This window comes from Phasianus colchicus, chromosome 16 (genome assembly GCF_987193195.1).
Source record: "Phasianus colchicus chromosome 16, bPhaCol1.hap1.1, whole genome shotgun sequence".
Lineage (NCBI taxonomy): Eukaryota > Metazoa > Chordata > Aves > Galliformes > Phasianidae > Phasianus > Phasianus colchicus.
Genome location: NC_143451.1, coordinates 10,910,979 through 11,473,947, shown reverse-complemented (window position 1 = coordinate 11,473,947; position 562,969 = coordinate 10,910,979). Strand labels below are relative to the sequence as shown.

At 48.0% G+C, this 562,969-nt stretch overlaps 17 protein-coding genes, 6 long non-coding RNA genes and 1 pseudogene across 51 annotated transcripts; 12 read left to right on the top strand and 12 right to left on the bottom strand.

Moving 5' to 3' along the window:
* The first annotated feature begins 1,233 nt into the window (after positions 1-1,233).
* On the top strand, positions 1,234-22,657 carry MYO15A (myosin XVA). The gene is made up of 63 exons (XM_090151884.1): positions 1,234-4,855; positions 5,781-5,863; positions 5,961-6,024; positions 6,100-6,209; positions 6,316-6,390; positions 6,541-6,631; positions 7,039-7,142; positions 7,615-7,678; positions 7,754-7,867; positions 7,976-8,137; positions 8,213-8,326; positions 8,423-8,481; positions 8,684-8,807; positions 8,898-8,993; positions 9,117-9,248; positions 9,449-9,574; positions 9,832-9,909; positions 10,118-10,272; positions 10,390-10,435; positions 10,544-10,668; positions 10,874-10,991; positions 11,072-11,247; positions 11,316-11,400; positions 11,574-11,627; positions 11,739-11,820; positions 11,910-12,040; positions 12,607-12,702; positions 12,788-13,023; positions 13,506-13,675; positions 13,763-13,835; positions 13,980-14,171; positions 14,267-14,364; positions 14,449-14,537; positions 14,647-14,773; positions 14,910-14,968; positions 15,091-15,154; positions 15,239-15,377; positions 15,550-15,640; positions 15,726-15,822; positions 16,047-16,168; positions 16,395-16,454; positions 16,578-16,653; positions 16,964-17,079; positions 17,156-17,274; positions 17,353-17,494; positions 17,742-17,853; positions 17,983-18,057; positions 18,422-18,627; positions 18,725-18,858; positions 18,934-19,000; positions 19,157-19,229; positions 19,386-19,459; positions 19,544-19,626; positions 19,777-19,907; positions 20,050-20,144; positions 20,378-20,455; positions 20,654-20,750; positions 20,836-20,996; positions 21,091-21,224; positions 21,309-21,442; positions 21,539-21,672; positions 21,931-22,071; positions 22,162-22,657. Exons 1-63 carry the CDS (start codon positions 1,319-1,321, stop codon positions 22,261-22,263), a joined length of 10,302 nt encoding a protein of 3,433 aa, XP_090008010.1. The 5' UTR covers positions 1,234-1,318; the 3' UTR covers positions 22,264-22,657.
* Positions 22,658-22,746: 89 nt separating this feature from the next.
* On the top strand, positions 22,747-37,364 carry ALKBH5 (alkB homolog 5, RNA demethylase). Of its 2 annotated transcripts, none has more exons than XM_031606824.2 (5): positions 22,747-23,132; positions 23,341-24,124; positions 29,771-29,851; positions 33,865-34,020; positions 35,761-37,364. In XM_031606824.2, exons 2-5 carry the CDS (start codon positions 23,421-23,423, stop codon positions 35,942-35,944), a joined length of 1,125 nt encoding a protein of 374 aa, XP_031462684.1. In that variant the 5' UTR covers positions 22,747-23,132; positions 23,341-23,420; the 3' UTR covers positions 35,945-37,364. The 2 variants fall into 2 exon arrangements, with proteins under 2 accessions (XP_031462684.1, XP_031462683.1); XM_031606823.2 differs by having other exon boundaries at positions 23,338-24,124.
* A 3,813-nt stretch (positions 37,365-41,177) lies between these two features.
* LLGL1 (LLGL scribble cell polarity complex component 1) lies at positions 41,178-52,872 on the top strand. Of its 2 annotated transcripts, none has more exons than XM_031606814.2 (23): positions 41,178-41,414; positions 43,341-43,438; positions 45,614-45,695; positions 45,778-45,893; positions 46,672-46,830; positions 46,921-47,083; positions 47,175-47,310; positions 47,421-47,475; positions 47,569-47,726; positions 47,817-48,034; positions 48,114-48,181; positions 48,531-48,684; positions 49,002-49,106; positions 49,248-49,540; positions 49,610-49,763; positions 49,850-49,997; positions 50,085-50,368; positions 50,555-50,819; positions 50,909-51,023; positions 51,126-51,217; positions 51,408-51,531; positions 51,622-51,701; positions 51,812-52,872. In XM_031606814.2, the coding sequence occupies exons 1-22, from the start codon at positions 41,334-41,336 to the stop codon at positions 51,698-51,700; spliced, it is 3,147 nt and encodes a 1,048-aa protein (XP_031462674.1). In that variant the 5' UTR covers positions 41,178-41,333; the 3' UTR covers position 51,701; positions 51,812-52,872. The 2 variants fall into 2 exon arrangements, with proteins under 2 accessions (XP_031462674.1, XP_031462675.1); XM_031606815.2 differs by having other exon boundaries at positions 49,844-49,997.
* A 237-nt stretch (positions 52,873-53,109) lies between these two features.
* On the bottom strand, positions 53,110-61,617 carry FLII (FLII actin remodeling protein). The gene is made up of 30 exons (XM_090151466.1): positions 61,474-61,617; positions 60,885-60,995; positions 60,291-60,362; positions 60,059-60,139; positions 59,757-59,842; positions 59,451-59,612; positions 59,267-59,370; positions 59,014-59,189; positions 58,769-58,926; positions 58,550-58,634; positions 58,224-58,375; positions 58,016-58,145; positions 57,735-57,947; positions 57,481-57,660; positions 57,322-57,404; positions 57,161-57,235; positions 56,844-56,927; positions 56,604-56,775; positions 56,422-56,526; positions 56,018-56,209; positions 55,741-55,929; positions 55,515-55,654; positions 55,196-55,421; positions 54,748-54,902; positions 54,591-54,651; positions 54,377-54,505; positions 54,184-54,290; positions 53,860-53,965; positions 53,722-53,787; positions 53,110-53,628 (listed from the first exon to the last, which is right to left on the bottom strand). The coding sequence occupies exons 1-30, from the start codon at positions 61,534-61,536 to the stop codon at positions 53,494-53,496; spliced, it is 3,798 nt and encodes a 1,265-aa protein (XP_090007592.1). The 5' UTR covers positions 61,537-61,617; the 3' UTR covers positions 53,110-53,493.
* Positions 61,618-61,636: 19 nt separating this feature from the next.
* Positions 61,637-66,123, top strand: MIEF2 (mitochondrial elongation factor 2). Of its 3 annotated transcripts, XM_090151473.1 has the most exons (5): positions 61,683-61,707; positions 61,849-62,055; positions 62,201-62,353; positions 62,868-63,057; positions 63,782-66,123. In XM_090151473.1, exons 3-5 carry the CDS (start codon positions 62,207-62,209, stop codon positions 64,834-64,836), a joined length of 1,392 nt encoding a protein of 463 aa, XP_090007599.1. In that variant the 5' UTR covers positions 61,683-61,707; positions 61,849-62,055; positions 62,201-62,206; the 3' UTR covers positions 64,837-66,123. The 3 variants fall into 3 exon arrangements, with proteins under 3 accessions (XP_031462680.2, XP_090007599.1, XP_031462681.2); XM_031606820.2 differs by lacking the exon at positions 61,849-62,055 and having other exon boundaries at positions 61,637-61,707; XM_031606821.2 differs by lacking the exon at positions 61,683-61,707 and having other exon boundaries at positions 61,720-62,353; positions 62,868-63,045.
* A 1,169-nt stretch (positions 66,124-67,292) lies between these two features.
* Positions 67,293-79,260, bottom strand: TOP3A (DNA topoisomerase III alpha). 5 transcript variants are annotated; one of them, XM_090151468.1, is made up of 20 exons: positions 79,073-79,260; positions 78,169-78,422; positions 76,991-77,050; positions 76,531-76,604; positions 75,746-75,821; positions 75,098-75,206; positions 74,652-74,795; positions 73,928-74,098; positions 73,605-73,705; positions 73,394-73,468; positions 73,205-73,287; positions 72,881-73,088; positions 72,548-72,733; positions 71,953-72,082; positions 71,424-71,537; positions 71,181-71,346; positions 70,634-70,777; positions 70,244-70,366; positions 69,280-70,013; positions 67,293-68,226 (listed from the first exon to the last, which is right to left on the bottom strand). In XM_090151468.1, the coding sequence occupies exons 2-20, from the start codon at positions 78,352-78,354 to the stop codon at positions 68,048-68,050; spliced, it is 3,063 nt and encodes a 1,020-aa protein (XP_090007594.1). In that variant the 5' UTR covers positions 78,355-78,422; positions 79,073-79,260; the 3' UTR covers positions 67,293-68,047. The 5 variants fall into 5 exon arrangements, with proteins under 5 accessions (XP_090007594.1, XP_031462673.2, XP_031462671.2 ...); XM_031606813.2 differs by lacking the exon at positions 79,073-79,260 and adding an exon at positions 78,947-79,065; XM_031606811.2 differs by lacking the exon at positions 79,073-79,260 and adding an exon at positions 78,931-79,029.
* Positions 79,261-79,294: 34 nt separating this feature from the next.
* Positions 79,295-88,926, top strand: SMCR8 (SMCR8-C9orf72 complex subunit). Its single transcript, XM_031606816.2, has 2 exons — positions 79,295-81,817; positions 84,020-88,926. Exons 1-2 carry the CDS (start codon positions 79,464-79,466, stop codon positions 84,471-84,473), a joined length of 2,808 nt encoding a protein of 935 aa, XP_031462676.1. The 5' UTR covers positions 79,295-79,463; the 3' UTR covers positions 84,474-88,926.
* Positions 88,847-94,257, bottom strand: SHMT1 (serine hydroxymethyltransferase 1). Of its 2 annotated transcripts, none has more exons than XM_090151471.1 (12): positions 94,147-94,257; positions 93,262-93,386; positions 92,652-92,797; positions 92,186-92,301; positions 91,935-92,095; positions 91,735-91,816; positions 91,234-91,446; positions 90,926-91,042; positions 90,559-90,681; positions 90,224-90,340; positions 89,936-90,046; positions 88,847-89,745 (listed from the first exon to the last, which is right to left on the bottom strand). In XM_090151471.1, the coding sequence occupies exons 2-12, from the start codon at positions 93,361-93,363 to the stop codon at positions 89,576-89,578; spliced, it is 1,458 nt and encodes a 485-aa protein (XP_090007597.1). In that variant the 5' UTR covers positions 93,364-93,386; positions 94,147-94,257; the 3' UTR covers positions 88,847-89,575. The 2 variants fall into 2 exon arrangements, with proteins under 2 accessions (XP_090007597.1, XP_090007596.1); XM_090151470.1 differs by lacking the exon at positions 94,147-94,257 and adding an exon at positions 94,007-94,100.
* A 102-nt stretch (positions 94,258-94,359) lies between these two features.
* On the top strand, positions 94,360-104,061 carry LOC116237561 (chemerin-like receptor 1). The gene is made up of 2 exons (XM_090151474.1): positions 94,360-94,968; positions 96,196-104,061. The coding sequence occupies exons 1-2, from the start codon at positions 94,858-94,860 to the stop codon at positions 97,297-97,299; spliced, it is 1,215 nt and encodes a 404-aa protein (XP_090007600.1). The 5' UTR covers positions 94,360-94,857; the 3' UTR covers positions 97,300-104,061.
* Positions 104,062-104,878: 817 nt separating this feature from the next.
* Positions 104,879-118,998, top strand: PRPSAP2 (phosphoribosyl pyrophosphate synthetase associated protein 2). Of its 5 annotated transcripts, none has more exons than XM_090151475.1 (12): positions 104,891-105,031; positions 107,285-107,404; positions 107,965-108,115; positions 108,800-108,852; positions 108,976-109,042; positions 110,041-110,213; positions 111,103-111,218; positions 114,684-114,739; positions 117,008-117,156; positions 117,815-117,885; positions 118,111-118,257; positions 118,788-118,998. In XM_090151475.1, the coding sequence occupies exons 3-12, from the start codon at positions 107,997-107,999 to the stop codon at positions 118,944-118,946; spliced, it is 1,110 nt and encodes a 369-aa protein (XP_090007601.1). In that variant the 5' UTR covers positions 104,891-105,031; positions 107,285-107,404; positions 107,965-107,996; the 3' UTR covers positions 118,947-118,998. The 5 variants fall into 5 exon arrangements, with proteins under 5 accessions (XP_031462687.1, XP_031462685.1, XP_090007601.1 ...); XM_090151476.1 differs by having other exon boundaries at positions 104,893-105,027; XM_031606827.2 differs by lacking the exon at positions 107,285-107,404 and having other exon boundaries at positions 104,879-105,027.
* A 2,044-nt stretch (positions 118,999-121,042) lies between these two features.
* SLC5A10 (solute carrier family 5 member 10) lies at positions 121,043-150,268 on the top strand. Of its 2 annotated transcripts, XM_090151892.1 has the most exons (16): positions 121,043-121,283; positions 121,905-121,976; positions 122,570-122,674; positions 123,188-123,247; positions 123,373-123,477; positions 126,030-126,135; positions 127,154-127,234; positions 130,021-130,226; positions 131,160-131,295; positions 145,536-145,643; positions 145,988-146,138; positions 148,705-148,873; positions 149,393-149,608; positions 149,771-149,852; positions 149,982-150,002; positions 150,033-150,268. In XM_090151892.1, exons 1-16 carry the CDS (start codon positions 121,173-121,175, stop codon positions 150,134-150,136), a joined length of 1,833 nt encoding a protein of 610 aa, XP_090008018.1. In that variant the 5' UTR covers positions 121,043-121,172; the 3' UTR covers positions 150,137-150,268. The 2 variants fall into 2 exon arrangements, with proteins under 2 accessions (XP_090008018.1, XP_090008017.1); XM_090151891.1 differs by having other exon boundaries at positions 149,982-150,268.
* Positions 129,693-143,432, bottom strand: SACK1G (scaffolding CK1 anchoring protein G). Its single transcript, XM_031606556.2, has 5 exons — positions 142,147-143,432; positions 138,235-138,402; positions 134,772-134,896; positions 132,622-134,056; positions 129,693-130,682 (listed from the first exon to the last, which is right to left on the bottom strand). The coding sequence occupies exons 1-5, from the start codon at positions 142,639-142,641 to the stop codon at positions 130,299-130,301; spliced, it is 2,607 nt and encodes an 868-aa protein (XP_031462416.1). The 5' UTR covers positions 142,642-143,432; the 3' UTR covers positions 129,693-130,298.
* A 95-nt stretch (positions 150,269-150,363) lies between the features above and the next one.
* On the bottom strand, positions 150,364-154,594 carry GRAP (GRB2 related adaptor protein). The gene is made up of 5 exons (XM_031606555.2): positions 154,175-154,594; positions 153,097-153,194; positions 152,017-152,139; positions 151,229-151,397; positions 150,364-151,007 (listed from the first exon to the last, which is right to left on the bottom strand). Exons 1-5 carry the CDS (start codon positions 154,250-154,252, stop codon positions 150,822-150,824), a joined length of 654 nt encoding a protein of 217 aa, XP_031462415.1. The 5' UTR covers positions 154,253-154,594; the 3' UTR covers positions 150,364-150,821.
* Positions 154,595-165,930: 11,336 nt separating this feature from the next.
* On the top strand, positions 165,931-206,202 carry EPN2 (epsin 2). Of its 4 annotated transcripts, none has more exons than XM_031606589.2 (10): positions 165,940-166,083; positions 169,452-169,535; positions 183,715-184,485; positions 192,875-192,999; positions 194,398-194,490; positions 194,755-194,914; positions 197,433-197,606; positions 199,201-199,293; positions 200,251-200,466; positions 201,938-206,202. In XM_031606589.2, the coding sequence occupies exons 3-10, from the start codon at positions 183,891-183,893 to the stop codon at positions 202,273-202,275; spliced, it is 1,794 nt and encodes a 597-aa protein (XP_031462449.1). In that variant the 5' UTR covers positions 165,940-166,083; positions 169,452-169,535; positions 183,715-183,890; the 3' UTR covers positions 202,276-206,202. The 4 variants fall into 4 exon arrangements, with proteins under 4 accessions (XP_031462451.1, XP_031462448.1, XP_031462449.1 ...); XM_031606590.2 differs by lacking the exon at positions 165,940-166,083 and adding an exon at positions 166,538-167,568; XM_031606591.2 differs by lacking the exon at positions 169,452-169,535 and having other exon boundaries at positions 165,931-166,083; positions 192,875-192,987.
* Positions 206,203-210,439: 4,237 nt separating this feature from the next.
* On the bottom strand, positions 210,440-215,310 carry B9D1 (B9 domain containing 1). Of its 3 annotated transcripts, XR_016471820.1 has the most exons (8): positions 215,199-215,310; positions 214,808-215,060; positions 214,644-214,740; positions 214,185-214,247; positions 213,799-213,866; positions 213,469-213,637; positions 211,738-211,937; positions 210,440-211,614 (listed from the first exon to the last, which is right to left on the bottom strand). XR_016471820.1 is itself a non-coding variant. In XM_090151894.1 (7 exons), exons 1-7 carry the CDS (start codon positions 215,283-215,285, stop codon positions 213,492-213,494), a joined length of 642 nt encoding a protein of 213 aa, XP_090008020.1. In that variant the 5' UTR covers positions 215,286-215,310; the 3' UTR covers positions 213,442-213,491. The 3 variants fall into 3 exon arrangements, 2 of the variants coding, with proteins under 2 accessions (XP_090008020.1, XP_090008019.1); XM_090151894.1 differs by lacking the exons at positions 210,440-211,614; positions 211,738-211,937 and having other exon boundaries at positions 213,442-213,637; positions 214,808-214,919; positions 214,992-215,060; XM_090151893.1 differs by lacking the exons at positions 210,440-211,614; positions 211,738-211,937 and having other exon boundaries at positions 213,442-213,637.
* On the top strand, positions 215,059-218,913 carry LOC149915767 (uncharacterized). Its single transcript, XR_016471821.1, has 2 exons — positions 215,059-216,685; positions 218,814-218,913. It is a non-coding gene; the product is annotated as an uncharacterized LOC149915767 (long non-coding RNA).
* A 102-nt stretch (positions 218,914-219,015) lies between these two features.
* LOC116237424 (voltage-dependent T-type calcium channel subunit alpha-1H) lies at positions 219,016-386,662 on the bottom strand. 6 transcript variants are annotated; one of them, XM_090151886.1, is made up of 35 exons: positions 384,923-386,662; positions 328,790-328,944; positions 327,815-327,948; positions 323,908-324,005; positions 320,743-320,902; positions 312,790-313,105; positions 301,201-301,293; positions 298,549-299,338; positions 294,200-294,612; positions 269,850-270,001; positions 268,649-268,834; positions 267,839-267,956; positions 266,245-266,400; positions 262,289-262,379; positions 259,952-260,160; positions 257,816-258,250; positions 257,011-257,111; positions 256,500-256,623; positions 256,299-256,367; positions 256,004-256,188; positions 253,814-253,940; positions 253,105-253,230; positions 252,315-252,404; positions 251,165-251,378; positions 244,083-244,234; positions 242,276-242,385; positions 240,990-241,123; positions 240,329-240,399; positions 231,658-231,736; positions 230,114-230,235; positions 229,165-229,503; positions 227,871-228,017; positions 224,105-224,288; positions 221,556-221,734; positions 219,016-220,971 (listed from the first exon to the last, which is right to left on the bottom strand). In XM_090151886.1, exons 2-35 carry the CDS (start codon positions 328,880-328,882, stop codon positions 219,862-219,864), a joined length of 7,107 nt encoding a protein of 2,368 aa, XP_090008012.1. In that variant the 5' UTR covers positions 328,883-328,944; positions 384,923-386,662; the 3' UTR covers positions 219,016-219,861. The 6 variants fall into 6 exon arrangements, with proteins under 6 accessions (XP_090008012.1, XP_090008016.1, XP_090008011.1 ...); XM_090151890.1 differs by having other exon boundaries at positions 251,186-251,378; positions 384,923-384,990; XM_090151885.1 differs by lacking the exon at positions 384,923-386,662 and adding an exon at positions 341,289-341,905.
* Positions 386,663-412,993: 26,331 nt separating this feature from the next.
* On the bottom strand, positions 412,994-420,703 carry LOC149915766 (uncharacterized; annotated as a pseudogene). The gene is made up of 4 exons (XR_016471759.1): positions 420,361-420,703; positions 419,543-420,096; positions 419,415-419,419; positions 412,994-419,319 (listed from the first exon to the last, which is right to left on the bottom strand). The product of XR_016471759.1 is annotated as an uncharacterized LOC149915766 (transcript).
* A 12,206-nt stretch (positions 420,704-432,909) lies between these two features.
* Positions 432,910-446,977, bottom strand: LOC116237442 (uncharacterized). 2 transcript variants are annotated; one of them, XR_004168728.2, is made up of 4 exons: positions 446,872-446,977; positions 443,058-443,127; positions 434,797-434,950; positions 432,910-434,318 (listed from the first exon to the last, which is right to left on the bottom strand). It is a non-coding gene; the product is annotated as an uncharacterized LOC116237442 (long non-coding RNA). The 2 variants fall into 2 exon arrangements; XR_004168729.2 differs by lacking the exons at positions 432,910-434,318; positions 434,797-434,950 and adding an exon at positions 436,331-436,849.
* Positions 446,978-469,329: 22,352 nt separating this feature from the next.
* Positions 469,330-477,136, top strand: LOC149915764 (uncharacterized). Its single transcript, XR_016471689.1, has 3 exons — positions 469,330-473,571; positions 474,019-474,430; positions 476,855-477,136. It is a non-coding gene; the product is annotated as an uncharacterized LOC149915764 (long non-coding RNA).
* On the bottom strand, positions 472,476-474,425 carry LOC149915765 (uncharacterized). Its single transcript, XR_016471688.1, has 3 exons — positions 474,254-474,425; positions 472,632-472,825; positions 472,476-472,548 (listed from the first exon to the last, which is right to left on the bottom strand). It is a non-coding gene; the product is annotated as an uncharacterized LOC149915765 (long non-coding RNA).
* A 12,474-nt stretch (positions 477,137-489,610) lies between the features above and the next one.
* LOC116237536 (uncharacterized) lies at positions 489,611-501,010 on the bottom strand. Its single transcript, XR_004168757.2, has 2 exons — positions 500,922-501,010; positions 489,611-491,520 (listed from the first exon to the last, which is right to left on the bottom strand). It is a non-coding gene; the product is annotated as an uncharacterized LOC116237536 (long non-coding RNA).
* A 14,109-nt stretch (positions 501,011-515,119) lies between these two features.
* Positions 515,120-517,887, bottom strand: LOC149915763 (uncharacterized). Of its 2 annotated transcripts, none has more exons than XR_016471694.1 (3): positions 517,813-517,887; positions 515,994-516,094; positions 515,120-515,909 (listed from the first exon to the last, which is right to left on the bottom strand). It is a non-coding gene; the product is annotated as an uncharacterized LOC149915763 (long non-coding RNA). The 2 variants fall into 2 exon arrangements; XR_016471692.1 differs by lacking the exon at positions 517,813-517,887 and adding an exon at positions 517,029-517,114.
* A 10,388-nt stretch (positions 517,888-528,275) lies between these two features.
* TEKT4 (tektin 4) lies at positions 528,276-540,638 on the top strand. 2 transcript variants are annotated; one of them, XM_031606632.2, is made up of 6 exons: positions 528,276-528,947; positions 534,729-534,799; positions 536,137-536,280; positions 537,524-537,746; positions 538,549-538,703; positions 540,278-540,638. In XM_031606632.2, exons 1-6 carry the CDS (start codon positions 528,384-528,386, stop codon positions 540,492-540,494), a joined length of 1,374 nt encoding a protein of 457 aa, XP_031462492.1. In that variant the 5' UTR covers positions 528,276-528,383; the 3' UTR covers positions 540,495-540,638. The 2 variants fall into 2 exon arrangements, with proteins under 2 accessions (XP_031462492.1, XP_031462493.1); XM_031606633.2 differs by lacking the exon at positions 528,276-528,947 and adding an exon at positions 528,955-529,023.
* Positions 540,639-562,969: the final 22,331 nt, after the last annotated feature.

The window sequence follows — 562,969 nt, the reverse complement described above, 5'->3', positions numbered from 1 at the left end:
AGCTGTGCCAGTGCCATATGGTGCTGAGAGCATGGCTGATGCCCACTGCCATGCCATGCCTGCCTGCACAGCTCCTGGAGGATGGAGGGTGGGGGTAGGGATCACATAGGGTGGTTGGATGGAGGATAGGAGATGATGGGGACCATGGAGGGTGGCGGGGTGAAGGTAGGACCTGCAGCTCTCAGAATGAAGCACAGCACAGAGGGTTGGGGCTGTGGGGATGGCACGGGGGGGTTGGCAGCCACTGTGCTGCACTCCATCAGGCTGTGCCAGCAGGTGAATTGTGCGGGGTGCAGGATGGGTGCTCGTGCCGCCAGCAGGGCTGTTACGTGTGGCACGGTGATGGCAGAGCTGTGCGTGGGCCAGGGTGGGGAGGAGGAGCTGGAGCAGTGCCACCTCGCCTGCACGGCTTGCTCTGGGCAGCAAATTCACACCGCTGCTGCTGAAAGTTTCATGAACCCACAGCGGCACGAATCCAGGGCTGGCATTAAGATTTGATGCGGTCACCCTGCAGATGGGCACGTGCGTGTGTGGGCACTGCTGCGGGACACGCAATGTGCACATGACATCGGGGTGACCCCACGCTGCACACCGTGGGCTCCCTTCTCTCCCTTGCTTCGAGTGGGTCTGCAGGGTATGATTTGGGCTTGTGGTCCTCCTCTGTGACTCCCCATTGCAATGCAAAGGTGGCAGAGGCTGATTTTAGGTTGGCGACGGTGCTTTGTGCTGATATGAGTGCAGGTGGTGGTGTTTGTGTTCACCTATTGAAGGATGAGTGGCTCTGGACTGGGGCGGCTTTGGGGGCTCAGGGCATTGTTCCTGGGGCACAGAGCTGGTAGTGCCGTGTTTCAGCTCTTGTAGCATCCCACTGCACGCCAGGAGCAGCAGGAACAGTGCTTGCTGTGGGGCTTACCCTTCCTACACCATCTATAGAGGTGTTTCTTGCCTCTCCTTGGCTCCTTCGGAAAAGTCTCCGTGCAGGAGCAGCTCGTCCCTTGCATTATTCATTCTGCCGTGAGCCCCGAGGTTGGGTTACAGCTGGCAGCCCCGCGGCCAGCATCTCGGGCCGGACTCGTGGGGCTGGGTGGGAGGCAGGCGGCAGCTCCTGCTAGCCCTGCACTGCCGGCCCCACACCATGCCCAGCTGGGAGCCCCTGCGGGCAGCCCAGGGAGCCACACACGGGCACGTGGCCCACCGAAACCAGGCGCAGGTAAATAACCATCCCTGGGATAAGGGTCGACTTGTGGCATCTGTGCAGGGCATCGCTAGGGCTGGAGCGGGCGTGAGAGCCGGAGCATGAGCGGCTGTCACCGGCGGGATGGTCGGCAAGAAGGGGGAGGCCAAAAAGGAGGCGGATGGCAAAGGGAAGGGGGGCAAAGGGAAAGGGAAGGATGGCAAGAAGGGCAAGGAGGTGGTCAGCGAGGTGGAGGAGACATCAGACAGCGAGCTGCTGAAGGAGGAGAGCAAGGAGTCCGAAGCGGTGGAAGAGGAGAAGGAGAAGGAAAAGGAGAAGGAGAAGGAGAAGGAGAAGGAGAAGGAGAAGGTGGAGGAAGAGGAGGAGGAGGCTGCATCGGAGGAGCCCAAGAAGGGGAAAGGGAAGGAGAAGAAAGGGGTGCTGAAGGCGGTGGTGGCCAAAAAGCCGGGCAAGGGGAAGAAGGTGCAGCTGGAACCGGAGGAAGAGGAGGGTGAGAGTGATGCTGCATCAGCCAAGAAGAACCTCAAAGGCGCCTCCAAAGCGGCGGCCGACAATGCCAAGAAGAAGAAAGGAGCCAAGGGCACGGAGGCCAAGGCCCAGCCTGCCGAGGAAGAGGAGGTGGTGGCGGCAGCCACACCGAAGGCGCGGGCGAAGCGTAGCCTGCGTAGCACCTCCAGGCTCTTCCTGGGCTTCAAGAAGCTGGGGCTGCAGCGGCCCAAGAAGGGGCAGTTCAAGAACACCTCCCGCTTCTTCTGGGGGCTGCAGAAGCAGAGCACAAAGAAGAAGAAGAAGAAGAAGAACAAAGCGGTCCTCAAGTCCACTTCCAACCTCATGGTGCGCTTCAAGCACGTGGGGAAGAAGAGGAAGAAGGAGGAGGCCGCGGCTGCCCCACCGCCCAAGCCGGCCTTCCTGCTGCTGCACCGGGCCGGGCAAGCAGCCGAGGACGGCACGTCGCTCTTCCGCCGGCAACCGGAAAGGAAATTTAAGCCGCGGGCACAGGTGCTGAGCAAGGCGGCGGCCGCCACGGGCTGGCTGGCCAGGAAGCTGCTGTCGCGGCGCGGGCGGCTGACGGGGGGTGGCCGGGCGGCCGACACGGCCTGGCTGTCCCGCATCGGCGCCAAGAAGCTGCCGTTCCCTGCGGAAGACGAGATCCTCAGGCACCGAGCCAACATGAGGCGGCTGCCGGCCGGCAGTGGGCCCGCGGCTCCCGGCGCTGAGCGGCGCAGCAGCATGGCGAGGCGCCCGTCCTCCCGGCGGCGGTCGCAGCATGGCAGGCCCATGGGGACGCCGGCCCCGCGCCACGGGTGGGCCCAGGAGGAACGGGGTGCAGCCTATGGACGCCGGCCTGGCTACGGCAAGGAGGAGCAGGAGGGGCCCTATGGGATCCGTCATGGATACGCCAAGGAGGTGCCAGGTGGGGCCTATGGCCGCCATCTTGGCTACACCAAGGAGGATGATGGACCCTATGGCCGTCGGCGTGGCTATGCTGAGGAGGAGGAGGAGGGACCCTATGGCCTGCAGCATGGATATGAGGATGAGGAGGAAGACTACATCCACTCACCCACCGCAGCTTACCCTCCAGGGTACGGCTTTGAGGACGCGGTGCCGACCCGTTATGTTGATTACCCTGGCTATGAGACAGAGGATGAGTATGGATTCGATGGAGGGTTTTGGGATGAGAATGAGCCACTGGAGCACCCCTATGGCTACTTGGAGCCCGAGGATGAGGACTATGGGTCTCCACTCCACCTCTACGACCCTTACAGCAGTGACCCAGAGTACGGCGAGGAGGTGGCAGGACCTTTTGGTTACAGGGAGGACCCGTATGAGGACTTTGGGGAGCCCCTTGGCCTCACGACTGGGGGGTACATGGGGGATGAGTACCCTGAGCACCGCATCCAGTACAGTGAGGGCGGGTGGGCACCGCGTACCCAATCTTCCTGCAATCCCTACGCTCTGGGGCTGGATGAGATATCCGAGGCTGAGGAACCAGAAGATTGGCAGGAGGAAGACAAGGATTATCCCTTCTCTATCCTCAGCACCTCCTCGTTGAAGGGCATGCGAGACACGCTGTCCTCCAAGCTCTCCCTCAACAGGAAATTCAGGCTCTTCCCAAGGCCCCAGGTCAAGCTGTTTGGCAGGGACCGCCTGGACATCTCCCTGCCTCCATCCCCACACCGCGATGAGGATGACTACGATGAATATGAGCCGCCATCCACCAGCCCCAAAGCAAACCGGGGAGGCCGGGTGTCAGCAGCGCGGGTGTGTGGTAGCCCTTTGGGGCAGTTCCTGCAGCGTTCCCTCTCACAGCTCCAGCCCCTCGGCCGTGCGCTGCGGGGCATGGGGAATCCCTGGGATCTCCAGCCTTCCTACAGGCGCTTTGGCCATGGGACAGAGCGTGCTGGGTCTGTGCGGGTGGGTAGCAGCCGGGATCCCCCGCCCCGTGAACCGGGAGCTTCACGGCCATCCTCTCTCCGCAATCCCTTTGTAAACCCCATGCGCTCCCTATCGCCACCACCAGCCCAGCAGCACCTCAGCAGCGTGCGAGGTGGGCGGCCGCGGCGCTCCGTGTCTTTCGGGGCCAGCTTCCGCCGTGAGCCCCCTGCTGTGCCGCGGGCACCCCCAAATGCCGCGCCGCCAGCTCCGGCATCACGGCATTCGGGGGTGTCGGGGAGGCCCCTGACCCCGCGGCCGTCACGGCGGAGCAGCTCTCCTGGGGCGAGTCCCCCGGGACGGCTTCCCCTGGCCTGGCCGCGGCAGCCCGAGCCCCCCACCAAAGCTGTGAAGCCTCTGATGAGGAGCTCCTTCCTCGCACCGCCCTCACGCCCCGGCAGCCGCCGACTCAACCCCTCCTGGGATGAAGCCCCCGCCATGCAGCTGCCTCCCTGGCAGGGCGCACCCCCACCGCCCAGCCCTGCGTCTGGGCCCCCCAAATCCTTCATCCAGCGCATCGGGCAGCCCCTCGCTGGCATGGCCCCGCGCTCGCCACCGCCAAGGCCGCCCCCTGCCGAATCTGGGGGACGCAGCCCATCCCCGGGACGAATCCGTCATGTGGGGCAGTCCCTGGCGTCGCTGATCGTGGGGAGCATGGCCTCCTCCAAAACTCCCTCGTCCCCACCGCCTGCCCGCCGCCCCCTATCTCGCTCGCCCTCCCCACCGAGACGCGCGTCCCGGAGAGATGTGGGCACCCCCAGCTCTCCGAGCCCCAATGTGGGGAGCCCCCATCTCTCTTCCTCCCCTAGCGCCCGCCGCCGCAGTCCCCCACCCCGCGGCCGCACCCCCGGCTCGCCCCCCATCCTCCGCCGCAGCTTCCGTGCCCCCGAGCCTGCCGAGAGCGAGGCCGTGGCTGGGGAGGACGGCGCTGGGCGCTACGCGGTGGTGACGCCGCAGATCCAGAGGTTGGACTCCTTCCGGAGGGCGTCCCGCATGTACAAGCAGCACTGGTCCAAGCAGCACGTCGTGCGGGTGCGGGAGATGCCCGACGCCTGGACGGCCGAGCAGGGCTACACCCGGCACCCCGCCGAACGCGGGCGGCAGCGGGCGAGCCAGAGGGGAGTCGACATCGGCCGGTACCTGGGCCAGCGCTCAGCGAGCGCCTGGAGGGACAGGCACCCCTGGGCGGACGGGTACCTGGGCAGCAAGCAGCCCTGGCGCAGCAAGGTAATGCCGGCCGTGCAGCGAGCGAGGGGTGGTTTGTCACAGAGATCGTTATGGGATGGAGATGGTGGGCGAGTGGGCATCACGTCCGGCCCCGACCACCAGCACTGATCTGCCTGCTGGGAGGGGAGAGTGCGGTGCTGAGGGGTGTGAGGCATCCAGAACCATGGGCTGCGTTGGCAGGGTGGGGGGTGAGTGACTGGGAGTGGTGGGGGGGGTCCTGCACGGGGACTGGGCTGGATAGGGGACAGTTGTTGCATGGCCCCCCCGTGCTGCAGACACCTGACTCTGGCTGGCTGCAGCCCACGTATGGAAATGCTGAGACCTGATCTGCAGGATGGGGCGGGAGAGGTTTCGTTAGCAGGAGGCACCACGACCCCGGCCGGTGTCTGCTTTCCTGCCCACTGCTGGGCGGGAGCCAGCGGGGGCTGCGTACAGGCTGTGGTGCAGGGATAGATGTGGTGCTGGGTACAGCCGTGATGCTAGGTGCTGCTGTGGTTCCCGGTACAGCTGTGGTGAGTCATTAGGTTTGGAAAGGAATTCAAGTCCAGCTCCAGCCCATTGCACCAACCCACGTCCCTCGGTGCCACATCTCCACACCTCCAGGGACGGTGACCCCACCACCTCCCTGGGCAGCCTGCGTGCAGCCATCTCTGCCTGTTCCTGCTCAGGATCTCCAGCAACAGCAATGGGCCAGTCCCAAGTGTTGCCTCACCAGGGCTGCTCCCAATTTTCAGCCCTGTTCTCTGCAGACGTGATACTTTTGTTACAGGGACCCATTTTAGGGCCATGGGTGATTGTTCATGGTCCCTGCACTTACTGGTATTGGGGTCATAGATGGCAATTTGGGGCGGTGGCACTGACCCAGGTGGGATGTAGCAAGGGAATGGCGATGCTGTGATGGTGCCCATGCTGTTTCCCTGTGTAGATGCAGTCGCTGTGCAGCCTGCCCATCGTGCGCTACCAGGAGCCGCAAGAGGAGGATGGGCTGGAGGACATGACCCAGTTGGAGTGAGTGCCGTGGTCCCATCCAGGGACAGCTCCATCCCCATGGGGTTGTGGGTCCTGTGCCCCTCGTGCTCCCTAACACAGCCTCCCCCTGCACCAGGGACCTGCAGGAAGCCGCAGTGCTGAGCAACATCCGCACACGCTTCGAGCGCCAGCTCATCTATGTAAGGCAGGGCTGCAGGGGTCCCCTGGGGGCACTGCTCCCCCAGCACCCACAGCCTCTCATTACTCTCCTGCAGACCTACATTGGCAGCATCCTGGTGTCGGTGAATCCCTACCGCCTGTACAACATCTACGGGATGGAGCAGGTGCTGCAGTATGAAGGCAGGGCGCTGGGCGAGAACCCACCGTGAGTACTGCATTGCTGTGCCACCACCCACCCCCAAATCTGCAGAGGCTGAGCTGCCCACGTTGGCGTGACACAAGGATGCCTATGTGCCTCCCACTGCTTCCAGGCACCTCTTTGCAATTGCAAACGTCGCCTACTCCAAAATGATGGATGCCAAACACAACCAGTGTATCGTCATCAGGTGAGGGGTGGCCGTCCCCACGCACTGCCCATAATTAGCACTGCCCTGATTGCACAGGGTGCACCAGCCCGGCCCCATGGATATGTCTGGGAATGGGGTGCATTAGGGGTGCACTGGGTGGGTGTGCTAGAGGTGGGCTTTGCCTTTCAGTGGGGAGAGCGGCTCAGGGAAGACGGAGGCCACCAAGCTGATCCTGCGCTACCTGGCAGCTGTCAGCCAGAAGCGCAGCACTGCACAGCAGGTAGGGGCTGCCACTCGCCCTGTCCTCACCCCTGTCCCCACCCTTGTCCCTATCCCTGCCTCCCTCCACTGCTCTCTCCTTTGTCCCCATGCTTCCACCTGGACCACGGCAGATAGAGGTACTTGTGGGGCATACAGACTGAGATGGCTCAGTGAGGCTGAGCAACACGGTGGCATTTCTGCCACATCACCCCATCTACATGGGGACAGTGAGGGTGGGAGCTGGAATCTGTGTACATGCATGTGCATGGGGTTGTTGCACTGTGCTGCATCCCAGTGCAGGCTGGTGATGTTGCACGCCTCCAATTTAGGTGTGCAATAGTGATGGCACAGCCTGGGGGGTTGGCACAGCATGTCTCGTGGCTGTTGGGGTACCTCACCTGTGCTCTCCCCATTGGCTGTGGGCAGATCTTGGAGGCAACCCCCTTGCTGGAATCCTTCGGCAATGCCAAAACTGTGAGAAACGACAATTCCAGCAGGTTTGGGAAATTTGTGGAAATCTTTCTGGAGGAGTAAGTAACACCCATCATTCTCACGTGTCCATTCCCACCCCATGTCCTCCCCATCCCGGTGCCCTGCCCTGCTTCTGGACCACCCCCATCATTCACAGCTGGGGTGGGACATGCATACAGTGCTGCTTTTGAGAATGAAATATGGAAAGGGGAAAGGCAAAGACAGAAAGACACATGGCATTTGTTGTCTCCTGCCCATGGTGCAGCAATGCTATGCCAGAGGTGGGCACCCTGGCTGCCTGTGGGTCCCCATGGTCCTTCCTGAACAGCACCACCAATTCCATAGGGATATCCATAGGGATAACCAATGTCATCTTGGGGTGCACAGCTCCTGTCATGCTTGGGAGCCCACTGGGAGGAACCTTGGATTGGGGGTGACCCCTGCATATAGCAGGAGAAGGGGGGGGGGGGGCACGGAGCCATCCTGCAGGTGCCCAGGTTGTCAGCCAGGTGCCCACTCTCACCCCTGCAGTGGTCTGATTTGCGGTGCCATCACCTCACAGTATCTGCTGGAGAAGTCCCGTGTGGTCTTCCAGGTGGGTGCCAGGGGGGTTCCTTCAACTTTATCCACACACCCCCATTGCCCTGCAGCTCATCCCTCTGCCTCACAGGCCAAAAGCGAGCGCAATTATCACATCTTCTACGAGATGCTGGTGGGGCTGCCTGCCCAGCAGCGGCAGCGCTACTGCCTGCAGGGAGCTGAGACTTACTACTACCTGAACCAGGTGGCGAGCCCCTGCCTCCTCCTAAGCCTTTCCAGGGGGCTCATGGAGTCCCTCTGTGCCATACCCCTTAAAGTCTGGGGGTGCTGATGGCACTGGGGTCTGTGGCAGGGTGGGAACTGTGAAATCCCCGGCAAGGATGATGCAGAGGATTTCCGCCGGCTGCTCAACACCATGGAGGTCCTGGGCTTCAGTGTGGATGAGCAGAACAGCATCTTCCGCATCCTGTCCTCAGTCCTCCACCTGGGAAATGTCTACTTTGAGAAATATGAGGTACGTAAGCTCTTTTGACCCAATTTGGGGTGCATACAAAGGGAAAGCCCTGTTCCATCACTCTGTGTCCTGCAGACGGACTGCCAGGAGATTGCCACGGTGGTGAGTGCCACAGAGATCAGGACAGTGGCTGAGCTGCTGCAGATCTCCCCCGAGGGCCTGCAGAAGGCCATCACCTTCAAGGTGACGGTGAGTGTGGGGGGGACACCGCTCCAGTCTGAGAGATGCGTTGGTGACCGTGGCTAAAACCTCAGTCACATCAATGCTTTGTGTGTCCCCAACTAGGAAACACTGCGGGAGAAGATTTTTACCCCCCTGACTGTCGAAAGTGCTGTGGATGCTAGGTAAAGGGAGGTGGCCTGGGACTGAGAGGATGGGGACATCACAGTAGGGAACAGGGAAAAAGTGATGATCTCTATGCAGATTTGGTGCTAGAGGCCATGCATGCAGACCTATGTGTGATGTGCATTGTCCAGGCAGTACAGGGTGCTGCAGGTGCATGGGCAGGGTGCCTTGGTCAGTGCTCTGCTCACCCACCCCTTGTAGGGATGCCATTGCCAAGACCCTCTATGCCCTGCTCTTTGGCTGGCTCACCGACCGCATCAACAAGCTGGTGTACCCACGGCAGGATGCCCTTTCCATTGCTATCCTGGACATCTATGGCTTCGAGGTGGGCACAGACCTCAGTGTATACTCGATTTCCCCAATTTTGCTGTGAATAGCTCTGGATAGTTTCATACCCCACTGCTCTTTTTTGCAGGACCTCAACTTCAACAGCTTTGAGCAGCTGTGCATCAACTATGCCAACGAGTACCTGCAGTTCTTCTTCAACAAGATTATCTTCCAAGAGGAGCAGGTGGGCAGGAGAGCGGAGCCATGCTCTGCTCATCTCTGGCCATGTCACCATGGATTTGGGGACTTTGGGGTGTCAATGTGCCCAGCCTGGGGTGCAGGGCTCAGTGAGCTGCTGCCATGGCAGGAGGAGTACCTGCGGGAGCAGATCGAGTGGAAGGAAATCCCCTTCAGTGACAACCAGCCCTGCATCGACCTCATCTCCCAGAAACCCTATGGCATCCTCCGCATCCTGGATGACCAGAGCTGCTTCCCCCAGGTGAGGCTGCCCCGAGCTGAAGCACCGAGAATGGCACCACCAGGTTGTCACCATGCCCAGGTGTCACCAGGGCTGCTCAGCTCCTGGACTATCCTGGACCATCTGGGAGGCCCACTGTTACCTGGCTGGTTGTCCCCATCCTGGTGCCACCAAACTGCCTGAGCTGTGCCATGGAGCCTCACCTCGCTGTCTGCCCCCAGGCCACAGATCACACATTCCTGCAGAAGTGTCACTACCACCATGGGACCAACCCATTGTACAGCAAGCCAAAGATGCCACTGCCTGAGTTCACCATCAAGCACTATGCAGGGAAGGTGACCTACCAGGTGTGTGATGGGTTATAGAGCTGACATAGAGGGTTGTGGGGCTGATCGTAGAATCATAAAGGTTGGTAAAGATCTCTAAGATCACCAAGTCCAATCATTGATCCATCACCACCATGCCCACCAAACCACGTTCCTAAAATCCAGCAGCAGGGGGCAAGGGGCAGCCCCAGGGAGTGGTCCCCTTCCTGGAGAGTCCCAGCCTAGAGCTCCTCACCTCCTTGCTGGGCTTCTCACTGTGAGATTTTGCCCTTTGCCAGGTTCACAAGTTTTTGGATAAAAACTATGACCAGGTCCGTCAGGATGTGCTGGACCTGTTCATCAGCAGCAGGACCAAGGTATGGCCCTGCCTGGGGCACTGGACGCAGACACATGCTGCTTGTAATGTCTCCAAGCACTTGTCCCCCACTCAAGGGGACCAGCAGCAGATGGTGTGACCCCACGCCCTTTTACCATTGGGCTCCCCAGCCTTCGTGTCACACAGACTGCTCTTGAGTGGCCACCAGGGCCACCTTCCTGCTCCATAACCCTTCCTGTCCCTCCAAGGTGGTGGCCAACCTGTTCTTCGGCCATGCCCAGGTGCTGGCCCGGCAGAGGAGCCTGGTCAGGAGGAGCAGCACCAGGACGCGGCGTTACAAGGCTCCCACTGTGGCTGCACGGTTCCAGCAGTCTCTCCTGGACTTGGTGGAGAAGATGGAAAGGTTGGCACAAGCAGAGCACTCACGACACTGCTGGAGGGAGGGGGATGGCTGGACCCACGTCCCAGGTGGCCAGGCTGGCTTTGTCCCCTGTCCGTTGATGGCATCTCTCCAATACAGGTGCAACCCCTTCTTTGTGCGCTGCCTCAAACCCAACAACAAGAAGGTGAGCACGGTGGGTGCATGGTGCCATGTGGGTCCTCATGTCTCCTTGGCCCTCGCTGGTGAGGATCTGCCCACATGGCCACCAAGGCTTCACTCCTTGTCCCCCCAGGAGCCAGGACTCTTTGAGGCCGATGTGGTCAGCAGCCAGCTGCGCTACTCGGGCATCTTAGAGACCATCCGCATCCGCAAGGAGGGCTTCCCCATCCGCATCCCTTTCCTCGTCTTCATTGACAGGTGCCTGGGGTGTGCAGCGTGGTGGCTGTGGGTCAATCACTGCCAGCTCTGGGGAACCCACAGCAGGGAGCTGAGAGCCCCCCAGTTTGAGTTCAAAGCGCCAGGAGAAGTTGCTATCCCAGGCAATGGGGAGGGCCCATGCCAATGTGGTGGGAGAAGTCCCATGTGGTAGCAGTGCTGGTGACAGTGCTGTGGGCTCTCCCAGGTACCGCTGCCTGGTCGACATGTGGTCCAATGTTGTTCCCAATGGGGCCAACTGTGTGGAAATGCTGAGAAACCTCTGCCCCGTCAACCCCAGCATGTACTACGTCGGTGTCAGCAAGGTACCAAAGGGCTGCTGGAGAATTTGAGGTGCTCAGGTACAAGTGATGTACCATGGGGGCTCACGGCATGCTCCCCCCAGCTCTTCCTGAAGGAGCAGCTCTACCAGGCACTGGAGAGCAAGCGGGCCCGTGCCCACCACCTGGCTGCACTCACACTGCAGCGCTACGCCCGCACCTTCTTTATCAAGAAGCGCTTCCGCTCCCTGCGCCGAAAAATCGTCCTGCTGCAGAGCCGGGCGCGTGGCTACCTGGCCAGGTAGGGCTGGAGGTCACTGGGGTGGGGGGGCAGCAGGGGGCACAGGATGATGGAGTGCCCTCCTGCAGGCAGCGGTACCGCCGCATGAGGCACACGCTCATCAAGTTCAGGTCACTGGTACACATCTATGTGAACCGCCGGCGGTACCTCAAGGTGAGGTGGGCAACGGGGGCACCACCAGATCCTGGAGCCCTTCAGACTCCCATCCTCACCATCTCCTTGGTGCTGTGGATAGGGAACACCAGGGCAAGAGCACCTTGGTGTGGTCCCATGCCTCTGGGTCTCCATGGTGCTGGGGCTTATGTGTAGCATCCCTGTGCTTGCAGAGGAAGGAGGATGCACGCCGGCGGGCAGAGGAGGAGAAGGAGAGAAGGAAGCAGGTAATGGAGCGATGCTCTCATGCCCTCACCCATTGCCATGCCACAGCACTCTATGGTATTGGGGATGAGGAGAAGCTCAGTGACGAGGCCCCATCCCTGTGCTCACTGCAGGAGCTGACGAGGAGGGAGGTGGTGGACGTGACACACCTGGAGATCCCTGCTGAGCTGATGGGGCTGCTGGAGGCCGCGGCGGGTGAGTGGGTCAGGCACAGTTCCCAGCCTGCACCACCCTCATCCCCATCCCTGGCTGCGGGTGCCAGAGCTGCTGGCTGTGTGCTGCAGCTGCCCGTGAGGTGAATGCTGGCTGTGTGGTCCTGGTGCCGCCGCCGGCATTGCAGCCCGACTCCCAGCTCACCCTGCCCCTCGACATCAATGATTACTCCATGGCCAAGTACGTGCGGGGCCACTTCCAGGTAAGGGTGGCACCGGCCGCCTGCCCCAGCAGACAGGGGGCTCACGGGGGTCCTCATTGCCCTGGATGTGGTGCAGCTGTTAGGTTTGGGGTCCCCAAGGTGGTGCGCGAGTGGGGCTGGCTGCGGGGCGGCTGCGGTGCTGCGTGGAGCTGGAGGTGGCCCCCGTCCGCCCGCCCTCCCTGTGGGTTCTGTTGTCTCCAGGGGCCGCAGGGACCCCGCTGAGGTTATTGGAGAGAGACCCGCCGAACCCTCCTGGACACCCAACGCGGGGCCGGGAGACCCAGGTCGCTTTGTTCCTTGGCCCTGGCCACTTCGTGTCTTTCCTCTTCCTCCTTTTCCTCCTCTCCCTCTATTTATACTGCGTGTTTCCAAGTCCCCAGGATCTCCAACAGCATCACATCCTTCTCAGCCTCCACAAGGTGCTGGCCCCATCCCACATCCCAACCCTTTCTCAGTCCCAAAGTCTCCATCCTCAACACTCGGAGCATTCCACTGTGTTTCCCTGGGTGGCAGCAGCAGGGTCCCCCAGGGGGGGCAGGTAGCCACGGGTGTGGGTGTCACCACAGGAGCCGGCCTTTGGGATGCTGACAGCCCCACTGGTGGCCCCGCTCACCCGGCTGGATGAGGAGCTGTGCCATGAAGCACTCAGCCTCTTCAAGTTGGTAGGTGGGAGAGAGCAGAGTGAAGAAGAGGAGCTGAGCTGGAAGGAAGGAGACAGACAGCCTGCACCCCGCTCTGTCCTTACAGATCCTGCGCTTCATGGGTGACCCGGGGCTGGGTGGCAAGCAGGAGACTCTTTTTGGCAACTACATCGTGCAGAAGGGGCTGTCGGCACCAGGGCTGCGGGATGAGCTGCTGGCACAAGCAGCCAACCAGGTCTGGCGCAACACCAATGTCAACAACGAGGAGCGGGGCTGGCTGCTGCTGGCTGCCTGCCTCAGTGCCTTCCCCCCATCCACCGCCTTCGACAAGTACTTGCTGAAGTGAGCTGGGGATGGGGGCTTGCTGGGACTCCAGGGGTTGGTGTGGGATGGGGTCTGGGTCCATTGTGGGGATAATCTGGAATGCACCACTGGGGACAGTGCCCAGATTCTGTGGGTCGCATGTTTATAGACAGCCTGGTAACAGTGCTGGGTGCTTCCAGAATTCCCTAGGACCATCCTGGCACATGCGCCCATGGATGCTGCTCCTATCTGAGAGTGTTCTGAGGTCCCCATGGATGCTGCTTCTATATGGGAGTGTTCTGAGGTCCCCATGTGGTCACTTAGGCTCAGCCTGGTGCAAGTGTCTGAGGATGTTGTTCCCATCTGAGGTCCCCACCATGTTTCCTCAGGGTCAATCTGACACATGTCCCCAGAGAAACTTCTCTCATCTGGGAACGCTCTGAAGTCCCTCCATGGTCCCTTACAGCCTGTGTCTGGGACCACCACAGGGTCACCCCTTGGTAGCTGTCCTTTCCCCACAGGTTTGTCTCTGACTACGCCTTTGCTGGCTACAAGCCGGTGTGCCAGCGCAAGCTGATGCACGCCATGGCACGGTCCCAGCTGGGTGCCCGTGCTTACCCACCCTCACTGCTGGAGTGGACAGCGAACCGGCGGCAAGCCAGCATGGCACTGCAGCTCTTCTGCTTCAATGGTGTGGGGTGGCACCGAGCTGGGTTTTTTGGGGGGGTCCCAGTCAAGAGGGGACCTTGGAACCCACTCACCATCCATCCTTCCCCAGGCGACCAATTCTCCTGCCCCGTGCACTCTTGGAGCACTGGTGAGGACCTGGCAGGAGATGTTCTGAAGCACAGGTACCACCAGCTTGGCTTCTCGCAGCTCCCCCTAAGCCATCTGGGATGAGCCCGAATCTGGGGTGGGAGCCACACTGCCCAGCTCTTGGGCATGGTGTCCCCCAGAGCGGGGTCAGCCTGTCCCCAGTGTCCTGCTGTCAGCAGGGGGCTGGTGGAGGGCTGGCGCGGGTGGTCCGTGGCCATGAAGGTGGGCACCCAGTGGGCTGAGCTGGCTGGCCATGATTACGTCCTGGACCTCATCTCTGACCTGGAGCTGCTGCAGGGTTTCCCCAAGCAGAAGTCCTGCTTCCTCATTGCCTGGGACGGGGCGGGGAGCCGGGACCATGCCAGCCGGGCGTAGGTACCCGGGATGGGACACAGCCCTGCAGTCAGCACAGGGCTGGATGGGTGCTGTAGGGACACGGGTTGGTGCAAACCCTTACTCTCTGTAGGATGCATCCCATGGATTTGGATGAAGTGCCGCCTCCTCCAGCTGTCAGAGCACCCACACTGCCATCACTGGTGGAGACAGAGGGGTACCCACCACATGGTAGGGCAGCCTCTGGCCCTGAGCTGCCCATGGGGCTGTGCTCACTGCAGGGTTTCTGGGCTCATCCTGCCCTCTGCCCACCAGACACCGACTTTGGGGAGCACAGAACCCAGAAGGGTTTGGATCGGTACCTGGACAGCTTATTTGACCCAGTGCTCTCCTATGGCAATGGGGTGAGTGGTGTCCCCCTGCCCGAGGGTCAGCAGAGCCAGGGGCATGGGGCATTGCACAGGCTCCATAGTGGGGCTGTGCCTCAGTTTCCCCTGGACACCTGGTCACCAGGAGCTGGAGAAGCCTGCTGCCATCGTGCAGAGGATGAAGGGAGGCGGCAGCGTGGGAGGGGGGGACAGCAGTAGTGGTGCCAAGCAGCAGCAACCCACCATGCCCACTGACACACGGCAGCCAAGGGGTGAGCTCCTGGGTCCCTCCCTGTCTCCATGCCATCATTTCCCCACCTGATCCTTAGTCCCTTGACTTGGGGAACACCCTGGCTCCCTGCAGTCCTCAGTGCTGGGCTGGCTGAACTCTCCATATTGCCTTCACAGGTGAAGAGCCAGCCTCACCCCCACAGCACCGCACAGACCCCAGCCCACCAAGGGCCCCGGTCAGTGGGGCAGGGCTGGGAGGGGCTGAACCCATTCCTGTCAAGGCTGCTCCCCAGCCACTGGGGCACTGGGAAGCAATGGGGTAGGGGATAGGTCCTCATGGTGCAATTCCACCTTGTAGGGCAGAGCAGCAGAGGGGGCACCCACACGGGCCCCCCAGCCCCGGCCCTACTCACAGAAAGCAGGTAAGGGGTGCCTGGGCCGGGAGCTTGATGTCAAGCAGGCTGGTTGCCCATACAGTCCCCATGAGCCACAATTTGTCCTCACAGCACCCACGGGCTGGCAATGGAATGGTGAGCCTGTGCAGCACTCCCGGCTGAACTCGGAGCACATCCCACGGCCCACACACAACATCCGTAACATCATCCGGCAGTGCCAGCCCACCTCACGTGGCCCCCAGCCCCACAGGTACCCCCAGGTCCTGCTCTGAGCTGTGGGGCTGCCAACTGCGTCCTCTGGCCCCATTAGCCTCTTACTGGAGGCTGTGTGATGCTGGGATGTGGGTGATACTGGGATGTGGGCAATGCCTGGATGCAGGCGATGCTGTGGTGTGTGTGACATCAGGCTGCTGTCTCCATAGCAAGCTCTTTGGGAAGAAGCTGGATCCCCACGAGGAAGCCTTGCAGATCCTGAAGGAGCAGCTTTCAGCAGCCCGGGTGCCTGCAGCTGTGGTAGGGATGCGGCCACCCTTGTGCCTCCTGTGCCGGGGGGGGGGGAGCTGCCAGCCCTGACATTAGTCTGCTCCCTGCCTCGCAGGGGCCCACAGAGGCTGTGGCTGCAGTGAAACCGGTCCCCAGTGGCAGGTACCAGCTGAGAGCACCAAAGGGGCGACTGGGAGCCTCCCGGCCTCCAGGTATTGCAGGGCAGAGCCACACTGGGGTCCCAGGGCAGTGGGGCAACTTGTCCTTCCCCCATGGCACCAGGTCTGGATACAGGTCCCAATCTGCAGCATCCTCATGAGATAATGGCTGTGCCCTCCCTGAGCCACAGTGGTTCTTACACCTCAGTTACCCCTGGCAGAAAGGAGCTGTCAGCTGTCCCCCCCAGAGTCATGCAGGGCTTTCCATCCCTTTGCAGTCTTCGTGTCGAGGGAGCTCCCGTCTGAGGCGCAGCAGGTGCAGACCCAGCTTCATCGCAGCTGCAGTGAGGACTTCTACACCTACTGCAATGTGCCCTGGAAAATATACATCCGCAAGGAGGTGCAGGGCTGGGGACAGGGCTGGGACTGAGGACAGGGCTGGAGACAGCCTGCTCCATGTGGCATGGGGGGAAGTCAGGAGGACATGGTGTGAGCAGCATCACCTGTTCCATGCTCCAGCGGGACACTACCTGTCCCCTCTGTACTGGAATAAGATTGGTGTCAAATCTCTCCATGGATAAAGGGGATTTTCCCCAGCTGAGCTGTGCTAATGTCCCTCCTGGCAGGTTTTCTACCCCAAGGACAGCTTCAACAACCCGCTGCTGCTGGACCTCATCTTCCGGCAGGTGAGGAGCAGAGCTGGCCCCGCATTTCCACCTCCAGCTCCACAGAGCTTCCCACAGCTCAGCTGAAGGCAGGGAGAGCTGGGGACATCAGGGATACATAACTCCCTGTGCTCCTCACCCCAGATCTTCACCGACACACTCTCTGACACCTGCATCCGCATCAGCCCCGAGGAGCGGCTCCGCATGAAATCCCTCTTTGGTAATGCTCATCTGCACCCCAAATACTGCTATTCCTGGGAGGGAGAGAGAAACTCATAGTGGGGTGCTCCCATTCTCCCACTCTGGCAACTCCCCATCTCTTGCCACAAGTGATTCTGCTTAAATGTGAACCAGTTTTGCCTGTAAATGAGCTGGCTGTGACCGGGTGTTTCACAGTCACAAGTTGTGCTGGGGCTCAGCCAGGCTTGCTGCTTTAGAGCGACATGTTTCACTGTTCTGGTCAGGCTGGGAGATGGGATGAGCATCTCGCACCAGAAGCCCCATCCAGAACCCCTTTGCTTTCCCCACAGCGGAAAACAAGCTGGACTCCTTCAGCCCCGTGGCCACTGAGAGTGTCAAGAAGGAGATTGTGACGGCCGCCCGGGACAGCTGTGAGGTTTATTTCTCACGCCTCTTCCCTGCCACGGTGAGGGCACATCATGGGGTGGGTGGGACACGGCGGTGACAGTCCCTGTGCCTGGCTGATGTGCAGTGATGTGCAGGGCAGCGTGGGGACGGGCGTGCAGATCCTGGCTGTGTCCCACACTGGCATCAAACTGCTGCGGATGGTGAAGGGCACCAACATGCCTGGGGAGCAGCTGCGTGTGCTGCGGGTGTACAGGTAGGGGCTGCCCCATGCGTCCATCGGGATGGGTGCTGTGGGTGCCCGGTGCTTCATCCTGCCCTCTACCTGCCCCAGCTATGCAGACGTGCTCTTCGTGGCCACCCCATCCAAGAACATGTTGGAGTTCAATCTGAGCAGTGAGAAGTTCATCCTCTTCTCCCCAAAAGCTCCTCAGGTGAAGGCCATGGTGGATCACTTCATCACGGAGCTCAGGAAGGTGTGGGACACATCTTGGAGATGGGGCGGGCAGTAGGGGACAGTCTGCTCATGAGATACTGCCTGGGACCTGTAGGGTGGGGTTGGTTCTTGGTGGAACCTTGGGTGGTTCTACAGGTGCTTGAGGCCCCTGTGCATGGGTATGCATGCATTTCCATGGTTGTGCAACCGTTTCCATGGGTGTACATGCATTTCCATGAGTGCATGTGCATGCGTGCGTGGGCTGTGCCAGCCCCCCCTGCCCCCAGGACTCCCAGTACGTGGTGGCCGTGAGGAACTACAGTCCTGAGGATGGGGCTCAGCTCAGCTTCCACAAAGGAGATATCATTCACCTGCAGCCACTGGAGCACCCCAAGAGAGGTGAGCCACCTCCTGTCCTTGCCCCTTGCCCTTCATGAGCTCGAGGATCCCACCCCACCCTCAGCCAGGGCACAGCTCTGGGGACATGATGGTGGCCTGGAGGTGGCCACCCCTGTGATGTCCCCACAGATCACTACTATGGCTGCGTGGTTCGCAAGAAGGTGATATACCTGGAGGAGCTGAAGACTGGCACCCAGGATTTTGGTGGGTGGCTCTGTGGTGTCCCTGTGTGCGTCCCCAGTGTGTATCCATGTGACCTGAGCCTTGTTCCCTCCTGGGGTTGGATCCCACTTCTGCTACCCCCAAGCTAGCAAGCTGGCTTTGGCTCTTTTTAACACCAACTCAAAGCAAAGGGATGCTCCCTGTGGTTCCCATCCTGGACGATTGCAGCACTGGGTGCTGCTCCACGTCCCTGCATCCAGTGTGTCTCCTCTGCTGTGCCCTTGCCTCACACAATGCCAAGCTGCAGCTGCTTCCAGCTGAAAGTCACAGCCAGACCCCATGGCGAGGGCTTGTGGGTGCCACAGGGTGACACCCGGGGCCATCCCCACCCCTCTGCCTGATGCAGGGTGGAAGTTTGGGGCCATCCACGGCAGGTCAGGGCTCTTCCCAACTGAGTACGTCCAGCCCATTGCAGCCCCTGACTTCGTCCACTTGCCAGCGGGGAGGAAGGAAGAGCCTGGGGACAAGCAGGGCAGAGTGGCAGCCTCAGGGGCTGTGGCCATGGCTGTGGCTTCCACTGCTGTGGCACAGGAACTGGATCGCAAAACTGAGGTAAGTGCTGCTCTGGGGCTACTGCTCTGTGCACGGTGCCAGCTACGCCCTGTGCCCAGTACTGGCCATGCCCTGTGCCTACCGCTCCTTTCTGCAGGGGTCTCCGACCAGCACTGCCTTCCCAGAGGGTCCAGAAGGTGACAGCAGCGAGCAGCTTGGGGATGGCGCAGGGACCCGCCCCATGCTGGCCTTTGCCAGGCGGTATTTCCGTGCAGCGCAGCGTGGGACCACGTGAGTGCCCGATGGAGGGACGGGGACACGATGGGGATGGCTGTGCCCGCCTGCTTCCTCATCCCTCTCTCTTAGGGAGTCCTGTGGGAGCAAGGGCAAGATGGATGGGCCCAGCGGGATGGAGATGCTGAGGTTCACCAAGGTGGGGAACATCAGAGATGACAGTGTCATGCAAAGCTGGTGTTTGTTGTGGTGTGCCACCCTGTGCCTGGAGATGCCCCTTGCTGTGGCATCATCTGTGATCCTTGAGGTCTGATGTGCTCAAGAGCTCCTCCAGCACTCACCCTCTCCCCCCCAGATTCCCATCCAGGAGTCGCTCATTGAGTTCACGGATAACAGTGTCAACAAACTGGCGACTGAGGCTTTCCAAGGTGGGCACAGCCCCCCAGCCCATCCCCTGCCCCATGGGTGGCCAGATGAAGTGTCTCCTCCAGCCTGCTTGCCCCACGTGCTGCAGTTTGGGAGGCTCTCTTGCCCTGGGGAAGGGATGAGTGAGCTCTGTCACCTTGTGGCTTTGTCACCCCCAGCTGTGATGAAGTTCATGGGTGACCACCCTCTGCGAGGGCAAACAGAGCTGGACATCGTCTGCACCATCCTCAAGGTAAACCCCACAGCAGAGTGGTGATTGGTGGCAGCGGCCATGGGGATGTCTCCAGCCATGCACCGAGCAGTGCCTTTCCCCCAGCTGTGCGCCGAGCACGAGGTGCTACGGGATGAGGTGTACTGCCAGATCATCAATCAGGTCACTGACAACACCAGCTCCAAACCGTGAGTCCCTGTCTCCATGCTAGAGGTTGGGCTGGGGACAGCTGTGTCCTCTTGCAGCCCACACTGCACTATGCTGACCTCCGGGGCTGTGGGTGCCACCATGGACACCCTTCGCTCTCCCTGAGGCTCAGCCCAGCCCCTTCCCTGCAGGGACAGCTGCCAGAAAGGCTGGAGGCTGCTCTACATCCTCACTGCCTATTACAAGTGCTCCGAGGTGCTCAGGCCCTTCCTCCTGGCCTTCCTGCGGAATGCCAGCGTGCGCCCAGAGCTGCCTTTCCAGGGTAAGGGCTGCATATGCTCCAGGGACCTTTAGGAGAGCCAGAAAAGGGCAATGTCCCAGCTCAGCCCCATCCCACCTGCTTCTGTCCTGTGCTGCAGAGCCCCCGGGGCTGTCATCCCCACACCAATCCATGTCTCTCTCAGGCATCTCCAAAGCCTGTGAGCAAAACCTGCGGAAAACCCTGCAGTTTGGTGGCCGCAGCCTTTTCCCCAGCAACATGGAGCTTAAAGCCATGGTGGTGAGGTCATGGGGTGCAGGGTAGGGCTGATGCCAGCTTGAGATCCCCTCCTAAAGTTTGGGATGTCTCCCATGTGCTTGGGAGCCTCCCATGGGGGAAGCTCTTTTGGGGATGCCCTGGGCTTTCAGGGGGGCAAAATGTGGCTCACCATGGCAGGGGCACCCAGGGGAGCCTGGGGTGTCCTTGTGGGGTGTGAGAAATGCACCCCATGCCTGATGTGTTCCCCTACACAGGCTGGGCGCAGCGCCAAGCGCCAGCTCTTCCTCCTGCCTGGCGGCATCGAGCGGCACCTCAAGATCAAGACGTGCTCAGTGAGTCAGGGAACACGGTGGCTGAGCGCAGCCCAGGCGCACGGTCACTGAGCTGAGGGACACTGAGATAAAAGTGATCTCTCTGGAGATCATTTCCCTGGGGAGCTGTGCAACGTGAACCCCAGCGAAAGAGCTGGTGGTGGCCATGAACGTGGGAGGGGATGTGGCACCACCCCAACCCCACATCTCTGTGCTCAGGTGGCTCTGGATGTGATAGAGGAGCTGTGCTGCGAAATGGGGCTGCAGCGCCGAGAGGCTTTGGATGAATATATCCTCTTCGTGGTCACCAACAGAGGTGAGGGGCCAATAGGCTCAGTCGTGCCACCAGGCGAGCACCAAGTGGGGACCACCACTGTGCTGAGGCTGCCGGGGCTGCACAGGGCAGAGCGTGCGGCCTCTGACACGCCGGGAGTACATCTTGGATGTGGCCACCGAGACCGAGCGCCTGGACGCTGGCTACACCTTCTGGTGCCGCCGGGTGGTCTGGGGACAGCCCCTCAAGTTTGATAACGAGCTCTACGTCACCGTGCACTACAACCAGGTCGGGGTGTCCTCTCCCAACCACTGTTCCCTCCCAACAATTCACCACCCCCAGTGCTGGCTCCAAGCCGTATCACCGCGCTGTCTCCCTCCAGGTCCTCCCTGACTACCTCAAGGGGCTGTTCACCGTCCTGCCACCCACCAGGCCAGGAGAGCAGCACTTCCAGCAAGTGGCCAAGATGGCTGCTCTCCAGTACCGAGCCAAGGATGGCCACCACCTCCCCACCATGTATGGGACAGGCTGGGAGCCCATATCCTGCAGAGACTGGGGGCCCATTGGGCACTGAAATCCCTGATCTCTGTGTCCCTGCAGGCGGGAGGTACAGGACTACATCCCCCCACAGCTCTTCCGCCTGCTGTCAGCCCCATCCTGGCTGCACATGGTGACCCAGCACATGCAGCAAGCACAGGCACTCAGTGCCCACCAGGCCCGGGCGCAGTTCCTGGGTGAGGGCTATGGGACAGGGACAGGGACGAGATAGGCAGGTTTCTTCATGGGCAATCCAAGAGACGCCATCCTCCATCAACCCCCTCCTCCTTCAGGGCTGCTGAGTGCCTGCCCCATGTTCGGCTCGTCTTTCTTCTACATCCAGAGCTGCAGCAACCACGCCATCGTCTCACCCTGCATCCTGGCCGTCAACCAGAATGGCCTCAACTTCCTCAGCAAGGAGACCCACGTAGGTGTGGGCTGGGGGCTGAGCTATGGGAAGACCCCATAGTCCATGGTGCAGGCTGGCACAGGGCTGTGCAAGCCATGAGGAGAGGTGGGGGCTGATATCTCCCTCCCAGCACAGTGGGGATCCCTAAAGAGCATAGAGCAGGGGCAGGAGGGCCTTCCCTACACACTTTGGGGATGTGCTGAGGCGTGCACCTTTTGGATGTGGACCCCAGGACCGCCCTCCCAGCCCCCATCTCCCCCCCCCCCACACCCCCAGGAGCCCGTGGCCAAGTTCTCGCTGAAGGAGCTGCAGGCGACGCGGACGCAGCGCCCGGCGGCCGGCTCCAGCTCTCCCTACGTGGAGATCACCACCGGGGAGCTGCAAGCCCAGGGCGTCACCCAGCTGCAGTTGGAGCAGGTTGGTGGCTATGGGAGGACGGAAGGGCCCCGGGCGTGCCCCGACGTCGTGTCCCCCTCGCCACGGCCCGGCCCTGTTCCCTTCCGCCAGGGCCTGGAGCTGTGCCGCGTGGTGGCCGCGCACGTGGAGAGGCTGCTGGGGGCGAGGGAGAAGAGGCTGACGCTGCCGCCCAGCGAGATCACGCTGCTCTGAGCCCGCGGCCCCGTCCCCGACGTGACCCCCCCACCCCCTCCTCACTGTAACCCCGCACAGGATTTTATACAAGCCCGCGACGCGGGGCCTGGCTGTATTCGTGCTGTGTGCTGCGCTCCTGCCATCCAACTCCCCCCGCACAGAACCGCGTAGCTCTGCCCCGCACCGGGCACGGAGCCCCCGGGTCCTCCCATCCGCCAGGGGGCGGTAGTGTCCCTGCGCCACGCGGCTCGCAGGCATCTCGCCGGCCACCCCAGCGCCCGCCGGCGTTATCGCGAGGACCCCGCCAATCAACCGTCGGCTCGCACTTCCGGCAGCCAATCAGCACCGAGTCCCGAGGCGGCGGGGCGGGGCCGCGCGTCGCCGCCGCCGTCCGTTGCGACGCGAGGCGAGAGCGGCGGAAAGGGGGAAGGGGCGGGGCTTCGCCGCGAGGGGGCGGGGCGGCGGCGTGCGCGTGCGCAGTGCGAGGGCGGGGCGGGGCGGGCGGCAGTGCCGGCGCGGTGGGCGGCCCCGCGGCGGCGGCTCGGGATGTCGGGCTGCCTGCTGGTGACGTAGCGCCGCTCGCGCCGCGGGAAGGGCTGCGCCAGAGCTCCGGGGCCCTCCGCCGTTTCCTTCCCCGGTCCGGAGCCGAGGCCCGGCCCCGCGTCTCCCTCCGCCATGGGCGCCGGCGCGCTGGCGGCAGCGAGCAGGGCACGGCGCGGAGCCGGGGCCGCCGCCGCTGGGCATGTGCCAGGCTGGGCCGCCGCGTGAGCAGCCCGGGAGCCGTACCTTTGTCCGCCCGCCCGCCCCGCGGCGGCACGAAGCGTTTTTAAATTTCCCCTCTCTCGCCGTTTCGTCCGTTGCTTCGCCGCCGCTCCCCTGGGCGAGCCGTGAGTTGGGCCCCGGGAGGGGAACGGCCGGGGGAGGGGCGGGACGGGGTGGGTCGCGCACCGGGAGCGGGGCTGTGGGGCGGGGGGCTCGGGGCCGCGGGCAGGGCCCGGCCTGGCGTGGACCTGGGGAGCGGGCGGAGGGCTGGTGGGGGGGCACACCTCTGCCGGTGTTTGCCCTCACGTTGTTCCCCCGGTGCTCCCCCAGCAGGGCCATGAGCAGCAGCCCCGCGGCCCGGAGCGGCGGGCGGCCCGGAGAGCGCTGAAGGAGCCGGGGGCAGCGGGCGCACTATGGCCGGCAGCGGCTACACGGACCTGCGGGAGAAGCTGAAGTCCATGATGCCTTACCGGGACGGCTCCAAAGGGCCCCGGGAGCCCCCCGAGCCACCCTACGAGCGTAAGCGGCGGTACCACGAGGACTCCGGTTCGGAGCCCAGCGATTATGAGGAGCAGAAGGAGGAGGAAGAAGCCCGGAAAGTGAAAAGCGGCATTCGTCAGCTTCGCCTCTTCAGCGCCGAGGAGTGTGCCAAGATCGAAGCTCGCATTGACGACGTGGTGTCCAGGGCTGAGAAAGGGCTCTACAAAGAGCACACGGTGGATCGAGCCCCGCTGCGGAACAAGTATTTTTTTGGGGAGGGTTACACCTATGGGTCTCAGCTGCAGAGGAGAGGCCCCGGGCAGGAGCGCCTGTATCCGCGTGGGGAGGTGGATGCCATCCCCGAGTGGGTGCACGACCTGGTGATCAGGAAGCTGGTGGAGCACCGGGTGATCCCCGAGGGCTTTGTGAACAGTGCTGTGATCAACGACTATCAGCCCGGGGGCTGCATTGTCTCCCACGTGGACCCCATCCATATCTTCGAGCGGCCCATCGTCTCCGTGTCGTTCTTCAGCGATTCGGCGCTCTGCTTTGGGTGTAAGTTCCAGTTCAAACCCATCCGGGTGTCGGAGCCCGTGCTGTTCCTGCCGGTGAAGAGAGGAAGCGTCACGGTGCTCAGGTAACTCGCTGTGCTGGCCTCTGTGTGGCTGTGTGCTGAGACGTGGTTGTGTAATGATCATTACGAGACAGGCGGGCACGCACCCCGATGGCAGTTTGGGCTCATCTGCCTTTAGACATGCAGCAGGAGGGCTCAGGGCGCCCTGGTGTTGCAGTGGATGGTGTTGGGAGAGATGGGGGCTGTTCCCTTTTTGTAGAGGTCCAGATCTGAGTGTGGTCACTTGTGGGGTTGGGCTTTCCCACAGTTCCCGTGAACAGTGAAAATCCGTATCAAGATACAAAATGGATCCCATGCCCGCGAGCTGGCTGAGACAGAGCTCCTGGTTCTATTCTTAGCTTGGCCTTCCTGACATGACCTTAAGTGTGGAGAGGTGGTGTGAGTAGCCTCATCCCAGTCTGTGAATTGAGACAGACCTCACCTGTGAGACACTGATGGGGGAGACCTGAGCGCAGACCTTTGTGGGACCATCCCTTGCAGGCACAGTGTAAACGCAGCACGACAGCAATGCGTGCAGCTTGCAGGCATGAGAAATGCCTTTACTGGTGTTCCTGCAAGCAGGGGAAGCGCAGTGGAGGTGAAATGACCTGCCCAAGGTCATGGAGCAAGGCAGCAGTACAGCTGGGATTGGCACTGGGGAACGCCTGCTTCCTAATCACTGCTGTCCACCCGTGGGTGCACAGAGCCCCAGGCAGAAGGGGGACATCAGCATGGGCTGCTACACGTGGCCCTATGGTACCCAGAAGCCCCTTGGTACCACCGAAGGCAGCTGGAAGCTGGTGCTGGGGCTTCCTGCCTTGCTGTGCTCAAGTCCCTCTTGTCCTGAAGGTCAGAGTGCTCTCTGCCAGCAGTGGGATGGCCCAAACTGTGCCAACAGTGCTCTGAGCGACCAGCGATATCTTTTTGGGGGAGGGAGGGGGGGGGCTGGTGAACATCCAGGCCAGTTTTTCAGGGCTCCCCAGTGGTAACCCAATCCTGCACTTCGGCTTGTAAAGCGATCGCCGCAGGGTTCGGGAAGGAATCTTCCCCCCCACGTCCGTACGGAGTCGTGCTGTTGACTGGTGCATCAATAATAAATGCCGGGAGCTCACATCACTTTTATCTGGGAAAAGCAGCGCAAACATTAACTAATCCTCGTCGTACCCCCTGCGTTAGGTAACTTCTGCAGATTATCGAGGGATGAGAGAGCCAGCGGGAGGACACGGCTCTCCCGAGGCTAAGGACGTTCGCTATGGTGCGTGAGGCTGGGGCAGGGAGTGTGCAGAAGGGCAGAGGTCACCGCTGGGAGGGAGCCGTGGGGTTGTCCTTTTACTGCAAGAGCTCTGCGTGCTCAGCAGCCCCTGATCTAGCATGTGTGCGAGACATGGGGACAACTTTCTACCTTCGTTTTCCTGCCAGTGATGTGAACCGCTGCGATGCCTTCCCCTGGAGAAGGTAACGTTTCCACCAGGAAACCTCTGGTGGCCCTCAGTGTGAAGTAGGATTGGGATTCCTGCCGCACTCTCTGGGATGAGGGAGCAGTGTTTGCTCCAGGACAGGAGAATCGTGTTTTCTCATTCTTTACACCACTCCTCCTCCAGAACTGCTGGGAAGAGAGGGCAGCTATGGATTCCCAGAATGGGAGTGAGTTCCCTGCCAGGCCCTGTGTGTGTCACATGCAGGGTTCGTGGTCTGGGTGCTGCAATCTGTTCATTGGAATGGCTGAAGCAGTTGTACTGAGCAAGTCAAAGTATTTTTAATGCCAGAATAGGAAAGTTGGTGTCTGGGCAGCCCAGTGCTGGCTTTGCTAGCTTCATCCAGGAGTTAGATGTTCTCGCTTTCCAGCAAATAATAGACTGTAAAATGGAGATTGTTTCGATTTCAGTGCAGCAGTTAGCAGCTACTTAGCACTCACTTAAGAGTGATTCTGCCAGTGATTCTTCTGTGTTGATACTGTCCCGGCCAGATAGGAGTTGGTGGACCGGCAAACTTCCTCTCCTCCATCCTGAGGTCTGAGAGCAGAGAGGAGATGTGCAGCGCGGCAGGAGGACCTCAGGGGTGCAGGGATGTACCTCTGGATCCAGCTCTCAGTCACGTTTAAGCCAACTCTCCAAACTTGGCTTTTTCTCCTCCCAGTAAACAGTTGCTGAAGGCAGTTGCCCTGGAGATAGGGAAACGGCGCAGATAGAAACAGCGTGCTTGTAATGTCTGCTTCCAGCACTGCCGGGTCAGGGACTGCTCCGTTTGCTTGCTGCCGTGTGGATATCCTGGAGATGTAAAGAGAGCTCCCCCGTTTCTCTTTGCCCCCACATCTCCAGCTATCTCTCCCCAGGTCGTGCATGTCCTACTCTCAGCAGTATGTGCAAAATCCTCTGCAAAACCGGCATGAGGGGTTTCCCCATTTCCTGCCCCTGACCCGGTGCTCTCTGTCTCTCCCTGGGGGCAGGTTCAGGTTTGTTTCAGTAAGAGGCTGGTAACGTGCCTCGTGGCATTACGCATGCAGCACATTGCTAGTTAAACTTTACAGTAAACTGAAGCATTTGTCTAACAACGCTGTGGTGTTTGCAAATACTGAATCTCCTTCGGGCTGTGAAGTATTCTCTGACAGCGTGTTAGGCTTTAAAAGTGTCCTCTTCGAAGAGTTTTGGAGGTGGAACAGGGATTCTGGTGGCTGTGCTGCACTTTGAGGACAAAGGCTGAGCCACTCCAGCCACCGCTGCTCAGCCCTTTGCTCTACCATTGAGGTATTTTTTCCTCTGTTTGCATTCATAGCGCTGATTTGCCCTCGTATGTTCCAGGAGAGGACCCTCCCAGGCCCTCTCTGCAGTGGCTGCAGGGTTTGTCCCTTTGCTGTGCATCCTCTGGGCCAGGAGCAAATGGCAGCGGCGTGTTGCAGTGCTGCGGGGCTCAAGCAGCCCGAGTCAGGCTGCAGTGCGCCTCAGCCGTCGGCTTGCTGAGGGTGGTTGTTCACTGGACCATGTTTATGAGGAGTCTTTTTTCCTGTTTAAAGAAAAAAAACCCGACGAAATAATTCAATAAGCATCAATCGATAGAAGCAGTGTGGAGGAGATGGAGGAATTTGCACATCCGCCTGGGGAACATGTGCTTCTGGAGGAGAGAAAGGGAGCTGGGTGGGGTTGTGGAGGCTCTGGGATGGCCAGGCTGTGCTCTGCAGCACACAGGAGATCTCGACACCTGGAGAGCTTTTGTTGGATTTCCACGTAGTGCATCTGAGCACTGTGGTTGGAAGCGCAAGGCTGCGGTTAGCCAGAGGAGTAAATTGCTAATGGTGATGTTTCCACAGCTCTGAGCTTGTGCACAGGCAGGCTTTCCTTCTGAAGGTGGCAATGCTCTGCACAGAGTGGGTCTGCTCCCTGCCGCACAAAGCAGCGCTGGGAGCATCGTGATGTTTTCTCTCTTGTTGTCTAGAGGCATGCCTGATGGCAGTGCTGCTCGGAGCCTCTGGGGGATGAACCTGCTTTCTTCCCAGCTGGAGGAACCTCTGCACAACTGCCTGGATTAGACATCTTTCCAGAAAGGTCTGAGCCCTCAGCAAAGGCTCTTGGTGCCTCAGCTTTGCTCGGTGCAAGCCCTTCGTGTGCTGGTGGTGATGAGGCAGAGATCTGTTCCAGCCCTGCTCCAGCTGGTTGATGCCACATCGGTGCTTTGTGGCAGCAGCTTTTTCAAACCACAGGCAAAGCCTGAGCTCAGTAACTGCTAAGGCCTGGCCATAACCAGCCCCTGGAAGTATTTCTCTAGGGATTGTGCAGAGCTTCAGGGCTTGCTTTCTGCTGATGTTTATGCAAAAAATCTCTGCTTCCATCTCCATATGAATCAGTAATGTTGTGGCTTCGTGTTAACTCTTCTGGACTGAAAAAGAGATGTGGGGAGGAGCTGTGAATGTGTAAGATCCAAGAGATTAGTTGGGGTCACGGTGTTAGTTGGGCCTGTGGGCGGCCTCTGCACTTCCCTTGGGCTGCAGGCGTCATGCTCAGGTGTTCTCATGTTCTTGTGGGCAGCAATTTAGGACTTTCTTTTTTGGATTGTTCCTTCCCCTATGCTTTGGTTTTGTCCTCCAGGCAAGAGCAGAAGTCACCGGGCACATCCTTGATATCTTTATTGGGGTTTTGTTGCAGTGTGTGTCCCTTCGTGGCTGTCATCGGGATGTGGTGAAGCCAGGAACGGCTGAGAGGATTCTGCTGGCACCAGCAGGGCAACTGTGACCCAACCAAATAACCTCTTTCTGTTTTTCTGCTCAGTGCTTGTTTAAACTCCTCTGCAGAGGGCTGTGCAGAGACTCTCCCTGTGCTTGGCAAGGTGCAGACTGAGTTGCCGCCGCCAGTATGGCATTGGGGCTGACTTGACAGTCCCCCTTAGGGTCTGGAGCAATAGGACTGCTGCTTTGGGACAATAAGCTCTTCTTAACACTGCTTTGGAAGCAAGCTGAGAGCCAGTTCCTGTATGGGGATAACTATGGGAGGCTGAGCTGACATCTTGCACAGGTCTTGAAGCAGCCTCCTCCTGATGTTTGCTGAGGATATGCTGAGCTGAATATTAACGTGGATGATATTAATGGATTCGCTGGAGCTTGACGCAGAGATTCCTGGAATGTGATAGAGCACTATTAGAAGCCCCTCTGCATTGCACTGTGTTGCTCTGCAGGCCCCTTGTAGGAGGCAGAAGATGGCCAGCAGCCCCTCTTCTGGTGGATCTGTCTTAGGTCTGAGCTGTCTTCTCAAAGCAACAAATCTCTCTTTGAGCAAGAGGTGAGCGTTTCTAGATGAGTGGGTGAATTACCTAACCAGATAAAGGGAACCTGCTCTTATCCCAGAGAGGACGTGTGTGTGTGTCTCTAACTGCAAACCCACATGAAACGGCTTCCAACCTTCACGCGAGGCTGGGAGCACAGCACTGCCCCTGGGAAGCACAGTGAGATTTCTTGGAGACGCAGCGGTTCCTGCGTTGGGTTCACCCAGGGCATGTTGTGCTGGTGTTCAGCACTCCTTCACCCCGAGGCCTTCCTGTCCTCGTCGGCCATTTCAGGAGGCGTTTCACTTCTCCTTCCCCATGCCGGACTGGAGGAGGCTGCTGTGCTCAGCAGCAGGCAGAGGGCAGCCCACCCCTCATTAGCACCTGTAATGATGGTGAGGAGGGTGAGTGTCAAAGACCCCCTCAAAGATGCTCTGGCAGCAGCTGCTTTTCAGTGCTTCGGGTTACACACTGTGTCCGGGTGCACCGTGCCTCTTGGTGATGATGGATGGCTTTTTCTCAGTGAGATGCTTGAGAGCAATGCAGTGATTTTTTTTTTTATTCTCTTGCGCGCTAATCTCTTGATGAAGCTTTCGTAAATGAATTGGCTGAATTTACACTCCGTAAACTCATTTTCAACGTGACTTATTTCATGATGTTGTGGCAGGTGGCAGTTTCCTCTGGTGTATGCTGAAAAAAAAAAAATTAAATCAACAATTAAAAAAAAAAAAAGCCTGACTGTTACCGTGCTCGTTCTGTAAACCCAGCTCCTGTGTGCCTGGGGAATGGTGTGGTGTTTGGAAGAGGAATTTGTGGGGGAAGTTGGGAAATGGCTGGCCAAAGCGCGCTGCTGAGCCTGGCAACCGCTTTACCCTCCTGCCTGTCATCTTTCTCACCACGGCTCTTTGTTTTTGTTGTCAGTGGATACGCAGCCGATGAAATTACACACTGTATTCGACCACAGGACATCAAGGAGAGAAGAGCTGTCATCATTCTTCGAAAGTAAGTGTTGAAGCCTTCTGGACAGTAAGGCACCCTTGAATGCAGTGGTGTGATTTTTACGGTGCTTTGCAAAGGACACTTTAAAAAGATGCCTTGTTTGTTGATGTGCTGAGGTGACCTTAAATCTTGCTAGATCTCACTCTGATGCTCATTTGTGTCTTGCTATACCCGTTGCTTGGTCAGTGGAAATAGATGGAACTTGTTACTGCAGAGTTAATCACTTCTTGGCTCTCTGCAGCAGTACTTCATTGTTGTACCTGGGTTTGCCAGCACTGTTGGTGTCCAAGCACCTGGCTTTCATTGCCTGCCTAACCCCAAGCAGCTGGGGTTTCAGACTCTTGCTTTGGGCTGCATGTTCAGGTGTCTGATCGTATGATACCAATGTAGCTGAGTCACCTGGACAGTCCTTTGAAGCTGATGCTTGTGATAAAGAATCTTCTATAAAGCAGACTGCTTTCTTGGTAGCATGCCTTTCATTTCCTGGGAGGGAGAGGAAGGTGCTGGCTTTGAAGGGAAATGAATGCAGCAAATTCAGCAGTCAGTTTACAGAGCTCTTTGAGGGTGGTGCTAGGAAGCCAAGCTCTGTGAGTTGCATCTCATACTCCCTGTTTCAGAAGATGTGTTGTCCTGGTCAGCTGATGGCATTTCATCAGTTGATTTGATGTAAACCCAAAGAAAACCATGGGCATGATGGCAGGGCTGCAGCTGTGGCTTAAGCTGGCATGAGGCTAGCAGGAAAGCGTTCTAGATTCAGAGTTGTGGAACTTCTGGGCAGTCTAGCTGGTTCCAAAATGAGTCTGGCGACATTGTGAAGATAATGCACAAAGCAGCAGAGTGGAGTTGGACATCTGGATAGAGAGACCTATGAAATGAAGGCAGGGAAAACAGCAGCCCTGAGGCATTAGCATAGCAAAATCAGAACAGACCTAGGGAGGCAGGATGAGATGTGGCAGATGACAGAATAGGAAAGATGGATTGGAACCAAGCCCTCTGATTAGTGGTTATTGTCACAATGGGGGTAAGGTGAGATGACTAACAACAGAAGGGTTCTATATTCAAGTTGTTGGTTTCTACAGACACTGAGAAGCAGTGAGTGCTAATGAGCCCCAGTGAAAGGCATCTCTAGATCCCGTAGCAAGAAAAGCCTGAATTTAGAGAAGCTGCCTGTCCCAAACTGTGGAGCAGTTCCTTGAAAAAGACAGCTCTGGCTAGGTAAACTAAAGCTGCTGAAGTAGTGCAGGTGTATAATGTACCTGTTTAAAGCAGCTCTATTTCTTGCCTTCATCAGCCTCTATAAGCTAAGGGTGTTGTTTCATTCTAGCTCGGCTGCCCTCAAAGTGCAACTGGGCAAGCATGTAGCTAGCCAAGGCGTCCTGCTGCCTGGCTGACCCGGGCAGCACTGCTGAACAGATGAGGCCTGTTAGCACCCAGCAGAGCCGTGCTGGCTGTGTTGGCTCAGCCCTCCTTCTGCAGCAGTGCGCCCTTCTGGCTTCCCCAGAGGAGCCTAAATTGCTTAGTGTCAGAGCAAGAGTGTCTCTGCCCAGTCATGCACAGACAGCCATGGGCTGGCTGGACTGGCAGGCTGAATGCAACCACAACAGGATTTCTCTCTGAGAAAAGTAGGAACTCTCCGGTCATTATTTCTGTCTAATCTCCATATTGCTTAGCAATCCCAGTGGATGCATGGCGATTGCCTGTTTGCCAAAGGGTGCACTCTGACTGTTGTCAAATAGAGCTCATTAATTGTCTCTTATCCCTTGTGACGGGGACTGTCTCCTTGGCTGGCCCTGGGCGCAGGCATGCACGCACAGCAGGGCTGCAGTGACCTTTGTCTGCGCCTGCATCCCTGGAGCATCTCTACTGCCATTCCCCAGTCCCAGATCATGCGACTGGTGCAGTCTGAATTAGCAAGTTATGCAACCAGGAAAACAGCCGCTTCCGCGAGCAGCCTGCGTGCACGCGAGGCTGGAGAGCAGCCTGTGACCTCGTAAAACTCATCTTTCATGGTGAGAATGAGCCCGGAGCTTTCCAGAAGAATCAGGCACCCTGCGATTGTGTCACAGCAGCATAAACTTTGCTGCTTGCAGGAGCTGTGAATAAGCTGGCAGAGGCTGCTGGGCCCCAGACTCTGGAGTCTGGATCTGTTGCCTCCGCTCTGGGCACGTGGTTCTGGAGACTGCTCTCCTGATGCTGCCAGCAAAAACTGAGCTGGAGAAGTGGCTGGGTTTTTCAGGATGCTTGAGTGCAGCGTGGTTACCAAGTAGGTCAGCAGCACTTCAGAGCTGCTGCGTGATGGTATTTACAGTGCTCCCTGCATGTCGGAGCACAGGGCTGCAGGGAGCCAGCAAAGTTCAGAAGCTTTGAGCAAGGGGGAAGGGATGATGAGCTGGATTTCAAGAGATGCTCAGAGAGGTCGTGTGGGAGGTGGGGGGTAAAAATGAGACCTGTTCAGGTGGGTCTTGAAAGTCATTTTAGAGGTCTTACACAGCCACATTTGAGCAATTCTTCGTAGGCCATTACACAGGGGACTTATTTTATTTAACTTGAACTTTGGTAGGTAATTTACTTTCATTTTTAGCATGGCTCTTGCTTCTCTCCACTCCTGCAGCACAAATCTGTATTGTTCTGCGGAGACAGAGCATGGCTGATATCCTCTTGCCTTTGCAGTATATTTGCTGTGATTTTTTTTTTAATTGCAATCATGTAGTTGTCATATTTAAGAGGTAATTGAATGACCTAACTTTCTAGGGCAGGATCAGCAATGCCTTTACTGTTCTAGCTGCACTGGGTCCAGTCCTGGAGCTGAGAACAGCTCAGGCCGATGGCTTTGCAGCCTGACCAGCTGCCTGTGGAAGTTTTCCTCATTTCTGGCATACCCACCTTCATTTTTGCCATCCTGGCATCGCCCTGTTTAACTGGAGAGTCTCTTCCTGAGGCACTGAGGAAGCTTGGCAGTTGAACTTGCTTCATAACAGGAGTTTAGGTTAGAATTATCTTGCTTCAAAAGCTAAAGTTAAGCATTGAGGGACAAGTAGTGATTCTTCCCTTTCTTTTACATGGACCCCTCTGGTATTCAGCCCTGATCCTGTGGATGCAGACAAGCTGCAGGAACAACATCGGGATGCCCTTTTTTTCCAGGAAGTGACTTGGAACCTCTTGAAATTGGCACTGTGGGACACCAGCACCACCTTTTACTGTGTTTTGCTCATTCTTAGGCTTCAGTTTGTGCTCTGAAATAGACTTCAGAAGTTTTTGCAAATTGAACCTGGTAACTACGTTGTGCTGGGAGGTGGTGATAGCACCGTGCAAGGGCACTGCTCTGTCAAGCTTTCATTTGTGCTGCATGGCCATTGCTCAGCATCTTGCCTCTCTCCATACATGCATAGAAGCTGCTGGCTGCAGCCATGCCTGGGCCAGGAGTAGTGGCAGCTTTATTCCTGCATGAACTGCTATGCTGCTGGAGGGGCTGTGGTGTGGCTGCTGGTTACTAAATCTTCTTCTGATTTGCACTTTGACTCCTGCCTTAAACCTCTTAGTCGAGCTGAGAAATGCCTGACCCCATGAGATCTCAGAGACAGTAAGGAGTTTCCAGATAGAAGCAGTTGTTATCAGTGTTGGTGATGATGGATTTCACAGTGCATCTCCCAGGTGGCTTAACTGGAGTTGCAAGTTATTGAAGAGTCACTGTGATTTTATAGGATGTCGCAGGTACTTGAACACCCTTGCTCAATATCCTGTCACTGTGATTGCAGTGAGCCCAGCACCTTTCTTGTCCATGGTGGCCATGCTGACCCCTAAGCCTTCCTCTGTCTTTAGAAGGCAGTAAAGGTTAAAAGCTGAAGCTTGTTCTTCTGTTGGATGTAACAGTCCTGACCCTCTTTCAGAGCTGTGTGCCTGGGATTGAGGGTTCTACTTCAGTGCATCTAGGACAAATACCTATTGCAGCCTGCTAGCAATTCAGTTGAAATGCTTTGCAAACTCTTCTTTTTTTTTTTTTTTTTAAATATTTGCAGAACAAGACTAGATGCCCCTCGATTGGAAACAAAATCGCTGAGTAGCTCTGTGTTGCCACCAGGTTACACCTCTGACCGCCTGTCAGGAAGCAACAGGGACCAGATCTTGAAACCAAAGCGGTCCCATCGCAAAGCAGATCCTGATGCTGCTCACAGGTATGTTGATCTTGGCTAAGGGTGAGGTTTTGGGTGTTATCTCTGGGTCACCAAACATCTGAGGTTCCTGGTCTCTGGCAGGAGAGTTTGCGCAGCGCGCTTACAGCATCCTGGTTTGCACCACTTTGCCAGGAGCTGGGAAGCACCTCCCAGGTGCATTCTGTGGTGTATGGATCTGTGTTATCAGTGAGGTTCTTTATACGTTCCTCCTAGGCTTGTGGAGACTAAGCTCTGGCTGTAAGCAGCTTACATTGTTTATCCTGTGAATGGCATAATGAAGAAGCAATAGATTTGGCTGTCTCTTGATAACGCAGTCATTCAGAACAATGGTTTCCCTGCAGCTAATTATTTTTGACCTCTATTGCCAAGCAACCTGTGCAGGTGTGTTGAAGTATATTATGAAAGCAGTCTTTGAGGTTTTGTGAACTGGGAAGGGTGAAGGTCTCCTTGGGAAGCTCCATAGAGCTACTTTGCTTCCAGAGCTGTGTATATGTTTTTGTGTGTGTGTGTGTGTGTGTAAGCAAACTGTGGATGCGTAAGCCTGACCTACAAGAGAGCTCCTTGCTGAAGCTCCAGACAGCTTGAGCTCTGTGGCAAGGCTTCCCTTAAACAGCACCTTGCTTTGTGTGAATATACTGATAGCCAGTCTGCCAGCTGTCAAGCAATATTCCTGGTATTCTCTAATTCCAAAGCTCCCCAAGGAGTGAGGTGGCATTCTCTGCACATCATGTGAAACCAAAAGGCTGGCGTGGTCGTGGGGCTCGGCTGTTGTGAAGTTCCAGCCCGTGTTTCAACCTGTCCTGGTGAAGGAGAAGGGTGGGGATGGTTTGTTTATGAGCAGTGTTCATTCATCAGAACTCAGGATGACTGGGCACATAGATCATGAAGAGAAGTGAGGCTGCAAATAAAATCTTACCTCTGAGCATACAGTGCTCCTGTGTGTGATTAAGGGAGTGGTCATGCAGGGCAAAGTCTGCAGATCCGTGAGAGCTGATGTGAAGGCGGAGATGCACCTTACTGGGATGCGAGCTCAGCATAGTCCCCTGCAGTGGATGGCATCTAAAGACTCTGAAAGGTCCAAAAGACTCAGTGTAGTGCAAGTAAATAGTGCAGATAGCACATCTGTCAGAGGAACTCAGTAGTTGCCACCTGGGTTAAATTTGAGTGGTCTGTGCAGCTGTGAATCCTGCCAGCATGGTCATACTGTGAACTGAACTGATTGCAGGTGAGAACGGAGGCAGCTTTACATAAATACTAATTGCACTGTGATAATGTTTGAGAGAACTAGAACGAGGACAAAAGAGCTCAGAGTTGTGGTTTAATCCTGCACTGTATGTATTCTAGCAGCTTAGCACAGAGCTGAGCTCATTTTTGAGTTCCTCCATAGGAGGCAGACCCTTCTGCCAAAGGAATGTTTGTTGGTACCACAAGCTGCACTTCAGGAGGGCTGATCAGGCTGTTTGGAGGTCTCCCTGGTGGAGATAAGGACCAGAGCTCACTATATGAAGGCTAAGGACTCACGCTTGTACAAGAAAATTTCTCTGCTTTTTCATGGGACGTGCAACTTGGCGATGTGCTGCTGCTCTGTTGAGAGCCGTGGGCTTAGTACTGGGAGAGCAGTGTGGAAAAAGTCACTCATAGTGCTCAACATATGCAAAAATCCAGATGGTATCCGCACAAGGAGTGCTTAAATCCTGTTGTGGATGTGTTCTCACTCCCTCTTTCTCTCTTTCTCCATAGGCCACGGATTCTAGAAATGGATAAAGAGGAGAACAGGCGCTCAGTCCTCTTACCAAAACATAGGAGACGGAGCAACTTCAGCTCTGAGAACTATTGGCGAAGGTCTTACGAGTACACAGAGGACTGTGACGAGGAGGAGGAGGATGGCAGCCCAGCTAGGAAAGTTAAAATGAGGCGACACTGAGGAATGCACTTTCCAGGCTTGTGGAGCTGATGAGATTGGCCTCTAGTCTGTGAAAACTTTCTCCTCCCTCTGGCTATTTTCCATTTAGCTTCAGTTTTGGTTTTTCCTTTCAGGCTGAAGAGTAAACAGGAAGGATCTAGCGATTTGTTTTTATGAATGGAGGAATGCTGAGACGTGTGTAAGGATGGAACATATCCAGTTACATGTGGTGTCCTGAGTTATGGGTCTAATGGGCATCTCTACCATAGGAAGCAGATAACGTTATGCCAGGCTGTCTGTTGGGATTTCTTTGAAAACACCAAAAAGTTTAACTGTTTCATTGCGCAAGATTCAAGAATTGTATTTTGTTTTGTTGGTTTCTTTTTTTTGCTTTAACTTTCTTCTTTTCCAAATGTTCTAAATATGATGTTGTTAGACCCCTGGAGCTGAAATTCTCTGTGGTGGCCTCGTATTCCTTGCTTCACCAAAGGGCTCCTTGGTCTGCTTATACCTAGTTTTTGTTGGGTTGTGTTTTAAGGGTGTGCCCTGCAGTAACTGGAAGTTTGAAGCTTTGCAGACTCCTTTTGCTGCATTGATTACAAAGGATTTAGGACATTTGTGTTGCACTTTAGTACCAGTTTTAAATGCCATAGATTTCCTTTCCAGTCCGTTTTCCCTAACCAGCTTGGGCTCACAGCTTTGTGTCCCTGTGCTGCCCTCTCCAAGAAGAATGTACTTAAGCTCTGGTTTCTCAGTGCTCTTCTGACCAGTGATCTGTTTTGGCTGAGGATGGAGCTGTGCCTGGCTTCACTGGTGTTGGTCTAGTGCTGACCTGAGGTCTGTATTGGAGCCTGGGAGCTGCAGAGCAAGGGACTGCATTGAGTATGTGCTGCTTTCCAGAGCTAGAGACAGCAAAGAGGAGTGGGAGGGAGGCTCTGCTAGGGGGAATGCTTGCCTTGGGACTCCCTAAGAAGATTTGGGATGCTGCTGGGTATGGAGGAGCTCTGTTTTGGCCCACAGGATGCTCGTCAGCTATCACTGCAGCAGTTTTCTGATGCCTTCTTGTTTCTGTGCATACTCTGGGGTAGGGACTCTGCTTGCCCCAGGAAGTGATAAGAGGCGTGAGACGTCTCACCCTGTGGAGGTAACGTTAGAAGTCTGCTTTCTTCCTCGTCTTTTCTCACCAGTTTGTGTTTTCCCTGCCTGAAATCTGTGTTTTGCAGGTTTGGGGCCCAACACCATATTTAGAACCCTACTTTTAAGAAACTTTCTCCAATTGATTCTTTGAACCCAAGTGTTGGCAGTTGTAAGGAGTAGTCTTATTTTTAAATTTTTACTGCTTTGTCCTTCCTCAAATTGTAGTTTTTCTTAGTGTTGTGTCCTCCACTCTTCATTATCTGCACGCTTGGCAATAAAAAGATGTAATATATTTTGAAACCCATTTGCTGCTGTCTTGAGGAGCTACTGGTCAAAAAACGGGCACTGTTCCTTAGTGATCAAGCATGTTTGCTGACATCTGGGTCTCATTGTCTTTTTCCTTCCCTGCTGACTTCTGCAGCTCCTACCACTCGTCTGTCCTTTGGCTCACTGCTGAAGCTGGATCTAGCAGTTACACTAGTGCAAAGAAAATTAGTGTCACCTTCAGCACTGCAGTGAGCTGCAGGAGATTTTGTAGGTGAGGCTCCTACTGCCTGTCTTTGATTCTCTTGATCTGATTGCTTTCCTGGTGAGAGCTCTCATTGGCTCGCTGTGGAGCTTTGAGAGCAGCCTCATGGCCAGCGTTCGACGGCACTTACCTGTCTTGTCTGCCCAGAGATCTGGAAGTTCATGCATCTGGAACTTCTGAAAGGCCATTATCAGTCCACACTCAGCATCTGAAGCAGCATTCCTCCCATTCCTAGCTTGCAGCAGAGAATCCAGACCATCTCTTGGCTACGAACCCCGTTTTAGAAAGCTTGGCATCCCCCAACAGCAAAACAGCATGCAGGGAGCAGCGATCTCTTCTCCTCCTTATGGCTGGTGTCTGCAAACATCTCTGGCAAGCTAGAAACCTGCTAGTGGGATGCCTAGGGTGGCTGTTCCTAATTCTGGTTTTGCTCTGGACATGCCCCATTCCCTCCAAGGGCATTAGGCTGTGCTGCTTTGTGCTGCTGACAATAGCAGGGCAGAGCCACCTGTGCTCCCTTGCTGGAGGTCTCTGCTCTGCACAGCCTGCTCTCCCCTTCTCCCAATTTTATGCCTACCTCTGCAATATGGATACTGTACTCTGGTGTCTCAACTCACAGTGAAGGCAACCTGCCTTCCCAGGGCTGCTCCCTGAAGCAGCAGGAGCACTGTGGCTCCCATGGGACAAGATAATTTCCACTAAAGGCTGAACAAAGCACCCTGAGGTCTTACCTCCTAGCCTGGTACCGTCACCTCATCCCAGTCCTTGTGCAGTCTGTACGTGTGCAGGCATCCTGCTTGTCCCATTGGGTTTTGTGTTCCTGCATGCCACCTCTGGGAGCTCTGCCCTTCTTTTCCCCATCCCAGGTCTGTGCTGTGGGTCTGAGCTGGCAGCCGTTGCTGGAGCTGCTCTCCTGCCGCCCTCTGCTTCGTTTTGCTTTTAGTTTTCAAGCTGACTGCTTGGGGCTTGACACTTTGGCAAGAGTGGGACACAACTGATTTGACCCATAGGATCTCTTGGGCAAGAGTCCCCAGCATGCAGGCAGGCCATCTCCCCCACTTGTACAGACATTTTATATACACACGGATGTATATGTGTAGATACATGGTTTTTTAACTCTTTTGCACTGAACAACATTGGGGTGAAACCTTGATTCGAAACAAGACGACATTTTTCACGTGGATCCAGATGTCTAGATCCCTTACTGTGACCTGTTTGGTAAAACTGTGGCTCAAAACACTGCTGATGCCCGTACCTGTTCTCTGTCGTGGCTGTGAGAAGGCTTCGATCAGACCAGCAATGTGAGTCTGGTGTGGAGATGGGCTCATGTGCAGGTCTGACCAGGTCGGCTTCTTTGTCTTCATATAGTTCAGCAATTCAGTCCTAACTCCTCTCCATCCACCTGCAGTGTGCTGTGTAACCTGCTCACCCATCCTGGGGCATAAGGCTGTGTATGATGTGATGTGGCACTCAGACCCACAGCCCAGACCATGAGAACTGTCTTTCCTAAGGAAGGGGGAGGTAGATGGAAGTTGTCCCTGCGTTTCTGCAAAGGGAGGAATTTGGGTTTGCTGCCCTTACCTGCGTGTGGAGAAGACTCGGCGATCCAACCAAGGCTCTTGTGTTGGTTGTGTAGGCTCCACTCATCCTCTGGAAGAAAACCCAGGGTTGTTTGCCAGCAGTGAGAGGTGAGCTGGCCCAGGGAGGGGCTGTCAGCCCTGTGAGCAGCTCCCAGTCAGGTGGAGGCTGCCAGATGTGATTTCCACCTCCCTGCAGCACGCAGGGAAGCCCCAGTTTCCACATCTAGTCCTGAACTCAGGGCTGGGACACCATCAGCCACTCATGCTGGCTTCAGAGATGTCCTAGCCCAAACCCGTGGCTGGGAATGGACTGGAGGGGGGTTCAGAACATGGCCATGGGGTCTGGCTCCCCATCCAGTGGCAAATTGTCTTTTGTCTGCCAATTGCCTTCCTTTTTGTGAGGAGGAGAAATGCTGAGCCGAGAACCACATCTCTGCTCCTTCCTGCCCCCCCTGCCCACACTTACAAGTTCTGGCTGACTTTAATTTTGTTTTATAAGATTCTAATTTTTTTGGTTACAAATAATAATAATAAAAAAAAAAGAATAAAAAATAAAAAAGAAAGTGGCAATATTTTTTTCTGTAAGCTTTTCCTAGGAAAAAGCGTGGTTTGTAACAAAGTTGTACAGTTCTGAAGTTTGAGATACGAGAAGTACTGTGTGAAACGCTGTAAATGGGGCAGAGATTATTTTATGTACAGTCTGACGCAGGGGTATACTTTTAATTCTGGTCGATTCTTAGGAAGAATTTCGTTCTTCACTGTCAGGGTTTGGAATTTCATGGTTTCATTATTATTATTTTTTTTTCTTGTATAGATTGCTGCATTAATTGAATAAAAGCAAAAAGCATCGCTGTGCCTGCCTGTTTGGTGGGGCTGGGATTGTTGTGGGAGAGGGGAGCTCTGGGAGGATGCGTGTGCTGCCCTAGAAATCAGGACGGGGCTGCAGTGGGTGCTCCCTGCCTGGTTCTCTGCTTTGGTTCCCCATGGGGCGGGTGGTGACGATGTCCCTGTTGACCCACCACGCTCTGGTCCTGAGGAAATGGGTCAACCCGAGGGGTCTGCACCCTGTGCTTCGGCCTCACCGGGGCCCCTTGTGGGCTGTGCCCTGCACCTTCCTCCTGCGAGAGGGCTGGGTGCTGCCCAGCGTGGTGCCCTTCCTCCTCTTCTTCTTCCTCCTCCACAGCCACGGATTTCTCCCAAAGAAGAGCAGTCGGGCGCTGCTGCCCAGGCTGTGATGGCTCACCGTGGCTGGAGGTGTTGAGGACCGTTGAGGCGCAGCACTGAGGGACGCGGTTTGGCGGCACGGTGTGGACGGGTCGGGGTCAGACTTGGTGACCTCAGAGGGTTTTTCCAACGGGAATGATTCAGATTCCCGGCCAAGTCCCCGTGCTGTCCCCACACGGCACCATCGCGCTCCTCCGGTCAGCCCACAAGAACCTTTCACACTGGGGGTGCCAGGCCCGCTGCTGGCTGCCCTCTGTCCCCACCGCAAAGGCCCAAACTGAAGAGGGAACCTGAAGAGGGAAACCGAGGCGCGAGGCCTGGCAGAGCGCAGCGCAGCCCCGCACCGCGCGGGCGGCCCGCTGTTACTCAGCGCGGAGCGCCGGCCCAGCCCTGAGCGCGGCGCCCAACTGACTCAGCCGGGACCGGGCCCTGCGGGCGAGGCCTGCCCCGAGCCGCTCCGCGCGGTGAGCCCCGGCATCCAGCGCTCCCCGCGGCCAGGACGATCGGCCCCTCGCTGCCCCTCAGCCCGGCCCTGAGGAGAAAAAGAAATACGACAGAACGAGGGAGAGAAAAAAAGGGAGAAGCGTATTGGCTGCCGTAGAGGGCTGCGGGGGAGCGAACTACAACTCCCGGCAGCCCCCGCGCCGGCGCATGCGCAGCGCGGATAGGAGGGCGCCGCCGCGCCGTGCGTGCGGACGCGCGCTGATTGGCGGGACGCGCTGTCCGTCAGGGCCACACCCCGCCCCGCCGCGGCGGTGCCTGCCCGGGGCTCGGCGCGCGGCGCTCGGCGCTCGGAGCGGGGGGGGCGCCCGCACCGGGACCGGCACCGGAGCGGCACCGCGACCGGGAGCGGCACTGCCGGCAGCGGGAGCGTCTGCCCCGGGATCACCGGCCCCGCCCGCCGCCTCCCGGTACCGAGCCGAGCCCCGCCGGCCCCACCATGATGAAGTTTCGGTTCCGGCGGCAGGGCGCCGAGCCGCACCGCGAGCGGCTCCGCCACGACCTCTTCGCCTTCAGCAAGGTGCGGGCCGGGCGGGGGGCGGGACCCCTGGGCGGCGGCGGCGGGAGGAGGCGGTACCGGAGCCCCCCCGAGCTGTGCGGGATGCGGGACCCCCCGGGGGGCGGCCCCGAGGGCACCGGGCAGCGGGAGCCGCCCCCTGCGGGGCTGCGGGCGGGGCGACCCCGGGGCGGTTGGGCACCGGGGTGGGGGGCGTGTGTGTGGTGTGTGTGGGTGGGTGTGGGTCTGCGGGGGGAGGGGTCACACATCGCTGCCCCCCCCTCACACCGAGACCCCCCCACCCCGGGCGGCAGCACCGGTCTGGGGACCGCCGCACTCACAGCGTCCCCGAGTGAGACCCCCGTGGTGCTGCGGGGCTCCACGGCCGCCTCATAGCACTGCAGCGCGGTGACACCCCCGGGGCTGGGGGCTGCTTTGCTCCCCCGTATCGCGCCCCGTGGCTCTGGAGGCCCCCGGTCGGTGCGGCGCTGTGCCGCCGTCCTGGTGTCACCCCCCGGTCCCGCTCTGTGCCCTCTCCCCGCTGGGGGAGCCCCTCCATCCTTCCTGCCCGCAGCGCTGGGACATCCCCAACTCCTGGTGACGCCGAGGGCAGGAAAACATTGTCACCGCACCCTCCTCCCTTGGATGTAGCACCCCCTATTGCTCCCCGCAGGTTTGGGGTGCTCTCAACCCCCCGCCTCAGCCCACTCCAGTTTTGGGCTCCCACCACCAGACCCAATTCTGGGGGGTTATCCTGGGGGGTGGCTGCGTGGCGGAAGCTGTGAGCACCCCGGGACGCTGCCTGCCCACCTGCCTCCCATTAAGGTCTTGGATTTTGTTTTTTTTTCCTTCCTTGCGAGCTCCAAATCTGCCTCAGATTTGCTGTAATTTGGCCCAGAGAGCTCCTTGGCCGTCCGGAGCAGCCTGCTGCCGGATGTGGCCCCGCTGCTGGCGGGAGGAGGGGGGCTGTGAGGGGAGCGGGTGCTCAGCCACCATCCCCAGTGCCACCACCCCCAGCTCCCTGGGCATCCCCCCAGTGCCACCATTGATCCTTAAGCTGTCCCCATTGCCATCGTCCCCAGCGGCACTGCTGCCACTGGGTCTCCAGGTGGCGATGGGTGGGGTGGCTGTCCTGCAGTGAGGGTGTTTTTGGGGTTCTGTTAGGGTGGTCCCATCTGAACGCTGTGCTCATAGTGTCTCTGTGGTGCCACCCCTCACCCCCCCATGGCTTTCAGCATCCTGGATCCAAGTGTGCATCGTGCAGAACCTTTGAGGCGCCGTGTGGGCAATGGGGACTGGCACCCAAATTTGTCCTCAGACTGAGGATGTTGCAGAACCCTTCTGCAAGGGGGCATCATGCTGTCTGCTGCCAGGTGACACCGCAGAGCAGCTCTTGGCACATTGGGGAAGCGTCACCCTGGAGTGTTTTGGTGTTGCAGCCCCTGAGAGTGCTCCCTGGTGCAAAGGTGGCGGGTTGTTGTGTGCCCCCATCCCCAAATGCTGCTCAGCCCCTCCCGGAGCAGCGAGCCTGGGCACGCCGCCGTCGTGGACTTCCTTGGGAAGGTGCCTGCAGGGGCTCAGCACGGCCGGCGCTGCTCCCTGGCTGGTCCCGCTCGCCTGGTTCTGTGCAGCATCTCTGGGAACCCCCTTGTGCTCCTCGGGGTGCTGCTGTGGATGGGGTCATCCCCGTGCCTTTGGGTAGTGGGGTTCACCTCTCTAAGGTTAGGGCAGCCCTGGTTCTTTGGTATCGTTTGGGGTGGTTTGGTCGGTTTTGGGATGTGGACCCCTAAGGCAGCTCCTGGGTAGTGCTGTGGCATCGTTGGTGCGTTGCAGGGCCGGAGCTGCGGCAGCTCAGTGCCATTCTGCTGGGTGCTGGGAGTGCTGCTGCTGCTCCTGCTGGGAGGACTCGGGGTTTGGGGGGGCTCTGCTCTGACCCCTTTGTCCCCGCAGACGGTGGAGCACGGCTTCCCCAGCCAGCCCAGTGCCCTGGCCTACGACCCCTGGTTGCGCGTGATGGCCATCGGCACCAAGGCGGGAGCTGTCAAGCTGTATCCTTTCCTAACCCCCCTCCAAAAAACAAAACACTGAGGAGGGGGGAACGCGGCCCCCAGCCACGTCCTGGCGGTGTCCGTCCATCCGTCCAGCTGGGCTGCAGCTGTGCTGAGCCGAGGGGGGGGGGGAGTGCTGGGGGCTGGAGCAGAACGGCCGCCTTGTCCCGAACTGTGTGCCTGGAGCGGTGTTTTGGGGGAGGAAAACGGTGGAAAACAAACCCAACCAAAACCCAGGAGCGGGGCGGGATGGATGCTCCCGTCCCAGGATGCTGCGGCTGTGCTTTGTTGCGAGCGGGGAGACTCGCCGTGCTGCTGGCGGGCAGCCAGGGCTGGATGTGGCCACATCGGGGGCCCCGTGCTGCAGGAATGTGGGGGGGGGGGGGGAGGGAGGACTGGGGGGACCGCGTCCTGTGCGGGACTCTTTTCTTTTCTTCTTTTTTTCTTTTTTTTCCTTTTTTTTTTTTTTCTTTATTTTTTGGAGGGGACGGTTGTTCCTGCTTCCCTGCCTCCATCAGCTTACTGCGTTCCTGGCTCAAAGATGGCATTTTAGTGCCAGGGCTGCTCCGGTCCCATCCTGATGCTGTCCTGGCCGTGCTTGTGCTGTGCTGGGTCCGGCTGTGGGTAGGATGCTTGGGGTCCTTCTCCACCCCCAGCGATCTGTGTCCCCTCAGCCATGCTTGGGTCCCAGCACTTGGTCCCCCTATAGCGCTGCACTGCTGTTGGGTGCCCCAGTGCTTTTTGGCCATCGGCACGTTTTGGTGATGGGGTGTTGGGTTCCATTTGGAGCCCTTTGGTGTTGTGCCATGGTGCGGTGAGCAGCCTGGGTGCCATCACCATGCCCCATCCCTGTGGGTCGGCGGCTGCCCTGGGGCTGTGCTTTTGCCCCATTCCTTGATCCCCGTGGCCCCAACCCGGCTGTCTGGCTCCTCCGGGACGTCCCCAGCGCCACGGCGGCTCCAGCCTGGCCACACCGGCGCTGCCAGACAGCTCCCACCTGCCAGAGCCGCCGGGCCGGTTCCCCGTGCCCAGGGCAGCGTGCGGGGCACGGGGCGGTGTGCGGAAACCGCGCTGTAGGGATGCGTCCGTTCCAGCCCCACATGCAGCTCTGGGGTGTGAGAGGCAATGCCCGACCATGGAGGCAGCTGGCTGGGGCAGCTGTGGGGTCGGTGAGTTGGGGTCCAGGAGGCTCCTTGCACTTGGGGTGCTGCGCGGTTATGGGCGCTGAGCATCAGTGCCGGTCCTGCCGCGCTTCCTGCCGAGCGGCGTTGCCGATGGAAGAGCCGGGACCAGTTGGGTGAGTGCGGCCGTGCGGGCGCATACCAAACCCCACCCTGCTGAGAAAGAAGGGGGTGGCGGAGGCCAGGATCCGGCCCGGCCCTCGTGTGCCCATCTGGCGGCGTGCCAACCGCATCCTGACCCGCGGCGGCGGTCGGAAGCGCCGTGGTTGTGCCACACCGATGTTGGCTGCATCCCCGTGCCCGCTGCGCCGGGGGAGCCCATGGGAAAGCTGAGGGCCCCAAGAGCTCCCAGAGCTGCGGACATTGTCCGTGCCCGAGCGAGCGTGGCTAATTGGGGCTGTCCCTGCATGTGGGCTCCCTGGCCCGCTACTGAGAGTGCAGTGGGGTGGCCAAATGGCACCGGGAATCTCTGGGATCCATCCTGTTGTGGTCACACGCTCTGGGCTGGGGGGGAGTGCAGGACGCGTCCCACCCCAGAGCCGAGCGCTGGGGCCTCCAGCTCAGCACCATCCAACCTCATTTCCTCAGCCCCAGCTGCAAACCCTCCAGCTCGCTCCTGTGCAGGGCCGCTCGGGGCCCTCTGTGCAGGGCTGGGGTGGGCTGGGGGCAGGAAGCAGGCGGGGGGAGCAGCGGGATGAGCACAGCGGCTGGCGGCAGAGCGGGTTGCTCCCAGCAACGCGAGCCGGAGGGCCGTTGCTTGGTGACCCTCGGTGAGGGATTGGGGGACGTGTGTGGGGCGTCAGGGACGTGGGGTGGGAGCGGGAGGGGTTTGGCTGCAATGGGGGGGGTTAACCCGGGCTCAGGTTAAGCAGGGGTGCTGGTTGAGTGGCATCCAAGCAGAGCTCAGGTGGGGCTGTGCTGTTTTTTGCTGCTTTTTGTTTCTTTTTTTTTCTTTCTTTTTTTGTTTTTTTCTTTTCCTTAACGGCCCCCCCAGGTACGGTGCACCTGGTGTGGAGCTGACGGGTTTGCACAAGGAGACGGCCACCGTCACCCAGCTGCACTTCCTGACTGGGCAGGTAGGTGGGGAGGTATGGGGGGGTCCTGCTGAACCCTGGCGGTGGCCCCTGGAGCTCACCCACTGTTTCTCCCTTTGCCCAGGGCTGGCTGCTGTCCCTGCTGGATGACAACTCGCTGCACCTCTGGGAGATCTACCAGAAGGAAGGCTGCTCCCACCTGGAGGAGACGCGCAGCTTCGGGCTGCCCGCACGCCCCGGGTCAGGCGCTGCGCCGCTGCTCCTCCTGCCCTGTGCTGTGCTGGGGCTTGGGGGCTCCCATCCGGCTTTGGTCCCCGTGGGGTGACCCCGCTGTGGGCGGTGATGCTCATTTCCTCACCGGGCGCGTTGGGGCGGTGGTGGGTGAGGTCTGCCAGAGTTTACACCCGGCTCCGCGCCGGGGTGAGGCTTGGCTTGGCTGCAGGGTTTGCACCGATTGTTTTGCTTAAAGAGGGGAGGGGGAAACGGGGAGCGGGGATGGAGCGGAGCAGCTCTGCGGCGTGGGAGCGCTGGGATGCGGAGCTCCCAGACTCTGTGCACACCTGGGCAGTGATAAGGGCACTGGTCCTGTGCTGGGAACGGTGTGGGGGAGCGGGTGGCTGCAGCTGAGGTGACCTTGACTGCGGATCTGGAGGGGGTGGGAGAACCCGGGCCAAATCATTTCCCCCTCTTCCCCCCCCTCGCCCTGGTTCTGGCCGTGGTGAAAGCCATGTGGCCCTGCAGTGGCTCAGGATCTCAGGGGGACTCTTGATTTGTGTGTCTGCTCTGGTGAAGGTCTCCGTTCTCCATGCTGCCTCCACGCAGCCCTGATCTCAGGGTGTAAATAATGGCTCAATAATTGCCTGTCACCACCAAGGCTGATAGTGGTGACCAAGCAGCCTGGCTGCTGTCCCTGCGCCCCATCCCCATTGGAGTGATGCTGGGGCAGAATGGGGGACTCTTGGGGTATCCGTCCTGGTATTGGGGTCACGCAGCTGACACAGCCCTGCTCTCCCCACAGCTGCTCCCCCAGCATCACGCGGGTGACGGTGATCCTTCCCATGGCCCCAGGCACTGTGGCCTGCCTGGGCACTGAGGGTGGAGCAGTGTACTTCCTTGCACTGCCTTCCCTTGTGCTGCTGGAAGACAAAACCCTCCTCCAGGATGAGATCCTACAAAGGTGAGCACCAGTCCTGCACCCCCAAAGCCCTAGTTCCTGACCGTTCCCTCCCAATCCCCCCCCCTTACCCCACTGTTCTCTCCTCTGCAGTGTGCCCGATGATTACCGCTGTGGGAAGGCACTGGGGCCAGTGGAATGCATTCAGGAGCACCCACAGGATGCTGGGAGGCTGCTGATCGGGTACAGCCGGGGGCTGGTGGTCCTGTGGGACCAGAGCACGCGCACTGTGCAGCATCTCTTCCTCGGGAACCAGGTACCTGGGCCAGGCTGGCTCCTTTACGGTGGGGAGGGGTTCACCCTGCTACCTCCCTGGGTCCCAAACCCCTGCTGTCCCCTTTTTGCAGCAGCTGGAGAGCCTGGCCTGGGAGCACAGCGGGAAGAACATCGCCAGCTCACACAGTGACGGCGGCTACATGGTGTGGGCAGTGGGCGGCAGTGGGCAGCGCACCCAGCAGCCCATCACAGCCACCGTCCCCTATGGTGCGTGGGCACTTGCCCCCAAACCCCTCCCGAGGGGCACGTGTGGGCTCTGGGCTTTGGGATCACATTATGGTTTGAATGTTGTAAACGTGGCACAACCTTCGTTTCAGGTCCATTCCCGTGCAAAGCCATCAGCAAAATCCTGTGGCGGACGTGTGAGTCGGGGTAGGTGATGGTGATGGGGACGTGTGGTGCCGTGGGTTTGATATGCAGGGGCGGTGCCCCCACAGAGCCATGACCATCTGCTTTCCCCCACAGCAACCCCTTCATCATCTTCAGTGGCGGCATGCCACGGGCCAGCTACGGCGACCGGCACTGCGTCAGTGTGCTGCAGGGCCAGAGACTCGCCACGCTGGACTTCACCTCCCGCATCATCGACTTCTTCACAGTGCAGGACCCCGAGGTGCCGGAGGGAGGTACGTCCTGTGGCACCAACCCCGCAGTCCCTGGGTTGGGGTTTCCATTACCTTCATCCCTTTTTTATTTTTTATTTTTCATCCAACAAGGCTTTGAGAACCCCCGTGCCCTGGTGGTGCTGGTGGAGGAGGAGCTGGTGGTGATCGACCTGCAGACGCCGGGCTGGCCCACCATCCCTGCTCCATACCTGGCCCCGCTCCACTCCTCCGCCATCACCTGTTCCTACCACATCTCCAACGTGCCCCTCAAGCTCTGGGAGAGGATTGTCAGTGCTGGGGAGCAGCAGAGCCCACGCCTCTCCTCTGCAGTGAGTGCTGGGGTCTGTGGGTAGCAGATGTGGAATGTGGGGGCATGCAGAGGTGTGATGCTTGGTAATGCTTCTCCAGGCCTGGCCCATCAATGGAGGGAAGAACCTGGCCCAGGAGCCCACGCAGAGGGGTCTGCTTCTCACTGGGTGAGTGCCTCGGGGTGGCTGTGATGTAGGGGGGACCATCAGTGCGACGAGGGAAGGGGACATCCTCAGCCCTTCCCATGGTGGGATGGGGCAGTGGTGGGAGTAGGATGGTGTGGTGGGGTGGGCCTTTTCCTGCACTGGGAGCTGAAGCCCTGGGGATGTGTGGGGTGCTGCTGGGCAGACAGTCTCCACTGTGCAGCTCGGTGGCCAGGCAGCAGCATGTCACCACCGCGCTGTCCCCATGCTCAGCCCCTCCTGGCACGGCAGCCACCAGCACACAGGCAGCTCTTGTTAGCTCCGCAGATGCTAATGGCATCACCCCCGCCCTGTTCCTCCACCCCCTCCCCAGGCACGAGGATGGCACGGTGCGCTTCTGGGATGCCTCGGGGGTGTCCCTGAAGCCGCTGTACAAGCTGGGCACCGCCAACATCTTCCAGACCGACTGTGAGCACAACGACAGCCTCAACCAGGCGGGCGAGGAGGAGTGGCCGCCGTTCCGCAAGGTGACGTCCCCAGGGCTTGGAGGAGGCGCACACGCTGTGCTGCAGCCCCCAGCACCCTCTGCCTCTTGGGGGGGATGTGCCTGTGGGAGCCGTCCCAGCTGCACTGTGGGGACATGTCCCCTCGCTCAGGGCACAGCTGCTGCCTCAGTGACACAAGGGACACTTGTTCTGCATGCCCTGACCCGTGGGTCTGCTCTGGTCTGGGAGGGGGATCTTGGGACACTGGGGATGCGTGAGGATGGAGCTGCCCTGAGCATGGTGCTCAGTGCTGCTGGCTGTCCCGTGGGTGTGTGACACATCTGTCCCTTCTTTCCCAGGTGGGCTGCTTTGATCCCTACAGCGATGACCCCCGTCTGGGCATTCAGAAGATCGCTCTGTGCAAATACACAGCCAAGATGGTGGTGGCCGGCACAGCTGGGCAGGTAGCACCTGGGGGAGGTGGCACAGGGCACCCCAATCCCTGCAGCCTTCTCCTAAGAGAGCTCCCACCCATGGGTTCACCCTGTAGCCAGCGCGCAGGGACCCGCCATGTCCCCCATCGGCCCCTTGTCCCCTCCCTGCAGGTGCTGGTGATGGAGCTAAACGATGACAAGTCTGAGCATACCGTCAGTGTGGCCACGGTGGATCTGCTGCAGGACCGCGAGGGTTTCACCTGGAAGGGCCATGACCGCCTGGCACCCCGGAACGGCCCCATCACCTTCACCCCTGGCTTCCAGCCCAGCGTCCTGGTGCAGTGTGTGCCCCCTGCCGCCGTCACCGCCATCACCCTACACTCCGAGTGGAACCTGGTGGCTTTCGGTACCAGCCATGGCTTTGGGCTCTTTGATTACCACCGGCGCAACCCGGTGCTGGCCAGGTAAGGCGGTGATGCTCAGGAACAGGGGACCTCATCCTGGGGTCCTGGTGCTGAGTGGTGGTGCTGCAGGTGTACGCTGCACCCCAATGACTCGCTGGCCATGGAGGGGCCCCTGTCCCGTGTCAAGTCCCTCAAGAAATCCCTGCGGCAGTCCTTCCGACGCATCCGCAAGAGCAGGGTGTCAGGCAAGAAGAGGCTGAACGCCGGCAGCCCCTCCAGCAAGGTGGGCGCAGCGCAGGGCTCCGATCCCCTCCTAGCGTGATGCGTGCGGCTCCTGACCCCCCACTTTCCCTCCTCTGCAAGGTGCAGGAGGCCAACGCACAGCTGGCTGAGCAGGCGGGCCCCCCCGAGGTGGAGATGACGCCGGTGCAGAGGCGCATTGAGCCCCGCTCGGCTGATGATTCGCTCTCTGGGGTGGTGCGGTGCCTTTACTTCGCTGACACCTTCCTCAGAGATGGTGAGAGCCTGCAGGCAGCCCCGAGTCCGGTGTTGCGCCATGGGGAGGAGCTGTCTCATGCTTTTTCCAATCTCTCTCACCCTGCAGCCACCCACCATGGCCCCACGATGTGGGCAGGGACCAACTCAGGCTCAGTGTTTGCCTACGCCCTGGAGGTGCCGTCACAGGAGAAGTTTTCAGAGCGGGCAGTGGAGGCGGTGCTGGGGAAGGAGATCCAGCTGATGCACCGTGCGCCTGTGGTGGCCATCGCCGTGCTGGACGGGCGGGGGAACCCACTGCCAGAGCCCTACGAGGTGTCACGGGACCTGGCCAAGGCTCCCGACATGCAGGGCAGCCACTCCATGCTCATCTCCTCAGAGGAGCAGTTCAAGGTGAGCATAAGCACTGAGGATGGGACCGGACATCCCCAACGTGTCTGCTCTGGGTGTCCCCATCTGCACCAGTACCTGGAGGAGCGTCCTGGCTGGGGTGACCAGAGGGATGGGGTGGCTCTTGCGGTGCCTTTGAGTGCTGTCAGGGGCTGTTCTGATCCCTCTTGCCCTTCTCACCCTCCACAGGTCTTCACGCTGCCCAAGGTCAGCGCCAAGACCAAGTTCAAGCTGACTGCACACGAGGGCTGCCGGGTGCGGAAGGTGGCCCTGGTCAGCCTGGCCAGCACCGGCACTGAGGAGCGTGTGGAGAACTGCCTGGCCTGCCTCACCAACCTGGGCGACATCCACATCTTCACCGTGCCCGCCCTGCGGCCACAGGTGCACTACAGCTGCATCCGCAAAGAGGACATCAGCGGCATCGCCTCCTGCGTCTTCACCAAGCACGGGCAGGGTGAGGGCTCAGCTCTGCACAGCCTCGGCATCCCCCACCTCTGCAGCCCCCAGGTGGTCCCTGATGCTCTCTGCCCCCCCACGCTGCAGGTTTCTACTTGATTTCGCCGTCCGAGTTTGAGCGCTTCTCCTTGAGCGCCAGGAATGTGACAGAGCCGCTGTGCTGCCTGGAGGTGTCCCGGCTGCAGGACACCTCGTGCCTCAGGTGGGTCAGGCCGAGGGCTCCTCACCCCCCATGGAAGCACCCCGTGGTGTCTATCCTTGCGTCGTGCCACCAGCACTGACCTCTCCCTGTGTTTCCTTCCAGCAACTCAACGGCGACGCCGAAGGTGCAGCAAGCCAATGGCACACACGTCCCACACAGCCCTGAGGCCAACCATTCCCCTGCTGACAGTGACCGTGAGTGGGAAAGGGACACAGCGGGGGGAGGATGCGCTGGGCATCGTTTTCTGTACTGAGGGAGAGCTGATCTGGTGGGAGGCAACCAGCCCGTGGCAGGGGTTGGTGCTGTGGGGTCCTTTCTACCCCAACCACGGGGTTTGTGGGGATGAAGGCTCTGGGATCTCCATCCCTCCCTGTGGCTCCCCAGGGTCCCCCGAGGAGCGCCAGGCCACCTTCTCGCCTGGCTCCGTCGACTCTCCCAACAGCAGCATGGAGAACCCGCTGGACACCACTGGGGACATCACGGTGGAGGAAGTGAAGGATTTCCTGGCGTACGTTGTGGGAGGAGCACCTCTGGGTGCTGCTGGCAGCTCTAAGGGGGCTCAGGAGAGCCCCGGCTGCATCTGGTTCATCTCCCCCAGATCCTCAGAGGAAGTGGAAAGGAACATGAGGAACGCCAGTGAGGACGAGATGCGACCCGCAGGCATCCTCATCAAGTGAGGTGTGTGGGGGATGGTGTCCTTGGGGGGGGTGGGGGTTCCTTTTCATCCCATTTTTGGTCCCCCCCCCTGGGGGCCGCATTCCCAAGCTCAGGGACTGTGTCTCCCGTAGGCATCGCCGATGCCCGCAGCCCCCCCAGCCCATCTCAGTGTTCGGATTCCCGGGATGCGTGACTTGACTGGACCCCCCCGGCCCCCTCAGTGTAACGTAGACTCGTCTCCTCTCTAACATCTGCGCCCCGGCTCCGGCACACTCCCCCCACACCTCCTTGCCTGGCTGCCGGCCCCAGACCCCCAGGCTGGTCCCGAGTTGGGGGGGGGGGGGGGGGCCGTGTTGCACAAACTCTTCCCGGGGAAGATTTTTTTTTTTTTCCACATGGTCCGGTGTAGCTGTTCTCTGCTCCAGAGCCCCCAGCCCAGGGGATGCTGCTGGTGGGGAGGGGAAGAAGGCTGTGATGGCTTTTGCCCCCCCAATATGCCTCCTGGTTTTGGTCCCTGAGGGAGGCACAGAACAAAGGGGGAGGGCTGGGAACCCCCAGCATGGCCCCCCCAGACCCCTGTCTCTGTTTACATGCCCGGCTCCCTGCAGTTTACAGCCCCTCCTCTGAGTGCCACGAGGGTCCGGGCTGCCACATGGGGACTGTCCCCTTCCTGGGACCCTCCTGTCCTTCTGCTGCTCCCCAGCTGGGTGCTGCAGGGCTTGGGGAGGGAGGGGTCACAGGTGGCCTTTTTCTCATAGTGGTTTCTCCAAGGGCTATTCTCCAGGCTGGGCTCCCTGCCTGCTGCTCCTTTCTGACACGAATTCCTGCCATGGGTGGGTTTGGGATGGGATCATGCTGGGGGACGGGGAGGGCAGGGGCATGATGCTGGCTCCCAGCCCTGTGCAACCCCCTGCCATTCCCTGGGGGTGTCACTGTGCCAAATTCCTGCTGGGCTCCCCATCTCTGCAGGGGCTGTGGTGATGTGGCTCTGTCCCTGTGGGGCTCAGCCTGGTGCCCGCCCCTCTCATTCTGGGGATCCCTAGGGCCCTTTTGGCCCCCTCCCCTCAACTCTCTTTTGCGGTACGTCTGGTCTGGGCCAGGGGGGGCCGGGAGAGGCAGCGCTGCACCAGGCCTGTCCTGGCTGGGGCTGTAGTGTCCCTGGTAGAAATCCCACCCCCCTCCCCTCCTCTCCCCTCCTTTTTTTTTTTTTTTTTTTTTTTTTTGGTAAGATGAATTTAGCATTGTTTAGTTATTAAAAATACTGGTTTTTAATATTGAAAATAAAGCATTTAATATCAACTGCCAGCATGTGGGTGTTGGGGGAATTTGGCTGCCTGGGGCCAGTGACACAGGATGGGCTCAAGGTGGGGGGCTGCTGTGCCCCCATGTGGGATCCAGAGGGGCACAGTCAGAGCCTGGCACGATTGCATGGTGATAATGCAGCCTTTATTGATATGATACTGATAGGCCAGCCTTGTTTGGGGTCGGTCCTATCTCTCCAGGACCACAAAAAAAGGTGAGAGCCCCTCGCTAATCCCCCAGTGCTCTTTAGCAAAGCATCCTCCCCCTGCTCCCCAGCTGCAGGCAGCTTGTTGCTGCTTTGGAGCAGTATTTCCCTGAGCAGGACGGAGGCAGGGCCCTGCACTGCCCCATTGTAAAGAGGGGAAGAAGCTGGGAGAAGGGAGGATAGGGACACTCCAGTGCCCTCCACTGGCCCCAGCTTAGAGAGAAGTGGATCCAGCGGTTGAGCGCAGGCGTGAGTGGTGCAGAATGCTGGGTGGGTTCAATGTGGGGTGTTCCACTCCCCAGGCCCTTACGCTGGGGGCTTGCGGAAGACACTCCAGGCGTGGAAGCAGCGGGTGAAGGGCCAGGGCTCGTTGCCTTTCCGCACCAACCGCAGCTTGCGGGGCCGCGTGGGGTCCTTGGAGCGCATGTGTTGGATGTAGACCTGGGGCATGGGACACAATCAGAGCCCACCAGGAATTGGGAGAGAGACCCGAGGGGTGATGAAGTTGCCCAAATTCAGCACGCAAGGCCTTACCTGGCACGCTTTGAGGCTCAGCTTGATCTCCACCTGGCTGGTCTGGGTGCCCACCCACATGTAAACCTGCGGAAGGATGTGCAGATGGGCTCAGCCGTGGATCCGGGTGGGCGCCGTGCAGCCCCACACCCCACTCACCTCCTGCCCATTGTCCAGCAGCATGATGTCGTCATCAGCCAGGTCATCCTGGCAGAAATCGGAACACTTCTCTGACACGGCAAAATAGCCCTTCTCGTTGGAGCACCTAAAGGAGAGCCAGAGGAGAGAGCATCAGTGGCATGAAGTTGTCAGCACTCACTGATAGAGAAGTTGTTTGGGCCATGGTGTGCCCAGGGATGGACAGACACTGGGGAGAGAGGTTTTGCCTGTCTTGGGAGGCCCAGAGGCTCAAGCCCCTAGTGAAGGCTGGTGTGTCACTGCGGGACAAGGAATAGGACAAGCATGTCCTGAGCCAGAACCCACCTGAAGAGCCGGGAGTGCTTCATGTATTCAGCATCTTCATCATAAGGCTTCTGGCTCCCAATGCCCACCCAGAAGAAGTTTTCAGGCTCTTCTCCCTCGTTGATCACCTGTGAGAACAAGGGTAGTGTCAAGGCTGAGTTCCTCCATCCCTCACTGCTCTCAGGTAAGTTGGTGCTGAGCCCAATCCTGTCACCTGCTTGCTGTAGGAGTCATCAAACATGTTGTTCATGATGTCCTCAGCCAGCTTGGCCTCATCAGGGTCAGCAGCTCGGCCCACCCAGGTGTAGACAATGCCCTGGTTGTCTGTGCTTTCAAATGGGACCTGGGGAGAGCAGAATGTTGGGGCTGGGGATGTGTGGCTGAGCCCCTCTTGCTGCTGGGGGAGGATGCTCAGCCTCAGGCAGTACCTTGAGGATGAAGCAGAACTCAGAGTTGAGCAGCCCAGCGTCTGTGTTGATCTGGATGCACCTAGAAGAGAAGCCCATGAGGCACAGTCAGCAGGAGCTGTGCTTCCCCAGCATTCCTGGGCAGCACCAACAGGTTGGAGGGGGGGGTAGTATGGACCTGGTGCAGAGGGCTCCACCATTGGTGCGGATGTGGTACAGGCTGGGCTGGGGTGGGCTGGTCTTCTCCTTCCGCTTGCCCCGGTGGATGACAAACCTCCTCTTGAAGTGTGACAGGAACTTGGGGTTCTCCTGCTGCTGGGTCATGCGCACCACCTGGGGGGAGGTGGGTGTCAGCAGGGGCATGGGGCCCCCAACAGAACTCCAAGCTCCAGGTGTGTGAGTGTCTGCTGGCACCTCTGTGCCACCATCTTCATCTCAGCTGCCACCCCCTGCCCTCTGTCCAGGGGGAGATGGGGGAAAGGGGAGCAGCAAGGCCAAGCAGAATGATCCCATATTCCTCCTCCAGGTGTGGGCAGGGGGGCGATCCTTGGGGCTGGGGCTTCGTGGGCCAAGTTAAGGAGCAGTTCCCCATAGGCAGTACAGGGGATCCCAGCACAGGGTCTCACCTCTAGCTTGCCAGGGAAGAGACTCTCAAACTTCTTCTGCAGGCTGAAGGTAAAGGTGAGCCAGCCCATGTTGGAGGCCTCGCGGCCCTGCCAGAAGTATACGATGCACTGAAAGTCTTCTTCAGGTTGTTTCTCCTCCTCTTCTTCCTCACCCTCCTCTTCCTCTTTGCCCTCACTCTTCTTTTTCTTCTCCTCTTCCTCCTCATATTCTACTGGCACCCAGTATCTGCGTGCAGGGACAGGGGTGAGGGGGAGAATCTGGGCAGGGTGATGGGGGATGCAGGGGCTCAGTAGCCCCAGAAAGGACAAACTGGCTCACCTGCAGAGGAAGACGTAGCAGTCATGTGTGTGGAAGTGGCCAAACTCCTCCTCAGGCAGCCGTGCAAATTTCTTGCCCTCCAGCACAAAGCCCTCCATCCCGTCCAGGTCCTCATTCCACTCCTCCATCAGCTGCTCTGCCTGCAGATCCCCAAGTGCTCGGTCAGCACATGGAGCTCCAGGCCTGCTGCTGCCATGGGGGACACGTGGGGCATCCCCAACACTACCTCATTCAGGGGCATGGGGGGCTGCCGGGGCAGGAAGAGAGCAGTGAGGTCAGCCTTCATCTGGTCCTTCTTCTCGGTGTCCTTGCGCACCTTGCCAGCCAGGCCGCCCTCCTGCAGCACGTTCTCAGCGTTGCGGGTGTAGTCCACTTGCAGGACATCATCCCAGTTCTTGAACTTGGATTTGAACACCTGAACATGGAGGATGTGAGGTGAGGAGAGGGAGCAGAAGGCCCCAGGTGCAACCCCATCTCTGCCCTTCAGATCTGTGTCCCCCCACCTGGCACTCAGTGCCCTCCAGGTTCCGTGTGACCATGGCATGCTTGGGGCGGTGCAGCATCCCACACAACTCCTGGCTCAGCTTCAGTGCTGCTGCTCGCACCAGCCGTGACGACTTCCTCCCAATCCAGATAAAGACATCAGACCAGCAGTCCAGGATGTACACATTTTTGGTGTCCAGCAGGCTCTGCAGCTGGGGGCACAGAGTGGAGAGACAGTCAGGTAACTCCTGATGAATTTTCCAGCCTGGGAAAAGCTCAAGGCCAGCTGAGACAAGCAGAACATCCTGCACCCAGGATACCACTGGTTGAGCCTGCCCCAGAGCATGGCTGGAGGCAAGGAGAGATCAGAACCCATCTCATAGGTCAGAACAGGAGACCCTCCCTGCCCCATCCTATGTCCTACCAGGCGCATCTCAGGCATCAGGTCGGCCTTCAGCCTCTTCTTGTGCTCTACCGACAGCTTGTAGTTGATCTGGGGCAGCTCCAGGTAACCCAGCCCTAAGCCAACCTGCAGAGAAAACAGGGACACAGGGTGAGGATGGCCATGGCATAGTGATGATCTCACAGAGGGTGGCAGCTCCTCACCTTGTACAGCTTGGGCTTGTGAGGCTGGAAATCATCAGGGACACAGGGCTGGATCTCCTCAGGTTGCCCCCCCAGCACCTCCCAGAACTCAGGGCTCTCCTGACCCTGGCAGAGCAGTGTGATCTCTGCTTTGCCCTTGCGCTCGTTCTTGTTGATCTTCTCAGCGAAGAGCCTGTGGGAGTGTGGGGTGAGGTGGTCTCCCCACTAACCTGGGTCCCCAACCCAGGTTCCAGCCCCTACCTGGCCTTGGTGGTGCTGCTCAGTGTGGCCTGGCTGCCCCGCCACACAAAAAGCTCCAGGCCGTGGTCCAGGAGAAAGACAAAGCTGGAGAATACAGACATAGAGCAGGTGAGGAAAGTAGCAGGATGCACCACCATCCTCCCCACACTGGGGTCTTTGTAGAGCAGGTGGGGCCTTTACACAAGGTTTGAATCCCTGGTCTTACAGAAAGGCAGCTCATTTCTACCCTAAAGCTGCAGCCACTCTGTCTTGGCTTGGACCTGGCACTCTGTCCCTTTTTAGGGTCCCATATGTCCCCTCACTCTTTTCTGGCTCACCGGGGGTCTAGGGATGTCCCTTTCAGTGCCACTGGCTCCAGCTTGATGTTCTTCTTCCCGTAGACACGGTACAGCCTGGAAGAGAGAGATGGCCATGGTTGAACACGAGGCACCACCTGCCCTGTGTGTACTCCCTCCCAGCTGCCTGCCCCCAGCCCTACCTGGTGATGTACTGCGTGTCCTCAACAGTGAAGAACCCGCTGGCCGTGCCACCCTCGATGTAGGAGATGTCATTATCAAAAACCTGGGGGCAAAGAAAAGGGGATGAGAGTGGGGAATGGAAGGCTGGAGGTTGTGGGGAGGCACTGAGATAGCCTCACCTGGAGGAACTCATCACTCTCATCCCCCATCTCCTCACGGATGCAGCGGCACTCGGCCCCCAGGTAGTTGCGCAGGTTGACAGCGTGGATGGCAGAGCATGCCTTCTTGTCCAGAGTGGCCTCCTGCCCAATCCAGTAGTAGATCTCCCAGCTGAGGGAGCCGTTCTCATCCAGGAAGGTCTATGGAGGGACAGGGTGTGAGAAGGGCTGCCAAAAGTCCTGGGAACACAGTGATCCCTGCTCCCTTTATGTACCTTAAGCACGATGTAGCAATCGGCCTCATAGAACTTCCCATAGAAGGCATCATCCACCAGCGTGGGCACAAAGTTCTCGATCTGCCAGATGCTGAGGCCAGGCAGCTGCCCCACATCCTCACTGAAGAACTCTGAGTAGTCCAACTGTGGCTTCTCCAGGCCCTGGTCCCAGCGGCGTGCCTTCAGGTCCGGCGCCTTTGCTTCACCACTCTCCTGCGGGGACAGGGATGGGTCACCCAGGTGGGACACCCGTGGTGGGACAGGGCTGGATGCAGACCTACCTCTATCTTCTTGTTCTTCTCCTGGGCCACATCTGACATCCCCTTCAGCACCTGCTTGGCTTGGTCATCCTGGGCTGAGTCCTTGCGCCGCCGCAGACGCATCTTGCGGGCCAGTGGGTCCTTGGTGCTGCTCCCTGGGGACAATGGGATGGGGTGAGAGGCAGTGTGACCCCCCAGACATGGCACAGGGCCATGCCTCCTTGTCTACTTGCCTGCTGCAGCGGCTGCCACGGTGGCTGGTGAGGCTCCGGCCAGGCGGAGCTGGTTCTGCAGAGAGAAGTCGATGTTGTACCACTCCGACGTCCGCTCTGCTGGCTTCGGGGGCATCACCAGGTTGGGGTTCTCGCGCACATCCAGGACCTGCCAAGGGGGTGGGAGACCTCAGTGCTCTGAGGCATGGAGACACCAAGGAGGTGAGAGCTCAGAGCAAACTGCAAGCTCTGGAGAAGTGATGGGGGGGACATGTGCCAGGCAGTGCCCTGCCCTCAACCCATCCCTCGGGCCCCATGGGCACACAGGGTGCTGGACTCTCACCTCCACATCTGTCAGGAAGTGGATGGCCTCTGGCAGTGTCACCAAGCGGTTCTTGTTCAGCACTAGCTTCCGCAGCTTAGAACACCTGTGAGACAGGGGGATGCTGAGATAGGGCTGGGCCAGGGCTGCATTCTTTAGGACCCTCCACCTCTGTCACCTCCCAGCTCCTCATTTCCCCTCTTGGGGACAGTGCAAATCTGGCTGGGGGCTGCCCCTTACCTGCACAAGCTCTCAGGGATGAGCTCCAGGTTGTTGTTGGCTGCCATGAACTCCTCCAGGTTGGAGAGCTTGCCAATGCCTGAGGGGATCCCGTCAAAGTCGAGCTTGTTGGAGTTGAGGTACATCTTCTTCAGCTTGGTCAGCTTGCAGATGGCCGACTAGGGAAGGAAGGGGGTGGTGGTAGGGTGAGATCTGGCACCACAGCCACAGCAGGGACACGATGGAGGGATGGGGATGACACTCACAGGCAGGGAGGTGAGCTCATTGCGGGACAGGTTGAGGGTCTCCAGCTGTGTCCACTGGTCGATGCAGAGGGACAGCTCGGTGATCTGGTTGCTGCTGAGGTTGAGGCGTCGCAGGCTGCCCAGTGTGTAGAGGCACTCAGGAACACGGCTGAGGTTGTTGCAAGACAGGTCCACATCTAGGGGACAAACAGGGCTGAGGCTACCAGGACACGCACCAGGACAGCCCCGATGCAATGCCCCAATGCAGCCCTACCTGCCAGGTTGACCAGGCTCTCCAGGCTGGTGGGCAGGTTGCTCTGCGTGCGCTGTGTGTTCCGGAGGTGCAGGGTCTGCAGAGCTGTCATTGCCGGGAGCTGCCTGTATCACAGAGATAGCATCAGGGTACGGTCCAGCGTGGCTCCAATATCTTGGGAACTAGCCACAAAATGGAGCCGTACCGGAGCTGTGCGTGCAGCAGGGGGTTGTCATTGAGGATGAGGGTCTGGAGGTGCACCAGCCGTCTCATCTGTGGTGGGAGACTCTCCAGCTTGTTGTTGCTCAGGTCAAGGTACAGCAGGTCCGTGAGGTTGATGAAAAGCTGGTTGGGGATGGTCTCGATGCTGCAGGGACAGGGGAACCTTCAGGGTGGCCCTGGATGTGCATGGGATCCAACCCAGAGAGGGGGACCCAGAGTGAAGTGGGGAGTGGAGGTGACAGGTGGAGGTGGTCGTGGTCAGGGGAAGTTGTGCTGCCAGGAGCCCCACCTGTTGTGACCCAGGTTGAGCACCAGCATGTTCTTGGCATTCTCCAGCTCCCGGGGACACTCAGTCAGATCATTGCGGCTCAGGTCCTGGGGGATGAAAGTGGGCATCATCCTCAGTCCTGGGATGGATCCCCCATCCCACAGTTACCACCCACCCCCAAAGACCATGGAGCATCTTTGGGACCACGCTCCAGATGCTCTTCAGTCCCACATGTGTCTTCGAAGGGCACAAATGAGCAGGACCAGGAGCCCAGGCTGAAGCTCTTACTGTGGGAAGGAGCAGCATGGAGACTCAGCACTTACCAGCACCGAGAGGTCCTCCAGCTGGAAGATGTCATCGGGGACTCCCGAGTTCTTCAGGCTGTTTGCACGTGCCACGATTGCCTTCAAAGTGAACAGAGAGAAATGACTGCAGCCATCACCTGGCTCCAGCACCTGCTGAGCCCCTCAGGAGGACCAGGGGCCACCCTTGTGTGGCCAAGAGATGCTTGGGGACAGCATCCCCATTGCATGGGATGCACAATGGGACACTCACCCGGAGGCAGGGCAGGCTGGACAGCTCGCCGTGAAGCGTAGTAAGGCTGTTGTGGCTGACAGACAGGTGCTCCTGCAGGGAAGCAGGACAAAGCCCCAGTGAGTAGTGAGGGGAGCAGAGTTCAGCCCTCACTTGCGTAGGGCTGCTGCGGTCCCAAATTGGCTGGGGGTCCCCAGAATGTCCATAACATGCTGTAGGCACCACCAGAGCAAAGCTCAACCATGGGCTCCACCAAGGGCTAGGCACAGAACTGGAGCTGCCAGGGAACAATGCCAAGCAGCTGCTGGCTACTGCTTTTTTATTTTTTTTCCTTTGCTAAAAGAGCCCAAACCCTTAATTCTCCCCATAAATTTTCACCCTTCCCTTCTATTACCAGGCAGAGGAAGAAAGTGTGGTTTCTGGTCTGGTTTGCTAAGAAAACAAGGTGAAACCCAGCACACCCCTGCCTCAGCCCCTTTTCTAACAACTCCTGCATCCAATTTCAACCACACTTCCTCGCTCAGCCCTATTATTAGACGCTGGCACATGAGGCAGGCAGACAGCAGGTTCTTGGCTCTGCAGCCCTCCCAAGAGCCCCATCCCCTGCCTGCTCACCAGCTTCTGCAGGGCAGCGAGCTCCTCGGGCAGGTAGCAGAGCCCTGTGTGGTTCAGCTTCAGCCAGCGCAGGCTGGTCATCGCCTTCACATGCTCTGGGAAGTAGCCACCCTGGGAGGGCATGAGGGTGAGAGAACAGCATGATCCATGGGGTGACAATGAAGAGACAGGGCTGGTGCTGTAGGGCTGCTGAGGGACAGATCACCCTCATGGGAATGGGATTTAAGGATGGGATCATCCAGCCTTATGGGATTGGGATCTGGGGACTGAGATCACCCAACCGTACAGGACCGGGATTTAGGGATGACATCACCTGGCCCTACTGGACAAGGACTGGGGGCTGACACCTCCCGGCTTTCCAGAGTCCCAGGGGTGGGTGTCCAGAAGTCCCCCTCATACAGTAGGGCCTGCTAGGCGCCCCTGGACCACGACCAGGGCTGGGACTGATCGGCCCTACGCGAGAATCTCCGGGCCTGGCGGGGAGCGGACAGGCCTGACTGCCCCTCCCAGCACTATGGCACTGCCCCCGACTCTCCCCGCACCCCGCCCGCCCCTAAGCCGGGTACCGCTCCCGGCGCTCCCCCCGCACCTTGAAGTCGTTACCGCTGAGGTCGACGCCGCGGACGAAGGGCAGCACCCCGGTAGCCGCCATGGCTGCGGGGAACCGGCGGGACGCGGCACCGCCCCACCGCCCCGCCCCGCCCCGCGCTGACGCTGTTTGGAGGCGGGGCCGAGGAGCGCTGCATTGATTGGCTGCGCCGCGAGTTGCGGGCGCGCCGGCGCGCCAGCACGCGCTGCTGGTCCGCCCCGCTGGGAGCAGCGGGTAAGTGGGGGGGGGCTGTGGGAACATCCCGGTGCGGGGGGCGGGGGTTCGGCACAGTCGGGGTGAGGAGAGGGAGGTAACCCTCGATTGTACCCGTCCCTCAGCGGTGTTCGCTGTCTTACCTTTGTTTGCCCTTGGCAGCTCGGTGAAGGGGGCTGTATACATGCCGGCCCCTTCCGGGGTACCGGTGCGGCGCCTCGTCCCGTCCCCGTCTGCCGGCGCTGCCCCGAGTGTTGGCGGGCGCTGTTTAACGGCGGCGCGAGGCGGCCGGAGCCTTATCGGGGTGACCCTTGGTCCGGCCCGGCGCCACCACCGCAGCGGGTAACAACGGGAGCCCTGGGCCTGAAGGTCAGCTGGGGGTCCGGCTGCCCTAGGATCTCGCGTCCTGCCGGCCCCTCCGCCTTCACCCCGTCGCCGTTACACGCCGGGTGGCTTTGGGGAGCCGGCTACCCGCTGTCGGATTACGGCGCACCGTTCCTCTTCGCTCCCTCAGGTGACCATGGCTGAGTTCGCGCAGCAGCGGGGCAAGCGGCGGGACGACAGCGGGCTGGGCGGCGTCCTCGACCTGCTGCTGGCCAACGCCAGGCTGGTGCTGGGCGTCAGCGGCGCGGCCGTGCTCGCCATCGCCACGCTGGCCGTCAAACGGGTGAGGCTGGGGGGGTCCCCAAGCGCTGCACGGGGCGATGTGCCACATCACGTTTCAGAGAAGTGCCTCGTTGTTTTCATTTTAAAATCTGTAGGAAGCTTGTGTGCATCTTTTGAGTCTCTCAAACCGTTGCTTTTCACCAGTAGGAGAGCTGTGTGTGACTGTTAACCCCCGTGTGCGCTGTCCCCTGCTGCGGGGTGGGAAGTGCTACCAAGAGAACAACTTGTCTGTGCTGGTTTTCTCTGTGGCCCCTCGGTCTCTTTGCTCTTCCAGCAACAGCAGCCTTCCGTAAAGGGTGCTGCTGATCTTGGGGCTTTCCCTCCACATCCATAACGTTCCTTGTGTTTGCATGAACAGCAGCAGCTAGAACAGCTCTCTATGTGAGTGAGGCCATTTGGGGTCTGCAGCCCCCCCCTCTCAGCACAAACGGGATGGGGAGCCCCCACTGCCCTCTGGGTGAGATGTGGGTGTTGTGGACCACGTGCACATCCCATCCATCTGTCTCTCCTGCCAGCTGATTGATCGAGCCACGAGCCCTCGAGAGGAAGATGATCCCAAAGCTGAGCAGAAGAGCCTGGAGGAGAGCTGGCAGGACTTGGCCCTGATCAAAGCAACACAAAAACCTCCCAAGAAGCAGAGAAGGGAAGACCTCAGCGAACCCCTGCTGTCCCCGGCTCCACCGCCAGCACCAGGTGATGCTTGTGGCGAGTGTGTGTGGGTGAAGATCACCTTGGCTGGCTGTGCCTGGGAGCTGGGCTTTATTTTTAGCTCCATGACCAGAAAGCTGACCCGATTGTGTCTTCCCTCTTGGGAGGCTCCCAAGCTGCAGCCCCTTTTTTGGCAGTGCCTCAGTAACAGTGTCTCTGATAACTCCTGGGTGTCTCAGCCAGCTGGTTGCAGTAGAGGCTGCCTTGCTTTTGTTTCCTGTTGAACAGTGCTTGGTTTTTGGGTCAGCTCTGTCTAGGGAGGAAGATGTGCCTGTGAACTGCTGCAGACAAAGGCTGGCTTGTCCAGCTGACTGCAAAGCTGGTGTTTTCTGAGTAGGAAAGCAGCCCAGCCTGGTGCTGGGCAGGTTCTGAGGCACCACACCCAAAGTGGGATTGATTCAGGACTCAGCAATCAGGCAGATGTAGGGGTGAGCAGTGGGACTGAGACTTGTGAGGGACACTGGTAGTTTGTGCTTTGTCTGGCGGCTGCTGCTGCTTAGCTGGGCTTAGCCACCTCTAGCTGGGTGTAATACCAGATGCTGTTGGGTTTGGGGTTTGGATCGAGCCTTGTGTTGGCTGAAAAGTCAGCCTCGTGGCCAAAGGCTGAGAGCTGGGACTTCAGCACATGCTTTCTTTATGGCTGTGGCATGAGAAGACGTGTTGTCTGATCTGCCCAAAGCCATGACTTCTTCCTTGCCTTTGCCCCATCCTCTTCTTGCAGAACCCAGGACCTGCCCAGTGCCCCCAAAGCCTCTTCAGGCTGAGTCCAGCCCTCCCCGCTGCCTCACGCTGCAGGAGAAGCTGCTCTCACACTATAGCATCCACCTCCCTATGTCTGAGGAGCAAGTGGCAGTTGCCCAGCAGCTGGCCCGGAGCATCTGTGCTGAGCTTCAGAGCTTCCTGCGGAGCAAGTGCCTGGAGTTGCCCTTTGGCAGCCTCTTCCTCAGTGGTCCCCTGCTTGATGGCCTCGGGGCTCTTGCTGCTGACCACATCCACTTCATGCTGCCAGTAGTCCTCGATGCCACCCTTTGGAGCCTCATCCCAGGAGAGGACACCGTTGTGAGAAACCCCCAGTACTGGGTGATCAAAAGGACTGACTTGGAGTATTTCCCTCGTGGGCGCAGCCCCTGGGACAGGTTTCTCGTGGGCCAGTACCTCTCCTCCAATGTGCTCAATGAGACCCTCCACAAGATGTTGGTGGCCTCCATCAACTGGCCAGCCATAGGCAGCCTGCTGGGGACAGTCATCCACCCACTCGTGGCCTCCCGGGAGCTGAGGCTGGATGTCAAACATGATCAGGTTGAGTTGAGCATCGCCCTCTTCCCGGTGGTGGAAATGGAGGACAAAGTTCTTTTGGCTGCTCCTCCTGAAGGACTGGTGGAAAACCTCTGGCTTGAGAGCTTTGGTAGGGCGGAGGTCTTGAAGGTGAAGGAGCTGGATGCTGGCGACGCCGGCTCTCGGCAGCACTGCCTCTGCATCCTGAATGGTGTCTGCAGGAGCCATCCTGCCCTGCACAAGCTGAGCGGCAGCCCCTTGGCACATGTCATCCTTCACCTGAGTATCACTGAGTCAGACTGGACAGAGGAAAGCCTTGCCACCAGGTTCCAGCAAGTGCTCGAGGAGCTGGTGGGCTACCTGGAGAATGGGGTCCTGCCTTGCTACTTTAACCCCAAAGTCAACCTTTTCTGTGAGCTGCTGGAAGAGGAAATAGAGGAGATGGGCTTCCTGCTCTACAGGGCTGTGTCTGAGCCAGGACTCCTGCTGACAGAGAAGTGACTGGTACAGCAAGAGCTCCTGAGCATGGGGAGTTCCTCAATTGTCTGGGTTGTGATGCTTCTAGTTGACTAGTCGGTAAGAGGCCAAGTTCTTGCACTTTATGAACAAAAGTATTTCCTTTCTGAATAAAACGTGCCTGAGAGAAATGGATGATGGTGTAAGAAGCTGTTTGCCATGGGGCTCTGCCTTACCCACATTGAATGCAGCCCTTAAAGTGAAGTCCCATCTGCTGGGAACCAACATGGAACAAGTTTGACTGCTGGATCCCAGTGAACTGCTCCATCCCAGCCTGCCATCCCAAGCTCTAGGCTCCTCTGTGCTCCAAGCAGAGCGGTTTGGAGCTTCTCCTGCCCCTTGGGACACACACGGCTCTTGATGCTGCTACAAACTTCATGGCTTCTGGCATCCTGGGTGCTGTGTGGGTCCTTCTGTGAGCACCGAGCTCAGTCATGCAGTGCCAGAGTGAGGTGGGAACCTTGTTCCTTGTCAGGGCTGCATTCGGGGATGTTGCCAACCTGAAATAAAGCCTGAGCAATGGCTGTGCGGCACTCTGGGTACTGCAAGGTAATGCCATGGCAAGGTTACTCTTTGGAAAACCTTTCAGGTACCACATGGCAACCCAAGACCTGCCTGGCTGTTCTGCCAGCATCAGCTCTGCCCCCAAGGAGGGGGTCTCTGAGGCCCATTCTCCAAGCTGCTGTGCTGCAGCATGGGCTGGCACCTAGCTGCAGGAGCTGCAACCTCCTGGTGGACACCAGTGCCCATCTAGCGGGCCATGATGTCCCCTCCCAGCCTGTCAAGTGACCTTTTTATGTATGTATTGCTGCTGTCTTAATGTCTTGTTGCCCTGAAGCTTTGTGGTGTGGGGCAGGAAAGGACAGGACTGATGCACAGAGCAGAGTGCTTGCAAGAAGCAAGTGTGGTTTGTACTTCTTTTCATTAAGATCTATTTTGTTCGAGTATTCTTTGGTTTTGTTGGGTTTGTTTTTTTTTTCCCCTTTGAGTGGCTGCTGTTAGGTTTTGTTTCTGCCTGTAATCCAAGTGTGAAGGAATACATTCTTGTATTTAATGGGAAGAGCTATGCTATTTTTGCACACTGGTAGAGATGGTGAAATCCTGTGGTCTTCAGCATGAGCATCTGTTGTGGTTTAGTTTTCTTTACCTCTATCTTGTTTACGGGAGGAAAAAAAAATCACTATGCCTTTCCTCCTAGTCTGAAGACTGCTTGGTTTGTTCCTTTGAGCGACTTCTCAAGTGTTAGTGATGAGAATAAATCCTTGCTGTGTACACCGGTTCTCTCGTCTCAGATGTTTTGTCTCCTGTCCTGTAGCAAGGGCTGAAGCTGTGCTCCTGGTGTGGCAGCATTCCTGGGAACAGTGCAGCTGGGGTGTACCCTGCACAGAGCTTGGCAGCACTTTGGACCTCATGGTGCATGGCTTTTCTCTTCCTCTTTCAGTCCACCACATAAAGCACCCAGTGCTTCTGCTGCCTGCAGAAGCATCCAGTGCTGTCTGGATGCTGAGATCTTGCTGTTTAGCTAGCAGCCCTAACTGCTCAGCTGCCTGAATGCTAACCAGGGTTAAACCAGTAAAGCTGGTAATGGCAAATGCCATCAGCAATGCTAAACCTGTGTGCTATGCAGATGCTTTCTGTTGCTGTTGCCATTTGGAGGCTGCCCAGCTCTAGCCATGCTTTAGCCAGCTCACTGATTGCATTACGAAGCCTGCTAATCCTGTTATTTTAGACATCAGGTTTGTATTTTTAGGTTACAGCTGTTAATAGTGGGAGTGAGGCGTACAGAGAAATACAACGTAGGTTCTCTTGACCATACTCCATAGGTGTAGGCCTGATAGCAATGAACTTCTGTAAACTTGAAAGTTCTTTCTTGTGCCGAGCTGAAAATGAACCTATGCTGCTGTGGTCTCCCCTGCTTTGAGCTACCTTCTAGGCAGTGCTTCAGCCTCCTGCCCACTCCGCTTGCTTCATATATCACCTTAGTACTGACCCATGAGAACTGCTCTCTGTTTAGGAACAGCGTCCTGAGCAACACTGGAGGCCCGGAGGGAGCAGCTGAGTACTGTCCTCTGCCAGAAGAGGACAAGGGAGTTCTGTGGAGCTACTTGCTTTGATGTAGAGAAAGCCCAAACAGAGAGGGAGGAGGTAGGTTGGCTTTTTCTCAAGGAGTTCAGTCTAAACTATGTGCAGGAAACAAGAAACTCCCTTCAGGTTCAGCCAATTGTCTTTCCCTGGACAACAACACTATAACAAATGCAGCTGGTGAGATAAAACTGTTTTACCCACAGCTCAAAGAAAAGCTGCAGGGAGTTTCTGCCAAGAAAGCTTCTGTATTGTTCCAACAACTGAATGGAAAGATTTGTGTAGATGCTTTTAATAATAGCTCAACTATTTTAAATAGGAAGAAATCATCAGACAGTCAAGATGCCACTGCATCAAACTTAAAAATTAAATAATTTTTTAATATGAAGCTTATTACTTGGACAAAAATAACTTCCATTAACTAGCAGCATCACACAGGCATGTCTTGAGGTCTGGGCAAGAATGCAGTTTCAAATTCAGGAACAGTCTAAAATGAAGGCATTTCCCAAGCACTGCAGCTGAGCTTTCCTTTCAGGATAAGCTCCAGCTCCATCTTCTCTGCACCAGGTTCCATCACAGACAAGGTAAGTGACAAAAAAGAAAAAGGAATGTTGCTGTGGTAACTTCCACTTAGAAGGGCAACTTAAAATTCCACACTGTGGAAAACCAGGGAGAAGAGCAGAGCAGCCCTAGAGTCTGTCCCAGTGGCTATGATCCAGCTCTTCCTCATGCAGAAATGCTGCATACAACTGCTGCCACAGCAGGAGCTGCAGGTGGACTAAATCCACTGCTGTTTTCACTGCAGATCCACAGTTTCCAACTACTTCCTTGAAATGTTTAGAGTATTTTGATTAGCTCAGCAGAAGAGCAGTTGTAAAGCAAAGGCTGACACCAGCAGTAGAGCCAGTTTTCAAAGCCATTTGAACCCTTGCTGCCCATGCTCATAATGCATGAATGAGGAAGGTACCCCTTAGTAGGAGCAGCCTGCAACCAGCCCTTCCCAAACGCACCCACACAGACTTGTTTCTGTGTTCCAGATCCTTTCAGCAGTAGCTGCTCCTAAAGCAGCTCACAGCCTGGACCTTTCAGAATCTCAAAAGATGTCCATCGAGGCTCAGTGATCTAGAGGACAAGTTTTCTTAGTGTGGCCAGGCTGGTGGCAAATGCTACAGGTCCGTGGTTTCTTGGCTGTTGCTCCTTGGGAGAGATTGCTTGGTCTCTTAGCTTTACTTCCCAACTCCCTTGAGTATCCACTGCTCCCAAAGTGGTTAAAAGAGAAATCTCCAGAAGCTCCTAGAAAGAAATAACTTGGATTTAAGTGCCTTCGAAAATACACAGAGGTGAAGGCGATGATGGGTTCAAAATGGCAGAAGATCACGGACTTTGCTATTGCAGCCAATCAAGTTATTTCTGAAACTACACTTGTTTCAGATTTGTTTGAACATTTAAATGTTATCCATCTCTCTTGCAGCATTAGAGAAATGTGTGAACAGAACAGGGAAAACTGATCTTTCTGGCTGTGTGCTTCAGGCTACAGCCAAAGCAGAAGCAACAAAACATGTCAGAGAACTTGTTCTTAAAGTAGGTTTGAAAATTTGGTTCTGCCCCTTTAGGGCCAAATGTTTACAAAGGAAGTTGGTGCTACAGAGCTCTCTCAGACTACATCTTTGCCTCTCTATTTTGCTTACGGTCCTTTTTTTTTGTCAGTGCTCTTTCTTTTGCATCCTTCTTTTTGTTGTTGTTTTCTTTTTTAAAGGGTGTTTGCTTTCAGCACCTTTTCACTGCAACCACACTCAGCTTCTCAGCTGTGATCAAAGCTTCAGCAAGACCTGGCCCTTCAGTGAGTTTCTAACTAGGATGGAGAGAGCACCACAGCTTCCTTGGCCTGACAGAATGGGGTTTAAGATCTCCAAAGAGGTGTTGCTGCTTCAACTCCGTTCAAATCAGTAACAGATCTCTCAAAATGGAACACTAGAATTTGGGAGCACAAATTTTGTCTCAGACTGTTGGAAAGCATGCTGGGTTTTGTTCAGCAACTCATGGATGCACAGATGCACAAGTTTACTGCATGTAGAAGCAAAGCATTCTGTTACTACTTAGGAACTCAGTGGATCTGTTATGAGAACGTATCCTGCTAGCATTGTGAGAAAGGTAAGCCAAATTCAGTTGTTGCAAGAAATATTTAAAATACTATAATGCTTCTGACACTTTCTGAAGACAAACCTGAAGTCTGTCAAATGTAGGAGTTGTACTATGACAGCATTATGCATGTATGAGGAGTGTCTATTTAGTTTAGTTTGAAGAACAGCCTCCAACCCTCGAATTTTACCCCAAGCCCAGCCTTACCTGGAGCCACGTTTTCATCAGCCCACTGGAAGAAGCCGCACTGCTGCTCTCTGGGTTTTGAGCACGTGTGGAACTGCCGCCCTTTGTTAGGGCCATCTTTTTGGACTGTGCGTGTGATGGCTGGCTGGTCACACCTGCAGACTGTGCTGCCTCCTGAATTGGAGTTGTTGCTGCTTCCAAAATGTTCTGGGCCTCTCTTTCCTACTGGTCTCTGAGAATTTGCAGGACCCCTTGCCCCAAAGGCCTGGGGTGGTGCAGAGCCCCGCAGGGCTGCACTGCTTCTGTCCTCTGACTGTTGATCAGACCAGAGGAAAAAGTTGCAGGTACTGGCACTGCATTTGTAAAACTGTCTGCCTTGATTGGGCCCTTCTTTGCGCACAGTTAACAGCATGGCTTCATTCCCACAGTTGCACACCACTGCATTATTCCCATCATCTGAAGCAGCTGAAGGAGCAGGCCTAGGTGCTCTTGTTGAACTCAAGTAAAGTAGATGTCCTGTTGCCATGTTTGTGGTACCTCCTACATGCCTGTTTTCACTGTTTGCTCTGTTAAAGGAATTATTCGCCTGCAACTGGTTGGCTTGCTGGCTGGCTGACTGTCCAGATTGGGATGATCTGTTTGAGTACCTCAGGTCCAAAAGCTCTTTTAGCATCTGATCGCATCCTCCAATGCAGCCAACAAACTCCAGGGGCATGGTGGGTGGAACACTGCCTCTCTTAAATTTAAACTTCAATCTAAAAAGAAAGGAAGAATATAAATCTGCCAGTTCTGCTGTACTTACTGTTAGCCTTACTTCCCTCCACTTTCTTTCCATCCTCAAGCCATGAGAATGCTGCTCCAGCTTTTCAAGACTGAAACAGAAAACTGTTGCCCAACCTAGTCCCTGGAAGTCACTGGCCCTGATGGCTAATAGTATAATGTCTGAGAGGTTGGACTTCCCTAAGGGATGACGGGTAAGACCCACCTGTGAACTGGATGTGGTTTACACACAGCACAGATGCTCTCGTCCTTGGCCACATCCAGCACAAAATCAGGAAACCAGACTGCAGTCTTACAAGCTGGATATCCCATGCAGCTGAGATAGAACCTGCCGTGGGATGAAGATAAGGAAGAGGCAAAATCAAGACTGTCAGTGACTGTTCTCTTCTTTTCTCAGCTGTCAGAAGTTACCAAAGCAAAGCTTTTTTTTTAAGAGTACTTGAAAAAGAGGTTCAAAGTCCACATAGCTTTAACAGCTCGTGCAGTTTTGTTAGCTGCAGCCCAAGTTTTCATGCAGTGCTGCAGAGAGCAGGTAAATGAACAACACTTAGCAAGGTACAGAAAGTTGTGTTCTAAGACAAGGAAGATCACCAACCCGCCATTCTTCTTGGTCTTCAGCACCATGTCATTGTTGCAATGGGGACACTTCCGAATGGAAACGGGCATTGCTGGATAGACTTCCTCTTGCTCTGCAATTTCTGTGCCTTCTCCGAAATACTGAGCCAGGGCCTGGTCCAGCCTATAGAGAAACAAGCAATGCATCCATTGTGTCTCATCTGCAAAAAGCAATTGAGCGGTGAATTGATGCCTGCTGCCCTCTGGCACAGCTCCTTTGAGCTTCTCCCTAGGCATGTCAATTTAGCACTGTGCCTCTGGAACAGGCTAGACATGGGTGCAACATGGATGTGGCCAAAGCATTTGCTTATGTCCTTCAGATATCTCTGAACTGAATTCAAAGAGTGTAAACCACAATTTGCAGTTAATTGGCACCAGCTTGTGATGGCATGCCATACTTTGAGTCAACCCTTCCTATGTGAATGCCTGCACATACTGAGCAGAGCCCCAAGAAGGAAATGCATCAGGATCCTATTCCAGGCCAGAATGGCCAAGCAAGTAAAAGAGGGCAAAGACAAAAGACTCACTTGTTGGCTCTGGCCACAGCCTCAATGAAGACTTGTTTATACTTTTGGACTTGCTGTTGCAACACTATAGATTTGTCTTTCTTTCCCTCACAGATCAGCTTCAGATCAGCCTCTAGCTCAGCTCGAAGGTCAGGCTTGGACATCTCATAGCCCATGGAATCATAGCCTGGAGGAGCATACCACGTGGTAAGTGAAAGGATCAAGCAAGTAAGGAACCTGCCCTCTAACAAGCACTGCCCTTACCTTCAACCAGCCCCATGCCCAGGTGGCCTGGGAGGAACCTCTGATCTGCTGTAAGCCCCACATACATCCGTGTCTTAATTGTCTCAATATGCTCAGCATGAGTGGCATCAGTCCCTGCAAGCAGACAGGTTGTGAGTCAAATTAGGTGCCAAGAAGAGATTTCTCTTGTGCCTACTGTAGTGTAAGATGCTAAAGGGACAAGGAGACAGAACTTATAGCCAGGAGTAATGCTGGCATTGCATCCCATTGGTGCTGAGGCCGAGAAAGTGCATGTAGATGTGCCTTGGACCCTAAACTTCACATCCCCTTGGGTACTGGAGAGACACTACAGTCTTGTTAATTTCTCTGGATGCTGTCCATAGGTTTCTACTATCTCTCTGTTCTGCATATTTAAGTAACTTCTTATCTGAAGTGATGTTTAGAGAATCCCCTACTCTGAGGGCTGAAAAGAACCAGTACTAGGGAAGTAGAGGAGATGCTCATGAACAAAGCTCTCTCAAGACTGAAAGGCCACACTGCCAATACTGACCAATGCCATGTTTCTCCATGAGTGCAATGAGATCCGCTTCTGTGAGGAGCAATGGAGGGCTGGTTTCCCCATCCACCATCTCCACTGTAGTGGGCTGAAAGCGAGACCCTTTCTGATACAGTGGGATAACCTGAAGGGAAGGAGAATCTCTTTGAAACTGCCTTCTGGACCATCCACTGAAGACAAATGTCATGCTAACAGCAAATTGGTGCAGTAATATAGCAGCACTCTGTTCTGAAGGAGATCCAGTCTTTGGATGCTCAGGATTAGCTAGTGAAGACCTGTCAGAGACACCACGGAACAGCAATTATAGCTCCTCTTGGTGAGTATCCCTCCCCATATGGAAGCAGCCCTGAATGGTCTCTGCTGTGGTGTCAGAAAAGGAAGAATCTATCCAAAGCTGGCATAACAAAGTGGCACAGGTCTTCAGCAGAGATAGTTCTAAGTGAAACAGCCAGTGGGCTAAGAATTGTCAAAGAACATTCTGTAGATGGGCCTGAAAGTGGCAGGGAAGCTTTCCCATTAGTACAACCCATCTACAGTTTTAAACTGAGGTATTTTAGCCTGTCCAATCTATGTTGTTCAAGGATGTTACCTTGTCACTCCACTTCTCATAAGGATAAACTTCCAGATAATTTTGGGCTAGGATCATAAGTCCTTGAGCAATGAATCGCTCGTTAGCAATGTCAATCTCCACAGTTGTTTCTTGTCCCTTGGCATCTTGAGAGCAGCAAGCCAAAAAATGGCGCACAATGAATTCATATAGTCTCTGTTCATTGCCCTGTTATCAAACAATAAAAGAGAGTTACTCTCTTCTAGTATTAGCAAGATATTAAGAAATATTAGTGAATCTCAGATGAGGATGCTGTGCTAACAACTATATTACTAAGATTTCTATCTTTATTTTATCAAGCAATACTAAACTTACCTGCAGGTTAGCAGTGTATTTTGTGGGATGAATGGGAGGGTGAGCCTGATCTGATTTGGTTCCATTCCGAGGGGTTGGCCCACCCTGATCCAAGATCCTCTGTGCAAATGCTCCCCAGTTGGGGTCCTGTGTTTGTTGCTGTACTAAGGCAGAGAGGTTCAGCTCCTTGGGGAAAATGTTGGTCTCTGTTCGGGGATAGCTAATAAACCTTAAGAAAGACAGAAGAGCACTTCAAGAGATGCTCAAGGATGATTTCTGTTTTGGACTAGTGGTCATATATTTTTGAAATAATTAAGTTTACCAAGACAAATCTTGCTTTCTTACCCTTGAGTATAGAGTTTTTCTGCTATTCTCATGGTTTCCTTTGCATTTATTTTCAGTTTGCGGGAAGCCAACTTCTCAAGTTCCTGTGTTGGGAAGAGCCAGAAAAAAATGCATTTGTGTAGTATTCTGAGTAAAATATCTGTTTAAAGCTTCTTTCAGATTAGTCTTTTCAGCATAGTTCAAACATACCACTGTGTCCAGGGGCAGGGGCCTCCATTTGCTCTTTGGCTTGCTTCCAACCTCAACAACAGTGGCAACAGGATCCTAAATGCAGAGTAAGCAAAATGCAAAATCTCCTTGAAGAGTTCACACAGACGGTTCTTTAAACATCTTGAACAAGAAGGATGCAGGAAATGTTCGGCCAATATTAGATCATACATCTATTTACAAGTTTTCCTACCTCCATACACATGTGGTAAAGGACCAGGCATGCTGTGTGATTAAAGAGCCGGTTCCTCTTCCAGTTGAAGACCACATTGCCATCTTCATGATCATGTGTCACTGTGTTGAAAACCAGATCAGAGTTATACAGTTGTAATATAGTTGAAAGCCAGCAGAGGCAATGGGACCACACTACCGGGAAACATTTCCAGTTCTGCTTAATGATAATGGCAAAGGAAATCACTTCTGCAGCACTGTTTGTTAGTTGCCCTGAAGTTTTTCCTCTCTAAATACATGAAACCCTTTAAAATGGATTACTGCATTTGTTTTCCTCCAGCATACCTTTGATTTTATAGAAGGCTTCAGGGACAAAGGCTTGGATGGCTTTAAAGCGCTCAACTACGAACCCAAGAGTTGGGAACTGGCAACTGCCATAGCTGATCAGCTGATCTGCTAAAATATCAGGGAAGATCTTCCGGAGCCTCAGGGTCTGGAATCTGGTGAAAGCAGCACCTAAGAAAACAAAATGGATGCTAGAATTGAATACTTAGCAATGAAAGATAATCACAGCACTGCAGAGGGCTTTTTTTATACCCTAATTGAGTATTAATTTTACTCTTAATATTAAAATTCAGAGAAGCCTTTCAGAGCTATTAACCTACAGTTTGTTTCAAAGAATGTGTTGTTTACTATGAAACAGGAAATGTGCTTTAGTTGATTCTGATCTCAAAATCAGATTTAGAGCACTACAGGGAGCAATGTCTTTTGTTAGAGATATGGTACCAGATGATTTTTGAACAGCTCTTCATGAGTTTTAGCAGTGTAAATTTGGCTGAGAAATGAGGAACTCTGATAGTTTTTAACTCAATCTAAGTTTTTAACTCTATCTAGTTTTTAACTCAATCTAAGAGTTCAGGTATTTATAAAAAATAAGCTATATTTTGATGACAGAATGTAAGCTGTCTGTCCCCTGCCTGCTTACTACGCTCTTGCTTGCTTGCTTTCAGGAGCATACACAGCAGCTCAGCCCAGCAGCCAGCTCTCATCTCCAAAGTAGTTTACTTACCTATCCTGAGGTCCAGTTCCTGCCTGACTTCAACAGCATCACTAGTTTTTTGATCTGGCTGGGTGAGATTCTCACAGGCCCTTCTGACAGCATGAAGTGTGATCTCTGAAAAACGTGCTCGGAATACCTGGATGTTTGGCTTTACTATCAGACAAAAAAAAAAAATCAGAGTAACTCATACAGCAATAGAAAGCATGAGCTAATACACTGCTGCTATCTTTGAAAGTGTATGCTGTCAACCTATTCTATATCTTTCCAATGTATTAGTGTATTTCTGGTGTATCAGAGCCATGTATCTACCATAATTACAGCCAAGAGGTTTGACCTGAACACGCTAAGAATGATAACAGAGTAAGGATGATATCTGTTACTAGATCTGAGCAGTGATACCTGATAAATCATCATTTTAATGGAAAGCAGATTGATGCAACAGATGCTCTACACACCAGCTTTGCAAACATGAATGATCTCAAAACCAATGTTCTCTCCTTCTCGATCACAGTCAGTCCAGATGACCAGAGCTTGACATTGCTGGACTTCTCGTTCCAGGGTTCTCTGAGATGAGAAAAAAAACACTGAATGAGACCTACTCAGGCCACTCAGTTTGACATTTAGTTTTAGAATGACTCACAAAAAGAACATGAAATGCAACATGTATCCATAGAGATGGATTGTTGCAATAACATTTTGCAATGGTAACTCTCAGGAGATTAGGCAGCTTTCAAAAGAAATGAATCATTTATTTACTCTCTGTTAAAAAGCACTGCTTAGATTGGATTGTACCACAGCCTGCTTTTTGAAAATGTCATTTTTTTGTAAAATTGAGGTGCAATTAGCTGTTCCAGCTTGTTGGAAACAGCATTTCTACTTTTAACAAAGTAACTGCTCCTCTATTGTTCTGATTTTGTACTAGCAGGAGACTTCAACATTACAGAACACCACAGTACTCCTAGAAAATCCAGGAGGAATTTGCCAAACTCTAGAAACTTTTTAAAGTTAAGGACAAAAGTAAAATCCTCCCTTTGTCTGAAGTAATATTTTTGGAATTAAACTCTGAACTCTAACTTTCAAGAAAACTTTTAAAAACAACATACCTTAATATCCACATAATTCTCAGGACAATATTTCTCGATTTCAGCATCAAAGAGAGCTAGAGGGTTACAGCTATTCCTGGTAAACAGAGGATAAACAGTGTGCATAACAAAAAAAACCACTGTCAGGCATTAACTCCCACTGTCTAGTGAGAAAATGCTGTTCAGTACTGGAATTAGTAATACTATACAGTGTGCTTTAACTTAAGAATTTGTGTGAAATGCTGAGCTGTGTTTACTCAAAAACAATAGAACCAAAATACAGAGAAAAAGAAAATCTGGAAGACAGCCCTAAATGAGCAGCTTCTCATGTTTCACACACAAAGAACAAAACACCTCGCTTCCCAGGAAAATTCTTATTTAAACAAAGAACACAAAAACTCCAGTTTTCAAATCAATTTATTTCCTTGAATTGGCCCTCCTGTATTTTAACCAGTATTGAAACTTGCTGGGTTTTCTTGTTTGTTTTTAGGATTATGAAAACAATAATCTGAGATAATATTTTAGCTATCCTGTAAATAATTTGCTACTTATCAAGCTGCTCGGTGTGGCTGCTTGAAGCATGCTGTGCCACTGCCCTTCCCTGTGGATGTCTGCTACTGGAGCTGGCTCTCCTAGCTGATAAGGTACGGCCTCAGGGGCACCACCACATTTACTCCAAGGAAATGTTCCCTCCAACAGTGTGGCACATACGACTATGGCAGCCCTGCTACAGGGGTGCCCTGCTCAGCTCAGGATCAGAAGCAGAAGACAAGCTTCAGACTTGTGAGGATGCAGTAAGTACACACCATTTGCGAAATGGCAGCTTGAAATCATGAGCCAGTAAGTGTCCTGACACGGATGTCATCACCATAGTAACATTCTGCAAAAGATAAAGAAAGGTAATTAGTGCTCATCTTTTGCTATAGGCTACCCAGAGCCCCAAAATCCTGACATAGTTCTCAACTGACACAAGCAATGATACCTCTCTCCTGCTCATTTTAACACTCCTTTCCCTATAAGCAACTAAACCTACATCTTTATCCTGATTTTTTGTAAGAAGCTTCCAATTCTAAGAAACAAAGTTTTTGACAAGTGGGAACACAGAACGAAGTTGAAAGAAAAGCTAAGAAGAGAAAATCTGACTCTTCCTTGTCTTTGGACAAAACTGGTTATGCATTTCATAACTTCAGACAAATTTTGTTTGCTTTTTAATAACTACCATTTTGCATTTCTCCAATCCAGCAGTGAAATGAAAGAAAACTCTACCTGGCCAAACATCTGGTAGTCATATTCGTAGATCTTGTTGAACTTGGAAAACCCTTCTCTCTAGAAGGAAAAAGAAAGCTGCTGAGTTTCTGACTCCTACCAGAAGTCAAACACATTCCATCTCACTTTATATAGACTGTTATGGCAGGGCACAGAAATATAGGGCAAGTGAAAATTGGTTACGACCTAAAACAGAAAGACCAAGGAGGTTGAACGAATATTGTTTCATTTTTTAAAAACAATAAACAATGAGATGGTGCTTTCCAATGTAATAGTATTTTAAAAAAGCCTGAAGGGGATGCTGGGACTACCACCCTATGGATGGTGAGGACAGACAGATTTGCTTATCAGGGCTGGCCAGTTACATCCCCACTCCTGATAAACAGCTGTCTTGCTCTAAACAACAATCAGTGCAGCAGTTCTGGGCCCCTCCCACCTGAGATTTATGGAACTTTCTACATGGGACGTTTGCATCGTTTCCTACAGAAGTATGACAACACCTTACTTGATTGAGTGTGTCAGTGCTCAATTTCTTGGTAATACAAATGCATTCAAATGTAATTCTGGTGTAGAAGCACTGTCTAGTTCCTTAGCTTGGAAATACCAAGTAGTTATTCAAAAGGCAAAAGGTCACAAAGCAAAGCAGCAGCAGAGATCTTTGAACTCTTCTCCAAACCACAGACCATCTTTGCTTTATTATGTGAACTTCAGTATACCCCTGATACTTGCTGACGCTGCAGAAGCGGCATTTTTTGACTGGGTAACACATGCCGACAGATGGTTTCAGTTCCTAAAGGCTTTTACATGTACTGCAGCGCTAGGAACAACAAAGGGAACCCCCACTGCTGAGCTCAGTGGTTGGTGAAGGAAGTCTGGGGAGAGCGCACAGCTGGGGAACTGAATCCCAGCAGGACTTGAGGCAAAAAGAAAATGAGTCCAGGACTCCCAGCTATATCTGGGCAAGCAGTGTTTGACCATTTCACATATGAAAGCTGTTCTTGTACCCTCATGTGGTCAGGAAGAGCCAGAGGCTGTGTATCAAGCTCTGCACAAGACACATAGCAGACCAGGACTGAACTACATGGCCGCTGAACATAGGCTCTGGTGAGCTGACCACCTTCAGCCAGCTAAGGTAGATCTGCAGGCACATGAGGAAGTGAGAAGTAGTGCATTCCTACCCGCCGCATTCTGCTGTTGGAGAGCAGATCTGCAATTCCTCGGGCAGCATCATTCTTCTCAGCAACACACAGGACCTTCCGGATCCTCTGCAGTGCTGAACCCTCTGCAGCCCATGAGAAGCTGCGCCAAGGCTGAGGCAGCATCCTGACCCCACAGCTAGCAAGAAGCCTGGCTTGAAAGTTCATCACAGGTAACTGTGACAGCTCCCACGGCACCAAGGCATTGTGCTGTTTCCTCCCTCCTGGGCTGGTCCCTGTTTGGGAGACAGCCTGCTTTAGGACCACGAGCAATGCCCGAATGCCACAGAATCTAAGAAGCCGCAGAATGGTTGGGTTGGAAGAGACTTTAGAGACTGTCCAGTTCCAACCACGGGCTGGGTGCTCCCTCCGGCTCAGGCTGCCCAGGGCCCACCCATGGCCTCGGCACCTCCAGGGACGGGGAACCCACCGCCCTATGAGTGAAGCCTCTTTTAGTTTAAAGCCCTCTCCTTCTGCCCTAACTCCACACTCTCTGACAAAGAGACAATGAGTTCCCCGCAGCCTTCTCTTCCCCAGGCTCAACACGCGCAGCTTTCAGCCCGTCCCCGCCCGCTCCCTCCGGACCCTCTCCTTCAGACCCACCCCCACTGAGGGCTGCGGGCCCAGAACTGAGCGCAGCGCTCCAGATACGTTCTCCCCTCCCCACCTCACGCTTCCCTGCATCCTCCTAGGCAGTTTTTAACCCGCACGCAGAGGACGGCCCAGCGCATCCCGCCAGCCCACCCCAGCGCGGTTCGACCTCCTCAGAGCAGCGCAGCGCGGGGCGATCCGCCCTCCGGCGCCGCGATCCCCTCAGTCGCCGCCACAGCCGCTCCCGCGCTATTTCTGTCGCAAAAAGTGGCGCGTTTTCCCTCCCAGCTACGACCTGCCGTAAAGCGCGGCAGCACGAAGAACTACAACTCCCATGGTGCCCCGCGGAGCCCCCAGAGCGCTGCTGTTCCCGCGTCAGTGCGTTCTCTGGTTTTCTCCCGCTTCTAGGCCCAGGACGGCTTGAAGCAAAGCGCATTTGCGATTAAATCTGTCTGAAGACCAACGACAGCGCCCGAACGGCGGGAGCGAGGCGAGGCTGCGGAGGCGGCGGCGGCTCCGCTTCCGGGCGGCGGGGTGAGAGGTCGCGGCGTCATGTGAGCCCAAGATGGCGGCGGTGCCGCGGCGCCCGTGAGGGGAGCGGGGCCGGGGCTGCCCGGCCGTGACGGTGGTCGGGGGGGGCCGGGGCGGCCTCGGCGCTCCATGTCGGGGCCCCCCCTGCGGGAATAATGATCAGCGCCCCCGACGTGGTGGCCTTTACCCGGGAGGAGGAGCTGGGGGACGAGCTGTACCGGGAGCCGCCGCTGCCCGAGGAGTACTCCGTGCCGCTCTTCCCCTTCGCCGGCCACGGCGCCAACCCCTGGGCCAAGGTCGCCAGCTCCAAGTTCAGCCGGGACTTCATCCTCATCTCCGAGTTCTCGGAGCAGGTGGGGCCGCAGCCCCTGCTGACCATCCCCGACGATGCCAAGGTGCCGGGCAATTTCGATCTCAATTATTTCTCCCTTCGAATCATGTCGGTGGATTACCAGGCTTCTTTTGTGGGACATCCTCCCGGCTGCGCCTACCCCAAGCTGAACTTCGTGGAGGACTCCAAAGTGGTGCTGGGGGACTCCAAGGAAGGGGCCTTCGCCTACGTGCACCACCTGACGCTGTACGACCTGGAAGCCAGGGGCTTCGTGAGGCCCTTCTGCATGGCCTACATTTCTGCTGACGAGCACAAAATCATGCAGCAGTTTCAGGAACTCTCTGCTGAGTTCTCCAAAGCCTCTGAATGCCTGAAAACGGGGAATAGGAAGGCATTTGCTAGTGAGCTTGAGAAGAAGCTGAAGGATCTTGACTACACCAGGACTGTGCTGCACAACGAAACTGAGATACAGAAGAAAGCCAATGACAAGGGGTATTACACGACCCAAGCCATCGAAAAGGCCAACGAGTTGGCGAGCGTGGAAAAGTCTATTATTGAACATCAAGATCTGCTAAAGCAGATTAGATCATACCCCTATAGGAAGCTGAAGGAGTCTGACTTCCACCCCTATGAGCCTGAATGTGCACTGGATCAGGGTGGTGCAGGCAGTGCACAGGACCTGGCTGCCTCAGACCCTGCTGAGCCAGGGGAAATGCACCTCTACTCCCGCCTGCCCTCCTACACTCCCAAACTCATCAAAGCAAAGCCTGCCAAATGCTTTGACAAGAAGCTGAAAACGCTGGAGGAACTCTGCGATATTTATTTTTTCACCCAAACCCTAGATCAGCTGCATCACATTGAGAGGACTTTCAGAGGTGATGTGTGCTACCTCCTGACAAACCAGATCAGTAGGGCACTTCTGAAGCAACAGAATGTAACTAACTTTCTATTTGAAGATGTATCTTTTCTAGATGGAAAAGCACCTGAAAATCAATACAGAGGCTGCCAGGGACTCAGTCAAGATGCTGCTGACAGAAAGTGTTCAGAAGAGTCCTCTACTCCTAAAGTGGTTATCAGCCTGGGTTCCTACAAGTCTAGTGTGGAGTGCGTCCCAATCAAGATGGAGCAGGACATGGACAACACTCAAGAACCTGCAATGACAGAATCCATAACTTTTGAACACCAGGAGAACCTGGACTATCTCGATGCAGATCTTAAAGGGAGTATCAGTAGTGGTGAGAGCATTGAAGTTCTTGGAACAGAGAAATCTGCATCTGGGCTGATGAAATCGGAGAGCCAGGCCAGCTTGCCCATCAGCCCAAGCCCCCAGGTGGGCAGGAGCAAGGTAGGCAGCCGGAGGACTGTCAGTGAGGACAGCATTGAAGTCCTCAGTACCTGTCCCTCCGAGTCTCTTATCCCAGAAGATTTCAAAGCGAGCTACCCAAGTGCAATTAACGAGGAACCTTATGTGGATGATGAAGAGGGAGGCCTTCGTTTCAACCCCAGATTAAACCCAAACAACACTGATGAGCAGGAGGATATCTCAAACCAGGAAAACTTGGCACAAATTGATTCTGCCTGCTGTATTGGGAAGGAGAGCCCCAACTTCCTCGAGCCTCTACCTGAACTGGGCCAGAAGCAGTGCGATGAGGATGGTGTGGTTAGGATTCCCCCTCAGCCATACCGGCAGGCTGAGCAGGGGCTGCGTGGCAGCTTTGTGGGCTCCCCACCCTGTGACAGCACTTCAGGGGGGCTCCTTCCCCACGAGCTCGACTCACGCTACCCCACAGCAGGCAGGGAGGTGAGCAGGACCAGCCTGGACGAGTGCTCAGACTCCACGAGCTACATCAGCAGCGCTGCCTCCACCTGCTCTGACCGAACACCGTCTCCTGCTCACCCCGTGTGTCTCGCAAATGAGAGGCACAAAAAGAAAGCTGGGCAGAATGCGCTGCGGTTCATCAGGCAGTACCCCTTTGCCCACCCTGCAATATACTCTCTGCTCAGTGGAAGGACCCTGGTAGTGCTGGGGGAAGATGAAGCAATAGTCAAGAAGCTTGTGACCGCACTCTCCATCTTTGTGCCGAACTGTGGTGCTTATGCCAAACCTGTGAAACACTGGGTCACTTCCCCTCTGCATGTGGTGGATTTCCAGAGATGGAAGCTGATCGGGCTCCAAAGGTAAACTGGGGGGCTTTCTGCTTCTTGGTGTTGAGGTATATGATAAAAACTGAGTCCACTAAGTGGGGAATTTCAGAGGGGATTTGATGTGCAGAGGCGTTCTCTTTATGTAATCACCTACACAGCTGCCACAGATTTCTTCTTCTGGAATGTATCTGTAGGAGGGTAGTGTGTTTGTCTGCTTCTTTACATTCAGCCTCACTTAAGAATTAATTTAAAACATCTGCTGGGCACTTACTGCTTGGCTCAAAATGTTTAGCTAGGAGGTTTCCTGATGTTTTAGATCTTTAGTCTAGCAAAACAAGGGAACAGACACAAGTCCCAGTGATTTCCTGGCTGGTCTGATAATGAAGCCCTCTTGAAGGTCCCCCTGTGCTTTGCTAGCTCTCCTATCACCTCTTTCCAAAATTCTCAACGTTTCTGGCTATTATTTCTGATATGTTTCTGAAGTGAGTGCTCAGGTATGCAGGCACCTCAGCTTGTGTTGACAGGAGCATTCCTGCTGGTGTCGGTGAATGTCCTGTGACACCTGCGTTTCTGGTGAAGGACAGAGGTGCAAAGTCAGTGGATGTGCTGGATTTTCTTGGAAAGGTACACGTAAAGAGAGTGTTTATAATGTGCTTTAGTGCAGGAAAAACAAAAACAATGCCTGAAGAGCTCATCAGGCTGTAGAGTTGGAACTTCAGCTCAGGTGCAAAGGGGGCCTGTTCAGGGCAAAGGGCATCACTAAGGCAGACGTCCCTCCCCCAGCACCCACTCCTAAAATGTGGCTTTGTAGTTCCTGTTAGCAAGTAGCAATTGCTTAAGATTTTGTCCTTTATTGTTGTTATGAAAAGGATTTTCAGTGTGTTACCAGGATGTGTTCCAGTGCTTTGGGTGCAGATATAGCAGGTGGCAGGGAATGCCCACTTCTGTCACTGAGGTGGAAAGAATGAATCAGAGTGGCGAGAAGAATACCCATTGCTCAGAACCAAGCTGGAATGGCTTCTGAACGAGTGTTTCTGAGCATCTTGAAAGCTGAAATGCAGAAATCTTTTTTTCCAAGCTGCTGAGTATTGCATCTCTGGTGGTTGTGGATGACTGAATAATCCCAAGCTGTGAGCTCACCCTCATTTTTGAGTTTGTGGGATAGGCTGCCAGGTCTGTCAGCAGTTCTTTCAAAACTTCTCTGCTGTTGGTGAGATGTTTACAAGCCCTGAATGTTTGCTGGCTGATTAATGTTTGTGGCTAGATGCAGTTTGTGTGATGAAAAGTCACTTTTGTTTAAAAAAAAAAAACAAAAAAACCTGCTTGTAAGTGTGTCAGTCATTCAGACTCTTCTCTGTGGAATGTTAATTGGTTGTTGAGTTTAACATGGATGCTCTCAGCAAACCATTTATATGAAGGTCATAGGAAGGAACTTGGAGGCTAAATTAATTATTTAAGCACAGCTGTAAGGGTGCTGTTCTCACAAAGCCACACTGCCTGGGCACAGGGGCAGCTCTTGCACCAGCAGTTGGTGCTTCTGGTTTGGGGCTGGGAGCTGCTTCTCACCAGAGCAATTTGAACCAGGCAGAACTGCAAAGCAGAAGGTAGGGTTTGCGTAGGCTTGTAATTTGCATTTAAATAGCATTAATTTAGGCTTGGTGAATAATTGCACATTGTGAGCGTGCTGCAGATTTGCATCTGGGTGAAGAACGCCTAGACTCAGCCAGGGAATATTCTGGTCTGAGGATGGTTCCCTTTTTAAAGGAGGGTTTTGTTCCTCTTTAAGCTCCTCAGGGCAGCTCCTTCCCAAAACAACCAGACAAGAGGAAGGTGGGCCTTGTGGCAAGGGGATTTCTGTTCTCTTATTGTCATATCCAGAAGGAAGCCAACAGCTGCTGCAAGATCTGCTTCTGTTACCAGAAATGTCGCTTCCCTCCCTCTCTGTCCTCATTTCTGCATCTGTGAGGGGGAGGAAGCTGCCCACAGGGCTGTGTTTGTGAAGCAGCACACAGTCAGCGTAGATCAGTGCATGTGGGGATCCAGGAGATGGAGGTTCCCTTGGGGTCTGTCAGACTGGAGAGGCTGTTTGGCCATCCTCTTCCATGCCAGCCTTAATTTGCCCTCAGCAAAATGTATCAAAAGCTGGTGGGAACTTGGGTGTGATACAGGAGCATGGGCATTCTGCTTCGTAGCTCCCTGGTTTCCTCCAGCTTAACCTCTCTCTTGCTCTTTCAGGACTGTGTCACCAGCTGGAGTGAACGTGCTGCACGCCCTGAGCCGCTACAGCCGCTACGTCAGCATCCTGGATGCAGACAGTAAGACGCTCCGCTGCCCGCTGTACAAAGGCTCCTTGGTTGCCAGGCTGGCAGACCACCGCACGCAGATCAAACGGGGCAGCACCTACTACATGCACGTCCAAAGCATCCTCACCCAGCTGTGTTCAAAAGCCTTCCTCTATACCTTCTGCCACCATTTGCACCTTCCCATCAATGAAAGGGAACCGGAGGAATCTGTTGTGAACCGCAGGATGAACTTTCTGAAGCTTCATCTGGGCCTTGCCAATGAAGATATTAAAATTGTACAGTATTTAGCTGAGCTGCTGAAGCTGCAGTACATTCAGGAACCTGACCAGGGGGTGAATCCTCTGCTCAGATTTGACTATGTTCCCAGCTTTTTGTACAAAATCTAGCAGCATGTAGGCTGTCTGCCTGCATACTCGGATTCTGATAAAGATCATCCGTGCTTGGCATTGATGCTGTCTGCAGTAGCTGTCATACATCAGGAAAGGGCAAAGAAGCCATTGTATTTGCAAGCATTTCTGCGTCATAGAAATCAGTGTCTGAGGGACTGAATTTCAGTGTGGTTCCCTGTTGCTGAGAATGTAGGTGTTCCATCACGTAAAACACTGGGCACTCTGTTTTTAAATGTTAAAAGGAACACTATTAACTTTTAAAATATATCATGGTAGCACCCCAGGGGGATTGTGGAATGGAGGGAGAGATGAGCAGTGCTTAGTGGTGTGCAGCTCCCAAAACATGCAGGACTCTGCACTTCTGCTGGAGCCATGAATGTTGTTGCTCCTTTCCATGGAGCCAGGGCAGAGACCAGCAGGGAAATATGAAGGCCACATGAAGTTTTTAACTCAGTAGTGTCTCATGTTAGCATGGGATGTAAGCAGTGTACACGTGGAAGCTCCCTGCCAGGATAGCAGTGTGCATTTACCTGCGTGAAGCAGCAGCTGGTGGTGTCTTTTCCATATTTTCTGAGTTTCTTGGAGTTGCTTGTCCCTGGGCCTGAGGGACAGCAGCAGAGGCATGTGAACTTCCCTCCAGATAGTGTTTGCCAGTTTCTCAGCTTTGTTAAAACTGGAATGGAGTTGAACTCCTTAAGTATGCTAGCACCAAGGCTCTGCTGCTGTGAATGTAGAGCACTGTGCCTTGTTAATTTGTCACATCCTGTTTGCTGGGCAAGCTCTGAGAAGGGTGGGAGGGAGACCAGGAATCCTAAAAACTAGTGAAGCTGGGAGTGACCTGCTAATGAGAGATGAGGTCTGAACTGAATGGGCTCTAAGGTGTTTTTTGTGATGGAGAGACAAACAGTGCAATTCAGCTGAAGCTATGCTGTGAGACAGCAAGCCTCTGCAGCAGGCTGCCCAGCCAGTGAGGTACTAGTGCTCAGGAGAGGGCTGGCAGGAATTGAGTGAATTCCACGTTGTATCTGTATAGTTTCTATTTTTGTTGTTTCTGGGGAATTGACTTTTGTTCTTGGTGGCAAAACCAGGTCAGTGTCACCGCATGCTGCTTCTGGCTGTGCCAATTTACTTTATTTTATTGCCAAGCCTTTGCCATGTCTCGACTACCTCTCACACTCTGCTCTGGGTGGTTCAGGACAGGGCGGAGCTGCAGATCTCTGAGCCCAGACACAAGCACTTTCCTTCCGAAGCTTCCACGCTGCTGTCAGTGCCAGAAGGGCAGTGCCACCATCAAAGTGATGCAGCTGGAAGATTGTTCCCTTTGGTGTGGGAGCTTTGTGCCGGACACAGCGCTTCCCTCTGGAGTCTGGCAGAATGTACAACTTGTTGGCTGCAACCTGCTCTGTCCCGTGCTGTGTGGCAGCAGCTGCTCCTGCCGTACTTCTGAGCAAGAGAAAGAAGTTTCACTAGGAAAGGTAGCCTGGTTTTATTTCTTTTTAGCACTTTTCTGATTAGGAGGAGAACAGCTAAGATTGTACAAGATTAGTTGAAGTGGTTTTTTGTTTTTTTTTTTTTAATTTTTATTTGTTTTTTAAAACCTATGTTTACCATGATCATGCTGGAATGGAATGTGATCCTTCCATGCCTGGGGAAGTTTCTGTGTGGATGGAGGGTGTGGTTTGTCAGCATGAGCCTAGACCCTCTTGAAACATGCTGTGATAACTGTGCTGCTCGGAATCCTGTGCCCCAAAGACAGGGAGCCTCTGTGGGGAGGCTGTCATCCAGCCACCAGCATCACGACTTTAGTACCAACCTCCTGCTGCCCTGCCTGCAGAGGGCCCTTGGAGCAGTCCAAGAGGTACTAACCAACAAGGCAAAGAGTCTGTTTCAAGTAGGTGCATCACTTGTGGTGGCTTACAGTGAGGCAGCTGGGATGCTTGAGCTCATGCCACTCTCCTGAGGGGTTTCAAGGCCAGGGATTGCTTGTGCTGGTCTCTTCGGCATGCAGTGGGGAAGCGGTATGGCTTCACGTTTGCTGAAGGGAAGCAGTGTGCCTGTGCATGGGGCTGCACACCCTCATAGCATGTTCAAAGACCTTTTCCTTCTCAGATGCTATCTGTGTCTTCCTGTACACTGTTGTCGCATGTAACTGGGTCTGCTGGTGAAGGACTTTCATGTCCATAGAAAAGGTACTTTCTGAAGTGGCTCGAGGTGTCTCCTTCATCTATGTGCACCTGGACGACTTCCAGTGGGATTCCCTGGGATGAGGAAGGCACCAGGCAGTCTCAAGCTCCCTGCACCCTGCCTGACTCACAGCTCTGGAAAAGCTTTCGTCACAGCAGCTCATGTTTTGTGCTGGGAAACTACCTGCAGTGTTTGGGTCTGAGGAGGGACAGGAACTCATTGCCTCCTGACTCACGTGTCTCTTCCTGCAGGCTGACAGCTCAGAGCAGCAGAGCAGGTTCGATGATCTGCGCTGGCTCATTTAATAGTCATAGTGGTCTTTATCTGGAATGTTCAGCTGCCCTCATAAACTGTCAGATAAGTCACTTCTCCTCTACCAAACCTAAAGTACTGATATTCAAGGCTGTGTTGAGCAATACTTGCACTTCCACCTGTCTGACCTGCTTTATCGCTCCACCACAAAGCACTTCTGAATTTTGGAGGATGCCCTGGGGGCTTCGTTGGGGCTGTCACCTGTGTTATCTGCACCCGGGCCACTGGGAGGGAGCTGTGTGGAAACATGCCTGGGAGCATTTGTCCTAAGGACGCCTTGTGACAGAACAGCTGGATGGCCCCGAGCTCACCTTCCTGCACAGGGCAGTGAGGAGTTGTGCCAGGCTCTGGGCAGTACCTAACTGAGGTTGCAGTTGAGGGCAGTCAGATGCAGCTAGTGGGTCAGGAGCTGAATTCCTCTTTGCTCAGTCATTTATCTGTCTTTCTGATCTGACTGCACAGTAAAGATCCCTATATCAGCACTTTAAGACGTTTTCCTCATCTTCACTGTGTTACCTCACTAGTTTCCAATACTGGCAGACTTGCAACAAGTTAAGATCTTACTAACAGCTCCTGTGAAGAATCCTAGCATGTGTGTTAGCTGGCTCGTGCCACACCACAGTCCTCCAGCACGAGCAGGGCTGATTTCCCACAGCCTCTGCATGATGCTGCCCAGCCTTCCTGCATCCACCCTCCATACCAATGCCAGCAGTGTTGTGCACAGCCCTGATCTGCTCCTGTAAGTGCTGCTTCCTGCCCTGCGCTCCTGCATGCTGACTGCAGCTCCATCCTCTCTGCTGGCTGCTGTGGGATGAAGGCTTTTAAGGCCAGTTGAAGAATTCATCAGGGGAAAGGCCTCCCGTGGCTGCCTGGCTGGGAGGGCAGGGCTCAGTGTTTGCGTTCCTCTTGTTCCCTGCATTGGGAGACATCTGTTCACTTGTGCTCTGAGCTGCACTGCTGGCCCCTCTGGGATCCCACCACGAGGATGGTCAGCCATAGGAGTAGGCGATACCAACCCTATGCAGGTTGCATTTCTCAGAGGATAGTGCTTGGATTTTCTTTCATCCAGTAGCAATCACTTCTAAGCAGCTCCAAAGCTGTCTTGCCTTGACTAGGGAAGCACTGCCTATACTCTAGCAATATTAACCATTTTGTAAGGGCTGGGAGAAGAACTTGAGGAGTGAGAGCTGATGTCTCCCTGCCCAAGACTCGTTCTGTGGTTTTCATTCAACACTGGAATGAATGCAGGCAGCCCTGAGCCCACAGTCTTGGGGCAGGTGACTGCCCACACTGCTGGTTTGGCATCCTGGAGAGCTGGGCAGAACCCACTGCAGGACACGGGGCTTATAGCAGCGCTTTGGAAAGGCACCTGTAAGTGTGCTGGGCAATTCAGTGAGCTGTATTGGCTGAAGGAGAGTGCCAGCTCTGTGCTGTGCCCCAAAAGCACAATGTTAGACTGAGCAGGACTGTACCCTGCTATTTGAGGGAGCCTTGCACTTGCTGCCAGAGCTGGGGAGGTTGCAGAGCTGTGGCTCACTGCTCATGAGATGTGTTTTAACTGAAAGGCAGAAACACAGGGTACCCAGCCCTGCTGCTCACCCCGGTGCAGGGCGAGCACAGATGGGGATGGGGCTGGGGTAGGAGCTGCCTCTGAGGGCTGCGAGGAGGCTGTGATGAATTCTCATCTTATTTTAAAGCACTGTATCCTATTACTGCATGTTGAGTTACGTGTGTGTGCCTGTGTGTACCGAATGCTTGTGTCAGTAGTTAGAGCGAGTGTGACAGGAGAAGTCCAAGAAGCATGTCTCAGTGTCGTGCTGTGTTACTGCACAAGAATTTAACAGATGTTAACACCAAATGACTAGTCTGAAAAATGTACTTTAAAAAAAATTATTTATTTGGGTTCAGATATTTTTGAAATACAAAAATTGGTTGTATTTTTTAAAGCTTATAATTCTTGTCATACATTGTGGTTAAATTCTTAATTTTACTGTGCCTATTAAAAAATGGTTCTATCTAAGGTATGTCCTCAGAGGTCTGAGAAACCGCTGGAGGTCCTGGCTCGTGCTGTGGTGGAGCTGGACTGGTGGCCCCAGCAGGGCTGTTCTCTGGGTATGGGATGAGGCTCAGCCCTGGCAAAATGTGTGGAAACCCAAAAGGAGAGCTGGTGTGTGTGTAGGAAGGTGAGTCTTGGAGGCTGAAGCCAGGAAGACTTTGTAAGGCTGTGCAGCTCCTGGGCATTGGACCCTGAGTGCTGGTTTCTGGTTGTCCCTCCTGGCTACGAAGGCAGACAGGAGGCCTGTAATCTCATCTACTGCTCCTACAGCAGATCAATCCCAAACCTTGCCTCAAGGTCAGGGATTTCCTTCTTCTGAGGCCCATTTGTAAAATCTAGCAGTGGAAGGGTTGGTCTGTGCTCAGAAGGGCTCCAGTGTCAGAAACAGGAGGGGAGAGGTGAGGAAGAGCCAGATGAGGAGCTGCTGCATGGGGCCAGTGCCAGCAGGAAGGTGCAGGGAGAAGGCACCAGGGCTCTTTCCAGGGGTGTGAGTGTGCCACAGTCCCTGATGCTTCCTTGGCTCTGAGAGTGGGGACAGTGCCTCCCATTACAGGACTGGCAGTCCTGGGAGGGGAAAGGTTGCTGCAAATGCCTCCACCTCTTCCTTCAGTGCCTTTAGCTCTCCCCGGTATTTTTCCTCCTCCAGTTTCTCCTTGAATTCCTTCAGCGTGGCCTTGGGGCTCATGTCCCTCTGCACGCGCAGCGTCAGCTCGATGCCTGGCGGGGGGGAGATGAGTGGTTCAGCCCCATCAGCAGGCAGGTTTCACTTCTAGCAGCTCTCTCAGCCCTGCCACGGCTGGCAGGGTTGGGGCTGCTCCCCAGGATGCTTGGGAGAGGAGGAGCTGGGCTGCCAGGGGACTTGCTGCACTGTGCCACTACCACCTGCTTGAGGAAATGGGACCCTCACCTCTGTGGATGTACTGAGCCACCACGCGGAAATCATCCTGCCGAAAGCCACGGGAGGTGAGAGCTGGTGTCCCGAAACGCAGACCGCTGGGACGAAGGGCACTGACATCACCTGCACCAGAACAAGCAGTGTGTGACCTAATTCCAGAACTGCTGTGCATGGGGATTTGGCCTGGCCCCTAGTGGCTGGGAGTTCTGAGAGAAGTTCCGTGTGGCCCTGGGGAGCACAGGGCACGAGAGACACCCAAGCACATGGGGCAGAATATGGTGGAGCTCGTGGGATGCCTACCAGGGCATGTGTTCTTGTTGCAGGCAATGGAGCAGAGTTCCAGCACTCGCTCAGCCCGGCCACCGTCTGTACCTCTGCTGCGCAGGTCCAGGAGAATGAGGTGGTTGTCAGAGCCCCCTGCAGAGAGAGGAGAGTTGAGGTGAACACTTGAGATTTCAGCAAAAGAAAAAAAAAAGGCTTGAGAGTGCAGTGTTAAGAAATAGTTTTTCAGAATTCTGAGGAACCATTCCAGCAAAGCCCTGCCCACCATGCCCATGCACATGTTGCCCCAGTGGTTGGCTCAGACCTGGGGCATGAAGCTGGCCCCAACCCAGGCAGCTGAGGCTGTTCCTTACCTGTGACAATGTCGTAGCCCAGCTCCATCAGTGCTGCTGCCAGTGTCTTGCAGTTGGCCACCACCTGCTGCTGGTAAGCCTTGAACTCGGGAGTCATAGCCTGCTGCAGTGCCACAGCAATCCCTGGGGATGAGGCACTGCAGTGAGCTTTTGAGGACCAACAAAAGTCATCTTGGGAGCCAGGAAAGCTCACGGACAATCCCTTTCCCTAACCATGTAGGATAGGAACAGCTGGGTTTCTCTCCCAGCCGCATCAAGCTGGCTGCTCTTTGCTGCTATACCTCTCAGCTGGAGCCCTCTGCACTCAGAGCTGAGCCAGGACATCTTTGTCCCCTCCTCACCATCCCAGCCCAATGCAGATGCATACCTGCAATGGCATGGTTGTGTGGCCCTCCCTGCAGCCCAGGGAAGACCGCTTGGTTGATGAGGCTCTCCAGGTTGTAGAGTGTTTCCTTTCCTGTCTTGGGGTCCGTGCTGCGGATGCCTGTGGGAGGAGAGAGTAGGGTAAAATACAAAGCAGCTCAGGAAAGAAATTATGCTTTTTCTTCAAATCTGAGCCTTTGGGATGCCCCAGATCTTTCTGCCATTCCTCTTTCCCAGCTGGAGCAGGAAGGAGCTTTAACCTGCAGCTCTCCTGGCCTGGGTGGAGTGTTTCTCCTGGCTCAGGTCAGGCACCTTTGCGATAGAAGATCATGCCGGCCCTGCAGCCTCTCAAGGTCTTGTGGGTGGTGGTGGAGACAACGTCGCAGTGTTCAAATGGTGAGGGCACAACACCTGCAGCCACCAGCCCGCTGATATGGGCCATGTCAGCCATCAGGTAGGCGCTGTTGGCATCGGCAATCTGTCGCATGCGAGCATAGTCCAAGTTGCGTGAGTAACAACTGACACCTGCAACAGGACGAGAGGGAATGGCCTCAAGTTGTGCCAGAGGAGGTTCAGTTTGGATATTAAGGACATTTTATTCACTGAAAGAGTGGTCAGGCGCTGGCACTGCTGCCCACGGAGGTGGTGGATTTGACGATAGAGATCTTTTCCAACCTTAATGGTATTGTGTGATCCTGTGGGTCCCTTCCACCCTGGGTTGTACAGTGATTCTATTCTATAATTCTGCAGCATCCCACTGCAATTGCCCATTGGCATCAGGATGCCACCCCGTGTGAAAGGGTTGCTCCTTACCTGCTATAATCAGCTTGGGGTGGAACAGGCGGGCATTCTCCTCAAGTCGGTCATAGTCAATGTAACCAGTTTTGGGATTCACCTGGGAGAGGAAGAGGAGGGTTCAGCCACCTTGGCAGGGGTAAAGATCAGTTGCTGTCAAGAGGTTCTTCCACTTATGAAGGCCACAACCTGGCTCCCACTGGAGCAGATTTCCATACCTTGTAGGGCATGGACTCGAAGAAGACAGAGGTGGCAGAGATCTTCTTCTTGTCCGTCATGAACCCATGGGTTAGATGACCCCCATCAGGCAGGTCCAGCCCCATGATTCTGCCATGGGGCTCCACCAGGGCCGTGTACACCGCAAAGTTAGCAGGTGACCCTGTGGCAAGAGCACACAAGGCAGTTCATAGGTGCTGGGGCATGCAGAGGCCTCCACAGCCTGTGCTGCCTGCCTTGGGGACACCATTACCTGAGTAGGGCTGGACGTTGACACCCCACTTCTGGGGATCAAGCCGGAATGCCTGCAGGGCTCGCCTCTGGCACAGCCTTTCCAGCTCATCTACAAACTCGGTCCCACCATAGTATCTGCCAGTAAAGGAGAGGGAAGGAGTTACACTGAGGTTGGTGTCTGCTGAGAACAAAACCTCAAGGTTAACACTAATCTCTTCATTCAGGAATGCATGCCCAAGGCAGTGCCAAGCTGTGACACCAGGTGCTGCTGTTTGCAAGCAGCAGACATGACCCTGTTACAATTACCTGGTGCATGGCCAAGGACAGAAACTGAAAGGGTCCTGCCCTGCAGGAGCTTGGTTGCCAGCACCAGGACATGGCTTTCTTCCCAGATATGAGGTCTTGAGGTGAACATGGCAGTGCAGATCGCCCTTGTCCCCTCCCTATGAGAGTTTGGGTGTCTCAGGCTCTCCCCAGCCCCATACCTCTGTCCAGGGTAGCCTTCAGAGTATTTATTGTTCAAGCAGGATCCCAGTGCCTCCAGAACTGCGCAGCTCGCAAAGTTCTCTGATGCAATCAGCTCCAGCCCCAGCCTCTGCCGCTGCTTCTCCTTCTTGATGATGTTGTAAACCTTGCAGAGAGAGAGAAAGCTTCACTTGTGCCAGCTCTTCACAGAGGTGTGGGTGCTGCATGGTGTGGGATGCACCCTCAGAGGAGTTAGGACAATGGCGAGCAGCCTGAAAGCCACTGGAGAAGGGAGTACAGCTTGGTATAGCTGATCACGGTCCTGCCACGTTCTGGGTTTCTGTGGTAGATGCCACAAAGCCATCAGATAATTCAGCTCTTGCTTGGGCTGGAGCCAAGGTTAATGGCTACGCTGCCAGGTGGTTGTCAAATACTGGGCCTGGTGCAGGCATCTGAGCTCCAGATAGAGAGTTATGAGCAATGGCTGAGAAATGACAGCCACAGAACCTGCGTGTACCTGGAGGATGCCCTCTCTGGCTGTAGCAAGGCACAGGGGCTGGCCGAGTCCCAGCAGCTTAGCCTTGCACTGTGCCCCTGGTTCAAGGAGGTCGGTGTCCCTATAGCTCTCACCTCGGGGTCGTTGCTGTCAAGTGGCTCCAGCAGCATCTTACTGTGGGAGGCCCAGAGCTCTGCGCTGGGGAAGCTCCCAGCACCCTGTGCCACGTTTGCCATCTGTCCACTGCCTCTGATGCCACCTGTAAAAGGCAAGGGGAAGGTGTTTATTACAGCAATGTGGGCACTTCCAATACCCTCCTGTTCTCCCCCCACCTTGATATCGCACAACCAAGGTGTGGCTTCACCCTACTCCCCCCTTGTCCTGGCACTTGGGGATGTGGGGAGCCCATAAGCAAACATGATAAAATCAAGCAGTACTATTTCATTTTACTCAGGCTTTAGACCTAAACTTGCTCTAAACCCAAGGCAGCAGCAGCCCCCCAGCACTGAGCATTACAAAGCAGTGCACAAACTCCAGGGCAGGCATGGCAGCCCAGCTCCAGTACTGGCTGTACACAAAGTGTCTTTTTATCCATTAACCCCGCAAGGTCACAGGGGGGCCGTGAGCTGGTTGTTAAGCAATCCACTCCGTTCAGCAGCGCGGCCCCCGCTGGGCTCAGAGGCCCGGCTGCCCCAGGGCTTTGCTGGCAGCGGGGAAGCGCTGTCAGAAATGCGGGCTGAAATGAAGGAGCGTTGTGTGGGGCGCTGTGCGAATGCACGCTGCTGGCAAAGGGCTGCAGAGAGGACAAAGCTGCCAGGGAGAGCCCCTTTGCCACCCTCCTGGTGGGACATGAGCGTGGGCACGGCCCTGAAGTTTCACCTGCTGCATCCCACGTGGCTTCGTCGCATCCCATATCCAGGATCCGTACCCGTGCTGCAGCACCACCGCCCGCCCCGCTCCCACCTCGCACGGTCCCTGCCCGCCCGCCAGCCCCATCCCTGCCCGCCCCGGCACCGCACCGATACGGATCCCGATCCCGGCCCGCTCAGCCGCCCCGCGGCAGCCCGCGCGCCTAGCATAGGCTGCCGGGTCACACCCCTGCAGCTCTCGACCAATCAGCGCCCGAACGACGAACTCTACGACATCTCTTCGTCCAATCCGCGGCGCGCTCCGCCTCCTCCCCGCTCCCCATCACCCGCGCTCAGGCGGGGCCGGCGGCGCTGCCGGCACGCGGGTTGACCTTGGCCGGGCGGGGGGCTGCGCCGGGCCCTGCGCACACGGGAGCCTCCCACTTCCCCAGCACTGGGGCTCCCTGCCAGCCCTGAGGTGCTCCCCGCTGCCCCGCATCCGACCGCCCTGGTGGCGTGGCTGCTGGCCGGAGCAATGCGCTGAGCCCGGCGGGTCCGCTGTGCGTGGTGCTCGGCCACGGTGCGGGCCGGGGGCACTGCCTGCGGGAGCAGAGCCTGCGCTGCTCCCTGTGCAGAGGGCAGCCCTGCTGCACTGCGGGGTGTCCCGGTGCCTTGGAGGAATGTTTCAGCCCCGGAAGGATGAGGCTTGCAGGCAGGAGTAGTGCTGCACTGTGTGCTTCAAACACAAGCAGGCTCTTGGGTTTGGCCAACCTGACCCAAGAGACCACGGACAGAGCTTCGGGGGTTAAATCAGCATGCTGTAAAATGAGGAACAGAGTTAGGAAATAAGCAGTCCCAGTAAATTCCTTGTGATCCCAAGTGATGGAAAAGCAGAGTGCACACTGTGAGTCACAGCATGAGGAGCGGTGTCTCAAAGCAGCGGGGCTGCAGTGCGTGGGGCTGCGGGCAGAGCGGGAGCAGTGCGGTGCTGCGGTGAGTGCCGCCGGGTGCTGGCGGCGAGGGGCGCTGGGTGCGGAGGTGGGTGTGTGGGTACAGGGGTGGCTGTTGCACCGAAACTCACCTTGGATACTGCTCTGCCTGGACTGTACGTGTCTTTAGGTGCTTTTCTCCCAGGTAACAGTGATAGGACAGAAGGTAATGGCCTTAAGTTGCAGTAGGGGATGTTCAGGAGGGATGCTAGGAACAATTTCTTCTCCCACAGAGCAGTCAGGCACTGGCACTGCTGCCCAGGGAGTGGTGGGGTCACCGTCCCCGGAGGTACTCCAGGCTGTGGAGATGTGGCACTGAGGGATGTGGTCAGTGGGCACAGTGGGGGTGGGCTGGGGTTGGACTTGAACTTGTGAGATCTTTTCCAACCTTAATAATTCTATGATACTATGATAGCTGTTGAAGGAACAATCTATTAACTTAATAATTCTAACAGTTTTTAGCTCTGTTAATTTGTCTTCCATCACCAAAGAGCTTGGCCACAGCTGTGCAATTTGGGTTTTTGTAGTTCTGCTCTCAGCCCATGGCCGGTTGCTGTCACAGACTCTTTGTGGATGAGTTGTTCTGACACTGCCAATGCCAGCGGCGGAGCCTGGGCTGGTGTCTTGGGTCACAGGGGGACAGGGAGACAGGGCAGATGCCAACCCTCTGCCCGCAGCCCCCTGGAACCGCTGGTGTGGAAAGAGCTGCAAGCAAAAAGATCTTTGATATCCTTTATTTTCCGCTTCCAAGTGTTAGTGGGCTGGCTGTCAGTGTGGGTGACAATCTCTGTGGGCATCCAGGGACTTCCCAAGAGATAAGTAATTGTTTTAGTCTTGGTTGGTCCTGTCTGTAAAAGCTTGCAGCACTGGGACTCTGAGTCTCTGAGTTGTCCCCGTGGTGGCTGAGCCTCTGCTCAAATGTCTCCCCTTCCTGCTGGCATCACCCTTTCATGACAAGATCAGACCAACTCAAAACTTTTGGACTGTCTTCCTCCCTCTGTATCGGTTCACTCGGATCTTGCTCAAGTGGCTTAAATTCCTTGTGCCTCACAAGTATTTATCTGCCATTCTGAAACTCGAGGTGTTCTATAGAGAAGTATGTTCATTATTAAGCCATTCTAAGTGCACATTTCATCTTTGCATATCCATTTTGTGTATGGTTGCAATCAAAGATTCTCCCCAAAGCTATGGGAGCTGCAGATAATAGCAGTGTGTGCTGTTATGGTTTCAGGACCCCAGCTTTCTGGCAATGGAGACCGTCTCTTCTTCTCCATCACCCTTCCCTGACAGCTCCCCCTCCATGCCCTCTGGGAATGCCACAGCCCATGACCACTACTCTGGCCTCCAGAAGAGCCTGCATGTCCTCTCCATGGTGGTGTACAGCATTGCCTGTGTGCTGGGGGTGACAGGGAACGGCCTCGTCATCTGGATTGCAGGCTTCAAGATGAAGAAGACAGTGAACTCAGTGTGGTTCCTCAACCTGGCCATCGCTGACTTCATATTCACCTTTTTCCTGCCCCTCAGCATCGCCTACACCGCTCTGGACTTCCACTGGCCCTTTGGGAAGCTGCTGTGCAAGCTGAACAGCACCATCGCCTTCCTCAACATGTTCGCCAGTGTCTTCCTCCTGATGGTCATCAGCGTGGACCGCTGCGTGGCTGTGGCCTTCCCCGTGTGGTCCCACAACCGCAGGAGCCCAGAGCTGGCAGCCAGGGTCGCGCTGGGGACGTGGGGCATGGCTGTCCTGCTCAGCTCCCCGTACCTCATTTTTCGTGACACTGCGGTCAGTTCTCGCAACATTACCAGCTGCTATAACAACTTCGCGCTGTCTGATGACTACACGGCCGAGGAGACACGGAGGTTGTGGAGGATGCGGCACAAAGCGATGATCATAACACGGTTCTTATGTGGGTTCCTCATCCCCTTCACAGTGATTCTCATCTGCTACAGCGTTGTTGCTGTCAAGCTAAAAAGAAGGCAACTAGCCAGCTCTGCAAAGCCATACAGAATTATCATTGCCGTCACAGTCTCATTCTTCCTCTGTTATTTCCCCTATCATGTCTTCTCCTTGCTAGAAATATCTCAAAACTCTTCCAGTCACGAGATGAAAATGGCCCTCTACATAGGAATCCCCTTGGTTTCCAGCCTCGCTTTCTTCAACAGCTGTATAAACCCCATCCTTTATGTCTTTGTGGGGCCAGATTTCAAGGAGAAATTTTGCCAGTCCATCCTGTCGACCTTTGAAGGGGCCTTCAGTGAGGAGTCAATGCTGGGCAGCCTGAGCAGCAGGAGGAAGTCCAGGTCTGCCTCGGAAGCAGAAGTCCCAAGGCTCTGACTAGGCATGGTTCAGCATGGGCACCACTGCAGGGCAGTTTTCTCTCTCTCTTTTTCTCTCTTCTCTTTTTTTTCCTGCTGATTTGTCACAACATCCCATTTTTAGCAGGCGACCCTTTGTAAAAGTCACTGAGTCTGTGACTTTGCTGACAGTACTCCCTTTATTTTCCCTTCTCTCCAGTGTCCTTCAGCCATGAGAAGCAGCCCCTAAGCTCAGTGGGGTCACTTTGTAGGCACCCGAGTCTGCATTGCCACTGGGTTCATCCCCAAGGCGTTCCTAAATGGCAAGTTAGCTGCTGAGAGGCTGTGTTCTCTGCACTTGCCAGGCTTTCCTGGCAGCCAGTCTTTGCTGGGATGCAAAAATTCTGGGGTTCCACCAGGGGGCAAAATTGGATGCAGGTGTGCTGGCAGCAGGTGCAGCCGGCGCTTCAGCTGGCCAAGAGGATGGAGGGAAGAGCTGCTTCGTAAATTCCTTATAATTAAATCAGTAAAGAAAATACATCTTTTCCTGTGCATCATACCAATCTGGCACATGGGCTGCTAAATTTTAAGTAGAAGATATTAAATAAAAAAAAAAAAAAAAAAAGCAGCATGAACATGCAGTGGGATCTGTCTGGAGGCACTTCAGCAAATGCAGCTTTTAAAGAAGTAGGATTATATGAGATGGTTATGTGTATTTTTGTAGAGTCTGGGCTAACTTTGTCCTTTCCCTCCCACAACAAGTTATTGGTTGTGTCCCACTTACTCAGGTTTGGTGTTCAGCATAACTGTTCCTGAACAATGCTACTCCATGTTTGTGTTTGACCTGCTTCTGGCCCTTGTATAGCTGAAATGTCTCATTTTGTACTGTTGGTGAATGAATATTAAACTCCATTAAACTTATTTAAAACATACGCAGCCTGTGTGATCCATTCAAAATGTACATGCCCATGTTTGCTAATAAAGCAACTAGATAAGAAGATTCAATACCATGATTTGGAAATTGCTCCCAGTAACTCTCCCTGACTGACAGAGGCAGCCCTCAGCCTGTGTGAGGAGGTTTTGTCTAAAACCCAGTAAGGCAGAGAAGGAAGAGCAAATTTAGAATTGAGTTTGCCCAGATTTCACTTTTGCAAAGTGCTTGGGATGAAGATGGTGGTGTTATTCCCCTGGGTTTGATCAGGCAATGAACAGCTTCGATGATTATGGCATAAAATGTCAGTCAGGTAGAAGGGAAGGTTTCCATCTCAACGTGGGGCAGCTGTGTGAGCAGGTGCTGGTATTACACCTCCTTCCCCTGCCTGTAGCGTGACACAAACTGCCACTGTCCCATTTATGCTGCTAGGAAGCAGCCTCTGAGCTGCTCATGGAACCTCATTGATTCAATGGCTGGAAAATCTGTCTGAATCCCAGCCTGAATGTATGAATGTGCACGTCTCTCATTTCTGTGTGGATGATAGCACTGAGTGAGATCTGTCACTTGAACACGCGAGGGATTAATTACGGGTCTGTTGGGTCACACAACATTAAATGAAGGTTGTGATCCTACAGGCATGCATGTACTTAACCTTAAATTCATGTGTAATCTCACTGAGATCAGGGAATGCAGCAAGACCATCCATATGTCAAGCATGAGTGAACAGAAAGATTTACCCTTTACCACAAATTGCTGCCTGTCATCCAGATAAAGCTGCAATGTTTGCTATGCAGTGCAATGCTGGGGCTGTTTACTTGCTCCTGGTGGCAAATGACAGCATTGATTGCAGTGTCAAGGTTGTGCAGACCAGTGTTTGCTCTTTCTGGTTTTCTTCATTTGTTTGCTGAGCCCACATAATTCCTTGTGACAAGCACCTCTGAGATTGCTGGACCAAAGCCTTGGCCTCCCATTGCACCTCTCTCATCATCCCAGAACCCTTGAACTTGGAGCATCACAGGGATAAGAAAGGATGCAATTTTCTGGGCCATTTGGGCATACCAGATGTGTACAGGGTTCTGATGTCAGTGAAGCAAAGAGTCATATAGTATAAGGAATTGCTGCTGAAATACCAGGAGAGCAACCTACAGAGCACCACCTTCTCCCTGGCATCCCAGCCAAGTGCAGTGTTCCATTAGCACAGCAGCTTTAGCAAATCCCATTTCAGCCCACAATTAAATTGTCTTAATACCCCTCCCAGAAGTTGCCTCCTCTTTAAGTGGCACATTATTATGGTTAAGCAAAATAGTGTGCCTTCACAAAGCTTTCTCTTTGCATGATGGGGAAGGGACTTAGAGAGTTTCAAACAGCTGTTCCTGAGAACACCTGTCAAAATAATATTGGGGAAAAAATGGGAAAGGGAATGTTTTATCGACAGTAACCAACAGCTCATGGCCATTGCTGTGTTGCAGGATGGTCACAGAAATCGTTCCGTCATCCTGGGTCTGATCCCAAGCCTTTGTGCAAAGCTGACACCAGGTGTGGTTAGGCTGCCCAGGGACTGGTTCCAAGATAAATCTCTCATATCGAATTCACTTGTGTTCAGACTATTCCATTATTACAAAAATAATTATGGTAGTCCCTCATTGCTAACTAGAAGGCAGGCTATTCATTCTCTCTGATATTCATATTTGCCATGTGTGTAAATAAAAAAGCTTGAATAAAGAAAAAAATCCAAAGACAAGCAAACAATTCTAAGGGGTCAAACAGCATTTTTGGCAGCTGTGCCCCACTCTGACGCAGCTTTGCTCTCAAGGCTCTTTCAGATGTGATCAGTTGGGTGGTGCTGGGCTTCAGGAACAGCCTGAACCCCTGGTATTTGCAGTCGTTGAGAAAGGCACAGGTCGGCTGTCCTGCTGGCCCCTGCCTGATTGGCCCTGCAGAGGGGCGGCTCTGTGGGCAGGCTGACAGCTCCATTCCTACAAATAAGATTGGGATGGACAGAGCCATTTGGGGTGTGCTGGGTTCAGTTGTACATGGAGAAAGCTGAGAATAAGCAGGTTTTGGTAGCTGGGGTGTTTGGTATTAAGTAGCACGGCAGTGTGAGAATTCAGATGAGGTCATTAATGCTTTGGAGGTGGGTGAAGTGAATGTGGTATCACCAAAACATCTTGGTGACAGAGCTCAGAAAAGCTTGGCAGGTGATTCGGGCTAGGCTTTGTCATAGCAGAAAACCCAGAACCCATGCCTTCTGAGTGCACCCTGCACTGTTCAGAGCTGTCCTCAAAAGAAGTGAGCAAGGGAAGGACATACCTTGCTACTGGTGCAGGTGGGGGGAATTATGTCATGGGCTAGTTCAGGTGAGTGAAAATAGAATGGTCAAAATCCCAAAACAACATGACTGTGACCCATCCTGATTCAATCCCAGGCTAAGTGGTACCACGTCAGTGGTCTGTTTCTAGTTGGATGAGGGTCTACCAGGATGGTATGGCGTTCTTTAGCACAAGAAAAAGTAAGCGTGGTATTTTCATTATGCTGGGGCACCACCATAGTGAAGCTGGATTTTGTGACACAGCAGCTTCTGTAAGGAAGGCAGGATCTAAGACAAGGATTTAACAAAGATCTCAAGCAGTTAAAGCCTGGGGGACTTGCAGCATGTAGTCCTTGATAGCAGTGGATTATTGCTATGCCTGGCAGTTCTATGTTTTTCTAGCAAGCATTTTAAGTCAGGATTTCAACTAGAGCTGTAGCTGCTTTGCTTTGGAGGAGAGAGTATAGCAGGTGACTTCGGAGGTAGGAGAAGCTGCAGAGCTATCAGGGACAAACCAACCAAGCAGCATCTCAAGAAGAGATTGTACTCTATCCTTGGAACCTGGAGGAGAGCATGGAAATAAAAAACTGAGCTCAGAACAGTTAAGAGGAAAGAGGGAGGGAAGAACAGGAGATGAGACAGCCTTGAAAGTACCAGCAGCGGATGATGGGTGCAGATGGATGGAGAGTGATTCAGCAGGGAAGGAAATTCTCAGTAGATGCTCCTAAATGAAACAATAAAAGCCTGTGAGAAGCCTACTAGTTCTTTTGCATTTCTTCTGGTGAAATCTCCCTGGTGAGTAAAACTTTTAAAGTGTCTCAATCCTGAACCTGGGGAATGGGCTTGTTACATAAGGTCAAGCTAAAGGCAATGTATGGAGGTCCATCATTTCTTGGTATTGCAGCTGGGTAAAGGATCCCAACCTGTACAGGTGTTTGTGTTATTGCTGCTCTGGGCTCAGCCCTGTTCTGCACCAAGCTGGGAGGGGATCAGGGTGTCCCTGCAGGTTGCTCTTTGGTCCTCCCTGCACCTCTCCTAGTTTCTGCCTAGCTGCTCTGGGCAGAGATGGAAGTCAGCAGTCTCTTTACCTTCCCCTTCCCTCCTCCCCCCTCCACCCCCTTCCCCCATATTTGTGTATGTGAAGCACAGGATCTTCTCTCTACTGAGCTCTGCTTTCATTAGCAAGCCCGCTGTACAGTGACCCATGCCTAATTCAAACCTTTCCTGAATATTCACTAAGAGCCTGTCCAGGACATAATGCATGCTCACTTCCTCTGTGTAGAGGAGCTGTAGCTTTGTGCAGTAATGCAGTAAATGCCAAGTCAAACTAGGACCTAGTGGGTAGGACAGTGAAATAGAGTGTTTGGCACTGTGTAGCTGTTCAACTTCCCTAAAATGACACCACTTCATTGTTCAGTGGCTTTTGTTTAAGGGAGAATTGAAGGGCAAACCACATCTGTAAACAAAGAGTTAAGACTGTTACACAAACTTTACAGGACACTGCTGCATGCAATCATAGCAAGCAAAGACAATACGCAAACAAAGCAGAAGATGCTACTGCTGGTTCTTGTTCCAGGGCAGTGTTTGCTCAAATCCTCTCCCTTTCATCCAGCTTGAGACATTTTTCTGTGCAGTGACCTGTTAAACACTGGCTATACCAACAAGTCTGTTGTTTCTTTGTTTGAAGGCTGATAGCAGATAACTCCATGCCTGTGCTGAAGGCTGATGTGGCAGATCTGTTAATCATTTCAGACTGACCTGGAACTTGCAATACTGTTAGAAATAGGAAACAAACTAACCTGTGTTTTTTTTATATATCTATTTTCCCCAAATAGATATATTCATGACTTAGGAGGAACTTTACTATTGTAGAATGAGTTGGAGCCAGTTTCCTGCAGACAGCCAAGCCACAGTTAGGCATTAATATTTGATTAAACAAGAAGAGAGTGCTGTCTGTTTAGCCCTTCACATAGATAAGATGCCTACCCTGCTCTGGGGCCTTTCTTAAGGCACTTTAGTTCCCAGAAGTGGGGAATGCTATTTTCCAGATCACTTCCAAGCACAGCGGAGACTCAGAAATCTATTTATAGTTACTTTGAGCTCTGCCTTGCTAGCTGGGCAGTATCCAAGCTGGTGTCTTCTAGAAACGAGACATGGTCACTCCCGAGGCAGGGATTGGAGGTGGCAGCCTTGAGGCTGTGCTGAGCATGGAGGTGCTCAGTGTAAAGGTTCCTACATGCTGCAGGGCACCCCAGCAGGCTCCGGAAGGATATGTGGGGAAGAAGATTTCTTCAAGGTGCCTTGTAAGACTACTGGGAGAGACAGAACACTTTCACAGGGCTGCGTCAGGATGAAAGCAAAATATTTCTTTGGTGTGCCAAGCTCAATAACTCTTGCCAACAAGTAGATTGGCAAGAGATTTTTAACGTCCATCTTGATTTAAAAAATAAATAAATAAATACAAAGCAGCAACGAAAACAATACAAAACAGCAACCTGGCAGAGCAGTGATGGATGGAGCTTAGGAGATAGGATGACACAAACATTTGTTGTCTCTCAGGTGATGGATGCAGGCTGTTGTCCTGCCAAGTGCTGGATGAGCAGTGCCCTTCACCTTGGCTGGACTAACTGTGGGCTTTTTTAATTTATACTTTATGGCACGCTTCTTCCTGACAGAATTGCATCTGGATTAAGAACAAAAGATTTCCCTGAGCTGCTTCAGTCATACATAACAATTTTTCAGAATTCCTTGGATGACTGCTAATTGGATCATTGTGAATGAAATAAAATCCAGGTTCTCGTTTTGGGAAAGCAATCTGTTAAACTCTCAGCACTTGAATAACATATTGTAATATTAACAAATCCCTCTCCCTTGGGACTGGAGGCTTCCATTTGTATTCCTCTGACTAGGAAAACAGAGGCAGGAAAGAAACTGATTTTCTTTGAGAAAACGCAGGCAGTTGCCCAAGAAAAAGGATCAGAAGACATAATTTTTTTAGTTCCTGGCCTGTGGTTTGCCTGTGTAAACGTCAGGAATTTGGGGCAGCACAAATCGAGCAGTCAGCAAATTCTGTGTGCCCCGAGGGTATTGAAAAATGCCTCTGAGGAAGGCTGCTGATTGCGCTGTGGGTCAGCACTTCAATGTGTGTTATTTCTGGCTGCTCTGCCATCAGCCTGCAGTGAAACCCTGTGATGAGGTCTGAAGCTAAGAAGTCTCTGCCGCTCTGTAAAGAGGCTGACAAAAGGCTCAAAGCCGCCTTCCCTGCAAAACAAAAAGGAACCTACAAAGGTCAAGAAACCCGAATCAACAGTGGGGAGCAGCAGCCTGTAAACAGAGGAGCACAGACTGGAAATAGTGGGGGTGGTGAGGAGGCATGGGGCCCATTTTATCACACTTTCCAACCTGAGATCCTGCAGACACGCACAGAATCGCTGCAGCATCGCGTCTGTGGGGACACAAACAGGTCTCACGCATCTCAGACAGATGTCTCTGCTCTGTGAGAAGTGCTGCATGCGGAGTGCTCAGCATCTGGCAGCTGATTCAGGTTCAACTGCTCTCCTTCCCTGCTCCGACTGCTGGCAGCAAACTGTTGAAGTGTGTATTGTGAGCTATGGGCAAGCATGTGAATGCTTAAAGCAAAAAATACAGCTCACAGTGGCAGTTTCACTGTAAGAAGTTTCAAAGTACAAAATCCAAAGTTGTCTTTGTGCATTGGGTGAGCAGTACGGGCAGCTCTTCTGTGTCTTTCATGGTGCACAGGTCTCTGCTCGGGTGCTCCAGGCCTTGTTCCAATGCACTCTGTATGCTGCAGCCCAGAAATAATTATTTTGTGAGAGGGTGCAGTTAAAAGTACCTGATCTGTACCTGTACTCCAAAGGATAGAACTCTGATGCATATACCACAAAATGCTGATCTGGGTGCCCTGAAAAGCATGACTTAAAACAGCTTTTGGCCACTGTTAGCAGAAAAAGGATTGGGAACAGTGAAGTGATCAGTGCCTGTGCGTGTGTTTTGGTGGGTGCTGGTAGGAGCTTTATCCTCCTGAATCAGTGCAGGATAACAAAACCCAGCACTGCGCAGTGTACTTCACAATACACTCGGATACAGTGATACAGCTCGGATTTTGTGAGGGCGCTTCCACAACCCTGATGGATACCACTGCCCGCCCCTGTGACATCCGAGCGGGGAAAACGTGAAACGACGCGTTAACAACACGCTCCCCAAATCGGCCCTCCTCGGCGGTGCCTCAGCATCCTCCCCTCTTCCCCCACCTCAGGGGGGGGAAAATGGCGCCGGCGGAGACGCCCCTCAGAGCGGCGCGAGGCCTCGGCGGGAAGGGCTGTGGGGGGGCAGGGCGTGGCCTCACTCCCGCCCCTCACGCGCCCTCCGCCCGCCCCCCCCCCCTCGCGGCGCCGCCATCTTGCGAGCGGATAACCGCTGGAGGGGCTGAGCTCCGCGCTGCCTCTGCCTCTCTACCATCCCTCCGGGCCGGGCCGCCTTCTCCCGGGACCGGAGGGCCGGAGCCGGTAGGTAAGGCCTTCAGCTCCCCTTCCACACCCTGCCCCGCACGGCGCTCCGCCGCCCGAGAAATGGGCTTCTCCTCACCGGCCGTGTGGGAGGGAGCCGCTTTCTGGGGGTTCATCGGCGGCCCCGCAGGTGAAGGAAGGAGCGGGGTGTTGTTGGTGGCACGACGGGGGCTGAGGGACGCTCAGGCCGCCGCCCCGACGGAGTGCGGAGCGGTAGGGAGGTGTGGGTGCGGGGCTCGGCCCTCTGAGCGAGCCGTTGGGGATCGGTTGCTGCCCAGGTCGTTGTGGGGCGGTGAGAACCGCATCCCCTCGTGGGAAGGGGCCGGGCTGCCCCCGGCCCGTGGGGATCGCGCTTAGAAGCGGCGGTTCCAGACGGCTGTTAATGCCTCTGTTGCTTTCCGTATTGCATGCGCTGAATTGGTGGAGGTGTAAAAGGGAAAGCCGATGGGATCGCGTGCAGCCCGTCCAGGAATCGTATTCATCATCTAATGCTGGTGTAGCTGCGTTCTGCCCAGGAGGAAGGGTAGGAGCTGATGGAGCAGCCCGCACCACGGTGTGTGTGTTTTCTTACAGCCTGGGAGATGCATCCACCTGCAGCCAGGGAGGGCTGTGGTCCCATGGGCACCTGTGGAGTCACATCTATGCACATCTAATAAAGTTGTTGTCAGTTTGCTGCCATCCCAGCATCCTTTTCCTGTTTGATGCATCAGTGTTGCTCCGCAAAACTGACTTCTCCCTACACCACACGCTGTAGCTCAGTTGTTGCTGTTGCAGTACATCCACGTGTCCTTGACCTGTGGTTATGTGAAAAACTGCACATCTTTCTTCTTGGTTGTGAGTGGCAGTACCTCATTGTGGAGTAAGGTGCATCCTGAGCAGTAAACGTGAAACAGCTCTCATCTTTCACCAGATTTCTTAATTCCTCTTTATTTTCCTAATCTGTGCAGGAAGGAAGGTAACATAACTGGAGATAAAAGTTATCTTCAAATTGCCTTGTAAAGGTTTGCAGTAACAATTGAAGGTTGTCTCAACGTTGTTCCCATTATGCCAGAGAAGGATGCTTTCAGCTGATGTTCTGAGGCCTGAAAGCATTTTGAGTATACTCTCACTTTGTTGGATTGAAGATGCATTATGAGTATTGGGCAGGTGATTGCCACTGGGAGTTGTGGAAAGTAAGTGTGTGCCAGAAGGAAGGAAGAAACATGAGCTGAGAAATGGAATTCAGTTTGTATTTTTCCTTAGTTTTCCTAATATTTTTCCTTACTGGGAACCAAGTTTGAGAGGGAGATTACCTTTAAACTGTGTGTTTAAGGCAGCTGCCTTCTAGCATTTGGGAAGGCTTTTTAAATTACTATTTTTCTATTACTATCTGAAAGAAAAGACAGAAAGGGGTAGAGTGTTGCTTTAGTGGTACAGGTGTCCCAGCAGATTCTAACTGAGTCAACTACTAGGCATTAAAATTCTGCTGAAGTTGTTCCCCAGTTGTGCTTTCTTTCTGCACGTTTGGGAAGTTTTGATGACAGGTTTTTGTTTAGAGCAGTTGAACATAGCACAGCTTCTTCCTGGGGAGGTTTGTTGTTAGGAAGTTCCCAACCTCCCCTTGTCTCTTGACTGAGGATCAGTGAGGTAGTGTTTCTGTGCCTAAGCCAAACTAAGGAGGAGTATGCGTGGTTGCAAAGGTAGGCAGAATTAGTTCGTTTTGTATTTTTTTAATGGAGCTAGACAACTGTTCCTGTAGGTATGAAAATTGTTCCTTTTCTTCTAGCTGGCTGTTTGGAAGTACTTAATGGTTGATAAGCAATGAATTTTTAGAATAGATACACATGACTTGGAGAATTAGGTTCCCAAGTAGAGGTACAAATTTCCTTGGTAGGAAAGTTGTTGATTTATGTGAACTTCTGTTTAGTTTTTTTTTTCAGTGATGTAGCTTATTTTTGATGTTTTCAGTCCCTTCCATAATGCTAAAATGGATGGTGAGGGATTTGGGCTATTTGAACACAAGAAGTGAAGTGCTGTAGCTTAGGACTTCAGTAAAATGCTTCTGAGGTGAGAAGAATGCTTCTGTTGGTGTCTGCTGGTAGATTGGTCATTTCTTTTATTTGAACAAAATAGTACATTAGAAGAAGGCTGAAAATATGATGCTTCAAAGAAGAATGAATAAGCGTGAAGATGGAATCCCATCAATTAGTGTTTGTGCCTATATTTGAAAAAAAAAAAAAATAGATTTCCTCTTGATGTTTTTCTCCTGTTTTCACAGGAGAAATATTAGTATCAAAGAATGACAACAACTGCTTCATCAAGCGGATGCTTTGTGCAGGAGGTCATAATTTACAGCTACCAACTTTATTGAACTCTTCCTTACATTTCATCCATATTTGTAAGTTTATCATTTATTGCAAAGAGATGGAAAGACACGCAGCTATGGAAATAGGTGCTTCTAGTTGATTTAGCAGGTACCAGAACCCAAGGGGCTCTCCTGAACTCAGACTGATGCCTGACTGGCTTTGTGATATTGAGAGTCAGTGTTGCTTAGCTCTAGAAAGGCAGCTATGGAAAAGAGAATCTGTGCTGCTAAATGATAGCCTAAGGAGAGCATTTGAAACCCCAACAAATAAAAAACCCACCTGCTAGGAAGCTGTATAGGGGAGATCTTTTGGAGACTTCCAGTGAAACATTTTGCTGGCAGGTTATGTGAAGCTTGGGGTAGGAGAAAAAAGGCAGGACAGGTGGAAGACCCGTGCTTTCTGCTCCATCTCAAGATGTGCTGAGCTAGGTCTGTAACCGGCATAGCTTGTGGATCACAAACAACTGTAGTGATAGCAAATACTAAGAATGTTGGAGAATACAGACTTATAAAACTCGTTGTCTAAACAGAGGAAATTTGTTCTTTTTGTATTTTTAACGTTGTGGATTTACCAGGCCTTTGATCTCTTCCAGTCTTTTAGGAGTGGGAAGACAACTTAGGTTTGATGTTTTGTGTGCCATCAACTGAAACTGGGGCCATAATGAATATAACGAAAGGTGGACTGGTGCTGTTTTCAGCTAATTCCAATTCTTCATGCATGGAACTATCAAAGAGAATTGCTGAGTAAGTAATATTTGCCTGCAGGGCAGTCTAGGACCTCTGTGTCTTTATGATGGGACTTGTTTTAGTAAAGGCTGATTTTCTCTTTTGTTATGTGAGATTTTATTCCTGAGATTTATGTGCCAAAGCTAGTAGAAAGGAGTTTTGCATGGGAAGGATTTGGGCATGTGTACCTATCATATCCTGCTTTCTGCTCTTAGAGGTCTTTGCTAATATTGAAATGGAATAAACTCAGCAGGCTTTTATCTTCCTTTATTCATTGAATAGAGCTCACCAGTATTTTCCATTTACTTTAGATTGATGTTTTTCTTTGGAAAAGAGTGCTTTAAAAGTGGCCTTTTGAGTATTGTGAATGTTTATGTTGTCAACTTTGCAGATTTAGAGACAGTGCAGTGTATGTATAATGCGTGTAAATATATAAGAATGAGAAATTGCTACATAATTTAATAAGCAGTATTTTTATTCCATTGGTTGTTCTGAGCTTGACTTGAAAATGAGTTTAGCTTAACCTGCAGTGTGGCTGCATCAAGAGATTTCCACTGCAGTTGTTGGTTTCAGGACTCGTGGTTTTCTTTTCCTGTTTTTCTCCTCAAATACAGCCTTTTCAGTAGCTATTGCACTGTGAGCTCTTCACTTGTTTTACCTTTCACTTTTTCATATTCTGGTTTATTTTTTCTCTTCCTGCAGGCGATTAGGAGTTGAGATGGGGAAGGTTCAGGTTTATCAAGAGCCAAACAGAGGTGAGCGTTTAATTGGCAAAACTGGAATCTTACCTGTCTACAACGTGCATATATTGGCTACCCTTTTCTTGTTTCTTGTTGCATTTTGCTCCTGCAAATCTTACATAGTTCTCTTCTTGACAGAAACGAGAGTACAAATTCAGGAGTCTGTGAGAGGAAAAGATGTGTTTATCATCCAGACGGTTTCTAAGTGAGTAACTGTTTAAAGGCACTTCACTGTATTTTGATGTAGGCTGTCCATAAGAATGCTTCTGTTTTAACTTTTCATTACATCATATATATGTGATACAGTATAAGGTTAGATTTATATATATCTTTAATACATGGACAGAGAAGACTTAATTATAAGCTAACATCAATTAATTTTACTTTCAGTGAAAATATCATTGAAACTTTCTCCATGGCCTCTCTGAGTTCTTCCGCATTTTTCTGCAAACCATGTCCTTTGAATTCCTTCCTTTTCAGTACCGTGGCTCCAGCACCATTACAGGCTTCTAAAAGTAGGAGAAGCATTTCCTAGGCAATGTGTTTGGTGATACAGAAAACCATTTTGTTGTTTTGAAAAGAACTTTACACATGTGAAGACTTTTTTTAAAATTTCTAGTAGCTAGAGAACTAGTAGGTCTCTGAGTTGATGACTAGTTCCCATCTGCAGAGATGCCCTCCCTATCTTTTCATTTAGAGCACAAAACAGATGGTAGTTACAGAATATTTAGCCTGTTGTTGGCTTAAACAAAAGGGAAATATATTGCAAAACAGCTTTTAAAATTAAAGCTATGTGTGTTGAAAAATATATCTATTTTGTACACAGTAGGAATAAATGTTGGGGATAGATTCATTGAATCATTAAGGTTGGAGAAGACCTCTAAGATCATTTAGTTCAACCATTGAAAAAAACAGTTGTGTAGTTGTTACAACACTGTTCTGTATTACTAAAGGCCTGAAGGTAGTACAGCAAAAACTGCTGAGTTGCCCCAAAAAGTGAAAAAAAATTCCAGTGAAGAATTACAATGGTAGGTACAGGATACTTGCATCCTTAGGTGCACAACTGGATTCTTTCTGAAGATTGCTCTGACACCACTCTCTACTACAGTGGAGTGAAATCTCTGTGGCATGTACAGGTGTTACCTTGAACTCAGCTGCAGGATTTTTATTCTTGGATACAAAACCAGATACTTCTCATTGCAGGGACGTGAATACTACGATCATGGAACTCCTGATCATGGTGTATGCCTGTAAAACATCCTGTGCCAAAAGCATTATTGGAGTGATTCCTTACTTCCCCTACAGCAAACAGTGCAAGATGAGAAAAAGGGGCTCCATTGTCTCTAAATTACTGGCTTCAATGATGTGCAAAGCTGGTAAGGATGGAGATTGTTATGAAATAATCGGGGCAATGGGGAATCATATGCTCAGCATTCAGATTGAAAGAGGTCACTGTGCAAGTTGAGACTTTTATTAAAAATAATGTCAGTTTTTTGTAAGTTTAAAATGTGCATAAAAGGGTATAATCAGAGAGATCTCCAAATGAGAAGTTCAAGAAAAAAAATGCAGCATCCACTTCACGTTGCATCCTGCTGTGCAGACAGGATGAGTGTGCCACTTCAGGTCATGCTCTCTCTCCCTCACAGTGCTGTTCTTTGCCTTTCTCAATCTTAAACAGTCGTGCTTTCTCATTTCTAGTCTCTCTTTTACCTATTGGAGAGTGTACTTTGTCTCTTCCTTACATTTGAGTTGATGTGGGAGAATGTGATTATTTATTGTTAGTCCTCAACAGATTTTCTTTTCTGCTTCTTTCCTTCTACTCCTGTCCCTGGGAAGGATATGCAGTAACAGTGTACCCTGGGATCTGTTTCTTATTTTGAAAGAAGAAATGTGGCAATGGGTAGAATTCGGATCCATTTCTCAGGAGTTCAGAACTCAGATGTTTGTTGTGCTAGGCTCATACTGTGTGGCATAGATCCATTCATCTCATTTGTGGTTCCATTTTGTCACGTGTCAAATGGAAAAGGATCACACCTGCCTCAGTGTGGCACTACTGATCCAGTTATGTAGGTTGTTCTGAGGCATCTGGAAGTGTGGCAACCCCTGTTATCTAAAAGAGACATAGCTAATCTGCTATGTACTTTTTGTTACCATAGCAGCTTACAGAGCTTGTTTTGAAAAAAGAAACTTGTTAAATTGAATAGAAAAATAATGTTCTTCATGTGCTTCTCCATATGTCTATTTTATTTTATTTTGTTTCTGAAGGACTAACTCATCTCATTACCATGGATTTGCATCAGAAGGAAATACAGGGCTTCTTCAATATTCCGGTTGATAACTTGAGAGCATCTCCATTTTTACTACAGTACATCCAAGAAGAGGTGAGAAAGCCATTCTATTACAGCCTTTTGTTTCTTTAATTTTTTTTTTGTCACGTCTCAAGGCTCTTGATGCAATTCCTGTGAAAAGATTAATTCTTCAAACAGATTTTGAAAGGATGAAGTGTCATTTTGGGGCAGAAATTGTGTAGTTGGTTCTTCTGCCCTGAGAGGACTGAGATTTTCTTTCATGAAGAGCTGGTATTTTATTATCCATGTAAGGTTGCTGTTCTATCTCTTAGACATGTTCTTCTAATTCATATTTTTAAAAGAGCATTTTTCTATTCTGGTTGTCCTCTTCCTTTCCTGTTTCCAATTTCCTTGCCATTTACAGGATGGAATGCTTGTGTGGGTGTAATTGATGTAGTATTATGAAAATATTTTGTAGGTTAACATGTAAATGATGGAAGTTTGTCCATCATGATCTGAAAATAAGGACAGATTATTTTGCGGGGAAATCTCCTGCTGTTTGTTCAGGACATCTTGGCTTGAGCGTGACTTCTGATGCTGTGTGCATCCAGTTCTCTGTCTTTTGAAATGGATATTACTTTTAGAAAGTGCTTTGAGAAGTGCTGCTGGTAGATCCATATATACAAATCGTGCAGTTGATAATTGTAGGTATAAGATGTATTTTATGTCTTGACTAATTATAATTTTGGAAGAAAGTAATTGTTTCTTTTTAACCCACACCTTTTCATTTACAGAGAGATAAATGCCTCGATTTAAAAAAAAAAAAAAAAAAGCAACTAAGAACAAAAAATCCCACCATGATTGTTAAGACTCCTGCTAGAGAATCATTTCCCAGCTGTCAGACATTATTTGGTACTGTAGTCCTAGCACAAGGGAAAGCTGTAGAACAAAACTCTGGGCTCTTGGCTTTGGCACCATCCTTCATCTCACCATTTCACCATTCTTCTACAGCTGTACATTGTAATCACTGTGTAAGTTAGAGAAAATAAAGTAGAAGACCAAGTGGATGGATTGAGGACAATTTTTGCACTGCATGTCACTTGAGCCTGTTGTCTATAGATAACGAGGTCAGGGTGTGGTTTTGTCTCTAAGCACATTTTGATACCTGATTGTCAGAATGATTTACAAGGAATTGTTGCACCTAAGTCTGTTACTACTGCTGCATTCTAACCAATGAACATCCACAAAGCACTGCTGAGGTGGATGTGGAGAGGACTTAAAAGATATTTTGTTTTTTGTTTCTTCCTTCCTCTGCTTGTTGGAGATGACTTGCTAGAAGTGAGGTTGACTGAAGCAGTGTGGTCACCTGGGTTTTATACTGGCAAGTTTCTCTAGCTGAATTGTGTTTATTATCCCTTTGTAAAAGATTCTTCCAGTGTTGCTCAGAAAGAATTCAATATTCTTCTCAAGTTCACCGTGGCTGCTGCATCTCCTGCACTGTGAATGGCACAGAGTGGAAAATGTTTAGGATGGGAGTTGTGGTGGGATCTACTGAACAGCATGAAATAGAATCCAGGTTGATAAGAGCAAAGGTCACTTACAAAGCATTTAACTGAAAGCTGGGAGGATGAGGCCTTGTAGTTGTTCACTGTCAGGAATTTATGCACAGGAGTGAAGGAATTATTTGGTGCTCTGGGATGAGGTCAGTGCAATCAGTGAAATCCATGTGGAATGAAGATAATTTGGTGGTTTTCCTTTGTATGCCTAGCAAATATTTATAGTTATTGTCTTCTTTCCTATGTGCACATGTTAATCTTAGAGTGATTTGCCAATCTCAGAGTGATGTAGCTCTTTGTCACTAGCAGCTGTTGATGTTCTGTTGTCTCTTGGATGACATTTCTGGCTTTCTGACTTCGTTTTTGAAGAGATGAGAACAAATTCAATAATTTGGCAGGGGAAAAGTGAGGCAATGATGTTTGAACAAGATCAAAGCCTTTATTATGTCAAATGACAGGCCCTGCCTTGTCCGTACCTTCCAACATGTTCATCTTCCTAGTCTGTTGTTTGACTTAGCATGTTCTGTCCTTTACAAATGCTGAATTCCCACTGTTGTAGGTGGAGTTGGTTGTGCTGCGGATTATTAATGTTTCCTGTCACATCCTCTGAAAAGCCCTTGTTTTCAGTTGTTAGGTCCATGCCAAAATTCAGTACTTAAGTAAGTATGGAAAAAAAGAATTCTTTCAGATAGAATGTTTTTGGAAATACTTGGCCAGTGCGGTTTGTGTGTCTGAGGATAAGGTTGTGGAAGAACTTAGCTTGCTTGTGGTTGTGAGAAAGAAGTATTTCCATGTTTTGGAGGTATTTGACATCTGATAGTGAGGCCACAAACTCTGTTTCAGGGTACCGTTTCCTGGTTTTGCTAAATGACAGCTCTGGCAGAACAGTTTGCAGGTATTCATTAGCAGCTCTTGAGACCTGTAACACTGGGGTTCTCCAGGGATTGGATCTGTTCTGTAGGACTTGTTATTGCAGCTGAGAGTGGCCGTGGAGTCTTACTGCTGCTACAAGACCAGGCAGGTTCTTTACCTGCTGCGCTCCGTGGCAGACTGATTGTCCCAGGAAAATGCTGAGTTTGCAAGGAAGGGACTGCAGTGAGAGGAACACAAAGTGCTGTTGGAAAAGAGGTGAGAAAGGACTGGTAAACGTAGATGGTGGAATGCTTGAAACTGGGCGAGGAAAGATTGGTCTGACAAGGAGTCAGCTTTGGAAGGGAAAACAGGAGACTGAGATGAGAGATGGAGACTAAAATACTGGCTAAATGAAGTGAGAGTGTCAGAGAAGAAAAGCCAGTATGACAGTGAGGCAGCAAACCTGGGAGGGATGGTGCATGTAAAGACTGACTCATGTACCCATAGACATTGAAATGAAAACCAAACTTCTTGGTCTTGCCACTTTGCTGCTGTCAGCATCTGGAGCGGCGTCCTCACGCTGACCTACAGAGAGGACATAAACTGTGGCTCCAGGATCAGAATGTTGAATGTAAAATTTTAAGCCTTTTGATGTAAGGAGTTGGTGTGGTGTGATGGAGTGGCCTGTCTTTTTTTTTTCTTTTTTTTTTTTGCATGTAACTGGAAGAACAACTCCACAAATGAGGAAAGATGAAATATTGTGTTTTAAGTGTTGAAAGACTGCTGTGTGGATTTGCAAGACAATTTAAACAGGACAGGAAGCTTTAGTTTTCATGGTTTCCTGTTTTTTAACATTTGCCTTTGTAGTCTGCATATTATTCTAAGGCAGTTACTTTCGTGTAATGTGTGTATAACATGATATGAATGAAAGGTGGAATTTTGAGCTAAAAGTCTGAATTTGCTTAATGGCTGGGCTTACTGAGATGTGAAGTTCTCATCACATACTGTGGATTCTTGAGGTTTCTTTCTTATGTTAGGTAAAACATTCAATGTTTAAAATTCTTTTGGCAAAAAAAAAATTTTGATTCTTACTGAGTTTAAATCTGTCTGAAGATACAAAGTAGACATTGCTATCTGTTATTTACTACAGATACCAGACTACAGGAATGCTGTAATTGTGGCCAAATCACCTGCGTCTGCAAAGAGGTGGGTAAGATCTGCTCTCTTGTAAGAGCAGGAAATCTCTGTTGTGATTTTGCTTTTCAGATCAGGTGAACCTAAATGAGTTCAGCAATTAGAAGATGCAGCCCACACCCCCTGCCACTTAGACTGTCAGATGTGTAGTGTTTACCACGTGTGGTAAATCAGTGCAGTGCTTAGTATTAAGAAGCTATTTATTCATATTTTTCTGTGTTAACATCACGGATTGCCTGTTGTGAATGAAGCAAAATGGCTAGAACACCATTAATCCAGAGTAATTGCTTAACATGATCACAGCTTAGAGCATTGTTATCAGATCCTAAATAGGATGGCTTATTATCTGGCATGGTGGACTGGGATTTGATGGCTGAGGCTGTTTGATGTGAGAAGTTCTTGTTGCCCAAACAGTTGTTCTTAATTCCTGGAGCTTTTTGGTTTGCTATACCTGAGCTCTTTGCAGTTATGCTACTCAGAGAGGATGGCAAAGAGCTGGTTGGTGATTTAAGAGATACTATTTTTGCTGTAGTGACAAACTAGTAATTTGCTGAGAAGTTATGTAGGCTTAAGCCAAGACTTTTTTGATTGTCTTCATAAAAAAGGTTTTCACTGTTTTACATAGTAAATCAGAAATGTTTTACTTTGTAGAAGTGTACTGGGGACAATGACTTCTGTCATCTTTGTTTCCCAGTGGTTTTTATGTGACTTGTTTTGATTTTGATGGCTATTTTACATATGCTTATCTTTATTTCATTTATTTGGTGTCAGCATTGACTTGTGGGTCTAGATACATTTGTTGAAACATTTTCATGCTTGCCAAGTAACTGCATATGCCAGCAAATAGTTTGTCATACCGTTAGCAGATCAGTCAGTCAGCAGATGTGTAGAAAAGGATCCCAGAGCTGTATTTGTTTAGTTTCTTCACATGTATACAGATGCATTTCAGAACAGTGCTTGAGGAGACGTGTTGTATTCAGAAAAGAATGGTTGAATGGTTTATCCTAATAAAGGAAAACATTCTCTGGATGAATGTCTGCTTTGACAACTTTTGCTTGAAGGAGTTCAGGATGTTTCTGCAGTTTCTGAGTTCAGTGGAAAATGAATAAATCTCTTTAGTGCTGTTTGAACTTCATTCGGTGTAATATTGTGGTTTTTAAATGATTGATAAGTTTATATGATTATGCATTTTAAGTCACAACTCTTGAACTATTTGGATTTGGATGGATAATTTATATGCATTCAACTTTTTGAAAAACTACGATAACCACAGTGCAGAAAATTCATTGTTTTTAATTAGCAGAGCATCACAATGAGTGAATTATTCTGTGGACTTTGAGTTGTTTGGATAGTGAAACAAGGCTTGAATGTAAAGGAGGTAATTCAGGCCACAAGTCTCAGGTACTAAGGTTAGGACAACGTGTTTTGCTTTGCATGTGCTGGTCTCACTTTGACCAGAGGGAGATCAGATCAGTGTGTCAGCTGGGTACTGAGCTGGGTGTGCAAGGTAAGGCAGGTTGAATCCCACTGCTGCATTTGTCTTTGCTGCTGTCAGCAGCTGGGATGCAGGCACTGGCTGTGAATTTCCTATTTTCCTGCCTCTCTGCTTTTCCCACTCCTTCAGCTGACTTCATACTTCTTTACAGAAATTCTGAATTCAAGAAAATACTGCATGGTGAAGGAGCTTCTTGTAAGTTTGTAGATTGCTGTTTAAATTTCAAGAGCTGTTTGTTAGGCAGCGTCATTGTTTGATGTCTCTTCGGTAGGGTATCTAAGGCTGTGTGTCAGAAGGTCAGGGATACTGCCTTCCTTAGTCCACGTCTTGCTAAAAATAAGTAGGTGAACAGTTGTTTATATTTCATTAAACATAGGCAGTCCAGATATTCTTGATGATGGTTATGTGTCAGCAGCTGAAGCACAGGATCTCAAGAATGCTGAAGGCTAGAAAGTTGTTTTTTTTTTTTTTTTTTTTGACTAGGCAAAACAGAAGGGAGTAATCAGATTTGTTGCCTTTGCAGCATTTGACCTGTTGCTTGCAAAGCCTGTATGGATGCTTCCAAGGCTATTCTGACTCTCACAAGCCTAGTGAAAACAAGATGACACAGGATAAGTGATTTCTTCTATTGTCCTGCAATTTTAGGATCATTTCATTTTTCCTCTGTAACTTTAGAAATAAAATTGAAATACTTGTAGGTTAGCCATGTATGCATGTGAATTATTTTAAATCTAATGTGTATACCTTATATATACATGATTTTTTTTTTAACCCTTCCTCTCCAGGGCTCAGTCATTTGCTGAACGTTTACGGTTGGGAATTGCAGTGATTCATGGGGAAGCTCAAGATGCTGAGTCTGACATGGTAGATGGTCGTCATTCACCACCCACAGCCAAAAACGTAGCTGCTATTCATCCCAGTTTGGAGATACCCAGTAAGTAAGTTTGTATGTGAAAGTGTTCACCTCTTGCTTTTTGTGGTTTTGGAGAGCAGGGATGATAGTGATAGACCATCAGAAATCTTTTCAAGAACATGAGGGGGAAGAAAAGATTAATATTTGATGTCTTTGTAATCTGTGGTTCTAGTGTTAGGCCGCATGTGACATCTGTGCCATCACAGTGGGTCCGAGGAGGCATAGAGGCTGCACTCTTCTACCTCTTGGTTTTGATGGTTGGATTTTGTTCTGGGACATAGAGTTCATAAGCTGAGCTGGCTCTGGGTTTGTGTGTATCTGAGTCAGTGTTGTGTGCTTGACAGAGGAACTGTGCTGAATGGGGTGTGACCTGGAGCTGCACCAGCAAAACTTCACTGCATAAACCTAGCTTGGATCTCAGTGGAGTGATTGAACTGGTTGTGTCTGCAAGCCACTGTATACGTGTAGTTCATACTTTTGATTAAACTTAAAATATATATACTCTTTTTTTTTTTTGCATTTCCCAGTAACACTGTAGTAGTTGGAATACTTGTTGCATTGCTTCTCTCTAAAACACTGGTGATTGATGCAAAGCAGATGTTTTTACACTTAAAGTAAATTGTATAAACCTTCTTTTCCTTTCTGTTTTCTATCTCTCTAAAACTTTACTGTTGATCAGTGCTGATTCCCAAGGAAAAACCACCCATCACAGTTGTTGGAGATGTAGGAGGAAGAATAGCTATCATTGTGGTAAGGAAAATGCTGTGCCTTTTGATAAATCATATTTAATATGTTAAAGTTGCAGACAGCAAGTACAGTTTTTGTTGCATTGGTAACTAAACTTCTGGTGGTGAGCTTTTGATAACATTTGGATGTTATATCTGGAAAAGGTAGAAGGTCATTGAGGGTGCACCGTGTTGATCTGTGTGAGAACGTATTGAGTTCCAGTGGCTCAGTGTCCCCTTTGTTTGACAGGATGACATTATAGATGATGTTGACAGCTTTCTTGCTGCAGCAGAGACCCTCAAGGAGAGGGGGGCTTACAAGATCTTCGTAATGGCCACACATGGCCTGCTGTCTTCGGATGCTCCCAGGCTGATAGAAGAATCTGCAATTGATGAAGTAAGCGTAAATTCTGAATTTCTACTCAGATGATTTTTTTTTTTTTTTTTTAAGTAAGCAAATTTCTCCTGACTTGATTCTTAACATATACTGGCATTATGAATTGATCTGGGTAGGATCCTGTGTTTAGGCTTTATTACCGTTGTCTTGAATGCTAGAATAGTGGCATTTCTATATCCTGAAACTCTAGAAGTGGGAAACTAAGGAGAGTAAAGAGATGAGCTGTCAGTATTGGCACACTTATCTCCCACACGTTGAAGGGGAACTTAATGCCTTCCTTTTTGAACTTAGGTGCTGGCATTAAAAGAAGGGAGAGTACTGCTGCTGGTCTCTATGGATATGAGGAGTCCTACAGCAGTGCATTGATATTTGTGAGATTTTGATCCTGACAGTAATGTGAAATCTTGTTCCTTTGTCAGCCAGACTGGTTTAATAGGATCTGGAGGATAGATGTGGAGTTTCACAATTCTGATATGGAAGGTGGAAAGTATGAAGAGACTGTATCTGATCATTTTTTCCTCTTTCTTTAGGTGGTTGTTACAAACACAATTCCACATGAAATCCAGAAACTGCAGTGCCCTAAGATCAAGACTGTGGATATCAGCATGATCCTCTCAGAAGCCATTCGCAGGATCCACAACGGGGAGTCCATGTCATACCTTTTCAGAAATATTGGACTGGATGATTAAAGCTTTTTAATTTAAATAAACACCTTGGGCCAAACTGGAAGTGAAAAGATAACGAGCTGTGAAGCATCATGCTTATCTTAATATTTCTGTTGAGCCACTTTTTGTTTTCTCTTGGTTTAAGTATCAAGGTAGAACAGTTTTTAAGAGCTATTTTTTTTCTTTGCAGTTTTTTTTTGGGTGGTAACAAGTGGTGAGAGAGGGAGGGAGGTGGGCAAACATTTTACAGAAAACTGTTCTAGTTGCTTATAGGTTAGTTGCACTATATACATGGTGGAAAAAAAAAAAACCCACAGAACACTTGAAGCAAGAATTTGGCTTCTAAAATAAGCATTCCTTTTCCAAAGCTGCTTGCTACAAGTGCTTTAAAAGATAATAAAATGAAGTGACTGTATAATATTTGCATTTAAAAAGCCAAAAAGGTTGTACTGTTGTATGCAGTTAAGTGATTTTGTAGGAGTGCTTTTATAGAAAAGCATATGAAAATATGCACCTGTATTTATTTTCTGCGACAAAGAATAAAGATTTGTTTTGTGTGAGCTTTCTAAAACTGTTTATAGAACAGTCACTTGTCTTCCAAAATGTCCCCATTTCAGAATGATTTGCAGATACTATGATGTTGGAGGAAATCAAGAGGTGAATTGATTATTTTATGCTTACATGTTACTTTGGAATATAAGCAGGATTCGGGCTTTTAGGCAGTATGGAAGTTTTGCTTGTTCTGTGCTGTAACACCTGCAGGCAAGGAGAGGCTGCTTTTCCCTAAATGCTGTTACTCTTTGTTGCATTTCAGCCTGTCTTTATGCTGAGCAGCCTGGTGAAATGCAAAATACACAGCCTTTCAGCATCCAGTTTCTGGGGGCTATCTCAAATGTGTTAATTAGTTTCTTTGTAATTTGGCAGGTACTGTATACTTTCAGTGTACTGCTTTGCTTCAGGTAATGTGGTAGGAAACTAAACCTGTAGCTGGATGTCAAGGGACAATGGGGACTGGGAATACTGGGGTGAGTAGTGTATGGAATTGAGGGCAGTTATGGAGCAGGGGATGTGTGAAGTGCTGGTTTTTTTTGGCCCCAGGATTTCTGCTTGTGTTGTATTTGTTTACCTGAAATGATAGAGCTGTCTGGAGGTGGTGTGCAGGGTTTGGTTAAGCAGGGAGAGATGGTGGCAGCACCATGATGATGGGATCCAGAGCTTGCAGCTGATAAAAGCTCATCGCAGTCAAGGGGGTCTGAAGAGGTTTGTGTCCTGGCCTGAATGTATGAATGTGAACTTCCCCCAACCCGAAACAACGAACCCAAACAAAAACCAGCCATAAGGCAAGGTTGGACTTGTTCAGGTTTGTTCTGCCAGCTGTCCCAGTGGACACTCGCATGCAGTGAGCAGCTCAGTGACCAGAAGTTCCTGGCTGTGGTGGAATTAATGAGCGTTTTTTAAGGGTTGTTTGGTCTAATTGCTCTCAATCACAGTGTCCTACAAATAAGTATGAAACTCCTGACGTCCAAAATCAGAGGTGAAAACGAACCTTTGCTGACATGTCTGTGAGGAAGGCAGCCACCCTTAGGGTTTGGAAGGCTTTCCCCCCATTCCCTCACATCTGTTAGCACAGCCCCTGGTGCAGCAGAGGCCTGGGCTGTGGCTGGGAGTCGTGGGGAGCTCCTGGACTTGGTGCATTCACCAAGTGAGATGGAGATTCTTTTTGCTGTGCTGTCCCATGAGGGAAATTCTGTCTACGAAGTGCCAAATGGCGAGGCTGCACCTTTATGCTGTAGTGACAGTAGGTTATTAAACAGTTCTGTGGTGTTACTAGATACACCGAGCTGACATATTAACACGTGCACGTACTTGGAATATGTTAATGCAAGTTAAATTCCAGTCGAGCAGTGAGGGAGAACTTCACTTCTCCTCACGAGTGCCGCGAAAAAAGCATAAAAAGAAAAACCCAAACTGATCAATCAGACTGAAGTCACAGCCTGTGTGTGTGATAGCACAGTGCACAGCTGCTCCCCCGGGCCGTGCTCCCGGCCCTGCCTGCAGAGCTGTGCTCCTTGGGGTCGCTCTGCTGACAGGGCTGGCTCCTGCAGGTGGGTGGGGGCAGGGCTGGGGATGCTGAGCTGCGAGGCAGGGGGTTTGATTAATGTTCAATTCCCTCGGGCAGCAACGAGTTATTGATTCAGTGACCGTCAGTGGGAGGCTTCCCTGGGGGGTGAAGGAGAGAGCAGAGGAACGATGGAAGGCAATTCCACAGTCGGATCCTTCACCCCTTTGCAGCAGTTCAGCGTTGCTGATCTTGTGGTTGTAGTGACTTATTTTTCCTTAAACCTTGCTGTGGGAATATGGGTAAGAGTGTTCTTGTTATTCAGCTTCTGCTTTCCTCTTCCATCATTTAAAATATACTTTTTTCCCCCCCCCTCCATTGAAGTTTACCTTTGTTGTGCATTTTGCATATTGTGCTGCATTTGCTCTGTTCTGCTGTGTGCACCCTCTGCTCCTCATCCCTCATGGAAGGACTCGTGCCTCAGAATGAGGTGGGCTGAACCTGGCACAAACTTCTCCCCCATCCTGCAGCTCTGCCCTTCTCTATTACAGGCTGTTAAGACAAATGCACCGCTCACCACAAAAAGCTTTCAGCAACCTGCAATTTGAGTCAAAGGCTCTCCGAAGCCACATATTCTGCCTTGCAGAAAAATCCTGTCCAGGGCCGTGCCCTACGAGCCTGCCTGTCTGCCCAGCATGGAGGCAGCATCCTCTGCCCTCCCACTGCCCGCTCTGGGGGTGCCCCTTTACTGCTTGTGGCTCTGGGGATTTGGGGTGCAGCTGCTGTTTCATGTAATTATGCCAGAGTTGCAGAACTCCCATTAATTATCCTGTCTCTTGGCTTCTTGTCTGGCAGGCTGGGTTCTTGGTTTCTTGTCTGGGTTTGCAGGGAAAGTGTTCTGTGCTGATGCTTTCTCCTCCCAGTCTTCATGCAGGGTGAACAGGAACACGGTCAGCGGTTATTTCCTTGCTGGCAGAGACATGGCGTGGTGGCCAGTAAGTAGAGACCTCATAGTTCCTCTGATGCAGCACTGCTTGGTCCTCATCCTACCTTGTGCAGGGCCTTTGGTGTGGTCCTGCACCACATCCTTCTCTCTGATTTGGAGAGATACAGATTTGAAGGGCAGCATATTCAGTGGATAAAGAGTTGGTTGGATGGACACAGTCACAGGGTTGTGGTCAACGGCTCTGCGTCCAGGGGGAGTGGTGTTTCCTAGGGTTCCATCCTGAGACCTGGGCTCCTCAATGTCTTTTATCAATGACACAAATGATGGGATGGAGTGTGTACCCTCAGCATTTTGCTGGTGACTCCACACTGAGTGGTAGCCTGGGCAGCCTGATCTAGAGGCTGGCAACACCACCCGTGGCTGAGGGTTGGATGATCTTTAAGGTCCGTTCCAACTAAAGCCATTCTATGAAACCAAGAAAACCCACCCAAAAGCCAGTAGGGACGTTGAGATGAGCTGGACACAAGGAAGCATTGGTTGCTGGGACCCAGCGTGCACCTCTGAAGGACTCTGATAGGAGCTGTCCTTGCACAACGTGCCCAAGTCCACACGTCCCAGCAGCTCCTCCTGCTCTCTCTGCAGATCGGAGCCTCTCTGTTTGCCAGCAGTGAGGGCTCAGGCCTCTTTATTGGACTGGCTGGGACTGGTGCTGCTGGGGGAATCGCTGTCACCGGCTTTGAGTGGAACGTAAGAAATGTCTTGTGTTAGTAAGGAAATGGGTTTTTTGAGCCACATGGCTGCAGATAACAGAGGAGTTGTGCAGAGGATAACCAATGCAACCCCACAAATTCAGCTTCCCTACATCATGCCCAGTGCATGTATTATGATGCTGGAGTCAGCTCAAGCCCCTGTCAGCAGGGAGTTGGATGCTTTGAAGCAGAGCTCCCTATTCCAGCCCTAGGCATCACCCCAGCTGGGAGGTGGCTTTTTGGGTCACCAGTTTGCTGCTTTCCCATGAGCGATGTCCAAAATCCTGGGGTTCTATGAGGACATGAGGAGGTGGTGGTGGGATGCTTCTGGAGATGAAGGGCTGAAAGGGGCAGGGTCCTGTTGGCAGTGTGCTGGGTGGTCTCCACTTGATCTTACACACTTGCGTCTCCTGTTTGGGACCACTTAGAGAAACAAATGTGTGTGAAGGGGGGGAGCTGGGGTTGGGGCAGGTGCGGTGAATGGGACAGCGCTGTTTCTCCTTCCTAACAGGCTACATACGCGCTGCTGGCGCTGGCCTGGGTCTTCATCCCAGTCTACATCTCATCTGGGGTACGTGGATCTACCCTAATCTCAGGAGCATCCCCTGAACCCTGTACTGAGAATGCTGCCATGTCTCAGAGAAGGTGACATGGGGATAGGACGGGGACAGCCACCGCTCCCATCCCCTCCCGCAGATCGTCACCATGCCTGAGTACCTCCAGCGGAGGTTTGGAGGCGAGAGGATCCGGATGTACCTCTCTGGGCTGTCTCTCCTGTTGTCCATCTTCACCAAAATCTCTGTAAGTATCTCTGCTCAGCTCCGGGGCAGCTCTATGGTGTGCCTCGTAGTGGAGAGGCTGTGGGTGAGAGGCGCTCAGGCTGCGCTGTACCCTGGGGTTTTATCTGCTCTCCCGCAGCTCTGAGGAGTCCTACGGGGGATTACCGCACAATTTAGCAAGTGCTTCTGCCTGGAGGCAGCGGGTGGCTGCAGCAGCAGCTGCGTCCCCACGCAGCGGCGCTCCCTGCCCGCTGCTCCGGGATGCACAGCGCAGCCCAACCCGGGCAGCACCGCTGCTGCTCCGCATCGCAGCCTGCACGGAGCCTCGGAGCAGTGGAGGGGGCCGGGATTTCCCCGTGTCTCCGCTGCTCTCAGCCATGTAGAAGTACCCTCTCCTGCCCATCCCCAGCTCTCGTTCCCTTAGAGTCCTGATGGAACTGCTGGGACTCGCCCAGCTCTGCCTGCCGCTCCCACTGGGACAGGTGGCAGCATCTGTCCGGTTCACAAGTTGGGGCAATGATACCCATTATTCCCTGGTTGTCCTAATGCCTGGGAACTTGTCAACGCTCATTCCTCTTCCCTGTTCCCATCGTGCCCAGGGAGGGAGATGGTTCAGTATTTATCTTGGTGATCTGAATTTATAGAATGCTTGCATTGGGGTCTCTCTGGCTGATCACACAACACCTCCCCTTTCAAAGCAGTGTGCTCTGCCATGGAGACGCACAGCCCACACACCTCCGGTCCCACCAGTGATTTTGTCTGGAGGGGATGAACAGCCCACACCCACCCTCATAGCTCTGCCTGTGCTGTTGCTCAGCCCGTGCCATGCTTTCTTAGTGCTGCTGAGCTTCCTGCAACCACTAAGCCATGCAGGACCCCATAGAAGAGGGATCGACCTGACCAGGGTTACCTGGCATCTGGCACCACCCATGGTGAACCTATGCAATGGTTGGGGTGAGTGCTGGCAGATATGCCAGGTGGTGTTATGTGTGTCCTCTCCCTGGTGCTGTGTGAAGCTCAGGGCAATGGGGACTGTCACCACTGCTCCGATGACTCTGCTGTGGGCAGGGGACACCACTCTCCCTCCTCCCCATTTGCTGGTCCCCAACCCTCTGTGGTTGGAGCAGCCCAAAGCCCAGCTAAGAGATTCCATTCCCCTTAGCTAGGAATAGGTGAAGCTTCACCTGAACTTTTGGAGAGCCCTGGAGTCTCCTCTGTGTCCCATGTAACTCGTTCTGCTCAGGCTTGGCCAGCAGCTCCCCTTGGGAAGGCATTGGTGGTGTTGGGTAAGAACGGGTTTCCATGTGAGGTCACTGGCAGAGGCAGGGATCTCATCGGATTAGGAGCCTGACTTCAAAGGTTTCTGCTCTCCTTTTACAGTTGAAAGGACTTGTTTTATGAATAGGTCATGCCTGGTTTTAATTGGCTTGTTTTTGTATTTGGGATGTCTTATTAACAACTCAGTCACATGTGCTTTTATTTTTTCCCACCGTAGCAACATTATGAGGAAGGGAGGTGGGGATCCCTCTGCTTCCTCATAGTAAAGGCTTAGACTCATTTGCAGACGACTGCAAAAATGCTTTGGCATTGAGAAAGCTCAGGTTATGAAATGTCTTCTTCAGGGCTGAGCCTTCACATCTGAGCTCTGGGGCTCTGCTTCTTGTTCATCCCTGGAAGTGCCCAAGGCTGTGGGTGGTGCCCTGTGCAGCCTGATGTGGTGGGAGGCAGCCAGCCCATGGCAGGGGTTGGAGCTGGGCAGGCTGTGAGGTCTCTTCCAACTGACCACGCAGTGGTTCCATGGTTCTATGATCTTTAAGGTCCTTTCCAACCCAACCATTCCATGGTTCTGTGACTATTGCACTGGGAGGAGATGGCTGGAGGCCCTTGGTTGGGTCATTTCTGCCTTGGAGATGAAGCTTGCAGTGTGGGGATGACTTAGTTGTCCTTCTGTAGGGCTGGATTGGTTGTGTCTGTGATATCAGGCTGTAGCAGGATCCCATTTGGGGTGACAGGCATCTCTGAAAGAAGAGCTGCTGATGGAGGTTTTGGCATGGTTGCCACTGGGTTGGTTTCACTTCAGCAGGACTTATTGGGGTGAATTCCCTCTTGGTGCTCTTGAGGGCTCTCCTGGAGACGTGGCCAGGCCTGAGTGCCACCAAGGACATGTAGCATCTCCTTTGGGGGTGCTGGAAGGGGCAGTGGTGGAAAGTCTGGTGCAAATATCATGGAACAGGCCCTGAACTGGGGTCCTCAAGCTCGTGGTGCAACTGCTCTTCTGGTTGGTTGATTTGTGATTAGTTAGTGTTATGCCCAACTGTGTGGGCTCCCCTGGGACAGGCATGGCTGCACCAGGTAGGAGCACCCAAAGGTGCTGGATGCCAGGAGGGGTGTGGCCCCAAGGTGGCACCAGGTGCCCATCTGCAGGACTTTGCAGAAAGCATGATGAGATGCCAGCTGGGGAGCAGGGCATTGCCAGGTTAGGCCTAATCCTGTGAGGGACAGAGCACTGCTCACAACCCACGTTGTTCCCAAAGGCTGTGACACCCTACAGCCACACTCCTTGTCTCCATGCAGACTGACCTGTACTCAGGAGCTCTGTTCGTGCAAGTCTGCCTGGGCTGGGACCTCTACCTCTCCACTGTCCTGATGCTGCTGGTGACAGGGCTGTACACCATTGCAGGTAGGCTGCTTGCCGTCTGGCTTCTTCAGTTGAACTGTGCCACTTGCACTCCTATTTTACTCTTCTTTGTGTGCTCTTTGGGGCTGATACTGCTCCAGACACAGCTCATGGGGCTGCTGTTCCCTGTGCCACCCAGCACTTGCTGTGCATCCTTCTGAGCCTCAGCTCCAGCAGTGACTCGGGTGTGAGCTCTCCTTTGTCATTACAACTCTGCTTTTGTAATCACTCGCTCCTCCTCTGTCTCATAGCTAAATGCTTTCTTGTGTGTGCACCTAATTGTAATCAGCTCTAATCAGCGCTTCTCCTATTACAGAACCATTACTGAGGCAGCTAAAATCTGAGAGCCCTTTGCCTAACCCGTTTCCCACCTGCTCTGCCTGCAATGCAACTCGCTGCCATTCTCCTGCCCAGCTGCAGGAAACACATCCTGAGCATGTTCCCACGTTGGGACCGTTTCTGTGCAACTCCAGTTGGTGCCTTTCCTTTGTGATTTGGGGATATGATGAATTGGAGATGGAAATGGGGAGCCCCTGGCTTTTAGTCCCACTCTTGCACTGCAGAACCAATGATCCTTTCCAGGATATTATTCCAGCTTTTATTTAAGCTAGGACATTCCCTTCCCTGGTAGCTCCAGTGGAGATGCTCAGCGGTAAATCCTCTCCTGGTATCTTTTCCCAGCCATCAAAATGGGGAAATGATGTAATTATATCCAAAACGTGGTGGATTTTGCAAGACTCCGGTTTTGAGCAAATCCCACATTGGCTTTTCCCTGCCCACGAGGCTCACTGTGCAGCAAGGCATTCCGGTGTGTGCCAGGCAGAGGTGTGCTCCCTGCGTCACCCCGGTCCTGAGCAGATTGCAGGCATGGCTGGGCAGGTGCTGGATGGGGATGAATCAGGGACTTGGGTAGAAACGGGTTGAAACTCATTTTCTCTAGGTCCGCTACTTCTTTGTGTGTGTGGGCAGCCCTTTGGGGCTGTACAACACGTGGGTGCTCACAGTGCTCTGCTCTTTGCAGGGGGGCTGGCGGCCGTCATCTACACTGATGCCCTGCAGACACTCATCATGGTCCTCGGAGCCATCATGCTGGCAGTGAGAGGTAGGAGCTGGGAGGACCGCTGTGCCCCGTCTGCCCTGCTTGGACAGTCACAGATAAATAAAAAGACTCAGCTTGAGCAGTTCGGTAGCCAAACTGCAGTCACCTAAGGGAAGAAGTCTGTGGTCTACCTGTGTCCCTTGCTGATGCATTCCCCATAATTCCTTGTGGCTATGGCATCCTGTTCGTTCTTTCTGTGGGCTTTTTCCAGCTGGTGACCTCTTGGCTGTCCTCGGGTCCCCCCTGTCTGAGAGCTCATTCCAGTGTTGGGCTGAAGCTTAGGCATTACTTTTCAGCTGGGTACAGCTTAGGTCCCAGTGCCAAAGGTTGGTGTTTGGGGAGTGGGATGCCCAGATCCTGAGATGAAAGAGCCCATTCAGGTGTCCTGCAGTGGGACAGCAGCAGGGCAGCTCTGCAGCAAGATGCATGTGCAAACAAGTGAAAGGACAGGCAGTTGAGGCTTCACTTTACAGAAGGGAGGAAAGAGAGGAAGCCCTCCCCTACTGAGAGAGGTATCAGTAACAATAGATACCCCAGCAGAAGCGAGGACCTGTGCCAGGCAGAGGAGCTGCTCCAACTGCTCCACACCACAGCCCACACGTCAGACCAGGTGCTTGGGTATTGCTGATCTCTGTCTGAAGTGTTAATTGCCCACAGGTCCTCTGAGGCTTTCCCTTGTGCTCTTGGCTGGAAATAGGAGGGCAGCAAGGCATGGCTGGAAAATGCCTGGCGGCAGCAATGTGGCTAAGCTGTCTCCAGACGTGCTAACCCGCTCAGCAAGGTGTGTGCAGGGAGGTGGTGGTGTTGGGAGAGTGGCTGATCCAGGGGATCAAAAGGAGCCTGCTGGCCATGCAGCTGCTCTCGGTCTTGGGAGAGACTGCAGGCTCACATCCTCCAAGGGCTGCCACCTCCAGCAGATCCATTGGGCTCAGCTCATAAGGGATGCTCTCCATGGTTTTGCCCTTTTTCTATCTTTAGACTGTGGCAGACACAGCAACGCAGGCATTGCTCATCTGCCAGCCTGTGATCACTCTCCCCATGGAGGGCAGAAGGGGTGTGTGGATGCTATTGGTTGCACCTGGCAGAAGATGATTACGCTTGGAGAGATTACATACACTAAAGTCCAAAGGACTGCTGGGGCTGTTTGGCAGTGGTTCAGCACCAGCACTGTCATACAGCCCCCACTGTGTCCCCCTGGTACTGAGCACAAGGACACTGCACCATCGGTGGGACTTTGCTCCCAGGGGTGGGACATCTTGCCCATTGGAGGAGCACTGCTCCCACTGCAACCCTACATCTGCAGGCTGATTCCTTGCTGCTCTGCCTTCCTTGCCTCACTCTTCCATGTGAGCAGGCGTAGGTGTTGCGACTTGTCGGCTGACACCTTTGGAAAGGGAGCAGGTCCGCACCCCCGGGCGCGAATCTCTGCTTTCAGCACTCAGCCTCTGCCTCTGGAGAGCTTTTGTTGGTGCCCAACGCCCATGCAAAGCTTGGGAGTAGCTGGTGCTTGGATAAACCACGCGCTGGAGAGGAGCCAGCACTGCTTTCATAAGAGCAGGAGGGGGTTGTGAACGCGCACTTCCTGTGCAATACTGGGGAGTGCTTTGAAAAAGGGGGCAATGGGGTGGCAGTGCCCCAAAAGCCTCAGGGCAGGAGGACAGGACCAGGGCTTATGGGTTGGTGATGAAAGTGGCCACTTTGCAGGAAAGGTACCATCCTGGAAGGGTGTATGGGTATTTGCAGGAGGCAAACAGGTACTGCCCACGACTAGGAAGGATGTGTGGAGTGGAGGGTACCACCCAGGGATGCTGTGGGTCTCACTTTGAGCCTGATCTGTTTTGCTGTTTTGCAAAGTGTTCCTTTTCCCTGCATCCAAAACTGCATCTGAGCAGGAGGGAAAACTTTGTTCTGTAGGAGCAGCTCCTGCTTGGTGCCAAGACCTTCCCCAGCCCTTGGTGAAACCCCTTCCTCACCATGGGTAGCTGAATGATCCTCCTCCGTAAGCCCAATTGGGATCCCAAAAGCTCTCCTGAAAACGGTGCCTCTGATTCCCCGGAACTCCCAGATTCTGCCATTGGCATGGAGCAGCTGCAAGCAGGGTTCATCCCGAGCCCCCCTGGAACAGGGAGGTGTTGGGCTGAGGCAGAGCCCGGGGCTGTCTGGGCAGGATGGGATCCAAGGTAGCTGTGCAGGGCTTGGAGCTGCACGTGCTGGGGCTTGCTCATGGCACGTCACCCTCAGCAGGGCTCGAGAGGAGGATCCCAATTCCTGGGAAAAGCATGGTGAAGAGGGGTGATTTGTTGGGAATTTTGGCTGGAGGCTCGTTAAGGATGGGGCTGTGTAAGGGGAATGCTCACAGGGGTAGAAAACGCTTCTATGTTGGGTGGATACCTGCACCGAGGCACCTTGGGCTACAGTGAGTCAAGGCAAAGGTACCTAATCTTCAATTTTAATGGTTCTAGGTGTGTTTCCCATACTCTAGGAGCAGGGAGCTTTAATAACAGCTTGCTTTTACAGTACGAAGTCAAAAGAGGCGTTGGTCCTTTTTGTCCCAGACGTGGGTCACCCTCCTAAGGGAGGGCGGGCTGCAATGGGACATGCTGTGCAAAATGGTGATAGAAGAGTCTCTTAAATAACTAAAATAAAATATAATCACGCGTGTGAGCGTGTGGGAAGGGGGCCAAGGAGGGGGCAGCAACTCTCAGTAACGAGTTCTCAAGTGTTTTTCTGGCTGATCCTGGAGGCAACCAGATGGTCTCCAACCAGCCTCCCCCAATGGTGCCTTCCAGCTTTTAATGCGATCGGAGGTTACTCCAACCTGGAAGAGGCCTATCTAAAAGCCGTGCCGTCCAAGATCGTTCCCAACACGACCTGCCACCTGCCCAGAACGGATGCCATGCACCTCTTCCGAGACCCAGTCTCTGGAGATCTGCCCTGGACAGGGATGACATTTGGGCTGTCCATCATGGCCACGTGGTACTGGTGCACCGACCAGGTAAACGTAAACAAGATTCCCCTGCCCCACATGACAGAGCATCGCCTGCAGTCCATCTGCCTGCACCCACCCCTACTGCTCCTTCTGGCTGGTGGGCTCGGGGGGCTTCTTCTTGGAGTCGGTAGCACCTGGAGCTGCCATGACTTTGTTCTTAAGGTGCTTGGATTGGGACAGTTTGGAGAGTGGAATGCCGAGCGGTGTCCTCATCTCCTCAGCTGCCTTCTGGCTCTCAGGCAGGGAGCTCAGGGCTTTGCTTGCTGCCCTGGGCTTACTAGGGCTGAAGGCTTTGCCCTGCCAGTAGGGCTGGCTGCCTGCAATGGTCTTTTTGGGCTCGGTGCTGTCCCTTCGGTGCTTGCTGGCCCCGGGGGGTTTCTCGCACGGTGGGGAGCAGGAGGGCTCCTTGCCTTGCTCCCTGCCTGTGAGGTTCCTGGGGCGGTAGCGGTAGATGTGCGTGCCCTGTTTGTTAAAGAGCAGAAAAAGAGCAAAATATGATCTGTGGTTGTCACAAAGATGCTGCTCCCCTACGTACTCATAGTCCTCATAGACAACTCCAGCAGCTGCTCGGTGCAATCCTGTGCCCAGATGTTTTCACTGTGCTGCTGTGCTGCTCACCCTCTGAATGAAAACTCTCCCCCTGTTTTAGGATAGTGGGTCGCCCGGTGTGTGGAGGTGCAGGTCTCTATGGGATGGGGCTCAGAGTGGTTGTGGGCCCCCAGGGGTCCCGCTGCCTGCTGCAAGGGCATAACCCAAAGCACTCAGTGAACTGGAGACAAACCCAACCTGCACTGTGGACATACGTGTACGTGGCTTTGGGGTGGGCTCCTACACCCAGCAACACCAGCATTTGAGATGCCGGGGATGCAGTCAGCAGAGGGGAGGCTGACACTGGGGGGGACACATTGGTGACTCAGCCACGTCCCTGGCTCTCTGCAGGTCATTGTGCAGCGGTCACTCTCTGCAAGGAACCTGAGCCATGCCAAGGCCGGCTCCATCCTGGCCAGCTACCTGAAGATGCTGCCCTTGTTTGTCATCATCATGCCAGGCATGATCAGCAGGGTCCTGTTCCCAGGTAAGGGCAGGCGTTTGGCCGGGCTCCGAGTAGAAACCACTGAGATTGGGTGCGTGAGCGATGGGACCCAAAATAAAAATGTGGTGGCATTGATGGTGGGAGATGCCTACACTGTTTAAGATGGGAGCACAAACAGCAGTAGGCAGCTGTGAAAAACAGCAGAATTCCCAAGAAAAGGCCTCGCTGGGGCCAATGGATGGGCCATCCTCATCATGCTGTTGCTGCTCTCCAACCTCAGATGAGAGGTTTCTACAGAGCTAACCAAGGATGGCTCTGTTTATTGTTATTACGCATAGGAGAAACTATTCCCTGCACGTTTCCCTCAGCTGAGCACTGGCTTTCCTGGTTCTGGCAGCACCTCAATTATCTCTCACAAAAAAGCTTGGACAAGTTATTGCAGGAACATGAAGGTACCTGAGTGCTTTGCACAGCGCAGTGAGGGCTTGAATGCTGGAGCAAAGCCCTGGGCAGGGAGTGGCGGGAGGACTCTGGACTAATACCCTCAATTCCCTGTAAGCACAGATTAGATGGACCCGGCAGCTCAGCTGGGGTCGCCCCTGGTGGCATCAGTGACACGAGCAGCAGGGCTGTCCCCTGCCTGGTTCATGGAACCCTGGCTCCTGTGGGTGCTGCTGACGGCATTGCTTGCCTGCGGCAGCTGCCAGCCCTGCTGTGCTGCTCCACCTCATTATGTGTCCATGCGCTTTGCTTTGATGCTAATCAAAGCGTAAGGAGCTAGAAAACAAGGCGGGGAGGGACACGCCTGCATGCATAGTCTGTCCCACAGAGCAGTGCCACTGCTGTTGGGTGATGGGATAGAGCTCTGGGCACAGCCCCGTGCCACGTGTTGCTCTTTAATTCCAGAAAGCCTTCCTTTTATCCAGCCCTTCCCTGTGCACTCCTGGCTAGCTATGGCATGGCTGCATCCCCCTGGGCACCAGCACCTCCTGGATGTCTCCTGCAACTGTTGTGGTGATAAAAGGGGAGATTTAGGTTGGATATAACAAAAATGCACTGACTAGGGAAGCAGTGGACTCACCACCCTAGAGGTGTTCCAGAACCATGAATGTGTGACACTTAGAGACGTGGTTAGTGGGCATGGTGGGCTGGGTTGGGTTTGGTGATCTGAGAGGTCTTTTCTAACCTTAATGGTTCTATGATTCTCTTTAGACATGTTCTTTGGTGGGCATGGTGGGGGTGGATTGACAGTTGGATCTGATGGTCTTAGTGGTTTTTTTTAAATTTTAATGATCTTATGATTCTGTGACCCAATGAACTGAGGCTAGACTAGGATATTTAATGTGGTGAAGCTCAGGGATGGCCTACCTGTGTGGCACTGGTGGGGTAGGAGCCGTTGCCGTCCAAGATGGTGCGGGGCAGCACACACCTGATCTCCACAGCATTGCTCCTCCTCTTGGCCATGTCCTCCACGCGGACGTGCTTGAGGGATGGGAGGCTCCCCAGGGGGCTGAGGAAGGTTCCTCGACTGATGTGGGGGTCACTGAGCTTCCTCTGGATGGGCACGAACTCCCCATTGTGAGTGACATCCGAGTTGGTTCGCCGCAGCGGCCCGTAGCGTTCCCTCACCTCAAAGTACTCATCCGAAATGGAGGAAGCGTTGGAGCGGCGGTAGCTGTGGTCAGCAGAGCTGCTGGAGCAGCTCTCCTGGTCACTGAGAGTGATATACTCCTCCTCCTCCTCCTCCTCCTCCTCTCCCAGCCCATTGTGGGCACAAGGAGGCCCCTTGTCCTCCTGTGGCCCCACTACTGGGAGGTGGCAGCTGTCCGGTGAAGTTCTGTTGGGGTTCTCCTTTGGTTCCTGTCTTGCATCCACGTGGTCAGCCAGCGGTGGCTGCACGTCACCCTCTGGGGCACTGTTGCTGTCACGTGGTGTGGTGGCTTTGGTTGCAAGGCCGCCAGCAGGGACAGTCCTTGGCTTTGGAACTGGGGGCTTGACTACCTCAGGTGTCTCCTCAGGTGGCTTCAAGTGGTGGCTCAGTGGTTGAGCGGCTGATGTTCCCACTTGCTTTGTCACCCAGCCAGTGCCTTCGATGGGGCTGGTGGCCAGTGCCACAGCAGCTTCTGTGGGGACCTGCGGGGTCTGCCTCTGGCAGAGGGGCAGCAGAGGTGGCTCTTGGGTTGACATCTTCTTGGCTTCCAGCTCCCTGTTCTTCAGCATCTGCCGGTGCTGGGCACTGGCCTGGGAAACGTCGCAGACTTTGATGCGGTTCATTTGTGAGAGCTTCACGTTCTTTATCTTGGGGTCAATGATATTGATGTAGCCCAAGACTTCGCTCCCAGGCTCCGGGTCAGGCTCAACCCAGGTGGGCAGGTAGTCAAACATGTTGGCTTTCTCCAGGTTCAGGAGACCAGGGTGGATGAGCAGGGAGAGGTCTGCCGCCTCGCCGTGCCTGTCTCCCGCTTGGCCCTCGTGCAGCCCTTTGCCTTTGTTTTCCACCTTCTGTGTTTTGTCCTGGTTCTCGGATGAAGTCTTGCTGATCTGGTCTGCACTCTTGGCCTTCACCAGGGCGTATTTGGGGTTTATCAGCTTTTTCACCATGGCGTTGGCAGGGGTCACCGGCACAACGGAGGGCAATGTTACAGGCTCAGGTTCAGGCTCCATGCCCATGGAGATGGATTTGAGGCTCACCCCCTTGGACATGAGGTACAGCTCCTGGAACTGCTTGTCAAACGCCTCCACCACTTGACCTGAGAGCACTGTGATGACATTCCGGTCTGTCCTTGCTGCAGACCAGGTGAAGCTGGAATGGAAAGGTGTTGGAAGCTGAGCGTTCGCTTGCTGGTACACAGCGCACCTCTTGCCAACCCTGGCTTTTCCCAGGGGGGGTTAATAGTGCTAGTGAGGACATGATCTTGCTATAAAAATTAACAATAATGGGATTAATAAGAAGCTCTAATCCCAAAAGGGAATGAAGGCTTGAAGTCAGGAATTTGAATTAAAATACATTTTTTTTTAGTGTGGGTAAGCTAGGTTTTCATTTTAGTGTTGGCTGCTTCTCCTTTCTCAGTTTAGGTTAGTTAAGAAAAGGGACTTGTAAACAAGTCTGTTTTTTGTTGTTGCCAGATTATAGGAAATGTTCCATTTTTCATGTTCGTGAAATGTGTCTTTTAGAGCTGAAAACATCAACTTTTTCAACCAAAACTACTTTTCATTTGGACAAACTGGAAAACACTTGGGTTGTAAATGTTTAACAGGAAAATCTGAGGTCAGCGTAGAGCTGGGGCTGGCTGGGCCTCAGAACTCCTGTTGTTCACAGTGCATGGTGTTGTGCATCGACATCATCGTGTCCCACCACTGCCCCAGTCCTGGCCATGAAGTGGCCTTAGGATGAACTTAGGCTTCCCTTGTGACGTGGTCCTTTAAGTCAGGACCTGGGGAGCAAGGCTGGGGGAGGGACCACGTGGGTCCTTTGACATCAGCTCTACGGGGCAGGTGAAGGGGGACACCACTATTACCTGTAGGATCCACACATGGCCCGATCTCCATCCACAAACATGAACTTTTGGGCCAAAGCCCCTTTGAACTTGGTTGCTGAACGCGTGAAGAACTCTGTCCCCCCTGTGCTGCGGACACGGAGGTTCTGCAAAGCAAAGGCGAGGAGCTGTGAGCAGGCAGTGCTGAGACCAGGACTGATGTCCTCACACTGCCACCTCCCCACTGTGCCTCTGCCCCACTTGGAGCTTGCTCCAGCCCCACACCGAGCCATGAAGAGCTGACGTTCAGAACCCTGTGGTTGTTTCCCAACCCCACCGAGCAGTGGGCAGCGCTCCTTGCAGTCTGCTTGCAGGAGACCTCAGCGATGAGGAGATAAAATAACTTGCCCAGGGCTGCACAGTGAACCAGAGACCTGGCGCCAAGAATTTCCTGCTTTCCCCATGGTGTCCAACAGCGTTTTCTACCTCTTGAACTCACTCTGCCCACAACCACAGGTAAACAGTGTGTGATCGTGCTGCCAAACACTTTCCATCTCTTATGATCTGTGCGAGGGCACCATGCAGGAGGTGATTCTTATCCTCCTACCCCCCTGGGAGATGTACCGGTGTTTTTCTAGGGGACAGTGCTGACCTCAGCACAGTGCATGTAGGTCCAATGTCAGTGGTCTTCCCTTGGGTCTGCTCTGCTCCTAAATCTAAGCATCTCACTTTGGTATTCAGAGTGGGTGGGGAAAAGCAGTGGGGCAGCATTTGGAAAGGAGCTGTGGGGACGTGGGTCCAGGTCCAATAGAGTGGACTCCCTTGGATGGGGATAAAGTAGTTTTATAGGAGAGCACTCTCATTTCTCCTGTTCTGCTGGGATGGTGGTAATGCTCTTGCTAAAGGCACTATGTCATTGTTAGGTCATGCCCATCATTTCTTTGTTTGGAGCCCATCACCAGGTTTCCAGGCAAGTTTTATGTGCTGTCTGGAGAAGGTTGGGTGTTCAGTCTGAAAGGAGGTTGTATTAAAGTGGGGACCAGATCTTCTCCCAGGTAACAGTGATAGGACCAAAGGTAATGGCTTTAAATTGACTCAGGAGAGGCTCAGGTTGTATATTAGGAAGAATTTCTTCTCCCAGAGAGCAGCCAGGCACTGGCACTGCTGCCCAGGGAGTAGTGGGGTCACCGTCCCTGGAGGTGTTCCAGACTGTGGAGATGTGGTGATGAGGGACATGATCAGAGGGCATGGTGGGATGTGGTGGGGTTGTGCTTGGGGATTTTGGAGGTCTTTTCCAACCTGAATGGTTCAGTGGAGTCTATGGTTGGTGTGGGGATGGGTACAGGAGGGTCACATCAGAGTGATGTCCCCGTGCCTAGCATCCTCACGGTGCTGCCCTCTCACTCTCAGCCCAATCTGTACACAAAGGCAAGAAACAGCCTGCATTTTTCTTGGGTAACACCCAGGAAAACAAAGCTCCTGGCAGCAGGCTGCTGGCTGCCTCGGCCTTCCCCTTGCCACAGTTGGGTAAGATCTGTTTATTTTATCTCTTCCAAAATGAGCGTGGAGCGAGCGTGTGCCTGGCTGCCGAGCCGGAGAGCAGCTCTGAGCGGGGCTGAATCACACCCCAAGCACTCACCCTTGCTCAACACAGGACAGCCTTGCCCAAGCCACCTCACTAATTGCACAGCAAAGAAGGCACCGAGATAACGATGTTCGTTTCGTTAGCATCTCCTGGCTTACACAGCAGCTCCCAGCCACTGCCCTAGTTTCCTCACTGCCTCCTGCCCTGCTGAATACCATCCCAGCAAATTGCTTGTGACAAGCAATATGTGGCAAATCACCACTTCCAGACTTTTGCCGAGCTCTGCAGATGTTCTCCTGCTTTTCCGGTCCTGCCAGCAGGCAGCCAATGCCTGAGAGCGTGGCGTGCGTCAGCGCTGGCTTTTCTGGTCTGGGAGCAGAGCCCTCTCCGGGCTGCAAGTAACAGCATAGGGAAGTTCAGCTGGTTTAATTCTCCTGAGCAGCAATTACAAAGAGCTTTTGGACTCATTGGATGGGGAAGGTGTAAGACCTGGCTGGATGGGTGCACTGTGAGTGCCACTGCAGTGTCATCTCCTGTGGGGCACGGGTCCCCAGAGCTGGCACAGCATCACAGCTGTGCGCCAACCTCCCTCTTGCTGGCAGTGCCGTGACGTGGCTGGAACGTGTTCCTGCTCAGCTTGCTCTCTGCCCTCACCGTAAGCAAATTTGAAAGGAGCATGTCCAGGCGAAGCTGCTTGGCACAGCACTGCCAGGTGACGTCAGGTGGAGAGCATCGCCCATGTGCTGGGCTGCAGGCGTGGAGACTGGGAGCGGAGTCTGTGACCCGAAAGTGAAACTGTGGGGTGCTGCAGTGCTGGGAACACAGGGATGGAGCAGCGTCCCACTGCCACCCTGTCCCAGCACTGGGGGACGTGCTCCTCTGCCCCTTCCTGTCCCTCGTCCCTCTTGGAGTGTGGTGCTGGGTTGTGCTCTCACGCATGGAGTGTGGGGCTGTGCTCTTGTTTGCTGTGAGGTAAAACGTGTAACAGCAGCGTGTTACCTTTAGGGCTGGGTTAAATAGTAACCCCAACCTCCTGCATTGTGTGCAAAGTGCTCTCTGCTTGCTCTGCTTATCTCACCGAGACACAGTCTGTACAGGGGGAATCTGCACAAAGCTGAGTCGCGTGCCTCTAGCTGCAATGTGCTCTGTCAGCCCTGTCCCGCTTCTGGGGTGCAGATTTGGGCACTTAAGGCCAAGGGACAGAGCCCTGAGCCCTGAACTGCAAGGCATTGCCTATACCATTCTGTTTTCCTACACCCAAATGGACTCATGCACCATGCAGGTATTTCTCTCCTCTCCAGCTCCTTCATGGAGAGGTTCAGGTTGGATATTTCCTCCAAAAGAGTGGTCAGAAACTGCACTGCTGCCAGGGAGGTGGTGGAGTTGCTATCCTTGGAGGTGCTCCAGAGCTGTGGAGATGTAGCACTGAGGGATGTGGTTATGGGCATGGTGTGATGGGGTGAGGTTGAGCTTGGGGATCTGAGAGGGCTTTTCCAACCTTAATGATTCAGTGATTCACTTGTGTGCTTTGCAATGTCCCCTGCCTGCACAGAGCATCACAGCAGTGGCAGTAGGACAGGGATGGCTCAGAGCCTCCCTCCATTCTGCTATGCCATGTGGAGATCCCTGTTCTCATCTTCCACCTGCTCTTCTCCATCCTGGATGTGAGCATCAGCTACAGGACCTAACTCCTTTAACACTGCTCTGGGACTGGAGCATGGGGCAAGAATTGCTCCTGGCCCTTTGGGAGTTCTCACAGCACTTTCAGAAGGAATCAGGCCAAATTTCCCTACTGCCTTTTGGCCAAGCAGACTACGGCTGGAGGCAGGAAAGCCATTTGTCCCACGTCCCGTGGCCACAACCCACTCAAATGAAGCAGCAGAGCCCAGCTTTGCTGCTGAGATTGAGGAATGCCCTTACCTTCAGGTGCCCGGTGTGCATTTGCGCTCGCTCGCACATTTGGAGGAAGTGCTTCACATTGGTCTCATCCAAAATGATGTAGACACCCACTTTCCTCTTGAAGCCCGCATCCAGGAGGTCCTTGAAGATGTCAACATCAGTGAACATGTCCATGACCACAGCGATGACCTGCAGAGAGGAGAGAGATGAGTCCACACCTCACTGGTAACAGCACCTGGCATGATATACAACACCTGTGCTGTGCAAATGCAGAACAGAGCTGGGATGGCAGCACTTGTGTCCCCATGCAGTGACAATGGCTTTGTCACTGTCACAGAGCTGCCTTTGTACCTGGGATGTTTGCCACTGTGGCGGAGATACATCCTGCACGTGATGGGAAGATGCACCATCTGGCACTGCGAGTGGCACCAAAGGTCATCCCACACCCACAGGTTTTGTTTTCCAGGAGGTGGTATTGGCCGTGGCACTGCGGGCAGCACAGGATGGGGCAATGGCCCTGCAGCCATGTCTGCCTCCTCCTCCTGCACAGGGTGGACACAGCCATTAGAGATGCTCTGGGGCACCGGTGTGTCATCATGCCATGATGGGAGTCTCCAGAGCCTCCATCTCAGGGCACACTGCAGGGTGACACAGGGGACAGAAGGGACCAGAGAGTGCTGGGTGCTTGTACAGCTGGGCACTTCCAGCCTGGGCCACTCTGAGCACTACACTGCCTTTTAATTAGTGCCACAGGAGGTGGAGAGCTCTAATTATGGAGGGAATCATACATTAGGACGCTGCTGGCTCTTCCCTTCCTCTTCAGCAGGTGGCTGCACAAGGAGAAAAGCTGTGTGTCCCCTCTCCATCCCGTGCCACCCACTGCACTCAGGCATTTTGGTGCTGTGGAACGAAGAGGGGACCTCACAGTTCTGCCAGCCTTCATCCTGTGGGCACCTTCCTGCTTTCAGCTGAATTCACATCTATCCTCCCCAAGCATCTACTGATGGGCTTCACCATGAAAAGACAAATCCTCCCCATACCAGTGAGGAAACTGAAAAGCAGGTGATGCTGCGCTAAAGGCTTGGGATGCGTTTGGTGGCAGATGTGCTCCATCACAGACGTTGGTGCTCTCTGTGGCTCCGGTCACGTCCCTCTGTGCCTCATTCTATCTGTGGCATGCTTGCAAATCGGGGCTGATGGCAGTCACTAGCAAATGGTAATTGCAGGACTTTCTGGTGAAACCGGCGCTGTGGGCAGAGCGACGACTCCGCATTGGGGGTTCTAATGGAAAAGTGCTTTGAAGGGGAAGGAAAAGTGAAAAGGCCCTTTGCTGCAGTGGGACAGCGCATGGCAGTGTGCTCAGCAGGGGCTGGCCCCTGTTTTGGGGTGTTTTCCCACTGTAGATGAGGCACTGCAGACAGAATGGTGCATGGCTGAGATACAGGCGGGGGACAGTGGTGTCACCATATCCAAAGCCCCTTGCTGCTGCATCACGATGGGAAGCTTGCCTATCCCTTTGCCATTCATCCAGAGGGAGGAGAAGACATGGGACTTGGATCTAATGCTGGATGCTCCCCATGCCCCATTGGGTGATTCTTTTCTTAACTTGTCTTCCTGGGCTCTCAGAGTTGCTGAGATCTGTGGGACACAGCGGAGGTGCCAACACCACGAGCACTGCATCCCCTTGGGCACAGGGCAGGTGATGCTGGATCCTTCTGAGCCACTTTGATGAGTGCCCAGACTCCAGGATCATGCTTTATAGAGGAAATTGCAGCTCTTTCTTAAGTCACTCTGAATCATCAGATAATAACTTTTGGAGCGCACCATGTGGGCACTCAATAAATTAGGCAGGCACCAACGCACAATTAGAGGAAGCGTGTTGGGAAGAGAGAGAGATGGGACAAGGAACACCAATAATTGCTCTCTCTCGTCGAACCTTTCATCCAGGAACAGCAAAAGGTTTTGTAAACAGTAATTAATAAGGCCTCCCAACCTTTGCTGGAAGTTGCAGAGGGCAATTAAAGCACCGCGATCTCAACTGGGAACCTCAAGCGCAGAGAGGTCAGGCTTGTGGTGTCTCTGGTGGCTCTGTGCTGAGGTGTGTTCAGCCCCATTTCTGGTCAGAGAGAGCTGAGACGCAGTGAGGAAGAAGAGAGGAGGCTGCCCTTCCTCCCCAACAGTGCCCCCAACAGAGCTGAGCATCCCAGGGGACAGCATCGGGGGCAATGGACATGGGGAAGCGGTGTGCCGGGATGCCCAGTGCTGTGCTGCATCTTTGGCCACAGAACTGGGGATGTGCCAGTAGAGCGCAGCCGTGGTGTTTGGATCCTGCCTGCCTGCTCCCCCCTTCCTTCCCACAGTGAGGAGCAGATCGTGTGCAGCCCTGCTTCAGCTCGCCCAGATTTGCCTCTTGGCAGAGTGAAGCTCTGAACGCGGCAGCACTTGGCTTTGTTTGTGCACATCTGTGGGCTCAACCTCAGCATCCAAGGGGCCTCGCTCAGCTGGGTGGCCTTTGCTCTCCCTGCTGTGTTCACAGCCCATGCCTCGGTATATGACAACATCTCTGATCATCCTCTGGGACAGCCACCTGGGCTCAGCAGTGTGACCGTGGGTTCAGCTGTGGGGTTCTAAATGGAGTGGAAGGGCTGGAGGAGCACATCTGCTGAATCCCAATCAGCTCCTTCTTTGCCTCCCCGCCCGCACCCCCTCCATCCTCCCCAGCCCCACTCACAGGGAATTGCATCCCTGCAACCTGGAGATGCACCCAGGGGAGGTGGGGATGGTGCCAGCCCTGACTCAGGGATGGGTGACTCACAAGGTGCTGCCGGCGTAGGGGAAGCAATGAGCAAGCAGAGCCGGGCAGGAGCTGCAGAGCTGGGGCAGAGGCAACTGGAAAGAGCCAAAGATGAGACATTGTTTGTGATGGGAGAGGTCTCCTCATCCTCCGTCCCATGTGCGAGGCTCAGGCTCCAGCCCTGCCCTATCATGCCATAAGGACATGGCTCACCACAATGCCCTATGGCAGGAAAACACTGCAGGTAAGGACAGAGCACTTTGACTTTTGTGAGTGCCCAGTGCTGGGCTTGCTGGGATTCATGCCTCCTAATGCATCCCAGCCTGTCTCCTGGGTCTGCCCATTTTCCTGCTGGAACACTCCTGGTGTTGGGTGCTGCTCTCTCTGAACTGAATTTCTTTAGGGTTCAACCACCATCATCATGAAACTAAGGGGCACCAGCCCCACTGTGCTTCCCTGCCAGGGCTGGGTCACTGGGAGTTCCAGTGGCTTCTGTCCACCACTGCTGGTGGCCTTCAAGGCTTGCCACCATGTCCTCCTTCCATTGTCCTCCTGCCCATGACATCAGCCTGACCCTATTGTTCATCTGCCCCAAATCTCTATCCTGGTTTGCTGCCATGAGGAGGACAAGCCTCAACCCAAGCCTACAGCGCTTCTCCTAATGCTTTTCTCCTACAGTCAGGATAGGGCTGACACAGAGCAATGTGCCACTCCGCAGCTGGACTTGATTCCTACACCAGTGCAAGACCTGAGGCTTTGCAGCTTTGTCCCAGGGCAGAGTTTGGCTCCTCTAATTCCAGCATGCTGCTGCATGCAGTTGCACTGTGCTCTGGGAAGAGTGACCATGGGGCAGTTGGGACCAATTTTTCTTCCCTGTGAAGACTCTGAGATGAGCGACATGGCCACGGAAAGGGTCATGTTGCTCCCAGAGGGCGTTAGACCAGATCAACAGCATCGTCTTCAGCAAAAACTGATGATGGAATATTGGTTATTCTGAAAGAATATGGAAAAATCCAAATAACCAACCCCGATGCCTCAGCCTGAGCAGAGGACAGGAACCACCTGGCTGAGCAGGACTTTGGGACCCATCCTCAGTGGGACATCCCGCGGCCATCCCCACCCCACCGGTGGCACCTCACCTTCTGAGCCTGGCAGATCATCTTTCGCACCACCTCCTTGATGTGAGCCTGGCCCTCGATGGGCGGCTGCATGTAGACGGTGGCGCGGGTCACCCCGCGGTAGGCGATGGTCTCGGGCCAGCCGAGGTCCAGCTGTGGGATGGAGCGGTCGGATCTCTGCGGCCAGTACTCCAGGGACGGGGCCACCTCCTGCTCGTCCCCTTGGCTGTTGCGGTCGCCTTCGCTCCCCGCTGTGCTGCTGCCATGGCGCGGGATGTACTCGGAGCCGGGGTCATACGTCTCCAGAGTGTCCAGGATCTTCTTGAGCTCCAGCTCGGAGAGGAAGTCCCGGATGTTCTCCTTCTTCAGGACCTCGTAGAAGGCATCAGGGCCGCGGGAGGCCAAGGCCTCCAGGGCCAGGCGCTGCTCCTCGCTGTAGAAGAACTCGGGCTTGGACTCGCTGGACCTCCAGTTGACGTGGCTGTCATCCAGGCACTGCACCTGGGAGAAAGCCATGGCGACGGCACACGCTGCGTCCCTCCACCAAGGGAACTTCTCCGGCAGGAAATACTGAATCAATTCCTCCCCAGACTTTACAAAGGCGACCAGTTTTGCTTTGCCAACCCCGGTTCAATGTGCAGCCGGGGACGCGGCTCCTTGCTCTGCCGGCTCCTGCCACGCTGGGCTGTGCGGGGAGGAGGATCTGGGTTCCTGCTGCGGGCAGGGCAGAGCTCGGCCCCGTGTACACACACACACACGATATGGCCTCCTCTACCTCCGGCTACGCACTGCGCTCATCCTCCGCTCTTTCAACGCAACGAGAAAGCAAACCAAAAGAAAAAAAGGATAAGAAACAAAGGAAAAGACACAGCTTCACAAAGTGCTCTCGAAGCAGAGTTCCTCGGCCCAAACATCGGCCGGGTCCCGGTTAGGCAGCGGCTCGGCGGTGCGTTCGATGCCCGACAACGTCTGCGCCGAACTCTTCGGCATCTCCGCGGGTCACTCCCGGCTGCCGCCCGCACGCTGTGCCGGGTCGGACAGGTAACAGCAAGAAGTGAAAAGAGAAAAAGCAGAGGAGTGATTCATCGCTCCGCCCTGCCCCACCTGCGGTCACATGCTGCCTGCACATTCCCAGCTTGGCTCGACCATTAACTCTTTCAGCCGGCGCTGCTCCACAAAAATCAGCTCTGCTCTGAAATCCCCTCTTTCTTTTTGTGCCTGTTGGGATGGCACTTGTTTTGGGGGAAAGAAGTGGCTGTGTCCCGTGTTTGAGCCCTCCTGCACCGCATGCAGCAGCCCCCGCGCTGCTGGGAGAGGGTCGGAACTGCGGGGAGGGCTCTGCTGGGTGTGGGGCAGGGGCTCGGCACCGCACTGGCGGAGTGTGATACGAATTGGGAGATGAATTAAAAATCCCCCCCCTGCGTTGTCCAGGCAGCGATCGCGGAGCTTTTAGGCAAAGGAGAATTTCGTGAATTGGGATCAGATGTCAGAAAGGAAAACGCCACGGGCTGCGTCTCGCTGAGCCGCTTGGGTGCAGTTGGTCTGGATCTGCGGCCGTGTAAATGAGAGCCCCGCTTGAGTCAGCATCCTCAGGGCAAAGCAGCAAAGGGCCGCACTCCGGAGCGAGGCATGCAGGGTGCTGGGCACCAACCTGCACCTTGCGTTCCCTTTTGTCCATGCAGGGATTTATCTCCTTGTCCTCTCTCAGCTCCTCCTGGAGGAGGTTCAGATGGGATGTTAGGGACAATTTCTTCTCCCAAAGAGACATCAAGCACTGGCACTGCTGCCCAGGGAGTGGTGGGGTCACCGTCCCTGGAGGTGCTCCAGAACTGTGGAGATGTGGCACTGAGGAATGTGGTCAGTGGGCACGGTGGGATGGGGATCTTGAGGGTCTTTTCCAACCTGAGTCACTCTGTGATGTACTCAGCTCCCTCTGCCCTGCGTTCGTGTGGTGGTCATTGTGCAAGGAGATCCGCAGCCTTTATAGAGGGGTGTGTGTGATTAGGATTTATTGCATGGTGGAACTGATGGAAGAGGAAAACAGTGTCGCATTGGGACCATGCTGTGACAGCTGCCATTGAGGCTCAGTGCTGCAACTCTGCTTTTCCTCCTCTCTTCCTTAAATCTCTCTTTACTGACAGCACAGCACTGAGCTCAGGGCTGGATGAACTTGTTATTTGGGTGCACGCTTGATATATTTTTCCTGCATACCAGCTTGCTCCTCTGATTTCCCCACTGCAGGAAAAGAGCTGGCAGACTTTAAATGTCTGCCTCTTGCAGGGAGGGGTCACTGTGGCTGAATGCATCAGTCCCCACTGTCCCCATGTTCCCGTTCCCTTGGCCAGACAGTCATCCCATATCCCAGCTTCACCGTCCCCAGCAACGCCACAGCCCTACAGCCCGCACCAGGCTTCTCCTGGCCACAGGAGTACTCTGCAATTACAAGCTCCTAATTAATTTCCCATCTCCAACTGAAGGCCCAACGATGCAGCAGGGTGTGACGCTGGGCTCTGCTGGGCTCTGCTGCCCGAGCTCTGCTGGGCTGCACCAAGGGGTGTTCAGTTGGGGTGCAGCACCCAGACACTGCTCTGCCCTCAGGAGCATCCTCCAGCCTTACAGGTCTGCAGGTATTTGCATGGAGCCACGCACAATGTGGTGCTTTGGAGAAGGGGAAACTGAGGCACAGAGCTGTGATGGCAGTGTTACTCAGAGCCCTGGCGCTGTCTCTTACCCCGGGGAAAGGTGGAAAGGCAGCTGCCAGCCCCACTCCTGCTGTGCCCAGCCTGCTTTGTGCTGTGCTATGTGGTGTAAAACCAAGGGAACCCAGGTCCTGCTCCTTTTGCAGGGCTTTTGGTGCACATTCCAGTGCATGGTGGGGACTGTGGGGTCTGCACTCCAAAGAAGAGCAGTGGGGACAGAAGGGGTGCACATACCCCATGGGAAATCCTTTGTTCTGCATCATTTTTTGCCTTCCCTATGACTCCAGCTGTTGTGTAGGGGTGCCCACGCCGGTCCCTGTGCTGCTTGGGCTGAGGATGCCGAGATGAGAGCCAGCCAGGATATAAATATTTATACTTGCCATTAATTTCCATCTATTTCAATATTTTATGAGCCTAACAATAAAAAAGGGCTCAGCACCCATTGGGACGCGTAAGTATTTGGGCGTTGACTGTCCTAAAGTGGTGCCAGGTGCGTCGTGGGGAGCGGTGGGTGCAGAGGTGATGGCCCCAGTGGTGCACAAAATCATTTGCCCCCAGATCCCAGCAGGGCTTAGGGTCTCCCTGGGGGGCTGTCGTGGGATTTAGGGTGGTCAGGGCTTAGAAATGTGAGATCCAACCCAGGCATGGCGCTTGGGTGACGCTGGAGGATGCAGGCTCACTTCAGGACTTTCCCCTGCCTCTGTCCCCCAGATGCTGTGGCCTGTGTGGACCCTGAGGAGTGCACTCGTGTGTGTGGGGCTGCAGTGGGCTGCTCCAACATCGCCTACCCCAAGCTGGTGGTGGAGCTGATGCCCAGTGGTAAGGTTGTGCTGTTTGCAGCCGGGTCCTGCTGTGCTTCTGGCTGTTGGTGTCCTGGCTCGGTCATCACAGGGTTGTTTAGGGAGCTGTGGGCCATGCAGCCTCCTCCCCAGTGACCCCCAGAAGTGAGACTGGGGGCTGTGGGTTGTCTTATGAGGTTGCTAGGTGTCTACAAATCCCAACCTATGGACATGCAGATTGGGATGTGTTTCCTCTAGGACACTGGGGGCATTCCCAAAACCCAGCCTATGGACGTGCAGAGCAGGACATGTTTCCTCTGGGGCACTGGGGGACATCCATCCTGTTGTCCTCAGCCACAGCCCAACGATCCCTCTCCTCCCCAGGGCTGCGGGGTCTGATGATTGCAGTGATGATGGCCGCACTCATGTCCTCCCTCACCTCCATCTTCAACAGCAGCAGTACTCTCTTCACCATGGACATCTGGAGGAGGATGAGGCCAGGGGCCAGTGAGCGCGAGCTGCTCATGGTGGGCAGGTAGGTAGTGAGTGTTTTGGGGACAATGAGGGTTTTGGGGAGACTGGCAGGGCCAGCCCAGCCCTCTATGATCTCCTTTGGAGTCTGGGAGCTCAGCCCAGCTGCAAAGTGCTGTGGTTGCAGGAAGAAAACAAAACCCTTGGAGTCTTTTATGGATGAAAGCACTGGAAATGAAGATGGAGCTCATGGAGCGTTTTGGAGGGGCTGATCTGTGCCCTCCAAACAAGCTCAGGGGGGTGGGCTGAGCTGCTGCCCCACATCGCTGTGGGGCAGAGGGTGGCACAGCCCCAGTGTGTGCCCCAGGGGTGGTGAGTGCTGGCCCCCAGTCCGGTGCTGTGGTGCTGTGCAGTGCCTGGGGCGGCACACTCAGCTCTGGAGCATGGCCCAGCACAGTGCTGTGCTATAGGGACAATGACAGGGAGGAAATCTGGGTCAGGGCTCTGGCTGGGCTGGGCTGAGGCTGCGAGGAGGCTCTGCCGGCCCTGCTGGTCCGGGTGATTGCAGGACGGTGATTTTTGGCACCCTCTGTTGCTGGGGGTGGGAAGATGATGGGTGTTGATCTATCTGTAGCAGCACGGCCATCCAGATAGGTGCAGGAACTGGATGCTATGCCTATAAAAATGGCTATAATAATACAGGAGTGCTTTTGGAAGGGTGGTGGATGAGTGTTTGCAATGGTCTTTGCCTGCCCGGGGCAGGAATTGTAGCTGCAATTGATTACAGGTGATAAATTAGTGCAGGGGGTAATGTGTGCAGCCCTATGGCTGTGCTGAGTCAGCACCTGTGGGATGGCACGTGGGGACAGGGATGGAGGTGACGTGCGTCACCACAGGGGGTCTTGGGATCACTCCATGTTTCTTCAGCTGTTTTCCCAGGCTAAACAACACTGGGATGGGCACATCTGTAAACAGCACCCACGCTTCCAGAGAAGTCTGGCAATAGCTTTCTATCGGTACTGAGGAGATAGCTGGGTGCCAGCTGGGAGCACAGCAAAGGAGGAATGTTCAGGGAGGAAAAACTGCTGGTGGAACTGCAAGGACCAGTGTGGGGACATAGGATGGTTCCCATCCCCAACCTGGCCCTATGGCACCTGCACATGGGCTATGCTCCATTCAGTTCTGTGAGAGAAAGGGATTTGCTTGCCCTCGTCTGGAGCATCTCCAGAAGATGCACTCATGCTGTAGGTACAGGGCAAAAGTATTGGGATCCTGCTGGAAAACCTTCACCCTGCTTCCATGGGTGTCCTAGGGGCCTGGGGTAGTGCTGCCCATTCCCAAGGCCAACGCTGAGCTCAGAGGGGCTCTCTGTAGGGACCTGGTGCTGCCTGCAGCGGGTGGAGGGCTGGAGCATCCCCCCATGTGGTGCTGCTCGAGGGGGTGGGAAGCGCTCCCGATTCCCTGGATCTGGGGATTTCTCCTCACACCATGGCCCTCACTGGAAATCCCCGCTTGTGTTTTTCATTCTGTGCCAACATCATGTGCCACACCTGTCCTGTGCCCTCCCAGCATCAGCAGTGCCATAGGGCCAACCCCACTGGGGGGTTTTTCTCCTGCCCCATGGGTCGGGGCATGAACTTTGTGCTTCCTCTTTCCACAGAACCAGGCAGGCGGCACCAGAGGGCGGCTGTGCCTGGGGAGGTGCTTTCATGGCTTTTTCTTTCTTGCTTGCTTTTTCTCTTTTTAAAATACTTCTGCTTTTCGAAATGAGCAGATGGAGATTTGGGTAATTCTGTGAAGCTGCCCGCTGTCAACACGCAGCACTGAGCTATAAATACGGTGGTGCTGAGGCGCTCTCCTGCACTGGGTACCAGCTCCTGGCTGCCTCCATCACTGCTGAGCTGACAGCTCTGTGCTTTTGGGATCTGTACTGTCCATGATCAGACTGGGCCCAAAAACTGGCGTTTCGCAATGCTTCCTGTTTTGGGATCGGGGCGAGGATGGGGACACCTGGGGACATCTCAAGGGTGTGAAGGTGATGAGAGCATCAGTTGCAGAGCCAAAATTTACACCTGGGGCTTTTCATAGTGTTTCCCCATGAGGTGCCAATCAGCAGCCCCCAGTGCTCCAGGATGGAGCCGGCACTGCTGTAATTACTGCACCTTGTGCAGATTTGGTGAGACGGGGACTGCAGGTTGTGGCTCTGCCTTTGAGGTGGCATTTCCATAAGAGCCTAGGGGATGTGCAAGGCTCAGAGCCATGGCTTGGGGTCAGCCCCAATGGGATCGTGCCCAGGTGGCGATACCTTTCCCTGGTTGCAGCCGGTGGGCAGGGAGGGAGTTAGCTGGGGAGGGCTCCAAAAGCACAGTGACATGAAACAACCTCAGCCCCAGGCACGTCTGAACTGAGCCCAGACAGCACATCATGATGTCTGCCACTGCGACAGGTGAGAAACCACACGGGGCAGGAACATCCTGCCCAGCCCCGGGGGTGTTCCTGCGCCGGGCATCCTCCTGCTGCCCTCAGGGTAATGCCCACCTGCAGCATTGCTGGGCCCCAGCCTGTGCCACAGGACAGCACAGTGCCTGCACTGCAGGTGGGATGGTGTCACCGTGCACTGCTGCTCACAGGGTGGTGACCGTGCTGCTGGTGGCTCTCAGCGTGGTGTGGATCCCCATCCTGCAGAGCTCTGGCGGCGGGCAGCTCTACATCTACATTCAGGCTGTCACCAGCTACCTGGCTCCTCCTGTCACTGCTGTCTTTATCCTGGCTGTCTTCTGGCCCCGCGCTAATGAGCAGGTGAGGACAGCTGGGGGGCACAATGACAGAAACACAGCCCTGCCCACTGGACTCCGGATGGGGTCAAGAGGGAGGAATGAGGATGGAGCACTGGAGAGGTGGGAGAGGAAATGTAGAATCATTCAAATGGGAAAAGACCTGTAAGATCACTCAACTGCTGGCCCATGCCCACCCTGCCCACTGGCCACGTGGATATGCAGAAGGAACATGCAAAAGCCCCAGGGTGGTGTTTCTTGTGGCTGGATGGGGGGAGGAGGAGGAGGAGGAGGAAGAGGAAGATGCAAGTGCTGCCACGCGTGGCCACCAAGCATGGCGGGGCTGGCAGAGAGCATCCCCTGGGAGTGAGTGCCACTGGGGATGGGTTTTGGCTGGTTGGGATTCACAGTGCTGTGCCAAGGCCCTGGGGCTGCCCATCCCTCTTCATGGACTGTCCAAGGGGGCGGTCCCCTCTGTGGGGTTTGTCTCCTGCTGGTGTGGCCGTCCCCTTCCAGCTGTCGCCTTCTGCCCTTTGCTTTGCAGGGAGCCTTCTGGGGCCTGATGGCAGGGCTGGTGCTGGGGCTGGCCAGGATGGGGCTGGAGCTGGCACACCCCACACCCCGCTGCGGGGTCCCCGACAGGCGGCCCTGGCTGTTGGCTGACCTGCACTACCTGCACTTTGCTGCGCTGTTGTGTGCCATCGCGGGGGCTGTCGTGGTGGGGGGCAGCCTGATGACTCCCCCACCACCCTCGGTCAGGGTGAGCAGAACATGTGGGCACCCTGGACCCTGCGCCCCATAGCTGCTTGTTTGGAGACATCGCTGTCACTTGAGGTGCACCCTGAGCTCAGCCAAAGGGGGATCCCTGTGGAGGGGGGTCAGCTTGGGGGTGTTTTCCTACTGAATCTCATCCCATTTCCAGCTGCGGAATCACACCTGGTGGAGCCTTTCTCAGGAGCCTCCCCAGCACTTCATGGATGGCACATCACAGAGATGCCCGGATGGTGAGTGGTACCCAGCACAGGGGTATCCCTGGCTCTTTGCCTAAACGTATCATCCCTGCAACATGGATGCCCAGTGCCTCAGTTTCCCCATGGTCTTCTGTCCCCACAATCACTGTTTGTCTCTGCCAGGCTCCTGCTCAGCTGCCCCGGGTAGCCGGCAGGCAACTGAAGGACTCCCAGCCCTGCGAGACACCACTGAGTCCCCTTTCTGGACCCGGGTCTGCAGCATCAACGCCATTGTCCTGCTGTGTATCAATATTTTCTGCTATGCTTACTTTGCCTAGCCCCTAGGAAGGGGAATAGGTGGAGAAATGGGGATTTAGGTGATTATTTTTGGTCAAGTTAGGGATAGCGGAAGCTTAAAGCCATTGGTGCAATGAGCTGTGTGTTCTTGGGGCTGCAGATGGGACTGTGAGAGAGGGGGACAATGGTGGGGACAGTGAGCTTTTGGGATGGGCACAGGGGAGGCTGAATGGGGCAGAGCAGGTGAGGCAAACCCATGAAGGCCATGGCATGGGTGGAAATGCTGCCGCCACGCAGGAAAGTTTAATCCCAACACACTTTACTAACTCTAGATAAAAATAAAAAACAAAAAAAGCCACAATTTGCAGCTACAAATGGCACCAGCAGGACTGAATTCCTCCGAAGCAGCCCTTCCAGCATCCTGTGCCCCAGCACTGCTCCACAGCATCCCTGAGCCCAGCCATGTCCCAGCTGACTGCAGCCTTCCTGGAGCTGGGGCTGGAAGAGTCCTGGCCAGGAGCTGCCACCCATCATGACTCCAGAAAAGTTTGGATACCCTTCAATGTCACGCAGCCCTCTGCTTCTTCACATATGGGTATTTGCTGGTGCTGGGAGTGGGGCACCCTCTGCCTCCAGCACAGCATCCAAGATGGCATCGCTGGGATCTGCAGCCCATGGGAACAGCGTGGGGATGGGGGATGTGTGAAGCGGGGCGGCAGGGGCGGCTCACTTGCGGATGGGGTGGACATAATTGCGGGGGAAGAAGCCAATGCGTCCATAGATCTTTCCCTGCCACCAGTTGGGGTCGGGGCAGTCCAGCACCTCAATGATGTCCCCACGGTAGAAGGGCAGCTGGGAGCTGTCATGGGCAGAGAAGTCGAATTGGGCTTGCACGAATTTGGGTCTTTTCACCTGCAGGGAAACCCAAAGTAGAGGCATCAGGAGTGGGGAGAGGATCCTGCATTCACCAGCAGCTCTGCAGTGCGCGGTGGGGACACTGCAAAGACCCATGCAGTGGGGCTGGGAACAAAGGAAATCCTGTCTGGGGAGATCTGGAGGGCCCCAGGGGCAAGGAAGAGCCTGGAATGCAGGAGAGAGCCCTTCTTGATGCCATCCCCTGGTCCCATGGTTACCTCTGGGCTCTGCTCGTCATCCCGAAGGAAGATCTGCTGCTTCTTGGCAATGGTGGTGGTCCTGTAGAAGTCCACCAGCTCATTGAGGGAGTTGAACTTCTCCTCCCAGAGGAAATATTTGCCATTGCGCTCACGGAGCACCTTGAAGTGTTGGACGTGCTGCCCGTAGCTGTGGACAGAGCAAGGATGGATGTTACGGATGGATCTCAAATTCTTTCCAGCACTGTGTGCGAAGCTAGGATCCTACTCTAGCCAGCCAGAAGTGATGGTGGCACTGGGATCTATGCACCCACAAAGGGCAGGTAGGAGAACTATGGGCTGTAGGTTTGGGTACCAGTAAGCCACAGGATCCTCCCAGTCCCAGGAGAGAGAAGCAGGCTGGGTTCCTACCTTGGTGCATTCCTGGTGGTGGCACAGTGGGTCCATGGGGCTGCTGCATGTCCCCACTGCCTTCAGGGCCCCGGGCAGGGGCAGGGATGTGGCCCTGCTGGTGACGCAGGGCAAAGTGTCGCTCCCTTTCATTATGGGCAAGAACCTCCTTAAATGCTTAATTAGAGATTAGCAATGTGAGAAAGTGCCTGGCTGGCCTGGGGCTGGCTCCTGCATGCTGGCTCTGGGTGGAGAGGGGGCAGCAATGGGGTGAGAGCCCTGGGGGAGGCTCTGCCTATTGGCACACCTTCACACAGCCCTGGCTCTGATGCTGAAACCATCGGCCCTGGGGCACCAGGATGCTGTAGTGCTTGTCTCCAGGAATGCTCATGGAAATGTATCCCTTGGGCTGCACTCACTTGACAGAGATGGAGAACTCCCCCGGCGCGCTCTCGCTCTCACGGATCAGGAAGGCTCCCACATATCTGCGCTTGAGGAGCAGTTCCTCCGCCACGTGCCGGGAGATCCTCCCTGCGTACCACCTGCCAGGGGCACCACTCAGCTGCACGCACCCCACCACCACATCCCCCCCCTCCCCATGGGACGGAGACACGGAGAGGAACCCGGTGGGAGTGGGGTCCCCATCGGGCCGGGACCCACCCATAGCATTTTCCCCCTTTGATGTGATTTCAAGGTGAGTGCCTGCTGTGTGCTGTGCTGGCCCTGCAAAGATGTTCATGCAGCATCACCAGCAGCTGTGACTGCATCCTTTTCGCCAGCACTGTGCCTCGTCCCCTGCTTCTCCCCTCCCCTCCCCCATGACTCACAGCCCAATACGGAAACAGCCCATGGGTGCTTGGTGCAGAGCAGGAAACCCAATGTGTTGGGATGGAGGCACCAAAATGAGGTCACTGCCAGTGCAAATACCACAAATTTAGGAACACCAGGCATTGGGGAGATACTCTGCTACGTGCTGAACTTACTGTGGTTATGCCCAACCCCAGCTTTAGCACAAAGCTGAGCACAAAGATGTGGGGTCCGCCCTTGCTCTGGCCCAGCACCCCACAGCCACAGCTCCAAACAGATTTTGCTATGGCATTAAAATGTGATTTACCCAGGGATGATGGTACATAAAACACAAGTTCAAACTGAGGATGGATTATGCCAGGCTTTAATAACACTCTAATGGGATTGTGTCTAATGCAACTGTAATCCCATAATTCTGTGTTGTTCCCTATAAATTATCATTTATATAGTAGGCAACATGATGCAGGGATGGATTTCTGTGTGCCCTGGGTACGTGGGTTCCCTTCTGTCTCCCACTGTTTTCAGTGACAATGGCAGAGGGACCTGGCAGGGCCTGGTATTGTCACCCTGATACTCCGTGCCTCAGTTTCCCCATGTGCAGAGCTTTCAGCAGCTGTTTGGGCACCAGGACACAGGGTTGGGTCACTGCTTGGTGCTGGCAGGGGACACCATGGGGCAGGGCTGGTACTTACGGGTGGGGTTTGACTTTGATGTAGTTTTTGGGGACAAAGCCCTCGCAGCCATACAGCTCAGCCTTGTACCAGTTCTGGTCATCTTCCATGTTGAGGATCTGGGGCGGGAGAGGAGCAGGGAAGCATCAGCCTGGCTGCCATCCCCACGGCCCTCCACTGCCCCAGTGTAGCTGTCCCACCTCACCCCCAAAATCTGGGAAAATGGGGTTCTGGTGAAGGCAACACATTTCACTGCTCACCCCAGGTTGAGGATTGGCTCACCATGGAGGTTCCCAGCATCCCCCCAAACCCCCAGCCAAGGAAAGTGGTAAAACCCATACCCACAGGGCCCTGGCTGCAGCCAGCAGCAGCATCCCCTGGGGCAGTGGCAGCGTAGGAGGACGGTCCCGCTGTGAGCAGGAGGGCTGTGACACCCATTTCCGCATAACACCAGTTTCCAGCCTCCCACGCAAGGGCCCTGGGGCTGCTACACAGCTGTGCAAACAGGATCTGAAACCCCGGGGCTGTGGGGAAAACACACTGGGGAGACAGAGCTGGGGTTGTGCATGACTCCTGGTGCCCTCAGTCCCCCCAGTTGCTGGTGGGGTGCCACAGAGTGTATCAGCCCCACGGAGAGGAGCAAGAAGTGGGGCAGGGTGCCCGTCACCCCAGTGCTGTGGGTTCTGGGGGTGTTTTGAGGCTCCCTGAGGCTTTGGGGGTGCCAAGGAGGCAGCTGAACCCTTTCTGAATGTTGTGCCCAGATGGGGGGTTGGGCTCATGGTCCTGCCGATGGGTTCCTGTAGCTGTGGAGCAGGGGAAAAACAGGTTTCAGCCCCAAAGAAAAGCATGGTGCCACTGATGCCCCAATGGCCAGGGAGGCCTCGTGCCATGCCCCAGCCAGGACCTCACTGGGGATGTGTCCTGTGGCACGGACAGCTGGTACCTTCTACTGTTGTGATGCTGCTCTGCACCCCAAACTCATCAAAAACAACAACAACTCCTCCACAGAAAGCCCCAAACAGGTGACAAACAACTGCAACAAAAGCACCCCATGTATCAACACCCCCCCCCCACCCCCCCAGCCTCTGTCCCCCTGTACCTTCAGGGTGTCCCCTTTCTGGAAGGGCAGCTCATCCTTCTCCGTCGTCTGGAAGTTGTACAGAGCCACCGACTCCATGCTGCAGGGCACGAGCGGGGCCCTGGGGCTCGCTGCCCCACGGCACGGGGCTGTGGGGCCTGGGGCGGGTGCTGCCGGCAGGCAGGAAGCCGCACTGATGTCACCGTGCTACCGGAGCAAAGCTGCGATGTGGTGGGTGGGATGCTGCCAGGGGGCACAGCCACACAGATGTGAGGGATCCAGATGTACGGCGTCCCTGCGGGCTGTCGTGTCGAGTGGCTGTGAGATTATGGAAGGAAATTGGTTGGCGATGGGATGAGGATGCGGGTGAGGTGTGCTGCAAGCTGATAGATAGGGGAGTCTCTGATGTCTTGTAAGGGCTGAGCTGCTGGCACTCAGTGGAAGGATTCTCAGTGGGAATGGCTCTGCAAACGTGGGGATGAAATCACAGAGGGTGGGATGGGCAAAGGGAGAGGTGAGTGGGGTGGTGCATGCACCTGGCTTATTTGGAAATCAGACTAAAATCAACGTGCTGTATCTGCAGTGCTCCCGGGGAGGGGAGGGGGGGCATGGCTCTGTCAGTCCCAGCACTGCGCAGCCTTCCTGGTGCACGTGTGTGCTTTGGCATGACGTGTACAGAAAATGCACTGCATGTTGGTTTTGCTTTGCAGTGAGGAATTAAAGAGGGGACAACTGTGGTTCAGTCCTTCCATGAGCTCAGCGTGGGGAACTGCTGCCATCTGATCGAGGAGGGATGAGCTGTGATGTTCAGCACTCATGGGGCTGGGTGCCCTGCACCCAGTGATGCTCCAGTCCCTGGCTGCTACCCCCAGTATATCCTTGGTGGAAGTAGGGAGGCCACGGGGCCGTGGGAACAGGCTGGATGTCACAAGGAGGAGGGGACATGGTGAGTTCTGTGTGCAGTCACCACAGCCAAATGGGAAATTCTCCCAGGGGGAGAAGGCCAGAGTGGGATATTGGCCCCAGTGGAGCCATTTTGGTGCCCAGCTTATGGGGCACCTTGAGGTGTCGGACCTGGAGCAGTGCACGAAGTCATGTCACCACCCAAAGGGACAATGGGTGACAGAGGGGACCTCGACGCAGCGGCCGCTCTGGACCGGAGCAGGATTGGGTCCTGCCAGCAGATGGCAGCAGCATCCAGGGGACACTGGGGACACCAGGGACTAGGGACAATGTCGCATGCCGCCCTGCTCACTGCAACCCTCCTGTCTCCATGTCCTCGTGCATACGGTGCAGTTCTGGTGTTTCTTTCCCACATGCACACGGGAGATGCCACCCCATGGCCACGAGCATCCGTGTTCAGCAGAATCAGAGGTGCCTACCTCTGTCTCTTTTCCTGGGAAAATCCTTCTGCCTGCTTTTGAGCCCCAAGCCCCTCCATCCCATTCTTGCCCCATCCCAGAGCCCCCAGAAGGAGCCATGGCCCCATGGTGCCCAGCTGCAGATGCAGGGCTGTGCTGGGTCCTTGCAGTGCTCTGCTTCAGGAGGCAGCACTGACCACCTGTGGGCCTCAGCCAGCCAAAAATCCCCAAACAAGGGGCTTTCCTCCCTCTCATGTTCAGTTATGAGTGCCAGAATCTGCAGCCTGAAGCAACATGCATGGTGCTGCACGCAACAAGCATCGTCCTGCCTTGTGAGGAGACCCCAAGGGCTGGAAAGGAGAATGTGGGTATCATGATTAATCCACACCCACCTCTCCTTGAAAAAAGTAGAATTTTGTGGCCCTGGGGACAGGCAAAGGAGGGTGCCACTGGTGCTGGCATTGCCCATCTGCTCTGGCACAGTCACCCCTAGATTGCCCAATCTGCCAAGTGTGTTTCATCAACATCCTGTGTTTACATGGCTGCAAATTCCCTTCAATCAAGGGAGGAAGAGGAAGGAGAGAGCCTCTTCCCCTTCTGCTGTGTGATGGAGCAACCCTCAGCTCACTCTGCCCTAGTCCATGGTGCTGCCTGGAGAGGCCTGGAAAGTGGAGTGGGTCCCCTTGCCCACGGTAGTGGCAGGAGGTGAAGTAGGGGCCCTTGGGTGGGATCCTGACAGTGGGATCTCACTTTTGGTACTTGGTTTTGGGGTGATGGGTGCAAACAGTGCTGGTGCCTGGCTCTGAGGTCAGGGCTGTGATGGAGACTCATGTGGTGGAGATGGGAGCCGTTAACAAGTTAGCCAGCAGGGCCCCAGCAGCTGAGTGCTCCCTGGGACCAATAAAAGGGGATGGAAACCACCAGCTGGGTATGGATTGGTGAGAAGGGCAATGGTGTGCTGACTTTAGGATTTGTTGCCTTCCCCAGCTGGCTGCTTTCATCCTGACCTGCTTTGGGCTGTGTGAGCAACACCGTGATGTGCCAGATGGGCAAGCTTTACAAAACTTACTGCTGAGTGCTGCTCTGGAATGTCTGACAGAGGCTGCTAGGGTGAGGAAAACAGTGGCATTCATCTCCCACCTGGAAGTGTTCAAGGACTGTGGAGATGTGGCACTGAGGGACGTGGTTGGTGGGCATAATGGGGTGAGCTGGGATTGGGCTTGGTGGTATGAGAGGTCTTTTCCAATCTTAATGATTCTATGAAAGGGAGAGGAATCGGAAGGATCCTGAGACACGCAGCCATGGGGAGGACATGGGGGCTTCTTGAAGGAGGGATCCACTGCAGAGGAAGTTTTCTTGAGGAGCAGGAGGACTCTGCAGCATGCAGAGGGTTTGTGCTAGGGAAATGGTGCATGTGTGCTGGTATCCTGGCACAACCTGCCACGTGAACAGTGTCTGAGAAGCTCCCTCTTATCAGGGACATCTGTTATTTTTCTGGGATTTAAAAAGAAAAAAGCCAAGCGTGAAGCCCTGTGCGTAGGTGAGGGGATGCTGTGCTGCAGTGACTCAGCGGGGACGTCTGTGACTTCTGAGAACAGAAATGATTTCAGAAGAAATTGTGAATGATGGCTTGCACAGGGATGGCTGCGCTCTCAGTCAGTCCAATTTTGGTTCCTTAGGGCTGGCCTGTTAACAAAGAAGTTATTAATAACCAATGAAGCCCGAGCTCACGTCATGCCTTCCTCTGGAAGTGTGGCAATAGCTGCTATGGTTCCTCCTTTAGCACCATACCCAGCTCTGCTGTGGCTGAGCGGATGTGTGCAAGAGCAGAGTTGGATACAGGCACCCATGGGGAGCTGTATGGGGGAACGCATCCATGGGATGTGGCACAGGAGGCGGGGACGTGGGTGTCTATGGGCACAGGGAGGCTCAGGACTGGGGACAGCAGTGGTGGCTGAGCCTATTGCACTGTGGGGCAGAGGTCTGATTGGTGCCAGGGCAGATGGAGACCCTGGGGACTGCCAGAGGGAGGTGTTCCCTCACTGGGGATGTGCGTGTGGCTGCATCCCTGGCCAGGCAGCAGGGATGCTGCTGGAGTGGTGCCCACAGGGTAATTCTCTGGGTGCCGGATGCACCGTAAAAGCCCTGAGAGAATCCAGGCACTGTGATGCTCCTGAAACTGCCTATTGAGGAGGGAGATGAGAAGGACAAGAGGGAGGAAGCGGAGGGAAGGCACAGCACTGAGGCTTTCTGTCTGGCCAGGGCGGATGCAGGTGCAGCTGTGGATTCCCCGGGTGCTCCAGCTGCTCTGTGCCACCCTTTCCTGTGGGGATGGAGCAAATGCAGACAGGAGTTCCCCTGGCTCAGCTTTTGCTGTGATTTATTTCTGCTGTAGCATCTGGGGCAGCTGCTTCTCCTGTAATCTGGGCCTCGAGATGGGAATTCTCTGAAGCCTTGTAAAGGCTTGAGCCCTTTCAGAGGTTTGCATGACCTTTCTCCTCTCCCTAGCTGCCCTGCTTCAGGAAAGATTTAGAAATGAAGCAGTTCTGAAATCTCTGCCCAGCCTGTCATCAGAGCATTCTAAAATGTACCAGTAACCTCAGAGGGGAATCCACACGCGTGGCCTCTGCTTCTGTAGAAAACTCAAAATAGAGCTGCCTTGTGCCATTTCCCAGTGGTTCTGGTGCCTGTGCAAGGCAAGAGAAAAGAGTGAGCAAAGGCTGCAGGACGCCACAATAAAATGGATGGATCTTTCCCAGGACATTGTCCGATTGTGATTTCTGACACAGTGGCTGTGGAAATGCAGAGTAATGGTGCTGAGGCCTCACCAGACATCTGCCTGCGTGGGTGAGGCAGGATCTGGTCTGAGCAAAGCAAGGCAGCAGTGCCTCTTTTAGCAAACTTTATGAGCAGCACTCGCACATGGCAATGAGAAAGCAAGGCAGTGCTTCCCCTTGGAACCATCATGCAGAGTTGGAAATGGCAGGGTTTGCTTCCACGGAAAGGTTGACAGGGTTCCCAGGAACTTGAGGACATGAGACAGGATGGCACAGGAGCAGCATGGCTCTGGGGTTTCAGCATGGGGGCTGCAAGGCATGGATGTGAACACAGGCTGTAAAATGTTTCCCGTGTAAGTGTCCCTGTGGCATATGCATACACAGAGATGCATATCAAATATGTAGCAAAGTATATGCAAAACATTGAGTCTGTGTTTATACAGAGTATTCCTTCCAGCTGGGCGTTCCCTTCAGCTCACTAGGCAGCAAGCTTCTGAAATAGAGATTTACTGTCTTCTTCCCTTTCTCTTCCGTTCTCAGGCTGAAAGAGGAACTGGTTTTGGTGTTGGCCGGCTTTGCGTTTAGCCAGACAGCCCCAGCTGAGTCCCTGCTCTCTGTAGGCTTTGCCAGCTTGCTGGCTCAGGGATGGTTAGAACCAAGTGCCCTGGGCACAGTTTCTTCTGGGAGACCCTCAGAAATTACCAAGGCTTGGGCTCCAGCCCTGCTCCAGGCTGGCACCTGCCTTTTCACTCTCTGAGGATTGACCCTAGGTCTGTAGCCCAAGCCGTATTTGTTCACTGCTGCCTAAGCTGGATCAGCCTCCAGCAGCACAGCTGCACTGTTCCTGGCTCCCTGGGGCAGAGGCATTCACCAGCTCAGTAAATCATTTTAGCATGTGTTTAAATCTGCCGTGTAGGACAGGCTCTGAACACCACCTTGGGTGCTGAAGGCTGAAAGGCATGCCACCTGTATGCAAGGCTGAGGGAGCCTTGAGGATATGAAACATGCCAGCTAATGGAGTCTGGGGAAAGGTGCACACACAGCTTTTGGGAACAGCCTGGGACAGTCCTGCTTGGGAGAGTTGGGAAACAGTGTGTGGATGCTGTGCCTTGTCCCAGCTTTCAAGTAGGATGCTTGGGCAGGTTTGATGTACAGAACTGTAGGGCAGCATATGGGAAACCAGCACTTGTCCTGCTCAAACCAGTAGAGTCCAGCCCAGAATCACAACACTGGTAGTGATCGACAGTGAATTGGTGAAGACCAATTGAGCAGCTTTCAGGCCCCGCTATGTTGACAGCAGCACTGCTCTTCCAGCCAACTGGTGACCATGGGGGATATTCAGTACATGAGGCAGCTGAGGCTTTGGCTTTCACACTTGCTGAGCAGGTTAATCAGTTTGTGCATCTCTGCAAAGGCCAGTTTCAGTATTGCTCAGATCTGTTGTGGCTGTGACAGTTTGCACACCCACCATGTTCACGCAGTGATGTGCGAGCACAGAAAGAGGCTTCTTGGGACAAGGAGGAAGCCTTCTGTCTGCAGAAGCTCTGCAGCTATTTTTGATTGAGGTTAAGGCTGTGGTTTGTGCCCCAGCAGAAGCACTGTGCACAGCCTGTTCCCAGCGGCTCCGACACTGGCCTTGTCCCTTCTCTGATCAGAAAAGAGCAGGTTCCTCTGTCTTCCTCCAGTGCTTACAAGGTCAGGGTGCAGTCTTGTATTTCTCCACCTTGTTCAGTCTTTAAGAATGTGGAAGCTCGTAGGAGTATTAATTACAGCCGATTATATATAACTTGCTTGGTCAGTCGTTGTGCCCAAATGGCTACTTCAACAGCCAGCCATTGTGGGAGATGGAGGTTGCTCGTACAGGTTCAGCTCAGCCAAGGGAACCCTCTGGTCCAGGGGCTGGCAGAGCAGTTCAGCAGGATGGATCCATGTAGCAGCTCAGCCAAATAGTGTTAGAATTGACCATGCTCTGAGAATTTCCTGCCTGCAGTGCCGTGCAGAGTGCGTGCTTTGGAGCCCTAATGGATTGCCATGAATCTCTCCCGGCCCAGCTGGTGAGTTTTTAATCTGCTTGGTGATTACACAGGGAGCGTGTATTTACAGCTCTGAGCTGCTCCTTGGTGTTTGTATTATGAAATCACCTGGGAGGACCTGTTGAGGGTGAAATGCTCAGTGATCAACCAGCTAAGAGTCGTGACCATGAATACAGATGTGAAAGTTGCAACTGGATCTGTGAGCCTGAGAACTGAGGAAGTCAGTTGCAGAAGTGGGAATCAGAAACCTCGAAACTGGGCCAAGTAATTAAGCAACCAGCTGGGTGCTGTGCAAACACAAACCAAACAGACAGCCCTCAGTTTTCATCTGTCAAGGGAAAAACCACGAGATTTTCAGCTGTGATGCTCAGTGATGGGCAACCAGCTGTAATCCAGGGGCTCAGTAGCACTGCCACAAATCTCTTGGTTTAAAAGAGGCAAAGCTCAAAATGCCTCCAGTTTGCCCTGCTTCTGGAGTCCTGTCTCTGCATTAGTATGACATTTCTGCACTACCAGTGGCTGTAGATTTGCACTGTAGGTACAAAGCTTTTTTTCTCAGGGCTATAAGCAGATGTGACATTGCTGGGTGCTTTGGGAGAATAGCACAAAAGGAGCTCCCATGGACTATCTGCTGCATCAATTCTCTGTATACGAGTGTGATTACACCTGTTTCAGTTTTTCTATCCCCAATCATTCCCAGTAAGGGGCAGATGAATCAATGGGCTTACCCTTGTGAGCAAAGTGTTGCTCTTCTCAAAGGCTCTGTGTTTTGTGCTTGAATATGAAATACTTTGTGCTTGAGACTTCTGATGTGGCCATGGACACTGCAAGGAGCTGACACTGCTCTCACCTGTTACTTGGTTGTATATGTCTCTGGTCAGAAGACTACTTTTCCCCTTGCTCTTCTCTTAGTGTACAAAAGTGTATTTTTCCTTCCTCAGCGGTCTGCTCACTGTCACATGCTGAGCAGTGCTTGGGCCAGCAGCACAGCTCCTGCTGCTCTCCAGGTGTTTGCCTGGCAGGGCAGCCCCCTCCAGGTGAGCAACATCTGGGAGGAGCGAGGATAATCTGTGGCCACATGAGATCCTTGCACAACAGCACACATCATCCTGTAGTTTGGCTGCTATTACGACGCCCAGATTGGGCTGCAGATAGGCCTGGAGCAAAAGGGAGGTGATGTTCCTTGGGTGGCTGCTGGAATGATAAAGGAGCACAGAAGGGTGATGTCGTTCATCAGGCCTTTCCTGGCAGGAAGTGCTCTCATCGTGACAAGGAGGAAGTTGAGAGGGACAGCATGAGCTGTGCTGACCGCAGGGGAATCCATGTCCTCCAGCATGGGCTGGAAGGCTCTGGCTTGGTGGCAGTGGAACCAGGCAGTAGCAAAGTAGCCAATGTCACAGCAAATGTTCTGCATCTTAGTCTGACAGTAAAAACTGTGCAGACAGTCCCAACAGGGGAGTGCTCCCAGCCCGGAATGGTTATGCTGGTTATGTCTGATCAGAGTAAAACCTCCTGTCCCCTCCTGTCCTCTCCTTTCTGCTGACACAACTGTCTGTCTGACCTTCTCTGCTGAGCTGGTTCAGAGAGCTCAACTGGCTGCAACGCAATCCTCCTCCCCAAAAAGTGATTAGCTCTCACCACAGATGGTGTTAGCCAGTGCTGGAGGTAGGGAGGGAATGGAACCAGGTGGCTGGGGGTAGTGGAGGAAGGGCAGGAACTGCAGACCCTGACCTGGGTCAACTGAAACTTATGGAATTCCACTCCTCAGTGGATTTAGAGTAAGCAACTTCTTGGTTTCTCAGTGTGGCATGGGGAGAAACTGTACCGTCAGAGCAGTAAGGAGAAAGGCATGAAGGAAGGTGCCCACAGAGGAGAAGGACTCTAACTTCTGAAGAAACACAACACTTGGTAATTACTACAACTAAGTACGTTTCAAACGTCACTGCCTCTCGTGCTGTCAGTGCATATTCATTTCAAGAAAGACAATGTGCTGGGCTTGCATTCTCTCTCCTCTTTTCATGAATCTGCTAACGTGTTCAGAAAAGGTCTGTTCCAAAAGCCTGCATTAGAGGTGTATTAATTTTGAGCTTGTCAGAATGAATGTTTGCGCTGGAAACAATTCTACAAGTTTGTGTGCATCACAAATGAAACTAAAATCATCACACTGGCCATAAGTGTGCTCTATTCTGATGAAACCTGGGTTATTTCCAGCTGAACTCAGGCAGGGGTTTATTGGGGCACACTTTACCATTCATCTTTCTGATTTTTTTTTTTTTTCCCCTGTAACTACGTTTATTCAAAGTATAGAAGATGTTTAAAGAAATTAACCTAAGTACAATAGGAAACAAACTTTTATTTTGGTCTTTATTTTAGACAAATTTTGTATGTGTGGTCTGGCTGCAGACAGCAGGTACCACTACCAGCATAACTCAGACTTGGAATATTTCCATGAAAGGTTCATGAATCCAGGAGGGAATAATCTGAGGTGAACATCACTTGGTGTAAATCCGAATATGTTCCATATCACTGTCAGCAATGTGCAGATGGCTCAGAAAATTGAGAAGAGAGCCTGTGTGTGTTGAGAAATGCCTTGATTCTTTGGCTCTGAGGACAATAATGATTGCATTTGCCCATATTCTCATTTAATTAGCAGATTTACAAAGCTGGGCACTAAAGGGACTTGAGTCCTTATTTACCCCCTCGTGGAAGCATCTGACTTCCCAGGGAGGCTGAGAAATGCCAGCTCCCACTGGGGTCAGTGTGAGTGGAGGATGGCTGACCTTCTGATACACCAGGCAGCTTCTTCCTTGCCTGCTTAATACAGAGTTAAATGCTGAGCATTAAACATACCTTCATTAGATGATGCTAGTCTATTTTTGAATTGATTCCTTTGAAGACCTATAGGTTAAGAATGGGAAGGGAAATTGGTAATGGAGCAAAAATGACTGTGATTGAATTGCATGCAGCTAGAGCCATGCATCAGTATAATGAGATTCAGTCTTGTTTGGTTACAAATGCTGGAGACAGAAGCAGAAAATGTGATCCACCAAGCCAGCTCTCAGGAAATGAGAAACAATAGAGTGAGGAAATCAAATTTCAAACTGCAGAGATATATTTATCGAGTTTTCCTTATGTTTTTTTTGCAGAGCTTTTCGGCATTCTCAGTGCAGCTTTTTTTCTGTATTTTTTTTTTCGGCCAGCCGACATATGGCAGGAGGATTAGATCACTGCAAAGCACTGTTATTTGTGACCCATTTGTTAATGCGGGGCGGGGGTCACTGAGAGGAGACGAATGTACTTGTCATTGTTCAGTGCTTCTTGAGTGCTGTTCCTGTTGTCAGTCACACCGTGGCCAGACATTTGGAACAAACTCATTAGCTAATTAGCGGTGTGCTCAGCACCACGTGGTGGCAGTTGCTGTGTGGGCGATGTTCACGTTATGGCAGTGGAAGGCTCTCCTGGGGCTCCTTGTAGCCACGTGGCTACATTAGCTCGGGGGGCAGCCATGGTTGGGGCAGGCTGCGCCTTGGCTGTGCTGGGAGAGCCTCCTGCATGCCCAGCATCACACTGCAACTCTCTCCTTGTCTTTCTGCTCCTTGCAGTGCAAAGGCCCCTTTCCTCCCACTCGCTGCCTCCATCTGCCTTCTCCACGTGGACTGCTCTGCTGCTGTAGCAGTTACTGGGGAGACGCCGCGGTTATCGCCTTCTGATGCTGAACTCACTTTGCAAATAATGGCCTTGAACTCTGGCTCTGCCAACGGGGCTGAAATGTGTGCTGTGAGCAACTTGATAGAATGTCATGGGTCAACATCCAAGGTGTGGTGCAGCCTGTTCAGGGAGGACAGGACTAGGTTGGAAAGCTTGCCAAGCTGGCTTCTGGCTTTAAAATCACAGCACAATTAGCTGCCGGCTGTGGCTAGCGTGCAAGAAGAATTTTAGATCTGCTGAGTGTCCTCAGGATTGTCCCACTGTAGCCTGGGCAAATCTCTGTTGGTACAGCTGTAATGATCCAGGGAACCTGGCCAGCCTTTCACCGACACAGTTTAAGGTGTTAATACAACTCTAGTAAAACAAAACAGAACAAAACAACCCTTAATTTCACTCAGGCAGCTTGTTTTGCCTGTACAGAGTGGCTTGATCAAGTTGACAGAAAATGCAGTAGTGTTGATACAGGTGTGCCAGCTGCAAGAATTCTCTGCTGGGTTTGTTTATTTGTACACTTGAGCTGCAGGCACAGCCCTGGAGATACCTGGGATGGAGCTGGAAGCATAGGGGAAGCTCACACCTGTTTCTGAGAGATCTGCCCAGAGGTGAGAGGAAGTTAGGCAGGAGAGAAGGCAGAAGGTACATTCATCTTCTGCACGTTTTACTTTAAACAAGAGCTTTCCTCTTGTTCTTCAGAGCTGTCAGCACCTAATCATTAGGCTTAATGAACATGCATAGAGACCTTAGCTTTCTATCAATGCTGTTTTTTCTAAAGACAAAAAAGGGAAGTATTCTTTCAGCTTCTGCTGATAGTGTCAGATGCTTGCAGATGCTGGGCTCCCCTAGCTCAAGGTTAACAACTAAACCATATCACAGCTAGCTGCAGACTTGGCTTCCCAACTACCAGATGGTATTTGAAGCATTTCAACTTGCAGCATTTCTAAAACAAGTTGCTTTCAATGCAGCTTACCCTGTGCTTTGCTGCAGTCCCTGTTCTTCTGTATTTAAACCTGGGTCTGTCTCAGATTGAGGAATTCTGCTACCAGCTCAGAGGGACGAAGTGCTGGGCTGTAAGTTTGCAGCGCTCCTTTCCCTTGGAAAAGCAATACCTTATAAACTGAGTTTTGCTCTGTTTCCTTTGTTTTATTGTGTTTAATAAGGCGAGATCGCTCAGGAATTTGGGCTTTAAATGAGCAGCAGTGCTACCTGGAGCCAGCTGTAACGTGTCCCTCCCAGCCTCTGCTGACCTTTGCTGTCTCCAGCACGGCCACGTCCCATTTCCTCGAATTGTCCCACAGCTTTACGATAGGAACAAACACTCAGAGAAGCACGAGGAGACCACTGACCTCCTCCAGCTCGCGATGCCGGGCGCTGTGTCCCCGACAAGGGAAGGCCATGAGCTACAGGCTGCCTGGCTCCTGCTACCACAGTCCTTCCTGCATCCAGCTCCCCTCAATGCGACCACGCAGGTCTCAGTACAGCCCCCGCGCGAAGCGTCTCTAGATCAGAAAACGCCATTAAAAGCATTGTTTGTTATTAGGTTGCCTAATATAACGAGGAAGATAAGAGCGGTGAGCTGGGATGGTTGGAGGCGACGCTGATGGCAGCGCGGTGACCGCGGAGGTCTCGCTGCAGCCCCACATCATCGCCCTGAGGCGCCCCTGAACACGAAAACGCCGCGTAAAAGCAAATACAAGCATTTATTGTCACACTGCTAAGTCTGACGCGAGGACGAGGAGAGGAGCGCTGGGTGCGGACGGTCGGACGCGACGCCGGCCCGGCCGCCTCCCGAGGAGGAGCGGAGCGCGCGGCCCTGAGGACGCGGGGCGCCGCCCGCCGCCCGCTCTCCATCTCCCGCCCCCGCTCTCTCCCCGCCGCGCCCGGCCCGGTGCCGCGCCTCGGGGGCGCGCGCGCGGCCGCCGGTTCCGCCTCCTCGTCCGCCGCCTCCCCCCGGCCGCCGCCATGTTGGATGGTGCGTGTGGGTGTCAAACCCAGCCAGAGGCGGCGGCGGACGGGCGCCGGGACCCCTCCTGCGCTCCTCCCGTTCCCCTCAGGTCAGTCCGGGACCGCGGGTGGCGCGCGGAAAGGCGGCGGGAAGGCCGCCCGGGCCCCTTCCTTTCCCTCGGCCTCGCCCGTCGGCGCGGGCTGGGCGCGGGAAGGGCCCCCGGGGGCCGGGGAGGGCCGGGCGGCGCGGGGAGCCGAGCGGGGCCGGGGGAGGCCGCCGTGCGCCCCGCGGGGCCGGGGCTGCCTTTTGTCGTCCGCGTCGGGCGGTGGGCAGCAACAGTTCTGCCATCATGGCGGGAGGAGGTTCCGGCAGCAGCCGGTGCCGCCGGGAGGAGCGCGGCGTTGGGCGGGGGGAGCGGCGGCTGCGTTCGGGAGCGGCCCGGCTCCGTGAGCTCCGTGGGCAACCGGGCTGCTTTTTTTTTTTAAGAATTTTTTTTTCCCTCTTTTTTTTTTTTTTTTCCCCTTCTTCTTCTTCTTTTTTTTTTTTTTTTTTTTCCTCCTTTTTATTTTTAATTTATTTTTAATCCTCTCCCCGCGGCACGTTGGATGCTGTGCTTTGAGCAGTTAGCGCCCTGCGTTAATCGCTGTATGTCGGAACGATATTCCGGCAGCGGTCATTACGGGCTGCCAACAATGAGCCTCCCCTGTTGCAAAGCCGTGAGGCACGGCGCTAACAGCTATGTGAGCTCAGCGCCGTTCGGCCGAGGGGCGTGCAGTGCCTTCCCCCCTCCTCATCACACATCCAGAAAGCTCAATAATCGTTCAAATCGACACCGGCCTGACAATCTGAGAGGTCTTTTCCAACGTTAACGACCCTACGGTTCTGTCCTTACAAAGGAAGTACCCCAGCTCTACGTTTCCATCCGGAGCGCTTGTCCCGAAGGCCGAGCTGAGCTGCGGATGTTGCAGGCTGGACTTCGGGAGTTCAAAATGCAAATCAGGGCACGGGGTTCGGTTGTATGATTCTCCCTGCTGAAATTTTTATGGAAATATGGGGCTCTTGCGTAATGCTGTATTTTGTGCGAGGCAAGGTCAGAGAGAACCGAATTGCTTAGGTTTAAAATGCTGGATGTTAGATTTAGATTTTGGTTTTTGATTAAAATATAAACATGTAATAACCATATCTCCGGCAAAATGCAGTCTGTTTAGGAAGTACTTCAAAATATGTTTGTCTTGGCTGATTCCCAGACACATTATTTTCAAACAAACTCATGTATTGTGTTTCCTTGTGAAGGATTAAAACTTCTGATACGTTTTCTCTTGCAGTTCAGGGGTCACGGCAGACTGACTGGATAGAGTTTCAGAGATAATCTGCCATATATTAAATATTTAACCGTGTTATCAAAAATTACCAAGTACAAATTAACCATGAGTTTGCATTCCTGAAGACGGGTTCTGATAAGGCTGAGCTGACTGTGAGTTACACTTCAGGAAGCTTGACTTAGTGATGCTGATTGCAACTTCCTTGATGTCATAGAGCAGCTATGTGACATCATCCTGCTGCAATGATGGTACTGCATGGGTGGCAGCTTTTTGTGAGTTCTGACAAATGAAAAATAGTGCTCCCTTTTAAGAAATAGGGTATAAAGAACCACTCCGTTTTTAGGAGGAAGAAAAAAAGAAAAAAAAAGAGACTTTTTGCTTAAGCAGGAGCTAAATAGCCTTGGGTGATATGTTGAAAAGAAAAGTCCTATCTGGAAGTCACCTGGTAGGCCTGTCCTACCAGAACAGAGACCCAAGCCCTGGCTGTCAGTTTGCTGGTGGTAATTCCATGGTGTTTTCCACGTCCATTATTCTTACAGTCATATTTAATGAACAGTTGACAAACATCTGATGTCCAGTGCAAGCAGTGCTGTACAATGCAATGCGTGTGGATGAATTGTGCTTGTACTGAGTGTGTTGTTATTTAAATAACTGGTTAATCATGCTAATTGTGTTCCAGCTGTCAGCCATTTGATTGCTTCAAAACTTGGAGCTTTTAAGAAGCCTCAAATCTTGGATCACTGCTGCGAAATGCCAAAGGCCTAATTTGTTACTTCAGAAAAATGCTGATAATCTTGATAGAGGAATTGGCTTTTTTTTTTCCTTCCTCCCAAGGAGTAATTAAATTTTAATGTCTTAGGAGAAATATCTTACTGATTAGCTATGATGTGCATGATGCTGCTCCTGTGTAGGATGGGGAAATGAGTGTTGCTTTTGTCTGGTCAAGAATATAACACACTCTGAAACCTTTGTGCAATGACTGGTACTCAGGAAACAACTTTCCAGTCTTCCAGTGCCATATTCGCAGAGTACTAAATTGTCTCTTGGGATCTTGCTAATAGAAAATGAAAGGTGTCTGGTTTGTATGAATGCCTGTAATGTTCTTTTTCCACTTTGTCTTGCTCTGATCTGTGCAGGGAAAGTATTGAAATGTACCAGTATCCTGCTGTCTTAAGTGCTTCAAAGAGCAGTGTTTTTTGTGCATTTCAGTAGCCTAGCTGCTCATTAAGAAAGCATGAGACACTGTGGAGGAGAACAACATGTATGCTGTCCTCTGGAATAAAACCTTTTAGGTCTAATTGCAGGTCTGCTAGCATTGATATATGTCAGTTTGGTTACATACTGGTATGTGCTGAATAGCAGACCTTAAAATCTCAGAATTAATCAGTTTTGGTGGCTGGTATGGAATTGCTTTCCTTTCCCATGAGGAAAAAAAAAAAAGAAAAATAGAATGCTTGTATAACAGAATAAATGAATTGGGAGGCTGTAAGCTTCAGGATGGATCTAGAATTGGATGGCCATAGCAGCTGAGCCTCTTGGGAAGTGATGTAGGAGGCAGAAAGTTACAGAAAAGCTGTTACTGCGTGTTTACCAGTTTGCCTGTAGCAATATTGCTTTGGGTTTGGTAGACTTCGTGGTGGTGGTCTATACTGTGATCAGGCAAACTAGTTTGGAAGTAATTAGAAGTTTGGGGCAGTTTCTAAGTAGGAGGTAAATTAAATTACTGAGGTTGAGTTCCTTTGGGCTGTACTGAATGTGTTCAGAGTTACCACCTGAAGTTCAATGCATATAAATATTGGAATTTATGTGAGCGATTATACCATTAGAAAATGGATGTAAAAGTATTTTGTGTTTTTTAGTCCCAGTGCCATTGGCAACTGGAAATGTTTATCAGAATTTGATTTTTAGTTCACCTTTATGCATTTTTTATGTGGAAATATTACTTGGAATATTTTCAGTAATACTATGTTTAGTGAAATGCTTTTTCCTTTATAGATAACTGTTAGCTCATTCTTTTATACGGTTACAAAAACTAATCTTAAAAATAGATCCCAGCATCAATGCTCTGCACTGCGTTAATTGTTAATAGTGTATATATCTGTTTTCATGTCACCCAGGGCTGTTAACATAAATGTCTCTAACTGTTCCTTCCCAGCTTGTTCTGGAGGTCAGGCTTGGTCTGCTCACGCCGCTCATGCCTTGCCCTGCCTACCGACCTGGCAACGACTGCTCTTTTCAGGTGGGAAACTGGAGCACAGTGCAGAGCTCTGGTATGAGCAGGTCCCAGCTCCCGGAGCTGTTTACATCTCAGGCTCTCTACATCTTGGCTTTACAGTGGCTTTACAACTGGCTGCATACAGTTCTCCAAAATCTGACGCTGTACTTGTGTTGTCCTGGTGTATGCAGTTTATTTTCATTTTATCTAATAGCTCTTCCACAGTTAGGAATACAGCTCCCTGAGCTGTCTGAAGTAATTAGTGGGAATTCTGGTGCAAGACCTTGTGATACATGCAGTTCCCTTCCATGTTGCTGACTGCTCCTGTCTTTCCTCTAAGTGCTGTTTTATTAATGCAGCCTCCACTTGCTGAATCTTCAATCATGTACCAGTATAATAAATACTACATTTACAAGGCATGGTAAAATGGTTCTGGAGGGTGATCCAGATGGGATGCAGTCTGCTTCTGTGGAAGTGGTACAAACCCATCTTTTGTCTTCCAGGCTTCTATCTCAGTGCACTTTCTTGCCCTCATGATTACCTTGCACTTTGCACACATACACCCATTTTATTGCTTATTTAAATAGATGTCCTGGTTCCTGTCTCTCCTGGGGTGATGTGCACGTTCACCATGGCTTAGTTATGATCACCTTTAGACCCAATATTTTGTGGTATGGTTTTTTCCAATGGAAATTTCTGCTCTTACAGTAAAATATTAACCTGTGAATCATTTACTTTTTTTATGCTTATAATGTTATCACTTAATATTTTTACAAATTAATTGATACTGTTTGTTTGTTTGTTTAAATTGTAAAGCTGCTTGCTAGTTTAAAAACATGCTGGGAACCTTTACCTGAAGATGTTTTATGTCCAGTCCACAGGATAGAATCAGAATACCCTTGTCAGTTGTTCAGTGTAGCAGTAGCTGAACTTGTGGGCAGTTTGTGGGCCTGCTGTTCTAGAAATGACAGCTTAGAGATGGGCAGTGAATTCTGAGGGCCGTAGTTAAACGCCACATCTGTCCCTCCTGAGAAACCCAGTTGCCAGACATTGAGTTAACCTTGATTGAAAGGATGTTCTTGCAGTTCTGAAGGTGTCACATCATAAGGTAATGTCTCCAAAATCAGACTGGTAGTTTTCATTACTTAAGAAGCAGAAACCTAGGTAGAGTGAGCTCTGTACTTCAGTTTGCTGTCCTGTTCAGTTGGGTTGAGCTTTGCTAAGGAGAAATCTCCCAATGCCCATGCAAGCTGAAGGCGTGAGGTGGGTGATGGATGTTAATGATGATAATGATGTTAGGGATGTCCTTTAGTTTTTTCTTGGTTTGAACTTATGTTAATTTCTAGACTTAACATCAATTTCTGAACCTTTACCAGGGCAGTGGTCTTTTCCTAGCTTTACTAGAACAAAGACATTTTAAGAATTTTCATAGAGAATTGTGTAATCTTATTACAACTGTTCCTGTTTAAATCACTTCCTTGTACTTAAATAACAATCTGTTGCCAGGTATTTCATGATTGTAGTTTTTGTCAGATGCAATTTATCCCCCCCTGTGTTTCTGTTATATTTTTTTCTGATTGTGCAACCCTTAGGTTGGCAAACAGTTTCTTTCCTAAACAGTTCTTCTGACTTCATGGGGACTGATTGCATGAGTAATTGCTCACTAGTGTAAGGGTTGCACAGTTCACAAATAAGACCTTTGTTTGTAGGACCTCATGGACAAAACCCACAAAAATAATCAGTATACAGTCCTGATATTCCTCAGGGAAAGGCAAAACAAAGTATTTTTAAAAACAGCTTCCTCCCTTGAGACGCAGCCATGAAAGACTCCCTCAGACATCTTTCCTTGCAGATAAGAAGTCTGTACTGGAGTGGTTAGTTGTGTGTTGCTAACTGGGTGAGCTGACTTGAGCAATGTTTGGGTTTGACCATTCTCCTGATTTTTATGTAGAAGCAGTCAAGATTTTCTCAGCCTGTTCTGTTGACCCAGTTGCTGGTGCTGTTGCCTTTCTGCTAAGATGCAACTCTGCACAGGGATAAGGCTTGTGACTACAGCAGGAAGACGCAGCTGTTTGATCCAGCTGGTTCCCTAACCCTATAAAATCAGCAAAAACTTAAGATCATTAAATCATCCTTCTGTTGTAAATAGAACTTGTGATGTGCCTGCCTGCCCTCTGACTGATGGCCAAGCACCCTGTCCCTCTATCATGTGGTGTATGTGAAGGAAAGCACTCGAATTATTATTTGAAAAACAGAACATCAACACTTTTAATTATTCAGCTAGTTAATTAATCAGTGAAACACGTTACCATTTGGTGACGTTGCTGCAGCATGAGGAGTTATGTCTGTTTGGGGAGAGGCTGGAATCCTGCATTTCCAGCAGTGTGAAGATCCAGGGGAGATGTGGTGAATCTTCACAGCGCTCCTGCCCAGGTATTTGGTCACTTGATGCAAAAGCCATTTGAAAGCATGAGACTCGCATCTGTTATCTGTGATAAAACGTTTGCCTTCTGAGTGCATGCTGGCTTATTGCATGGTTTTATGATTGTTTCTTGTAATACTGTGCTTCTTGCAGTGATTCTCTTTTTTTTTTTAATGGCTTGAAATGCTTATTGATGATGAGAAGTGTTGCTATATTGTTGCTGCTGTTGTTGAACAAAGGTCAGAAAAGTTACACTTTGGCTACCAGCTTGGGAGAGCGTTTCTCAGAAACCAAAGATAATGCCTCTGGAGGAATGTGCTCAGATAAACAGTGTGGCACCAAGTGCTTCCCTTGTTAGGAGCATGCAAACAAAGATTGGAAATCAATATTTAACATTGCAGGTGCAGTCATTGAGAATGTCTGTCATTTTCTCCTGTTATATTCTGAAAGCACAGATTTCTGTGTGCTGCTCAGAAGGACGTTGTGTTGGACTGCCGTTACACGTCCCACTTTTTCAGTCCTTTTTCATCAAAAGAACTGCTCTCTGAGGGTGTTTTGGATGCTTGGATGATGTGTTTAAAAGATACTTGTTTGTGTGCTTGTAGCTCTCTTGGAAAGAGTTAATGAAGAGGCAACGTACAGAAAGCTTTGTAACAGGTCTTGTTTGTTTGTTTTAGAATTCTTGAATTTTAGGGAAAACAGAGGATGAATGTTTTTGTGACAACAAAATCACTTCAAAACTCACTTTTAAACTTTTATTTCAGAGAAACACTGAGGTATATAATGAAAGGATGTGAGGGTGTTTTTTTAGTCTGCTGAACTGCTGTAGTGTTGCATTTAAACTTTACAAATCACTGCTCCTTTTGTGAGACACGGAGGCACACTGACACGTCTGGAGAGGCACTCTGACACGTCTGGCTTTCTGTGTGTTTGACAACGTGGGGAATAATCTCCTTTGGCCTCGCCTGCTGCTTAAAGCACACTGAACAGCATAACTGACATTTCTGTGTCTGTCTGTGTAAGAGCCTCCTCTTACATCTCATTTCCCGATAATATGAATACGTGATGCCTCCAAGAGAGTACCTATGGGTGCTTTCAAAAGCAGAACATGGTACATATCTGCAACATGCAGTGCTGAGGAGTGCTGTGTGTGGTGGTAATTCTGTGCTGACACTGCAGGCTGCTGAAGCACTGAAGATAACAAGAAGGACCGATTGTTTTGTCGGTTGCCTTCATTATCCCATTTTTAATATGCTTCCTGAGGGGGTTTCTGTTCTGAGGTTATGGCCCAGATGGTGCAGAGCACACAGTGTGTGCTTCCACGCTTTGGACGTGAGGGGTCTGTGGGGCTGGGCTGGTCTCTTGCAGTCGATGCCAAAAATAACATGTAGGGCTTTGGTACTGTTAGCTTACCAGGTGTAAGTGAAGGAAACGTGCTTGAACATCCTGAATTCAGCGTCTTTGTTGTGTGCGTGCCGGCACAGAGCTGCGTCTGGATGCCTTGGGACAAAGCCAGAGTTTTCAGCTTTTTTTTTTTTTTTTTTTTGGTGTGTGTGTGGATAGTGTATATAATGCATAGTGGCTTTTCCTGTCTCTGGAAATGCTGATCTTTGGTTTTATTTTAAGAAGGGATTTCTTTTTTTTTCTAATTCAGAAGAAAAATAGACTTCAAAGGAGGAGGAAAATCTGTTTTGTTTTTTTTTTTTTCTAGTTTGTGCTTTATAGAAAGGCTTAAATACACCATCAAAACTTGCACTGTGCTTCCCTTCCAACCTCAGAGCACAGAACCTGAGCAGATGAAGGTGGGTGATGTCCAGGGCCCCGCAGGGGTGCAGTGCAGTGTGTGATTCCACTGGGTCCCTTCCATTTCAAGGGGTTCTGTGGTTCTGTGATTTTAAATGCTGTGGAGCCTGTGCTCTGTGAGTCTCTGCTTGCATTTTTCTTAAACTGCTATTAAAATACAGTATCTTTTCCATTTTCTCCTTTCATGGGAAAGCAGAGTAAAGGAGAATTAAGCACCGCCTGCTGCTTACATGCTAAATAGATGCAAATAGAGTCCCCTCCCTTACTGTTGCATCCTTTCTCCTTATGGGTTGCCACATTGTTATGATTAAAGCAGTTCCATGGCCAACTCCCAACCTGGAGGGCAGGTGAGAGGAAAAGTCCCTGATTGCAGCTCAGCTATTAACATATCTTTTGGAGTTTGTAATGTCACCTTTTTGCAGAAAACAAGGTGCCAGGAGCTTCAGAGAGCAGTGTTGTCAGAAAGGCAGACATCAAAGTGGAAAGAAAAGATGAGTTTATTTAAAATATAGTAAAAAGACTTAAAACATTCATGCTAACCTATGAGAGCTATTAAAAATTTTAAAAAGCCTTTGAAGCTGAGCATTAAAGATTTAATAGTATTAATTGAACTAAGCTGTGGGAGTTAAGGATATGTAGACACATGTGTAAGTGTATGTATTCTAAGGCATTATCTACATTAAGGAAGCTGAGCTACTGAAGTGTGGAGTTAATTGTACTCAGTTTGTGAAGGCTACCTTAACAAAACACTGCTTATTCTGGGCCTTAATTAAGAGTAGATACCATAAAAACTGAAAGTGTAAACAAAAGTGCAATATACCAACTATCATTTATAAACCTGCTGTGAGACAGAGAATACCAGACCTGGCAGACCTGACAAGGCAAAACAAGCAAGGTAGTTTCTAATGTACACTTTGAAGATCATTTTATTTCTTAACATTGTTAAGTCTGACTTGTAATTTTTGTTTTAAAGAATAGACACCATTTCCTTTCACTGTTATGAGAACAATAACTTAATACTGCTCAGTACTCAGTAATCTGGTTCCTCTTACCTGTGATGCTTTACCTTTAGTCCTAGCCATGGGTATGGGAATTTTGGTAGTCCTGCTTCCATGTTTGTTGGCAGTGTGTTTTCCCTGAAGACCAGCTGACTGGGGAGATGTTTGCTTTTTGTGTGTTTAGAACTTAGCACTGTTGGGACTACTTGTTGCTGGAAGGAGGTGGTCCCTCCCTGGCTTTGTAAATAGCTAGCAAGGAAAAGCTGGATTTGGATCTGTAGCATGCTTAACAATTGCAGTGCTAGCCTGGTGTTGATGGAACCATACCATCAAACCATGGTTGCTTTTAGTTTTGTTTTCATTTATAACCTGAGAACTATTCTAAAGACTTAAATGACTCCCCTGCTAGCAAGCAGGGGAAAGCCAGGTCCGTATGTCATTTACTGGAAAATGAGCAATGAAAGCTGCTTGCAGGTGTCCAGGTGGTCTGGTGGAGGCAGCTGATGTCCAGGGGCGAGTGGGAGCAGACAGATTTCATTGGCACAGCAGTGCTGTGTGTAGGGACACAGCCAGCCTTGTCAAGAGGGATAACAGGATTGAGGGTGATCTCAGTACATTCATTTTTCCTCCTTCAGGAAGATGGTTGCTGACAGCACAGGGCGGGTTGTTTGAGCTTTTCTTGCTGCAAATGTAGTTACTAAATGATTCAGCATGATCCTGTACCCACGCGTTTTAGCAGTATTGATGAATTCATTACCCTTCTGTTAGCTGATGGATGTTAATGGGCTAGAATGTCTGCTGTGCATTCAAACTAGATGGAATGCTCTCGAAAAAAAAATTAGAAAATGGAGTGGGTGAGTTTTTAAGTCACTTTCTTGTTCTGTTTATAAATCTGGAGAGAGAGAGTGCATGCATTAAAGGTAGTTAAAAGAATAATCCACAGGGCAGTTCAGGCAGCCATGGCATGCACAGAAAGTGGTATTACATGGTGAATGTACTTAAAACCAACACAACAACAACAAAATGAAAATCATGTCTTAAGCTATAATCAAATGCATCTGAATTACCAGAGGTTTGACTTTTGTATTACAAGTACTGTGTATTGTCCTCTACCTCTGGGGCTCCTTACAGGGTATATGGAGCCCTAAGGACATGAACAGAACTGCTCAAGGCAGAGTATCAAAACCGGGGGTTATAACGTGTGCTCTGCACAAGCTGACTGCAAGAAAATGCCCTTTAATAATGAAACAGGTGCAGATGCTTTTTAGTAACAAGTCTTTGTCATCCTCTGTGTGAAGAGCAAGCTAACTCCCACTCATTTTCCATCTAAGTGTCCAGAATAGGTAGAGAGTAGGTAGAGTATTGATGCTGTAGGATAGACTCAGAAGCGTGGAGCAATCACGATGACAGCTGAAAATTGGTGCACGTCTGCTGAGGAGAATGTGGGATTCTCTGGCATTTTCCAGGTAGATTTTTTTTTTTCCTAATTCCACAGTAATCAACAAAATAAGAATAAAGATAAAAACAAATATTTACATTTGGGAATAGGAGGATCCTTATCCTGAATGAAGCAAGTAGAAAGCTACAAATAGCATAATGAAGAAAAATCAAGGAGTCCTTATATTAGGTGGGCTGATTTCTGTTTGTCTTCCAGTGATTCACTTCCATCAAAGATGACCTTTATGTAGGTCAAAATCAGGATCTGAAGCAATGCAGAAGCAGACCAAAATGACTAATTAGCAGTGTTTGTGAATGCTGGTTCCTGCTAAGTGTAACCCAGCTTAAGTCAGACTGCAGACAGAGGAGCAGCAGCCTGGGTGCACGAAAAATATTTGGGATACAGAAAGTGTGTGGTGTGAAAATAATAAGGAGGAATAAGAGGGGAAAGATGGATGTGTTACAGGACAGATAGCTGAAATCAGTCTGTAGGAAGGATGGGACCGAGATTTTATGGTGCTGGCCCCTTTTTTTTCTTTTTTTTTTTTCCCCTTTTCAGTGGCTGTCTTCAACTTGAAACAAAGTGAATAAGTTTTACTGTTCTGGGTGGTAATGGAGGTTTCCCAGAAAATCCCCTGCTTGCAGTTCTTATGGTTACTGCTGAAGGCAAGTCCCAGGGCTCAGCTGCTGTCTTTGCAGCCATTAGGGCTTCCACATGCAGCTTTACCTTTTGCCTCATGAATTGTAGCTAGGGAGTGCTGTTGAAATGAATGTTACTTCCCTTGTTTGTATTTCAAATAATTCAAGTGACCTTGGGATTAATTCTGACCAAATCTGTTAGAAAACCCAGCTCCCCCCTGATCTTCTGATTTTTGGCCAAAGAAAAATCCATGCATGGAGAATTTTAGGTTATAAGTTTCCCTTTTATTGCAACTTAATTAGTCATGAGCATAAATCTGCATGTAGCTTAATGTTTTAGGCATGAAGTAACCTCACATTAACTATTGCCAGTTGTAGGTGAATTAAGTCCACGTCTTGATGTTTCAAGAGGAGTGTGCAAGTGTGGTGGCTGTGTCAGGTGGCACTTGAAGTTACATGTGAATGGGCACTGAAGAATGTGGCTAAGATACTAAATCAAGCATTGGGTTCTTTACAGGCTCCCATTCATGAAGGTAGCCAGTACACTTAGAAATGTTACCTGAGAAAAACGTAGCTGTGTCTTGGTTGTCTGAACAGTGATGGCTTTGCACATCTGTGTGTTCCTCAAAGAGTTCATTAGGAATTCATGCTGTAATGTAAAAGTATTAATTAGTCTCTCAGCTTCTAGCTGTGGTAACATGGAGAGTTAAACCAGTGTTCTTTCCTAATCTGTGTCATGATGAGTGTTTGCCTTTGGCCTATTGAATTTATTAATGTGGTTGCATGGCTGTGGTGTGTGGGTGGGGAGGAGAAACTGCTCATGGTGACGTCTGCTTTGTAGTAATGAAGTGCAAACCAAATTGAGCTAATGAGATCTTTGTGTAGTTGTAAGGAGCAAGTACCTTCCCCAGTGTGACATCTGGTGGGTAAGCTCGAATACATATATGAATATGGTTGTTGGTTGCATTCTAAAATTGTGATCGTATAAAAACTGAGGATGTAGCTCTCATTTTGTAGTCCTTCAGGCTTTTCCTTTGTACTACTTGCACTGCCCTGGTGGTTGAGCTGATTTGTCAGGCTCTGAGCTGCTGGGTGGAGGAGTGATGGCTTCCTTGCGGCTGGTGCCGGTCACCTGGTAAGCAGCCTGAGTACCAAGGCTGGGCTTCTGTAATCACTTATAATCTAAGGCACGTCCTCTGGCAAGAATATCAGATGTCTTCCTTCTCCCTTCCAAAATGAAAAGAGGGAAATGTCTCCCATTGTCTTTAATTCATTTGAAAACACTGCTCAGCGTTGCTGGTAAACTGAATTTACTTCAAATTATTGCCCTTTTCTAAGGCATGCATTGGGTGATTATTTTTTTCTTCTCTAATTGTGAGAATCAGTGATGAAGTCCTTTCATTCAAGTGGGTAATCCCCAGAGAACAAACTCCTTTTGAGAGGTTGGGTAGGTATTTTCACTGCCTTGTTGCATTAATTTGCATTTCTGATTCAGTGCGTAAAGACTTGACCTTATGCTGTTTGGTAATTCTGCAATATTCTGTTACTCATTACACACCCGGTACTTGCTGTATTACTGGTGGAAAATAAACTGTGGTCTGCTGCATAAAATGAAGCCAGTACTGTCGATGACACTTGACCTAACTGTAGAAGGAGGAATGTATTATTCTAAAGAGATGTTGTCAAAGCTTGTAATCCTAAAATTAGACCTCCAGCGTTGGTCAGATTTGGATTGTTGCAGTGGTTTGCACGGCTCTCGCAGGGGCGAACTTGAGAGCATCAGTGGGGCTGGATAGCTGTACTTCAGCAAAGCCAGATGTGAGCCACTGCAGAACTAGTGCTGGCAGGTGCTGTGCTCTTGTCCCTGGGTTTCTGCTCTGTGCCTCCTTTTTGTAGGCTGATGTGCGAGCTGAGCTCTCTGTTCAGCTTTGCCTTCCTATATTAGGTAGGCTTGTAGTAAGAAAAGGTGGTAAAAGAGTAGAAGCAACTGAAGGCAAATTTGTGTCTGTAAATCTGCGTTGTGGCTGGGTGACTGCGAAGGCTGGACTTGGCACTGCTGTGCAGTCAGTGCAGAAACTAACCTTGGGCTTCATGAATATGCATGGTTTGAAGGAGGGTATCTATCAGTATTAACTCTTGATTTAAAGAAATCATTCGGCCACCTGCTGTCTGTGAAAGCTGGGCTTGTTCTCTCATTTGTAAAAGGGAGTGGAAGGCTTCCAAAACTTTTAATTTTGAACCATTTCCTTTTCTCAGGAATTAAACTGAGGGGAGGACAAGCGTTTAAACTGTATAAAATGGAAATCAAACCTTTCTTCTGGAGATCAGGCTGTTCTTCAAACCATTTGCCAATCTGTGTTTATAATTCATTTCCTAAATAAGCGAAGGAAGGACATTGATGGTAATTTCAGTGTCTTCATTTTACTGCCTTATTCACATGAATTGCTGTTTTCTCTGCTGTATAACAGCAAGAGAGAGCTAATAAGTGTGCTGCTTGTTGGCTCATCTGCGCAGTACCAAGCTTCCTTGCTTCTCTCCCAACTCTTCTTTCAGCCTTTGCAACATACAGTTGTCCCTCTTCCTGTTTGGTTTTGGGAACAATGTTTGTATTACAGTAGGATATTACACTGTGGGCAGTCTGGTGATATTTTTTTGGTCATCCAGTTGTTCCGTAAGAATTATTTATAAATAGGGAAATGTTTTGTGAACCGAGTTTGAGAATTTCTTTAGCAGTGTGGAATCCAGTGTAAGAAAAATGTCATAGAATCACAGAATCATTCATGTTGGAAAAGACCTCTCAGGTCCCCATGTCCAACCAATCCCCCCATGCTCACTGACCACATCCCCAAGTGCCACATCTCCACAGTCTGGAGCACGTCGAGGGCTGGTGACCCCATCACTCTCTGGGCAGCAGTGCTGGTGTCTGACTGCTCTTTCAGAGAAGAATTTTTTCCTAAATATCCAACCTGTTTTTGCTGTCATTTTTTTTTCTGGGTTATTGTGTGGCTGAATTTCACATAAACGTTTTTACTCTGTTCATTTATCAACGAGTTCTGGTTCCCATGTGTGGCAAATAAGGCTTTCTAAAAGCACAGTAGTTTTGTCTTTGTACACATGACAAGCTACCATCAGTAAAGCAAGATGGGAATTTACAGTGCCAGGTGATTTGAGTCTTTCCTTTGCCATAGATAGTTGCTGGCTGATGGTTATGGCTGGGGATGTGTCTGTGGGCAGACTTTGTGCTCTGTGCAGGTGTGGGGTGAGTTTCTGTCTGGGGGAACTCTTCCTTACTCAGCATCTGGCAGCGCTTCCCTTCCAGCCTGGTGAGCAGCATTCCCCAACCCCTGGAGTCTCAGATGTACCCTAATATTCAACTTCCCAAGGATTGCCTCTGTCACTTCACCCCGATAGCAAGGAGAGCAGATCTCGGAGTCTGTGTGTGCTCAGATCTCAGAAATCGTGCTGTGTGCTGCCCACAGAGCTGCTATGGACCTGGTCCTGGGCACTGCCAGAGCTCTTGGAGTGTTTGGTGCTGGACAGCAAAAGCTCTTTGCTTAACTGCAGTGTGAGTCCAAGGCTGAAAGCTTGTGGTTATCTTTCTATATGTAAAGGGAAATCTTCTGATGTAAATGTAGATGTCTGTAGTGACTGCCTGAAAATTGCAAGATGATTCAATTAGTGACTTGGAAAAAACATAACTTTTGATGCATAAATTAGATAAGATGTTCACTGTAGTTCACAGTAATTTTTTTAATGCAGATTTCTGACAACCTTCTTATGTTTACTGTAATTTTTCACCATTTTTCTTACCCACGTGATGTGAAGGGCTTTCCATCGATCTCCAGTCCATACCTAACTGGGCTGTGTACATATTTACCTCCAGGCTCGAAGGGAAGGGCATTTATCAGTGGAGACAAACCCTGGTTTGAGTTTTGCATTCCTGAGATCTGAGTGGATTCTGCTGAAAGTCTGCATATAGGTGGGTTCGTATGGCTGCTTCTTTGAACTGAGTTTATTAAGGACTTTGTGGCTTGGCCTCAGTTCTGCATTAGTCTCGGCAAATTAAATATGGTTTCCTTCATTTAGTGAGTTTGATCTCTGAGAGAGCTATAGAGAAGTTCAGTCAGGAATTCCCTCTGTCTGAACATTGTGTCTAAAAAAGCACCATGAGAATTCATTGGGATTATTTGTGTAATGAAATTATTGGCATAGGGAAAAGGAAATTAAGTATTGCCCTCCAGATTACCCTCAACAGCACAAGGAAGCTTCACTTAGTTGTCTACAGAAATGTATATTTCCTTTTCTATCACAGAGGGCCCAGCGTGGCAGGGTTTGAAAGGCTCACCTGAGCTGAGCAAGCCAAGAACCCCCTCTTCCCTCTGTGTGACCTTCTAAAGAAACATTCTGAAGCTGATGGTGCTTTTCCTGTTGTTGCCAGGGGACAGTGGCTACAACCAACTGCTCTTGCTTTCTGCTGTCCTTGCAATGCTGGTTTTAAGCGTGCAAACACAGATTTGTGCTGAAGTTGCAAGTGCATTGTGCTTCCTGGTGGTTTGTTGTGGGATGTGGATTCACTGAGGTCTCTGAAACAGTCCAAGCTTTCTGTGCAAGAATGTGATTGCGCATTAAAAGTGGTTTCTCACTTCTGTGCAGTGGGGATGTTGGGCTCTTTCTGATCTCTTTGCCGGTAAGATGGGCTGTTGGGTGTTCCAGGATCTGTAATAGTGTCAAACACTTCCTTTTTGTGATGCAGAAGCAGATAGTGAAAGCGTCAGAGTTCTCAGTGAGGCTCACTGCTCCTGATAAATAGTCTTGAATGTTACAACTACAACGTGGAGGGGGAGGAAAAACAACAGAAAAAAACAAATGTCCTATTTCCACTCCCATCACCTTCTGCATTTTTAATAGAATAAAATGAAGTTCATTAACAAGGAACTCTGTGAACCATGACTTGTGTTCCCATCGCTGCCCTCGCCTTATAGCAAACCACAAATACTTTTCCTCTGTGGAGCTGCTGGATTTGCACAGCTGTGTTGTGATTGGGATTATTTGGTTCTGCATAGGTCACTCCAAAAGTAAGGCTTCCTATTTATTTCCATGGAAACTACAACAGATACAAAGAGTACAGCAGCACTATTTGGTAGAGTGAATTCTCAGCTGCAGAGTGGTATTTTTCAACGTAATTTAATGGAATATTGGTGGGAAGGATCAACTTCTACTGTCATAGCACCACTATCTGCCTCTAATGTGGCTCAACGTAATAAAATAGGAGGCATTACTTTTGGAGCATCCCTACTGCTTATTCCATTGGCCAGAGTTGGTTATTTAGGGCTGATGTTTCCGTGCAGTGTAAAATTTACCTTTCCATATATCATGTGTGATATTGAAGGGATGTGTTCAATATCTGTGAAACTAGAAGATGTAATGAAACATGCTTTTCTTTCTCTCTCCGGTGGAGGCAGATGGAGCTGAGGCACTTGGTTGCATAGTGCACTTCAAAGCCACACAAGGGAGCTTTCAGGAGGACAGGCCAACCAGCAGAGTCGGGTAGTGACTTCTGACATGCAGCTGTGAGCACATGGGAACGTTTCTGCAGGACCATGCTGAGGCTCTGGGAATGCCCCAGGAGGGGATGGACCTTTCCTTCCCATCACTGTAATTGGGCAGCACAATGGAGTTGTTCTGCCATAGCTGAACTGAGTTGTTTTATAGGGAGGATATATAGCTTCATGCTGAAGAAGTCATTATAGGGCTGCCTGCTGTCCGAGCTGACGCTTAATTCTGCTTTCATTTTAAAAGGCATGATAAGAATTTGAAGAATGGTAACAGTGTTAGGAAGGAAGTCTGTGCTTTGCTTCTTTCCCATGTTGTTTGTAAGCAAGCCATTTCCTTCTTTTGGGCGTGTGGAGAAATGTTGTTAGAGGACATCTTAAGAATGCAATCTCTATTAATGTGTCAAATACTGTTACAGAACCAATGCTTAGTGTTCAAGCAACTCGTGTATGCTGCAGCAAAATCTACCATTTTGCTCGGGTAACATATTCTAAAGCTTAATAGGCCACTGTTTACTTGAAACAATGACACTAAAAAGATAACTGAAGCAGGTTTCCAGCTCCAGAGCTTGTCCTTGGGTTTTCTTGCTGGTCATTTTGGTTTTACATTTCCATTTTCATATAATTAAAAATTCTTCTGTGCCATGTGAAAGACATGCAGAGCAGAAATTGAGAGTCTGGCGACTGCTGTTAGATGCACAAAGGAAATGCATTTGGAAAAAAAAAAAAACATTCCCCTGTAATCTGCTTAGCACTAAAGGTCACCTTGAGCTGAGTGCATCGTTCTGTGCTCCTCCCTGGGCCTCGAGCAAACACAGAGCACAGTTCAGGCTCTGCCCTGACCCCAGTGCTCTCTGCATTTGTCTGGGGCCTCGGAAATTGCTTGGTTAACTCGCAGGAAATTCTCTTGTTCTCTCAGCACAAGATTACTGCAGCAATGGGAGCAGACTGCAACTGTCAGCTCTAATGTAATTTCCCATAAACTCTGGAAGCAAATATTGTATTTCCTGTAATTAAAAATTCTAGGCAGTTCTAGTTTCTTGGACTTTGGTTCCCTTTTCAAATCTTGCATTTGCATCAGAACGGTGATTTGTTTGCTTTCGTGTCGTACAGCAGCTCAGATGTTATTGAGCTTCAATATTGTTTTACAGTGTAACTTTGCAGTAGTTACTCTACCCCTTCTTCTTGAGGTGGGAAGAGGAAGTTGTTAACAAAATGCGATGCTCTGAAGAAATTTGGGAAGAAAATTCATCACTCTTAACAAAATTTCTCAAAAGTATATCTGGTTTGCTTTTCAAGTAGGAATAATTGAAGACGCAACTAATTGTGCTTTGTTTTCTTTTCTTGCTTAGGTCATGATTTTCATTTTCTCGTGTCATTTTCTTGAAGAGAGGAAATGATTGTAGTGGAACTTCTTACAGATAAGCCACAGATACGGATTCGTCGTAGTTCAGAAACGTTCATAGAAGAGCAGATATAGCCCTTTTTTTGTGTTCCAGCGTCTGTCTTATTAAAAAGGGAAATAAAAATGACGACTTCGTCTATTAGGCGGCAGATGAAGAACATTGTGAACAATTACTCGGAGGCCGAAATCAAAGTCCGGGAAGCGACCTCCAACGACCCATGGGGTCCCTCAAGTTCACTGATGACTGAAATAGCAGATCTGACCTACAACGTTGTGGCCTTCTCTGAAATTATGAGCATGATCTGGAAGCGACTCAATGACCACGGCAAGAACTGGCGACACGTGTACAAGGCCCTTACTCTGTTAGATTACCTGATTAAAACTGGTTCTGAGAGAGTGGCGCAGCAGTGTAAAGAGAATATTTTTGCTATCCAAACCTTGAAAGATTTCCAGTATATTGATCGAGATGGTAAAGACCAGGGCATCAATGTAAGGGAGAAATCCAAGCAGCTTGTGTCTCTGCTGAAGGATGACGAGCGACTGAAGACAGAGAGGGCCCAGGCACTGAAGACCAAAGAACGCATGGCTCAGGTGGCCACCGGGGTGGGCAGCAACCAGATCACCTTCGGTCGGGGCTCCAGTCAGCCCAACTTGTCCACCAGCTACTCGGAGCAGGAGTATGGCAAGTCTGGAGGCTCCCCAGCATCCTACCATGGCTGTAAGTAGAAGCAAACACGTGTAAAACTTTCTTCTTTTTTTATTTTTTCTTTTGAGATATTTTCTATTCTGATTTGCCATTAGAAGTGAGAGTAGAAGTGTTAAGGTGCTGATTGCAAGGGGCTGTTTGCAAGAGCTGGATCTTTGAAGGCCTGCTCTGTGACACTGAGGTCTCTTTGGTTGGGTTTTTGTTCTGGAGAGGATGGGTGTGTTGATAAAACTCAATTTAAAAAGCAGTTGTTTACTGTCAGTTCCCAAGCAAAGCATTGTAGGGCTCCTTTTGTGAACACGTTCCAGTGTTTGATGTGAGAGGTCCTCAATCCCAGGAGGGAGATGGTTAATTGATTTTTTTTTTCCCTATATTTAAAAGAATTACTTGACTTTTTTTGTGCTTTTTTTTCCTTCCCTTTTAAATTTAATTGGAAAAAAGTTAGGAATACCAAGTTTGTCTCACATCATTTTGCTAGGAGGTTCACGATGCTGCTGTTCTATTTTTGCAAGAGTATTGGAACTGAACTTCCTTTATTGCTTTTCTTGCTTGCTCAGCTGTTCGAAGAGTAGTAACACTTTGAATGTGTCAGTATTTTGATATTTATACAATCAACATTTGGCGTGCAAGTATCAGTACAAAATACTGTATTTTATTCTTAAAATAAATAAGTAAAACAACCAGAAAAGTATAGTGATGTGGGAAGAATGGATTCTTTATACCAGTGCTTGGGGGAACTCCCTGTGATGTTAGGAAGAGGCCTGAGTTGGCACTAAATCCTTCTTAATATAAGTAATGATCTGATGAAAGCTGCTTTGGCTGAAATGTCAGTGGTTGTGGTCTAATTCTGAAGGAAAACCTTTTCTTAAATGAATGCTTATAATGTGTGGGGGGCTGTAACAGAGCCAGTGTGGTGAATCGATAGAGCACCAGTTTTAAGAATCTCCAGTTTGTCCTGTCCTGCATCCCAAAGTGCTGCTCAAGTTATAAGTATGGGAACAGTGTCAGTACCTCTGTTGTGTATGGGTGGGTTTTGGGGAAGGCTGTAGGAAGCTGGCAGGACAAATCAAGCTAGGATGAAGAATATCTCAGTCTCATAAAGGCTGTAGAGAAAAAACAGAAAAAGGTATTGTTTTTCCAAAAGGAAATGCTTTCAGGACCCAGGGTTATAAGCAAAAAGCTTGTGAAGACATCCAGGCATGACATTTTCTATTTTTGTCTCTTATTTTAACAACGGAATAACAGATATTTCAGGTTTTCTTTTGTGTTTTTTTTAAAGGAGACATATTTCTGTCACTGCCATAACACTTAATGTAGACCTCAGATCTCATTTATCGACCTTAAAAAATTATCCCTAATTAAGGAGATAGCTTGGAATATTGTTGTTTTTAACATCTGCTGAAGGACTGAACAAACAGCCACCAAGGTACACTGAGCACACCTCTGGTTTGTCCCACACTGCTATTTCTTCACAGCTCATACTTTAACACGCAACCAGTGTCTGTCATGCTGAGTGCTGCCAGAGGCTCCCAGCTATTTCTCATAGCAAGGATTGAGCAATGCAGGGTGTGTTTCTGAGTTGTTATTCCTTGGACATTTGAGGAATTTTGATGGGGGACTAGATGTCAGGAAGCAAGTTTGGTCGTTCTTTCAGTACCGAGCATGAGGTTACTGGATGTTCTCATTTCCTACGTGTTGGTTTGCTGTGTATCTCTATTTAAAAGATTCCTGTTGAGGTAATGATTTCTTAACCATTTTTCCCTCTTCCTTCGTAAGCCACATACCTAAGACAAGCTTGAGATTTCTAAAGCTTCTTCCCCCCCCGTAGATTCTTCCTCTGTTACAGACTGTCCTGTATAGAGGCATCTAGATTTAATTGTAATGTCTTTCCCAGTAGCATGAGATCTGCTTCTTAGAAAATGTACACTAATTCTTGCTAAAGATATGGCATGTTTGATTAGTATTTCAATGCAAATAAAGTTGGGGAAAGTCTGTAACAGCCCTTCTATCAGCATGGGTAAGTGAAATATTTCATCAAGTTTTCTTGGTGTTAGCAGATCTTACTTTCATTCCTGGCTAGGCACAATGGATGGGGATTGCAGATTTTGAGAGATTTTAGCTGAATGCCTTTTCCTTGTTTAAAGACATTGTGCTTGACTGCAAACATTTCCCAGTTTTCAGAACTTTTTTGCAGAAGAAATCTGAGCAGTCTGAAAGTGCTTCATAGCTTTTGCAAGACAGAGCACAGGGAGAACAAGTAACTTCCCATGGATAATCTCTCAAGTTTCAGCAGGAGGGATGTTTCCTCTCCTGTCAGTTACTAAGTGGGTAACACTGGGGAGGTCAGTGCACCATTTTTCATTCGATTTCTTCAGGATGTTGGAGTAGCTCAGCTGCACAGCATTGACTAAATATTGCAATACCCAAACTACTGTTCTTCAGCTCCTCAAGCATGTGTGCAGGCTTGTGTCTACTGTGCATACATGACTTGATTTTTATATTTGACGTTGAGCTCGAGAGTTTTGTTTTGTTCTGGTAGGATTTTTCCAAATTATCCTTTCTGGAAAAATAGAAACAGCACTGATAGCCTATGTAGGATGAGGGAATTACAGATAGAGAAAGATCTCTGGAGTGATTTACCATTGTCCCTTACTGCTGCAAGCAAGGCACATTGGTGGATAGGGACATTTTCCCCTTTTCTTTGCAGATATATTCATCTGACTTCCAGCAGTCAGCTAGAAAAAGTGAGAAATGCAGTGGAGAAGAATGGTAGATTTTATTAAAATCCTTTCCCCTCACAGCTTTGCCTTAATGTCTTTGTTGGCCCTGAGTATCTCTGTGCTGTAAAGCTTGTCTTATTCTGGGAATACGTTATGGCCTATGATGATTACTATTGATGTAGTCATCAACAAAAAAAACTGTTAATACTTTTATAGTCAGTCTTGTGATGTGTAAATAGAAGCCATGAGAGATGCTTTGCAGCTACAAGCTCCAAAGCCCCATCCTCCTGACCTCTGTGTTTCCAGCAGTATGTGATGCGTTGAGGCCAGATGCTAACTTTAGTTTACAGGCTACTGATGTTCAGGTTAGAAACAATGAAATGTCCCATTACAAAATACATAAAAGTTATTCAGATTTTTTTTAGAAAGTAAGTAAATAATATAGATTTGCATGAAATCTGGTGGCAGATGTTTTGTTTCTAGTTAAGAGAATATGGTTGTGCAGTGCTGAAACTAACCAGGCTGGGAGTGGGAGGAATATAAGGGTAATATTTGAGATGTTTGGGATCAGCAGTGCCCCACCCCTAATCTGGCTTTGTGTCTATCTATTGTCATTCTGCAAGACATTTGTCACCCAGCTTTGAGAACTTCAGATTGTTTCTAGCCTTGTTCCATCTGTGGCTGCCAACAATCACTTAAATAGGATTCTGGTTCTTTATATAGAGCTTTAAGTCTCCTGCTCTCAGTCAAGGCCTTCATTGAGTAACTCTCTTTTTTGGGTGCTCTTTAAGCAGAGGCTCACTGCAGGGATGTCACTGGAGCCACCAGCATGACAGAAGCAGAGCCCACATTTTTCATTTAAAGGATCCCCATAAAACACCAGTCCTTCCCTATACTGCTTTGTGTTTTAAAGTCAAGTTTATAGAAGCCCTGCTTTCTTAAGAGGTTCTGACCTGCCAGGCCTGACCCAGGAGCTGTGTTAGTTCAGGCAGTACGCGTTCTTTCCTCAGCCCATCTGCTGACTTGGTTTGGGTTGCAGCTAGAAGTGCTGGTGAGCACAGCTGGTGTACATTCTGGTGTCCTGATCTCACACAAATGTGGCACAGTCAGAGCAGTGCAGCGTGCCCAGCGACCTGATTTCACAGGAGCGTTCTGCCCGGAGGTAGGCTGCTTGGCTGGGAGTTCAGATTCATTACACAGCTGGCCTGATTGATACAGGAGTGATGGAAGATGGACTGAAAAAGGCTTTTATGGACCTTTTGAAATGCCAAGACTGTTAACCTTGAGTATAAAGATACTGGGAGCAATCTTCCTACCTGAAATGATGTGTTTTAATATTTCCAGCAATTATTCACATTAGGTTGACTCATTCTTCAAAAGCAGGTTTGTGAAGCATCAGCAAGTTTGTGCTCACTCAGCTGTTGCAGCTTTTGTCTCCCTTTTTTCTCTGGAGCAAAAAATAATTCAGAAGTAACTAATTCAGGTGTGAAATGACAACATTCAGAACGCTCTGTTTTCAGTTTCCTTACAATCCGCAGGTTGGAATACATCTCCATTGAATCAAGGAACATCTGGCATAGCATCCAGCAATGAATCTGGATGAACTGTAGGGGTAACATCCGTAGTTTGAGGTGTTGCAGTAAGACTGGTACACTCCTCTGTGTGTTCTGTCAGGCATCACTTGACAACTTGATTTAATCCTCTGATTACAGTTGTGTTTTCTTGGTGCTCTGAGTAAAGGTGGGAGGTGGCATTGGTGTAACCAGGCTTTTGTACTTAAACTCATCTAAATAAATATAGTTATTCTGTTAAGATGAGTGTAGTGATCATCTGAGAGAAAAATTACTCTATAAAATAAACCTTAAGGATTTTTTCAGCGTTAAGTAAAATTTCCAAGTGCTCTGTCTCCTTCAGTACAGGTGGAAATCATGCAATAATCTGACCAGCTCCCCCTTGTCACATCAGTTGGGGCTGTTAATTCCCATCCTGTATCAGTTTTCCATGGGAATCTGGCTGGCATAGTTCCACCCAGAACAAGCAGTTTGCACGTGGCATTTCATAATTTGAGAGGTGAAGCTCTCTTTTTCCAGTCATTGTGGGGCTTCTTCACGTGGTGCAGAGTGACAATGAGAAACTAACAACCAAGCTTCTGGATAAAGATACGCAGTGTCATTTTTTATACTGGGACTGATTTTATCACTAATGAAGGCAGTGGCTCTGCTTTCTAGCTGTGTACTATACGTATTAACTCATTACTTAACTGAACCTTTGGGCATCTTCAGAGGGCTTTTAATGTAGCCAAGATGAAGTACGTTGCCAGTAAATACGTACAGAAGATGTCACAGCCTGTGTAGGAGACAGATGGTGCAGCAGAATCCTACTTTAGTGATTAACTGAGGTTGGAAATTACTTCCCCATGCTGTGTTCCCCTTGTAGCTGTTGCTGAGCAGCTGAGAGGAGCTCGGACCTCCAAATTCTCACAGCAGCACCAAAGTGGGACTTAGCAGGTCAGAATTGATCTATTGAGTCCCATCTGACATAAGCATCTGAGTTAACTGTCATGTGCTGGGGGATAAGGGAGTCTTTGTGTGGCAGTGATTCTGTCACTAAGGCAATAACCTTTATTCCAGCTCCTTGCAAGGAAGACGTGAAAGCAGGATGTGGTGGGCACTGAAAGGCAGTTGTGGTGCTGAGCAACTTGGGAAGTGATGCTGCTGGGTGAAGCATGCCATATGACTGCCAAGAGCAGTGTGCTCAATGCCCTTTAATCCTTTTTTCAAAAAATCCCATGCTGTCTGCTATTTAATGTAGATAACTTTACAACTACTGCTCACCTTTTAATGTAAAATGACAATGTTCTAATGATGTTTGCTTTTTTTTTTTTTAATGTGAGGCTAAAGGAAGAGTTTGTTGACTTAAGGAATCCATTTCATATGCTTGTAAAGTCATTCTACCATCAGCTGCTTATTTGTTGTGGAATATAATTATGTCAGCAGAGATGAAAAACTCCTGTGCAGAGTGCCCAGGAAACCACCTTCTGCCCCAGCACTGTGTTGCAGAAGCCAAAGGGACCTTCCTGACCTGCTGCAGCTGCCATCTGCTTCCCAGTGCTGTGTCCCTTTTGTGTGTGTATCCCACTCAGCTTTGAAATCAGTTAGGAATCTTCCTTTCTGTAGTTCCTGCTGGAAAACTGCTTCTTGGAGGTGACCCAATTCCATTTGCGTCTGAAGTTTATTTCTGGTTATTTTATATCATTGCTTCTTGCCCCTTGATCTTAAATGACTTTCTGTGCTCCCTAGTATTGGCAAACATGATGTATTTAGCAACTGTAATCTGCTCAATCTTTTTGCAAAGATAAGCATATAAAACATTCTCCGTGCTCAGAGGGGAAGCATCTTTGCAGCATTCTGTTACGAAACCATCAGTCTAGGATTTGTATGACTGGAATTGCATTTGGTATGTTAGATTACTTCTGGGTAATGCTTTGCAGTGGTGCTAATGCTGATGACAGCTGCGTTAAGCTCATGGCTGGCGGTTAGCGGGTGGCTTGGCACTAAACAAAGTTCTGTATACCCCCATCACTTCACAGTGATGCCACCAGTTTGCAGAAGATTGTCACCGATGTGTTTTTCTTTTTGCATATCATCACATTTCCGTTCTTCCCTTCTCAGGCATCAGATTTCTTATATTCTGGTTCTTCCCTCTCGTGTGACACTGTTTCTGAGTATTATCTTGGTGCTTTCCCATAATCTCCTATATTTTGTTGGTTACATAATTATCCTTTAGGTTGGGCTTATAGCTGTTTGCTGAAAAAGTGTTGGGAACCTTCCTTGGGTATAGGTGGCTCTGATGCCAACTCCTCTGCAGCTGCTCTGTGCCCAGTGCTGCTTCTTGCAATGACCTCTAACAGCACTGTCCCATATAGCATCAGCCACATAGGTTACCCACTGCTTTTTTTCCCTCTCGATTAAATAAAACAACTGAATGTGGAAAGCTCTCAGTTCTTCTGTCATATGCTGCCTTCGGTTACCTCCCATTGAGTTTTATCCTCTCCTGTTTTTATTTCTCTTTATTTTTGTGTTTGAGAATACTTGGACTTTGCAAACGTTTTAAGGCCATCCTTTCTCATGCTGTCAGATATCCTGTTCTCTAATGTTCTTTTTATTCCTTCTTACTCTTTAATATTCCAAATAACATATAGGAGAGCCAGTTTGTGACTGCTGGAGCAAAATGGGCTTGCAAAGCTGGCTAAATTTAGATACTTTATATGAGAAAGAGTTTGAAAAGTCATGGAATTGAAGTATGAGTAACACCTTCACCAGGGAGCTTGTCTGGTTCGCTTGGAAGCAGCAGGACCAGAACAGCTTGGAGGAATTGAGTTTTCGGTGATAAATTTTTCCCTTCAGGAGCAGAATAGGGTGGGATGGACATTGAGTGCAGCTTTCCAGATGCCCATGGGGTGAGAGAAGAGTGGTCACTTCTTATCTAGTGGTGTTTAGTGGTGGTCTAAAGCTTAGGGGGAATGCTGGGAGGATTGAAGTAGTGGCTGAAAAAGTGATTTTATAATTACAGTTGGGCAATTTCATTTTTATTTCCCCAGCCAGCCTACTGTGAAGGAACCTGATTTCTATGATCTTGACATCCTAGTTTAAAAATATAGTTCTGATTTGTTGAATATTAATGTATATTTCAGAAAATTGTAATTACCATTCTGCCATTAAATACATACATCCTTGCTAAAATAAAATAAAATATCTGGGTGCTAGAAAATTATCTGGGTGAGTATGCAAGTTGTTTAATTACTGTATAGTGATAAACCTGTTAGAGCTATCCCATTAGGATGGGGGTTCTGCATGCTGCTGTCATGAAAATAGCAGCACAAGATAGTTTTATGTATTGAGAAATTCTGTTTTAGATGCCAAACCTGATGGTTTTGGGGGGATGGGGAGGGCTTACCAGCTAGTTGTTAGCTAACAGCCTGCACCCAAGGGCAGACAGGCCAACAAGAAGAAATAAACAGTACCCCCTGACCTATATAAGACACTTTTTTTTTTAAGCAAAGAATGATAAAATATTTTTGTAAATTTTGAGCCTGAAAGGCTGGTTTGTTTGTCTCAGAGCCTGCTTCTTAGCAGTTAAGAATAGTTCTTTATCTTTTCCATTTAAGACCGTATTATTTTACAGAGAAGTAGGCGGTATCCAGCTTTACCCTGATACTGGCCAACTCCCAGCAAATTCTTACTGATATCAGAAGATGCAAGAAACACCAAGAAATGGTCCTTGAAGAATCTGTTTTGTACCTCCAGCTAATGACTCTCCCCCCAAGCCTTGTGCTGCTGGGGGTCTCGGCCTTCCTCACGGTCAGCTTGCTGATATGGTGATCCTGCAGTCTCGCTGGCACAAAAAGCCTTTGTTTCCCAGCAACATTTTTCTTTTAAAGCTACTGAACTGCCTTGTGGATTTCTCCCTTCTCAATTTCTCTGGCTGTCAGCCGAGTGCTGAGGGCTCGGTGCTGGAAGCAGCCCTGTCCCCTCCATTGCCTGGTGCTGCCTGCGGTGTTGCCACCATTGAATCTTGGAGAATGATGCATGAACATGGGGTGAATATGGAGTGAAGATATCAGACCTCTTCCACCTTTTTAGTATTTAGCATGTAAAATTTGCTGCTTTGTCTTCCAACAGCAACATCCCCTCGAGTTTCCTCTGAGCTGGAGCAGGCCAGGCCCCAGACCAGTGGGGAAGAGGAGCTGCAGCTGCAGTTGGCGCTGGCCATGAGCCGGGAGGTGGCGGAGCAGGTCAGTGCCCGTGTAGGTTTCCCACGTGTTCATCTTTTCATAGTTACAACTACATGCCTCTCTTTGCAATGGCAGCTTGGCTTTGCTCCAGGTGGAATAGGGGGAGAGGAGGAGGAAAAAGAGAAAAAAAAAAAGAAAAAAAAAAAGGCCGTTTTGGAAGGTGTTGCTCTTTCATTCTTTTTGTTTTCTTATTGTTCTTTTAAATCTCTCTTTCAAAGTAGCTATGGCCTTCGTGCTGTTGAGACTAGTGGAAGATGGCAGTCGCTTTGCAAGAAGACTTTGTTGTGTGGGAAGATGTTAATCATCACACTGCTGAAGGTGTTTTCAGTTAGGAAGAACTGAAAACATGACTAGTCCTGAAAGCCTTCATTTAATGGGGCCAGCATATGAAATGCCAGTGAATTCTGATTATAATGAATTTTTGAATGATCTGTTAATTCGGTAAGATCTGTCTGGAACAGAAGGGTGATCTAACACAGAGCTAGAATATATAAATAACTTATTCTAAAATAATGTAGCTCCTAAACTATCTCTCTTGTTACATTATTTTAATAAGTCTCATGAGGTTCATTCTGAATTTGGAGTAAATGCTGTAATTGTGGGTAAAGTTTATTGCACGTTAATATAGAATGAAGCTGTTGAATCTCAGCTCTGAGTGGAAATTCACATCTGCCATGCTGAGTGTCCGTAATACTTCTAAATGCTTCCTGAAACAAGTGTAGTATGCTGCTATATGTTCACATCAGGATCCCTGTGCTTTGAAAAGGAAGCTATCACCCTGTAGACTTTGTTACTAAGCAGTGAAGTTAAAGAAAGTACGAATCAGAATACCTCAGTTGAAATAGCTTAAAAAGTGTGAGGGAAATGCTAGTTGTGGAGTAAGTCAACTTCTGAAAGACCAAGTGAAAGCAAAGCAAATATATTTGCAATAGTTGAATCTACCACCGATTTGGTAGTTGACAGATGTTAAAAACCTACAAAATATGGAATTGGCTAGATTAATTCACTTGGATTTCTTTGTAGATATATCAGTTGCATCAGCTGCAGAGAGATGCTGACAAAAGACAGCAAAAGTAGACTTTAAATCACTACACCCTTCAATGCTGATTTGAATGTGAACATTTCATTTATAGCTTTCCCATTAGGAGTAAAACAACACAAGGCTAGGTTTCAAGCAGCAAAACGGACGTTGTAGTGGCAGCACTTAACGCTGCTGGTGTGGGGTCAGGTTGCTCCTGAGCTTTGAGAGTCACAGGAGCTCTGTTCTCCTGCTGGGTTGCAGATGAGGTACAGGCAGTGAGGCCGGTGGTGCTGCGCAGGCTGTCCTGGCAGCGGGGCCGCACGCCGGAGGGAGCAGGCAGCACAGTCTAGGCTCATGGTCTATATCAACAGTGTTGATTTCCTTTGCAGGAGGAGCGCCTCAGACGCGGAGATGATCTGAGATTACAGATGGCTCTGGAGGAGAGTCGCAGAGACACAATTAAAATTCCCAAAAAGAAGGAGGTAGTGCCTTCAACTAAGAAATTCCTGGTTACGCTGCCAAAAGCTGAAATACAGTAACACAAAAATAGCTTAATACTGAGCATTTTTATGCTTTTGGGATTGCTTTGTTGTATAGCTTAAAACTTCTTCCACGTGGGTTAAATTTCAAAGTACTGGTCAATGCAGGTGTGTAAAAGGAGAAAAAAAAATTGCTTCTTCGCTCATGGGTTTTTACTTCAGGTTGGTAATGCTCTTGATTAAAGCTCAGATTGTTCCTGCCCTCAGCATACTACTCTTCTGGACCTAATGGATGCCCTGCCCTCATCGGCACCGGCCCCACAGAAAACAGAGCCCTGGGGACCTCCTGCTGCTGTTGCAAACCAAACCGATCCCTGGGGAGGATCCACAGTTGCAGCTACTGCCTCTGACCCATGGCAATCATTTGGTAAGAATGAGCTCTGCCAGAAAGAACATTTATCTTAAAAGTGCTCGCCTTTTAATGTTGAACTTTTCCAGGTTTCTCAGTAGCAGTGCACAATGTCATGCTTGATAACAGCAGTGGATTAGACCATTTTGGTTGCTTCCTGGACTCCAGAATTAACATTCCTCTTAACTCATTTTCAGGCAAAAACAAATGCAAGTTGCAATCCTTTCCATCTTTGTTAAGCAGCTGAGATTTTGTGTGCTCATTTTGAATCCTAAGAAAGGGGAGAAGAGTGAAGCTTTTGTCTTCTATTTGTGCAGCAAAAACAGCTCGTCTCACCCTGGGGAGATGCTCATGCTTTGGCTCCTAGTTGTGTCCAGTGTCATTCTTGCCAGCATTTAATATAGTATAGTGCTTAAGCAGGATGCTCTGGCTAGGAAGGCTGTAGCTCTGAATTGCCAAATCTTGCTCCTAGGGAAATGGGGTGTGTATACCATCAGAATGAAATGGACTAAACTGTTTGAATTTTTTTACTTATTATACTAAAGAAAAATTGAAGTGACTCTTAAATAGTCTCAATGTCTCACAAGCTTTTTGATACTAAATTTGTGGAATTTCTTTCTGAAGGGAAAGATCCAGTGTTTCTCATGTTAAAGGGCAGTAATTCCAGTTTTTGCATGTTTGCTGTGTATGTACTTGTTTTGCTGCCTCTGCAGTCTGCCCAAGGATTTATTCCTTTGCTTTGGAAGGCTGATGGTTCCTCACAGCAGATGTTAAACTCTGTGGAATCACAGTTGAATCTATTTCTTGGTTGGCTTTGGATTTCTATTGTGGGGGACGGGCAACAACTCTGCATGTTCTTGTGCAGGAGGAGAAGACTAGCAGCTTAGTTCTGTCAGTTCTGCTTCAGACTGGTGTTTCCAGAAGCTGTGCTATAATATGCTGCAGAGTTGTTTGTGTGAGGAGTCAGTGCTTCCCTCCGCAGTCATGATGACAGTTTTGAAGTTTAATACTGAAGTGCATTTGTTTTTCTCATGGTGGCATTAAGGGCACCCACATAGCTGCCAGGACAGCTGCAGCTCATTGTTAAAGTGCAATTTGTGACTCCATTGGTGGAAAAACTGCAAGTGCAAAATTAGAACAAGTCTAAGTTTTGGGCGCCGATGTAATGGAAATTCAGTTTAATTTTGCATGATTAAAATCCAAACAAAACCCACCTCCCTCCAGTCTTGCAGTCAATATATCACCCTCTGACAAGATTTTCCTTGCATCAGTTGCAGCTGTAGCATTTCCTCTCAGTGGCTCCCGACTTTATTAACGCCATATAACAACCCCTTGTTCCAGCCTGCTGGTTGCTTGGCTCCCAAGGGCAGTCGTGGAGATGTGAGATTTATGAATTTGACTACTAATAAAAGAGTGACTCATTAAACAGTATTTCTCAAATCCTGCTTGTGCTTTGGCATTTCAGCAGAGATAATGGAAGCTAAGGGAAGGTATCTTCCTGAGTGCTCTCATTTTGTAAGCTCTCTTTATGAAGGAAGAGACTTTTTTGAAAGCTTCCGTTTATGGGAAGCTCTGTCATTAGCATTTCTTGTGTGGCATCGCTTGTAACTCAGCACTGAGGGCAGATAAAGGAAACCTAAGTACTGGAGTGGGAATAGTTAGATTTATTTGGAGTATTTCCTGATTTGAAGCTGCAGCAAGGCTGTGCCACCTGTTGATGAAACAAAGACCAATATTGCGAATTCGATTTTGTACTGTGTGTGCAGTGCAGAGTTGTGATACAAAGGGGTGGGGAGTTGTATGTACTTTTAATATATAAAGCAGTGTTAGTTGTGATTTGAAATCCACAAGGTGGTTAAAGGCATCAGCTGTGTGCTGCACAGGTAATTCTGTTCTTCTCGTGGACTGTACAGTTGTTTGTAGTAATTAAACTATGTTTAATTCATTTAATTGGACGGTGTCTGAATTTCACTGGGAAAGGAAATGAATATTCATCTACTAAAAGAAAGCACGACCAGCTAGAGAAGCTGATAATATTTTTGTAAAGTAACAGCTTTGTGGAAAAGAATCCGACAACTGTGCTGTCTGCATCTTGCAGATCTCTTTATTCGAGTCTTAATGTTATATATTTCGTATCTTTCACAAAGGCTTTTTAGAAACCTTCTGTGTATGAGTTCGTAAGTACCCCCTGTGTTGTAGATTGCTGCAAGTCAGATATTCTCTGTTGAGATGGCAGGTTCTGCAGAAAAAGCGTATTTGTTTTCTTGTTGGAACTGCAGGTCTTTTAAAATTCAGTTTCAAATGGGAGCTTAGTATTATTCATCTGTCTCCCACAGAATTTATTTTGCTTATTTCTTCTGCATGTGTAACATAGATGCTGAGACTTGGTTGGTGTTCCTAATCTTGAATTGCTTCACCTTTTTGTGTTTAGCATTAGTAGGCAATAATAGCTCATAAATGAGAGTTTGATCTCCTAGGAAAGCTTTCCAAAGCGAACCTGCACTGACTTGTGTTGCTACTGGCTTTTTTTTTGCAGGTGCCAAACCAGCTGCTTCTGTTGACCCATGGGCAGCACCAGCAGGATCTGCAACTCAGTCTCTGTCCAAAAATGTTGACCCATGGGCTCCTGCTCAGCCATCTTCTACTGCAGCAAAATCTTCGGTGGATCCTTGGGGACCAGCACCTGCAAACAAACCCCTCTCTACTTCTGGTGAGCAACTGTTTCATTGCATGTGTGTTTTATTTGGGTAAAAAAGTGAAATCAGAATTACTTTTTATTTCTTGTATTGCATAGTTAAATAATGTGCTGAACAACTTGCAGTGTTGTTCTTTGGAATAAACAGGAGTTACTATAGCTAGCAGCAAAAAGAACTTCAGATATGATTAACTTGAAGCTCTGAGTTTGTGCTGCTGCTTTCTTAGTGCTCTCTTACATTCCTCTATTAGTATGTGTGGATGCATGCCGAGCTGTTACGACTGCTGCTGCCGTTGCATTTTTAAATGAGTTTTATTTTTAATTAGACAAGGACTTAATTTCTGGAAATGAATGTTGCTATAATTTTACCTTTCACCATGATAAATAGCTGTGCAGATGGATGTCTCTGCTGACATAGATTGACAGGTTAAGCATCTTCACATGCTGAGATTTTTAGAGGTGCAATTAAGGTTTGTTGCTTCAGACTGAGGGTGTTGAATCTGTTCCTAAACTGTTGCACAGCAAGATCAAGAAGGTGCTGATATAATTGTCTGTTCATGCTCTGTAACTAATGCAGCCTTGGTGAGTCTTAGTACCTGGAATTTCCATATTGGCACCGTGGCTAAATACATCTGAAATGCATTTTCTGCCAGTCATTCATCCCAGTGCTTAATCACCAAAGGAGTCACAAAGCGGATATTGTGAAAAGTTGTCTAACATACTTTTGCCTTGGCTAAGAAATATAAGTGGATCATTATGGGATTGTTTAGCTGTAGTGATCTTTCTTTTTAAGTGTTTCTATTATGTAGAATCTTGTTCTCTTGTTGGTTTTTGTTTTTGTTGTCTTTTTGTGTTGTTTACAGAGCTGAGATCTGTACCCATGTTTGCTTGAAATGTGTTGGAGGTTAAAACTAACTTAAAAATGAAAAATCATTCTGGTGAATGCAAAAAGAGAAAGCAAACGTCAAAGCTTTTCAGTAGTGTGATTGCAGTTCATTTAGGTGTGGCTTTTATTCCCCATTTTGAGGCAAGGGTGTGTCTACATTTTGAAGATGTTTTGTTTCTTTTGTTGCAAGTGATTGCTGAGTTTTAGTTTCAGCTAACACAGCCTTACCATCTCTAGGTGGTACTGATAACTTTTACTATTGCATTCCTCCTCCTTTTGAGTAAAATCTGAAGTTATAGTGACACTACATTGGTGTTCAGAAGCATATTCAGAAGTGTATTTTTCTTGATTAACACACTCCAGAGTTCGGGCTTTGAAATCATTGCTATCTCTTCTTCCACAGCAATCATTGCCTGCCTGGGCCTCTCTAAGTGCAGACATGCAAAAAAAACCCAGCATGCTAAGGTGTGCATTACATTGTGATTAAAAACACATTGCTATGAATCATTCAGCTGATAATGTGAGGAGAATTCAGTGCCATTATCCTTCTCCTTCATCCTTCATAAGAGTAGGAGCTCTCTGGCTGCTCTGAACTGCTGCCCTGGGACCCGACAGAGTGGCTTCCTGGTAACATGAGTGGTTAGAAATTGCTTTTGGTAGGATCGGATGTGTGATGCAATCAAAGATCTGCTAATGACAGAGCTCTCTTGCTGTTTTGAACAGGAAGTACATCTTTTGACCTCTTCAGTAATTTGAATGGTACAGTTAAAGATGATTTTTCTGAATTCGACACACTTCGAACTTCCAAAAAGCCAGGTATGGATTAAATCCTTACACGCAGACAATTTGGGTATAGACTCAACAACAGTGTTTCTTCCTGAATTTTATGTAAAAAAGTGAAACCCCATTGCCTTTCACATAAGCAAAGATTAAATCTGGTGATAATGCATCTATAAGGACTTGTTAACGTTTTGGGCTGTGTGTGAGCTCATGGAGAGTTGGCTTCTGGCCTTGTGAGCCACAGAACTTTATTCTGCAACCTTTTGCTGGGTCAGCCCAGAAATTTGCTTGGCTTCTGTATTCGTGGCATCTAACATGTTTGGAATATGGCTTATATGGTCGAACAGAACTGTATTGACTAAATTTCTCAGATATATAAGTTAGTTACATATAGTGTGTGATGATGGTAGGAAAATGAGGAAATATGCTTCTATGAATGCTTTAGGGTGGTTTTTTGTTTTTTTGTTTTTTTTTTTTAATGCTGTTATTTGATAGTTACTGAGTTAAAACTGCCAGATCTTAGCATGTGCATGCTTTGATAATATGTACTATAAAGAAGATTCTGACTGAAGTGCTGGTGACTGAGTCAAAACTAGGATGGGCTTCTTCAACACGAGGAGAAAACATGAGCAAAATCTGGTTACGAAGGGTACAGTAGTAGGATGCTGCAGGGGCAGAAGTGGAAGCTCTTGAGTGTTTTCTCCTTGAAAATTCCTAGTTGCAACATAGTTGCAGGAATATTCACCAGGGCAAATTGGGCAGGGTATTCTGAAGAGCACTGCAACTCTTACTGTAGCTTCTTCATACTATCCTAAATAACAGTTAAAGTGTATCTGCTTGCATAGGAAGGGTGTTGTGCATATTTGAACGTTTAAAGGTGACCTATATGAATGTTAGATTTTAAAATATTTCCCTTGTCAGAGACTTCAGGGTTTTCTTTGCTTGATTATGTTATCAATGAGATAAGTGTTGTTTATCTTTATGTTGTTACAGCTGAATCAGGTTCCACTTTGCCATCCCAGCATAGCGGTACCACAAGTCCTGATCTCTTTGATTCCCAACACTCAAGCATGACATCAGGCAAACAGAGCGCAGCTCGGAAAACCCCCGAGTCTTTTTTGGGCCCCAATGCTGCTCTGGTGAACCTGGATTCACTGGTGTCTAAGCCACCGCAACCTGTAACTTCGCTGAATCCATTCTTGGCACCAGGTCTGTTTCTGCACATTCCTTCAGTTATTTTATTTTATCTTTCCTATAGGAAAACTCTGCATAACTCATTCCCATTTGGTTTAATGTAAGCCATTTTTGGCTTGTTTTTCTTGATTGTTTCAGCCAATAGATCATGATTGGGAGCAGAAGGGTGGGACAGCATGCTTTCTAGGCGTGCTGCTGTTGAAAGCCTAGAATTTCTACCTCTGTGCCTGCAGCTGATCTGTTGGGCTAGCTTTGTTCAAGCTGGCTTTCTTCCACTTTTGCACTTGCTCTCTTAAAAGCATTTGAGTTAGAGGAAGACTTTTGGTTATTAAAAATGTCTGAGCTAAAACTGACTGATTGTCAGAACAGGTAAGACATGAACATGTGCCACCAAAGAATCTGCTGGGAGAGTGGTAGGTGGTAGATTCTTGTGGCAAGCCCTTTTCCTACTGATGCTCAACTGATTAGTATCTCTGACTCCAACTTAGGTTCCAAGAATATTCTGATGAGCTCCTGGTTAGGCTGCTGATGTTAGGCTGTCTGTAGGCTAGCATGGTAACCCAGTTTTGATCAAAATACACTCTCAGTGTTACCCTGTTGTTAAGTGAACCTTTACTTTGAGTGAACTCAGAAGGTGGCAGTAAACGTTTGGAGGATGTATATATTTTTAAAAGCTACTCATATGCACTGAAATTTCTGTGTGACACCAGTGTGGTGAAATACCTTAAAATGGTATTTCAGTATCTATTTTCTTCACTTTTCTGGCAGGAAAAAAAAAAAGACAGTTTGTAAAACTTCTTGAGTAAAGAAAAAGGCAGCAATTCTGAGGAACTTGGCAGTGCTTAACCAGAACAAATCTCTGTATCTGCCATTACCAGTTACTAAAAAGTTTGTGAGGGGTCACTGGGCCATCCAAATAACACTGTGCATATACGGTAAAAGGAATTTGTAGCATTGGCAGGAGCCCAAAAAACCTCAAATGCTGGGAAAGTCATTCTCTGCTTTTTCTAGCACCGCTGTAATTCGGAAACAACTTGTTTACTTTATGAATTCTTGTCAAAGCTCAGTGCCAGAAACATGTACAGTTTCTAAATGGAGTTAACTGGAAGAGATGCTGAAGATCTGCAGTAGCTAGATTGCAGAAAGGGAGTAGAAATAGCCTTTTAAAAGCAAATTTTAAAGTGTTTTTTTAATTAAATAATCTCATAGGTAGTCGTGTTTAACGTTATTGATTTAGAACTTGTTACTTCTGTTACCGTCATCAAAAGTGGAAACAGTTGGTCAGTAAATGAACATTCTGTGGTGTAGATGGGCTGAATGAAACAGACTGTGTTTGTGCACCAGCCTGCTGAGTGGCATCGCTGAGTGATTTGGGATTGGGAGCATGTCTAAAAGGTGCATTCTTTGCTGGAAAAGGTGATCTCCACAACCTCAGCATTTATGGAGGTGCGATCTTCTTTCCTCTTCCCCCTTCTCTCAAAACTAGGTGCAGCTACAGCACCAACTCCAATCAACCCCTTCCAAGTGAATCAGCCTCAGCCACTCACTCTAAATCAGATGAGAGCAAGTCCTGTGATGGGAACCAGTCCTTCTTTCAGTGCTGTGCCACCAATAAGCATGGAGCCAATACCTCTGTCTTCCATGGCCCCAGTGCCTGTGGGAATGGCACCAATACCAGCTATGGGCACTGTGGCATCCATAACAAGGATGGGCCAGGGGATGAACGTGAGCATTGCAGGATCAATGACCCAACCTCTTCACAGTACAGGAATCCCACCGTCAGCATCCCAGTCTACAAATACAACTAACCCTTTTCTCCTATAAAGACCCAATTAAAGGAACTTTCTTTTCATAGTGTTTCCAGGCTGAAGTCTTTACAGCGAAACAAACGTGGCCTGTGTGGACTGAATGGTGTGTAAGAGACTTGGAAGTAGATTTGCAGTTTACAGTTATGATCTTTGAAGAGTTGTCTCTACTTACCAGTTAATCTAAATCTAGTCTTTGCTACAGATGGTACCTTACTTTGGCTTGTTGAGCATTATGTGAAATGTTCAGACTTTTCACCAAAGTTAGATTCTGCCCATTTTGTTACTTTGTTAATCATTTCAATACACTTTCTAGGGAGAACCTGCCATTTTAAACTCCGTTGGCTGTTTTGTAGATGTCAGATGATGTGCTGGATCCTGAAATTACTATTTACCTGCATCTGTCACTTCCTATGCCCATATGATAGACCTGAGATTCAGAGTGCTAGTGAATGTTTTGCACATAACTGTACACAGTTCTAGACTGTTGGTTCACCCATAGTCCTTACTCTTAGAAGAGAATGATTCGGAGGGCCCAGGTGGCTGGTTTTTATGCATTAAACATTGCAACACAAAATCGCACTGCTTTGGTATCAGAGGTCTGACTGAGAAAGCAAGCTTGTCTCAAAAGGAAAAAGCAGACAAAAAAACCCAAGAACATTCGCAAGTTGTCAAGTATAACGTGTGCTGTTGTATGCAGTGTTGAATTTGTACACTACTCTAAGGACTCCTGAGGAACTCTCTGTGAGTGGCATGCTGCACTCGTGCTGAGTGAGTGTCCTGCTCTGTGCTTGTCCAGTACCAGCTTCATTTGGAAGTTATGTGTATTTTGTTTTTATTTGACTTACAATGTGAGTTGAAAGAAAAAAAAGAAATACAGTGGGACAACTTTGAATTCAGTTTCACCGTGGCAAGCTTTAAAACTAATTCAGGCTTAACCTTGCTATATGCAGTTACTCTTGTATACTTTTGCACATATTTTGTTTAGTACAGTTTCATATTTGAGTTTGCAGAGTTACCTGATAGTCCTTTTTTTGCTAATTTTTATAATGTGGTTCTTATTTAACTGTCTGGTTTTGATAGATTTATCAAGTCTGGCTGAAAAATTAAGATATTGGCAAATGTCATTTTTATGGTTTTAATGCCCTCTTATTTATGGTTTTAGCTCTTCGTTTCTGTAAAGAGAGTTTAAAAGGGAAGATTAACACTAAAATATTTTACTTTTAAATGAAGTATTCATAATGCAGTTCAAAACAAATTCTCGTGACTAATTATTTTTAGATGAATTGAATTTGAACATAACGTGATTTAAGACTACATTAAAATGAACAAACACTAAAGTCTCCTTTCCCTTGGTTTGTTCCTGTTTTCCGATGACCAGAACGGACAGACGTGTAGCCTTCACAAAGATCAGCAGGGAGGCTGTTGTTTTTTATTTCTTCTTAAGATGTTTAAAGTTCTAATGTACAAACACAGCTCATTAATTGTATGGACTAATTTTTTCTTAATGAAAGGTGCGCTCCATATTAATAACTGGTTGCATTTACTCACTGTAAGCTGAACTATACATTTTAACTTGCATGTCTGGACTCATCAGCACTAAACCACACTCAGGTTTCAGCCCGTGTCTCTGGTGCAGACCTGGCTGCTCAGAGTGGCAGTGCTCTGAGCTCTGCTTTCGCAAGCAATGCAAACATGTGCAGAGAGTGTGGAAGGGACGTCCCAGTGCTTGCTCCTGCCTCGAGGGCATCTCCGAATGAACTGATGCATCTTGGTGGCCTTTCCCTAGTCAGGAGGACAAAAAAAGCTGGAAGAGATTGCCAGTTTCATGTCTTGGTGTAGTGATGCTGAGTGGGACAGTCCTAGGGTGCTGCAGAGGGAAGGGCTGGCTGCTGGTTGTATCTTGTGGTGGGCAGGGAGGCTGAAAGACTATCAAATCTAGGGTACAATCACAGAGTTTAGCTGTGTAGGTCAGTGTAGCTCTATTAGTAGATGGAATGCTAAGTGTGTGGATGTTTCTATGCAGATTGTTCTATCCTCTTGATACTAATGAATTTGCAAGTAGGATTCAGAATATTCATCTGCTCTTGTTTTCATAGAAGAGGAAAAAGAATGACTGTCCACACCCAGTATGTCTTTTTAAAAAACAAAACGAAAAACATTCATGTTGCCTTTCAGAATAAGGAAAAAATACTTTACTTTTTTGTTGTTGCTGAAGTTATTGAAAAGTTTAGACCAGGAAGGGTGTGATTCTTGCAGATGGGGGGGAAGTGCTTTCCAATTGATCTGTGGCAAGATTTATCTCTCATTATTTTTCCAGTTTAGTTTTATCAACAGTGAAATTGAGATGACTTGATGTTTTTTTCCCTTGGTCAGTCACTTGAATGCATTTGTGACAGCTAGATGGGGCATTATCTATTCAGCCAAGCAGTTCTAATCACAGCCTCTCATTTAACACTAGGTAACTGTTTTCTGAGGCCAGATGGGGTTGGTAGTATTTAAAATTATAAATTCATCTGTAGTTCAGAATAATGATCTGTCACCATGAATTGATCTGAATGCGACGCTGGTCTGGTGGGGAGCCCTGGCTTAATGAAACTGCTGAATGGCAAATTGCTGCTTTCACCGAGCCACTTCTGCAAGAGCTGCATCGCTTTCCCATTGCGCAGAGATGCACATCACAGCAGTCTGTGGCAAGGCAACATGGAGCAGTGGCTCAGGGCTCTGCCCTGCTGACATCCCAGCCTGGAGCCGTGACTCTGCCCCTGCCTTGCTGAAGCTTCAAGCTGTGTCCAGAAGGGTGAATCCATTTCCTGATAATTTATCTGCTCCTCAGAATACTCCTTCTTCCTCCCCGCCTCCACCTCTTCCTGCATGGGGGATGTATGTGCATCTGATCATGTCTGCTCTGGCCTGTTTCTCCAAATGCATTTCCCTCTTCCCCTTCTTCTCACTTGCAGATATTAAAAGTGCTTTTGATTTTTTTTTTTTTTTTAAATGTTAGTATCCCAGAATAGCCTTACTGGTCAAATTGACCAAAGATAAAGTGTTAATTATTTTGTAAAAAGAAAAAAAAAAAAATCTTGGCATAATTTTAAACCCAAAATAAGCTCAGTTTATTTATTCAGTTTTATACTATATAGAAACTAAACTACATTGAGGGGACAGGGAAGGAAAACTGTGGTGGGTTGTGGTGTTTACAGTCTTTTTGAAGTCCCGTAGCTAAGACAACTATTGTTATCCATCTTCCCTTTTGCTGTTACAGTTTCTAATGTGTACTGTATGTATTAATATTGCACAGATTGTGGAGAAATATATGGTTTATTTTTCACAGCAGAATCTCACAAGACTCACTTCCTTTACAAGTGTTACAATTTAAATATTTACCAAACTGTTTTCATAATACTGGGAGCCGGCTGCTTTTTATGAATTTGTGCTGACTATTGACATTATTTACTGTATAAATAATTTATCATTTGTACTATTGTATCATAATGTCTGTATCTTTGTGTCATTTTTCCCGAGCGATGTCACGAATGTGATATTTAATAATGCCATCAGAACAGTGGAAAGACGAGGGGTTTGTAGGTGACTGGTCAGAATTAAAATTGTATTGCTTATATTCCAGATGTGTTGCTTTTTCCAGACTCTGCGTAGTGTTTGTATCCTGTTCCAAACTGCCATGCTTGATTTAGTTTTCAAGGAAGTTGATGGGTTGGTCGAGATGATGAAGGTTTGTGCTTGAAAGTCCAAGGCTCTAGGAGAAGTCTGATGGTTATTGAGTGATGCTTCTTGTATATTGTCAATGTGATTCCTTTGATGAATTCATGGCTTTCCTGGGGCAAGCCTGCTCTTGCTATGAGAAAGGAGGGTTTCTTACAGACCACTTAATTCAGAATCAGTTGAGACCTTACTAACTCAATAAAAATGGAAGACTTGTGTTGCAGGTGACTGAATTGCTTCTTTAAACCACATCACCGTTCAAACAGCATTTTTGGAGGAACAATATGCTACTTTCCCTGCAGAGGCTTCAGTATTAATGTTGAGACAGAAGGCTGGGGAGAACTTTACTTGTGAAGCTAGTCACTTGTGGAATAAGGGTTGGGGGAGCTGTGACAGAACTGACTTCTGGAGCCTTTGCCTCCTGCCTTCAAACAAAAGGTTCAGCCTTGCCCTTCCTGCAGCCATGGCTCTGCGCCTTCAATGGAGCTGCGCTGTGCTGGGCAGCAGTGAGCTTGCCTCCAGCTGGGAGGTGATTTCTGCTTCTAATTTGGGATCGTTTAAATGGAAGGTACTTCATTATCAGGCTATTTCAAGAGCTGCCTCTCCAGAGCTCCCCCAGTTTTCCTGTAGCTGTACTTCGCTGCCAATCAGACTTATCAGCAATCAAATAATTTCTAGTGCTGAAACTGCAGTGGTGCTAGAAACCTGGCAGCTGGTGAGGCAGGCGTGGAAAGAAGCATCAGGTCTGTGAGCGATTCTGTTTTGGATTTGTGGCACAGAACTGTGGGTGTTTCACAAACCCACTGCTTCTGTAGCGCTCCAGTTTCCCTGGAGAGTAAGTTTGCCTCTGGTCAGGTCTTTAATTCATTTTGCTTCTGTTTGGGGGCCTGGAAGGAAGAGAGAGAAACTTCTGTTGCCACAAACGACAACCATAACACCTTTTGTTTTTTGTAGCTCTCATTTTTCCAGACGGATGTTCTGTGTCTCATGTTCTGCTCCTATGCAGAACAGTTCCTCTCTGTGCGATATTGTTGCTCCTCTGGCCATTCTCTTCTGAGTGATCAGTGCTGCTTCACTGTTCTTTCTCTGGCCTCTTGAAATTGTATGTATTTTGGAAGTAGTGCTGCTTGCTACAGGAAAGATTTTGGAAAGGTTTGAAATGGAAACTTTTGTGGTGACTTTATAAAACTCGAGCTGAATAGTGCAGCCTGTTGTGAGCCAAAGGGACTGTTGGAGGAGGGCAGAGCTGATAATGCTGCTGGGAGAGATTGTGGCTGTGCCTGTGCTTCCTCTGACCTTGGGCAGGCTGCCTTCTCCCTGCCACAGGCTTCCTCTTCCTCTTCTGTGAATCAGGGTGGTATTTGCCTGCTTTTGGGGAGGAAGAGGGCTATCTGGATGAAGTATTGTCTAGAGGCTTGCCCTGCCAGCAGTGCCAAGTATTTCTGCTGAGTGTGTACATTGCCACTACCTCTTGTTTGTCCTGGGTTGCGAGTGGTGCAGGCTTTGCTCTTCCGCTCATTTTCAGTGAACTGTGGGGAAATGCTTGTGGCCAGCTTGTGCTCTGGCTTTGGCAAGACTTCTGCAACTGCCAGCAATCCACTTTTCTGAGAACCAGACTTGATTTATGCAGTCCCTCATGCTGAAAACTTCCGCTTTCTAAAAAACGTAGCTATTGTCTGCCTTCCAGGTAATGTCCTCTCTGTATTTTGAACTGGGACACAAATGAACATTGATTTTTGTAAAGACAGCAGATGGTTTTGGAGCTTAGGGTTATAAATAACTGAGAGCCAGTGTTATATATGGTGGTAGCAATCCAGTCTCTTAGTGTCAATCGATTATACCCTCTAATAGTTGAAGACTTAAGGCTTCAACGATTAGAAATGCCCCCTGTCTGTTCCCTTTGGCGCCTTAAACTTCCCTGCTCATTACCTATTAGGGTGGCTGATTGGTGGCAGTGTGGTGATCAATAGGGAATACACTGGCACCTTACCAGTGTAACACAACCAGTGGATGCAACTTTCAGTCATGAGTGAATGATCCACGCTTGCTGGTGGAGTCCTCAGTGGCAGAACTGCTGGCTATAGCATGCATGGAAACATACAAACATTGCTGTTGAAGTGCAGGGTCTTTCTAATGCATCTGAACATCTCCATAGCCAGCAGCTGTGGTGCAGAGCATAGGCACTTGGCCTCCCTTTGCAGAAGGAGCAGATACACAGCAGGTCACAGACAGTGCACAATGCAAGCAGCCTGGATGTATTACTGAGCTGATCTCAATGCTTGTGCCACTGGTTAAGCAAGTGCATTTCCATCCTCAGGTGAAAAAATCAATGCTATTTCAAGTGGCTGGATTAAAGCAGTAGTAGAGGTGGAGTTTGTTTTCTCAGCATGGATTCTGTAGAAATCAGTGGGGGTCACTGGTTTTCTGTAAGGGCTTTTTGGGTGGGGAGTGCAAATCAGAGGGGTAGCCAAGCTGAAGGGAACCAGTTTTTGACTTGGTGTAATGATGTATTACCTGGGAGACCTTGGACTGGCTGGTATTGTGTTGGGTGGTGGTGTTTTATTTTTTTCTCTCTTTCTTTTTTTTTTAATATATCTTCATCAGCAAGTCTAGCACTAAATGTAGTGATATTCTCTGAGGTGAATTTGGATACTTAAATATCTTGACCTGAATAGAGGTATAAAAATAGAAGCCTGCATCTAGATGCTACTGCTACTCTTCCTTCTGAAGGACAAGAGACCAAAACATTTGCATCCAGCAGGGAAAGTCTCCTGTTCTCACTGTGCTGTTGCAGCATGGCCTTTGTCCTGGCTTCAGTGGCCAAAAGATGCTTTCTAATGTCTGTGCTACAATGATAGCTGGGTACTGGAAATGTATCATCGCAAACCTTGAGCACAAGGGATGCTTTGGAGCCATCCTGCAGAAGCTCTGCTGCTCGGTGCCATCTACCAGTGCTGCTGGGGAAATGGGAAAGGGCTGGAGGGAGGGAGTCCTGGCATGATGTTGCCAGGCCCAGGTGGGCCATCCTGGGGCTGCTTTGTGCTGGGCTGAAATGCTGCCAGTGGTAGGGCTGGGCAGAGTTGGAGCTGAAACTTGACTTTCTTTCAGTCCTGTTTTGTACCTCAGAAGGCTCCTGTTCTGTAACCAGCACTGCTGCAGGGAAGCACTTGGCAGCTTGAATCTGTCTGCAAGGCACTCATTTTCAGATGGAGATAATTTCTAGCTGCTTCATTAGTGCTGTTGCAAAAACAGCCTCAGCAACCTGAGGACCAAGGCAGCTGGCACCACAGCATGGAGCAGTTCTCCATGGGGGCATGACTCAGGTGTCCTTCATGTAGTGCTATTAGCTAACTGTTATTAGAGATCTCTAACATCCTCCTCAGAACTGCCACGAGAGGGCAGGAGCTGATGTTGCTGTTTCTGGTTTTGGCAGAGCTGCAAATACATTTCTGACAGGTTTTCAAGTCAGTATTCAGACTGCATCTTTTGCTACTTCCAGGGCAGCTTCCACCTTGGTGGAAGCAGGAAAGCTCTCCCACAACACAAGGACAGTTGGTCCTGAGCCCTTTCCACAAGGGGATTGTTTCCAGGTGAAGTTTGATCTGTTCCCTGCTCTGTGTGGAGCAGCAACAATCTCCATCCTCTCTGTTGTTTTTGGTATTGTCTGCCTGGCAAGAATAGTGGGGGGCCTGTATTGGGATCTGCATATTCACTAAAAATCCCCCACGTGCACTGTCATTGCTGTGTTAGATTCCAACATCCCCACCACCTGCAGGGTAGCTGAACACAAGTTGGAAATAAGCAGGAAAAACTCTTTATGTGGAATTAAGAGGTTAATGGCCAATTTCACTGTCTGGGAGAGATTTAAGTGGAACAAAGCAGAGGCTGCAGTGCCAGCTGACAGCTTTGTACCACCATCTGTGTTACAAGCGCTGGGAACTTCAGTCCAGGGTTGGAGAAGGGAAAATGATTAAGTAGTAAATGAGGAGGGTGGGAACAGCTGCCTGGAGCATGGAGAAAGGAAATTACTTTGGGCCTCCACTACGACAACTTTTTTCTTTTTTTCTGGGTTTTGGCTGTTCTCAAAGCATGGGTTCTTTAACCTTTCATATATTAACAGCAACTGCAGTGAACACTTACAGATCATAAATCCCTTCCTTATTAATGTCAGCCACAGCATCATGTCTCTGTTCTTTTGTCATGAGAGCAGAGTATCTCTCCAGTGTGAAACAGCTGCAAACCCTCTGCCATGGCTGAGTAGCAGAGACTTAAAACTGAGACAGTTGTCCAGAAAATCATAAAGGCAGCAGCAAGCCTGTCTCGGGGAGAAGAACATGTTTATTAGATGGATCAACAGTTGTCTTTCTGAAGAAACAGATGGCATCAAACTCAGGAAGCTGTTATTGAAAATATCACCCCCACACGTGCCACTGCATAAGGAGCAGACTGTGTGAGACTGAAGAGTTCCTCCAGCTAAGTGTCCATTCACTAAACATGTTTTAAGACCTTTCAATCAGGTATCACTTCAGATGGTAGCAATGTGTGAAGCTGTATGCAGGTAAATTCACTGCAGCCCTCTGAGCATGGAGTTTGGATTTCGTCTGCTTTTAACTGTATTTTTTTCATGAGTAGAATCTCTGTTATGCAGTTGTGCTCTGATTGGAATGGGGGCAGGTAACTGTGCTCAAGGGAAAAGAGGTATTTAAGCAGTGGTAGCTGGTAATGTGTGTTCCAGGTCTTTCACACACAAGTTTATCCTGCTACTGTCACTAACTACTTCCAAAATACTTTTAAAAAGGAAACAAAATTCCTCACATCTCTTCTGAGCCAGCAGGAAATACTTCTTATTACTATTGATTCCAGTGTGACTCAGCTGAGAGATTACAACAATTGCCAAAACTACTAGAAGTGTAAAACCAGTTAAGGGATCCACCAACAAAAACATGCCAGGATAAAAGCAAAGAGATGAAAAAGAGCTGTAATCCCACTTGGAGAAGTATTTCTCAATATTACAAAAGATGCAGATGCTCACAATAAAATCCCAGTGCTCATGTTATCATTTTAGAAATTATATTTATTTGGTGACACTGCACAGTGTGAAATAACCACATCTAACTGGCTGCTTTACTTGGTATTCATTTTGGAAGCTCTGCACCTCAACACTGTGTATCTTCATTCCCACAGTTTCAAGGTCTTGGTAGTTCACTTACAGGGTGGTATCACTGTAAGCCCTTCTCACAGTTACCTCCTGATACACGCATTCAAAACACATGAGGTTACATGTCCACATGTAAATATGGAGATGACTAAGCAATTAGTCATTTTACCACAGCATATACTTTTATACTGTTCTTATAGGTACAATTGATACCTTGGATGATTCAGGACTTAGAAACATCCATGCTGGCACAAACAAAAACAAATCTTAGGCAGCTGAAAGACAGAAACAAAACACATAGACAGTGGGGTTTGTTCAGCCCACAGGAAGAGCATTAACAGTAGCTTATAGGAGGATTCAGTGAAAGGCTGTGGTAAGATGTCAGAAAAGAAGCTGTTCAGACTGAGGAGCAGCTTTGTGTCCTCACACTGAAGGCATTTGAGAACAGCTTCAGAGCTTCTGTCATGCACTGTAACGCTATAATGTGATGGAAAGTACAGCAATAATAGCTGAGCAGCGAAGTCTTAGGCTGCAGCAAGTGAGAACAAACCCAAATACAGCAGCACAGGATGCAGAAACAACGGAAGAAAAGCTGCTTACCTTTGGAAGGTAGACAGCAATCTCCAGCAAGATAGCTTTGCTTCCACTGCCAACCCTTAAATGTGGTCTGGGAAGGGGTGGATCCTGGCTGCATCCCTTCTGGTCACGCAGGGACATTGCACACACCTGAGCTCTCCTGGGTTGGCCCTGCCTTCTCAAGCACTGCTTCAGGCCCTGACTTAACATTTCTGCTGCATGCACTAGTAATAAATAACGTGGTTTGGGTCATTCATTTGGGTTATGCAGTGGGAAAGCCTAGTTACAGCAAACATGAACATTAACTGTGTAAACAAACACCTTCCTCACACTCTATTCTCTCTTCTCTGAATCCATACTGTCACAACTGTGTGATCTGAATGATTATGTTGGCAGAAGGCTGTTAAAAAAGCTGCAGCTTAGAACCTTGGCTAGTGTGAAACATCAAGATCCACTGGCCTGGAGGGACCATCTTAAGCAAATGTGGTCTTTTCTGCTACTCCTGACTGTCCTGTACAGCACAGTGCCTCTGGTAACCAGTGTGGCTTGGGGCTAAATACAGTGCACATGGTTGGTTGGCTGAGAATGTAATTTCATTTCAAATCCTTCTCTAAGGTTTATCTTTTAGTCAATAACTGCACGTGAAATTCTGTTTGTTTATCAGAAGTTAAAAGCATGCAGCAGGCAGATATTTAACACCACAATCTCTCTAACACTTGTAAAATAAGCTGTCCTTTTTTTCCCTCCTGCAGCTTAATGCAGAAATAGAACCTGGAAATGAAAGAGTCATCATCTTGTTCTTAAATACAAAAACCCCAGTTGCTCCACTAAAAATGTGGAAGGATTGGTTTCTATAGTGCACAACTATTTTATTTAGTTGCACCAACTAAGTACTACGTGGGATTATAAAGATATCTGCTGCAGCTTTTGCAGATAAAAGTGTGTGGCACAGAGAAAAGCACATGTCTCACTGGAACATTTCCATACTGCCTTCTTTTTTGGAAGGCATTATAATTTCAATTGATTTCCCACTTCTACCACAGAATTATTAGTAAAAACAACTGGGATTGCACTGATGTTTTCAACAAAGGAAAATCAGTACAACCACAAGTCTTCCTATTCTTGAAATATAAAAAGACTGTAAAAAAGGCTGTTACAAAAATACTTGGCAGGTCTTCTTTTGAGATAGTCCAATATTATGCATAAAAATGCTTGTACAATCCATAGGTGCACAGAGGTGTACAATCAATAACTGTACAGAGATTAGGCAAGTAGAATTACCATGGTGAAAAGAGAACAAATGAAAAATGCTCACCCATGTTGTAGACTCATAATAAACTCCACAAGGAACAATCTCCAGAAAGAGATCCTTCCTCAGTGGCAGTCAGCACTTAAATGGGATCTAGAGGGGGAGCCAGGCTCCACCCCTTCTGGTAGCACAGGTGAATTGCCTTCACCTGTGCTCCCACAGCTGATTCATTGCTTGCCTCAGGTGGTCAATCAGAGGTTCAGGCCTGATCAACAGTTCCCATACAATGCTAAGCATCTCTGACAGCATTAATTTATATGTTTTTTCAATCTGTATCTTTCTGAAAGAATAATATTCTACATAATTACTCCAAAGCCTTAAGGGTTAGTGTTTTGTTTTTAGAATGAAGGTCCCAGGTAAAATGTTCTCAATTGAGTCAGATACTCATTTTCCATTTGAAGGAAAAAAAACCCAAATAATTCCTGGTGCTTAACTTTTGCATGTACCTTTGACCATCTCACTTCTGAGTTCAATACTTAAGAATCCTTTCTGTCGCAGGCACCAGAGAGGGGTTCTGCATGTCACTTGGGCTCACATCATAGCCCAGCTTCTTCATATCTTTAGTCACAACGTTGAAGGAAATGGTGACAAAGCCTTGAGATCGTACCCTCGTTACTAGAAGAAAGAAGACATGAATAATGTTGGTTCAGAGCAAATTTTAAGTCATTGCTGAAGTCAATAACAGGGCAGGACTGCTTTTCCAAGAGGAGAAGCAGATGGCCAAGCTGTGGCCTGCTGTCATGCAAGGGTTAGAGCAGGAGCTCCTGCAGAATTACCTTCTCTTCCTTCTCCCCGTGCTACCACTTTTGGATCAGTAAATTCTGGACGTCTCCCCGTGAACCAACTTGGAGAAAAGAACAGAAAATAAATAATTGGACACAATTGGTAAAAGAATTCAGGTACCAGACTGCTGTCCTTTTTTTCAAACCAACAATTTTGAAATGTGAGGATGAAAACCCAACAAGTTAGACAGGCATTTAACTCAGTTTAAGAAAATGCTTCAAAAAACCCAGACACCTGAAAATGTGACTTTACTTACAAAGCTCAAAACTGTCTGGTTATGATAAAAAGAATACACACATACTCATCAGTGAGCAGCTGGGCAGATGCTTGTGAGTAAAACCGTGAACTTCTTTAAAAATAAGCAGTCTTAAATGATTACCTTGTAAACTTTTGCAGCTTGGATGTGGACTCCGGAACAAACATAGCAATGGTTCTTTTATGCCTAAAATAATTCAGACACATCAGAGCACTGAACAAAGAAAAAAAATACTTCTACCAAAAGTGTTTGCTTGCATAGGAAGAGCATAACTGAGTCAGTTTCCAGAGGTGAGAATGAAAGCTTAGCATGTGCTGAGAGTAATGGGGGGAGAGCTAACGTACTGCTCCTCATCTGTGGGCTGACTTTGGGCAGTTCTAATTTAAGGAGTACCAAAATCCTAAAGAATTGCCAAAAACTATTGGATAACATGGGACTACTGCTAGAAATTCTGTGTCCCTTCTGCCAAACAAATGAGACATAATAAGCAGATCCAGGGATGCTTTTGTCTCTGAAAGGTCTCGGTACCTTGGAAATTCATCTCTATTTCAGCCCTGAAAGATGGCGGGGCTGTCACCTCACCTTCCTGGCGTGAAGGGAATGTGCACGGCTCCATAACCTCTGACCACATCATTTCCAAAGAAATCAGGTCCATAGACGCTCACTACAATCTGCGGCCCTGCAAAAGACGTGGCTGTGAGAGAGGCTCCTTGCACACAGGCTGGCTCCCACCCCGCAGCACCCACAGCCAGACGGGTTGGTGCTCTTGAAGGTAATGTCGATGGGGAAGTTCCAGACGAAGGTGGTGGGTGCGACGTCGCTCTTGGAGGTGATCTGGGAGATGCCCTCCTCCAGGCCCTGCGGGGAGAAAGCAGCGTGAGCCCGGCCCTGCGCTGAGCGTGCTGCCGGGGGCACGGAACGGGGCCTCACCGCTGCCGGAACCCAGTCCTGGCCGTAGACGAAGCAGAACTTGCAGTAGAGGTCGTCAAACCCGGGGAACTGCAGGAGAGAGGCCGCGTTAGCGGGGCCGGGCCCGGCCCGCCCGTCACGGACCGGAGCCGAGCCGGAGCCGCGTTACGGGGCCGAGAGCCGAGCGAGGCCGAGCTGCCGGGCTGGGCCGCGCTGCTCACCGCTCACCTGCCCGCTCTCGATCTGCCCGTTGACGGCCACCATGAAGACGCTGGGGCTGCCGGCGGCCGCCATGTTGCCGGGAGCCGTTGCCATGGGGACGGACGGAGCGGCGGAAGGGACAAACTTCCTCGGGGAGCGGCGCTCCGCGGAACGGCGGGGCGGGGTCTCGGAAAACTCCCGAAGTCGGGCGGCTCTTTCTAAGCCGTTCCTGCTGCATCAGGCGCAGGGAAACGGCCGCTAGGTGCTGCTGCTGGGCAAGGAGCCGAGCCTCGGGTGTGCGAGGGGAGGAACGCTTCGGGTCGGGGGTCTCTGGGGCTCCCGCGCGGTCTGGTGTCACCCCGCGGGGTCACAGAGCTGCTTTGTCCCCACTGACGTAGTTTTCCATCGTTATTCGTTCCCTCTGACGACATTCAGTCAGATTTTTCAGGTTGTATTCGAGATTTCAACGCCCAGCAAACAACAGCCGGGCAGCAGGAACGGATCCAGGCGGAGGGACGGGAGAGGATGGCCGCAGTGCTGTCCTTTCCCTCCTGCCCTCAGGAAGGTTTCAGAGAAAATCGTATATTTCATCCGAAAATTGTCAGGGGGGAAAATAAAACCGCTCCCGACCGGCCAGCCATTGCTGCAAGCGAAGCCATTGAATTAACGCTCCTTTTGTGGCTGTTTGTCTTGGCTGCCGGCTACCTGGGCTGCAGCTCGGAGCTGCAGGGATGGTTACCGATGTCCCCCCGGAGCAGAAAAGAGCAGCAGAAAGCCAAAGCAGAAATGTCAGCCTTTGGTGTTCCGTGCCCACCCCTCTTTATGGTGGGTAATTGATGGGGTTGGGGTCCGGCTCTGACAGCACAGCATTGCTGTGAGATGCACGGTTTTCTATTCAGAATTAATGTGTGTTGGAACGCGTTTCCATTTGTGAGACTTTTTTTTTTTTTTTCTTTTTTGATGAATGATGAAAATTAATTAAGGCCTCCATCTGAGCCATGGAATAAATTAGTATGCCAGCAGGAGTGGGGAGAGGGCGAGGAGGAGGACTGAGGAGCTGCGTTCTGGGTTTGGTCAGGGCTGGAGGGACAGGAGGAGTGAGCAGCTCTGGGGATGGGAGTGGGAAAAGCTTCGGTCTGGTGGGATGCAACAAAATTCCTAATGAAGACCCTGCCAAGAAGAAGCGATGGCCCCAGCCATTAAAACACAGCCCTGGATTTAAAGCTTAATTGCAAAGGTTTAATGGATAAAGTCAATTTGATTATTCAACCTAAGAAGGATTGTACAAACACCAAATAGTTATTAGTATCAGTGCCACCCGCGTGATCTCGCAGCACTGATTGATTAAGGGCTGTCTGTAATTGCATGGGGGCGGGTTCGTATCTGTGCTGCTCTCGTGCTTTTATTCTCTCCTCAGCTTGGCTGTTTCAGGTCGATGCCATCCGAGATTCAGCCTCAACGTCCTCGCTTGCTCCCCTCCCCGAGGTCTCTGCAGGCTGCACTTTGGCCAAATGGTGATTAAAAATGCAAAAGAGCAATCGATCCATTTAAATAGTAGCAATTCACATTCATCCGGTGCTTTTCACTTCCTATCTTCAGCAACACCACCCTTGCAGGCAGCCTGGTGGAAATGGCTCAGTACTGTAGAGGTTCAGTGAGCAGGAAGAGCAACACTCAGTTCTCCCCTGTTGGATATGGCCACATCTCGGGGATGTCTTTTCCCCCCATAGGAACTGCTGCAGTTCTGGTGCTGCCCCTGCTCCAAGCACTCTCCTCATGCCATCCTGCAGGATGCTGAGTTCATCCATGCACTCAAGAGGGGAATCAAATGCTTGGTGTCTTCCCACAGCCAGAAATGAGGTCTGTGGTTGGCCAGAGCCACCAGTGGGGTGCTTCAGCACAGGGTTGCTCCGGTGGGGTTCCAGCAAACCCCTCCTGCTGGCTGCCTCTGTGCCTGCTCAGCTCCCAGCCATTGCAGCACGCCGAGGCGAGTTGTTCCCATACTCACAACTGCGTCCTTCCAGATATTTCATCCCCTGGAGAAAAGGAGAGCCAGGAAGACATGGGGCAAGTTCCCATTGTAGCACTGGCCGGGGGGACGCTGGGGATGCAGCATCCCTGAGCGCGGGGCGGAGGAGCTGCACTCAGCACACAGGTGATTCCCAGATCATCCCAACACCAACACTTCCAGGCTGCCCACATGGACAGGGAGAGCCATAGAGCAAGCCCGGAGCTTCACCCTGCTGCTGATTTGGCCTCGTTGTTATTAATAGCTTCAGAAAGCACATGTTGGCCAAAACCCCTTCACCAGCAGAGGTTCCAGACTCAAACTGGCTTTTATTCCTCAGCAGGAACCCCCTGGTCAGCAGCAGCAGATGGCTGCTCTCTGTTGGAGATGGGTTTGTATGCAGCTCACTGCCCACTGCAGAGTCTCAATTGGAAATCACAGAGCAGAGCAGCACTTTGTGGGACAGACCTCCATCCATTGCCAGGCTCCCATCAGCCTGGGTCCCCCCCGGGGCTTTGGAGAGTGACAGCAGCACTGCAGGACATACAGCATCGCTGTGCTCAGCTCAGGGCTCAGTCCACATCCCCTCCTCTCCTCAAAAGGACACAACCACTGCCCCCCGAAGTGCTGTTAGGAATTACCTTTGTGGTGCTTTTCCAGAATCCCCCATTAAACCAACAGGAAGGAATAACTGCAATAATCCCCCCTGGCTGCTGATTGCACAGAGCCACGCGGGGCCCCGGGCTGCTCACAAAGTCAGGCCAGGCTTCCAGTTTATACAGTTTAATACATGTGAAACAAGATACATTTCCTTTTGAGTAATGAATGCATAAATAACAGAAGATATATGTGGATGCATAAATATGAGGCGGCATGGAATGAACCAAACGAAAACGGTTACTTTAATTCTTTCTGTTGGTTGGTTGGTTGGTTTTTTTCCCCCGTGTCTTTTTGCTGCTGATGCGCAGTGCTGGGGCAGACTGACACACGATGTCAGTGCCCTGTGGTGAAGCTGTCCTGAGCAGAGGGCCTGGCTGAGGAGCAGGGAAGAGGCAGGGAATGGAGGCTAAGAACGGAAAATCAACCCCAAAACTAAATATGTGTATATTAAAAAACATTAAAATGGTGTTGACTTGAACTCGAGAGGCTTTGGAGTGTGGCAGAGGAACCACGTCCACGTGGGTGTGGGTTCAGGTTGGATATTAGGAACAATTCCTCCTCTGAAATAGCGGCGATGCAGGCAGCGCTGCCCAGGGATGGGTCAGCAGCCCTGGAGGTGTTCAGAACCGCGGCCATGTGGCAGTGAGGGACGTGGTTTGGTGTCATGGTGGGATGGGGTGGGGTTGGGGATCTGAGAGGCCTTTCCCAGCCTCACTGGTGCTGATTACCACTCTATGAATGGAAGGGGTTACGGCCATCACTGTGACCTCACAGCGTTCTGCCAGGAGGAGAACAGATCCCGACCTGCTCACGTGGACCATCACCAACAGCTCTTTGCGCCTCGACATCCTGTACCAATAACTTACTTTGAACTGCAGGAAACAAAATACATTTCTTAAATAATTTACTATTTATTTTTGTCTTTTTTTTTTTTTTTTTAAATCTCTTCAAATTTAACTTTTGCTTTTTTTTAGTGTGTAATGCAGGACACCTTGTTTGTGCACGGTACTTCGGATTATTGCAGCATTTAACCTGAATATCTGTTGAAAGAAGGAAGAAAAAAAAAAAATAAAACAAGCGAAAGGACCATTGTACAGACGAGAAGAATGAATAACTTATTATTGCACTGGCTACAATTCAGTAGTGATTTGGTTTCTTTCCGTTGTTAGGACACAACCTCTAAAGTACAAAAGAAAAATGAAAGGGGTGGCGAAAGGAGGAGCTGTGGGCTGATGGTGGGGGGGAACAAAGGGGAAGGAGAGCAAAGGAGGAGCAGAAACATTTGGAAAACGAACGGCTGTAATAATCAGTTCCACATAAAACCCAAGGAAACACCACCCGGTCGCGGAGTCACACGTAATGCAAAAAACAGTATTGTTTCTCTATAAAAATATGTGCATTATGAAGAAGAAGAAGAGTTTTTGTGGGTACTTTTTTTTTTTGTCTTTTTTTTTTTTTTTCTCCTTGTTTTGTATCTCACAAATACATTATTTCTATTTATATAACTGCTGATATACAGACAACGTACAGCTCCCATCTCCGGGGCGCTCTCACGGCGTGTGACATCTCTAAAAGTGCCTTTTAAAAAGTTGAGCATCTTTTTAAAAACAAAACAAAACAAAAAAAAAACAAGAACAAAAAAACCCCCACAACAAAACGACAAAGAGAACCCTCAGCCCCCATCCGCCACCACCCGGATCAATGTGACCGAGGGCGCAGAGGGCTGAGAGCTGCCCCCCACCGCCTCCACTTTGCCCTTTAGAAAAGCCCCCTCTGAACCCCCGCCCCGAAACCCGGCACCGTTTCATCCGTTTTGTTTGGTTTCTTCTTAAATAATAATAATAATAATTTTTTTTTTTAATGTTTTCATTTTTTTTTGCAAACCTCCACAGCGCTTAAGAAGAAGGGACTGCAAGAAAGGGAAAAACCAGAGCGTGGCCACGTGGCCGCGCATTCCCTTCTGTGTCCAACCCCACGTCGGTGTCAAGCCCTTGAGACCCCCCACACCCCCATCCCAGACAGCTATACGGGCTCGTCGATGTCTTCTTCTGTCGCAACAGTCACCAAGTCCTGCATCCGGACGGGGCTCTTGGCCACGCTGAGCAGCTCTTTGCTTTTTTCGGCGTTGCTCCGTTGAGTTTTTAAGGGCTCCGGCTTTCTCAGTTCACAGTCCGGCGTGGATCGCCCACTGTCCAGCAGATCCGAGAGGCTGCTCAGGGAGCCGCCGCCATCTGACTGCTCGAAGGAGAAGCCGGGGATGGCGAGGTGCTGGGCACGGCGCTCTGCTTTGCAGCCCGGCTCCCCCGGCTGCGCCTCCGCCGGCTCCAGGGGCTCTCGGTACGCCGGGAACTCGCAGGACGGGGTCCTGCGGCGCAGCATGCTGTTCTCGGAGGGTTTGGTGCGCGAGGCCGCCCCGCCATCATCCTCCATAGGAGGATCTATAGAAATGCAGGGCGGGCTCATCTTCTTCTTCCTCCGGACTCCATGGATGTACTCAGACTCTGGTTGGATGTGGGCGGGGGAGCGCGGCTTTTCCTCGGCGCGCTCCTCGAAGCCGCAGTCCCCATCGCGGACGGAGGGGCAGATCTCGATGGAGTGCCGCCTTTGGTCATCCGCCCAGCTGGGCTTGGTGAGGAAGCCCTTCGTATCGATGCTGTAAAACTTCTTCAAGTCCCTCTCCTTGCTGCTGCCTGCTGCCAGGCTGCTTGTGCTGCAATTCTTCAAGGGCACAGGCGATGCGGCCGGCGAGACGAACGGTGACGTGGAGCAGCTCCCAGCCTCCGAGTGCTCCCCCCAGTCTTTGGCTGAGCTGTTGATGTGGCGAACCTCCTCGTCAGCCAGGTCGGAGGGCTCCAGGAGGCAGCCCTGGGGGCTTGGGGGACTCTCGGTGGGACTGGGGACCCCGTGCTGGCTGCAGGAGTGTTTCCGAGTCAGCGATGGGTGCCGGTGTGGGGAGGTTGGTGGGGAGCGTGGAGGGGAGCACGGCAGGGAGGAGGCTGCAGGGTGGAGAGGGCTGGGGGTGAGGGTGTGCTGAGGGTGCTTTGGTGATGGTGGCATCTCTCCATGCTCTGCTTGCACGTTGTCCTTGGGGTCTGGAGGGTGTCCGTCCACCGAGTCTGTCCGAACGGCCTCCTGGAATCAGAGAATCATGAAGGCTGAGAAAAATCTCTAAGATCACCAAGTTCAACCCCAACCCATCCCCAGCATGACAACAAATCACGTCCCTTGGTGCCACATTACTGTAGTTCTTTAACACCTCCAGGAACAGTGACTGCACCACCTCCCTGGGCAGCCTGTGCTGAAGCATCACCGCTCTTTCAGAGAAGCTGTTGTTTCTAATAGTAAACCTGAACCTACACTGGAAGGGGAGGAAACAGATGGAGATGAGAAGAGGCTGGAGATCTGCCAGGTGGCACTGCATGTGGCAGAGAAGTTGGTGGGTGTACGCATCCCTCACTGTGCTGTTGTGCCAGCTCCCATCAGACCATGGCTGTACAAGAGAACACTGTGCAACCAGCCCATGGCAGGAGATGGAGCTAGATGGGTGTTAAGGTCCATTCCAACCCAATTATTCCATGGTTCTGTGATTTTATGTCAACAGAACCAGAAACATTTTGTTCTAACAAGATGAATGCTGCTCTCAGCTCCAAGAAAACTGGAAGAGGAACAGCAAGGTGACTACAGGGGTTTGCCTCTCTAGGCTCTTGGCCTCTTACCTGCCGGCACAGCAGCTTGCTGAGTGTAGGAGACCGAGGGACGACGTGCGGGGGAAGGACCTTCCAGCGGTGCCAGCCCTCACGGCCAGGGGAGCGCACAGCCACATGGAGGGACTCAGGGGGGACCCTCAAGGAGGAGCACGTCCCCACGGGCTGCGAGCGGATGGAGGTGATGGACCCTGGGATACAGAGAGGGGACAGTCACTGCTGCTGCTGTGGCGCCTGTAGGCTCCAGTGTAAATGCTGCAGCATCTGCGTTACACATGGCTCCGCCCCCTCCAGGATATTGCCCATGATAAACTTGATGCTCATAGCTTCTGTTTTCTGTTTCAGGTAACACAAACCTTCTCTTGCAACACCCTGCCCTGGCTTTCCCAGGAGGGGACAATACTGACATGCACAGGACAGAATTCCCATTCGCTACCACTCATACAGTGCCACCACTGCCTGACACGAGGCAGAACATGGCTGGTTCCCACTCATGGCACAGAGGCTGCTCCCTGAGCTCAATACCAGGCAGGGACTGCTCTCCTCCTGAAGAAGGCTCCCAACTCCCTGCCTGCACCTAAAAGCAATCCCACCTCCCCATCCCCTTCATAGTGCTGCTTCACTGCGGTTCTACTTTGTTTGAAAGATCTTTGGTTTTTTATTTTTTATTTTTTTGGCTGCAGGATTTATAGTCCTCATTAGCCTGAAACCCAGCATCTGTTCCTACACTGCCGCTCCATGTTAAAAACACAGCTATCCATCACTTCAAGAGATCTCGCCCAGAGGTCAGGGAACTTGAACCTATGACAAAAGCCATCCAGACAGTTTGCAGTTGCATTTCAGAAAGAGATTTGTTGTTGGGAAGAAAGAAAACGTATCGTTTGATCACTTTTCTTTTGGAGCTTTTCTCCAGAACAGCATGGAAGCAGCAGAGCAGTGGGCTTCCCACCCCCCAACCCGCCCCACTTCTCCCTCTCTTGTTTTTGGGCTGTCCTATGGGCAGAGTTTCACTCTTGAGCTGTGCTATTCATGCACTAACTCAGGCTTCACAAAATGTTTTTTATGATGCAGAAAAATGTTGTCATAAAATCTTTTACAAATACAGTCATAAAATCAAAACCCTACACTTTCTTTCCTGTCCTTCGTTGGAATTTCCTTCTGTTGGAAACTTTCCATCTAGCTCTTATATAGAAAACAAACAAAAAAAAACCCTCTAAATAGCACAGTTGGGAGCATTGAAGGAATCCAAATGCTTCTGGATTTGTACACTTTTCTCCTGTTCTTCCAACAAATCAGCAAACTGCTTTATGACCACAAGAACCCAAGACCTGCTCATCTCACAGCATGTTCAGTGTGTTGGCACTAAGATATGGCCAGAACAGCAGCCATCCTTAACTAACAGTGAAAAGCCCATGAAAAAATAAATGCAAATGGGAATCTGTGTGCGCTCAGTTTTACAATTCATCTATCTTACAGGACTATGACTTAAGGAAGAGAGAAAATAAGCTCCCATCACAGGCATCGTTTGAGAGTTCCTGGAGAGAAACTGGGGAAAGATGAAGTGTCCTTGGTCAGCTCTACCCACCCCTGCCCACCTCACAGCAGTCCTATACTGGCATAAATCCTGATTTACACCCACCACAGAGATGAAAAGCATCCCCAGCCGTCCAGCCATGAAACTCAATCTTGTTTTCTTTGCACAGAGAAGAATTTGCAGGTGAAATAATAATAATACATACTGAGCAGAGAACATTAACTGGTATCCAGACTGCTTGAGCAAATAGAGTTACTTCACCCCAGGAAATCAGAGCAGACCTTGCCAGTCCCATCAGGGTCTGTAAACCCACTGCTCTTCTGTCCAAGCAGCACGTGCATTTCCAAATGTTGCACTAAAGGAAACCAGGCTGGTGAGTGCCACATGTGCTTTTGGGGAGGCAGATAGTTTCTTCCTTATTGATTTCCCCTTCAAACCAACTCGCCAACAAAGGAGACAGGATGGGGAAATGTATTTGGATGCAGTTTGGTAAATGTATGCTTCCAGGCTCTGCGTAGCTTGTGATTCCCTGGCTGCAGGGCCTCTGCACAAGATTCACTGTAAGGCTGTGGAGGCACCAGGGGGTGCTTTCTAACCTTTATGCTCCCAAAGAAACTCCTCCATCTATGAACTCAATGTACCGTGCTAAAAGGAGCTGCTCTGAGACTGAAACAAGAGCTGTGAGGAGCTCTTCAGGAAGCACTGTCGACACTGGCTTTCATTCCTGCTGATTTTATTGATTCGTATCCCTGATGTCAGGGCTGATCACTCGAGATGAAATGTGCAGTTAATATCCTTTTCCTCAGCTAGCAGCCTGTCCTCCACGCCTCTCCCATTGCCTGGCAGCCCCAATTCTCCCCGGATGTCCCCACACGGGGATGTGACAACAACACAAAGCTGCAGTCCTGCAGTGGTGTCAGGAACAACCAAAGCAACGCCCAACCCATACGCAGCTCTGGGGGCATCTTCCCCATGCAACCACCACCTGTGTGCCCCACGGCTTTGGCTGGAGCCGCGCGGATGGTACCTCGCTGTGACTTGCAGGGATACGTCTCCATCTCCACCTCGTGGAGGGGAAAGGGAGCTTTGGCTGGCATCACAGGCCGGAACATGTAGCTGTCGTTGGGCAAGGAGTGCATGCGGGAAACGGAGATCTTGCGGACCGTCAGCAGGTTCTGGGAGTCCTGAGGCTGCGGGCTGGCCATGCCTCCCTGCAAAGCAAGAGAGAGAGAGGGGTCTGTCAGCATCTGAGTGGGTTTATGGCTTCTTTTTGCTTTAAAACCTCGTGCAGATGTTTCTCTTGGCATCTCACAGAGAGGCTGCAGCCCTGGTGACTGCAATGGCAGCACAGCTGAGTACAGAGTTCAGACTCTGGCTCGAATGAAACAAAGCACCAACGAGTCACTGCTCTGCTGGCAGAGCGGGCCAGGCCCCACGTGCTTCTGGAAATCCATACATGATCTTCTCAAACACACACAGACAGAGGCAGACATTGAAACGTACACCCACAGTAACATCACTACAAACCCTGCGGCCTTTCCCCTGTGACATTTGGGCACTGCTGACCCCAGAGGAGGCAGCTGCAGGGCATTCAGGGCATCACATGTGAGTGCAGAGCTGGATTCAGGGAAGAAAAGGCATTTCTGTGTCTGGCGTCAAGCAGGGCTCCTCAACATCCCCCTCTCAATTCACCCCGTTATCTAAAGTACAGCAAATCCCTCTGGTTTTCCTTTAATGTCAGTCTCCCGGTGACTGATTGAAAACATTTTCCCAGCTGCATGTCTTAAATTAAATGTATTTTGCTTTGCTCCTCTGGGCTGTTTTCCCTCTGTGCAAGCAAAACCTGTGCCTGAGATCCCCCACTGGATAATTTGGAGTTCACCACAGATCTGGTAAAATCTGTTTTATTTTCCATACATTCCTCATGAATTTCTGTCCTCAGATCCCAAAAGAGACGCATTCTGAGACAAATTACTCCATGCTTTTGCCCTCCCGAAGTTGGTTGAGGAGCTGGGGGTTTAACAGTGGCTATTACAGGTGGTGGGCATCTGGAGCATCCCTCTAGGCTCTGTTAGAGCACGGTGTGGTGGCTGTGCCAGCTGGCCCTTGGCCATCACAGCTAATGAGCTCCCAGCTAATGAGCTCTGGCATCACAACAGGGGCTGAATGGTGGCCATCGAGATCCTGGTGCTGCATGGAGAAGAAAAGTCCTCGTCCCATTGTCTTACTGCAGCAGAAGGATTGAGGCATTTCTCTAGAAAATCTCAGTTCATCTCTAAGGGATCTCACCTATCCATCTTCTCTGGCTGGGAGAAATGGACAGACATCCCCTCTGACAGAAACAACTGCAGTTTTTAAGTTTTCATCTATTGAGACCCGATTGAGGGATTTGGGTAAATTCCAAGTGGCTCTGAGCCACTGTCAGAAGTCCTGTAACTATTAAACGTGTGCAGAGAGTTTGTTGGCTCACACCTGGTGAGCTGCTCTTAACAGCTGGAAAGGTCTGGAGCTGCCCCACCACCACTGCTCCTCCTCCTTGCTGGGAAATGCCTGCTGTGCTTGGGAGCTGCATCCATAGCCATCAGCATAGCTCCTTCCCAGCCATAAAGCAGTGAGGGAGGACCCCAGACATGATGGAGAGGTGCAAGACAGGAGCCCACTCACTGTGAGACCCCCCTCAAACCAGCAGAAATGCAATAAATGGACCCAGGAGAGTCTTGGGGATGCAGCTTGGTGTTCTTGGTGTTAAGCATTTTTAGTCAGTGAGCACTGCTCCCTCCTCCTTTGTCCGGAGATCAGAATGCTATTGGAGCTCTGATTTTGCTCTGGTGCAAAGGGAACTCAAGGAAAAACAATCCTGCTAATCTCTCTGCAGGACATGACCTTTGCTGAGTGATGGAACGCCCAGAAGGTCCTCTGGAAGCAACGGCAACCAGTGGGATGCTCTGCACTGGGGAACACCATCAATCCTCAGAGGTTTGCAGCCTGCAAGCTGTGGGCAAAATTCCCAGAGGAAGGGAATTCCTGATCCCAGGGCTGTGCATCTCCAGCACTGCTCCAGCTGTTGGGCCCTTGCATGGGATGACTCTGGCAGCACCTGGGCTGTGCTGTCAGCACAGTAACAAACTCTCACCTCTGCCAGCAGAAAGCCACAGCCCCATGCAGCTGCATTTACAAAGTCAAACTTATCACCTGTCCCTAGGAGATGCCTTCATAATGATCCTCCTTTGGGGTCCCACAGCTTTCAGGTGGCTCCATGAAAGGGACTTCTTTGAGGATTATTCCTTCCTATCACTCACTGCCTGTCTTGAGCAGGGATAACCAGCTTGGTGGTCTTCAAGAACTTACTGTGAACCCAGAAATTGTCTGGGAATGCTGTGAGATGCTTGCCACTAGGCGGTGCTTTGACAGTCACATGAAAGAGGAAAATGGGCCAAGCCTGAAGCAAATTCATTCTGGGTGATCACTGCAAATTTTCTGATGGCAGTGGATGTGCTCCCCACTGCTGCGTGCACAGATCCACGGCAAAGTGCTACACTGCATCTCTTCTTCCAGGCCCATTTGTGCTGAATGACTGCAGGCCATTGATTTAGAATATCTAGGATGCAGGATGAGTGAGGGAGGAGGCAGAGAGATGTCCAGTAGCCTGCTCTGTCTTGCTGCTCAGCAGCGACAGAGTGCCAGCGCAGATGATATGCAGCAGCATGGCATGCTGCGCTGTCTTTCAAATGGGATGGCACAGGCAGAAGTGGGGTAGCTGGTCCTCTGCTTCCCTGTGTCTAATGAGGCTCCTCTGGCTGTCTGAGGCTGATAGTACAGACCACTCTGCTCTGAGTCTCCTAACATGATCTGCTCACCCATTGCCAAGCCAAAGTCAACCCCAGCATTGAAGGAAGACGCCTGAAAGCCAAGAGTGCAGGAAGCCGCCTGCTGTCAGCACACAGCTCAAAACTCAGCCCTCACCATGGCTGGCTCAGCTCCCCTTGGACACCCAAGGCTGACTGCATGTCCTGGTGCACAGGCCTGCAGCATGGCACATCCATGCAGAATCCTTACGTGATGGGAGCTGGGCGCCAGTCTGTGAGGCTACAGCTGTACTGGGGAACAGTGACCTCCCCAGAGCATCTCCTGACACCACAGCTCTGGTGCTTGCTGAAAGCCTCACAGGTTAACATGCTGATCTGCTCATGCCTTGATGGTTCATCAATACTATACCAGAAACAAAGTCTTACAGATACAGTAAGATAACCAAACTGGTCCATGTTCTCTCCACAAAGCAAGAAAAGACTGCCAGCTTCCAGCTCTCAATGCACTGCTTGAAGACAGACAGCTGACACATCACATAGCACAGCACACAGAATCATAAAATCACTGAGGTTGGAAAAGACCTCCCAGATCCCCACCGTGCCCACTGACCTCTCCCTCAGTGCCACATCTCCATGGTTTTAGATCACCTCCAGGCACAGTGACCCCACCACTCGCCGCCCAGCAGTGCCACTGCATCACCACTGTTTTGGAGAAGAAATTGTTCCTAATATCCAACCTAAACCTTCCCTGGCACAATGTAAGGCCATTACCTCTCATCCTATTGCTAGCTACTGGAAGGAGAGGCTGACCCCCATCTCCCTACCCAGCTCTCCTGCATATGCAAAGGCAGAACTAAGAAGGATCGAGGATGGGATGAGCGCTGCAACCACCAAGCAACAGGTGGGGGACAACTCAGACAGCCCTGCCAGCTGCACAGCACCAAAACACAATGCCACAACGCAGAACAACAGCACGGAGCCATTCACCTCAGCCTCGCGGCCTCGGGGCTGGTGGAAAGGTGTCAGGACATGGTGGGAAACAGAGCAGGAGGACGGGATTTCCATCATGGGAGTCTCAGCCCCCTCCAGCATGTCTGGGATGGCTACAGACACGTGCTCACAGCTCAGCACCTCCTTCAAATTAAGGAGATAAAAAGCATCAGTAGCAGAGCAAGGCCGTCCCAGTGCTCCAACACGTCTGCCCCATGGTGTTTGCCCTACTTGCTCAGAGCAGGAAGGAAGAGAAAAGGAAATGTGGGCTGCAAAGGTGGCAAGACATGGCAGGGCACCTTTTGACACCTCCCTGTGAGCCTGCGTGAAGGGATGTGCACTGCCTTTCCCTGCTGAGAAAGGCAACCGGGTGTTGGTTGTGCGTTTTCCTGCAGGAATCTCTATTAGCAACTACATTTATGTAGTGAATTCCCCATTGCTATGTAACTAAATTCCTTCTTACTCGACTTAATAGAGTCTGATGGATTTTACAAAAATCTAATTTAATGTAATTTAATCTCACATCCCCCATTGATTTTGCAGTAGATTTATTTGCGATCACAGTGACAAAGCAATTCTGTTTTCACTCTTAATCATACGCTGCTGACATTGGATGAGACAATCATCTCACAGCCCCTACTTTATTTCTCCTGACTTCTGATTGCCTCATTTTTCCAGAGAACTAGAATTGGGGGGCAGACAGTATCTGGGAGATCAGCCCCAAAGCTTCAGCTTCTTGGTGGGGATATGACAGCACCCAGGGTCCAAGCTGGCCGTGCCTTAGGCAGAGCAAGAGCTTCAACTTGCTTGAGGCTTCTCTGGAAATCCCAGAATGGCACTGAAAAGAACCTGAGTAGGATTTCTGTGTCTGTGTGAAGGGAATTTACACCCTCACATATGTCAGGGCCAGAGCACCAAGACTTTATGAGATTGCAGCCTTGGTGCTGCTGCTTGAGCTGAAACAACAAGGACCTGGAGGAACAGGACAGGGACGGGGGGCACTGTGCTTCTAAACTAAAAAATCACGACCTATGACTTTCAACTCTCCCTTAGAACAACATCCAGGACAGTGTTAGCCCTGCCTTCCACCTCGGGGAAACCTCCTGAGATGGCTTGAGGTGTGGGATGCAGACTCCATCTCTGCCATAAGGCAAGCTGCCTTCCTCCCATGCTGCCTGGGCTCTGCGTCACTGGGACCAGTCTGCCCAATAGCAGGCAGCAGGGACTGGCAGGAACCATTCCCTCCCTACCCCGAGCACAAGAAGAGCAGACACCTCAAGCAAACCATTACCAGGGCTTGGTGCTTCGCCTGCGCTGCTGGCTCTGCCTTCCTGGCCTCCTGGCCTCTGCAGGGTGCTCTGCTCTCCAGGGCCGCTGCACCTCCCCTGCTGCCACTGGTGGCTGACGTGCTCGCTCCTCGGGACATCTCCAGCTCGATCTCAGCATCCATCTCAGCATCCTCCTTGGCCTCCTTGTTGCTCTCCTCCAAGTGCTTCATCAGCACAGCCACCACCACGTTGACCAGGACGAACTGTGCGATGAGGACAAAGGTGACAAAGTAGACAGGAGAGATAACAGGCAGGTAGCTGAGGCAGTGCTTGTCTTCCCGGGTGCATTCCCGGAGAGTGTCCTGCAACAGAGGGAACAGGGGAGGGATTCATAAACTCTGAGGCTCCAAATTACAGAGAGAATAGTTTAATTTCAAAAATTATCAAAGGTAATTTTCAACCTGCATATACTGTAACATATCCCAGGCACAAAGGCTTGTGGTACAATCCAAACGAATGGAAGAAAATATAAACTTCATCTACAAAGAGGAGGATGGTGTTATGTTCCAAGAGATCAGGACATGGAGTCTGTGGTTACTTCTCTGAGCCACAACAACTGGCACAATTTGGTTGTGGATGCCCCATCCCTGCAGGCATTCAAGGCCAGGCTGGATGTGGCTCTGGGCAGCCTGGTCTGGTGGTTGGTGACTCTGCACATAGCAGGGGGGTTGGAACTGGATGAGCATTGTGGTCCTTTTCAACCCCGGCCATTCTACGATTCAATTTTCCTAAAGAATACTCCATATGTTAAAAATATGAAATTTGGGGCTGAGCAAGACGTGGGTAATATTATGCTTTGAAAACACACTTGACTTTTAAGGAAACTGCTTTTGTTTTCAGACAAGAGGTGCCTACATTTACCAGAAAACTGCAGCTCCGCATCTACAAAGAAGGAAGAGAGATTGCACACACCTTCATGATACCGTTCCAGTTGTCCCCCGTGGACACCCTGAAGAGGGTGAGGAAGGCCATCCCAAAGTTGGTGAACGTCGCGTGCCGGCTCAGCCCTTCACAAGGATTCTCTTCACTGCAGTCTGCAGGAGGATGAGGTGGGAGCACATCAGTGAAGGGCTGTTTGCCAACGCTCATTCAGGGCTGCCCCTGTGCCCCTTTTGCTGGGGTGTCTCAACAGACTGCTCCTCACAGTGTGCTTTGTCTGTTATTCTCTTGATTACATTTCCCACCTTGATTATTTTTCCAGGGCCTACCTATGGTAAGGTTTATTTCTATGCAATAAAATCAACTAATTTTACTTTTTTTTTTCCCCTTTCTTTTTCCCTGAGAGATAATATACTAATGAATGCAAATTGAACCCACAAAATATCCCTCTTTCCATAAAACATGAGCTCATTATGCTTTCCTGATGAAAGGCAGCAATGGTTCTTGCATGGGAGTTTTGCCATTAGGCATTTTAGGGCTTGCCTTGTCCCTGCCATGTGCCAGGCTACCTGGGGGCTGGCAAGGCTGTGCCTGGAAACACAGAAAGGATTCAGCACGGCAGAAGGTGCCTCTGCAAATAAGACTCTTTTCCCCTTTGTGGCTAAATAAATACATATCCATATATCCAGACAAGTAATATAAAACGCACAGTATTTCATTTGAGGTGGACACAGAACCTGTGGAGACTGAAAAATAATTTGTCTTGGGTTGAAAGAAATATTCTGCTTTCAGGCATCTGTAATCTGAGCACAGGGCTGAACTCATAAAGGGGATTAATGACAGCTATAAAATCACCACGGAGGATGGGCCCTTCTGATGCTATCTGGGATGTAAGCATTGGGAGGGCAGACACGTCTGCTTTGCACTACACGTTTACAGGCACTCACTGCCTTGCCCTGCTTGCCCAGCTCAGCCAGGTTTATGCTCTTCCTCTGCCTCTGCCTGACTTTGGAGAGGTGGACACGTGCACCTTGAGCTGGAGGAAGAAACGATGCTGGACCTGCAGGAACCAGTGGATGCTTCCTGATTTATGCAGAGAGAGGAAAGTGATGCTGAGAAGAACAATGGATGGACAAACTTGGACAGCTGGAAGAGCAATGTCAGCCAAGTGCACAAAACTAATGGAGTGTGGTGGAAGCTGCAAGGAGGGACGTGTTTATGGTGGCACTGCTCCAACACGAATCTGACTGCCATCCAGCTCAGCAGACTCGTGTGCTGTCTGAAGTAGCAAACTTCCATCTTTGTGAACACATCCACACTAGACAGTTATATTTAAACACTAAATGGCTCCTCTACAGCCAAGGGTGGTGTGGGACAAACCTCTAATGTGTGTGTGCGCATTGGACAGGTTCTGTATTACATCCTCATGTGTCACCCGTGACCCTGAGATCAAGAGAAAGCTTTAATCTTCAGACCGAGAGCTGTGAAGACCCAAGAATAAGGGGAAGAAAGGAAGCAGCTAGGTATCAAATAAATATCAACCGGATGAAATAAATTGTGGCAGGCACATTACTCACCTAGCTTGCCAAACAATTCCACTCCCAGGGCAGCATAGATAAAAAACAGGAGCATAAAAAGTAGGCCAAGGTTCCCTACCTACACAAGGAGAAAGCAGAAGAAGGGTCAGGCAAGTTGAGGTCACAAATTCAATTGCTCCATCACATTTTAAATACAAGCAACAGAGGGACACTGTTGGCCAGGGGCATTTCATCTCCTGGCTTCCAGCACCCTGCTGCCCTTCCATGATTCTGCTGTGACAGACACAGAGGAGGCTCCCGGGTGGGGGAAGGAGCTCCTATGTGCAAAACAGCCCTTGGGCCGGTGCCTCTCTATCCCACTTCCATTTACCTGGGATGCTGTGCTCAGCCATAACCTGGCCAGCCCACAGCTGCAGCCCCAGTGGCACTTAGCACTGCACTTCAGACAGGGGTAGCTTAAGGGATGCTGGTAGTTTAAGTGACTGTGTGCTCTGCTTTGAGTTTTAAGGGCCTTTCCCTTCTGCTTGCCAGGTTTGCAATTCTGAGCATGAAGGCTGAAGGTTTCAAGACATGTTCTGAGCCACAGGAGGACTCGCCTGGTTTTCAACAGTTCTGCTACTCTGGAGGACTTTTGGAAAAGGAACACGTGTTCCAGTAGGATGTAAATTCTCCCAGCCTTGCCAGAGACATTTACAGATTTTTCTCAGCAACAAGTACCAGACTTTGAGCTTTCAGTGTCTCAGAAGAAAAGCCTTATTCCATATACCAACACTTGGATGCAGCATCTTGCAGTCTGAACGCTGTGTGGTGTGCTGCTATCAGGTATCAGCAGGCATTTGCAAAGAGGCCAAAGGGGATGGTAACAGAATTGCAACGATGCTGAAGTGAACCCAGAGGTTATTGATAATAACAGCGTTACATTTATCCACCCCAGAGTCTAAGCCTCTAAATCACCTCAGAGTGCAGATTATTGGTGATTCAGGCAGGAACACGAAGGGGAGAGTGACCTGACCAGCTAACTGCCTGCGCTTTATCTGCCACTAACTCTGGCCACGTTTACCTTTCCTGCCACTTTTAAATGCCTGTGTCTATCAGCTTGTGATGGAGCCCCATTAGATGTGTGTCGTGAGCCTCATTTTATCTCTGAGTAGCAGCTGGGTGGTGATTTGGGTACCCAAGGAATTCACCATCTTCAAGGTATCTTCCAGTTAACTCTTCAGTTTCAGAGAGTTTCCTTCTCTGAGGTGTTGCTGGATATTCCCACCATGCTGCTTAATGGCATCAGAAAAGTTGTCAGGATAATAATGATAACCCAAATTAACACAGCTGTCACTGATGGGGTAGGTGTTTCTTGTTTGGTTTTGTCTGTTTGTTTCTATTAAAGAAATGGGAACAGTCCAATCACCCAGTGGAGACTGTAATTGCAATAAAGCCTAAGCAGGCTCCTACACATAGAGCTTTGCAATTCTACTAACACTGTTACCACACTCCAGGGAATAATAGAGATAATGCAGTGATGTGGATGGCTGCTCTGGATTATTTCACTGCATGGATTTCTTTGCCTTCTGGAATAATGCTTTCTAGCTCAAGTCTGCGGGTCCACTGACAGTTTGTAAGACACGGGGAGGCAGTCTGCAAAATGACTGTGAATCAGAAAACATAGGAAAAGAGGCACATGCATCCTGCCAGGGAGGCAAACGAGCAAATAATAACAAACGAAAGAGATAAACAAGTTTTCTAGGTTGAATGTAAATGAAAGACTGATGCTGTAGCACTGCAGAAGAGGAGATTGGATTTTTTTTTCAAAGCAGCCTATAAGCTGAAAATTTTACTGCTGTTTTAATGCTTTAGAAGTCAGCCTGCAAACTTCTGGCATTGATGAAATTCCAAAGAATTTAGACTAACATCGAAGTTATTACCAGGTTATCACTCAACACTATTATCCAGCTGCCAACATACAAAGCACGGCGGCCTTGCAGGCAGAAATGCTGATAACTGGTCGTTTTGAACTGAGCTGACATTTGCTCGTAAACAATGTGCACAGTGAGAATTTGTAGAAGACTGTGTATTTAAGATTGTGACTAACTACATTACTGAACAAACACGTCTCATAACTAGTTCAGACAGCACTCACGGAGCTGCTGTGTAGGCTCAGGACATCACAATAAGGCTAAGAAATGTTTGAGGATGCATCTGCCCTGGGCTGAGAGCAGTCAAAGGGGCAGTTTCAAAGCTTGGCTGATGCACAGGATCTCTTGGGAAGGGATTGAAATCTGACAGCAATGTGGAAATGTGACCACATGGGAGACAGCAGCAAGTGAAAGACCCAGGGATGGCTGATGGCCTCATCTGCTAAACTCTACCCAACCCTGTATCTAGACATCTTGAGCTCACAGCTCCCAACTTGGACAGGGTACCAGCTGCTCAGCAGCCTCTGAACACCTGATGCTCAAGAGAAAGCAGCTGAGCAAAATGGATTACCCCTTTTTCAGGTGCTTCAGCAAAACCACTTGGTCTATTTGTGCAGCTTCTGGCTCTCCTGAATCAGTAGAAGTCAATTCCAGATTTAATATTTTGTCTGTCCCAGCGTGTGGCTTTCTGGTCTGCATCACTCAGTAAAGGAAAGGAGGGTCCTCATCAGCCCATGGCTTTCACCAAGGCATGAGCACAGAGAAAGACCCCAGGTACGTTCCCAAGATGGGCTGAGGTGGAAGCAGTGAGGTCAGCCAGCAGCTGCTGAACAGCTAAGACAGCAGGCTGCATGTGAGCCTGTGACCTTGGGTGAGTCATTCTCATTCCCCTCCTGTAACCCAAGATTTCTAATACCCCCGTGAGTGGGTAATTAATGTCTCTAAAGCACTCTGAGATCCACTGAGGCCAGACAAGAAAAATGCTATATGGGAATCATGTAGCTGCAAGGAGCAGGAGGGGGCAGAAGCACGTCCAGGCACTTTTCCCAGCATCCAAAGGCTGGGATGCCTGTGCTGGAATCTCCATCAAGAACAGAGATCCAACTCTGGTCAGAAACCTCAGCTTTGGCAGCCAGTCACCCAGGCAGGCTCTGAAAAGTGGTTCTGCTCTAGCAGCTCTTAACAGGACAGCCTATGCTGTGTTTATCCATCAAGCTCCCCCTGACTGGTGCCTTTGGCTGGGCAGAGAAAACTACAAATAACCCCAGCCTCTGTCAGCCAGGGGCTATCCATCATTTGCTGTGGCTCCAGTGCTGGGGGGAGGCTCGGGCCTGGAAGAAGTGCAGCAGAGATGAAGAACATCTTGGAGATGTTGTTGGTGTCCTTAAGTACCTCAGAGAAACCACAGGAGAAGATGGAGCCACTCTCCACACTTTCAGCAAAACCCTTCTCCCACCACTCCTGCATGGCCTGGGGAGGCTGTCTCTGCTTTAGCTCTTGCAGACACCTCTGCCATTAGCTTTCTGCCTCTCCCTAAGTGACACTGTGGATCCACTGTATGTCCTGTCAGAACCCAACCTCTGACCTATGCCAGTAAAAAGCCAGTATCTGCAAGCACAGGGCTGCAGAGAAACTACACCAAGCTGTGTTAGCTTGATATGCAAGTGCTGTGCCTCCTAAGTGATACAAAGTGATGCTGGGCTGCAGGAGTTGTGATACACATTCCTCTGGACACAGGCCAGTCTTGCTGTCAGTGGGATATAACAGATGAGATCTGAGTTCTCCCATTTCTCAGTTTCCCTCTGTATTAGATCACACTGCTACTAGTAAGGCCAGTTCCCCTGTGGATTGCTGTGCCTTTGGTCCTAATCTGAATATTGCACAAAGACAGTGGTGTTCACCCCTCGTGGGAAGCCCCTGGGGATGCTGAGATGCCAAGTGCTACAGGCAGGTCACTGTGCTCACTGTTAATGCACTGATACCAGGCACCTGGGCACCATCATTCCTCTGCTGCACTGCCAGCTCTGTGATTCTGCCCAAATCCCTCAAGCACCCACTGGTCCCTGCTCTCCCTGCTCTGGATGAGGCATTAATGAAATATTTGTCTTCTGGTGTCCCACTCCTGCAGTGGCTGGTTGAGACACAGTGAGGTTCTTCTTGTGCCTCTTACTGCTCTGACATCAATTATTTCTGCATCACTGGCCCACACCTTGGCATTTCAGTTGGCCATGCAGGCAATGCACACAGGGATGCCTGTCAAGAGCAATTTCTCATAAAATTAAGCCTCTGCCAATCCTTTCCAAGGACATGAGTCTCATCTTCCTTCCAGCGCTCTTCAACCAGAAAAATAAGCTTGGAAACAAGAAAACACAGGCTGATTTGTGCATTAAACCCAAGAGAAAATGGGCATATTTGCCTGGAAAAGAGAGACCATCTGTGTGAATTCCAGGAGTAGGGGAAAAGGGCCAACCAGACAAGCTTGAGGCTGTGATCATCTCAGTGGCGCAAATACAGGGTCACTAGCTGAATGGAATGAGCTCCCCTCAATATGTATCCACTGAGCTCCACAGTGACCAGTGCTACCAGCCAGCAGAGCAGTGGTTTCCTTGTTTAGTGATTTCTGCAGCTTTTCTCTATGGATATCTCTCAGGCAGCTCTGCAAGGCTTTCCAGTGTGTAGCACAATACATACCTACCTACCCAGCTTCCAGAACCAGACTCAGCTAAACGCCTGCTGCTAAGACATTTCTATTCTTGCTTCACAGTCATTGTGTTTCCAGCACCTGGCAAAAACAGGTTGTGCATGTCCCATAACTGCCATTAGACAATGCCAAAAAACATGTTCAAGAGCTACAGATAAGCACAGAAAACTGCAGCACTAAGAAGAGCTGAACTCCTGGACAGGAACAAACTATAGGCTGTCCTTCAGGGGATGAATAGGACGAGGAGTTCTTCACTTTTTTTCTTGGCACAGACTGCATGTGGGGGGAGTTCCAAGCTTTGAAGACAAGGAGGAGGTACGCTGGACAGTCCTGCATTTAATTAATGTGCTGTCCACAGACCAATGGAAAAAAAAAAAAAGAAGGAAAAAGAACTTGGATTGTTTAAATAGATGGGCTGGATCTCAATCCTCGTCACAGCGGTGCAAATCAGTCACTGCAGCAGAATTAGAGTGGTGCAGATGAGCATAAGAAAAAAGAAAACAAAGCTATACAGACTGCCTTGGAAAACAAGTCCTTGTAGCTGTTCAGTTGTGCCTTGTAATTCCATGACTGCCTCATCTGCTTCAGAATTAAAAACCCTACGTTACTTGCTTGAAGTGAAATCATGACATCAAAAAACTCATGGATAAACCAACACCCTTTGCTCCCTTTGTGTCTGCTGCCATTCTGCAAACAAGATTTGATAGGAAAAATCCACATTTTCCTCTTGTTGGCACTGCAGAGCCAGGCTGGCAACTGGGCTGGATTCTGCTTTGTGCTGTCAGCAGTGGTGGCAGCTCAGCACTGGCTGCAGGCTACTGGCAACTGATACTAGAAATGCTGTGCAGACTGAGCTGGGCTGCTCGGTATGGGGACCACTTACACAATGAGCATCTTAACTCAGCCAAATGCAAAGCTATGAGTCTGAGGGTCAAGGGCCGACCATGCTACAGAAAGAGTGAATTGTACATTGTGGGGCAGGGGATGTGAAAGAGACTGAAAGATTACTATTGAATAGGAGTCCTACGGTGCAGACATTGCGTACAAAACCAATGCAGCCACCAGACATATAAGCAAGTGAATAGCCAGCTGAAGCTTGAGTGGTGTCATTCATTACATAACCTTAATGGGGCCAGAGCTCATAAAGAAGAGTAAAAAACTTGAAACACGTCTTGAAAACATGCTTCATACTGAGAGATTAAAGGAGTTCAATGCTCTTCTATTTGTGAGAGTGCAAGAGATTATTTTCTCTTTTGTTACCTCCAAAAAGAAGATCTTGAAGATAAAAGCAAAGTAACATCCAATGAAAAAAACAAACATGGCTAATTCAGATTGAAGACACCAGATTTTTTTTAGCAGAAAGAGCATACACTCATTGGAAGAATGCATTTCACCAACAGTGCACGGCTGATGCCTCAACACTTCCCATCCTTAAACAAGATAGGGTGGCTTTTAAGACATGCTGAAGTCCAGCTCAGAGCTCAGGGCCCTGTGTTATGCTGGGAGCTGGCCTCTGTGGTCACAAGGAAGTTTTCAATCTGTGAACAGCCCTGAACTGGCTGAGTTGGGTCTTGCAATGTCTGAGTGGTGATGTCAGTGCTGGTCGTGCTAACCCAGCTTTGTTTTTAGCTGTTTGGTTTAAAACATTGGATCTATTTCAAGTTTACACCAATGCAGCAGATTTTAGCAATTTGTGCTTTACAGTCCATGACAGGCTTCTTTTATTCTCCAAAAGAGTGCAGCACAGGTCAGAGCTGAGGCTGACAGTGCCTTTCTAGGTGACCCTGGCCCCATTACTAGCTTAACCTCTCAGTCAACCAGCTGTGAAATTGGAAAATGGATTCCTGTTTGAAAAGGAGATACTGTCCTAAGTCTGTGTGGTGGGGGTAAAAGAACCAGGACAGCACAAGCAGAGATGGCCTACAGCAGGGACGTGATGACTGATTCAAACTACCCCAAACACTTTCTGGGGCTAAGAGGGAATGGAGATGGTGGACAAAGATGGTGCCATTTTGAGATCTTTCCCTGACTGCTCTTTGTGTATCTCTTGCCTCTGTATTTGTGCTCTCCTCTATTTCATTTCATTTCTTTTCAGACTCCTGGTGAAGGAGAGGGCCTATGTATAGGAGTAGACAACAGTTTAATAGAACAGGAGGATGCATCAGGGCAGGAAGTCCTTCTGCACTGGAAAACAGAAGCTCGAGGTCAGTCTGTATTCCAAGAGAAGAGACTCAGCCTGTTTTATGACATCCCCAAATTTGGATCAAAATGGCCATGTCCCCCAAGCCTGGGGATAGTTGGTTCTCTAGGAGTTACTCAGGTTCTCTCTGCTGTTGAATAAAACCAAATAAGAAGCTGATGAAAGTCAACCAAAAGAAAAAGAAAAAAAATGAGTACTGTAATGGTAATATCTTATGTTTGTAAGCCCATAAATGGGCATTCTACAAACACCAGATGAAGAATTTTCCCCTGAGCAAATAAACACAGAATTATTTTTTCTTGCCACTTATGTACATTCAGTGAGGATCTTCCAGCTGTGGTTTTAGGCTGCTAAAATAATTGGAGTAGGAACTCTTCCCCTGCCTTTAAAATGAAAACTTTATGAGAAGTGACCACTGTGGAAGAGGTCTCTCCAAACTTCCCTGCTCATCTTAAGAATTTCACTGATGGGCAAAGTGGCACCAGATCTGCTTGGAATATCCCTGGGGATTTCCCTGTAAAAGAGGCTTCAGTTTGAATGTTAGCTGCAAGAACACCAAGAGGAAACAAAAAGCCTGGCCTGCAGCCACCCTATTGTTTGGGGGAAAGAAAAGAGTGAAGAAAGAAAATACAATCTGTAATCACAATGCTTTCAAAAGAAAAATAATAGACACAAATCAAAAGCTTTCTTGAAATGCCAAAACAGGGGTCAAGTTGGTAAATTCCATGCTTCAGTCCCAGCCAAGATGGAGCTTTCCTTCACTGAAAAGGAGATCTGAATACCAAATGGCAAATGTCTCACATCAGAAACATCTTTATGATAGTGATGAAAAGTAGATGGGCCTTTCCAAGAAAAAGAAATTCCTCTTGTTTCCTAGCTCCTTTTAATAGATCATAGCAACAAGCTCAGAGAGGTAGATTTGGGTAACTACACACACTAGTCCTACTAATTCCCTGCTTGATCCTTGAGGTCCTGAGACCCCATAATGGCACTCATTTCTGGACAAAGCACAGCAAAGTTTCCTTTCTGATCTCAGAGCATCTTCACACCATCTTGTTCAGGATGAATAAATCCACAAGAGTCCCTTCCCCACCTCCAGTGCTGCCTGCTATATATTCCTACATGAAATAGGAATGTATAGGCAGCTGAACTCTAAAGACAGGAAGATGAGGAATTTGAACACCAAACCCACAGACCAGCAGAACACAAATAACGGAAGATTTTAAAAACAAAGGAGCCCTAACCTACTTGGATTTCTTCTGATGCACTTCAGATTTTGGGGGGGGGAGAAGTACAAGTCAGCAAAACTTCTTTCCTTCTTCCTCCCCTCCCCTCCCCCCCAGATAAATTGATCCTTAAAAAAGTAGTCCCAGGAACTGAACACTTGAATAATCCTGTCAAGTGCCATTAAGATTGGCAGAATCTTTGTTCTTCTTGCAGCACATGAGAGTTCAGTGATTTGAGACCTCACTTCAGGCATTTTTCAGAAATTCCTCTCCCACTTGGCTTTCAAAGTCTGCAGCTCCTCTGTCAATACATGTCAATAAATGTGGCTGTTCCTGCCTTCCAAAGAAACCTGCTGAGCTGGAAGCTAACTAGTTCCAGAGCTTTCACCAATAGCTTTCTTCATCTCTTCTGGTCTTTCCTGAACTTCTCTCTGTTCTCTGCAACATGCTGTTAACTCTTTTTCCACCATCCTGTTTTTCCCATCTAACACAGACTATGTAGACAAGGCAAAACTCCTCTATCAAGGTGCTGGTGGCAATGGAAAAAGCTGATATCCTTCCCAGCTGGCTTCCAGTGCCCACCGAGCCCCATGGCACAGAGCCATCCCCAGGCCCAAAAGGCACAGTCTGTCAAGAGGAACAAACTGGGCATGGATGAAGTCTGGGAGCTTACCTGGGGAAGAGCTTGTACCACTGTGTCCAGGAGAGCTCGCATTCCTGTGGCCATTTTAAGCAGTTTCAGCACTACAATGAGAATCAAATCCCGTTAAGCAGAGCTGGGAAACATCTCAAGAACCCAGCAAGGAAATTTAGCTTCAGACCTTGTAAATGAGGGGTCCCATCTCTCTTGCTTTCATATCACAGAGATGGCAAGCTCACTGCATCCTGGCAGGGCCCACTGAAAATCCAAACATCCCTACTACATCCCACAACAACTAACGTTAGTGACACTAGTGAAACAAACCTAATGTCACAAAAACTCCAGCATGCCCTAGCAAGAAAATGGGAGACCAGTGGGGAGATACTTTGCTGGGGAGAAAGCATCATCTCAAGCTTTGATCCTCCACCACTGGTGATTCTCTATCAGTTCCTGATCTTGTTTGGTACTGGCACAGAAGGACAGTGAGCCCAGGTCTGAATCAAAGATCAATCTGAGACACCTCTTGAAACACCCACAAAACCCCACCTGGTTTGTTTCTGAACCAACGTTCTGCAGGCTTATCTCCTAACTGTTTTCAAACCAAACTGAAACAGCAGGACTAGAAGAACAAATGGCCAAACCGTTTCCTGACGTGTCTGGAGGGATGGCTGAAGACCTACGGAGCAGCCCGTACCTCTTGCTATTCTCAGCACCCGCATGATGCGTATTATTGTGGGATTGATGGGCAGTGCAGCGTTCATCTCAATTTCCTCCAGCGTGATTCCCACAATTGATAAGAGAACTATGGCCAAATCCAGCTGATTCCACCTAATAGACAAAGAGAGAAAGGACAATTAAAAAAAAAAATTATTAATTGCATGTTGACAGTCATCCAAAAACAGAGAATTAACTTTGAAGATCAATCACAAGCAAATTCCAAAGGTCTCTCTGCTGTCATACCTTCTATGCCCGTGATCTTCTATGTGCTATAAAACCAACTCACTGAAGCTGGCACACAGCCCTGAGCAACAAGCTGCTGTTGGCTGGGATCCTATACTGGGAAGTGCTACTGCCAAAGTTGGGGCTCCTACTGCCCCTTGGTATCCAGTTGGAGTCAGTTGCAGGGACGAGATATTAGGCTAGATGGACCTTCGATGTGATGCAGCACAGCTGCTACCATGTTGTGTCACCTGTTCCTTCAATTAAATTACTCCACTTGAGTATCTTATCTGATTTATAGCCTAACAATTGCTGAGGACCTTCCACACCAGTGCTGCAATACAGCGAGATGTGAGGCTTTTTTTTCAATGCAATTTCCCTATTAAGCAACGTTTCTCATAGCAGCTTCCACCGCCCAGGCAGGGTAAATGAAACAAACACACCGGTTTTGTGGAAAAGTGTCTGATCTCACCCTGCTCCCCAGCAAGTTGCCAGACCACAACGTGCTCTCACACACAATTGCCTCTGGCTGAATGGTAGAATATGATCTGTAGGCCTCTGAAGCTAGGATCTGAAGGCAGTGGGGTGAACACAACTATCTTTACCTTTGCCAAGGGCTTCTCTAAAGCCAGCAGCCTACCAATGGAATGGGTGGGTCCAGCAGCAGAGCAGATTTGCCTGTAGAACTGTGAGTGCACGCTGCCAAAACTACTCTTCTGAGGACTACATTAATGCCAACAGGTTTTCTGACCGCTAGGCTGAGCTGGTCATGTCTGACAGACAGGCAGATAATGGCAGAAGGAGGGGGTCTTGGATTTTGTAGGATTTCCTGAATTCCCTCTGCAAAGCAGTCCCAGCTGCTTTTAGGATTTTTAGTTCCGATACTATAAAGTTTGCACCCATGGAGAGGCAGCCCTTTGCTCTCCCTTGCGCACAGCATGCGGTACTACTGTAGTGATGCTACATTTATTCAGCAACTGGCTTTGAAACTGGGTCACTACAGCTCCGTCCCAATTACAAAGGAGTTTAAAATACTCTCACCTGTCCTTAAAGAACCTTCGAAAACCAAATGCCACCAACTTCAGGACTGCCTCGAACACAAAAACTATGGTGAACACGTAGTTACAGTACTTCAGGGCTTCATCCAGTGACTGAAAGGAGAGGCAACAATTAAATCAATCTGCCCTTTCCTCAATCCAGTGCACAGGGACTGGCAGACACAAGGATGGGAAAGCACAGCGATGTAAGAATTAATGACGTAATAGACTGCAGAACTCTGGTACAAAATTACACTAAATTACACAGCAAAACACAGTATTAGACACTGATGCAGACCAAACCTTTATAAGCACTAATATTAGATGTGCTAAGAACAATAAGAGCCATCAGTCCTCCAACTTCACTACACAAATTGCTCAGGGTCTGGGACAGAGAGAAAATTGTATCACTTTCCCACTAAAAAAGTTTACTTTTTCTGAGCTGCCTTAATGGATGATTTCATTCCTGCATGGCAATCCTTAGGACAATGGCTTTGATTAAAGCACTCAGGAAAAATATATAATATTGGAGATGGATTAAGTCTTGCCTTCTTGAAAAATCTTACATCTCTAAAGCTGAGCAAATATATCCATATTTGGTGCAATGCTCACTCTCTATAGAGCTGCTCTCGGAAGTCAGGAATCCACAGTGTTTATACTTCAAGATGATGAGTGTTTATAATGGATTTGATTGGAATTAGAGGCCAACAATAGCAAAAGAATCTTGCTTGGATCTTAAAATAGATTGCTGCAGAGTAAAACAGCTCTTTGGTTGAGTAAGGATTTGGAGAGAGGAGGGAGGGAAGGGAAATTTAGTTAAATGAAGTACAGGTCTCTTACAATAAAAAACAACAACAATGAACTTTAAAACAGACACAGTTGGAAAAAAAATGCATTAGAAGAGGAGAAAAAGGCTTTTCTGCTCTGTTGACAGAGGAAGCCTCAAACCACAGGAAAGCTGTTCTTCTCACACCGGTGTGATGGCTGTGCTTTACTGACTCTAAATGCTGATTTTTTGGGAACAGGAGCTGAAAGTTTTTCAGATGTTAGAAATCCTCAGTGCACCACTCACTCTCCCTGCTTCTGTTCCTAAAATGGAACAGCTAAGTTAAAAGAATGTGGTACTATCTTCTATTTCATATAAAGCTCACTGCCTAAGCCCGCATTCTTGGACCATTTGTGATGGTTTGCGTGCAGGTTTACACCACGCTGTTAAACATGAACGTAAAACAAGTATAAATCCGATCTCATCTGGATAAATAACATTTACATGTGAAACAGAGACTGTTATGTAAAGGAACGATGGAGGCAGAACAGCATTCAGACCGCTGGCATAAAACACACACATTACCCTGTGGCTTGGTGCCCCCTGGCTTAACTCCCAGGAGACATTTGCAGGTTACCTGCAGAACGTGCAACACTGAAAAAGCAAACACTAAGCCTACAGCTCCATGAAAAATAATGCAATGGAAGGTTAATATATGCTGCAAATGTACAGGCTATGTGATTTATACCAGAAGTTTGGAAAAAAGGACTTGAGGATATGTGAAGAAAAAAAAGAAAGGCTATACTTAGAATTGGTTTATTTCAAACTCATTGAAGAAACGTTGCTCTGCATGCATTAGCTTCGTTGTTATATCCATTAACAGAATGTTCTAAAAGCCTGGACTAAAACACAGCACTGTTTTACAGTCTGAGAGTCAGTCAGAGCTGGGATAAGAAGAGAAAATATTTGGACCAGTGTTTTCTTAGCAAAAGTACAGTTTTGAGCCCACGTGGCTGCGTTTCACACACTGACAGATGGCTCCTACCTTTGGCTGGTTGTAGTGCTCCATCGACATAGTGATGACGTTGACTCCAATGATGAAGGTGATGAAGAGGTCGAGATAGTGGCTGGTGCAGAGGGTGTGAATGTATTTCCGTGCTGGAGAATAGTCAGCGTAGTAAGGCCTGCGCTGGGCTTCTGCAGGAAAAGACAAAGAAAGGCAACGCAATGAGCGCAGGCCCTGCTGCTGGCTTGGCAGCTCTCACAACCACACCTTACACACACAGTGCAGGCAAAGTCCTTGGGAGAACTGACTGGAGCACCTGATTGAAGGCAAAACGCCTCTACTCAGCTGTGAGGTCTTTAAGAACCACTGTGTGCATCTCAGGCTGAGCCAAACTCCTTGGGTCTGCAGAAGGGACCCTCACAGCACTGACAGCCAGGTCCTCTTCTCCCCAGGGTTCCCTGTTCATATTGCTCTACCTCAAGCTAGGGGACAACCTTCACGTAATGAGACTCTATCACAAACCAGGAAGGGTGGCAAGCAGGATGGAAATGAGAACCAAAAAGCTCCAAATCCAGCAAAGCTTCAACTCCAGTTTAGAGAGAAGGCCCAGGGCAGGTCTTATTGCTCGGGACTCCAACACATCTCTTCTCAACCAGTTGTTGACATGTTACGTGTAAGTAAGAGAAAAACATAACCTGAGCTCAACATCTGCATGAGAAGGCTTCTGGTGTGTCATTGAGGTCTACAGAGAACACAGCGACGCCTGTGGCAAAGTAGAGCACATGCGTGAGGGTTACAGCACACAGGACAGCATCACCAGCAATGGAGCGGGGTGCTCAGCGCTCCTCTCTACAGACATCATCAGGAAGAGCTCCTCTGCAAATATAATAAGGGCATGATTGCATCTAGAAAACATTCAGGCTCTGACTGCATTAATTTTATCTCTCTGCCTCCGGTCATGGCTCCTTTCTTCTCTTTGAAATAGGGAAACTTCTGCACACGACCAATTTTGCAGGGCTGTTCCAAGGCAAGTGTTTGGACGCTGCCCCATGACTGAATTCTATTTACTGCATGCATCTCTTAAATTAGGCTGTGACCATGAGTTGGCTGAGGGCACTCAGATGGACTCTCTTTTTGAAGTTAAGAAATGTAAGTATTCAAAGAGTGGACTCAAGGTCAAACTCAGCATTAGTGCAAGTTCTGCAAGTGGAAGAGACTATGCTGGAGCAGGATTGTTCATAAAAAAAAAAAGGGCATTTTTGCAAATATTTCAGCAAATTCAGCTTTATGTGTAGTAACAGTTGGCAAAAAGGGTATCTCTTCACCTTACAAATAGGGAGGGAAATGAGGTTGAAAGCACTCAGTGCCCTCGTGAAATACATAATCCACTCCTCTCATCTTGTTAATATCTTTCAGATGGAGTGACTCTTGAAATGTGGTTGGTTTTGATTTTTTTTTTATTGGTAGTGCATCTAATGCCAGATTAGAGTCCAAAATCTTAAAATAAATGAGATAAAAGGAAATGGAATCTGCTGCTCTCTTTCAACTACTCTATTTTTTATGACAGTTAAAAGTGGAGTGGAGGCATTCTGAAAACATTTCCTTCAGACTGAGGTCACACAGACTTATTTTTTTTTCTGCTGAAGGGTGTGGGAATGCAAGGTGAAAGAAAACACAGCTGTTTTTGAATCCATTTACATGTTGCTTATGTGCCTAAGTCCTACCGGCCATCTTGGACTCTCTTTGCTATTGAGCTCGGCTGATCTGGTGTGTCTAAAAAGCAATCATAAAAATATAAAATATTACTAAAGTCTGTAAAATATGCTTTTGTGTGTGTTCAGGATTTTGACACGCTTGGTTTGTTGTTGTTTTTTTCCTTTTTTCCCCTGTAAATGTCTTTTTGGAAACTGAAAAAACAACTTCTGGGAAAGTCTGAGAGTACCCTCAATAGGTTGTATATATAGTAAGGGTCTACTTATTAAGGACTAACAATTAACTAACAGACCTCAGGAGAACACTAGCAATGGTGGGCAGTATCTGGATCGTATCTGAATACCCTGCTGGCCCTGGTCATCTGGCTGCCCATGAAACTTGGGACAGGTTTACCTTCAGCCAGGATGAGGGAGCTCTGGGGAACGCCTTTCAGGGTTAGTGTGCTCTGCACCCCTGAAGCCAGATTAACGGATGAAAAAAACATCTCCTGGGGGTACACACACAAGGACAGTCTGCGATACAGTTGGCAATGCTTGGAAACACATGCAACAACACTGTCATACTCAGTGCAGCAACCCATGCAATGTCCATTAGAGGAGATACTGCTCATGCGAGGCTAATGGTAGTGAGCAGGGCAGTGCAGGAAGGGCAAGGCAGCTTCTGCTCTTGGCGATGCTGGTATTAGGCTGGGGCAATCCCATGATGGCAAAAGGTTTGCAGGAGGGTGAAAGCAGAGAGAGATCAGTCAATGTAGCTACACTGCAGCTCAGACCCTCCAGCAGTTTGGGTGGAAGTGTTCACTGCACACACCTGCAGCTACAGCCTGCTCAACCAGAGAGGTGGGCTCTGCAGAACCTGGACTGTGGGTACTTGGGCACTGCAAACAGGGAACACTGAATACATCATTAATTAGAGCAGGCAGAATGCAACCTGAGCCTGGCTGCTCCACAGAAACAGCTTCTGTGATCAGACTCCAGCCGGCCAACTGGCAGACAAACATCAAATGCAGACAAGCATCCCTGCAGCTGCAGCTGATGGTTTGAGTTGGTGGAAACATGGGAGGGAAAGGGAACACCATCAAACACAGACAAAAGGAAAACCACAGTCCTGTCTTGCTTCCACTTCTGAATGTTGCCTAATGCTTGGAACTCACCTCTCTGACGAGTATTTAAACTTCTTTGCTTGTGATTCTGCTGACATAAAAATTAATGAAGCACTGTCTCCCAGCTAAAAAGCATTTAGGTTGGCATTACAATTGCTTGCTAAAGCTCCTCCATTATTCTCCTCTGCATGAAACATTAGAAAGCCCTAATGGCTTTATAAGCATGCTTGGCACAGACTAGCTCTATACCTGCAGCTGCCTGGAAAAATAAGCAAGATGGTTTGATAATTCCCTAGTTGGAAATATTAAACGCTAAGATATGCAGTGCCTGAATTTTTAGTTACAGCTCAGATGTTTCTGCTGGATGCACGGCATTGAGATGGGCTGATTTAAATACCACTGTGTGCTGCCCATGATTGCTCATCCCTAGAGAGAAAGGCTTACAGTCAGTGCTCTGAAAGGTATCTATGTCGGGTCTTAAAACAAAACCAGCCTCTTGCTTCTACAAAGCCCAGATGCTCGGCTCTGTATTGGGAGATGCCACAATTGGAGTTTCCTGCCCTGTTTTTGGCACACAGTGTCCCCCAGACCCACTTTCAGCTCTTGAAGCCCAAGGTACCGCCTGTGTCTGACCCGACCTTGCTCTGCTCAGCGGCTGCTGGCTTCACCAGATGCAGGTGGGTTGGGTTTGGCCCCGTGTGCCGAAGGCAGAGGAGATCAAACCGATCCATGTGACTTTAATCAGAAACTTCAATCTGGGGAGGCTGCTTTCAGTCGGTGTCTTCTGAGAACTTCATTAAAAGGCTTAGGAGCGGCAGGATGATTAAATTACTGCACACTTATTTAAGTGGTAGATAGAGCTGATGGAGGTAGGGACTGTGTCAGAAAAATATTCTAGTTTATCTTTGCAAAAAAAATACTCCATGCAGTTCTATCTCTAAAAACACATCAAATACATTTCTATGGCGTATTCAACCCCCGCTCTCTTTTTTTTCTTTTTTTTTTCTTTTTTTTCTTTCATGTGAGCAGACTTAACTGGCAAACCCCCTGTTTACTGCCGTGCTGGAGAGCTGTTGCACCTATTTTGCACATGAACAGTGTCTGCGGTGCATGGATTACAAAAGCACTCACCAAAAGGTGATGGGAGGGGAGAAAGGGACAGGAACTGATGAGTCACTACAAGCACCCAGAAGGGCGCTGTCAGGACACTGGTGATAGGGATAAGCAGAGGGGCAGCTCCCTCCTCTCATTGCTGGCCATGCTCAACTGGGTCCAAACCCTGGATCCAGCCTGCACAGCTTACAGTTTCTTCCTTGGGTCTGCTTGGATGGGTGACAAGCTGAGGTTTAAATCTTTTCCAGTCCTGAGCTGCAGCCTACTATGCCCAAATGGTGCAATCCTGCATGGAAAACCTACAGGTGCCCAAAGATTTCCATACACAGAAACACACACAGGGTCACCACACACTGAAGACATCACAGCTCCACAACAGAAAGGACACAATGACAAGGTGGCACACATGGGCAACTCCAGATGGATGGAGGCTGCTGTTAACAGCCCTACTTCTTCTTTCCCCTACCATCTCTTCAAGTAGCTGAAGGAAAAGCACGGCTAGGCTGCCCATCGTGGCTTCCTGCCTCCTCTGCAGGACCACCAGTCTGCTGTCCACCATCCTGTCCCATGGGGAGTGGGCTATCTCCCACACACTCTCCCATGTGGGTGAGAAGCACTGAGATGGGGTACATGGCAAGCTGGGCAGTCTGCCCCTCATCACTGTGCAGCATCCCATGCCAGCACACACACATTAGCACTCCGGCAGACTCACGGCCACACATCACCAACCACATCTTACATCTTTCTGAGACTGCTCCTTTTTTTTTTTTTTTTTTTTTAAACCAAATACAATCGTTTTCTAAATTACCCAGGAGGAGAAAACCCCTCCCATTTGAATAAAAAACCCCAAACATTCAAATCTATATAACAAACCTCCAATACGTGTATCTGATATTTGATTTTGCCCCGCTAACAATGCAAACTTGGATGCTGAGTTCTCCAGGCTGAACAGAGGCAGGTAGGAGACCTCAGAGCCAGATGATCGGACATAACCTCCCAGCAGCCCTGCACGTGGCCAAATGGTTAGACTCTTGTTTGCTCTATTGGACTTGATCCCCTTCCAGAAAGCTGTCTTCCTCCCCGTGTGCTCTCAATGAATTGTTACAGCCTACATCTCCGTAGTGCTTTGGTCTGCAGCACAAAACGTCTTCTTGACTCCATCCTATCTACATCTAGCTGGCTAAAGGACAGTGTAACTGTCCTGTAACTGTAACTGTGTCCATCACTTTGACAAGGACTGGCTTTTTCAGTGCCTGAGCGGTGAGCCACTGACGTGCTTGTAATAAGATTTACTTACTAATCAGGGACAACAATTGGCTGTGGATAAGCTACCCCACCTTACCTGTGCCTCAATCTATTTTCTCTAAGGATGCTTTATGTTCTTTGTCTGCACAGAAGTTATTTTTCTGCATATAACCTTTGAGTTTATCTGAGCATCTTCTTGGGTCAGCACTCTGGGGTAGAAGAACTGCACATGCAGGAGGACTTCTCCTACTCTCCTTCAGGGAGCCTGAAACTGATTGCTTTTATCATGCTTGAAATGCTGCCTTCAGGGCTTCCTCTTCTAATTCTAGCTGGAGCCCCAAACAAACTTAAAGAACAAGATGGGAAAAGAGAAATGAAATTGCATTTGAACTCTTCTAAATCTTCAAAGAGATTCAGAGGCTGTTTGTGACTGGCTAGTTTGACCGAGGTTTGATTTTAACCCACCTTCTTAACTCACAACTAGCTAACACAAAATGGGCTTGGCCTTCAGTCAGGTGCCAGGTCAGTCTGTCATTAAGGCCCTGAGGGTGCAGAAATTAGTGCTGAGGTCTCCTGTGACTCTAATAAAGAGAAGCACAAGAGCAGGAGCGGAGCTGCAAGGGATAGAGCTGCCTGCCTTCTGATTCAAGTGTGTGGATGAATGGAGGGAATTGGCTAGGGATGGGGTTTCTGTCAGCAAAACCTCTGATTGCTACGTCTTTACAGCCAGACAAAAGACTATTCAATCTAAATGCAATTTCTCTGCTTAGAATGAATACCTATGGGTTGATGTTTGGGAGACAACTAGCCATTTAATCACAATGAGATATTATATCCTTACAAGAGAATTCACACACAGCATAGTGCTAGGCAAAGAGTTTTCTCTGGCAAGCAGGGCCAGAAGCACTCAGCCTTATCCCTGATCACAGTGGCCAAGTCTCCTTGCTTACTTCTGCAAAATGCTTGCCAGCATCTAACACAGGCTATCCCTGTTTGCTAGAACTGCCTGGGAAGTTACTGTGGCGGGTTTCCCGGCGGTTTCCCTGGGAATACTCTCCAGCTGCTATAGGTTTATCCCTGGTGAAGCCTGCCAAGGAGAAGTGGAGGTGAGAATTAATACATGAGAAACCCTGGGAAGGTTTGAGTAAGGAAAGGAGCACGTGCTCCAGTGTTTCTCTGGTCTGGTCTGATTCTTACTAAATACACTAGAAAGCAGATTTCAGCTAAAGATTTTCTGTTTCACCTTAATGGTCCTGCATCTGGCCAATATTTGCACATATACTGTTTGCACAACAGAGTGCCAGCATGTAGCACTGAAGGACTTCCCCCAGCCTGTGATGGGGCAAGCATCTCTTGTAATGGACATCTTCCCAAGAAGGCTTTTCTGGACAGCCCCATCTGAGGGCTCTTGGTATGTTCATGCCCTCATGCATCATAGTTGTAGCATGCGGGGCCATGCACTAGGACGCTAAAAAGCATCACAACTACTTGGGCTAAGAAAAGAATTGATAAATCAAACCATCACCATCATCATATGCAAGCGGCACATTAAGCCTCAGGGATACCCTCAGGACCAGCCCTCACATGCACAGCAAGCATTGCAGCTGTTTACTCACTGCATCCCTCAGTCACACCACGAGCTTCTGCTTGGTGCTTGGGAGCGTTAGGGACACCTTTGCCTTGCAGAGTGTACCAGTTCCTGCTACAGGACTCTGCTTGGAGGAGGATTTGCTCCCCAGCCAAGTAAACAGGTAATGCTTTACATCAGGCTTGTAGAGGACAGTTCCAGGGTGTTGGCAACCTGAGACTTAAGGTACTGCCAACCAAGTAACGAAGCAAAACAGCCTCTTGGAATCCCACGGAAACAAAATCAAAGAGAAATGAAAAATCTTGCTTTGGGAGCAGGCAGGGCTCAGAAAGATTTTGGTTTGTAACGCAGTCTACCGACCAGACAGGTACATCTCCTTACTCCTGCGCTTTTTCTCCAGGCGTCTCAGACGCTTCTCCTCCCGACGCCGGGCCTCCTCTGCCTCCTGGTGCTGCCGGCACTTGTGGAAGTTCTCCACCACCACCCCCACGAACATGTTGAGCACGAAGAAGCTGACGATGAGCAGGAAGGAGATGAAGTAGAGAAGCATCCAAGGGTTATGGTTCTGGATGGGCTAGTGAGGTGGAGGAGAAAAAAAATGAGAGAGAGGAGAAGTGATGCGGATGAGATATGTGCAAGTCGGCGTATTTGGCACCACGTAGCTAAAAGACAGTACTGTACAGCTGTGTGGGGAGGAGGAGAGTGCTGGGAGGACTTACATTTTTCCTCCTATTCATTTTTTACTGACTGGAATTGTAATTTTTTTTTGTAAAACCTGCCCTAGTCTCCATAACTTGGCTTATGGAAATTATTTATTTTGGCACTTACTTCGCATAGCTTAAAATAAATCTCAGTGCATCTGTATCATCCCACCTGGGTGGTTTTTTTTCAGGTAAAGACAGGTTTCAGCTTATTTTTTTGAGATAAGTGCTCACTGTTAATGTTTCTTTTTTCTTACAGGACATTTTAAAGCAGCAGAAAACTGAATGCAAAGAGTTACAAGTAGTTACAATCAGGTACTACTCACAGAAGACTCCTGACTAACCTTTGCTGATGTCTCACATCACAGAATGCTTCTTTCATGACATCTCTGGTTGTCTCCCCATCTCATGCATGTTTGCTCATATTCATCAGGTCTTCCATGGAGCCACAGTGCAATAGCACACATGGGACAACTCACGAACTATCATTGTAATTAAAATCCTCATCAGTGCTTGGCTGTATGCTACAAGGGGTGCAGCCACTAACAGAGCTGTTCAGTGGAGGGCAGAAACCCTCGGCAGCCTGACATGGACCACAAGTAGGTCCCACAACTCTGCTCCTCCCTGGCACTTGATCCAATGATTCTACCATGATTCTATGATTCTACAAAAATGAGGGTTGACTGGGTGTATCACTGATGCTTGATGAAGTAAGAGATAAAAACGTATGCAGCTTGTGGAACTTCAAAAACCAGTCACCCAAGTATGGAATTTCTGATGGCAGCACTTTTAATCTCCTGGTACATTACCTGTTGGTCAATACCCACAGCATCCAGACCATCATACATGATGTTCACCCAGCCGTCTTTGGAGGAAAGGACAAACAAGGACATGAGAGCCTGTAAGAAGAAAAGCAGGGAAGATTGTTCTAGCATTTTAGCCCTCAAGGAGGAAACTAGCAAGGGGCAATGCGCAACAAAACAATGCACAGCTCCTTACACATGATCTGGCCCGGTGTTGGTGGAGAAATGCAATATACTGTGGTTTGGTTTTACCTGTTTGCATGTCTGGTTTAAAAGTGAGCAAACTGCTAACACTACTTCTCCCTCACATATAGATTGATTTTTGCTCAGCCACATCAGGCTGCCCAGTTGCTTAAACATGATTAAAAATCGATATCAGGCTGGCCAAATGTCATGAGGTTTGATAAAGTAATCATACACCCCAGTTTCTATATGGGCTTCCTACAGTACAGAAGACCTTATTGTTTTTTCATTTGTAAATCTAACATCTGGAAGCCAAAAGATTAAAAGTGACAGTTGAGATCCACACAAAAGGGACTGCATGCAAAAACAGCTCTTCTAAGACAAAACTCTCTTATTAAAGAGAAACTGTATAACTTTAGGCAGTCTGATTGCAAAACATCAACAGGTGACCTGATTCATTCCTTCCCGAAGTCAGAGTTGTTTCTGATTGATGATATCTACGTTGTTCTTGGAAGCTTCCTCTTGATCGATGTTCTACACCTTTCTCAAAAATACATTTTAAATGCTCACTTACTAAAAACTGGTACAAAAAATCCCTCAGTGAGGGCTTTACCTGTCCCAAATTGTCAAAATTGTACTTCCGCCGAACCCATCTGTAGTGTGCATTAGTGCAGTCAGTCTTCGTAGTGATGTTTTTCACATCAGGACCATCACAGTAGTAGAACTTGCCTTTAAAAAGCTGTATTTGAGAAGCCAAAAAGAAAGAAAAAGAACAAAAAAAAAGGAGCAGTTATGGAAAATCTGTCCCCCTGATTAATCTTTCTGTCCCCTGGTAGAACTTTTTGCCAAGTTCAAATTCCTTTTCTTTCCTCCCAGCTCAGACACCTGTCTTAACGCACACAGCAGGAAACGAACTCAGGTGAAAATTCAGGTCTTGAGACAGAGTTGCTTCTTGCCTCAGACACAACAGTAGGAAGGAGATCCTTCAGTCCTGCTCTGTTCTGATGGGGGATAAGAATCTCTCCTCTAGAGGAAGAGCTATCCTATAAATCCCAGCACACAGAGCCAGGCGGGATAGCTGGAATCTGTTTTTCCCTTCCCCTAGCCAGAGAGGTCTTGTCTTCTATCTTGTGCACCTTCCAATGAGCAGATGTCAACCCCACCCATGAGCACTCCTTTTAGGGTCTGCCTTTTCTTTCCTAACAACAAATTGAAATCCTCTCCTGGAGAGATTCAAACTCATTACTTCCATCTTAACCCCAGGTGATAAAAACTCTGGCAGCAGCTGCTTACAGACGGCAGTGATGAGGGAAATACTCTACCTGCACCCCTAAAATCCCAAAGATAATGAAGAAAGCACAGCAGATGAGAACAATATTCCCAATCGGCCTCAAGGAGGAGATCAAGGTTTCTACCACCAGCTTCAGACCTGGGGCTCTGCTGATGACTCTGAAAAAATAGCAAAACAATGAAGCCTTTTTTTTTTTTTTTTTTAATGCATTTCATATTATTGTATGTTTGTTTTTCCTCTCCTGCTTGGGCTGCAGTGAAGCTATCACAGCCCCTCTCTATCTGCAGGCAGCATTCAGAGATGATTACTAATGAAATTAGGCAACCAGAACATCCACAGTTACGTTAGATGGAATTAAAAGTGTAAGACGCTGCGTAGGGCAACCACTTTCTAGTAACAGAGAGGAGGAAATACTCTCTACTGGCAAGATATCATGGAGGTTCCCACTACAGCTTGGTCCAGAGGGCTGGGTCCCCTGAGGCCCCTGTGAACAGAGCAGAAGGACACAAAACAGTGCCCACCTTGCCACCACTGAGATCACCAGAAGCCTCAAAGGCAAGGTCAGAGTGCTCGGCTGCCCTGCTGGCCCAAGCCTTGTGACAGCATCTCAAAAATAGTCATTTTGATTTGAATTTCAGTTTGTGCAGCAATGAGTTCCTGAGCGGACTTGCGACCAACAGCTCCACAGCCAAAAGGTCATCCCAGTAAAGAGCAGCATGGTTTGCTTGCTGTGAGGTGCTAAGAGGCCAGGCATGCCCTGAGCACAGCCTGGAGCAGGTGTTGTGGAGAGCAAGTATTTTCCTTTTCTGTTTAAGTGCCTGGAGAATGGCTCTCCTATAGGTGTCTGAAACATGTGTTTGCATGCAGAAGTGTAAGCAGCCTGAGCAAGCTTTTCTGGGCAGGCAGGTGTATTGACAGAAGAACACTAAGGGTTTTTTTAGGAGGAGCCTGCAGAGCCATTGCAGGGTAATGAGGCTTTCATACCTGCCAGACACAGAAAACATCAGAAGTGTATGCTGCAGGGACAGAGGGTTTCAATATGGTCTTGTTTGGCTGCACATAAAGTGGCTGTCTGAGCTGCACCTACAAAGCATTAGGAATGGTTCCTGGAGGAATCCTAGAAGCTGTAATAAGTGAAGCCACCATCAGGTGTGATGGATTCCTCTCTATTAATAGGATCTGGCCTAGTTATTCTCCAAGACCAATTATTTTTTCCCCTTATGTTTTCTTATGAGCTGCCTGTGCCCTGACTTCTGTCCCTAGGTACGTGTGTTAGACAGGTGCCCTGCAACCAAACCAAGCCACAGTTTGTCCAGGTGATCAGAGCAGCCAGCACTGCAAGGGGACATCGCTGCCACCAACAGAACAGTGTGGGAGCGGGAGAGGAGGCAAATGCTTATAAAGCTGTTTGTCACCAAAAACACAGAGCAGCAGACAAATAGCTCTTGCACTGTCAGTCATGGGCCTAAACAAGACTGCCTCTTTCTAATATTCTCATAAGCAAGCAGCAAGCAGCTTTTCATGAGATGGCCTACGGGCCTCTGGAGGTACCTATCTTACTGCCACTGAAATTTCATGAAAAAAGCCTTGTGTTTCTTTCTTGCTGAGCAGGATGGAAATAGAACAGGAGCCATGAGCTGATAAAAATCCCCCAAGCATTAACACTCTCTGTTATTGCATCACTGTAAACAAAATACAAATTCTCTTTATTTCTTTTCTCAAATAATGAAAGCATCTCTCAATCGTATTCCTAGCTGAGAGCCAAATTGTTTTGCAGCGATGTTAGATATGCAGGCACAGGAGAGAAGATATAGATGCCTGAGCTTATCAAATTATCATCAGCACCTGTTCAATTGCAAATTCTCTCCCAGCCAATGCTACCTCCTTGCTTGGGAATGGCTGCGAGGTTGCACAGTTTAACAAGGAGAGAGACTGATTTGTAAAACGGTGATAAAATTGCAGGCTGGAGAAGGCATTCAGTGCACTAACTGCCTGAGTATGATAACACCAAACTCCATCCGCTCTTCTCCACACTGGAGAAGACAAGTTATAATTAGAGCTAATTTCACCCTTTTCAAACGGTTTCACAAGACAAGAGCTCCCCAAAGATGATACCATGTTTCAGCTTTTCATGTTATTAAGCAATGCCTTGATGGATCATACACATCTTTCCCAAAGTCCTGATTTATGAACACAAAACAAACTCTATCCAGGAACACACCGGAGAGGTCTCAAGGTCCGCAGCAGTCTCAAAACACGAAGGACACCCAGGATCTTTGCTCCTCCTGCTGATGCCATGGAGACAATAATGTCTATGATAGATACGAAGACCAAAACTCCATCCAGGACGTTCCAGCTGCTCTGTAGATAGGTGTTCTCCCCAGAGAAAAAGCCAAGAGCTACTACCTACAGCCAGGAGAGGAGGGACATTTAAAACTGCATCCATATCATAACTATGTCAGATTTTCAGCCTCTGTCAAGAGTCACTATGTGTCACGGGATGGAGATGTAATTACCTTAACCATCATTTCAGCCACAAAGATTGCAGTGAAGATGTAATTAGAAACACTCAGGAATATCCTCTCCTGTAAAACATAAGCCAGCAAAAAGCAGCATGTTTTTTAAAGGGGATAGGAAACAAACATCTTCTATTTTTCAGGGTCTTTCACTGACAAGATTAAGATGTTCAAGTGAGGTCAAGGAATAAAATGACTCACAGTGCTGTGCGGATCTATGTCTGGTCGCTCCAGTGCTATTGTAATGCAGTTGAGAAATATGAAGACCAGCACCACATGATCAAACATTTTGTGGGCAATGACCTTCTGGCACATCACTCGGAACCTGGAGAAATGGAGGAAAGAAAAATATCCTTCAGATATTTGGGTTGGAGAGAGACTCCCACCTGAGCAGCATGTCCTTGAAAGCCACCAGCAGCTGTGCCACCAGCATCACGTGGTGAACTCGTCTCCCTCCACAAGCACAGAGTTTCTACCATTATCAGAAATAAATGAAGAGTAAACATGGTTAAACCATTCTTGTTCCCAGACAGGCATGGAGTGACCCATGCAACAATTCTGCCACAGTTAACAGAAAAGTTACCTAAAAATCAAGGGTCAGATTTATAAAACACTCAGTGCTTCTGCTTTGGAAGGATCTTTCCCAAGGGAAGGTCAGCTATAAATGTCATAGTTCTTTACTGCCCAGATGTGGTGGGCTGGGATTTCTTACCGATTCTGTGGGGAAAACAAGTAGAGGGACCAATCCTCGTGACTCTTGCACCACTCTGGTTTGTAGGGCTCCAGGACTTTACGAATCCGGTAGCAGTAACTCTGGATAGAAAAGAAGAAACACCTTTTCTTCCTCTTTTATTTTCCTGCCTCTTCAGCTTCCACAGTCCTTCTGTGAAAGGGAGCAGTACCTGGCATTTCAGAGTGCCTGAAGGTAGTCCCAGCACTGGGGCAGAGCTAAGGCAGGCACAGGGAGGGTTTGCCATATTTTTCTAGTGAAATAGGGAGGAAAGGAGGGGAAGAAAGGGGCTGCTTTACAGTGTGATACAAACATGACAAATCAAGGCTTCTAAGAATGTATCATTTTGAGATCCAGAGCCGTGTCAGAACCAAAACAGCCTCAAACAATCACGAAGTTAAACAGTGAAGAGAACACTCTTTCTGAACTTCCAAGCCTTCAAGATACCAAACAGCTCCTGAGAGCAAAGTCATGAGTTCTGTGATCTACAGCTCATTTCTGGAGGCTTCCTGCCCAAGACGACAATAGCAGCCAGACAAAAAAAAATAGGTAAATGCCAGCACATTCTGTTAGAGACCACTGCAATGTAACAGCCCACACCATTAGTGTGCAGACCTTTTGGGAAACAGAGGCCATAGATTGGTTTTATCTACACCAGCCACCAGACCCCAACACATCTGAGCTGGAGCCGGATTTTTAATCAGCCTTCTTGGAGCGCAGGCTGATTAAAAGTGGCCGATTAAGCAGCCACTTAATGCACGAGTACCCAATTTTCCCCTCAGCTTACATCCTCCATGTCATCCTCATAGTCCACAGCCTCTTCCTTGTGGCCATCGATGTGCAGGAAGAACTCACTGGGGACGTGCACCATCTTGCCATTGCAGTCTTGGTACTCAGCAGGCAGAACAGCCATGGGGCTGATACTGAGCGAATGGCGCATGGGGGGCAGCTGCAGCAGCTCGGGCAGGTCTAGGGAGCTGCGGTAATCCAAGGACTCTGCCCGGCGGTGCAGTGAGGGCCTGCTGACCGTGCTGGACTTGGCGTCATCGGAGTCATCATCTGTGCTGCCTTTCCCCTCTCCGGAGAGCAAAGACTCTCTTTCACCAGATTGGTTCTTCTTCTTGAGGCTTGGGGCTCTGCCCAGGCTGTTCCAGCTTGAGCGTCGGCTTCCCCAGTTGCTGTTGGTACCCCAGTTGGCACAAGGGGAACTGCGGAGGCTGGACTGAGAGAGGAGAAAGACATTTGAGGGTTTGTTTGCAGGAAGAAGTAAAGGGTATGGCATTTTCTCCAGACTGGAAGATCCCTCTTGTTGCAAAGCGTGTCTTCGCATTCCAGCTTTTCTTACTGCTCCAACTTCCTCACACCAATGTCTTTAGTTGGGAACCAGGCACCCACTGTGAAGGCACTCCCTGAACTACACCCACAGCACAGCTACCAAACCTCCATGCTTTATCACTTCCTACTGTCCTGGTAATGTCAGTTGTGCATAAGAACTAAACCCAAAGATGCTAACTGCCAAAACAGCATTTTCTTTCCTCACATCCAAGTGGTTTCAGCACACAACCTCCTTGGCTTCCAGAAGGGTGCTGGCACCCAGTCACCCAAGTGTCACTTGGAAACTGTGCCCAAATTTGCATTGCTTTCTCTTCAATTTGCTGCATAAGGAGGTAGAATGAATGTCTTTCTCACAGTGAATTCCTGGCTGTGAGCAGTGTGTTAGTGCCATTTGGATGGCAGGTGATTGCTACACTAAGAGCACTTAAGGTCAGCACAGGAAGACTAGAAGGAAAATTCCTTTTCCCTTCATGGCTTCCTCCCAGCACAGAAACAAGGCAAACTGCCTTTCTCCTCCTGTTCCTCAGTGTTGGCCAGCTCTCCTTTGACTGCTTCATCTTCCTTTGGCTGTTGGCACTGATGTGTTCTCAGAGAAAGGATTCAAACCATGAACAACCCTCTCCAACTACTCACAATCCCATGAAACCCCAAGGCAAACAGCAGTCATCTCTATTTTCTTTTCAAAAGCACTACCTTGACTAAGCAGCTTACCAAAGGGATAGTGACTGTCTGCATAAAGTGCCTTCACAGTCTGCTGCCTTGATTTGGACATGATATTGCAGTTACAGAGGAGAGGAATAGGACAGATAAACAGCAGCAGAAATCCACTTTGTCTATTAATTCTGCTCCCTCTGTTTTCTCAGAGCTGCCCTCCTGCTCCCTGGTTGCAGGCAAAATACAATCAGTTGCCACACCAGCCAGCTCCAGCCTGATCTCTGCTCCGTGAGCTGTGCCCAGTGGCAATCAGTCTGCTTACATTTTGCTTTTTCTATTTCCCCTCCAACAGGGCTGCCATGCAGTAAAGGGAGCTCAGCTGTTGGGGGTCAAATGCTTCATTTCCTGCAGATTCCAGCTCCAACCCTAAAACACTGATCTCACTATGCTCCACGGGTACACTTGACACCATGACAGCATAGCATGGCCAGCAGGTTTGGCAGAAGGTGCCTGCATCTCCTCAGAGTGGTTTGCTAGGCCAGCTGCATGAACCTATTTCACATTGCTGCTCTCTAGGGAGGAGGCTTGGCATGGACTTCTGATCAGACATTGGGCAAGAAAACACTGAATCCCAGCGCATCCCCCTCTGCCTCCTTCACATACTCACTGTCCTTGAATGCAATGCTGTCACTGTCCTGCCACAGTGTCCCACATCCACTCATTTCTCCCTCTGGAATTTGTTCTCCTGCCTTTCTGCGTACTTCCCATCCCTCTGCCTTCTCCATTTTACAGCAGTGTAACACACAGTGAGAAACACAGCAGCTGCCCCCGCTGAGTTGTGGCAGCACCAGAATCACTGTACAGAACTTTGTGCATGCAATACCTGTGCTACTTTCAGGCACTTGAGAGAGGGTAGTTAGCCTTGAAAACCTACCGAGGACTTCTGATCGTAGGTCAGGGGATCTAGAGAAGCATTACTCCCTCTCCTTGAGTCCACAAAAGTGTGCACTGAATCCATGTGTGGGGAACACTTCGGTGTGGGCATCGGTGTGGCAGCGGTGCGCATGATTATAGGGGGTGGCATGCTACCCCTGCCCTCCAGGTGCCCATTCGGGGTGACGGCAAGTGAGTACATCTTCATCTCTGGAGAGAAGGGGAGAGAAAACACATGGTGGATGTTTAGCCAGAGCGACAGAAATCACTCATCAAAACATTGTTCTTTGGATCTTTTCGGGAACTCCGCCAAACTGAGATGAAAAGTTGCGAGGAATACTGAGATTAAGTGACCACAAGGCAAATGCCACAGTGTTCTCTAAAGGGAACTGCTTTTGTTCGGTGTTTCTGGGGATTAGGAGAGAGGAGTCACAGTTTTTTGGTTCTGAGCGAGAGTTTACAGGTAAAGGCCACTGAGGACTGGCTAAACTCACCCTACAAAGTCAGTCCCTGACATAGCCTCCTGTGCAGAGATTTTTATGCTGTTCTGATGTGCTCTGAGCTCCTTTGCGTGGAAGGCACGAAGCAAACATTAGTCACTGCCTTTAGTCATCTGTGCAGAGGGCAGGAAATGGAAACGGCTTCTAAACATCTACATGCCTAGAAGAATAAACCTTCTGTAACAGAGAAATTGAATGGTGTATCCGAATGTGGTAATGTAGGAAGTGTTTCAGCTGTAAAGCACGTATGGACTGCTGCAACTGTATTCAAACCGAGGACAAGCCAGATGTAATGCTTCTGGCCCTACGGAGTGCAGTAATACCCCAAACCATCAGCCTACTTCTAAACACAAGAGTGAAGTTGAACTAACTCTAGTTCTACTGGGTTTAGTTGATTCTGGTTTAATAACTGTAGCATCACAATCCTATAGAGGGCAAAGGATGGGACCATCTGTGATGGGCAGGAAAGATGGAGAAGTCTGCAGCGAGAAATCCAAGTAAGTGCATTACCCCTGCTATTTCTCCTTCACTGGCTGCTTTTGTAATGCAATGTGCTTCTACTGTATCATCTGTTTAGTTGCTGGCTTGGACACAAACATCTGATCTGCACCACAGAAGTCCCTGGGAACATTGCCACTCACTTCAAGGGGTGGAAGATCCAGCTCAAAATTTGCTCATCTGCAATACACGTTCCTCTTGCCAGTGTATTTGTTTACAGACCAACAGCACTGTAATAGAATTGTTAATGTCCTTATGCTGTTTAGTCACTGGTTGGCAAATAGGAGGCTTATGGAGACGCATCATTTCCCATGGACTTTGACTGACAATAAGCTGAGCCCTGTTTTCTGTTCTTCTACTACCTGAGAAGAGGTAAAAATATTTCTTTCCCATAGAGCGCTCTTATTATTTGAAATTGTCCACCAAATAGTTGGTGCAAAGGAAACTTAAGCTGTTTGCAGCTTAAATTACCCTTGCCAGCTATTTGCAATGGAGATTCCTCTCCTATTTGGTGTTTGGAATTTGTTATTTGATCTGCAGTCCGAGTAGCCATGTCACCTTGCTGTGATCTAGCTCTATCTCAGCTTCCTCAACAAATTACTTCTGCCTCTTCCTAAGCCGAATTCCATCTGTTCACCAAAATCAGCATCATTTCCTTAGCTGAAATGACCCCTAGTTTACAAACACTTAAAGTAATCCTAACAAAAGCCCAAGCTGAGCATAAAAACACAGAGAAACTAAACTGGCTCCTGTTTACCACTGTAATACTCGCTTTCTTTCAAAACCTGATCCATTCCATTCCCCTACTTGCTGCAAACACTACTGAGTGAAAACCATCACCTATTATCCCATGCTTATTGTGCAGCAGTACTACATGCAGTAGTACAGTGTGGACTTACTTCAAACCAGTTGTCAGGTCCCCCTGCAACACAAATAACCAGCACCATTTCCTTCAATCAAACCTCGCCTAAATGCTCTTGTGAGAGGAATCAAAAAGAACAGATGAGAACATGATTGATCAGAAAAGCTGCTGAGAAGTCGTGTGAGAATACTGCTGTCAGCAAACTGTTTTGTGGTAATGATACAGAAGAAACGACGAGACATAACTAAATATTCTACTAAAGATGGAATGAGGAAAGACATTTGTTTAAAGGAAACATCAGTGCTCATTTATCTTCCCAACATTCTTCACATAGTTGCTCTGTTAACACAACTATCGGACTAATTGTGAATCAAAAATGACTCTTCCACTTTCTTCCATACATTTCAAGGAGAAGATGACTGTGGAGGAGAGCTGTAGCACAACTCAAATTCATGGGAAAACAGAAATGAGATTCTACCTGTTGCACGGAGGTCTTTCAGCTTCTCAAAATCATCATCAAAGTTGGCAGATGTCTTGTCCTCATCTGTGTCTGACCTATTGGCATCCCCCTGCAGAGAGGAGAAGGTAATTAACAGATGATTCATTTCATCTTTAGCACAAAAGCCATTTGGATTAGTTAGCAGCTCAGATATACCTCAGCTTATCGTGGTCAGTCAGAGCTCAGCCCAACAACCGTGAGAGGAGACTGCCAAGCTCCCTCTATGCTGCCCTAGGGAATGACCCCTTTTCCTAGGTATGATTCATTTTCATGCTTAGAAAGAATGATATTGTGATTGTGACAACTGTTCCTGCAATGCTGCTGCACTGTTCCTTCACTGCCCAACCTGCTACCAATAATGACCAGCCTAAGTCACGTGCAAGCCTATCACCAAAGAGATACTGGCTGGTTCTCTTCTGCTGGTGGGTCTGCAGTGAGAAGGGATCCTGGCAGGCTACCAGCATGGCTGGCTCGATCCATCGAGACCTCAGTAAAGCAGTGCAAACCAGTAGCAAAAGGCTGGATTGAAGCAGCCTTCAATCTCTGAGCCTAGAGAAAGGAGCAGAGTTCCTTAACTGATGCCTGAAGAAATTACCATGGTTTCTAGAGACACGGTGCTAAAGCGTCAGTGAACTTAATTTCATCCGTGATGTATTGCTAACTGGTGCAGCCAAACAGACAGGATGACTGATAGGTTTACGCTCCTTTATTCATTTTCTCTGTTTCAGAGCAGAAGCACCACTGCAGAGTAGCTAAAAGATTTGCATAATTTTGGAAGGTTTGTTGGCTTCTCTGGAGCAGCTCTGGGGTAGGTTTCAAAACGACAGGGGAACAATGGAAGCACTAATATGCAATTATGGTCCTGTTTGAAATTTGGCTGCTTGTTGTCCTAAGCGTAAATGAGGAATAGTCTGTACTAAAAATGGTTTTGTGGCCAGTTAAGCCTATTCTCATATAGGGATACGCCTGCCAAACTTGCTCCACAGGCAGATCAGAAGCTGAGATTAAGCTGAGACTGTGTACTGTGATTCACAGTGTAATTTTTACTGTCCTTGCTGAAATACTGCTGATGGTTCAGAGCTTCAAGCTGCTCTAATGTGCACCCTCTTAGCTGCACAAGTCTCCCAGGAGTCACTCTCCACCCAAGGGAAAGAAACACCTGAGCCAAGGGAGGAGAGGTGCACATCATGTCTGTCATCACTGCTAACAGCATTTCTTCGCAGGAGGGCAAAGTCAGAGAGGTCAAAATGCGGATTTCTGCCAACATACCAACAGAACTAGAGATGAAAAAAGAGAAGTCAGCTCCATCCAGCTCCAGTTTCTTCCTGGGAGTTATCCAAGGAGACTGTAACAGTCTCTGGTTTACAAACAGAGATAAGTTATGCATTTATAAGTGAACCGAGCTCTTGCAGCCAAAACACAGCCCTGAGAAGGGTTTTCTGTAGCACAGCTGATACCTCACTGTGAGGCATCTGACAAGCTCATAGGCCTGATGTCAAATTCTATAATAAATGGAAGTGGAGAGCAAAATGTGCCCTGCAAATGTCATGCCTGTGGTTGCTGGCCTTTTCCGAGGCAGCACTGAGTGAATAATACAAGCTCTGAAAAGTACTCCTTACACATATTTAAATCGCAGTCCACAACAGCTCCGAAAGGAGCCATTAAATCTGAGCAAGAAATGACAGCCAGTCGGCCAGGTCTGTAATCACACACTCAGAGAAGATTGCACAAGTTTGCCCATTCCTGGCTTCGTATTAGCAGGTGATTCAGCCTCTAAGAAAGCAGGCAGGCAAGGAACAGGATCTACACAGTACAAATGTACCTGCGAGCTGCCGGGCTGCTGAGTGGAGAAAACCTTCTTGTGGCCTCAAACACACAGCAACAAAGGCTGCTCGGGGGCTGCAAGTGTAACAGAGAAGCGGGGCACCTTGCAAGGGCCCTCTGTTCTTAAGTGTAAGACTGCTTGAGCAGTCTCCATCTGGAGATGGAGAGCATCTCCATGCACTAAAGAGGCACAGCCAAGGGGACAGAGGTAAATAGGAGAACTCAGGGTTCCCAAATGTCTCCTATTTGCTATGAGCATCAGTGTGCCAGCAACAAGAGGAGCAGGACTGGTTTCCAGTCATTCAGGTCACACCTCCTGGTTATCATCTATTTGGGTTTCCCTGGCATGCCCTCTTTTTGCCACCCAGATTTGCTGGTTGGTGCAATCACAGGAGATCTGACATATGGCTGCCCACTTCTTTTCTGAACTACCATGTGGCTAACGTATCACTAGCTTCTAAATTCAGTTCAGAAAAATCTATTGCATTAGCACAGGCTTTATTTTGCTATGGCCTGTGTTGTTTACCAACAGAAACGGAGGTCAAATACAGCCACTCTTATTACAAATCTCCTAGAGGAAAATCATGTTTGGTCTGGAAGACAGCAGTTACTGCAGGGCTTGTAGAAATACTGGTAATTCCTTACTTTGGTCTCACTAGGTTAATGTACATCTTCATCTGCCACACATTCCTAGCACATGAATATGGCAAAGGTGTTACAGTATTCAGAGCAGAGCCAGCAGAGGTCTGTGACACTAAGAAAAGGACAAGAGTTTGGAAGCAAACAGCATTAACATTAGCTCTGACTCATGGGACATAGCTTGCTCTTGGAAAAGGATCTTCATGCTCTTTGCAGCCAGCTGTGCTAGATCTTCAGAGCATGGGCCCCACTGGACAAGCCATCAGGATGCTCACTCATGCAGTGCAGAGCCATTCATTCTGAAAGCAGAGAGCTGGACCACTTGCATCTCCTGTGTGTGTGCAGGTGGCACTCACAGCCCCCAGCATCCATGGAACAGCCCTCAGCAACATCCAGCAGGGTTGTTTTTTCACAATCTGGGCCTTGGTTCCTGTTGTTTCAATTAATTTTCCTCTGTTAGTGCTGTGAGGAAGCTAGGAGGGATGTTTTAATAATGAATCTATGCAGACATCCTTGAAGGACATAATGTGGCTGTGCTGGCTTGAGAGAAGGGAATTGCTGGTCCATGAATATTTCAATTATATTCCATGGTCCGTGATGGCTTGTCTAAGTGTAATATAAACACAGCAAATGAGAGCATGATGCCATTTCTGGGGAAAAAAATGAAAAGTGAAAAAAACCCATAAAAACAGAGTTTCTTTGTCTTCTTTCCCCTTGTGAGCTAAGGCGGTGAAAACTGAAACCATTCTCTCATTTTGTTTCTTAGTCAGTGTGCCTCTGAAGCCACTCCAGCTTTTCCTTCTTGATGGTCACAGAAATAAAAAAGCAATAATTAAAAAATTCCAAAGCGTGACATAAGCCTTTCTGATAGCACTGTTCCCAGCTTTAACTGAGACTGGATGACTTTTGCTAAGTTTCAAATTCATTTCCATTTGCACTAGGACTTTGAAAAACAATGTTACAGACATTAATTTCAAGTGTGAGTAAAAATTTATGTGGCCTATATCGTATCCTGTGTATCTCAAAATTTAATGTTTGCAACCTTGCAGTGCAAGGTTTTTTAATTGCTGGACCACTACTGTCAAATAACAGACAAGGGATAGAGTCTCAAGCAGAGTCCTGGATTCAGCTTTGCATCCTACCTGCTCCACATGACATGAGGTGCATCATAAAGGAACACAAAAGACAGTATAAATGTGAAATTTAGGCAAGCTAAATCCATCCTAAGTGACTTCCACCCCACAGCGGATTAACCAAAGTGTTGCTCACCCAAGTCTCGTGCCAAGTCCAGCTGGCCTTATTTGTAAGGACAGACTCAAATGAGCTCCACATGCCCAACCCAGCTTATCTGCACTGCTTAAGGTTAAATTTAGTGCTGCCTGCATGATTGGATCCACTGACGTGAACTGATCCATACAATCCTGCCTGCGCACGGTTCGCATTTTCTCCCTCCCCCTGCTCAGATCTCTTACCTCTGCCTGGAAGCCTTCCACCAGAATGGCAACCAGAAGGTTGAAGAGCACATAATTGCCAAAGGTCATCAAGGCCACAAAGTAGAGCGCTGCCCATGAAGATGTTGATGCCATTCCATTGTACAGAACCACATTCCAGTCCTCTTGAGTGAGGATCTGCAGAGAGGTGAAGGGGAAGACTCTGATTACTCCACTCCTCTCATGCATAGCAGCTGCATCCAATTCCTCGCTGACATACTCATTTCTTCCTCTCCTTCTGACCTTTTCTAAGCATAATTATGAGCAGGTCTCTTGAGACAGATAGCAAAACATTCATTTAGTCAGAGCTTCGCACAGGAGAGCTCTCCCCTGACCAAACCTCCCCTCTCTGCAGGAAGATGTAGTGTGCTGCTGCCCATAAGATGACTAGTTCAGATCCAAGACATAGCAACACAAAGGATATGGTAGTAAAAGTCCCATTATTTGGTGGGGGTATTGCCTCCTTCAATAACCATCAATAGGTAACAGACCTGGGGCCGGGGCTGTTGTCCCCTCTAGAGATGCTCTTTTTAAGGTATATTTTTAAGGGGAGGAAACATAATATTTGACATGATTAATGACATGAGGTAGCTTCAGAAAGTCAGAGAAGCAAAGCAGTTTCCACTGGGTAAGACTACTGACAAAATGGACAAAAAAATAGACATCTTTGCAAAGTCTTGCTCCAAGGGATCTTCCTCAGGGATTCCCACTTTCCCAGCTTCCCTGAAACTCAGAAATCCAGGGGCCTATGGAAAACAGATGAGAGCTGCATGCTGCTCATTAATTCAGGCTTGCAGTGAGAGTGGCTTCTAACCTGCCTGAAAATAAGGTAGCTTTGGGGGTAGGAATGCAGTCAGTAGCCCTAAGCCATGTCTCTTGTTTAACCTTCATGGGATGTAGGGCCAAACCCTTGTGCTCTGTGCCGACTCTATTTGTCAATGAGACTGTCAGAATAAATGCAGAAGTCTGTATTTATGTTGGAAAAAAACCAAAACAGAACAAAACCAAACCAAATCTATGAGACTACAACTGATTTCTCCTTGCTTCTTTGCAAGAAGAAAAACTGCAAGAAGTTATAACATTCACAGTGAAGGCTCTGGACAGGTTTGCACCTGTTAGAAACTTTGCTTAATATTGTTTACACTGTGCTCCATTTGCTGCACTTAGGCTGTAAGGACTGAGCTTTTTAACAGAAAAGACTAATCTTTATATTTAGAATGTCCTGGACGTAGCAGCTTATTGCTCCATTATGGAATAGCCAGTGATTTCAAGTGTATAACAGACCTTGTCCATAGAGGAAACACAGGTTTTGGCACAAAGACTTCCTCAGCAAAAAGAGCCAGCAACACCAGCTCTGATTTGTGATAGTATTTGCTACTCTCGGCTAAATGAAATTGTTCAGGAAGTGCATTTTTGTGTGTGCAGAGAAGACAAGTGAGGAGACAGATATCTATACAACAGGAGCAGAACGGACAGCAGACTGTGGGTTTTGACCTTAACTACTATCTAAAGGGAAAAGAAGAGTGGATTTTCAAGTCTTCTTAGACTTTTACTGACAACAGGATTCAGAGCTTACCTGAAATACTGTCACAATGGCCCAGAGCAAGGAATCAAAATTCTTTCTATCTGGAACTGTGTCTCCTGTATCAGTCTTCAGACTGAACTTGCATCCAAAAAGATGCATGCCGAGAATGCTGGAGTGGGAGGAAAAAAAAGAAATAAATGGAAGAAATACATTATTGTGCAAAATATGGTTGCAGGGAGGGTTCGGTACTTTTTTAGGACACGTTTTCCCCTCCCAGTGTTCCTTCTGCCAGTGCTATCTCCCAGGAAGACGGGCTCTGCATTACCACTGACATACATGACCACTGATCAAATCCTGCTATTTGGCTCTTGTGCGTCATGTGTCATTACAATTACCTATGCTGAAGTCAAATCAGGCATCTCATGTTTCTAAAAAACAGCAAATCACATTGCCAGCTGCCTAATCCATCCGGTTTCCAAGAACAGGATCCTAAGGAGCATTACGGGGTCAAACAGACAAAAGCTTTGCAGTCTGTATAACCTCCACCTTAAATACGAGGCTGGTAGAGTCCAGTTTCTGACAGCTTGCTGAGACACAGCTAAAGGAGATTCAAAACAACTCCAGAGCAATTGTTTTACTGTTGTTGCCTGTTTGTGTTCCTCAGTCATCTACAGAATTACAGTTTTGCATGGAAAACAGAGGCTGCAAGGAAATAAATCATCTGTTGAGTGTCTGCTTGTCAGTCTATTGTGAGCACTTCTGTCACGCAGGCAGCCTCGCAAAAGTGCTGCATTCTCATCTCTGCATTATATAAGAAGCCAGAACGACTAATGGAAGGAGAAGATCTGCAGCCTCTGGTACCTGAAGATAAAGATGAAGAGCATGAGCAACATGCAGAAGGTGGCAACGTTGTCCATTGTCTTCATCAGGACCACCAGCTGGCGACGGAGGGCGGGCATGAAGCGCACCAGCTTCAGCACCCGGAGCAGCCGGAAAGTTCGGAGCACGGAAAGACCGCCGTCCGACTGCCCGATGATCTCCCAGACACTGCAGGAAGCCAAGAACAACTATAAGCAGCAGCCCTGTACACTGAAAGCCCTAAGCAGGCTGGCTTCCTGCAGGATTTCACACCATTTAAGTCCTAAAGGGGTAGTTTATTTGCTGCTGCTTTCTCACTTTTGAAAAACACCTTTGCTTCCAGCTGTGCAGAGCCACAAACTCATGCACAACCTATATCCTTTATAGCTGGTTTCTTGGTTCTTTAATTCCCTTGCTTGTGGCTATTCACAACACAGCACGTCTCCTGCTGTCACTACACACAGCCACAAGCCTAGCCACAAGAAGTAGATTACAATTTTGTACCAAGCTAATATGCAGAGGGATTTACATTTGTGGGGGTGGGTTGGTTTGATCTGTGTTTAATATTTAACAAGCCACAACTGGCCTTTGTTCTGGGCCTTTTCTCTGTTTCTCACTTCTCTGAATCAAAGCGATGGGCCAACAGAAGTCAAGAGCACTATCTTGATTTACACTTTCTATGTCTGCCCTGTCTTCTCTGCCTCAAATTATTAACCAAGCTGTGAACAGTGCAGGTAGATCCCAGTATGGAGAGGTGCTGCACAACCTTCTCACATGCATGCTGTGCCATCCCCAGTGCAGGCTGAGACAGTATTGCCTTGGGAGAGGAGAGCAGAACGCTGCCCTCTCTTGCCCTCCTACTTGTCCTGCTCTGGCCTGAGTTACATGTTAATTTGGGAGAAGCACACTGCTGGGATACGGACACTCACAGTACTCCTTTCCCAGGACCAGCAGTTCTGCACTTCAGTGGAAAATTAACCACAGTGCCAGACATGTGGCGTCAACAGACCTTACTCTCCATCTGCCAGGTCCATTTACTTTGGATGGCCCTTCTAGTGGTGGAAATATAAAATGGGGCAGCATAATTATACCCCATGATAACCAGAGAGCTCAGGATTAATACGTCATGTCATTCCCATCCCATTCCCCAGCTGATCCAAGCCCTTGGCAGAAAAGCCACGGTAGAAAAAGAACTGGCAGTGACCTGATGACAACTATGATCCCATCAAAGATATTGTACGGGTTCTTGATGTAGCCGAAGAGGCCAAAGGCAAGGAGTTTCAGGAGCATCTCCAGGGCGAACATGCTTGTGAAGACGATGTTACTGATCTCCAAGGCGTTGGTCAGCTCGTCTGGCTATGGGGCAAAAAAGCAACATGGTCAAACAGATGTGCAGAGAAAACAGCCATGGGCTGATATGTTCCTCTCCCTCTGGGATTTGCACTAATGATGCATTCAGGTCATATTTTTCCCGTGTCCCTCCCACAGTCCCCAGAGTCTTATTGGAAACATGGAATCCCAGTCCATTTTTGGAGCAGTGTTAGAACAAGTGCACTCAATATAAAGGCCCAAGAAACTATGCAAAGGAGGGTGCTTGTCCATTCTTACAACAACATCTACAAAGGTAGTATGGCTTTTAAGTCTTCTATTTAGAATTGCATCACTCACGCTGCTTTTATTGCAGAGCTTTGCGGGTCCTGCTGTATCCCAAGCAGAAGCACTTTCAACACAGCATAGCTCTATTCATATACAAACAAAGCACTTTTCCTACAGATAGCTCTTAAAAGTATTAGGAAAACAAATATCTGTGAAAGTCAATAGGAGCAATAGTTTTATTTCCCTTGAGTGCCTTTGGAAATCACCCCTAAAAAAAATACAAGATGATTTCTCCTTCTGAAGTCCTAGTCAGTAACTCACACCAGACCTAGTTAAAGAGACAGCAGTAGAGCTGTGAGTGCCAGAATTCCCTCTAGGATCAGAGTGGGTTTCTCTGATTGCACAAGTCTGCACGCAGCTTACACCTAAGCACTGATTTTTCCATTTCCCTCCTCCATCATCAGCACCAAATCACCCTGGGCTACAATCTCGTATTTCAGACACGGCCTCAGAAATTCCCTTCCTGGGAGGTGCAGCAGTGCCTGCCCAGCACCTGGGCTCCTGATTCATGGCAAGAACCCGGCACAGCAGGGACACATCCATAAGGTTGGCTGGGGTTTGCTCCAACAGCACCAAGCTCTGCAGTGCGCATTTCTAATGCTCATGACCCATTCCTTTGTAAAAGAAAATGACTCTTTTTCATTTCCTCCGTGTAATAATATTGCCTAGAAAAAGGTGTTATTTTCATATCTGACTCATCTCCTGACTGATAATAACTTCCTTTATTCCCCATCCGTCATTAGAAGCTATGTTAATAGTTGGCAGTTTCTTAGGGATGTTGCTGCATTATTTGTGGCTCTGAAGGGAGAAGGCACAGGTAATCCTGTGCCACGGCCACATTTAACTCCACGCTCTGCAGAGTGAATCTCTGGCAATTGAAATAGAGGGGGAAAGAGTTAACTTGATGCTAGGAAAAGCCTGCACAGCCCCTACTATCGGCAGCGACAGCCTGTGGGCTGCTAATGGACCATCACTCATAGGCTAAATTACTTTATGCTATAGACTGCCTTTTGCTCAACCATTTATCCAAGAGAAACAGCACGAAGAGCCTCAGTCCTCATGATTACAATTCATATACACTAATTACTAAGGGACACCAGGGGAAGGACTGTGCAATTTCCATTCTTTAGTTTCCAGCAAGGAGTGACCTCAGTGCTGTAGGGAGCACTAAGACAGCACAGCCCCTGCACTGCCCTCCCTACACCTTTCTCACTGCAGAAACAGCGATTCCCTCCCTACCATCAGTAGGCATTTGTCACACTATTCCCTTCCCTGACAATGCCAAAATGTCCTGGAAAAGCCAGCTGAAGAAAAGGACTGCTCGAAGGTGGCATCTAACCAGCTCCCCAGTGGAGACTGCACCCGAAATAGAGCCCGTCTGGCTCTGCCAGCCCTGCTGTAAGCGACAGTGGTGACAGGACACCGTGCCCATGGCATCCTTGAACCATTTGTCACCATCAGCACACAGTTGGCACATTCCACCTCCCCTCGGCTGGGGTTATGCAAGAGCCTTCTGGACAAGAAGCAGAATAGCTTGCTACATTCTTGCAGCCTTCCAGGCAGCAGAATAAGTCTCCATATAGAATCGCAGAATATCCCAAATTGCAGCTTGCAGTGCTGCAGTTGTCCGATCCAACAGAGCCACACCTACCTCAGCACTCTCCCAGTCTGTCTCACTGCTGCCGGATGTGCTGCCAAGAGCCACAATTTTATCATGAAATTGGGATACCTGGAGATCTTATCAAAATCCCTAATTCTGGGGCTATGCGAATACAACAACCTCAGGAGGTTTTACCAAAAAAGTCACCATCCAGACTGAAAAACGTAAGCTGGACAAACTTACAAACCTTGTGGCAAATAAGAAGAATTTGTAAGTTCTTATTCTCTAAAATCCCATGGTTTCTAAGCCAACCCCATGACTTTTTGTGCCCTGTTGAACACACGGGATTGCAACCAGTTAATGTGCCAGTATAACTGCTTATACTGATGTGCCAAATTCCGTCGACAATTTGGTGCCCCTATTGTTTACCCTCCGGCTTTTGCTTCATCTTTGAGTTTAGAAGAAAAGCTGCAGAAATCTGTCATGGGCAGTGAGAGAGGCCATGAGAAAGAGGGAAAGGAGAGGACACAGATGGGATCATCAATAGCAGTGGTGAGGAGCTGATCCAGCAGATCAAGAGTGATGACAGGGGAAGCCTGGGCAAGGTGATGGCAGAAGGCTAATGCTGCAAAGCCAATAGCCGTGCTTCAGATGAGATCTTCATTATCCTTTAGTGGTCATATTTGGTGTGAGGCAGAAGTCATTTGATGACAAGTGCTGCTGGAATGTGAGATGGTGGGAGTGCAGCCTCGCAGTGACCTGCAGGCGGAACCCACAGGGCAGTGAGAAGGATGGGTGGCCCTCCATGCTGGCTGAGCTGCTGATGTGAGCTTCTGTATTATTAGAGCGGAAGCTGAACAGCAGATTAGCCAAACATCCAGTGATACTGCCTTCAAATGTAATTACCTTATTTCAACAACAACCGGAGCCTAGAAAACAGCCTGCTGTGGGTATTTTTATGGCTTATGAAATAGTTTGTTGCTCAGAGTGCAATTCATTTCCTACTTTTCTCACTTACTGATGAGCAAAGATCTAGAAGGAGGGGTCAAGAAAGAGACACTCGGAAGCTAAGATGAATTTGGCCATTCCCCTGGAGTCAGCCACCAGGAGACACTGTTGTGTTGTTCAAATTCAAACCAACCCCAGAGCAGGAATTTTTCCAGGAGCCTTTTCTCTCTGAGAAAAACAAAATGTTGATTTGCTGAAAACAAAACTTTTCATGGCAAGGATTATTTCTGTCAAACTTCCTGGCCAGAAGAAAATGAAGTTGCAACAAAGCTTTCAAATTGCTGTGATGTCTTGTTTTGACCTGCTCAGAAAAGGAAATTTTGAGATGTGGTTGTGCTGCAAAACATACCTGCCTTTCCATCAAGGAGTGGCTAACAAAGCTTGACATCAAAACGATGCACATCCAAGAGAGTATTTCTAAAGCGGCATTTTTTGCTTTTTACCAAATGCTTTGTAAGAGCAATGACAAGGCAACTGCTTCCTCACTGTAAGGCTCCAATCTCTATCAGCGAGAAGTTCCTTTTTCAAAAGACAGTGAGAGTGCACGACCCCTCATCCGCTCTGGATATCTCTACATCTTTTACTGCTGCAATTCTTGACCTTTATGGTGGTTCAAGTTTTTAGAAGCAGGACAGGCCAGACAGCAACCAAGCAACACAGTGTGATGCTACAAAACACACAGAAACCACCACAAGGGATGCAATGCAGGACATGGTGGGTAAAGCTGTCCCTTGGGCATGAGAGACCATAGTGCAGCTCAGAGAGAGATGGGAAGTGTCATGCTGGAGACAGCAGAAATGAGCACAAAGAATGGCTAATCCACCCGTACCTCCATCAGATCAGGTCCCAGGTAATGCCTGTAAATGGTTCAGATTCAAACACAACTCTCACAGATTTCAGACTCAAATTAATCCTATTTAGCTTCAGGAGTAAGCATCCCATTATGGGATCAATTCGCAAGATTTCAGCATCATTGAATGTAAGTTTAAAGCAACAGTTAGCCTTGACTGCAAGCAAAACACGTCCCAGGAAAGCACAACCACCTCTGCTCACTTTTAGGCCATATTTAAGCTGCAGAATATTGCAGTGATTCAAAACCACGTTTTTATTAGGGACAAACCTCAAACATTTCAGCAGTTCATTTTGAGTTCAGATAAACAGACAAAAAATCCTTTTCTAAATAGTTTGGATCTGAAAACCTCGGAAGGATGGTCTCCTTCTGAGAATCTGATATTTCTGGTTTTAGTAAGATGCAGTGCAAACCCAAAGCCTTCCTGGAATCAGGAGAAAAATCAATGAAAGAGAAACCCATAATGGTCAAATTATTGACGGCGCCTACAAAGAGAGGATGAAGACCAAGAATAAGACTTTCCAGCCCGAGATTCTCTTAGTGCAGCTGAATTACTGCAGTTCTTCAAGCAAGCCACTTTATCTCCTTCTCCTTTTCTTCATCCTTTTGCCAATCTTCTACCTTCCCCCTCTTGATTCTGCATCCACAGAGACCTATTTTACATACCTTGGGCTCAATCCCCAGCAGGTTGCCTCTGTGCTTTGGCTGGGAACCTTTTTGCTCTGATACTGAGAATAAATAATCATGTCTGCATCACACCGGAGAAAAGGGCTGTTAGACACCTGGTCCCTCCTGCTGAATGAACAGGGAAGGATATTTCTAGAGTAAAGGATGTGCTTTGCTTCAGCAATCCCCTCAAGTCCAAAGCAGTCGTTTGGCTCCTCCTGAACAGGCAGAGCAGAGGCTGGCAGAGACGCAGAGGAGTGGTAAACAAATCCAGAACATTTAGTCTCATAAACATCCTTTGCACTTGTGTTGTTTTTTTCTCTAGTCCTGAGCCTAAAGCTGTCAATGGGATTCTGAGCACTTGTTTATGTTGGCTTTTCTTGCTTTATACTTTTAAGCTCAGTCTGCAGTGACTCTGACCAGGAAAAGGAGACGTAATGAGCCATCAATTTATGCTTTGCTTCCGGACACTCTGCATTTTCTCTCTTCGCACTATTTTCAAGGACTGCCATTTTCCAATTAACAGCTAATCCATTACAAAGAATTTACCTGCCTATGAGCTCTGGCATCACCTTTGTTTCACAATTAATACCTGAAGAGAATGCAAGAGAAAGGCAGGGAGCAGGGGAGAGGGGCCTTCGGGCTAATTACAGTGAGGTAGAGGGAAGGAAAGTCCAAACCCACAACTCTTCACATTAATAAACCCAAATCACGGCAATTACTACAATCCTGGATAATCCAAGCACTAAGCATCTTTACGTTTTAATATGTCTACAGGTTGTAAAAGCATATCAGGACACCTGCAGCCTCTGTCACAATGTTATCAGCTGCAAAAAGGTGAGAATCCCACAAAACCCATGCAAAGAGCCCCCAGTGCAGTGACACTCTCCTCTGTAGCCTGGCCTCAAGCCCCAGCACTGCATCCCAAAGAGCACCATGACCACAACCTTCTGAGCTTCCATCCCTTTGCCACACACTCACTGCACACAACGGAGCTACAATTGAGCCAGCTTTTCCTCTATGGGTGAGATTAAAGCCTGCTTGTTTCACTCAGTGAAGCCACACAGCCTCCTACTTAACTAATCTGTTTAACTGATGGATTACTGGGCTCTATATTACATTTGTATGGTTTACATGCCACTGTGAAAGCAATTGCAAGATGAAAGCCAGTTTTCTGGGACAGATTAAAGTGATGTTTGGCAAGAATTAATTTAGTGTGTTTTTTTTTAAATAAGAAATAGTGGTCAAAAATTGTGGAAAATAATTTAAACAAGTCTGAAGCACTGGCACTACAGGAGGGGAGCAAATCAATGAAACTGCTAAAGAAAGCTTAACGTTGCAAAATATTCTTCTAACTTTTTCTGAAGAACCAGAACATGTGGGAAATGTCCGTATAATGCCAATGCTACAGGCAGACTCTCATAATAAGCTTCAGCCTTCGATCCTAGAGCTGTGTGCCTTCCACATACCTAGGGTGAGGTGTTGGGTAGAACACTGTGTGGCGTTGCTGGAGGCTGGGTTTTACACATTGAGTGGGTGTGCAAGCTGCAGCCCATCTCCTTTCCTTCTTCTCTTGGAGGTGGCTGCTCACAGCAGCTGGTGTTCCCTTACCTGCACCCAAATCCACATCACAGGCATTTTGCTACAGAGTCAATGTTGGCATCCACCTGAACACAAGCAAGAGGGCTCAGCCTCCTGCTTTGAGAGCAGTGCAGGCTTTGATAAAAGGCAGCCCCAGCTGGGCTGGGATGCAGGAGTTGTTTCATGCACTGTGGTGAGATCTAAATGTAACACAGAAATGTAGTAACAACTAACACCAGAAATGGGTGAGGGAGGGTAACCGTAGGGACTCAAACTGCAGCAGAAGTGACAGGGCTGCCCTAAACTCTGCTAGCTGTGTGCTTGTTTTTCTTTGCAACTATTTCATTCTTTACAGCCAGCATCTATATCATCCCAGCATCTATAAAACAATTTGGGAAAAGGCTCTCTTGGAGTGAGTTTGAAGAGCCAGAAGCTCACAGCTGAAGCAGAGAGCTGTCAGGGAATGCAAGTGACATCTCAGAAGGCTGCCAGCAAATGTGAAGGCTATGTTTTAACCTTTTCTCCCCATTTTTTTTCTCGCTTGTCAAAGACCAAAGTGGATATACTGATATTTCTATGGTGAAAAGAAAAAAAGGAAAATAAAGATAAAAGAAAAGAAGAGAAAAAAAAAAAAGAGAAAAGAAGAGAAAAGAGAAGGAAAAAGAAGTGAGAAGAGGAAAAGAAATGAGAAAAAAGGAAGGAAAAGGAAAAGCTATTTAAGACGTGGCTTCTTTTCTCCTCTTCTTTCCTTGCCCTTAATTTGACCTTAAAACATAGGAAGAATAATGCAAGTTGCCCTTTGAGTTACTGCACTGTAAAACATTTCTTTTATAAACTGTCTTGATGTAGGTTATTGACTCTTAGGACTCTTACTGTATTACAATCAACTTCAAACTAGTTTAGCTGATCTAGACTAAAGCACAGACAACAGAAATTGCCTTGCCTTCACATGATATGGCTTCAGTTACTAGCAAAAATTGTTTGGTTGGTGCTCTTCCACGCGTACAAGTGCAGATAAAAGTTACTTATGCTCTCTGGCCTTGGAAAGAGACCAGCAACTTGAACCAGGATGCCCCAACTCCTAGAAGCCTGCCCTGGCCACCAGGATGTCTCCTGATCTGAGGTGCCTCCTGCCCTGTGTTGGACAGCCAACCAGGGTTGGGGTTAACAGTTGGGTTACCATCTCTACTAGAAGTGTGTGGCTTTGACAAGCTTCTGCTTTCTGATGAAAAAAAAAATGTTCCGCTGAGAGATTTCCAAGGGTGCCCTACTTATACGTAGGCAAAGAGAAGGAGAGATATCTCTTCCTCATGTGTACTGATGAATGTTCTCTTTCTGGCTTTGCAATTATAAATGGCAATTTTTTTCTATTACTCACCTCTACTCTCAGGTTTTATGCTCTCCTCTAAATGGGATCCTTCATGTGGAGCGATAATAGTTTAATTGAAGGTAGCTGATGGTAATTTTTCTTCCTTTCAATTGACCTACTTGATCTCCTAATGCTCTGTGGAACTGCTTTTACCTCTCTGCTCTGTGGATGAAAGTCGCTGCTAATAATTTCTTACCTAACTGCATATTGTCAAACAAATGCAAAATGTACCGCTCCCTTTTGGAGCTGCAAACAAGGCATCAGTGGAGGACTGGAGGAAGCTGCACAAGCCTGATGAACTCCAGCATGCAAAAAAATAAAAAGAAAGAAAAAAGAAAAAAAAAAAAAAGCCATTAGAGTAAATGTTATCCAGCAATGACCATATACACACCAAAGTTATATACAGCCTGGGGCTACTGTAGGAAGCCTTCACATTCATTTGGTATTGACTCCTGGGAGTGTTTTCCACTGAAGAAATCATGGCTGCCATACTTCTATCTCTTGTAACAAAAGCTGTTGGTCAGGGAGTTTGCTCTGAAGGATAATCAGCTCCTCTTTGTAGCTTCCTGAGGAAAACTTCCCAGGCAGAAGGTCCCACATGGCACAACATATTTGCTGTATTACTTTCCCATTTCTCAGTTTCATTCAGCAAAATGCAATTTCATTTCAAGTGGCATAAATGCCAAGCTGGATTAGATCAATTGCTGTCTTCTCCACCCTCGGGAGGAAAGGACTTGGGCAATCTGAATCGCTACCAGCAGTAACATACAAAACTACAGCTACTATTCTTGAAAAGTAGGTCAATCAGACAGATTATATCTTGATGGAGGATCACATGGCCTGACAGATGGCTGAAAAAATAAAACTTGAAATGAAATAAAAAAAAATAAACGAATAACCCCTCAAACAAGGCCCAAAGTGCTCAGGTTTAGTCATTAGAAGAGAAGTCTCAGGAGGAAAGAGCCAGCACTCCAGATGACAACCAAGGATGAAAGCCTGCAGCCATACTCCAGGCACTGCTACAGCCCATCTGGGGACAGAGGCCGGAGTGCAGACTGTGAACTGGCTGCCTGTCACTGATAGCCTGATCAGTTTCATTGAAATAGGAGAATAAAAGCAAATCTGCCTGAGTTGAGGATGGCAAATGCCCAGTTGCTTCTACAGTATTGGGTGCAAGCGAAGCAACTGGGCTGCACCTACCCCAGCACATCAGAAAACACCCCTAGTGACCTGGCATTTCAGCAGAGGACCTGTTACTTCTGTCCATTCTCTCCTCTCTCAAGCAGCTGTTAAATATCAGCAGGCTTCTCTCTGCGAGCAGGATGCCATCCATCCCACTTCGGCTTCGTTCCTTTAAGAGTGGCTGGCGAAACTCCAAGGAAATTATACAGACTGAATCATTCTCATCCATATGCTGGTGGAGTCCTTCAAAGAATCAGCGGATCTGCGAGGCACGACAGCTCTTTGCGAGGCCTGTGTTGACTCTCGTCCAATATACTTGGCTAATCTCTCACCATAAAAAAATTATATATTCACACAATGAATTATATTCACACGGTTCTTGTCTGTTGCAAAGCTTTTTGGTCTTGACCACTCTCTGTGCTGAAGTCAACAAGAAGTGGACAAAAATCATCAGCCTAATGCTCCAAATCAGCTTCACAAATCATGCATTATTAAAAAGATAATGCATCATGGAATATGATTTTTTATTTTTTATTTACACTTGGGCTGAAAATACCTTGCATTTCAAACCATTAACTAAAAAGAAGAGCTAGAGCCTACAGTTTCCTTTTAGATGTAAACTGAGTCAGAGGATTTCAGGAGGTAAGGAATTTAAGACGAAGCACACAGTATTGTGAAATGTGCTATCAATAGACACAAAAAATATGCTGCAACCACTTTGATATATAAATGGACACAAAGGAGTCTGCACAAGAAATCAAGGTTGATTTCATTTACAAAAATCTTGCAGCCAAACTAGAATTGCCTATTTTTGACTGTGCACAGTCTCTGTGGTTACAGCATTGTACATCAGAGGTTCTGTCCGTGGCCATTAAAGGTGGCAGATGCATGAAGACTGAGAGAATATAGAACTGCTTCCAAACAATTTGATTGTCCCACAAGAGGCACCTTTAGCAATGATTATATGATCTTCCCCCACATCTAAGCAACAGACTCCCTCTCTGATAACAGACAGATCAAAAGCCTTTGGGTTGTCATTAGCAGACAAACTCAATAGAAGTTGTTTACTTCACCCAAGCTAATGGCACTGGAAATATTTAATCAAAAAATGGACATACTCTCTCTATTACTGCCAAGATGATTCAGAAGGGGCCACTTAAATCTATTTTGTCAAGACATTATTCATCCCCTGCTAACAGACCTTTATGGAGAGCCCCTTTGAATAATGTGCATTTGTCATTTGTGGGCTGTGTACTGGTATTAGGAGATGAGGAGCATCAAGAAAACACACCAGAGGACTGCTGATGGGAAGAACAGGATGGGGAGTATGTTTAGTCTATAGCTGACAAAGACCTTGACTAAGTCAACTATTAAGCCCAAGGAGAAGAAACTGAAGTGGGCTGATGGGGAAACAAGTTCAAGGAGAGGATAGTTCTCTAGAAGTTTGAGCAATCTGGTTAATTGAACTCTGAGTACTGGGTATAAAAAGAAAAGCTGATTAGGAGAGCTTTCCTACAGAGGTTCAAAGACCTTCACATAGAAGAAAACAAAAATCTTGGGTGGACATCAGGAGAAGATTTGGTGGTACGATTCTCATAGGGATTGTCCACTTGAGCCTTGATTTCTGGGTGATCAGGGGAAGATCTAGTGTCTACATCTGGATGCCAAATGTCAGGACTCCCAAATTCTTTTTCCTAACTCCCAGCTTTTAACTGTCTAGTTTCTCACATGATCCTCAACAAGTATCAGACACCATAGCACAGGCAGAGTGCAGAGACTTTCTTTAACCAAGGACACCCACCTTATGCAGTTGTCCTAAAAGATATGAAATGACTTATGATCTTCATATGTAAAGAATGGAACTTGCCTTAGAACAAGAGGATGAACTGGGTGAGTTGAGCTCTATTTGCTGTGGGTTTTTTTTGACACTGGCTGAAAAAGATTTCTTGGGTTATTAGATCCAGACCACTAATATTGTGGGTAGCTATGTTTTACTGCTGTATTTGTAAACTGATGAAGTCCAGTTCTCAGGGATATCTTCTGGGTACAACAGAGCTGTGGGAACCTCCAGCTCTTTTGTTCTCCAGACAGGATTGTGTTTGGTACAGGCTTAGATTTGATGTAGTTTTTCTGCAGCTTCCAGAAACACTCATGAGCTGCTTGAGATTCAAAAGCTTCATCAGCACTGAAATGATTATCTGCAAATTCACATCTGTAATACAGACACAACTCCTCTCTTCTCTGCATCAAAGACATATGCTAGGAGCCAGCAGAACAAATTCAGGGAAAATCCACCTTTCCTCCCCTCTAGCAAGCCTAAAGCAAACCAAGCAATTGTTACAAGCTCGTATTTGTCCCTGAGAACACAATGCTGCAAGTAGCCCAGGGTGCTCTAGCCTGCAGCCAAAGCAGGCAGATGGGAACTTCAGATCTGCCACACTGTTCTTGCAAGTGAATTATTGATACATTCCTCTTAGCCATGAGCATCACACTAAAGTGGCAATTAAAACCATCCACAATGATCAAAAAGAAAAGGCAAAAATGGGAGGGTATAAAATCAGACTGTATTTGCTTATTGAATGTAATGAAATAAAACCCCTACTAAGACTGAGAAATAACAATTATTTCAGCCCTAATAACAGAAGCACTAATTCAAGTTATTGTAAGTATTACGAGGCTGTTGTACCAAGCTGCCAGGGATGTAGGGCTGCTGAACACCTGAGAGCAGTGACTCTCCCCAGGCAGCTGCAGTGGATGCACTGGGTTTTGGAAGCTGTTAGTTCAGCCTTGGTGTGTTGGGCAAAGGGGACTGTCATTCTAACACTAATTACACTGCTAATGGCAACAATAACAACACCTCTCAAATCATCAGCACCGATGTCATGAATGCCAAAGCGATGCAATTAAGTGCTGCTGTCATTTCAAGTGGACCTGAGCAGCAGAGGAAAGCAGAGGTAAAAGAGGCAGCACACACCTTCAGATTTACCAGCTTGTGGCAGTTTCCCTATGGAAGATGCCACGGTTGGCCCTTGTGCTTTGCACAGGCCCTGCAGTCCTTTGTGCTGCCTTGCACCACCACCCATAGCCTGCTGTGCCCAGGACCTGACCAAAGTATGTGGCTCTGCCATCCTGCGGCCCACCACCATGCACTCACCAGGGGGGAAATCTGCCAGAAGGAGCAGACAAAGTAAAAAAATGTATTTAATTTGCATTCTTCATGCATGTCACACTCGAGTCTTCCTCCTGGCAGCATTTCACATCCCTGCCACGGCTCTGGCTGCAGGAACGATGCTCCTCTAGCAGCGAGGGTCACACAGATGGGCTCCTCTTCTGCTGCCTGAAGCTTTGATCCACTCGATGCCCTGGAAGCAAGGCCAGGCATCCCCTGCTGTTGGGCAACCCCAGGAAAAAACCAAACTGATCCCTATCTTCCACACAGCACATCAGTTTTCAAATGAAACAGGCAACGCAAGATTTTACTCAAAGAGAGTGGGAGTGAAAGAGAACTGAGATGCAATCTCCAGTGCAGTGGCTTTAATAAACTAGCAAGGATAAGCCAGCCACACGCAAACAGTGAGCCCTGGAGAAAGCAACTGAGCTTGCAAAGATTCAGCCCCAGTGGGAATCCTCATGGGTTTCCAAACCAGATAGACTGCAGCGAAAGCTGTCATACTACTTTATTTCTTAGCCTCTAAAGTATCAAGGGATGGGATACACAGTGGTTCTCAAGCAATTATTTGCTAAACATTGGGACTCGCTCAACTGCTCTCGCTTGAGAAGGCGATGGGTGTTTCCATGGCAATGAGCTATTGCCTTGGTGACTGTGGGCCTGGACGGCCGCTGCGAAACCACCGTGACCCTTGGACACCCGAGCACAGCAAGGGGCTTCCTCCTTTGCTGTCTGATGATTTTTCTTTCATTTCTGAGCTCATCCCTGTCTAGAAGTTGCTGTGGCTTGCTGCGCCAGGGACAGAGGCCCAAATTACCACAGAAACGTGCCCTCTGCACCAGCCTCTCCGTGGCACAGCACAGAGCAGCCTTTGCTGCTAGCCAGGAGGACACCAACCCTATGTCCAATCCTGGTTGCTCTGAGCAGTATTGGGCCTCTATTTAAAAGCTGTAAAAGGAAGAAAGCAGAGGAGGCTCAGGACTTCATACATTGGAAGTACACCAATCTATATGCATTTAAACCTTCTAAGAGGGGTCAAACTGAGAGGCGGTGGTGTTAATAGGGTGAAGGAGGGAGCCCACACATAAAGAGCCACACTTGCTTTTCACACCCAGACAGGTATCCTCCTAGGCAAGAAATTCATCTATACTTTGGCGTAAGACTAAAAAAAAATAGGTGTGTCTCTCTCCAAACAACCTTCACATAAACTTTCTGCTATCACAAAAGCTTCAGCCTGGGCTGATACAACAGAAAATTGTTGCATCTCTACCTTTCAGTACTTCCACTGTTTTCCTTCCCAACTTTATCGCTGGAACACACACTTCTTCCTGGCGACCGGCAGTCTAAAACCAGATCAACCTGAATCACTAGAGTAAATCTTTTCAAATTTGTTTAAGCCCTGAACTTTGCAACTCCAAAGTGGTTTCTATGGAGATGCTAAAAAAAAAAAAGAACGACACCTTCTGCGTGCTGCATTTGGCACAGCAAAAACCATGGGTGCATGGCAAACGTGGGGTGAAAGGAGTGAGAGCAGGGAATTAGAGCCCCAGAATGCGACTGCTTACACAGAGCTGCAGTTAATGGGGTAAGTCACTGCTTCGTTACCCAAACTGACACGCTGCACTCAGCAGCACACAGGATTTAATTAACTGCAGGTGATGGGACATTCGCATAGGGGAAGACAGCCTGCCAAATTTCCTTATGGTGTGGACATGATAGGGAGAGGGAGGGACGTGAGCCTTTGCAAGGCAGATGCAATCCTTGTTCATTAAGAGGTTTCTCAGAAGTGCACCGAAGCCGCATTTGGCTGCCTCTCAGAGCAACTCTATCTCCTCTCTATCTTAATCTGCAAAACTGGGCAGAGGAGTCCAAATCTTGCAACTTCCTACACAATCTATTTTAGAGTCTCAAAAACAAAAACAACACACAACAGGAAGGATGTGATTACTGGAAATATGTCTGAACTCTCCCACACTCCAGCCCAATCAATCTTGACAGCTTCTCCATTTGCATCATTAGAAGGAGCTTTCCCAGCTCATCCCATTCCATCCCATCTGCACAGTCCCACTGGATCAGAGCTCGGCCTGCACCGATGCCCAGCTGCCTTGGCACTCGTGCCAGGGCCCAGCTTGGCTCTGTTTTGCTTTTCCTAAGTACAGTGGGACACAGAGATGCCCACAGCATGGCTGAAATGTCACTTCTCATGTTGAGAACTGCCTTGAGCCACGCTGAATCTAAACGTGAGAACAGAGACCCTACAGTGACACAGCCATGAGCCTAATGGCTCTGACAAGACCTTCTATACCAACTATACCATACATACTACACCCAAAGAGCTATTTAAGCAAAGGCCAAAAGCCATTTGATCTTATTTAAGCAAACCTCCATTAGAATCAACCAAACTTCAAACTTCAGCCCAGGCACACACAGGAGTAAGGAAGCACAATGCCATGCTGGGGGTACAGAGCAGTGTGCTGAGCCCTTGCTCCTCCAAAGAGAGGCAGAGGACCCCTTCCTCCAGCTAGAGCAAACTGGACACCTGGTTTTAAATGAGTACATAATAAATGGCATGGAGAACCACCCACCTCCCAGTGAGTGGTCACCCCTGGGATTTGAACATACAGCTGGCTACACTGAATCTGGCCAGTGCCAACCTGATCCTTAAACTATTAAACCATCCCTTCAGGCTCTGTATCTTGTACTTTCTGTGTATGTTGTACAAGGGAAAAAAAAATTGATTTGGGGATTTGAGAATTTCAAATAAGGACATACAATTAGAAAAGTATTTGTTTCAGATGATGACAAATAACCTGCAGAAACTCAGAAAGTATCTGTTCTTCACTCCACTGTGATGACACGAGGTCCTCCGCAGTGATGTTTTACATGCTTTCCCAAGAGCCCAAGCTTGTTAACCTTCATTTTACTGAATGTTTTCAGAGAAGTGACAGCTGCAACAATAAATATGGCATGCAGATTTCATGCTATAGTTAGAAGATCAAACATGTATGAACACCTCTGCTATTACACACTGACGAGCAAAGGGGGGAAAAGGAGTGAGAGGAAATCTATAGCATTAAATCATTTCTGAAACACAAAAGGAATTCTTCAAGCTTGGGTGGGAAACATCTGCTCCACCATTAGCTGCAGGGTCAGGATCTGTCTGTTGGCCTCAGCCTGATTGTCCATCACTCACTTACAGGTTAAACAGTCTCAGAAACAGAGAGAACACATGCATGAGAAAGAGAAAGGCATGTATGTCCTCAGTCACGTACTCTACAGCAAGGGAGGGATTCCAGCTACTTTGGTGGGTACCTGCATATGCTGGAACTCTGGCAGCAGGAAGGAAGGGATACAAAAAAGAGAATTCCAGCCTGAACCTTGGGAGACTCCAGTGGCACAGGGGACAGAGCTAGGAAAAGAAGAGAGGGAATGAGAGACAGGAGTGTATCTTTGGTATCTTTGCAAAGTGTTGTGGTGGTGAGCATCCTTACTTTCACCTCTAGGGACCTTAGAGGTGTTTGACGCTCCCAGTCCTCAGCACAAACTAGGAATTCTGGGATTTAATGCTTCTCTACTTCCATGCTCTGCCCCTTCTACCTTATAACACATATCAGCTGGTACCTGCCAGGACTTCAGCACACCACACCAATAGTTCTGTCTAAAGACATCCAAGATGCTGATCTCTTATTTCAGCAGGTTCAAGAGACCTTAGCACAAATGAGAAATACGGTCCCCATAACACAGGTCATTCGCAAGAAGATAATTGCTCAGCAACCCACACTGCTTTCAGACTCTCGGGCTGAAAATCATTTACACAAATGACTTGACACTGTTTGCACTCCCAAGAAGCAGTGACCAGAGACAAACAATGCTAGCTAAACAGTTGATAGCTCTGAGCCCTTTAAAGACAAAAGGAAGTCTCATTCTCTCCCATGTTGAGCAGCTCCCTGTGGTTAAATTTGTTTCTTACTGATGGGATCTGGGACAGGTTGGAGCTATGAAGTTTCTGGATGGGAGACTCCAGGTGTATACACTCCTACTCCAGAATAGCATTTATCACCCCATGAAAAAGTCCTCCCAACATGGAGAGCCATACCATCTACCACAGGGTATGAACAGCACTGCTGTGAGTTATGTTTTACCCAGAGAGCTAAGTGAGAAATGTGAGCACGTCCTAAGGCTCCACAGGTAGAGCTGCTAGAAGCAATCAGCACACTCATGCTTCACAAACCACCTCAAACCAAACTAATTTTAAAGCACAGACAAGTCCATGTATAGTCATGCCGAGAGCCAAAGAACTACAGGATCCGTCTGTCTGCAGCAAGCTCAATTCCCCTTGGAGTACATAAACTAAATAAAAGACTTTTCCTTCTGCTGTTTTCTCCTGGGGGACTATGGTAAAAAGTTTCAGATTCATCTGTGCATGGGACAGAACAGGGAGAGTGGAGGTATTCATTTGTAAAAGCATCGGACATCTGACAACAGAGAAATGAAATGCCTTCACCGGGGGAGAGGCCATGGGGTCTTCCTGCCCCTGTGCTTTTCTGTGGCAGATTACGATTCTAGCAAGCTTTCCTGCTACAAGGCCTATGCACAGAGTGTTTTTCCCAAATTGGGACTCAGGCTGTCTTAAAGGCTGTAAACCAGACAGAGCAAACAAAAATAGAGCTTGAAAAGAATGCACACAGGCATGCCAAATCTCCCTCGTTTTTGAGTAAGTCTCGCTACTTTCAGATGCAGCTCTCCACCCCCCCACACCTCTCCAATTCAGTTATAATAAAAACATCCTGATCTTGTGACAAAAGATTCAGAAGGAGGTTTCAAGGAGATGTTTAAAGCTTCATTCATAATTCTGGATAATCTCACTGTCCTAGCTGGTGAACCCTGGTTAAAACCTGAGGAAAACCCATGACTCCGGTTGACAGCAGCAGTAAACATACCTGCTTATTTCCTTGCAGCGATTCTTCTGCTCTGGTGAAAGGAGCTAGCTAGACTGCTACCCGGGCATCCCGAATCCTTTGCCTGAATCTTTTCCCAGAGCTCACAGACTACATTGCCATCACCCCAAATGCACTGCCAAACAGTAAGCCCACTTTACTCTTAGGTGTGCCATGACTGTCTTCCCACAACTCCCTAATATTTTATCAGTTAAATGTATGTTCAAGTCTTCCTTTATTTTTCTAAATCTTCATAGAAAGAACTCCACAGGGAGTTGTTGGAAAGGCACAGAGATATTAAATATGAATATTTCTTTCGCCAGCTGACAGTTGGGAACAACCACTCTATAGGCACTGTTAGCCCTTGGCCCAGCATTACCTTGCACCACCCCACCCACTCTCTTCACTGCATATCTCCCTGTGTTATGGTCCGTATCTCCTCGTGCTACGCTTCTATTGCTTCTGGTTTGAATCTGGAATGTAAACTTGCTTTTGCAGCACCTACCTGCAGCCTTCAGGCATAAATACTGGTGCTGAGAGAGGCACAGCACTGTTCCCATTCCCACTGTTATTATTAGTTGTAATAACATCCAGCAAGCTGGGAGTCTCACATGGTGGGGTGATGTACAAAACACAATCCTTGTTCTGAGGAGCACAAAAATCCAAGAAAAGCAAAGATAGATGCAGACAGACTGGGGAAGCATCAGGGAACAACAAGACAGACTCAGCTAATGTGAGAGGTGGTGTTTCTGCAGAACAGCAGAGCTCCCAGGACAAGCTAAGGCACTCCCTGCTTCCTGCCATTATAGGGCATGTTTCTCTCCTAGTCTGGTAAAAGGTGGCAATCACTGATGGCCAGCATGAAGGCACAGGCTCAATGCAAGACCGCATTCATTGCTTGTGAAAACCACCTTCTTCATTACAGGCTCTCTCTTATCGCAGTTTCCCTTTGCAGCAGGCAGACACCCTGCTGTCCAGCTGTATCAAACCTCCCAGCCTTGGAGCACATTAGAGCCATTGTCAGTACAGCATTTGAAACTGGCTGCCCAGGGCTGTGATTTACGCACATTTTTGTGATGAAATGCAGCTGGCAAATGCACTCTGCTTTCATTCTTGAGGCTATATTACACTTGGTTTATTTTACCTGCCAGTTGAAATGCAAACAATCCGTCTACATTCTATATATAACCACCCGTTGCCATCATGCGTGCTTGTGAAGCATGGGAGTTGAACGGGCTCAGCCACAGAAGGCACTGGGGCTGGCTCAGCTGACTTATTGCGTGACCCAGATGGAAGTAAAGCAGCTGGAGGGTCTGGCACGCCGCAGCCACGTGCTGCAGGCCCATTGCTGGCACTGAGCAGAACACCAGCTTCTATGCAACTGTTTATGTAGGGAAGCACGTTACTGTCACCTGCTTAGGGAGTCATCTCAGCAGGGAGCGGATGCCATTTGTATGGTCAGTCCCTCACCACACAGAACAACTAGAGGCGTAAGCGAGAGGAAGGAACTAAGCCATTGGTGGTGGGAAAAAATGTGCCTGCAGCTCCATGGGGAACAGCTCTGTATTACCCCCTAGGCCAATGAGCACATCTATAGGAACCAGATCAGACTGCAAGCTCCCCTTGCCCTGACTAGCTCTGTTGTTCTCCTGACTGTCCCGTGACTGCTCAGTACGTCAGCACTCAAATGAGTTGTTATGCTCAGTTTCTGCTTTGGAGAGGTGCTGTTCCTGTCTGGTAGGAGGCAAAGGGATGGAAGGATCTCTAGTATGCTTGCCCTTATATGGTAAAACAAAACAAAACAAAACAAAAAACCAAGAACATACAATCCAGCAGAGCAAAAGAAAACAGCGGTGGAGTCAGTTAAATTAATTTAAGTAAGAGAAAAGCCTCCATGAACACCATTCACAGCAGGCTTCCCAAGGAAGGATGTGATTTACACCCTTTGCTATGAAGGCTGCCAAGGTCCAGCAGACAGGGATCCAGTCTGCAGCCAGACACCTGCCTCTGGACTGCTAACATTTGCTATCTATCTGCCATGTTAGGACAGAAGTACTTCACTTCTTGCCTATGACCCTCAATTCCCTGTGATATGGGAATGAAACGTTTGCTGGGTGTAAGCACTCACCCATGAGTTGCTGCTGGCTCTGATCAGAAGCCTTGCAGCCTGAACTCTGCAGAGAGGATAACAAACTTGGTGGCACTTATGGAAATGTCCCAACAGTGTCCATCAAATGAAGTCTGGAGAGCAGTCAAGAAGTGGTGTGATCTTGGTGCACAAGAAAATGGGAAACACCTCCCCAAAGTCTCCAGATAAAGCCTTTCACTTCCCTCTCAAGAGGTGGGGACAGAATTCAGCCATCAGCAGGTGCTTGCTGACCGAGCTGAACTTCCATTGCTCTGCTCAGAAGACCCAGTACATGCTCTCAAAGCCTCCATACCAAACCAGTGCCTCAGAGAGAAGCAGGGATGAACTGGGCTGAATTCACACATCCTGGATTGGGCTGGTGGGTATCTGCTTACCTCAATTCCATACAGTACTTAAAATTGCATCACACAAAGTTTGAAGAGTGAACAAGTTTTACTAGCTGAAAGTCAGAATCTCAGATCAGGATAATATTTTATTGACTCACAACTCAAAAGGAATTTAAGCAATTTGCTTCAAATGCTGCTGAAAGGTTCCATTCTGCCTTCTGAATAAGTGCTGAGCTTTCCAGGCCAAAACAATTTTTCAAGCCAAAATTGACAAATGCTCACCAGAGGAGCTGGTTGCTACCTTAAATCACACAGAATTACTTTTACTCCACAATAATAAAATGTGCTACTCAAACCCAATACTCCTCTTACACTGATAAGCCATGGACCATCGGGTGCTCACTAAGGTCATCTCCAACCTACTGCAAAGACAGCTGCTCCGAATGAGACACGCCATGGGTGAGAGATCAGAAAACCAATTAAAAGCTCTTTGAACAGCAATAGCTTGGAACAAATACTAATTTGTACTTCTCTTCTGAGAAGTGAATATAAAATAGCATTTCTAGTGCCATTTGATGTAAATTGAGCCTTTTATGTGGAATCATTACAAGTATCAGCAGCTACTTCTGCAAATTCCACTGGGAAGCCAAGTAGGGGTCTCTTCTAACAATTTAGAACAGTGGGTCTCTTCTAACAATTTAGAATAGTCAGGGATGAATTTGGAGCTCGCCTTTAAGGAGAGATATCACCAGCATTGCTCTTGGACAAATGAACAGGATTCTGTCCTTCTGCCAGATAATGGGGGAGGTGGAAATCAAGTTCTCCTAGCAGGGGTGAACTTGTCTCACTTTATCATGGCCTTGACAACAGATGAGAAGGATTTGAGTCCACCACCCTTTGCCAAGGCTGAACTGACCCTGCAGCAGAAGCCAAATGAAACAATTATTTCTTCAGACCAGGCACTGAAGCATGGGCAGGAGCTGACTCTGAGACAGCAAGCTACCAGCTTTCAGTGTCAGAGAGGCACTCAGACACCTGGCTCCTAAACAGGTCTGACCTGTGCCAGGCTCCACACTGCCCAGTGGCATGGCAGAGGGCATGTTTTTGGAAAGCACTGCTCCTGCCTGGTTACTGCAGTACCATGGCATGTTCTCAGATACCCTGGAGAACTGTCAGCTGCAATGAATGCACAATAAAATCATCCAATTTATTGAAATTGCCTGGAAGATTAATGCGAGGATTGCCTTCCTCTTTGTACTTGGCTTTCCTCATCTGTGGGAGTACCTATTTGTGCTTGAGATAGAGAAATATATAAAGCATAAGGAAAAAAAAAAAAAAAACAAAAAAAACCCTCCAAAGCAGCCAATTAACCTTTGAAATACAAGTTGTGCTGATGCTAACTAACAGCATCCTGTAACTTCCTAATTACTAGCCTTGTACAACCTGGCAGTTGGAGATGGTGCTGGCTGTTAACCGGGCGGATGCACTGTGCGGGAGGATCCGATTGCTGCTAATGACTGATGTCCCAGAGAAACTCGCCTGCCTTCATCAGCTGCCTCCTGCTACCCAGACCTCCTGCCACACACTGGCTGCACTGCCATATAATCCTCAAGTCTGGCTCCAGGAAGAGCTGCCTGCTAAAGGACAGCTCTGTGCAAAGCTGCTCCTCTTCCTCCCCATGAATTCTCTGCTGCTATCTCACTTGTGCCTCGAGCCACAGGACAGGATCCTCACCTAAGAGAGTATTATAAAAGGGCTGCATGCATTAAATGGGGGTGGTGCCAGCTGTGTTAGCCAAGAGCAGGCAGAGTAATTGTGCAAGCAGACTGCTGGGAGCTTCAGACTCCCATAAAAATGCACATTCAAACCTTGAAGGAATTTGGATATGGACAGGTCTCTCAGGGGCTGCTGCAGTGCAGACAGAGAACAGCTAAAGCTGCTGTGACACAGGCACTACACCTCTCCCTGCAGCTACTATGAGAGCCAACAGGAAAGTGATGAGAACCATCAGGTTTTTCCTCCAGCCTGGCACCTTGTAACCTTGATTCCCTCCATCAAAAAGGGAGGGACAACAATATTGCTTGCTTGCCTCAAGAGGGCTCCATGCGACTTCTCTGCAAAGTGCTGTCATGTCCCAGGATGGGAGGTAAGATAATGCTCTGAGGATTGGTACTGCTCTCCCTTCCATGCTATATGTTGTTCAGTGCCCTCCACCCAGGCCACATGCACAGGACTGATGCCTTGACTTGAAACATCACTCAGCTAAAAAGGCATGCAGTGCACCCATCTATTTGCAAAGTCACTGATGTCTGTATGAAGTCTGAGAAGCCAGAAAGGAAAAGGAAGCAGTTGTTAATGAGTTTTTTTAAAGGGACTGTGCATTTCCTTACAGTTGGGGAGGGCTTTCCTGTGGCTGTTGCATTGATTGCAGCCCAGTTTAATAAAGCCAGATAATGACTGTTCAGTAAAACAAATGGCAAGAATCAGAACCAGGGAACTTGCTTAAGCTGCTCTACGCAGAACAAATGTCTCCATGGTAGATGATGTTTTGCAGGGCTTCAGAGCCTCCTGTCCTTGCTGAGAGGACAAGAGGCTTCCCCAGAGCAAGCCCCTGAATGTGCCTTACTGGTATCACTGAACAGCCCAGGGGAGCAAAGAAAGAGGAGAGCCAGGAGGACAGTAGAGGGTAGCTTGCCTCGTCGACAGGCTCCTAAACCCCTGGGGGAATGGCCTCCAGGTTTGCCCTTTGGAGAATGGAGAAGGAGATATGGAAATGCCTGTGTCTGGATAACTGGAGAATGCTCACACCTTCACACCTTCTAATATCTGCTCTAAGCAGAGGTATGGAGCAACATGGCAGCATCCCTCAATCACCAACCAGAAAGCAATAATTAAACTTTAATCTGGAACAAAGCATGCTATACCAAAACAAGCCCTTTTTTTTTTTTTTTTAAATCTTCCCGCCCCCCTTTTCCAACACCACCCTGCAGGCTGATGACAGCTTTGCTCAGGCATCTTCTCCTTAACTTCCCAAAAAGCCAGCCTTTACCTCAAGCCTCACAACCAATTCTCACACCAGCAGAACTGAGGGCTCTGAAATCACCCTGCTTTGCTTGCAGAAGCCCCAGACTTTTGTGCCAGGCAGTTCGGGAGCTCAGAGCCATTTTCTGTTGCTTTCACTCTGCTGATGGGAGAGGTGCATCAAGCCTGGGTTCTGACAGCTCTGCAGCTCATTATTCCTGCTGGGCACCAGCGACACATTGCAGACAAGCACGTGTAGAAACTTTTACAGGTTTCACTTCAAAATTTCCCCCTTTTTATTGGACCCAAGCTGGGCAGTGCCTGCGAGCAAAGCTGGCACGAGCCTGATGCTCCCTAGCCAAAAGCCTCAGAATCTTTATTGCCATAGGTTTTGAGATGGCTTAAAGCAAATGTTTTACAAGGTAAGATCCCATAAAAATCGGCCGGCTAGAGTTTTCCTTCATTAGCAGCAAGGACGTAATTATTGCAATTTGCCTCTGTATAAGTGACTGTGGACAGACTCCATGTGATCCCCAGGCTTTCTCTGTGCAGCCTGCCTAAAGCTTTCCCCAAGCACCCATCACAGCAATACCCAAGGACTGACAAATGTGTATCCGCCTGACAAAAGAGTATCCATGCAGAAATGCAGCTGCTGTGAGGAATGAATGGTTTATTCAAAGGTGACTGACAAGGTGTACTTCCTAATTTTAAAACTTGTGGAACAACTAAGCAGACAGAAAGCTGACAGTGACAGCTATTGCTTTGTTGAGTTTGGACTCTTTCTGCTGTAAGCGTGAACTAATTTACTGTTGCACAGCTGAGGTTCATGTGTTTCAGCTGAGTACTTGCTTTTCTGAAAGAAAATATGCCTCAGACAGCAGAGTATGGCATATGGTCGTTCAAAACACCTAAGCAGGAAGAGAATAGAGGAGTAACACTTTGGAGGACTGTTTGCCACGGTCCTGAAAAGAACTGAATTCTGGAAAGTGATGGAGAAGAAAATGCAGAGCATCCTGCCTTTGGGTGTACCATGCTACTGTCTGCCCTTCCTCCTCACTTCGGGGCAGACGGTGGCAGAGAGGGGGAACAGCTTTATAGATACTGTCTTGTTCTTTATTCTGCAGGGGAAACCTGGGGGAACACCAGATGAACCTCCAACCAGAAAATCAGTATGAGGATCTGCTGGCCTTGCTGAGGATATTTTCAACACCCAACGCACAGGCAGCACGAGAAACTCCAGAGCACGTCTTCAGGAAACAGCTGAAAGCAACCATTTCTTCCTGAGACAGAAAAGCATAGCCTTCCCCAGAGTGACCAGCTGAAGACATCAGATGACTCACCTCCATCTCCCATCGCACAGCCCTGTGGCTCCCACCAGCCAGCAAGGACAAGCTGTCCTCGGCTGCCAGCACTGCTTTCTGCCATCACCACATTCACACTAATACTGGGAACAGCATGATTTCTCTTTCCTCCCTCCAAGCACTTAAATGAAAGATCTACTTTGCACCCTATGAGATCAAATTAAACATGTTGGAGCCTTCAGGGTGGAACTCACTTTTTTTTTCTTTTTTTTTTTCCTCCCATTGCTTTTAGTCTGACAGCTGAAGTTCTTATTTAAAGGTCAAAGAAGATCCTTCTGGGTGGGTTGAGGTGGAGCTCCTGGGAGGGGCAGCTTCGTACCCACACACCACCAGCACAGACCAAAGGGGCATTTCCACCAGAACAACTCGTGCTCCTATGAATAATTCACAGCAGATAACTCACACTCAGCCCCTGAGCTGCCCGGCCCTAGCACATGCATTTCAACTCAGCACCTCAGTAGTACTGACAACCACCTTCCAGGCTTTCCACACACGTGAAAATACTTCTGCTTCATACACGCCATCAGGATCAGGCCTCAGTCCCACCTGGCGTTGACAACTTGCACAAAACCCACTCTCCAACATGGCTTTGTCACAGCCATCCCATGCCACAAAGCTGTCACACCACGAGCACCCAGCACAGCAAACCCTGCAGGATGCTGAGGCCAGCCGCACTCACCTGCTCGTGGTACTCGATGCCCATGCTCAGCGTGTTGATGAGGATCGCGATCATGATCCCTCGGTTGAAGTACTTGCTCTCCACGATCCTCTTCAGCTTGCTGCCGAATGCCTTCCACAGGCGGGTGACCTTGTTCTTCTCCTTGGGTTTCTTTTTCTTCCTCTTCCTCCTGCCCCGCTGTTGCTGCAGCTGGTCCCTGTGGTCGCCGTGCCGCAGGTCCTGGGTGAACTCATAGATGCCGTTGCTGTCGGAGTCGCAGCTGTCGGACTCACTGAAGGCAAACTCGGGGTCCTCCAGGAGGCTGGCGCAGAAAGGGCAGTCCTGCAGCTCGCAGCTCAGCGTGCCGCCCGGCGGGCTGGGCAGTGGGCAGGCCACGCTCAGCCCCGACAGCCGGCTGGGAGTCCTCCGCAGACCTGCAATGGGAGAGCGCACCGTGAGCTCCTTGCACCCATGGCCTCCCCGCAGCATGGCGGCCGTGCCCTCTGCACCCCCACATGGGGACAGAAGTGGCTTCTGCTACATCCTTGAATAAAGTCTTGCAGTACTCCATCTTATCAAGCGGCTCTCGATCTGCCTTATTTTTCCCTCTGTTCTGCTCTCCAATCCCCAACACCCACCCTTCAACCCCGTCTCAGGGCTGAGGGACCTCTCCTTGCAGTCCTTGCAGTGTGACGGCCATTTTGTGCTCTGCTGCTTGGGAAGGACTGACCCACACATCTCTCACTTTCAATTATTTTTGATTATATCTGACCAAGTTAGCATCATTAGCGGTGATCTGAGTGCTATCAAGCTGTTACACCCAATTTAGGTAGTGCTTCCATTTAGATAATAATGAGGAGGGAGAGGGAGAAATGAGCCAAAGATGGTTGCAGACCATGGATCAGTTTGGAGTCACGTAGTCCCTTTGCTCTCCTTCATCCCTCCTTCAGCTTTTAGTAAAGCTCAGGTGTATTCTTTACTTGAGGCACAGGACTGAGCGTTCAGGGTGTTCTAAAATCAAATACATCACCACATGTTTTGTGGTGTGAGGAGAAACGCTGGCTGTCCTCATGGGGCTGGGGCACAGTGATGACGTGGGCAGGCATCATGAGGATGAGTCAGGTGGAAAAGAAATCAGATTTTGTTTCCTCCCATTCAGGAACCAAATCCCCAATTTCCTCATATTTAGCAACTAGATACTAATGGCAGGAAAAAAAAAAAAAAGCCAAGAGGAATCAACATACACTTTTCTTGATGGAAAACAAGGTGCAAATGCCACTTTTCTGCTGGGACATGCTCCTTCCTGGAGATTGGAGGGGGTACACATGGATGCATTTCAGGGAGACCATGCAAAAAGCACCGAGCGGATGCTCCTGGCCGTGGTCCCAGGAGCTTGGAGCTCACCCAGCAGTAATGCTGCTGATTTCAGCCACTCCTGGCTGACACTTGAGGACGTCTTCAAAGAGAAGGCAGCAGCCCACAAAATCCAGCACCCTGTTAGACTGAAAGCTGGGTGGTGACAAAAGTCAGAATATATTTTACTTGCCTGAATGTCACTCAGATATTAGTGGCCTTCAAAATAGTCTTGTAGGAGAGGGCAGACCTCCTCCTGGTCTTTACATTGCAGACACCAGGCAGATCAGAAATATTTGCCCCCCTGTTCAGCCTGGGAGCAGCACTGGTCAGCGCTGCACATCAGCAAGGCATTTCTGACTGGGATTGGTCAGATGAGGAAACACTGCAGCATGGACCCATCAGCATGGATACAGAGGCAGTGGGCTTGCCAGTCATCCTGTATGCTATCAAAGTGTTAAAAATTGTAAGAAAAACACTGGCGCCACAGATGTCTTCAAAATACCAGAGTCTCCTTGGCTGCCTGCTAAAATAACCTCACAGCATTGCAGGGCACGAGAATGCAGAGGAACAGGCTGTACTTTATGCTGCTCAATTCCACAACAAAAGAAGGGAAGAGAATACTCTCTCCCACAATTGCATCTTTCCCAGCGGACACCAACCTTGCTTCCAGCTGGGTTTCAGAGTGCCCTGGCTGCTAATACCTCCTTAATGTACTCAGTTGTCAATTGTGTGCTCCCCTTGCACAAATCTTGCAGCGAACAGACTCTGCTGGTTGACTTGTAAGAGTGGGGAGAGAACTAAGTGAAACAGCCCTTTGCTCAAAGAGGTGGGAGGTCAGAAGGGTTAGGCACAGCTTGCGAGCCCAAGTCACCTTCCCTGCCTGGCACAGGGACTTAGCATGGCTGCTTTGCTAAGTTCAGGCAGGGATGGAGAACCATGAGTTGAGCTAAGATGTTTGGCACCTAAAGATCCTCCCAAAGCCTGGAAGACAGTCTATCATTCACACTGCACAAAAAGGGATGTGGTGCAGTGGTGAATCTGACTCAGGCCTGTGGCAGGTGCAGGAAGGAGAACCTGGAAAGAGCTGGAGTTGTGGAAGTGAAGAGCTGGGCATTTGTACACTGAGATCTCCAGATGGATGTGGCCGGCTTGCTTCCTCTCCCAGCCCCTGTGCTGCCCACGATGCTAGATCAGCTGCTGCAACCACCACCCGCTTCCTCTGCACATAATCACACTTGAAACAAAACAATCTCAGATTTGTTTAAAGCACTGAGGTGTCCTCTGGGCTGAAATGTCCCATCAAAAGAAGATATTACAGCTCCATTATTAATAGCAACCCATCTAACCTCAGGCCTTTGAAGAACCATCAGAGGCCACGTGAAAATCTGCAAATTCAATGGAGTGGCCCCGGAGTGTTGCAGGCTTAGCTGAGACGTGGAGATTCGTTCTCCTGGAGGGAGCCTCAGCAGCAGATCCTCTTGTGAGCACAGAGGACCAAATCTCTGAGTTGAGCACTGCCTTTTGCAACAGCTCTTCTGCTCGTCCTTGGTTTCCCAGCTCCAGACTTCTGTGAGCCTGGACTTTTATCTCAAGGTAAATACACATTCTCATAATAACCTTCATTAACTTCCATAGTTAAAGATGTACCAGTGATTCATATAAAACCCTTGCTTAACAACGGAAGAACATTGGAACTAACCTTGGCCCTTCTGCCCTTCTGCTAAGCTCCAAAAGTACAGAAATATCTGCCGAAGGCAATTTCTATAAACAATCCACTTTACCCTTTTGTATGGTCACTTAAAAAAAAAAAATTAACAAAGACAAGCCAACCAACCTATTTGGCAAGCAACCTTTACTGTGACCTCCCCCAAGCGAGGCTTGGTATTTTTTCAGCACATACATCAGTAGGACAAATATTTGTGTCCATGCATAAGCAGATAAACGGTTTTGGAAAACACAGGCATTGATAAAAACAGATGATGAGTTTGTGTTAAAGATATAAAAAATAAAAATGGAAGCTAGATCTTTTTGACTTTTTGAGGGCTTAAGACTATTTTTCAGGCTTTGACTCCAACTTTGTTGAGAACCGGAGAAAATATGCAAAACTGGAGAAAATATGCAAAACAGAAACCTAAGAATTGCACATAATCACTACTCCAGCAGTGGATGATTTATATCAGAGTGGAGATAAAGCTGCATTAACTAGCAGTGCTATTGTGGCTGCAGTCTGTAGAGATAAGGATGGGACAGAGGTACAAAAGAGTCCCTAACATGTTTTTTATTCACTCAGACTGAATGGATCTCCAAATCTGCACTAACACTCAGTCCTACATTTCTTCTACACTGGTGAAAAAGAAGAGGGGAAGCCTGAGAGCTGCAGATCTGCTGTGCACCTGCTCTCACATGCATCCTTTCAGGATTAACACAGAGCTAGACTTTGCAGTGTCCACAAGCCTACCTCCAAACCTTCTCCTCCTCCTTTCAAAAAGAAATCTTGGGCCTCAGAGCCCATTGAAGTAGCACCAAGGGGTCTCTGGAAGTATCTGCTGTGGGTTATTTCAATGCCTCCCTGTTTCACACATCTTATGTCTCCTATACCTCATGCTCTCCCACCAGCTTCCACACGCTATTCCTTTTCAAGACACTTTTTCAACTCCAGGGGCTGCACTGATCTGTGCTTGGGTGGGAGCAGAGAGAGAACATTCAGGATATCACAAAGCACAAAGAAAAGCTCAAAAATACATGCTTTGTAACCACGGAAAGGGGCCTGAAGTCACTGCCTACATCATCCCATACTGTGCTTTACCCAATGACAGCAAATGCAAGGCTAGGAGGAACAGAGCTGTCAGTCTCTCAACCTGTCCTACTTCTGGCTTCTGTGATCACCTCAAATAGCATTCACAAAACAGCTTTCATCTCCAGCAACCTCCTTGGCTATCCTTAACATCTCTCTTGAGCAATCTGCCCTTTGCCCCTTTCCCCAAGCAAAAAAACATCAGCTCATCTGTCCTTACCATGCTCTCCTACCAGTTGCTGCAGCTTCCCATAAGAATCCGTGCCCAAAGTTACAGGGCTATTAACTACAGCCACAGGTGAATTGCCATTCTTCTTTCCTTTGGGAACTGGGACAGAACTGGCTTTGCTAGTTGGTGAAGGCAGGATGGTAGGATAATTCATGTTGCCATGGTTGGAGAGTCCAGTAGTGAGCTTAATGCTTGCAGGGGCATTGGAAGACTTACAGTTCACTTGTGGTCCTTCAACGTGACAGTCTGCGTGGTAAATGCTATGCACAGACTCCGAGTCTGGAGGAGGAGCGGGACTCTGCAAGTTGGGTGATGGAGAAGGGAGCATCAGCTGCCCACCAGGCTTCATCACCTTGAGTTCCAGGTCGCAGATCTCCGGGTTGGAGCGTGGCCCCCGTGGGCTCCCATTGCTGATGTGGTAGTGGTGGTGATGGTGGTGGTGGTGGTGGTGGATGAGGTGGTGAATGGAGGTGATGCGCCTTTTGCTTCGGCGGCTCTGCCCGTTTGTGGTGTTGTTTGGGTTAACTTTTTTCCTGCGCTTGCTCTGCCAGTTATTGTACAGGCGTATTGTCCGCCGTTTCACCTTCCTGAAGATGTGGCAGATGTACTTCAGCAGCTCCTCGTAGCAGCTACCTGGCTCTGAGAAGCTGGCAATTGTGCTGTCATTGGAGAGATAACGGGCCCGCTGCTCCTGCATCAGCTGGTTCTCCCGCTGCTTTGTTTCAGAAAACTGTGTTGCTATCACAACCAGGCACAAGTTAATCATGAAGAAGGAACCAACCTGGAGAAAACAAAAGGAATTAGCAGGGACTTTACAAAGCAACGCCTGCTGTCCGAGCTGGAAGTATTGTTCTCAGAAATCTTGTGATTTCCAAATGTGCCAAATCTCAGGGTCTGCTCACCAAATGTTATGTCAACATGAGCCTAAGCTGCTAAATTTGTTCCTAAACCACAGTAAATTATTTTGGCAGTGGCAAAGAAAGCTGTTAACAATAGCCTTCACCACTTTCCTCCTCTCAGCAGTGATGACATTTGCCACTAATGCAGGGTGCATGAAACACAATATAATCAGTCACTACAGCAAAACAGATCACTAGGAAGCACCCAGCCAATCTGCAAGAAAAGATGGTCTGAAGTCCAATCTGTGCTGAACTGAGACTGTCTCTCCTCTCCCTCTATCACTTCACACCCCGCATAGGGCATCCTCCTTTCCAGGAGGACAATCAGGGTTCATGTTTCTGACGTGGAGAAACTCATCTCTAGGAGATCTGGTGCTCCTAGAAGGGCCTGATTTACTGTCTGGTTGAACTGATGAATTCTTAGGTGACAGCAGGCTGTCAAAATGAAGTTCCAAGGACAAGAATGTGAAGTGACCTAGGACTACATCCCTCCCCTCAGCTGGTGAGTCCACTAACCGGCTTTTCATCACTTGAGTTCGTAAATCAGCCAAAGGAAAATGTCAAATATTCCCCTTAGAGAATCACTCCCCTTACATGTGAAAGGGACTGACGTCAAGAAAGTGCCAGGGCTTACATGGCCAAACCTCTGTGCTGGGCTTGGTAGAGAACGCATGGATTTAATCTGGGCCATTGTTTGGTGAAAATCTCAGGGGAAGCCAATGGGAGTGCTATTCTCCAGTCTGTAATACCAGCCTGGAGAGCGCTTCAGAAGCAGCAAGGGTGCCCACCCCAACTCCCAGTGACCTGGGGGATAGTCAGATGGCTTCTCTGCAAGGATCCATATGAAGAAAAGAACTCAAAAGAGTGGAATGTAAATCTCCATTATGCATAGCCCATTGCTAAAGGCTCAAACATCACCAGCTTCAGAATGCTATATCCATTACTGGCAGTCTCTCACACTGCAGTTGAGTCAGCTGTGGTGGTCTGATTTCCAAAGGCCTTCAAAACCACAGAGGCAAGGACAGAGCTCTATGTAAAGAATATTCAGTCATAAAAACACTTGGAAATGCCCCTACCCCATGTCCTACTTGACATCTACATGAAACTTGTTCCTTGCACTCCTCCTGACTTAAATGTCTCTTTTCCACAGATGTAGACCCCTGGGGAAGGTTGTGCCCTTTATAAAACAGAAAAAGAGCCTTGCCAATGTAGGGTAGCAGCTTCTGAGAACAACCTCAAGCTCCTTCAATGAATAACACTTTGTTTCTAGAAATGACAGCACTGTAAGACCTCAGAAAGTTGTAATGCTATTATTACCCTTGTTTAAAAGGCTCATGTGAAGTTCAGCAGCTCTTTTGAGTGCTCTTCATTGATATAAGCTGCCCTCTGGCATGCTGAGGAATCTAAAGGAAGAAAAGCTGTATCTTCTCTACTTTTTGTTCTGATTAGCAGTTGCTTGGCCAAGGCACAATCATTAGGACATACCAAGGTGACAAGTCCAAGACTGGTAGACTATGAAGGAAGGAAGACCATATGGCTTAACAAGCTGTGACTATCACATGTGACACTAAAAAGGACAGAGCCAATAACCTGTCCCTAAGCACTAATCACAACCTGCATCATTAGACTTTAAGGTGGGAGGAAGTTCTCCCATCCCAAATCCCAGCTGGCTCTCCTCTGTGAAAAGGGAACACCTTTACCCCACAAGGACAAGGAATAGGAGCATTTCACAGTTCATACTTACTATTATAAGCAATATAAAATATATAAAATTGTAAAAAGAATGTGCATCCATCACATAATACATGATGTCAACCCATCCTTCCAGGGTTATAACCTACAGGAAGACAGAGAAAGAAAGCGTGAGAACAAGAGTCAGTCAGTAAACATCAGTATTCTGCTACTCATCACTCCTTAGCATCTCTCAGGATCTACCCAGACCTGCTGCACTTCTATTCCCAGTTGACTCAGGATAAACCAAAGGACAGTCCTGAGGTTTCTACAGAGATTTGGCACAGTAAAAATGATAAAACAATACAATAAAACATCTGAAACGCTGGTTCAGAGCCAGTGCAAATAAATCCCAAGGAAGGGTTACAAACAAAGCAGAAGTCTCTCTGTGCAGAGATCCGGGCCTCTACCTCAGCTCCAGGCTGTGTAACACTACCTGTAAAACTCCTAAGGCTTTAAGCCAAATTTGTTTTAGCAGAACTGGTCTCTTTGTGATACCTACTGTCTCACCACTACACCTGCATGGCAAGCATCGTAGTGGCAAAGCATCTGAATGGAAAAGAGTTACTTTAATTAAACGGAGAATTGAGTTCATAGTTGTTTTCTCAATCTTCCTTCTCCTAAAGAAGAAGCTGAGGATTTAATTAACACCACACAGACTGTGTGCAGAGCAAAGCGAGTGCTGCCATGTAATTTACACTTTTTATTTAGATAAAACATACCGAACTTCTAGTGCCGCCTTGCTAGTGGTGCTAGAGCTGAAATTCCAGCACAACTTCCAATAAAATCAAAGCTCCTTCTGAATGCACTTGCACTGATGTACCCGTAGCACAAAACCCAGAATTACCTGCAGCCTCCAATTTCAGTGGCATCATTTCCAAGTTTAACTATGCTCAAAATGATGGAACTGAAATATCAGTCTGCTTCGTCACTGTGTGTGAATTAGTTTGTTGGGAACAAGGAAAGGATCAAGCCTGAGCAGTACAGATGGCTGTCTATATGGACAGCACAGAAAAGCAGGCTAACAAAGCACTTGTCAAAGCAGTGAATAAACAAGACTCTCTTCACACCTGGAGCATCAGGACAAAATGTTTTCAGGGAAGTCAGACATGAATTCTTGCCACTTTTCTCCCCTTCTTGTTTGTTTGTTTGTTCCTGGCAGAGCTGCAAGAAACTCCTTGGTATGGGTCTTTGGGATATGACCACATCTGCAAAAGGGAGAGCACTGCTGTGCTCACAACCATCAGTCCCCACAGCCTGCCTGAGACTGTTAAAGCTCATGAATGCTGGAAGAGAGAGATATTACTCACCCCTGATTCCTCTCACCTTAACGTCAATGCAGTGACGACTTACCAGAAACTTTTCAAACCCAGTTCCTGTGTTGCTGCACACCCACCCACTGTGCAGTGGGGTGAGAAGGAGGCATCCCCACTGCTCAAACCCCTCTGCAGTCAGCCTGCAGCCAGTCCCACACTAACCAATAGAGGTCACCTGCCAAGGAGCAAGGTACAGATTGTCTCTGTGGCTGTTATACTCTGTCAGCAGCGCTAAAGCCTTGGAGCAGTCAGGTCTGATGACGTGCTAGCTGCATTTACACAAATTGCATCCACCTTTCCTGGTCCCCATTACACGCATTAGATAAAAATCACATCCTTGTACAGGTATCAGAGAGCAATGCTGAGCTCTGGTGCCATGGATTTAACAAAAAAAAAAAAAAAAAAGAGAACACTCTTGGTCAACGTGAATCCCAGAGATTGAGCTCTGATAGGAAGCATTCAGCAACAGACACATTTGTGTGTGGATGCAAGGGCTGCTACTCACCCTGACTGTGAGAATGGGCTAAGCTGTCTGGGCAGACACTGGCAGTAATCAGTCTGTTCAGTGGTGTGAAACAGACAAGCAATCAAACTCAAACTGCCCTTTCCTATCTTTCGTTTAACACAGTTGAAATTGAGAGCAGAGTTCTTTTCAGCCCCATCCCTTGCATGCATGGCAGCAAAGCATCCCCATGCAGTGCATGTGCAAGCTGATGAGGAAAACGGAAGGATCTCATTGGGACGCAATGTAAGCCAAATCACTGCCAGCTATACAAGAAACTCCTCTGTGCTGTTCAAAGTCCCCCCCTTCTACCCCCTTTCTCCTCAGCTACAGGGGCATTTCAGCACAGCTGCCATAGCAGGTGCTCCGGCCATTTACACTCAGGGATGAAAAACAAGCCCAGGGACTCCAAACATATCAGATACACCTCTGCTGAATTCACATTTGGCTGGCAATCCTCAAACCAAATGTATTAAACCAATAAAACATAGCCCTCTCTACAAAAGGAGTTACCTGAGGGCTGCCGTTGGGCTTCTGCAGGCACTGCCAGCTCCCACCTGGGAACAGCTGCCAAGAGAAGCGTGAGAGCCAACCCAACATTTATCGAAGTATTTTTCTTGCATGCTAGACAGCAATTGCAGCAAGAATCAATCAACGTGCCACATTTCTCCTCTGGAGGGCTCATCCAGCTTTCAGAATATTTAAGATGTAATTAGAATTTGCATTATTTACTACTCACTTGTAAACCAAGTGGGACACAGGAGGAATAAACAGACCGCTGGGCTTTTGTTCTCCTGTTTGACATCACCGTGGATTCATTCCTGGACTCATCACCCCGTATAAATGCAGCAGTACCTAGGGGAGGATTCCCGAGCTGCCGAGGATTACAGAGTACTAGCAATCCTGTAAGAGAGCGTGCTCACAGACATCTGCCTTCTTTTTTTAATCAAATAGCTCTGGAGAAATGCAGGACAACACACATGCATGGCCACCTGTCTGGACTGAAAGAGTTTCTATGACTTTTATAGCCTGATTCTTGCCATGCTGAGGACTTCTTTCATGCTGCCCTTTAAAGGGCTCCCAATGACTTTACACGTGCGTTTCTATCTGCTCCACGACCCCACTGCATACACTAAGCAAGGCCTTGGTGTAAATGGGAACCTGACCATTTGAATCAGCCAACAGCTGGTCTATCCACCACAAACTAAATTCCTTAACTATTTTTGGAACCAAGACAGAGGCATCTGCACTGGTGCAAGGTTCACTGCTGCGGCACAGACTTTGATCCTACACATTTCATTCTCAGACCAGATGAATTCAAAGGGAAAGCTAACAACTCCTTCTATTCTCTCAAGAATTCCAAGAACACTGATACATTTTTTTCAGTACTGCATGGACTACTGTTGCTCCCTTGGAGCCTCCTGAATGCAATACCACCTACTTTTCTAAGCAGAAATGACTTCTTCCACTCTGCAGTTTCCAATCTGATTAAGCCACTTGATGGCAACTCCAGTATTTGGCCCTCCAAGCTCTTGATAGATGTTTTCTGAGGACCTGGAGCACCTTTCCTATGCTTTCCAATCTCAGCAATCCATTCTCAGTAATGAAATTACGACTAAGCCATGGTTGCTCGCAGACAGACGTATAAAGCAGCCCCTCCAAATGCACCAGTTCAAAACTACCAATAAACACAACATGCAATCATTTATCAACAGAGATAAGAAGGCAAAAAACACGCTTTCTAATTCTGCCCTGATGAAAAAGATGTGCAAGATACGTGGCACACTAAAATCATCAGCTGTAGGGAAACAACCGAAAGATTCAATTAAGATGATTGGCAAGGTTGCCCTCGGGAGTGCTGCCAACTGCATTTGCATGCAGCAGACCTGGAGGGAAAGCAGACATTGCCCCCTTTGCACAGGGAATGGATTTTGGCCTCCAGAGGATTGAGGCTCTGGCCAGAGAATAGAGCCATCACCGAACCTCTGGCAGATCCTGTGTGATGCTCAGTGCAGTCCTCACACAACATGGCAGGGATAGGATATGTTATTTTTCTTCCATTAATACCTTCGAGGCAAAGCACTAAAGCCCTGAATGTTGTGTCAGAGCCTCTCTCACACATGTGCAAGGATTTAAGCTCACTGAGGTGAATGGAAAGACAGATTTTGACTTCATCGATCTTCAGCTCCTCCATGCATTTCCCAGTCTGGCATTTCCCCATCACCACATTCAGATGGACAGCAGGAGAGTGGATAGTTGGAATTTATTTTTAAGTCTCCTGCTCTGTGATTCTGCTCCTCTCGGTTTGCTCATACCACAATAATCTCATCAGCTCTCACAAAGATGCTCATCTGATTTATAGCAGCATAACTGGGGATAAAATCTAGTCAAGCTAATCAGAATCAATGTGATACTCCAGAGTGAAAATCACAAGGGAGATGTAGATTAAAGACACTGGCAATTAACTCAGACCTCCTCATTGTTCCCAGGGAGACAGAAAGTTTACATTGTTTTTTTTTTTCCTAGGGTCACATGAAAGGTCTCTGCAGAACAATTTCTTTTATTATCCCAAGGAGTTTTCACCATAAAAATCCCTGTCCTTGTGCTCTGCCAACATTTTTTGCAAGTTCTTGGCTGTAATCCATTGAAGAGCAGGTTATTTTTTGCTTTAGTGTCAGTTAAGAAAAAGGAAAAAATAATAAAAAAAATAATTACCCAGGGAAGGGAAAAACCACACCAAAACACCCAAACTTCAACCTAGGCTCCTCCAATTAGCAAAGGCAAACACTGAACTCTTTTCTGTATATTAGAAAGCACCCATGGCTATTGCCAGATGGACTGCTGCAGACAAACCAACCTCGAGGTGCCACCGATCAGTTGAAGGAAGTTAGGAAGATTGTTGTGATTCTTAGAACTGAAGGTAGAGCGTACAGAACTCCAAGCTAGCCCAGAGGCCGGACCTCTCTTATGGTAGGGTTTCAATTCTGTGATTATCCGAACCAGCTTCACGTGTAGAAACAGCCTCCTTAAGCACAGGAACCAAAATCAGCACATTGCACTTTGATCAACCCCCATCAAACACCCTAGGTTGATTTCAGAATTGCAGCTGCTTGTTCAGCTCAGCACCCGACTGGAGCAGGAGGTGACAGATAGAGAAACTCAAATGTTTCCAAAGCACTGGAAGTGTTCATCTTCATTCATATAAACAATTTGCACTTAGACTTTTTTTTTTTTTTTTTTGGGCCTATACAAGGTCCTTTGGGGACAAGATGGTCATTATCTGCAGCAAAATCAATTATGCTAAACTGAACAGCAACTGAGTGCTGTCATGATTATTCCATTTTGTTGGTTTTGTTTTTCACTTTTATCTCATTTCCCTGGCCAGGCAGCAATACTTTTTTCTACAAACCTCACCGAGACAAGATACAACAACATAAAGTCTGAAAGCTATTAATTACTGTGATGCTCTCAGTAAGTTTTATAAGGCCTCCAGCATTCATCTCAGAAAGCCTCTTATCTATATGCTTTGTCCTCTCTGGAGCATCAATTTGGCTAGCAAGCACTGGCCAGTGAATAATGGAGTATTCCTCTTCTGGAAGCAGCGTGCTTGGCAGCTAATCAAATTACTATTTTTGAAGTCAATTTCATAATTTTAATTATTTCCCCATGACACATGTTGTTAAGTAACCTGTGTGGTCAGAAAAACAGCTTTTATTGTATTCTGAGCAATGCCCTTTGAACAGCCGCTTCTCCTTTCGCTTTGAGGACTCGCTCACTTTGCAAAGAAAGTTTAAGCAGTTTCTGTATAAACTGGGAGACCTGCAAAGCATGCATCTGGTCTGAAAAGCTGCAAAACAGAAAATAAAGGGAAACAGTGCAACCTTGCATTTGTCTTGGATTAGTGACAACCTCTCGTTTGTTCCATGGAAGCATCCCTGGCCAACACAACCAAATCAGAGTGGATCCCAAAAAGCAGAGCGCAGCCCGTGTGCAATGAAGTTGGACAGGTCATGATGTTATTGGAGACTCTGAACAACATGAAACTGAACTTAAGAGCTTAAAATGGCATCAAACCTCAGCAACTTCTGCTGCAAAATAAAGGTTTGTTGCTGTCTCCCCATTTAGCACTAAATAATGCAAGATCCTCAGCGAAAACATCCCTGATTTCAGATGACTGCTGCTTGTAACAAATCACATCTCAGTCCATATTCATGAGGTTTGATTTACTGGGATAATTATCCTGTCTTCATTGTTTGTGTAAAGTATCTTATGCACAGGGAATGTACTTAACTGCTTAACTTCAGCAATAATGAGTCCATTATCATATAGATCCATAAATCAAAGTTTCATAGCAGAGCTGAAAGATGAAGCACCTGCAATGAGAAGAGCGCCTACGCCAGACTGAGAGCCTTGCTGAAAGCTGGGTGTGCACAACAGAGCTCCTCCAGACACTGCAGGACCTGTAGCAGTTTGGGGTACTGAGCCCAACACAGCAAGGATTTTTATCACTAACATTACTCCAGAGATCCATAGCTTGCTGCAGGAACCCCTCTTTCTACATTAAATACCAAAATCTGTCATTTCTGAGGTAGGACGAAACCCTTTCAAAGCTACAGAGTCCATAGCAGGTTTCTGTCTAACCCTGGGTCCTTCTAATACCTCCTATGTGTTGGTGGGCCTGGTGCTGGAATCAGGACGGCTCTGGCTTGTGCTACATGGGACAATTCCTCCTAACCTTCAAAATTAAAGGTTTTTCAAAAGCCTCTAGTCCTCTTGGAAGCACATTCTGAGATGCTTTAAAGGAGCTGGATATTTTTAGATTGCATATTCAGCATGAAAGCTCTTCAAATGCAGCAAATGATGTTTAGTGTGCTGGCCAAATTAAGAAACAACACCAACACAACACCAACAAAACTCAAACCCTGTAATTTAGATGATGGCCAAAACTTCACACCAAACTCAGCACGGATGAGCACTGCTGACACACAGCTCCAGTTTGATGACACACATCAGACTGAAATGTCTGACCAAGAAAAGTCCCTTCTTGGACAAAAAAAATTATGTATTCAACAAACTCTGAAAACAAGGGCACCAAAGTGACAGCTGCTTCTGAAAAGCATGGCCCACAGGACTATGTGTTGCATGCATACATAGAATTGCAGTTGGAAGCCTCAAGCTGTTTCTACTTCCTTCTGTTCCATAAAATAGCCATAGAATCATAGCATGGTTTGGGGGGCAGGGACCCACACCTAGCAGATCACAGCATGGAACAGTAGTTTACAGAGAAATGGGAGAAATGGACCTTCTCCCTTCCAAACCTGGAATCCCATGATGTGAACCTCCCCAGCTGACCCATCTGCAGGACAGTGAGCAAGGTAGGCATCGTGGTGGCAGCAGTCAGCAGCACAGAGACAAAGCAAGCTCCCCATCAGCACTCGGAGCAGGATCCAAGTGAGTCAATCAGGGATTGGATTGAGATAGCTTGCACAAGTTCCAAGGAGCTTTTTTTTTTTTTCTGATGTGCTGGAGCACAGGAAAGAGAACTTCACATGCAGACAAAAGGACCATGTCATTAGGTGGCCAGCAGCAGGTGGCTGTCACTGCCAGCTGTCACACTGCTCAGGCAGCTTGCTGTTATCTCCAGAGTACAGCATCCACAGAAGGACAAATGAAGGAGGAAGTGGGTGGCATCCATTCCCCCAACTTCCCATCCCAAACTTCTCTTCTTGAGCAGGTCACCACACCTGCTGGGCTGTGACACACTGCTAGCTTCAGCAAACCAGGTGCAATGAGTTCTCCACCTAAGCACACAATCAAGATAACTCCTCAACCTCTTGCTGCTGCTGACAGTTCCTTTAATGCCGCTCTATTTGCAGACATCTTTGAGAAGGTGATTCAGCTTTTCCTTTCTTGGGCATTCTCATCATGTCGTGCGCCTGCTGGGCTGTCTTCAGCTCTCATGAGCACGACCAGGTTTTTCTTTCCTCCTTCTGACAGCAGTAAGGGAGATGCTGAATGCAAAGTAGTCTCCTCTGAGAATTCCCTCGCTAGGGCCTTCTGATGATGGGCCAGAGATGTGTTACCTGTAGGACTTGATTAACTTGTTAACAGAGATGTCTTCTTACAGCAAAGCTACGTAGAAGCAATATGCACTCAGAGCCAGGAAGAGAGTCACGAATCCGAGAGCTGCATCCAGATAGTAATTTCAAGAGGATCTTCTAAAGAAGCCCCTTGGAAAATGCAGATATTTCTGGAATGCGCCGTATTAAGAGGAAGCCACGGAAAGAGAAAATCAGCCCTCACCAGAAGTATCCTACACCTTCAGGTTGCCAAACAAATATTCTCCTGTGTTGGACAAATGTTTCCTTAAAACTTGCTCTCAAAATTCTGTCCTTGCTCCTCCATCTTGGAAGGAGGCACAGAGGAAGTCTGTTCCCTTGATCTCTCCTTGCTTCCACCCCACTGATGGTTATTGCTCCTTCAGCTTTGCCTCCCAATGTAAAGTGCTATTATAGGTGTTTGCTCTTCAGCAGGTCAGACCTGAAGTCATCTACACAACGGTTCTATGATTTACAAAGCAGCCTAAATCATCTTTATTCTTCCCAAACTGTGCAGCCCAGCAACCATCCAACGCCCTCGTGTTGTATATATAATGGGGAATCTGCATTCAGGCCTGGCTGCACTAGGCTGATGGCTATGAACATGGCAGCCTTTTGGTTCTTCCACTGAGGCTGTCACTAATTCAAATTAAATTGGACTTTGGTTAGGTGAGTAATTCATCATTTGCAGTGTGACAATACCTGTAATTACTGCTCTTACTGTTACGGCTGAAACTCATATGCAGTAAAGGGATCTTAATATCATGCCAAACCTCACAGTTAATTTAGGTTCTATCTCCTTTCATTTATTCTCTAATAAGCTAATTAGTTCATATAATTTGCCATTGAACGTGCCTTTGTAACAAATATATACATGAATTAGCCTATTACACAACAAATGAGGGGAATCAAAACATGAATCATTTTCAGGATTACATAAGGAATTATTATCCTTGCAAACACCCATGGATGCAGCTACTGTCCTTATTTCGGATTTTGTCTGGACTGGGTTGGCTCTCCTGTTTGATACTTCTCACTCTTCTGCTGAGGTCAGCAATGTGTTTCACTGTTTGGTGTGCCCCACTATATGTCCCATCTGTATGCTGGGTTATCTGCAAGTTTAGGACAACTACCACGAAGCTAAATGTCTTTCAGCTTAGCTGCTAAAATCCAAACTCTGGCAACTGAGAAAGCTCAGCCACGCTGCTAGCTTTGTGCACTGGCATCCCATCCACAAGGAGCAGAGAAATCCAGATTCCCCTGTCAAAGTCTGCTTGTGGTTTTGTTTGTTTGCAGACTGCACAGTATCAGACTGCCCTTGAAAACTCATGGGCACAATGTGCAGTCAACGTACTCAGAAGATTCCTTCCCTATTTCACCTGTGGGGCTCATTTCACCAATCTGCCTTCTGACAGCTCTTAAACCGTGCCAGATTTCAAACTCATTTGGGATAAATCATGAGGGATGCTTTACCCAGCTGAGTCTTAAGACTGCCATTATGCAAACGGGAGGCTCGCCAGCCCTTGAGGTTCAGTCCTCTGTCATAACCCTTGCAAAGTACCACCTATTCATTATTCCCCAGAAGGGCTCAGGACAATTGGATCTGTCTCATTCAGAGCACAGCAGAGTGCTTTCTGTCCAGTAATTCAATACCAGCTCACAGGGAAGCTCCCAGGCTACGAAAGCCGTCAGTTCTACTTTCTGCACTCCTTCCTCTGAGGCCTCATCTAACTGCTGACCTGGTGCTGCCCAGCCTCAATATTAAACGTAATGAGAGCACAACTCAACAGCTTTACTTCTTAAATGTTCCCTGCTTATAGCAATTGTTTTGATTTAGCATCCAACCTCTTGCAGTAATGATTTAGTCTTTCCACACCCAAGCTAAGCAACCACCTTACTCCCAACAGCTGCTACTTTACCTGGAGTTATATTGTTTTCATTTTCTATTCTGAAAACTCAGAGAGGACAAGGGAATAAAGACGTAAGAGCCTTGTTTGTCTGGAAACACTCTTTAGCATTTGGATGGCCTAAGTGGCATTAAATTCATCCATAAACCTGCTGGCATGGATTAAAGTGATCTATAGCTACAAGATCCAACTTTGCCAGACCCTTTGCTCTTTTCAAAGATACGAGCTGAAATCTTTGCAGGTTAAACCTGCACATCTGCAGGCCATGCGTGCTGGAGAAACGGAATACCAACATGAAATGAAGGCTTGCTGCCTGCAAATCTGCTCGGGAAGTACAAAGGAAAAGAAGCTCTGGAGAAGCACCTGCTCAATTTCAGTGCACTTGCACATGCAGTCTGCAACACATCGGCCTCTGCCTTTTCTCTAGAAAAGACACTGCTGTCCCGTGGTGGGAGCCAGAGAGGACCTCCTGGACACATCCATCACCTGTGTGAGAGCAGGAGAAGGAGAAAGCAAGTGCAGCCAGAGACCCACCTAAGACTCATGCTTTGATTTCCCTCTTTCCTTCATGCAGCACTCACTACCAATCGGGATCCTCCTGTGACATATTAATTCCAGGAGAGAACCTAAGCATTTTTAAAAACAGCTTAACAGAGGCATAAGGTCTGTCTCAGCCCTTCTGGGTTTGGTTTTGAGCCCCTGACACCAGCAACGGTGCAATTTGAGGTGTGCTGCTGTGAGAGCAAACAAGATGCTCAGAGCAAGCAAACGCCTCTTCACAGCTCTCAGATAAAATGACAAGTTATTATGTTCATATTATAATATGAAACCAGAAGGAAATTCAGAAGTGGAATTTAGAGAGGCGAATGAGCAATTACTTGTCATTAAGAAAACTGAAAGGAGGTTGTCTCTCTTTTAGGAATAGACGTCACCTGCTCTTCAGGAAGACCAAATAAAATAGGACGTGCAGCTGAAAGCACAAAGAAATCGGCATCAAAAACAAACTGCAAAATAAAGACTGAAAACCACGCACACCTCATTTCAAATCCACCAGCCCTACGAGACCACAGCCTCGGGACTGTGCAGATGAGCTCTGCAGAGTTCCAGACCTACAAATGCACTGAAAATGCTCTGGTTACTGGAGTATGCCTTATCATTTGCCACCCGTGAAGTCTTCCCCAGCCTGAGTCAGAAGCACCGTGGTCTCCATTGCAGAGCTGTACAAGAGTGGATCAAGTCAGACTCCAGCCCCAAGTGATCAGATGTCTCTTCCCATTAGCCAGAATAGTCTGTTGGGGTTATTTACTCCTCCCCACCATGCTAACCAGTATGACCTTGTAACTCTTGATTCAGACCCAAATTTTACCATCATGCTAGCTGCTACATTTCAGAACAATATTAAATCTTGCTTAAGGGTGTGGACATTTTTCTCAATTTCCTGATACTGCAGCAATAAAGAAGAACCCCAACTCTCAAAGAGATTTCCTTCTTGGGATTTATCCAGGTCTAATCTGCAGGGCCAAAACTTGCCAGATTTTTGTCTGCCTGAAGCATTTCCCCCCTCTTCCAGAACACTGAAAAGTGGCCATTCCCTCATTCTCTCCGAGTGCTCTGCTGGAGCACTGGTGCACAACGTCTGAGTCATTTACTCTACATGTCTTTATGTGCAGCTTCATGCAGGTGGCAAGCAAATTCCTTTCTCCACTGAGGTACTGATCAAAATCCTCCCAAGCAAAGGATGAGAAAACAAAGAAACAGGAAGCCTTTAGAGAATCATACCTGAAATATAGCTATCCAGGCATAGCCAATATTATCAAAATTGATAGCTCCATTGTGTGGGTTTACATCCCCTGCCATGCATACGTTGTAATATTGGTTCCAGTTTATGCAGGCATTCTTGCTGCTGAAGTCAGGGTTGTATAAACTTGGGGTGTAGGAGTCCATGCTCAAGGTGCACTCCACCTTGTACTCCTTCCTGGTTGGGATGTTGGAGCATTTCTGCATGCCGTTCTCACGATGGGATGAGCAGATGAATGGATTCTCCTCTGCTTCATCTGTGCGGTAGTACGGATGCAGGAAGGTCAGGTTATATGTCCTGGAGGGAAAGAAAGAAAGATGGATGAGAACAGGGTGCCCAGAGAGATGGCAGTGCCCCATCCCTGCACACAGCCACGGTCAGGCTGGATGGGGCTCTGAGCACTGATGGAGCTGTGGCTGTCCCTGCTCAGTGCAGGGAGTGGGACCAGACAGCATTCAGAGGTCCTTTCCAATTCAAACCATTCTGTGAAATGCTGCTGTCCACAGAACATCAACAACTCTTCCTGCAGCTCCATATGACAGCTGCCATCACACAGCCACTCTCCATTACCATTTCTCTCTGTGCAGTGTCCCCCCCACGGCTGTGCCCCTGGAGTCAGGAGCACCAGTGCCCGTCATGCAGTGCAAACCCAGCACCTGCTCCTCAGTATATAGAGCAACCAAAGAGAAGCAAGACTAATGAATACTTCCAAAAACGTCACTTATGCTGCCTCTTTCCATGGCCAAAATAAGACTATGAGTCTGGACCATACCTCATCAGTAGGAGGACAAGGTCCCAGCAACTGCACCACTCTGAAGTGCCTTCCTTCTGCCTGCAAATCCCAAAGCCCAGCAACTCAACGCCAATTCTCCCATTTCCACCTCATCAGACAGGGGACAGCAAGTCACAGCTGAGACGTCAGCCCAGACCATTGCCTGTAAGGCTGTTTGCTTACAGCATCCTGTAAGGCTCCAGTGATCTTTCAGTTAAATATCAGCCTTAGTTTTCTGAGTGAGCAAATGAAGCAAGACGGCTGACAGCTGAAATGAAGTGGTAAAAAGAGAGAAAAAAAGCAGCCCAGGTGCTTCCTAAAAGCCAGAGCTGGTAACTTTTTGTTCCCAGCTAAGGATTTTAAGAGAGCTCTTCTGATGCTCAGATCATTCTTCAGATGACCCGAAGGCAAAGCAGCTTTCCAAGAAATTTCCCCTCAGCACGTCTCCAGGATGAGTGAGCTGAACTTTAATAAGGAGAGAGGCAGCTACGGGCATCTCAAATTCCTTCTGTTCTTGCAGAAGGAAAGCCCACGTTAATGGGAACTGGTTGCTGATTTAATTGGCCTGGATAAAGTTATAAAGCTCTATTATAGAGAAGATAAGCAAGTGCTCTAATTGCAGCATGGCAGGGATGTGCCTTTTCCAAGCGGGGCTCTGAATCCAGGCTGCTCCATGGCAATGGACGAGCATTTGTGGGGCACATCAGCACTCAGTGCTGAAGCACTGCTCAAAGCAAGAAGGTGAGAAGACCTCCAGCAGCAGACCTGCTGTTCAGAGCGGTGGGGATCTAAGGTGCTCTACAATCAAGAAGGAGATAAGGGAGAAGGCAACACAAATTACATGACCAAGCGAGATGCAGGTAGCAGAGAAGCAGGTAATTCTTTAACACAGGACAGCTGTATTTTTTTTTTCCCAATCTGTTCTGAATGTTCCCAACTATTGAATAAATGTGGCTCTAATGATTGCCGAGCAAGTGATACTCTGTATGATGGTCTGAAATTGCTCCCCATAACCCCTAAGTAAAGCAGGAGCCACTCAGCAACTGCGCTTTAGGAGAGAGCAATTGCTGCAGGGCAGAGCCAAGGGGAAATAAACCCTGAACAACTTTCCTGAACAACCTTTTCCTCCATCAATGAACTACCTGAGATGGGTGCTGAGATTCATCCAGCTGCAAGAGGAGCGCGCCAGAGGAATTGGGCATTGTTGGCTGCGAATAACAACTCATTCAGCAGCTATTCACCCCCCATCACACAACACTCCCATTTCCCCCCAAACACAACTGTAAAATCTGCCTCCCTGTATCTTAGATTCAAGAGACAAGGAAGAAACACGTGAAAAATGTTTTTCCTTCAGCCCTCTTCTTCCCCGCCCACGGAACGGTTTCACTTGGAGGACATTTCCATATAAAACAAGCAGAAGATAAAGGTGAGCACTGCACCAGCACCTTGTTTGCTGGAAGATCAGACACTCCAAGCAGAGGAGTTTGTCACACAGAAGGGGTTATGGTGGAGAGGCAAAGGATTAAAAAGCACCGAGACACAGGGATGTGTCTGAAGTTGCTACAGCCTGTGGGCAAAGACAGCAGAGGAACTTAAGTGAAGAAATAGAGGGAGCAGGAGAAGAGACAAGCAGCAAGTTCTCCTGACTCACCTGCAGCAGGGAGCTCTGTTTTGCCCTTAGTGGGTACAGAGGGGCTGCATTCAGATGCAGAAACCAGGACCTTGCAAAGCTGCTCTCTGAGTCCCTGAATGGCAGGAGAGACGCTGAGATATCTCACATGGTGCCTTCCCATCTAAGCACTAGACCTCCAGTTTAGGTTCTGCAGCTCTCCACAATTCTCATCAAATCCTGATGAGATGTATCACGTAAACCCAAAGCTTTGGCTCTGGTTGGGCAGCTCCCAGTGCCCAAACCTGCTACTTGCAGCAGGGAGAGCCACAGGCAAGTCTCACAGCCCATAAGCTGCACACCTGTAGCTATGCATCAAACTCCAATCCCTGCAGCAAGGCTGAATGATCCTGGTAACATCTCTTGCTCTTTCTTGTTTTGCTTAAAGCAATGCCTTTTGATCTGGATGTGCTGCTCCAGATGACACTCCTCCAGACTAGAACTGATCACAAAGGAAAATTTCCTCCAGAGCCAGGAGGAGCTGTGAAACTCTACAAAAACTTATTTCCTTCCCCACCCTGGAAGCAACACCAGCAGCAGGAGTTCCCCGATCGCAAAAGGCAGCTGGCAGCGGGTGGGACAGGAAGGCTCAGCATGCTGCAGCTCGCAGGCCAGCATAATTAGGATTCTACCCAGAGCAAAGCTGGACTTGCAGAGGGAGAGGGACCATCTGGAGGGATGATTGGGTAATTAGCAGCTATGGCTGCACAAGCTCCTTTCCCGGGAGCAGTTTCATGTTCAAATGCAGACACACACACGCCTGTGCCAAGAACACTGCCCATGGAAGAAGTGCTCAGACAGAAGGGCTGATGCGTCAGTGTGATGCTCTGCTCCGATCTCGCAGCCGAGCCCCTGGGAGCTGCCTCTCCCACTGTGGCACAATGACACACAGCATTCAGCCACACGAGCTGCCTTTCGTACCGTGGCACAGTGACACATGGCATTCAGTGCCGCGTGCAGCTGACTGCCCTCCCAGCTGCAGGAGGGACAAACATACATTGATCCGGATGAATCAGCTTCATTTCAGCCTCCAGAGGTGATCTCCAACCTCCCGATGTGCCCAACCCAGCTGGGCAAGGACACAGCTAGCAATATGTCAGCTGGTTCTGTGGGAGCCCATGCACCTGGTTTTGTTGCAGAGAGAACACAGCCAGGCTGGGGAGCCATAGGACCGAACCCCATCTCACTCCGTGCCTCTCCATTCACTACACACTGCAACTTGAAAGGCCCTCAATGAGCCAGTAGATCTCAGAGGCTGCATGTTGCCTCTGAGTCATGGTGTAGGAAGCCCTGGGCTGAAGGAGAAAAGGCTGCTTGCAGACACGCTGCCTTGGGCTGTGATCTAATAAGCTGCAGAGAGATCTGGGCACAGACGCTGGGGAGAAACGCAAAGAACGACACTTTGGTGACTGTGGGAGGAAAATAAAAGCAGGAAAATAAAGCACAGCTTGATTGCAAAGGGTGGATGAAGTTTGGGGTGGTTCTGCTGCTTATTGGTTTTATCTTCCCTTCTCTTTTCCTTCCTCAATTTTGCAACATCTCCCCCCTCAAAAAAAAAAAAAAACAAAACAAAAAAAAAAAAACAAACAAAAAACTAAAATCCTGCCATTGACTGGCCAAAATCAAGTGCTCCAGGGCCAGTTCCTGCCCAGCCCTTTTCAAGCCTTTCTCCCTTCTTTGTCTACTGGATGCAGGACACCACGAGCATCCATCCAACTGGGAGGTACCCATAGTGGCACAGAGTGCAGTGGGAAGGGACACCCCAACCAGCAGCCAACACTACAAAATCAAGTCCTTCTTCTAGTTTTCCTGTTTGAAGGTTCTGCTGGCAAAACCAAAAAGGGGAAAGACAGGAAGAGAGCAGGAGTGAGAAGTGTTGCAGAATGAGAGAATCCCCAACATCCACAGCTACCCTGCCAAGACCACCTACCTCCATGTGCATGAAAGGTCAATTGGGCTGCTGATTCTTGCCAACAGGCACAGTTCAAAGAACTTATTAATGGTAATGAATCCACTAATCGCGAGACTCTCGTGCTCTGGGGAAAAGTCATGAGAAACTAAGCTCCAGAATGGATCTTGTTATCACATTAGAAAGGATTAACGCCCTTTTCTCGGCCAGCTGCCCAGCGTGCATCTTTCTCTGGGCTTACAGCAGCTTTGCTGTATTTCCCTGGGCATGTTTATGTGCAGGAAGGATAGCACGGAGGCAAGAAAGTCCTTCTTCTCCCACATCAAGGGAGGCTGAAGTGCTTTCTGCCCCATCTGCCTTAGTCTCAGTCTTGCTATGGCATCATCCCTAAGTGCTGGAGCATGGTCTGAGCACAATCCTGCTTCAGCTTCCTGAGGAATGGAGGAGGAAAGAGAAAAGGCAGAAAGCACCAAACAGGCTCACCTCCCTCCGAGGGGAGGCTCGTTTTGGAAGAAACCCCGTTGCCAACCCATCTCTGCAACATGGAGAGATGCCGGGAGGAGCAATTAAGCAACCCTCAGAAGTACCTTTCAAACTGCCAGCTGCCTGCCTGGGCTGTGTGCGCCTTTGCACAGGTCTACAAAAGCCGAGGAGCCAAAGGCAGTACAATACCAAACGGATACAGAGTTAATTAAGACCGAAGCGCTCACATTAGAATTGTCCTGCAGCATTAGATAAACACAAAACACTTCACAGCTCTCTCCCCCTTCCAACCTGCTGAGCTCTCTGAAAGGCTCCGCAAGGAAGAAAATGCTCCTCTGCATAACAACATAATACGTAAGTGAGGAGCAGCAACAACACACTGGGAGTGACCCAGATCCTTTATTAAGCATGGCAGCATCTCCTGCTGGTAGGAGGGAGCCAAAAGGGCTGCATGGGGACAGCAGATCTGAGATCTTACAGATAAACTGCTGGTCATACTTGCCTTTCTGCTCCATGCTGAGCTCTCAGCTCTCAGCCCAGGCCAACCCAAAAGCATTGTGAGATTTCCCTTTCAGTTCCTACTGCTGGGAATCTCCTACACTCAGAACCCATCCTGGTACTGCCATTCCTGCTGCCGTGTGATGCTAAGTGAAACAGCCCAGACACCAAACTCTCCAGAAGCTGAAGGGGCTCTGAACCACCAGAGCCCCCAAGGCACCACAGCTGATGTCCAGCTCTGGCCAGGGAGTCACAGCCTCACACACCCATTGAAAATACCACGAGGAGCCCTGCCCGTAACTCAGATCCTCCCCTTCACAGCACTGCAAGGAAACCTGAACCACTAGCATCACCTGCTCAGTACAGGGCACCATCCACACTCCTTTGCCCACAGCTTGCTGGAGTGCTGGTGAACATTATTTCAGGCTGAGAACAACAACACTGGGATTTAGTAGGACTTGGCAGATGAGAGTAGATGACCAGCATCTCATTCCTACTTCCCTGCAGAGCTCCACTCTGTTTACTTCTATCCAAAACCAGAGCTTAACTTTAATCCTACAGCCCCTGCCTAAAGGTTTGGATGTTGTTTTGTTCTCATTGGCAGCTTTCCCTGGGAGGGAATGGATGGTCGAGGCTCTCAACAGTGATGCCAAGCACAGCAGCTCAGCACAGGGATGGAGCAAGTGACAGATCCTCTCCAGCCCAACCCTGGGCTTGCATCTCCATGCTGCTTTGCAGGCAATCAGCATATTACTGCTGGTCAGTGGGAATTGCTTGTTTGAGGCCAGAGCTGTGAGTTTTGGGCCATGTGCACATCTTTCCTTGTTACACTACTCCTGATTCATTCCATGCCTTTGCACCTACACAACTTACTGCTGAGGTGATGAAGGCCACTGTAAGGCTGGATCAGCGCACACTATCTCTATGCCTGGAACTGTGGATTTCCTGCCAGTTTCCTATGGTCTTAAGTTCCCCCAGCAAAACAGACTCAGATGGCAGCTTTAGGCTAAGTGAGAGCATCAGAGCAAATTTGGGGTTTCTCTGAAGCTCCTGATGGGCTGTGAAGGAGGAAAGAGAACATCTCACAGCACACCTGCCTCATCAAACAGCTCCCAGGGCTGATCACAAGGAACCTGACTGCTGCAGAGTGGTCAAGACCCTGATAAACAGACCCTGTGATGCCTTTGATGCTGCTAATAGCCTTTACATAACAGCCTGTTTCTTGGCTGCTTAATATCTCTATTTAGCAAACAATCATCTTGTGATTAATTTTAAAAGCTCCACTTTGCAGAAAATCACACAGTATTTTAGACACCTGGTGCAGGGTCTTTGGTGGTCCCTCCCCATCCAGCTACAGCTCTGTGCCACCACGCTGCTCAGTGTGAGGCAGGAACAGGACCCAGGGTAAATCCAAGGGATGATACCTGCTCATTTCCAGGACAATACAATTGCAAGCAGGTGATGGCAGACATAATTAGAGGCAGAATCTCCTCTTGAAGAGCTGGAGCTGCCCCATTTAATTGCCTTCAGGCATTTCTTCACCTCTGAGCCACTGGTGACTTCAGCAGCCTCTAAGAGGAGACTTTCTGCAAGGATTTGTTTTGCATGCCTCCTTTTCTGCAGGAGCTCACAGGAACACTATTAACTCCCATGCAGTCCTGCTTTTGCTGGTGATGATAAGGCAAGCAAGGGCACAGCTGCCCTATGACAGGGGACAAGCCAGCAGCCATGGGTCACGCAATGCCAGCTCCAAGTGTAACAAGTGATGGACCAGGGCCAGACCCATCCAGGCAGCCCAGACAGAGGGACTGGGAGGGAGCTGGAGGCAGATGCACCTATAGCCCTGCTGGGAGCAGGGCCAAAAGCCCAACGCTGAGCTTAAATGAAGGGCCACAGGCAGGGTGGGAGACCCAGGTAAAGGTCATCTGGGCAACTGAGGTCTATTAGCACCTGCAACACCTGGCAGGGATGCTGCTCCATGCAACTGCTGAGCTTGGAAGAACCTAAACTAAAGTTTGCATCAGCAGGTGATTGGATGTGCTGCACGTTCCTTATCCCTTTTTCAGGCTGAGAGTGCTACAAATGTCTTTAATGCCTTCAGCATCATGGTACTTATCTTACTGGTCCTACAGAGACATACAGGGTGTTTCAGCAGCATCTCTATGCCACTCCATGTTCTAGCATGAAAACTCCTAATAAACCTCGTGCTAGAGGCTGTGCTGTGTTGGGAGACATTCCAGACCCACACAGCAGCTTTTACAGTGCTTTCATGCTTTTGTTTGGTCTAAATCCTCAAATTCCCACTGTCAGGGTTCTCAGCTTCCTTGGACACAAAGGTGCTAACACCTTTGTCCTCCAGGAAAAAAAACGAGAAAGCCACTGCAAACCCTCAGAAAGCTGCCAACAAGAAGCAGCTAGCTGGACTTGGAGTCCTGCAGCCAGCAACCCACAGTATCCAAGTGCCAGGAGGGAAATGGGACTCAGAGGGTGTGCTGGGGGGACCACTTCTGAGCACCCTCTGAGTGTCACCATCAGCACTATGGGTTCCTCCATTAGGGGAAAGGGAGAAAGGAAGAACAGGAGGAGATTTCAGCTATACTTACGTTGCCAAATTCCTGTCCAGGAAACATCTGTTTCTTAGCAGCCCTGCCCAGAGCTGCACACCCACGATCCCAAAGATGAAGAAGACAAAGAAGCACAAGAGGAGGACATTGCCTAACATAGGCAGAGTATCTAACAGCAGGGTGACGAGTATTCGCATACCTGGGGGGAGAAGGAGAAAACAGGTTAGAAGAACTGGGTGATGGGGCAAGCAGGATGCTCCATGCCTTGCAGCCAGGGCAGAGGAACTGGGAGGTGCCCATCAGATTTTCCATTCAGTTGTGCAAATCCCTGCAAGGCTTGCTGCGAACGTGCATGCACATTAGGGGCTCCCCAGCACCTGTGCCACAGGGACAAGTTGATTTCTGTGCAAGAACTCTCAGCTTAAATAAAATGATGGAGCAATGAGTGAAGCTCGCAGGACTGCAGCAAACCTTTGTGTCCCCATCAGCTCCCAGCATCGCTCTCTGAATGGACTGAGCAGGGATTGGGTGCTGCCCCAGGGCACCTTCAAACCCAAGAGAATGCCAGAATAAAAAGAGAATGAGGACTTGCTGCTCGGCAGAGGTTAAATGAGCCTCGGAGACAGCGACCGGCTCTCGTTTCAACAGCGGATAATTGATGAGAGGAGGAATAATGAAAAGAGCAACAGACAAAAGCAAGTGCTAAGTCATAGGAAGGAATAAAAGAAGAAGCCGAACATCAGGAGCCCAGCACTCGACAGAGAGAAGGGCTCAGGTTTACAGCACGATGACAAACCTTGCATCTACATGGTCAGGTAGTGACACTGCCACCTTTGGAAGCATTTTATCCCACTAAAAAGTGTTCAGCAAACTCCTTTCACCACCTGTGTGGGGTCTGCTCCTCAGCCATCAGCCACCCCATGAGGGGATGGGACTTGGAGCAATCTGGTCTAGAGGGAGGTTTTCCTGCCTATAGCACAGGTTGGAACTAGATGATCTTAAGGGTCCCTCCCAACCCAAACCATTCTATGAGCTGCATTCACACCAATATGAGCTGTTTTTCCCCCATTGATTTCCAGCTCACCACCAGTTTCCAATGCTCCTGCTGAGCCTGGTGGAAGGAGGAGCGATGTACCACGATGCCTCCAGCTCTGCACCTATCTATCTTACAAAAAAATGGTTAAAATTCCTCTCTGTGTGCCAGACAACGTTTTTCCGCTCAGCTACTTCTGGTATTTTGGGTTGCTTGGTGGCACCGTTCTGGAGATGGAAGCCATCTGCTCTTTATCCGGGTGCTTGGGGCTCTCAGCACAGTGCAGCTCAGCCATGGGAAAAGTCCACGAGCACCGCCTGGGCTGAAACGAGGATTTCTTTTTGTTCCCATTCCACGTGAAACGGGCTTGGAACCACACAGCAGAAAAATAAAAATAAAGCAGCAAAACGGGCTTGAAGAAACAGCGGCCGCTACTAAAAAAAAAAACAAAAAACAACCACCCAAACTATAGCCCCTGCCAAACGTATAAATTGCAGAAATTGTATTTTTCCAGTCGTTTCCAAGGAATAATTTCTAATAGAGATGATGTTTTTATTGGCTGGGGTTCTCCTTTCTTTTCTTAACAAATAAAAATAAAATAATCTCATGGGTGAATTTATTGTGCCTGGAAGCACAGCACTAGCAGCACTGGCTGGAGCCCAGGAAAGCGCCCAGGCACCACAGGGATACATTGCTGGGCAATTTCTCATGGGTCCCTGCAACTACATCCCAGCTTCAGCCATAATTCATATTTGCTCAGTGTTGTTCTGTGGCTGAAAACACTGCTCTGGATGATGGCATCCCACTGAGGACATGGGCACGGACTGAGAAGTGGGGGTGTCCCAGGTGATCGCCTGTTGGAGATGGAGCATCCCTATGGATGAAAGAAGAGCAATAGAACATCGCTGGAAACCACAAAATCCAAGAGGGTTTTTAATATCCTTTCTCTGCAGGCCCTGGGTTACAGCATAGGTCTGAAACATGGACAGCAGTAAAGTGCAAAGCGGAGGGAGCTGGTGTCTCATAGACAGGTAAATCTGCGATCATCTGTCCTCCAGGCCTGGCATGCTGGACAACACCAAAAATGGGCTTAAATCTTTGGGTTTGATCTCATATGCTATTAACAAAACTTGATGGTTTCCTGTTGCTGGTCTTCTGACCAAAAGAAAACAACCTCACTATCAAGGGTAGCAGACAGCCTGAAAGCCACACTTCAAAGCTCCAACATCAGACTGACAAAGAGAACTGCATCTTTGTCTGAAGCACTGGAACTGAAACTGACCCGGGGGACTTGGCTGTCTGTGGATGTGCCGACGTGACGGGCAATTAATCCCAGCAGGATGCTCAGGGTGGTTGGACTTGATGATCCTAGTGGTCTTTTCCAACTTTCACGATTCTATGATTAATTCTATGGTTCTATGACTGGTGGTGCGTGTTATTTGAACGTGCTCTTAAAAAGACCCCAAAATGTACATTTTTGTGGTGAGAAGCACGCATGATTTCCATGCAATGCTGCTGCATTTTGTGTTGAGCAGAGCATAGTTAGAAAGTGAATAGAGAGCAATGAAATTAGTGCCTTGCAAGGGTCGCTCAGCAGACAGCTGTATGGCAGGAAATTATTTCATCTTGTTGGTTCATCTTTCAAATTGGATTTAGGAGACAAGCAGCTGAAGCCACTTGAAAATGGATTTAGGGACCACTTGAACTTCCTATTGTGGATGAACCCAATTTTGTACTACATGACAGCAAACCCTCCTTCATGGTGTTTTACCAACGATGGAGAATACAGCATTTCAAATCCTGAACTCAAAGAGACCGAGAGACCTTAAATAACCTAGAGCAAAAAAGTGAGTCTATCCCAAGCAAGAAGATCTCTTCTAGAATAGATCTCTCCCCTTTCTTTATGGGAACTTTGCTATTTAGTGGGAGATGGGAGTTACTTGCTTCAGAGAGTTCACAAAAATGCTGGAAATCAGCCACAAAAATTCAGCATCCCAGGTATAAAATCTCCCTTGTCCTTTGCTAACACCGCTAATAATAATAAATGATATCTAACTTCGCATTAAAAAAAAAAAAAACAAAATCAATGAACTTGCCCTCAGCAGCAAGAGAAGAGGATATCACGAGGCTTAAAGCTGAGCCCTCCAAAGCCATGCTGATGGTTTACTTACTTGGGACCCTGTTAATGGCTCGCAGCGGCCGCAGCACGCGCACGGTGCGGATTGCAGACAGGCTGACGTTGTGTCCGTCCAGAGAGTACTCCATCATGCTGACAGGGAAAGAGAGAAGAGGTGTCAGGGCATAGGATACACCATGGACATGAAGCTGTGGGATGGGGGAGCAGCTCCCGATGTGCTGTTGATATGGGATATAATGGATATTTCCACCTTTGAAGGGCTGCAGACACTCACGCAAGCAGCACGGTGCATGGATATCTGGTGGGAACGCACCTGGGGAGCATCTGTTCAAGCAGGACTTGGCACAACAGGGAGCTGCAAATAAGGGACACAGAGCTGGGGCTGCCCATGGCTCACCCTTGCTGTTATTTCATTGTGCACAGCTCGACATCAATGAGATGTTCTGATGGTACACCTCCTGCCCTCATCCCGGTGCGTTTTCACACCAGCTTATCCATCCTCCTATGGCCAAAGTGTGAATAATGAAGCCAAAAAAACAGCTATGAAGTAGTTTGGTTCTCATTTTATTATTAAGAATAAGGAACATTTTATTTTTCATGCTCAGTCTCCATTTCACATAAATATTTCTCTCCCAGGCTGGGAAGGACATTAAGTTTAGTCAGTTTTCTTCTTTTATAGCAGTGAGTGGCAAATGTGGGTAGTGTTGTTTTTTAATGGGGTTATGGCTAGTTAGCATGGCTGTAATTACAATTTATGAGTTTGACTACAGGGAAGCACTTGTAAATATATCACAAATCTCTCACCATGTCTGTTCAAACAACATAACAGCATCAGAAGAACCCTGCAAGTAAGCTGCTGGATACCATAAAGAATGAGCATTTAAAAAAATAACAAAATCAACGGATACAGGAGAAAGGCAGAACTGCTGTCAGAAGAAGCTTCAGTGAAGAGATTTTCAGGTTAAGCATTCTCCAGCCTGGATGGACCAAAAATGGTTCCGTACCATCAAGAAAAAGTTGCCGTACTTTCTGGATTTCAGGCAACAGAGAAGTAGGGTTTGATTTAGGGCCAGCCTACGTTGGGAGTATCACTACCTGGGTACTCCTGCACTTCTTATTTGGTGCCTTGCTCTGCTGAGTTTGCCTGGGAACATCCAGATGTTTGCTTCTCTATTGCCTTAGACTGCAGCTTCTTGGTGTCAGCTCGCAAAATCCCTGCTATGACACAGACATGACTTTGCTCCTTGAACTCTGTGCCCAGCAGTGACTTGTGGCTAGCTATTTGATAACCTCCCAGGGTTTTTTTTTTTTTCCTGGAGCAGTTAACATTTCTCTATAAGCCAAAACCACCTTAAACCTTGTATGTAGGAACTGAGCCCAGCGTGACGAACAGCTTGAAAACTCAGCACAGCACAACACCAGACCTTACACCCAAAATGTGCTCACTGAGCAGCCAGAGTGGGGCTGCAGGGACCACCCAGTGGAGATCCCACTCCCACCTGCACCGAGGGGCCCAGAGCCAGCACTGGGGGCCTCCTGAAAGCAGCCCTTGCAGGAATAGGGACAGCACTGTTTCAATGTATAGAGCTGAAGCCTGAGCCTGCTGGCTGGCTTGGTCCCAACACAGCACATACACAATTTATCAGGTGACTGAACGTGTGGGTTTTGCTGTAACTGAGACAGTTTTTGAACTCCTAATAGCATGTGAAAGGAATACGGTCTGTTCCATGCACCCACGTGCTTGTTTAAGGGCCAGCTCCTGGGGCTTCACTTGGAGTTTCAATAGTGCTGATGAAAGATGAATAATCCAGGTATGGCCTAGGAAACAGCCTTTCTGATTCCACCATTCTGGATTTCCATGGCACTCCACTTAGGATTTCAAAGCAAGTTGCCCACTGTAGCCATCTTGATCCACCTGATTGATGGTGATGGGTTCAAGGTTGGAGCTGTTGCAGTGAAATCAACTCAAGCCTTCATGGAAAAGTCCAAGGATTCTTCGCCAAGGAGAAACTTGGGGTCCTGTTTGCACATTGCACTTTTTATCCAAAGATATCTTGGAAAACTCTAATGGAAACTTGCTGGAGTTGGACGTTGGGGATACGCATAGACTAGAGGTGATTCCCCACAGCCTCTGGGTACTGGGAAAGAAGAGGCACAGCCTTTGTCTGCTGCCGTGAGCAGCTCCCACTCCTCCAGCTGTCAAGATAAAAACGTCCAAAGCATACCACATGAGCCTGCAGCACCTCCAGGGAAGGATGCACAAGAAACATCTCTGCTTTCAGCCTTTGTAGACAACATTTTTGATGCTTGGGAAATGCTTTCAACTTGGCTGCTGGACAGACACAGAGGTTGTGAGCTCCATTTGCTCTGAAATTTTCCAGGGTACATTTCTCAGGCGAGCAGAACATGAAAGGGCTTTCAGTGCTGGAACAAACTTCAGACACAATCTGTTGCTAGAGGCAGAAGATATGTTTATTTTGTAGTTTCCCTGCTCACCCTCCTTTCTCTTTGGTACACACGCTTGTCAGCCAAATCAGCTTATTTAAGGACAGTGAATAGGACAAACAATGCAGGCAGCTCTGTGCAGCACTTCTTATCAGAACTGCAATACAGCCATCCACCCATTGGAAAAAGCACCTGTTATTCCAGCTATGTGCTCCTTGCTGGATGGCCCAAATATACTCAAATACATTGCCATGATCTGTTTGATGGCTCTGCCTGCCCACCAGGAGAGCTCAGCATAGGGCCCTGTTGGAGCACTGGTTATGAACATTACGTTTCTGACCCCACGTTTTCCCCACAGTCACAGCCCCACACTTCTGCTAAATGTTTAAATGCTGCTGCAGCCGCTTGGGAAAGAAAAAAATAATAATAATTATCAATGACTGCTGTTGTTCTTGCAGTTCTTCCCTAGGCTGAAACCTCACACTGGTTCAAAGCAGCTCTGCTCAGGAGGGCTCCTGTTTGATTCAAGCCTGTAGGGCCATTCCAAGCTGTACACCAGACAAATAATGTGGATGAAAATGCAACTCTCTAAGTGCAGTTAGGATTGTACATTGCTAATGTAAGGGTAAAAATGGCTCAACATATTACAGGAATGCTCTAATTAACCCCAGGCTAGTCATTATAAAACCAGGAATTCAGAAATAAGGCAGAGCTCTGTCATTAAAGCAGTCTATCCATTCGTAGGGTACACTGAGCAGGTAAGAGAGCCTGGAGTTTCTAAAATCCATCTATTTATAGAATAAAGTTTTAGACTTGCCAAGTTTTCAGTTCACACAGTTACAGTTTTGCAGGAGCTGATGTCAAAAGCAGACAGATCTTCCTTGGGTGATTCCGCAAATAAATTGTATCTATTTATTAACACATCCTACACAAATAAGCAGCTGTGAGAGACGGTACATAAACATAAACCAACAGAAGTTTAGTGGAGACATGTGCACGCACTCGTAATTTGGGAGGATCAGCAACAGCAGCTGCTAGTCAACTTCTGGAGAGCCTCTTGCACTGGGATTTCAACCTTCTGAAACAGATCTCAGGCTGGATTCCCCTTGTTTGGCTAATTTCTGCCTTTGTCTCACTCTAATGGTACCACATGGCAGGAGTAGGACTGAGCTGCCGTGTGCTTTCTCCATCCCTTCTCAAGATGGAAACCTTACCGCGAGCACCAGGTTAGATCAGCACATGCCTGGTTTGACATTGGCCAAAGGATCCCTACTGGCAACCCAAAGGCTTTTGCCCTGACAGCCACACTGCACTCCATAACCTGGTGTGGTTGCCAGAGGTTAAACCAAATGAGACTGATGGGACTTGGTTTTGGCTGGAGCTGGGAATCATACAGAAGATGTTATGAAAACCAGCCAGGACAACCTACAGATTGGGTTCCCTGGGGTTTTCTGGCTTTCACGTCAAAGGTAATTTTATGAGGTTTTGTTACTGACCCTGCCATCACAATGAAGAAGTCCAGGCGATTCCACGTGTCTCCAAGGTAACACTTCTGCCCGAAGATCCCCAGAGCCACCATCTTGATGACCATCTCCACCGCAAAGAAAGCGAAAATGAAGTCGTCAAATGCCTGGAGACCAGTAAAAGATTATTACAGTCAGTTCTACTGTGCTCTCTTACCACGGAAAGGGAAAGCAGAGGCACTCTGTTTATCCTGGCAGAGGCTGCAGGGCTGGGCAGTGGTACCAAAGTGCCACCTACTGAGCTCAAAAATGTGACCTACAGCCCTTGGTGGGTAATGGCAACCCTTGGTTGGCCTGTTGCCCATAAAGTGTGAGCATTAGTCTGTGGCATTTCCACTTGAAGGCCTAGGTGGATTATTGGTAAACATGACAGTGTCCACGTGGAAACCAAGTTCCCATTGTACACCAATGTCCATTCACATGGCTGTGTGAGCTTCACCTTCTCTGGATATTACCTCATCCCTTAGATAAACTACAGTTTTGCTTCATTATTTCACTTCATTTAATAATTAGCATCCAAACGCCTCTACAAAGGAGTTAAGATTTTTCTACCTCATGTTTTGGTTTCTGTTCACTCCTGCAAGCTGTGACAGCACGGGATAGCAATGGCTTTAGTCGCAGCCCTTTTCTGCCTGCAAACCCTCTGGGATAACACTTTGTTTTTCACAAATACACTCAATACGTTGTAATCATTCAGCCAGTACCAGGCTTTGAAAGGGGAAGGAGCTGCTGGGAAGGATCCCATTTGCCTCCTCATAATGCTGGAACACTCAGAAGGAACTGAAGCAGCAGATACACGAAGGATTCAAATGCATTGAGTGTGTTGCACTACCATGTGTCAGGGTGACAGTGAATGCCCAAGTGTGTCTGATTGCAGAAACCACCTCTGTGTTGGGCTTCCTGGGTATCCTGGGGACATGATGGGTCCCAGCTCAGGGCCAGCCTTACCTCCAGGATGGTGCAGCGCTCCGACTGGCACTCCACGTCCTCGCAGGGCTGGAACATGCCCAGGGTGACACAGTTCAGAAGGATGACCAGCATGCTGATGTGCTCGAACCAGGTGAGAGGAGGCGTTAAGGAGAGCACACATTGCCAGTAGGAAGCTGGGGAACCGCACAACTTACATGTTACAAACCCTACACTCATCACACAAACTGAAAACACCCATCAGCATCCCAGATTTGGTGAAGTTTGAAGTCCACCCCAAATCCTCCACACCACCATCCTGCTGTATTTTGTGCATGCCAAGGGCAGCCCTCTGTCCTCCTTCCATAGCAGCACTCATCTCCAGAACTCAAGGGGTTTTACCACTGAACCACCCCAAATGTTTGATAGCATTAACTCTGTCATTGCCAGATGAAGAAAGACCAAACAAGATGAGTGAATTCAGGCATCATCACCACCAGAAAACAGCTTACAACCCATTCCTTGCTCCAATCTTTGGAGTTGCTTCCCTTGTTTCTATCTCAAGCCAAAGAAATGGGTTCATTACACAGTTATCCCTCCCCTGCATGGTTTCTAAGCTTCATGGAGTCCAAATTAAGCTCTGCACCATGACAGATGAAAACAAAGCAAAGCCATCATGACTAGCACACATTTTGGCAGGGCCAGCCATGCTGGCATGCTGCAACGTGGGACGTAGGGCACAGGGTGCTCAGCACAGCTTTAGGGAAGGAAAGGGTTCAAGGCTGGATACCTCCACAGCCACCAAGAAAGACTGCATTGTCTTGCAGGATCCACCAGTGTTCAACATTAACAGTTACAGCGCAGTAAGTGGTGATTTGCATCACTGCAAAACAGGCCCAGAGCTTATGGTTACTGCTGTTGGTATAACTATTAAAAATAATAATAAAAAAAAAAAGGTTCTGGGGAACTAAACAGGAGTTACACAAATTAAAGATGAATGAGAGAACTGTTCTTAGGAAAATAATTGGAAACACCTGTGTATGAATAAACCTTTATGCTTTCAAACACACCAGTGAGGGATCATGGAGAGCGAAGAACATTGGCATTGTCTTATTTCTGATAACGAAAAACTGCCTTCTTTGAACTTGTCTAAAATGGACATACGTGGAATAAATCAAACAACTGAAACAAATAAAACGGGGCTCCCTTGATGGGAGTTGGAGCAGGTGAGCTTCTGGCCACAGCCCCAGAGCACTCGTGTGCTGCAGCAGCGCCAGCATTGGTCTGTTTTAATTCCCCTCTCCCTTTGACTTTGTTCTGATTTCTGACATTTTTAGGGGCTGTCTGGCTCCCCTTTCCTCTCAGCTAATTAGGAGCAGAGCAGTAATCCTGCTCCACAGAGAGAACAGCTCATGTCAGACCCAAACAAATCCTCACCCATGGCCACGTCCTACTTACAATATTTGCATTGCTTGATGGGATTCGTGTGGATCTCCCTGTAAACACGGCTCCTGGACTGTTCCCAGGGTGCCTGCAGCCGCATTCATTCCACTTACACATGTGGATTATTTTTTTCTTTAAAGAAAGAAATAAAAGCATGTGGATTTTGAACCATAAACGAGTAAAACCTGTGTAGCATGCTGATGAATGAGGTCTGCTTCCCCTGAAGGAGGAGAACATAAGGATCTGTTTACTCCAGCCTTGCTCCTTCACTGCAGCAGCCACGGGAAAGCACTGAGCTCACATCACCTGCACTTTTCCCCACAGCAAGAATGAATGAGGCTTTAGGATCACTGTCCAACATGGGCTGCTTGCTCTGTTGCTGCTCTCTGCCATCCCAACCTCTGTTTTCAGTAAAGCCAAACAAGAATTAGGTTTTGTTTTCCATTAGAAAACACTGATTTGTCAAAAGTGAATCAACAGCACGGACCAGTTTTGACAGCCACACTCCATCAGAATGGAGTTTTTCAGATAAAACAAAGAAAAGCCTGTCCCCAGGAAGGCTTAATTACTGCTGAATGGAAACTTCAGGAGTGCAGGAAGTCTGTTTGCTGCTCAGATCTTTCTCACCCTGGTGTCAAATCACTTTGTGAGCCAGGGTCAGGCTCCACCAAATGGCAAAGCTGCAGCAAGAAAGAAGACAGAAGAACTTTGGCTACTTTGGAAGAAAAGGCTGAGGAGGAGCTGTGGGGAGTAGCTCTGCTTTGGTGGGAGAATGGAGCAGAGGAGGAAGCATTAAGTCCCTGCCCTATTTATTTTTGAATCAGATTAATGATGGCGATTTGCTCCCTAATTTGAAAGCAGGATTACCCCAGAGCTCTGCCCTAATGGGACTAATCCTCCCTCCCTCCAGTGTGCAGATATTCAAGGCTCAGCTCACTCCCTGCTTCATTGCTGCTAACACCAGCGGAGCCCCCAGCGCTGGGACTCAGCCCTTGGCCAGCCAGAGCCCCCTGGAGCCCCCCCAGCCAGTTTTCTGACTGCAGAACTGGTACCCCCAGGCTACCATGGATATCACTGCTCCAGCATCATTCCCTTCAGAAGCAACCAACTTCATGACTCTCAGACTTGAAAAGATGCAAAGGGGAGATCCAAATGAACCGCTGGAGGCGATCATAGCAAAAGTGTTTCATCCTTTGCTGCACATTCCAGGAGAACAGCATCCAAAGCAAATCTGGGCCAAGCTCACATAGTTGCACATGCTCTTTTGCTAAAAATCTAACTCTGTGTTTAGAAGAGGCAGCACAGAATTTAGGCCCTGCCCCACCGTCCTGTTGGTACCATCTGCTGCTAGTTCAAGGGCTGGGGCTGATGCTCTCCAGCAGCTTTCATGGGATTTTACCAAAATCACCACCAGCAGTGGCCTGAGGTTGGAGAATGCTGGTTGCCCAGAGATGCCCCAGCACGGCCACATCTTAACACACGGCTGACCTCAGCCCCATAGCAAAGAAATAGAAATGAATGACTCCGCTTCACTGAAAAACCCAAACACAAACCCAGCCTCTCCCAGCTCCTTCCCCCATAAACTTCTGATTCTTGGCACAAAGAGAGGTGCAGTGCAGAATGAGCGGCAGTGATGCAACCTGGATCTCTGCTGTATGCATTTCATCCAGCAAAATGATGTGGAGAGTTCCTGTTTCTGGAAGACTTCACTGTACTTACACATTTGCACAGTGTTATAAGGGGATTTCTTGGCCTGCAGGCCAGAGTCTTAATATTTCCTTTAAAAATCTGGAAGCCTTCTTCAATATAAAAATGAAAGGCTTAAAAAAGAAAATGCTTGTCTAACCAGAAAGCAATGTTTTCAATACTCACATTAAAGCTGTCCAGCTTCACTGCCATGCCTGCAGCTCTGGGCTGCATTTCAGTGCCTTTCTCCTCTAAAAAAAAAAAAAAAAAAAAAAAAAAAAAAAAAAAAAAAAGCATAGAAAACTCCAGGTGTAGGCATGGGAAGGGCTCAGCATCCCCTAACACACTGCTCTTCTCCTCCCTCACCTCACCATTAAGATAATCTCTACTATCCATCCCTTGAATTCTAGCAATATTTCTGCAATAAACACAGTAAAACCACAGTGTCACAGCACAGCAGTGTCATAGAGTTCCTTGCTACATCCCAAGCCTCGTGATGAAGGACGTGCTGCTTAACCCCAGGGGCAAGGGAAGCTGCCCTGGCCCCAAACCACAATGGAGCAGTGAGATCCCAGTACCCAGCACCAGCAAAGCAGCGAGACAAGCTCATGGTTCGTAGTGTTTTCCCATAATCTTATTATTTTTAAGCCAGTCAGGGGATTTTGGAGACTTAACCCATTATTTTAAAGGCCTGGATCTGGTGGCACTGCGATTATTGCTGTTACCATATCTGCACGTACTGCACACAATGCTGAGGAATAACACACAGTAATAAAAGCCAAGTTATAGTTACAAGGAGAACATACGTTTACAGAAGCAGCAGCCAACTGAAGTTTCAGCTTTTGCAGTCTAAGACGTGACTAATGCACTAAATATACACACACATACACGTTATATATACACATACATCTGAGGGATGAGGATTTTCAGAGCAGTCTTGGAGATCTGAGCATGCAATGCACCTGGGGATGTAATTCCTGCTTTGCAGCTCCACAGTCTTATTTCCCATTCAGAAACAAGGCCTGCTGGAAACCAAAGTACTGTTCACAAATTGCCCAGCCCAGCATCCATACCCAACAAAGGACTTTGGGGAGGTTGGGATGCTCGGTTCCCATCATGTGGATGTACATTGGGATGGGCACATGCAAAGCAGCACCATAGGAGACAGCAGCTTGGCTCTGGAGCAGTGAAATGCTTACAGGAATCAAAGAACTGTAGAATGGCTGGGTTGGAAGAGACCTTAACGATTACAGAACCATAGGATGAGAGAATAAGTCGGGTTGAAGAACCATAGAATGGGTTGGAAGGGTCCTGTAATGCTATAATGGAATGATAATAGCAGGATGGCAGTCTTTAGCTACAGCAAATGAGAAAAAGCCCAAATGCAGCAGCCACAGATACAGAAATGAAGGAAAAAGAGCTGTTTACCTTTGGAGGGCCTCAGGTAGGCAGGGATCTCCAGCAAGAGATGCTCCCACCTCTACTGTCAACCCTTAAATGAGGTTTGGGACAGGTTGGATCCTGGCTGTACCCTTGCAGTCATTCAGGTGCATTGCACACACCGGAGCTCCCCTGGGTTGGCCCTGCCTTCCCACCAGGAGCTCAATCACTGCTCAATCACCCTGACTCAGCATTTCCACTACAAGTCCTTACAGCTCCCTGAGCCCCATCCCTGAAACAGGTCCCAGACCAGGCAGCCCATGGCCCCATCCAACCTGGGAAATGGCAGCAAGCTGTAGGAACAACACTTCCCATCACCTCATGCAACCAGAGACAAAAATAGCTTTAAAAGTCTGCAATATCCACCTCGTCCTTTATGCTAAGTAATGGAAAACAGTCCAAACTCAAATGGGATTCAGTAAATAGGAGCAGGAACAAAAAATGAAAGGGAAGAAGAAAGAAAGGAACTGCAAGAAAAGTGACTCAGAACAAAAATCCCAGGAGGCAGTGCTGGCTTGGGCTGGCATAATTTTTAGGAACATTCTTATTTTTAAAAAGTTGATTGATTAAAGCTACTTTTAGTGTTCATACTGCACCGGATCATTGGAGTTCATTTACTTATGACTTGTAAAACAAAATGAGGCAGCTGCACTTCAGAAATATATACCTCCCCAAAAGCACCACAAACACACAGCCCAGGAGCAATATTTCAGCCTGAAAGACACCAAGTTGGCACATGTCATCGGAGACGGGGCTGACCACAGAGAATTCTTGTTTAAGAAAACATGAGCATGAATTACTGGAGCCCCATTTGTTTGTTACAAAAGATGAAATAATCACAAGACACCAAAAGGACGCAGAGCAACATGTGCGAAAGCCAAGTGATTGCTGTAGGACATGCCTTTCTCTCTCAACGTGGGGATAATTCACAGCCAGAGACTGGGAGTACTGATGCTAGGCATAGCTCTTGGCCTCGGCATCACTGGATGCTCTGCATACAGCAATCTGAAGAGCATGGATGCTCTTCAGTGCCATCTCAACATCCCCACATTGGTTTTGGCATGGTAGACTCACTGGAAATGTGTTTGCACCGAAGGCATTTTCTCTGAAAGCACCAAGAAGCTGGCACTCGTCCCATCAGGAGGGTTGCTCACATCCACTGCTGAGAATGGGCAGCAGTCCTCAAATGACCCCCCCCCCCCCCCCGTGCTGACAAATCTTGGTAATGGCTGTAGTGCAGAGATCAAAGCTTGTTCACAGATCATTCACTGGCAGTAAAAGGAGGATAAATCCATCTCATTATGCACCTTAAATCATTCACCTTGCTCAAGCCAATCTTTTGGAGCCATAATGAATTTAAAAGCAGTTAACTCCAAGTCCTTGTCATGTGTCATTTGTCAGACAGCTCCATTTCCCTGCCTGTTGTCGCGGTGCTGGGAGGCTGTTATGAGCCGGGTGTGCAGCAGTGGGGGATTAAATTCCCAGCTGAAAGATGACATGGGCAGGAAAGCACCTTGAGGGGTGCATGATGGATGCAAAATTAATCTCCATCCTTGGGGCTTTCTGAGATCGTAACACAGCTCCTTCCTGCCTTGTGCATCCCTGCCCTGTGTCCCCTAGATCTCAAACAGGAGGGAAATCACTGAATCACCAAGGTTGGAAAAGACCTCCAAGAACATCCAGTCCAACTGTTTACCTACCACCAAAACCTGTTCCCTACTAAACCTCGTCCCTCTGTACAGAATGACAGAATCACTAAAGTAGGAAAAGCCCTCCCAGATCCCCAAACTCTACCCATCCCCACATTCTTCAGTGCCACATCTCCACAGTTCTGGAACACCTGCAGGGATGGTTACTCCACCACCTTCCTGGCTCTGTTTAAATGCATCGCTGCTCTTTCAGATAAGAATTTTTCCTAATATCCAACCTAAACCTCTCCTGATGCAACTTGAAGATATTACCTCTCCTCTTAAATCAAAAAGATGTGGTTCCAACCCCATCAGAAAACCTCCCCACCTCACTGCCACATGCATGAGGCAACATTAGTACCTGCCAGTGCCCAGGGTGATGACAGCAATGGACTGAGCATGTCACTGGGGCATCCTGAACTGCTGTGGGATGCTCTGGGAGGAAATAAGGTTGTATCGATTGAAGTGATGCTGATGGATGCACTCCATGGGCCTTGGGAGCAAAGCACAGTGCTGGCAGGAGCACAGCAGGAGGGCTCCTTCCTGCTGCTCCCACAGCTCATGGCAAAACGCCTCTGTCATTTCAGGGTGTTATTTCTGATGGAACATTTACAAAGATCCCAGGGCCAGGGATGGAGATCAAACCACACCTGCTTCACCCTAAACACACCCAAATGTTCTATGCACACATCCCAACCTGCTCACCCACCATATCCACTCAAGCTCCCAAAATGAGAGCATACCATGCTCACTTTATTCCCAGCCATCATTTCCCCAAACGAGGAGCCAAGGACTGAAACACTCCTGTGCCTGGTCCTCTCCGCCTGCGTGACTCACTTGATTAAAATACACATAAGCACCCATCTCAGCAGCAAGCAATCAGAGCAGGTAATTGCCTGAGAGTGATGGGTGTGTGGGTGAGCCACTGGGATCCTGGGGGAAGAGGGTCAGTGCAGGCAGAGAGCTGCAGCCGCATCCTTGGGGGTGGTTGAGTGTCATGGCAACGGGGGGATGCTGGGAGGATGCTGCAGGGTGAACCTGGCTGAGCACTGTGCAGAGGGGGCTGCAGACAGGGGGTGGGATGGGGCTCGACACCCACCTGCTGAATCCTACGGGGCAGCAGCGTTTTGGCTTTCTGGAGCTTGCTTTCTGGCTAAGGGTAAATGCAAAAGTGTCATTCCCACAGAGGGACACGTGGGTGGATTCAGAACGAATGCCCACAGCTCTGACAGGTCTGAGCTGTGCATTACTTCCTCTGTTCTCCCCAGGATCCCGGGGAGTTCACTGGAGGAGGAGGGAAAGCAGCCTCCTGTGCCCTCATGCCCTCAGTGCTCACAGCCAGAGCTGTTATTTCAGGGCAGTGCCAGGTGTCGCCAAGTCCTCCCAGGGAAAAAAACTCAGTGTGAAGATGAAGCAGCTCCAGGGCTGCAATTCCCATGGAAACACTTCACCTTTGTATCCCATTTGCAAAGGTCCCTATAGGGAAAGGCATTCCGCTCCCAGCCTGCGCCCAGCTGTGCTGCTCCCTGCCCTGAAAGCACTGTCCTGGGGAAGTGAACTCAGCTGCAACCTTGAACACAGAGAGAAGAGGATGACTTTGTTTTCTGTGTCATCTCTCCAGCCAGGGAAGAAATGCTTTACAAGAGAAAGCAAGCAAATAAATTAAACGTTGCAGAAGCACTGTGCGGTGGGTAAGAAAAATCTCCTTTTACAGATGGGAAATGTCAGCGCAGGAGGAGGCTGGAGGGCTGCAGAGCTCCTGCCAGCCCTGCTTGCAGCCCTGCAGTGGCACTCTGGGGACACACAACAGCCCCAGGAGATGCACATAGGTGCCAATGGGTGTCAGGTGGCTCACATACCATCCCAGCCACCCCAGCACAGAATAACTGGTGCCATCCAAATGGGGACAGCAGGACAGTGTGCATTGCTGGGCTGATAGCCAGTGCTTCCCAGCAAGACCTCCCCTGTGGGAATGTGGCTCTCAGGCCAAGATTATTGGGTGAGTTGCTCAGAGCGAGAGCATCCCAATATCACATACCCCCTGTGCCTGCTGTCCTGGGCAGGAATTCCCTCCACCAGGAATTGCAAACCTCCAAGCAGGTCATGCTGCGTGGGGCAAACGGTGTCTTGCTCTGACCAAACTCAAACCTTCCTGCAGGTTGCTAAGGGCAAACAAAAGGCTAAAAGATAAAAAAGCTGTCTTCTGTCCCTTGCTTCAGCTCAGGCACAGCTGTGTGGGATGGAAACAAGACACACTGCAGCCCAATAGTTCTGGAGATAACTGGCTGCTAAAGGCTCAGGGGTTGAGAAGAAGTTCTGGAGGTCTCCCTCTGCTCAGCATCAGCCCCACAACACAGCATGGGATCGAAACCCAAACCCTGTGACCAGGTTCTGCCAACCTGGTCTGTGGGATGGGATGAGCACAGGCCAAGCATGGTGCCTCATAGTGGGACTGAGGGCACATTCATAGAATAACAGAACCATTAGGGTTGGAAAAACACTCCCAGATCGCCAAGTCCAACCTCAACTCATCGCACCACGCCTGTTGTCCATGTCCTCAGTGCCACATCTCCATGGTTCTTAACACCTCCAGGGATGGTGACCCCACCACCTCCCTGTGCAGCAGTGCAGCACCTGAACACTCTTTTGGAGAACAGATTTTCCAATTACTCCATGTGAGCCTCCCAACGACCCTCAGCAGCAGAGCCAGATGAGCCTGGTTCTCCACTAACGCACCACACAGATCAATTTTACGCTGGGGCAGGAGAATCAAAAGGAACAGAGGAATCGAACCCACTTCTGCAGATTCCAAGTGTAGGATTGACTCCCTGCAGACCTCACAAGAGCAGCAAAACTCTGCTTGAAATTCCTTCAAGGAAGCTTTTGGAAGCGTATCAGCATTAATAACAGAAACTGCCCTTCTTGCCTCACATGGTTAATGCTACCACTTGGCTGCCACTATCAATATCAATACAATGCTGCTGTCCATGTAAATGTCACTCCATAGCAGTAATGTCAATGCCACGGTCCCCAGGGTCAATAAACAGCGATACCAAATGTCACCCTGCCAGAAAGCATTGAATAATTGGGAAATGTTAATAGAAAGGTAAAAATCAGGGAGGCACGTGGGACAGAAGGTTGTTTAGAGAAGGAAACAAATTTCACCATGGAGCAGAGCATTGACAGGTGCTGGATTCGGTCCCACTGCTGCAGCCTTTGTGTATCACCATTGCTGCAGGCAGGGGCTGCCCAGCAGCCTGTAATGATTGCAATGGGGTACAATAAGGGTAACTCCTGCAAGGAGCTGGCAGAGCAGAGAGCCTTTTCTTGTCCTTTTTCTTTCTTTTTGTTTTTTTTTTAAACTGACTGTAATACTGAAAAGAGAAAAAAAACCAGGAGAAAATAAAATGAAATCCCCAATCAAACACACTTCATGTTATACTTGGATCCATGGCACATTCTTCTGATGAATAGAGGTAATTATTTTCCAGAATAATTTAAGCAGCTTTGATTCAAGGGGCAGTTTAGATTGACATTTAAATTAGCTCAACTTTAAAACGAGCTGTATTATCAGCTGGTAAATTTCTACCTACTGCTTTAAATAACTCCATGTCCCATGGCTGCAATGTAATAAACTCCCAAATTACAAGAATCACAGGATGCAAAAGACCTTCATCATGAGGGATGGGAGGAGCTTTGCTTTGGGCAGGTGATGGCAATGCCATGAAGCAATGCAGGGTCCCTATGCAGTCAGGTATCTTATGGGGCAGACACACTGCAGCGTCTTGCAAATTTAGGATGAGCATGGAAGAAGCAAATGGGGGAAGATGACATTAATTGTGTAGAACGGTGATTTTGTAACAAACTGCAGCCCTGGATGGATGGTCCCTCTGGCCCTGCAGCACTCATTGATCACGTCAGCAGTCAGCAGAGACGTCAGCACAAAACCCATCGATTCTCCACTCCCCTGTTCCAGTGGAAATGTTTCACTAGGGGTGTTTTGGCAAGGCTTGCTGGTCCTCCGTGAGCTCAGTGGGAAAATACCCTCTCCAGCTGGCTCAGCTATCACAGCAGAGATAGAAGAAGGGGATAGGAAGAAACATAGTTATTCTGGTCTGTGGTGATGTACCTATTTGCATCATCAGTGGGCAAGCCCAACATGCAAGCATCTGATTATTACTCTTATGGTGGTGCTGAAAATGGGATTTGTGCTCAAGTGCAAAAGCAGACAAGGCAAATCCTGGGAGCTCAGGCCCCCCCCATGCACAGTCCTGCAGGGGCTCACTGCTGTCAGCCAGGGACCGAAGTCCCACAGTGGGGCTGTGGACAGTTCTAGGATGGGGATGATGAACTGGGAAGGGACAGAAGTCCCTGAAACAACTTTCTGAGGGACATGGTTGGTGGGCATGGTGGTGATGGGTTAGACTTAGTGATCTTGGAGGTCTTCTTTTTTTTTTTTTTTTAAAAAAAAAAACTTAATGCATTATTTTCTGACCCTATGATTCTGCAGCTATCTGCATTCAGCAGCAACCCTCACAGCCCTCATTTCTCTCTGCTCAGCCCTGCTATCTATTACTCCTACCTCCAGCTGGAGCACCGTCAAAGCAAATAGACAGTGGATCTGAGATGCAGCAGACAGAAGGAAGGAGGAGCACTGGCCATCCCTTTGGGCAGAGGGGACATGAGCCAATTCTCAGCAGCTTTTGGGCCACACAAGGCTCAGACACACAGCCACCAGCCCAGACCTCACCCTCTGCTGAGCACAGCTTTGATGCTATCTCAGTTGTTGGGTTTTTTTTCTCCCTTGGTATAAATCAGCTTCAGTTTTGTCAATTTGAGGGTGGGGGATTTTTTTCCTCCTACCCCACTGCACTGAGTAACAGAGCCTGGTTTTGCACTGACTGCTGATTGCTGTGGTGCATGCTATTTGGGGAGCAGATGCTGCACCTCAACCTTCTCACTACAATAATGGTGATTAACACCTGCACTGCTAACAATGCAGGTGGGATGGAAGCCAAGGGATGCTGCTGCAGAGAACCCTCTCCTTTGCAGCTTGATGCACCCTGCCCTGCAAACCCTGTCCATCTGCAATGCTTGGAGAGCCCTTGGATCGATACAGGCATGCAAGGAGCTCAACTCACTGCATAAATCATAGAGTCCCCAGCAGGACTCTTTCTCCTACATTATTTTTCCATTTAAAAGCCATCACCCAGAGCAGCTCCCCACGCTAAGCAGCACCCAGCACTGCCCTGCTGCTGCCTGGGGAGCAGCCCCATCCATCTCCTGCTCACAGCCAACAAGCAAAATTGCTCTGTATCCTTCCCAAAATGCATGGAATGAAACTGAGATCTATTTTAACAGATATTCAAAAGGATGCTGTCAAGTAGCTTAGATCCAAAATGAGGGATTTTGTAAACAAACCAAGCAAACAAAAGACTTACAATGCTTGATATTAATAGAAAAGTTGTTGGGCTGCATTTTTTATTTTATTTTTAAACGGCAATAAAAGAAGGCTTTTTAAAAATTCCCCCTGCAGTGTTTGCAATCCAAACAAAACAGCATTACCCCAACACACGAGGAATGAGCTCAAGGAGAAGTGGGCACTGCAGACAGTGGCTCCAGGGTGGTGCCACAGAGCATCATTCTCATTGTCCCCATCATCCCATGGCTAGCCATGAGGATGCACACCCAGCAGGACAAAACCAGGACAGGAACAAGCAAGGAAATTCTGTTTTGCAAGCATGAAAAACATGGGAGCATTTCTCCCCTCTGCTAGGCTCAGGGAGCAGCCAGCACCCTTATGCTTCCATAAGGCCCTGCTCATCAGCAGGTTGGATGGGTTAGGAACAGTCCGACTTCAGGAGGGAAAACAGGATAGAGAGGATGGAGAAGAAAGGATGAAGATCTTAAAGGTCCTTTCCAACCCAACTCTATGATTCTATGACTCTGTGGAAATTGCACAGTGGTGGGGATGCAGGATCCTTGACACGCATAGCAGCTCCTGTGCTGCTGGGATGCAGCTGGGAGGGCAGCAACAGGGTGAGCCAGCAAAGCCCTAAATCCTGGCCCAGGCATAAGCCTTGAGCACTGGGAACGTGCAGGCATCAGTGTGGACGTGGGCTCCCAGCACTGCAGATCACAACAGGTCTGCCAACTGCTGTCATAACAAAATCCCATAGCATTCCAAGCATCGCAAACAGAAAATCCCCAAAGCACTCCCCACTGTTTTAAGTCAAGCTTAATATTGCAAAAAATAGGAATAAATAATAAGAAATGCATTTTACCAGGAAGTCACAGTTTTACATTGCTCCATGATCTGTCCCAGCAGAACACACTCCATTCAGACCCGAGCAAAGACCAAACCAACTACAGCACAGCCTGGTCAGGAGCAAAATAAGGCAAACTCTCAACACCTGCTACACCTCAATGAGGGCATTTCTGCTGGAGAAAACTGCTCCCAGCTGAGCAGAGCAGCCCATGGGCGGCTGCACTGAGCTCAGCTGCTTGTAATTGCTTGCCTGGGGCGGATGCTGGCACTGGGCACTAGCCAGGAAGGGCTGAAGTTTTATTAAAAAACTCATTTTTCATAAAATTGGAGATTAAACTACTAATCGTACTCTGCTGTTGTATAAACCTTTATGTCCTCGGGCTTTAATAAGTTTAGCAAAGGAGAGGAAGGTTATCAGCTGTATCCTGGTGGCAAACAACCTGCGTGCAGCATTTCTCCCAGCCTGGGGAAGCCCCCAGCTCCCGGGTGTTGTATGGGAGGTGCTTAGAGAAGCCACAAAGAAAGCTTTGCTCAGCCAGGCCCAGGCTGTGAGACGAGAAAGCCGTCACAATTTACGCTGTCGCAATTTACACTTTAAATGAGTTAATGCTCGTGAAGTGCTCTCGTGTCGGTGCGGGCAACAAAATGCTAATTCAGCTCCGCAATCAATGGTGCCTTTCTTAGAAGTGGCTGGGTAATTATGTCTAAACAGAAACGAGTTTTTAAAAGAGGTAAACAGCTGAAATTCATTACCTCTCTCTCCGGTTATCTGGAGTAAATTGGCAACATTGGCAGACATGGGAGGTTTCTGAGCACTGCGGAATTTGCAGAGGTGCTTCAGCTCAGTGGGAAGAGGTTCCCAAGGCTGCAGCAAGGAGCTCAGGGCAGGGATCTTTGCCGATGGCAGCAAGCAGTGAGGCAGAGCAAGGGGCCACTGCTGAGGTCAACCCGATGGCAGACCCTAAGGCATCCTATTGCTAGGGCAGGGGCTTGGAAACACAGAAAGAACAACAACAGCAAGAGCTGAAGCATCTCAATTGCAAGCACAGGGTGAAAAAATGAGAAGAGCAACATGCATGGAGCAGCACAGACAATTCTGTGAAGCCTCTGTAGTGCCACTACACCATGGGGCTTGCTGCATGAGATGGCACAGAGGGAGGCAGGTTCCTGCTGGTATTTTGCTGGACAGGAATTTCTCCCCATTGCGCTTCAGCAGGATGATGCTACCTGCAGAAATGTGGAGGTTGGAAAAGCCCACTCAGACCCACAAGTCCAACTCCAACCCATCCCCATCATGCCCACTAACACATGCCCTCAATGCCAGTTCTCCCCACCTGAGATACTGCATTAGGATATGGCACTTTGCATTGCCACCAGCACAGCCCCCAGACCCCAGCTGATGGAAACAACCAGGGCTCAAGGCCTTGTTTTGGTGCTCTGAGCTGCAATTTCCAGTATTGTTCCCTCCTTGGTTGTGTTGGGTAAACAGGCGGCTTTAGGACTCTGCAGGGCTGCGGTGAGAGTGAAATTTGCTCGGTCGTGCTGAGCAGCCCAACAATTTTTCCAGAAAGAAAAATATTTTGCTGTCTCCAGACTGCACTGAGTGAGAATAACTTTCAATTCCCCACTCAATTAGCTGAGCATTGGAAGGACCAAAACGTGCATCTCATTGTGCCTCTCTGGTCTCAAATCAACCTCGAGAAAGCAGCTCAGACCCCACATCAGTGCTGGTACATGGGATGCATGCTGGGATGGGGTGGTCAACCAGTGGGGTTTACAGGTGGAAGGGAGAAAGATTTGAGTGGAGAAGGAAGAGAAGGAGCTTGCAATGGCCAAGGGAAGGGGATGATCAGAGCCACTGAGGGTTGTGGGGACCAGAATTGGGGTGTGGAACCAGACAGGGTGAGGTTGGCAGTCTGGAGGATGCTCTCGCTCTAAGGCAAGCAGAGAAATATATCTGACTTAGAAAAAAATAAATCCAAGAAGAAAGAACTATTTGCCTGTGGACCAGAATTCATTAATTGCAACAGACAAATTTAGGTTTAGTGCTTCGTTGGCCAACAAACTGCTGGAAAACATTTAATTAAAGAAGTGATGGGGAAGCCTTTAGCGTGCAGGGTGGACGGGCTCCCAGCCCTGTGTGCCCTCAGGGAGCTGCTCTGTGCCAAAACCCCCCCAAGGCCACGTCCCCATCAGTGGCACAGAGCCCTGCAGACAGGGAGACCCCACACAGCCCCCAGGGAGCCCCACAGCAGCTCCTCTTGCTCTGTTTTGCTCTCTGGGCGATGAATAATGAGAAGAAAAATGAGAAAGAAAGCACTATGACAGTCAATTACTGCCTTGTGATTAACCACCCAAGAGCAGCCCCTGCTCAGAACGGCACTCGATGCTCTGTTGGAATGAAACTATCCCACTGGATCCCTTGATGGACGTTTAACCAGGAAGATAAAGTACCTGCTGATTTATTTTCTTGTTTTCTTATACAATCACAGCTTCCCAAATGTTAATGACTCTGCGCTATACAACTGCTGGTGATATTTGCATATTAGCTTTGCTTTTGTAAGGGTGAACGTGCTCAGCTCTGGCTGGCAGTGGGACCGGGGTGTCATAGAGGCACAGAACCATTAAGGCTGGAAGAGACCTCTCAGATCACCAATTCCAGCCCCAACCCACCCCACCATGCCCACTGACCACGTCCCTTAGTGCCACATCTCCATGGTTCTTCAACATGTCCAGGGATGGTGATCCTATCACTTCCCCAGGAGCTGTGCCCCAGGCTCCCTTTTCATCTACAGCTCTTTGCAGGTAAAAGCAAAGTGCTCGGCCCTCTGAGAGTGTCAGCACAGGGTGACAAAGCTCAGATAAAGCACAAAATGAACACTGCCGTTTCTCAGGAAGGGAGGCAGCTCCTGTATCTCAGCTCACAACAGGGGCTGGAGGTTGCTGAGCTCCTGGAACAAAGTATCTGAATCAAAAGCAACCCGTCCTTCCCATGCAGACAAATCCAAGGATAAAACCTATCCTATAAAGAGAGGGAATAGCTCCAAGGACAAAGCCTTCCCCAGCATTCAATGGGAGGTTCAGTTGCTCAGTATCAGCACATGGGAAGAGCAGGATACCTGCAGGAAGGCCTGTCCCCAGCGATGGCTGTCCATGATCAGATGGCTGACATCACACAAAGCTCTCACAAAGCTGCCCACTCAGCCCATCCCAACGAAGCAGCCCAGAACTCAAAGAAGAAAACACAGCATCTCCATTCGAGGTGAGCAAGGTATGAAACAGTAAGCAAAGCATAGGTATCACTGTTTAAACTTCAGCAGTTAACTTCAGAAAGTTCTGACTTTCCCCACTGTGCCAACCTAACTTCACCACCTGCAAGCAGAGCACCGAGGTCCCTTCAGCCCATCTCTTCCATGTGGGCTTTTTCCTAACCACCACCAAAATTGCATCGTGATGGACCGAGTGCTGCTACGCCCCACGCTGTAGCATGTCCATAAACCGCCTTCTGGGGTCAACGTGGGGGTTTCAAACAGAGCAGGATTCTCTCTGAACTGTTGGGGGAATCCAACCAACACATCTTTCCCCTCAGAATCCTCAGTCCTGGGTCTCAGTGCAATGCCATGGCTGAAGCTGCCTCGCTGCTGAGATGCTCCAACACAACCATGCACCACTTCCAATAACATATTCTGAACGAAGGTACCGTTTAGAAATGTTTTATGAATATGTATTAAATGATTATTAGAAGCAATGACGGTGCATTCTTTAAGAGCTTATTGTAAATCACCGCGCAATAAAATACATCAAAAATAAATTCTCATCCACTGACGCTCTAATAAGCTTCAATAAAAACACAGATCAGAGCTCATCGTGCTGCTGAGCAGCGCCTCGTGCAGCTCTAATGAACTAATTTAACTCTGCTTGGCACCTCCAGCCTGCAAACTCCAGTGCACAAACCTGCAGCTCCCAAAGTGCTGTGCATGGAGAGGTTGTGCAGGGATGGCCAAGCACTGGGCTGGGATACCAGATGCATGAGATGGGTTTTTTTCCAGAAAACATCTTTCAGCAGCTTTTCTGCAAAGCTAGCAATGCTCTTGCAATGCAGCAGCTCCCCTGGTGCAGGTTGTCCCTTGCTGCAAGCACCTGGCTCAACCCCTCATATCACCACAGAGCTTTCCTCTGTTACTAATTTGGCAAAATAAGTTTCCATAGGATGACTCTTTTTGTAACAGTAATAGAAATCTGGCTTTTCACTCAAAAAGTACAGCCCGCAAGATGAAATTCAGAAGATTATCTTCATTTGGCAACTGGCAACAACAGGACAGTTTGGTGGGAATTTTCACTGAAATCCAGGACTTTTCCTTCTGCTGATCTGTGGGTTTTTTTTCTTTGGTTCTTTATTTGGTTCTTCCTCTCTGGAAAATGTGCCTGTAAAGTCCTCTTGCACAGAAGGAAAAAAACCCACTGCCACCAACACCCACTTCTGCTCATCCCAAGTGCTGCTTCACAGCGAACTCCTGACCTTTCCCTTGGCCAAACTGCTTGATATTTTGCAATGAGAGCTTTTATCAGTCTTTATTGCACTCTCCGCTGAAAACAATCAGGGAGAGGAGCTGAAATGCTGCTTGCAGCCTTAAGGATGGATGGAGAGGGGAAATAGCACACAGCAATGGGCTCTGGGTGACTGCAGGATGGGGTTCAGCAAAGCAGAGGAGAGTGCATCGCGGGTGGTTTCACATGGCAGAACTGCTTTACTCCATCATTCCCCTGAATATGGAATTTCAATGCACAGGGAGGAGCAGATCACGTCTGGGCAGCGATGCTCAATTGTGTTTTGATTATACCTTTAGTTCCCCAAATGAAAGGGACCGAAGCAGCACCTGCAATTTGGCTCTGAGTGCAGAGAACAGCTGTTGGGGAGAGCTGGTGCTGGCTGCTGTGTGCTCACAGGGTTGGTGCTTTTCAATCTGAGTTCTCCCTCAGATAAAATGCAACAAGAAACACCAACCCCAATACAACAAAAACCCTCCGGTGGAGTTTTTTCCTGGCTGATGGGAGCAGTGGAAGAACGCTTCTTAGAGGATGAGTGTGATCTGAGGACAGTTTGATGGAGCTCTGGTTTTTATTGATGGTCTCACTCTCACATGCTCCCTACTAACACTATAACCACACACCTGCATGAGCCTTCTGCAAACCAAGACAGAAAATGTTCCTTGAGGCTGTGTATGGGTCTGCTTTCCCTGGTAGCAGGGAGTTTACCCACCTCCCACCTACAGACAGACAGACGGACACAGTTTACACAGCCATAGGCTCAGCCCTGCTCCTTGCTGGTTCTCTTCGCTTCTCCTTGCAGGACAGCACAGCACCAGGGAAGGCTGTAACAAAACCAGGTGATAATGGCAAAATCGTTAACCAAGATTAATGATTGGGTTCTGTAAGGCACTGATGCATTCTATGGTCCCTCTGGGATTGAAATAATTGGTGAATAATTGCCATGCTTCTTGTTCTGCTTCATCTGGGAATGTCAAGTCTTGTGTGGCCCCAAACCTCATTGGGCAATGCAAAGAAAGGAAATCAGCTTAGATATTAGAAAAAATTTCTTCTCCAAAAGAGCAGTCAGACACTGGCACTGCTGCCCAGGGAGCTGGTGGGATCACTGTCTCCCTGGAAGTGTTCCAGAGCTGTGGAGATGTGGCACTGAGGGATGTGGTTTGCTGTCATGGTGGTGATGAGTTAGGGTTGGACTTGGTGATCTGAAAGGACTTTTCCAATCTTAATGATTCCGTGATTCTATGAATTCCATAGTACAGCTCAGCAGGGAGAAATGCTGCCTGGGGTCCAGGTGGGAAACTCCTGGCTGGAAGTGCCCTTTGTGGCTCAGGGACTCTGAGCAGTCTCTCACTCCAAATGGACTCTCCAAACTCATCCAGACAAAAGCACTTCTTCACTTCAAGTCCAACTTGTGCTGTGCGCACTTTGCTAAACATGGTGTCAAGCGGGCTGTAAGGAAAGCCGTGGGAGACCGTGAGCTGGAGCTGGGGAAGCTCACAAAGCAGCACCCGTCTGCCCTCCGTTCACTCCAAGTCCATCAATCCTGCAGAGCAGCAAACGCCGAAGTGCTGCAAATCTGCATTAACACACAGTAACGTGGCAGCCCCGGACAGCACCAGCACACCGCTCAATCAAAGTGTCAGACAGCAATGAAATTAGGACTGGATGGAATTGCAGTTATAGCCCAGCAGTGACAGCTAGGGCATGTACGTATTGCATCCTTTTCTCCTCTCCCACGCCTCGCTGTAGCAGGCAGAGATGAATTTACAGAGCTTAGCAGTAACAGCAGATCTCAATTTTCATCCTTTATAAGGACACGGTGAAGGCTCGCTGTGAGGAGCTTAGGAGATAACCAGTGCCAATTAAAGCTAAATCCGTGGTTAGGCACTTGGACAGGCTGCCCAGGGAAGTGGTGGAGTCACTGTCCCTGGAGGTGCTGAAGGAAGGAATAGATCTAGTACTTAAGGACATAGTGCAGTGGGCAGTATAGCTGGGAGGTGGATGGTTGGACTAGATGATGTTGGATATCTTTTTCAACCTTAATGATTCTATTATTCTATTCTACGATCTGCTTGTGCTTCTTGATGTTCAGATGGCAAACAGAAGAGGACGGGACAAACTTCTCAAATTTTGGATCTTATACGAGCTTCAGTTCTGGCTCTGAAAGTCACATTGCTCCCTTCACACTCACCACCACAAGGCTGATCTCTACCAGCAAAGCCACCCGCACAGACACCATAGCATGGGACCCCACGATGTGGCTGCACCATAGCACAAATCCTAGCTGGGAGCTTTGGCCCAGCGATGCATTGCCTTGCACAGGTGTGCCAAACTCAAGTTCTCCTTCACTCTTACTGAAACCCTCAAGTTCAACCTGGCAGCACGTACACGTCACCCCCAAGATGCTCCTTGCTGGTATGAAGCTGCAAACATCAGAACCTGAGCTTTTGCACCCTGCAGTTTACCAGCAAAAAGCAAAATATGTTGCACACTGCAGAGGAAAACACGTAATACAGAACCTTCCAAACCACCATAAATTCTTTTGAAATATTAATATTAATAATTAACCATGTTCCACTGCATTATTCTCCTCTCATCCTCTTCAATGCAACTTTCTTGTCTCGCAGATCTGAAAGTGAATGTGAGTGGCATAAAATGTTAATACTTAGGGACAACATAAAAGCATCCCACCCCTTCCTTTATCCATCTCATGATTTATTCTGTTTTCACATTTTCCCTACAGTTGTTTTGCAATGACAAAGTCGCATCTTTCACAAAACACAGAAATACGGGTCCAGTTTGAGTCGTGACTAAGCAGTCCATTGAAGTATTAAAAATAAGAAAAAACCCCTCTGATTCTTTCCCCACCAGCAGAACCCGGCATACTAAATTTGAGACCAAGGCCACGACAGAACATTCTCGAGCTGCAGAAAGTATGTGCCAAAGGAGATGGGGCTGTTTTGGAGCACAGGCAGTTGGGAGGAATGCATTCTTTTTTGCTTTCCTACAGTTTTAAAAAGTGGCTTAAATAATAAGAACCCACAAGGAGAAGGAGCACATGAAGCCAGAGATATGCAAAGGGGTTCCACTTGTTGGAGCCAATGATACCCGCTGTCATGTCTGCTTCAGATGCCTTATCATCATCATCACCACCATCAGAAGGGAATGACTTTGGTCTCTACCTCTCAACAGCCCTCTTATCTGCCTTCTGCACTGCTTTAATCTGTTTGCTTGTTTGTTTGCTCTTCCTCCCCAGCTGGATACAGAGGTTGAACTGAAAAATATTTGCATTCCAGCTCAGAGGCATCCAGACCTCTCGGTCACATGCAAATGGGAAATCTGCATTTAAGATCTGTCTGACTGCAGAAAACCCTAAGAAGCCACTCAAAGCCACTTGTCTGTGGTGCCACACGGCTAATGGACAGAGCATGACAACAAGAGCGTGAAAACCCATGGGGTGAAGCAACTTGCTCTGCTCTATGGCAGAGCCTGCCCCTGGGTCAGCTGCTCTCCGTGCCTTTCTACGTTCATCATTTCTTTAATTAAAGTGGGATTGCGCCATCGCAGTGGGAGGAAAGCAAGAGCCCAATACCCTTTCCAGGAATCCCAGGAATATTTGCAAGGGAGCTCTGTTTCTCGTTGGTTTGCAAGAAGCTCGTGCCTACTGAGGAATTTTACTAAAAATACTGAGAGTGTTTTGACATTGAACGGTGCCAGAAATACACCCTGTCCGCGGCGTAAGCAGGGAAACATATGCTGTGCTCCATTTCAAGGTCTTCTCCCAAAGCCTTGCTGGGAGCTCGGGGGTGGAGAGCGCTCGTTAAAATAGCGTTTTGCAAAATTCTGGGGAGGCTGCTGGCAATCGGACGCGTAATTCTGGAAACGTCTCAGCAGTGAGAAGTGACTGAGTGCAAAAGGAGGATTTCCCCCATTACCTCACTCGGATTTAGGAACACAGCATCGTGTCCGCCCGCGCCGTCCCTGCATCCCCACGTGCGCCTGCACCGCCGCTCTCGTGCCTAATTGCTTCTGACAACCTCCCACCACTACCTCAGCACTTGTCACCTTCAAGAGGCGATCTCCTCTTTGATTTATCTTTTTTCCCTTCCCCACGGTGCGTCAGCCACTCCATTACAGCTCGGCTGCTGAAAAATCACACAGCTGCAGAGATAGAGTTGATTACAGCCATGGATCTGCAACCCGATGCGAGGCTCAGGTGGATGTCCAGGGGATGATCCTACCTTCTCGAATGGCCATGCCATCAAAAATATCCGTTCTGTATTTCTGTGCAAATAGAAAGTGCTTCAGCTGAGAAAACCCCTCAAAGATGGTTTGTAGCTCTGTAGCAAGCTCTGCATCTCAGCCTCCAGATGATCTGGCTGCAACCTGCATGAGCACAAGGACTTCTTGCAAGCAAGGTGGGGACAACACGAAGGCAGGAAGAGCTGAAGCCTTGGGCAGGAGGCAACGCACATCAGATCTCCCTGTAGAAGGGGACCTCAGCTCTTGATTTACAAGGACTATTACAGCTTGGCACTCACCAGCTACCGTTGGATTTAATTTATTTTTTTTTGTAATCATACAATCACAGAACCATGAAAGTTGAAAAAGACCTCTGAGATCCCCAAGTCCAACCCCAACCCATCCCGCCATGCCTACTGACCACGACACTCAGTGCCACAACTCCACAGCTCTGGAACACCTCCAAGGACAGTGACCCCATCACCTCCCTAGGCAGCAGTGCCAGTGCTCAACCACTCTTTTGGAGAAGAATTTTTTCCTAATATATAACCTGAATTACCCTTATTATGGGATGAAGGTCTTAATATAGCACATGGGAGAGGAAATAGCAACATCACAGCTTCCTTGGCCTAGCTGACCCAAAGATTTGGGTAAGGAATAAGGGCATAAGCATCCGTTCTTTGACTGAGAAGCCAAATGGGGAGGAACTGAGGAGGTGACACAATGAAGGGGACTTAGCTTCCTCTCGCATGTTATCTAAATCAAAGGTTACAGACTGACAGCTCTAAATGAGGACTTGCCAAGCACTGGCCTCCTCATTGTCAGAGCCTAAGAAAGCGTGACAGAAGTGGTGGGTGTGAATTTTAATGTTACGTTTTGCCTGATCTTGGGAAAGCTTCACTCGTTTGCATTTGAAGTTCCTTACCAAATTATTCTGACTTCTTTCTTTTTATTTCTTTCTTCTTCTTCTTTTTTTTTTTTTTCTAAAGAGCAACATCTGGAGTGCTACAACCACCATGTTAACTTTCAGGCACCTCTGAAGGATGTGAAGAGAAGAGCCTCACCAGCAGACCTACATAGCATCCAAATTGGCATCCTCTTTGTCAGAGATCTCTTAACCCAGCATAGCAGCACTGAATTTGGGGCAGCCGACCCAGCTCAGAGCTGAACCCAGCAGCAACCCAGAGCAGAAAGTTCCCAAGCATCCCAGAGCACCAGCCTTCTCCCCGCCACTGCTTTGCTGATGGTTTTGTTGCAATCTCTGCTTGGGAAATTGCAATCCCCACAAATCCTTCGGCCATCACTTGTTTAACAAAGCTGAGACATGGAAAAATGCAGTTGTGCACAGAGAGGAACACTGCTGGAGGCAACGTTGCAATGTGTATGAGAAAGGCAAGTCCTCTGCCCCTTAACACTTTCTTTTTCTCACAGTCAAGCCATCATTTTTAATGCCACAGACTATGTTGGAGCCATTTCTGCACCAGATGGCCACTCACAGCCTGGTCTGCCCAACCTGTGTCAAAGGAACAAGGTTGTATTGGAAGAAAAAAGAAAATCCATCCTCACCAAAACACTGCTGAGGCTGCAGCAGCTCCAGTTCTGAGCTCCCAGCAATGACTGATTTTAAGACCTGTTCCAGTTCTGATTTGTTGCCACTGTAACTCACCCCAAGAAATGCCTCATATGCATCCCTTGTGCTCACGCTGCTTTAGGATGGAGCATGCAGCTCTGGTTTCTCCACCACCAGGGCTATTTTCACACTGTATTCCTTAATCTTTTCCATAGTATTTCCTTTTGCTGGGTAAAGATTCAATGCTACCGAACAAAAAAGCAGCAGCCAGGTCTAATTTATTGAACTGACTCTTTCTATGGCTCTTACTGTGCACTCCGCCTTGGATGAACAATGAATAAGCTTAAAGAACAATACTCACTCTTAATTAAATGGTGCTGCAAAAAATATGCATTGGTGTTGGCCCATGGCCACGCTGTTTAAGATTTATTAAATTTGACAGTTTAATATGCTCTGAATATCCATGCTCCTTCATAAGTAGTGCTCAGAAAACAGTTTAAATATGCTTTCAATTTAATTATACTTCATGCCTACTTCCCTCGTTGTCAGCAGGGTGGTGTGCTGCAAGCTGACCTCGGCCTGCAGAGACCCTGATGGGAGGAGAACAGCAAAGCCACGAGGACCGCAGGTGATGCTGTGAGGCAGGGAGGTGTGCAGAGTTGCAGTGATGGGAGATGGGACATTCCCAAGGCATGCACAACGTCACCCTCATGTAGCCATGGGATGGACCCTGGAGCCCATGGCTCTGTATCAGTGCCAGGAGCTGCTCCTGCAGCCACACAGTGACAGTGTTGAAACAGCTGCTGAGCTGCAGCCTGCCTTGTCACACAGCTGGCAGCTGGTCACACAGCTGGCAGCCTGCTCCTGGCTCACAGACACTGGCAGAGCAGCGGGCACAGAGATCTGTCTGCCAAGAACCAGGAAACCTGGCTTCCCACACCTCTCCACAGCACACCTCCACTGCTGGTAGGAAAGGGGATCCAGACTCCATTGGCTTCCAGCCTATGAACCATGAGATACAGCCTTGATTCACCAAATATGGACGCTATGCCTCACTTCAGTGCTCAGGTTGGATATTAGGAACAATTTCTTCTCCAAAAGAGCAGTCAGGCACTGGCACTGCTGCCCAGGGAGGTGGTGGGATCACTGTCCCTGGAGGTGTTCCAGAGAGTTGTGGAGATGTGGCACTGAGGGTTTTGTGGTCAGTGGGCACGGTGGGATGGGTTGGGGTTGGACTTGGGATCTCAGAGGTCTTTTCCAACCTTCATGGTTCTGTGATTCTATGAACGTGCCACCTGGCTGCTCAATAATGCTTCAGAAACAAAACTCGTGCTTAAGCCATGGATGAAGAAGAGTTATCAAAAAGCAGCCTCAGAGCTCACAAAAATGAGGACTTGAAGGTAGTGTCCTCATTACTTAGAGAATGTCCCTTACTTAGAGAATTACTTTGAATGTTGATGGCAAAGTGACAAAGTTGCCAGCACTCAAGTCACCAGCAGATTAATTATTCCTGCTTTTGGAAGGGAGATATCTAATTTAATCAAACACACTTCAAAAAGCACTAATTGCTGTGGAAAAGCCTATCATTTACCTAAAGGGCAACCACAATCAGAAAAGCAGAAGAGGTGCCTTTGCTTTCTTCCCACCACCGTCACCTTTCATTATTTCTGATAGCTACTAATGACACCGTGGACACAGAGAAGCTGCCTCATAATTACAAACCATCTTCTTGGGAGCCAGGTAACACAAGCTGTAATTTATGCTTAGGCTCTGAGAGCTGGTGGCAGTCTTAGCAGTGACACTCACGTTGCCCCTTTTCAAACCCAGAGTGTTCATCTGATAAGCTCTGGAAAAAGGTCCTACCCTGGAAGACATGCTCAGCCAACCCATGGCAGCTGAAAGCAAGCAGCATGCTGGGGGAAATGGTGAGGATTTGGGGCAAAAAAACCTCCTGCAAAATTCTATGTACGTTATTCACAGATCAGTGGAGAATTTGTACTGGAAGAGCATTAAGATTATAGCCATTGAGAAACATCAGCTTATGGAAGCAGACTTAACAAGCTCAATCCCTAGATTACTTTACACCAGTGGAGGATTTTGGCCTATGGCTTTCCTTTGTGAATTGCTACTTATTTTTACAGCGCTTTGCTATTATGAGGAGTGATAGTAACAATAATAATAACAGGCAGACATTTTCTTTTTCCTAGCACCTTTATGTGCTGTATTTGCCAGCTTCTGCCACGCTTTGCAGATTCACGTCTGTGCCATGGCTCAGCCCTGGGGCACCCAGCATCACTGCACCTGGGAGCACTTTGAGGCCTCAAATAGGTTTATCCCTACAACACTCATGGAAAGCTCTTTTAAGAGGGATTATCCGCCCGTTATGTACAAAGGAAATGGGACATAATGAGGCTGAGTGGCTGGCATGAGATCACACAGGAAGGAACTGCTCCTGGGTGCTGCCAGGCTGCAGCAGCATCTCCCCTGCTGAGAAATCCCAAGGACTTGGTCATCCACGGCCATGGCAATGCAGAGGGCACACCAGTGCTTCTCCCAGCATCAGTCCCCATGAGGAAGGAAACCCCACGATGTTAAGAGCTGATGGCTGGGAACATGGTACAACTTTCCATGACGGATCCAGAGATGGGGCTCAAACTGATTGCCAAAGGCTCTCCTTTCCCACTCTCTAATTGTGGAGCACTTGTGCTACCGTGACCTCCGGGGAGAACACAGGGGTTGAGCTAAGGTCTGCCTGACCGAGGCCACCAACATCCTTCCTTTTATGGCTCAACAGCCTCCCTCTGTGCTAAATCCAATACACTTTGGGAAAGCAAATGGCCCGATGTCGTCATAGCCTGTCCTTATTTAATCACGTTAAAAGCCACAGAGATAGTATTATTCTGGATTAGAGATGAATAAGGCTTTTAAAAACAAACTCCAACCAAACCAATCTGCTTACAAAAAAAAGCATTACAATAAACAAAAGTCAAATTGTTGCTATCAAATACACTCTAAACCAATAAAACTTGCAAAGGCTGAACTGCTGGGGCACGAGAAGGCTTGTGGAGCAGACTATCTCTCCCTGAGCTGCAGCACATTCAATCACTCATGGGGCAGACAGTGGATAATTTGGATCAGTGCTTAAGACATTAAACCATTGCTACAAACCTTCTGACTTAACAAGCTTTGCGACGAAGCAAGCAAGGGAAAAAGCAGCTCAAGTTTATAGACCTCCATGGATGCTTGTATTTCTCCATGCAATGCTACACCGTTGCAACACAGAGCCCTTTGTCTCATTTAGAGCAACTCCTTGGTGAAACAAAGGATGAACAGAGTCAAGATGAATAGATAGATCCTATGATTCTAGGAAGGATGACATTTCCAAACCACGCGTGGATATAGGAAGCCAAACCTCCATGGAGGTGATGCACACATAGCTGATCCCAGTGTGATGCTCTCCTCAGCTCAATGCTTATCCTAGAGATCCCTCAAGTCTTGCCCTGAGCAAGCATGCCCTGCGCGGAGATATCATTAGGTTTGCTCTCTTTGGATGCCCAAATGACTGAAGCACCCAGAGGAGTCCATTCCTTGAGTCACATCCCCACGATGGAGTCTTCAGCAAAAGGAAGGAAGAGAAAGAACACCACCTTATTTGTGGGTTTTGTGTGTCCTTCTTGGGATGAGCACGAGATACTTTTCCCAGCCCTGAACAAGGCACCTTGAAGCAACGAGTCTGCACCAGGAGCCCCCTTGCACTGCACCTCACAGTAGATATACAGAAGTTATTTCACATATAAAAAAGCCTCCAAGTATAGGAGGCTTTTGTTTGCATTTACCATTTAGAGGATAATAGACCTATTAATTCCAAGTTTTCATAACACTCCTCTCATACAATCACCCAAAAGCTGAAGTAGCAATATTGGCTTTAATCTTCATTAAGACATTTTGTGCTCTCAGCCCTCCTTGTTCTCTCCTACATCTGCACATTTTCTCCTTTCTGTCGCCTTAGGAATTAAAACTTGAATCACACATTTTTTCCAGACTCATTTTGTCACAATTGCTGACTTTAAGAACACATTTCCTAATTGCTAATTAGGAGTTTCCTACTTTCTTGCTACAGGCTGAGCAACGTGAACTGCTGTTTCCTCCACCAAAACTGAACATTTTGGTAAAGCCTGGGTTTCCCACTCCCTCCCTTCTTGTGCTCTGCCCCAGAGAGGTCCTATGGGAAATGCTATATTTGAGCTGTACTCCTCAATGCGCTGCTCAGGACATCCCAATTTAGGCAGACATGCATCCCACCCCCTCAGCAACACTGCCAGCACCCCAAATTCCCTTTGCCTCCCTTCTCTCAAATCTTACATTCACTTGGACTCACGGTGCCCTCGCTGTCTCCAGCAAGAGGCTGCAGCCAATGCATCACCCAGCAGAAAAAAACACGATAGAGCCAAAAACAAAAGGGGAAAAAAAAAAAAAAAGAAAAAGAAATTCTGATTTTCCATTGTGTTTTTGTAGGCTATTTTGGTGAGCAGCATGGAATTGCTCACTACTGACATGTGCTACCGGCGCATCGACCCAGCCATTCTTTTATTTACTTTTTTCCAAGTCATTATGAGCAGAGGCTACTGGGGACAGACTGCAAAGCTCCGGAGCAACAGCTCATCCTTGGGCAGGGATGCAGCACTCAGAACTTCCAGCCAGCACTGAAAAAGGAGCAGAACGCTCGACGTGAAAATTCCCAACAACAAAAAAAAAAAGCTTTGAATTCTCAGATGAAAGCTCAACAAAAACAAATTCGGGAAAAGAAAATGTGTTTATTTCATGAATCCTCTTCAGAATTTTCTTAATTGACATGTTTTGGAAAGGCGTGCGTATTAACTGAATGCAAACAGAACAGCTCTGCTCGGAAGAAGTTGATGAAAGAACTCTCACCAGCCTTGCAGTCCCTGAAATCGCCTTTTACTTCAACATCTTGGCTCAGCCCGCTCCAGAAATACCGCAGAACAGCAGTGGTTTGGTTTTACAACCAGCGCCCGCTCTGATGCTCCGATCATCACTTCAAAAGCACTTTAAGGCTGTCAGATGATCTGCATCGATATTATATACGACTCTTATCAGCCACGAACATAAGAATGCTGGAAGACCAATGCGAGGGGAGAAGCACAGCCTTGGTACAGCAGGGGACTGATACTATGGAGAAGTTGCAGAGGAGCTCAAGGTGTCCTTGGCCAGGACAGCAGCCTGGAACTGTGGCTGGAGGAGACCCAGCTCTATCCCAGTGTAGCCCTCCTGCTGGCAGGGCTTGATGGTTGAACTAGACAGTCTTAAAGGTCTTTTCCAACCTTAGTGATCATATGATTTTTCAGCGTAGGGGAAGGATCTAAGTTTCTCCCTGGAAATGCTTTGGGTCTATTGCTCTATCTTTCTGACCATGGCTCTAACAAGAGGTTGTTCACTGGAGCTGCTGTGATATGGAAGCATGCACTTCTCCCACGCATGGGTGGGAGGGTGCAAACTACAAAGAGCCCCGCGCTCTCTTCTAGAAGCTCCCCAGCAGCTGTTTGTTGGCAGCTCTGTCACCCCTCTGCTCTCGAGGAGTTCCCAAAGCTGCTTTCACACCAAAGGCACAAGGAAAGCAGCAAGGAGCCAAACCCTCTGGCCAGCAGATGTGTGCCTGTGCCATCATGGGTGCCTGCTAGAAAGCAGGTTCACATGGGTTTCCCACAGCCCCAGCCCTCCTCCAGCTCTGCAGACACTCTGCACTGCTCACAAGATTTCTGTCTTGATTTCTGTCTTCTGCACTTCTGTCTTTACACTCCCATACGGGTCCTGCTTCAGCCAGGCTCTCTCATACGTGTGTGAGGTCTGGCATTTTGTGCTAAAATCAGGGCACGTAATGAGCTAATTGCTTTCTCAAATGGCAATCCTGCCTTACTATAGCAACAGAGATGCACAGAAGCTTTTCAGTAAACACAGTGGACCGGTTACCTTAGAGCCACAGAATCGTTTGAGCTGGAAGGGACCCTTAAAGGTCATCTCGTCCAACTACCTTGCAATGATCAGGGCACCCACAGCTTCATCACGTTGCTCAGAACCTGGTCCTGCCTGACCTCGAGTATCTCCAAGGATGGGGCATTTGACCTTGTGCATGCTCTATCAATAAGCACTGCAGATGGGAGCTGCTAAGACAAAGAATTGCATTTGCAAGCCACAAAGGTAGGGAAGCAGCAGCGTGGGACAATCCCTGCAAGCCGTCCATGGGGACATGCTGCTGTCTGCTCCCCTGTGGTATAAAGCACCGTGTGCAGCATCACAGCCTGAATCACAGCTGACTTGAACCATACGTTGTGCTGAATATATAGTGAGGAGCCACCGGCGGACAGCAATAACACTGCCACCTTGTGAGACCTCGCAGGGATAACAGACAGAATGCAGGAAGGAGGGAAAGGCCAGGTTACGGATTTAAAGAAAAGTGCAGATAGAAAACAGTGGATTGATGACACCAGAGAGGGCACAGAGGAACACACAGAGCACACGCATCCGAAGCCGTGAGCACTCCTCCTGCCTGGCATCCTCCATGTACATCTCTGAGCATCCTGCATGCCATGCGAGCAGAGAGCTGCCAAGCTTGGGGCTGACAAGATTACAGTGAACGAGAGGCAAGCAAGAAGTTGCAAGAACGAGTAGCAGAGAGCACAGGGAACCAGTCTGCAGCACAGCAACAAGTTCAGGGTTCAGAGACAAGAGCCAGTGGAAATTGTCCAAGGGTAAAAAGCCAAATCGATCACTGTCAGAGGTATGCAGACGAAAGAATAAAACTCCATGGTCTGCACATGCAGACCTTCAGCTTGCTGATGCTGTTATCCCAAGGACAGGGATGCTATGGGGCAGCAATGAGCACAGCAGCAGGCTGGATCTCAGCAGTGCTGCCCTGCAACCCAGGCTGTAGCAAGGCACATGGAACAAATGCTGGGAGCTCCCCAGTATGCTCCCTGAGCAGAAAGGATAGAGATTTCCAGCAAAACACCACTGGGGTAGGCCCACCCCAGCCCTTCTCCAGATGCTTTACAACTGCTGCATATCTGAGCACAAAAGGACAAAACCCCCAGATAATGCTATTTTATGCACAACTTGCTGCCGAAGAACTATTATCAGTGTTCTCTGCTTTCATCTCCCCTCCGTGCCTCCTTGTTCCAGATGACTGAATAAAATAAAACCAAAATAAAATCAAAAGGGTGAGACCAAGGAAGAAAGGGCTACTGTCAAATAAGCCCAGCTTGATGGTTTCAAGACCCAGATTGTGGCACAATGGGATGGCCTACATTTCCCAGATGATATTTCTTTTTCCCCCTGGTTTCCTGGACTGCAAAAAGGAAAGAGAAAACCCCCAGTCCCACTTCTCTCACTTTCCCTTGAAGCAGATGGACAAATTCATGAAGCGAGTGGCTGGTGGAAGGAGAAGAGAGCTGCCAGGGAGCTATAATGAACCCAGACTGCCACAGACTGAACACAAAGTTCATTTTTTCCCCTCCTCTCTTGCTTTAAAAGCTTCTGCACGAACCCTTTTGCACACCCCAGCAGTCAACCTTGCAGATGGGGATGGCTGCACTGGGCAGCCCTACTGCACCCTATGAACATCCAGTGGAGTGTGCAGTGAGAAAAGCCTTCTGAGGGTCCTATGGGGATGGACCCACACTGCCAGGGCTTGTCCAGCCCAAAGCCCCCAGGCATGCAGCAGCAGCCGGTGGGGACGCCTGGGGAAATCCAGCCTTGTCCTGGGCAGCCGGGGCTGGTCTCAACTTACACAGTAAATCCCAAGGGTTCCCCCACATGAATTCTCCAGCACTGTGCAGAGAGAGTCCGATCCTACAGATGGCTTGATACGGGTAACGTGCTGGAACTAAAAATAACAGCCATGTAAACCTCACTGAAATAGGAAATAGGAATCGCCGTGCTCTCAGTGCTCTGATCAGACAGTGCTCACCGTGTCACTGGGCAGCTGGCTGCAGAGTTCAGCATTTCTCCTACACACTTTTGAAAGCATTACCAAGAGAACGCTGCTGAAGTGTTGACAAGAGTCCAGGCTGGATGGGGCGAGCTGATGCACTCGGTGCTGTGGTGCTGTTGACTCCAAAGCAGCAAGCTTTGGGAACAAGATTTGGGAACAAGCCCAACTAATCTGAGATCTTCCTTCTTCCACTAACGGACAGCACTGTGTTCTATGTCTTAAATATCAGCCCAATTCACCTGCTGTCTCCTGTTTCCCAAATTCATTTCTTCTCCTCCTGGCCCTCTTGGTAGCTCCAGATAAAAGCAGCAGACACATCTTTACCCTTAAATCATGCAACTGAAGTTTCCTACTTAAATCTACCCACTGGGAAAAATGAACTCAATGAAGCTCACTCATTTCCATTGTAAAGCACTGAGAGACCTGATGCTGTCTGCAGGACTCGGATGAAGATCACCAGCTCACAACACATCACTGGGCTGTTAGAGAGTGCAGGCTGGATACTACCAGAAAGAACAAGCTCAAGCAAGTGACCCCAATAGCACAGAGCTCTTCATTCTCCTCCATGAACAGTCCTTGAGGTGGCCAAGCCCTTTGAGTACACTGGGATGAGAAATTCCAAATCCCACCTTGAAGGGCTGAGAGCTGGGCAGGGAGCATGGCATCAGCTGGCAGCCCTCCTTCCTCTCTGTCTCACATTTTGGGGATAACAGAGCCATGAGGCAAGTCTATCACCCTGAACAACGTGGTTTACAGCAGCCTGCTTGCTTCATAATAAGCTGCTCTTTAATACTTGGCCACACAACTCTTATTAACGTTAAAGTGACTAATGGACAGAAACCTCCCTGGGCATAAAGATAGGAATTATCTGCTCCTGAAAATATCTCTTTCCATTGCAAGCTGTCAGATGTTGTCTCTTCTCATTGCTTTGCTTTTCTTTCTTGCTGTCACATTCTTATTATATCATCTTCCACCCCCCAGCAGAGGTTCCAAAAGGGGCCCCAGTGTCTGCACAGATGAAAGCAGCTCCCGCCAGGCTGGGGGCATTCCAGGAAATTCCAGGAAAGCTGCAGGAACCAGAATTCAGCCCCCCCTCACCCACCCAATGCCAGCCTCATTTCTGCTGTGCCCAGTGTTGGTGATGGGGTTCCACAGGCTCCTGCAAACCTGCTGCCCTATTCTGTATTTTTTTGCTCTTTATAGCATTATCTAACTCAAGATAAAAGCCATGGAGCTTGATTCGTGTCTTTAGGCAGGCACACTCCTAACTCGTGTTGAGCAGGGAGAACAGGGAAGAAAAGAGCCTGATATTTTACCCTTATCTCAGCAACAAGGGTCAGCGATCCTTTATGCTTGACTAGTGACATGGCTTTTCCTCAAAGGCTGAAGGAGATATAATTTCATTTTGCTAAACAAGCCCAGAACAGCTTTGCAGTTATCTCTGCGTGTGACACTGGGAATGCCAATGTGCTCAGTGGCAGGAAAGTAACAGCAGTGATGGAGAAGTGATTTAACCACTGAAATGTCAACCCAGGAGAACCTGGTGCAGAGACGGGGCAAGGACCCTTCATATGAGCCCAAATTTTGGCCAGTTCTATGGGCCATAAACCTCATTACACATATAACCCACGTATGTACCTCATATTGGAGGATGCACTTCTTCCTCCTGTCCAAAATTTATGAGATAACTAATGTAATTTGTTGTTTGCACCCTTATTTCACCTCTTCCCCTATTATGAGGAGTTTGTCCTTCAGTAGTTTAGCTAAAGTCATAAATTTTCTGCGGGAGCTTTTATCCAAATGAAGGCGAAGTGGGTTTGTCCATGAAACAAGAACCTCCACAAAAAGTTCCCTCTTGAGAGAAGAGAGCAATTTCTCACTGAAAAAATGTGAAGCCATTTTCAATTGGTTCTGCATGATACTTGGGTGCTCAGGTTTCCAACAGTCAGCACTTTTGCCTGAAAACCTGAAATGTGCACTGCATCAACTCCTTTCCTTTGGGCTGCAAATTTCTGCAAGATGAAAACCACCGTGACCAGCTCCATCCTATCTGCAGTGCTTGCGATGTGGCCAACTGTGAGCTCTTCAAGGAGCAGGATTACTCACAATGAGTTGATTTTAGCTTTTTATGCAAACAAATTAAAAACCAGGATCAGGAAAAAAAAAAAGCAACAGCTCTCCCCTGATGCTGTGCTTCTTGGCAGAGATGATGGGAGAAGAAGGCACCTCCTGGGTCATGAAGATGCTCCATCAAAGACAAATCCACCACACAATCCTAGAAACTTCTGATCCCCCCAAAAACAGCACAACTAAGCATGGCAAAAAGAAGCTGCAATGCAGCCTGTGCCACTGTGTCTTCCCAGCCCAACATGTCAGCAAGATCCCAGCTCGCTCTTAGAATCCTATAATCATGGAATGGTTGGGTTGGAAGGGACCTTAAATTCCCACCAGACCCACCTCTGCTGTGGGCTGGCTGCCCCCCAGCAAACCCAGCAGTTCTACAATAGCCCATTCACTTCGGTAAATGAGAAAGAAACTCAAAGACCTCACACCCCCAGCCCCTCTCCTGCTGGGGGCTCACTGCCCACCCCCAGCTCAGGCTGACCAAGGCCCATCCATGGCCTCAGGCACCTCCAGGGATGCGGCACCCACAACTCTGGAAGCAATGCCAACACCTCACTGCCGTCTGAGTGAAGGATTTCCTCCTAATGTCCGACCTCTGGGGGTATGGAAGGCAGCAGTTTGTGCCTCAGCTACCTGGGCCCTGATTCCTGAGGGGCAATGGAACAGAAAGACGACTCCAAAACACTGAGCTCAGTGTGTAAAGGGGACAAATAAATTTTTGCCTTTGTATGAATCTTGCACGAGCTCTAGAAACATCAGAAAGCACCTTCCAGCAACAGCCTTTGGAGACCACAGAGCTACCAAGAGAAGCCAAGGTGAATCGGTGGCTGTGAGCAGACCTGACTTTTCCTCCCGATGGCTCACGAAACCCAGCAGGACCCCCCCTCCCCAGGAGCACCCAGGTGTTGCTCCACTGCTCTGCATCCCACCAGCCACGCGCTATTTGTGGGCCATCCTCGTGCTCACTCATAACGCATTTTACGTATCGCCTCCAGCAACTGCGCTCCGCAGTAATTACAACTCTTCAGCAAGGCAGCTCTAGTGATGTTTAATACCAATTACTTCATAAGCGCTCTTTAATTCATGCTTCTTCCACGCTGCTCCTGCCACTTACCCTCTACAGAGCTGTAAGGACCTCTGCCTCCAGCGGGCTCCTCGCAGGTACGCCCATACAGGATCATTTTGATCACTGCTGGCAATGAAAGCTGTTGGCAGTCACCTCGAGCACAAAGGCTGGAAGGTAGCACCAGGGCCCTGATATTTCTTCAGGTGTTTTGCTGGGGTTTGTAATTAACCACAGAATCATTATCTTTCTGCATGCTGAATGTTTTTCTATTTCAGGTATCACAAGCATCATCTGTCTTCATTAGGGGACCTCATAAATAAGTTCCCAACCAAAGACTGTGCTCCCACTGAGCCAAATGAGGTTTCTCATCATTTGATCAATTGTGTAACAGCTTCCGAGAAAAACCCAAAAGTGAGCGCATTCGCTGCTTTTCTGTTCAATCAAGGGATGATTAAACATCATTTCCTGAGTGCAGCATCTGCACGGGAACGGAAAGCCCTTCAGCAGAAACACGAAGGGAGTCAAAAGTGGGGCTTTGCAATCTGCATCTCAGCCCTATGGGGCTGGAGGGTGAGAATGGGTGGGGAACAGCTCTCCAGCCTGGAACCTATGTGGGGCTGGGGGAAAAGCATTGAATAGGGACATAAAAATAAGGGAAAATACAACGGGTGTCCAAGGAAGAAAATTAAAGATAAGGGTGACCAGGGCAGCTCCAGGACCCAGACAAGGAATGTGGTCCTCACGTGGAAGTGCAGCCAAATTCTTTGGGGGAAGTGAGTGGATTTGCAGCCATATCTACCAGAGAAAAAAACTGTCCCTTCATGTGTTATTCTGTTGTTTAAGCTCAACTTGACATTTACTCTCTCTAATGTCAGATCTTTAAATCTAAACACTTCAACAAGGTTATTTCCCAGCCTTCCATTTGCTTGCCTTGATTAAGGTTAACTGGTCCCCCCGGTCTGGGCCAAACAAACAGAGTGGTGTGAAGGGATGGAGAAATTCGTAGGGAGGGAGAGCACAGAGAGTGACCTCTGTCCAAGAACAGCCAGATTTTGGGCACACAAATGGTTGAGAAAGAGCACGGGAAAAGTCAGCAAATGGGCAGGATGGAGAATGGGAGGTTGGGAGGGAGGAAGGGCTGCGGGAGAAGTTGCCACGCTCCCACTGCCCTGCCAAGGCAATGGGAACAGATGGCCTTTCCACTGATAACGTTTTATCATCTCTGGTTATTTAAAGAAACTGCCCGAATGCATTTACAGAGACTCTGAAAACCATGTTTCACAAGAATACAAATATATAAAACATCACAAACAGGTTTAACCTCCTGCCAACCACTGCCAAGGAGATCACAGCACCTGGGGCAGCTTTGCCAACATATATTTCAAAGAACAGCACTTCCAAAATTGTAATTAACCAACAACTCCCAATTCTGAGCACCCCCAAATTGTAACTGTGTACAACTGTCCAAAAAGAAAAGGCATGAGCAAGAAGGACACTTACCCTGTTGCATCAGTGAGGGAGCACTCCCACCTTGGGAAGACCCCAACCCACAATGATGGAAATCACAGCCTCACTTAGGCCCAAATGTAAAGCACACAAGTGAGATTTCTCATCCATACCCTGAAACCGTACAGCAATTGAGTCTTTCACCATAGATTACCTGGAATAAGCAGAACCTGTCTGTCTCTGCTCTTTCTGCTATTTTCCCCCTCTCTTTTATGATAAAGAGTCAAAGAATCATAGAATCATTAAGGTTGGCAAAGCCCTTCAGATCCCCAGGTCCAACCCCAACCCATCCCATGCACACTGACCATCTCCACGGCTCATGAACACCTCCAGGAATGGTGACTCAACCACAACCAGTGCATCACTGCTCTTTCAGGGACGACTTTTTTCCTAACATCCAACCAATCTTCCAGCACTGTGCATGTCCCTGAACCACAAATCCAAGCACTCCTGCCTCAGGTTTAGGAGAAGAGAAGGTATGAGCAAGGTGAGGAGTAAACTCAGTCACTGGCAATTGCCAAACAGGCTGTGATTTCACCAGCTGGTTTCACCAAACAGGAACAAGCTGTCTCCAGTCTACCTCAGAGAAAAAGCCTTCCCATAGCTTACAATGGAGCTCGAATGAGGAGCCACATCCCAGGGCCATTAGCAAGATTTAAGAATGTGCTTTCAATTTGGGGCCCCAATTCTGTCTGCTCCTAGCAAGTGAGAAGTCTGGTTCTCAGCGTTTCTTATTTAGTCTCCTGGTAGAAAGAGAGCAGGAATCACAGTCATCCAAGATTCTTTATGACTCGCGTTGCTAAGGCTGCCTTGCAGTTGCATACCCTCGTCAGCTCAAATTTCTCCACAAAAATAATTAAACTGAATAAAAATTACTTTGCGCCCTGAAAATAAAAAAAAACAACCAACCAAAAAAATAAAAAAAAAAAACAAAAAACAAAACACACATGTTCATTTTAAGGGTTCACAAATTCTGATGCCTCGCTTTGTCTGTCAGCCCCAGGGCTGCATCCTGCATTCCTTCTGCACCAGCACATGGGCGACGTATGGGCTTTGCTGGCAGGATTTATCCCCATCCTCACTGCACCACTCTGCCCTGTGCTCACCCCTCGTCAGCACCGGGAGCTCACGCTCACTTAAAAGAGAGCTTTTCAGAAAGAAGAGCAAGGTTTGAGAATTGCCAGGAATTGTTTGTGCATGCCGGCAGGAGGGGAAGCAGAGGGCTGAAGGTAATTCCCACTTCAAGGGCTGCTTATTGTAGGGTTGCACGAGTGCTTTTAAGGCACTTTATGACATCGGTGCAAACATGCTAGGGAATTACTGCATGAAAGTCCCCACAACAAGACCTCGGCCAACAGTGCATCTCCTTGCACACATGGAAATTAGATCGACTTAGGACCACCATCCAGCTCCCCATTTAAAAAGAAAAACCAAACAACATCTTATTCTATTCCCCTACCCCATGACTTTGAAGCTATGCAAAATACTGCCATTTAAACAATGGCCTCGATTTTGTTTAAAAGGGGGGAAAATGAAAAAGCAAGAGCTGAGAAAAAAAAAAAAAAAAAAAAAAAAACAAAACACAGTAAAAAATAAATACAGTGATTCCAAATGATTTTCCAGAGGGAATAAAAGTCCTCCAGGACGGCTCCATCTCGCTGCTCAGCAGTTTTTCTGTTTGGGGGTGAGGAAGCGCTGGGTATGGCAGCTCCTTGTCTGATGTATTGATTTAATCAAGTTTCTGTTTCATCTTTGTGTTGTTACCATAGTTGCAAGCTGCTGACAAGGTATAAAAGAAGGAAGAAAAAAAAAAAAAAAAAGCCAACAAAAACCCCACAACTCACATATGCGTAACAATCTATGAAGTTCCCATTTCATTCTTTAGAGCCCAATTAAATATGTTTCCCAGGAGGTTTCTAGGGAAGCTTGGTTTCCAACCACTCTGCAAGGGAGGCACACACTTATTCTCAACCTGGCAACACAGACAGGTGAGGTGTGATTGGCAGAGCTGCAATGACAACGCCTGCTCCCCATTGCCCCTGAAGTGCTGCATCCTTCTGTTGCAGCCTGCTCCATGGCAATGAGCTATAAAGCAAAGCTCAAACACAAAGTCTCAGCCCTGGCTTGCTTTCTGTATTACTCGTGGCTCCCTGCCTAAAACATCCTGCTGGCTCCAACAGGAATGCCAAACCCACTGGGAAAGAAGGCATGGCATTCCGAACCCTGCGGAAAATGCAGCTCATGGCTGGTGGAAGCTATGCCCCCATCAGCAGCATATCTACACGCACCCATATGTGCACATCTGCATATGTATATATACCACCATGGATTTATATGTAACGAGGTGGAAAATGCCACACTGGTGCATTTGCTTACAGCACCACCGTCACTTTTCCTCTACAAATACAGAAATGGTGGTGAGGAAGGGTTACGGCTCATCGAAATCAGAGGGTTTCCTACAATTGGCACAAGTCCTTTATGGGTGTCCCCAGCCCAGCTCTCACTGCAGGGCTGCAGAGCATCACGGCGCACGTCCGGTCCCTCCAAACCCAGGAGGACTATTTATGGGCGTCAATGCAAACAGGAATTCATCTTCACAGGATGGGGACTGGCTCACATCAAAACAAAGTGGGATTTTCTTTGTTGGTGCCAAGGCGGTTCCCACTGGAGAATGCAGCTTAATTTTAAATGAAAAGCTCAGTATTTTGATGAGAATCAGGGGGTGGTCAGAGGAACACAGGGCTCTGGGCATGGAGGAAAGGGCACCTTGGGGCTCCCCCCAACCCAGCAACCACAAATTCTTGTTCCCCTTCCAGCCCTTGAACCGAGCAGCAGATGAGTGCCTTGCTGAGCCCAGAGAAATTCAGAAGGGAAATAAAGCAAAGAACATTTTCCAGCATGCCAACTTGTGACAGAGGAAAAATCCTTGAAACAATTCCATGGAGCCAGGCAAGCAATGATGGGATGCACAAGGATGGGTGGCAGCCAGAAACCAATCACAGAACTGAGAGGAGTTCACATCAGCGGTGGCTCCCACCCCAATATTTTATTTCCAAGTCCCTTCATATTTTAGGTGGCCACGCGCAGCCCCTCCAGCATTCCTTCTGCAACATCCCTGGGACTTCCTACAGCTGGGAAACCCAAGAGAAACAAATGCATGTGTGGGAAATCCCCTCCTCCGGCCGCCCCTTTGGAAGCAGTGCTTTGGCAGCGGTTGGATGGCAGCATCCATCCACACACACACACACACCAGGCTGGAAATATGCTCAGTGAGGAAGCCTTTAGGATTCCTCCCAGCTCCTGCAAAGCACTCTGGCTGTGCATTGGAGCTCCATGACCCAACAAGCTGACTGTGTCCCTGCTCAGTCCCAAAATTTGGGACAAGACCTGGCATCCTCACGCTGCCCGCATTCACGCTTACTTTTACTGCAGGTTTAGTGGGATGGGCTTCTTTCTCCCTCGTGGTAAATTTAAGATCAGGTCCTAAATATGAATCTGAATTTTGACAAAAAGGACTTCTGTGCACAGAAAGCAGAGGCTGCCTCAAGCACTGCTTGCTATCTGTACTTTACATAGATCTCTGCTTCTACTTGAGTTATCCAGGCACACTGGATTAGCACAGAGCTCGGTGTTAGCACTGCTCTATTACCAAGAAACAACAGGGATGGATGCAAACCCAACTCCTGTAAAGATATTTCCCAAAACATTTGCAACCAGAGCGTTCAGACATACACGTGCATACACGTTCAGTTTCATTCTCCCTCTTCTAAATCAACAGATTTTAACTTCAGCTGAGAGGAAAACACTGAACTTTAAAGGATTTATGGAACCATCAAAGAGGAAAAAGTTGGCAGTTGGAACTTCTGGATATTGTATTTTTTGAAATAAATTAAGAAACATGAGATGCAGTCAAAGCAGCAAAGCTTTCATTTCTTTCCTCCCTTTTATATTCTTTTCTCCTCACTGAGTATTTTCCAGCCATCAGAACATCCGCTCTCCAGGCCAGGATGCGAAGTGCTTGTGCAAAGCACTGGGTTTTCTGACAAAGCACCCCAAAGACAACACTGGGTTTTCTGACCGTGGCAGGTTATGATTAGGGACCACTAGGGACTGCTGCTCTGCAAGCCCTAAAAAGGAGTTTGTGAGCTTGAAATCGTTAGATTTCATATGAAATGTCCAACAAGATGAGCTGGGGATGGGGGAATAGAGGGAAGGGGTTCCAACTGGACAACGTTATGAGCCTGTAACAGATTGCTGTCATAGCTATGGGGCTGGGGTAAGTTTTAGTGAGTTTTATCAAGAAATAAATAGGTTTTGGGAAGTCTCCCTGTGCACTGCTATTGGGGTTTAGCAATGCCACCAGCACCCTCCTGGCTACGGTGCTCTCTGCACTCCAATATGATGGATTTTTGTAATGCCTCCCATGTGAGAAAGCTAATTAAGTCCTTTGCTGAAGGAGCTGCATCTTTGTCACTGCTGGGCAGTCATCATTTCATTTCTCCTTTTTTGGAAAAACAAACCAGGAGTTCAGGGAATGCATTTGACTGATTCGGTCCACTTCGATGCACCGGAGCTCATAGATTTGTATCTATCGATTGCCAAAGAAAGACCTTTTTGTTGGCTGTAAATTGGAAATGCTCACATCCCCATCAGCCTATTTAATTATCACACCGCTCTAATTATATCTTTAAAGTTATCCCTCATCAAACTGCAATTTTGCAGAGCATTAATTAAAGAACCCAGGCGTCCAGCGGAAGAACCTCCGCCAATTTTTACTCTCATCCACCTCCCAACCCGCTGCTGCGAGGATTAAAGCCAGAAGTCAACATTTACATTTAAATCCAACACAGAGAAGGCAGGAAGGGGATATAAATACACGGCGGTCACACTTTGGGGCATGGTTAATGAGCTCCCCGGGGAAAGGTGCCCAGTTGCCACATGGACTGAGCAGGGTGACAGCATCCTCTATGTCACATCCCTGCCCTGCTATGCATGGCTCCCAGTGCAGCACTACCCCAGGGCAATGCTCCTGCTGTTCTGCTAAAACCAGAGGGGAAAAAACAAGGAATAGGGGGATAAAGCATTAAATGGAGGAAGATCTGTCTGGTGGCTGAGGGTGTGAGAGCTGTTGAGTCCAAGCCCTGAGTGCAGACCCTCAGCTCCCACCAGGCAGCTCGGGTTGGTATTTGTGCTGCTGGGAAGGGATTCTGATGAGTCACCCTTCAGCAAAAGTTCACGCAGAGAGGATGGGGGGGGGGGGGAGCACCAGGGAGATTTCCAAACATGGCAATGTTTGTTTTAAATTCAGGCTGAAGTAGATATTCTGAAAGGTCTATAGAAAATATTTGCTTGTGATTAAGCTTGCTGGCTACTGGATGTCACCCACGGGCCAAGGAAATAGCATAGCCAGTGCTGCAAAGCACAGTGCACGTGGGCATGAAAATAACACAGCGATGGCTTTCCTCTCTACAGGAGAAGGTATCTCACAGGTTGTCTGATGGCAACATGACCCTTGGCTTTGCCTGACCACACCAAATGTTGGGCACCCCTTCAATAAAGGTGTAGGCTGCAGCTGCTGCCGTTGTGCAGCAAGACTGCTGACCTGAGCTCACTTTGTTCCTATCCCATTGACAGCTCAGCCACAAACTTCTGGCTGCAGATCCTGGCAGACTCAGGTAGGATAACGATGGCAAGTGCCAAATCCCACTGCAGACTCAGCATCGTTGCTGGGATGTGGCTCCTGGCAGGAACCAAGGGGGGTAGGTCAGAGTTTGGGGAGCTGGAATGGGGCAACGCACAGCAAAATGAGCAGCAAAACACACAGCTACAAAGCATGAGAAGCAAAGCATGTGGCCAGTGCTCCCCCATGGAGCACATGGGTGTGAGCCCTGCCATGCTCTGTAACCTCAGTGTGTGCACACACAGCTGAGCTGCTCCCTGGGATAAGGCAATTAGTCATCCTGCAAACAGTGGGCACGTTGCAATTACATCGTGATACCTATAATTACTCTTAATTCATTTAACCAGGAAGTTCACTACCTGATGGAGAATAATTACACGATGGTACAGCGTGCTTGGTATACCTGGACTCTATGTGCATGCAGCTAGGGTCTAATGCTCAATGACCTGTCCAAGCCATAAAGTGCTATCACAACTAGGGACATCCCACAGCTGCTGCCCCCCAGCAGCCCCAGTTGGGGATCTCTGTAATGCCACTCACAGCCCAACCAATGCACTGAGATGAGAGCTTTGCTCGAGGCTCCCTCTCTGTTCCCTCACTCTGCTCTGACTGCACTCATGCAGACCCTCCCAGTGACAATGCCCGTGCTGTGGATGTAGGATTTGGAGGGATCAGCGTATCCCTGAGGTTTCCTTATCCTATTTTACAAACCCTTCTCTCTTCCCCACCACTCTACAGCTGATTCATTGCCTTGCGAGCCTGGTGACAAAGTTTGCTAAATAAAATCTCCTCCAGTTTAACATCAATACATTTCCCACACACTGGGCGCAGACGTTCTCTGCTGTCTCCTCAAATCCTATTGTATTACAAATAAACCAGGTGGGTTTGCTGAGTGGAAGCAGCAGTTACTGCTGTGCTAATGGGGGATGAGCTGGGTGGCAGGAGCTGTGTCCCATCTGCCCACACCTGCAGGGAGGCAGCCATGACCACAATGGGCTTTGCAACAGCAATTGAGCACCATCAGTACAGGTTCGCTGGAGAAAGGAGGTGGTTGTGTGCACTTTTCCTTCTAAATGAAGAAGTTTGAAATTCCAAAGACCAAATCCCATCCTGCTTTCAGCCTCAGACAGAAAACAGAATCACAACTGGCAACAGCATCCCAATGAGCAGCCAACACATTTTCATGGCTTCTAAGGTGGCTGTGGGGATTCCTCACTGAAATCCCATGTAAGACATCCGGGCAAAGCCCAGTGGGTTTTGGTGAGAGCTCAGAGCCTACAGATCTACCTCCAGACACTAAGCCTGCATTGTGTCCCACACCACGTCCACACATTTTTGGCGAGCAGAGGTGCCTGGTCCAGGGGACTGAGGAGGTTTCCACCCACCTACCCATCACATGGGGACAGAGCCATCAGCTGAGTCCTGTCAGCTGGAGAGGAGCCGTGCTGCCATGTGTGTGTCATATAAAAGGAAAGGCTATAGGAGTATAGGAGAAAATCGAAACCTTCATGACAGTGCACATTTGACCTTGATATTTTCACTGTCTCAGCCAAGGATTAAAGTATGCTATCGAGTTCCTCTGCCTTGGAGAGCTTCAGTGCCACAAGCCGGGCTGTGTGTGGGTGTAGGATGTCTGTGCAGATGTCAGGGCTCCTGGAGTGTAAGGATAAATACCCCTCTGGACCGGGATGCCAAAAGAGCCTTGCTGCTGCTCCCTTTAAAGGGTGCCTCTGAGTTGAGAAGGTTCAGCAACACACACACAGCCAGCACCCCACATTTCTACCCTGCCCTGCTGACCCATCTCTGGGCAGAGCTTGTGCTGCTGCTGATTGCTCATTAGCTCCAGTTAATTACCACTTGGCTGACTGCGAACCAAACGGTTCTATAAATGCCCATTCATTTAAGCAAATGAGAAAGAAATCCACAGATCTCACAGCCCCCAGCCCCACCCCTACTGGGGGCTCATTGCCTCTCCATCAGCTCAGGCTGCCCAGGGCCCATCCATGGCCTCAGGCACCTCCAGGAATTGGGCACCCACTGCTGTGGGAGCAGTGCCAACACCTCACCGCCCTCTGAGTGAAGGATTTCCCCAACACCTATCAAAATCTCCTTCTTTCTAGTTTTAAACCATTCTCCCTTGTCCAGACTATGCCAAAATATATGAGCATCCCTGAGAGCTTCATGGAGGAACATGCAGACCCCGAGGAAGAAGCCTCATGCTATTCCTTCCCTTTTTAAGCCCCTCTTTGAAGTCAAATTTGACATTTACAATGGAAAGCAACTGGTAAGAGGCACGGGACCTCACGCCTGGCTGCTGAGATTCCCCTAGGTCTGGCCCCGACCCCAAGCAACGCCTACACCGAGTGCTCTCCAACACTCTTCTTTTTGCTCTGTTTCACCAAAGGGAAGTTTTCTCCTCTTATAATTTTAATTAAAAATAGACCCACCCCCCATTAATGCCACAGGGCTCAAAATGAGATTCTCCTAAGCGTTGCCTTATAAGTCCGTATTTTCAAGAAGTTTATACCGCAGCTGCAAGCACACACTCTCCCTGACTGACTTTTCCTCTCTTTCCCCCAAGCACTCCATTAACCCCCTCCATGCAGGAGGTGAACCCAGGGACCTTCCTCCTCCAATTCTCAGGCCCTGAACCCGCACCATGGCCTTGCACACTTTCTGTGCAGCCCTCACAGCCTGGGAGAACTCCGGCAGAATTCTTAAAGCTGTCCTCATTTATTGCCTTATTTTTAATTGCCCAGGGTTGTGGCAGGAGAAGGCTTTCCTATGGCATTTTTCTGGCACTTTAGGCTGCGTTAGCTCCTTTCCATTTGGAAAGGAAAGCCTGAAGACATCAAAATGACAGCCTTGGAAACCCAAGCTGTCCTGTCATGCAATAAATCTGGCTTCAGGGCTTTTTCTATCACATAAATGCTACATCAGGCATTTTTTGGTCCTCTACAGTCTGTGAGATGCCAACACAAAAGCACAGAGCTGACTTGAGCGCTGTATTTGGGGCAGAGAGGAATTCCTCTCCATGTGCGTGCTGGGTCCAGACCCCCTCCCGGCTGCCCCCAGTCCCACTGTGCTCTGTTGCTGCTCAGCTTTAAGCCCCTTTGGGAGCTCGGATTGCTTTCAGCAGCCATCAGGCAGAGCGGGGTTAGATCTGTTTGGTGATAACATCACGGCACGCATCGTCATTTTAAACACTCGCTTCAATATCTGTATTCACATCAACACAGAGAGGCCTTGCATTACTCACTGACACAATAAGTAATACGTAAAAGCACCAAAGGAGACATTCCTGCCTGCTGAGTACCTGCTTTGTCTTTCAAAATATAAGAAAATGTACTTTTGCGATAAATAAAACTATTGAGTGATGTCTCGGACCCCAGGCTGTACCGTCTCTGGCTTTGTGTCTAACACAAAGTGACATTGCAAGTGCTTTTTTCAATATCAGAAACATTTCCCATCTTCTAATGGGTGCTGAGCGGGCTTGTCTGGCCTCGCTGCCATCCCCCTCCAAATCCACTCTTGTTGAACACAGAGGGTCTTGGAAAAGCAGGGAGAGAGCAGAGAATAAAAGAGAAAAGGAAAACAATGTGTGAAAGCGTTGATTGCTCAGTGAGAAGAGTTCGTGGGGGCACGGATAGATGCAGATTAGGGAAACCAGCAGGGAAAGTCACAGAATACCAGGGCTGAAAGCCCTGCTCCCAACACCATCCCAACACATGGGAGAGCATCCCTGGCAGAGCATCTCCACGTGGCCAGGGTTTCCCCACAGTGGCTAATGTCACCTTCTCAGGAGGATACATCCAGATGCACCATCTGAACAGCTCACTGCCATATATCTACTTAATCCTATTTTGGTTTCCCACGACTGGGTTTCCCTGGACAAAAAACCAACAGAAAGCTCCAAAAGCAAAAGGTTGCAAACTACATCACTCATTGTGATGTGTGGGCATCTACCCAACCATAACCAACACATCCCATGAAACATCACTTATCACATCCCACGAGGGTCGGACCCATGTTGGTTCAAACTGCCCCAAAGGGCAATGAGAAGGGCACCAAGCTGTTCCTTTCTCCCAGTGCAGCTCTGTCTCCTCACAGAGTACAACAGCGTGAGGCTTTTGTGAGATGTCTACGAGATGATGAGTCAATAGAATTTGATTATAAGATTAATATTGAAGAATGTGCTCATTAACCCTGCTGCTCACAATGACAAAACGTGTTGCCAACTTTCTGACAAAGAAGCACAGAAATTAATTTAGTGACTAACAACATGGAGAATCGCATTACTCCGGTATTCTCCCCGTGTCACAGTGTGTGAACACCCCTAATAGCACAAGAATTTTCCTTTAAAACTAAAAAAAAAAAAAAAAAAAAAGGCACAAGATCAGACAGAGTTGTACCATTTGCTTATTAAAATGTTTTCTTGATGCTTTTCCTTTTTAAAACCAGTCGTAGAGTCATAGAACCTTACAGGTTGGAAAAGGTCTCCCAGATCCACAAGTCCAACCCCAACCCATCCCACCATGCCCATTGATCACATTCCTCAGTGCCACATCTCCATAGATCTGGAACACCTCCAGGGATGGTGACCCCACCACTCCTTGGGCAGCGTTTCCAGTGCCCAACTGCTCTTTTGGAGAAGAAATTGTTCCTAATATCCAACCTGAACCTCCATTGTCAACGTATAGCAACAGTAGCTGCTGGGTAAAAGTAGTTTACCCGAACTTTGCAGTTATTATTTTGGATTGGTTTCCCAACTACACAAGTCTGATGAATTTTAGGGGGAAGAACTGCATCAATATGGGATAAGTGGCACTTCTGCTGAGCACAGCAGCAGGGCTGTGCATGCTGGCACTGCTGACGGGCATCGCCTCCACCCCACACTGCACTGCACCGCTCGGTGGTGATGCACAGAAAGAAGGAAGAGAAAAAAAAGTGAGCAGCTGCTCCCCAGAGAAACCCCGACACAGTTCAGGCAAAGAATTTCATATCTGTCAGGCAACGCAGTTCAATAAACAGCCAATTCATCTGGCTCGCTGCTGCTGCCTGGCAATATTTGCACTAAGTTGCTGCATTTTCCCCTCCTCCTTACTCCTGCAAGTAATAAAGGTGACAGCGCTTTGCTTCAGCCACAGGGAGGGTTGCCAGCTAAATAAAACAGTCATTAAAAAGAAATGTACCAGCCTGAGGATGCTCGTTTTCATGTGTGCCATTGGTTGGAGGCCACCTCCGCCCTGTGCCCAGCTCTTGCCAAAGAGGCAGCAGCCTGGCATCATCCCCAGCCCTATCCATGTCATCCCCCCCTCTGTCATTCCAAACCACCTCTTCCTCTCAGTGCCTGCTTTCATCACACCATCCCTTCACAGGTCAACCCAAAGTTTCACCAACAAAATCCCTGAAAAGATCCCATTAACTCCTAGTGCTTCATTGTCAGACCATTCCTCTTCACAGCAGCCTGATCTTGTAACTGTGGGTGATGAAATAATGGGAGGATAAACGAGCTGCTCCAGACCACAGCGACCCAGAGCTACAGACGGAGCAGGGCTTTCACCTCAAAGGGAGTCCTTGGGCAAAAGAAGTTCCTGTGCAGCGTGTATGAGCACAGAGAAGAAGCAAAAATTCTTAAAGGAATATTTTTTTGAATACGTTATGAATGGGAAGCTTGCAAGCTGGCTGGCTGCACGGGGAAAGAAAAGCCAAAGTTGGGAATGGGATTTTTTTCTGCCAGCCCTTATTAGGTAAAAGGGCTATTTATAATGCTCCTCCCCAGCCAAACCCAAAACCTCTGGCATGACACCACAAACTTCCTCTGTTATCACAACGTGAACTCTGACGTCACAGATTCCAGATTACGACATCACTGGCCAAGTTCACATCCATGAAACAGCCCCTATGAATCCCAGCCTGTCTGGTCCATTAATTAACACTCAACAGCAGGAAAATCAGCAAACAGAATAAATGTTATTGTCTCCTTGGTAATTTTTTTCCCCTGTTTTGTGCACCGAAGGCTCATGACCTTCCTCCCATTCACTGCACAGCCCCAGGTGAGGCTGAAAGGACCCAAGCAGGGAGTTGTGCCCCCCAGCACCAGAGCCAGCTGGGCACAGCTCTGAGCACAGCTCTGAGCACTCTGCCCCTAACCCACACACTCAGCACACAGACCCCCCACTGCACCCCAAAACACAAATGGAATTACTCAGACACTGCTTGGACGAGCCCTTGAAAACCCTAAAAAATGACATGCAAAGGCACAGATGGCTGAGAGTAACTTGCCCTGTCCCGTGCACTCAATTTGGAGTTTGTTACAAGGACCTTTCTGAGCTCTTCCAAGAGCTTTAATCTGAGACACGCTGCCCCCAAGGACGTCCCCAACGCATGGATTCCTCCCCATCCCTTCCCCATGTGCTTCCAAGCTTTTGTCTCAGTGCCTTCCGAGCCTCGTGCCAGAGAAGAGACACGTTGGCAGCGACCGAGCCAATTTAATTGCTGCCATCAACTCGTTTCCAGACAAATGAACTCATTCATGATACACATACGCTGTGAACATATAAAACATCCCAAAGTTCTCGCAGTAATGCACAACACCATCAGTGCTCCAGAGAGGGGCAGAGGGGGCCGCTGCTTTCCAAATGACAGATTGCTAGGGCTGATTTCCCACCAACCATTCCAACAGGGGGAGGGGGCTGCTAACTGAAAGCACTCACACAAAGGGCCCATTTTCCCCCACTGTTGGCCGCTTTGCCCTAAACACACCACTCCTGAAACAAAAGGGTAAAAGAAAAAAACAACAATTTTGATGAAGTCAGAAGATTTTGCAGTCATAAAATCTGTTTCTACATTTCCTTTGATGGATACGAACTGGAGCCCTGTGTTTGTCCCATTGTAAAGCTACCATCCATCTCCTAATAAAGTTTCCAAGCTCAGCAGCACTATAGGACATGGTGACTCCTATAGCATGGTGCAGCCCTGGGGCACCCGGCAGGTATCCATGGCCCTGGGATGCTCTCTGCCTCTACTCCCAGCCACATGCAGGCACAGGGGCTGCAAAGTGAGATGGCTTTCTGGGCATGGTTGGGTTTTTTTTGCATGGTGGGGATGGGCTGATGGTTGGACTTGGTGATCTCACTGGTCACTTCCAACCTTAATGATTCTACATAAGTGCTGTCCCCAGGCTACCAGGGAGCTGAGTTCCAGCAGGAAAACATTTGTACCAGCAGCACACCAACACAGAGGCGACTTTCAGGAACTTTTCATCCCTTGTGCAATGATGCCATTGCAGGGAGATAGCACAGGTGCAGTTTTCCTTGCTGATACATGCAAAGAACCAACAGTACAGAGAGAAGGGGGCATTCCTCTTTTCCCCTCCTCTCTCTATACACATCTTTTGCCCTCTGATCTCAGCACGCAGCACATTTGGGATGCAGCTCAGTGTCATTATGACTGCAGCAGCATAAATGCGATCCCTACAGATGCTGGTTGCATTGCATAAACCAGATACAGACAGTTAGCTTCGTTTACTGGAAGTGGAAGCAGAGCTTTGCACAGCAAAGGAAGAAAGAAAAACCCTCAGCAATGAACGTGCAACATATTAGCTCCAACTCCTCCAGCTCCTGCATCTCGAGCAGACAGAGGTTTCTTCCTTTCAGATTTCTACTAGAGCACAGCTACTTAAGAGCCAACTTCCAGGCGAGTTTTTATATGAAACAGCACTGCTTGGTATTCTGAATAATCTTTTAATTTTAGATGGAGGCTTTTCCCTGCGGCTGCAAGCAGGAGCTTGTGCTTGCACGTTTATGTGAAAGTACTGGGATGCTGCCACTGTTTAGATTAGAGTCCTACTGGGAGGTTTCTGCTGGAAACACCCCTTATATGGATTGTGCAAAGAGAAAAAAAAGGAGTGAGCAGTGCTGGGCCTCAGCAGCCACCAGCATCCCCTGGCCCCAGTGGTGGGAGCATCCTGGGGGGCTCAAAGGACTGGGGCAAAGCGGGCTCACCTGGCTATCCAACAGTTCAGTGAACAAAGTAGGCAGAAAAAACCCTGCACTGCAGCCCCAAACACACCTCCATCACTATGGACAGTGCCACAAAGGCTCCGTCCCCCCATCTCAATTGCAGACCCATCCCTCACCACTGGTTTTGGCAGAGCATCCTCGAGCATTCATTACCCAGCTCACCCTACCACCGAGCTTCATGCTCCCCCCAAAACCAGAGTCAGCACTGAATTGAGTGAATAGGTCAAATGCTTCTGAGGACTTGGGATTCATTGTGCTTCCTCCTCAGACCAGAGGAGAAACAGAAAAGCCCAAATGATGCCAAGAAAGTCCCACTCTGAGCAGAAATGCATCACTTTTCCCCAAATAAGAACTCCATAATTGCCTTTCCAAGACAGCAGAAGAAACGTGGATGTATCTGCTTGTCCTAAATGCCATCCCACGACGCAGGGCTTGGAGAACACAGATTTGTGCTCCAGATCCTGGTCTGCATCAGCACTAATGGCTTCGGCCCCGTTACAAATTGCATTCCGATAACAAGCTGTTGAAATACCAAAGTTTTCCAATTCTTTGCTTTATCCCTGCTGACTATAAATAGCCCTGGCATTTCCAATGGTACAGCCTGCCTTGTTGAAATTTGATTTAAAAGTAAAATTGGCCGGACTCCTTGTTAAATTATCATTGTTATTCATCTTTACAGACATCCTCCCCTGTAAACGCTGTAGCATTCTAAACTTGAAGCTCAGAGCAGTGACGTGAAGCAAAGGCATCGAGAGAGACCTGAGCAGCCCTGGGTGCACTGCTTGGTGCACTTCTGTCCTCCCACTGGAGGAAGCCCTTCTCTTCCCCAGCACAGAGTCAACCCCCCAAGTCCCATCACCATCCATGCACCCGCACGATGCAAAGTGGAAGGAAAATCAAATCCAGATGCAGCCCTGAGCGACAGCCCTGTGCCAGCACCGCTCTCCTCTTGGCGCTGAATACTTCTCTGCCACCACGTCGCAGGATACAATGGAAGGAAAAGATCAGATAAAAAATGGTTTAATTTTATAAGGCGTTCCAGCAGCCAATTTACGTTTCAGATCAGGTGCTAATTGCTGCTCTCAGTGTCTGGCGCACGCGGTGCCAGTGCAAATATTGCAAATGTCACATTATTTGTGTTCAGCGGGCGAAACGTGCGGCACTCCTGTTGGGGGAACCCAGCAGAACTGTTCTGCATCCAGACTCATTGAGAGCAGAAAAAAAAAAAGTAAGCACTGTATTTAGAAGCCATGAAGGGCAGGGGACTAAAGAGAGGTATTGGGAAGGGCAGCTCTAAGGACTCCAAGGTGAGATGCTCTGAGATGCACAACGTGCATCTAAAACAAAAGGAAGAGGGTTTTAATGAATTGCATTCCTCTTCCCAAACTTATCTGCTTCCTTTGGGCCAGTGCCTTCGGGCAACACACTTGGGGCTTGGAGCAAGGAGGGTAAAACCTCTGATTTTTTAGTGTTGCATCAGATAAATATCTTGTCCTCTGTGTATTTCATATGACTGAAGCCCTGTCCCAATAGGAGCAGCATGATGACCTGCAGCATATCTCTGCTTCCTCCCACCTCTAATATAAACAGTTGGATAATGTGGGTTTGGAGTTGGACCATTTTGAAGGGGCTTGGAGGGGAAAGGGGCTCCTGCCCAGCGCTGCTGAGGAACTGCAGGCACATTTCCCAGAAGCCAAGGGCTTGAGGCAATGCAGGGACCAGCTCCAGCCCAGCTGCAGGACAAGGAAACACCAAGGAGTCCTGCAACCATCTCCAGAGCATTGCAAGAGTCTCCTCTAGCAAGAGGAAGTGGCCTCCATCCACTTATGAGATCCACTCATGTGGGCTTCCTTCACCTGGCACAGGCCTGGTTCTGGAGGGTCACTGACATCCTGGGCATCCTTCATCCCTTTACACTGGACTGACACCTGAAATCATGGCAACTCACAGTTTTAGCTCTGAAACAATTGGACAAAAGAAGCAGAAAATACCAGAGCTGAGATAAAGAAGGAAATCTGACTCTTATTTCCACATGAATTGTGCAACTTCCAGTCCAGGAATGGACAGAAACCACAACTTGAAAGCTCTTTCAGACCTATGGAGTAGGACATCCCAGACTGGCAGCAGCTGCAGGAGGGAAGCAGAGGAAATGGCCTGCCCTCCTCCACCTGCACCATCCCTTACTCCTCATTATTCCTAGGTTCAAAATCCTCAAATTCATTCAAAAAGCAGAGAAAAATGAATGTTAACCACACATGGAGAATTACTACAAAATGACCAGGTAAAATCACAAGGTGATGAGCCCTGGAGCTGACCACCAGCCCAGCAGAGCCCAGGAAGGTTGCCCCTGGCCAGCACAGGACCAAAGCAACATTGAAAGCAGACTCCCACCCACAGCTTCACACATGGGACTGCCCCACAGCTCAGGTTTGCAGCTGGGAGGGAGTGCTGCACGGTGCTCCTTACTGCTTTGAATTAAAATAGGGAAGCTGGGATTTAGGTGCGTGCTCACCACTGGATCAAACCTGAACTGAGAACTAAGAAGAGTAAAACAAACAAACATCTGTAACAGTATTTGATAGAAAAGGAGAAAAAAAAAAAAGAAGAAAGCCACACTTTAGGTTATCTCACCTATCCTTTGCTCTGTGCATTTCTCAGTCATCAGGAATGCACTCACACAACTGGATGTCAGCTTCGTGCGTTCTGCAAAACCACCCCCCTTAACTGATAATCAACTGGCCCTACTCTAGCTCAACATAAAGAAATCTGAGCTTCTCAACCACGTTTCCTCTCTGCTGGGCTATGGGAAGTGGGTGCTGTGCTCCTCCCAACATCTCTGCAATTTCACTTCCATTAATTCCATTCCCATCCTCTGTTGTCACTGCATTTCTCTTAAATGTTCAGTGGCTCTGCAATTCCCCCGTGACACCGTGCCTTGTGCTCAGTCACCCACTGAGGCTCTAGATGTGAGTTTTAATTTTTTTCCATTAAAAGCCATCAGTGTTTTCATGAGCGCTAAATGTGAGTAATTAATATGAAATCAATGAAGGCCCCCTATCTGCTCCTGATCCTTCGCTGGGCAAAACGGAGAGGGATGACCAGTGCCACTGGGCCCAAATCTGGGCTGTTGTCTCCCCCCATGCCCATATTTTTAATTATCTCCACTGAACTTAAAAAGAGCAATTTGTGCGGCCAATCTACATGTGCCAAGCCGACCCATTTATTCCAACATAAATCTTTCATGCTTGCTACACAAGAGAACACATCTTCCAATCATAAAAATTCATGAACCAAAGAAATAATTTAAAAAAAAACCACAGCTCTGTCAATTAAATTAATGCAGCAAAAAAAAAAAAAAAAAAAAAAAAGAGTGAATAATTCCATCGCCAAGTCCAACCAATACAAAGCTTTTTGATAGCCAAAATCCAACACCCAGGCAGGGCTGGAGGCTGTCCAACACATTTCAAATTGGTACCTGTGCATGAAGAGTTCCTTGTGCTTTGGCACTCGGAACAAGACCAAGTGATCTCAACCAGCACTCATTTATTGATGGGAATCAATGATGCTGCAACAGATTGCATACCCCGTCCTGCCTGTACGCCGCAAATGGAGAGCTGCACCCTCAGATGAGCTGAGGCTGATGGAAACGCAGTGCCTGCTAATAGCAGTGGCTGCATTCCGATGATTATGTATTCTTTTTTGCCTCCGTTCAGGGTGTAAAAGCCTTTTCCATGACGCGCCCGGTGCGAGCCTGCCCGCTTCCCAAATTAGCAGGAGTTGGAAATCTGAATCCTTTACAGGCCATTAAGTATATGGGAGAGTTTATATAGGATGTGATGCCTGAGGTGGGAGGGAATGGCAATGGGTGGGGAGCCAGGAAAGAGCACCGTGTCCAATGGAAGGATTTGGAATTTTTGATCAAAGCCAGGAGGATTGGAGAGGGGCGACTCCAAGGGAAAAGTAACTGAAATGAAGTCAAGGGGAAAGGACAAATCTAACAGAAACATTCATTCATCTCTTATTTACAGACTGGGTTTTGAACCACTCATTTTTAATTCAGAATCAGGGCGACTCCAGGAAAAAGATTAAAAAAACAACGTTCAGTGCAATCACCCTACAAAAGAGGAGGGATTAGAGTCCAGAAGTACACAGATATGGATTATTTCATAGTTCTGCAAAAGGAAAATAAATCATCCTATTATTTAGAGCAAGACAAATGCAACAAGGCTCCAAACACCCATCCCAGTGCCAGAGTCGCTCTCCAAAAAGCCACAGCTCAAAAGAAAGCACAAAGTGCCACCAGGAAGCTTGAAGAGCACTTTTTCACTGGTTTTATTTCCATAATGAAATGAAGGGAAAAAAAACAATAGGTAATTAATACGTGGATCAGCAAAGCATCAATTTAGACATCTCAAAGGGGAGAGCGCAACAAGCGGCAGCTCCACCGACTCGCATCTATTTCTCTCCCCTCTCGCTTTGATCTCACTTCATTGCTCCTTGTGAGAATATCATCAACAAAATGGGAACCACTGACAGCAGCAGAAAAGCAAAGGGCAGATGGGCTGCTCCATTTAGCATCTCCCCCCTACCCCTATCCTGAGCCTCCCTTCCTGTCCCCCAGGGATCGAGTTAAACTGACAAAACCCAAACCGTGGATCAAAAGGGCCGTTTGGTTCTGGCACAGTGAGAATGTTGTACAGAGTAAATGCTGCGGGATAAATAATGAATCAGAGCAGGTGGATTCGTAGCCTCACCACAACCCCACAGCACACCACCATGCAGAATTAGCACTTTGTGTTCAAACACAGCAGGAAATCCCAAATTGGTTAATTCCTCCATGATCCCTGTTAGTCCAATGGGAATCTTCACCTTTTTCTGTTCACTGAGCCATAGGAAAGATTCCAGGCTACTCCTTACTGAGAAACCTCATTTCTTAATAGCAGCGAGGTGAGAAATGCCCCAAAAAGGGGCTGAAAAGCCTTGAGTCAGTGCTAGGTCAGGAAAATCCCCCAGAAAATCTGCATAAAGCACTTCCAAACCCAGCACTTGCTAGCAGCAAGATGAATGAGTGGGCACAGATCTGAAACGAGGAAATAAACTCCTCTATTTCTCCCTGAAAAAGGGCTCTGTGTTCACTATTCAGTGCTAGGTGAGTACCGGCCCAGTGGACTCTCAAAGATGAAGCAACGTCTCAAAACTGTGGCTGGATAAAAATACAGGGAAAGCTGTGGGGTGACGCAGCTTTGCACTGGGGTCAATCCCATCTGACACACAAAGCTGAGCGTCCCCATATCCCAAAGACCATGACCAATGGCCACAGCAAGAGGAACCCCCCTGGGATGGCAACCTGCACTTTACAGTTGTAAGAAACACCTCCATCACTTTACAGTACAAAGCACAGCATCACCCCATCACCATACAGATGCACAAAGGACTTTGATTTTCAGTCCATCATCAGGGAAACCACGGGGTGGGGGGTGGGAGGAGGTCCCCTGCTTACTGCCTGCATGCTGGAGATGCTGGGGCTTTGCAAAATCCTCTTGTGCAGAAAGCAAACAGAGCAAGGGACCAGGGAGACATGACAGTGTGGGACAGGCTCTGTAGAGAACCTGGCACAGCCGCTCCTGGAACATCAATTAGAGAAATCGATGTTGCTATCAATTAACCAGCAGCTGTACAATTTCTCTTGCCTTTCCTCCTCATTAGCTCCTCAGCTGAAATTCGGCTTAGTGTGGCCTTTTGCAGAAGCAGGAGAAAAAGCCCAGCTGGACACGTGCTCCATGTCCTACACAATACTGAAAGCATGCAGGAGGCACAGAAAACCCAGGAGACATCTCAGGCACCTTCTGTCCCCAGGTCCTCCAGATTCTGGGGTTGCCATCTACAGCTGGGAAGGCTATTATGTCTTTTTGAAAATGAATTTAATACAGAGCAAAGCAAGGTCCTTGCTGCTGTCAGCTCAGTACCTTTTCTGCAGCAGCCAACTCATCCTCCCCACAAAGATCCAAGGGGCTTTATTTGAGGGCTTCTCCCTCTCCACAAATATCCACAGCTCCCTGTCACCACCAACGGCCCACAACTCTCTTTTGAATGCGAGCATTTGATCAAACCCAAGATTTTGATTTTAAAAGAATGACTTCCAAATCCACTATTCCTAAACAACTCCATCTAGATATATTAGCTTCAGAATAAACCACTCGATTCCTCTTTATGTCGATCTGTTTTTAAGGTGTTTCCCTGAGAGACAAAGCCATAATAAATTTGTGGCCTCAGAGGCATACTGTGGCCAACATTAGCCTGGCTGGAATTCAGCCCAAGCAATTAGCAATGGCAGGAAGAGTCCTGAGCCCAGTGAGCTCCCAACCCTCAGAAAAAAAAACCCCAAGGAGAGCTAAGAACCTCTGATATCCAAGGATGTGTAACTCTTGAGGAAGACAATCCGTCTATAGCTAGGGCTGCCCGCTGGATGAGTACTCCCTAACTTCCATCCCTGCCACATACATGTTGTTTATCCAACTCAACCAGCCATCCAGGGTCTGCTTTGCCCCAGGTATGCCCAAACTCAGAAATTAACATAAACCCCCAAACAGAACCATTAAGGCTGGAAAAGCCCTCTCAAATCATCAAGTCCAACCGCAATCCATCCCACCAACCCATGTCCCTCAGTGCCACATCTCCGCAGTCCTTGAGCACCTCCAGGGATGGTGACTTCACCACCTTCCTGGGCAGCCTGTGCCAGTGCATCATCACCACTATTTTGGAGAATCATTTTTTTCCTAACATCCAACCTTCACGCAGCATGCTGCAGGAGGTCACCCCAGCTGAGATACAGCACAAAGGAGAGTTGATGACAGTCCCCCCAGAGAGGAACCCCCAACGTACCTCCAAAGCACCACTGAGCCCAGGCTTCACCCTCTGCCAACCTTGTCCCCACCCACCACTCTGCTGGGTTCTAGGGTGGATCCCCAGGGTGTGACACTGTGAAGTCACAAGGCTCAGGAAGGATTGGTGACAATACAGATATCCTCTGGCACCACCCAAGATGGTGGCTGTCTTCCCCTATCACCTTCCTAACTGGTGGCCATCCTCCCGTGGGCTTACCTGATCCCCCAAGCTCATCTCCATCACAACCCTTCTGGCCAAAAACCAAGCTCCCCAGCACTGTACACGCTGCTACTGACCAATCAATGCTATTGATTAAGTTATAAGGGCAACTGGCAGGACAGTGAGGCAGCAGGAACTGCTAATCTCATTTGGAAACCAGCTATAAACCATCAGCACCTTTTTTCTTGTTGCTCCCGAGCTTGCTGATGGCTTCCTGTCTCTTCCGCTGGCCAGCCTTGTGCAATCTAATTGGGTAGCAGCTTGCTGTCAGAAATAAGGGATCTTGGGGATTATTCTCTCTTGATGCAGGAGATGTCCCTTCAGGACATGGAAGCAGCAGCACCACGAGTCCCCTGGGAGTCCCAGTAGGACACGCCGTGCTCAGAGCCATTGAGAGCAGCAGCTGGACTTGGGATGGGAGACCACAGTAGGTCAAGAGCTTGCAAAAGAGTTCGGGTGAAAAGTTAAGCTAAAAAAATATAGTAAAAAAGCTGGTTGCACGAGCAAGCACCTGCTTTCACAGTGCTGCTTAGCTCCCACCAGAGCTCAACGCAACATATCAGCTGCTGGCTTATTTACCTGCTTTATTTTACCTGCCGTTCCTGCAAGGCAGAGCAGCCCTAGTGAGCACAGAAATGCCACAATCTTTCTGAAATCCCCATGAAAATCTTTCTGACAGTGCACCAGGTAGACATATAAGGAGGTTTGCACAGAATTCCTTATTTACAGTGCAAACTTTATGCTTCAATTTTGGCTTCAAACAGCACAACTTATAGGTAGAACACAGTTAACTAATTTGGGAACTCATAGGTTGGATGAATCAGTGATGCCCAAATAGACCCAGAAAGGATGGGAGCTCTGTCCCAGGCAGACAATGGAAGGGAAAGGGAAATGACTTCCACATGATTGTGCCGGTTAAAAATTCAAAATAATTTTAAAAAATCATCATTTTAACATCACAGATGAGCAAATTAGTCATGTTGCAATTGGACATGGAGGCTTTCTCTTGGCCATGGGAAGCCAAGAGCAGCACAGTCTCATGCCAAGAAGCTGGATGCTTTGGAGGCCATGCAAGAAATCCATGAAACATTTAACTAGTCTCTGAAAATCAGAGAGCTTTAAATTCAACATAATGCTTAGTAGTTTTACATCTTCCTTCTTGCTTTCTACTGATTATGAGCAATAAAGGCAGAGGACTTAATCAGCCCTGACCACGCTCCATGCCTGACACCAAAGACAGCCAGCCAGCCAAAGCCATTGCGTTAGTCGAGACAAAGATCTGCACAAAATTAACTCTTTTGGAAAATATTTCTATCATACCATTGGTTTTATGGTTTCTCTCATTAAACAACAAATGCCAACTCTGTAACACAGGACAATGTGCTGCTAATTCAAACTCTGGTCGCACAGAAATATGCTAAAGGATTTCCTAGTTACTTTTGTTTGATTAGAGAAGGCACAGCACAAAATCAATTTATGAAGTCCATTAATGGGTTCACCCCCATCAAGGTACAAAAAAAACCACATCCTTCGTCTCTCCTGTTCAGCACTATTAAATTTGAAATGAAAGACTGAAGACCTGCAGCATTTAAATGTTCACAGAAATACATGCAAAGCCCCTTTTTAATGATACTTTCTGCATTTTGGAGATGAGCTTTGTGTTCCAACTCGCTCATGCCTTTTGACAGAAGTCAAAGCAAAGAACCTGTAGAATTCGGATTACGCCAACCAAAATCATCCCTGGCAATGCCACTGCCCCACAAATTGAATCAGGCTCGTGTAGGAGGTTCTTTCTTCAGCCACCAGATTTTGCAAAGGAGGAGTTGACACGGCATGGCCCATCCCAAGCTCACTTGTCGCTATAATAACGCTCTGGGGACACACTCAGCTTTTTAGCACAGCATCTCCAAGCTTTTCAGACATTTATAGTGGGTCTAAAGGCAAGGAAGAATCAGCAATTTGTCCAACATCATATGGCAAGTGTGCAGCAGAGGCAGGATTCAGAACCCAAGCCTTCTGATGCTCTGCTCCATTATTCCCGGCACTTGGGTGATCTGTGTAAGCAATCCTTTCATCCTCCTCTGATTTTTTTTCAGGTCAAGATACGCTGCTATCAGTGCAGTGCTTAATTTCAAACTTGACCTTATTTTATTTTAAAAAAAGCTTTGCTCTCAACTGCCTTTGATGGGACTTTTAAGACCAAAAGAAGATGCAAAGGAAAGAAACTATAGAGTTCTGTTTTGAAATGAAAATCTGATTACCTTCTGCTTTTCCCTAGACCAACAACTCAGAAGTGCCAATCCCAAGCCCTAGCCCACCCCAACCTCTTCATTTTGCTTTCTGGTACCCATTCCCATGGCTCTACCAGCAGTAAAAGCAAACATGCATTTTGGTTGGAATCTTGAGTCAGCAGTGTTTTGTTAAACATAACCATATTGTATCATTATTGAAGACAATATAGCTATTGTAATTACTTCAAAACAGGAAAGAAAGGAGTGAAAAGAACACCAGTTCCATTGCATTTTTCTATAAGGCTTGATGCAAAGCAGTATAATCCAGGAAGAGAGGCAATACATCATTTGGCAAGGGATCATTCGGGCTTCCCAAATACTTCATAAGAAAAGGAAATGCTATCAGAACTAGTGCCTGATTCCCAATCTTCTGTAAAAGCAATAAAAATCAAACATCTGGACTGGTTGTGTGCTGGGTGACATTGTGTAACATGGGAACAGCACCAAAACTAATCAACAAAATTATCTCCCTGTAAATCACTGCAGTCCAACGACAAATCTTTTATGAATTCTGTAGCTTTTCCCATTTTTCCCTGCTGCCTGAGTTGAATAAAAGACAAGCATCTTTATAATCTAAAGATGCTGTTCTACTGGCTGGGGGGAGAAAAACCTTTCCCCAGCAGCAGCAATCTACCTGAGTGTCCCAACACAGCACTACATTTTCATATGTAAATAACACAGTGGGAACATTTCCTTCCAAGTTTATGCATGCACGCTACCCACGTTGTAAAAATAAAACACATTAGCAGTGGCACCACATCCCATGAATGCCAACAGCACATCTCCCACTGTCTGCAGTGGGTCAGTGGTGCCCCATCCCTGCACACACCCACAGCCAGGCTGGATGGGGCGCTGATGGAGCTATGGGTGTCCCTGCTCAGTGCAGGGAGTGGGACCAGTTGGCCTTTAGAGGTCCCTCCCAGTTCAAACCATTCTATGATTCTATTCTATAACACCAACTGCTCCAAGTCTCTGAACTTGCTGACCAAAGACATCACTCTTCTGCTGTTGGTTCACATCCATCCATCAGCACAAAAGCTGCCCTAGCAAGGGCTGAGCACAGCTTTCAGGATTTGACCCAATTCAGACTTTTTGACATTTTGCTGACCTTTTTGCAGCCTCAGTGACCCACTCAAAGCATGTGCATGGACCTGCCACGAATAACTCTTCTAAGGGGCTGGGGAAGGTGCTACACACTGCAAGATGCTTTCCTCTGTCAGGAAAGCTAAGCTTCGTGTGCATGACTTCCTTTGTTTCCATTTGCTTCTTAGAATCATAGAATCCTTGGTGTTGCAAGGGACGTTTAAAGGTCATCTAGCCCAACTCCCACAGCCTCAAATTCAGACTATTGCAGCAAGGAGGGAACGGGAGAAAAGGAATTTCCCAGGACTCTGACCCCAAAAAGAGCACCTTTCCTCTACACCCTCATTTGGGGAGTTTTGCTGCCGGTGCTGCATGCACTGCTTGAAGCTAACTCAGGAAGACAGCTCAAGGACTTCCAGAGCCACAATCCGCAGGGAAGAGGCTTTGGTGGGATGAGGGGGAACACACTGCTTGCTGCTGCTGCTCTGATTCCACATCATTTTCTGTCATTGCTGCCACTGTGACTTTCTGTAGAGGACGGGCACAAACGCAGAGGGACTCTGCAAGAAGAGCTCCACAAACGACATTAGCTGTAAGAAATCTGCCTTTCAATCAAAGTAGCCCGAACACCTAAATAATAAAATCTCCTTTCAACGTGATGTGATCAAAAATGACAGAAAAGAAATAAAGGGAGAAGGAGAAAAGAAAAATAAAGAAAAATAGGTTGTCCTGGCAACTGGAATACCTTTCCAGCACTCTGGCATTATTGGATGAAATAAAACAAATGTTTACTAATTAAATTCATAAGGGGTGGCATATATTAGAGTGTGACCACTTAACGTTTTGTTGTAGAGATTGCTATTTCTTGCAAATGAAAGATTTCATAATGGTCTGGCTTTGATCTAAATGAAATACTTAAATCCTCTTTTCACTGAGCAGAGGGGTTTGTTTTGTTTTGCTGTTGTTTTTTTAAACTTTAAATGATAGCAGCAGAAATCATAAATAAAACTTATATCTGTCCCTCAGATAAAGGAGGCAAGGCCACGAACAGCCTCTCACGTGCAATGATTTAATTCCTTTGGAATCAGCCCGAGTGAGACGGAATCACATCCACCAAACCCGGACCTCATCGAAAACATCAGCATTTCGACCTGATTTGACAGCCTGGGGATTTCATGCCAGCAAAACAACTGGCAACCAACCTGCAGTCCTGCCCAGCACACCCTGTCCAAGGTCAGGATTGCAACGACAACCTTGAAGAGGGGCTGCCAGATTCAATAAATCCTCCTCAATCTCCTGACTGCTCTTCTTCAAAGCAAGCAATGGGGTGCTGGGAGCTGTGCACACGATGTTGTGCTGGCTGTTGTGTTTTTCTGTGGAAATTTTGGAATTCCTGAAAGAAAGAAGAGTAAGAAGAAGAGCCCAGTTGAGTTACCCAGCTGGGAAGAGGCAGAAATCCTAAGCAGATGGATTAGGATGCTCTGCACAGGCATCCCAAGATGGTCAACCTGCAGCCGGGATCAGTGCACACGAGAGGCAGCTGCTGCAAAGAGAGAGAATGGCTTCGGCACATCTCTTTGGCTTTGAACTCCAGGACCTCTTGAGATAAACAGTCTAAATTAAGCAGCAAAACATTCCAGGCTCCCTAGCAAAGCCATCCATTTCAGAGGAGCCCTTGGAAGGCAAAGCATCTACTGGAGACGAGCACAGGACTTCAAAACATTTTTTGGTGACTCCAAGCGGCCTTCCACAGATTTAAACACAACATGACCGGCCTACTCCAAAACTCAACTTTCTTAGGAAAAGCAAACAGCTATTCTGAGTGCTTCTAATCTAAATACATCTATTTAGATCACTACATACACTGTACTGGAAGTGCTGAAAGAGAGCAAAGGCCAGAAGGCAGGCATCTGATGAAATATTTATCATTCCAAAACAACTAAAAACAACAAGAAAAAAATAGGATTTGGTTTTTTTTTTTTCCTCAAAAGATTTCTTTGCAATGTGTAGAGGAAGAACACTGGGAACAACAAAAATATATGAGAGCTAACGAATTGGGAGGAGAGGGAGGCAGGCAGACCTCACTCCTTCCTTATGAACACAGTGCTGCCATTTCCTGCATTGACATGTGAAAACATTGGAAGAAAACACACTGGTGATGAGGAGGACATCATCCATGTGCTGCAGCCAACAGCTCCTGCAAAGGCAAGGGGTGGGGAGATCATCTCTCTTCTGTCCTCTGTATTCAGTAGGAACATGGGAGCAGATGGGATGGCTCCAACATCAGCCAAACAGCTGCTTAATAATGAGCTGAGATTTTTCAGTACAGGAGGAACTTCATCCAGGGAAGTCACTGCCAGCAGAGACGGGAGAGTGGGATGCGGGGAACCGCCTGGAGTGCGTTGGGTCTGGAGGCAAAAACAGCCTCCAGCAGGAAGGAAGCAAAAAGGAGCAAGGCGAAGTGCTTCATCTACAGCTCCTTCTCCATAGATGCAAACAGCCTCACAAGGCTGATACATGAGCAATGCTCAAAGTGCAATAGATTTGCACCACTATTATATTTCCTGAACTGGAAGGAGATAATAAGCAGCACACAGAGCACATCTTTTCCCATGAGGTAGTTTTGTCCCCATGCCCATCCTTCCCCAGTCATGTCTTTGCATGCAACTGAGGTAAAACAACTCTTCTCTCTGTCATTGGTGGGAATCTGGGCAGACACAATGGCTGAATCACTTAGCTGAACCCCACTTCACTTGCCAATCACTTGGTGGGCTGCATTTATTTAATTTTCCTTTTCCTGCATTGTGATAATTTCATGCTGCCAAGAGCCCTCCTCCTCTTTCAGATAAAAAAAATATCAACAGCAACATCCTGTATTACAACACGTTCAATTTATTTATGATCTCTCAAAGACTCAATTAGCTTCAGTTTACTCATCTGTGAGATGGGTACGGGATCTCATATCTACTTCAGAGCTACCATCAACCGCAAGATAAATTATTCATCATTTTACAAGGTATCATTAGCCATGCTCTTTCATACCTCGGAATACAGGCACATGGAAAGCTTTAGATGATCATCATTAACGCTAGATAGCTTTCATCCCAGTGATAGCAATCCTGGGAGAAACACCCTCGGCTATTCTCATTTTATTAAGGAGCCAAAATCTGACCATGGAACGAGGATTTGGGAGTTCTCAGTGCTGCCTCCCTCCCCTGCTGGACTCTGGCCTTCTCTTGCCTCACTTCTTCCACCTCAATCACAGAGCTTTGATTTACTCACACCTACAAAGCGCTACCAACAAAAAATATCACTGTACAAGAGGTGCCACGAGAGGGGAAAAATATCATCATGCCCAAATCCTGTGATGAGAGGTGACTTGGCTTTAACAGATTAGTCAATACCGCCTGGTGAAAAATAGACCTTCTGATGGATTTCGGTGTCTGCTCTGCCTTGAATAGCAAAAGCACTTAAGTGCTTACGCACACTGCTTTTCCCTTCGTTGACAATTTACAGCCAGGGCCAGTGGCTGGGAGATAGCTGGCACAAGGAGATAAACTGCCAGGCCTCACAGATACTAATCATCCATTATACATCTTGCCATTGCTTGCCAATGAGACAGTGCTGAGACAGGGGAGATTTTGGTCACGCTGCATTCATGACATAACTCAAAGAAAAAAACACCTTCCTTTCTTTTCTTTTGGGTGGTTGTTACTGACATCATTGTATTTTCTCAATTGCTCTACTCTTGTTCCTGCCGAAGAACAGCTTTTAGATGATAGGAAACCCAATGGCCAGACCAACCATAGCAAGCAGTGCCACGCTGAATCAGCAGACAGCCTCGGTTCAGGGCTGCCATTAGCACTGTTGTCTCATAATGAATTTGTGTTGCATAACGAGCTCATGGCGCCAGGCTGCACCGGCCACTCCGGCAGATAGAGCAGACACAGAGGCACACTTCCCATTAAGGAAATGCACCTCTTTCACCATCCTTACCAGAATATTGGTACTAAAGAAGAATGCAAACGTGTTTTTCTTGCCTCTTTCTGTTTTTATCATATACTGCTTGCACAGGAACCGGGATGCCTTAGTATCAGTTCGAGAGCGGATGAGTGACCCTGCAATTGTAAACTTGATTTTAGCAGAGAAACACAGTCAAGTAGGTGTGCACACCAAGCTGGTAGCACTGGCACAAGGACAGCCTGCAGGATCCGGCACTGGGTGTGAGCTGTCACTCAGACACCTACATCTATCCTCTGCTGTCCACTATGGAAAAGCCAGTTCCTAGTGCTCCCCATCACTATACAGGACTGAAACATTTCCAGAACCTGAAAAAAAAATATGAGAACAGGGACACAGCTGCCCACACTGTGTGAGTGAGGACTGTCCCCATCCTATGACAACAGGTAGTGGGGCCACTGCCATCTATGCTGACATCCACAGAGCTAACTTGGATCAAAGCTCCCAAACTGATGCACTTTCTAATGGCAGAAAAATAACTGAAAAACCAAAAATGAGCAACTTCTGTGCATCTCGGATGGGAGATGAGTGTGGCCCTCATCCTAAAGTGCCTCTAAGCCATCCTGCTTCCAGCCAGAAAATTCACCGTGGGCACTGCATGGTTTGAGGTTCACTGTCCGTCAGTCACACTCGTGGCACTGCTCACAGCCCCAGCTAAGCACACCCTTTGCAAAAACACAGGGCTGCAAACTAATTACCTTACGGTAATTATCTGACAGCTCCCACATTCTGCTACTGGGCCAAACACAAAGAACCTGGGGAGAAATTTACCAATTTCCCAGGTTTTGCCCCCAGAACTGGCCACCAGCTTGCTGCAGCACTGAACCCAATAGTGATGCAGAGGAGGCTGCAAGCACAGGTATGTGGGAAGCAAAGGTCGTGCTTGCAGCAGTGCTCAGCTTTGAATGGAAAGCAAGCAGAGAGAAGGGGATCACGCCTGGGATTTTGGGTAAATGTTAAACTCTTTGCTAAAAAAAAAAAAAAAAAAAAAAAGGAAAAAGAGAAGTTTCCAAACTTGCAGGAGGTGCAAGGTGGGATGGCTGGTGTATGGTGTGAATCACCCAACACAGTGAGCAGCAGTATCTGCACATCCATGGCGGGGATGGAGCCAGTGGGGTATCGGTGACATCCGTTGCCATGGGAACACTATTACCAGGAAACTCAAGGCTCAAGGTGGAGAGGAAACCCCAGAGATTCATTAGCAACAGGTTCCCATGGTAACGGCTCCAAACTCATTAATAATTCTCCCTTCCCCCTCAAAAAAAAAAAAAAAAAAACTTTTGGTGTGTGGGTGTGCAAACCCCCAGGGAGGGCTGAGCCAACAGAGGATGCGCACACACACATGGCACTGCGCCATCCCCCACCACCCACCCCCAGGATTTGCCATTTTAACCCTTGATATAAAATAACAGAAAGCAATTAGGGTGGACAAACACCCTCTGCAGGGCAGCACCATGCTATAAGGGGTATGTCACACTGGAGAGGGCAAAATTAAAAGGTTTCTCCATTGAGATGGAGAGCAAACAGTCCTGGGGTGGGCTGAGAGCAGACATTTCTCCCTCTTGCCCCACCCACACATTTCCCCCCTTCCTCTCCCACAGCCGAGTCCTGCTCTCTGCTTCCTAAATCTGCTCACAGAAAATACTGGCACATTCAGATTGAGACCCAAACTCCAGCATTGCCCCCTCCCTCTTGACTTTCTCCATCTTTCTCCATGCAAAGTGGGCAGCGATGGGCAGGGACACCCCAGTGGTGTACAGGGAGGGATACATCAGTAATGGGCTGGGACACACCAGCATTGGGCAGGGACACCCCAGTGATTGGCAGGGACATCCCAGCTCATACAGCATCACAGGAGATCGCATGCAGAGGCGCTGGGGAGACACGGCAGCATCGGTCTGATTGGAAGGAGACAAGGAAGGAGATGCAAGCACTAAGAGGGCTTAGAGAGCAACCTAGGAAACCTCTACGTTCTCTGCTGTAACAGCAAATTCGCTGCAAATGATGAAACATCTGTAGCACAGTGCAAGCTCTGCAAAGCTTTGCAAAGTGTTTTTGGAGGAGGTGGTGGAATGGGATGCTCTGCATGGCAGTGCTCTGTGCTTTGCGCTGAGCTGGGCACTGGGCAGGCATGGGCACACAGTGCTCCCACTGCCCAGCACAGAGCTGGGGAAGGGGAACAGGAATTACAAAAACAACACCTGTGTCAGTACAGCAGGACACACACTACAGATCAGCATAGAAGAATCCCTGCTTGTTTGTTTGTTTGCAACAAACATTCACTTTCCAGCTGAGTTGAGGTTTCCCTCATTTAACACAGAACCACTCAGGTTAGAAAAGCCCTCTCAGATCACCAACCCCAACTCATCCTCACCATGCACACTGACAGGACCCTCAATGTAAGTTCTTGAACACCTCCAGGGGCAGTGATTCCCCCACCCCCTGGGCAGCAGGGCCAGCGCCTGAACACTCAGAGAAAAAATGTTTCCTAATATCCAAACTGAGTCTCCCCTCACGCAACTTAAGGCCACCACCTCTTGTCCTATCACATCTGAAGTTCCAGGGACAAATGCGGCTTCAGGAACAGCAATATGTGATCCCTAAAGAATTCCTTTATTCCAAGATACCACCACCACCACACATCTTTCAGATCCCAACAGGTTCCCAAAACCACATTCAGACTTCAACGCAGGGAGCTTGTGCTGAACTCAAACACAGTGGATCAAGGAGTTTGAAAAGCATTTGCTCAGCTTTCCTTTGCTGTTATTCTGCATGTCTTCTCAACAGGGGAGCTCTAGTATTTCAAAAACTGTCCAGAAAGTGTAGGACAAAGCAGAGCTAACCCCAAACCTTCTCCTTTTATTTTTATTTACAGATCTTGGTGAGATTGCTCACAGGACCATTAGGGAGTGTTCATAGTATGAAGTGTTCTGGAGCACCTCTATAACAACCACTATTCCTTTCAAAGGCAAATAGCATTGAATTAACTGTATTAATAGTACAATAACTAAACAAGCCTGGGGGAAGAATGTATAGCTTCTATTTTTTCATGTTTGTTTGCTTTGTGTAAATGAGACATAATCTCTTATGATAAACTATTATGAATTCCAAACAAATCAAGCCGTCTCTATGGTTTTTATCCTCTGCAGTTACAATAAAAAAGTCTCAGCAATGTTAACCCAATACCTTTCACATGCAAATATTACATCCCAGCCTACTGCTGTCAGACTTTCAAGAGAAGCTTTATTTCCTATACCCCCAGCCTAATCTCTCATTTAGATGTTAAATAGTAACACTGACATCTTGGGTGAAAGAACCTCCCACTTCAGAGAAGCTGTCAGATAGTATGGATTAACACATTTGGGAACTCTACATATTATACATGAATTAAAAAGAGTTTTGTTTATAAGGACAGCAGAATGAGCTCACCAAGTCAGACTGCTGATACGAGTCAGAAATCTCATTAAATCAGTAAGAACTCTCAGGTTCACTGCTGTTTCTCTCTGTTCATTAATATAAAGATGACACTTCCAAACCTTTCCGCTCACAGCATCACCTCTGGATAAAGGCACTCTTTGGGAATCACTGTGCAGCACCAGTGGATAAACATTAACACAGACCTGCTACGAAGTTGCTACGTTTCAATAGAACTGTATCTTCCAATTCTCCAAACAGCAACAAACGTAAGTAAATGAGCTGAACAATAAGATGTTCATAATGCAGAAGTACCCCTGAGCCCCAGTCAGAGCAGGATCCCATCACGCTCAGTATGGCACAAAGATGCTACAAGGACAGCCCTGCTCCCACTGAGCTCCCAGCCTAGGATTGTTCTTTCAATTTTAATAAGCCAAGCCCCAGCCACCTCATAACCTGGCATCTTAACTGTTTTCCCATGTAGCAATTAAGCGACAACAGCAAGAAGCAACTTCGGTGCTTCTCTTTATTACAATTGCTTAGGCTGCTGTTAAAGTTCATCGTAACGTGGGGGATGGAAAGAGAGAGATAGTCAGCAAATTAATAAGCTGCCAAAAAGAAAGCCTTCATCTGGATACGTTCTGAAATTGGACTTCCTTCTAATTCTGCCTGAATAGGACAGAGCCTTTTTCCCATCACGTGTTGGGTCAAAAATGCATATACTTGTTAGAACGCAATTGGATCGAAGGAGCAAAGGTCAGGGAAAATGCTTTCATTATTCACCATAATAAGACTGTAAGACTTGAAGAGAGATATTAATAGTGCTCAAGAGGGAGTTGTTTGGCTCACTGCAGTGGACTCCACAGGACCAGCATGAAGATGATGGCACAGGAGAAAGCTCCAGTCTGATGCCGCAGTTCTGATGGGAGAAGACAATCCAATGACTTCTCTGCAATTGAAGCTGTGTGCACATTTCTGGCTGCACTCAGCCCCCATCCCACTGCAAGGCACGAAACATCCTGCATGACTTGGCTACAGAAACTCAAACCCATCTTCTTGCAGCAGGGATGAGCAGGTTCCCACAAAACAGCACTGCATATGGCTGATCCGCCATGGCTTTGAGGTAGCTGCCTCGTTTGCTGCTCAGAGATGTAATAACCAGGCCTGCAATTCCTTCAATGCCAGCCAATCATAGAATGGCTTAGATTGGAAGAGACCTTTAAGATCATCTAGTTCAAATCCTCCCCCCCCCCCCACACACACCCCTGCTATAGGCAGAGACACCTCCCTCCAGACCAGGTTGCTCAAAGCCCCATCCAGCTTGGCCCTGAATGCTTCCAGGGAGGGGTATCCACAACCTGGCTGGGCAATCTGTTCCAGTGTCTCACCACCCTCACAGTAAAGATCACAGAATCAAGTATGCAAAGCTGCTGAGAGCTTGTTAAAGCTCATGTGCATGCACATTTGTGGGGTAAAATTCATCTGAAATAAGAGAAAAAACATCTGCCAAGCATCCATACATGTGAAATCGGGTCAGCTGCTGAAGATGCACCACTGGGAGGACAGGTGTGTGCTTTCTGCAACAGCTGAAGCTTGGGAGGGATATCCCAAGATCTGCATGCCAACAGGAGCACTGCATCTATAAAACTCACTCAGCATCTCACTGCTGTTTAAACTTCAGGATGCTGATGGGACAGAAGCTGAGGGTGGCGAGGTTAAAGCCTCCTGAAACATCACTGTCATAGAACATTCCTTTGCACAAAAAAAAACCAAAACAACCCATAACACTGGTCATCTGATGAAACCCAAGCTTAACAACAGTCACCTCTCCCCAGGGCCCAGTGCCTGATGATGCTCCCAGCTTCAAATGCTTTGGGGATGACACATTACCACTCTGCAGGTGCCCAAACCATGCAAACATGAAACATCCCCATTATCACGCACCCTGAACACAAGAGAGGACTGTCCCCCTCTTTTCTGTCACACCCACCCACGAGCAGTGACATCTCTCTGGACTCGAGGGCAGAAATGTCCTGTGAAGGATGGCAGAGGAATGTGAAACACTCCTATCAATGGAGTCACCACATCTCTCAGCTGTGAAGTGCCAGTGCTGTTGAGGCACACAATAAACACCACCTACAGGAATGTGCTCTTTAAAAAAAATAAATAAATAAGGTGCAGAATTACAAGTTGTTTTTAGAAACGCCTATAGCTTTAACCTAAATAATTACACTAGTTGTGGGGTTTAATTAGCTTAACAAGCGGAATTAAAAACAACTTACACAGAGTAGGATTAGAGTAAAGATGTTAAACGCTGCTTGTTTTGTCCTATTAAATGCTGCTGTTGGGTTAATGTAGGTCTTTAGAAATGTAATGCTATCATGGCCTTGAAAAGCAAAGCTTTCCAGGGAACTGTTTTATGTGTATGACCCCAGCAGCACAGGGGAAAGGACGTCGCTTTGGACGGGTTGGTTCCATCATTCCAGTGCCTCTCGCCACAGCCCAGTTTCATTTTAAATAAGCAGGCTTCCACGGAGAAGAAAAAGCTCAGTATTTTAAGGCTTTGTACAAAGCAGTGATTCCTTTCCTCAAGGACAGCATTTTATCTGCTGCATAATGAGATGAAGAAATCCCATCAGACTACAACAAGAGTTAAAAGCGCTGTGCAGACTGCTCCGGGTTCCCCCCCAAAAAAAATAAAATAGAAAAAAAATTAAAAACAAAAAAATCACCGCATCTCTCCAGTGTGGCTTCAGGAGATGGTTTCATCTTTCAGCATACAGAACGCTGCAGGCCTCTTTCAGCTTATAAATGTCCTGAAACCATAAGGAGAGCCACGTCTCCTCTGAACACTCATACAGCTCTCTTCATTATGGATCTGTGCAGGGAAGTTTTCAGAGCACCAAAACAACAGGAGGTAAAATGCTGAGAGGGGGGGAGCTGATGTCTCCTGTGTGCTCCTGGGAAGGATGAGCCACCAAACTGCACTGCCTTTAGGACTGCTTTACATGTGAATAAACCCAAAAATTCTCACTTCCCTCTAACTTCAAGCAGAGCCATGAATGTGTGCCAAGAGCTCGGTTCAGCAGCTGGCTGCGCAAGGGAGCAAACCCAATGCAGAGATCAGACAGAAGCAGGTTATGAGCCACTTGACCACATTTCCATGGTAACTGAAATAAATGGCACCATGAGCCTAAAGCTCCCCAGCCTGAGCCTCTGGGGTGTTGAACTCAAGGCCCAACTTTCAGTAGCCCTAAATGACTGTAAGTCATAGGATCATAGAATGGCTTCGGTTGGAGGGAACCTCAAAGATCACCCAGGTCCAACCCCTGCCATGGGCAGAGCTGCCACCCACCAGATCAGGCTGCCCAGGGCCCATCCAGACTGGCCTTGAATGCCTCCAGAGATGGGGCATCCCAATGCCTCTGGGCAAACAGCTCCTGTGGTTAACAAGGTGCTCCATAGCCCTGCACAATCCCAAATAGGCACCAAATGGTTCCCTCCCAGCCTGTGAAACTGGCACAAACCCTGCAAGGTCACAACGTGTCCTCCCTGCAGCAGCATGGCATGGCTTGCTGTAAGCACAGCTTCTCTTCTGCTGCAAAACCCAACAAATTCAGGTGCCGACATTCTCTGTTCTGCTTGGGGAATTTGTACACAGCAGCAAATATGCAAAAAAATAAATAAAAACAAATCATCAAAAATCCTCAGAAGTGTCAAAAGTTGCACATTTTGCTCAAGCTATGATTCTGAACCCAAAGCTTTTTGGTGTCTTTTCCCTGTTGATAAATCATTTGGCCTAAAGAAAGTGCTCCCCTGGCCTCATCTTCTTTCATCCTTCAGACCACCACTATAACTGCATCCATGCTCCCACTCGCTAAAACAACTTGGCTTTCATAAAGCAAACAAACGTTTGGATCAATGTGCTGAAAAAAAATACAAACTGAGAAACTCTAGATGTAACAGTAGGGATTTGTTTGTTTTTAAATCAACAATCGGACTGCACAGCTCACCAGGGCTGGGAGATGGATTGCAGGTCCCACAGGTTGGCTGATGTCCACCATACAAACCACGTAACACCCAAGGAAAACCAATGGTCTGGGCTTTTCTTGATTCCTGTTCCTTGCAAGGTCAAAGCAATGGGATGCTGCTCCCATTGCGCTGCCTCGGCTCAGCCCCACGTCATCACATCCATGCAGAGATGTGCCTATATCCAGCTCTGTATCAGAGTTCCATGTGTGTGAGGCTGCTCCCTCTGCCCTGCTCCACAAATCAATGTGGGCAATGAAGCAGAAGCAAGGAGTGATGCTTGGCTTCCTTGTCTCTGAGAGCATCCCAAAAAAATTAAGAACTGCAACAACTTTCTCCCACCCCCTGACACAAGGCTTCTTTCTTTGCTTCCTGCACTTCTGATGACTATTATTATTTTTATGATTTCAAGTTTTCTCCCCATTCTCGAAGCAAAAGTCCAGATATGAGTTCCGTTCTATCAAGGCAAGACAAAATGCCCCAAAGCTAAAACTATTCAATGGGACCCAAATCAGGTCCATCAGCCCTATAGAAATCCTACACACTTTTTCCCTCACATTCTTCAAGTTCCCCCAGAGCATTCAGCTCATGCAGGAGGATCTGCTCCATCTCAAGGATGGAGATGCTCCTGGAGGTGTTCAAGAACCCTAGAGATGTGGCACTGAGAGACACGGTGGGGATGGGTTGGGGTTGGACTTTGGGATCCTAAAGGCCTTTTCCAAACATAATGTCTCTATGAAGGAGAAGGTGAGAAGGCTCAGCTGTGCCCACACTACTGTATTTCACACCCCACAGCGCTGCCCAGCACTAAATAAAGCTACAAAGTTAGCATGAAAAATAACAGCACAGAAAGGCAAAGTAAGAGTTATAAGGAAGGAGAAAAAGTGATGCTTTCAGCTGAGATTTAAAGCGAGCAGCTGAGTCAATGAGGCAGAGAGGGAGTGGAGGGAAACGCCGCGGTGCAATAACTGCTTGTCCTCAGCCACGGAAGGGAAAGATGAACAAATTGCCTCCAAATTGCCCTCCTTAATTTTACAGCCTGCTGCACATCCCTCACCCGCCTGGCTGCTCAGCTCAGCTGCCTGCCCCATGCAGACAGACAGATCCCCTCCTTAGCACACCGAGCTCCACGTGGCACTGCTACACCTCCCACCCCCAACTTCCCATACTTTGCAGCAATATACATCCCTTTTCTATTAATTTGCTCTCCCAGTGCTCTTATTATTTAAGTTCTGCATTACTTAACTCTCCAACGTGTTTTGAGACGCGCAGTTTGCAGAAAAGGCACTATGCAAAATAAAATTGTATCTTCTGTTCTAATTTGTTTCAGGGGCTAATTACCAGTTTTATTGGGTTTTTGAATACGAACGTGTGCTGCATATTATGTACAGCACAGCTGCATACAGTAAGTGATCCTCTGTGTATTACAAGTTTTGAAAACAGTAAAGGAAAGGGAAATAATAGATGGTCATTAGGTTTTACATAGGTTCCATTTCTCAAAGTGGTTTTTTTTGTTGTTGGTTTTTTTATTTTGTTTTAAAGTCAATATAGAGCTTTTTCTCACAGCCAAAGAACCATAGAATGGTTTGAGTTGGAAGGGACCTTTACAAGCCATCTGGTCTAATTCCCTGCAGAGAGCAGGAACACCCACAGCTCCATCAGTGATCAAAGCCTGTCCCTCTCATAGTCCCGAAGCCACAAGCACACTAAGCCTAAAGAGAGCGTTACTGGTATTATAATGCTAATGTCTTAAACACTTACAGAATAACCCCTTGTGATGGGCTGCTATGGACAGCGGCTCTGCATAGAACCAAATTGGGATGTCCATGTCCTTGCCCCACAGACCCAACCTGAAGTCCTCATGGAAATACACCTGGAATCAGTTTCAGTACAGCTCTACAACAAGTTTTTGAAAGGGTGAAGGCGCAGGGATGTGCTGTTTTATTGGTAAAAGCAGGAAGAAAATCCATTTTTTTGTAAAAAAGAATGGCATGACATTTTCCTCAGCAAAAGGTGAAAAATCAGTTTTGTTGAAAAAAATGAGAAAAAAAAAAAAGTGTTCTGGAAAAGACTCACTTGAGGAGCAAGGGGAGGTAAAGGCCTTTTCAGCAGGCAGAAAGAATAATGAAACAGTTCCCTGTGGTGAGAAGAGTAGTGATGGGCACAGGAGGAGGGCAGGGCGAAGGCGGCGCTGGGACCTCCAGAGCAGCAAGCAGCTTCCTCCTGGCACTGCCCTACCACCATGAGATCAGCTCGAATGGCTGGAGACAACAAAACCCATGCAGAGAGTGCATGCCATGGCAGGAAAGCTCCCTGGACCCGGGCTGGTGGCCACCAGGCACATGAAGTGCTGGGGATGGAGCGCATCCATCCCACTGGCAGTCACCACCCCTGCCTGCCTGCCTGCCTCCCTCCCATCAATGGCCTCGTGCTGGTTGGGAAACAAAGGGCAGAGATTTGTTTTTACAACCCAGGTAGCATTCATTTTTCAGGGCTAAATAAAAAGAGTCAGCAAAACAAGTTTGCATGTAAAAATCACAATCTGTATCCCTTGAGCCGAGGGGTGCCAGTGAGTAGGTAGACCCAAACTTGCATATGGGCTGGCACCAGGCCCAGTGTCAACAAAGGACAGCCTCTGAGCTCAGCACTGATAGAAATAACCATAAGTGAAGGAAAAAAAACATCTGAAGCCCTGTGGCGTTACCAGGTCCCCACTCCTGCTGCTTTCTGTGGCCCCCAGCTGCAGGTGCGGGGGCTGCAGACTTGGGAACTGCCAAAACTCAGCAACACACGTGGTTTCAGGACGGGGAGCTGCTCTCAGGGCTGTCCTGCAGCTCATCATCCCCTGCAAGGGGCCCAGCCCCATGACAGCTCACCCAGATGTACACCATATTCCCGGCAGGATTTATAGCTGACACCACAGCACTCGGCTCAGACGCTAATTCCAGTTAAATTCCCGTGACGGATGAAGCACGAGCTCCCCATGCCCTCCCTGGCTCTCACCCTTGCCAACCTTAGCACTGCTGAGAGGATGTGAAGGATCACAGCCAACCCTGCTGCAATGGAGACTCACACCCAAAGCATCTCCCTACAAACATTACCCCACTCATGCACCACCACGACCTCTCAGACCATTCACCCTTTTATCATAGGGAACCATAGAGTCAGTAAGGTTGGAAAAGATCTCTCAGAACACCAAGTCCAACTCCAACCCATCCCCACTAACCCCTCAGTGCCACATCTCCACAGTTCTTGAACACCTCCAGGGACAATGACTCCACCATTTCCCTAGGCAGCCTGTGCTGATGCGTCACCATTCTTACAGAGAATAAAAGTTTCCTAAAATCCAACCTTTATCTATTCCTCGTTTTTAACCATGCAACAGGTTTTAAGCCCTAACACTACAGTTTATGTTTGGTTCACACTGCGGTTCAACCTCTGAAGATCAAACTTCTACAAAACCGTGATCGTGACCAACCACAAACCAGCCCCAGGAGCATCTGACACCACACACCTCAATTGAGGGAATCCTGCACCAGCGTGCAAGAGAGGAGGAGCAGGAGCTAGGTAAGAACTGCACATGCCATGGGGTCATGCTATAAGACATAGGCGCATCTCCTCCACCACGTAGCCCAAAGTAATTCAGCCAGGTCAGCGACAGCCTTTGCAAGCATAAGCCATAACCCACTGGGGACCCAAACATCCAAGTGCACAGCTTGGTCCATGTCATGATGACATCTTTTCCCTCCAGCCTTGATTTCCCACGTTTGTTGTAGACGGGTGTCAGGAGGCGTGAGGACTCCTAAGCAAACTGATGCTGTCTGGCTCCTGTAACCAAGGGCACCGCGATGCAATTACATGGTGTCTAACAACAAGCATTTTCTTCCCTCGTGGAGCTCCTAAAATTACCAATTTCATGGTTGATTTTGCTCCCTGCTCATTTCTGTCTGTAACTCACATCCCCCACATTTCCTGGCTCCCGGTGTGTCGCAGCAGGGATGGGCTCATGGAGCTGCCTGGAGCCTAGTGGCAGGGATGTGTCACCGGTTTTGTGTCTGTCCTGGTGCTTGAGTCATTTCCAAGCACACTGGAGATGTCAACATCACATGTGCATGGGGACAGGGTATGCAGACCTGGTGCTGCAGCAAAGTACAAAGTCATTGATTGGAGGCACAGGGCCCAAAGGCACCAGGCATCCCTTTGCACGCTGTCACCTACAACACAAGCAGCCCCACAGCTAGGTCCTGTCACTTCCCAAATGTTCTTTGCAGTCCTTAAAGCCCCCATGTTCCTCCAAATCACAAGGAGTTTTGCACAAAACTCCTTTCCATGCAGGGTGCGTTTTAGCTTGAGGGAAGAAGATGAGTTCTGCATGAAGCTCCTAACCTGCCATGCAGTTATTGGTTTAAGGTTTTCCTCTCTAACCCAATCGCTATGGGTCTGAGAGGCATTCTACATCCCTCTAGCAACACCTTGACGAATTTGCATGGTTGCATTGCCACTCAACAAGAAGGTCCCTCCATGCCACTGCCTGCATTTAAAACGCTCTGCCCATCCCATCCCCTCACAGAATGGTGAGGTTTTACCGTACCGCACTTTTCTTGCTATGCTCACCCCTCTGTATTAACTTCTTCAAACATCACGCAAGTATCCTGACCTTACAGCACAGCCTGGAGCTCCACCACATACTCAGGACACCCAACCCATGTCCACCACCTTTCACAGCTCTTCAAATGAGACATAAAAAACTAGAGTCTCATTAATCCCAGCATCAGATATTCATTTCTGGCCAACGCTTGTGTATCTGGCCACTGAGGAATGGGGCTGATCAGTCCCGTGCTGATTTCTCACATCAGGTTTGCTTTTATTTAACATTATGTCTCTCAGAAGTCATACATCTCCGGCAGCCTCAGCTTAAGGAAGCGTAGCCTGCTGTTTATAGTAACAAATCTAATAATCAAATACAGTCTGGTAAATGACAAACTGTTTATTTTCCCCTCACATGAGGAATTCTTATAAAACTGCTGAAACATTCCATTTAAAAGTCATTTACATGACGATGTGCTGGGTGCTGTCATAAATCAGGAAAAGCAGCCTCATGAATAATTTCAGAGACTAAAAATAATCCCAAACAGGAATCTTGCGTGTGCTTTTCACCGAGGAACACGCAAGCATAGATATGTTCTGCTCAATTAAGACAAAAGGAGACCACGATTGATGAGAATTGTGAGACAAGTTGAGCAGCACTTGCCAAGGGCTAGATGTGTTTGGCTTTTGGCGTGATGGGGTCATGGCAGACTTGGGAGCTTCTGCTGTTTTGCAGAAGCACCCTCCCTTCCTTTGGAAGCACCCAAACATGGGGCCCAGCCAAGCCCTTAGAGGACGGGCAGACACTGGGGAACGTACGCAATGCTCCAACCTCCATCTGTGCCTGCATACCTGGCATCACCAGAAATTTGTCTATGTTCTGTCTTTGGTAGCAGGCAGGAGCAAAGAAGCAGAGAAAAAAAGAATATGAAAACCAAGTGAAAGTGAAACGATAAGATCCAAGACAAAAGAAACACCAAATTCCTGCTGTAAGTTGATAGTAAGTAAAATTGGAGCAAGCAACAGCACTGGAGACATCCAGTCTGCATGAGAGCAGAGGTTCTGACTGTGCTCCAGCCTCATCCATGTCCAGCAACAGCTCAAGGGAGTTATGCTCATGATGATCAACAGCTATTTGTGTTAAAGCAGGTGTTTCCCATTTAAAAACAAACAAACAAGAATATAAAAGAAAGATAAGGTCAGAAGTTGGTCCCTGTAGGCTTACTTCTGAATCTGGAAGCCCCTTCAGTCTGAAGCCTTCATCTTCAGGAGAGCTGAACCCTTGAAATACTTTGCTTGAAATAATTCACACGCTTCCAGGAAGAAAAACAAAGAAAAAAAAGAAAGAAAAAAAAAAAGCAGTCCTTTCCCACCCAGCTTTAACCTGCAATATGTCAGCTGGGAAAGCCAGCTGAAACCCTGCATGCTCCCAGATGGGCAGTGAGGTCATCGGTGGACGTCCGCCCATGTCAGACTTCGAATCCCATTTTTGCTCCTTACACGTCATCGGCGTTTGAAACCTCCCTGCGTGCTGGAGCACCCCTTCTGCAGCAGAGGTTTGACATCTAGTGGACAGACGGCTCCCAAGAAGCTGTCACCGTGCAGGCAGGGGACATGAGTGTGAAGTCACCTCCCTGCTGGATGAGACTCAAAGAGCAGGGGCTCACTGGCCCCCCACCGACAACCACACGACAGCTGGGGTGTTACTGCAACCAAAAGACACCAGGCAGCATCAAGATCAGGGAGAGGTTACCCAAGCCCAGTGCTGGCAAGAGATCCAAGAGCAAGGCAGGCTCCAGGAGATGCTGGGACATTGAGCAAGCACATGAGCTGTGGTTCTCTATTTTTGAAATGCCAAATACAAGCCAGTGTCTCCCTGCTTCACTGCTACAGGGTTACCAAAACCCAACGGGGCTGCATGGAGCCATCAGCCCCACAGGCTGCCAGCTGTTGCAACGCAGATTCACAAAGTTCAATAAGGTCCCCTCTCTCAGCCCTTCTGAAGGCTCCCTTCCACCTGGCAGCTGCAGCAAGGTCTGGGCTACCAGTCTGTGAACTTGCACAAATCAAAGCACCTACACCCATCAGAAGGGCAAACCAGACTGCCCATAGACAGACGACTTCATTACTTAATTTAGACAATGTTGCTCAGACATAAAGCATTATCCTCCTCAACTCACCAGAGCCTCTGCAAACAACGTCTCGAGATAAATTGATCAATTCTCACAAATTGCCATAAGATACAAACTCAAGCATCAAGGTTCAGCCCCGACACCAGGATAAGAAAGAACTTTAGGCTTGAGTACTTGTGATTCGGTTCAGAAGAGGCTGAGATTTGCATAGCCACCTAGGGATTCAGCATGCCCAATTCCCATTAAAATTTATGGGCTGGAGAGGACAAGAGCTTCCACAGGAAGGCCAATTTTTGCTCAAACTTTCTTTTCAATTTACAGACTACAGCAGCTCAGGATAGAAGCTTGGACAGGCTCTGAATGAGAAAGTGAAGCTTTTGGAAGGCTCTCCAGCTCTCCAGCAAGGGCAGCGTGTCACAATGTACCAAAGAAAACAACGCTGCAGGACGAGAGCCCAATAGATCTTTTTCTTCTTGGCAGCCCTATTAAATGCAACACAACAGTGCAACTCTTTAAGGATGCTGGTCTGGGTGTTACAATGCAGAGGGCATCTAGTGGACATCCCGTCCTCTTGCTGTGAAACAACGGGTGGTAACAGACTGCACCAAGAGCCCTCTGATGCTGCATAAAACCTGGAGAGTGTCCAACGTGGGACTGGATGAGGACACACTCATAGGGCCAAATGCATTCCTTCTGATGTCTTTGAGGGAGGATAGGTCTCCCTGTTTTACAGTCTGGTGACCCACAGCCCAGCCTGACCCCAACCTCTGGCCATGTAAATAAGGAGCAGTCAACCTGGAACAAGACATCTGTGAGATCTGCAGCAGGGAAAAATGCAAACGTCACTTCTCGGGGCTTATTCACCACCTCCTGCTCCCAGACATAGCGTGATGTCAGCCTGTCGCTCCATTTTGCTGATACCTTATCCTATTTTGCACGATGTGCTTTTCTGTGTTGTGACATTGCCTTGCCTGCCAAGGACACAGAGGGGCGAGGGGGGACTTGGCGATAAGGGAGCTCAGAGGAGGAGAGGCGAGCATCATGGGCCAGGCAGAAAGACACACAACTGTATTTGCAGAACAACAGACTCGGTTAAGTCTCCAGACATCGTAAGACAATGTAATGTGGAACTGTGTTGTCTGGGGAATGCTTTAGAGGAACCCCAGCATCCAACCGTAGAGTCCCATATGTTTTGATAAGAGACTGTTAAAGGCACACTTCTATAAACACAAGTCACATTTTGTATAGATAGGGGCTGTAAATGTTACGTTAAAATACCTCAATTGCCTCAAAGCCGATTCATGCTCTGCAACTGCCAAGAAAAAAAAAAGAAGCGAGCCCGGGATATTTCAGCAATCTGAAGTTATTTATAATAAACTCTGACTGAACTGAACATAACGGGCCAAAAGAGCACAGGAAGCAGCGATGAAGGGTGGTAAAGCTCACACTGCAATCCATCACCCCCGCCGCAAAGCCAGTGTGCAAACAAGGCAAAAGGTCTGGCTTACATCAGGCAGAGCCAGGAAACGCAGGGTTAAGGTCAGCTGAACTCAGTCCTTACGTGACCCCCCGACATGACATCCAAGGACCTGTTTGCTTCGGTGCATCCCCAAGTACGGCTGTGGGGTGACATGGAGTCTCCTTCAAGCACTTCCAGCTCCTCGTCATCACAATCCCTATTAGTGCCATTAAACTGCTGGGATGGCTCAGGGATATTTTAGCCTACCAAATTTCTCTCCAACCTGTGAAAGACCAGAGGCTGCCAAGAAGTGATGCCTCAGATGTCGTTCCCCTTTCTTGTGACGAGCTGGAGGCTTAAATCCATCCTTCAGCTGACACTGCTGCTGACATTGACCCATCCTGGAGTGCAGAGATGTGCTTTCAAATGCAGTGTTAAGAGCCAAAGTGACAGCTTATCAGGACAAAGTGATATGAAGCAGGCAGGGGATTGATTTTGCCTAACTGATGCCTCTTGTCTTGCTTAAGGGCAAACTCTACAGCCCTTACCAAAATGAGCAGTTCTGCTAGGTCCAATGGGACTGTGGGAATGCACAAGTGCAGTAGAGGACTACGTGGTGGAAGCTCCCTGCACGTGGAGCCCACTGGTCTCAGATAAGCAGCAACAGGAAAATATCAGAAAAGCTCACAGCAAGACAAGATTCCCAATGACCACGTAACACCCAAAGGCGTTGTGCTGTGATTTAGCTTAAGTTATTCCCTTTCCATCATCCCCAAGCTCTGTCTGTCCTCATCAAGCCAGCACTGGGGTAATCAGAAGTTCTGGAGCATTTGGAGAGCACTGACCACATGCAGTGCACAGCTTCATAAATTGGTACTCACCTCTAGAACCCATTTCTTAGAAGAAGTTCCGTGCTGCTTACAGGGATATAAACTATTTTGGTGATGAGGAGGAAATTACAGCCTCAGCCTTGACTGTCAACTTGTGTCTCTCAGCTGCATGGCCCCTTCTTGTCACCTTTTTGCTTCTTGGCTTTGGGTCCTTTCTTTCTTTCTTTCTGCAAGATGATGACCTTTCTTCCCTGAAGCTTTCCAAGCACATGATCTGCTCTTATAATGTAAGTGCTGCTCTGTAAATATTAATAACACAACAGCAAATGGGCTCCATAATTGATTGCCTGTGCACAAGGCAAGCAGCTCGGCGAGCACCATCCCCTGACAAACATATACAGGAAAGCCTGGTAGGTGCCTGTCAAAAACTCAACAGAGCTCCAGGAGAACAGCCATGACTCAGCAGGGCCTGGGAAATTTCAGTAAGAGATGTGTTTAATTTTTATTTTTTTTTAAATGTAAAAACAGACTAAATACAGCCTTAAGACGACCCTCCCTCAGCTATGGCCGAGCATTGATTTTTTCCAGGCAAGCCCTGCTCCAGCAATATAGTAAGATTTCAGCTCGTCTTAATGGGTGTGTGGAGCTGTGGGTTGGGGATGGAGCCATCTCATACGTGCGAGAAACACTCAGACAGGATCAGAAAAATGGAGCTGATCCATAGCACGCAAGACGAGCATCTACCTCAGTGCCCAGCAACAAAAACCTGTCCTTTTCTGCAACCCTGGCCCTCAATGACCAAGTTTCTCCCAATCTAAGCAGGCTGAGAGCATGGCAGAAGTGGTTACGGCACAGGTGTATGCCTGAAATTGCAGAAACGACATTTGAGATCAACAATAAAAGGAAAATGCTGCAACCACATCAGAACCAGAAAGCCCTTCTGGCTTCTCTTTCATTGCCAGTATTGAGAGAGATGAAACCAAAGCCTCTACTGGGAAGGGAGGTGAAGGAAACCCCAGCAGACTTATAGACGTGGCGTTTCCCAGTGCCTTTGGGAACGGATCCAAACCTCCTTCCCTGAGAGCCTACTTCATAGGACACCACCATCCCAGGTTTGTTTCCCACTACTGGCATCTCTCCCAACCCTCTGTGCCCAGAAGTCCGAGTCTGTAAAATGAGAAAAAAAAAAAAAAAAAATCAATCCAGAAAAGAAATTCAGGAGAAATAGATGGGGTATTATTATTTTTTTTTCCCCTACAAGAGTTGCTCTGTGCGGTTCAGTCCCCCAGGCTATGAAATTCAATAAGCCCTAATGTTCCGATCGCTATAAGCTGTCTAGTCCCCACCATGCCAAAGTGGCTCAGATTTAACAACAAAATTACAGTGTACATTATACCATTACAGGCTCCATACCAACACACTTACAAAAGGGCTTGGTAATAAGAGGCTGGGGATACACTGTGTGTTTAGGGCTAAATCCTGCTCCTGGATCCATCCGCTTTGCTGGCATTGGAATTACCTATCCAGAACATGGGGCCAAAGAAAAAGAATAAAGCCTTGTTTTCTTTTCCAAAGCTAACCCATTGTCTCCTGCTGAACCTTCTCTGAGCTTCTTCTCTGGTAGGGACCCAAAGTCAACGACAAAGCTCTCGTAGATTCATTATTTCAGTCTAGGATTTCTGTCAACACTCCCAAATCCATCTGAATACATCCCTGTGGACAAACCAAGGAATAAGCTTAACTGCTATCAAGCTGCACAAGAAGGGCTTCCATTCCTTTGCAACAAATAAATAAATAAGTAATGCGAAGTCTACTCCGCTAGGAACAAAAGCATAGGTACATACACACACAGGTAAGTATTACGAATGTATCATACAGATATGTATTACACATGCACGCACACACATTGCTTTTGTCTGTCCCTCTGCTTTTCCATCATCTGAGCCTGAAAACTGAGCCCAAAGAATTCCCATCCGCGGTACCAAATGCTGCAGTTTGCTTTGTCTGCTGGTGAGCTCTTCATCCTTCCCCACATCTGCCATCGCCAACAAGGGAAGTACCACTTGCTGCTTCCTCTCCTAAGCCACGTCAAGAAGAAACCTGGGCTTCAGCTCCTTTGAGACAGGAGCTCTGTGCAAATTGCTGCTTTTCCAACACAAATCTCAGAGGGTTTAAGCCCTTGCATCAGAACAACAGTAAATCACAAGAAACATGGGCACTGGGGGGGAACCGAAGAGTTGGGTATGCCAATGGCCCCAGGGGACACCCAGTCCCAAGGCATCCCTGCTTGTAACACCACAGCTCATGGCACTCTCCAGCCTTCTGGAACACAACAGATGTCCCAGCCACCACGTCCCATCCTTTCTGGCTGATTTTCTGCAGCAAGGTTTGTGGAATCTTAGAAAATCTGGCAAGCCCTCCTCCTGCTTTGCAGGACAAGGATGGGAGCAGCAGGCGCGGAGCAGTGCCCAGCCTGAACTCACTGCCTGAAGGAACCGTGACACAGAGATGTGCACACAGAGTTCTCTTATTTCTCCGGATGGCTTCCAGAGGCCCAGCTGCTGAGCAGTAATGGCAAGATAGTGGTAGCATTGTGAAAGTGCACCATTTCCATCTGTCAATTGAAACCGGCATCGTTAGATCCTGAACCCGTGCATTTAATCCATTGCCAAAACTAGCCTGCCTGGTACAGGGCTCAGTGCAGATTTTTATTATGGGGAAAAAAGAGGAAATGGTCTCTTACAGCTGCATCCCATCAGAGCTCTGACTCCCACCCAGCTCTGAGTGACTGCCCCATGGACCTCAGCCCCAGTTCTCTCCCACTTCCCCCTCTATGCAACCTAGTGGCTCCCGATCTCTGGTTCAAAAATCCAGCACGCATCCCAGTGATTTTAGGCTTTCTGAAATCTTAGGATTAACTATTACGGGAGATCGCATCATAACTTTCCCACCACCCCAAAAACTAAACATTCACTTAAAGGTATATCTCATTTAAAATCACAGAGCTGCTTCACCAGTAGGATTAACGGATTGGACATGAACGCCAGATGCTACCTTAAGAATTAAGGGCAAAATCTGAGCTCAAGTTCTCTTAAAACATCTGTGCAAATAGAGGTAACATATTTCTTGCATGAGCTTTAATGCTAATGGCAGAGGTTGCTGCAGTACGGTTTGGGGGCCCAGGAGGGTCGAATTCAGGGAGGAACGTGGGGTAAGAATGCAGCCCACCATGTGTTTGTGGCATGCAGACGTGGGGCTGGGGCTGTACTGCATCTCTTCCTCATTTACATGGGCACAGGATCACGAGCTCTGTGCATAATCCAGGGAAAACTAATCGCAGCTCTGTCAGCGGGCACTCAGTGCTCCCTGTCTGTAAAAGCAATTTAAAACAACCAACCAACACAGAAACATGATTCAGAGTTCATTCACTGTAAACTAATGCGATCCTGGTTGCTCTAATGGAGTTACTCCAAACATGTCATTTAGGCAGAGCCCATCGGATAAATCTCATCTTCTCCTTCCCAGCAAGGTGAGTGGATGCTGCCGGCCCCGAACTAAAAATGTGGGTGACAAAAGCCAAGGAAAAGGTAAACGAGGGCTGGCTGCAACCTGAGTGGCTCTGGGAAGGTGCTGCTCAGAGCTTAAGCTGAATTATAAACTTAAACCTACTTTTCTATTTAAGAAAACACACCAAAATACAGTAGAACATCTTAGAGACAGCTAGATGGTAATTAGGAAAAGATCTAGAGGCAGAGTAGCCCCAGACTGCCTAGAACTCTTCCGCAACATGAAGAAATAGCACTGACTCTGAGCTCTGGACTTCTGCTCCCATTGATCAACAGAGTTCAACTGGATAGCATGCTTTATGATGGAGTGGATCTCAAAGATCACCCAGTTTCAACCCCTCTGCTATGAGTTGGCTGCCTGCCTCCCACCAGACCAGGCTGCCCAGGGCCCATCCATGCCCTTGAATGTCTCCAGAAATAGGGCAAACGCAGTGCCATCCCAATGGTGGATCTGGCATGGAGACACGCTGGGAAAAAGACACGTGGTCTCAATGCATCAGGCCAATTTGTAAAGAAACTGCAAACTGAAATTGCATTCATTGGTCCCCACCAAATCTGAGAGGTGAGAACTCCGAAGGCAACCAAAGAACCTCACAAAGCACAGTCTGGGATGCAGCTTTTAAGTGCCTCAAAAAGCAGCAGATGAATTGCTCTGAAGCAGTATAAATTATGGCCTGAAAATAAGAAGTAGTGCCTGTGAAACAGCTACAGTTTACAAGAAATGTTTATTAATATCTACTGCAACAAGTCAGCGTCTCTCTCAGTAGGAAATATCCAACATGGAATAAATTTTAAAAAATTAATAGAAAAGGGAAAGCACACACAAACACACTGAAAGAATCGTAAGGATTGCCTGCAGTGAACTATGGGTATAGCAAGTTGTGTGCAGATGCACAGTTAACTTCTGAACCATCCAGCTCTTGTAGGAGCACTAAGGAGGTTAAGAAATGAAGAGGAAATGGGTGAGCAGTTGTTTTCTAAGTGCATCTGTAATCAAACCTGCTCAGACATACCTGGCCTGGGCCAATATTGGGACAAATTTGTACTCTGAGTCACTGTGTGTGTAGCCTGTAACTAAAACACAAATGCAATAGGGGCAGAGATGAATTAGAGAACCACTAAAGTTGGAAAAGCCCTTCGAGATGCCCAACCCCAAGCCACCCCACCATGCCTGCTGTTCACATACCTCAGTGCCACACAGTTCTTAACACCTCCAGGGATGGTGACCCCACCACCCCCCGAGCAGCAATGCCAGTCCCTGGCTGTCCTTTTGGAGAAGAAATTACTCCCACTATCCAACTTGAGGCTGGTGGATGTGGCTCTGCTGATGGCAGCGTGAGGAGTGAGGAATGGCAGCAGCATGGCTGCAGCACAGCAGGGGCAGGGGGCAAACACAGCTTGCAAAATGTTTTAAAGTCAAAAATCTGATTTTATTTTCATTATTTATATTCCTGATCTACTTTGCCCAGATGTGTTTTGGTTTTGTTTTGTTTTGTTTTTTTTCTTTTCTCCTGGTTCTGATTCAGCTTCATTCCGTCAGCCACAATTTCACATTTCCATTCCTGGGCACCAGCACCAGCCCCATCTGCTTTCCCTTCTTCACACTCCTGAGCACACACAGGTGTTCCACACGCCAACCTTCACTGCAAGACAACACGGAGAACCCCCATCTGCTTTGCAAGCATTTCTGTAATTAGCTTTCCAACCTGCCTTGTTACAAAAGCCATCCCGAAAGCAGGAAGCAAGCATCCCCACGTGCCTGCCGGAGATCACAGCCATCCCAACATTGTGCTCCAGCACTAGGAGCTCTGTGGCTCTACCTGCATATCAGCCACTTTGCGAGGGATGGGAAGTGCTGAACCACGCACCCGAGCTTGGCTGGGAGATGGGAACAAAGGGCATTTCACAGAGAAAAGCAAGAGCTGAGGAGCGCAACGCAGGGCGAGGGAGGCACGGACCTCGGGTGCCAACCGGTTTCTGTTGACATTAAACAGGAAGCTCGGGATTAAACTCTTGATTAGATGTATTGTGCCAACACAGAGCGCCAAAACGAGCGGAACTAAAAACACATGTGGATATACAGCGTATTTTTAGACAAGTCACAATTTGCACAAGTTCCCTCCCTCACTGTGCCTAATTGCCTGCCATTCAGCAGGAGATGCTGCCGGGTGCAGCACCTGCACCTCTCCCTGCACTCTGTGGGTGCTCCAGGTGCTCAGCAGCTCCGGATGAGGCCAGAAGAATGGCTGTTTGGGAACAGGTTTTTCCACGGCACGCTTCAATATTTTAACAGCAATATTTATACTCTGAGATGACAAACGATGATTAGTTCAAAGCCTCCCGCTGCACTTGTCAGGGTATGGGCTGAATAAAGCCAGATTAGCAGCGAAGGCTTTCTGATAAAGCTCCTCACATCTGATACATGCTGGTTACGGAGCAGAACGCAAGCAAATAAAGTTTGCCAAAGCAACGGGAGCCGCTCGCATCCACACCTCCGCGTGCTCCAGCACAGAGCCCTGAGCCACAAATTGCAACACTGCAGCAGAACAGAGCAAGCACACGTTGCTCATGCAATAAGGAATGAACCAAATGCAAGCCCCAGCTCAGAGCTGGATCCACAGCAGCACCCAACAAACAGCTTGGCCCTGTCCATAGCACGGAGCTGCAGTGGGAACCGGAGCGTTGGGCACGGATCACATACATCATTTTGCACAAAGTACATTTTTTTTCAGCATCCAAGTGTATTTATAGACACCTGCACTGAGGGATGGTTTGGAATAACACGCAGGATCTTGTTGGGAATGTTGGGTTTGCCCCAAAGCGACGTCAGGGCGACCAGCAAGTGCTGCAAAGAGCTGCGCTTCAGAAAATATAATAAAAACTAGGAAAAAAAATCAGGTTTGATGCAAGCAGAGGCTCTACCAAATAGGAGAACAGAGCCAAGTCCCACAGCAACCCCGCTGGCACCGCCACGCTCTGTAACCACTCGAGAACATAAATCACAGGAGGTTTTTTTCCGACGAAGGCACACAGAACTCAACCTATTATGAATCACGGAATGTTTTTATGAATCACGAACAAAGCAGCGAAGTTCCTCCAGCCTTATCGAAGCCGTGCTGCCACTTGGGGCTGTGATGGAAAGCAGGTCCCAGCACGGATTGCAGCCCATTTCCCAGCCACGCACGTAGGAAGGTGCCAGGGGGCACCAAGCAGCATTCCTTGCTGCTGCTCTGGCCCCAGTGTATGCACAGAGCTGGCTGCACCCTGTCCTCCCAGCACAGCTCTGCTGCACCCAGCACCCATGGGGAGCAAGGACACCCGGTGATGGACACAGCGTGACTCGGCACTTCATGGTCCAAATGTTAGCAACAGCAAAACGTTATGTTCAAGGGAAAAAACAAAAAAAATCAGCTCCGTACATACATACATAACTTGGTGCTGCTGTGGGCTGACAGCTTGGGAATAACCAGGAAAGGACCTCGCAGGGTCTCAACGCCCAAATCCTGCTCTGCGCCACACAATGTGCACACAAAGTACACAGCGTCCCACCCACAGCCCTCCATAAATAAACCCACGTAGGAGATCCAGGACTGGAGAAATAAGTAAGTTTGCTTCCTATTATGTATCTTTTAAAAAAGAGCAAATAATGTCGGTAATAACAGAAGGTAACACAATACACCACCACCTGACAGCAAAGAACTCGGTTTTGACCACTGCCTGTGTCACAAGAGCTACACCCAAGCCATTTATTTGCTCCAACCCATCATATATATATATATATATATATACACACACACACGGATTCCTGCTTGGAGCAGGGTTTGGAGATAAGCCTGAGCTGGGAAGGAGATTCCTGAGCTGCAGTCATCGCTTATGAAAGCCCAATGCCTGCACAACACAACACACAAACACAGTTTGACAACAATCAGCCGCTCAGCACCGCGGAGCCTCAGCGTTCTGCTCCTGTGATTAAACTTTAATGGTCACAACTCTCTGCTTATTGCTCCCGTATGTGAAAATCAGCTCCGCGCACATCTTTCGCTTTCAGTTGTTGGCAAAGTTTGGTGTCTTTGTTAATACATAAACATGTGGGGTTTTTTTTGTGGGGGGAGATTTTTCCACTTCCAAGTGAAGCACCGTCGCCGACCCCACAGCCACACACCTCCTGCCTGCTGCCCCAGCACTCAGTGCACAGCCCTGGGGTGGCTGCATGCCTCCAGCCCAGCACGCTCCCGGCCCCGTAAGCTGATCCCAGCCCCACCTGTCCCCCCAAGGACCGGGCAGGGGCTTTTTTTAGCTGCTCCTAAGCCTGGCAGCAGCCCCCTCCTGCTTAAGCTGCAGAGAGAACCATGCTTCTGGCTGAGCCGCGTGGGATTCCACCTGCTCCGGGGCACAGGTCTGCGCTATCTCTGCTGACGACAAATATTCCGAGCGGCTGGGCTGCTTTCACAGTTCAAGTGATGTGGGATTGACAAGGGCTTGCCCTAAGCCAGGAGATGCATTCAGCAGCACTCCTTGTGCTGCAGCGGCATTTCCTTTTAGGATGCTCCTGCACCCAGCTCTGTGGTGCCAACCCCAGGAAAGTGCCACAGAGCTGCCTACACTGAAGCAGACCCCAGTCATGCAGGATGGAGCACCCACAGGATTTGAGGCACGCTGGGCAGACAGACAACTCAGTAGCACAGGGGTAAATAAAGGCTTTCTGCGTAGCAGCGTGCAAGTTTTGGAGCAAGAACATCATAGAAATGATGAACCCCACACTGTGAAATACCCCATGAGCTGGGGAGAGGGGGGACACAGGCATTAGAGGCACAGAGGGAAAACTTCCTCAGCATCCCCAATCACAAAGAGAGCAAAGGACAACAAAAAGCAGCACTGAAGGAGGAAACCTGCTTTACAGAAAGGTTCAGTGCTTCCCAGAGGAGCACACACCTCCGATTTTAAGAACTCCACAGTTACACCCTTCTGTCTGTAACAGAGGGAGATTTTAACACAAACCTGAAGCTCATTATCACGCTTTATGGATCTGTGCTTTTACATAGGCAGGAAGAATCACCACAACTGCACAGCTGGCCAGAAACCCCTTGGCGCTTCCAACCTCTGCTTTGAGTTGCTTTTCTTCCCCTGGGACAACATTGGAAGGGACCTCAGCCCTTATGCGAGGACCTCAGCCCTCCTCCCATCTCTCCAAGTTTCCCAGCCCTCAGCAGTGGCATCCATCCCTGAGATGCCCAACACTGCCACGCACCCAGCCACAGTTCCCAATGCCATGCACACCTCTGTGCTCCTCCACACAGCTTCTAAAAGCACACCCAGCAGCACTGTGAGCACTCTCACCACAAAACTTAAGGGCTGACACTTTCTCACTGCAACACATGGGACGAGTGGTGAGCAGGAGGAGAGGGGGGCAGAGGGGGTAAACCCCAGCCAGGAGCTTGACCCCTGTCACGAGCATTGTTCTGCTCCAGCCAAAACACGCCAGCTCCGATAGCAGTAATGCTGAAGAAGGGGCTTATGAGGTTTTATTAGATTTCTGCCTCGCTATGAACCAACCGTCACAATTTCCATCCGATATGATGTCACATGAGTTAAGTTTTACAAAAGAATTTGCTCTCCTGTGAATTCTTTGGCAAGATGCTATGACACAAAATTCTGCCCAACAATAAGAGCACAGTCTCACCCACACGAGTGCACCTGAATCCGCTTCTCTAGAATACTGCTGGCTGGGAGGTGACACCTCTCTGCTTCTTATCAGCTGTGGGTTAATTTGGCAGCACCTGTGCATTAGGAGTGCTGAGCCCAGAGCAATGCTCCAGAGCAAGCTGCTGCCAGAGCCTGGGGGGAGGCTTCACCCTCCTTTAGCCCCCAAAGTTTTGAAAGGAGATAACCTACTTTGAGGGAACAGCTCTGCCTCAGATGTGCGGACATGGAATGGATATTTCACTTTTTTACTTACAGAACCATCCTCCACGTTTAATGACTATAGGGCCGAAGCATCGCTGTGCAGAGCTCCTGCTCTTTTTCTTCTCCCTTCAATACACACGCGGCACTTCTTGCAAAACCATAAAGCAGAAATCTCTCTGCGCAAGTTCATGTGAACCCAGCTGAAACAAGGGGAAGCTCAAGGCCATAAAAAAAACCCTGTGGGCTTTTCCCTCCAAGGATTTCTCTTCCTAACGGATTAAGGCAACGTCCTGAGGAGGGTTGTGCAATTCCTCCTAATGACATCGCTCACCCGGCAGTGGAAAGCGGTGATCTCAGATGCTCACGGGTTTCTTTGGTTAACTGAAAGGAGATCAATACTAACGGTATTAATAAATAATGCTTTTAATAGCGGCGGCAGGATGCAGGCAGCGAGCTGCAGGCAGGTACCAGGGTAGAGGTAAAAAGCATTAATTATCTGCACAATGTCAACGCTGCTGAGCTGACGTGCGGAGCACAGCTAAAAGCTCACTTCTGAAGATCACCGAGACAGACTGACAACTCTCTGCTTTCACACAGGCATTTTGGGTAAAATTCAATTTTCCCGTATGTCACAACTGAAAGGAACAGACTGCTCTTTCTTATTTAACGTTAATAAACTGGATAAAGGACACAGGAGATGGGGGAAGATGCAGAGCTTTGCCTTCCCTCCTTCTTCCCTGCCTGCAAGTTGCAAAAGAACAAAAGCAAAGGGGAGTTCTGAGGAGCAATGTGTGTGCCCTCCCCAAACTCCGACCCGCTCCATTTTTCTGCCACGAGAAAGCACACATGCACTCCAAGCTCTTATATAAACAGCAAAAGGGTCAGCGCCTGTCTGAAATTCCCCACCGCGTCTCAAATAAATACGAGGTCGCCTATAAACTTCTCTCCCTCCCACCCCGACTGGGAGAGAAGCGAAGTTGAAGGGTTTCTCCCCGTTCTGCGGGTGGCAGCTCGGCACCATCCCCATCCCTGTGACACCGGAGCTCCTCATCCCACTGCCCCGTACCACAGCTGAGACCTCACCATGTTCCTCCCCAGGGTGGGGGGTTGCACATGGGGGGGGGAAAACACACACCCACGTGTCCCACTCTTGCAGTGAGGGGGTGCAGACCCACATCCTCCTTCTGGGAACGGGAACCAGGGCAGTGCAGAGAGGGGACCACAGGGACCCCAGGACTCCAAGCATCCCTGGGCACTGGGATGCAGTACCCTGGTGAAGTGCTCCGGGCACGGGAAGGGGCTCTCGAGGTGGGATGGAGACGGTGCGGGGTGCGGTGTCCCTCGGGGAAAGGATATGGGTTACAGACCAGCCTGAGGCACCAGCTGCGCGGGCGGGTGGTTTGCTTGAGGCAGAAGAAAGCGGTGGGTGCCAGCGCCGGGTAAGGCACCTGCTCCTCCTCCTCGGAGGCCAGGTCGGGCGGCGGGTCGCGGCTGGGAGAACCGCTGGGAACGGAGCCGGCATCGTCCAGGGGCTGCTCGGCGGGGCGGCGGGGCGGCACGGTGATGGGCACCCGCACCTCGCCGCCGGCCGGGCGCGGCTCTCGGCTCTCGCCATCACTCATGGTAGCAGCCAGGACCTGCGGGGCAAGGGCAGGGTGTGAGGGGCTGCAGCCCCCTCCCAGCGCCGGGGCGCGGCTCCCACCTGGCCCCGCCGCTTCGGCCGCAACAAAGCCGGGCGGTGTGGGGCGAGGAGCCGCCTCCGGGCGCGGCCGCTCCCACCCTCGGGAAGGGAAGCTGGGTGTCCGTGCCCCCACCCCTCCATCACCCTCCTCTGGGGTGCTCCCACCCATCCTTTAGATTTTCAGGGATGGAATAGTGCTGGGGAGGGGGTGGGGTCCTACCTTAGTTCGGCGGAGCTCGGTGTCCCCAGGAGCATAGCCGTGCCGTGCGGTTCACATGGGACCAGGCTGCAATCGGGGCAGAGGGAGGCGGACGACCCCCCCCTCCATACACAGCTCCCCAACGACAACGTAAATCCAGCGGAGGGGGGGTGGGGGACTGGGGCTCGGCGTGCAGCGTCCGCCCTCGGGGATGGAGGAAGGCTGGGGAGGAGGAGGAGGAGAGGTGGCGGCGGGGGCGGGGGCCCTTCCCGAGCCGAGCGGAGTCTCTCCCGACGGTAATCCCAAGGAGCGAGCGGGCGGCTCCGCAACCGCTTTGCAAAGCTTCGCCCGTGCTTAACAGGAAACTTCGGATTTACCGGGGGAGGAGGGAGAGAAGAGGGGAGGAGAGAGAAGCGGAGGCGGAGGGGGCTGGGAGCCCGGCGGGGCAGGGCGGGGGCGGGCGGCCGGGAGGAGCCGGGGCAGCCCCGGGGGGTCGGCTGCATGTTTTCTCCCGGACGGCCACGCTGCGTTCCCCGTACCTTTGTTCAAGCTCCGGGCGATGCGCGGCGAAGGGAAGATTCCCCCCCCGGCCTCTCGGGCTGCCACGCTCACGAGTAGGGGGAGGCGGACCCCTCCCCTAAAGGCCTTACAACGTGTTTTTTTTTTTGGAGGGCACAGGGTTTGTTCCGCCTCCGCCGGGCTCCCCGTGATCGCGCACCCCAAAGGGGCGGATGCAGCCCCCCTCTCCCCGTTTTTGCTTTTTTCTGAGCGCAGCGTTGTGGGAATGCACCCAACCCCACTCCCATGGGGGTCTCACAGCCCCCCCCTCCCCGAGTGCCACGGGAGCATTAATTCGTTAGTCTGAATAAATAAATGGATAAGCCCAAGTTAGAGGTCGGAGCGTTTTAATAAATAAAGATCGGCTCTTAAACTGCAGTGATTTTTAGCTGAGTAGCTAATCTCCTCAAGGGCTTAGCTCGGAGGGATCAGAATAAACAGATAATAGAAAGTCCGTTACAGGCACCATCCCCTTAAACTCTGCTTAGGAAGTTTGATTCTTCTAAGTTATTTCAAATTTGGTGAATTATATCCGACTGTAGCGCAGGTGGAAAGAGGGGAAAGGGAGATTAAGAATGTTAGCTCGATGCATTCCCTTCGACTGGAATCTTTTAAAGAGTGAGCTCATTCTATACCACCACATTCAATTTGCAAATGCAGTTCCCAACGCTATTCTTCATGGTTAATAACTGGGAATTGATTGAAAAGGGAGGTCATGCCGCTCTCCGAGCAGAAAGCACAGAGCCTAATGGGGCCAGTGAGGAGATGGTTTTACACACGCGCGTTTGGTGGTTGTTTTATTAGATGTTTGCAGGTTGTGATTAACAGTATGTGGCAATTTTATTATTGAACAAACAATGCCTCTGACAAGCAGGACACGGGCCTGCAAAGCGATGGCGAATGGTGCGAAGGAGAGATTGAGCTCGGAGTTTCCATGCTGGATAATTAGGGCAAATCATAAATTATTGTAGGAAGGGAAGATTTGTCTGTGAGTTGGTGTGGCTCTCCTTGAGCAGCTTGAATTCCACTCGTAAATTATCTTGCTCAGGAAAATGACCTTTGAAGGAACAAAAGGAGTTCTACTATAGTGGGAAGAGGCCAAGCTTCTGCTGCCCAGGCCATAAACCAGGCACTGCCTCCCTCCAGCCCCATGTCAGAGAGCAGGATGCTGCTCCCCTGGCCAACAAATCCACCCCAAAAGCCGTTCCCCTGCAGCTGTCCTTGTCTGGGCTGCGAGAAGCCTGGGTTGCAGGCAGCCTTCCCATGGCCAGGCATCATATACTGAGCGTGGCCATTTCAAGGTCTTAACCTGTTGTCTGATGGGGAGTATTTAAAGCCAAGAGCCTTATTAATAAACTCCATACAACGATGGCAGCTGGGAGGGACTTTTATTGCAAAAACAGAGGATTCTGATGAAGCTTGGCAAAAAAAAATAGGCCCAAACCAATCCTCAGTGAGGATTTTGGCTCATCCTCCAAAAGATGAATTAACTCCAATGGTGGTCATTGCTGAAGAGAGACAACATTTTGCTGGCAAAAACACTCTTTCCCTCCCATGCTTCCTACTTAACCCACGTGTGGCAGTTGGAAGGAGCAGGGCAGATCCTGCTCCATTTACTCCAGATGGCTGCGCTGGCAGCAGTAGGGCTTCTGCAGGTCTACACCAGCCAGAAGGATCTGGCCACACAGCACTGCTGTCATTAATAAGCCAGCAGAAATCTCAAGATCAATACTGATCTGAGGATGTATATACCCTGAATGAGCACTTGGCTTGCAATTTCACAGCTGCCCTAATGGGATGTGTAATGCTCTTAACTGGCCCTCATAGATTGTCCCCTACTGGCACGCACCTGGCTGTACTCCAGAGCACACAGGAGGTGGGAAGCTTGGGGATGGGCACAGCTGCCCCAAAATGACACAGACAGCAGCCACCCGGGCCAAGACAGCTTCCACAGCAAAAGCAGCCACGATGGTTTAAACAGCAGAGAAAATGGAGCTGCTCCATCACAGCCCATGTGTAGATTGAGGGCATCTAACCTCACTTCCTTCATCGTCTTCATCATTTCGTTTATTTAGTGCAAAGCAGCTATTTGCTGGTACAGAAAGACAAGATGGGACTTGGCAGAAAGATCCCCAAGTCTTCTCAAGTATTTTTCATAAAGCCAATTTTATGGACTATTCCCCCTCCCATTTTTCCTACAGCCTCCCAAGGGCTGTAAACCCCCCAGTGACCCTAAGGAATGAGGGCTATCTCTGTATGACACACATCCTGCACCCCACTGTGACACAGAACCTCTTCCCATAGAGTTGCAAGGATCAGCTTTAAAAAAAAAAAAGAACAAAAATAATCTGATTTAATTTTGGGGTATGATATTATAGCATTTCCCAAGCTAAGGTGAGATCAGTGGGTCAGACCCACAGCAGAAAGCTGCTTTGTGTTTTTATGCCTTGTGAGCTGACCTCCCACATACGAAGTCTGATGGAGGTGCTGAATACTTTATGTAATAATTTTTTTTCACTGGATCTCATTCTAGCTGACTCAAATCTGAGTTCTTCTGATTGCAGAAAAACCTTCAAACAAGGAACAATCTAGCTAATAGTGCTTGCATAAATCATTCTCAAAATAATGAGTATCTGTGGAGTGAATTCATTTAGCTAAATAGATGGAGGACCACTTTAAAGTTATTTAGAAAGATTAACAAAAGAGAAGGGAAATGAAAAACAGATAATAAATTGATGAGAGAAGAGGAAAAATTGTATTAGAAACAATGAATTTGTAATAAATTCAGAATGCTAAGGAGAAATTTCCAAAAAAGGAGATTGGCACTGTGGTAGTTTGGCTGTGCTGGTGCTAAAATGTATTTTTAATTAAAAATACATGGATGTCAAAATGCATTTTAAAATAGATAGATAAATAGGTCTCCAGCCAACTTTATATTTTTATGATTTTCAAATTCACCAGTAATTTGTCATTTCCTCAGCACCAGAAAACACTTCACCTACTCCAGGGCTCCTTCTCCCATTGCACTCCCATCTCAGCCCTTCTCCTTCCTTCTCCATCAGTTCTGCTGTGCTCAGCCTCCATCCTGCCCTGTGCTCTGATGTCCACACCTCATCTCCTTGGCCTTCTGTTGAAAACTGAGTTGCAAGGTGCTGCTATCCCCATAACAGCCCTGCAGTCTTGTTATCTTGCAAACATCTTGGGTTGGTATCTCGTAGCCACAGGCTCTCAGTTGCCAGATTGGAGAAAGCCACCAGGATCACTCAAGGAGTACAAAGGCTTCAAATCCCACCTACATCCCAGAGCAGGACCAGCACACTGTGATGCTTCTGAGGTCCATTCCACTCAGTTCCAATTATCCTCCAGAAAAGCACCATTTTCCATCCTTATCAGCTTTCAGTGCTGTGTTAGAGCAGCACAAAGCTTCAAACCCTTCACCCACCTGCACTGCTACCGAGATGCAGCATTTCCAAATGCAAACGTATTCCAAACCCACATGTTTTGAACAGGCTCAAAACCTGCTTTGTGGCTTCTCTCTTTCTTCTGTTGTGTTTGCTGCTTTGATTTATTTAGTCCTCGTATCATGCTTAGTCTTGCTAAATATAAAAGCTGTTTAAAATAACTGTGCAAAATATTCTCTGAGTCCTTGAGGAAAAAAAAAAAAAAAATACAGTGCCCAAATCTGCCTTCTCACGTTTTATGCTCTTAGCACATGTTGTAAATAGAATATTTCCATAAGAAATATTTGTTAAAAATAATTTCCACGTGAAGTTGATTCTAATCCAACAGTCCCAGCAGGGCAGAAGAGGAGCTACCAGGTTGGCAGTGACAGGCAGTGCTTTGCTGGAAAACGTCCCCAAAATAAGGGCACAATAATACACTGAGGGCAGTGAGGAATGGCACAGGGTGCCCAGAAGTGGCAGTGCCCCATCCCTGCACACAGCCAGGGTCAGGCTGAACGGGGCTCTGAGCACTGATGGAGCTGTGGGTGTCCCTGCTCAGCGCAGGGAGTGGGACCTGATGGCCTTTAGAGGTCCTTTCCAACCCAAACCATTCTCTGATTCTATGAAAATTACTGGAAGGCACAACCTGAAATGGGAGAAGTTGGTCTCCATGTTTGCCCTTTGCTTATGTCTTCATCTCCACAATACAGACACATGCTTGGTGAGAGGGAACCAACATCAAAGAGCCCCAGAGATACAGAGTGTTGTCCCTGCAAACAAAGTACGAAGTCAGGCTCGCTTGAGGCTTGTTGTCCCATTGCTCTGCCTTTACATACCTACTGGCAACTCTCCTCTTGGACCTGTGGTCAATTTGAACACCATCCAGCATTCATCAGCACCTATGCTACACTTCCCATCTGCATTTTGGATAACTTTGCTTGCTGCAGCGTTTCCTTCCACAGAGCTGAAATTTCACGTTCCTTAACGTCACTGATGACTCTGTAGCCTTATGCAGTGAGAATGAGAGGAGCTTTGCTTTTACAGATGCCTGCTACATTCCCACTTGTTTATTAGATGGGCAAGACAAGACAAAAATAATGACTTTTCAGCTTGTTGCCAGTATCAGAAACACTTCTGATGCACATCTTAAACCTTAAAGGCTGCAAGAATCCGATTTCTTGCTGACAATTTATTCTTTTACGCAGAAGACAACAGGAAAGGCAAATTTATTAAAGGCAAATAAAGCACTATTTAACTGAAGAAGTACCTGAATAGATTTAAAATGAATTAAAATGAATTTGTTCATTTAAATGACTTCACTGTAGGTCAGGCCCCATCAGAGGTAAAATTATTCTAATTGATTTTATTGTTGGTAAATGCATTTATGGTGTGACAGAATGCTTGAAATCACTGAGGCAAACTGCTGATGGTACAGACTCACTAATTCACTGGACAAAATGACCTTTCTTGCACTAAGAACCAAATCTTATGGGGAAAAAGTCTTTTAAATAGCTGCTAATAGTTTAAATGAATTACCCAAGCTGATGATGTCGAGGAGATGAATATATTAGGGGATTTAACGTACACAGGGATATATACAGAATATGTATGGGCTGAATATATTAGAAGATGCTTTGCATGAGCAATAATTTAATTTGGGACTGTTACGCATCCACAGAGGGGAAGCAAGCAGATGCCTTTTACACACACTAAGTGGTTTGACATTTCTCTTCCAGCCCTCAAAGACAACTGTTGGGCAGCAAACACGAGGTAAGGAAGTATAACCAAAGAGGCAAAACACTGCAGTGCTGTGTGGGTTCAGATATCAAGCAGCAAAGCACTCAGGGTCTGGGATGCGTGCAGGTAGCACAAGTGCCCACACAGGACTCCAGCTGAATGCAACTAAATGCAAGAGGAAACTAGAACTAAGCAGTGCCTCACCCTGCTCCAGCTGTAATTTTCTCGTGCTATGAAACTCCTATAATGTTCTTTATGCAATTTATTGTAAATCACTCATGGCTTGTTTAATGCTCTGCTGATTTTATCTTGATTTATTGCATTGCCACCCTGCCTGACGAGGCAGCAGCCGTGACTTTACTGTCTTTAATCAGAGCCCAAACACCTGTAGTCTGCAATGGGTGTTCATCCTCAGTACCTGCATGGTGCTCAGCATCCCATAAACCCACCTGCAATGGGGTCAGCACTGCTCTGCTCACTCCTTCCACAGTCCATACACAGCACCTATGGAGCCTGCATTCCTCAGACTGCCTCCAAAGCTGAAATCAGGAGAACAAAACCATTAACGACCTTAGAGAGACAATGTCTTACCCAAGCAGTCTATCTGGCCTCGCAGAAAAAGCCTGCAACAGAGGAGCAGATCCAGGCTCCCCCAAGCCTTAATGACAAAATGAGCTTCTCCCTCGCTGGGCAGCAATGTGTGTTGGAAGGTGACAGCCCAAAATGGTGACATCCAAGTGGTCTTTGGCTCCGGAGAGGTCAGCAGAAGAGGCTCTATATGAAGCATGAGGCTCACAAAGAGTGTCAGAAGGTCAGGGGAGCATCTTTTTCTCCCTCTTTGTGGAGCAGCCAACTTTACAAGACACAGAGAACAGCTGCCTGAAAAAAATCCTTTCATCACTTTAGACAGCGAACAAAGCCAAAAATAAATATTTCAGCTTCTGCAGTATTTAGAAAGACTTTATTGCTCCGAGGCCAAAATTTCAGCCTATCAAAGTCTCTGTACTCAGCCTGGGTTAAATGAGTAACTGATTTAGAACCATTAGAAAATATTGGACCAAATGCACAGCGAAAGTATAAAGTGTTCCCATGAAACTCTGCTAACTCCTGTCTCCAAAAACTGAAATAAGTCCATGCAGCCAATCCCCAAGGGCACAGCCCAGAGCTCTGCAGGCCCCATACAAGTGCATGCCTTCACCATGCAGTGCCCTTGGCCCAGGGGTGTCCCTTAGTGGGGCTGTGGGAGAGGGCTGCTGCAGGGCTCCAGCTTTGCAAAGCAGAGAGCTGTGGGACACGAGGAGCACGCTGGCTATTTTAATCCCACACCGTAGACATCGAACAGCTGCACGTGCCGGGTGCAGGCTGGGTGCAGTCATGTCCTGGTTTGCAAACCTTGTCTGGGACACCTGGTCTGCTCCTCCCCTGCAATAGCATCTCAGGGCTGTGCAGGATGGATAGAAAGACATCCAGAGGATGCAGGGCTCGCTGCCCCGGTGAAGCGCACCGTCTGCTCATCACCTTCTCCAAAGTTTACAAGACACAGAAAATCTGAGCAGTAGTTGCTGGGGATAAACACAAGGCAGGATCAATGTCACTTCTACTCCCTGTAGCCCAATGTTTCCCAGGCAGCTGCTGTCAGACTCCGCTACAAGGCTGGATGGGAATCATACATTGCCCCCAGCGCATTGCATGTGGTCCCATCACACTGCTACCACCAGGGCTGGCTCACACCCATACCACAGGCAGGTCTGGAGGTACAACTTCCAGCTGAAATCTCTGCAGCTCCTTCTTTGCTTTAAGGCCAGCAGTACCAAAGTGAATAGGAATTATTTAGGGTAATTCTGAAAAGGAAGGGAGGTGTAAAATGCTTTCGCTGGGTAATTTAGAAGTGGATATGGCAAAATGCTCCAGGGTCTCACCTATGGGGCAATGCTGTGGCAGCCATGCATAGATCAGTGGCATGCTGGATTTTCCATCGTCTTTTTTTTGCGTGTTGTAGGTTTCCAACAGAAACAGGAACACAAGTCTAACAAGACAGCACATGCTTATAAAAGTAAGGCTCTTGCTAGATGTAATGGGAGCCAGGCAGCTCATGCTGCATCAAAAAACTGAGCAAGAACACAAGTCTTCTACAAACTAAAGGCAAACGAATGCAAGAAGTCCTACTCCATCCCACCTTTGCCCTTCTATTAGCTCTGTATGTGAAAATGTTCTTATTTATAGACCTAGAGCGACAGGCAAGTAAATAAAAGTGCAAACAAGCTAGAAGCAATAGGTTAAATGCATATGCAGGACAAAGAACAGCTCGGTGGATGTGGCTAAACAGACATCAAATGCACAGAAAAACTGCATTTCTGAATAATGCAATTATAGTGCTGAGAGACTGCAGCTGGCTTCTGCTTGGGTGCTCCTCTGTGGGCAACCACCCCAACGTGCTGCAGGTGTCTGAGGGATGCTGTTGGCTTACATCCCACTGCACAGCTCTGTGCTGGGTACCCCCAGCATAGTCATCTCTCCTGCTTTTCCATAGCAGGAGCTGCTCCAGCTTTTGCATGGGGAGGAAGGAAGGAGATGCTGCTCTTGGAAAAGCAGGTGCTTTACCAAGAGAATTTCACCTGCTAAGGGAAATCTAGTTTGCTGCAAAGCTGAGCATTGAAAATAGATGCCGATTTATAGGAGAAAAGTGCCAGCACATGTTTTGTAAGGGGGAAGAAGGACACTTGCTCAGCCACCGAGATGCGTAAGGATTTGCTTTCACATCTGCTGCCACCTCTTATCCTGCCTCAGTCTGTAGCTCATTCCCATTTCATCAATCAGGGTCCAACAGTTTATTCTCTCTTAGGCCACGTTCACACAGAGAGAAAAGCAGGGACATCCTGGCTACTGCCTCAAGCCTGAAACTGAGCTGCTAGCAGGAGACTGAGCCCAAGTCACCTTGTCCTCACTGCTGCTTTAAGCTGTCACATCACTCAGTATCCAGCTTACCTTAAAAGTGCTCTTTTGCAGAGATGTTTCTATTAGTTAAGGCTTCCCTGGTGTTCTGCAAGTCAGAATTCAGCATCCCCAAGGTCTCATGGAAAACACCTGTGCTCTGCTCCTCCAGCCTTGCTCATTGCAATGGGATGTGCCAGTCAGTGACCCACCAGTGCTGTTAACTGTTCCTTTGGAACGAGGCACTGTCTTAAATAACTCAGAAGAATATACTTCAAATCAGCTATTGTTCATTAGGATTTATTAGCCTGGACCTAAGGGCAGGCATGGAAGCTAATTAGGATTATTATTTTCAGGTGACATGTATGAGGAGCTCCCAGGGATGTTTTTAGCCCTCCATTTTAAGGCTGAAGTGCAATTTTCAGGGTTTTCTGAGATTATTTAATAGGATGGTTCTTTTTAATAATGTAGAGGGGCTATGGTAGAACAAGAAAGAAAACCAGGCCCCACTGAGAAATTCTGGGGGGATAAATAAACAAAAAGGACATTAATAACAGCAACAGTTTATTCCTCTAACACTGCCATAGAGCCAATTGCTGGCCTAGCACAACCACTTTGATGCACCAAATTCCTGAACTGACCACAGATGAAGGATACAGGGCTCAGAACCCACCACAGATTCATTTGTGTTATGTTCTGGGCTCCATACCTGGTACGTGTGCCACTGCTGCCTTGTTGCATCCTGCCCCAGTGCCACCAAGCAGCTGGAGAGAAGCAGGTCCCATCACTGGAGAGCTGCTGCTGGGCCAGCAGGTGGGTGCTTGGCTTGTCAGTCAACTCAGATGTTTCCATCCACACAGGCAACATGATGCTGAGCACATCCCTCTATGTAGGTGCATCATCCTGCCTTGGTGCAGGGCTTTTTGAGGGCTGTATCAGAACTCCCCGTAGGTACTTTCTCTGCTGAGGAGCCACTCGCTGCCCTCAGTTTGTGGCAGGGAGAGAAGCTGAGAAGCAAATTAATGATGCAGAACCGACCTGCTCAGCAGCCCTTAGACTGTCTCCAAAGAGCTCACTGCTCTTAATGACACCTCCAGAGCTTTGCTGGGAAGGAATATGAAAGAAGAGCAAGAAAACAAGCTGGTTGTCTTCGGTGACTGATTGATACCAATGGACTCCACCTTGCTAAGCATTTTCAAACAACATTTACAGCTGATGACTTGGTATTTGGAAACCCAAAGGAACCTGGAAGCAGTTGAAAGAAATTTTCATTCATGAAGGTTGATGTGCTTTTGATTGGAGCCATCTCTGCGCCCGGGACAATGAGCACCCAAACCAGCCCTGCTGGATTTGGGGCTTTTGGACTTTAAATGCCTCAATACGGACCCTCAGTGCCTCAGTCAGGCAGAAGGAGAAAAATAAAAGTACATCCAAACACCAAAAATAGAGTCTGAGGGGAAGAAGTGAAACCAAATCAAAGCTTCCTTGTGTAGAGCAATGAATGTCACAGCTCTGCATCGCAGGACACACACTGTGCTCCAATACTCTCCAACTTTGGAGGGGCCACTTCTCTCCATACCTCGATTTCTCCCCTTTTGGAAAAAATGTGCTGAGGAGTGCCTGGAGGCCGCTGCTCGCAGGACTCTATGGGATCTCCATCTCCATATATTGTGTGCCCTCTGCTGGTGGCCTCTTCTTCCAGGAGCACAGCAAAACCCCACAGGGAAGGGCAGGACGGAGCCGGGTCTTCCCTCCTTTTTTGCAGAAGGAGGGTCAGATGTGATATGAGAGAAAAAGCAGCAGCAGCAGCAAAAGCAAAGGGAATTTTGTGCAGCACGCTTTGCCTTTCTTATGCTCTTTGGACCAGGATGGTTCCTGCTGGAGCCCCAGCATCCCTGCAGTGCAGCATCTGCTCTTGCCAACCAAACATTCTCCTAACGCAACCACGTCCCAGAGATAAATGGGAACTGAATTATAGAAGCTCTCAAGTTGGACTCAATGATCCTTATTGGTCCCTTCCATTTGTTAATGCAAAGCACAGATTAGAAGAAAATGCTCATGCACATCAGCTGGGATCCACCAAGGTCATGTCAGCCATGCTCACCACCTTGACTGTGCACTATGAATATTTGGATGCTTAGATTTGGAGTGCATGAAAAGCCAGGCAAATTCAGCAAGTTTTGCATCACTAATCCTGCTAATCCCTCCGTCTCCATCCCTTTCAGGCTGGACCTTGCATTAGTGGTGTCTATAGGGACAGGGCAGTCTCGTGCTGCTGCTCCAGCATTTGCTGTGGCTGAAGCATCCCTCAGCTCTCCTCAAACCCAGCAAAAGCCTCTCTTCCAACTGCTAAGAACCCATTTCCTAGGTTATTTTTTTTATTATATATTAATACTTCTTCAAGCACCAGCACTGTCTTTTAGCACAGATGATTCATTTCTTTTCATCCACTGAAACATCCCCAAAATATTACTTAACCAAAAGCTAGCCAAAGAAGAAATGCATTTTTCTTTCGTGGAGGGAACCAGTTCTCCTACCAACAAAAAATATCAAGGCAAGCAGGTTCAATGTGCCTTTGTAAGACTGGATTGGACCCGGTCCTATTTTCATCCCATTATTCTTTCCTTCACAATTTGTCTAAAGCTTTGCAGACTGTGAAAAGCCACTCGCTGCCTGGATTGCTTTTCCTCCTCCTTTCATAAAGAGTACTGTTTGCCATTCGTTGGTTATAGGAACCACTCCTGAATGACATATCTGTTGGCAAAGTCTTTTCACAGATTTTTTTTTTTCCTGCCATCTCCTGCCCTTACAGGGTCTATGTGCAGAAGCTCTCCCATCTCCTTCACCAAGGTCTGCTTCAAACCTGAATTGTTTTCACATAGTTGAGCTCTCTTTAGCCACCCCTGCGCTTCCTGCCCCTCGTAGCACCATTCTTGCTGCTACAAATGAGGAAAATGCATGTGACTCCAATGATCTCTGCCTGTCCAAGCTCACATGAGATGCAAGCACCAGGATGGTCTCTCCCAGTCGCAAACCTTGGGATTTTTACCTCTGAAACACACAACACAGAAAATCAGAGGGCCATTCCTCAGCCTCCATCCCATCACCTCCAGTTCCTTACAGCCCGTTTTCCCAGTCCCTCTCCCCCAAGACCCCACTTCATGCAGGACTCAGCCCACCTCGGCACCAGGTGGCTTTAAGGAAGTTGCACCCACTTCCACACTGAGAAAGGAGAGGGGAAAAAAAAAAAAAAAACCAACAAAACACAGCAGAAAGCACTATAAAAAGAGCTATGAAGAGACTAATGACACTGTTTAAACAAAGTTGTCTCCTGCGATAGTGCTAAATCCTTTTTACGACCTTTCAGCTTTCGAGAACAGTGTATAAGACAGTTTTCTATTTGCTGGGCTCGCTCACAAACAGTCAGTAACTGTTCGCCTTGGTACCTGGAGTCTCATTACAGAACAAATAAGGCCCATTTTACTATTTTCCTCCCTCTTATAAAACATTTAACCATTTCCCTCCTAAGCTGATCCAGAGAAATCGGAGAGAAGGCAGTGCTCTCCAAGAACAGCATCACAGGAACTGCTGGGGGAGATGAAGCACATTCTGTATGTGATTATTACATAAATGATGCTTTGATCACCAAAAGTAAAGAACAAGGAGACAGTTCTAACGGTCTGAAAACACTTGAAAAGCTAATGTAGGAAGCAGCTTTGATACATGAGACAGTGGCACAGTATTTATTTTGTGACCTTTAGCAAGCATGGGCAGTGCAACAACAAGCTAATTTGGGGAAAAAAACCCACCAACAACAAAAGAAGGCAGAAAAAATTAACCTAAGGGCTTCATGGCAGAGGGAGAGGAAGAGATACTGAGGCTGGAAGCAGCTCTGTGCATGCATGCTGGGAACTGAGCCCTGCAAAGCAGCACAGGAGCAATGGGTGCTCAGCAGCTCCTACAAACAGTGATTCTGGGATACCAGCAAAAGCCCCAAACTAGAGCACCTTTACAGCAGGCATTAGCAACTATACCTCCACACAGATACAAGTTCAACAATAGCCTTTGGGGAGGTTTTGCAGGAATACCTCCAAACCCCCATGACACAAGAGGATGGGAGGGACTGCAGACATGTGGGTAGAGTCCCCAGGTGGGAAAATCAGGGAAGAGAACTTGAAGGGATGGAAGGAGGCAATGACAATGTCTGGGAACTACATTTTCAAGAGAATTTTGAATATTTAGGGATAAGAAAGAGCAAAGTCTTCCCTATGGGGAAGCTGACACATTCAGAGCTATAAAATTAACAAGTTTCTGTTTCACCCCAGCAATGCATAAGAAGCCCCAAGAGACAGACAAGGTCCTGCATAGGGCCACATGCAGTTAAAGTTCCTGTCCCCACAGCTACACCCTGGCCATTTGCAATGTTTTATTCACAGAAGGAAAAGGCAAGAAATTGTTCAATTTGCAATGCCTGTTCCAGCTTGAAACCTGCAAGGAGAGCACTTGCTATGTGCCACGAGAGCAAAAACTGCTCCATGGGAGAAAGAAAACTTCCCAAACAGGCCACCAACCAAGGCCTTGGAAAATCAATCTGAGCAAGTGGCTGGAAACTGCTAAGTTCTGGCCAAAGTCTCTAACCAGTTAATGGCCCATGTGAAAGAAAAAAAACCAGCATGATAAACACTCACAGAAGGACAGTGCCCATCAGCTAATTTGTGCACGATGAATAATTCAGCCACATCTATTAAAAAGGCTTCAGCTGACTGAAAACACACCGAGATGATAATGTGGGGACAGGGAGGAGAGCGGCCATCCCGAGATCCTGCTCTGCACCAGCTGAACCCAGTGGCTGAAAGCTAAAGGGAGAGATGATGGAGAGAGCGAGGCAGGAGATGGGAGCAAAAGGAGTTCCTGCTGTCCCTAAGAGCATCCCCCAACTGATGGCACGGAACATTTCCACACTTACATTTTCTTTCACAATCATGATACGCTGACAGAGACCTTGAGATTGGACAGGCTCCTTCCCAACCTCTTCCATGAGGTCTTTTTTGAGGAGGATGAAGCCAGAACAAATTTGAATCATCAGGACCTCTGGAAGTCAAATCTCACATTTCCTTGCAGAACACTCACAATACACAGCAAGCAACGCAGGCAATTGGCTTCACTCATCCAAACTTTGTGTTTATGTAACTTCAGAAAAAGCTCTGGGCCTTCGTCTTCCTAAGCAAACCTTCACTTCAGCCCACTATAAGCAAGTTTGCTTTTTCTTCTTTCCGAGGGCTCAGCATTTCTCAAACTGAGGTTTTCAACCTGAAATGGGGTCACAAAACCTTTTCAGTGGGGTTACCAGCTCTGGGCAACCTTGTGTTTATTCCCGATAATCTGCAAGGCTGAGTTCAGGGAGGCGTTTTTGGTGTTGTAACAGGACAGTCCAGCATAATTTAATTTAAATTTATCTTTGTTAGTTGGAAAATTGGTCTGCCTCCTCTTCTGGTCAGCATTATCGCTTGGCCAAGGCTGGTAGGAAATATCTGCTAAGCATTGTGCCAGAAGCGAGGGGAAAAAAAAAATCTGTTCACAGATAAGTGTGGAATAGCAGTGGGAGGAAGAGGGGGTCAAATGAGACAAAATTGTTTCCTGACCCTAAGAAATAGGGTGAAAGACCTGCAGGCTGGCCCCAGCTTCTGACACACACTGTGCTTATGTGTGTAGGTCCTGACCAAAAATCATTTCTTCCTCAGGTGACCAGAGCACAGAGAAGAGGAGATGCAGCATCAGACCCACTTACCCAAACCAACAGAAACTTTGTGCTGTTTGCTGTGAGTTGGGAGCTCCCCAGTCCTTCCCTTCACATTGATATGGCCAGAAGCATCCCTGGCAACGTCACTCACATGGGATGCGCTCTGCTCCACTTTAGGGCTCCTTTCCATTGTCACTGTGATCTGAAAGAGCATTAGTAGGACAGTGACAGTAGCCTCATACATATTAAATACACCGAGGGTGAAATGCTTAATAAACCATCACGTTTGGAGCCTTCTTTCCTTCTCATTGGTCATGTCTGTCTTGACTTATTCCTCCCCTGTAGAGGAAGTGGCAGGATTTAATAGTCTTTTATTAGCATGTCAGCTTTTAAAATGGCCAAAGCCTTATTCATAGGGTAGGTTATAAAAGGAAAAAAAAAAAAAAAGGAAATGCAGCACATTCAGGAGAAATCCTTCTCATTTCAGCCAACGAAAGAGTCAAAATAAATGTGGCTGTATGTGCCTGGCCCCTTTCTGTCACATTTGAAGAGGAGCTGTCACACTTCCTCTCACCAAGTCAATCTCGTTTTTCCTTCTTTCCATGCTTCATGCCCTGCCACTCCACAAAGCATCTCACTCAGGGAGTTTGGGATCTCATGCCGCTGCATGAGAAAGGCAGCAGCAAGGTTACAGGTGCAAAGAAGTCCCACACACTTCTGCTAAGTTAAGATCTGTTCCACCTTCAACCATTTTACTTCCTCATTTCTTTGGGATAACTATACCTGAAAAGAGGTTCATTTTTTAGATTTTGGTTGGTTTTTTTTTTTTTCCTTTCAAATCCCCAAAAGCACTCATCTCCATTCTTTTTGCCACCTGCACCTGAAGAGCTGACTTTCAGGTAAAGGGGGATATCACTCCTTCACCAAAACACAACTTCACAGCCTGAGGCTAATAAGAGAGAACAGGGACCCAATAGTCCCAAAGCTTACCTACCCCACAAGCCACATTTCAAAAAACCCTCCTAGAACTCAGTTTTTTCCTTTCCTGGAGTTACACAGCAATAAGGGCTCATATTTGATATCCAGGCCCCCAGCTCAGCCTGACAAAGGCTGACCCCAGCATCCAGATCCCATCTCTGTCCTCCACAGCACCAGCACGTCTCTGAAATGAATCCTCGTATCAAGCATACAAAGATATTTGTTCTAAAAAGATAGTCCATAAAATGACATTTATGCCATGTAAAGATAAGAGTGTTTCTTCTCATGCTTACTTGGAAGGATTAGACAGTTTATCCTTCTTTCTCCCCAAGTTTAGTTTTCTGGCCAATCTCTCATCTTATTCTACACCTTTCAGATTTTGGGGTTCTGCCTTCAGTTGAAAAGCAGCATCTGCTCGCTGGCTGGCTTGAATGGGAAAAGCCAGAAGAAAACCTTTTCCCATCCCAGTCCAGACACAGAAGTTCCCCAATGCATCCATATTCCAATGGGCTCATTAAGAACAGACCTGAAACTCGGAGTCATACCCTTCATTACTAACTGCACTGTCCTAAGAATCTTGTTACCTTTAATTGGCTCACGGTTACACTGAAAACATGGAGCTGACTCCACTCTAATCCATGCAAGCACAGCCTCTAGGTTTCAACTGGAAGCAGGTTTTCACCCCAGAGCCTCTGAGAAGCAAAATCTTATTTAGGTCAGAAGTGACATTTTCCTTTCTGAAATAGTAGGCCAAATGCCAACGAAACTGGAGCACGTTAGTTGGAGCAGCCCAGGGATTTACTTTACAATACTGTGTAGTACACCCATGTGAACACAGGGGGAAAAAGAAAAAAAAAAGCAATCTGCTGTGTTGAACTTCTGACAGCTTATTCGTTGGCACTGGTTGAACAGCAGAATTTCCACCCCAGAGAAAATCCACGTTACAGTTAGAAGAAATCCCCTTCAGTTCCATTTGGAACAAAGCTCCACACCAAGACTTCATCAAAAGTCCCAATCCAGAGACAACGCATGCTTGCTCTTCAGCTATCAGAATACATAAGAGAAGACTTTATGGAGTCCAAATGTAGAGCTCAGCTTCAGAAAGTTGCATTTCAGTATAAATCTGCACGAAAGGACCAGAACTGTGAGTGGTTAATGGCTGCACAGTGCTGGAATCCCAATGTGTTAGCAGCTACTTGAAAACACATACAGCCCCTGATAGGCACTACCCAATGATTCCAGGCATCCCCAAACTCCACACTCCAAATTCTCCCAATGAAATGGTCCAAAAGCAAGTTAACTTGAATAACAGAAACCACCAAGCTCCTGCCTAAACCAGAACTCCAGACAACAACTTATCAACCTTTATTGATTGAAGCTTTATTGGCACAGCCTGATTGCAGGCTTCTTCCCAACATCATCTTGAATCAATAGCTTAATTGCCTTCTTGCCTTGTTTGGCTTCTGGCTAAATTCACTGATGAACCCTGCAGATGAGGGACGAGTTACACCTCCACTGACCAACTCAGAGGTCTCCCTGATCTCCACCTGTGAAGGCAGTGGGCTCAGGGAGATGTGCCATGGGGACAGCCCAGCCTTGCAGCACCCAGGGAGTTGTCCCTACAGTTGTCCCTACATCTTTATTGCCTAGGAGAGGAGGGAGCAGGAAGACACAAGCACATACCTGAAGATGAGCTGACAGGTAGCAACGTTTCCCATAACAGTTTATCACTGCTTTTTGGCTGTCTTTTCTTCCCTAGCCAGCCCTTGCATTTGGAAGCAGCCTGGCACCATCTGATCTGCACTTGTTCTCCAATAATGATATTTAACTATTGATCACTGTCACTGATAGCTTGTTTCCTACTTTTGACCTACCTAAAGTAATTGTTTCCTGCAACTCAACCATGGCAGCTTTGAGGGGGCTTTATAAGCCACCCCCTGGGTCCTCTGTTAGGACAGTTCTTGCCAGATGAGACAACTGGCTTCAGATGTGTCATTAATCCCATAAATAAGATGACCCTGTTAGACAACTTCTGTCATGCCTTTGTAATTTGTTAGAAGGCAGCAATACTTTTGTGCCTCCCTGCTAAGTATCAATCTCCTGGAGAGACCAGGAGAGCTATTTTAAGTGTGACCTGCAAAGTAAAGACAGTCTTTTGAGTCCTTTTGTTCCTTAGATCCAGAGAAGAGGTAAGGAACTGGGCTGCCTGTGTTTCCGACTTGGAGCTAATGGAGGACAGGAGATTTATGGTACTTGAGGATATAGATTTCGATTCCTGGAAGACTGCATGAAGGATGAGAGAAGGTAGATTTACAATTTCCAGTTATCAGGGAATTGTAACTTATTAGCAGTCAATCACAAAGTTAAATGACAAAAGAGATTTCTGGCTGACTTAGAGAACATTTGTACAGCATTAGGGAAGAGGTGGGTGTAGGAACTGCAAAAGAGTCCTAATATCTAAGATTAAAAATGAGGCAGAGGAAAAAAGAATGACAATCCAAAGCAATACCTCACAAATCAGCATTTCTTAGGTGGCCCAGGGTTGACAAGCAGGGACACTTCTTTGATCACCCTTCGCAAAAGATCCTAATGACAGCATGCCCTCATAGCTCCCAGCACAGCCCCAGGGCAGTGCAGACAGGGATCCCAAGTTGGGACCCAGGTGTCACAAATGGTCCCATAGATGCTTCAGAGAGACTCACAGCCCAGCACACATCATTGCCTTTGACGTGGATGCAGATGTATATCCACCAAGCAGTGCAGAAATGGGTTCATCCTTGTAATTACTCCACTGCAATGCTATGGGTGCATCATGCATTTACAGCAGCTTCAGCAGCGCTGGTGAGGCTCCAAGCAGCTGCTGTTGAGTCATGGCATGATAAAGTCTGTAGAACCAGAGACCTGAGCTGCTCTGGACAACAAGGACAACCAAAAACAAGCCACAAAGTTGCTTTCTTTTGAAGATCATCAGAGATACTTGCAGCCATCCCATTGGGGAGCAGAGGAAGGGTTTTCAGCATGAAAACAGCTTAGCTGCCCATCTGAAATGAGGTTTTTCTTAGACAAGAGACACATACTTGTCTGTGTGTCACCTCACTTGTATTTAAACCCTGTTCAGAGGGCATTTTATTTCAAGAGGGTTTAAACTCACACGCTACACCAGAGAGTATTTCATCCTTGAAATACTCCTCCAGACAGGAAAGTTTTCTCACCAAAGGTTACAAGAAACCAGCTTCTGACATTTAATCATGGTGATTTGCTTCAGCAGGCTGGTATAAAGTACCACTCAGCATAAATAAAGACATCAATCTGGCTGAAATTTCCCAACTGCTCCAATTTCACAGGGCTAAGGATGAGTAATGCCCTGGTCTTGACTCCAGCTGGAGCATCTTGTGGATGAGGTGGTCCCCACGGTGAATTTGGGGCTTCAAGAGAACCTCCAATTCCTCCTAAAGCAAACAAGGGGCAAAGGTTTTCTTCATGCTGCTGTCACACTGCACAAGGTCAGAACTCAGTGCTCTCATCTGTGACAGCACAGGACCAAGCAGTGCTGGCCATGCCCAGCCCTAAATCAAAGCTGTTGACTTAGGGCTGCTGTTTACAATGAAAAAAGCTGTGGCAGGGGGGTAACATGACTACAAGAGCATCCCAGGGGATTCTGGGCTGGCAGAACAAAATGACATATGTAAATCCATTTCACTGGCAGAGACCTCACTATTTGAATAAGTTTAATATTAAACTGACTCAAACATTGGAACAAGACAATTATCAAGGCAATTCACATGCTCAGACCCATAGGGCATGATGTACCTTCAGCTGCGTTGTCAGGGTTTCCGAACAGTTCATTGTGGCTTTGAAAATTGCTCTGAAAGATGCTGCTTACCCTAAAAACACCCTGGAATGGACACAAACACAGCAGGCAGGATGAGCCTGCTGGCATATAAGCTTTGGTTTCCTCATGAGTGATGCAATCCCTACTTTCCCCAGTCATGAGCCTCCATCCATCTCTCCTATTTAAGAGCATTCACTGTTTCAGAATTTTCTTTACATAACAAACTGTGAAGACCACAGTCAGAGAGGCAGGAACACAAAACCACTCACTGTAGTTTTACTGCAGAGCCAGGGGTTTAAAGCACAGCATTTACAGGCCACTGCCCACAAAAAGGCATCAGTAGAAGGTCACAAACAGCACTGCTGGGGACTCGTGCAGCTCTGCAGGGCTTGACTGCAGACACACTTCATGGCAGAGGTTTGCACTTATTTCTCTGCTGTCCCCTATTAACAGCTTATAAGCCAGAAAGGCCAACAGCCCGGTGATCAGGGTGGCTTAAGGCACCTTAACAGCTCCCCAGGCGACAGCCCATGGGCTAACTCAGCCTCTGACCAACTCATTAGAGGTTAAGCACCAATACTGAACATAAGGCTGAGGTCTCTTGGGGTAATCTTCAGTAGGAGAATAAAACACAAAAAAGAGCATGGAGCCCATGCTGTGGTCTAACAAAGGCCTTTGATTATCCCATAGGCCCAACGAGCCAACCAGGGGAGAGCTCCTCACACTGCTGTGCTTCAAGATCCCTCGAGCCCAACCTCAACCCATCCCACCATGCCCACTGACCACATCCCTCAGTGCCATATCTCCACAGCTATGGAACAGATGGTGACTCCACCACTCCCTGGGCAGCAGTGCCAGTGTTGGAGTGCTCTGTTAGAGAAGTTTTTCCTAACATCCAACCTGAACCTGGAAGAAAACCAGGATGGTTGAGCGCTCAGAAGAGTGCTTTCAAACCATTTAAACTACTTCAACAGTACATGTGTGGATGTATTCCTTCAAAAAAAAAGTGGAAGATGCATCTGTGCCACTCAGCACAGGGGGGAGAGCAGCAAGGCATGAATGCCAATGTCCCAGGAGGGAGCAAGGCGGCTTCGCAGGCAGCACAGCTCCCTGCACAGCTCCTCAGTTTCCTCATTTAGGAGGAGAGACAAAAGGTTGCATTCCCCACTCACCCCCTGAGCAAGAGATAATTAGTAGCTCATTGTTTTAAATCCTAATAAGCGCTCCCCAAACTAACTAACCATGTTGGACATAATATAAAAATGGTTCTGGTGAAAACGCAATTTGTGGAGCAGTCTAATTAGATGGCCATGAGAGCAAAGAGCCTGTGCAGCACTTGCTGCCGAGGGAGACCTATTTGCACAAACCCCAGAAGATTGCCATGTAATAGCAAGAGCCAATTTCTTCATTTCCTGAAGATCCACTAGCAAGCAGCCTCCAGACTTCCTCTCACCATTTGTGAGCCCCAGAGTTAGCTAGATAGAACATTTAATCTCTCCTCTTTGAATGGAGCAGTGGAAAGCAATCTTCTTGGAGTTTTCACAACAGCTGCCCAGGGAGGTGCTGCTTCACAGCAAGAGCAAGAATGGGCCCAGCTGTGGGTTCAGGCTGCTGCAGCTCCCACACCAAGCTAGTACAATGCCTGGTTTCTCCAGGAGAAGGGACAAGAGTTGTGTTCTGACATAAATGCAGGTCTAGAAGCACTGCTTGCTTTGGCAGCCAAGCTTTTAATTGATGCAGCACCTTCTACCAGCACACAGTTTGGAGACCTTTCCCTTTGAGTCCTGAAGGCATGGGACAAGGGGAGTCTGCTTTCTTCAGATGACAGTGCTTTAAATAAAAAGTTCAAACCTGTGTTCTTGACAGCTTCAACAAAGCAATTACAGCCTAAGTGAAGGTTACCAGTACCTGTGGTCTTGGCACAGCTTGTCTTCTGAAGCACCAGTGAGCAGCAAATAAGTGTTTTGTCACAAATCAAGACTGCCCTAGAAAAGCCAAAGGGTGGTCTGCAGCAGCCTCAGTGCCACATATTAATAGCAGAAGCATGAGGGGCAGCACAGGACAGATATGATACACATTTCCCCCCACTGCAAAGCTAGCAACCTCAGGACAGACCCCAAGTTGAGCATAGCACCAAGCTTACTCTCTTGCCAGCTTGGGGACATAGGCATTCTGCTCAAGGCATTGCTTTCAACACAAGTGCAGTAGGCTGTGCTCCTTGGAGGTCTGTTCAAACCATGGGGAGATCCCACTCCATCCCTGGCGAGACCAGTGCATCGTTGCATGAAATCCCTGAGCACTGGCTCAGCCACAGCATGACAGCTTGCAATACAGGCACCTCCCTGCTGTGTACTTCCCTCTGGCCACAGTGATAGTAACCCAGAAGTGAGAGATGGCAGCCAGGGAAGGCACAGCTGCATTTCTCCATTCCCTGCTCCAGTGCCCAGGGCAGCAGAGGAAGGAGGAAAAGTAACCTGGAAGGTGACTGAACAGCAGAAGGACACAGCTGACTGCATCTGAAGCTCTGCAGCTTCCCTGTGCTCTCCTACAAGAGGAAAATCGGCTGGAAAGAAAGTGCCTTAACCCCTCACAGCAACTCACTGGGGCTGTTCAGGGTCTGGTGAAATCAAGCACTCACAGTGAGAGAGGGCAGGAGGATTTCCCAAGTAAGGCCAGCTTTCCTGCTTCATCAGCCAAGCCACACAGCAGTTCTAGAGATGCTGCAGACTGACAGTGCTGCAAAGCCAGGGAGCTCCCATAGCAATCACACACCTGAAAGGGGAGTCTCTATCCCAGGTACAGCCTATGAGGAGTTCAAACCTTGCAGAATCACTGAGTGTTTGCTACAATCGAGTTGAACAACTTCTGTTTCCCCCTCCAGAGGCAGCCGTCCCTGAGAGCTGCAGCTCCCTCTGACCTTGTGCACAGACATCACTGCACTGAGCTTTGAGGGTGCCGAGTGACTTTGCAGCACACAGACAGCTCAAAGGAAATGGGGCTCCTGGAAAAGTTACCCAGGCACTTCTGAGCTTATATCCATCGCTGCAGCTGTAGGATACCTGGGCTTTGTGCTCACCTCTGAAATATTTATGCGCTAATGAAGGTGGAGGCAGAGGAAACTGAGGTCACTTACAGAGGTAAACTCCTCATTACAGCTGAAACAGCTGAGGCAGCAAGCGAGTCGGAAGCAATCAAGAGCAATTAAAACATGCCTGTACTACATAACATTTACTTGTTATGCTACAAGGGTCCAAAAAAACAAAACAAAGGGGTTTTGCTAATTCTTTCCTACTCCATTACCCTTGCAACCAGGAGAGCATACAAAACACCTCTGCTTCGCTCTTTGCTCCCTGTGTGTTCAGCTCTGCTCTCCCTTGTCTCAAAAGCTTAAAAGCCTGTTTTTCCCTTTAAAAGCCAACTTGCCTGCCAGGTAGCTTCTCTTAATCTCTCAGCCTTGGCTAGAAGCCTCTCTAGGCTGCTGAAAGAGATAGCTACTTACCCTTTGTTCTTGCGACAAGAAAAGCCTCAGCTATCAAATCCTTCCAGATTCCTTTGTAGTCTGAGAGACTCTAAAATGGAAAGAATAAAAACCATGTATCAGTCTCACAGATTAATCACTACTAAGGCTAGTGGTTAGACCAGCTTACAGCCATGTCTCACATCTCTACAAAGCAAGCCTTTACCAGACAGATAGCTGTGAGACACGGCCATTCATCTCGGACAAGGAGCATTGCGTCCTTCCTAATGTCAGCAGTGGGCCTGAGAAAGGAGCCAAAGGTAAAGTGGGCACATCCAGCTGTGGCTTTTCCCCCAGGCTGATGGAGGTTCCCCAGGAGCTGAGCAAGCAGGACACAGACAGCTTTCATCAGCAGGAGGGACCGATGAGGACATCCCACTGGGATGGGCAGGAGAGACGTGTTCGTGCCAGCATAGGGCTGCTGCTTTATTTCTCAGTGGCACAAAGGCAAGGTATTCAGCACAGTGTGGTTTCACACAGTATCACAATTAAAAATGAAAAAAAAAAAAAAAGCACATTGCTCCCATGGAGGCATTTACAGAGACTGAGAGCTGATCACAAAAATTGCAAGCAAAAATAGTACCCCAAACTCTGAGTTATTCCAGAGCAAACAAAGATTTTTTTTATAATGAAGTTCTCTGTAGCTTATGTGGAATTGGTTCAAAGAGCTTTTTTCAAAGTCATTTGCAGAGAGCATTCAGCACTGCGGGTGTGAAGAGGTTTGTGCCCCCCAGTGTGTCCTTGCAGTGCTATTTTCCTGCCTGGAAAGCAAAGCAGAGACCACCATGCAGCCAGTTCTGTATCAGGAGGATCTCAGCCCTCCTGGCACAGGCCCCTAATGCCTCCAGCATGTGGAAACCCTCATGCATCCTGACAGTGAGTGTCAGAAGCAGCCCCAGAAGAAAAGAAAGCACCGTCACAAAGTCAGTTCCAGTCAGCGTTTCACAGCTCAGCGTTAGACATACTGGATCCTCATTCCTCAGCAGGGCTGTGAATGACTCCAGCCGCTGTCACTTTTCAGACAAAGCCTTCCTGAGAACAGTTCTGGTTCAACCTCAGTTCAGCATGCACCAATCTCTGAAGCATCATTAGCTCCCTTGCTGTAGTGCTGCTCATCACTGAGCCCTGTCCCTGTGCCATCCTCCTGCAGCTGCTCCTTCCCCACCCACAGGACATGTGGCTCTGATCCCCTGTGCCTTGGGAAGCAGCTCACCCTCCTCCAGCAGCATGATCCATGTCACCAGTCCTTCTATCACTGCAAAATGTTGCTGCTTTCCAGAGCAAAACAGCTGGAGAGAGGATTTAAGCAGAGGTTAACAAAGTTCTCTCTGCTGAGGAGCAAGCCTGCTCCTGGGCTAAGCAGCATTGTCCCCATTTCACGTGGAAATAACACTACAAGTAAGCAGCTGCTGTAACCATTAGAGCAGAACGCATTACAAAGATACCAAAAAAGCTTTTGTAAGCGATTTTCTCCCATCTCACCCTCAGGCAATCTATCATGTTAGATCAGTCCAAGCAACCCCAGTAGTCACGTTTCATCCACTCCAGCCAGATGACAAAGGCAGGTGCCAGTGTCACTGCACCCTGGAGTGAGCCACACTGGGCACCTTCATTATGATACACCATGGATTTCTTCTTACACCATGGATCTGGGCCAGTGGCTAGAGAGGCTCACGCTGGCAGCATCCATGCAGATTCAGTCTCAGTGTCACGATACCCCCCAGCTCATTATCAGTTTCCTCTTCCAGTGCTCAGTCAATATTAAAGACTTTGAAATGTATATGTGGTTATAGTCCAGGAGAGTGTCTCCAGGGAAGCAATTTGCTGCAAATACTGAGCTACTTAGAAATATTTATATATGCTAGGAAAGGATTAGGCTTCGTTTAGCATTTTCTCCACCTTTGAACTTCATTTAATGCAGTATTAAGCCCAAGCTGCAGTAAATTGTTCTGAAGTTGTAGATGAGAAAGACTTGTGGAGAAATAAGATTGTTCAAAGAGGAGAAGGAATGGATTGCTCAGTGTTTTCTAGATTATATCATAGTAATTGAACTAAAGAGTGCCCAAGAATCTTTACTTGCAGTACAGTGTTCCCAGACTAGGGAGCATCACAAAGAGACATAGGAATCCTAAGAACAGCTTAGAAGTATAAAATCTGTGAAAAGGACAGCCTGTCTAATATATTACAGAGGAGGCATTCAGAATGGGGATGCACACCTCTGTGTGAGAGCAATTCCATCTTTTAGGGAAGAGCACCATATTATTCACAGCCTCTGACCAGTCCCTGTGCAATAGCCAGAAGGGCTTTCCCAGACCCTGAAGGGAGGGAAGGAACACCAGCACTGCATTTGCTTGGCTCTTTGCAGGCGTGGGTGGCCATAGCCACAGGGTCTTGGCACAGCCACCTCAAGACAGATGGGACTGCAGAGAGGCTGGGAAAGGCATTAGAGGTGTATGAGCCTCACCACAGGAATGCTGCACCACCCTACATCCTGCCAGCAGACCCAGATCGGCCTCCTCAGATTATTTTGGGCTCAGGGCATCAAGATAATAGCCTGATAATGGAAACCTGCTTCCTCAGTGCCCACCACAGAGCACATGCTGGAGCTGCGTGAGCTCTGGTGCCCATCAGGCAGAGAGCATCAGACCCTCTGCAGGGACAGCATCTGCAGGAGATGATGAACGAGGAGCTTCTGGAGCCAGCAAACAGAACTCCTGGTGTGCAGGCAACTGGCACTGGCCCCTGGCATTCAACATGGAAGATTCATAGTGACTGCCAGGCAGCTCAGGTCTCTACGAGCTGCTATTTTTCTTACTTCTGCCATTGGCCTTTTCTGACCATTACCAAATACAACTCCAGCAAGCAGTTAATACGTTAATAGCTTGCATGCTTTTAATAAAATTATTTTTTCACAACTAAAACCCAGCACGTGTTTTCACAGCACTAGCCACCATCAAATATTTACTCTGCTCAAAGAGCCATCAGCAACCCGAACAAAACCATTTTTCAAATATTGAACAGAAAAACACACTACGAACTCTTTGAGCCAGTTACATCTGGCTCCAAGATGCTGGCAGATGGAAGGAAAACTGGTTGCAAATGCTTAAAAATTTAAGCTTCTTGCATTTGTGAAGACTGTAAGTCAAGAAAACACACTCAGAGCGAGGTAAGCAAGATCTGATTGTGAAGATACTCAGTTTTGAAAGGCAGAGAGAGAAATATGCTATGGAAAGACATATAGAGTGTTTACACAAATGCAAGCCAGGTAAGCATCTCCCTGTTTGGCCAGCTCCAGCATCGCTGAGCAGTAGCACAGCTATACTTGGGTACAATCATGATCTACCCAGGTTTGTGGAAGGCCCCCGTAAATCCCAAGTTTTTTTAGAGCTGCTGAGATACCATTGCTTGAAAGCTAAGCCACATAGACACACTGAAATATTTTGGGTGGGATTTGCAGGGTCCCATTTTGCCAGGGAAGTGTGCACCACCAGAGAGCGACACTCAGAGCATTGCAGATGCAAAATACTTCTCAGATACTTTTTAGTATGGTTGCTGGGACCCTGGGTGAGCAGAAACTCCCCAGTTCCAAGCCTGTATATAGACCATTAGGAAGCCTTGCTTAGAAATCCCAAATCATTGCAGCAAATCTTTCTTTATGCCTACAGGAGGGAAGCCTCACATCAAGGTCACTCAGGGATGCAATCCCTGGCGTTCCAGAGAGTCAAGCCCCCCCTCAGGGCAGTTTTCACCCACACCTCAGCACCCACACTTCTGACCACAGAGGTGCCACACCAACCTGGCTTCCCTTCAGGGACCTTTCATCCTCTTCATGCTCCCTCCTGGTTCACACTCAAGTGCTGGAACTGTTTCTCAGGCCAGCTGCACAAAATCCCCCAGCTCCACCCAGTCACCACCTGCAAACCTCCTATAGCCCCTCTGCATCCCATTATATACCCACCCACTTGCTCCCAGGGAGGTGCAGCTGATGCTGCTTTCAAGGGCAGTGGGCTTGATGCAGATCCACACAGCCCAAATGCATCCCATTAAGTAATTTTTCCAAGCAGATCTGTCATTATTCTGCAGAGGTCTCCTATTCCCACCTTCCATATTGCTGTGTTTTCACTGATAGGTGTTTAACACATGAAACACACCGAGGACCTTACTGAAGATCTGAATCACAACATAGAAAATCAGGGCTCTGCCAGCTGGGGGGAGGAGTTTGCAGACCCTGGAAATAGGTTTATCCTGTAGCAATTGTTGTTTATGAGCCCTGGGGTGTCACGTGTGTGCCTCATTGTGGAAAGTTTTTTCTACCATTCACTCAGTGCCAGGAAGTAAATTTCTGTGGTTCAGGAGAAACTAGCTGTGGCAAATCCCTAATGTAAGGGAAACCAGAAAGCTTTTCCTACTCCTAATTATGCTGTGTTTCTAAACTTTCCCCTATGGCATGCAATATTAGAGTTCATTTAGCAGCTTTTCCCTTAAAAAGCACTGACAAAGGAGGCATTGTTGCAGCACTGAGATCACAGACACTTCCCTGGCTCTGAGCCCACCAGCTCCATCAGATGGGATGGATTCTTCCTGAGAGATGCACAGGGCTAGACTGAGCCGGGACTGAGAAAACAGGTAGATTTCAAAGCATTAAATAACACCTGAGGGTATGCCAATGGACAGTAATTGGGACATAAATTTGTGAAATGTCTCATATTTTTTTCAGTGGCCTGGACTTGGATCTTTAAGGTTCCTTCCAACCCAAGCCATTCTATCTATGATCACAGAATCACAGAATCATAGGGGTTGGAAGGGACCTTAAGATCATAGAAGAGACAAATAAAGGGAAAAAAATAGTTGAACACAAATATACTTGCAGTGTGGCAAACTCCCCCCAGATCCCTCCTCTGATTCCGTGTGTTGGCACTGGCTGCTCACCCATCCCTATGTGTGTGTCACACACATCCATGGCCATCCATGTCACGTCATCACTGCTGTATTGATTACTGCATTGAGAGCACGGAATGCCTCCGGGCAGTTTTCTCTCGTCATAAGCAGGATAGCTCAGTTACATTGCTGGCCTGTTCATCTCCAAAGAGAGAGGTTGCTACCATGTGGAAAATAAAATACTGCCCGTGGGACACATGCTCAAGAGATTGGAACAAATTCATTGATGCGCCACCAGATCCCTGCAAAACACCTTGGTTTTATTTTGTGTTGATGAGCAGAAGAACCGAGTGTTCCCTCTGCACTACTAATCTGTCACTCAGAACAAAATAATGTGAACGGTGTACCAGTGTAGCTTTGAAAATTTTATTAAATGCAGACAGTTATTCTGTAGATAACATTTTCTGGATCATGCATGAATAATAATGTTAATGCACAGAACTGTCCTGAAGTCTAGTCAGAGAGAAAGGGAGCGTTTCCCATGTGCAAGGGAGAAGAGATGCGTGCACAGCCTGGCCAGCTGTTCTCCCTCCAGGGCAGAAGGATGCTCTTTGTAGTTTTGCTCACTGAGCTCCCAACAAATAATGTGGAAATGGGAAGAACAGAGAACTGGGCTCCATGAATGATTCAGAACCAGCAGCACGGGTCTCCCAGCCTTGTTTTCTCCTTTCAGCCCTCCTCCCACTCGGTGTCTCAAAGAACAAGCCTGCTTTGAGAGAGCTTTATTACCAGAAGGACACAGAGCGGGGTTTCCAAAAGACAGTTCCAAAATTCAGGACTTCCAAAAGCCATGGGTATAGTTCCATGGGAGCTTTCCATACAAAACCCTGAACAAATGGTTTACTTTCACTGGCTTTGCATTGCATGGCGACCACCTGAGTCCCTAAAACCATGGGTGGAAGCTGGCAGAGAGGCTAGAGTCAAACTTTTGGACATAAATGCATGCTTAAAATACCTTCATGTCAAACAGTGTGATTCAGAGCTCAGGCACTTCTAGGGTTCAGCAGCACTTAGGTAGGATTGAGAGATGAAAGTCCAGAGCTGCTAACCACCCCCCTGCTCAAGCCCTTTATCTGATCTAACCCTAAGTGTTCAAAGCTTCAAAGCAGAAACCACTTTTCTACTCTTTCTCCCTCTGATTCAGATCTTTGTAAATATCAGCATGGAAGAGAAATTTGGAATGCTCTCTGAGAGTTTTATCTCCTTTCCAGGCCCATTAGAATGGGCAAATAAGGTGTTATAGTACACACAGCTCAGGACTGTTTAAATGCATTTATTTTTTGGCAGGAGATAAGTTTGGAAATTCGTATTTAAATGATGATTTGGATGGAGTCTGTGTTGAGGAATTCACTGTTTATAGGCAATTTCATTTTAGTGTTTGCTCATACTGATGTCGCTATGGCTTTTGTTGGAAGTGGGAGAAGGCACAGCTCTTCTTAACAGCCGCAGTGGATGAGAGCTGGTGGAGGAGATCTGCTCCAGTTCGATTCTGCGAAGCTGAGCTTTGCTTCAAAAGGCTTGGAAGTGGCTTGGTGTTTGTGGAAACTTCTGAATACCAAAAACGAGGTGCCTTTCGTAGTACCTCAGAACAACCATTTCAAGTTAACAGCCAAGCTGCGTGAAAAAAACAGCTCCTCGGCTGTGCCTGCTGCATCCTGTTGGCTCTGCTGAAGTCTCCCCTGGGAAATGGTGAGAAAATAAAACAAGTAAACAAATTTCAGGTCAGCCCCCGGTGTTTCGTTGTAATTGAAAATATTGAAACAAGATACAAGATTAACTCATTTTTATACGTATTCATACCTCCGTTCTCAGCTGAGGTGAACAACGACCATTGGAAGAGAAGAAAGCCATGCTGGTAGGTGTGTCCCCATCACCTCTCAGCAGCCTGGCACAACTAACAGCTTCTTGGTAGCTACTGGGCAATACTGGTGGAGGTGGAACCCCTTTCCTGGCAGTTAGAACGTCCCTGAGCTTGGTGCCCTGCTTTGAGCTGTGGGGGATGACATGGAGCCTGGAAGGCTGGGCCAATCCATCCCATACCTGCACAACCGCAGTGCTATTCCTCCATTGCACATGATTCACTTCTAATTATTTATAGAGGGAAGAGGTGGAAATGTCATTACCCTGCTTAATGACTCAGATGCAGAGTCCTCCTGGGCATTTCTTTCTTACTTTTTTTTTTTTCTTTTTAATAAACAAAAATGTGCTTGATTGTGAAATTTAAATATTTAACAACATTCATTTGCAGAGCATTTAGCAGCTGACTTTTCAACCTCCCTCTGCATTTCCATTTTAATTCTGTTTGCTGTTTCAGAGGAGCACTGATCCCTCCTTAATGTCCCCTTCTGGTTTCTCCCCAACACCTCCCTTCCTTCTGTGCTGTTTGGAGGATGCAGGAATGCTGCACTCATGTCTCTGTGTTTCTAAACTCACTTGCTCAGATGCGGTTCTTCCCTATAATGAAAGGATTTCCTTGTGCATCAGTCAGTTAAAATAATCACAGGCTGGCACTGTTCAACTGCATGTAGAAAAGGAGAAAACGGTATCAATAAGCTGCTGCGTCACTCATCCCAGATGCAATTAACATCTGGACTGGGGAGTTTCTCTATGTCCACATACACAGCTTTCTGCCCCAAACCCATCAACCTATGCCTCTGTGTTTGAACATGTGGGAGAAAGACAAGGGACAATAATCACCCACACAGGGGTTGGCCTTCCGTAGCACCAGACACCACAAAATCTCAGTCATGCCCGAGGTCCTTGACAGCCATTTCAGCTAAATATAAAAGAGATACAAAGATGGCATTGGGTTTCTCTGAGTTCTGAATGTGTTTGTGAGCTGGGTCTGACAAGAAGCCTGATAGAATCATACAATCATGAAGGTTAGAAAAGGCCACTAAGACCATCAAATCCAACCCCAACCCATCCCACCATGCTACTGATCGTGATCGGAGCTGCATCTCTGTGGTTTTCAAACAGGGATGGTGAAAACCTCATCTGTCTCTGCTTTCTTGTGGCACACGGGAGCTGAAGTGTGGACCAGATCTCAACTAGAATCTCACTGATGGGTGGGTTTCTGGCCAGTGTTCCCAGCAAATCTCCTGCTGCCTCCACAATGGAGCTTCTCCCACTGGAGAAACACCTGCAGTGTCTCGCATCTCCTTTGGGCTGTGTTGAAGGATCTGAGCACTTCCCAGCAGGAGATTTTCCTGTCCTTGGGAACATTCTCATTGCTGGCAGGATTAGACTGATAACTTGCAGCCTCGGGTCTCTGAGGGGCCAATCAAGTTGGGAAAGGTGCTAGAAAAAGAAACTTTGTCATGTATGTGTCAGGGTATGAGAAATGTCCTTCCAACCCACTCTGACTGTTTCTTTCTTACTGGATCATTCTCTACCTCTGAAAGGCAAATTTTATTCTGCTCTTGTCATGGCCAGGTTAATGTGCATTCCCTCTTTCACTGAGATGTCCCAGAAGGAAATGAACGTCTGCTCATCTTGCTGATCTCCTTGATAGAGTTTTACAGGGTGGGCATTTGAAAATCAGCCACTGGGGATGGGAATGCAAAATGTGTTACAAAAGATAACAGAAAGGGAAGCAGTTGAGGGTTTATTTAATTAATACATCAACGTGTGCACTTAATAATATTTTTATTGAAAAATCAGCTGTGCAATTCGCCCATAGCCCTTGCCTCTTTTCAGCAGCAGGAGGAGGATGCAAAATCAGGCTGGAGGACCTTGAGGTAGGTCTTTTTCTTTTCTGTTCGAACAAAACAAAGAAAGAAACAAATGAAGATGATGGAGCATTGCATTCTTTTCTAATCGCTCCAGTTAATTATTTTCAGGGGGGCAGAGTGCTTTCACCAAATGAGTTTCAAGGCCACTGGAGGTGCTCAGCACTTGTTTGGGAAAGTTTTACTGGGTACAAAAACAAGACACAAAAAGTCACCTCTAAAAATGCATCCTTCTCCTTTCCCCTTGGGAAGGGAAACAAGAGAAGGAATATTACTATGAGTAATGCAGTGGGATTGGAGAAGGAACAAAATCATAGCGAATATCAAGAATAGCTTTTTAACAATGAGATGTATCAAGCTGAGGAACAATTTCCTGGGGGAATAATAAATAATCCATTGTCGTCGTAAGTGCACTTAAGCCATACTTTTCTGCTGCAGGTCTCGGAGGGCTCCGGGAAGGATGGAAGCACTATTTCTGTTTTACTGGTGGGGAAACTGAGGAAGTGCCCAAGGTCAGAGCGGGCGATGGGAACCTGGAGCCCTGACAGCCTGGAGCCGTGTGACTGCAATGGTTTTTGGCAGCAAAGAAGGGCAGTGCAGAGGGACTGGGCTGGGGCTCAGTGAGCAGGACAGTCATCATTCTCTCCAGGCTGCCAGAATACTACGCTTGCATTAGTATCAGCCTGGATCCAAGAACCTACAAGCAGCCAAGGCAGTGAATACAAAAGGGCAGTTCAGCATCACCAGGTGCCTTGTGTCAGTAATAAAGTCATGTAAAACATCTCTCCTATCAGTGTTTTACCTGCACTGCTTTCTCTTTCTTTGTGTGGGTTCAGGTGGCTCTACAAGTCACTGGGTTACAAAAGAGGATATGGAAAATCTGTCTGAAAAGGATTATTTATTAATTTTGAATGCAGTCCTCCCACATCACAGCAGAGGTACAGTGCTCTCCTGGCACAGGGGTGAATGAAATTCCTATCCATAGGTTTCAGCAAGACCTCTTCAATGTTAAAGAACATGGGTGAATAAAAAGGATCCTGCCAAGGTTGCAAGCTCTTCTGTAGGTGCCACAGGATCCATTAACCTTGTTTTTATGGTTATTATTATGATTTCAAATGAGCCTTTTCTACCCTGATTCTTAGTTTAGGCCAAATGCCTTCAGCTGAAGTGGGTGCACCTTTACATGGAGCTGGCAGAGGCTGTGTGTGCAGTGAGAAATGCTGATGGACAGACTTTTCCCCATAAATCTCCATTGTTTTGGTATATCACAGGTCCCCAAAGCTTCTTTGGGGCTAAAAGAAATTTAAGATCATCTTAACAACTGCATCATTCAACATGTTCTTTCTCATCCTCTGGACACGAAGGTGAAAGGTTCAGATTTAGTGACCTTTTATTTCTCATGGTAGAATTTCTTAATCTGGCACTGGGACTTCAGCAGCTGAAACACAACTTCAGTTGATACAGGAAACTGCTTTAAAGTCAAACATTCCTTAATCGGTGCTCAGTGCTGATCCAGGATTCCTGTGGATTGGGTGCAGAAGGCCGAGCTGTCCCATGCCCTGTCCTACAAGCACCACAAGGTCATCCTATTGGCCATGGAAGGGCTGCCAGGTTTTCTGGCAAGCTGTGTCATAAAACAAGGCTGGAGACGACGGTCATGATGGATGGTCATCCAGAGGTCTGGAAGATGAGTGGATGCATTCTGAAACTGCAGAGCAATTATAGCAATAAAGAAAACAGTGGAACATTAAGCATTTGCTGTGGTATCAGCCATAAAATAGACATGTCCAGGTGCAGCAGAGGCAGAGAGATGAATGTTCAATATGAATACATCAGAGAGGTAAACATTGAGAAAAAGCAGTGCTATTTAAGCTAATGGACAATTTTGGCATGAGAGCAAATAAGTATAAACTGTCTAGGGGCTAAAAAGATGTTTTCATTCTGCACAGAAGGGAATTTCTAGCCCAGACATTCAGCGGTGGGGATAGGGACAAAAAAATGAACTGGAGTGATAATGGAGGTTAATATAGGATGCAGTGGGGACTGTTGGATGAAAGCCACAGAGAGCTACATCTCGAGGTCCAGGAACTCCCATTCCAATATTAAAAGAGCATAAGGGACTCTTACTTTCATCTGTTTTTATCTCCTTTTCCCCACACTTCCAGTCCACAGTATTCATCCCACGCTCACCTGGCAGTGTCAGCTGCTCCCTGCAAGGTGTTTCCCTGCCCTGTGCTTCGTGTTCTCAAGGTTGTGCTGCAGACAAGTCCAAGGCTGTGCTTAATTCTAGGGTTTATTGTAAGGGAGAGCTGGAGCAGATTTCCTTTCCTTACAGTCAATTCCCAAGGCTTCAAGCTGTGCATAATGTTAACTCCAGTTTTATTAGGGCTTTAAAGTGTATTTTTATAACATTTTGGCTCAAACAAATTTACCAACCATAACACAAAGCAGATAAGGAATAATAAAGCACCAATTCATATGCAGTTTAAAGATGTGGTCTGTTTTATGGCTAAATCAATGGGCAGATCTTCAAACAACGTTTTTCCTCTGGACAGAGGTGATCTCTGTGTTGCATACCTCAGTGCTGACACCAGTGTCACATGTGTGAAGGTCAGGTGCAAAGTGGCAGTCTGATTGATTTAAATGCAGATCCACCAACTGATAAAACCGCCTTTAGGTTTTATCCAGGTTTCTCTGGGTCAGCTCTTTGCTGGCACAGAACCTACTCAGGTTCCCTTTGAAATCAGGGGTGAAGTGCTGCTGTCTCCAGCAGAAAGGCATTAAATAGGAGTTAGCAATGCCACTGACTTCTCACTGCTGAGTGGAACGAAGCACTGGAGAACAAAAGCATTCCCTTCAGCCCAGAAGTTACACCATGGATCTGCCATCCCAGGAAAAGATGTGCCAGAGGGGCAGATGGAGAAGCACCACAGACACTACAGGAGGTGATATCGATGCTTTCCTTGTCACATGGGGATGGTTCTTAATTCAAATCTCACGTCAGGGCAAATCCTGATGCCTCTGAGCTCACTTTCTGGGAGTTTTGCTTTTCAATCTGCAACTGGCATGGGTTGGGAGTGCTGATGGAGACTCTGCAAGCCACGTAAGGCCAGTATTTCTCTGGTTTTCATCCAGGAGGGCTCCTATACATGGGAGCAGCTCACTGATGTTGGAGTACCAGGAAGCTCTGAGCACAGCCTCCCTGGAAGCCTTTTTTCCTGCATCCATTCATCAGCAAGGAGGGCTCTGTGTGCTCCACCACCCCCGTGCCCACTTTGCTGGGATGCCTGGGTGACCACGATCCTGTCCTTCTCCATTTTGCCAGAGCCATTTGCATACATTGCCCATCTGTTCCTATTCAGCATCATTCTCTGGCCGCACGCACCAGCATAAAATTGCAATATCTCAGCTGCAGGACAGGCAGGAAAATGTTTGCTTAGGAAAAAAAAAAACAACAACCACTATTATTTTTTTCTATCGCGCTTACATTTTATGGAGACATTTATTTTTCTGAAGCTCTGTAAATGCTTGTTTTACAAGAACCTAAACGTGGCTAATTTTCCCCTGCTTGCATTCCTGGAGTGTGGGGGAACCTGCCAACCTTGGCTCTGTGTCTGCAGACCATGGATGCTATTAAATGACGAGCTGCTAACAGCTTCCTGCCATGCAGATGGCAGCTCAGCGACCTTATTTCGATGGCATCCTCACTCCTGAGACAGACAAGCTGAAGGGAACCTGAACGTAATGAAGCCACTGGCAAAAATCCCAAGCAGTGGGGAGGAAGAGCGGGATATCGAAAAGGCCCCTAAGTGAAATTAATTAAAGTCATTAGAAGTAATTTTGATTGTTCATTACCTAATGATTTCTGCAACTTTTAGACAATCTGGAGTTGTTTTCCATCTATTAGCCTAACCCTATAAATGTGTTATAAAACCCAAAGAAATAATTTGTGTGTATGGAAGATGCAGGAAGATGTGCTGGGCTCCGTACAGCAACCTGTCTGACTGCAATCAGGGGAATGATGGATTATAATCTTAATAAGAATAACACTTGAATTAAGTAATTGGGATGTTAAACGGCCTGGTTTGGGGAAATATGAGGTTTAATAACACATAAACTCATTTTGCAAGCTGAGTGTGGTGCAGATGCTACCTCCAACTGGAGGGACATAGGTATGTACCTTCAAAATGTATCCAACTGGGGCTATTTGGGAAGAAGAGGAGCAGCCCAGGAGCTTTTCTTGTATCTTGTTCATGGGTTATGGGCAGCTTTGTTGGGAGACACCAAGACAACCGTGACATTGCCACTTGCAAAGCGCCAATGCTCCAGCTGAGCTGTAATTCCTCACGTTTTCCCAAGCAAACAGTTCCTTCAAAGGCACTTCGGCAGTTTTATCTTCCGCCAACAAATCCTCACTCCCTGCTTTCCCCTCTCACTCCTTTGTGCAGGGCTGCGTTTCGGCAGCGACGCACCGGGACAACCGCTGAGTGATGGGGCTGTGATCGGCTGTGCAAAGTGCTTTGTTCTGACATCACTGAGCTGAAAGCAGTGCCTCTTCCAGGCTCCATCCTGACACACACGGGCATGGTGCTGCTGTGACAAATGGGTGCAAATTGCATTTGTGCAGTGACCTGCCCTGCCCAGGTGTGGCACAGCTGCTGCTCTGGGGAAAAATGGCAAAATGTCCATTTCTCCAGGAGATAAATGGCAGAGTCTATTGCAGGGCTTGGGGTTGGTTCTAGGCATGCATCGTCTGCAGAGAAAGAAAAGAAGCCCCTCATTTGTCTCAGCCTAATTTGCCTCGAGTCTTGCTAATTAGCCAGAAAGATTTCCACAGTGATGCAGATATATCTGATAGTTCTACAGCAGCGTTTCCCTCTTGCAAGGTTAGATACAAGGTAATCAGTGCATCTGGACCCCGAGGCTTCTGGTGCTGGGTGCTCGGAGGTCGGTTGTCTACACCGACAGCCCTAATCTGGAGCTGGTGGGGGGAGGAGGGGGGGGGAGAAAAGCATTTTCCTTTGCCTGGAGCAATCCAACAGCTTTTGGAAATGATGGCAGTGGAGAGGAGCACCTCCAGATCGGGTGGAATGGAAGGATGCTGTGTGCGGGCTGAGCTGCTGCGGCCGGCTGGGTGTAGGGTGAGTGTGGGCATGGAGGGCTTTGCCTCGTTTTGCCGAACACGGAGGGATTTTTGTTGTTGTTGTTTCCCATTTGTAAGAGGAACGATCCCAGAGCCTGGTGGGGATGTTGCTTAGCAACTGAGTCAGACGTGCAAGAGATAAAATGCAAAATCTCCTTTAAAACAACATAGCAGGTTTCACCTGACAAAAGCCTGGAGTGGATCAGCCGGGGGATGCCCCACACGTGGCTGTGCGTTGCAGGCAGGGCATGGCCTCTCTATCGGTATTTCGTGCTCTGTTAACTGCTTGGCTGCCAAGCGCAGTGCATTCAGCAGTGTGTGCTCTCTGCTGCCTTATTTCTCATCCAGACCCAATAGGCTGCGATAAGAGCTTGGCTTGCTTTGGAGGGAGCATGAGCTTCCAACACAAAGCCCTACGGGCACAGCGGCACAAAGGAGGTGCTGCATCTGCTGAGATGTCTTAATGAAGATGTCTTACCTTTTCCTTCCCTCCTTCCCAAGAAGCTTTACAAAAGTGTGACGGCAATAAAAACAACAGCTGAAAGAATTTGGAGCAAAAAGGCATCTGATGAATCTCAACTGATTTCTGTGTTTAAATGATGCGACCTCTAATCCTGCTCTCCAGATAGATCGTTGCTAATGGCTGTTGGAAGTGCCTCTCAGCAAGGAGCGGTACTCAGAGGATTATGAAATAACAATAGGATAATCCCAGACAAACAAAAGACGCAGTCGAGCCCCTGGTTTTCAGTGTATTGCTTCAAGTGGGCTGTCCTGTTTTCTGTGCTTTTCTGTTAATTGTGTTGGTGAGCAAACAATCTGGGGGTCCAGAGGATGTGATTTGCATCCTTCAGACTTGGTTAAATCCTGAGGAACTGAGGAGGAATGTTGGGGTCTGGGTTTCTGCAAGCACCAGCTGCTCATAGGGGAGCTCCAAGGCTTTATTTTAAGCTTGGGCTCTGACTCACCTCCTACAAGCAGAACACTGCACTCATTTGTTTTCCTGCTCTTTTACATATTCAGTCCACTTGGGTTGAGTTGGCTCAAGCATGAAGTGAAGCACATCTGTCCAAAACCAATAGCTTTTGTCTTCTAGCTGGGGACAGAAGAGATTATTCTGATGGCAAGATGACCCAGTGAGGGATTTACATCCATACCTGCAAGGGAAGGAGGTGACATCTGCCTGGAGATGAGCTGCAGAGTGACAAAGTGTTGCAGTCCTGCACCCAAGAAGGCTTCTTTCTGTGCACCAAAAGGCAGGGTAACAAAGCACAGGAATAAATGGTTGAAGGATTTCTTTGGTTAAAATCTAGCATTGTGGAAAACTCCTGCATTGAAAGGAGACCTTAATGCCTTCCCTGTCCCCATGGAAAGTGGGTAAACTCCCTGGGAGAGGGAAACTGAGTTCCCTACCTAGTGATGTGGATGAAAACCAACCTGGGGAGGCTGAATCCAGCCCTATAAAGAGCTTCCTTTGGCCTTTTGCTGAAGCTGCTAACAAGGGTATGAATTAGCATAGTGAATGGAAAGGATTCCTTCTAAGCACAACTATTGTATGCCATCAGCTGTGGCCCAGCAAGAACTCTATTAAAAAGAAATAATTTCCCAATGGGGAACATCTCCATACCTGTTTTCCAGGACTCAGGATGGATGTGCTGCCTCTCACCTGCACCTGATGGCACCAACACAGCCCAGAATCACTGTGTTGAGGTTTTGGTTAGATATGAAGCTGACAGACCCCATGCTCAGCATCGGGCAATTCCGTTTGCTATGAGATCAGTGCATGTGAGGGACGACATGCAGAGCAGAGCAAGCACAGGAGTTAATGTTCCATGTAGTGTGACACACCTTTATTCAAACAAGAATTGAAGGAACAACATTTCAAAGCCATAAACATCTTCATTCAATTAAAATATTAAATGAAAAGTTAATTTATCTGGGATGTTTAAGTTTAATTTGAGTCTAATTGGGGTGTGACGGTATTTAAAATGGCAATTGATTATTAAAAATATGTCTATTCTTTCAAGCCCTAACTAGCATGGGACTGATGAATATTTTACTGCAGAGAAGCCAGAGCCTCAATAGATGTTTTTAATAATCTCAACTGGTGTTAAACACAGAGGAATGAGCTGTCATTTTAAATCTAAGGGGACGTATCTATTTGCAATTAATTGTGGTGGTTATCGCATCATCCTGAAATGCCAGCTGATTTTTGCCAGGTTTGCTCTCAACTACACCCTGAATAATTAGTTAATATTAAGCCTGAATAAAGAAACCACCTTCCCGAATCCCTATTAAATCTTAATTTCCAAAGGAAGAAAGAGCGCTGGAGGTGGGATGGGAGAAGAGAGCATCCCTATAGAGAACAGGGATGAAGAGAGCATCCCTATAGAGAACAGAGCGCACTGAGAGGTACTGCTGCTGTCATCTAGAGGGCGAGGTGCAGAGCTGCTCCGTGCACCCACTGTGCGGTGCTGAGCCCAACCAAGCGCTGCTCTGCCATCCGCTGTGCTGGGGCTGCGGCAGCTCTTCGCTCTCTTCTCCCCTGCTCCCGTCTCAGGGCAGCATCTGCCTTTCTGAATTATGGATGTTTTCCCAGCTGCATCACGTAGTCAGGATTTTATCAGATTTTTTTTTTTTTTTTGAGTCCTAATTTGGAGTTGTGCTGGTTGTAGCCCTCCCATTTCCCACAGTTGCCCTCCCTTGGGAACTGCCATATTATCGCTGCTTTTTAATACCCAATCAGCTTTTTGGGGTTCTCTTTGGGGTTTTGTTTTCCTTAGCTTCTTTCATATGAAGGCATTACTCATCACCTCGATGCGGATCACAGGGAGCCCCTTTGCCTGCTCCCTTATGTAGGTGTGTGTGTGTGTCTCAATGGTGGATGACATCAGGTGATTTAAAAGTTAATGACTTCTTTTCAAAGAGAATCTCCATCTGGGTGAAGGAGTGCATTGTTTGCCTTAAAAATGAAACTTGAAACTTTAAATGGTGAGTTCATCCCCAAATGCTGCTGAAGATGTCTGGCCAACTGCATTTCAGCCCAGTTCTGGATGTCTTCCACACAATCTGTCACTCAGTCAGCTTCCTTGTTATGCTTGGATTTGACGTTGGGTTTGTGTCTGTAACACAGCTCCTGATTGACAAGAATGTTATTTTATAGATGACTCTGAATTCATATTCATGTCTAACAGGATTTCAAATCCCTCTCTCTGATTGGCAGCCTCTTTCTAGGAGAATTTTTCTCCTTGTTAAACAATACTATATATTTTGTGAAAATGAGGCATGGACACAATGTCAGTTTGACACAGTTTTCCCAGTCTCATTGAGGCCAGGCATCACTCAGAGCACTTCGCCTCCAGGTGCTGGCCAGGAGTCACTGCTGTGGGAGGAATCATCCCCAGGGGAAGCCCAGAGCTGTCCCCCAGCCCTGCACAGATTATTTGGCACAGCCTCTGCTCCCACCTCCCAGTTCCTGTGGTAAGCAAGAGATCAGAGCATCCTGCACCTGCACCACAATCGCAGGAATCTCCTCTGGAAGGATTTCTTCCCAGCTTCTCCCCTCTAAAAGGGATTTCTGGTTGTGCTATCTTCCAGCTCAGCCAGAATCTGCCCATGCTTTTGGTGCTCAAAGCTTTGCTGAAGATGTTCACAATTATGATGTTTGCTTGAGATCTTCATCCGCCCCAGTGTCCTCTAAGTGCTGTTGGTGCACTACCCCAGCTCTGTCCCATAGATGTGTCTGTGTCTCTTTGACTGAAATCAGCAGTTGGCCACTGTGAGACAAGTGCTCACTGGTCACCAGATGTCCTCTCAGAAAACGTTTTGGGCTTTTCTCAGCTCCAAACTTCCCATCCTTGCACGAATCACATCGCCAGCCCAACATGTGCTTTCTGTGCTGCCACCCAGGGACGGAAAGAAATGGGTCAATGGCTTTGCCAATTAAAATTTCAGGAAACTTCATTCTCCCTGATGCCAGTTGATAAGGAGCAATTAAAAATTAAAGGTGATGATGCTTTCACGTTCCCACGGTTGAACCCTGCCTGGCTTCCTGAGCATCCCACTATCACATTATTCCACTCACCGAGGTGGAAGGAAACAGCCCCGCTCAGCTGCAGGCACTGGGTTGATGCCCCTGCTGTCAGGTGGCCCTGGGGACACCCAGGAAGCTCCACAGAGCCCTATCAATGACAAACTTGCCCGGGGTGCTCATAGTGGGTAACAGAGAGAGAAGCGAGGGGAGGTAATCCCATAATCATGAACAGAAGATGATTCCCATGATAAGCAGATACACCGACTGAGCGAGCAGACAGCGCTGTTAATCATAATTGTGCTCTGAAGCGCTTACAAACCAGCACTCGAGCGATGCAAGACATGCGGAGGAGAAGACAAAGCGGCGCTGAGAGGAGGTCCCCATCCCACAGCACCACCAACCACAGCACGAGGTGCTGCCCAGCCCTCCTCCCACAGATAACACTGCCCCATTTAATTTTATGCTAGAGGCATCGAAGCATCAATCAGGCGATTGTAAATTGGTAGAGCTGCTGTTCATTTTGCCTGTAAATCAGGAGTGTGCGGCACGGCTAGACTTATGCTTTTTATATATGCATAAAATTAAAGTCGAAGCCATTGGCAGCCTCGTTAACATACTGTGTTAAAGACAGATGTCTGCATTGACTAAACTCTGAAAATAAATGAATAAACATTTTAATAAGGTTTCAGCTCTGACACCTCACTGAAGCCAGCGCAGGTACTGTGATTTACACCATGAATGGCTGAGGAATACACCAACTGTATTGCCAAGTGCCTGCTGTTTGTTCACCTGCTAGTCCATCCAAGAGACCCCTTGCAGTGTCCTTCCCTTCCTCATTACTGTGCTGGTTGTTAACGGAGCTGATGATGTTGGCATTTTCGAGGTATGTACATCATTTAGACCCTGTTTGGCTTTGGAAAGGTGGTTACAATGAAATACAGCCATGTAGGTGGTTATGGTTTACTTCTGCCAGCTGAAGACCTGACTCGTGTCTGAAGTGGCGGAGTCTGAACCGTTGGGTGGAAAATTGGAGAGCCCAAGTGACAGCTTTGCAGAGAGGCTGGAACAATGAAGCCATGAGCAGATTGCTCTTGTTTGTTTACAATGCCCTTGGCTTCCTTGCTCGTGGAAGGGGCTGACCCATCTCCACCCTTCCCGTGCAATTCATTAGAGAGAAGCTTGGAGCGCCTGCATGGCGTTAGCTGAGATTAATGGTGACCATGACACAGCAATGAAGGTGACCAGGATTGGCATAGATGAGTCTGGTTTGAGCTGCTGCAACTGTCAGGGCAAAAGATAAAACCTGGGAATTTTGCAGAGTTCCTGTTTCTCATCCACCTGTAGGTTGTTTGTCCATATGTACCAGCAAGAAGTGTGAAACCAAAGACCCCGAGCTACACAGTGACTGGTCCTGACTGCAAGAAGAGTCAGTTCACAAACCCAGTGTTGTGTGGTGCTGATGACTTCCAGAAAACTGAAGTGGACATGAGAGTGAACCACGTGCTCCAGATGAATCAGGAATCCCATGTGGGTGACTCAGTCAAATGGCTGCCCCACTGGCAGGGCTTGAGGCATTGGGCAGGCTGAAGGAAAAGTGCTGATCAGGATGTGAGCCTTTCTCAGGAGAGGTGGGGATGGGCTTTATTCAGAACACAAACTGTAACTGTGTGGGTGCATGGATGTATGCACGGAAGGTGGTGCACTGAGATGGAAGGAGGTACCCCGATGGTGGGAGACACTGAGACCTGCAGGCTTTCTCCATAATAAAGCTGCTCCTTCCTGCAGTCTTCTGAAATGCCCTCCCTGGGCCTGCCCACACAGAAATAAGAAATAGGGAGGCAGGATGGCAAATACATCCTCAGATGTCCACAGATTAGGCATCTAAATCTGAGCTCATCTTTGAAATTCCCTTGCTAGTCTGTGGGAGAAAAAGGCATTTTTAGAGCATGATTCATTGACCTATTTTAGACAGCTCCATAAGGACAAGATGAATCACCCTCTTGGGTGCCTATTTCTTTCCATTCACAGGGAGTTTGGATGACTAGCACAGATAAAGGCATTTACACTGTAAACCACAAAAGAGAGATGCACTGAGCGTCTTATGGGGTCCTCAAGGCAGAGGCAAGTTGGAGCAGCCCTGAAGTCCATGCTAGAGTCCCATTTCATCCACAAAGCAGGGACAGATGGTGTCCTCTCTGCTTTATGGTTTCCTTAACTCTTGGTTGTGAATGGAATTCCCATGTCTGCGCTGCTGCTGGCATGGTGGGCTGCTGTGTGTTTCAGTCTCTGCATGTCCCTCCAAGACACCAACCATGTCCGTCTGTCCCCACTGCCTCTGGTGTGAGCTGAGCACTTGAAGCTGCCAGGCTGCTCCATGAGTAGCTCTTCTGCCATGTGAATTTGCAAAACTGAGCTGGAAACTGAATACCATCTGCATTTCTGGTGAATTTCTCCTTGGTATATCTGGTCAGGATGGAGAGGTCTTAAAAACAGCTCTTCTTTGGGCATTTTGGCACTTCCAGCCCCAACCAGTGAACAGAATGAAAACAGATGAGGAATTTATAGCTAGATCTGTGTGAGAGCTCCTATTACAATCCTGGTTTCATAACTCTTCCAAGGTTGGGTTCAAGTCTTGCCTGAACGTTCATATTAATCAAATGCTATTTGCACACGTAACACCTACAACCTTCCACAGGAGAAACATGAATTCATTAGAAAATGTTGACAACCAAGGGTTTTCTGTTTTCTGCACTGAACAGTGACCAAGCCTGCAGAAGTGGAGATGTTATAATTTAGTCTGGGCAACAAGGTTTACCCTTCTGGCCCTGTTCATGCCCATGAAGCCATTCCACCACAACCCCATCATACACCCTCTGCCTAGCAGGGTTCCATTTACTTTTCCTTTTAAATAATAACCTTCGCAATATCTCCTTACCTTAGCAAGTCAAGGGAGGTTTGATACAACAGCTTTCTTACTGCCATAGCCTTGGCAGAAGGAAAAGCCAGGAAACTGGCTATAGAGGGTAGTTGTGATGGTCAACGTGTTCTGGACGTGGATTTTTTTTTTTGTATGTGCATTCAGTTGGTAGAGCTGAGCTGCGCTTCTGTCACTGCTTTTTTTTGTGTAACATTGCAATCTGAGGAAGTAAAAGCACTTTTGAAAGCTGTACAACCATCTTGCAGAGCCAGTGCCCTTCCAGGACTTTGCAGACTCACAATGAAGTTATGGCTTTTTTTATAAGTAATCAGTGGGTCACATTCTTGATGGCAAAGTTGTGATGAAGGTAGCAGATCATAAAAGCACCAAGCAAGGCCAACCCAACTCCAGCTAGAGGTTTCCAGCCACCATAGAAGAGAATTTGACTTCAGAGCAGCAGCACGTTGAGGAGCAGCCTGCGTCAGGGCTCTCTGCCAACAGAGGAAAGGGCATTCCCCAGGCTTTAATCAAGGCAATCTTTGTAAAAGCTGGTCCCACTGGAGTTACACAGCTGGTTTGTTCTCCTCCAGTGCCCACTGCAGCCCTCCCATTTCCACCATGTCCTGAAGCTGCTGGAAACCACGAGTAAGCAGTCCAAGAGTAGAACAGAACAGAGAGAAAATTGCCTCCTGATTTGATGTGATTATAAAGCAAATATTGCAGTGGTGAAGGAAATGGAAGTGACAAGTCCCTTTGCTGCGTGATTTGAAGAAGTAACACTTAATCCAGCGCTGCCAAGTGAAGTGCTGGGTGAGGCTGCTCACAAGCGTGAAATTGGCAAATTGGTGGCAGCACTCATTAGTTCAGCCGTGTTTCATTGTGTGGGCTTTGCCAGGATGGGGTTTTTCCTCATCTTTCATTAGCAGGTTGCTATGAAATGTGGTAGGAGATAAGCGGGACGAGCTCCGCACAGCTGAGCATGTGCCTAGGGATGCTAAAGATAAGAGAAAATTGGGCATTTCTGGGCAAAGCCAGGCACATCTTGCTGCCCTTCAGTTTTTATCGATCCCATAACATTTTTATGGAGAACAATGAAAGTTGTTTGTTATCCAGTTGTAGCTCGGATAGTCCTGTCTCCTGGCCATAATAATTCTGAAAGAGGCATTATTCCACTCTTCCAGCAAATTACAAAAGATTACCTGTGCTAGCAGCTGATTACCAAGGAAAGGCTCCCACAGCTTGGTCCTATTGCAGGTAACCACATTAGTAAAGATCTGAGTATGAGTTTGATGATTTTCACAAATTCCAGCAGAACTCTGCCCAAATATACTTGTAATTGGGATTTGGGGCCATTTTTTAAAAAACACGTTGTTCTTTTTTACTAGGAATGAAAGCTAGAGTCCATTAGGATGATTGCTGGGTGATCTCAAACCTTCAGCATGGGCGAGGATGTAAACAATAGTCATCAGTGGTATCTTTCTGGCAATAATCCCAAGAAGCCTATGATAAAGAGAAGATTTTTAAAAAGCTTTTTTTTTTTTTTTTTTTTTTTTTTTTGAGTAAATCAATTTTCATTCTTTACCTGTGTTCCCAACCTAAGTGAAATGAAGCCTCATTTCAGCAAAATCTGTGATGCTGGGCTTGAGACACGCTTTGCAGCTGAGGTCAGGGCACTGTGCTCTGTGCTGGCTCTGGGTGAGCAACAAAGCTCAGGGCTGTAGGAGGGGGTGGCAGAGGTTGGCTGCAGAGATCAGCTCAGGACCTGCACAGGAAGGGAACATCTCTCTGCTCAACCCATACAAACAGCCATCCAAGCACCAAATGGCTTTTGCTCCACGAAAGCTAACCCATTACATTAGAAGTAGCTTCATGCAGTATCAGTGACTAGATGAAAGGCACTGTTGTTTCTATGGCTGAATCCAGATAATTGCACTTTAAGCGTATGCTCTCATTAGAAAAAAAATTTTCTCAGCAAGAGTGATAATGCATTGGCACTGCTGCCCAGGGAGGTGGTGGGGTCACCACCAATGGAGGTGTTCCAGAACTGCAGAGATGTGGCACTCAGGGATATGGTTGGTGGGCATGGTGCAATAGGCTGGCACTGGTGTTGGTGATCTGAGAGGCCTTTTCCAACCCTGATGATTCCATGAATCTCTATAAAAGTATATTCACAGCTGGGGCATTCATCAGAGGCCTTTTTGTAGTGAGAAGACAATGCAGGAGTGGCAGTGAGGAGCTGCAGATGGTTCATGTACTGGGGCTGGTGTCCAGGTACCTGCTGCTGGACCCCCTGCCAGCATGGAGCTGCCCTGCCCACCTCTTTGAAAATCTTCTCTTTAGAGCAAGGGGCAGCTAATAATAAGCCGATTTAGCAATTAGCATGACATGAAGAAGGGAAATATGAGTGCCCTGGTTCCAGAACCATCCTAGGCAAGGGGAAAAAAATGCCAGTTTTAATTCCAGTAAGATTAATTTTACATTTTAATTAGAAAGATGAAAGGAAAAAAAAAAAGAGCAAGTATGGATAGCTTTAGTAACTTATAAAGCACTGTGGAAATTTGGCTTGTGACAGATTTTGTCTTATTGGCAGCAGTCATGGAGGAGGCATTCAGTAGGAAGGAGTTCCACATCTTCTCAAGGGATACACACACACACACACACACACACACACACACGTGCTGCACTTGCAGCTGCCCACGGATAGGTTTTCAAACAGAAAAAAATCCACCCAGCAGAGATTGGCCTGATGAACCTCAGAGCGAGCCCAGGCAGGTGGTTTTCCCTGCTCCCCTGAGGTCTGTAAAGCTCATTTTGCAAACAGATGGGAAAGGAAATCATGCAACCGTACCTTTGATGGCAAATATTTCAGGGGTAAGTGCAGACCTTTTGGCTTGTGCTGTGCAGCATCTCCCACCCTGGGGCTCTCTGGGCCAGGACTCGAAGGCTGTAAGGCAGAAAGCGATAATCCTTGGAAAGTAAAGGCTCTTCCATCACCATGAATTCATGACTGCCTTAACTGTCAGCCAAACCCAGCCCTTGCCAGGGATCTCTGAAGGCTCTTCCCAGTTCCCACTGGTCCCACTTCACCAAATCCCTCTCACATCCTTCTTGAAGGGTCTCCAACCCCTCCTTCCTTGTCCATTTGCCTTCAGGACATCAGCAGGAGGAGCACGGGCAGATGGGGCAGGGCTTGGTGCTGCTATTCTGCTGCCCAGGCCCATCTCCATCCGCTCCTTAGACTTCTGGCATGGCTCACTGCAGAGATGATCTTCAGGGATTTCTTTGCGATGTTTCAATGAGTCTTTATTAAGCGTATGAAAGCAGCAATTTTTCTGCAGACTATAGCTTAGTAAAATATGAGATTATTTTCCCAGGGACGGCACAAAACTCATCCATTACATGAACGTCACCCTTTTCCAGATTCCAATGAAAAGAACGTGGTTTGCTTTACAGATTTATCAGAATTTGGTTGGCTTCTGAGGATAGCCTCAGATGGAAGAAGTCATTAATTTCTAAAATATAACTTTAACTCCAAAGAGATTTATTTGGAGGGATGAGAACCTGACCAAGACTAATTGTTAGAAAACACTCTTAACAATTCCCTCCTGTAAGTTATTGCAGTTGAAGTAATGTAGATTAAAAGATTATTATTTGAGTTTTCAAGTATCAATTATGCCTCTATCAGAATTCATTTGCTCAATTACTGTTTCTACTCATTCCAATACACTCTAGGAAAACAATCCTCATTCTTTCCTTATAATTAAAGTCGTTTATGTTTTTCAATCGTTAAAACCTAGGCTTTTCTTCCCCTCATCATTTGAAGGTAAAGCTCAACTCAGTTTCTTAATTTTAGCTGCTGCTGCCTTCTCGTCAATATGGTTAGTTAATGGGCAGGGAATCCCTGATCCTCTCAGGGAGTCCTGCAATTAATTTTACAATGTCAAAAGGAGGTTGCCTATGGCAACCTTTTCATTTGCTTGAGTGCTTTCACGTGGGTTAAGAATGAAGAATTGTCAAGGTGTATGTAGGATGCAAAGGCACTGTTATAATGCAGCGTAATTAAAAGTCATTTCTTCTCTCAAAAATGGCAACTCGTTGCATCTGAAGAAAAGAATGATGAAGCTGCTTGGTGAATTCCTGACCTCCAGGACCTTCTTTGTTTTGTTTTTGTTTGTGGCAGTGCTTTACAACAGATCCAGAACTGAATGGTTTGAAGGTAAAGAAATTTCTGTTTAAAAACAAATGAGAACCCTAGAAAAGAACCTGCAGAGCCTACATTCAGTTCCCTGCAAGTGCATCCTCTCCCAAATACTGCTGTTGATCTACGCACTTCATTGAGGTAAAGAAAAGATAAAGGTCAGGAGCTCTTCCCTGTATGGAAAGAGAAGCCAGCCATGGGATGGGGAGAGTTCTGCAGCTTACTGGTCAGGCTGGCATGCTGAGCCACCTCCTCATGCTGAAGCATTTGGTGTGCATGGCGTGGAACTGCTGGATGCACAGGAAATGCTGTTCATGCTCAGCATGCATCTTGCTACCATACAATCATAGTCATTAAGGTCAGAAAAATTCTCCAAGATCATCAAACCCACTGCACATCCCTCAGGGCCACATCTCCACGGTTCTTAACACCTCCAGGGACGGTGACCCCACCACTTCTCTGGGCAGCAGTGCCAATCCCTGACTACCCTTTCAGAGAATATTATTTTCCTAATATCCAACCTGAAGCGATGCAGGTGGTGGAAGGTCTGAGGCATTTGGTCTCTTTCTGAGCTGCTGCTGGTGCCAAAGTTCTGCTGAGTGCCCAGGACAGAGAGAGGGGCTTGGGCAAATCCCACATTGCCTGGTAGATAGGCAGAAACAACACAGAACACAGGGTTAGCCAAGGCTCCAGGCAGAGATGGGTATTGCCAGTACACAATCTCCCTTCTGATGAATAAGCAAGACAAGAACACTGAAGGGTGAATACAAAAACAGCATTATTGGCAAAAAGTCTTCCCAGTGTCCAGCAATAGCAAAATTCGTGCAGATGATGCTTCCCCCCGCCCTCAGGGAACATAAAGGTAACATTTCCTTTAATTAAAATATACCTGCTCCTCAAAGCTAATCTTCTCTTAATAAGCAAAACTTGCTGTGCCCTCTCCAGCAACCTCTGCACACAGTGTTAATTAAACATGGCATCTTCTGACAATGCATCAAACTGGCAGCAGGAGGCAAAATATGCCTTGGCAATGGCTGAGAAAGCCAACTGTGAGCCCAGTCAGTGCCCAGTCACCACCACCCCCTGCATCTTTGCACCACTTTCTTTTTTTTCTTTTTTGAGTTTCTGCTGCGATGTCATTTACAAAACAAACATGCAGAGAAAAAACAAACAGTAAACTGTAGCTGCTACTTAATTTTCTATCGATGTGAACAAAACACCAACATTCAGCCAGCCTTTGCATCACTGCTATTGCTTTCGCAGGGAGAAAATGCCCTTCATCCCTGTGGATTTCCCATCTCCACTGAGGTGGTTTATCTCTTGGCTTGGAGAACACCTCCCCTAAAGCCCCAGCTGCATAAGAATAGTGGAGGCTGTTGTCTCTCTTTAAAGGCTGAAACCGATGGAAAACCCCCTCAATGTTTAAAACAGAACTCAAAATAAAAGGCTGTACAACAAAGGTTCACCCAAGCCCAGCTCTCTCATAGTACCTTAGCATACAGACAGCAAGCTGCTAACACCCTCCAGTGAAAGCAGACAGAAGCTAAGGACAAACTTCAGAAATCAGTATCAAGCAGATAAATAGACATTCCTTTCATAGGTATAAATAAAAGTGTTGCTAGCCAGCATGATGGGATTTCATAATGTAAAGCAATACACTGAGAGCAAATGGCTGCTAAGTCCCATAGCACATCTGAGTGTATAACCTATGGCACTTCTGCACAGGGATTGCCAAAAACCTTTGGAGGATTTTTAGGAAAAAATGACATTACACAGAGTTTTGGTGCCTTTCAGCTGGGAATCTGCAACTGCACAAATGCTACTTAGGTTGGATATTAGGAACAATTTCACCTCTGAAAGAGCAGTCAGGCACTGGCACTGCTGGACATGGAGTGGGGGGTCACCTTCCCTGGAGGTGTTCCAGACTATGGAGATGTGGCACTGAGGGATGTGGCCAGTGGGCACAGTGGGATGGGGTTGGACTTGGGATTTTGGAGGTCTTTTCCAACCTGAATGATTCCATGATTCAAAGGTATCTTCACTACAGTTAAAAAAAAAAGTTGGCTTCCTCACAGTGACATTTGTTTGCAGAGAGGTAGCGAGGAAACCATATGCAGCCACAAGAACAGGAGGAGGACTCAATAATGCAGAGCCACTTGCAACACTACACGACCGTGGTCTCAGCAAAAAGCCATGCTCTGGAGGATGTGGTGCTGCAGCAGATGAGCTCAGATAAACCTGGAGAGCATCACCCATGCTGGGCCCTCTTTGTTGATGAGCTCAGAGCTTTTTTTCTCCCCTGTAATAATACAAAATTTCTAAATTCCTCAGCTTCACGGAAACCAAAATTAAATAGTTTTCATAGTCATTATGAACACCAGCCATGCATAAAAATGAAAAAGGACCCATTGAAGCTAAAGCTTGTCAAATAAATACACCAAACCTTTTACAGTACAGAGGCTCTTTGAGTCAGCAAACCTTTAAACATCAGTTGCCACGCAACACTGGTAACATCAGATGATGAACAGCTCAGCAGTGCGCACTGAATGTGGTAAATGCAGGGTTTCAGTATTTATGTATCACTATTTATTAAGGTATTTCTTTATGTTGTTGACAGTCCCTGATAAAACAAGGACAGGGATGCTATTAAAATCAGATCTGCTCCTGCAATGGAAGATTGATTGGGGCTGCTCAGACATGGCATAAGCTATACGGTATGGCATATGGTCCCTATAGGTCTCGAGGTTGCCAGAAAATGAGAAATTGTCTCAGCCAGCAGCCATCTGCCTGGAGTGAAACGCGTTTCCACAGGGTGAATAATTAAGCTGAGCCACATCTTTCACATCACAAAACGGAGAGGGCAGATAGGTGCAGTTTTACATGCAACTGACAAAAATCCGTGGCTGTGGGTGGGAAAAAAACATCAGGTTCCTTATCAGCAGGCAGGTAAGTGGATTTGGGGTGGGTGGTGCTTATTTCATTTCAAACCCGCAATGCTTTTCCAACAGTGAAGCTTTTCTGGTTTCAGTGAGGTTACCTGGGGGCAGAAATAGGGCCCTTTCCATCGTTTAAAGGCATCCCTGAAGACAGCGGTTGCAGGAATGATGATTAGAGCACAATACAGCAGCAGCTTTTCCTGCCAAACTTCCTTTCCCCTGTGGTCCCCATTTTAGAAACTGTAATTTTCAGAAACTCAGCTTTTCAGGTGAAAATTATCATTAATCCGTGGTGAACCCACCAAGAGACCTTGCAGGTGAGAAAAGACGTGAACCTTCCTAGTTAGAGGACAAGGTGATGGCTGTGGGGACTTGGAGTCCTCATAAACACAGGAAGCAGTGCCCCCAAACTGCAGCACCTGAGGCCGTGCTGCCTGGATTGTGCATTGGAAAAAAAAAAAATCCATCCTTATTACAGTAGAAGGAAAACGAAGAGAAACTCTTAAAGACTTTGCTTTGAGTAGGATAGAAATAATGGAACTGATTTGAAAGAGTTAAAGCATGAAGTGAGTATATCTGCATTTGTAGAAAATCTGCACATATGGAGATAACAGCCCAATTTTACATTTGAGAGGCGACAGCATTCTATAAATATTGAAATATGATGATGTTGAGCAACTTGTGCCTGGCAAATCCTCATCTCTTCTCCCATTTGGCTTTCTGCTGGTGCTGGAGCATCTCCTGTCAGCTGAGGTCCCAGCCCAGATCCTCCCGTTCTGAGGACCTCTGGTCCTAACCCAGAGGCATCTCCTGTGCACCCCTTCCAAGCCCAACGGCACTTGGCAGAAGGTCAGTTTGATTTCATGAAGTGAAGCAGCAGCTGCTTAAAGGGGGAAGACAATGGATTGTCTCTGAAAAAGCTGCAAGGCTCCATGCTGCAGGTACTATAAAAAAAACATACAGTGATAAGATGTGCTCCAGGCTGGGCAGAGAAGAATGCTTGTCCTTCAGAGGTTTCCTGTTCAGAGCTGTGGGAAGCTGCAGAAGGACAACAGAGCCAGGGATCTGTACAATGGATCTACCATGGGAAGACCAGCTCTGTATGCCCTTTCTTCACGTATCCAATCCTGCAGGCTTGATGTCTTTTTCTATTGGCTCTGCTACAGAAGTGGATTTCCAAAACAGTTCTCCCTGATCACCAAAACCCATCCTTTGTGGAGTGCCACCATCGACTTGAGATCCCAAAGTGTGAGCTATCCAGAAATTTTTACAAAAGAAAAGAAATGCTGGGTAGCACGGTGCAGCCTAACAAACTACTTATACAAACAGGATTCTTTTGCTGCCTACAGTGTTCTGCTCATTGGCGTTGTGCACAGGGATTCCAGCAGGCCTGTGATGCAAGAGAGAGCTGGCATGCTCTGATAAAGTACAGTTGGTGGAATACAGGCAAAATGCAGTTGGCTGTTTCTAGTAGCACTTGTGGCTGGCCCATGGCATACTGATGAGAGCATTTCTGAGAGTTTCACGTGCATAGATGAGATAAAATGTTAATTTTTCTGCGGTTTTCACATCTGGGCTTGCTGCACAGAGGAACAAAAAGGAAGATGAATCTCTTCTGGAGAACAAAAGCCCAGGGACTTGCAGGTGACACCATCGAACTGACCTCAGCAGCAGCCAAGCAGGACAGCAGCACTGCACACACACCCAAATCTCCATTCAGAAGTGATGCAGGGAACCCATGATCCAAGTGACTGGCTGCCCTGGGTTCACAGGGCTCTGAGGGCATCACCACAGCTCACAGCTGAAGGGCAAGACAAAGGGGATGCTCTGCGCTTCTCCTCCCTGATAGAAGGACTCCTGCATAGAGAGCCAATTATTTATGGCTCAGTCAGTATGAATTCAGCTTTCCCCCATTTCAATGTGCTGACACTCGCAGAGCCACACATCACAACCCTCACTGTGCAACCAGGAGCTCCACTGCACCGCACACACCGCCCCAACTGCAGCAGAGACCATAAGGCAGCCCTAAATCACAGCAGAGGAAGCAGCTTTATTTCCATTTCAGCACTCGATTATTAAGAGCTGCTTTCCCTGTTTGTTTACTTTTCATCCCAGGGCTGAGGTATTTAAAGCCTATAGTTTTGACCCCAGTTGTGTCCCTTCTCATGAGGCCAGCTCTTTTTATGCCCTCTTAAATCTTCTTTCAATTTGCTTGAAACTCCATTGCCGTTCATCTGAGCCAGGACATTAGACAAGATGATTCTCCAAGACACACACTGCCGATATATTGCCGACGTACATATTTACTCCATCTGGTGAGTTATCTCCCATAAAGCTTCCCTTCATCCTTTGCATTTTGTTTTGCCCCTTTGCTTGTATACCTAGGCTATGTATACTCTTCTTTCAATCCATTTGTTTTTTTTCTTTTATTCTCACAACAGTAATAACTCCTAGCACAATTAAGACAAAGTTAAGCATACTAAACAGTTCATATTAATTCTCCTTTCTGGCTGACTTCATCATACGAAGTGCTTCTTACACTGGAAGGTCACTTGACTGCCTCCAAGCAGTTACTTGGGTGGTATTGATCTCAGCATCATTCTGCATTTGTGGGCTTGTCCAATGCTATCTGCCAGCATTATGTTAGCATGTAGCACTGAAAGCAACTAACAGCTTTCAGCGTTGCTTCTTTAACTGGAGCAGGGATATTGGAAGAGGAGCTAGTTCTTAGAGGGTTTCCAGAGTATAACTTCATTTCTTAAGTGTTTATGACATTTTTGTTAGATCCTTTTCCTCTTGTCTCCTTAACTCAGTCAGCAGATGGATTCATGTTCTTTCACAGCTGAAAGCTACTGATACTACAGAAAGGCTGAGTGACAGACCAGGTAGAAGAACCAGAGGGTTCCCCTCTACATCAAGCAGTAGCTCTATGCTCATAGTATCTCCATGGGTATCACCTGCTCTCTTGCAGCTCACTCATAGGAATAACTCAGCAGCTCTGTCCTGGCCTAACAACTCAGGACAGTACTGCTGGAACTCAGAGGCTCCAGGCACACACAAAAGCATGAATTCCTTCTTGCCCCACGTTAAAGAAAGAAAAGATCAATTTCCAATGAGCAGAACTCAAATGCCAAACATAAACCTAAATTTGCTCACCTCAGAAGTAGAAATCTGACCAACCCAAACTCCACAGGAACCCACCAGGATCCTCTCCTATCCTCTTTGCTGCCAGCCCTCTACCTTCCAGCACAACCCCATCGCTCCCATCCAGAGTAGTTTACTTACATGCCCATCAGTTACAGGGGAGGCTGGAAGACAAGTGGGTGCTGATTACTGTTCCTGCAGGCTAAACAAAAACAGCATTATGCCTTTTCTTTTATAGGAGGGAACTGGAGGCACTCTAAACTACCAACCAGAGGCACCTGGCAGAGGTGGGAGTGTCCAAGGTCAGGCTACATGTGGGTGAGTTGGGTGCCGTATGGGAGAACTGTGGCTAATGGAGAATAATTAGTTCAAAACTGTGACTTACTGCTCAGCTGAAGCTTCAGGATAACGCTGGAAGTGGGACTGAGAGAGCATTTAGTTGCTTTCTGGGGAAAAAGGAGTGTATGGGTGTTCTGAAGAAATATGCTACATTGCATCTCCAAATAGAGCTGATTTGTTTCATCTGCTTCTAATTGAGGAACAAACCAGCCAGGCCCCAAAGACAGGATAAGCACTCAAGCTGAAGTGACAACGATTCTGTCAATCACTTGGAAATGGGGATGCTGCCCTTTATTCACCCTCTGCAATGATCTTTGGCAAAATATGACAGACTGAGAGAAGTAGCTGAGCATTACAGAGTATGAAAAAAGCATCTGGGGAAAGGCGATAACAAGGGGTGACACGTGTCCTGGATGCTGTTAGCTTCTGAGAAGCAGATTTGGCTGTGCCCACTGAGCCAAGGACAGGCAGCAGCTCTCCCAGACTCTGGGCCTTGCTTTGGCTTGGGGTCTGACCTCATTTATTGCAAGAAATGCAAGGAGGAACCCCTCTGCTGTGCATGAAGACAGAGGGGGTAGAGCATTTTGCTCATCAGGGAAAAAGTATTGCTGAGTAAAGGGAAGCAGCATGCCATATCAAAGTACCAAGGAGGGAAGATGAGCAAGAAAAGTGCCTGGAGATGGGGTGATGCTGCAATGGCAGCTGTCAGCGCTCGGGGACCTGCTGCAGAGGGGCTGAGCCAGGGATAGAAGTGCTGTGAATCCTGCTGATGCTTCCTGCCAAACAAGAGGCAGTGCACTTGCAAAACGTGCAGATTTTACACTTGGAAGTCAAATGCAGTCAAGGGGATTCTCATTTTATGGTGCGTATAACACGTGTACGTGAATCCTCCGGTGGAATATTCAAATGGTAATCCATCCCTGAGCACTCCAAGGGAGTAGTTTTCCTTCCGCACTGAGTAAATGGCAAAGCACTGTCAGAAGAAAAAAAAAAAAAAAACAACAGGAAATATAAATCACTCCTGCAGCAGCAATTGTGTTCTTCTGCACACGGCAGCCTTATGTGGGCCCTTTGTGCTCAGATACCTGGGGTAAAGAGGGGGACAGGAGTGGCAGAGGTGTGATGGGGATAAGGCTGTGAGCAGAAGAGATGCCACAAAGGGAGATGCTGATGAGGTCAGCCTGGGAATCCTCACACGGCATTGCACAGCCAGCTGGTTTCTATAGAAACCAGAGATGGAGTTTAACGTGGTACATGAACAAGTTTTAATGTCGGCACTTAATAATAATAAAAAAAACTCACACCACTAAGAAACACAACAATAGAAATACAGCGAGGGAATCCTTATCACATGTGCACCCCGTGGTTTCCGTCGGCTGTGTCAGCACTCTGCTCTGGAGCACTGGCAGTAAAATAATTGAATAAAAGAACAGAATAGAATATGCAGAAATGACTCAAAACAACGCCTAGGTTTTCACTCTTTATGCAGTGAGTATGTTAAGAAAGTCAGCTCGTGCATTTTTCTGTATGATTTCAGTGCAGGGTTTTTAATTCCCAGTCCTGGAGATGCTCGCCCTACCTGGGCTGCTCAGGAAACCATCCCTGCTTGCACAATGGGACTCAACCAGTTTGAGCATCAGGTGATTTGGGATACCCCAGTAGGAACTAATTCAACAGGCAGTGCAACTGCACACTCCATTTGGGGGCATCTATCAGAGCAGCAGGATGAAGGAGCCCAAAAACCTGCCCTGTCTCCATTTCTGTTGATACAGATGTTGTGCCTTCTGAGAGGTCAGCCAAGCACAAATTGCAAGCACTAAAACAGCTCAGAAGTAATACAGAGGAGTCTGTTTTGTTTTTCTGTAAATCCCAGTGAGACAACAGCTGCTCTGATGTAACCAGTCCTATCATCCTTCCCAAAGAAGTGCAAATTGGAGATGGGAAGGTATGAAACAATTGTGCCTCTGTGATGGAAGGCTCCTGAATGTGTGGGCAGTGTGAGCCCTAAGCAGCAGGCACAGAGCTCTTTGGAGGGAGGCTGGGGCAAGCCACCATCCTCCTCCTCTTCGTCCAACACAACATGCTCCCATCTCACCTCCTAAATCAAGGGGATTGTCCAAGTATCTGCTCCAATCCATCTAAGTGATCAGTCCCCGTTGGCACAGGGAATGTCAGCAGTGTTGGCTGAACGCTGCATTTCCCCAGGAAAGTGCTTGTGTTTGGGGTATCCCGTAAAGCCATACTGCAGCCCCAGACCCTCAAACACCAAACCAATGGGGCCTTGTGCCCCAGATATGTGCTTGAGAGCATGGCTGGTGTCACAGCTGGGCACCTCTTGGCCCTACACGTGTGGGGGCTGGAAGCCTGAACTCAAAAATTAAATCTGCTTTCCATCACTTGCAGGGCATGAGAAGAGGATTCAGTGGCTCTTATGAAAGAACCCTTTGCTGAATTACTGTATCCCTACGATGCTCCAGGAAACCATCAAGTCATGTAACACATTGTTGCCAGACAGCAAATCTCATTCACCTGGGAGTTTGTCAGTGTTATGCATGGAGAGGAGGAGGAAGAAGAGGAGCCTTATTGAGCTCCCTGCATCTCTGCCATTGCAGAGTGCAGAACCATGGGAGTGTACAAACCCTGTGCAAAGACACAGGATTTTTGGCACCAGTAACTAAAAATAGTGGAGAGTCAAAACTAAAAGCATCCTCAGGAATAATCTGTGCAGCAGAACCACCCAAATCCACAGTGGCAGGTAAACACAGGAGCACGAAAGCTGTTTGAAGGAGGCCTCTTACTGTACTGATGCTAATAAGAGCAAAATAAATCATCTTACTTTTACCATAAAAGTGTTTTACACCATTCAATTAAAGCCTCTGAGATAAAATCATTTCTCCTGGGTGTTTTCCTTTGCTCTTCTCTTTCTGTCGGAAGTCATTTCAATATTTTACTATCTTAGTAATAAAAAATACATAACAGCGTGCCAGGCGAGCTCGTTGCAGCAGCCTGCCTTCACTATGAAGAAATTCAGAGCAGCCTTTTGCCTCGCTTTGTACTGGAGATAGAAACATGTGCTGGGTGCCAAGGGGCTGCACAAACCAGGCCAGGTGCCCACCCATGGGGCTGTGGGGAAGGAATGCATTGCCACACTCCCATTTCTCTCCCAAAGTCCAAATGGAAAGGAGGAAAAGAGAGGTGAAGCAATGCTTCCCTAAATATTAATGAGATAGTGCTGCCCAGATGTATCCTTTAAAACACTCTGTGCTTAAATGGTCCCAAGTGGAGCGGTGTATCCTTTTCCCTTGCATTGTTTAAGAAGAGCGATAAATCCACAAATGCTTTATTACTCAATCCTACTAAAAATGCATTAAGCCCTTCTGGCGAGTTCTAGTTCTGTAAAACAATTACTCGATTGTGATGTTTGAAATAGCAGAAATCAAACAAGACGTCGCTGGATACTTTTCAGACCTCACGTTCCTTCTTGGAATGGATTCTCCACCACTGGGCTGATGTCACTAGAAAGGAATTCCTTCAGTTAAGAAGATCAAGGCAAATTTAAGGTAAGCACCAGGAAAAGGACTTATGGGGTGCTGTTGGTCCATGCAAGAAAGAATCCCGTATATCTCAGGAATGTGCATCTGTATACGTAAGTGTATGTAAAATTACTTTTCTTGTACATCCTTTAAGAAAACTCCCTTCTGTTAGACTTAATGGTATTTTTCCTTCTTGTGTAAGAACAAAGGGATAAAAAGCCCCTTAGGAAACAAACAACCCATTATGTCATGCAAAGGCCGCATTAATAAAGGATGAGCAAGGAGGGGGCAGAAGATGCATGAAACTGGAGCAGAGCTCTGAGCCTAATTAGACCGTTCTCCAAAATTTCTCAGGAGGCACTTGTGGAGGCTGAGGAGGTAAATATTTTATAAGGGGAGCTCCCTTTCTCTTCACACTTCTCCTTGTGCCTTCTCCTGAACTAATTAGTTGCTTTGTAGAGGGAAACACTGCTAATTTTAGCCTGAAGGGGCCCTGCGTGGAAAGCATGGGGTGTTCCTGGTCAGCTGAGAAAGGCATTTTGGCTTCTACCTGAAAGTAGGGCTGGTGGGGGCAGGAGGAGGGCTTTGTGCAATAACAGGGTGAGAGCGTTCTGCTAGGAGAATGGGGTGGGCTCACACATCACCCAAATGGGTACATGCCCCCAGCAGATGGGACAACACAGTGCCCTCTGTGTCCTTCAGTTCCCGCTGCTTGTTCCATGGGCAGCCCCATCTCCCAGCAGCACAGCATGGTTGGGTTGGAAGGGACCTCACAGCCCCCCCAGCCCCACCCCTGCCATGGGCTGGCTCCCCCCCCCACCTCAGACTGCCCAGGGCCCATCCATGGCCTCGGGCACCTCCAGGGATGGGGCACCCACAGCTCTGGGCAGCAGTGCCAACACCTCACCACCCTCAGCTGCAGCTTCAAGGCCAAGGTCAGACATATGTGGGCTCCTGCATGCAGCTGGAAAAGCCTTTTTTTCCAACTGTAAGCAGCTGTCTGCATGGCCCACGCTGCCAGCACTGGGACAGAAGCTTCTCCATCATCCCAGTGGGCACTGCATCATGAAGACATCTCTGCTCCATCGAGTTCAGCAGACTGAGGTTCACCTTCTAGCTGCCTACACCCTTCTTAATCCATCCCTTTTTATATTTCGCAGATGTTTTTCTTTGTTTGCTGCCTTTTGGCATTTCAGCACATGGGATTCCCAGCACTGGGATTACAAGATGTCCCTTTGCCAGGGCAAGTGCTTTCCACCTTAGCAATGTGACACCAAGGACACGAGTAGCATAAAAAGCAGAATCAGGAGAAGCAAACAATGTCTTTTATGTGGGTTTTTTCCCCCTTATTTCCTTGGAAAGTACTAAGAAAAGAAGGAGTTGACCAAGGAATTGATCAGTGTGCCCTCTGCCTCTGGTTTGAGATTTTTATTGAGGTCCCATCCTGCAACCTTCCCAGTCTGAAGGGCTCTCTGGCTGAGATGTAAAGTTTCCCTCAACTCAAAGAATCCCCACTGATCTTTTAACAGGATTTCCCACGGGCTGGCTATAATGTGGATTAAATAAAATAAAACATCCTGCTTTTCCCTTTCAGCTGCAGGCACTTTCTCAGCACTCCATGCTTTTACGTTAGGGAGGAGATTGGGAAGCTGTGAGCTCGCAAAGAAGAGAAATGTTTTGATCTGTGAACACACGCTGAATCCTGGTAAACTCCTGTAATTTTATGATGCAGCTTTCCGTGCCTTACTGAAGAGCTGCCAGTGGAGAAGACATTGCCCCTGAGAGCAAAGCACTCTACAGATATACATATGCACAGATTGTGAAGAAACAGCATCATAGCACTCCTGTCCATGCTCCTAGCATCTCCTCTGTCTTGATTACAGACAGCTCAGCACTAGCAAGGGGGGGGGGGGGGGGGGGCATTTTCCCCTCCATCCTTGTCCCCTTGAGGTCTCTCCAGGTTATCCATTCTCACCTGCACCCCTGGGCTCCCTGCAGTGATGGGGGATATGGTCTGGGCAGTGGGGGCTTTGCCCAGAGCCCTGACACCCCCACATCCATGGGGCACAGCCACAGCTTGGTGCTGTGTCACCCCTATAAGCACGGCACTGGGACAAAAGGCAGCAAAAGCAACAAGCTGGACAAGCCGGGGTGTTCAAATTCCTCCCCCACCTGCCCTAAGAACCACCCTAAATCCTACCCCAGACAATTTGCTCTGCCTGTTTTCCCCACAAAGCACAGCGCAGCAAACTTTTGCCCTTACCCTCTGTGCATCAAAAGCAAAGGGAAAAAAAGCCTCAGCAGTAACAGCTGAACTGCTCCCCAAAGTGCTAATCCATGCATTACAATTACACTTCAGGCCAGATGAAAAATTCATCACTGTAGCACAGCCACACTCATTATTCCCCCCCCATTCGTCTGCCCCCTCTTCCTCATCTCTCCCCTACCCTTGAGCGTGTGCAAGGGAGAGGAAAAAAGAGAGCGAGGGCTTCTCCAGTCTTTAGCTTCCTTCCCTGCTTGAGACAACTAATGAGATCTGCGTGGGCGAATGTCTCCTGCACCGTGTCAGAGCTCCCCTCACATGGATGGAAGCACACAAAGCACCGGGCTGCACGTGTGGATGTGTGTGTGCACATGGCTGTGTGCTGTACATGCTGGGACCTGGGTGTGCACAGCCATCCTCCCCTCCTGTAGGGGTGAAACCCATCCGTTATTCTCTTTATTTGGCATGAAGGAACTGTGTAGAAGGGGAGTGGGCTGTCTGGCCCCTTCTTCAAGCTCTGAAAAGAAGGAATTTGGTAAGGTTCAAGCTTTAACTCTTCTTCCCCTCTCTCATGTATTTAACAACATACTGCCAGATCTTTATCTGTCCCCCGCACTAAAACATCCTAAAAAGAGCAGCAGAGCTGAATGCCTGAGCACCAAGCAAGGGGGCTGGGAGTGACTTAGGTATACTCCCAGAAATTCACATCTGATGCCAATTTAAGCCACATGCTGTTTGTTACTGCTTTTCACCACTAATCTCCCCTTGGATGGGTGGCAGGATGCACGCTGCACTGCATAGGATGAGCTGAGCATGTTTCAGTCCCTTCCAGCCCAGAGAGAATAGACACCCATGCTTCTACACAGAAAAGCTCAGAGAGCTCCTAATAGCACCTAACGTTGTTAAGTTCACGGCATAGGAGAATGGGATCCTGATAGCACTGAAGAGAAAGGAAAGCCGAACCCTTCCAGCTGTCATTTCTTTGCATGCTGACATCAGCCATAGACTCGGATTCCTGGAGACAAGAGGATAGTTGCTTAGGGCTGGTTGGTATTCTTCTGTCATCATGATTTTGTTTTGATTTTTGGGTTGAAAATTCAGCCTCTGTCAAACACAGGATTTCAGTAAAAATATTTCTACTTCAGTCAGTTTTTCAAGGTCATAACACCAAAAACATAAAAATCAAAAGCTGATTTCCACAAGGTCAAGTTAAAACTGAATCAAAACCATTGTTTTTCAGGTTAACCCAACACTCATTTTCTGCTTGACAATCCCATGGACATCTTCATTTACCGAGTTCAAGTACTGTGAGTGCACGCATCCCTCCCAGCCTTGGGTATTTATCTGGGTACAGCATTTTCTGGACCCACTGAGTAACTATTTCCCCAAACTAAATTTTATATTAAAAGCAAGAGTTAAAATTTTATATTCAATTGCCCAAGAAACAGGACACCCAGCAAAAATCCATTTACACATACCTCCAGCGAATGCATCAGCTAAAAATAAGCTCATTTCCTGCAGTTAAATCTCATACCTGCTGCCGGAAACCTGAATCATGCTGCTAGCGAGATATCAATCTCACAACACAAACAGCACCTTTGGCTTTTGAAAACTATTTGGAGATCAGTGGGTGGATCCTAATGGATTACATAGGCTGTCTTGGAAGGGCTGCAAATGAAAACCTAAGCAGCAAAGCAAAACCAGCTGGATTATTCATCTGGGGTGTATCACCAGGATCCCATGGGGTTCCATGGAGCCTTGTTGATTTGTAGCAGCTGACCCACATTTTTCCTTAAGCCTTTCAATTCAGTTGGTATGAAAAGAGCAGGTATCTTGTAACTCCAGCTAAGGAGTCTATCTACCACCAAGAGCCAGATGAAGGTGAAAGCTTCAGTGGTGCTCCTGTTGGAGGAGGATGGAGTGCTCCCATATGGATTGTCCTTCTCTTTGTTCCTCTGATGGACTCTTCAGAGGAACAAAATCATTATCTTAAAAAGTTACTGGAAATTTGAATGCACCATTTTTTTACAAAACATGGTACCAACTGCTTTGCTCAGATCTCAGCCCAAGGGCTTCTACTCTCTTCCCTTCCTTCAGTTCATTCTGTAATTATACCATATGAAAGCAATCAAGTTCTCTCAGCAAGGTTTATTCACTCTATCCTCCCAGGACCTAATCCTGTAACCCTATATGAGCATATTAAAGGCTGGAGTGCCTCCTTGCACAACTTTGCACTGCTGCTTGAGGAATGTTGTTCTGAGGTGGCTGAAGGGGACGATGGGGTTCTCATCCTGCTTTACTTTATAGAGCTCCTCTACTTGGGCACAAAGAATCTTTGGCAGCCGTGTGGTTCCTGACCTACTGTTCCCCTCAGACTTCCTTCCAGTCCTTGGGTGTCTTCAGGGGACAAGAAAGGTGCATCCACAGTCCCTCACAGCTTGGCAAGGACAGGCTCTGCCACAAACACTTTCCATCTAGATTTTTTTTCTCTACTCAGTTCAAGGAGTAATTAATCCCCAAGAAGTCCTGTTGAACCTTTCAGACACGGCTTTTGCTTTTGTTTTTCTTCCCTGCCCTGCCATTTTTCCAGTTCATATCTCCTGGGCAGGTAGAACACAAGGACCTCAGAAGACAGCCACTCTCCTCTCTCCCCTTGGCAATGTTTGGTTCAATGTAGGTTTCTTTTGCTTCTCACCATCAACATAGCTGCAGCAGCCCTGAGTTTGGAAGTGACTGACATCCCAAAAGGACATGTGTAAGTCAATTAAATCAATACCTAAGGGTATGCAGAGTCCACAGTGCTTTATATGCCCTTGCAGAGATCTTGCTGGGTCTTTCCTTCTTCCTTGCACAAGTTATTTTGCAGATCACTTCTCACTTATGCACTGCTTTTGAAATCTTGGTCACTTCCTCCCGTTTCTCATATGGCCAAAGGCAATGTGCTGAAAAGCTAGGGAGCAAAATACCACAACTGTTGGACATAACAGCTGCAAATCAGCAGTCCTGGACACAAAAGTACCAAGCTTTGTCATGAACTTACACTGACATCTTGGTACCTTATGTCCATGTGGAGGCCTTTCAAGAGTCTCCCATGGTTGAAACATTCATTGGACATCCAGTTTAAGCTACAAGACCAGATTATTCAACATCATTGCTCTTTATGAAGTTTTGTTTACTTCCAGTGACTTCTTGTTAAGAGCAACCATACCTCCCCAGTGCTCATTTTGGTGGAAGTGTCCCCTTGGAGAGACACAACCCAGGGATCATCCCCTGCTCCCTCATACAATGAAGCAACACTGCAGATGTGAAACATTTGAGGAATGCTTTTGCCTTTTTTAGTGTCAGCTCATTTATAAGCTATCCTTTGCTTTGATCTCGGTTAGTGATTGCTATCATCCTTTTCTGAAGAAGATGAATCTAAACAGGATGTGGAGTGTGTGTGTGTGTGTGTGTGTAGCACTGAGCCAAATAAATGATGAAAGGAAAATAAAGAGGCCAGAGATGATGTTTGAAGGATTCCCTCTGAGGCAACTTCACCTCACCACCACTGGCAGGCACTTAGCTATTTTCTTTTGATTAGATACTGGGGAGAACTCCTTCAGTCAGAGGGCAGTGAGGCGCTGGTGCTGCTGCCCTGAGCTGTGGGTGCCCCATCCCTGGAGGTGCCTGAGGCTGTGGATGGGCCCTGGGCAGCCTGAGCTGGGGGGGCAGCCAGCCTATAGCAGAGGTGGGGATGGGCAGTTCCTTTCCAACCCAACAGTTCTAAGATTCTATGCACACAAGTACTATGACAGGAGCTGAGGGGCAGGGGAGATTTTTTTCCCCTTTATTGCACTGGATGGACTGGATCTGCAGTCCTGCAGCCACATGCATGTGATCTGCCCAGGTACCACACACAGCACCAGCAGCAGCTGCACAAACCTGGACAGCACACACCATTCATCCTCTTAGCCCCTTACTGAAGAGGGCATTGCATGTTACCCACAGTTTCCTTTCCCACGTAATTGGCTGTTTGCGAACTTCTCATCACTGTGGCAGACTGATTTACACTGCTACACGAAGCATTAATTAACAGAAATTCTGCTTTCCTTCGAGCTCAAAGAGAGCAGCTAGCAAAACGTTCACACGTTCATATGCTGCTTTTGCAGCCTGGGAAAGGTGGCTGCCTGCTCCCCTCTAGGAGCTGCAGCCCACTTGTGCTGACCTCGCTAGCTCAGGGAGCCTCACTGGTGGCTTTTCTCACGTTCCCCAACTGGAAGGGCTGTAGGTCTGTTTTCACGTCTTACAGTCTCTATGCTAGTGCTATTTTTTCACTTGGTTTCCCAAGGAAACAAGGCTTATGTGATTATCCTGTGTTTGTGTATGCGTGTGTGAGAGAGAAAGAGCTTTACTCTCCTTCTGATAACTTTTAAACCTGTTGGGCAGCTGCACCCAAATTTAGGCAGCATGGATGGAGATAGTATCTTTTGTAGACTTTATCTCAGCTGCACACCTATGATGAGAAAAAATATCAACCAGCATGATGTAGACATCAGAGATTCCATGCAGAATCACCCAGCTGCCCCAGGGAGACCTGCTGTCCTCTCAGCATTGTGTAAAAGAAAATGATGTGTTAAGCACTTATAATGTGATATTATGCATCATTTATACGTAAAAGGGACAGAGTTAAGGAGAGACAGAAAAAAAAGAGCCATGGGAGCCAGAAAAAGGGTCTGAAGGTCTGACCCAGTGTGCCAGAATCTGCCTCTGAAAATATCATTTAGGAACCCGTGTTTTCAATCCCTAACTCCACTGAAAGTCGGAGTCCTTTGATAAACACAAAAAAATATGTCCTAAGGCACTTCAATCTGAAAATGAAAGCCTTTCCAAAGAATTCCTCCTTGTTGCTCTCCTGAAGCTTCCTCTCTGGAGCATCTGCAGGCAGAGGTCACAGGGCTGCCATTCATTTCAGAGCAGCTTTCCAAAAACCTGTGAGCCAAGGAATCTTCCTGGTTTGCTGTGTGCTCCCTTCATGAGGGCCCTGGCTTTGCTCTTCATGCAGGAAGGTCGCTGGGATGTGATGCAGGCTGTGCATTTTGGTTGTGTGCATAAAAGGAAAAGAAGAAAGATCCAAAGTGAAACAAAAGGAGTTTTCCTGCTTTGAAATGGGAAGCTCCAGCAGGCACCACATAGCATGACCAGATTTACTTCTCTGCTGATTATTCTTTGGGATGTTTTATTTAGGTTATATTTCAATATGCACCGAGTGTGCACTGAGCTCATTTCCCATCCCTCTGTCTACGAGATGGCAAAGGATCAGAGCATGACTGACTTGTGCAGAGTGCAACAGCTCACCCAGCACACCCAAATGGGTCTGACAAACTACCTCCAAGGCTGTATCAATGTTTCCTGCCTATAAAGGAATTAGGACGGTCTGTCTTGAACCCCACAGCCCTCTCAAGCCCTGCTCTCTCCTCCCAGGGCCCTACCATTTGCAGCAAGGTGTAAATCACTGTCAGGTTCATTCCTTCTACCTGTTCTTCATTGATAGCAGTAGCTTCCGTTGTTTAGCCATTATGACCAAAATGTTTACTTCTGGCTACACTCCAGGAGCTCCAGCCCTTGGGTTTGCTGTGTCTTGGCAGAAATTCAATGTATGTCAGCATATGTCAGTGTATGTTCTAAATATGTGCAGCTCTGAGCAGCCCTTGTTTGTAGTCTCAGACCCAGGCAAGGAGAGCTGAGGATTCTTGGAGGGCAGGCACAGGCTCTTGTTTCTCTGTCTCATCTGCCCAGCTCTCTGTCACTGATTTTCCTGATTTCTCCTCCTATTTAGTCTTCCTTCTTGGTAAAACAAGTTTCTGCTTGCAAATTTAACTTTTATATTGTGCCAGGAGGGAGTATGAATTCTAAGTCCATCAGCAGGACAGTGATAAATAGCTGTCTGCCTCCATTCACAGAAGCAGTTTGACTTTACTCCTGCCCTTCTCAGATGATCTCCAGGTATCGATGCCCTTTTCTCCCTCACTGTCGAAAAGATGAGTGACTTGTAGCCTCAGAGCAGTTAGTCTCAGCACCTGTTCAGCCTGGGAGATGGTTGCTTTGATTTTAAGCCAAAGAAATGCCCAAAATCTTGTCCCACTTTTCCTCCCAAAAGTAAGTGCATGGCCTAATAAATGATAACACTGCCTCTCTCTACAGAGCTTGCATTTTATCCTCATCCATACAATAATACTGTTTTTGCTGAGCTGATGTTGCTCAATTCTTTTTTAGCTCAGATGGCAGGAGTTTGCATGCTCTGAATTCTACCTGCCAGGTGGTTGCTGTGATGGATAGATTTCCACGTAGGTAAAGGCTGAGCCAAGAGGAGGGAGAGGAAAGCCCTGTGCAGACTCCCCCAGCACACACGGGGAGACTAAGCTGTCACTGCCATTAATCAGAGAGCTGTCAGCACCAAGAGCAACTGCTCCAGAGAGCCACTTCTATTACAGAGGGAAATAGCAGCCCTGGGGAAGAAAGAGCCACAGATAGGAAAAGTGCCTGTGAGGGACTCCGCAAACACAGCGGCTCCCTGGTTCTCATGAAGGTTAGGGTCTGGCTTCATTTTGAAATGAATAAAGAGGTGGTGATAAAAAGACAGATGCACTGGATAGAGCTGATGATGTGCCCTGCACAGGCAAGAAGACTTAAGCCCACTTGCCACCCATCCTGCTGCTGAATTCCTGGGGAAAAGCTTGGAAAACTTGAACCTGAGTGCCCACCTATCTCAAGGTGACAATAACAACTGCAATACAAAAACAGCTTCCATGTGTTAGACTACAACCCTGCTGCTAAAGCCTCACTGGGCTGCAGCAGGAGATGGTGTAAGAGAGCTCTGCACAGGAAGCTGAATGTCATTATTATGTTGGTAACACACCAGAATGAATTCTCCTTTAAGCTATACTATCCTACTAGTCTGACAGCAATAAAGTATTTATGCTTGCAAAATGCATAATTTACCCATACGGAGCATTTACAAGCCACATTGATTTCTCATGAGTATATGCCTATGTTCATCTAGGTACCCATGCCTATATATTTAGCTGCATGAAAAAAGATGTGCTTTGATTGCATCTGATTTGCTGAGTGATCGAGCTCACTAGTATCTATGGCTCATTATGTCCCAGTCTGAGCCACCTGCATTCCTTATTAGTAATGATTTCTGATTTTCTCCCAGGTCATTGACAGCAGTATTGACAAAGCACTGAGATGAGAAGGCATCCCTGAAAGGATGGGCACCTCCTCACTTTGTACTGCCTCTCTGCCAGTGATTATATCCAGAGATCTATTTGCATATGCTAACAAGAAGCCATGGATGTTTTGCCAATGACTTCAGGGGAGGTAAAACTCAGAACCGTGTGAGTTGTCACAATTGGTTCCACAAATTGGATTGCATTGAGCTTTCTCTCAACTGCCAATATTTAGCACTGGAAGTAAGGCAGGGCAGAAGCAAAGATTACATCTAGTTCCATGAGAAAATGTCTTCCTTTAATGAGTTTTGCTCTTCAGATGCAGTGGTAGAAATTCTCTCATATAAGGAATGTAGTCTAAGCAATGGAACATCTGTAACCTGATGAGCAGAAATGTCTTTCCAGGTATCATGGAAAATGTATCAATCTCAGTTTTAAATTGCCCAGAGAAATAATTAATAAAAGAATCAATCTGTGATTTGTCTTAGTAAATCATTGAGCCATTAGCCTTGAAAAGGTCAATGTGTTGTCCTTATTGAATACAAGTAAAGCAACATCTAAAGTCATATTTAGAAGCACAGTTTATTCACAAGCTATTAATACAGCATTGGCTCCTGGTCCATAACGCCAAATTACCCTTCTTCTTTCTCTTGCCACCTGTTCACCATCACCCTCCTCTTCTCCTCCTCTCAGGGATAGTCAGGGATTTGGGAATGAGGTAAGATGAGTGAAGAAGTAGATAGGTTCATCTTTCATTTAAGGAAAACCTGAGTGATGTAGGCAATTTGAGGGCAGGTTTACTGTCACAGCCCAGCTCAGAGGAGAAGCATTTTGATGGAAAGTAAAGGTTTTCATCAAAGCTTACAAGTTCTATTCAAATCAGTAAGTTCTTGGATTGAGTGTTCAATATAGGTTAAGACACAGCTTGATGGTCCCTGTTCCCAAGGGACTTCAGAATCAGAAAGATCTTCTCATCTGGTTCACTCTAATCAGTAGTCTTGAATAACGTGTCAGGTACCTCCCTCTTTTGTAGCACAGATGCAAGTTCCAGAAGGACATCTTCAGAGCTTGGACCCTTGCTCATCCCTGGACTATTTCCAAATCACCCTTTCTTGAACACAGTCAGATCACCTCCCAGTACCCCCCTGTAACAGGGGGATGGCAGACACTGAACTCTCCATCTTCTGGAGATGTGACAGCAGCATGGCCCAAAGTGCTACAAAAAACATGGTCCTTTTGTATGCAGAGGCAAAGTCTCGTGAGCTGAGGCTGAGGTTCAGGTACTCTTACAAAGTGGTGATAGTGGCAGGACAGGAAGGAGAGCAGTGGCTGCCAGCTGGAGACACAGCCTCTCCTGGAGTATCACCCAGCAAGGCTTTTGTCTCCATCCCCACATGGGACTTCTTCCATCTGATGGGAAGGGCTGCAAACTGAGAAGCTCTGAAGACCAGAGGGGAAGTGGCTTTAATGTCCCAAGAAGCTTTCCAAATGCCACCCCCTCAATAACAACCTCTTCCAATTCTGCCAAATATCAAAACTAGAGGTTTCTCATGGCCCAAGGATGAAACAAAATGTAAAATAATAAATACTTCAGGGCTATAAAACCATTGTATCTAAGTGATGCTGAAATAGGGTTCCTTTTCATTTAAACATTTGTCATATTTTTTAAGCTAAAATTGACTCTCCATCCCACTTCTTTTCAACTTATCTTGACCCCTGAATCAAAACATTTCTTCGTTTAAAAAATACAGACAGTCTTGTTTCAACAATTGCAGTGCTTCCTCCTGAAGGAAGTGGTCCCGAACTGAGAAATTTGTCAAATCAGCTCCCATCAACAATTTTGGCTTTAATAAATTGCCTCTCCTAAAGGGAAAAAAACCACAACAGCTAAAATTTCACTACTAATAATTACCATCATCATCATCCTTACCAGCTCTTGGTCTGGAGAGCTATTCTGGAGTATTAGAATGAGGGTTTGAGAGTGAGGAGGCCATGATTTTCACCAACTGCAGTGACAGACAATGGCTGCAGGTTGGGAAGGATGGGCTTCACTGCACGGACCTCTCACAGGAGCCCACGGTGCCCAGCCTGCACTGCCTCAGCTGTAAATACTTTGCTGGAGCGAGCCCCTCTTTGACAAAGACAAGAGAATGTGTTTGTTAAGGAAAAACAAGCTTGTCTTGGATTGTCACAAAGGAAAACTGCAAGCTAGGGCAAGATGCTGTTGCTTTGCTATCAGGGTGAACAGGCAGAGGCAGCAGCAGCCTTGCTAGGGCTGCTCTTGAGGGAGCCCTCAGGACAGATTCCCAGAGCCTCTCCATGATGAGAGGAAGCACAGATCTGCTCTGCTTGTCACCAGGGCACAGGTCAAGAGATGACGAATTTTGTGTGTGGAGGATTTAGAGCAAAATACAGGAAGGACAGCTGTCAGGGTGAGCGTGACAGGATCTGCCTGGAGCTCTGTCTCCAGCACTCTTTGCATCTTGCTTCTTGTCCTTAGACATGGCCAATACTCCCAGAAGCACAGATAAGGCAATCTACAGTATTCCCAGCGTCTCTTCCAGCCCCTTTTCTCCAGGTCTGTAAAAGCTGCCCGCTAATAGCAGGACAATAACATTCTGCTGTTCAGTCCCCAGAAAGACTGCAGGAGGGAGCACAAGGCACTTTCATCCATGTCAGGCAGACTGGTGAATAAGGACAGGGAGAACTCGTGGGTGGTAAGGCACCACAGGCATTTCCATGCTTTATCACTGTGTTGCTTTAACTCTTCTGCAGCCTGTCCCACATCCAGGGCACCCCGCTGCTGTGGGGCCTCTCTGGTATTTATGTGTCTTCCCCAAATGCCACTTCGCCAGCAGCCAGTTGGGATCCAGGGATCCACATGATGGTGCTCCCCACTGAAAGAAGGCTTGGATGTTTAAGGAAGAAAATCAAATGACGACACCATTATCTTCAGAAAAATCGCTATTGTGAAAGAGGTTTATGCCAGATAGAACCTATATTCTTGCATAAGACTGGAGTGGGATCTACAGTAATTGGTTGTATTTTGCAGAGGAGAGGAATAGAGACAGCCAAAAATTAGGATCTTGTGAAGAACAGACTCCTTACAGAACCTATTCTTGACAAAATTGGTTTTATTTGTAACTCAGGGCCAGAAAGGACTTGGTTCATAAGGATTAGAAAGCACTCGCCACTGACAGTGAAAAATAATTACTTTAAAACTGCAAAGTAACGTTAACTGTGATTAGGTAGAAAACATAGTGCAGCCTTGACAGAAGTTTGGATATATGTACCTTTCACAGAATTAAATGGGCAACCTCCACAGCTGCAAATAGAGTGACAAACAGTGAATGGCTTGAGAACATAAAGGAAAAATAACAGTGAGATGCCATCAAACCTGAAGTAAATAATTGATGAAGCAACTCAAGCAACCACTTCCTCATCAGAATGCTCCAGTGCTGACCTTGGCAAGAAATCAAGAGGACCCATCCAGAATAATATCCCTCTTTCACATACAGCATTGTTTGGAATCTACAAAGAAGCCATGTCCTCTAATGCCTGTGCTGAGTTTTCATCTTTAAGTGGAGCATTCAGTATTGTTCCCTCCTTTTCATGCCACAGCTTCCTCTTAAAATGCAGAGACAGGATGGAAGAAAAGGTTTCCATGTTAAGGCTTGGCTGAAAGGAATAAATATCCATCAACAGAGGAATCATACAGATTGAGATGGAGAAGTGCTGTGTTAAGGCTGGAAGAGCACTTCGGAACGAAAGGTGGTACATTTAATGAGTAGGTTACTAAGAGCTCTTTCCCACTGCCTTGTTTGGAGTTTATTTGGTCTTTTGCAGATGTGAGAAATGCAAGAATTGGACGTGGAGGTGTGTGCAGTCTGGTGGGTAGCATCCATCCAGGCTCTTCTGCGGCAGGATGCAAACCTAGGTGTGGAACTTTGCCCAAGAAGGGCAAAGGGAAGGTGGGACTACAGAGTCACTCCTCTGCTTCAAGGACACACAACCTCCTTCTGGCTGTCTGCTCAATCCAGCCTTCGCATTAGTCACCTCTGCAAGCTGTAAAGAACCAAATGCAGAGATGACATATTCACGTATTTTGCAACCGCATTTTCTCAGAGAGACTGCAAAGCTTTTGTTTCATTAGCACTGTATCAATTGTCTCACACTTCTCCACTGCTCCTTTAATGAACAGGGTTATCAGTGTTTCAACACTGCAAATTAACAGAATCAGAAAATTAAATGATTCAATATCCACAAATGTTTTTTCAGGCCCATGGTACTCGTGTTCATTCAAGTAAAGCCAATCCTGGAACATATTTGGGCAATGGCATTGCTACTGTAGCAGAATAATTACTGTAATTGTCACAAATTGTTAACTCAGTGGGTGACACGGTGAAGTGCAGTTCATTCAAAACGTACATGAACCAAGCAGCCACAGAAAACAATATCCTCCTCTGAATAAATGTCACAGGAAGCTTTACATTTCATCCTGCTCACAGCGCCTTCAAATGGTTTTAATTTCTACTCATTTGCATACAATTAGCAAGTCAGCCTCCTTCCTGCAGATGACTGTGCAGTCAGTCATCCTGTCTGCCACACTGCTGAGATCTGGGCTGGAGCTACCTTTGCTTATGTGCTTTTACTGTATCTACATCTGTGCTCATTTAAGTACAGGAGCTGCTGAAAATGTCACTCAGGCTCTGCTATGATTGCTGTACTCATCGGTGATGTCTTGATAATGCTGATAACCTTCCTTCCCCCGCTTTGTGTGTGCCTGCATCTATATAATAGAGGACACCAGAACAGCTGTCGCTACCTGCATTTCTCATTTGGTCAACTCATCTTATGCACTTCAAGATTGGTAAAGTCATTCAGCAGAATTAAATGAGAAGAAATCTGGAAACAAAATCTCTACATCTAAAAGCCTTTTCTTTAAGGAAGGTCAGACCTGAGCCTAGGCAGACAGAGCCCTTTTTCAGCTGGGTAGTAAATAGATAAGGATAGCAGCACATAGCTGACTTCACATCTCTGTGCGTGTACCTAACGGCGAGCAAAGGATTTCCTGCAAACTCCTTTCTCAGGCAGCTACAGAAGGTTGAAACTTGTCAAGGTGATTTTCCAATCTTAAATGGTATTTTTTTTCCCCCTCCTTAAGCAAGGCATTTCCATTCTGATGGATATTTTCTCATTTTCTGATATCTTTCTTAGATACTGCTTTCTGCTGTTTCTGTCTTCACTTTTTCCAAAAGGCGAAGGGGACAGAGAACTAAAACCAAATGAATCGTTCTTTTTATCTCACGATCTACAAAAGGAAGATAATTTTCTGTCACTAAGATTTAATACCCCTAAAGAAAAACAAACACACACTTTTTACCCCTGTAACATTACTGTTTTAACCGCTTCCTTATTACAAAGAGACCTTCAAAATAAACGTGACATGCAATGTGATACACAACTGAAGATCACCTTTCCCTGTTTTTTTTTTTTTTCTTCTATGGTGCCTTCAGAGCTGCAGACCTTTTGTTGCCAGGATTGCACAGGGATCACTTGAGACAGAAGCCTACCTGCTCAGTGAGGCTGTAAGCCCTGTGCAGAGTGCTGGAGCCAGTCAGAAAGGCAGCGTAAGAGTCAGCTCTAAAGCAGGGGGAATTCCTCCTCATTGTTTATAGCTTTGCTGGAAATAAGGCAATGCCCCTCCTCCAAAAGCAGTCTGCTTTTAAGATGATAGACTCATCGGAGCTAATCCTGTTCCACTGCACATGACAGTCTAAAGGCCAAATTCTCATTCCTCTCATGCTGGGGTAAAAGGGTTGCATGCCACAGCCAGGCACTAATGAGACACAGCTCCGAGTTTGGGGTTTGCTTCAGGCGTCACCACGCTTCCCGTAAGATTCCTACAGACACTCTGTCTGATAATTGTAGGGATGATGTTTTACAGTAATGATGAAATATTGCTTTTGAGAGCAGTGCTTTCAAAAATAACAGCAATTGCATTCGAAAGAGCAATTCAGAGGCTGGCTGTGCAGGTAAATTACCCGGAATACCTGTAAAGATAGTCAGATAAAATAACTGGAACAACACTAGGGCTAGTATGGTGCTCCAGAGGCAGCTAAAACATTTTTTCCCATAAATCCTTTGAGTAAGACCAACCTAATAACTTCCTCAGGGAGTGACAGCCCTCTCCACAAGGATGCTTTCTTTAAATTTCTTAACGTGCAAAGGAAAACACTTGATTTCATTTGACAGTAGCAAGACAGATGTTTTACCTAAGGATGCGAGTGAGCCAGGTTCTTCTCTGCCTTCCTTGCAACCTACCCTTGGCTACTTAATACAGAAGCACACACCTGGAGGTCAGCCTGGGGCTGAGGATAAAAGGAGTGTGACTGAAGCCTGTTTGAGCAGCTCTTCTCCCTGTTAGATCCAGGCACCTTGGTGCATGAAAAGGAGTCAACACAAGTTGTCCAAGAAGGAAGGATGAACTGTGTTTAAACAGCTGAAAGCCTGTTTGATTCCTATTGCCCAAAGCTTCATTTCAACTGGCTGTAAGCCTTCAGAGTTGCCCAGCCACCACAGAATGAAATAAGGCTCTGGCCATCCAGACTGGGACATTTGCTTCCAGCGCTTGTAAGGTGTGACTGCATGAGCAGGGAGTATGGATGGCCTGCTTTTCAAAGAGAGGTAGAAAAGCAGTAGAAATGTCAAGAAAAATGAAAGGTTAAGCACAGTATAACTGCTCCCTGTGCCATGATGGGCGCATAGCAAACCTCGTGTAAGAGGACTGAGAGGGTAAGATTCAGATGCAGTCTGTAATTAGTTTTTTACATCTCAGCGTAGATTCTAAGAGAGCCTCTTCAGAGTAATAGAGTGCAGGCTGTCAGATGCGTTTATGGACAGATTTATGTAACACAGCTGCTTGCAACAGCTGGGGTTGGTCAGCACAACCCAAGACAACTCCTTTTGTCTTATTGCTTACTATGACAGTGGGAGGGAGCCCAGAGAGACTGTTTAAACACAGACTCTGGACCTTCCGTGATGATTTGCTTGGGGAACAGGTTGACAATTGCCTCTTTCATCTACACTTCTGAGATCAGAAGAAAATTATCAATGTCATTATAAAGATGGCGAAACAAAGGCAAAGCAGTTATCAGCTACATTTATTCTCTGTGCACTCCACTGCTCGCCTTATATGAGCCTACATGAGACAGTCAAGACAGGGAGAGGTAATGGAGTCTCTGCTGTGCTCATGCTCAACTCTTTTTTTCTTCCTGACTTATTCTTTTTCATACAGGAGCAGAAAGAATTTGTGCTTTCTGCACATTTCTGGGATGTACGCTTTGTTCAGGCTGCAACCACCCTCAAATTATTGGTGCTCCCCCAAATCAGTGCTGTTTTGGGAGAATCTCCATTTTGGCTTGGACTTTGCTTTTGTTTCTCTTGGAGCTGCATGACATTGCACAGCTTTACTAAGGATAAGATCACAGACTGTGCACCATGAAGATTAAGGGAGCTTGTTCATGGGGATACTGTGGTTTTGTTAATGGACAAAAAAGGAGATTTTTGTGAGCTCAACTTACATACAAAATAAATGCACATCACTGTGTTCTAATTGCAAATAGCTTGGCTGAGGCTTTAAAAGCCTTTCATTCCAAGTCCACTGTTTGTCAAATGTCTTTTAAAACTAACCATGGTTATAAAGAGCACATTATTATTGTTAATATGTACAGGAGCCCTTTCAGCAATTGCCCTACTCCCACTCAGTCCAGTACAAACACTCTCTCCTAGCATGGAGGATTGGAAAGAACATGAATTAAAAGGGGCCCAGATAAGAGGAAAATATCTGGTTTCATAGACACTGTGAAACCCGAAAGGACTCTTGAAAGGCTGAAGATCCAGAGCTGCTTAATCCGCATGCAGAGACCCCAGCAGCACCGAGCTTACAGAACTTCACTCTTGCCATGATTTCTTCCTCTTTAATCTGCTGTGTTGTGCACTTTGAGTTTAATTTCCCTAGGATGAACTAAACTTTTTCACTTCACTCACTGGGTTTCAGGCACTAGAACTGCAGGGGAGCATTTGCCTTTTCAGCGCTGCCAGGGAAGCTCTGCCTCTCTCATTCTGGCCGAGGGTGGACAGACGAGGCTGGATGAGCATCTCACAGCTATCCTTCCCTGCCCACTGCAGCACATCTGTGAAGCACAGCACCACCTTCAGCCTTGCTCTACGAGCCCCTGTGTGACTTGGACAATGAGATCTCTACATCCAGAGATCGAAACAGAAATCTGGATAACTGAAAGCATTTAAATTCCCACTGAAATCAATGCAATTCAGATGTCTCTGCCTTCGAAAGATTAGGGGTCAGGATAATGAATCCCATTGATTTCCAGTGAACATCATTGACATTACTTTTGAAAGCACTCCCAAATTGCTGCAGAATTTCATCGTTCGAGTGACTTCACCAAGGCTGTAAAGAAAAGCCTGCTACAACTAGGCATTAACTCAGGTCCTCTACATCTGTGTAGTTCTGTTGGTTCTAAAGAGCCTGGTTAATTCCACGCCCCATGTAATTTTACAGCTCCTTACTTAAAGCCATGTTACACTTCACCCCACTAAGTCCATCTCTTTAAGAGGTATTTTACAGCAGCCAAGCAGTAACATGAAGGAAAAGAACAAATCCCCTTCGTTGTTGTTATGTGGTTTAATTGGCTGTGAAACAGTTGAATAAGAAGCCTCATTTAGAGGAAGAACATTGATTAACAAATATTTACCTGGAGATAGTTGTGTGGACACAAGAGAAATAGTGGAGTTGGGGAGATACAAAGGATGAACTAGAAGCTATTTAGAGCACTACAAACGCAGCAGACCACAGCCTCATTTGGTCATGTAACTCCACCACAGCAAGATTAGAAATTGAGTCAAAATTAAATATAAATCACATGTAATGCTATTCAGTAAGTACGATACAATGCAGTGTAATAGCCTGATATTGTATATTAGCCCTGGGAATTAGTAATTAAATTGCCCACGCTGGCAAGCAAACAAATATCTGGCTGAGGGCTGAGAAAAGCCACATTTTTGCTATGCAGAGTCATAATCTGATCATTCTGTAAGCTACTTTGGAGATAAACAGTCCAGGAGAAAATGTCAGTCCTATCTACATACATTAAGTGCAATTTACATAAATTATCATCCTGTAAAGGATCAATATGTGATTTTGTTCATGACTCATCTGTCATCTTCTTTCACCCCATGTGAAGCTGGGGGGTGATCTGTGTGTCAATGCATGGCCTTGTCTGATGCCAGCCCCCAGCTCTGCCCCTGACAAAGACACTTTGAATGTGTGCTAATTGGCAGGGCTCCAATCTAGCTTTTTCCCCAGGCATTTAACACAATCTTCTAACCAAATTAAAAAGTATAAATTTCTGCTTACGCTACACTCAGACACTGCGACTGAAATCACTGCAGCTGACAATGTCAGCTATGACCTCTTTCCTCAGCTGCACAAGGCCAGAGAGGGCAGACTGAATTTTTAAGCTCTTTGGTTTAAGTTCGCATAAAAACAATTGTCTGGGAAATGTGAGATGCTGCAAGAAACCGTGTGATAAGATTATGAATGTCACAAACTGTTTACATGAAGCGTTCGCAAGAAATTCTATTTTATTGTTTCTCAGGCTGAGAATTCCTCCTAATTGGACATAGACTCTCCCAGGCTTGTCCAAACCCTAATGAGAACTGATGAATCCAACAGGAGCATAGGGAAATTTCCTCCCTTCACAGTAGCCTTATTCATAACCATACCAAACTCTACCTTAAAGTATGTGAGGTTGTGAGCCCAGAGGGACCTCATACTTCCTTCTAGTCCTTAAAATGGACAACCTCATTTGTCTGAATATTTCTTGGCCCCCTGAGAGATGAATAAAACAGTAGCTTCGGATCTGCAATTCTTGGGCTGGCTACCACCATGCCTCATTGCTGTAACAGCCATTGTTGAGATTGCTGTGCCAGAACCAAACATCTTTCAGAGATTTCCTCTCCTTTCTTCAAGGCATAAAACCCCTCCTCAGGACCTCGTTTCCCTTGGTAAAGTATTTCAGTGTGGGCTCCCCCATTCACTTTCTTGATTGCTGGTCTAGCAACGTGGGCCTCTTGTTTTACCCTGGGTTTTAATTCCTCCAGCCCCTTAAAAATATTCCAAAAAAACAGATGGCACAGAAATGTCACTGCTAGTTTAATGGTAAATGTGACAAGTAAAACAGAAGAGGGAACAGCAAAGAAATTTGTAAGCACTCCTCCTCCATCCAAAGCAACCCAAGGAAGCAGGCTCTCTGGAGACATCATTCTCTTGGAATTGAACATATGGCAAATAGATTTTCTAATTTAAATTCACAAGTGAATGTTAGAACTTCAGAGCCAAAACCAATATACAATTTTTTTCTTACCACTAAGCAGTAGTCAGGGTCCTCTACTGTGTTTTACTTCAGAAACTGAAAGGGCCAAAAGTGAAAATCTCACTGAAATCAATGGCTAAAATCCTCCAAGTTTAACAGAGGCAGGATTTCAAGCCGACCCTGGCAAACTTTCACATACAGGGCAGCTGCTCAGCATCAGCATCCTGACAGCACCAGAAGCCTACATAAGCTCTTGATGACAGTACCACACTCTACAATCCCATGTGCTCTGCTGGCAAGCAAGAAGTAACAGGTTACTCTAATTTTAGAAGTTTGCTGAATGGCCATTCTTGGGCTTTGGGTATGAAATCTTCACACTTTAGCAAAAACACTCCTGATCACCACGTGTGATCCTCATCTGTGCCATATTCCTAGTGTTTACCAACAGCACCTCATCATAGGCTTGTTTAGTGTAGCCACACCGCTAATATATTCCACAAACAGAACATCAGCAAAGTGCAGGACCATTCTTCTGTCCCAGAAGCCCCAGGAACCCAACCACGCTCCTTTCACTTGAAGTTTTTCCTTCCCTTCAGGCTTTTTCCAAGCCAGCTCCCACCACCTGGCTTCAAGATGCCAGGGGTGAGCTGCTGCTCCATCTTCCAGCAGGAGCTGCACTTCAGCCTCAGGAAAAGGCATCAGTCTCTGCTGGTCTGAATCTCACAGAATTCTTACTGAAACTGCTAAGAATTTACCTGCCCTCAGGAGTGAGCTGGAAGTTATACTGCATTCCTGGGTCCTTAGGGAAGAGATGAGCATTTTAAATGTAGGACAGTGTTATTAATGATAAAGAAGGAATTATAGGATGTAAAATGAGGCTGCTGGAGACATCTACCTTCTGTTTCTTATATAGTGAGACATCCTTATGTGTTTCTGCACTTATCTACAGAGAATGTATTCCATTAGTAAACCGAAAAATCCTTCTCTCCCAATCATTTATTATTTCTTACAGCTTAAGATAAGTGAGAAGTTCAAAAATTGACACAGTAAAACAACAGCTGGGGCTCCCAGAGAACACCTTCCCTCCTGTGTGCCCGTTTCACTGCTGCCACAGCACTAAGCACCGGGCATGCTGTGACCTGAGAACAACCCGCTGTCAACCAAAATCTCAACCTTAATTTTGAAGCCACAGCAGAACAGCCACCTCAGCAAATCCCAGCCCCATGCAGGTGTCCCCTGAGCATGCTGCAAAGCTATTTCCAAGGAGGACAGATGCTGATGAAGACAGAGGCAGGGTCAAGCTGACGTAGGGCACCAGGGACATGTGCTGGGTTGGTGCAACAAGAGCAAAATGCTGCTGGCAGCTTTGGGTTAGAGAGAAGTAAGGAACCAGTGCCTGATCACACAAGATAACCATCTGCTTCTGACCAAGCAGTGAAGCAACAGGTCCAAAATGTGCCAGAAGATAACAGAAGCTTAATGATTTGTTTTTACTGCAAGAAAGAAATGAGCCAGTGGAGCAAGAGACAGAATTATGTTCCTTTATAACATTATGGACAGACAGCACAAAGTTCATTGCTAATGGGGTTAATCCTTCAATTGGGAAAAAAATCAGATGGTAGCACCTTTAAATTGGCTCTGGGCAAGTACTCAATTATTGTAAGACACCAATTAAATCAAAGCAGGGTCATGATGTTTCAGAGTGGAGAGAAACAGTTCTCAGGCTCATCTGGCTCATCAGATGATGAGGTTAGGAGTCTGCAGTGACTGAGGTTCAAGTCAATAAACTCCTTGTAATTAGATGAACTCTGGTGTTTTGTTTTCCTTACAATACATATAATTAAGTGGAAAAAGAAAAAAAAAAAAAAAGGAGATGTGAAAAGACAAGAACATCCCATGCAAGTAGAGATGAGTAAGGCACAACTGTACCTCGTGCTTCGTCTCTCCCCAGGCATCACCACGTGAGTCATTGATGGTCTTATCTGAGGATGAGGCTGGAGCCCCCTCCACCACATGAGAACCATTTAAATCCTCATGCTAAGGCTTTACAAAGGTTTTAAAGAATACAGTGATCTTTGGATTTCCTGTCTGCACTGGGGAATGCAATTGAGTCTTCCCTATGAGATGCATTCAAAGGCTGCCTGTTATTAAAGACTCACTAAAACCCTTAAACACTTGAGATAAAACGAAACCTAAGTAGGATTCTCATTACACTGAGAAACACGATTAACTGTCTAGCTGTCTTTGGAGGAATTTAACTGTCTGCACCTGGGTCACTGTCTGGACGGGGTTGACTCACTGTGACCAAAGTGCCAATGAGCTTTGCTACAGATAAGGACAACTATGGACCATTGACTGGTGACCACAGGGACTTGAGCATCGGTATGCTCAGGTCACACCTCATACTTAAATATTTAAACAGTCACAAGTGTATAACAAAAAGACCAAAACAAATCTCAAGCCTTTTGAGAAAGGCTTGGTTTCATGCACTCTGAGTCAGACTTTCTATTGCTCTCAGTGAGCTGAAACTACAGTCACCAATTGATTTGGATTTTATTCTCTAATAGCTCCAAAAGATTTCTCCTGCATTGACTTGACAAGAGCCTCTTAGTATTGCCAGTTGGATCAATTGAATCTGACTGATAACATTGTGGTCTTTGTTCCCTCTTTTATTCCTTACATCTTAGCATAAAGAAAACGTGCAATAGGATGCTCTCATGATATTGGGAAGAAAAAAAAAGAGAGAGTCACCATGAATATACCTAGATTTTATCACAGCATCTCCCCCTCATTCTTCATTTAGTATTTGAATACTTTTCCAGATCAAGTTGCATAATTACATAGATTCATTGTGTTACAGATAATTCGATTGCACTAAAGAATATCATAGCCTGCCTTCTATATTTCTTTTAATATAAGTCCTCAACAAAAAAACACCACTCTTCAATAGTGGCGTGGTGCTCAAACAGCCTGTGTAGGGTTGTGGAAGAAAGGCAATGGCAGAGAACCAGTTCTAAACCACCCAAAAAAGCAAAAGTCACAATCCAGTTAAAGAAAGAAAAAGTTGCTTACCTGTCCCAAAGGTCAGGGTTCACCAAGCACTCCAAAAAGAGAAACCTTCAAGTAAAGAACCTTCTCTTAGGGCAGCCAGCCCCTAAATGAGGCTTCGGGAGGGGTGGAAGCTGGTTCCATCCCTTTTGGTTTCACAGGTGAATTGCTTCCATCTGTGCTCTCTGGGCTGGCTGTGTCCCCTCTCCAGGTGGTCAGTCATTGGTTCAGGCCACGGCTTACCAATTCCCATACAGACTGTTAAATATCTCTAGTTCTACCAAAGATACTTGGAGTCAGTGTGTATGTACAATGTTTATGCAATTCATAAATGTATGGAAAAGCAGGTAGTAGGACTCTCCATTTTCAGAGAGTATATTCTGAAAGAATATACTTGAATTTTAAACAAACAAAGCAACAAAAAGACAAAAAGATAAAACGATCTGAGACTCAGAAAGGCATTAGGTAGCAGCTTTGTGATGGGAGGAACCCAACATATTTTCAGGACAAATTCTACATGTTGTTTTAATAAATAATTAATCAGTGATTGCTACTGATATACACTTATAAAGGAACATCACTGTTGCTTTCTGCCTTTCTAACGTTTACTGCATCTTCACAGAATGATTTGTGATCTCTGGGTCTAAGGAGATATAAGTTGTTATGGGGTTTTTTGTTTGTTTGCCCGTTTTAATTTATGCCATTTATTTACCAATGCTAAAAACATTTATTTCTGTTTATTATGTTTATTAAAACCCTGATATCACATACGACCTTCCTTGTTCTCTGCTCTCTTGTTCTCTGTAGAACAGAAATAAGAATGCATATCACCTTTGTTGTTTCACTTTTCATTTGCAACAAAAAGCAAGGTTGGGCATTTCTACCACCACCTTTCTAAAATGGCCTTCAGTGCTAGCAACCCTTGACATGAACTGGTGACTTTCTGCCAAAAATGGATTGATACTGGCATACAGTTCATCACTGTGATGGTAGTCACTCAACCAATCAATTCAAACTCAGACTTTTTGTTCTTTTTTTAAGAGATAATGTTGTTTTTTTTCATATACCCAAGGCAGGATGGCTCATCTGTGCATGCTGTACCAAACTCCTGCCATTATAAGCCCTGTTTTGAGGCAATGACAGAGCAGCATATTGAGGTTACAGGCATCTCCAGTTTTTGAGTATTTGCCTAGTGTGATTATAATTCTGAAATTAACTTTGGAGCCATCATGCTGCAGAGATGGCTTTAGGATTGTCTAGCCTTTCTGGCCTTTGGAACCAGACACAAAGAGGCAACAGCTCTTGGCAACGGATCACCCCACTGATGGCTACGATCTTCAACCCAGATGTACTCAGAGCAATTGAATGGGATTATGATGAAGTTAAATTGGCAAAGGCTTGTCCTCTACTTTATTTCATCAGAAGATGAGAATGCAAACAGCCATGCCTGGCATCAACCTGCACAATAATCTGGATCTTTCACGAGTTTTTTACTCCTGCAACCTGAAAATGTTTGTTTTGCCCAGACAAATAACCCTGTCAAACTACTGATGGTGACAACCCAACAAGCTTTCTATGGCCATGTTTTCTCTGGAAGTCTTTTCTCATGTTATCCATGTTCTATAAACTTCAGTAGTCTCCATCAGGAGCTGCTCTGAGCCTCCCAACTCTTGGGCAGAGACAGCATGTCCCATGAGCTGTCTTTCTGGGGTAGAACATGCCAGCATCTCACTGCTTCAGTTCCATTACAGATGAAGTGTTGATCTGTTTTGATATCTTCATCCCCATGCTCTTTTTTTTTCTTACCCTGCAAAGCTGTGTTCTTTCAGAACCGGAACAACTGGGCATGCTGTATCTGAGAGCTTTCCTTTACGTTGGAAAATGTGCATATAGCTCTTTTGTATATCAGTGGGAGGTTGGAATACATATGTAATACCAAAGGCTTGTATTTAAAAAACTATCTGATGATTCTCGCTGCCCAGCTTTGAGGCACATGAAAGGAACACGATTTGAAGGCACGCTGTGCTCTGACAATCAGGCCAGCCAGTTACACACCCAAAGCACTTTTTGTAATCCCAGCTGAAAAATGGCAAAAAAAAAAAAAAAAAAAAAAAAAAAAAGGGAAGCAAAAACACACACACAGACTACTTGTTATCTATGTAATGTTTACAGTGGCAGTCCCCTGCTTTCCCTAATTTCTTTGCAATTTACATATAAATGAGACATTGTATCACTGGGTAGTTTTATTTCCCCAAAACATTGCCAAGTATGTTGACAAAATTTTAAGAGATTTAGATTAAATATTTGCACTAGAGCCATAGTTCATCATTCAGCTTAAGAAGGAACTGATTTAAAGATGAATGCTTGGAGAGCAGGCAGCACCACAGAGCCCAAACCCCAGACATTCCCACTGCAACTACTGCCTGAGAGCAGCAGTAACCTTTCTCCATAGCTTCCCTAAATATGAGACAGTGACAGCAGAGCTCCTCTGTGATACGGTAATCCAGGCAGGAGTCCTGCTGAGTTTTTGAAATGGAAGGAAAAACTATTGCAGTTTCATTTGATGTTTGAAAGGTCCCAGGTGAAACCTGGGCTCTGCAGTCCATGCCCAGCAACTGACTAAGGAGAAGGTAGCTTTGCCAGCTGCAGTACTAGTGGAGGCTAATTTAAAGCCATTTAGCATCTACTGCTTAGTGTTCAGCAACAAATTTTGCCATTTAGCTGCTACATAACGAACACAGGAAAAACAACTCACTGCTACGTCTCAAGGACGTCTTTGAGGTAACTTACATAAGATGAAGGAAGTTTTGTAGGACAAGATATTTTCTTTTTAACAGCTGCAGATCGAATCCTTTCATGTTCTCTCATTTGCTTGCAGCAAGGGAGGTGGGCAGGGAAAGGCTGGCAAGGGGCTGTGTTGGTGTTGGTCTGTCTATAGCAGCTGTCTCTCTCCATCTCTCTGCCCTGATCGTTTTTCCTGCTGGAATTAGTCCCCTCCATCTGACACGGGGTTGTGACTCTGCTTCACCTTCTTGAGATCACGGGCTGTGGGATCAGATCTTCCCTATGTCCACATGGGAGAGAAGCATCACCTCCAGGGCTGCTCTTCATGCACGTGGAACAGATGGAGACCATGCAAAAGAATTACAGTCTGCCGAGGACCCGGCACATCCCTACACAGACGAGTACAGTAAATCCCTGTGTAATGCTTAGTTGCAGAAGGAAGACTGTCAGATCATGCTTATGCTTTGAAGAGATCCTAAAACCAGAACACAACCAGCGGCATTTGCATTTTAGGCTTTGTTTTGATGCAGAGAATGTGCATCCAAGCAGACGGTTAGTCACCAAACCTTTCTGAGAGCTCCACAGGCAGAAGGAGGAACAAAGGAGCACGGGATCCATTAAAAGCAAATGATGGGAGAAAAGCAGTCAGTTGTGGTATTAATAAGGCATTGCTTGCCATCAAAGCTGGATTATTTCAACAGCTAATCAGCTTCTGAGCATAAAGAGACTCTGGAGCAAGTATGATTGATGGCTCAGATTCTGTTAGAGCTGTTGTAATGAGAAGGGAAATGTGTAATCCTTTTCTGTAGCATTACCCTAAAGCTCAAAGGCAGCAGGAACAAGCTCGGGCATATAGCAACTATGAGTCTGAGTAACAGCCATCTCTGCCGACCTGAGGATCCTTTTATTCTGGTAGGATCTATGGATTTTAAAAGCATGAGTAATCCTCCAAAGCAATCCCTGCCAGGCAAGAATATAACCCAGGAATGGGTGCTGAACATATAGATGCTTTCCAAATTCACACTGATCTTCTATCCATCAGTGCCTGCGTGGTTCAGAAATCCTACTCACAAACCTGCAGTAACATCACCTGCACTTATGCTGCCTAACTTCAGCCATCTGTAGCTCAAGCCTTTTTCTTTCTACTCATAAGTTTTTTCTTGTAGTCTTGAGTCACTTAAATGCTTCCCTTTCTGTGTACATAAATTTCCTGCAGGATGTCACAGAATGACAGCTATATTCAAACCAGAGGGACACAACAAAGTGTTAGAATGCACAGACAAGGCCACTAGCTGATGCATTCAGGCTGATTTATTACCTACGGTCAGATTTACACATTCAAAATTATGTTAAAACAATTTGCAGTGACACTTAGAGCTATGAAAGAGAAATCAGAGATGCTCGGCCAAATCTATGTACCATCATCTATCAGTCTGATCCCATCAGTCATCTAACTTAATTCACTGCCTTTGAAAAGGCAACTGCTAACTTAAGGTCTAAATGTCACATCTGTGTAGACTTGATACCCATGCCTCAGTGTTTGACTGGCATGGGTAAGCAACTGCATGCAAGGAGGACAGGCTTCTCCACTGCTTTTACTGCGTGACACTATCATCTTCCATCAGTTTTTCATCTGAACTAATTGTAAATAGATTAGATCAGTGTACATAACATTTAGAGGGAGTGTGAGTCTGCAAGCCACTGCAAATTAAGCAAAAATACATACCAAGATAGAAAGTGTTTTTCCAGGCAGTCTGGTGGGAAATAATGCATACACATATTAATAAATTGTGACTGTAGGCACCAAGCTATAACATGAGAGCTGGAATAGCTCAAATATTCACAGCTAAGCTTCCTGGGGCACAGAGATTCCACTCTTCGATGGAGTTTTGACAGTGAGGGAAAGGAAAGTATCTAGTTTTATACAAATGAGGGCTCTGAAGTATTTCACTGGTGTTTGTTGCTTCATTACTGTGGATAAATAGCAAATCAGGGGCCTGTCAAAATCAGGCCCCTTAAAATCCAGATTTGAACTGGTTTTACTTCTTGCACAATTATGGTTCCAGGATACCTGACAAGAAGCAGGACCCTTGTGCTCAGTGCTGTCCAGCCCCTAGGAGTTCATGGCAGACACATTATCAGATCTCAAAATATTAGATTTGATGCACAGTTACCACAGAGAGATCCAGCTGAATGCGAGGTATTGAAGATGTGCATGGCAGATCAATCCTTTCCATGAAGATTTCATTGTCTAAATAGAGATGACAAAGAAGAAAACATGGAAAACTTGTCCAAAAGGAAATGTGAGTTAGCAGCACCAGAAGGAAGACCACATTCAAAATACAGCTGCCCCTGAAGGCATGACTCCTCCATGCTTCACAGATGTCTCCACCCACACTGACAAGGCAAAGCCCGACACTTTTAAGAAGTATTTTGCTTCATATTTTTGCCAAAAACACTAGATCTGTCTGTAGAGGTAACAGGTAGAAAGGCCAACTGTTTTCAAAGGACTGGATTTGCTTGTTCTATCCAAAAGTCAAAAAGGCCAAGGTGCAAACAAATATCACCTGGATTTCTTGGCAGCACTGAAGCTAGAATATGACATTCTTAATGGAACCCCATATGCTGCATCATCCCACCAAGACCAAAATGAAGGCTCATGTTTGTTCCTTGGGTATTTGTTGCATAGGCCCCATTCCAGTCTCCATTTCCAACCCTGAGAAGGGCTCCTAGGCATGCACAAGGGAATTGTACCAAGACTTGCAAGGATAATGCTGCCATTGTGCTCTTGCTCTAGGAGAAAATACACAACACTTCACCAATGTTTTCCACCTGCTCATTATATCTTGACTAGCTCGCAGTACTGCCTTTACAGCCCTTTGGTTGCTAGAGGGAATAGCTGGAGGATGTCAAATATTAACTCAATGCTACTTAGCAGCAGTATTTGGCAAGAGCTTCAGGGTACCAAAGGAAAGCTGATCTCCATGCAGTGCACTAAGTAATATTTGCAAAGTGTGATTTTTTTTTGGTTTTGTTTTTACACATCCTGCATAGATATACAGCATTCATTTTAAAAGGATTCACTTTTTCTGGAAGATTTCCAAACACTTTTTGCTGGCTTTGTGAAGGGTCAGCCATATTGCATTGTATTGTAAGTAATCACTTTGGCCTAAAGTCCTGTGCTTAATCACAAAGCAGCAGGCAAACTGCACGGCCAGGTGAGCATTTTTAAGTAAGTGTTTCATTGAAACTAAACCACAGTCTTGGTAATGAAGCTTCATTTCCTCCCTCACTGCCCAGAGTGGTCTTGCATAGTTCTCCACCATCCCCGGATGCAAAGGCTGGGATGGACCGACTGTCCTTGGGCCTTTCAGGGATAAAGGCTGAGGAGCAAGGACTTACACCTTAGGGTTTCTGGGAAAAGCCCTGTATAATAGAGGAGAGATTTTTCTGAGTGCCTGTAAAGGAAAAGTCCTAAATTCTTCTAGATCATGAAGCGCAGGGGAAATTAGCTAGCATAAACTAATTGGACAGTGTTTGGCAACCTGAAGGCATGACGCAGTCACTTAATATCCAGAAATTTAATGTGCCACATGCAGGAGAAATCCATAGTGTAATAAAGACAGCGCTGACCTTCCTGGGCAGGTTAGCAGAGCGACTCTTGCAAGGGATGCTCAGGCCCTGTGTAACTGTGGCAGATGGGAGCTCATGATCCATGCACGTGATTCAAAAAGAGGGCACTCAGCACAGCCACTGCTCCTGTTTGGCAAATGGTCAGGAATTACACTTGATTTGATGCGGTGCTGGGGAGATAAATGTCCTCTTGCCTCTCAAGACAGCCATAGCAGATGCTGGTGTGCCAGGATCCCCAGCCCTGCGCCTCCCCGCTTGGAGCTGGGCTGAGCTATTGTGCATGGTAATGCTCTGCTGAACAGGGGCTGTCACCTTTTCAGTCACTCTGTGTGGCCCGTGGTAGGTGTGCAAGGACAGGATCTGAGGAGCTGTTCTGCTTCGTGCCAGGAAACTAATGAAATTCACTGTGTTGGAATGATATCTTGCCGAGAGCTTTTTATTTCATCAGCTTTCTGCCACTATTTCCTGTAGATAGATGAATGCTAGTTGTCATAAAAATGCTCTCAGTTTATATTATCACCTCACACACTAGCAGAAGACCTCCGTAAGCCCCCAGTTCATTTCCTTTCTGTCCCATGACTGAAGGGGACCTACACTGACATTGGACTGAATGATCTCTAGAGGTCCCTGAGCCCATAGCATTCTGTGATTCTGCAATGTGCAGCTCGTAACCTTTGGCTCCTCAGACACAACACTGTGCAGAGTTTTCTATCGTGATGCTTTATATACATGATACTTATTGAGGAAATAACTTGTCTCTTGTTTCCATACATCGTTATTGTCTGTGCATTAATGAGTGAAATTCCACTCAAGAGCAATTTTCAAATGTCCAAAAAAAACCTAAAGGTATTATTGCTCTTTAATGCAAATAGATTACTCTTAGATTGCTCTGGTAATTATTATTTGTTGTAACAATTTCAAGTTATAATCAGAATAGTAGTATCTTTCATTTATTGAGAAACCTGCACAGTACAGCAAATATTCAGCTCCTCCATCAAATGAATCCCCTTTGCCTTGCTGTAACTGTCAGTATTGCTGAATATCTGGCAACCATCTTCTTCCATAGCACCCCCTCTTTTGTGTTGTTACTTATTGAACAAGACATCCTGCACTAAGACTGCTGTGTCAGATACACCCAGGATGCTGGGTGAGTGCCAGGATGGATGTCATACTCGCTAAGATGACTAAATTATCTTGTCAGGGAACATTAAGGGATAAAGTTGAAGTCACATTTTCGGGAATGCAGGATGCTTTGTAAGGCACTTCTGCAGGGCCGCAACACCTTGTGTGTGCCTTTGTGCTTTCAGTTTGCACTTTCCTACAAGCCCACATGACCCCTGGGAAAGACGACTGCAAAGTGATGGCAGAACCAGATGCAAGCAATGGGCACAGAAGGGCTGTGTGTCTGCACAGGTGGTTGAGCCCCAAGACCAGTTTGATGGCACGGCTCAGCCCAACTCCACTTACAGTCAGCCCCAAGGAACAGATTTGGTGATCTGGAGGCTTTAAGAAGATGTCAGAGACTGTGGGAAATCTCAGAGTGCTTGCCACAGTCACATTTGTGCACTTAAATATGCAGAAGGGTTTCCCTCGCTAATAAGCGGGGGAGCTAATTTGCATATGCTGTTGGTTATGTCTTTAAAATATAATGAGGGCAAGAAAAGCAAAAGTCCTGTCTGGAATTTTAATTGAATAATTATCTGTCTCTCCTGTAACCTGCATCTGCTTTCTTCATTTGGACACTTAAGGAATCTGAACAGAGGTGGATTGGAAAGTAAGAGCTGCTTACTTCCCAGCAGCTGATAGATCCTCCCCCCAGAACTGACTGGCAGTGATTTGCAGGAGAGATCACACCCTGCTCCTTGGAAGTGATGGCGAATAACACGATGCTGTGTTATTGCCCTCCTGCAATAATGCAAGGACATGTCTAAATTGATCTCTGTTCACACCCATTGGGGAAAGTGCCTGATCCAACCCTGTAGAAGCCAGAGAAGCTGTCTGGCTGCAGACTGACACGTTCCCGGTAAAAGAATTTACGCTGTAGACATGAATGCATTTTGCTAATGGAGATTACCCTTGAACATGAGTGAAATTGCAGCATATCTGAGTGTGGGCCAGCAGGTACAGCTGTCACCAACTGAGCTGTTTGGGGGAAGTCACTCATCATACATCTCTTCAGAGCATTTTACCTGGTTACCTCTGTTAGCAGTGGTGTATTGCACTTCATTCGTGAACAGAATTAGATTTATGAGAGGTGTGCCAGAGACAAATTGGAGTCTGTACTGTCTAGCCAGGCAACAGCATCCAGCCAGCATCAGACAGCAAAATAGTTGAAAGTGTCTAGTGGATGAAAACAGCCTACCAAACCCACTCTGCAGCTTCACTAGCATATGCCATGACCCTGCCCTCATCACACAGCCCATGCTGGCACCCCCAGAGCCCTGATTTTGGGAGCACATCCCATAGCAGGCAGTGTGCAGATGGGTCTGGAGAAACGAGAGGGCTGATGGTCTCACAGAGGTGCTCAGAAGGAGTTAGCATGGCTAAGTCGGACCTAAAGACTAGCAGCTGATGAGAAAATCCCTCCTGTACTGTGGGCTCATTTCCATCCATCCTCATAGCAAAAGGAGCCTGTTGGAAAGAGTGATGGATGGAGGGCTGGGGACCGGCTGCATCTGCAGGGAGGACTGTGTGCTAAATGCTCTCTGGGAAGAGACACTGGAGAGGTGGTGTGAGTGCACACAGCTGGTGATGTGAGATTGCTGGAGGAGTTGTCTTTGAGATCATCTGAGCTTCAGATGGGTGGTTTGTCCACTCGTTATTATTCAGTGTGACAGTTGGACTTGATTTTAGTGGCCTTTTCCAACTGTAATGACTTACATGAATAGGTACATGAGATGCAAGAGAAGAGGAGGAAGTGAAGCAAAGGCGGCTCCAAGCCACCCTTGCTCCCTTTTGAGCTCTGAGCTCCAATATCTGCCATAGAAACACAGGTGACATTTTTGTTTTGAAAATCCATGGATTTTTTTTTCCATGCCATGAGTTAATACAGCATGTGGGCTCTGGGCAGGATCAGAAATGGAAGAATGTGCACTGACCTGACTCACTGCCTCTCCTCCTCACACTGAGCTTTGGGGTGTACAGTGAGCATCTCTGTGCCTGCTCTACAATGGGTTTGTCTGCCCCATCTTGCCAACACTTCATTCTGCACTGCTCACAGCAGGGAACTTGCTGATTACTCTCCCCTGATTGAGTTTGGGTAATGAAAGTCACTAAAATTGTCTTTCATGTCATATGTTGTCATATGTCTCATTAAACCATTAGGTTTGTTCGAGACCCCTTTCAAAAGAGGCCGGATGGGGAAAAAAAAAGCAATTTGCTAATATTTTTTAAACGTTTCCAGAGAAATGGCATAGCATAATTACAGCAGCTTTTGCATTATTTAACCTGCCTACACACCCCTGGGGCTTTGAAGAGAGAAAGTCAGGCAAGATCCCAAAAAGCTCTTTTGTCACATACAGATATGGGGTTATGGGGTTACTGAAGGGGGCAGAGATGTCAGAAATGCTCACAAACACAAGATTCCCTGATTTAGCTCAATGCTGTCTGGGTATAGGATGGGGGAAAATGTGTCAACATCAAAATCAGAGCAGACTGAGACCCCTCCACGGGGACACTGTATCCAGCTGTCCCCATAGAACTTCACTGCTTTCCCTAGCTCACCTTTCTCTGCACATTTTCCATCTTTCTGTGCTTCGTTTTGTAATGATGCTATTTACTATAGAAACTGCTGTAGCAATGGAAGGGAGCCTGTTTGTTAAGGAGGAAAGATGCTGCGTTGGTCTCAGTGATCCTTATGGGTCCCTTCCAACTCAGACCTGTGCTTTCCCACAGCTGGAGAGCAGCACATCAGTCTGCAATGTGACCTGCTTGGGTTGCACCTATCCGGGATGCTCAGAGCCATCCAGCATTGCTGCACAGTGACTGCGGCTGAGACCGAGCCTGGGAGCTGCATCCCAGATCTCCTCTGAGCTGAGAAGTGCTGGCTGCAGAGCAGGGATGTCAGGCTCATCCATAACCAGGAACAGCTTTCACAACCTCACTGCTGGCCCTTTGCTTTGGGAATCCCTCATTGCCAGGCACTGTGCTGAGCTGCTGCAGGAAGCCCCTGAGACTCACAGCAGTGCTCCTCTGTGCACAGAACCCCAGCAGGAAGAAGCAGGAGAGTCTTTGGAATTTAACTTTCCCTAATATCACCCCATTTACTTTATGTCAGACTGTGTTTATCTTCCACTGCTCACATTTAAATGTCAGAGTATCAGCATGTCTAAATTCCTCTTTTCACAGATGGAAACTGTCGATTTTTGAACACAAAAGGCACTGGGGAATGTGATATACATATTACCCTGGCACAGAGTTTAACCTTTAGAGCCTGTTCGTTAAGAACCTGCTTTGGGATAAAGCCAATCACTTCAATAAAATGATAATTTGCTCCTATATAGCTCCTGGATCTTAAAGAGACCCTAAGTACTTTGCAAAGGATAAAAGCAGCACGGAGTAGGATCTTAATAATATTAATTAATGTGCAAGGTAATGGAGGACTGAAAGTTTATGCTTCCTTTGTGCCCCAGGGTCTTCCTGGCACAGGTACTACATGGCAATAAACAGGAGGATGGCTTGGGCAGTGCCTGGGGGGTGGCCTGTGGCACTGCTGCTTTTCTCAAACCATGAAAATCGTGTATGTAAAAGAAAAAAAGCCCTCTGAGGGCACTTGCTGGAATTTGGCACCTCACCACCACTCTCTGGATGCTGTCCTTGCATCCGCAGTTCCTTTGGAGCCCCTCAGCTGGAGAGGCACCTCTGTGTGTCACAGGGCAGAGCCAGAAAAGGTGTGAGCAGGACAACAGTGGGGAAAGTGTTTCCATGCAGGTTTGGCCCTTGCTGCACTGCTGTGGGCTCACAGCCCTCCTTGCCAAGAAGCAAATACCAGGGATGCTTTGTCACACAGTCTCAGAGCGATTAAAAGCCAACGCTCAAAGGAACAAGGTTTCACTTGCTTGGACACGAGGTAGAAATCGATATGGATTCCTTTAATTTGGGTAATACCTCGCTTTCTTCTTTAGAAAAATGCGCCTCTCTTCTATTTCATGTTGAGAAAATCTCCCTCTTGCTTTCACTGATGGAGCCCAGGAGATATCTCCACCAATTACCTTGTTATTAGCTCTTTTAAAGGACAAAAACAAATGGGCAATTGAAGTTTGATTGCATTACAGAATAGTCTTTTTTCCCCCTCTGTTTATTTTTGTCAGCTAGGCCTAGGTAATACATTCCAGGAAATGAGACAGCAGTGCTATCTAGGGGCACGTTTAGCCCGCATAGGTCTGTGCAGGCATTTTGTCTCAGCTCTGCCAATACCCTGCAGAGCTCCATCCTCAGCCCTAGTGGCTGCCCGACTCACCCCTGCTTCCATCTCTGCCAATGCCATCACGAATCTGTACTGAGAAAATGCAATCTCTCAAGGTGTGGCAAAAGGGCTGCTCATAAGCAAGAGTGGAAATGAGGGCTGGGGTCAGTCCCAAGCTCTCTGCATTACAGTGCGCAAATAGCTTCAGAGTTTCAGCAATGTGGCTCCTATCCTGATTGCTGCTGTGTAACTGTGGGTCTCTGAAAGCCGAGGGAAAGGCTGTGTTATCACCTGTGCTGCTCCTGTATTTTATACAGGGATGCAGGGCATACCAAGGCTCCTACAGACAAGCAGGTATTTGAGGCGAGACCAGCACGATCCATCTCTTGCAGATTTGTATGCTAATCCAGCATGCTGCCTTCTCCACTGATCCCTAAAAAGCATTCCCATAACTGTTCATTGATGTCTGCATGTCACAAGGAACCGCTCAATTAAATCACAATGAAATGCTTGTTTGATACCCTTCATTAGAACAAAGCTATTTGGCAAGAAAAGGTGAAAAAATGGGTAAAATACTCTACTAATTGCATTACATTTCATCCTCGGGCACTGTAACCTCCCCCTTCCAATTACAACAACTCTGAGGGTTTGTGGGATGAATGGGACGAGTAGCAGAGAGCGTAATAGTGCTGAGGAAGCACTGAGTTGGTGGTGGAGTAGGACACGTGCCCGGGGTGGCACTGAAATGTGGCTGTCAGCACACAGAGCTCTGCCTGCACGCAGCTGCGGCCACCAGATGTGATGTAAGCTGATTTGCTGGGTAATTTTACGGCTCGTCTTTAAAATATGGCTGTTGGGCAGCGATAAGCCGACAACTTTATCTGCAAAAGAGAGTTGTTATTTATCTAGATTGATTGGATTATAAAGTCAAGACCTTTAATTAAAGAGTCCCGTAATCCAAAAGCAAAATAATACAAGTCGCTGCCCAGCAGCCAGGCTGGGTCCCCTTAAGCAGCTGGGCTCTGCTTGCTGCTGTCAGCCTGCTCCTGCAGGCAACAATTTCTGGTCGGCTCCATCCACTGACTGTTTTTAATAAGATCTATGATATTGGATTCACCAGCTCACGACCAATGTGCTCAGCTTCCTGAAGAAGTGATGGCAGCTGTTCCACCATTTCCAAGCATTTCCAGTTGGAAGTCACCCCCAAAAGAAGGATTCCCCCCTTGCTAAGTGCTTTCACGTGCAGTGCAGCTGCACCCCAACACAAATTGAAGCTCACATCAGGATTTGAAATCCGGACTTTTCACAGCAAAGCACACCATTGCCTTTCTTTTCAAATGAGAAATACAAAGAAATTTTACCCTCTGTTCCCTTTTTTTTTTTTTTGAGCAGCTGGAATATGTTTTGGAGAAAATTTCAGGCTGATTACTTAAAGTCTGTTAAAGCAATAAAGGACCTGAGAGCAGAGTATGAAAGCAGAATTCCTTAACCACTGCTGAAGCACTGCAAGCTCCCGACCGGAGGGACAGCTGTAGGCTGAGCTGGCAGGGACAGGTCAGGGCTGTGCTGCAGAGATGAGCTGCAATCTGGGCTGAGGGCAATGCAAAGAGCTCCAGCTTCCAGCAGCACTGAGCAGTGCAAAGCCCATAGAGCCTAGCTGATCCTAGCTAAAGAAATGGAGCCCCAGACCTCTTCTGCAAGATGCAGTCAGCAACTGTATATGAATCCACTGCTCCTTCTGCCGGATTGCAGTCTTTCCATCTCTCCCCTCCTTCCACTTCTCTTTCAGCCCTAAGTTTTCTTTGCTTTTCCTCACTTTTTTTTTTTTTTGTGGGTGCAGGCTCTGGCAGAGGTGGTGCTGCCTTCCAGATGTGACACAGATTATCACATTAACTCTTTCTGTGGCTGGAGATGGGGGACACTATGAATCCACAGCCTTCTCCATTTGCACCCCATAAAGGGGCTGGAGCTATGAACTTAACAGATTCAGTGGGATCTTGCAGCCATATTCTGTAGGCAATAAATCAATATACAACTTCTAAGGCCTCTTGTTATCAAATGAAAAAAAGAAACATATGCCATATTACAGATACATATATGTGCCAAGGGAAAAAAAATGCAGCATGTGTGAGATGGTGGAGCCTCGCCAGCAGCAGCGTGCCAGCTTTGGGATTGCTGCCTGTGAGCCAGGTGAGCACGGTGCTCAGGGTGATGGAGAACAGCTCTCAGCCATATGGGACACCCCAGTCCCTGTAGGTCATAGTGGCCAGAAGCTGCCTCTGTGCTCAGCCCCCACTGTGCTCCCTGCCTCCTCCAAGCCAAAAGGAGACACAGAGCCTGTGCCTATGATGAATGCAACAGCTGCACATGGGTAGCTGCCTGGCAAGGGAGGGAAGGCAAAGCATTAAAGGTTTCAAGCAAGTGATGCTACAAGGGAATCCAGGCAGAAGGACAAACCTGTCTGCCTTGGCTCGGAGAAAATCAGGTTTCCTACACTCCTGTGTGCTGCAGCAGCCACCTCCAGCCTTTCTGCTCCACGGGACTTGGAAAGGACCCACAAGCAGCACAGGCAGCAGCATTTCCATGTAAAGATCACATGCCATGTAGATCATGCACAGCAGAAGCCTCCGCTGGTGCAGCATCTGAACAAAAGGAACATGAATGCAGTGATGTTTTCCTCCCCTCCTGATGAGCCACTGCCAGGCCATTGCCAGCCCTTGGGCATCACAGGTCTGTGAGCTGCTCCAGCTTGTGGAGCAGCCTGAGCCATCCCTGGGAATTGTGAGCACCATGAGACACCTTGAATCACATGGATGGTGAGAGCTTGATTACACCTCAGTGCTGGCAATGCAAGCTGTGCAGTTTTACACTGCATTTCCTCCACTAGAGGAGAGAGATGAGATACCCTCTTGATACCTCTTTGTGGAAAACAATTCTTCAGCGCTCTTCCTGAAAATACTTATGCCATTGCTAGGAAACACTAACAAATAACTACCTTTTCATAGCTCCAAATAGACGTATTCTTGTGGGAGGCAGACTCTTTTGAAGATGAAATACTTTCAGATGTAGTCTTTTGGCTTTCAAGGAGATGGGATGGACAGCGTCTCCTGGAGTTTCTGTGCATCTGGAATTTGGCTGTATCGTGAACTTAACTGCCATACAATCCAGGGCAGAAGAGCTGACCTCTGTTCCTACAAGCACACAAAAAAGGAGGCTGCACCAACAGCTTCCAGCCCCTCAAAGATAAAGCATTCAGTAGATACAGGTCCAGATACCTTGGATGTGTTTGCACTGGGCTACAAATTGCATGGAACTGTGCTGATGGGGAAGCAGTTGGTTTCATAAAGTGACATCCTCATAGGCTGCTCACCAGCTCCTGAAATGCAAATTGCTGTTAGCAAAAAGCGCCATCATAAGCTTAGCTAACAATAAGAATGTGCATTTTTGACTTGTTCCTTGTCCTCAGTCTAGACAGATTGTTAAATGTCATTTTTTTATTTTTGTATTTCTAGTATTGCCTATGCGGCAACATGAATCAACTGGCTATAAATAAAGATGGAAATCAGAAATGTAATTCTAGCCATCAGAGGCACGAGGTTTGGGAACAACCTCGCAACGTGATTAACGAAGCAAAAATCTCACTAGTTTGAAGACAGAAGCTGATAAATATAAACGAGCTGTGTGACACACTCACATATGGAGCATCCTGGGAGTCTCCTCCTGATCCAGTGCTGCTTTGTAATCAGTAAATACAGAGTTCGTGCAATACAGTCAGGGAAGACTATTGTTCAAGCTTTTTTTTTTTATAAAGAAATTCTGCACAAGAACATATGAAATGTGATATGGGGAGCAATGCTTATTCTGGCACAGAGCTCCTGCAAAGAAAATTGGGTTTGGGGAATCAAGCAAATAGGTTTGGGACAACTGATGATGCCCTGAGAAAAGACTACCAGGTGCATTCCATGGGAGCTTCTGCTCTGCATCTTCCTGAGCGCCTCACAACCCACACATCTCATCAGAATTCCTGCCTTAAGTTTTGGCTGAGAATGGACAAAATTTGAAATGATATGAGTTTTCTTGGGCACCCCTTGAAAATGTTTGTCTCTTAGCAGTCCTTAGGAAACAGGTTTTGGCCAGAGAGCTAATGCCTAATAAGGATTTAAGGCTGCAAACTGAGTTGCTGCATCCCTACAAGAATGTTCTCCTCCTGGTGTTATTTGGCAGCACAGAGCTTTCTTTCTCCAAAATACTATGATACCGAAGGATGTAATAACAGTTTGGATTTGCTATCAAATTTCGTAAGGCTTTACCTTGCCCACGAACACCCATAAGCTGTGGACTGACTGCAGCCAGGAAAACAACATGAGGATGCAGACCTCTCCTCCAAGCATGCAGGCTCCCCCAGAGCAGAGGCAACAGCAGGAGGCGGACATAGCAGCACATCAAGCAATCAAGCTTGAGAGAGCCCATGTAACACTTTCTGTATGCCAAGGCAGAGACAGAAGAAGAAACAAAGAGTATCAGGGTCCCAGATGTGGGCAGAGGATGGGAAGAAAAGGTGCAGCAGGCAGGGTTTGGGTGGCAGGCTGAGGTCTGGAGGCATGGTGTTGAGAATCCAATGAAAAAGATAAATTGGGCATATAAAGAGTTAAAGTGCCTTTCTTGCATGCACTTGACAACCCAATTGCTAACTCCAACATGATCCAAAACCATTTTCCAATAAGTAAACTCAAGGCTTAGAAAATGCACAAACACACAAAGCAGATGAAACTTAAAAGCATTTTCCCAGGACAGATGTTGAAAAAAGTGACCTTTAAAGAAAGCTCATTTGCAGCATAAATAAATAAATAAATAAATAATCTGCTGAGTTAATACAAAAAACCCTACCTCCCAGGCAGCCTTCTGCCATGGTTTAGTATTTTTTTTTTATAATCAGCATTAGAGTTTTTTTCTTCTTTTTTTTTTTTTCTTTTTTTCTTTTTTTTTCCAATGCTGGAATAAGCAGCAGTCAAGGGCTAAAGCATCCTCTTCTTTCCACCCTCCCCCTAACGGAGCACAGCCAGACACAGTGGCTGCTCCTGGCCCTTTCCCTACCATCACTTCCATGCAGATGAAGTCTCAGCTCTCATTGGCTTCCCAGGAATACCAGGTGGAACCTCTCTCTCTCTCTCTCTCTCTTTCTTCTACCAAATATCAGCTCTGGAGATGAGAAAAGAGCATTAATTCTGTCCAGAAGTTATTTAAATTGGAAAAGAAATGCCCTTGCTAAATTGCTGAGAGCCCAGAGCTGTGCTACATGCAGGGCAGTGCCCTGAGCGCATGCTGAAGCATTGCAGAGGGAGAATTCTCCATCTTTATTTCTTTCAGCATTGTTGATGAACTCAGCTTGAGATGCTTGAGCTGCTGGAGGCACCTCCTGCACTGATGGTTCCATCATTAGAAAACAGCTGAGCAAACCACTGCCACCTGGACCAAAGCAGAAGAGAACACACAGCCCAGGTGAGTGGTTGAGCTAGGAATCACATTCATGTGTGTCACCTGATGGGACAGCCCAGGGCAAACCTGGGACAGGAACTATAGCAGAGGAACCCCATACAATGGTATGGGGAAAGCCCAGGTTCCAAGTCTCACCAGTGACTTCAGCCTGCATGTGCTTTAAATAAGATCATCCTTGGTGCGCATTACAGGTTTTATTAACTTCAAAAGCTTTCTGATCTCTTTCAGTTAAGCTTTAATTACTGATCTTCCATTTCCAGCCATAGAAAGATTAAAACCAGCTTAAAGGAAGGGGCTTTTTATTCCTTACCAGTTCTGCCCTCTGCCTTCACCAGGGGTGACGTTTCTCCATCACTCAGAAGAATGCACCACTGTGGCAGGGTGCCAGGTGCAGTAAATACAGCTGTAGGGCTATGCAGCTTGTCCTCTGAGCTTCAGAGTTTCTAGCTAGGGGGAAAAAGAAACACCAAGAGAGCAACTGGTGCAATAACTCTAGTTTTCAAATGCTCATTATGCAACAGGTAAGTGTATGGATACAGATTGGACCTCCTATGCTTGGTGCAAAAGCCACTGCCACCATCCTCTCCAACAGCAAGAAGCAGCAAAAGGGCATCTGTGTAATTAGTGAATAGATGGATGTTATAATTAAGAAATAAACAGGGAAGTTAGGCTAAACAGGTTAGCACACTAAAGAAGGATGGATGGATGGAAAGGTTACCCCTGTCCTGGGCTCACTGGGAAGACCACAAGAGGAGCAATCTCTAAAAGAGACCTTTTCTTAGTGGTAGTCAGTTCTTAAATGGAGTATAGGAGAGGTGCAGCCAGGCTCCACCCCTTCCAGTAGGAGAACTGTCTTCACCTGTGCTCCCAGGGCTGACTCATTGCTCAGCTCAGGTGCTCAATCAGAGTTTCAGGTCGTGATTCAGCAGTTCCCATACAGGTGTACCAGTGTGTGGAACTCCTTGCTTGCTTCACTTGAAATGCAGAATCACTTCAAAGGGTTGGGTTTATCTCTGCATCTTTCTACAGTCCATATATTCATCAGCCTTAAGGAAGCTCTGCCTGCCAGGAACCACTTGCTGCTGCCTGTGCTTGTCCCTGCCTCGCTGACCAGCCAAGCTGACCCATAGTTCTGGCTGTGGTGCTTAAAGCCTGAGCACTAAATACAAAATCTAACACCTTCCCAGTTCACCTCACGAGCCATAACTTGAAGAAGTGATGTGCTGACCCACCAGCTTTCCCAGTCCTTGCCGGTGACTTTCCCACCACAACCAAAGGGCAACCAAAGTCCCAATCATTTGTATGCATAAAATTGTGCAATGGGACTTTCAAATGTAGGAGCCTCAATTTACAATGATATCCATGAGGGTGAGGTGCCCTGCTACTTTTAAATCAGGCCCATGCTGCCTGCATAGGGAACTAAATGATGTTTTCTCTAATGGGATGTGGTTGCGGATGCTGGGAGCTCTTATGTCACACCTTAGAAGTGAAGGGTTTCCTGCTGGAGGATCAGCGCACGTTCATCACTCCTCCATCTTCCCTACTGAGGTTGGACAGTAAAATATGCAGAGCAAGAGCTGCATTTCTCAAGTGTGATTTCCACAGTGACTTGTCTGAGATGCAGAAATTTTCGCTCTGTTCTTTGGCTGCCATAAGATCTCTTGACACGGAGTCACAACTCTCTCCTCTAGCTTTCACCTCAGTCCAACAACAACTGCAATAAAGGGAAAAACAAACAAGCTGAGAAGTGTTCTGAGCAGCCAGTGAACAAATGCAGGGGAAATATTTTTCACAGAAAGTCTAAGCAGTTTTGCAGAGCTCTTTTCAAGTGCATTTACTGAAATTTCCCCAGAGCCTTCCTAATGTAAGTACAGTTGGAAAGATCCTAACTAAGAGAAACAGCTCCTGCTGAGTGATAGTCCATAGCTTTATTAGTGGAGATCAAAGAGAATAAAACAATTACTGTAATTTCCAAGGAGCTGTTTTTCCAGGGGCAGAAGAGATGAAGGCTATGAAAATGGGTCTGTGTGTGCTTAAGTAATGGGTAGGCATTTCAGCTTTTTATTTTTTTAATCTGGCAGAGGGAGTCACCTCCACTATAAAGTTCACTGTTTCTATTTGGGGATGTACTAATGCAAAGATGAAGTAACATTCTGGGCTTTTGCAGAGTGCCCCTGGTTTTAGAGCTGTGTGCATGGGAGCACTGCATGACCCCATGGCTCTGACGATGGACCAAAGGATGTGGGATGTGGGATGCAGCTCCAAAACAGCACTTGGTACCTCACAGTTTGGTGGGGACCGGGCCCTCACATGTCCCTGGGTCGGGTCTGTTTCAATATTGTGCTCATTTTCAGAGTCCCGAGTGACAAATCCTCACGAATCAAACACTCCCACCAGTGAATCTGCTGGGTGAGAGCTGTGGCTGACCCTTCGGCTGGGCAGTGCGTAGAAGTTTCTCTCCAGCAAAACAATTGTCCTTTATCCTATTATATCTCAACATGTGATTTAGAGATGATTCATCCCTTTTATTTGAGCCTGGACTTTGCTATTATCTTGCATTCCAGCCAAATATTATTAGGAATGTTGATGTGTCTGCACAGGGACATTTTCTGCAAAATTAATCTAAGAACTTTTAAAACGAATGAGCACACATCACATATTTCTTTGGAACAACAGCAAAAAATGGTCTTAATTTGGTTTATCTTAATGCATTTTGGAGGCAAATCGCAACAAAACAAATAAAGGTCTCTAATTCTGTCCACACACAGAGGCTGAATGCAGTTTGACGAATCCACTTTAAGTGGATCCCCTAATTAGCACAGGTTAATTTGCCTGATTTCCCCATGCAAACAAGCAATAGATTAAAAAACTCAAAAAGGGGAACTCGTGGGCACAAATGGGCTTTCACTTCCACTTCCATCACTTGACCCAGTGCCGTCAGTCACTGAGCAAAGCATGCAAAATGCTCAACCATGTCAGTATATTCCCTATGTACTGTAAAAGGCACCAATTCTTTGGTAAGATGGAGGAGAATGTGATAATCAAGAAGAGAGTAAACTCATTGCAATGTTCTTTCACTAAAATTTCTCCTTTTGCATAAGCAAAAGTTTTCATGGAATGTGCTGGCAGTTCCCTGAATGTCATTTGTTATAGGACAATCAAGATTAAAAAAGAAGAGTTTATCTGAGGGATGGTTAGCAAGGAAACACGGGTTTCTGTTATCAACAACCAAAGGTCTTGAAATTGTGTTTGCTGTATCTTTTTAAGAACGAAAGCTTGTTTGTTCATTTTCTTCACAGTTAATTTCTATTAAATATTAATTTCCCTCATATTCCCATTTATTGAGCCATCCTTGTGTAGTTTTCTCAGGGGTCAGGAGTCTCTCTCAACCATTTTCAGACAGAACATTCATTATTTAGCTGAAGGAACTGAGTGACCAAGTCCCCATCTCGCCATGCCACACCACACCACGCAGGCACGCAGCCGAACTCCCGGCGCCGCGGGGACAGGAACTGCCTTGGAAAGCAGAAGGGGAAATGAAAGTGATTGTAGGACAGTCTCCAGGGCACAATCACAGGATAAATAGGCTTTGTTTATGTAGACGGCTTTCTAAAAGTCAAACCATTGATAATGGGGGATCTTAATATCACGCTGTTGTCTGGGAGAACCGCAGCCGACTCGCTGGGGACTGCACTTGGAGGGTGTACAGCACGCTGTGTTTACACAAATACTCCAGCAGTCAAGATCAGAAGCAGTTTTGGACTCAGTCCTAGGAAAGGAGCCAGGTATGATAACTAAGATATATTCTGGGGAATATGTAAGGCCAGAGAATTACAGTGGTGGGCTTGGTGTCAGGCTGTCTCGCACTGGGAGCGCAGCCCATGTCTGTAAATCCCACAGCAGCACACTGGCCTCCCCAGAGCATCCAAGGCTTGGGTTCATTTTTTTCTGCCACCCAAAGCAACTTCCCGAGCGGCCGAGCCAGCTTGAGACAGAGCCAGGTGCCATCAGCAGAGAGACAGAAGCAAACAGCATCATTCTGGGTTAGGTCATGGATGCGTGACTTGTTGTTTGAAAAAAAAAAGAGACCTTGAGCTTTGCTGAACCCAATGTACTCATCTTTAATTTTCACTTTCCCAGCAGAGATACACCCACATTTCTCCAAAGAATTATAGTCAGTTTGGTCCAGGCATTTGTTGAATAACTTCACTTCTCATTGCCTCTGCTTTAGAGTGTCTGAGAGAATAAGCCAATTTTTTTTGTTTACTCTTTCCTAAGGGAATATTATATTATTAATTTTTTTGTCATATTTGGAAGTTACAGAAAATGTTCACCATCTACTGCCTTCAGGCCTTCTAGAACCAATGTTTTATCACCCAAAACAATGTGCCAGGAAGTCAACTGCTGAACTGGTGTCAGCCAGGGAACAGAGACAGTGTTGGCAATGTAGGGGACCGATCAGGCAATGAGAATAATAATAGGATATTAAGAACAAATGATTCATGTGAAAAGAAATAAGCTGATGCTGCTAAGTACATATTTACCAACGACTAATAGCTCTGCAGGAGATCTGTTAGTGTCACATTTGCTAATGGTAAGAAAAGAGTAATATATACCATGCATATTACTCAAACGTACAGATTTGATTAAGTTCCCTCCTAAGACAAGGATATTACTTTTCCATTTTCCCCCTAGTTTATGAAAATTTACTCAATGTCTGATACTGGAAGGATGTCAGAATAGAACCACACTCCACAGCATCCATATCACTGTGAAATTTTGTACTTAATAGCTCTTAGCAAGTGAAGTGTGTCCTGAAGAATCAGTAATCCTTGGCTCCTCAAAAGGAAAGCTGGTTGTAGGCTTCCTTACAAATTGTATTAAAGACAATCACATTCAGATCCTTCTTCATGTTCACATTCTGGATTCTAATTTCTAATTCCCCATTACTCATCCCTCTGCCTAGGCCTGGTTTTAGGGAACATTTGAGGGTTTCATTCCCTACACTGGTAAATGTTCATTTATATATATATTTTTTTCTCAGAAAGGGAGCATGAGCTGTTAAAAGCTCACTGAGCTGACTGCTTTGGTTAGTCCAAGTCCTGGACTGTGGAAAAAGCACTGGCCACAGCATGAAGCTGTGAGTTGGAAGGTCCTAAAGGACCTTAAAGGTCATCTAGTCCAACTCCCCTGCAATGAAGAAGGAAAATGTCCCGTTGTAAGCATGCGATCAGATTTTCTGTTGGTGTCATTTCACTGACCTACTGAACTAAACTAGTTTATACCAATGAACTGAGGCTCACCACGATGCTCAGGATGTCACACAGGTGAGACAAACTTGCCCTCACTTTTGTGTCTTACCAATGTTTTAATCAAACCTGCTGGCACAGAAATCCTGACCTTCTGACAAGGCTCCCATTCCCTGTGCTATAATGAAACTGATTTGACTAATGTTGTCCCATCAAGATGGATTTCAGGAAGTGCAAACTCTCCAAGCCGGTGGAAAATAAAAATAAAAGCAGTGTTGTCCTGGCACAGATAGCTGTCCCTCAACAGCCTACCCGCTCTAAGGCTCTCATCAAACACAGGCTGCCTCCGAGATATCAGGCTGGGAAATGAAGCTTTAAATGGGGTTTTCATCCATGCTGGAATGGCTCCATTTACGCTTCATTTTGTTTGTAAAATAACTGCTTTTTAGAAGCAGTGCTAATACTGCTACAAATAATTAACGTTATCTGAAACTATCATATTATAGGAGGGGGTGATTAGGTGCAAATCAGCAGAGACACGTCAAATTTCAGCAATATGACATGGTATAAAAACAATGCCTGTGTTCTGAGATAACCTTTGGTCTCAGTCTTTTGCTAAACATCAGTGCTCCCGAGGCTAGCACATGTTTATTTCTAGAGCTGAAATGTAATGTTTTGCCCATATGTTGATACTAAAACAAAAATTTCACTTCTGAACTCTTTAATCTTTTTATTCATGTGTTCTGTTGCTCTCAGGCAGAGATTGTGAGTACCAGACTCTGCCTTATGTAAAATAATTGACTGTATTTTCTCTCCTCTGAACTAATTCACCACATTTTCTCCCTATCTATCATCTAGACGAATGCACTGTGCTCTCTATCCATCACCCTGCTATGGTACTCATCACTGGGGTATGCAGCCAGCAGATAAAAAGTATAATGATGCTATATTAAATAAAGAAAATCAATGTTCCACTCGCAGTCAAACTGAGTCAAATTGTGACAAGTGGGTTGCCATGAGGAGAATTAGGCCCTGTCTCAAGCAGTGGGCTTTTCTGAAGCAGTGCTCCCAGCCCCCAGTATTTATAAGCCTTGCCTTGCAATGCTGAGAAGGCATCTTCTGTCCTGCCTCTGCCCCACAAATCCTCACCAGTCCTAGGACTTCTCATCCTGGTCAGTGTACTTGTGGAAAGCCATCTGCTCAAGATGACTCAAGAAACTGGAGTGTTCAAACAGCAGCAAATGTGACAAGATTCAATGTAAATTGAAGAGGTTTTGTGAATGCCTGTCTGATTCACAGGATCCTTGGCTGCAGCATTTCATGTATGTATAACAGTGAGCTACTTATGGTCCTTGGTGTGAATTGTGATGTGATGGTAGCACCAACACAAACAGCAGGACTGGGGTCTGGATCCAGCAGGCAGTGAAAGCCACCTTTCATTGCTCTGTAGACAATTCAGTACAAGAGTGTCCACTGTAAACACAAAAAGGGAGAGTAAATTTTCAAGCCAGTCTGTCCTGAGAACGGGCAGCTCAGGTCAATGTGCCTTTAATATGAACTTCAATGTACTAACAGTCCATCTCAGCTATGTTTTTTTCCTCCTCATTGCAAAATGCTGAATTACAGTTAAATGCTAGATGGTATTTCCTGACTGTGTGTGACTGATTGCTTGCCTTTGTGCATGGCTGGTTATTTGTCAGCAGTGAGCACTTCAAAGCCCATCAGCCAGTCCAATTGCCCAGGGAAGCAGCTCAGCTTTCTTTGCCCACTCCACTACATTAGTTCAGAGGGGGTAAACACCTTCTGGCACTTCACAACAGAGATATGAAAGTGATGGTACTGCTTTTATGCAAAGGAACCACATCTCCCTGCCAACCATCACATCCAGATTTTCTCTCCACAGGAACTGGGACAGAGCTGGGAGGGGATCCACATCTCTCTCCTGAAGCACAGACACAGCTGGTGCTGGGTGCTGGGAGCAGAAAGCCCATTCCCAAGACAAAAGATGCACTTGTAGACAGCTCCGTATCTCTGCTGCCTCTCTAAAACCTCCAAATGAAGGCTTTTCAATCCAGAATTTGTTGGCCCTGCATTCTTCTCTGCCTCAGCAGCAGTTTTCCCTGAGTTCTTTTGTCTGCCCAGGCAAAGCAACACACACAGCTTTGCATCAGCTCAGATTTTGGTTCTACATCTCCTAGCAAATTATGCTTATGCCAGAAAAACAGTCTATAGCTTATATGCAGTAGATCTCTTTATAGCTGGCAAACTAAAGGTTTGTGATATGCCCTCCATTTTTAGCAAGGTTCCGGCATTGTAAATGAGAACTAAGATCCTTCTTCCATGAAAATATATGGCAAAAGATGGAGGTCTGCTCTTGGTTTTCCTTCTGATTTCTCTGCTGATATGACTGCTTTAAATTAGCAATTACACTTATTTACTCCAAGAAAGAGACCATGATAAAACCCCCATGTGCTGAGATTCTGTTGTGTGAATAACAAAGGTAGTCGGGTTCTTCTCTTCAGCAGGTCCCCGGCCCTCGAGGTGTGGATATTTGCAGAATAGATGCTGAGAAGCAGCCTCCAGAGCATCATCATCACTTGAAAATGAGATTTTCAGAATACTACATAATGTATTGGCCCCTGCTTGGAGAGATGTTACAGTGGAAGTGGGTCACATTTTCAAGCTCTTCTGAATGCCTTTGCAAAGAGAAGGAAAGGATTCAGACCAACTTCCTTTGGACAAGTTATTTCTTCCATGCCGTAGACAAGAAATGAACTTCTCTGCTATTAGGATGCAAGGGAATTTTCCCTTCTGCATTTGCAAGAACTGAACTCCTCTCCCACTAATTTAATAAAACAAACAAACAAACAAACAAACAAAGACAGGGAAAAGCAACAGCAGCAGTCAGCAAGCCTCATGGAGCACCTGACACAAACAGGAGCATCCACTGTGAGAAGGGGAAACTGTTTCCCTTAGAAAGGATTCTAGCCAAGAGAAATCTTAATCTATTGCACATCAAAATATTTGAGCTGGAAAACATTCCTGTTCTTCTCTTCCAGTATGTTTTGTCATCTTGTGATCCGGAAACATCTTGGATAACTGTTCATAATTTATATGTTACAGTGGCATACTAAATCACTTGGCTGTTGAAGAGCTTTGAAACACAGGGTCCCTGGGTCTGCCCTGGATAATGATGGGAACACCTGAATCTGCCAGGTGCCAATAGGTTTTGCTTTTTTTTCTTGCAGCGATGTGATATACAGCCTGTTAGGACAAGATGTGTCTGTGAACATTTGAAAGCAGGCTTGGACTGACAGAAAACAAGAAAATAAAAACAAAACCAAAACAACAACAACAAAAACCTAACCTGACAAAAACACTCTCCAATTCCATCTGTTCCTTGAAGATGGGATTGTCCATTTGGGATAACAACCATAAAACCGCTCACTGAAGTAATGCTTGCAGTGAATCAGGAAGAGTTTACTTTTTTTTTTTTTTTACTTTTTTTTTTTTTTTGTATGTGTGCAGTGTTTCTCTGTTGTTGATCAAAACTTACTGGTCACATCAAGTCGCACAGCCCAGTCTGCTGCTAAGTTTCCAACCTCAGACACATCGCACTGTGGCCCTAGTGGGCAGTTCTGCAGAAGTGTCTGGGTGACACTGTGACACTGAACGGGATATGGTTAAGAGCCACTAATAAAAGCTCCTTTGAAACCTTCAGAGAAAAATACTTTCTCATCTCTGCTGGAATTCAGTCTCCTTTACAACACTGCTGGATGGCAGGGAAGCTCTGCTATGGCTGTGCTGCCAGCCCGCAGATGCACACTGTGTTTTTCAGATTCAAGCTCCCTATCAGTAGCAACCAACCAACTGACCCCTTTATAAAGAGCACAAGGTCTTGTAGGAAGAATGACTGTGGATTTTCTGTGGGCTCAGAGCACACTCATCTACTGTTTTATGCAGCCGAGGCACAGTCCAGGCATCCCCCTCCTGGACTCCAAGGAGCCCGCTGGCCTGGGTGGCACCGGGCAGAGCACGTGGCTTTTTCTTTTCCACTTTCTACTTCTAAAAGACATTGAAGGAGAGATGTGCCCAGCCCAAGGACGAGAGTGCCCTCTGTTGTCACGGCGCTCTCCAGCATCCTCCCATTGCACTGAGCATTGCCTTCCCCCCCCACCCCCGCTTAGTGATGGCAAACCCCCTGAAATAAAATTAAATTCGAGCATAAGCTGCCTGCGTGCCTCCAGGTGAGAATTACACGGGGGGCTGCCGCAGCAGACGGATTTCACAGCACCTGACATGGCCACCAACTGCCTTAGGAGTGAGCATTCGGGGTTGGAGTGATGCAGTGGGTCTGGAAGCAGATCTTTAAGGTCCCTTCTAATCCAAGCCATCCCACGACGCTAAGATTTGGCAATAAGCCCCCACCCCACGGGCAGCAAGGGCCAGAATCCTGTCAGGCTCCTCTCTTATTTCAAAAAAATCTCCATGGCACAAAAGAGCAGCCAGAAAGCAATGTGGACGTTTCACTATATCTTTATTTTTACAGGCACGGGTAAGCTGCAGCAGTTACATCGCGCGCCGAGGCCTACGCAGGGAAACCCTGCCACCCCCTCAGGGGCGCCGCCATGACACCGCCAGCGCTCCTCGCAGGCCTTGCTGCGTGCCGATTGGGTGTCCCCGTCACCACGGCAACAAGCAGCTTGGAGGCGGGGGCGGCCGGCCGGCGCTCACCCTATCCGCTGGGCCCTCAGGGCGAAGCGACGCTCTGATTGGTGGTTGAGGTAACGAGGGGCGGGCCGTTCTTCCGTCACCGTCTCGGGTTTCCCTTCGCGGTAGGGAGACCCGCCTCCTCATTGGCTGCTGTCGTTGCCATGGCAACGGGAGGACGCGGCGCGGCCTAGTGGAGACACGGCCGCCATGGAGCATCCCGAGGGAAGCCCCAGCGGCCCGGCGCCCGCCCGGGTGCCGCTGACTAAAGAACCGGCACCGCAGTCAGTGCCCGCCACCCAGCTACCCATGAAGGTTTATGAGGCAGCGTTGAAGACGGGGCCCGATTCCTCCAGCGGCCTAGCCACGGCCGGCTTCCGCACTGCCAAGTACCTGCCTCCCGAGTGGCACCAGAGCAACTACAACCTGTACCACAAGGCCTTCGCCAGCTGCGAGGAGTCCGAGCGCAACAGGGACGAAGCCAAAGAGCTGTCTGAGAGCACTGCAGCCACCACAGAGCGTGCCCAGAAGGATTCCACGGCTGCCCTGGGCCAGCGGCTGCAGGACATCCACTTCTGGAAGACAGAGCTTCAGAAGGAGATTGAGGAGCTGGATGCAGAGACCAGCCTGCTGGCAGCCCAGAAGCTGAGGTTGGAAAGGGCTCTCGATGCCACCGAGGTGCCCTATGCCATTGCAACTGATAACCTGCAGTGTCGGGAGAGGAGGCAGCCCCCAGACCTGGTCTGTGATGAGGTGGAGAGGGAGCTGCTGAAGGTGAGAGGTGCCCTGAGGGCATTGGTGGCCCTTCAGCAGTGCTGCCCTGATCTCTGAGCAGCTTGGTTAGTAGGTGGTAAGTGCAGCTCATGAAGGTGCTCTCTGGATATTAACAGAGGTCTGTTTCCACTTCTGGGCAGCCTAGACTCAATCTTAAATTGAGGAAGGATTACTTAAAAATCCTTCCTTCGTTTTAAAAAATGTTAAAAAATCACATGAGCACACCCAGAGGAGACCAGGTCCCTTCCCTCAGACCAAATCCAAACAAATTCAAAGCTTAGGTTTCCAGTATGAGACTCTGCACCTTATTCTGGCACTGAACATTTTCCAGAATCTTATTGAAGCCCCCTCATCTATACAGGTTACATTTGAAAATGCAGTACCCTTTGAGCAGCCTACTCAGAACCAGAGAAACATTTTCCATGCTCAAGTGAGCAGTCTCTGCCTTTTACCTGTATTACATTCTGATGCTGTAGCCTTGCCAAGGTGGTGATCTAACACTGAACTCACTGCGTCTCAGCACAAGCCATCACTTTAATTGTACTGCAGAACAGCAGCATGGCTCTCTCCAAACAGTACAATGTAGTTTTGTGACACCTGCATGAGATGACAGTTCCAGACACGCTGGGAGGCACAGACAGATGGTATTTCTGACAGCGTGACTTAAGCAAACCTGGTGCTCTCTTGAAATTTGCTTGATCCTTCCCTCCCCTAGAGCACTCTACTCCAGCTGACACTTTGTTATCTGTCACCAAAATCCAGCACAGCATGTAGATTGCCTCCAAACTGATGTAATTATTCTGATTGCTCATGGTACAGGGAACAGATTCTAGGTCATTTTTCATTCTTGAATGATACATTTTCTAGTATCCCATAAATAAGTGAATGATCACTTATTGGCCTGCAGCTTCCATTATACTGTGGAAGTATATTCATGATGAGTTACTGATTAACACAGTTGATTAATGTTTGTTGTTAGAAAAACACTTAAGAGGATTACAGAGCTGATGAGGTGATAGTATCTAATAATATTTTTTGATAGGAATAATGCTCAGTGGCGATCAATATTTGGAGGTTGTTCTAGTCAAAAATAGAAAAATGAGAGAATTAGCGTATAGAACATTTTAGCAGCTTCGTGAATTGTAGTTACAAGATTCACATAAAAACAACCAACTATTTTCATCAGCTGCTGCTGTTTTAGAGAAATGTGTGAAATGTAAAACCTACCCCTCCAAAAATTCAACTTTCTGGAAGGATTTCTCTCCTGCATTTATTTCCTCCTGATCTCTGTGCCAGAGAATAGTTTGTTCATTGCTAAGAAGTCCATCTGCTGCTGCTAATTCTTCACCTGAAATTGTGATTCTCTGCTTGGACAGCAGAGTGTCCACAGCCAAGTGGGATGTCATCAAAAAAGAATGATGTGAGTTCAGCTGAGGCGTGTGTACCAGCAGCAGATGGACTCCTGAGAAATGAAGATTTTGTTGCCATGCCAATGACCTTTGCAGTACAGAAGGAAGAAGAGTATATATTGTAAGAGGAAACCCTTCCCATTTTCACGGAGGGATAGATTTTATGGCACAGATGTTTGCAAATAGATTTTTTTTTTTTTTAAGTGTGCCCTCTGTGGTTTTGCTGGCTCTTTAAGCTGCTGCTCTGCACCTCTTTCACTGCAAAAAAAAAAAAAAAAAAAAGAAAAGAAAAAAAAAAAAGAATACAGTACCTTTTATTTCTTACTGTCTCTAAAACTGCATTCTTCACACTTCAAGCTGCCCTTCCATGAATTCTGGCTGTTCTCTGTGCAGATTTCAGAGTTAATGACCCACTTCACTGGTAGCTCTGTGTTCATTTGCTTACTTAGAGGAGCTATGCAAATTTTATTACTAAAATACTTATATACATTCATGAATCTTATTATTTGTCCAGTCTCTTTTTAATCTTAACAAATGGTAACTCACAGGAGATCAAGAGCCATTCATTCTCTTCCATGCAAAAAAAAAAAAAAAAAAGAGAGAAAAATAAACATTTTTCCTGAAGTAAACTGTGTGAAGAAACAGACATTCTTCTCCTTCCACAAGGAATTTTAACTTCACAGTTAACTTATATTCTAAAGCATTTTCCTCAATTTGAAGTTTTTCCTCCTCTACTAGCAGCCCAGGCTTATATTGGCTTCACTGGACAGCATCTTCGCTGTGATCCTCCCAGCTCCTGTGGATAGGTGCATGGGGAATCCGCATGCTCAGGGGAAGAACACATCTGGACAAAGGATTGCCTTTCACATGGTCTTGGAAAAGCTTTGCACAGGTCATGGGTTTTGTTGCTGCTTTCAACTTTCTGCAGCATGGTGGAGCATTCTCAGAGCATCCTGCTGAGATAACCACCTTTCAGCATCCCCTAGGTAGGTGACATTTAACGAGGGAACACCAAATGCACATACACAAGCAGTTTTGAATCCCTACATTTAATTGGACTTTCACTATCTATTGAGCAGGAACCATTTCAGATGAGTCACAGATAAAACAGAAATCTCTCTGCTGAAAGTTTTACATATCCATATAAGATTTTAGTTTTTCCTATTTCTTTGGCACACAGTCCATTTCTTTACAGGAGTTTTTGGTTCTAGCTCCTCTCTATTTGTTCTGCAGGATAGAGTCATATTTAGATTACCTACTGTGAGACATACTCCAATTAAATAGCAGCTGCTGGAATGAGGGATTAAGGTATTTAAGTGAAAGCTCCCCACATGCATAATAAAATCATCTGTTACTCAGAACTTCATAGATTCTGCTTAGCAGCACATTAATCTTTCCTCAATATAGTTCTGGTTAAGAAGAATCTGAAGGACAATTCTTTTCCCTATAAAGAGTGATCTTTAGTGACTAAAAAGATGACAAAATCTCTTAAGTAGAATAGTTATTTCTTCGAGCTGCTGCATTGGAAGTAGCAGAATTTAGTAAAAGCAATACATGCATCTGTTTTCCCTGAGGTTTTTGCTTTCATAGCCCATATGACATCTCCTCTGAAACCCCTTTGCATCAGTTTAATGATGGTTTAGTATTTTTATGTACATGTATTTAATACTGAAAATGAACACTCTAGCACAGGACTTGCCACGTAGGAGTATACTGCCAATAAATCATGCTTCAGCATATATTCTGTGTTTCAAGGTTATTCCTGCATATCCAGTGTCCAGATTCATTAAGTGAGTGCCAGATATGACTGTGGTCTACGCAGATGTAGTTACATTTGTCTTTTTTTTTTTTTTTTTCAACCCAAGGACTGTATTAGACTCCGAATGTTGATCAGTTGTGCATTTACTTCAACAATGAAATCAGCCCCAGTATTCCCTGGTGCTAAAGACAAAGGCATTAGCCAAGATCCTGTCAGCTACATAAAATTAAAAAAGTGGAGGAATGATACAGTTGTGTGTATGCTTGCCAAATGCAATCACAGGGCAAGGAAATAAACAGAAACCCCTTTCCCAACAGCATTATCTGTAGTTTTGCCAAGCAAACCAGTGTGCAGTAGAACAGTCCTCTACATAGACAACTCCATAAAAGCAGTGCGCTTTGTTTCAATGTCTGCAGGCAGTGGATTCTCAGCTGACTCTGGCAGACCTGATATTTATGCAGAGTTGACCTGTGGCCTTCCTCCTGTGAGCTAGCCACAGCTACACTTGTCAACTGGCTGGGTTGCTCTGTGATGGCTGGCAGCACAGCCGGGCTGCGTGACCTGCATCAGTGGATCTCCACCTTCAGCACAGTGCCACAGCTCCTCCCAGCCATGCAGTAGGACTTTTCAAATGCATTAAAAGCTAGAAGAAATCCTTGATTAGATAAGTTGAAAATTCATCATTGTTTACACCTACTTATTCACCCTGAGTAATCCTAGGTTGCCATTAATTATGAGAACAATACCTTCAGTTTTAAATATCTTATTTGAGCACATACCTCCTCAAAAGGAAATCTATTTCCCAATTTCATTTTAGGTCATTCAACAAGAGAGTTCTTTATTTTGAGGCTATTTCACTTTTCCCATGTGAGAGACTGTAATTGCTAAAGGAAAGGCTTTTCTCATTAAATGTTACACTCAGGAAAATGATTGCCTCTTTATTTACATGGAGACTGACTGCCCAACACAAACAATATCAATTACTGTAAGAGTAATTTCAAGTGCTACCTCAGCCACTGCAATAGTTCCTTTTTGCAGAAAGCAAGTCTTGGTGTTCTCAGTTTGTAAACTGATACATTCAGCTATGTATTTATTTTAACTGTGCTCTTTCAGACCCTTAGAAATAATGTTTTCTTCCCAGTCTCAGTTGCCCTTCTCTGTTTAGAAGAAAGTGATCTTTCTTACACTCCCCATTGGTTTCTTGTGATGGAGAAACTGACACTGCAGGGACATATGTACTCATTTGTTTGTCAAGAACACTGTGAGGATTGACGTGCACCAGCAATGTTCTGGCTACAACTCATTAGTTAGTATATACTCCCTTAATTGTCATTGGATGACTGTCACTAATGCACAATAGCTACATTAATTAGAAGCTCATCATATAAAAAAAGCTCTTTAAGATACCCAATCTCAGATACTAAATGCCTTTATGTAATAAAAAACATCCATTGGACTGGCCCTTATGCAACGTATAACCACCAGTTCAGTAAAGTACTTCACAGAGCTGATGGTTAATCCCTAAAGCAACATCTCTGCCATCAAAGATGAGCACCAGGTACTTCTTGTTCTGTAAGAGAATATTACAAACAATGGTCTTTTTTGTTCTGATAGTGTTTATGCTGCAATGAACATTTTGCTAAAAGCAGCACAAGCTATAAGTTCAGACTTTGGATCTGTTCTCAAGGTGATGCAGGGCTTTGTGCAATCACCTTTCATAGCTGAAGGAATTTGCCCCTCCAACGGTGCTGTGTAGCTCAGGTAGTTCTGTAGTCCTCAATACTACCCCTCACCAGAGGCAAAAGCAGTTGGTCTAATAACAAGAGTCAAGCTGTAGGCATGTGTCACCAAGTTTACCTTGGGCTGGCTTTCCTGTACCTGCTAAAGTAGGCAGTAACTGCTTAAACCACAGAACAGTATCTGCTATTTTTAGTTAATGCAGAGCATTCAAAGGAAGAAGGCCAATGAAAGATTATGATACTGCCACTCCTTTTCTTTAAGTAGCTCCTTATCACCACAGTTCAGACAAATGGTATTTTTGGAGATCTGCTGGAAGCTGCTGCCTCGCTCATTTCCAAGATAAGTGCTTGTTGCAGAGCAAAGCAGATGCTGGCTGTCAGTGTCCTGCTAGAGAAGCTGGTCTGCTGCATCACACCCTGCTGCAAGGCAGCAGCCCCTGGCAGCTGAATTTATGCTGCCACTGTTCTGCCCAGCTCCAAAATGACACCTTGGTTTTGTGCAAGGCAGTGACTCAAGCTGAGCACAGTGCTACTGCCCTATCTGTTCCCTATTTCAAGGCTGCGCAGGTAACTCAAGATTAAACTCTGTTTAATCTGACAGAAGATATGCTTTTTCATAGAATACACATGCAATGTAAAAATAATGAATCCCCAGACTTTGAAAGTATTTCAAATATTGCTGCCTTTGTAGACTTAAAGCTGAGTTACTCATTATTTGCTAACTCCAGAGAGGATCTTGTCTTCTAATCATATGGTAAAAGTAGGTAATGAGTGGGAGATTTAAGTATATATCCACAACCATTAAAATGAAATTACTCTGCAGGATGATATATACTGGTCCAAATATCATAGAAGTCTTAATATTTTTATCTAGGAAGCTGAGCTTATCAGAAATATCCAGGAGCTTTTGAAAAGAACTTTGATGCAAGCTAGTAACCAGATGCGGTAAGAAAGTCCTTGCAATATCTCAATCATTATTAATATTATTAATAAACCTGAAAAGAGGAACTCAGTGATGAAAATTAAGGATTACCAGCTAAAGTAAGGCACAGGGAGAGCCATACCCTTTTATAATTTCCAGTATGTGTATTTGTTTCTCCAATTTTCCAATACTAAATGTAAATATAGCAAAATATCTAGATATCACCGTCTTGTTACAGCATGTGATGTATTTGTACTGTATTTGTAAGATCTTTCACAGTTATTTACCTGATCAAAGGGCCTTTTCAAGACGAGTTTCTTGCCACCAGATGTCAGTGTGAACTTGCAATATAGAACTGAACTCTGCCTTCCATATCAGTATGAACATTCATTGCACTTCAAAAGGAATATTTGCCTTTAATTTATATCAAATCCTTTGGAAAGAAGTTATTATCCAAATCCTCAGGTTAACTCCATATCATGGAATTAATTGCTAGAAACCTTGATATTTTGCTTATTTAAAAAAAAAGTTTCAATTTATTCTGTTCTACCAGATAAAATGATTTTTAAAAAATTCTTATAGAGGCAGAAAAATTTAAGTTGCTCTGTTACATCAGTTACAATCTCAGAGTAATCTGAATTTAAACTTTGCTTTTTATAATTGTTTCAAGATTGTTTTAGTACTGTCGTTGGCCAGCAGGATCTTTTTTAATTCTTTAGGTAAGAGCGACATCTGGTGTCAGCAGTTGATAGAAGCACACTGTCTTTTGTACTCTGAAGTCATTCTAATTAATTATGTGCAATGCAATTCTGAAATTAACAATATATTAGTTCCCACCCTGAATGGCATTCCTCCTGTATTTCCGAGGAGGAATTACACTGTCTAAGTGCTCCAGTCTAGCAAGGAGAGCCACAGGATAATACAGGGTCACTTTTGGAGGTCTTAAAGTCAGGCTCAATATGCTAGAACAAGAGGGAGTTAGGTCTCCTGTAAGCACTGCTTGATGTCTTGGGAAGAATATTCTGTTATAACCTCCACCTGAAGCTACTATTGAAAAAAAATCGTGTTTTAGTATTGAGATATAAATCCAAAGTCTACAGGCTGCTGCTTTGCCACAGGCTACAGAGACCTTAAGCTTTCAGTGGGCACAGAACAGCGCTGGATGCCTAGGGAAGTGGTTAACACATCAAGTTCACTGCCCTAGCAGATAGCTGGGAGAGAAAGTTCAGTTAGGCAAGTCTGCCTTCCCATTTTCATTTGACAGGCAAATCAGAGCCTCGTTCATTAATGTTTATGTTAGCTTTGCTGAGTTGTATTGTTTTCCACTCACCATATATGATAACAATGATGAGCTTTTCAGATTAAATCGGGACCACAAAGAGGTTTGTGAAATGGACTGGTCAGACAAGGTTGAAACATACAACATTGATGATAAGTGTGGAAGATACAAGAACCAGAGCACCAACATCCAGTTCCACCCAAGCTCAGTGAAGTTTGAAGAGAGGTAAGCAGTTCTTCTCATTATGCTCCACAATTACACTATTAAAGTATAATACATCCTTTGCATCACTGAAAGCTGCAGTGCTCGCGTGAATTAATGTTATTGCTGTTCCTTTGAATGTGTGACATCATCCCTTCAAAAACAGTTACTTCAGGAGTAATGGTAGTGCTACCATCTCAGCATGCCATGCCACTGATGGCAAAGTAGATTATATATAAAGTAGGTTTGTTAAAGCTTTTCTCAGAAATAATTGCCTTTATACTTCTTAAGTCTGATTTAACTCCTATTGATACTTCCTAGTGAACACCAACAGACAAGCCATTCTTTTGGGAAAGCTTCCTGTACACAAAGTGGCTTAATACAACTACTTGCAATAAGTCTTCTAAGGTCCTCTTTTCAGATAACAATCTGATAATTTTCACATGGGTTACAGACACTGTGTCAATGGAAATCACAGTAATATCAGCAGAGGAGCAAGGTCCTAGGCTGCAGCAAGTGAGGGCTTGCTCAAATGCAACAGTCAGAGTTACAGAAATAAATGGGGAGAGGAGAAGAAGAAAAATAAAAAAAAACAGCCAACAAAAAATTGCTTACCTTCAAAAGATCTCAGCTATACAGGGATCTCCAGTAACTTCCCCTTGCCCCCACTGCCAACCCTTAAATGAGTTCTGGGCAGGGGTGGATCCTGGCTCCACCCCTTCTAGTCATTCAGGTGCATTGCATACACCTGAGTTTCCTTGGGTTGGCCCTAACTTCCTATCAGGTGCTCAATCATCACCAGGTGTTTCAAGTCATGACTTAGCATTTCTGCTACAATGTCCGAAATACTACTGTGTCTTCTGCTGCTCAACGTGGCAAAGTACAAGCAGAGATTGTGTTGTCTTTGTTTTGAAGTGTACAGAGTCTGCAGTGCATGCATATATTCATGTGTTTATTTGGTGGTGACTTAACTGCTTGTGCTTGCAATTACTGTGCACAAGATTGCTGGTGATTTTTTTTTGTCACACATTAGTTCCCTCAGAAGCAATGAAGTGGATGAGGGATTAATTTTATAAAGGACTCTTAATCTTCCTTGTCAGTAAGTCTAGATTGCATGCAACATAGCAAACACAAGGAGAGATACCCAACGCTTTTGCAGGGGGAAAACTAATTTCAGATTGTATCCCTAAACACAGCCTGAACAAAGAACAAGCTTCCAACCCCTACAATTGTGTGATTCTTTTTATATACTATTCCCTTCTTTCAGTGCATCAACACCAGAGACATGGGCCAAGTTCAGTCATGACAACATCTATAGGGCAGAACGAGAAAGACTGGCTTCAGTTAATCTTCGCGCTTTGATTGATAATATTCTTCATGATGTATCTGAGGACCTGAGGATGCAATGTGCTGCTGTTAATGAGGCTTTTGCCAAACGTTGTTTGGAGCTGGATGATACAAAACACAAACTAGAGCATCATTTGAAAGGAGTAAGTGTCATTTTTTGAATGCTGGTTACAGGCATGACAGCATCTTCTGAGAAGATCACAGTGGGCTTATCCACTAATTCTTAGTCCATGTCACGTATAAAACACTGCTGTGTCAGCTGAGTATCTGATAAGAGTCCTCAGTGCTGGATTATGGCTCCAGTTCAGCTTGTACTGCTGTCTGCAGTGCTTTTTCTGTAGTATCTTCATTAAGCAGTTCCTGTCAAATGGAAGGAGTATCTTTGGCCTCTGCATCCTCTCCAGTGTGGAACAACTCCTACTTCTGTATTAGGCCACTGGGTAGAATAGAAAGAATAAGTCATTCCTTAGAACTGGTAGGTAATGGCAGCTGCCAGACTATTTTCTATTTGTGTCTGTGGTTATAAGGGAGAAAGGATTCAGAATTTCCTGTCTTTTTCTATTTTCTTCACTAGAAATCTATACAGTTCCAAGCTGTGCAGCAATTCTTAATTTCGCTCAAAATAACTTGAACTTTTCTGGATAATTTACAGTAAAAAATTTACCATTAAAAGCAATTCAAGGAGGTGGGATGTGTTGTCAGGAAAGCTTTTAAACAGGCTACAGAATATTTTCTGCCTCTTTTTAGACCAGAGTTCAGATTCTCAGTGTAGAAATAGAAATAAAGATGTCAAAACCACGTTTGCACTTCTGTTTCTTTTATTTTCTGGCCAAATACGAGGTCAAAACTGTGACTCAGTGGGACCATGAACAAATGTGTAGCATGCACAGAGACAATGTGCTCTTTTTTTTTTAATAAAAAGTTTTTCTTGGGTATCTTTTTCAGACCCTTAAGGAAATAGGAGATCAAGAAGCTAACATTGTTGCTCTCAAACAAGCTATCAGAGACAAAGAAGGCCCAATGAAAGTGGCTCAAACCAGGCTGTATGACAGGTCTTTTAGGCCCAATGTTGAGCTCTGCAGAGATGCTGCACAATTCAGGTAAAAACTGCTAAACAAGTCCTCCAAGGTGTCCATTCCATCCAAAGGTGATGTAAGATAGCATTTGCACTTTTTTTTTTTTTTTTTGGAAATGTGTGGTCTTTCTCTTTTACTACTAGGTTTGATTCTGATATGTCAGAAATAATTCAATTGTCTGAAATCACTGCAAGGAAGACATTATTTTAATCTAATATATTGGCAAATAGAAAATCTATGCACACTGGTCTGCTATTTGTCTTTATGCTTTTTTCTCTGAACTGTGTGTTTTCATTTTTTTGATTTAGATGATCCAAAAAAAAAAAAAAAAAAACCAGAAAGTCTGACAACTTGTGAATAATTTGCAACCCTTTTGCTATTAGCAAAAGTTCACCACAAGGTGGACTCTGTGCTGAAAGAAATATGTTTCAAGTACTGAGACTGTAAATGGGCTGCACATATCCATAGCCTGAGACATGTCCTTAGTACTCAGAAGAACTGGGCTGGTGGCATTTGATTTTCAGTAATAATCCATTTTAGAACTGGAGGTCAATAAATCCTTTCAATTTAAAGGTCTGAACATCTCATTTGTCACTTTTGATCTCATTATAAGCCTTGTAATTGATTCTCCTCCTTCACATGTCTCTGCCCTTAGGAGGATCAGCTTTTGCAGGCTGCAGTGTACTTGTAGCAAAGATGCCTGCCATTCAAAGCTGATATGGTGTTCTTTATACAGCCAGAAAGAAATTACAGTTAATCTGAATGCTTTATGCCATTGCAGGCACAGTCATTTAAGTCCTGATTCAGCAAATAATTCTTGTGCAAGCCTCTCAGTGTGTATATTGCCTTTAATGTGATTTAAGGAACATGCAAGCCCTTTGCTGAATTGGCATGTGTTTAATTGCCATGCTTACACTGTCTATATTTATTCAGTTCCCATAGCATACAAGGATTTTGTTTTCCCAGGAAGTAAATATGTACAGACAGAGAGTGCAGAAAGCACCTAGCCACCGACATTCAGTTGAAATGATGTGTTTTTTTTTAAAATGGTTTACTGCTGTTCCGCCACTTCTTTAAAAAGTCATATGCATTTAAAGATTGTTTCCTGATCTCTGGTACAAGTTTCATCTTTAATACGTGAGCTTCATGCTAGTGAACAGATATCAAAAACCAGGCTTAAGGAAGTGCAGGTTCAGTCAAACTGGTGACTCATCCAACAAGTTTTGCCTTATGTTTCTTGGTACAAGTGTCCTTCACAATGGGATACTTGTGAAGTATCATCTCATCTGTAGTGGCAAAAGACATTCTTAGTACTATCTAAGTAAAGGGAAACTTGAATACAAAAGCTATGAAAGCGAGTTCCGTTTTTCACTAAGTGCATAGAACCTTCAAGAGGACCAACATTTCTGAGTGTGTAGCCCATAGTCTCCAACACTTACCAGGTCCTCTTCAAAGTGTTGGAATCAATGCCTCCTGCCCTTGTTGTTGAGTGTTATGCTTCTATAGCTATTGATTTTTGTTCCTGTTACAGTTCGTGTGTCCTTAGTAAACATACAAGTTTCTGCTCATTTTTATATTGCTTATGTAATTCTGTTCAGGTTGATCAGCGAAGTTGAAGAACTAACAGAATCCATTGAATCTCTGAAGAAAAAACTACGGGAAGCTGAACAGTCTCTGAGGAACTTGGAAGACACGCGGATGAATTTAGAAAAAGAAATAGCTGTGAAAACAAACAGTATTTTTATAGATAGGCAAAAGTGCATGGCCCATCGCACACGTTACCCAACTGTTCTGAAACTAGCAGGTTACCGGTAGTAATCTCTGTACTAGCTATGCAAAGTCTGGAAGAAAAGTGTCACCTAGCATCTTTCATAGAAAATGCATGGATACGGTTATACACAGAAGTACTGTGTTCGTTGTTGTTTTCTTGTATTTGGATTAAAATGCATTAGAATATGATGGCTGGCTTTGAGTCTTTCCTTTAAAAATTTGGTCTGAGTGCAGACATACATAGTGAGTTTAAAATGCAGCTTAGAGACAATTCCTTGCATCTGATATGTATCTATATCACATTCGCATAACTTGCACAGTATGGTTTTGAACCTAGGAAGAGTAATTATAATATACACAGATGTGAACCCATAAAATTTATAGCTTTCTAGCATTTTACGGCTGCATGAAATAAGAGCAATAAAAGTGCGTGCCTGATAGAAGATCGCATGATCAGCGAGGAAATAGATGATGGACTTTTAAGCTCTTCAAACATTATCAGTTAAAAAAAAAGTTTGCACAGGTTAGATGACAATCTGACTATTGGCAAAAACGCTCCCAGTCCGTGAGACCTGCGTATCTAATCTGAAAATGAGATCAAGGATCTTTAACTTTCAAGTCAATTCAATTTGATTTTTTTCAGGGGAAAAAAAAAAAAAAAAAAAGAGCCTAAACAGAGCCTGAATAGCAATCGTGCCTTTCAGCTTAAGTAGTTGGATGTTTAATTGAGCTCTTGATCTGTTCCACCTATTCCCTGAAAGCAAGGCGTGTGTTTGAACTATTACCCTTAATGGAGAGCACATCAGATTCATCTACTCCAGCAGAGCAATGTAACAAATGTCATTCACGCATTAGCTTAGTAGGCCACTCAGTTGAAAATGCAACGTGACAAAGAAGAGAAATGATGACACAGAGCACAATTACATTATGGTTTCCTGCATTACAGGTTTTTACTTTTAAAAAGCAGCTGACCAAAGACAGAAAAAACATCAACCCTTCCCCCTTGTCTGCTCTGAAACCTAGACAGTGTGCTTTTCTGAACAGTCCTGCTCTGTTAACCAGAGCAGGAAAAGCCACTGGACTGTTCTGCACAGAGATAGCAATCTGTATGATCTTGACACAGGTTGTGCAGAGCAGTATTCAGCCATTGCCCTCCTGCTGAAAGATGCTACCATGTATTTCTTTGAAAACCAGCTTTGTCGCTGAGGGCTTTTGACTCAAACATCCACTTTGTGGCCAAAGGGCCAGCTGGCCCCTTCTTCCCCACTCCTTCCACCTCTGAGTCAATACAGCTCCTGTGAAGGCTTATTTTCGTGGGCAGCACAGGAGCAGAGAGAATCTGAGCCATAGGTTACATGGCTGAAAAAGCAATCTCTGTTGGTTTTATTTATGCTGACCTGATTGTCTCAAAAACTGTAGTCCTGCAGGAAAATACTGGAAGTGTGAACAATTGTCATTTCTTCCGTGCGACGTCTGTTACAGCAGAGGAAAAGGGATCTAAATCTCAGATTGGAGAAAACTGAAGCATCTGGGGTCAAAGTGGACTTCAACTTTCAATTATGGTCAATGAGACCATGAGAGTATGCAATCCAGGCTCCCAAACTATTCTTTTGATTCAAGAGTTTTGCATTAAAGAGAGGAAAAGTGCTGTCACGTTCTCTGTGTTGAGTACTAATAACCCTGTGCCCCATATTGGGCTGTAAATGGATCTTTCCCTAATTAAGGCCTAGTTTAATTTACCTTTGTGAACTAAATTACTCTGCCCTTGCTTTAGGCCAATCAAGGGAAATCTTGGCCTGGCAAACCCAATACATTAGCAGGGTGTAATCACTGCCCTATTCACATGGTAATAGAGGGATACGAGCAAGTAAGGGTGCGAATCACATGGAAGAACTTCAAGCTTCTGTAATTATTCTTCCTTTAATTACTGATCAGTTAAAAATCATAGTTAAAGCCACTGTTCTAGCATGTAAACCTGTTTCTATGTTATTTTTTCAGAATGCATTTTACGCTGAGAATTTCCCAAGGAAGGATTAAAAAGATGCAGTAGCTGGCTCTCATGTGAGCTAGTGTCACAGGTGAGCTGTAGCTCCCTGGTGTCATGAGCTCCACCTGCTAACCTATATGAAAAGTATTACCATTTTTTCTTTATGTACACATTAAAAACTGTTGGTTTTTTTTTTTACTTATGAGCAGACAGCACTGTGCAAGGGGAGCAACAAACGACACAGAAGAACAGGAGCTCACATCTGTGCGGTGTTTTTAACCAAAGGTAGTTTATTTTCTCTAAGAATGAAGCTTAGAACAGCTACCTCATAATTTCAGCCTGTACCATGTCACAGGTCACTCAAAATTTAATACCGAAGTGGCAGACAGCAGCGCTGGGATGTGCAGGTAGGATGTTTCAGACATCCGTGTTTCCACTTTGGACCCCTGACACATGACATCAGCAACCTGCTTAGAATACTGATCTGTAAATCCAGTTTGCGTGGCAGAAGGGCACAAGGACACCCAGTAACAACAGCTGTGTCTTACAGAGAAGATCTGAGTTTATTTCTGTTCTTCAGGATTCTTTTGGTGATGATTTGCAGCGCAATTATAAAAACAACCTGCAGAGAGTGGGACTTTATTTTAAAATCTTTTCCTGAGCAATTTCTCTAAATAATTCCTGAGTAGTTGCTTAGACCTGCTGACCTCTGTAAGCAAACTGTGTCCCAACATCAGTCTGGGCAGCAATAAAAGTCACAATAACAACTTTATGGCCATGTACGTGCTCGTTAGTGCCCCGTGTGATTCCTGGGATGTATCTGATAGCCAGGCTGTTTGCAGCACTGTTTGCTGAGCTCTCAGGGTAAGCAGGATGCACTGAACTCTGTGCTGTCACATAGGGGACATTTCTCAGTGTGCAAAGTCCTGTCCTGGGCCTGGACAAGACTCAGCATCTCAACACAGCACACCCAGACTGTGAAAGCCACACCAGCTCCTGTGCCACATGATGCAGCTACAAGGTGATCCTTGTAGCAGATGCAGCAGTTCCTCACACAACAGTTGTTTGCAGGATGGCTGCAGTTGTTTGCAGGATGGCTGCAGGGTTTTGGCATGGGTTGTTTCTTTGGGGAAAGGGCCACAGAGGGTAAAGAAATTATTTCTTTTTAAAAGCAACAGGAAGATAAAGTATTGAATTGCTGGTTCTTGGAGGATTTATATAAAAATGGCAAGGATGAAAAAACAGAATGACCTTTTCACATAGTCATGCACGGTTAATCAAGAAAACTGAAATGTCTGTCATAGGGTAATTCACAAGATTTGTAAAACAAAACTTCCAGAAAGGAAATAACTCTGAAAATGGGAAGAAAATCCAGACTTACTTCTTAGAAACCTACATTGTTTCATCCTTTAAAAATTCAAAACACTGCCAGTAGCCTTCCATGCTAAGGGAGAGCTGTGCAGTTCCCTCCACGTGAGCCAGGCACAGGCTGCAGCTGGGAAACAGCTCTCAAGTTTCTGCAAATGTATTTCAAGAGCTGTAAACATCATGCCAGTTAAACTACCCTGTTCTGCAAATCATCTGTTGCCAAAGAATGAGCAGCAAAAAAGTGGAAAATTGTTCTCTCTCAGCTTTCTGGATTGAAGCTTGAACCTCCCAAGGGCTGAAGGACTCCAATGTGCCCAACTTCATCCATCACTGCACTTCCCAAAGGAGGAGGCTGGTCAGCAACCCAGTGCAGAGCAGGTTCACACAGCGGGTAAATTGAAATCCACCAAAGTCCTTGGCTGCATTTCCATTTCCCTCACTCAGCCCGTTATGATGGAGTGCCTCGTTCAGATATGGGCTCATGATTAAGGATTGCCTTAGGGCCTTGTATATAGAAGATCATTTTTATGATTGCTGCAGTGTATGAGCTCTTCATAGAAGAGGCTTTTAAAATCTGAATGGGTTCAAGCATGCAAAAGATTAATGTGGGCCTGCATGCATTTATCTCAGTCTGCAAAGTCCAATTTATTTCTGTGAAGGCCATTTTGGTCACAAAACCACTCTGTGCTTTCTGCAAAAGTCCAGGAGACACAAGTGCAACGGTTGCTTGTCTAGATATCTGGCAGTGGGGACCATTAAAAACCATGCTGCCTTGGGCACAGGGATCAGTGCTGACCCAGATTGGGCGGCACTGCACCAAACGATGGACCAAGGCAGCAGAGGCTGAGAATATTTTCAGAGAACTTAATGAGAACATTGCATAAAAAACTATAAAACCCAGTATTAAGTCCCTACCAGGAAGGCAGATCTTCACCTGCACAGCCCAACTTATGCTAAGCGATGGTAAAGCTGAGTGAGCAAGCTCAAACATTTAGTTAATTTCTGATTATTGCTTCCTGCGTCATGGGACGTGCAGATCTTGAATGGAAGATACTTAAGATCAGCACTTCCTCCCCAGAGAACCCTGCTGGGAAGGATTCAACCTGCCATCCTCCTGCATGCCCCGAGCCGGCTGCCAACAGGATTTGGTGACTGGAGCTGTTACACGCTCGATTTACTTTACAGGCAAGAGTGGCTTTTACAAGCTCTCCGTGTCTCTGGAGCTGGTGATGCAAACCCATACACAGCTGTCTCCTTCAATAAAATAAAGAAGCACAGGCAGGCAGATCCAGTGCTTCCCCCAGCCAAACATGTAGCAGAACAGACAGGCACCAACAAGCACAGCTCCAATGCTGGACCCTGAGCTCCTGATGCCCCATCCCTGCCTCTCCTGCTCACATCCAGCCCAGATATCCCCTGACCCCACAGCATCCCCAGAGCAGCCTGCACCCATGCACCTCTGCCCTGAGCTCAGCCCTGAGGCATGAAGATCCATCCTCCTTACAATTTGTGCCCCCTCTAGTGTGAGTACATCTACTGCTTTATGTGGTCTTATCTGCAGCATACTTGAATGTGGGCTTAGTTCTTCCCCACTGAAATCCCCTGGAACCAATTACTTTGCTGGGTATTGGATATCTGTTCCAGCTGATGCTGGGGAGGTGCTGCCCTGCTGCAGCAGCATGGGACTATTTCAGCATCTTTCTTCTAACCTGGTCCCTGCAATGTGGAAAAGGTCACAAAAAAAAAAAAAAAAAAAAAATAGAACAAATCACAGACATTGAGAAAGTAGAAACATTCAGAAATTACATTTCCCAAGATCCTTTGTCAAGAAGTGGCAGACAGACGTCCTAACATGCACAGATCTGAAGGCAGATGGGAGAGGATTCTTCTTCTAAAGTTGTATGGGTTTGTCACAGCTGTCACCTCTTTTTGACCCAAATGCTGCCCCATGGAAGTGTGAAGGGCTGAGAGAAGGGAAGCACTGTGAGGCAATACCAGCAATGGAACATCCTGCCAGCAACTGAGCGTTGAGCCTCTGTGACCACAAACACACACACACCTAATTTCCAGTTTGTGTTGCAGCACAAGATGTGTGTGCACACAGAGGTAAACGCATTCCATTGCTTCCCCCTACACCAGCATTTAAATTAAACTAAGCAACCTCTATTTAAATGCTTTGCATCTGCTCCAAAATTCCGGCTGACAGTTTAATCAAAGCTCTCACAGATACGTTTTCTGCTGCTTTTTTCCAGCTCTGATGACTGCTGTGTTCCAGTGGTGCATTGCATGCTGCAATGAACCAAGACTTTTGTGGGAAACATCCACTTTCGTCCCAGTTGCTGCTCTCCATCAGCCCAATGAGACCCCATGACAGAGAGGGGCGAGTGATGGAGGGCTCTTGTGAGGTTGTGCAATTACACCATAGAGCAAACAGACTGCTCAGGGCTATAGGGGATGGGGGGTGCTGTGGGGCATTGCACTGCTTCCCATCATCTGCAAAAAGATATAAAAAACACCTACAGGAAAGTATCATTTCCAGTGCAAAAAGCTGACAGCAAGAAGGGTGAGAGCTGCTCTGCACTGCTGAAGGAAGATCTATTGAGCTGTTGGAGGCACGCTGTAGCTAGCAGATCAGAACACTCGGTGCGCTGAGAGCAGATTAAGGAAATTAATGGAAAGGGAAAAGCAGCCCAAACCAATCTTTCCCTTTTCACAGAAAGCAGATAGTCACGGTGCTGCTTTCATTAACATTAATGTCAGTTGATGCTTTTAATTGTTCTCTTCTGACATTTCAATTATATGTTTTATGTAAATAAATGGCAGCTCTGGGATTTCCCAGAACTGAATTTTTGCAGCGCCTGTTTTCAAGTCCCCATTAACAACCAGCACTGTGTGCCCACTCCAGCTCTCTACCCTTTGCACTGCATTTTACCATAGGAGAGGGAAACCTGTGCGTGCTCCCAGCTGTCTTTTCCTTTATGGTTCAAAACACTCATTTTGGCAGGAAAAAAGGTTGCGTTTTTTTAAACCCAGCTACTGCTAACACCTTTCATAGACTGACATGGTAAGCATAGAAAGCTGGAAATAATACTGAAAACAAAGTGGGTTTTATATAAACAGTATTCTTCCTTAGAAAGTGGCTTTATAGGAAACAAAGAAAGCCAGAGCTGGACTTCCACCTTAAGTCTGAACCAAATAACTCCTGTGGCTCTGGGAAATGTAAACTCTAAAACAGGAGTGATGCTTTCTATAGCATCTGGTTCTCAATCCTGGCACCTGGCTCAGGTGATGAATCCAGATGTTACTTTTTGTGGTGATGAATGCTCAGCTCTGTTCATACTCCAAATAATCACTTTCTTAACTCACAGGAAAGCAGCAGGCTCCAGAGGTAGAATTCTGAGCACGTTGCTGAGGTTTGAAGCCTGAGGCTCCTATGGGGCATCTCCTGCACACGTAAAAAGGCATCAAAAGTCACCAAAACCTCTGCTATTCACTCTCCTGGGATGAGATTGGCCAAAACTGGGCCTCTGGGAACTAGACCTCAGGCTGTTTGCCCACAGAGCCAGGGCTGAGCTCTGCAGAAAGGTGAAGAAGCGAGCTGGGGCATTGCTGAGGTTTGGAGCCACCTGCAAAACTCAAACCTGTGCAGTTTTCTACTTTCATCCTTGAACTGCTGCACTGAAATCCACTCAACTCATTGACAACACTTGGGAAAAATACAAGCTTGATGAAGAGGAAAGAGAAGCCCAAAAGGAGCCTGGAAGTTGTTTTCATGCAGGAAAAGGAAGATGATCAGTCAGAAAGATTATCTTTTACAAATTGTTTGCCTGCTGACGGCACCGAACAAGAGTTCCATTTTTCTCCTTGGCAGTTCATGCAGGCGAGTCCTGAGCTTCAGAGCTTTGGTGGGGACAGCCAGGATGCTGCTGTCCCCATCTATCCACGATGGTTGCATTCAGTCCTGCTGGGTGAATGCAGAGCCATTATGTTGGGGGAAAAACAAACCCCAGCACTGCAACCATTTGCAAGCCCAGCTGTCATTTGTCCATTTTCTTAATTAAAGAAAAGAGCTGCTTTAGAGCTTGAGAAGACCCCAGGGTGCACTTCTTTTGTCTTCTTTTCAAGGAGCATTTTACACATTCTTCCATGAGGGGAGAGGAAAAACACTGCACAAGAAGAAGATGGAAAAATGGGTGGGGGAAAAAATAATCCAAACACATTTGTCTTCCTCTGCTGCCTTGAGACTTCTTTTTTGTGGCGTGTCTGTCTCACTGAAATGAAAGTTTGGGGAGGGAATACATTGCTTGACAACTCAATCAAGGCGTATTGCAGGACCTGCACCAAAGCACTTTGCTTTGCTTACTGATCCTGATCTTTTCTGACCCCACTACTTAAAAAATAATGCCTGGTAAATTTCAAGATGGAAATATTTCCTCTGGAAAATTCAGACTGAAACATCCCAGCAGCCGTCAGTGCTGCCCTGCTCACTCTGGTTGCCTGGGGAGCTGCAGCTTTGGTTGATTTAGCAGAAATTATTTGACCTCCCCACTTCAGCCCCCCAAAACATTCCCTGGTTTGAGAAACAGGAGGATTTTCTTATCGCTGGTGAAAGAGGAAGATTCCCAGACACATGAACAGAAAAGCAGCACTGGGGATGGATCAGGTTGCTTCCCTCCTAGCTTTCACATGGCTGGCAGCAGCTCTGTAATACATCAGATTCAGTTTCCCCTGGACCTGGGTGGGAACTGACGTGAGCATGATCCCCAGTGCTAGGTTGGGCCCTCAGGCTGAGGCTTTCAGAGGCAGTGACCCAAGTGATGCTGGGTGACAAACCCATCGCAGGTCCCAAATCCCAGGTTTGCACCCCATGACCAGCAATGCAACCCTGCAGCCCTTCCTTCCATGAGAGATTGGTTTTGGGCTCAGAAATAAGGATTTATGTAAATGTTGTTTTTTTATATAAAAGAAAAAAAAAAAAGTAGGCTTGCAAACATCTCTGAATGGCATAATTGTATGTAGTCTGCCAGAGTTTTCAACACAGTGCTACAATGCCTATCTTAATTGTGATAAATTACTTCAAAATGAGTGGGCGTCAAATGAATTGATTGAAAGACTGCAGCATTACCACTTGCAAAATCTCTTCTAATGAGGGACTTCTTAAGTTTTGGGTTTCATGAGGCTTTCAGTCCATAAGCTCCCTGCTGGAGATCTTTTCCTCTTCTGTTCCTATTCACAGAGGAGCAGCTGCTGAACTGCCCGGCCCAGTCTGGCAATAGCAGCTTCTAGGAGGCTGAACAGCATCCTTCAAACTGAAGCAAACAGCCACATCCAGGAGCTGCAGTCAGTTACGAGGTTTTGTATGCTGAGATGCCCTAAATGAACATATCAGGGCACAGCAGCACACTCTCTGCTTCAAGACAGTGGCAGTTTGATTTTTCTTAACTGAAAGCAGCACTCAGAGTGCCCACATGTCAATTTCGACTGAAGTAAAAACTTCCCAACTGTGGTTTATGGAGTGATTTGGATGCCATATCTCACTCAGGCTCTGGGCTGCTCTCCCTGAACCAGTTCCAGCTCTGCCCCTTCAGAGCTGTGTGCAGCCCCAGCAGGGGATGAGCCTTGCAGAACTGCTCCATCCTTTGGTGCTTCCTAACCCCATTTGCAAGCTGCCAGATGCACATACCCAAATATTCTGACGTTGGGACCACTACAATATGCTGACATTTCTGCATGACCATCAGTGGCAGGAGATTGTCTTCCCAGCAGAAAAATGCTGTTAAATCAGCCATGGACCAAAGGAAACTAAGGAGCATCTCATCACACGTGGCCAAAAAGAGGATGTTCATCCCTTTCCACTTCTCTCACCAAACTATTTCTGTCGCCCTGTTGGAGGTGACAGTTGTTTTCCCAGCTGTCCCCTCAGGAGCCATGGTGTCAAGCCCTCTGATTGAATTACTACAGATAATTTATAGGGAGGTAAAATGGAATGAAAAGTAAAGTAACCAGAAATGAGATTATTTTTCAAGGTACATTTAACTTACTGTGACATTTGTGAGCAAGAACCTTTAACAGAAACAAGCAAGACCCATTTGTCTGAGAGTTTAAATATTTAATTCCCAAGAAGACAGGCACAATTTCTCAGATCTTAATAATTATTTTAGACTAGATCAGAAGGAGAGAGAGAAACTTCAAGCTGGTGTAATAAAAAGGTCTACCAGGACGAGCAATGACAAATGGGACACGTGTTGGAAAACCCTACACCAATGCAGGGGTGAGTGGCTCAGGGCAGCAGGGATAGTGCTCTGGGTAACAGGATTTACCTCCTCATCCCATTGATTGCCAGTTCTGCAGCCATGGGCAAGCCAGGTTATTTCCCCTTCCTTCTGTCCTTTCTTTTAGAGCACAAAACCTTTGCAGCAAAAGCTGCAAAGCCCACATAAGCCATATACAAGAGCAGTGCTTGAGTCCCTCATTTGGCCCCTGGTTTCCAAACATAACAAAAACAGGCACTCAGGAGGGAAGCATTTAACCAAATTGGTTTTAATTACAACAGAACTAGCTGGCTTAAGTCTGAAGTGGGTGCATGGGAGTTCCTCACCTCATCCACAAGGTTTTGCTGATGCTCTGCAGCTGGGCAGAGCTCGCAGCTGGTGCCTGAGGCAAGGCAAGGGCTGAAGAGTTCGTTACCAGCCCAGTCCTCCTCTGTCAGACCATTAAAAATAATATCCCCTCTGTCTCTTCAAGTGAGATTTATATAGATTGTATTATTTGTGAGTAATTAGGAATAGGAATTAAGTTTGAATAGATTAACTATCTGCAATTATTCTCCCTGCTCTTACACCAGGCCTGAATGCTAATCTGAATGATGCTCTCCTTCCTTAGGATGAAAAGTAAATGCGTTTGGCTTTTGTTTTATCATTGAGATGCCCTAATCCAGGTATCTGAGCCAAGGCCCACGCCTTGTTGTGCAGAGCTCACTACACAGGGCCCACTGATGGGGCACTTTTCACATCAGGGTTGCAGGGAACAGATTCAAAGTATGCAGATGGTGCCCAACCTGCAGAAGATGATGGCAGGGCAGAGGAATTTTAGTGCTTCTGAGGAAAGAGGAAGTGCATTAATAAATTAAAGTTAAACGCAATGGATGGATGGCTGTGTTCTCTTTGGAAAAAAAAAAGAAAAAGAAAAAGTCACTTTATCTCTAAATCTACCAAATAGAATCAATTGTTCTTTCCACACTAAATGTGATCCTGCTCAGCTTCACTTTGTCCTTTGATCAGTTAAACTCAAAAGCTAAATAGCTAAATTAAACCCCTGAATTAACCAAGGGAGATGCCTTCAGCAGCACACTCAGAAATGCATCCTTGCTAATCTGAAGTCAGACAATCACAAGACAGACTTCCAATGTTACAGACCAACACTATAGACTGACTTCCAAGAAGCAAAGCCATCCAGCCATGGATCAGACCCTGCACCTGCATTAATTTTACCACAGTTTTGCACAGTTAGAGACAGGTAGTTTTAAAGGGGAGATACAATGGGAGTCCCACACTGCATGGGAACCACAGAGCCCAATCCAGCAGACCTGCTGACACTGGTGCACACATGGGTTCTTGCATCACCACGTAGAAATCCCAAAGGGTCCTGGGCGTGAGGATCAGCAGCACGTATTGTTGCTGCCCCAGGAAAATATTTTTGCCAATTTGGATTTGCAAGAGGATCTGAAGCAGTAGTATTGCCAGGAACTTAGCTCTGACAGCCCTTCCAGGCAGTAATAATTATTCTGACCTGCTTACATGGGACCATCTCTTACGCATACAGATCAGGATGCTTGCAGCAGTTGGAAAGAAACTGTAGCTTTTTTTCTTGACAGGCGACCAGAATGAATTCCACTGCAACGGCAAGGATAGCAGTCTGACTACTTATACAAAATAACCCAGTCCATCAGACAAGTGGTTAGAGCAAAGGCTACCATGTTGTTCACTATCTAAAAGGTTAATAAAACCCACTTAGCAGGAAGATAATTTTTATGTTTTATTAATTGCCACCTCTTGATTACCTTACTTCTCATTTATTTTTCAGAGCGCCCGTAAAAACGCTGAAGTTCTTTGATGCACTGAGGTTATTTGTGGGTTCTTTGTGAATATTCCCAGGCAGCTGCTGAAAAACAAGTACACTGAATGGAGTGAGCAGAAGGGTCGGTCCAAAATGAAGAACAATAGAGCAGAAAATGGAAAAGAATAAAAAATTCAGGGGAATTTTAGTCCGTGCACAGTAAAGAGGGCTTCTGGTTTAACACTATCAAACATCAGTTCTTTCCTGGGTTAACAATGAAAATTCAGTCTAAAAAAAATTCATTGATTCAATAGTAGCAAGAGCTTGGCATTGGGAAAGGAAGGATGCAGCGAAATAGAAATTTCTGTTGGGAGAATGCATTCGATACCTCCCAGCCATCCAGAAAGCTCTTGGGTGAGCTCTGAAGCCCCCAGGTGGGCTCTCTGCCACTGAGCACAGTGAAGCTGTTACTTCACAGGTGACACCTCCATGCTTATTTGTAGCACGTGTCTCCAGCCCATCACTCCACATATCAGTCATTACAATAGCACTGCTCTGCTATTTGCATCCAGTTTGATTTATAACCCACTGAAGTCAAGGGAAAGACCTGCCTTCGATTTTAGTGATTGTAGATAAGCTCCTAATTTCACGCTTTGTCCGAGAAGCAGATAAAATGGATCTGAGAATGGTTTTTCCCTTTGAAAATTAATCTTCTTTATGCTACTTCAAGATGCAGAATTATTTCTAAAACGTCCCATAATAGAAGTAACTGGTATACTTGAAATAAATGGATTTTATAGTAATCAGATTCTTCAGCCTGGCTTTTTATCCTGTTTATTGCCCTGTGAACTCCTCCATCATAAACAGCAGCTCCTACAAATACCAAAATAAGTCACTGTCAGCAAGCTCAGAGGAGCTGAAAGACTTGCTGTAATCATACAGCCGGTGCTCAGCGGCACCTGAAAATCACAGTGCCTTCCATGTATTTATCTGATTCAATTACAAGGTGCTCTGTGGAACTGAAAAGACTTTCCAAACACACTCATGCAAGTGCCAGAATGCTCAGTGTTCCCCAGCCTGTGGTCCCAGCTCTCTCTCCTACTGGGGTATGGTGGCTCCATGGAGATGGAATGGATCCCATATCTGCCAGGAATCATATAGCAGCACTCAAATGGATTTATTAAAACTAAGCATATAATTAATAGATCTCCACTGCAAAATGTGCTTTGCTAAGAGGCAGAGCGTGTCAGGAAGAGTCTGTATCCAAATATCCTATCTTGATCATTTTCCAAGGGACAGAATGGGAGTGAGCTGCCCAAGCAGCCATCCTGACATCTGGGGAAGGAGGCAGTGTTGGGCTTATGCTTTTCGGGCTGAATTCAATCTTCGCTGTGAAATAGAAGTAATTTTCTAGGGAAATAAAATTTAATCTAAATACAAAGTGTAAGCTACACCAAAATTAGAAAGTTTTGTGACTGTATTTCACAATAAAAAAAAAAAATTGAGATACTCTATTAATTACCTCTTGGGTGCAAGGGTGGGAGCTCTCTCGGAGATCCTGAAAGCTCCCTGGGGAAATAGGAGATGTGGAAATAGGAGACGTGCATTCCTTTCCACTCTGCTGGAGATACAAGCTTACACTGCAACCAAGGTTTACACCTGGGAGATGACAGTGTGGGTCAAAACAGGCTCTGCAGAGCAGCTATAACCTTCACTAGGGCTGTGCACACTGCAGCTTAGTCTCTTTCTCCTCTTTCTGACTCATCCCAACACAGGGGATGACAGACCATGCTCTGTCTTTGCGCAGGAAACCATTGTGCTCTACAGCACAGAGTCCACCTGTTTTTCACACCCTCCTGAAAACATCATTGAAACTTTATTTTTCCCCACCTGCCTTTTGGTTTTTTTAATTTGCTTTTTATTTAATGCATCTATTTATCGCATCCATTCAGGAAGCAGAAGTAATATCACATGACAGGTGTGCTAATGAACAACTGGCATTCATTAAGTGGACAGCAATACATTTAACAAGCATGTTTGTGAATAACTCAGAGATTGAAGCATGTTTGCCAAAAAGATCTATTGAACAGCTAGGAACAAACAAATTAATAAAAATCTAAACCCAGACCTCGCATGTTAATGATGGAAGGAAAAGCTGTAAGCCCATCAATAAGCCATTAAACACGATGACATGTACTTGTTCCCAGCATCTCAGCTGGCCTCTCTGCTGCTCACGTTCTCACTCTTAGGTGGTGCATATGGGATATTGTCGTCTTACCCCAGGGATCCCAGAACCCTGCTACCACTGAGCACCTTGCAGGATGCCTTCCCCCAGCACTACCTGCAAAGGAAGGCACTGAAATATCCTCTCCTCTTCCATTCTGGAAGGAATATTTTTATTATTATCATGATTGTTTTGAGATGAAATGGTTTCATCTCATGCACTGATATTTTATGGAAGCAGAAAGCTGCATGCAGCATTGCATTAGAACCTCAACATTTGTGTGTGCAATTTCTTTTGCTTCGGAATGAAAACGGAGGGAGAATTTCCTGCATGAGTGAATCCAGCTCACAGCCAAGTCCTAAGCATGTGGGCAGATACAAGGAGATTTGGAGAGGCTTTGACATTCTCATAACAAGAGCAGTATAAATCCCTAAAGATGATTGATTTCAGGAAAAGAATTCAAAGTATCCACTGGTGTGAATCCATCTGCTGTAATAGAGATTTTCTTCACTTAATAGCATGACTCAAAATGGCACCGGTCTGTACTCAGCATCCTGTGCAACAGAGATATAAAAAAAACAACTTCTTCCTGATGTTGGCAAAAGGCTGACTGCACTAATGAGGTGAGATTCTATATTCTCCAGGGCAACCAAGAAATTACATTTAATTACAAGAAGAGAGCATCTCTGCTCGTTGAATACAGCACATCACAGATGAGGATGATTCACTTTGCTCGACTGACCTGAGTACAGAGCAGGGCAACCCAAGCTGTTATCCCAAGGCTGTTATTCCAAGCCAGAGAATAGAAACCCTCATTCATCCTAAGGCAGGTACCAATTACATGCTTCATCTACAAACAAAACCATTTGCAAAGGGATCAGACTACAAAAACAATGTGAAAGGGGTCATAATTCTCTTTCCAGGAAACCCAGCAATGTTCATTGATTGAGGCAAAAATTTAAAAGATACACTTCATAGTAACTGCTGGTTTTCACCCTTTCAGCAGTTATCAGAAATGTCACAGAGACTCCTCAGAACACATAGCAGTGAATAGTGCTCAATTTGCAATGCCTGGACAAGTTCTTCCTACTCCTAAGCTAAGTAAAGGAGTTTTGACCCCAGCCCTTCCAGGGGATCACATCACCCTGGGCACAGCCTGCTTCCACTGTGTTCTGGTTTCTTGTTCTGAATGAATAGATGCACCCCTACATCAGGGCACTGCAGCATGCTACTATAAATCCTCAGTGCCCATTCTTCAGTGGTACAGGGGGAGGATGTCGTGCTGGGAGCATTAAGCTGCTGAATTGCACGCCTGCGTTGTGGAAAGGAAAGAAAACAGAATTGACAGCAGATCTGCTCTTCGTTGAGGCAATGAGGCTGCCCTAATTAGGGCTAATTGCAGCTTTCCATCACGTTAAATTGCTATGCAGAATGATTCAAGTTAGTCCACGGGTAAGTTGCACTTACCTTCTCCCTCCCCGGAATGTTAGATGATACATGTTTTTCTCTGTGTACAAAATGCAGAAAGCACTGCTCATGGGCAGTGGCAAAGACAGGACACATTGTGGTCTGGAATGGGCAGCAGCTCATTAGGAGATGGTTACAGGTGCAGACAGCTCCATTAGTGCTCAGCTGAGCTGCAGCACGTGTGGGAGGGAAGCAGAGCCCTGCAGGCTGGTGAGGGAAGAGCTTGGGGCAGGAGAAAGCCATGCTGGCTCACCAGAGGTTGGGGGAGTGCTGCTGTACAGCTTGCATCTCCCATGTATTCGTGGTATGTCTGTTTTTTAAGAGAATTTGGGCTTCTGTTGAAATACATGAACATCTAAAACCTTCCTACCTTTTTCTCCAGAAGCACAGTGCTTTCCCAGGCTTCCTCGTGCAGAACAGAAAGGATGAGTCATTCTTCCATCATCCTTCAAAACTTCCCAGGAAGAGCTGACAACACCCCACTGCTGGACACGGCAAAAGAAATTCCACCCACAGTCCATTTCCAGCTAGTTCTGACTAACACATACATGCCTAACAGGGGGACCTGAATATGCAAGGCCACAGAGCATCAAAGCACAGTTATTTATAAGACACTATCTTTTCCAGGCATGCAGACAATGTAATTTAAGACGAGGCAAACATCTGTTGGCAATTGCTGCTCATGGCCTAGGTCTGCTCTGGCTCGGCTCCACATGATACCCCTGGCAGGAACTTGCTCCTCTTTGCTCCTCTTTCTCATCAGCACTCATCATCCTGAGACAAGAACCCAGCCTAATTATAGGTGTCAGCAAGAAGAGTTGTAGGCTTTGCTTTCTGGCAGGATAGCCAGCTTTGCCTTTGTCCTGTGCATTTGGTCTGTAGCCAAAAGTGAAATCAAGACAGAGAGACATGATTTTTGTTTAACAATGGATGATGTAGGTTCAGCACAAACGCATTTTGCCATAATTGCTCTTTTAATTTGTGATGGCTGCGCAGGAATAGGATTTTAAAGTGCCCAGGCAGTCCATGGGAGGCCTTCAGACTGCAATAATACTGGTGACTGCTGTCAGCAGCTTTGCTCTTATGTTACTGCCAAGGAGAAAATGAAATCAACCCATACAATTGTTGCATTGACCCCATGCTAACCTTGCCACTCCCATAAACATTTTGTAGGACTGACTTCCCATCAAAGACCAGCTTGTCAGCATTAAGACACCTGATTTAAATTCTTTGCTTATTCTCAGTTCCCCAGCTATTAGTAGCCTCTCTCAGTAGCCCTTGGAAATGAAAGAACCCCAATTCCGGGCATTTCCTTGCCAAAAATTCAACTGATTCTACAAGTTGCTTACTCCTCTCTGCAGCAGTTCACTGCCTGCCACGTGGGGACAAACATCTCAGGTGGCTTTTTGTGTTGCTAGATGGAGGTGAGTGCAGAGGTAGATATGAGGTTGGGCAGATTTTCACCCTGACAACAGAAGACACTGAGCCCCTGACCACTTAGAGAAACAATTCCCAGACTCACACCCAACAGATTTATTAGCCCAACAGATCTGGTACTGGCCCCAGTTCAGTCAGATTTGACCTCCAAGCATTTGTACTGCGGAGACTTAAAGTGCTTGAGTGAGGTTTTTCTTGGAACAAAGTAGTGCAGATTCTTCTGAACAAGGAAAAAGAGGTTCAGGTGGTGAACATACATGTGTCACCTTCACTTTGAAGTGTCCTTGATGCTCTCTGTCCCCTCGTATCTTGGGCAGCACTGAAATTGCTGCTACTGTGCATGGAAGCTGTTCCAAGCCTCAGACTACAGCCACTTTTGGAAGCACAGTGCTAAGATGGCACTTGATGATGGATGGGATCTGTGTGGGGCACACTGCGAAGGGCATCAGGAATGCCACTGTTACTGAGAAGATGCATTGCCTGCCTTCATTGCAAAGGTTTGACTGCAAATTTGTCCTCCTAAGGAGGGTCAGAAGAGGCAGCAAGTCCTTGACCTGGTGATGACAGCCCCCAGCTCAGCAGAGGGAGGTGTGGGCAGATCCTAAGATTTATTCCCAGGACCGCTACTGTCACACTGCACAGATGGGAAGAAATCATTTAACCTCTCTGCCTTCGCTCTGCCGTTGTAAAACGATTACCCTGAGACTGATGCTGTAGGAGTAGTCTCGGGTGTCATGATGTGGTCAAGAAAAAGTGCACTCAGATGCTAAAAATACTTCTGATATGCGTCAATGTCAAGCTTTCCTGCAGATTGCTGCTAGATTCTGCCCTTCTTCCTCTTTTTCCTTAGAAATAGGAAGAAAAAGGATGCTTTTGGTGTAATGCAATGGAAAGCACAGCAATGACATGAGATCAGCAAGGTCCTGGGCTGCAGCAACTAAGAATTTGCTCAAATGCAACAGCCATAGGCACAGAAATAAAGGGAAGAAGCTGCTTACCTTCAGAAGGCCTCAGGTATACAGGGGTCTCCAGCAAAATTCTCACCTCCACTGTCAACTCTTAAATGACATCTGGGAAAGGGCTGATCCTTGCCCTCCCCCTTCCAGTTACTCAGGTACATTGCACACACCTGAGCTCCCCTGGGTTGGCCCTGCCTTCCCACCAGGTGCTCAGTCACTGTTTCAAGCCATAACTTAGCATTTCTGTTATGTTTTGGCCACTGCTGGCTATAGACACAAGGTGCTCTGCTGAGCTCTTTGATCTGCCAGCCAGCAAGAAAAGCACATCTGTGTGGCTGTCTCTGGAGCTGCCCACCTGAGCTCATTCCTCCAGAACTTCTCCACTGTGTCTGCCTGAATATGAGACACAAATCAGCATGATAAACAGCAGTCTCCTAAATTATACCAGACTAACCAAAATCACCACTTCCTGCCACCAAAAGCACATGCCTTGCTGTCTGATGCATTCATGGTTTAACAAACAATGTGGCTGTGGAGGTGGATTGAGCTATCAGTGGAAGTGCTCCTGCCTTGGCTGGTAGGAAGGGCTGACAGAATGAACTCAAATGTCAGGGAAAAGAATTCAGGCCTGCATGCTTTGCTCTGCGCTCACAAGCACACTTAGGGACATCATACCTTGCTCAGGCTTTTCCTGCACCCACTCCTGCCCTGACTGTCTGCAGGCTTTTCTTTTGCTGTTTCCTTCAATGTCAACGTACTCAAAGCAAGGACTTACTTCTTGGGGTTTATAGCAACTCAGAAGTGGAAGCAAAAGTTTTAGCATGAAAACTGTTTATAAGGCACATTTTAAATTTTTTAATTTAACTATCGAATGACCTAATTTCTGATTTCCTCACCCAGACGTATGATTTTTGTTCCCACTTTTAAATCACAGTTCTTACAAAACTCACAGGCTGGGTGTCCTTTAAATATTAATAGCAAAATACCTCAACTCAAGAAATGAAAAATAACTCTCAGAGGAACAGAGGGGACCATTTCAGTTCATGGATATCTCAGCCAGCTTCTACTCGCTGCTTCTGTGCCTGCCATTAGAATCAAAATTCACCAAATTCTACACAAATTGAACACAGGCATTTTGAGGACCAGTGGATGCTCTCATCCTGTGTGGGAGAGGCAGAGCGGCGTAGCACAGCCCAGCAAGCTAACCAGCAAACACCTTTTTAAAGGTGAAAAGTAGCGATTCCAAAACAAATCCAGGAAGAAAAACACTGTTCCATCATTTCTACTCTGTTGTCCACAGCCTGTCTCAGTCTCTGGAGTTTTAACTTTTCAAAGATTATTCTGAGGACATGCACGCGGGCTCTGTGGAAAATAGCAATTACTATGTGCTATGGGGCTCTACCCATCATTACTTCCATATAAGTAGGCATGGTAAAGCTATTTCATTCAGCCTAGCAAATTAAATGAGCCCAGTTGCTGGAACGCAGAGCGGTGGCGTGATGAATGACATACCAGGTGAACCCTACCAAGGGATTAAAGCAAACTTCCAAGTCATTTACAAAAAGGTAGAGCACCATTTATTTGCTTGGCACCATATAATTACAAGTAATCTAAAAACTGGAAGGGAAATTAAAGTGAAAAATCAAAACTCTCTTTTGTACTGGAAACAAAACAACAAAGAGAAATATTTTCCTTCTCTGTTCATTTTGGTTTCTGTACAAATACAGTCAGTGTGACAAACCTATCTGAACACTGAACACTGGTGCTACATCAGGGACTCTCCCCTGGTCCTGAGTATTTGTGTTTGGATCTGTCACCAGTCTGGGTCATTAAATAACACATCTCTACCTGCACACTTCATTTGCTCACCCAGTTTCCATAACTGCCTCTGAAACTGGGGTGGAACAGCTTGTGGTGCTTCCAGGGGTGGTATCCTGCACACATTGGTAATCCCCCTGCCTTGCAGAAAACAGACTGAGTTTAATGCCAAGAGTCCAAGCAGGGTGGGAGGTGGAGTGTCCGATTAGTCAAATCAGGGCTCATTGCCTAATTTTACTGTAAAAAATGAGCTTGAGGAGGAATTTCACAAAACAATGTGTGCCACTTTTCTTGTTGCATGGTGTAGAACTTCCATGGTGTGTGCACAAATCTGAACAAATGCTTCCCACCATCGGGCAGAGGTTGTGAGAGCTGTTCCAAAAGCTGTGCTGCTGTCCCTTAGGGGAGAGCCCCGAGGGTTGAGCAACATTCCCAACACATACCTAAATCCTAAAAGATCAGCTAATGTTAATCATACCAAACCTATTGTCTAAAATGAATTTTTGCCCTAAGTCCTGTCTGAGAGGTCATTCAGCCAAACAAAGCTGCTCTTTATGCAACAGGAAGACAGATGCAAGGGAAGATGGATATGTTTTTTATGACCACTGCAAAGTTCCATTTCTATTTAACAAGGGCTTAACTCAAAATTGAGATTCAAATCTTTCAGGATTTCCTCAGTCAGACTTCAGAACAGGGCCTGAAGCGCCTACAAGTCTGACAGCTTGCAGATGAGCTTTAATGATCAATGTCGCAGCTTGGAGCGGCTGTAGTGAATTTTAACTGTTGCTTGGATATGCAGCAGCTTCCCAGCAAGACCCAGTTCACGGTGACCAGGCCTCGTCAGGCCGCACCTCATTAGCACTGAGCTTGGACATTGCATTGCAGGCCTGCCTCCGACCTTGCTGTGTCAGCCCCCCTTAGCATCACTTTCATTTGTTAATTAAAAGGCTGTGAGTGGTGTTTGGCTGAAGTCTGTGTACCAGAACTGAGTAAACTCAAACCAAGGCCAGCAATGATGTCTGTGGGTTCCTTCCCTGTTGGCCGGTCTCGCTGCCCTCCATTAGCTCTTCATTAGAGACCATCAGCAGTGCTGGTGCTTGGGCAGCCTTGTGTAAGGCTAATTAACCAGCATGCATCCAGCTTCCCATTGGCAAACAACGCTCTGTGTGAGCAGGGAAAGCCTCCCATGTCTCCCCGACACCTTTTCTAATTGTAATTTCTTCTCATACACAAAGCTTTCAGTTCTTCTCAGAAGCAGGCTCTGGCTATAAGTATTTTCTCCCTCTGTTGTAAAATCACAGCTTTCAGACTATTCAGCAACTTGTTCTTAAGCAGTCCCCAATTATCATTCACACGCTGATATTTAAGTTCCAATTTACTCATAATTATTTTTGGCTTTGTGCAACTGGCCGCTTAAAAGCACCACGCAGTCATGCACACATACATATGTACTTTATCCTATTAAATCCTATTGTCGGTTGGGGATTACTACATTTGAAGCTCTGAGAACTCTTCTCTGGCTGACATGGCAGTGCACACAGAGCTGCTCTTCACTTTTTCCACTTGCTGTTGGAGTTTAGCACAGTGGAGGCATTAATCCCAGTCCTGCACACAGCCTGCTGCTCCCCCCGTGCAGTTCTGAACACGTTTCAGGAGTGCCAGAAGGCTGCTGTGTTCCAGCATCACCCCCCAAGCAGAATGCCAGGAGGAATCCGAGTTTAATATTTAATGTTTCCATAGGAATCAGCTGTGTGTGTCTGCCACGTGATGCAGACGTTGTCATGGCACAGAGCCCCAGCCTTGGGGGGGGAGGAGAGAAAGCAAACAGATGTCCCTCTCACCAAGTTCAGTGCTATGGAAAAATCCATATGAAACATGCCTTCTTATTCAGGGAGCTGGAGTCAAGTCAAGAACTTGAGCCATTATATAGAAAAATTAGAAAAAATGTGCCTTCACTTGCAGCACTTCTAGCACACCTCCTCAGGCATCTCCAGCATTCAGGTGGTACTTGAAACAAATGTTCTCAGTGCATGTCCCTAACCACAAACAAAGTAATTAGAAAGAAAAATTAATTTCCTATAGGCCAGACCCATTTGGGCATGCCAATGCTGCAAAGAAAAGCATGGTTTTGCCAGCCAGTCCTTTGTGACCCTTACATTCTCCATGGGTATGTGCATTTCCTAGCTGAGTATGGTTTAATCTCTTATTGCCATGCTCTCTAGCAAGGTGCAGGCAGATGAATCAATGAGCCCTGACCTTCACACTGACTTTCTTAGTAATTTGCTGCAAAACTGGTTAGTTCTTTTTTCCTTGCTCCCTGCATGGAAAAAAGCCAAGCTTTATAAATCATGTGTGTAAACAGAAATATCCTCCTTCCTTGAATACGATTACTATTTAGAAAGAGGAGGCTGTCATTTTACGAGGCAGAGAACCTGTTTAATCTGGAGAGACTGGCTCTGATGCCAGACGCCGTTACCATAACAGTTTATGTCTGTCCTAAGTTTCAGAGTGAAAATTAAAATATTTCATATAAACTGGTTTTATACAGTTTTTTGTACAGTTTTTGCCTACCTAAGGTCGTTTTCAGAGCCCCAAACACTCTTTCTTCTGGGTGACATCTAGGAGCTATTTTTGTATGCATGCAAATAAGCCATGCAGTGCCTCTATAATGACACAGTATGTAAATGTAGAATATTTGTTTCTGGAGCCCAGAAGATTTTGTGGGACCAAGCAAGAAGGGAGAAGTCAGCAACAGCCCCCAGAAGCAGGAGGGGCTGCAGGGGTTGCATCGAGAAGAGCCAACACAGCCAAGTGGAGAACCAAGCTCCTTCCAGGGTTAATTTCAGACTCTGCTACTATGAGAAAAATACGGAAAATCAACCTCTGTACTACAGTTACCAATTCCCCACAAGAAAGGAAAAAAAAAAAAAAAAAAGCAAGCTTTTGGTTGGCATATGTGAGGCAAATTTATTTCTTTTCTTAGAGGTTCTTTAAGGTCCCTCCTAAAAAATGAAGGAGTAAGAGTTTTCTTTCCCTGGCTGCTTTTGAAAGGCTGCAGCCGCATGCTCCCCTCTGTGTGACCATTCCCCATTGGATTGTGCTGGGCACAGCCTGCTCCTGCAGGGAGGGATGGTGATAGGGATGGGGATGGAGATGATGGCAACAGGGAGAGGGATGGGGCTGAGGACAGGGATGGAGATGTGGA

Excerpts from the sequence above, each read along its gene's own strand:
- MIEF2 (XM_031606820.2), top strand. The coding sequence starts at position 62,207 with ATGGCTGAGTTCGCGCAGCAGCGGGGCAAGCGGCGGGACGACAGCGGG. Across the intron at positions 62,354-62,867 it reads CCACGCTGGCCGTCAAACGG|CTGATTGATCGAGCCACGAG; the intron begins GTGAGGCTGGGG and ends CTCTCCTGCCAG. Across the intron at positions 63,058-63,781 it reads AGCACCAGGTGATGCTTGTG|AACCCAGGACCTGCCCAGTG; the intron begins GCGAGTGTGTGT and ends CTCTTCTTGCAG.
- B9D1 (XM_090151893.1), bottom strand. The coding sequence starts at position 215,285 with ATGGCAACGGCTCCCGGCAACATGGCGGCCGCCGGCAGCCCCAGCGTC. Across the intron at positions 214,741-214,807 it reads GAGCACCAACCCGTCTGGCT|GGCCGCAGATTGTAGTGAGC; the intron begins GTGGGTGCTGCG and ends CGTCTTTTGCAG. Across the intron at positions 213,638-213,798 it reads ACGGGGAGAAGGAAGAGAAG|TAACGAGGGTACGATCTCAA; the intron begins GTAATTCTGCAG and ends TCTTTCTTCTAG.
- FLII (XM_090151466.1), bottom strand. The coding sequence starts at position 61,536 with ATGGCGGCTACCGGGGTGCTGCCCTTCGTCCGCGGCGTCGACCTCAGC. Across the intron at positions 59,371-59,450 it reads CTGCTGCACGCACAGCTCCG|GCAGCTCCCGGCAATGACAG; the intron begins GTACGGCTCCAT and ends TCTGTGATACAG. Across the intron at positions 55,422-55,514 it reads TGCTACGTCTTCCTCTGCAG|ATACTGGGTGCCAGTAGAAT; the intron begins GTGAGCCAGTTT and ends CCCTGCACGCAG.
- SACK1G (XM_031606556.2), bottom strand. The coding sequence starts at position 142,641 with ATGGCTTTCTCCCAGGTGCAGTGCCTGGATGACAGCCACGTCAACTGG. Across the intron at positions 134,897-138,234 it reads TGCACACCGGGCACCTGAAG|AACCTCCGTGTCCGCAGCAC; the intron begins GTAAGGGCATTC and ends TTTGCTTTGCAG. Across the intron at positions 130,683-132,621 it reads ACCCCACCAGTGCCACACAG|GGCACGCACATCTACCGCTA; the intron begins GTAGGCCATCCC and ends TTTAACAAACAG.
- MYO15A (XM_090151884.1), top strand. The coding sequence starts at position 1,319 with ATGGTCGGCAAGAAGGGGGAGGCCAAAAAGGAGGCGGATGGCAAAGGG. Across the intron at positions 10,273-10,389 it reads TTGGTGGAGAAGATGGAAAG|GTGCAACCCCTTCTTTGTGC; the intron begins GTTGGCACAAGC and ends TCTCCAATACAG. Across the intron at positions 21,443-21,538 it reads GGCCCGGGCGCAGTTCCTGG|GGCTGCTGAGTGCCTGCCCC; the intron begins GTGAGGGCTATG and ends CTCCTCCTTCAG.
- SLC5A10 (XM_090151891.1), top strand. The coding sequence starts at position 121,173 with ATGGAAGGCAATTCCACAGTCGGATCCTTCACCCCTTTGCAGCAGTTC. Across the intron at positions 123,478-126,029 it reads CCATCTTCACCAAAATCTCT|ACTGACCTGTACTCAGGAGC; the intron begins GTAAGTATCTCT and ends GTCTCCATGCAG. Across the intron at positions 126,136-127,153 it reads AGGGCTGTACACCATTGCAG|GGGGGCTGGCGGCCGTCATC; the intron begins GTAGGCTGCTTG and ends TGCTCTTTGCAG.
- TEKT4 (XM_031606632.2), top strand. The coding sequence starts at position 528,384 with ATGGAGCATCCCGAGGGAAGCCCCAGCGGCCCGGCGCCCGCCCGGGTG. Across the intron at positions 528,948-534,728 it reads TGGAGAGGGAGCTGCTGAAG|GAAGCTGAGCTTATCAGAAA; the intron begins GTGAGAGGTGCC and ends ATTTTTATCTAG. Across the intron at positions 537,747-538,548 it reads TAGAGCATCATTTGAAAGGA|ACCCTTAAGGAAATAGGAGA; the intron begins GTAAGTGTCATT and ends TATCTTTTTCAG.
- LLGL1 (XM_031606815.2), top strand. The coding sequence starts at position 41,334 with ATGATGAAGTTTCGGTTCCGGCGGCAGGGCGCCGAGCCGCACCGCGAG. Across the intron at positions 49,541-49,609 it reads CGCAACCCGGTGCTGGCCAG|GTGTACGCTGCACCCCAATG; the intron begins GTAAGGCGGTGA and ends GTGGTGCTGCAG. Across the intron at positions 50,369-50,554 it reads CCTCAGAGGAGCAGTTCAAG|GTCTTCACGCTGCCCAAGGT; the intron begins GTGAGCATAAGC and ends CACCCTCCACAG.
- SMCR8 (XM_031606816.2), top strand. The coding sequence starts at position 79,464 with ATGATCAGCGCCCCCGACGTGGTGGCCTTTACCCGGGAGGAGGAGCTG. Across the intron at positions 81,818-84,019 it reads AAGCTGATCGGGCTCCAAAG|GACTGTGTCACCAGCTGGAG; the intron begins GTAAACTGGGGG and ends TTGCTCTTTCAG.
- TOP3A (XM_090151468.1), bottom strand. The coding sequence starts at position 78,354 with ATGAACTTTCAAGCCAGGCTTCTTGCTAGCTGTGGGGTCAGGATGCTG. Across the intron at positions 71,538-71,952 it reads CATGGAGAAACATGGCATTG|GGACTGATGCCACTCATGCT; the intron begins GTCAGTATTGGC and ends GTCTGCTTGCAG. Across the intron at positions 68,227-69,279 it reads TGATGAAAACGTGGCTCCAG|GAGCTTCTGGAGATTTCTCT; the intron begins GTAAGGCTGGGC and ends ATTTCTTTCTAG.
- EPN2 (XM_031606588.2), top strand. The coding sequence starts at position 183,891 with ATGACGACTTCGTCTATTAGGCGGCAGATGAAGAACATTGTGAACAAT. Across the intron at positions 193,000-194,397 it reads CGGAGCAGGTCAGTGCCCGT|GAGGAGCGCCTCAGACGCGG; the intron begins GTAGGTTTCCCA and ends TTTCCTTTGCAG. Across the intron at positions 197,607-199,200 it reads CAAACCCCTCTCTACTTCTG|GAAGTACATCTTTTGACCTC; the intron begins GTGAGCAACTGT and ends TGTTTTGAACAG.
- GRAP (XM_031606555.2), bottom strand. The coding sequence starts at position 154,252 with ATGGAGTCGGTGGCTCTGTACAACTTCCAGACGACGGAGAAGGATGAG. Across the intron at positions 153,195-154,174 it reads AGAAAGGGGACACCCTGAAG|ATCCTCAACATGGAAGATGA; the intron begins GTACAGGGGGAC and ends CTCCCGCCCCAG. Across the intron at positions 151,398-152,016 it reads GAGTTCTCCATCTCTGTCAA|CTACGGGCAGCACGTCCAAC; the intron begins GTGAGTGCAGCC and ends CTCTGTCCACAG.
- SHMT1 (XM_090151470.1), bottom strand. The coding sequence starts at position 94,040 with ATGGGATGCGACGAAGCCACGTGGGATGCAGCAG. Across the intron at positions 92,302-92,651 it reads GAAGGCTACCCTGGACAGAG|ATACTATGGTGGGACCGAGT; the intron begins GTATGGGGCTGG and ends CTTTACTGGCAG. Across the intron at positions 90,682-90,925 it reads ACACAACCATGCCATTGCAG|GGATTGCTGTGGCACTGCAG; the intron begins GTATGCATCTGC and ends CCTCATCCCCAG.
- LOC116237561 (XM_090151474.1), top strand. The coding sequence starts at position 94,858 with ATGGAAAAGCAGAGTGCACACTGTGAGTCACAGCATGAGGAGCGGTGT. Across the intron at positions 94,969-96,195 it reads GGGAGCAGTGCGGTGCTGCG|GACCCCAGCTTTCTGGCAAT; the intron begins GTGAGTGCCGCC and ends TTATGGTTTCAG.
- LOC116237424 (XM_090151886.1), bottom strand. The coding sequence starts at position 328,882 with ATGCTGGTCATCCTTCTGAACTGTGTCACCCTGGGCATGTTCCAGCCC. Across the intron at positions 320,903-323,907 it reads AGCCATTAACAGGGTCCCAA|GTATGCGAATACTCGTCACC; the intron begins GTAAGTAAACCA and ends TTCTCCCCCCAG. Across the intron at positions 220,972-221,555 it reads GCAAGCTGCTGTGCCGGCAG|GAGGCCGTTCGGACAGACTC; the intron begins GTAAGAGGCCAA and ends CTCTGATTCCAG.
- PRPSAP2 (XM_031606827.2), top strand. The coding sequence starts at position 107,997 with ATGTTTTGTGTGCCATCAACTGAAACTGGGGCCATAATGAATATAACG. Across the intron at positions 111,219-114,683 it reads TACAGTACATCCAAGAAGAG|ATACCAGACTACAGGAATGC; the intron begins GTGAGAAAGCCA and ends TATTTACTACAG. Across the intron at positions 117,886-118,110 it reads GAAGAATAGCTATCATTGTG|GATGACATTATAGATGATGT; the intron begins GTAAGGAAAATG and ends TTTGTTTGACAG.
- ALKBH5 (XM_031606824.2), top strand. The coding sequence starts at position 23,421 with ATGGCCGGCAGCGGCTACACGGACCTGCGGGAGAAGCTGAAGTCCATG. Across the intron at positions 24,125-29,770 it reads GGAAGCGTCACGGTGCTCAG|TGGATACGCAGCCGATGAAA; the intron begins GTAACTCGCTGT and ends TTTTGTTGTCAG. Across the intron at positions 34,021-35,760 it reads GATCCTGATGCTGCTCACAG|GCCACGGATTCTAGAAATGG; the intron begins GTATGTTGATCT and ends CTTTCTCCATAG.